A 572846-nucleotide genomic window follows, 5' to 3' on the forward strand; every position below is an offset into this window, starting at 1 on the left:
TCTCTATATATCATTTGCCTGTGATGGACATTAATTAGCCTGTTGAAGGCCTATTCTACTGTGTAGAACCCATAGACGAAAACCCACACCACAGTTCCCAGGGGGACAGTCACAATAAAGTGGGGAACAGCCTGGTAAGTACAGGCGGAGCATCTGTACCCTGAATCTGAACGAGCAACAATCATTCTCTTCAACTCTCACTGGCTGTGTGACCTTCACAAAGGCCCCTAACTTCTCTGTGTTTCAGACACTCATGGCAAGTAGGGAGCTAATCGGAAAGGGAGAAGCCAGATAGGAAATGTTTCCTAAGCCATAAGAACAAGCCTGGGCCCGGCCCTGAAAGAGCCTTAAGTGCATGGTGGACAGCCACGTGAGGGAGTGCCCGGCATTAGGATAAGACATTAGTCAGGGATGGCCGAGCATTTCAGACTGAGGTGTGTGTGAGAGGCGCTGGGATTGGAATAAATGAGAGAAGTCAGGACTGGCTGTCAGAGAGAGCTGTTCCATGGTGGCTCACCCTGCCATGGACCCAAGGTCGGGCTTTGGTGAGAGGGGAGACAGGACAGGCTCTTTAGGAACCCCTCAGGGAAACATGAGAACCCCATGAGAATGTTAGCTGTCATGGTGCTATCCACAGGAACTGGCAGGAAGCTCTGCGGGCTAAGGGACTCACAGGTCCCCGACTTGACAAAGTACCCCACCCCACCCCCATGTGCCATTCACAATGAGCGCATCCTGAAACTTCCACTTCCTCAGCCCGGCTGCGGCTTCGGATTCGCCAGCTGATGGAAGAATACCGCTGCTGCCCATCCGGGCCCTGCTCTCTGGAAATTTCCTTTGGGAGGGGCTGGAGACGGCAGTCAGCCCCTCCCTGTCTCTGTCTTCCCCCCCCCAACACCTCCCCCTTGCCTGGCTCAGCGGGAGCCCCTCTGAGCATACTCAGCTTTTCTTGTGACCAGGGTAAATATTACCTGACACGGTTAATATTTAATGTCCCCCACCGCTGTCCTGGCCACCCCACGGCAGACACTGTCCCCGAAGTAGAGGCTTCAGGAAGACTGTGGAGAAGCCCTGGTGGTTGGAAAAATGACAGGGCTGTCGACTGGTGATGGTGAGTGTAGTGCCTGGCGAGGCTGGCAGGACTTGTTGGTACTGCCTTTGGTGGGCAGGTGAACCCCTTTTCCTCTGGATTACCTTCGGTGGGCAGCTAAACCCCCTTTCCCTCTGGGACTGCCTTCGGTGGGCAGCTGAACCCCCGTTCACTCTGAAATTGCCTTCAGTGGGCAGCTGAACCCCCGTTCACTCTGAAATTGCCTTCAGTGGGCAGCTAAACCCCCTTTCCCTCTGGGATTACCTTCAGTGGGCAGCTAAACCCCCTTTCCCTCTGGGACTGCCTTTGGTGGGCAGCCGAACCCCCCTTCCTTCTCCTGCTCCCTTGCCTCCGGGTTTCCAGCGGTGGCTCTCTAAGAAAATTAGCATTTGGGGAAAGACCCTAACTTTTCCACCCCCACAGAAAAGAAGCAGAATAACAGAAGTTGGATCAGCAGAAGTGTGTGTGAGTGTGCACATGTATATGAGTGTAAGTGTGCGTGTGCACATGATTGTGAGTGTATAAGTGTATGCATGTGCATGTGTGTGCGTGTGTGTGTACATGTATGAGTGTGCCAGTGCGTGTGTATGTGTGTGCTTGTACACATGTATGTGAGTGTGTGTACATGTGTATTGTGTGCTGTGCACGTATATATGAGTGCATGAGTATGCGTGTGTGTACACATGTATGTGAGTGTGTAAGTGCATGTGTATGTGTGTATGTGAGTGTGTGCATGTGTATGTGTGTGAGTGTTTGCATGTCTATGTGTGTGTGTGCACATGTATGTGAGTGTGTGCATGTGCATGTGTGTGTGTACACGTGTATGTGAGTGTATGTACACGTGTATGTGAGTTGTGTGTGGATGTGTGTGAGTGTGCGTGTATATGTGTGAGTGTGTGACTTTGTTTTTGAGACAGAATCTTATTCTGTAACACAGGTTGGCCTGGAATTCACTGTATAGTCCAGAAAATTCCTAAAATTCACTATAATCCTCCTGTCTCAGCCTCCCACACCCTGCCTAGTGTGACTTTCTAGCATTGGATAGAGAACTAAGAACAGTGGGCAGGGACTGCCAGGGTTGGGAGTGGGAAGAGCGGCCCTTCTGGCCAGCCTTCCCCAACTGGCTTAGGGTCACAGGAAAAGTCCTGAGTTTTGGGATCCACAGACTCTGGCTTGGAGTCCTATAGGACCCCTACTGACCCACATATCTTGAGGGTTCTGGTTCTGGGTGGAGGAGGGGCTCATCAAATGGTTCTAAAAGGGAAGGGGAGTCCTAGCTCTGATCTGGTTACTAGCAATGCCCCCCCACACACACACCGTGACCTTGACTGTCACTGAAGCCGGCAGAGCCTGGGTCCCTGAGGCTTCTTCTTAAATTCTGACCTTTCTGAACAACCCATACCCAAGATTTGTGAGGAACTGACCCCTCCCCTGCCCCATCCCCAGTCACTGGAAACAGCTGAACTCACCAGGCGTTATCCGTGACCACGACAGGGACACAGTTCAAAGTTGCCTGGGAACTGCTAACTTGTTCATTCCTTTGGAAAGGGCCTCGACCCCCTAGGGCCAAGAGGGTCTACAGCAGGGCAGCAGAGTGCGGCTGGCACGGGGGAGGTGACTGCAGCCCCGTAGTGTCCCACCCTCTATCCCAGGGTGAGAGCTCTGAGCTCAGGGGGCGGCCAGCAGAATATTAGCTTCCACCAGAATGAAGGGGGCCACGGGAGGCAGGGCCAGGGCTACACAGCCTGCGGACAAGACTTCCGACCTGTCGCTTGAGAGGAAACCTAACACTTAGGCTTGGTGACCCTTAGCGGGAGATCAAATCCCAGCTCTGCCCCTTACTTGCTGTGTGGCTCACTGACCCCCTCTAGGCTTCAGTCCTTTGTGGAGGAGAGAAATAACAATAGCACCCCACAGGGGGTCTGAGCCAAGGGTCTGTTTGTTGGGGCTGATAATACAAAGTTAGCTCTTATTAAGTTTGCCCTGCGGATGATGACGTACATTCAAGTCCCTGTTCTGCCTTCCATTTCCAGGGTCCTTACCCCAGCATGGACTCATGGTTCCTTCCTCCTGTTCGCTGATCATAGAGACTCTGTTTTTCTCACTCATTCCATTCACAGATACTGCTCCTTCAGGAAGTGGGATTCTATCGGCAGAGGCCACTTAGGGGCCTCCTGGGAACCCAGCTCTTTGGCCTGTCCTCGTGATACAGAGCAGGGAGCTGGGGAGGACCACACCCTGCTGGGACTGTGTGCCTCCGGCCCACACAGATCTCCACAACAGATGCCCTGCCTCTGATCCCAGATGTCTGGGTGAGGCAGCCTTAGGGTGGATGTTCAGGCCACTCTTACCCGGCTTTCCCTTGCCCACCTGGGCCCTTAGGGTCTTACTTGAGAATTCCAGCGTTCCCACTGCTTTCTGGTTGTCATGTCTTATTCATCCCGCCCCCCAACTTTCTCCTCAGGTAGCAGCGCCAAGGGGGCAGAGGATCCATTCCACTATGGTAAGCCAGTCCTTCCCTGCTTACCCCATCAGCTGATCCCCATCCCTGGGTCCTTGCTATCTGCTCTCAACAGTATGGGGTTGCCGGTGGGTGAACTTGGGAGGTCTGGTAGAGTCCGCGCTCACACAACTGCGCATGTCTCCTCTCTTTCAAGACTACGAGACTGTCCGCAAAGGGGGCCTGATCTTCGCGGGCCTGGCCTTCGTCGTGGGGCTCCTTATCCTCCTCAGTAAGTGGAGACTGGTGGTGCATTTACTAAAGTCATACAGTAAGGACACTTACCAATTTCCCTCCCACACTCCAGCCGGAGGGGGAGCGCAGGGGACAGCAGGCTCCCGCTTCCTCCAGGGTGCCCCCTAGTGGCCTTGGGAGGAGAAACTGAGGGGGGAGTCTGATTGGGCAACCCTTGGGCAGAGGAGGTCAAGGGAGCAGGCAGGGCCGACCCAAACCCCAGCTGGACAGTTTCTGGAATGGCCACACCCTAGCCACCCTAGCCATTAGGTAATCTCAACACACTGAGAGACAGTACCCCTGCCCCCATTGTCAGCGTTTGAGATGGACAATGAGGCTCATGGGGAGAGACTTGTGGCAGCTCCCCTCCCTGGGTGTATCTGACCTCCACCCTCCCCCATGTTGCTAGAAATCAACAGGACTGGAATCCAGGCCCTGGGACCTACCACTGACTTACCCTAACTCTGGGGATGCGAGAAGCTCCATTTTCTCCCTGTTAAATGGGGAAAATCCCATCCGTCTTGTAAGATTGGAGCTAGCATCCTAAGGCAGCTATAGGGGTGAGGAAGTTATAATAAGAGGGTCCGAGGCAAGCACGGAGGGCTCTATGGGAAGAAAAATGTCCTGTATGTCTTCAGCCCTGGCCAGCACAAAAGCAAGTGCTTAGTAAATGCTGGTTGCTTTCTATTGTTGCAACCAAAAGAAAAATACCAGAATCGCAAACAGGGAGACCCTTGATGAAACAAATAGGCCTCTGTGTTCTGGAGTGACCCCACACTCTGCCACTCTACCTGAAAGCTGGGCTCCTGGATCTGTCTTAGGGGGTGTGCATTTCTTGGAAGTTAGGAGTCTAGGCAGGGATTTGAACTTTGGATGTGGCCTGTTCTCCTCGAAGCGTGTACCAAGCAGCTGCCCTCTTGTGCCCGGCATTGTGCTGGTGGCGTCATGAACTCTGGTCCCAGCTGCCACTTCCAAACATGTTCACAGTCCATCGCAGTTCTGGTGCAGTGAAGGGTTGTTGATTGACTAATTGCTTGGTGCTCCAGCTCTATAGAAACAGAGACACTGTGATGATGCTGGAGGGAGGCAAGCCTAGCAGAGCTGAGTCTTCCAGGGTCTTCTTGGAAAATGACAACAAACTTTACCATCTCTTTTCAAGGCAAAAGATTCCGCTGTGGGGGCAATAAGAGGCACAGGTGAGTGCTGTCGGGGAAACTAACAAGGTGGGTGGGGCAAGAGGAGAGCAGGAAGCTTTCCCCAACGAGGAGGCGGGGATCCACAATCTGGGGGGGGGGATGCTGTTTCCCCTCCCTTTTCCTTCATCCTTTCTTTACTCTTCCCCATCCCAGGCAGGTCAATGAAGATGAGCTGTGACAGCAGGTGTGTCCCCTTCAAGTGGTGAGGGTTTGGGTAGAGAATGAGTGTGAATGAGAGGCAGCAAGCAGAGAGGTCGGGTGGGCTGTCCCCCTGAATGTTAAAGTGAACATTGAGTGTCTGAAGTGGGATGTGTGGAGTAGGGATGCTGCAGGGGGATTGCTGGGAATAGTAAGAGGGACAGAGACAAAGCTGCCATCCCCAGAGGCCTCCCTCCCAGCTCAAACCCTGCCTTTGTCTTTCCAGAGCCACCAGTGCCCACCAGTGTATGGGCGCTAAGGATGCCCATCTTCCCCAGCTGTACTCCACTGCCCTGTCACGGCCAGCACACAGGCTGAAGGATGTGCCAGGCTCGCTATGACCCCCTCATGGTCATCCACTCATGCCTCTTGACCCTTAACTTCCTTCCTCCCCTCCCCTCCCCAATCCCTCTCACATCCCACTTCCTGTTCCAAGTTGGGGTACATGTGCAGCCCCGTCTCACTGGTTTCCAATGAATCATTCTGGCAAGTACCTGACAATGAAAGTAGGCCTGGTATGGTTATCTATGGGCGCTTCATCATTTGCCCCTGTATAGCTGGGAACAGAGACCTCTGCTTGACTTCTGCATGGCCTGAAGGTGTCAAGCTGAAGGTGACTGCGTCTGTTGAGTCCTGCTGGATGCTGTTGAAGCCTGGGTGCTCCCATGGGAAACTTGCTTCTTGGGTGCTTTTGACCACATAAGAGGTAGCTTGCCTATGGCTATGTTCATAGGTTTTCCTAAAGTGTGGTGCTGTTCAGGGTGGGTGAGTCTGAAAGGCCTGATGCTGGGGATTGGTGCATGTCCCCAGCACAACCGCCAAGCCGCCCTCCTTGAGTGGGTGGGACTCAAGGAACTCCAGCTGGACTCATCCCTGGGCCAGGAGTGAGCAATGAGAGTGAGTTCACTGTTACTTGCTTCCTCCTGCCCCATCCATCCAAAGGGGTCCAACTCCCCCTTCCTCCATTCCCATGAAATCTCCAAGGAGACTGGAGGGCTGGCAGGATGCTGGCACCATCTGGTGACTAGTTTCCTTATCTGCATCTCAGCGTATCTGAGCAGAACTCCGGGTGACAGTATTTGAAAGGAACAGGCTGTGTTTGGTGGACCATACTGTCAGGGTGGACAGGCCATTTCACTCGGTTCTTAAACCTTCTGCCCTAACCCATTGCCCCTAGGCTCTGAAGCCCACCCACTCGCCCACCCTCAGGGGCGGACAGTCTTTTGAGACCATTTCCATTGTATCGAAGGGGAAACTGAGCAGCCTCCCCCACCCCCAGAAAGGCAGTGACTTGTCTAGACAAGGTGACACCCTGTCTGCCTTTTGCTATGAGAGCTAAGAGACAGAGAAGCCTGGGGTGGAAGGTCAGGCTCCAGTTGAGGCCAGTAGGTAAAGTCTGGCTACTAGCCTCAGTATCAGGCCACTGACAAAATGGGACCTCACACCCTCAGGCAGAACTCGGGTCCGCTATGCTTGAGCTCCCTCTCGAGATGGGAGGACTGAGCAGAGCTGGGGCAGGTCTGGCCTGGGGTGGGATGGGGAGGAGCCAAGCTCTTGGAGGGGGGGGTTCTGGATTCAGGGCCAAGGCTGACCGGAAGAGGTCTGTGGTTCACTAGAGAGAGGTGGGAGGCCTGGAAAGGAGTCTTATTTCTAGAATGTTCTATTCTCCAGCCCGTCACTTCAATGGTCTAGGGCGAGTCACTTCTCTTCCCTTAGCCTGCCACCATGTCTCCTGCTCTGTTGTCTAAGTGACCAGACTGGCGCACTGGAGGTGGACCTTGGGGACTTAGCCTGACCTGGGCCTAACTGTATGTTATCTTTGAGCATGGAGAGCTGGACACAAGCATGAGATTAGCTGCGAGCCTGTTTTTCTGTCCCCATGCCCTTTGCCACCTTCACCCACCCAGGCTGATGCTCAATGAGCCAGCCCAGGGCTGAGGACATGAGGGGACATTCTGATTCTGTGACCCGCTCCTGGACCAGGACATCTCCCTTTACACTCCAGGAAGGTCGCACACTGAGAGTTACTGAACTTGTCCTTCCTTCACTGGGAGGCTTTCCACACAGCAGAACGGTACTAAATTACTGAATACAAACCGAGTCTTGAAAGTGATTCTTGCCTCACCAAAATATAGCGTGGAGACCTAGCTGCCTTAGGGTGTAATTTCTCCTCCTACCACCAGAGGGAGCACATGACCTACTCAGAGTCACCTAAAATTGCGATTCCTGAATCGCCGTCCTGCGCCTGATTTCCTGGGAAAGCTCTGGACGCTTTTCCACGAGGCTTCAGACCGCACAGCTTGAGTTATAGCATGATCCTATCCCCATCTCCAGACGCCCCTTTCCAAACTCACTAACACTCAAATATGGGACACCCAGGGTAAGGGCAACTTGCCCATCTTGGGAAGGGTAGTTTGGGTGGGGCCCTGTCCTGTCTAGACTTGGCTTCCCTATCCGAAGCCAGGACTGATGCTGGTTCATCTGAAGTGTGAGGACTCTTCGCACGGACCTCTAGTTTTTCTAAAAGCTTTGGCTGATTGGGTGATCACCTCCACCACACCCCAGTAGTTCTGGGCTCTCCCAGTTCAGTAAGGAAGAGGGTGCCCCAACAGACTAGCCTCAAGTAGCTCTGATGGCCCTACCCACACCAAAATGAGGGGCTCCTTGGACAGAGGTGGGTCCTACGGCAAAGGGAGGACTGAGTCGCCTCCCCTCAAAACCTTGCTCAGGAATGGAGCACGTCGCTGGGGCAGTGAATCTTCTCCCTGCAGAGGTGCACCCCAAGTGGTCAAGCTCGGAACTGCAGTTGGGTGGTGGTAACCCAACCCTCACCGAGAGACTTCATACCTGCCCAAGTTGGTGAATGCCATGGCCTTCATTCTGGAAGATGGATCAACTTGGGCCCCAGAGTCGGGGGACATAACAGGCACAGTCAGGTGTGTTAGGAGAGCATCACTGAGACATGAGCTACATCTGAGAACTGTGGAGCTGTCCAAGTGCCCAGCCTTAGAAGAGTCTGGGGACTCCTGCCCCCTCCCAGTCTCAGGATACACAAGGAATCCCAGGTTAGGAACATTTTGTGTTATTGCAGTTCAATAGCTGAGGGACTGGGGGAAAAGATTCTACTTAAAATTTGGAACTTTACTGCCTAGGGTTTCAGGCAGACACTGGAGGGACAAGGGAGATGGCAATAGGGCATGGGCTAGGGTGGAGACTCCCCAGTTGTCATGGGCCTCACATCTGGGAGGCCCAGGGGCCAGCACCACTCAGGCCCCATTTGGCAAGTTTCTTTCTCCAAGCCTGCTGGGCTGCGCAATGGGACCCTGGGTCTCACCCTCCATTAATTTCACAGTGCCATTGCCGGTCTCTACATCTCCAGACCTGGTTTTCTGTTTTGAGAACTTCTCACTGCTGCTTCCTGGAAGAAGCTTTGGTGGTGCTGGGAGGAATGGCCAGGTGGGCCAGGCAGAAGGGTGATGGGGAGGATGGGGAGTTCCCAGCCAGGGCAGCAGTTGGTGGCCTAGAACAGCTGCTGAGGCCCTGCAGGCTGCAGACCACACTCTGGAAACTGAAACTGGCCTTCCTAGCCACCTCCTCCCTGAGCCTGCTGTGTGACCTTGGAAAGGTCCTCGTCTGTCTCCAGATTTGGCTTTGGGGAAACAAAACAGGAGACAAAAATTCCGAGTTGTGGTCTAAAAGTTCAGGGGTGGTGACTCAGAAGGGGAAGTTGAAGCTGAAGAGAATTCTCTTCCGAACCCAGGGTGGTTAGTTAATACACCGCTGGATACACACAGCCACATGGTCACAGCAGCTGGGTAAGTGAAGAAGGCTGGCACGAGACACCTGGAGACGCAGAGCAGTGAGCTAATGTGGCCCTTTCCAGGGGCGTGGTGAATTCTCTCTGTGTTTGCTCCCCCAGAAAGGCCTGTCAATCAGTAACTGAGCAGGCATTTACACGGACCGCCTGGAACTCGGCGTCCTTGCTCTGCGACGAATAACTTGTCAGGTCTCCTGTCTGCAAACCAAACATTCACTAGGAAGTTAATAAAGTTACTCAGGAGAAACTTCGACCCCTCAGACAGCCACCAGGAGAGACAGCAGGAGTAGGGGGTGCAGAATGGGCCTCAACTGTTCTGGGACCCTTCCAGAGGCTCCAATGACATATCTTTTGGGATCTGGACATTCCTTCACTCTGGGTCCCAGGCTGTTAGCTACTCACTCCAGGGTAGGAATGACACCAGTGGGTTTATCCATGCTCCCTAGTGCCCATTCCAGATCCAGCAGAAGACCTAGTGCATAAATGTTTGCTGAGTAACCACACTGGCTCCTCAGAGGACGGCAATGAATGAGGAATGACACCCCCCCCCAAAGTGTGGCAGTGAAAAGGGTTGTTTAGGGTGGGGTCTGGGTTAGAGTCAATGGTGTGTAGTAGGCTCCCTGAAGTGGGGGACCTTTGAGATTTATCCTTCATTTCATCCTCTGAGTCTTGGGAACCAGCAAAACTCCCTGGAACCCTGGGCCAGGGACCATGGGATGGGCATTATCTCCAAGCTAACACTCAAGGCCACTGGCTTTCCGGGAACCTTTCTGTCAGTGATTTGGGATGGTTCTGTCCAGCATCTTCTCAGGACACCATGTCCAGAGATGGTAAAGAGGCGGTGCCCTATGAGCCTGCCTGGAAGATAACCAGAAACCAGGGATAGATCCCAGCACCCATACCCCTTCCAGTCCCATACGAACCGAGGGACAGATGTGGGTGGCCACATGTGGGATATCATCACTTCTTCGGCCTCTGCTCCCTCACCTGGGGGCTCTGGGTTTCTTCCCTTGATGAGGGGGAAAGGGTCCTGTGGTCGTATTTTCCTGAGAATCGAGCAGATGTGGAGAAAAGTCTCTGGATTGTTTGCTCTCCATTTACGTGACGAAAGGGGTGGGTGTGATTCTAGTCGTGTTGGAACTGGGGAGAGGTGGAGAAACCCATAAACAGAGAGAGCCTGGGCAGAGGCTAGCCTGGACTAATGCAAGGGGCTGAGCAGCTGTGAATATTCTATCCCCCTTCGTCAGCTGTTGAAACAATGGTCTCAACCGAAGACCTAGAATTTCCCCGGAAAGCTCATGCTGGGAGAAGAAAAAGACTGGGACCGTGGTGCCAGCCAGAGGGGAGCTTCTTTCCTGGGAAGAGACCTCACAGTTCTAAGTACTCATCGGAACAGCCTACGGGAGGAACTTGAGACAGGGATGGGTCAGGGTCGGGCTAGACCACACGCTGACCTGGACTGCCCGACTACCCATTCCCCTTGCTGTCTACTTAAAACTAAACATGTCTGGACCTCCAAGGTGGACCTGGAGGGTCCCTGGACCTCTTTGTTCCTCTTCTCAATGTCGTCACTGCTCTCTGTGACTTGTCAGCTGACCTAATGAGGACATATGGCTCAGGGTGTTAGGGTTGCCAGGTCCCAAACTGTCACCCTAGCAACACTGGAAATGCCATGGCAGACAGGTCCATGTGCCTCAGGGAGTGTGCTGGTTAGTTTTTCTGTCAACTTGACACAAGTTAGAGTTATCTGGGAAGAGGGACCCTCAAATGATAGACTGCCTCTGTAACGGGTGTTTGCCCCACCCTTGGGTTATCTATAGAGGCCGTGCTTCTTGTCTGCCAAAGTGACCTCTTAAAAGGAAGGGCGGGGGGAGGTCGCTTGTTCTTCTATGCGGTGGTCAGAGATCAGACTGTTGGTTTCATCTGATGGCAGAATGAAAGACCATGGTGGTTGTTGTGTATCCATGTTGTGTATCCATGAGGGTATCCTAATAAATCCTTGATACTGAATTTGCCTACATGCAGATTGGCCTGTAGGCACAGATTAGTGATTGATACAGAAGGGGTCCAGTGCACTGTGAGTGGGTCCATAGGGAGGCCTCCCCAATGTTTCATTACAGAAACAGCAAGCAAATTACAACCAGGAACCCCATCCTCAGAGCTTGGCCCACATATCGGAGAATAAGAGGTTGTCATGGACCCAAGCTGGGATGGGGCGGGGCAGGTTGCAATCTTCTTCTTTTTCTTTTTTTCAAGACAGGGTTTCTCTATAGCTTTGGATTCTGTCTTGGAACTAGTTCTTATAGACCAGGCTGGCCTTGAACTCACAGAGATCCGCCTGCCTCTGCTTCCCAAGTGTTAGGATTAAAGGCGTGCAACTAGTTCTTATAGACCAGGCTGGCCTTGAACTCACAGAGATCCGCCTGCCTCTGCTTCCCAAGTGTTGGGATTAAAGGCATCCAGATTGCAGTCTTTACTGTGAGACTTTGAGATGGTCGAGATTTCAGCACAGCCTGAAACGCTGTCATCCTGTCGTCGGACACTAGGGGGCGCCACATAACCAGCTTCTCTGTCCTGAGCGTCACTGAGGACTGCAGCCATACTGAGCAGAAGAGCAGAGTCCTCCTTGGTGACCAAACCTCCGGAAGGAACAAGCGGAGTTGGAGATACACTCTGCCCTCTTCCGCTGACAACCATCCCTTCAAGGTGGGTATGCATCACAGTTTAACCTTCGGGCCACCTGGAGGGGTTTGCCCACTCTGCCCTTCACCGAGCGAGGCAAAATCCTGATGCCACTGTTTGCATAGACTCCCGACGTCACCACCCTGATCTGAGCAGATCTAGAAACCTGGCTGTTGTCTAGACCCTGTGTTTCCTTCCTCTCAGATCCTGCAGGAGCAAAGATGGGACGAGGTGGGAAAAACAGGTGAAGCAGAGCTCAGTCATCATCTGGACAGCACCAGGGAAATCCTTCTTCATCTTTGTGCCTCAGTTTCCTCATCTGTGGCAAAGCCATAGTGTGCTACCAAGCAGAAAGGGAATTAGCTGAGGCACAAGGCAAGCTCAACCCTGGTCTTGTGGACCGTGTGTTTTAATCGGAGATTTGAATAGGCGGCATGTTCCGGGCACTGTATTAGGCCTTTGGACAAACTAGCATGGAGATTGTCTATAAAAATGCTGATCAGAAGCACACAGAGCATCCCCGGGGCAATTGCCAGCCCGAGACCCTTGAGAGGCTACCGACATCTAAACAAGTAGGAGATGCAGAAAACCAGCAGTCTTGGGGATCTCTCTCTCAGTTCGTGCGCATGAGTGTGCATGTGTGTGTGTGTGGTCATGTAGGCAGGGGTCAGAAGCCCTGATTTAGCTGTACCCTTTTGCTGAAAGGCTTTGAGAACTGCAGGGAGATGCCCCCAGCGAACAGCAGGTCTTATGCCAGAGGCCCTAAGAGCACTTTGTTCCTTCACCTCTTCCCAGAGAACCAAGGACAACTGTGACTTCATCTCCTCCTCCAGATCAGGCCAGCAGGATGCCCAGTGCCTCAGCCCAGTGCCCAGAAGGGCCAGGAGACTAGAGTCACATTTTATTGCCTGCTTCAAGCCCTGCCCTTTAGGGGCTGTGTATCATTTAGAATCTGCTTGGTTTCCAGAACCTCGGGTTTCTCATCTGTAACAGGACTATTGATGTCAGCCTGGTCCTAGGATCTGATGTGGACGCGTGGAAGAGTCTCTGAAGCTTCATTCGACTTCTAAGTAGCGCCAGATGGACCAAGACAGACCCGTGCAGGGGAAACTTCATTACACTTCTCCCTGGTCTCATAGGATTTAATACTGAAAGAAAACCACCATAACCACCCCAGGCACCTATGGTTTATGGTGTTCTTCAGGCGACACCTACTGGCCATAATAGGTACTGTATCCTCATCTGGCCAAACTATTGAGAAAGCTTACTCCTCTACTGTACTTCTTGCTCTTAGATTGGAAAGAGGAGGGAGTCCTTCCTGCCCAAGCAGAGACTGCCCTTCCTCCTACCCTTCTTCTACCCCAAAGCAGGAACTACCAAAGCATAAGTGCACGACCAGAGTGTGAGTTTAGGACTAGCCTGGTTTAGAGTTGTACTCACAGCCAAAGCCCCAACACATCCAGTTGTCTCTGTCTCCAGAGAAACCAGACTGAGGGACGAAGCTCCAGGTACAGACACATAGGAGCCTCAGAGAAGCCACACATTGGGCCAGGGCTTTAGGACAGGCTACCCCACAACTCACATCTATGCCTGAATACTGGGGTGTTTGGAAGAGTGGCTAGCTTGAAACGTGGGTGGGAGAGGGGCAGGACCGGGGTGTCTCTGGCTCAGGGTACTTTACCATGAGACTGCAAAGTCGACTGATGTCCTTTAATGCAATGCAATACAATTCAACACAACACCAAGCGTGCAGGGAGGTGGCTCAACAGAGAAAAGCAAGGCTGCTTGGAAACGGTTCTCTGACCTCACGTGTGTGCACCATGACATTTGTGCACACACAATAGTAACAAATAGAACAAAAATGTAAACATCCAAGGTGATGAGAAGGAGCTGTGGGGTGACCTGTGAAGTCAGACTGGCCTCACGTGAACGGCGGGTGCTGCTGGGAAACGGGCCAGGTGGCCCGATAGACTGCTCTCCCTGCTCGTGTATGTTTGAAATTCTACAGCAAACACTGCTGCCACCACTAGTGACCATACAGAGGTCACCATCTGTGTGAGGATAAGTTAGCTAAGTTGCTCTGAACCTCAGCTTTGTGGTCTGCCCAATGGGAATGGTGGGCAAGAAACTGGCCCTTCTAGGACTGTGTGAGAAAACAACCCAATGTCCTGAGGACCTGCGTGTAGCACTCAACCACCACCCGGGCCTGTTACAGTCATCCTGATGAGCGACTGCCCATGGCTCTGGCTGAAATTTGCTAAAGGGAACAGCAGGTGCCAACAAGCGATTGATTCTGCTCAGCTACGGGCGCTAACTAAAGTGTGGTTGAAGACATCCTGAAGATGCCACATGCCCAGTGTGAGACTGTCTCAGCCACAGACACTGACCACGTCCTTTTCGCCAACACTACGCCAACCCTGGGCCAGCTCAAGTCCTCTCTCCGCTCTTGCTGGCTGTCCCTTTCTCTGAATTTATGAGGCCCTTTCATAGTTTTCATAAACCTCAGCTCTCACTGAGATTTGAAAAGTCATCTATCCCAGCCACACCACCCCAGATTCAGTCAGCAAACACTTAGGAAATGCCTGCCTGGAGTGTGGGGGGCTGAGAAGACTGCGCTAGAGAAAGGGGCAGCCCAACGAGTGATATAAGAGACATAAAGTGACAGCCCCATCATCGTAGATACAGCACTGCTGACCAGCAGCCGTCTCTGCAGCTATAGTGAGAGAGGCCAGCTCTTCCAGGGTACAGGCAGGAGGATCAAGAAAGAGTTCAAGGTCATCCTTAGCTACTTAGAAAGTTTGAGGCCAGCCTGGGCCACAAGTGACTCTAAAAAAGAAGGGGGAGGAGTTTGGAGAGATGACTCAGCGGTTAAGAGTACTGGTTGCTCTTCCAGAGACCCTGGTTCAATTCCTGGCACTCACATGACAGCCCACAAAAAAACCCAGGGGGAATTCGTCGCCCTCTTCTGGCCTCTGTGGGCACTGCATGCACGTGGTGCTTTGACATATATAAAGCAAAATGTGTGTGTGTGTGTGTGTGTGTGTGTGTGTGTGTGTATAATTGTTTTAAAGCAAAGAGACTTATTTCTGCCCTGTGGTGACTTGCAATGTTGCCCAGTGGCTCGCTGTCATTTTAATCCATTGAGCCTGGTTTAACCTGCTTACAGAACAAGGTCCGCTAAGTACCCCCTGCTCTGCCCTGTTGACTGTGAGCCTTGGGAGCCATTCTGTGTTTCTCCACAGCCGTTCTCCCCCGTGCAGGGTAGGTGTGAGGGCAGAGGTTCTGAGTTGGATCATCCAGAGCTTTATCAGTACCTTTAGGGTGTGGGAAGTGGGTGACCCCATCTTTAAAACAGCTATAAAAGAAGGAGGAGGAAGAGGAGGAGGAGGAGGAGGAGGAGGAGGAGGAGGAGGAGAAGAAGAAGAAGAAGAAGAAGAAGAAGAAGAAGAAGAAGAAGAAGAAGAAGAAGAAGAAGAAGAAGAAGAAGAAGAAGAAGAAGAAGAAATGGGCTAGGAATGTAGCTCGGTAGTCAAGTGCTTTCCCAGCATCCTCAAAGCCCTAGGTTCAGTCACAAGCACCACAACAACAAAGTAAACAAACAAACACATATAGAAGCCCTATATAGAACAGGATTTGTGGCATAGGAAGCCAGGACGCCTTGCACTGTGCCCGCACACAGTCTCAGCACCCCTCTGGTATGCTGCAGGCTCTCGAGAGAAGCCCATTTACCTGCACCTAAGTTAAGTAAGTTTGTTTCTGTCTGTCATCTGTGGCCTTCTGATGAAATACTTGAGAAATGCCACACCTTAACATCTGTCTTCTTCTCACATTGTCAGCTGAGGCGGTTCAAAATGGGGTCAGCTTTGCTAAGGATGTGGCCTTCGGTGCACTCTTTTTTCTCACCGCTGCATTCTGCCCTGGAGTTCTGCTCCCTGTAGGACTGACCCCCTCCTTCATTGTTCCCAGTTTCTCCAGCGTGTGTAAGGGGAGCCACTGATCCCAGCTCCCAGTAGTCAGTAAATGAGGCATCTAATCTTTCCCAAGGATCCACAGGGCTACAGGGCCGGGCTTCACCAAACCTAAAGGGTCCTTAGTAGCGGTCAGACTGGTGGGTTCCCTCGGGGATGGCAGTTCCTGGACTTGTCTGCTCAGACCTCATCTTCTGCATTTGGTCTGTTCTGTTTAATGGGAAGTGTTACCCAGGCATGGTGGTGAACACTCCAAATGATGCCCATTGAGGTGGGGACATCTCAAATTCTAGGCCACCCTGTTCTACAGAGTGAAGGGGGTGGGGTGGGCAGAAAGGGAAGCACACAGTGAAGGGACTAGTGGTCATGTTAAAATGGAAGACAATAGAGACTGGAAATGTAGCTTAGTAAAAAGAACACTTGGGGTCCTGGAGTCTCCACCCCGTGGAAAGTCGTCATCTGGGAGCGAGTAGGCACAGCGCACGCACTCCAGAAAGGCCAGGCAGATGAAGTTCAAGAGACCAGAATATGCGCATAGGTGATTAGTTAGGCTAGGCTTTGGAGTGGGGAGGGAGCCCTTGAACCTGAGACTGATAAAGCACCTGTGTTGAGGCCTAAGAGAGTCCAGGGGAGAGACGGGGCCAGGTGAGGGAAGCCCCGAACAGCCTGTGAGTCCCACAGTCACTCGACAGAGCCTCTGCTCACCGTCAGCCACCCTGGTTCCCTGACAGGAGGGATTTCTCTGGCTCCCAGTCCCTGTCAGGTGGCAGGAGGAGCTAATGTCTTCTAGTGACTTCTGGCTCGGAGGAGTGGCTCCATCCTCAACACTGACAGCTTGTCACAGCAGCAAGAGGGACTGGAGGACATTCAGGCGGCACTGAGGTGCCTGTGTCTGGAGACTCTCCCGTGTGAGCATGAACAGGTCAAGCCTGCGGAGAAGCAGGCGGACTTCCTAGCAAAGAACTCAATCATCCAAGCCAAGGTCATGACCATGGACGCTGCCTTAACATCTGTCTTCTTCGCTGTGGGTGAAGATCTCTTCTCAGAGAGGTGGCAGTCTTAGGTGTGCACAGCCTTGCATGAACATGTAACTCACACGCGGACTGCAGACACGGGAGAGCCCTCCGTCCAAATCCAGGGAAACTGTGCCTGCCCAGCTCTGGGCCACCTGGAATGGATTAGGATTTCTAGAGCTTGAATCTTAAGGCAACAACAGAATTTGAAGGTAGATGAGGGGCTAGAGAGACAGCTCAGGGGTTAAGCGCACCAGCTGCTCATCCAAGGGACCAGTTTGGCTTCCCAGCACCCACACGGCAGCTAACGGTCATTTGTAACTTCAGTTCCAAGGTATCCAACACCCTCTTCTGGCTTCTGCAGGCGCTTCACGCATGTGGCACACAGACATACAGGCAGGTAAAACACCGGTACACATAAAATAAATCTCTTTAAAATGTTTAGAGGTAGATGCAGACCCACGGCCAAACATTAGGTGGAGTTCGGGGAATCCTGCAGAAGAGAAGGAGAAAGGTTTGTAGGGAGGACACCACAAGAAAATTCACAGAATCAACTAACCTGAGCTCACAGGGGCTCACAGGGGCTCACAGAGACTGAACCGCCAGGGAGCCTGCATGGGTCTGACAGGCACTTTGCATATATGTTACAGTTGTGTAGTGTGGTTCTCTTGTGGGACTCCTAACAGTGGGAGCAGGGCCTGACTCTGACTCCTTTACTGACTTTTAGGAATCTACTCATTGGGTCGCCTTGCCCAGGCTTAATACATGGGGAGGGGCTTAGTCTTACTGCAACTTGATATGCCATGCTTTGTTGATACTCATGGGAGACCCGACCTTCCTTCCCTAAAGTGAAAAGAAGGAGGAGTGGATTGGGAGATGGGGGGACAGGGAGGAGAAGAGGGAGGGGAAACTTTGGCCAGGATGTAAAATAAATAAAGAAATTTATTTTAAAAATGTTTAAAAATAGATAAAATGTGATTGCTAATTTAGAACGGCAAAAATGACGCTGGGGCTGGGGAGATGGCTGAGCTGGCAATGTACTTGCCGTGCAAGCAGGAGGGCCTTAGTTTGGGTCCCTCAGCACCCATATAAAAATTAGGTGCTCCACACACCTGCAGTCCCAGGGCTGGTGAGGCAGAAACAAGAGGAGCCCTGAGGCTTACTGTCCAGGCAGGTTAGCAGAATCTGTGAGCTCCCGGTTCAATGAGAGATGCTGTCTCAAAATGTAAGGAGGACAATGGATGATCAAGACACCCCATGTCAGCATGTGCACATACATGGACACGTGCAGATCTCATACATACATAGAAATACACACAAAAGTCTGACTGACAAACTGTGAAAAAGAACGTACAACTGTCACAAAGGCTCTGACAGTCACATGATTCCCTTAGGCCTGACAAGCCTCCACCACACTCTTCTTCTTTGAAATGTTCTTTGTGCTCCCAAGCTTACACAGACCAGCTGCCGGCTCCATCTATTTTACACCTGATCTCCCCTGCCTCTCCCTCCCTCAGGCAGCAACGTCCACAGGCGTGTGGGATTTAAATCATAGCACTGCAGTTTGGGGGTCACAAAGTGGGTAAGCCTGGCATGGTGGGGCCCTTCTGTAATCTCAGCACTCAGGAGAATTGAGTTCAAGTCTAGCCCGGGTCCCCTAGCAAGACCTTGTGGGAAAGCAAAGCCAGGTGAGCTGTTCTGTAGCTGTAAGAATGTTCCTGAAAGCTCCTGTGGACTACACAAATATGTCTCAGCAGAAAATGAGTCAGATACCCAGTGATCACAGACCCCCTGGGATGCTATAGAACAGGAGAGGAACAGTGGTGATGGCTGCAGATCAGCTGGGTCATCCCTACCCACTGTCCCATAAGCTCCGGGCTTAGAAACACTCTTCAGCCTGGAGGATCCCAAACTTGTGCTGTGTCGGGCCCCATAGCAAACCTGGTTCTGGGCATGCCGCAACTCCTCTGAGCATCAGTGACTGCATTTTGTATAAGCAAAAGCAGTCCTGGCGCTTTCAGCCTCCCCCTGCCCAACCTCCTACTGTTGCCTTTTTGAGACAGGGCTTTTCCATGTAGTCCTGCCTGCCCTGGAACTCACTCTGCAGACCAGACTGGCCTCGAACTCAGGATATCCACCTACCTCTGCCTCTCGAGTGCTGGGACTGAAGGCATACACCACCATGCATGGCCTCTGGTCCCATTTTGTGAAGATCTGAGAAGACACAAAGCCTTTGGAACCCCCCAAAGTTCCCCACAATGATAATCAGGAAGATGGCAGAGATACAGGCTGAACATGCCTCTGGCAAAACTTCTTTGGTTTTGAGGTCAGTATGTCTGTAGATGCCAGCATCCTGCCAAGAGTTTGTTTGCCTTGAGAGACCCAGAGAGTCAGTAAGAGAACTGCCAAGCTTAGGGCCTGTGACACGTGGGGATATAGGAAGATGCCTGGCACCTCGTGAGAAAGCCACGCCAATCATTCAGTCAGCGTTTCCGGAGGCACCAGAAGAGGGCCTGTAGGGAAAGCCAGGAGGGCTGGGCACCCAGTGTCTGCAAGAGCCTCGATTCACAATAAAGGGATGAGCGCCTTGCCATAGGCCATTCTGTCTATGACAGCCCCAGTCAAGAGAGATTGCTGGACCATGCCAGAGTGCCTGTCAGCCTCAGAGAGGGCAGCGCACTGTAGGTGGAGGAAAGAGAGGTGTGAGAGGCAGAGGGTTCGGAAGTTGTTTTTTTAAAATTCTTTTATTTTTGAGATTATAATATAATTATATCATCTCTCCCTTGCCTTTCCCCACTCTAAAGTCTCCCACAGGCCCCTTCTTGATCTTTCTAATTCACAGCCCTATTGTCATTAGTTATTGTTTTATAAACACAGGCACATTCTTAAATCCATGAGTACAACCTGTTCATTCTGTATGTTACTTGTACATATATGTCTTTATATAAGGCTACTTGTATATACGTGTGTTTAGGACTGAGCTTTGGGTATTGGATATCCAATCGGTGCCTTTCTCCGGGAGATCACCGCTCTCCCTCTCCTTAAGACATCATTCCTTAGTTGTCTGTCGCTCTCTGTGGGGCTGAGGCCTTCCCTCTGTCCTTGCTAATTTATCTGTTGTTGCTGTCCTTGTTCAGCTTGTGCTTAGCCCGCCATGAATACTATGGGTGTAGTGTCTGACCTTTCTAAGAGACACAGTCTCACAGCAAACTCCTGCTCCTTCGGCTCTATAATCCTTCTGCCCCATTTCCTGTGACTGTTTCCATTCAGGAGTTGTGCTGTGAATCTATCAGCAGGGTCTGGACTCCACAAGGCTTGATTTTGATTGGTCGTGGTGTTCTGCAGTGTCCTCCATCTGTTACAAAGTTTCTTTGATGAGGAGTGAGGACTATACTTATTGGACTAGCCCTCCTGAAAACACGGTGGGGGGGGCAGTTATTGTTGTCGTCTTTTTTTTTTTTTTTTTTTTTTTTTTGAGACAGGGTCTCTCTATGTACTCTTGGCTGTCCTGGAACTCATTGTGTAGATGAGGCTGGCCTTGAACTCACAGAGATCTGCCTCCCTCTGCTTCCCACATGCTGGGATTAAAGGTATGTGCCACCACACCCAGCAGGTTCAGAGGGGTTGTTTGTTCTGTATAGAAAACAGTTAAGTAAAATTGGATATGGAGTAGATCAGAGACCCGTAGGACAACCTGGGAAGCCACACAGACTGAGGTTCTGTTTTTTATTTGTTTGGGGTGTTGCTGTTAGTCTCTTTCCGTGTACCTTCCACCCCAGCCCAGTGTCTCTTCTAGAGAGAATTCTGAACACGAGCTTGCATTCAGACTTCCTAAAGCTTCCCTGGGTTGGCTTTCCAGCTTCAGGGCTGTGAGCTGAGAGAATGCAGTAGAAGAAAGGCCACAGCTGGGAGACTCCAGCCTTCCCGGGGACCTCAATAGCCCTCGGCTCTTGCTGGGGTCACTGTTGAGGCAGGAACCTAAACAAGACAAGCCCTGGAGACTTCACCTAAGAGGAGGAACTTGGCACTTCTGGGTCCTTGCTCAGTGAGGCCAGAATAGATGAACAAGTCCAGATGCTGTTAGGACGTTTGGAGAAGGTCATGGGCTGCCTTCCCTCTGGGCCTTGGACTGGGATCAATGGAGACACACACTATGTTTTCTGTAGGCATCATAATCTATGAACCATGGTGGCTCATCCTGCCTCAGAAAGATGGAAGGGGGTGAATTGCCTGCTGTGCGAGCTTAGACAGCCTGAGTCTGAGTCTCTGGGACCTGTGGTGGGAGGAGAGAGCCAGCTCCTGAAGGCTGTCCTCTGACACCTGCGTGTCTCCCCATAATAAAGTGAATAAAATTTTAAAAGTGTAAAAGTAGAAATCTTAGTATTTGTTTTATGTATTGTTGTCTATTTCTGACTATCTGTCATTAAACATTTATGATTCTGCCTGTTTGTCTGCATTAGAAAGAATGCATATTTTGCAGGCGCACACACACTATGTGGGGTGGATCATCCAAGGTTCTGGCACGAATGTGTTCACTCCATCTTTGTGTTCAAACCTCTCACTCTAGGTGAAGAAACAGGGGTCCAGCATGACTAAGGGGCTTGCCCAGTGTCACACAGATGGATGGGGACATTGATACCGTGAGATCGTAGACCAAGGTTCTGTGCAGAGTGTTCAGATCTATCACAAACGGGAAGGAGAGCAGGGAAATCCTTGCTTCCTCCTCTTCCAATCAATGAGTAAGCAACACGAAGGTCAATCTCAAATTAGCTACATAACCCCAAGTGTTAAGTTTTTAAGACCGACCTGGTTCAGTATTGATTCCTTCTATGAAAGTCATATTTATGCCGAAATTGCCCGAGAATGTCTGAGCACCCATGAAGGCTTTGTTGAAATAATTACATGGCTTTATTTTTGTAGAGAAGTAACCAAAATACGTAAGTTCATTGTCTAAGTTAAACAATGAAAACATCTCTTGTTTCTCGTGATGGCCTTGTTCTTAATACAACATGGCAAACTAATACCCCCTAAATATCCATGATTAACCTGAATTGAAAAGGGCTCTCCTCCCAATCTCCCTGTGACTCCATGAAGCTGCTTCAACTGACAGTGGTCTTATATTTGTTGTTGTTGTTGCTGTTGTTGTTCAGAGTTCCAGTGCAAGAAAATATGGGCAATTCATTGTTGCTGAGTGGTGTCCCTGTAAGAAACGCATCCCATGCATTTCAAGCCCATGCAGAAGTGCCGATGTGGAGTTCTGGACTGCATTCAAATCTCAGTTAAGCACAGGTGGGCTGTCATTAACGGTTTATGTTTACGTGTACATATGACTGTTTGCCTGGGCGACTGTGTTTGTTCTCACACTGGTGTACATAGACTTACGTGTGGGTGTGGGGTTTCCCACCAGGTTTGGGACAAACTGTCTGGATCTGCTCTTCATTCCCCCCTTAGGGTTCTGCCACTGCGGGGAACCCCCAAACAATGGGGAAGCAAAGGGGACTTCTGAGCACATTTGAGCCAGGCTATCACTCTCAGTGAGCTTTTGCTGAGTACCACAGAGGAACATAATCTAGAAAATGGCAATACATAAAATGTAAGGCCTGTCTGTCACCAGGTCCTCCCTCCATCCCTCTGTCCCTCTCTCCTCCCTCCCTTCCTTCCTTCTTCCCTTCTTTACTTCCTTTCTCCCTTCCTCTCTCCCTCTCTTCCTCCCCTTCCTCCCCCTTCCTTCTGTATCAGTCTTCTTCTGTATCTGTCCATATTTCTACAGCCACTTGCCAGGGTCCCCAACTCCTTAGCTATGGCCTTATCGTAGCATGGGGGTGTAAGATGACACCCCACTATCTCCCAGCAGAGCAATTTCTACCCCCCGTCCCACATGAGTCAAGGTCTTTGTGAGCAAAGCCAATGACATCAGAAATATTTACTTGTGCCACGCTGTGCCGGCCACCAGGCTTGTCCTAGTTAATCCTCCCGTGACTTCCTGCCAAAGATGCTGAGCTGTCTCCACTTTCCAGGTGAGGACACCAGGGTCTGACACACATGCATTTCCCAGGGGACTTGCAGCAAGTGGTGGCAGGGTTGGACTGAGAACACAGCCCGAGTCCAAGTCCACATTCTTAATGGCGATGTTGGGAAGTCTCTTCGCTAGAATGCGTCCCTGAACCTGCCCTCCATTAGATTTCTTTCTGTTTCAGAATAGTCTGCTCCTCTCCAAGAACAGACGTGGTGGATGACCTCATTCCTCAGGGAACACACAGGTTGTGTGTGATGGGCAGGAAGGAGGCATTTGAGATCTAGGGGGCACTTGAGGTGGATGGAGAGAAGAGGCCTCCTTTTCCTCCAGCCTGGAGGCTCAGGGCTGGAGCAGCTGTGCCATCATCGCAGGCCGTCTCTTGGCCCTGTCCCCTTGGAGCAGACAGAGCTCTTTCATCCTGTCTGACTTAGTGGTTTATTTTAGGCACAGCCTGACCAGGTGCTCTGGGTCAATAGGCTTAGCTTTAAATAACTGGGTTCTTCTCCATGAGTATCTCCTTTTGGCAGGAAGGGACACAATGACAGAAAGAGTCCCACAGGCTAGGATGGCGAGGGAAGGAGACAGAAGGCAATACAGGAGAGAATACAAACGGTCTCTGTCACTCTGGATGTCCTCAGACAGGTGCATGACTTCTCCACTCGGTGAACCAGTTTCCCCACCTTCAAAGCACATCTTTGGAGCTGGCCATCTCAAACGCCCCCTTGCGAACTTACCTCTGGCTTCTGTGCTCCGCTGTGCATTTACAGGCAAGTCACCTACCCAAAGGCGTCTGCTTTCGGAGTGCGGAGTTACCTCCACGGAGCTCAGTCACCAGAGGCTGCACAGCAGAGGGCAAGTCGCTCTTGGGGTCCAGAGGCCTGGGTTCAGCTCTTGCTTTTGGTGCAAGCCTGGCGATCTTGTGTGTGAACCAGTTTTAAAAGAGTCCGATGGAATTTTAGAGGGCGTTATGTAAGTTACACAGAGTGAGAGCCCTTTAAACTCTCCAAATGAAATATGTCTGACAGTTCCTCAAAAAGTTAAACATAAAATGACCACACTATCCAGAAATCCTGCCTCTGGTTCTATACCTCAAAAGAATGGAAAGCAAGGACACAGAGAGGTTTTTATAATTGTGCTGATAGCGTTGTTATTCACAGGAACCCAAAATGGAAGCCACCCGAGTGTGCATTTGATGGGTGAGTTGAGTAAACAAACGTTGTATAGACACACAATAGAATACTACTCAACCGTAAAGAGGGCTCTATAGACACACAATAGAATACTACTCAACCGTAAAGAGGAGTGAAATCCTGACACGTGCTGTAACATGGCTAAACCTTGCACACAATGTGTTCAGGCAGACACGGAAGGGCCAGAGCTATGCATTCCACACGTATGAGACACCCAGAGTGGTGAGATACGTAGGGGTAGAAAACAGACGATGCTTCCAGAAATGGAGGAGAGGAAGTTAGAGTTTGATAGGTCAGGAATTTCTACTTGGTTTGGTGGAAAAGGTTTGGATATTGGAAGTCACAGTGGTTGGACATCATTGGGGATTTACTTAGTAGTAAGTTTTTTTTGTTTTTTGTTTTTTTTAATGGTTAAAATGAGGGCTGGGGAGACAGCTCAGTCCATAAAAGGCTTGCTGTGTGAACATGGAGCCCTGAGCTTGGATCTCTAGATGTAGTGAGAGACCCTGTCTCAAACAATAAGGTGAATAGAGATTGAGGGGACAAAAAAAAATTACCCGACATCAACCAGTGGTACACACACACACACACACACACACACACACACACACACACATGCATACATGCACGCATACATGCACGCATACACGTGCACTTGCATAAACAGTCACATACATACCCACACACACAAATTTAAAAATGGTTAAAACAGCAGTTTTACATTTTATATATCTTACTATGTTTTAAAAAAATAAATGCACAGTTTTCAAAATTTAGTTCAAAATGTTAGACATATTTTGGCAAAACCTGGGAATGAGAAAACCTGGTTCTTTGCCTGAACTTGGGTGAGACATCTGGGGGGTAACGCCTCTCTCTGTTAAAACAGCACCACAGGCTCCCCCCAACACACACACACACCCTTACCATGCCTCTCAGAAAGCCAGGTCAAATGCACACACAGTCGGAGCCAAGTGGGTCAAGGTGGAAACAGGATCTCCAAGGCCACCTACCTGACCGCTTGCATGGAGAATTCCAGTGCTGCCACTTAGTTTATCCGTGGGGCTACTTGGACCTCTTCCCTGGACCCTGTGTGGATTCTTATTTGAGAATTAAGACAAAAGGAGACTTTCATCACATCAACCTTCCACATCAGTCAGCCGTGCCACAGCTCTGCCCCAGAGCTCAGCAGGTGCTCGACTTCCATTTGGTAACTGCTGGGGTTCTCTCCTCACTTATGACCTATTGACCAGTTTTCAGAAGTGGGAAAGCTGTAGTGATGGGGACTGGGGTGGGGATAAAGAACGTACAGAACAGGCATTATCGCCCACGACTCTTTAAAAGCTCACAATGTATCAGGTGCTGTCGAAAATTTGGAGAGTGCCGGGATGGGGTGGACTGAGCTGGCTTCTCCGTTACAGAAGTGAATAAAGGTTTGGGGGCAGCATGTAGATTTGAGATTTGGGGTGGAGAGTATGGAGAGTATGGAGAGTACCAGATGTCTTCAAAGATCTTAGCCCAGATGTTGGCCAGAATATCCACATTCTCTCTCATTCGTGCAGAGAAACTGAGTCCAAAAGAAATACCAAGCAATGGCTTTGGATGACCCAGCCCGGAGAAACCCAGCGTCCTTGCCCCGTGCATGGCGGATTCTTGGCACATGTATGACATATGCCTCTCTGAGACCATAGACTCAAAGCCCATGGGTGGCAAGGACCCCTCTCCTCTCTCGGTCAGAGAAGCAAGATCGAGACGGTCTGGTCAGGGTCTCCATCTCTGTTTCTGAGCTTGTGGGGCTAAGGACCTCCGGGCTGGGGCTAGAGTGGCGTTCACCACCCGGGGTGTCGCGGGGGGGCGGAGAGAGCGGCCGCCTAGCCCAGCCCCGCGGATGACAGGAGCCCGGGAGCCGAGGAGGGAGGAGCCGCCGCCGTGCGCTGGGTTGAGGAGCAGAGAGAGCGGGGCGCCGAGTGCGGGCGGCTGGGAGCGCGCTGAGCGGGGGAGAGGCGCTGCCGCACGGCCGGCCACAGGACCACCTCCCCGGAGAATAGGGCCTCTTTATGGCATGTGGCTGGTAACTTTCCTCCTGCTCCTGGACTCTTTACACAAAGGTGAGACCCGCTTTGCCGGTGGCTGGGCGGTGGAGGCGGTGGGGCCGGGATGCGCGCGGCTGGAGGCGAGGTGCGGTGACCAGTGGGCTCCAGGTGTCTGGGTGCAGGACCCACTCCGGTGTATGGCATTGGGTGGGCACGAGGGGTGGGGCGACTCAACGAGAAGGGTAGGGTGAGAGTCAGCCTGGGACCCCTTGCCAGCACCCCTGCGCCTGCCGTTTAGGGGCGCGCCCGTGGGGGGCGGTGGCCAAGGAACCCCTGGTTTCCCCATCCTAGCCCGGCCGCAGTTCTGCCCTGACCCCCTCCCCCAGCCCCTTGCCCACTCCCGCGGCTTGCTGGAGCTGGGACCCCGGGGTGCCCTGCTAGCCAGGTGGTCCTCGGACCAAGACTTCATCCGCGAGCCCTCGGTAATTGGGTTCTCGGACCTAGGAAAGCTCACTCCTGCTGTAGCTTCGTGCACCCCTCAACCGCCCTCGACCCCCGCCCTGGCGCAAATGCCGGCGCACCGCATGGCGCTTATCTGCGCCTGGCTGGGTGCAGGGCTGGAAGAGCTGGGGGTCCCGAGAGGCGGGGGGTTCAATCGGACAGCAAGTTTGTTCTTCAGACCCAAGGGTCTCCCTCACCTGTACCCCACCCCTGTGCCCCAGGCGCTAGCCTCGGCTTCTATTAGTCTCCCTAGCCACCTTAAGCAGCCTGCCCTAAGGTGCGATACTCTCCGTTCAGGCGCTTGGGCTGCTGGACCTGGGGACAAGTGTTCAGGCTGGGGGGGCGTGTCCCTTTCCCGGGAGAGAAAAGGTTACTAGGGGTGGATCCAGGTGTCCGGCACGTCCAGACCAGCTCCTGGGGCGCAGTACACCTGATCTAAGAGGTAGCCTGGACTGAGGGGTAGGAGGCAGGCATTCCCGATCGTAACCAACCTGGGCACTCAATCGGAACTTGGCCAGCGCGGGCAGTTGAGCTTCTGGACTGTGACAGAGGACGTGCCCCCGGGCGCGCAGATGGCGGGAGGGAGAGGAGGCGGCCGAACTCCGCGCCCTTGCGCTGTAGAGCACAGTCGCTCCTCGGCTTTACCTGCTCAACCTTCTAACTTTTCTCCTTCGCGCCCAGAGGGCAGCTTCTCCTTCTACCTCCTTTACCTGGGTTGGCCTGGCCCAACAATAATTCTTGCCCCTTAGGCGATGGAGAAGAGCAGTCAAGAGCCTGGGGAGGGTTCCAGTCCTCGGCCGAAGCCGAAGCCGAGTTTGCAATCTGCCAGAGCCCAAAGTAATACCCAGTAGGTTGGGGGAGGAGGCTAACCCTTATTTGTGGATATGGCCGGGTCAGAGCCAATCTGATGGCCTAGTCTGCTGGGATTTTGCTCAGAAGATCCCAGTGCTGGGAAATGGGTGGTCTTAGAAGGTAAGCAAAGAAATGGACTTTCTCAGGCCCAGTGAGGGCCACTGGGTAGCACAGTAAGACTGGTCTGGGTGGCTTAACTCCTTGCCCCATGAACTGACCCATCATTCCCACCTTAGGCAACAAGCTTGCCTCCTGCCCCCCTACACACTCCAGTTTCTTTGCTGGGGCTCTTCCTGCTTCCCTCCACCCGGGCAGGCTGGTTTGCCTCACAGCTTTAATTACGTTAATATTAAATATACATAAGGTGAGGAGCGGCTTTCTCTCTCCATAGCTCTCACTCCAACCCCCATCCCTTTTCCATTTTGTCAGGCAAGAAACACAGACTAGAGCTGCGGCCAAGCTCAGCTGCTTTGTCCCCAACCTTACCCCAGGAATAGTCCATTTCTGAGCAAAGGAGACCCCTTCACAAATACCTGCAGGACACCACCCTCCCCGATCCAGAAGCTCTACATTAATAAATGAAGCCCAAGTTATTTGATAGGGAAGGAGCAGATGGGGGTGGGAGTGGAGAAAGGCCCAGAAGGCCACAGGGCAACAGCTGGAGGGGCAGAACCCTCTCCTACTCTAGTAAGAAGTTGCCACTAGTAGGTCTTATGGGTAGATAGGAGTTAGTAGGTATGGCGGCCCTGGGTGGCCTTTGGGTTTGCGGATCCCTGGCTCCCCTGCCATTCAGAGTGCCAGCATCTGTGTTGGGCGCCAGGCAGCCTTGCCAGACAGGCCTATCTTTTCCTTGGTGCCTTAATTGGGTCTTAGGTGCCAGGCTGATCCCTAGGGGCCTGTTCTGCTTGGGGTGGCATGGTAGGTGGGTGGTGGAGGGGGCTCGGGGAAGATGTAATGTGGGGAAAAGCAAGCAAGATGGGGCGTGGTTTATTTCTCTCCCGTTGCCAGTCACCCCCGCGGCACCAAGGAAAATGTAAATGCGAATGTTCCAGCCTGTTACAGAAAACAATATCCTCTTGCAATAATTTGTACGTCCATCTGTGAGGAGCGGGAGGCGGCAGGCGGAGAGAAGAAAACGGGGAGATGGAGCGTCCTCTGGATGGAATTAAGCAGTTATTGAATGTTTTAAGCTTCTGTTATTTCCATTCCTCTCAAAATATCCTTTTTCTTTATTTTATAAAGCCTGAGCTCAGCCCGTTTCCCCAGAACTAAACGGGGAAGGTGTTTTAATAATCAGTTATCGAGTCTCCAATAACTGCCTTATTATTGCCAAAACAAATCCAGGTCTGGGCAGCCAGATGAACCCCAGCGAGGTTCTCTCTGTTGTTACATCCAGCATGCCAGCATCTGTGTTGCCCAAATTTGCATTTTTACTGTGTAAAAGAACAAGCTTCCTCGGCACTAAAATTCCTGTTTTCTAAAAGCCAAAATAATGGGTTGGCATTGATTTTTTTTTCATTTCCCACCCCAACCTCTCGGATGGAGACTCAGGGTTCCTCTCTCTGGAGAAGACCAAATTAAAAGCCTTTGTCAGGCCATTAAGAAAATCTCTAGCATTCTGTTCAGCATCTAATTAAAAGGGGGTGTTACTGGGGGGCATGTTTTTAAAATCTCAAAATGGCAAGTACAACTTAGGGGAAGTAGGCGAAGGACCAGGAATGTCTGGGAGGGGTTGGGTGGTCAGAGGGACCCTGGCTGCTGGGATAGCATGAAGTAGAAGGCAGTTGCTGTGATGCCCGACAAACCTTCCTGATGCCTCGTTTTCCTGGGCATCAAAGCCAGTTGCCTTAACATATTTCTGCCGCAGACGAGGAGCTCAATTAGAAAGAAAAGCTAGGAAACAGTCGACCCAAAGACAGTGTCGAAGTTGAGCAGGTGCTGGGCACTGGCCAGAGAGGCTGCTTTTCTTACAAAGAGGGAAGAGGTGGCCACACAAACAGTCAGGGTTGGCCCGGCAGTAGTTTGCTCAAGAAGCAGGAAGGTTAGGAATCCCAAACACAGGGTGAAGGCCTGCTTAGAGCACATCACAGGCATGGAGCTTTAGGTAAGGCAGGGACCACAAGAGCCCTTACCTACTCAGCATCTTCAGGGAGTCCATCCTTGTGATGTGTTTGGTTCCCTGCCTTGGCTGGTAAAATATGACTTTATTTGTTCAGAAAGCTCTATCAGGATGTTCAGGCCTGAGGCTGAAGATTTTCTCCTCCCCTGTATTCTTGGAGAAAATGTTTCTTTGGGGGGGGGGGATTAAAGTAGTTAAAAGGGAGGATCTCCGAGTTTTCTGAAGTGCTCCTAGCCCTTAACCTAGTACATTGATTGGAACCCGGGTATCAGAGTAGGGTGAGCTGTAGGCAAGCAGAGATGGCAGGAGGCCAGGAACCAAGAGCAGGCTCCAGATTTGCATATCATTTGCATGTGGATTTGCATGCTCACCTAGCCAGGCCAAGAGCCTAGTTCTGTGAGGAGCATCCTAATCCCAGCTTCAGTAGGAGCTAAACAGTAGCTTCCTCCTTGTACAGAATAGGAATGGACGGGAATGGGAGACAAATGGCCTGGTAGCTTCCGTACAGTTTCCAGGTTTTAGGCCTACATGTACTTAGTGCTGGCAGAGCAAGCCCGGCAGCTTCCACCTTCTGTACCCAAGACAGGTAGTGACACTGGGCAATTAGGATAGAATGGGTAACAACGGACAGAGGTAGCCCGAGGCAGAGGAAAAATGGGGTGTGGGTCATTCCTCTGGTGCCTCAGGATTCCAGTTATTGGAGTATAGGGACAACATTAGCCTTCTGGGAATGGAACACTTGAAAGGAGGGAGTTGGGTGCTTCGGGTTGTGGTCAGGAGTGAGGAACATTTGGGGGATGGGATGGGGGTATTAGATGAGGAACAATGCTCTCTCATCCTCTGGTCAGTCAGTATCCAACTTTGGGAAAGGTGGTGTCCTCTGGGGAATGAAGCCAGAGCCTGCTATTTCTTCTATCATGATAAAGGCTGTTTGAACGTGCAGATGGTTCCACTGGGGGCAGTGAGAAGGCAGGTGGACTGTGTAAAGTTTGGAGTAATGTTCGAAGGGCAGGCACATAGGAGAGTTGCGTGATTACTCGTGGGCAGCAGCTGGACATCCGTGATGGGAGCATGGCCGAGGGACGGCCTTGTCTGTTTTTTTTTCTGGGACTCTAGGCAAGACTCACCCTGGCAAGTGCATCTCTGAGGCCTTCTGGAATGTGCTGCGCACTTGCTGGTCCGGAAGGATCCTGGCCTACAGAGCCCAGAGAGTGTGTGCTCCATCTGGTGCTGTGTGGAGCTCTGAGGGGTTAAATGGGGATATTGGGGGATGGGTGGAATTAGGACCGAGCTTTGCCCTTCCCCATCCAATTCCTTTAACTAGTGTTTTTGTCTGTTTCATATATTGGTGTGTGTGCACGTGCGTACACGCACGTGTCAGGGGAAGACTGGCCTGGCTTCTATGGTGGAAATCTGGATCCAAATCAAGCCCTTTGTGCACATCCTAGCTCTGCGTTTACCAGGCGTGGGACTTGGGGAGGGGGGTAGAGGATCTCTGAGCCTCCTTTCCTCTATCTGTGCAGTGAGACTAAGGAAGAAAAAGCACTACCGTAGCCAGAACAGAACTGGTGCTCAATAAACATTAGGCCCCTTCTGCTTCCTACACTGCCCCCGCCTTCATCCTCTTGCTTGACCTCAAAATATATTTGGAAATCTCGTCTCTCCTGAGTAGTTGTATTATCCAGTCACATTTCTAACAAGGTCAACTGTCTTAGTCCTTATGACACTAAGAAAAATCAAGTGATGGCCGGGACAGGGAACATGCATTCCTTCCCATCTATCACCTTGCAGGGTAACCTTCAGGTTTCTGCTTTAGCAAGGGAGCAGCAGCCAAGTGGACACCTAGGTGTCCTTGGGGAGTCCAGAACCACCCTTCGCTCCCCTCATCATGGCAAGTGGTAGCAGTGGAGATGGAGAGGGCCGGGGTTGAGTCTAGACTCTGAAGTCCAGCCTTTGAGGGAAGCCAGGGCTGGTTTCTTCCCTGCAGTGAAGGCTGAGACTGCGCGGTGCATCTTTACCGTGTACTCTTGGTGTAGCGAAAGTAAGGAGCATGGGTTTCACTCAGTTCGGCGTGTGTACAAGTGCTCCTCATAGGATGCGCCCTCCAACTGTCTCTGGACGTGTCTCGCCTTGCTGGGGTCAGTCTCTCTGTTGTCTAGGTAGTCCAGTGCTGGGAGAACACCCATGACCTTTGCTGTCCCTGATCATCCCTCTCGCTACGACCCAAGCTGCTGTATAGAAAGAACATGCGATCCAGAGATCAAGGGTTGGCCATGGCAGGTTGTAGCCTTTGGGCTCTGTCAATGGGGGAGGGGTTAGTGTGGGTACATCAACCGTGTGTCCTGGTAGACAGATGTTCGTCCAGGGCTGCTGTGGCCTGAGCAGCATTAGCCTTAGGTATCACCCGTGCACTCCAGCTGCTACTCACCGCGTCTGTTCAGCACCCCTTGCACCCTCCCCTGCCCTTGCTCTACACGAAGCTTGCTCTGACAGTTTCCAAGGTCACCATCTTCATTAAGAACAGTTATTCAAATGCTAGTTGCATATTCATTAAGCTGATTTTTCTAAAGAGATGTGTGTGTGTGCGCGCGCATACACACACTCACACACACACACATGCGTGGTTGGAGAGAACATTCTCTGTGGACCTAGGAAACAAGGCTTGGTCTGTGTATCATAGGCAAGTTGAGATGCTTTTATTCTATAATCTGTAAAATGGGTAGAAAGGCTGGTGTCCTGTATCTCATAGGCTGGTATTATTGCGTGCGTGCAAGAATAAGGGGCATAAAATCAAATACCATGTGACCGTGCTTTGTATACACACACATACACACATACTTGAAAAAACACAGCAAAGCAGTTTTTGCCCTATAAATATTATGCTAAAATTTAAGATATAATTGCTATTGTTTCCTCATAGGTAATGATGAAGACCTTACAACAAGACAGCTGTTTGTGCCTGTCTCCCTCCATGCTCCCATTACTCCCCCATCTATGCAGAACTTCCCTAGTTTTGTTTTCTGTCATTGTGGAGACAGCTAGTGAGTACAGCCAGTCCTGCAGCAGCCATCTTCCTGCAGTCCCCTCCCCTTGCATCTTCCTGCAGTTCCCCCACCCCTATGCATCTTCAAGCATGTGTGGTGCTTTTATTCCTTAACTAAAGCCCCCAGGGATGACTGTCCCTCTAGAGAATCCAATCTTGTGGGAGTCCCGCTGTGGTGATCTCATTGAGGGCTAAAGTACAAGAGTCCTAGATACCTGGGTTCTACTGTGGCCTGCCTGGAGTCAAGGAGGGTAGGAGAAGTTGGGATCCAGCTTAGGTATTAGGAGAAGAATCTTGCTAGTGATGACAAGTGACCTCCCAGAGTTGGAAGGTGCCTTGAAGGACACGGAATGGGCTTTCCAGCCAGACATGGTCCCTCTGCAGCTACTCTACCTGGTTCCTTATTCTTCTCTATACGTCCAGTAGCAGGGAACGTATTCCTTAAGGCTGTTTTTTCCTGTGACTCTGTATTTTAGAGTCCAGTCTTAGACCCAGCCCAGCCCTGTCATGATCTTGTGTGTTTTAATCTCATCTCGGCTCCATCTTAGGAACACAGATCAAGACAAACCCCTCTTCCACTTGTCACCCATCAGTCACGTTTAAATGGACATTTTTCCCATCTGGGGTCACTCCTATAGCCGTAGACACTCCCTAGTCCCTCTGATGACAGCATCTGTTTTATGAAGCTCCAGCATACCTGGGCTGCCCGAGGAGGACAAAACAGAAGGGACCTCGGAGCCAGCACTGACCCCAGTCTAGGTATTGGCTAGCTGTGTCCTTGGGGTGAGTGACTCCACTTCTCTGGGCTTTGTGAATGGAAGAGATTGGAGACAATAATCTCTTAAATCCCTCAAGTGTTAACAATCTAAGTCTGGGATTCTCTAGGGACAACTGTGCTGTCTGGGTTGACTCCCTAGAAAGAACTTTCTGGCCAGAAGGGGCCTTCCTCTGACAGGCCTTGTCTAGAAAAGGGCTGGAAGATTAAAGATTCGGTCCCACTGACAGCTGTTGCTCATAACTCCTCCTGGAGCCGAGGGGACAGGGGCCTTGGAGGCTGAAGGCTAGCTGCCCCCACACTGGATCTCAAAGCTCTCTGCTTGCTGGTTAGGGGAACTGTGTTTGTGTCAAGAATACTAAAAAACAAAACAAACAAACAAACAAACCCAAACCAAACCCACTGCTGTTTCTGATGGGAATGAAGAAGACCCATTCTCAAAGACCAGCCATTCTCAAAGAGCTTTGAAAGAGTGGTCATCTCAATGACCAGCGTAGGGAGCTGCTGGCATTGGGGCAAGAGAGAAAGAAAACAGCCAGTACCTGAGAGGGCCCAAGTAATGCAGAATTGTCCTGTTCCAGATTGCTGCCTTGTATCACACACCCCTCTGTAACGTGTGCACCCTCCGAGACAGTCTGGGTGTAATCTATTGTCTGTAGTACGGCTGCGGCACTCAAGGTGGGTGTCAGTTTGAAACACAGCTATGTATGAGAAAGAGAGCAACGTCAGAAAAAAAAAAAAAACAATCTGCTTATCCTTAAAGTGCGGTCTTTTCAACAGTGGGATTTTGAGCAATGGTGGCATTAAAGGCTTGGCGTAAGAACTAAGTGAGTAATGTTGCAAGGAGAGGGTTTTTCATCCGTGGTTGCCTGGCACCAGCGAGAAGCTGGAAAGCATCAGTGGCAGAGGCAGTGTGAGGAGTGTGGTGACCCAGGTGTCCTAGCTGATTTCCTTATTTTGTTTTGTCAACTTGACATAAGCTAGTTGTTTGGGAAGAAGGAACCTCAATTCAGAAAGTGCCCCCATCAGATTGGCCTGTAAGGTATTTTTAAAAATTAATGATTGATGTGGGAGGATCCAGGTCACCGTGGGCAGTGCCATTCTGGGAAGGACACACTGGATTGATTATTTTACAAAAAAGAAGAAGAAGAAAGAAAGAAAGAAAACACCAAGTTGAACAAGCCATGGGGAGCAAGTCAGTAATCTAGTAAGCAGCATTGCTCTGTGCTCTCTGCTTTGGTTCTGGGTACCCGATGTCCGTCTGTGATGGAGTGTAACCTTTAAGTTATACAAATCCTTTCCTCCCCAAGTTACTTTAGGTCATGGTGTTTTAACACAGTAATAGAAAGCAGATTAGACAACAGGTGTGCCCAGATACAAGGCAAACCAAGGGTAAGGCAGGAGACTCGGTCCCTGTGGCTTCATCTCGCCCAAGGACAACATAGTCATGTTACCTGGGAAGCACTCTGCTGCCGTCTGGGAGACTCACCCACTCCTCCCCAGAGCCTAGCCTCACACTGTCTCCAAGTGCAAATGAACCACAAAAGGGTTTTCTGGTGTCTCGCTGGTCCTCTGGGGTTTGGCACATACTGGTGACTGAACAGAGGCCCTCTGATTGCTCCCCATCTGGGCCCAGTTTCCCCAGCTGGGGCATGAGAACGTCAGAGTGGTGCTGCACAATCTGTCTGTCTCACCTGCAAACTTTTGTGTGCAAGTGCATAGATGTTGTCAACCTTGCCTGGGCAGCCCTCCTACCTGAGGGACTCCGTGGAAGACTGCTGGGGGTGGGGGCATCAGGGGAGGTGGAGAGCAGCCGGACTGCTGTTGTGTTGCTCGTTCATTGACCATGTAACTCTTCCTGGATTAACTCCATTGTCAAGTTCAGTTAATACATACGGTGGGAAAGCTTGTCAGCAAGCCCACAAGAACTATGTTGCGGGCTTGGGAAACACGAAATCTAGCATGGTACATCTACTCTTCCCACCAATTGCTACTGAGTGTGGACAGAGGACACTAACTTCTAAACTAGCATTGCAGGTCCTGTGGCAGGCACAGGATGGCTGCTATCTAAGGAGCTGTCGCTTTAACAAACTCCCCGGTGATTCTTCTACATGCTCATGTTTGTCCACCACTGTTTTATCGCCATCATCCTGGATGCTCAGTAAATATTTATTACATAAGGACTTGTTTGCTCCATAAGTACTTCCTGCTTGTCTCCTATGACAATAAGACTCATAACAACAGCTCCAAACCCTTGAGTGGTGCCAGACACTTGTATTCTCCAAAAGCTGTCATTGAGGTAGATCCTGTCACCTCAGTTTTATAGAAACTAAGGCACAGAGAGGCGAGGTTGTCTTGTCTGGTTTTGCACACACTACCTGTGACTGATAAAGCAGGGATTCGAACCCAGGGAGTGTGGCATTGGAACTAAGGCTGTTACTACCGTGTTAAGAACCTGCTCTTGTGCCCACGGGATGGAGTGATCATTGGGAAGGTCACTGTCCTCAGGAATTCACAGTCCTGCATGGGGGTCCTGCTGTCCCCTTGGTCCTTCCTCTCTTCTGGTCCTTGTTCCCCTGAAGACCTGCCATACTCTCTACTCACACGCTAGGCCTGGGCAAGCGTTCTCGAGAGCTCTGAATGGGTGTTTCAGGTGCCCAGTGTTGCAGACATGCCTCCATGCAAAACCCAGTGAATGAGAGGAGTAAACATTGCAAAGGAAGAGAACTAAATGACTCACTGTCCCCGTGGAGGCAGGGAGGTGTTAATCTTTCAGTCCCCTCTGGTTGTCACTTCTGATGACTGGCGATGATGACACGGGGTAATTCAGTGTGCACCCCAGGGGAATGCTGGGAGGGCCTTAAACTGCAGCCAGACACCTCCCCACCCGACTCCGGGCAGGTGGATGGGAGACCACTGGTGTCGCTACAGGCGACACCGTGTCAGGTTTCCTTTGGCAAGCTAATCCCCCATGTGATGCCCAGACAAGCCAAGGGTGAGCTAGTTGGTAGGTAGGATGGATATGCAGGTTCTAGCTGTGACCCTGGGGGCAGCCAGATGCCTGGGGACGATTTCTGGTTTAAAAATATTGCCGTTCTATTTCTACACTTCTAATCTCCTAGCGATTTGGAGCCTGTTTTATGAAATACAGCGTCCGGGTGGTGCTGCTCAATGTTACACGGGTAGAGAAGATTAAATGGGTTTAAGTCTGGACGTCTGTCACATGACAGCCAGGCCCATAACTTCCATTTTCTATTAAAAATCCATTTCCCCCTTTGACCAGAAGCAGCTTTGCTGTTGATCTGAATGTCTCTCTCTTTATTTATGAAGGAGTCCCCCCGCCTTCCCTTGCTCCCTGTAAATTTGCTCGGTTCTGTCTGCAGAGAGAAGAAAGAGCTGGAGGGGATGGCAGAGATTTAAGGAGAAAGCTGTGGTCTACTGTCATGGGATCTCCTTTCTAACTGGGGTTAGTTTGGAGAGAAAGGTGAAGGAGAAACGTCATTAGGTACTAGACTAGGAACTCAGTACTGTGATGGGAAAAACGCAGCTGGGCAGCCGGTTGCCCTTACCTCTCAGCTGGATCCTGGGTCCATCTCTTCCTCCCACTTCTGTACCTCCGTCTCTCCCTCTTTCCCTCCCTTCCTCTTTACCATCCTCCTCTCTCCTCTTTTTTCTTCCTTCCCCCCTCCCTCCCTCCCTCCCTCCCTCCCTTCCTCCCTTCTTTCCTTCCCTCCTCTCTCTCTCTCTCTCTCTCTCTCTCTCTCTCTCTCTCTCTCTCTCTCGCGCGCGCGCGCGCGCGCGCGCTCTCTCTCCTCGCCCTTTCCCTTCCTTCCTACTCTCTCCTTGTTTTTTTTTCATTTATTTTCCTTTCTCCCTTCCTCCCTTCTTTTCTTTCTCCTCCTTCCCTTTTATTCCTTCTTCCTGTCTTCTCCCCGACCCTTCCATTCCTTATTCCTGGCCTATCCACCCACCCACCTACCAACCATATATCTCTACCCCGCCCCCGTTATTTCTTTCTCTTTTTGTTGAGACAGTCACTCTTGTTGTCCAGTCTGGTCTTGAGCTCCTGGGCTCAAGCTCTCTTCCTACCTCAGCCTCCTGAGAAGTTGAGAATCCTTGGGCACACCATTTGTGGCTTGCTGCTACCTTCTCTTCCTCCCTGTATGATCTTGTGGAAGTTACCGACCCCCCCTCCCAACCTCCTCTTCTTCACTCACAGGATCCTCACTTTTCATGTCTATGCACATATAAACAAGGTCACGGGAGCCCCCAAGCCATGGGCCTGCTGCACAGTTCAGCCTCCACTCAGGAAATGTTGGTTCCCTTTTCGGAACCTGGTGACATCAACCATGCCAGTGGGTCCCCAGAGAGATGTCCAGCCCTGAAAGCAGTGTCTTGGATCTACCTGAACGAGGGCAGTCGCCAATGTGAGAAGTCACCTGGGCGTCCTGCTCAGTGCCTTTCCCAGTTCATAGACACCGCCTGCACCGCACACTTTCCACCGTGGCAGGAGGCAGGCCATTGCAGCTGCCGCCTCTTTTCTGCAGCCTGGAGGCTCCACAGTTTCCCCGGGTACACACAACTCACTGCCAGGCTTTACTGATGCCATGCTGAGCTTCTCAGGGAAGCCTCCAGGGCCAGCCTCTCCGTCCCAGGCACCTTCCAGCTCAGCAAAGGCCGACCTATGGAGTAACTGGCCTGCGGCACCCAGCTCTAACCTGACAGCTGTACCTGGCGCAGCTCCTTCACAAACTCAGCTCTGTGCCGAGGCTTAGCCCCTTTCCGGCTCTCCCTTTAGGAGATCTGAAAGACGGCACACCACTCCATTGCCTTTTGATGCTTCCGCCTTCCCTGGAATGCTCTGGAGCACTCAGCTGGTGCATTGTGCGTTTCCTAGAGTGATGAAAGCCTTGAGTCGAGGAGGAGTTGGGAAGGGGCCGGGAAGGGTAAGGAGTCAGCTAAGAGGAAACGGAGGGCTTTGGGTGCTGGAGCACTGCAGACTCTGAAGCGCTGGAGGCTGATCGTTTTAGGCAGCCTGGAACCTCCCACCCGTAGATCTTCGCTAGGGAGGTTGAGGCTTTCACCCTCCTTCACACTCAGCAACCCCATGAGGCAGGTAAGACAGGCAACTTCTCCTGTTCCACCTCACCCTGCTTTTTTTTTTTTTTTTGGAAATGAGCACAGTGCAGCCCAGAAAGGCTAAGTCACTTACATAAGGTCACACAGCAGGTGATGTGAGCCTCTAGAAGACAGACAGTTCTGTCAGACTGTATCCAAGACTCTGTAGCACCCCATCTCCGTGATTCTTTGCAACATCGCTGTTCTGTAGATCTCTGGAGCAGGAGATGAAGTCCTGGACAGGCCACGCTAGACTCCCTGGGCTCAGACTGGGACACTGAACTCCCGCTGCTTCCCTTGTGTATCATTGCGCCTACATTTATGCACTGGATGATTTGCCCTGCTTTTCACTCTCCATGTGGCAAGCAATCCAGATATCTGGCTGGCAGTGCCTCGGTTTCCCTCCTATGGATCTGTTGTTCGCTCCCTCCCCTTGGCAGATAGGGTGAGGCTAAATTAATGTTTATTTAAGAGCTTCCGCATTTTGAGATGACAGGTGCCTTGGGAAGGTAAAATATGAACCCAACCTAAGTGCAAAATGCTATTGTTTTACACCTGAGGGTGATGTTTCACGACGGCAATGCACTGTCAGAACCGTAAGCAGAAACGAATGGCGTGTCTAATGCTCCCCAGCTCCCCCACACCCTGAAGACAGCAGCTCGCATCCTGGAGCGGGAGAAATATGAGGCTACTCGTCTTTTGCTATAAATCTGCTATTTCATCGGCCCTGACAGGTGGCTGGACAATCCCAGTCAATTCATCAATTAAATCTACCCATTTGTAGTTGCTGGGAACCTCGTGTCCTTGGCTCTGGGAAGAGCCAAGGCCTCCAAGTGCAGGAGGGCTGCTGTCATTGTGGTTGATGCTCCTGGTGCAAGCAGAAAGGGCCTGGGGAAGGGCCGTTCTCAGAGGCAAGGAGAGGGGAAGGGATGGCTGGCCGGTGGAGGAGACAGAAATGTGCATTTGGGTGTGGTTGGGGTAGGGAGAGGATAGGCAGGGCTCCCAGGCCTGGAAAGTCAGGTTTCTGTGATTTTGATTTGTCTCCATCTTGATTATTCAGCACTGCAAAGAGGTTTATCTTCTCAGTCTTAATTTCTCTATCTGTAAAATGGAAATAATATTAATGATGATAGTCATGATAATTCACTTTAGGGAGTTAAGATGAAAGACAATAGCTACGTACTACTGATAGAAATACAGTGACTGACCCAAAGTGTGGCCCACAGCTGACAGCAAAGTCAATGACTGCTGTTCTTATGGTGGATCTCTTGTCATCAACAGGGTTCTGTCCAACTTAAATCTCTTCCTCAAACCTTTACAATAAGTATTTGGGAGAATTTTTCCATGAACGGAGGATGTCTTGAACTCCTTTCTGTCTAGGAACTTTCTCATTTTCCCTATGTCTATTCTTCAGGCATAAGGGAGAGTCATTGCACTTCTTGGTGGAGGTTGGCTCCCCATATCCATGCAGCTGACATGGTAGAGATAGCTAAGTAATTAGGCCTTCTGAGGAAGCACCCAGAAACCCAGGGGGATGTCCCTGATCCCTAAGGCTAAAGTAAGGACTGCTGGACCCAGAGTCTATTAGGAGGGATATAGGGAGGGAGAAAAAGAGGTTGGTGTGGCCTGATTATGTTTGAGGAAGGCCCTCTTTTTATTGCATTGATCATATTACAACCACACATTGCCTGTTAAGAAAGCAATGCTGGGTCAAATTGCCTGGGTGGGCATCCCAGAGAGCTCACCTACTGGTTGTGTGAGTCTCAAGGAAGACAAGGAAGTACCTCAATCTCCTGCTTTGTAGACTGGGATGATAATGGTCACTCAGTCCTAGGCCTTGGGAGAATGCCACGAGGCCACAGAGGAGACAATGCCAGTTACTTGTTGAATGTGTCTTGGTCAGGAGGGCCTTTCAGAAGGTGAGAATGGGACACATGGGCATGCTGGGAAGTCTCACTGAGCCACGGCTTAGCTAGTAAAATGGCCTGATCGTGTGATCATGAGGAATATTCCAGCCACAGAGAACAGGCCTGATGCAAGAGCTTCTGAGGGTCTCCCTGAGCAGATACACTCAACCATGGACTATTACATGGGAGGCAGTGTGAGGAGATTACCAAGCGATGCTGCCCCCCCCCCCTGCCAGAGCCTTTCAGCCGCTGGGGCTGCAGGGCCTGGTGGGGACAGCAAATGCATTTGCTGCTAAGAGGATGCCCCTGACACTGCCGCCAGGAGCCCACGGATGTTTTTTTTTTCCAGCACAGCTGCTAATGGCTTCATCACGGCTTTTTATGAGATGATGTGAATTGCTCTGGCCAATGAGGCTTAATGGCCTTCCTCAACGACCTGCCTGGTCTATTCTCCCTAGAGGCTCTGCTCCGAGTTAAGGCAAGAATATTAATACAGTCCGGATGTGGGCTCTCCCCCTCCCCATAAAGTTGTGGAAATTGAGGTCAAGTTGGGTCCCCCGCAACGTTCTTTAAACAAGCAGCAGCCCGTTGCTTACTCTTTCATCTTGCTAGTGGAAAGGGACTGGCTTCCCACAGGAAACTAGGGGACCAGGTTCTCCCTTCCTTTGGGTTGGCCTTCTTAAAGGGGAAGGCCCCTAAGTAGGGAAGGAGGTCCCCCCAATTCCCACAACAGGGCAGGAGTAGGTAGTTCTAAAGCCTGATGCTGGAATGGGAGGAGCAGACACTGCCCTTCCTGCCAGATGGCCCTGAGGATGTTTCTCTATGGGACAGGGGTTTGGAAGAGCATCAGGGAATAGGAGGGGTTTTCCCAGGCTTGTCCACCCTGCTTACTGTCCAGTTGAGAAGGGAAGGCGCCGGTGATAGAAGAGCAGGGACTTCTGCAGGCAGTCGAGGCCACGTCTGGGCCTCTTGTTCCTCATCCTGAAAGGTCACCTGGAAAATGCACTGATGACCTTTAAGGATCCAAGCCCTCACAGACTCCCACTGCCTTCTCTCTCCCAGACTAGTACCCCACTTCCTCTACCTAGTCTTTTGAGGCTGTGATTGTGAGACTCTTTCCCTGCTACCTGCAGGCTAGGAAGAGCAAGGGACCCTACTTAGGTCCCTTAAGTACAAGGCCTCCGAATTTCAGCTCTACAATCTGTGCTCTTGGATAATCCCTGAGTATCCTAAACTTGTAGAAGGGGCAATGTTCTGGCTAGGGTTCTTCTTCTTCTTCTTCTTCTTCTTCTTCTTCTTCTTCTTCTTCTTCTTCTTCTTCTTCTTCTTCTTCTTCTTCCTTGTCCTCCTCCTCCTCCTCCTCCTCTTCCTCCTCCTCCTCCTTCTTCTTCTTCCCCAACTTGACACAAGTTAGATTCATTTAGGGAGAGTGAACCTCAACTGAGAAAATGCCCCAACAGATTGGCCTATGGACAAACCTGAGGGGCATTTTATTGACTATTGATGTAGGTGGGCCTAGTTCTCTGTAGGTGGTCCCACCCCTGAGCCCATAGTCCTGAGTCCCAAGAAAGCAGGTTGGGCAAGCCATAGGGAGCAAGTCAGTAAGCAGTGTTTTTCCATGGTCTCTGCTTTAGTTCCTGCCTCCAGGTGCCTGCCTTGGCTTCCGTTGATGGTGGACTGTAGCCTGTAAGCCAAACAAACCTCTTCCTCCCCAAGTTGCTTTTGGTCAAGTTTTGATCAAAGCCACAAAACTCTAATTAATATAGGTGATGAAAAGTGAGTTGTGGGGCTGGAGAAATGCTCACTGGCTAAAAGCACTTGTTCTTTCCCAAGGACCCAGGTTCAGTACCTGGCACCCACAAGGGAACTCGAGTACCAGGAGATCTGGTGCCCCTCTGGCCTCTGTGAGCAGCACACATGCAGGTGGCACACATGTACACACATGTAGGTAAAACACTCATATATATATATATATATATATATATATACATAAAACAAAACAAAAACATTCTAAAACAGGGAAAGAGAGAGAAAAAGAGGCGTGGGGAGAAGAAAAGCCCTCTCCCCCTTGGGGCTGTGCAAGTGAGTTAAAGAAATGGCTGGGACCCAGGCTGTGAAGTGTCGGTGCTAAGTAGCTACGGATCTAGGTATGTCAGCGTCTCTCCTGATATGTGCATTGCCACAGTAGGTGGTGACTTTGGGCCTTTCTTGCAACAAGGTTTGTGGCAGCCTCTCTCCATGGACTTGGCTCAGCACAGAAAATGAGACTTTTGACTTTTGTCATTCCTGTACCAACTAACTAAGAAACATCTATAGGGAAGGAAGTGTCTTTTCTCTTCTTTGCTATTTTCCTGGTAAATAATTGGTGCTCAATGGTGTTTATTGGCTGGCTGACACATGAATCAGTACCAGCCTGCAAGGCTTCCATGCACGTTTCTCCAGCAGACTCTAAGCAAATCTCTCTCTTTCTTCCCTGCAGCCCACCCTGAGGATGTTGGCACCAGCCTCTACTTTGTAAATGACTCCCTGCAGCAGGTAACCTTCTCCAGCTCTGTGGGTGTGGTGGTGCCCTGCCCGGCCGCCGGCTCCCCCAGCGCGGCTCTTCGATGGTACCTGGCCACGGGGGACGACATCTACGATGTGCCGCATATCCGGCACGTGCATGCCAACGGGACTCTGCAGCTCTACCCCTTCTCCCCCTCCGCCTTCAATAGCTTTATACACGACAATGACTATTTCTGCACTGCGGAGAATGCAGCCGGCAAGATCCGGAGCCCTAACATTCGCATCAAAGCAGGTGAGGGACCAGACACCTGCACCTTGATGGGGGCTCCCTGTGAGGTCTGCACACAAATGGGGAAGGCAGGCTGGCATTGTGTGGGTATACATGTGGTGTGCACATGAGAGCTTGGAAGAAACATTTGCCTAGGGTCAGCTTGGCCGTCTACTGTGGTGCTTGGGTACATTCAAAGTGAGTATCTACCTACCGTGCACAGCACTGCCCATGAGTTAAATGACAGAGTGCACATTACTGAAGCAGGAAACTTGCTTGAGCTTCATTTTCTAAAACCTCCTGTACTGGCTGATTTTGTGTGTCAACTTGACACAAGCTGGAGTCATCAGAGCGGAAGGCACCTCAGCTGAGGAAATGCCTCCCTGAGATCCAGCTGTAATGCATTTTCTCAATTAGTGATCAACTGGGGGAGAGCCCAGCCCGTTGCGGGTGGTGCCATCCCTGGCTTGGTGATCCTGGGTTCTATAAGAAAGCAGGCTGAACAAGCCATGGGAAGCAGGCCAGTAAGCAACACCCCTCCATGGCCTCTGCATCAGCTCCTGTCGCCAGGAACCTGTCCTGTTTGAGTTCCTGTCCTGACTCCCTTTCCTCCCCAGTTTGTTTTTGGTCGTGGTGTTTTGCTGCAGCAATAGAAGCCCTAAGACACCTCCTCTTCCTGAACTGTATCAAGGAAAGTGTGTGCTATCCGATGTAACTGAAGCAGTTTCCCGAAGGTTCAGCTAACACCCAGCACAGGGCTACACCCACAGCACCTCGGAGGTCCCCTCTTGCTCTCTCTGGTCTCTGTTCTCCTCAGGACAGTCACTCTCCTGAGCTGGAATAATTTGGGTGTTTTACTTTGTCCATGCTTTACAAAATGGAGGCCTACATTCTGACTTTTCTGGAATCTTCAGCTCACTATTCTCATCACGGCATTCCTTCTCACTGCTGTGTGTGGCGGAAGGTCACTCGTTAGCACTCATGCATGGTATTTCACCATGTAACTAAGCTGCACGTTCTTTGTCCATCCTGCTGTTGATGAACATTTGAGCGCCAAACAACTCAGAGTCCTGTCATTTAAGTACAGTTCATGATGGAAAATCTTAGCGGTGAAAGAGCCAGATCTCCAAAGAGTCTGTGGAGGCAGAGAGGCAGGGATGAAACTGAAAGTCTGATCTCAGTGGGGCAGGCCTGGAAGTGAGCGAGTGGCTTTGATCGGCTCTTTTGGACTAGGACATCACAACACACTCTACTTCTGCTACTGACAGGAAGTGTCTCAGAGAGCAGTAAGGCACCCAAGTGTGGGTACTGGCTCTCTTACAAGGGAATCTGGGTGCAAGAGGCTAGTCTATCATGGCACGCCAGTGTGCCTTCTGTCCTGCGGCTGTGCTGGCCAGGCCCAGGGGGGCAGACCTAGTGACAGGCCCTTCAGGATGAACTCTGAACTCCCAATACAGGACTTCTCACAAGAACAAGGCTGCAAGGGTCTAGGCCCAGAGCTGTGGGAGAGTGAGGGATGAGCCTGGCTCCCTCATGCCCTTGTGTGACCTGGAGGTTAACTGTTGGCCATGCTGCCAGGGCAAAGGTTCTCTCCCATGCTTCTGCAGGTGTCTCTTCTGCATTGTTTGGCCCCCAGTACAACCCCAAGTATTGAGCTGGAAGTCTTGAAACCTGTATTTAAGTTCAGTTCTAGCCTCTATATCTAGGAGCCCTGGGAAAGACCATCATCAGTTATACTCCTCTCCTTGAGTTAGATTTCGGTCTTCACAGTAAGTCTACACAAGGTTTCTTACTGATGAGAAGGCCAAGTCAAAGTAATTCCCACATGCCTGGTCTTTCCTATGCTGCTCCACAGATGAGGAAATTGAGGCTCACAGGTTAACTGACCTGTATCCAACATCCCCATGCTGCTCAGAGGAGGAGTGGGGCCTGCGTGTCTGATACACGTGTCTGATACACCTTGGCTGCCTGTCTAAGACCCCCAGGATTGCTGTGCGACACAACTTGTCCTTGGCCTCCACTACTCCAGCACCCTCGGGGGTCAGCTCCCCCTGAGGCTCCTTTGTGAGATTGAATGGAGGCAATGCTGCCAGACCTAAGTGAGGGCTGGACCAGAGCCCGACAACCAACCTCTCCCCTCTTTCTTTTCTTCCCTTCCCTCCCTCCTTTCCTCTTGCCCGGAGACGAAGAAAGATGAAGGCCCGGGAAGGGCCAGGTCCACTGGAAACACAACCAATTAAAGAGGCCCTTGACAATGCCAGAGAGGCTGCAGGTGCACTGCTTGCGGGGAGGATGCCAGGGCCCTGGGTGTCGCCCTGGCAACCATGGCAAGGAGAGCAGAAGGGCATGTTGCCCAGGTGTCTGCTGGGGACAAGGTCAATAGGTAGTGGCAGCTCTAGACTGTCAAACTCTGCTTGTCAGAGAAAGGAGTAGAAGGAAGAAGCGAGCCGCTGGCTAAGGCCAAGCTGAGAAAGACAGGGGAGGCAGAGGTCTTCACTCCACTCTTAAGGTAGGGCCAGCTCACCTGCAGAATGTGATACATGAGTGGCTGCAGGCAACGCCATATGAAAAAAATGAGTGCAGGGCTGGGAGCAGACAGGAGTAGACTCTAGAGGGACAAGATGGCCCTAAAATCAGGACCAAAGTTGGAACAGGATAGAAGCAGCAAGAGGTTGGAGGGCAGTAGGAATATGACGACTGTCCCTGTGTCTCAGACAACCCCGGTTTCAATTTTTCCTTTCTACTGCCCATTGAATGCCACCAATGCCATGAAGAACTCAATTATCTGAACTACATTTCCCAGGATACATTGAACTAGCCCCTCATGGTAGTTAGCTCATATAATCTGGATTTTATTTTGGCAAATGATGGTCACTGTTCTGAACCCACTTGCTGTTCCCTTTCCCCACCACCATGACCTTGTGACACCCCTTTTTCGATTTCTCACAGTTTTCAGGGAACCCTACACCGTCCGGGTGGAGGATCAAAGGTCAATGCGTGGCAATGTGGCCGTCTTTAAGTGCCTCATCCCCTCTTCAGTGCAGGAATATGTTAGTGTTGTGTCCTGGGAGAAAGACACAGTCTCCATCACTCCAGGTAAGGAATCATGGGTGGTGGCTGACAGAGCTGCCCGGGTGGTGGATGGTGTCCGAATTGGTCTATGAACAGAGAAAGACTGTGACAATGGTTTTAGGGACTACTGATTTGTTACTGCTCTGTGGAGTTTTGGCAAACGAGCATCTTTGGTTTCCATCTGATCATCTCTGTGTGGGATGGTCCATGTTTTGAGGCTCGTGCTATCGAGGATGGTCCCACAGACACAGAGTGGGGCTGCTGTTGATTCTGGGGCTCCTCTTGAACTTGCCCTGACTTATGAGAGTCGTTGGTAATCTCACCTGTGAAGGGTATAGGAGAGACAGGGCACATTTGTGCTCTATGTGTGACTAGGGTAATGAGGCCGGATATTTGAGGAACCTGGCCTAAGGAAGTGTGCATACAGGACAGAGTACATGTGTGTTCTATGCGTGACTAGGGTAATGAGGCTGAACATTTGCGGAATCTGGTCTAAGGAAGTGTGCATACAGGACTTCTGCTTTCCATGAGTTGGCTGAAAGACCCGTCGGTGACTGACATTGAAAATGAGCTAGTACTGTGTTGGAGTCTTGGAAACCCCTCATGGATTCATTTTCGCCTGGGAAGGATTGTCCCTCCAACAAGAAACAGATCTTGGAACCTCAGAAAAGGATGTCTAAAATCTTTATTCAACCTTCAAGGATACGATAAAAGCCCCACCCCATCCCTTCATCCCCCACACCACAGGGGCTCCATTTTCCCTCCTCGAGGTTCATCCTTAACTTCCTGGAAAGTGTAGCATCCCGACCAGTGTTCTTCAAGCAGGCTGTTGGCACCCAGGTTCCCAGCCAGTTGTCTGGAATGACCCGCAGCCTTCAGAGTGAGTAGAGGATGAGAAGCCTCTATAGCAACCTGTCATAGAGCAGGATTCTTCATCTTGCTGAGCCCCCTCCACCTTGAGGTGTGAGCAGCACCTTTGAAATAGTTGTGTTCCGGTTAGCTAAATTCAGATCACTCGGGAGCCAGCCTGGGTCTCAGCACTGACCAGAGCTCTTTAGATGTCTCTAGGATACAGTGGGGTGAGACCTATGCTGACATGTTTGCAGTTAGCATGACAGGTACTTTTAAAAAAAAAGACATAAACGTGTGTCTTGTTCTCACGACTTTCCTTCTCTCAGTTCCAAGCAGACTGCCAGGCCAAAAGATCTCTCAGTAGCAGACAGGTTAGCAGCCTGGTGTGAGCAAGGCAGACTCCATGCTACTTACAGATTCCTTCTCTCTTTTTTGGAAAAATGTGAGTTAATGGGAGCCGCCTGGAAGGAGAGCGTCTGAGAGAAAGGGATAAAGGAAAGAGAAGGAATCCGGGGCTGGCAATGGTACTGCGGGCGTCTATGGAAAGTGCTTGGACTTCAGGGGAGCATCTGTGGGAGCCCTTCAAGGCCACGACTGAGGTCCCAGACGAGACATGGCAGACACAGTCAAAGACCCAAAGACGTCATTCAAGTAGGGAGCACAGGTTAGCAGATGCTGCACATCTCTGAGGAAGCTTCGGAAACAATGGACACGGGGGTTCCTGTATTTCTAGAAAAGTCAGGTTTAAGGCATTTAAAGACCAATAGGAAATGTACTACTTCTTACACACTTGGGTTTATGGATGAAGCATTGTGTCCATTAAAATAATAATTATGTTATTAAAACTTTTTGAGTAATCGCTATTTTTCTGACACCAGGCTAAGACACCTTAATTCATCATATTTTAGCCTTGCACAAAGCCCGGAAGTGTGTTTTCCTCTTTCCACTTACAGAAGAGAAAACCTAGTCTCAAAGAAGGAACTCAGTTTCTTCCAGGTCACGTGCTGATTACTCAGATGAGGCTTAAACCGAAGCAGGATTTTCCCCAGGCTCGTGCTTCCCCTGTGTGCACACAAATGTGCCCAGTTTCTCTGATGACCATGAATCCTTAACAGTGCACTATAGGCAATGAGAGCTTTGGGGAAAATATTGTATGTTGATTCTTAAAGGGATGGGTTGATGGAACCAAAAGCAGGGGATGATAACAAACCTAAAATCTGGGACCAGATTGCCTGGGATGGAAGCTTGCCCCATGGCTACTAGCTGGGTGAATTGTCATTCATAGGGCTTGACTTCTTGCAACTATAGAATGGGTTTATAGAGTTGGAATAAAAATATACAGTGTTTAGAATGTTGCCTGCCATTCTGAGGATAGGCTGAGTTGTAGCTGCCATTGTTTAGGTACAAGACAGAGCCCTTCAATGTTTGCACTGGTCCCTGGTGGGGAGTGTGTGTTCTTACTGTGTAGCTGACCTTGTATCTCATTCCCAACTGGCTTTCCTAGGAATGAGAAGAGTGTTGCGTTTACGCGTGTATCCTCCACTCCTACCACACTGAGCCCTCTGTACTCACGACAGTAAGGGCTCATTCAGTGTCCAGTGAAGAAGGAATGGCTGCTTGAGAGTTCCGAGGGATTCTGGGAGGCAGTCTGGACAGATGGGGACAGGAGGACAAGCTGGTGCGTACCAGGTAGCCAGAGCAGAGCGGGTGGGGAAGGAAGGTTAACTAGCTTGTGTACCCAGGAGTTGGAGGCGGCAAGCTCCCCCAGGCATCCCTTGTAGTTGGTTCTTCAGAGCTGCCTTTGATGTCAAGACCAGGCTGGTAGCCCCAAAGGGCATAATTACCAGAGAAGTGGCCTTGATGTTAATCTGTGGGACCGTGTTAAATTTTGGTAGACTGCCTTTCTTTTCTTTGGTCTTGGAAAATTTTCCTCTTCTGCCTACCCTTCCAGCTCCAGCCATAGTCATTCTAGATCCTTCTCTAACTATTTGTTAGATCGAGGGACAGTCTTCCCAATACATTGAGTCTAACTAATATGTCCCTGAGGGAAATCCAGGGGAGTGGGAGACAGTGGGGCTTGGCAGCATCCGGTCTCTGTAGAAGAGGACCAGAGATTGGGGACACATGCCACATGTTTTAACTTTGGAAAATGTAAGTAGTTTATAAAATTTTAAGAAATAGGGCTTTTATACCCCCCATGTTCTCACATGCCCAGTGTGCATACATTCTGTACGTTTAGGTACGTGTTTTGTGATAGCAGGATGCCACTTCTTAGCATGGCGGAGGTGATAATCTGGTCTGAACGTGGAGAATGGAAGCCGCAGTGTTAGCATCTGGAGCAGGGATCCTGTGTTAACTGCGGTTTCTGGATCCATGGGGCTAGTCTCTAATGTTCTACACTTCAGGGCCTGCAGGAACAGGTGCTGGAAAGCCGAAGGAAAACCGGGACGCCGGAGTGGACCAGTTGAGGTCTCAGAAAGCATCCTCCTTAGGAAAAGCATGCGTGTACCCTGGGAAGAAGGGCCTGCTGGCCACAGAAAGGGAGCAAGGCCTCCTGTGCCTCTTTCTAAAGGAACCTGGTATTTAAACAAGCTCTGGGAGCTGAGTATTTGCTCAGAGGCTGCCCTTCTGGGCTGGTCATGCTGTCTTGGAGCCGGCCACCGAAGCCCTATCCAGCTTTTTGTTATGATTTCTCAGAACTGGGAGAAGCTAGAAAGACAACCCAGACAACTATTGCTCCCATCTCTGATGCCTCCCCAGCCTCTCCTCCCTTCAACTGTGTGTTGGTTTTCAATCTTCTAAAAGTGTAAAATCTTTGACCTGCCAGACTCCTACCCCAACGTTCCTCCTAGAGTACTGTGTGTGTGTGTGTATGTGTGTGTGTGTGTGTGTGTGTGTGTGTGTGTGTGTGTGTGTAGAAAGATAAAACCATTTCTTCAGAATAGGCAGGGTAGGCATAGAGGACTAAGAGCGGTATACAAACAGGTTAGAATTAAGGCCTTCAGTGAAGCCAAGATGTGGTTTAATTTCCCATCTGCATGATCACCATTACAATGCATGTTATTGAATATAAAGATAAATCCGGCTCTGTTCCTAATAGCTTTTAATTTCCACCAGACCTGATTATATCGATGCAGGCTCCTTGTGGGAGTTTCCCAGCATGCTCTTCCCCAGCATCCTGACTGGCTTTCTTAGCCCCAGTGGGGAGTTTTGGACACAGCTCAGATGCCAGCCAGATGTATCCCCTGCTGCCCTGGAAGATGAGCCTGGCTGAGCTGCCTTGTTAGTGTGGATTGGGGCTCTTGGATGCTAGGCTGCCACTGGGCCTTGGTCCAGCATGGGGGTGTATCAGGGACTCTGCATCTTGAGGGAGGGGACAAACAGGGACAAAGGGAATCTGTTTGGCAGGGGATCTCTCTGAAAAAGCCCTTGCTTTAAGGATTCTCATCAGACAGTGCCTTGCCCTGGTACCCACCTTACCAGACTTCTGAACCTCTCTAGTGACTGGTCCCAGACTAGAGGGTCTCAAGGTTTTCCATGGACTTCCCCATCTCTCTCCATTTGTCTCTGATGTTGTCCTGGCCTGACTTATCTACCCATGTCTTCTTCCTATCACGACCCTAGTCATCCTTTCTCCTGGGACTTGGTGCCCATGTGTCCCTTTCCATGAGCCTATACCACAAGCCTGACGCAGATGTTATGGATCCTTTGGCTCTGTTCCCATTATTTCTAACCGTCTGCGCAGGAGGGTGTGCGGTTTTCTTTTCCCATCATTTTTTCCCCGGGACCAGCGTAACACTGCAACAGAATGATTAAAAATAACAAGATTAAGGGTGATGCCCATCATGTATGGAGCCCTCTTTTTGGGTTAGGCATTCCATGTATTCGATCGCTAATCCTCACAATCACATTTTAAGACAAATCATGCCCTTTCCCCCCATTTATAAATGACAATATAGAGGCCCATGGAAGTTAAGCATCTTCCTCGTGGCCATACAGATGATTGGGGAAGGGGTGTTTTATGGTATATTCTGCTTCCTGCTGATTTTCTAGAGCAGGTTCCCCAGAAGAAGTTTTCTATGTTGTTCTTGGACTTCAGTCCAGAAGGGAGAGCCTGTCCCCGACTCCTAAACTTGCCTGGGAACAGAAACATGTCACTAACTACCCAGCTCTGACTGTGTGTGTAGTGACCAAAGGCTTTGGCCTTTCTGATAGAGAACAGACTTCCACCTTGGAGACTAGTGGACAAGATAGCCATTCTCCCATGAAGGCTGTATGGACACCAGCTGTTGGTTCTAGTGGGAGACATAGGGACCTGGGCCATGACCTTGGAACTAAGCCCTGACCTCCTGCCTCAGCTCTGATGTCTAGAGATGTATGATCCCAATGCCCTAAACAGATGTAAGCTGGCTTTGGCTCTGGAATGCAGATTTGCTTTATGAATTACATTTCGCATATGCTGACCTTAAGGCAACTTCAGTTCTGTGTGTCTTCTCTAAGTAAAAAGGCTGTGAGAGGCTGGACACAAACACGAAGGGGATAGCGGTCCCAGGACACCTTTAAGAGGCCATAAGTAAGCTACAAGTGAGCTTCTGGAATTACAGGGTTGGAGAGGGCCCTGGTGTTGTGGGAACTCCTTCAGTCAATAGCCTTAAATATATGGCCCACTTTGGGCATGGTCAAATGTACCATATATACAGATGTAAAAAAATGTACGTAGCTCCTTAGCTGCTGGATTCGGTTTCTGTTCCCCGCTCATGCAGAAGACTGCTGATCTGCTAGTCTACCCCTAAATAAAGAGTCTTTATTATACTCAATTCTGAGCTAGTGGGCTACTTTATTCTAATCCCAACAGACTGGCACCCAACGTGGGTCACAGAGCTGAGTCTTTTTGGTGACTGGTGTGAAACTCAGGCCTAGACCTCTGCTCTCAGGCCAGTTTCTTGGCTGCACATGTTTAGGGCACACAATTTTAATGACTTTTGGGGGGGTTGATTTATTTGTTTGCCATAAGCTTCCCACTTTCTTTGTGTAAACTCTACCCACCCTCCAAAGTATTTTCAAATAGCCCTCTGCTCTGACTGCTGCTGAGATGGGGTTTGACCACCACCCAGACTGGCCTCTTCCCGGGGACACCCTTCCACAGTCTCTCCTAGCTTTATTATTCCTGTCTTGGCTCATTAATGGTGTTTTAGAACCCATGTCACCCCTCCAACAGGGGCGTGGCACCCTCTAGGACATGTCTTTACCCAGCTCCTTTGCTCTGATGGTCAGCAATGGGGATGAAGTGCCTGCCATAGCACTAACCATTGGAAGAGAAAATTGAGAGGTCTGCCTAAGGAGTGCGTGGCATTGGCAGGATGTGCCAGGAGAGGAAGTCAGCCTTGAGAAAGTTACAAAGACAAGCACAGGTGACCAAGATCCTGTTTTGGCTTGGTTTTTAACTTAAATATTCTATGATTGTATCTGGTCATTGTGGGGGTAGACCAGATGCCTGGGTTTGTGGGGATATGCATCTCTGACTCCCTTGTGCTTGGTGGTCACTTCTGCAAACCTGTGCACAGAGGACATCAGCTCCCCTGCTGCCTCTGTCTGCTCTGTGCGCTCAGGCCCGAGTTTAGGGATGTAAGTGTTCCCTCTGAACAACAGTCTATACCACACTACTGGGTTATGCTGTTTGCGCCATAATTGCTATTGTGTCCATTTTGGTTATGAGGGTGCACAGCTAAGTTTGGTGACTTGTGTGGTGAGAAGAGAAAATTAAAGGGGAGAAAATTAATGCATATTAAACTACACACTGTAGGGTTTGGGGGTAAGTTATTCACAGGTCATTGTGTTTCATTCTCCTGCTGAGTCTAGGAGGGAAACACCTCCATTTGTGGATTTAAAGAAAATGATACAGAGAGACCGGGCAGTTTGCTCCAGCACACACAGCTTCCACCAGGCAAAACCTGAAACTCTTGTTCCTGGACCCCAAGCTCTTTCCTCGTGACAGTGACTCTGGCCTTCCAGCAATCATAGTTTCTCCTCTTTCCTCTGGGAAGGCGGCTAGTTAGAGGAGAGTCAGCTGACCCTTCTGTTTCTCTTTGCTTTAGCCAAGAAGGAAACACGGAACTCAAATAGTCCTAAATTCTTTTCTCACGTACAGAGAGGATGTCCTGTCTTCTGAAATCTTTAAACAGATTTGTCAAAAACTGGGCATGATGACATATTCCATGGCATTTGAGAGGTGGGGATTGAAGCATCAGCAGTTTGAGTCTAGCCTTTGCTGCATGAGGTGTTGTCTCAAAAACAAAAACAAAAACAAAGAACAAAAGAAAACCCTTAAATTTAACACACTTTGCAAGTTAGAAATTCAAAGATACCTCCAGGAACCACAAAGGCACGCTTTCTCCGGTTCAGTGGCCCACAGTGATGGATAATCACAATAAAAATGGGTAGGAAGCAGTGAATGGGCAGTGACCAGCACCTGTGCGCTCCTGTGATATGCTCGCTCCCTGGGTCTTGTCATTTCATCTCCATGTGTATCCTACCTAGCAGGTTCTCTTACTGTCCCCTGTCCAGTGTCAAGGGTCTGAGATGCATGGAGGTCGGCCACCTGCCTCAGGCCCCGGATAGGGTCTTCAGCCAGTGCGGTATGATTTCCCTCATGGGCTCCCTCACCATCTGTGTTCGACGCTGCCTTTTTCTGTGTTGCTCTCAGTGCAGAAACCAAGCCTATTTGCAGTTATCCTATCTCTGAGCCCTCCCAACCACATCTGTGTGAGACACAGATTTAAGGCACTCACTGATGGTGAACCAAGGCTTGGGGTGGGGCTGTAAGGCCACTAGGAAGAGCTCAACTGGACTCTGGTTTTGCAAGCCCTTTTCCCCGGGAGCTCTGGAGGCTCCCAGGGACTCTGTCCAATGTCCCAGCAGGCAGCCTGTTCTGCAGTCATTCGCCAGTTGGTTGGTTCCAGAACCATCAGCCTGGCTCCCCAGTCAAGCAGAAATGTCTGTGTTCGCAGGTGCCTCTGGCGGTGTGTGCATGTGTCGTGTTTTGCTTTTCCACTTAGTTCGTGGCAAGCTCTGCATTTCCAGAGCACCCACTGGGTGAATTTCAGCAGATTTAAGGCAGTTGCTGGCAAACGCCCTGCCCCAGGATCATGCTGTGACAGTGGACACAGAACAAGCAGCATTGTTTGGTTAAGTTGGCACCTCTGTAAGTTACCCTGAAATCAGAGCAGAATTCTTTATAGAAGGTTATCCTATACATAAATCATCATTAGACCACCTCATTTTTGTTTAATGCCTACCTAACTGTGCTGCAGTCTAAAAATGTGTGTTTAGTGAAGTCAAGGGTTGCAGGGAAATTATAGGGTTTTCAAAAACCCATTTGCTTTGCCAGTGCTCACATCAGAATCAATCTTACCTTCAGTTCTCAATCGCATTGCAAACAGGCAGCATTGCTTGCCGAATCCTGGCATTTAATATAGGGTAGCGTTTATTCAGAAGGAGCCAACAGCGCTTGCAGAATGGCGGAGCTATGTATAGATGCCACTTCCTGCCAAGCCTGTGATTTTGAACTCTGTGGCGTATCCATAAGCCGTTTCTGCCACGGTGATGATTTATGTATAGCGAGAGCCATAGCCTTGGCCACGACCACAGCCACAGCCACAGGCCACAGCCACATAGAGATGGTGCCCAGGTTGTGAGTGTTAAGGACGAGTGGACTGGGCTGAGTTTGGGGGTGACATCTGTAAGGCTGTCTATCAGTACACAGTAGGTACTTGGACAATATAGCCAGGGCAGTGGCCGGCTCTCTGGTCTGGGTAGGAAAAGAAGTGAGTTCAAGAGAAAGGGTATATAGTACTGCCTGGCCCTACAGTGGCTAGGATGAAGTCACTGCTCATTTGGACCCCCCCAAACCAGCAGGACACGTTTGGAGTCTCTAATGGGATGAAGCTGTATGGCAAAGAATGTAGGGTTATGGCTCAGGGATTAGGGTTCAAATCTGACCCGACTCATCACTTTCCATAAACAGCTGGGCAAGCCCTTTAGCCTGGTAGAGCTTCATAGTCATCCGGTCTTTGGTTTGCTTGCTTTTGTTTTATTTTATTATTGTTTTTTTGAAACAGGGTTTCTCTGTGTAGCTTTGGAGCCTGTCCCGAAATTCTCTCTGCAGCCCAGGCTGGCCTTGAGCTCACAGAGATCCACCTGCTTCTGCCTTCCAAGTACTGAGATTAAAGGTATGTGCCACTATGCCCAGCATGGTCCTCAATTTTGAGGATGATAAATTACATGCTTTTTTCTGTATAAGGGAAATCTATTCTCCATATCGATGACATTTTTTTCATGCAGATTTGTTGTCTACATAAAGGCATTTTATATGCAGAATGTTGATTCCTTCTGCTTCCAGGAAGACGTGCACCAAACCCTTGGGCCACAGCTGGAGTCCTAAGGAGTTTCGGCAAGGGCTTAGATGGAACCTCAGAAGGTTCTGGGATAAAGGCTTCAAAACCAGAGTCCAGTGGAGCACCTCCTGGTGGTACATCCTGGGTCAGGCCTCACAGCCCCACCACCTCTCTACCCCAGGCCTTCATTTCTCTGTCTGTTTAAAGAATCTGTTGGATCGTGAAGAGTGAGCACGGAAGTGTGAACATAGAGGTGTGAACAGGTGGACAGGAACCTATCTACAGGGACTCAGGTGGCCTTCAGGGCTACAAGGAAAAGAGTGTTGAGGCAGCCCGATGATGTGGCAGAGGCAGGAAGCTCCCTGGCATGTGCTCCTGCGTTGGTGGTCACCTGGCTTGCACACTCGGACCTGCAGAGCCTATGTCTGCAAGTCCCCCTCTGCATTAGTTACTCTTCTCGTCACTGTCGCCGGCAAAATGCAGCCTAACAGAGGAGAGGGCTGTTTTGGTTTTTAGTGTGAAGATGGGAGTGCATGGGGGAGCGGGAAGCATGTTGTCAGGAGTGGATCCAGGAGGCAGGGTTGGAAGCATGAGGCTGCTTACTCACATGTTCAGAGAGCAGAGAATATAGAGAAGACAGGAAGCGAGACAGTGCTATAAACCTCAAAGATCTCAGCTCACCCTATCCATGCCTCCATCCCATCCATGCCCCCACCCCATCCATACACCCTCTACCCCTACTGATACCCCCATCAACCCACACCCCAACTCTATGATCCTCTTCTCCCAGCTAGGGTCTACCTCTGGAAGGTTGCACATCCTCCCTCAACACCAGCACCAGCTGGGGACTAAGAGTTCAAACACAGGAGCCTGTATTCAACCCTATCACCTGCCTGTAGGCAGAATGCAATGCAATGGAGAAGAGGAGGGACACAGTGCTTTGGACCAGGCCTCTAAGCTAGAGATATGTCCCTCTAGCATCGGAGGTTCTTCCCTCTCTCTGCAGTGTTACAGAGGTGTGGGGCTGAGAGTACTGTCTCATACCCATGACTTTATGGGCATAGAATCTGAGTGAGCAGAGAAGACAGCCGAGAAGATTGAAACGGGTGAAAGCAAGGGGCCCTGAAGATGGTGGTGGAGCAGGCTGGGGTCTTGGGCTGTGAGTTAGTTGCTGCCCAAGTATTGTGGTGCCAACAACTAGATAATGAGCGAGCTGACTTTCCCAGCTCTCTTTGTGGGCTGAGACTTTGTATAGCAAACATGTTCCTTCTTAAAGCACATGGCAGAAGTCTCCCTGAGGAAGATGCAGAACTGGAAAGAGCTTGCACCTAGACAGGGTCTTGACCCCTTTGGCAAACCTCTATCTCCTCTATTGTAAATTGCAATATTTACATTGCAATCCATAACAGTGGCAAAATTGCAGTTATAAAGTAGCAAGGAAATAATTTTGTGGCTGGGGGACACCACAACATGAGGAACTGTACTGAAGGATCACAGCATTAGGAAGGTAGAGAAGCAACATTCTAGATTCTAGAATGTTCCAAAGCATACCACTACAAGGCATCGTCTAAGGAAGCTGGTCGGAGAGGCCTCCCTGGAGATGTGGCTGGGCATAGCAGTCTGTGGCTGTGTGGCACCGTATATTGCTTCAGTTCCTTCTCGTATGTTGGCATATGCAACCCCAACTGACTGAATTTTTAGTTCATTATTTAAGCTAGCAAATGTTTCTTGAGCACTTCCTGTGTACAAGATGCTGTATTATGCAGACAGTGATTCCCAGGGGGTCTTTGCTTGAGGACCCTAAGGGATTGGGGTGGGGAAATTCCTCTTCCCACACACCCAAGAAACTCAAAATGGGTATGTAGGCACATGTATAAATAGTATGCACAATATAATTTGTTCATATTGAATATGTATGTGTGAGCATTCACACACACACTGCTTGTCTACTTTGTCACCTGCCTAGAACTCTAGCAATTCCCAGAGCAGAGACTTGAGGGAGACACCGTGGTTTCCTGTCATGTTAAATGGCATCTTGGAGCCTCCCTCTCGGGGTGCAGTTCATGAACTAGGGGCTGGGAGGACTAGGCCTTGCCTCAGACAAAGAGGTCAGTTCCCGTCCCCTCTTTATGTGTAAATGTTCTGAATTTTCTAGATAGCTTTGGTTCATTATATAATGGGATCCATTAGGCACAGAAGGGCGGGCAGAGGAATGGGCACAGGAAGGGAGCACTCATTCTGTTTTTGAGGGACTTACTGTCTGACAGACAAGATGAACTCAGGATACTGGTATTCCCCAACTCGAGGCAGTGTGCGATGAAGGTGTGAGTGACGTTAATTTCTCTGGTCCAAAGTTAGGGAGGCATCTCTAATGCTCGGATAAGGGACCTTTCCCAAGGGGCCTACAGAACACATCCACGGGGTAGGCTGTAGGCTGGTTGAACACTTGCCAGATGTCAACTATAGAGTCACCTGGGAGCTTTCAAGAGCACCAGTGTCTTCACAGACAGACAGACAGACACACCCATGCCCACACGTGCACACGTGTACACCCCCCCCCAACACACACTATCACAGTTGAGCTTCAGGTAAAGGAGACCACAGGAGGAAGCAAATGCTTGGGAACAGTCTGGCTTGACTGGAGCTCAGGAGTGGACAACAGTGGGAGTGGCTGATGCTGCATGAGCCATATGTCATTACAGGGCGATGGGGAGCCACTGAAGATTTTGAGTGGGGTGGGGAATGTTCAATGGTTTCTCCAGGAAGAGAGAGATGGTCCTCAGCCTGAGGTACTGGAGACCAGGTCTGCCTTTAAATTTCCCAGAGATTATTGCGAGGCAGTCTTAGGGAGGCGGGACATGGATCTACCTTTCTTCTACATCCCACACTTCCATCGTGCTCTAGTCCACTTCTTCATAATCTCTTATTCCTGATGCTAAAGCTAGAACTCTGACATAATCCTCAAATCGGAAATGTTTGGAGCAGCAATGTTGTGGAACTTTTCCTGGGGAGCCGTGAACAAAGGTCTAGTCACTCCATCAGTGACAGACCAAAGGGAAGACGGCACCCAAGTCTAGTGAGTCAATGAGTTCATGGGGTTCCTTACAGGAGTACAGGTGACTCAAAGCCAAGCTTTAGCACCCCAAGGCTACCGCAGCATGAGTGATGTCTCAAAAAAGTTGCATCCCTGGCACAACTTGTGGGCAGTTTCATGGAAGCGTTCCCTCTCCATAGCAACTGTTCACGATTTGTGTAACCTCCAGGAGGAGCCTTACACAGCTTTTTGCTTTCTGAGCTTCCTGAATCTCCTGGGTTTCCTGAATCTAAAGAAGGAACCTGCTAAACAGCAACCAACCTGATGTCACAAATAGAAAACTCCACACCTGGTCTCCTTTATGGGTCTCAGCACTAGACAGTCACACTAAAAACACTGTGTGAGATTGCCTTCAGGTTATGGAGACAAGGTGTGCTTGAAACGGAAGTGATTTTAGTACTTAGACTTGGGTCTCATGCTGGAGAGACCTCACTGTATGTACACAAATATCCCAAAATCTAAAACATTTGGTCTCTAGACACTTAGCCTTTGGGGATGAGCTAGGCTTTATTGTGCTCTTACAGCCTGCACCATACTTTGGTATGCATTCAATTTGATTTAATATTGAGTCTGCTGAACATAGAAGCCAGTCCCTTCATTTGCAGATGAGCCCACAGAGACCTAGCAGCTACTGTATCCCTCTAATTCCCTGAAAGGGGCAGACCTCAGAGGCAGCTTCTGTGCTGAAGTGAGACCCTCTACAAGTGTAGGCATAGGTGTGACCTTATGTTTTCCAGAACATCTCATCTGCGTCCTTACTCGGTCAACCTGTAGACCACAACTAGCTAAAGAAAATAGTAAAACTTCCACATTGTTCTCCTGACCAAGTTCACCTCCTCAAAGCCCTTTCAGGCTGTCTGATCTCATTTGATATTTTTATTTTTGTAGACGAGTGACTGAGACTCAGGGAGATGCCTTTCATGATGCCAGGGAGTAGCGGCAGGATGGGAGAGGAGGTGGTTCAGAACTGTATGGGATTTGGGGCTATCATAAAGGACACAGCACTTGCCGTGTGACAGACTTTGTCAGAACTGCTTTATCCAAATTAACTCTGAATATTTAAAGAAGGAGAGGGGCCAGTGCACACAATGATGTACCCACTTTGTCTTCCTGGGACCTAGGTTTCTGAGGGCATCTCATCTCACAAGATATTCCATTGGGGCTACCTGGTTCTTGGCTCCAAGGTCCTCCATAGGGCTGGATCACATGCAGGAAGTGAGCAGAAGAGTAATGCAGAAAACAGGCCTCAGATCTGCACTCTAGTCCCCAGGATGCCCCTGGGCCTCAGTACCACTCTCGGGCCCTCAGTCTGAGCATGTGCAGGTTGAGATCTCTGGCGTGAGGCTGGGATTAGATCGAAAACTCACATCAGAGGCCAGGTGTTCGGTATGACCTCTTTCTGTCTGTTCTCCCTTTTCCTCTTCTCCTTTGCATAGCTTCTTCTTATAGCCACATGCTGTCTCGGAGTATATTGGTATACCTCCAAGCAAGTAGGAAGCATGCAGAAGGTTCTAGCTTCTGCTTCCTTCATCTCTAAACAATGGTATGGCCTCTCTCTGCATGTTGCTGTCCTGATCTGCAAGGCCAGAACAGGCAAAGTCCTTCAGTCTCTTCCTGCTCCATGCAGCTCAATAAGCTCTGTCGAGTCACACTGGGTGCTGGGGGTGTGGTGACAGGTGGGTGCCCTACACTGGAGAAATAGACATATTAGTAAAAACACTCTAAGGTGTATATTAAGAAATCCTCACACAATCAGCACAAGTGGACATTTTGGCCGTATCCACGCTGATAATAGCAAAGACACTAGAAACTAGCGTGGGTAAATGCAGTCTGCTTAGCATATGTAATGAAGAACTAAGCTGCAGGGGACCCATGCTCCAGAACTTGACAAACCAGCCTGGACATGTTGCAGGGAGGGTGGTAAATGGGGGAGGGATGGTGGTGGCAAATTGCAGAAGGATGAAAGCAGTATGGTGCCATTTGTATAAAGTTTGAAAACATGCATGCCGGTCCTCTGTAGTGTTTCTGGGTATACACATATGCAGAGACAGCATCCCAACATGCATGGGACAATAAACACCATACTCAGAGCAGAGCGTACCTCCAAGGAAGAAGCGATGGCTTAAGAAGGGAACACACAGCTTTTCAGAATGTCTAATTTCCTAAACAGTTTCTTCTAAAAATGATCTGACGAAAACAGAGCCAAAAGAAACACAGGACTCTTTATTTTTGCGCTCTTATTATTTTTTTTTAACATGTATGTTATAGTCAGTTAAAAAGCCATTTGCTTCATGGCAGGGCACAGGGTTCTGGAAGACTGACACAAGCTTTGGGTCTCTGTGATATTTCAGGGCTAGGGGTGGGACTCCGGCTGACCCTGGAGACTGTGAGGAGCGATAGCCTTAGGGGAGAGGCCAGCGCACACATCAGCTGTCCAGCTCTGCTCTGTGGACACTTGTTCCTGAAACCCTTTTGCAGAGCCACCTTGGGCAGGATTGGTGTGCAGCAGTTGTTAAATAACAATGATAAAAGTGGTATAAATATGAGAGGAGGAAAAATGTATCTGCCGTGGGACCAACCATAATCTGCTTCTCTGTTTAATGAGAGCCTGGAGACCCAGCGTGAGGCCACTGAAAATTAAGAACACCAGGAGGATTGATGGGGTTGCACGGCCCGGTGTTCTGTGCTTTCTCAAGAGTCAGGAGCTGGGGAGGGTCCTAGCAGCCCTTTGTTCTTCTTTTCTGGGGACAGGTGCTGAACAGTTGAGCGCCCAGCTGGGGCAAGCAAAGTGGTCTGGCGGTGGGAGAGCAGGAGAAGCGCTCATAATTAACCCTTGGATAAACTGCCCCCGCTTTCCAGCTCATGTTACAAGAGAAAGCTGGGAGCCGGACACAGAGTACACAGGGAAACCAGAGACGGAAAAGTGATCTCCTGCCCCACCCACAATGTACCGAGAGCCTGCCCTGGCATCTGTGAAGCTGAGGGTCTCCCAGGCAGAGGCCCGCAGGGACTGCCAGCTGCATGTCTTTCTTCGGCTCCTAGAGGTGCTTACAGTTTGCCCTGGCACAGTGATTGCACCTGCCTCTTCCTCTTTTTTCCCCTCCCCTCACTGAGTGCCCAGGTGGTACATTCGGATGGTAAAACTGCTCTGTGAGACCTAGCGGAGCCTTGAAAATTGCCAAACCCAATCTCTTAGCTGATTATAAAGATACCATTGGCAGCCTTGGTTGGACCTGGGATCCAGGTCTCAAGAAGTCCCCTGCTAGCTGGACGTGGTGGTACATGACTATAACCCCAGCCCTTGGGAAACTGAAACAGGAGGATATGAAATTTGAGGTCAGCATGAGATACATAGTAAGACTCTGTCTCAAAAAAAAAAAAAAGAGTACAAAGAAGCATCTTTCTATACTTCAGAATGAGGTCAGTGGCCTCATCCTCCATAGGGTAGACTCGCGCTAAAATTCTCTGAAATCAAACAATCTTGTCATATTTACAATGAGTGCAGAATTAGTGCTCTCTCTCTCTCTCTCTCTTTCTCTCTCTCTCTCTCTCTCTCTCTCTCTCTCTCTCTCTCTCTCGTGCATGTGTGTGTAAGAGTTGATCATGTATCTCCTTTATCACAAGTAGGCCTCTAACCAACATTTTCATCTCGCACGGAAGTCCTTCTATAGGAAAGACTTTTAACTATCTAAGGAAAAGTTCCTAATGTGATGTTGAGTTGAAAAAATACATAGATGGCAGGATTCTGGTGTGTGTGTGTGTGTGTGTGTGTGTGTGAGACAGAGAGAGAGACAGAGAGAGAGACAGAGAGAGAGACAGAGAGAGAGACAGAGATCTTCAGAGCAGTACTTGAAGAGTGTTCTGTTATTTATAGGGAGTTTAGTGAGCGATGAGTTTGGGTGTCTGTTTTACAGTCTTCTAAAATTCTTAAGTGTGTGTTGAGAAGAACTGGTATGAAGGGGAGTGAAAGTTGGAGCATGGTCTTCACGTTGCTTTTGAGTGTGGTTCCCTTGCACATGGTGGGCATTCCTGTCTTCTTTGAAAGCCCCTCTTTTATCAATTCCTTATCATGAACTAAAATATAAAATCTGCTTTCTTGGAGTTCTGCCTTTGAGCCCCCCTACTGCCTGCTCCCTGTCCCTGAACCTCCAGGAGGCTTCCTTCCCCCCCCCCTACACCCATCAATTCCTGGAATACAGTTCTCACTGTCGCCTGAACCCCTTCCCCAATGTCCTATTCTTTTGACAGCACCCTATTCCTGTACTGATCCCCTCTACCATTTGGCAGGCCCTTCTCTTATTCCAGCTGTCGATTTTGAACATGCCTGGGTTTGTTGCATCTTTTCAGAAACTCAGGCCTGTCTGAGTGACACCCACATGGGAGAAGCTCTGAACGTCTGGTGAATTGCTCACCAATGCGCCCTGACTTGGGTTTGTTTCTGAGCTGCTTCTTGGTATTGAATTCTTCTCATCACTGGTTCTGAATAGCTCTGGGTTCTTTCCCTAAACCTTTCCATGTTCTTATTTGCAAAACCAGAATAGCAGTTTTCTATAACCCAGATAGCAACAGGATGGCCTTTTCCCCTTCTGAGCTGCATGAGCTGGCTCACATCCTAGCTTTGCATTCTGTTAAATATCCAGCATCCTTATGGAGGTATCTGCGAGGCCCCAGGAAGCCGAGATTCCCAGTTTGTCTTACTCCTTCTTGGCTTTGCAATTTGATTCCAAACTAGAAGAATTCCAGATCGGGGTAGAAGGTGTCTTCTGAATGAAGGTAGTCTATTTGAGGGTGGTCTCATGGCTTGAGGAAGTAGGGACAAGGTGTCCTCAAATCCTGAGCCAGGCTCATTTGCGTAGGGTGCTTGCTTCATAAGTCTCTCACATTAAACATGATGCTGGTAGCAAGGTCTTATTTCATGGCTCTCATTTCTTGGACCAGCTGGTCTTGTTTTCCTGAGGACTCTACCTGGTTCCTTCTGCAAAGGTCTTCCTTAGCCCACCCATATCTCTTTTGTTCTTAGTTACTGTGGATATAATCTACATTCTCCACCTTGATTTTACAGGTGTGGTTACCTGTTTCCTTCAAATCTTGGACCAATTTTTGGAGGTTGGGAGGAACTTGACAGGAGAAGAGTTACTGATCTGTGTCACCCAGGAACTGTCATTTAAGAACTTCTGACAGAAGCACTGAATGTTTAGAAAGTTCAGCTCCTTCAGACACAGGCATCTGAGCTGGGTGCCCTTCACATAAGCTGAGCAAAGGCAACATATGGGGTCAAAAAGAGGCTGACTGGGACCGGAGAGATGGCTCAGCAGTTTTGAACACTGACTGCTCTTCCAGAGGACCGAGGTTCAATTCCCAGCATCCACATGGCAGCTCACAACTGTCTGTAACTCCAGTTCCAGGAGATCTGAAACTCTCGTGCTAATGTACATAAAATAGAAATCAAAAGAATCTAACAATGACTGGAGTGACCAGCTTCCCATAGTTCATGGAATCCAGGTCTTGCCTTCACTCGTCTTAACTGAGGGCCCTTGGCTTACTGTTGGGCCAGAAGACTACAGGTCTTGTATAGGCAGGTGGTAGGTAGGTGAGGGGGTCAGTCTAGAAGTTGACAAGGAGGCACTAAGACATGGAAGGATGGATGGTCCAGGTAGCTTCCAGGCGGCCCCTCCTCTTCTTTTTCTGTTCCCTCCTCCACATAGCTCCCTCCCAAAGAGACTTTAATTAAAGAGTCCCTGTTTCAAGGGCAGCTAAACTAGGGTAAGCCAATCAAGTGTCATCATCAGCTCACATCTTCCCTTCTACTGGGGTGAAGGATCCCCATGGTGTGGTACTTCCTTTGCCTCCTTTCGACCGCAGTGTGTATGTGTCTCTCTGCCTCCACCCCCATGACTTTCCTGCTGCGCCTTGGTGGTGTGGGTTCCATCCAGGCCCTGGATATAGTCATAGTTCAGGTGACAGTTGGGATAGCTTCCTTTCTCCAGTAGAACTCTCTCGACATGAAGGTGTGGAAGATCAAGGAGCCAGGGCTGTCGAGGGGGAAAGGGTGACAGAGACAGAGTGATGGCAGGGAGGAGAATTAATTCCCTGGTGTCGGATTTAATGAAGGCCTGCCTTCTGCACTGCCTCGGAAAGGCACATCACGGAGTGATTGGTGCTGGGTGCGTGCATAGCTCCAATTAGGAGTCTCTGCATCTCGCAGGGGCAGGGTATCTTTGAGTCTCTAGACTCTGGGGGTTTGTCTACCCCTCCCCCTTCCAGCCTCTAATCTAGAAGTCTGATGCTCTGCTCCTCTTAAAGGGGAAGGACCCCGGGGTCTGTTTTTGGCTGCCTAGGGAGGCCTCATTTTTCTCTTTGCTCTCATCTCTTTTTAGGATAAAGCCTAGCCTTTACCTTGGCTCAAGGTGCCTATACCATCCTGTTCCTAGAGACTGGACCCCAGAATTATGGAGGCTTAAAATGGATAAGGTGCCTTAGGGATAATCCAGCTCAGATTTACATAGTTAGTGCTTAGAAAGATAAAGTTTCTAATATTCTATTTTTGTTATTTCTTATTTATATTTATTTACTTTACGTATATTAAATACCTGCATGTGTACAGCATGATGCCTGTTCTTATGCAGATCAGCAGAAAGCACTGGCTTCCTGGGATTTGAAACTGTGAGCTACAGAGAGTAGTGAACCACCATGTGGGTGCTGGGAATTGAACCTAGGTCTTCTAAAAGAACAACAAATGCTCTAAACCATGGATCCATCGCTCCAGCCCCTGAAAGCCAGAGTTTCTAGAACAATCTCTCTGACCTCATGTCCCTGGTCTGTCATCATGTAGAATGAGCAAAAGCTGCCTGCAAGGGTCAGGCTGCCTAAGTCACAGGTCCCAGCTGCTTAAGCAAGGTGATTCTTGGAAACGTAGTTGAAACGGTGGCAACTCAGCTAAGTACCACCATCCACAGCCAACAGAGTGTGCATATGTGGTCCCCCCTAACCCTGATGTGGCCGGCACAAGTGAGATGCTGCCTCTAGGTTTGAATCCTAACTCAGCCACTAAGTCGCAGGTTTGTGTAACTTTTACTGCTCAACCTCTTAAAGCCTCCTTCTGAAACTCGAGAATAATAACACTTATCACACAAGTTAATAACAGAGTAGACTCATTTTATAAATGAAGATTAGAGCTCTGAGATGAAGTGACACGCCTAAAAACACAGTGGTGACAAATGGCAGAGGAGAATCTGAACGTGGGTCTTCCAGCCTCCTTCCAGCATCCCCGTGTGCTGCAAGCATCTCTTCCCGTCTCCCCTCCTCCTAGGTACCACTTACTGTTCCCTTCCATCTTTCCATGATGCTGAGTACTTCAGAGACTTCATATCTTTTAATTCCAGTGATTACTGTCTGTGCTAGCTTTTAAATGTATTCCCATTGTATGTCACAGAAGTTTGGAGACATCGGTTGCCCCAGATTGTGAGCTCATTAGGTGACTTGGGCAGGGTTAGAAGCTAGTTCTGCCTGACTTCCAAGATCATGCCATCATGTCTTTCTGTATTCCCACCCCTGCCACCATCTTGGGCTGCAGCTCCCCTGGGACAGATGTGAACTCGTGACAGAAGGTCAGAAACTCATTCTTACAAAGGTCATTGGATGGCTCTTTTCCTGGGTCCTGGATAGACATGGGAAAGACCTAATCAGTCACCCAAACTGTCCAGGCTTCACCACGGGGTTCGTCAGTCCTGACAATAGAATTGGTGACGTTTCCCAGTGATGATGGATGTGGGCTTCTCCTCCAGCATTTTCAGAACCAGGACGTGAGCTCCTGAGAACAAAGGGTGTCACTCAGCAGAGTACACAGTGTCCCTGGCAAACAGCCTTTTCCTGACCCCCAGACACCATCATTTCCCAGTGCATTTGACTGAATAGGTCAGGGACCACCCAACAGACTGCCCAAAGAGACACTCTCTAGTTGATGCTCCCAAACAACTCTTCTTTGTCTCAGCAACCTGCTGGTGGCCCTTTCTTCTGGGTATACTGACCTGGACGTGTCCCAGGCTAAGCACCTGAGAGGGCCACCATCCTTCCCTGCCTTCCAGGGCTCTCTCCTAAGTCTCCATCTGCTAAAATGTGTTGAGACAGGCTTGAAGTGGCATGCCCCATCCCTTCCCTCTGTAGCAATAGGACAATTAATGAGACCCTAATGTGTGAGCCACCAAAGTAAATAAATAGAGATTATTGTCCCGCCCTGCAGGTTTTGGCTGACAAAGCTGTCCCTTTTGCTCAGCAATGGCTTCAATAATGAGCTGCTCAGCTTTTACAGACCTTGCGCTTGGTTCCCCGAGGCTCCCATCTTCTGTGCCCTGGAACCAGGACTTTGGATAAAAATGGGAAGGCTTGAGCAAGGGGCAGAGATCCCTTTCTCTAAAAAACGCACATGCAGAGTTCAGGGCGCTAAATAACAATTAGGTCAATGAAGCCCTTTACACAAAACCTGCTAACAAATCGCAGCCATCGATAATTAGCCCCTTTGAGACTCTCAGCCTGCAGAAACTCCAGTGGAGGGTCGGTGGAGACACCAGCCCCATGGAGCCTCTCACTTTCTGAGGAAAACCTCCTTGCTGCGCTCGCCTTTCACTCAGGAGAGAGCAAAGTCAAGACCTGAGGCCAGCTTCCACACCTCGTATTGCCTCGACCTTGCACAAGGGCACTGACTTCTCAGACACTGCTTTTCCTCTCAGGTGGCTTCCAGGGCCACAGAGGAAGCTGTAGACTTGAGGACACCTGGCTGGCTCCATGGCTTAGGACATGGCTGGGCCCCAGAAACATCTCAGAAAGATGCACACTTTCTTTTACTCGACCAAAGCTTCCCCATGAATCGCTGCCTTCTTCCCTTGCCTGACTCTCTGCCCAAGCCCAGAGATGGTGCCCAGGCTTGTTACAGAGAGAAGTAGCTGGAAAGGGGTGAGAAACTGTCTGAAATAATTCCATCCTTCCCTGGAGACTTGGCGTGAATTTTATCTAATCACCATGGCAACAGATAAAAAAAAGGAAAAGAAAAAAGGTGTGAGCGTATCGCCTTTGCTGTGATAATTCAGATTTATATATTCAGATCAGATTGGAGTTGGAGATTTTTTTTTTAAGGGAACAGATGCAGCAGAAGGTGTGACTGCAAATAATGTAACACAAATGTTTGATGATCCTGCCCTTTAAGAAGTGGAACGCAGTTTCCTGCAGTTTTTCCAGAATATAATTATTCCATCAAACCCATTGCAATGAGGACTCATTACGGGCCTAGAGAATGCAGAGTCACGTCCGTGCCAACAACACGCCTGCGCACACGCAAACACACACAAACACGCATGCCTAAGCAGCTCCTGCCCTACCCCTATTCCTGCCCTCTGCTGCTGGCTGCCCCCAGATGCTCCAGAGAGTCCATTAAAACCTGGGTGAGACAGCTGTGACCAAAAGGCAAGGCGGGGACAGCTTAGGTGTCAAGCCAGTTCAGAGCGACTTAAGGTCCCTTCCCCTCTCTCTGTGTCCAGTCCAGATCCTAGAATGGAAGCTCTCAGAGGGCAGGAGCGGCCAGCGGCCAGTCTTACTGCAAATCTGCCCAATCTGGGTGGCTGATGCAGGGTTTTCATAAATGACGCGATACTGTTGATTATTCAAGGCTAAGTAGCCATCTCACATAAATCACTCTTCTCCCTCACAGACCAAGAATTTTCCATTGGAAGTTTCTAGAGGTGAGGAGTGGAGGTGTTGGGGGATGAGCACCGGGGTTTTGCTCAGTTTTCTTTCACACGTGCCTCAGCACCCCCACCCCCGGGAAGGCTGGCGTGCACACCACAACCCTTGTGTTTTGCAAAGAGTACACACACCCCGTAGACACTTCATGCATATTTATTGGCATCAGCCGCCCCTCCTCTGCCTGACACACGGGCTGCAGGTACCGCCTTTCAGGAGCTGACAGTCTTTCCCGCTCCCTCATCTCAGGCTCTGACAAGTCTTTCCAGTGTTGTCACCTTCCGAAGTCACTGTTCTGGTGGAGACGGGGAGCCTTCCCCCAGTACTGCTAAAGGACAACAGCCTCCTAGCCTGTCCTTCCCCAGGCCCAGCAAAGACACGGGTTTTACATGCTTTGCTCTGCCTGCTCGTCCTAGGAAATTCGAAGCCTAATTCAAATGTATGAGGCCAGGGAGGGAGGGACAGCAAAGAGCCTGGGAACGAGGACCCCTGAGTACTCCCTCTGTCTCGGCTATATATAACTGTTTGCCAACATTTCTACAAATGAGACCCCTAGCCCAGAATGGTCACACGGTCTGTGGGGGGTTAGTGGATGCCACTTCTGAGCTCTATCAAATCCAGACATTCCTATCGCTGACCGGAATGAGGCACGCCACTCCCCCACCCCAGTGTTCTCTAATCAGGCCCCCACTGGGTGGGGCAGTGACTTCGGTAGTGACCACCAGTGCTTTCACTTACAGGACCCCTGAGGTTGTCTACTCTGATACCTCCTGCTCCTGGGTATTTGGGGTTTAGTCGTGGTTCTGCTCACTGTCCAGTAGCTCCCTCCACCCTGAGCTTCAGCTTGTGTGCACTGTATACTCGCAGGAGATCCAGCTTAGCCCCACTGTGCTGGGTTCCAGCCCATTAGGAATCTCTGCCTCATGCTGGGCTCATCCCTGCTCTGGGTCTCAGCAATCTTTCCAGGCATCCAGACTGCTTAACCATCTTATCCTTGGCAGATGGGCTGACTCCAAAGGCTCAGGTCAGCAACCTCTCCTCCTGCCCTTTCCAAAGACCACTGATAAAGCTCCTATTTAGTCATCTACAGATCTCCAGGGGTGTGACAGAACCGAGTCCTATACCCTTACCTGGGACTGCCAGCCCTGTCTCGGGTACTCACAGAAGGCCTGCCTCCCACAGCAAGACATAGATGCCTCTGGTAGAGCACACACAGTCTGAGTGGGAGGAGCAGGGTGCAGATTGTTTGTGTTTTACCTGGGAAGGCACAGTTTCTCTGCAGCATCTCTTCCTCCGTCCAGCATGACTCCAAATTCTCAGCCCAGTTCACACTGCATCTGGCCCAGACAAAACCAGCAACCAGGAGATAAAGATCAAAGGAGTCAGTGTTCAGTTCCAAGCTTTCACCTTCCCATCTTCCCATAGTGATCCTGCGGGAACAGGTATTCACCTGAAAGAAGATAGTGGAAGAAGACATCGGGACCTCTCCCTGTAGCCCAGTAGGCCCAGTAAGGTGTCCGTGAACAGAGATATCCTCAGCCACAGAACCTTGGCTGACAGGATCCTCAGCTTCCTGGCTCTAGCCTGGAGACCCTGTTCCTCTACCCGGGACAGATAGGTTCTGGGATGACTCGGTGGGTCCCCCGGATTTTGATGCTTTGGGAGTTAGCCAGCCCTCACTGAGGTACGGAGAGGAAGACTTGTATGTTGCAGGCTTCTCTGCCCTCTCTAGGATTGACTGTCCTTAAATATGGATCAGCACGGCCTCTCGCTCCTGGCTAGATACCAGTCTGCTTGGGCTGTAAACAATTGTCGAGGTTCCTGACACCCACGGCTTCAGTGCACTGTCGGCCCGAGAGGGCTGGAGCGGGGCAGCCAAGGAGAATCAGGTCTGATGGGAAAGGTTGATGTGACCCAGCAGAGTGGCCAGAGGTGAGAAGATTTGGAGAAAATATTCATTTCCTCTCCCCTTCTTCCCCCACTTGTTCCATTGTCAAAAGAGGGATTGGTTCTGCTTCGTGAGGACGAAGGGATGGCATGTTGGGGAAGACAGGTAGCTCAATGTCTATGGGGCTTTTCTCACAGCTGAAATAGGTGGTGGCTTGGATTCCCTCAGGAAATGGTGAGTTTGTCATTGTACCAAAGCACAAGGAAATTTGAGTTAACCATTTATTGAGCATCTCCTAAGTGCCAGGCATTCTTGCACACACACTGACAATTTAATTATTATCTCCCATATGGTATAGGAGGCAATTAAGTCAGAGAGGCTAAATGGTCACTCTGCTTGTCAGGAGTACATCGGTGCCCCTGATTCTCAGGCTACATGGTATGTTATGGGGTTTGTGGGAAGGAAAGCTAGCCTTGCAGGGAGGGGTGGTGCTCCTCTATTCTCTGAAGGGTCACTGGCCTGGAAAATGGTCTTCACTGAACGCCCCTGGCTCTTATCATCTTGAATTTAAACACATGGGGGTTACCTGGGCAAGATTACAGCAGCAAATAGAACTTAAGTCCAACAAGCATTGTAGGCTACACACACCACAGTGGATGAGTCAGTTTCTACCATGTGACCTACAGGTGGGGAGGGTTTGGTTGAGCTGTCGTGTGGGGAAGCACAATACTCTTGAGTGTGGTCCAAAAGGCTGTGATGTACCAGACCTTGCTGCCTCCACGTGTAGGTTAGCAGTATAACCTGTCATTTGTTTGCGTATTTATTTCTAAATAGAATGGGTTTTCCAGGGTCATCCACAACTCCAGCTTTGTGTGTAGTGTTGCGTTGCTGGTTCATCTGAAAAGGGGTGGGGCCGGGACAATGAATTCGGATGGTCTGGATGGTTACCCAGGCCATGGAACTCACCAGGCTATGAGACACAGATCCTTCAACAGTCTTGGGCCAGACTGCGTAAGGTAAGGTAGAAATTTAAAGACACCTACTTCTAGGGCTTAGGAGCTGGAGCTAAATTAAATTCAATCTTTGTACTCAGCTTGGGGAGAGAGAGGGGCATGCAGGTCAGGGGAAGATCTGAAGTCGGACTGCTAGGAGTAAGTATCTGTGTTGGGCATGTGAACTTATACAAGGGCAAAGAGTAGAGGCCTCAGGGCTTGTCGATGAAGACAGCAAACCCCTGGGCTTATGGAGCGGACTGGATTGACGGATTGATTTGTTTATTTATTCATTGCCACTTATTGGTTGTTCTTGGGACAGACTTGGGAAAACCACACATTTTACCTCTGTTTTTTGATGTAATCTGGAGCCCAGGCCAGAAAGAACAGGTAGTTTCTGGGAGCTTCTGTGGAAAACTGGAGGCTACATCTAAGCCCCAAAGCCTGAGCAGCACTTTGCTTAGTGAGGAGTAGGGGGAGGGGGGAGGCATTCTGACCATGAAAGTCGCATACTGTGAAGGTCTAGAGGAGGAACAGATGCCCTGACTGGGTAGCACCTGTGGCCCTCCAGGGCAGAAGTGGCCAGAAGTAAGCACCCCAGGTTGCTAGTGACACACTTATTATGGTGGGAGACACACTCAGTTAGGCACATACTCCAGATTACCCTGATGGTAGCTGAGGGGTGTGGCTTGGGTCTGAGGAGACCAATCCCTCTCAGGGTGGCTCCTAGAATTTCCCAGGTTCCTTCATACATTCCCTCCCCAGACCCTGTGCTGAGGCAGAGAAGCATCTTGCCAAGGTGCTGTCCTTTGGCCACAGACTTACCTGGGAACATTCCAAATAAAGCCCAGGTCCCAGGCTCCTGATCCTTGGCCTGCTCCCAAATGTCTACATCAAGGGATATAACACATGCAGAATACTGGAAGATGATAATAAAACTATATTTCTACAGCATAATCAATAATAAAGCTACTTACTACGCAGGCCTGTTAAGAGCAACACACACACCAATCCATTCCCTCCTTGGAGTAAGCCTAGCAGAAGGTACTATGGCTATACCCATTATATAGATACCCATACTGAGGCTCAGAGAGGCTCAGGCATTTGTCCACTGTGTCTCCCATGAGTCAGAGATGCAGCTGAGATTCAGATCCAGGCCCACTAAGTGTCCATGCTTAACCTCCATAGCATGAGGGGAAGATACACAGCATCTCAGGATCCCGCCTGGGGAAAAAAAAGGACCCTTCCGGGGGACATCCTAGGATGCCAAAGGAGGTACAAGGCTGTCAGAGCTGATGATACCTAGCAGCCAGACCCTGGCGAGCAGGGCTGCTGACCTCTGGATGTCGCCTGCTCCGCTAGCTCTGTCACCCCTCCTGGCTGCAGTGCCAGGAAAGCATCCTGGAGTGGAATTCCTTGTTAGCTGCCCCTGGTTTGGGTTTTGCTTTCCAGCCAGGTGTTTTGTTCTGTTTTGCTTTAATTGAGTTTTTAAAAGTGAAGTATAACATATGTACAGGAAAATATGTGGACTTAAAGTGCAATGAATTTTTTCTAAACGAACGTAGCATATATAGCCCACAAATGTCCCCATAAGACTCCCGTGTACCCTTCCCAGCTGCTTCTCCCAACTTCCATGATAATCAGTTTCCTGAGGCCCCTCCACACTCCACATGGGATAGGGGTGCTCCACACGGGATGGGGGCGCGTAACTGTCCATCCATCTAGCCCATGCGTGCTTCCCTCTGGGGGACATGAGGTGGCAGTTCCGGTTTTCTATCATCAGTGCTGTCAGACAGTCCCTTGTCCCAGACCTCCGGCCTCTAGGCAGTGCCAGCCTGCACAGTGTACCTCTGGATACCTTTGAACCCGCGAGGCACTTTCTTGCCAATGTCCTCCTCCATCCTGGTTTGGAGAACGTTCCCCATCCCCACAGATCTTGTCTAGAATTGGAAACCAGGCTGAGTGGAGACTCTTTCCATCCCAGGGGCAGGGTTGAAGCAAATACAGACTCAGGTAGGATGCATTCTAGGTGTGCATTGCCCACCTACCACCACGGAAGGGGATAGCTGCTGGGTGGTCAGTGGCTGGGCTAACGAGGAGAGGAGAAGACACTTCTCAGCAGAGGTCTAGCAGGGTAACAAGGAGTTCCGGGATGCAGATTTTAGGACATGTTTCTGCTGGAGAACGCAAGGGAAAGAGACTCCTGAAGGCCTCCCCAGCACCATCAGCTGGAGAAATATGCCACGGATCCCACCCTGCCCTACAGCGTGGGAATCTACATTTGAGAAGATACGCGGTCCAAGCTGGAAACCAGAGGCCATAGGACAGGAATAAGGGACTGTCCAACAGGAGTGGTGACGAAAAGCCAGGTCCCTCTCCCCTGCCTTGGGTAGGACAAAGAGCTGAGTCTTTCCGCTAAACTCTTTCTGCATTCCTTCTAAACCACTTGCACTGTGTGACCTGGAGCATGTTACTTGACCTCTCTGAACTTCAACTGTAACAAGAGGATCATGATGCTACCTGACAGGGTTGATTTGAGTGTTACAGATAGCCCATGTGAAGTCCTTTGGACAGTATCTAGGACATAGTAAGAAACAGGTATTGTTCAGTTTTCAGGGCCAGGACTGTGGAAGGTGCTCTGCCCCTGCTCTCTCATCCCAACCTTCCTTACAGCCTGGGAGTATTGGGCCTGTTTTCCAGAGCAAGCATCTCTCTTGTCATCTGAGAAACAGGGTGTGGGGTACCCCTGTGTTCCGGGTGTCAGGGTGGGATGGGAGACTGCTCCTTTGTGGGCTGGAGTGAGGCACCCACTGAAGCCTGTGCCGTGATTCCCGCAGGCCAGCAACAGGCTGTTGCTGTGTCTGTGATATTAAATTCCACCGTTAATCGCTAAGGATTAATTGTTAAGGATAAACACAAGGTGTTTGTTTGGCTCCCAGCAAATCTCTAAATTAAATGAGAAAGGAGATTTGAGACCAAGAAAAAGACAGAGGTCTATAAGCGAGTCTCAGAAGAAGCCAGAGTTACCCAGAACCTGGGGCCCAGGGTTCAATGCCAGGGACCAAGCAAGTATATGATTACGCTAGGAAGTGGGAACTAAGGCAGCGTTTGACGGCTGCACACAGATGTGAACAGCAGCAAACAGTCTGAAGGATCTCAGAGTGGCTCAGACTTCACTTTGTGTTTTGTATTTATTTTCACTTTTGTAAAAGAAGCACTTTGTTAACACAACCTTCTGGGGGATTGACCCTGACTCTGACCCGGGAGCCTGTGCCCTGTGTGGTCACCTTGCTCCTCTTGCTCCTCCCTCTGTGCTTCTTGGTGGTCTGACACCTACTCCTCCTTGTCGCTTCAGGAGCCTGTGCTCCTCATCTGTGCTGTGTAAGGCCAGGTACCAGTTGTTCATTTTCATGCCTGTCTACCCTGTAAACTGTGCATTCTTGGAGTGCAAGAAACCAGGTCTTTCTTCGTTTTCTCTGTAGTTCTGCACCCCAGCATGGTGCTCATGCAAAGTAGATTGTTCATGCAAGCTGAATAGATGGATAAATGGAGAGATGGATGGATGGATGGATGGATGGATGGATGGATGGATGATAGGTGAGTGGATGGATGAAGAGATGGATGGATAAGTGGATGGATAGATGGAGAGGTGAGTGGATAGTTGGAAAGATGGATGAATGGATGGATGGATGGATGGATGGATGAATGGGAGGGTGTTGTACCAGTGAACCATCTCCCACCCCCTTTTCTATTAAAAAATTGACAATGTCTAAGTTTCTCAGGGTGTCCTAGCTGGAGAACTAGATGGATGGAGAGACAGAGAGGTAAGTAGATGGATTAATGGTTAGATGGACAGAAGAAAGGTGGTGTTACTTCTAAGTATATTTTTAGAAGGATACACAGGAGACAGGAAGGTGCCACCTGAGGTCACAACACTACACGTGACTGCCAGCAGTCAGTTGTGTTTATCACTATTTTCTGGCCTGGGTCTCTTACTATGTCAGCCTGGGTTCCTCTCCTAGCTCCAGTGGCCTTCTCTATTATTTTCCTCTGATTCAAACATGATGACTCTCTGAAGACAGAATTGGATCTGAGGGACATAAATGGGGCAATTGCTACATGCATTTGTTGGTAAATAGATCAACTGAGAATATCTTGTGTGCACTCCAAGTCTCCAGCTTGGCTCCATGAACGAAGGCGCCCTACTTTGACTCTGCTCTGGGCACACTGTTTACCACCCACCCACCCACCCCTTCTAGGATGTCCCTGGATGGACTTAATCTCTCTCTCTTTTTTCAGAGCATTAGAGATTCCTCTGTTAGGTAATAACAGTATCCTACAATCAAGCTTTAAATAGAACATTCTAGTGTCTCAAAGTGGGCCCCTGGCACTGCTTACAAACCTGGCTTTGTCTGTGGATCAACTCAATGTCCTGTCATTGCTGGATTGGGAAGCGGGAGTTCTGGGTTTAAAGATGCTTTCTTTCTAGAGTGGTGGGTAGCTTACCTCAGATCATCTTGCTGCTCCGGGCCTCCTCACTGTCTGTGGAGCTGACCTGAAGGCAGTCACCCTAGTTCTTCAGGATTGTATCTTACAATCCCTCAACTATCTGTCCTGAAATGAGTTTTCCTCCAAGGACAGTGTCAAGGATGGGAAGAGGCCACCCTTCCTTTCTTCCCTTCCTTGAGAGATTTTGCCCAGGGAAACCCCTCTCAGGGCACAATCTTCCAAGAGAGACAAAATGCTGGAGCGCAGGGTCCAACTTGCCTTTTTGCTCTTGTTCTGCTTCCCCACCGTGAAGACCCCAACCATGGTGGTCCTAGACTAGCTCAGACTGTGCTTGTGGTGTGGGGCTAACGTCCAGTGACGTCCAGTGTCCTCATCACCCACTCGAGGCTACTAGTGAATCTTAGATTAGTGTCCGAACTCCAGGGTCAGTGTCCAGAAATATAAACCTGCAGAGAAGGGGGTCCCTAGTATGCAGTGTGTGTATGCATGTGTGTGCTCATGTATATATGCATTGTACACACGTGTGTGTGCATGCATGTTTATTTGAAATTATTAGAGAAGTGCTTTATCACTGAGCTATCTATTAATCCCTGTTTGCTTTTTGAAAATTTTGCCACCACATCTCACTAAGTAACTCAGACCAGCCCCGCGGTTGCCATCCTCTGGGCTCTGCCTCTTCGGTAGCTGTGATAATAGTTCTGCACTTTCTGTTTTCAAGAAAAGTCCTCATATGTCTTGAACCCTCAGTCTCCTCATCTGTCAATGGGAATAACACTGTGTTCCCATCTATACCATCATACAAACACCACGTGCTTAGCACTTTCATTCTTGTTTCTCGCCAACAGCAAACCCAAACTCCAGTGTGGGGTCTCGTTGGTGGAATTAGCCAGGGTCTGACTCATTGCCAGGCATTGCCCTTAACCTGTGACCCTCCAAGTAGTTGTATTGGGTGTCAACCCAGGCCTGTAGTAGAAGAGAGAGGCCATGGAACAAGTGTGGCAGGAGAGAAGGGGGAAAGAAAGGCACCAAAAGGAACATATAAAAGAAGTCAGTTGGCAGGAAGACTGGAAACCCCTCCCTGCAAGGGCTACATGTACAGGACTGAACATGTGTGAGAAAAATCTGTGATCCAAAATCTAGAGAAGACAGGGTGCTATGTAAATGACCCACAAAGGCTCAGCACGCACATGACTGAGTGCTGACCACGAAGGCTCAGCACGCCCATGACTGGGTACTGACCATGAAGGCTCAGCACGCCCATGACTGAGTGCTTCCGAGTTTCTAAGAGTCCAGCTCTCTTGCGACACTCAGAGGGTTTCCTTCCCAATAAACTTTCTATTTTCCCGTTATCTGTGTGTCCCCTGGGTCAGTTCTAGGATGAAAGAACCTGGGAATGCCTATGGGTACACTCCTGACCCATGCTGGCCAGGGATCAGGTGTCTGAGTCACCTAGATAAAAAGACTGTGGGAACAGTCTTGTCAACAGCATCTCCCCACCATCTGAGGGGTTGACTAGTTATCCCTGCCCAAAGCAGGGACCTCCTGGGTGGTTGGGGATGCTTGTTAGTAAGGGAACACGGAAATGTCCCCAGCTATAGTAAGCGCTAGGAAATGTCCATTTCTCCTGTGTTCTTCTCAAGCAAGGACCAGCCCCCTTCCTCTGGCCGGTTTCCCACCTCCATTTGGAGATGATTGAAGATGGGAAGCCTGGAGGGATGGTGTTCACTCTCGCCCAGGCACTTGTTGCAGGTGTGTGCTTGGCCTCGGTCTGGCTCAGTCAAATGCAGCTGGGCAACCCCTCCCAGCTGAGCCCAGCTGTGGCTCCTCGTCAGCATCAATGCAGTCATCAGCATCAATGTAGTGCATTGGCAGCAACTTGACGGCTGCAGTGATTGGCGGCTCTGGTTCCTTGAATGCGTGAGTCAGGTAGCCATAGCCAGTGCTTATGTTTCCTGGGATCAGCTAGTACCTTTACAGTATTTGTTAGGAGCTGGAGACAGGGAGGCAAGCTGCCAGGCAGAGGCGAGCTTTCTGTGAGGTATCCAGGAAGATGGTGTCCTCTGGGGGGATTCCAACAGCAATAATGATGCCCAGAGACTGGCACTTTGCTTAGAGGAGAGGAAGGAACTGATAATAGCATCGTGTGCTCCCTTAAAACAAGGTTCATGGTTTCAGACAGTGTAGTCAGTTCATTCAGACTGTGCGGGGCTTCTCTACCTAATACGTTGCAAACCTGGGCAGTGGGTGTATCGCTTACTTTACTTACTGTCGTGACTACATCCCCAGCAGGAGGTAACTTAGTGGAGAAAGGGGTTTGTTGTGGTTTATGGTTTGAGGGAACAATCCATCACAGAGAATGAGGCAGCTGCTTGCATTGTACCTGTAGTCGACAAACAGAGAGTAGAAAAGAAGTGTGGTCGGGCTAGAACCAAAACACATTTCCGGTGACCCACTTCCTAAATGTTCTACACCCTTCCAAATTAGCACCACCAGCTGGGGACAAAGCCCTCAAACACATGAGCCTGTGTGGGACATCTCACATTCAAACCACAGCAGCCACCTTAGTGTTAGGTCTAGCACCGAAGAGGAGGGGTGTGAACTTTGTCATCACAAGGGTCCAAGTTCACATTTCTGGCAGTAGGGTAAGTTCTATTGTTTCTAAGCCTCTTTCCTGGTCAGAAAAATGAGACTAGTGTTGGCCTTTGCATGGAGCGATTCCCACCCTTAGGTGAAACCATCCATGCACCTGTCATTTTGAGATGGATTTCTGCGTGTGCAAACATCATAGCCTATCTATACTAACTAATGTGGTGGTGGCAGTACTAGGTGATCTAATTTAACAAAACTCTGGGTGCATATATGGCCTGTCAAGACAGTCAATGTGTGTGTCCCTTGTGATGTGCAGCTATCTAGCCTCTTCTGACTCTTCCTTGTGACCTGGGGCCCCATTTCTAGAGGCATCTTAGCTCTGGATGTTAAGAACCTTCTTCCAGAAACTTTACCCTGGCTCTTATGACCATAAACAGTTCACAACCCTAAAAGGAGGAATGGTTATACACTCAACTGTTTAAGTAATCTGGCAGGAGCAGTGTTGGGCCTATGGAGTGGGGACAAAGGACCCTAGAGTTAGAATCCACTAGTAGTTGCCGTGTCTACAACAGAAGACATGGCAGTGCTGGCTCCTATATCCACATCACGTCTCCGGCTGGTCTCCACTTCAGCTGCCATATGAGACAATGTCAGAGAGGGTGACCAGCTCCTCCGTGTGTGTCTGGGGCTTTCTCATCCACTGTAAATGAATGTGTATCTCATCCCTGAGGGAATCATTGGTACAGAATGCACAACTCAAATAACTGCACAGCATAGAACACACCGGGTGTCGTAATGCAGCAAGGTTGATGTCAGGTAGAGGCACTGGATAGACATACCCTATCAATATCCGAGTTAGGGGGTATTAAAGACCTTTTATCTGTCTTACCTCATTCTTTCTCTCTGACATCCAAGGCCAGTGTTCTCAAACTTGCATGCTCATCAGAAAAGCTACGGGTTTGTTAAAATACAGATTGCTGGACTCCAGGCTCAGGGTCTCTGACCACTTGGGTCTGGGATGAGACCCAAGAATTTGTATTTCTAACAATGTCTCAGAGATGCTACTGGTCCCAGAGTGCCTTTGAGAACCTCTGTCCTGCGTGTGTTTTTATGATAACCTGTGAAATGAAGTCTAGACACCGGACTGGCACCCCATCTCAGCTTCTTGCTGGAAACATCTGTTTAGGAATGGCACCTCTCCCCCTGAGACTTGGTTTTCTTTCTCCACTGATTGGGAAGAAAACCTCCTAGTTTTAGCACCCTGGGGCAGTATTTGGAGGGTCTGAATGGAGGACTACGTCCAAGTGCTACTCATGTTTGTATGTGGTCTAGTGTGGTTGGTAGGGTGAAATCTCCGGCCTACCAGTGTTGCTCTCTGTCCACTCCCCGGCAGGTCTACCTGTTGTCTTCTAGGATAGGACAATGAAGCTTTGAATCTTTTGTCCTTACAAGTACCAAGATGCTGGGAAAGGGGATGTTACAGAGAGACTCAGGTCTGTGAGCTGCAGCTCCTCAAAGCCAGCACTTCACAAAAAGGTGTGGACACAGTACGGCCAACCTGCACCATGACTTCAGCCCCCTCAAGAGTGGGGGCTGCCAGCATGTCACAAAAGTAGCCCCAAAGAGGTCCGAGCGGTGTGGAAGTCCTTTCACGGCAGGGAAGAGAGGCCCAGGGAGGGTAACCCAAGTTTGTCTGTAGATCTGATAAAGTGAATAGGAGATCATGGCTATTTTGCTTTTGCTGTGCATGCGTGCGTGCGTGCGTGTGTGTGTGTGTGTGTGTGTGTGTGTGTGTGTGCATGTGTGCATGTGCACACACACATACTTGTTATACGCATATTCACTATGCATGTGTATTTGACAATCAGAGGTCAATCAGACTTCTTCCCCTCTTGTTCTCCAGTTTTTATTTTGAGACCTGTCTCTCACTGAACTTGGGGCTAACCATTTCAGCTAGACCAGTAGTCAGTGAGCCCCTGAGCTCCTCCTGTTGTGTCTCCCCCATTTAGCACTCTGGGTTATAGATGTGTTCTTGACTTAAAATCTCAGTTTTGATTTAAATTTTTATGTGTGGGGGTGTTTTGCCTGCATGCATCTGTGTACCACATTCATGCCTGGTGCCCACAGAGGCCAGACAAGGAAACTCCCTGGAACTGGAGTTACAGACAGTTGGTGAGCTTCCATGTGGGTGCTGGGAATTGAGTCTAGGTCCTCTGGAAGAGCAGCAAGTGCTCTAAACTGATGAGCCATCCCTCCATCTGCTGTACGTGGCTTTAACGTGGGTGCTGGGGATCTGAACTCAAGTCCTCATTCCTACACAGCAAGTGCTTTTTCCCTTGAGCCATCTCCCCAGCCCCCTAGGTGTCCATGTTTTTATGAATACACATGGCGGTGTGTTTTATATGGAGATCTGAGCAGTCCACGGGGAAAGGAGTGTGCACCGAAACCTGCGAAGCAGACGGGATGGCAGGTGAGGATGAAACACAGGTGACGCAGACGTCAGCCAGCGGGATCTAGCTGATGTCAGCACGGAAAGGAAGTCTCAAGAAGCCCCGAGCCAATTACTGCTAGACTCTCGAAATTCTTTCCCGGGAGAGGATGACCTAGAATGCAAAACAGGCTTCTTTTTGCATAGAAAACTGGACGGATTCTGGCAAGAAAAGCTCCAAGATGGTAGGACTCAGTGGGGTGCTGGTAGGCGGTGAGGAGCTCGGGATGTGTGGGTGGAGCAGGAATGAATAGATGCCACCTGAGATGGCCCATTCTAGAACGGTGCACAGCACGCATCTGTATAGAGGTGCACACGCCCACACAGTCCCTCAACAGCAAGCCTCCACTAAGTAACCTGCATCCCGCCAGTCTCAGGCAGCCGTCATCTTTTGCACATGTGCAACGTGCAATTGCTTTCGAACTGATCTGGGTGCCTCGGGTTTCTCCTCACCTCCATCTGAAATACAGATCTGATCATACCGCTGCCTGGCTGCAAACCTTTCATCGCTCCTCACCACGCATGTGGGAAATAGTCACACTCACTGTTACGACCCTTCTGGGCTTTCCCACCTCCAGAGCCGGCCATGGCTTCTCACGCCCCTGGCTTTTCTCCTCTGGTTTCTATTTCCTGTATTTCTTTGGAGGAAAACTGAAGTCATTCTTCTTAAAGCCGCCCCCAGGTATGCTCCCCAGGGAGCCTTCCCAGGGCCTCCCCCACTCTGGTGGATCCATTAGAGCTGCTGGATTATAAGATATGGTTGAGATACATGATAACTTAAGGCAAATATCACTTTAGATAGCTACACAGTGGCCCAGTGCTTTTCCCACTGAGCAGTGTGGATTCGTGCACAGCACACTTGTTCCTAGGCTCTAGTTCACACCCTTACTCTCACAGACTGCTAGAATTTTATCTACTTCTGGATGTGGTTGACCACCAAGCTCCAAAGTGTGTCCCTGAGAGCAGATGGCACCTGGGACTGTCGGGTTCAGTAGCCCCTGACTGGGAGATGGAATGAAGCCGGAAGTGGTGGAGCCTGCCCTTGGTCTCCCCACCCCAACCTCAATCCCTGAAAGACAGGCCTTTGCATCTAGTTTTTTTCTTCTTCATCATAGAATAACTAATAGCTGAAAATAATCTTTCATAACTGTAAGTCTCCATGTCCAAGCACCCAAATTTGGAACACATTGGACCATGGCTATGTATCTTTAAGGTGGTGTTCACAATTAAGGAAACAATGATGTGTCTCAAATCTTCAGCCTAGGTCAGAATGAGTGACATCCTGTAACCCAGCAGTTGCCTTGGGGTCAGCACAGTGTACATTCCCAGGTACATTAAAAGCGATTCTTCCAAGCCAAGAATGGAGTTCAAGACCCTAGACTCACAGGGCCATGCCCTCGCAGCCTGCCAGCACCGTCTCCTGAAACAGTGCACAGTGGAGAGATGATCTCGAGGGGCAGCCCTCAGCTCAGCGTTGAGTTTCTGATGCGTGCCCTGTGTTTGGTGAAATGCAGCCAAAGCCATTCACCTTTCCTGATGCCTGTGCCAGGTCAAGCTTATCAATTCCCAGAGGAGAAGCCTGGAGTCCATATTCATGACAGCCTAGCAGGAAGAGGGCTGTGAGTCCACATTTGAGGGGTTCCATAGGTCATGGCCATTCTGCTCAACATGTTACAGGTGCCTCTGCATTGCTGTAGAGAAAACCTTTCTCTGGTAAAGGGAGGGAGCAAGGTACTACCTCTGAATTAGTGTTATAATAGTAATATAATATTGACAAAATATTAATATTATAATAATGCTAAGATGGTATTATTATAAAATTAATGTAATGTTATTATAATATTAATAGTATTATTCCTAACTCTTTGGAGCCATGTGCATGTTGGGGGAGGAGGATTTAGGTGTAAATGACCAGAGGGAGCCACCAGTCCTGCCCTCTGAGCACCAAACACACAATCCTGTTCTGTCCCCAATCCTGAAGCACCTCCATAGTAGCTACCTCTGAGATCCTCCCTTTCTTATACCCACACTCCATGTGGCGCTCGGTCACATGATCGTGTGACAAAAGTAATGGTGTCACTTTCCTATTTGACTGTGACTTCTGTCAGGAACTCTTGCCCTGAGGTTGCTGACTCTGGGGAAAATTGGGCCATTAGGGTGAGAGTGCTCCTACGGAGGAAGAATGAAAGTTTCCAGGCAACGGCCTGAAGAAACTGAGGCGTAATTCAGCCCTGTGAGGAAGTAGGACACTGGCCCTAGCCCTGAACCTGGCTATCGTGAGGCATAGCAAGCCGCTGAGCAATGGGAAAGACCCTAAGCCTCAATCACCCAGCTCAGCCGCCCAGGGACTCCCCACGCTCAGGAACTGTGTGTTTGAGAAGTTACACCTGAGGGTTGCTCTGCGCTGCCCAGTCCTTAGCTTATTTGTTATGCAGCAGGAGGAAACTGTGAAGACCACTAAGACCTGCAGGACTGATCTCTGGGAAACCCATAGGTGGGAACTGGGTCTTCAGGCAGGAGTAGATGGCACTCTTAGTTCACGGTAGGTGCTGCACTTTTGGGCCTCCTAGATCTGCCCTCAGCCTGTGTCCATCTGTGTGCTTTTCTGAGAACCTCAGGGCTTGGAGGGAGCCTGGCTGCAGGAACAGCCTGGCTGCTGTCTCCTGGTCGCAACAGTGACAGGACCTGCTGGGCACAGCTCCGGGCTCAGTACAGTCTGCGCTTTATTTTGGCCCCTTCTTGTTTGTCAAAACCTCTTTCATGTGGTGTGAGCAGACAGATGTGAGGCCTTCGCCTGCTCACATAGTCTGGGCAAAGAGAAAGCTATTTTGTTTTTCTCCTCTCTTTCTATGGAGGGCTAGCCTTTTTGCTTTCTTTTTTATGCACCATTTAAAAGGGGTGATTGTGCTTCTCTTGGGGACACCCCACCCCCATATCCTCTGCTCTTTGCAGGGGCAGGTGTCTTGGATCTGTCCTCTTCAGCCTGGGTGATCTTGAGCCAAGGCCACTTGGTTTCTGAGTTTTAGGTTTTCTGTCTACAAGCTCAGTCACCCTGTGAAGTTTGAAATACAGAAGGCCTCTGTGCACACACACCATGGTTCTATCCCTGGTGTTCTGTGTGGCCTCAGACCTGCTACGTTGCCTTGTGGACTTCAAGATCTTTCTATCTGCTCCCTTCCTCCCTCAGATGAAGGGAGATTCCTCTGACCTCCAAGTAGGGGTGGTAGCTAGAAGCTCCTGGGAAGGGAAATCTATCTGGTGTACCTTCCTCACCCATCTGGGCTGCAAGGGGAAACAATACCATCTAGTTCCTCAGAAGGAAGTCAATGCATGTCACGAGGGACACCACTGAAGACTTTTTTATTCAACCTATGCCCCCATTGGATAACATAAGCCCTGGGCGTCCTTGCAGGAGAGTTGACTTCAGTCACCCACAGTCCTGACAGCCCAGCACCCAGGGAAGCAGCAATAACAGTCCAGGTCTGGGTTTTCCCAGACTCTCCTTTCCTGAGCATACACGTCTGACCCCACACCCTCCAAAGCCCAGTCCCAGCCTCGTCACACCCCCACCTTTACCATGTTCCTCTCCATCCATGAACCACATCCTTCAAAAATACTGATGGAGCGCCAGTGATCTGGCAGGTCCTGGGGAGACGTGGCAGAAAAGGGCACAGGCTTATCCCTGCCTCTGTGGAACCTTCAGAAGACAACAGCAGTGACGTCTGGCAGACATAACTGCTAGAAAAGAGGAGATCCGAGTAGCAAGATGAGGGGCATAGCTGAGGGCCTGGAAAGACTTCTCTGAGAAAATGGCCATTGAGTAGAGGTACACTGGCTAGTTTCTAAGTCAACTTGGTACAAACCAGAGTCCTTCTGGAAGAGGGAACCTCAGCTGAGAAAATGCCTGCCTCAGGTTGGTTTCTGGGCATTTTCTTGAGGGGTGACTGATGAGGGCTCAGCTCACTGTGGGTGGTGCCACCCTGGTGGTCCTGCATGCTCTAAGAAAGCAAACTGAGCCTTCCTAGCAGTGATCCTCATGACCTCTACTCCAGGTTCTGCCTCCAGGTTCTTGCCTTGAGTCCCTGTCCTGGCTTTCCTCAGTGATGGAGTGCGACCTTAAAGTTGTAAGCCAAAGTAAACTCTTTCCTCCCTAAGTTGCTTTTAGTCATGGTGTTTCATCCCAACAGGAATCCCACCTAAGGCAGAAATTGAAACCAGGTCATGGGGCTATTGATATGGCAGACATGACTGTGTATTTTGGGGAGGATCACAGTACAATTTGAACTTTGGGCTGGAAAAGCTATTGAGTGCTCAGAGACCAGTGGGCAATTCTGTGAGAACTTGGAAAATAAGAATGCTGAGAGCAATGAAGACAATGGAGGGAAGCAAGGACCCTAACAGGGCTATTAGAGTCATATTGTGAATTAAGAACAACAAAAGTGAGATCTTTGTTCTGCTGAGACAATTGGTATTGAGGAGCAGGGGCTGACAATCAGCTGTGACTCAGAAAGGAGCAACGTCATCAAGGTCAAATCTCCTGGGAAGTGTTTCTCAGGGTCAGCACATAGAAGCCATGCTTCAGAAGAGGCTGAAGCTGTGCCTTGTGCTGACGGCTGAATTTAGTCATGTGTAGGAGTCTCCCAGGTGGTTCTGGCTTGGAGGCATGGGGAGAGAAGGCTGAGTGAGGTTTAGCTCTACAAGAGACCATTGGTGAGAGCGCAGCCTCAATTATAGTAAAATATCCCAGGACCGATGCAGGTGTGGCGGCACACACCTTTAATCCCAGAGCTTGGGAAGCAGAGGCTGGTGGATCTCTATGAGTTCGAGGCCAGCCTGGTCTACAGAGAGAGTTCCAGGGCAGTCAGGACTACACAGAGAAACCCTGTCTCAAGAAAACAAAACCGCCACACAGTGAGACCCTGTTTTGAAACAAAAACAAACAACCCAAGGATTAAAGGGATTAGGTTCCCTCCTTGAGTTCCTTCCCTGATGTCCGTTCATGATGGACCGTGATGTGGAAGAGTAAGCGAAGCAAACCCTTTCCTCCTCAAGTAGCTTTTAGGCATGGTGTTTTGTCACGGCAATAGAAAACTAAGACAAGAATCTTAGAGGAAATGCAGGAGCTGACTAGGTAAGGTGGGAGGGGTCCCCCCAGAAACTGGTGGCTGCCAGGAGTGGCAGACGTTAAGTGAGAAAGAAGCTCAGGGAGACCAGGCTAAGACACCTTTTGCAAGCCCGTCACCCTCCAAGCCCCATCCCTGTCATTACTCCTGTGCTGACCTGCCATCCCACACATCCTCCTAATTCTCCTGCCTCTGCAGAGGACCACACATCCTCCTTTCTCCCCCTGCCTCTGCAGAGGACCACACATCCTCCTTTCTCCTCCTACCTCTGCAGAGAGCCACACATCCTCCTAATTCTCCCCCTGCCTCTGCAGAGGACCACACATCCTCCTTTCTCCTCCTGCCTCTGCAGAGGGCCACCTCTGTCCTCTCACACCACGTCACCCCTATGATGATGCCATTCCTATTTAAAAATAAATCATTGCAGTCTTTAATTGCCGACTAAATAATTGCCCCCATTTAATTTCGGTGTAGCTCTTGGAGGCTCTGGGAACAATTGAAAGAAAATACAGGGCACTGCTGAGTTCATGTTTTAAAGCATATATATATATATATATATATATATATATATATATATACTTTTTATTATTGTCATACCAATGTTTGTAGGATCTAGAAAAAGAAAGCAGGCCCTTCCTTCCTAAGTTAGTCATGCAGAGTTTACACACACTAACAATGGTGGTGACGGTAATCATTAATTCTGGCAGTTTCTGGGTTTCACTTGTGTCTCTCAGAAACCTAGGTAGCCACAATGTATGGGGTCCAGAAGAAATGAGGTGACATCAGTCCTCTCCCCCGCCCCCCACCACCACCACTGCCACTTTGTGGTCCATCCTCTTTCCTGGGTGCTGGGTGTAGCATGAGCCTGGAGCAGACCTTCAGAGCATGGTTTAAGAAGAGCTGAGCAGGGTCACCACCCACCTGATGGCCTCTAGCCCTGCCTAGAGCTCTGCCCTCTATCTATAGCCAGAGTGAGGGTTGGACAGGATCTTCTGCTTTATAAAACAGAGGCGTCTAGCCCCCCTTTTAAAAAGTCACCTTTCCTTCAGACCCAAGAAAAGCCAATGGCAGAGCCACAAATAGGAGAACAGGATTCTCAGAACTTGCCCTAGGCTGGTGCCCCCTGCCAAGTCACTGCTGATGCCAGCTTGACATGTTGCTTGGACTTTACTGCCTGCTCCTTCTTTCAGGGACAGTGAGTAAGAAGGGCACTTGCTTATTGTGAGGAATACGGCATGTAAGATGTACAGGAGGTGCAGGCACTGAACTTACCACAGTAGATAGATGCTCAGTGAATGTTAGGCCTCTTTGGCAGAGCTCCTTAGCCTGCAAGTTCCTGTTGATTGCAGTCTGTTGTTTATTTACAAAGGTCCTTGGGAGGGGCATTATCTTTGATCCTGTGCTAGGGGGATTCTAGAGGATAGACTTTGGAACTTAGAGAGGAGCAGGAGTGGGGTGCGGTTTCCTCCTGGCTCTGCTGCCCAGCTAGCCTGGCTGTGTGAGAGCATGTTCGTGCCATCCCCGACACCCATCTGTAGTCTGGTGTGTTGCCTTACTGCTGTGTCTAGCTGACTCTGCTCGGGGTGAGGCCCAGGGTGAGCCTGTTAGCCTGTTTAATTCACCATTCCCAAACACCTACTAGGTGCTAGAAACCACTGTGTGCTGACCATTCCCAAACACTTATTGGTTGCCAGAAACTCCTGGGTACTGAGGCAACAATGACAAATACTGGGTAACTCCTCCCCTTGAAGAAATTAAAGACCGTGAAAGAGACATTTGTTATTAATGACAGGCAATGGCCTCCAATGAGCTGTGGGAGCCTGAGGAAGCCTAGGGAAGGGCTAGTACCACTTGGGGAAGCCGTCTGAGTGGGGCCTTGAAGGCTAAGAGTTGGGACAAGGAGAAGGGGTGGTGTGACCTAGGCTTGAACAACTATGTTCACTGTCTCATGGTTCTGAAGTCAGGAGTCTCAAGGCTCGTGTGAGACTGAATTGTCAGCAGGACTATTCTTTCTGGAGACTTAAGAGGGGACTCCACTTTTTTGTCTCTTCCAGTTTCTTCTAGCAGCCCACATTCCTTGGCCCCAAGGCCCCTCCGACTTCAGAACCAGCCATTGCATCACTCTGACAGCCACTTTCATTGTCTCGTTTCATTTTCTGATTCGTGCTTCAAAGGTTGAGAGGGTAGAGACTGTCAATTTGCTTGCAGGTTATTTTCAGGGCGGTGGTCTAAAACGGATTGTGTTATGTTCCCACTACCCTCTCTACACCCTGATTTGAAATTATTTCCCTGACTCTCCTGCCTTCCTCTTTCACTTAGACTTAGAAGGACTCTTGTTACACTGAACCTAACCTGACTATCTAAAATAACATTTTCATCTCAAGACCCAAATCCATTCACAAGCACCAGCTTCTTCTTGCTAGGAAAGATAACACAGGTTCCAGGAGACTAGGATCATGGACCATAATTATTCTATTTCTACAACACCCACTGTGGCGGGCAGGAAGTGGTGCCCACTGGTTTCCTCTTTTGCCTTCCTGATGACCAATACTGTTGACATCTTTCTGTGTAATTAAGGAAGCGTCTATACAGCTCCTTTACCCATTTTTTTTAGCTGAATTGCCTTTTTTTTTAAATGAATTGTGAGAATTCTTCATAGGTGTTTTAAAGACAAGTCTTTTACCAGGCCTACACTTTGTAAATATTTTATCTTGTTCTGTGACAGGTCTTTTTACTTTCTTGATGGTGTCTTTTGAAGCACAAGACACCTTCATTTTGATGAAATCCAGGTTGTCTGTTTTTCTGTCTGTTGTTGGTACTTACGTAGGGAGCCCCAGTCTAACCTGAGGTCTTGCAGGTTCACCTCTATGGGCTCTAAGCTCTGTATTTTTAGATCTTTGTTCCATTCTGAGTCAGTTTTTAGATAGCGTGAGGGCAGGGTGCACCTCCAACCTTTCACCTGTGACTGTCCAGCCGCAGAATCAATTGTTGAAGACACAGTTCTTTTTCATTTGGATGGTCTTGACATCCTGGACAAAGCTGTGAGGGTTTATTTCTGGACTCTCATTCCTGCCCTATTCCTCTAGTTTTGCTATTGCTGTTGTTGTGAGGCAGAGCCTCACACTGTAGCTCTGGCTGGTCTGGAACTCACCAGGCTGGTCTCAAACTCATAGAGATCTGTTTGTCTCTGCCTCCCAGGTGCTGGGGTAAAAGGTGTGAGCCCCCACACCTGGCTGCTGCCCTATTGTCCTATTGCTCTAATTATTGATAATCATGTCAGAACCACACTATCTTGGTTGCCGTAGCATTGAACTCAGTTTTAAAATCAGGAAATGTGGCTTGTCCAGCCTTTGTCTGCTCTTGTTCTGTTGCTGTCTGATAGATTTTGTTATTTTCCAGAATAGTTTGGGTGACTCTGTATACGGGGTAATTCTCCTTCTTTTTGAAATATACACAGTGTTTTGATTTTAACCTCTGTGTGGGTGTGTTTTGTCTGCATGTATGTCTGCATGCCATGTGTGTTTTCTGGTCTCCCAAGAGGCCAACAGAGAGCATTGGATCCCCAGAAACTGAGGTTACAGACAATTGTGAGCCCCGGGTGCTGGGAACCCAACCTGGGTCCTCTGGAAGAGCAACCAATGCTCTCTAGTGCTGAGCCATCTGCGCACTGCCCCCAGTGGAAGTCTTAATAACCTTTAGGAGCAGCTTGTCAATTTCCCCAAAGAAGCTAGTGGGAATTCTGGTAAAGGTGTCTCTGCTGCTGAATCTGTAGGTCATTTGGAGAGCATTGTGTCTTATTTTTAGCTCATTCTATGAATATGGGCTGCCCCTCCATTTGTTGACAGCTTCTCTAGTGACTTTCCATGACACTCTGTGCTTTTAAAGTTAAAAATCAGTCCAGAGTATTTCAATCTTTCTGATGTCACGACAAGCAGGGTTAGTTCTCATCCCACTCTTGGGTTGCTCATTGCTAGTACAGAGATAAAGCGGAGCTTTGCACACTGACGTTGCCCCTCAAATCTAGCCAAACACGTTCAATGTAATTTTCAGAGAACTGAAACCTTCGGGTTTTCTAAATCTAGGACCCTGCCACCTGCAAAGGATGCATTTCCCAGGCTCTTTTCTAACCAAGGCATCTTTTATTTCAATGTGTTGCCTAATTCCCCTGCCCCGAATCTCTGCGCAGCGCTAATATGAGTGGTGGTAAGGGCACCTTTGTTTACTCCTAGTCTTTAGGAAAGTGTGTTCACTCAATCACTGGTCAATAAGGTGTTAATTAAGTCTTTTTCACAGATTCTTTCTATCAGGTTGACAAAAATCTCTTTCTACTCCTGGTCTATTGAGGGTTTTTTACCAGAAAATATGTGATTTTGTCAAATGCTTGTATGTGTCTTTCTATTGATATGATCACATTGCTTGAATTATCTTGATGAATTCTCTTGATTCATTATTTTAATTTGTTTTCTGGTGTTAAGCTAACCTTGCATTCCTGAGGTGAAGCCTATGAAGTCCTGCTATGTGATTTTGTTGTTGCTCTGCTGTCGGGACACCCTTGGCAGCCTGTCCTCCTAAAACCATCCCTCAACTAGGCCTGCGGAGCCTCCTCTCACTACCCTTGCTTCTGTTTGATCCATACTATTGCACAGACTATAGCTGGTGCTCATGGAATGGTCACTGTTGAATCCACTGTGCTTCAGATCTGGCTCACATGTTGTCCCCAAGAGCCCCCTCTGCTCATCCAGCAGCAAAAACAACCCCCACCCCCCCTCCCATACAGCTTGTTGCAGCCCCATCTTCTCTCTCTGCCGTTGCTATAGAACTGTTTACCCACCCTGATGAGATGCCAGCTCCTCAAAGCCTAGGGTCCTTATCCCATTTGTCTGACAACATTCAGACAATAAAAAACTAATTTGTATTCAACAACTTGTGTCCATATGTCCAACAAGCTTTCTGGAAAGATAAGAGGCTAGAGAGATGTGGGGATGATTCTCTTCCTTTTTGAGACAGAGTCTCACTGTGTAACCTTGACTAGTTCAGAACTTGCTACATAGACCACACTGGCCTCAAGGTCACAGAGATCCTCCTGTCTCTGCCTCTCGGGTGCTGGGATTAAAGGCGTGTGTTGTCATGCTCAGCAATAGCCTTTTAAGGCAGAAAGTTCCTTGTTTTGATGGTCTCTTACATAGACCCCTCAAACATACAACTCAAAAGGCGCTGCTCAAAAGGCAGTGGCAGGGCCCTGAGCCTTGCCCACGGGGTTTTATGGTTACTTCTGTTGCCTGTTCCACAGCAGAGACTTAGGGAGTACCTGGGAAACTCCATGACTTTACAAGGCAGAGTTTACAAACTACAGTATGGTAAGAAGAGCCCCAACTTCTCAGGGATCTTGGGCATTCATTCTGTCTGTCCTCCCTGGACCTGGTTTCCCTACCTTACATAGAAAGCTGCACCTGGTCACAGGGTATGATGCAGCAAGAATGTAGCCTGTGACAGGCCCCAGTGCCCATCGGCATATCTCCGGCTTCACAGCACCAAGTCTCCCAGTCCGTGAACACAGGGTAACTTTCTATCTATTTAAATCTCTTTTCTTTGCCCCAATGATTTTTTGTACTTTTCAAGTACAAAAGGTAAAACTATTCCCAAGTGTTTTATTCTGCTAGGTTCTGTTGAATTTGGAGTTGTTTCTCTTTATTTGAAATATATTTACATTTATTTATGCTATGTATATATGTGGAGGGGGCACCATACATGCCTCGGCATGCATGTGGAGGTCAGAAGACAACTTTGGAGAAACCGGTTCTCTCCTTCCACCAAATGGGGTCCGAGGATATAGAACTTGGGTTGTCCAGCTTAGGTGGCAAATGCTTGGACCTGCTGAGCCATCTTGGTGCCCCAGGCTGGCCTCGGGGACTCTCCAATCTCGGCCTCTTCCGCTTACCCTCCTGCACAGCAGCTGAGCTGTTTCTTATTTTCACTTTTAGCTTGTTCGTTCTGAGTATGTAGAAGCCAAACCCTGGAATTTCACTCAGGAGTCTTAGTGACGTGTGAGGTGGCCATTGATACGCCGTTTGGCTTTGCCTTGGGTGCCACAGCTTGCAGTGGGGTCCAGTCTTTTTGCCTTACTTAGCTGGGGCAGGTTGGGTTGCAGGCATAGCTTGCTCCTAGATTCATCTTCCTCCCTGGATTCTTTCGGGACACTGAGGCAAGTAGTTGAAGGGCAGACATTTTTATCCCTGCTGAGTGGCTGTAATAGTGACCACTGGGACAAGGCCCCTTGTAGATGGTGAAGGACAGGAGGGTCTAAAAATTGTGTAAAGACCCCTCCTTGTCAAAGAAGGTCACCAAATCAAGACAAGTGCACGGAGACCCCAATCTTGTCAGGAGTGAAGTTCACCTCTGCCTTTGAACAGGTAAGGCAGAGCAAAGCGTTCCCTGCTGTGTGTAAACGGATGGAACCCTGAACACAGAAGGCCTTGGCCAAGGTCGCACAGCTACTCCAGACTGACCCACATCTCCTTCTAGCTCTGACTCCCTGCTGCTTTCTTCCTGTCACCAAAACCTCAGACCACTGGCGCTCCCCACCTGGACTCAGCTGGTTGCAGCCCACCACCGGGAAGCCTGACAAGCATCAGCAGGTAACCAACCAGCTGTGGCTGCTGTCTGCATCTGCTCAGGTTCCAGGGACGTGAGGAAGACAGAGCACAAGCCAGAAGTCAGCAGCAGTGACAGGAAACAGCTAGGAACAGGGTAGAGCCTGTGGGTGCTGAGGCTGGGCACCGGGAGGCAAGCTCAGCTCTTGGTCAGTTATCATTCTGACCACAGAGGGTCTTAAGATCCATAAACACATGTTCAAGGGCCAGGGGCTGGAGAGACGGCTCTGTGAGAGAAAGAGCTTACATCCCCAGTCCTTCCTGGTGTCGGGGCTGCCTTCCAAAGGTTGAGAGCCCTGTGATTCTGACTGCACAGTCCGAAGCGTACTGTGGCTCTTCCTGTCTTATGGGTACTTTGTGTCATTCGGAGATTACTGTCCTAAACCAACATCTCAACACAAGTCATAGATAACAAACAAAGAGGAAACAAGAAAGGAAACAGCGAGCTCCCGAGGATAAGTGTGGGGAGCCATGACCAGGTTTCTACCCCTGACTCGGGCTGAGTGTTCAGATGTGAACTTCAGCGCTCTCCACCCTTTCCACCATGCCAGGCTTCCCTTCCTCACTTGGGAGTCTACAATTAGAATGTCATTCTGACTTAAGAATTTATCTGAAGTTAGAAGGCAGATCCAGCAGCAAGCATGCTCTCTGCCTGGCCACTACAGCCAGTTTAGGTGAGTTGTGAGTGGCTGAATCCTTCCTTTATGGAGTAGTTTTGCTTGAGGAAGGGGAATGGTATGGGTGCTTAGACAGGAAAAAAAGGAAAGGCTATGGGGTCACTGCCAGTCCCTGAACAGTACCTACTATTCTCCTGAGGCTTATCTATAATCCCATTACATTGCAGAGGGTAAACATGACCTTGCTGATTAGAATGGGGGTGGGGCATAGAAATTGACATTGCTATATTACAATGTCATCGTTTCATTGTAACAGTGAACTTGGGGCTTGGATCCTAACTCTTGTATTTACTAACTGTGTGACCTTGGGTAAATTATCCCAAGTATCTGTGTCTCTATCCTTCATCTACCGTCTTGAGATAAGAACTGTATCTACTTAATAGGGGCTTTCTAGAACTGAGTTGATGAGTCAATGAATGGAGTTGCACGGAACTATGTGGCTCTGGTGGTCACTAGAGTGTACATCCACGATGTTAGGGGACTAGGAGTCCCGGTGGCTGAATGCAGCGCAACTGATAGCAACTGTTTTGTCCTGTGCTGAGTCTGGCTGCTGTCCTACAGGGCTGCTTTTGCAACTCTCTTGCTGGCCCGGGACCTGGACTTCAAGGCTTTAAGGCTATCATCCCCACAAAGCCCACATTGACACTGATGTTCAAGCAGGTCCCCTGCCCCAGTGCCTGACCCTCTCACTTTGGGGCTCTTGGGTTCTTTTCTTGCCATCAGACCTTCAATGACGCACATTTATAACCTCAGACCTTGGGAGGCAGAGGCGGGGAAATGGAGAACTAGATGTCAGCCTGGGCTATGAAGAGAGACCCTGTCTCAGAAAAATAATACCAAAGCTACAATATAGTTTTAATCTCTTTATCAGGAACACTGGCTTTTTCAACAGATGACTCTGTGGGAACAGACCTAAGGTCTTGATCTTCTCAGTCCCTGAAAGACCTTTGGTGCCCAGGGACACAGAGCTGGTTGTCCTTGCTCCGGACCCTCTAGTAGGAAAGATATTACTAATGTGCAGAGAAAATTTCCTGGACCATTTTACCTTGATTTGGGAGGGACCAACTGGCCTTACATTTGTATAAACAAAATATAAAATTTAATAAAGAAAGAAAATAAATGATTTCCTTTGGACTAACAATAACAAATGGCACAGGGTGATGATGTCTCTTTTATTCCCACTCCCAGTTTAAATACAACTTCCTAAAAGTTGGGGAAAGAATATTCTTGGTGTCACACAAAGAGACACCTGAAGAAGAAGAAAGTAACCTGGCAAAACAACTTGTTTTTGTAAACAGGGTGTGCCATGATCCAGAGTAGGCTAGTAAGCTCACCGGGGCAGGAAGTTCATTGGCTTGGGTTTCTTCTGTTCTAAAACAGGGTGAGAAGTGTGTTTCATCCCATTGGTTAGCATTTGACCTCACAATCTGATGCAATAATGGGCGGAAATGAAGGAAAGGAGAAAGGGGTCGGCTAACCCAGGTCAAGTTCTTGAAAGGCAGCAGGACCTTTCCTTAAACTAAAGGTTTCAGAGTGGGGGCAAATAAAAGATTTGCGTAAAAATTTTACAAGGTGGGGGAAATTTATGGAATATTGACCCTTGGCAGCATAGCCACCTTTGATAGAAGAAAGTTCCTCACATAAAGCACCCAACCCCACATACACACCACACACACACACACACACACACACACACACACACACACACACATACACACGCACATATACACACACCACAAACATACCACACACATAAAACAAACAAGCAAAAACAAAACCTTCATCTAATTTTTACAATAATGAAAATCAGTAACCCTTCTGCAGATGTGGAAACTGAGGCTCAAGGACACCAAGCTCCTTGCAGTGTTTTTTGCCATATTCTTTACCCCCTGCAGTATCCTGAGAGGGCCAGTTCCCAGAGAGAACAATCACCTTGCTGTCCAGCCTGGAGGGAGAATGTCAAACACTAATCTGTCTTTCCTGCCACCTCAGTAGGGCCCAAGGAATGGCTAAGAAAGGCCCAGTAGATGGTGGGCCAGGTCCTCCTGGGAAGGCTGCAGAGACTCTATTGGAACAGGGTCTGAGGCCTGGGCTAGCTGAGGCAGAAGACAGGCCAGGGTGTGGGGTACCTGTCCACAGCTCTCTCTTTCATTCCCTCCCAAGACCCCCTGATTGGTGCTCAACTGACCCCTTAAGCTAGAGCTTGGGGGCTCTCTGAATCCAGGTTCAGTGGGGGAGGATCCCCCCTCCTTCCATAGACCCCTCTGCCCACAAGACATCCGGGGGTAGGGATGCTTTTCGGCTGCACAGTCGCTGATCGGAATGGGTGATATGTTTTCACTCTGCTGTGTTCAACAGTGCAGATCGGACAGCGAGCGGAAACGGGAAAGATAAGTGGAAAATAAATCACCCAACTTGATTTAGTCATAATAGTAAAGAGGGGGAGCCGCGCCTGCTCCGATCAGAGCTGTGATCAGTGGTGGGGGCAGGACACAGCTTCTCCAGTCCCCACCAGAGGCCTAGACTGCGAAAGGAGAGCTGCCAGGGAAGGACGAGAGCACAGGCCGTCGTGGGCCCCCAGTAAGTCCAGGAGCAGAGAGCTGTGCCCTCTAAGAAGACTCTGCCTCTAATGGTATAGATTGGAAGGAACACAGCCTAGGGCTGCTGAACCTGCCTACTGTGTGGGTTCCAGCACAGTGTCCTGTCTGCCTGGGAGCTTCTCAGCTCAGAGGGCCAAGGTCTCAGGGAGGCAGGACATCTCTCCTCCCTTTTAAATGCGTTCCAGAAAGCACCCTAGCCTTTGCTTCTCCCACGCTGGACCCAACTCGGCAAACTTAACTCTTAGGGGAGGCCCAGAAAAGTGACCTTGACCTGTCTGCCTCAGTTCCTTGGTTTTTGCAGTGGGAGCAGGTCTCTGTATTCTCGACTGTTCCTGTGGTAGAAAGGGGGTGGCTGCTGGCTGACACATCCAGGTCAGGCTCCTGGTCTCCTGAGCAGGGCTCCAGTGTGGAGAGCGCACTGTGGGGGTGGGAGCGGCCTGGGTGTTGGAGAGAGGACAGTGTAGGTGACACGGGAATATCTATTCCAGCTCACTAAGGGAGATCTGCTCTGGCAAGTTATAAAACACCATTTCCACCGAGGCTGGAGAATTACTTACAGGAACCACAATGAAACCAGACAACCTTTCAATCACGCTGCCTCTTGTTCCTGCTTCAAGGCTGGCGAAATAAATATTGAGCAAATAAAGTTAGTCAGCATCTGAGCATTTTAATGAATAAAGAGTAGCAGGCGGCCTAGAAGGGGGGCTCTCACCCGTCCTGAGGACAGGTGGCATGTTAGCTCCTGCCTCCCAACGGCTCCTCCAGCAGCCCTGCCTCCACTTCCAGTTGGGTTGGTTCCCTGGTGTGTCCTTTCTCAGGCTCAGGGCCCCTCTCCCTGCTTCCTGCAGGGATTTCATAGCTACTTGGAGATAACTAGACGTGGCCGGCCAGGGAACTTGTCCTACTGTCCCAGTGCCCCAGGACATTCTGTTCTCAGTAGACTGAAAGGAGACACTGGGGTCCGTTTATTGCTTTCTGGAAGGCAAGGGTCAAGAAGGCTAAATTCCAGGTAAGTCGACACCAGGGGGAGAATGATGTGTCATTAAAGGGGGCTTTTGGTGTTTTTGCTTTGTTTTGTTGGGTGCTCTTGAGCTGCGGGGGGTGGGGGCGCAAGACCTTACTCTGTAGAAGAGGCTGGACTTGAACTCGGGGCAGTCCTCCTACCTCAGTTTCCCAAGTGCTAGGATTAACAGCATGAGGAAGAAGTTGTGGCTTCTGGTGCTGACGGGAAGTAAAGGAAGGCTGTCAAGGACCCTTGTTGGGTCCTCTCTCCGTCTGAGAGCAAAGCCAGGTACAAAGAATTCATTCCCTTCTGCCCAATAGCTGTGTCTTCTGCCCTGCCCACTCCCTCCTTCCGCTCACCTTCCTCCCTTCCAGGGTGATAGAGGACAATAGGCAATTGCAGTTGCTCACCCTCTGGGACACTGTCCCAAACTGGAGAGAGGGCTCTAAGTGGGGAGCAAGGCAAATGGGGTTTGGTTCCTCAAAGGGGAAACCTGAGGGAAAGAGGTGAATGACCCCTGGCTGAGCTAACCTCAGGCCCAGGCCAGCTTCTAGTGACCATGGCACAGGTCATTTTGGACACAAAGGGAAGAAAGAGGTAACGGCCAGAAAGCAGGAGAGGCTTCCTGGAGACCAACAAAACTGTATGAAATACAAGTGAGTCAAAAGAATGTTCTGGATTTAGGATGGGTATCTCAGCCACATTGGTAGACAAGGGGGAGATCTGAGGTACTGAGTTACTCTGGAGGGATGGGTGTGATTGTAGTCTAGGCTGGCCTTGAATTCTCAGAGACCCTTTTGCTTCAGACTCCCAAGGACTTTCCAGTTGCGAGCCTGGTGCGTGGAGTTGCACCGGAGGGAGGAAGCATTCTTTCCAAGATGCTAGCGGAGACTTTCATGTAGGTGGAGACTATGTGAGGGACCTGAAGCAGTAAGGGATAATGAATGCCGTGTGGATAGCCAGGGCCTGGAGAGAGGCTGGCTGCCAAGAGTGCTGGCTGCTGTCTCAGAGGACCTGAGTTCCCTCCCCTGCTGAGATGACTGACCCAGGTAGGGGGAGAGGAAAGGATGATCCCTGACTTCTGGAAGCCAAGCATCAAAACAGAACTAGATTTGCCATGAGTCCCCAAAGGGAAGACTCAGGACAGACAAGCAGTGATTGGAGCACACCTTAGCCCGGTGTGAAAGGGAACCCTTGAGAACACGCCCGTTATGAATAATTGTGGGAAGAACTCGCGCACACTTGCTTTGCCCAAGACTATTACCAGAAGCATCTAAATCCAGAACCTGCTACTTGTTAGGTCCAACTCTGCCTTTTCGAGTTTCCATTTCCTCATTTGTACAATGTATGTTCTGACTCCTACAACTTAGGTAGATGTTAAGGATAAATAATGAGACTCTTGATGTGGGAACCGGTCAGCTTTTCCTTTGAAAGTTTTTTTGGTGACAAAGGCTCTGCCCTTTGGGGGGGAAAAAAAAAACCCTCAGCAACAAAGTTGGCATCTACGTCCTAAGGGCTAACTTGTGCGGGACATTGGACTTGGCATTCGGCAGGACTCCTCAAAGTCCTAAGGACAGACTCCAGTGTCTTCTCAGGCCTCCATTTGAGGGAAGTGCCACTTTGGTTCTACCCGCTGTTCGCCACTTTGACACATTACAGGTGAGGAAATGGGAATTGGAGCCAGGGATTAAGCTTCATTGATCTCATTCAAATCGAAGGCATAACACCTTCCTGCTACCTCTCAACGCTCACTCGGAGAAGTGAGAAGAGCAAAGGTGAACCTTGCAGGTGTGCAGCATCTGGCCCCACATCTCTTCCTCATTCAAGCATTTCTGAATGCTTGGGAGAAAAGGCCAGCAGGCCAACAGAGCCCGTTTTGTCCTGGGGGAGCAAGATCACTCTTGCTTCAGACCTGGTCCCCCCCCCACACACACATCCTTAGCAACGCAGGCAGACTTTGCTTCCAGCCCGCCTCCATCTGGGTACTTTGTCCTGCTAATTCCAAGGCTGGAAGGGCGTGCGCACTCTCTAAACCGCTCAGCCCTAATTAGAAGTTCCTGACAGCTTGTTTGGGGCCCTGTCAGGCTCGCTGACTCGTCTTGCACCAATAAGTAAAGAGGAAAATTGCTATCTGCTCAGTACCTGGATGTCTGGTGTCACTGTGAGTGGCAAGCACTACAGGAACTCGGCCGGCAGCTCCAGCGCTGGGCGGGTCACACTGACTCACAAGGGCAGACTCAGAGGGATAAATTGATGGAGACCTGATGGGGCAGTCCCTGGGGCTTTGGGGCTGCAGATGCAGGACTTTGACGTCTGCGTTTCAAGTCCTGGCTGTCTCTGAAGCCCCACAAATGTTTAAGGTTAGAAGGCTGCAAAGGGGGAGGCCCTTCTTTCTGGGAGCTTTTGAAGGGACTGCTGGGAACTCAAGCGTCATGGGCCGCATGGGCCAGGGAGCTTGGATTCCTCAGCGGTGAGGGCATGGGAGAGCCTGAGCTCCTGACCTAGCTCTGATGTCCTGCAAGTTAGGCAATCAGTTAAGACACGGGGCTGGAAGTACTACCCTGAATCGGAACTCTTCTACCTCGGCTGAGCTGTGTGCTCCAAGGCAAATGCTTTCATCGCTCTGGGCTTAGCTTCATCACCCATACACCAGTCGGAGTAATGTGATTGTAAACAAAGCTTGCAGAACAGTATCAGATACCTAGCAAGCCCTCAACAGTTGTCACCTGTTGCTCATATATGTATCTATACTACATATCTTATACATATGACATGTATATGATTTATGGATATATATGATTCATCACGAGAGTCTTACAGGAGTTCAAATTCTAGCTATATTGTGTATTGCATATTAAACCCATGATCTGGAATAAGGTACTGAACCCCAATCTTGAGATTCTTTATTGCTAAAAAGAAGTACAAAATTTGTCCCCTGGCCTGGGTTGATAACTGGGGCTAAGTTAGATGATCTATATAGACTAGAGCTATCAGAACACCACCAGGAACACAGGTCAGCAGGCTATTGCCCCCACCTGTGCACTGGCCAGCTTCCTATTATTGTGACAGGTCAGCAAGGGCTACTGCTCCCCACCTGTGTGCTGGCCAGCTCCTGTTACTGTGACAGGTCAGCAGGTTATTGCCCCCACCTGTGCGCTGGTCAGCTCCTGTTACCATGACAAAATACCTGAGATGACTGCCTTAAAAACAGGAAAGGTTGAGCTGCTAGAGAGAGGGCTCCCTAGTGGCGTGCTTGTCTCACAAGTATGGAGACTTCAGTTTAGATTCCCAGCACTCACGTAAAGAGCCTGGCACAACGGTAAGCTCCAGCTAGCCCAGTGCCGAGGGAGGTGAATATAGGGGGATCCCTGGGACTCAAGGCTTCCACAGTCTAGACAAATCAGCGAGCTCCAGCTTCAGTGAGCGACTCTGTCTCACTGAACCTAGAGAGAAGGCCCGACAGTTAAGAGCACTTGCTGCTCTTCCGGGGACTCAGATTTGAGTTACAGCACCCACACGGCAGCTCCAGGTCTAGGGAATCTGACTCCTGCTTTTGGCCTCCTCAGGTTCTGCGCACATGATGCACGTACACACATGCAGTAGAATACTCATATGCATACATACATAGTACATTTATTTATTTATTTATTTTAAATGGAGAACTATTGAGGAAAACCTCCAACATCAGCCTCTAGCCTACACACACACACACACACACACACACACACACACACATACATTAAAAAATAAAAGATAATAAAAAGAGAGAAAGTTTATTTTGGCTCATAGCTCAGTCCACCGTCAATCAGCCTCTTTCCTTTGGGACTGTAGCAAGCTGGTGCATCTTGGTGAAAGCTTGTGACAGAATAAAACAAGTCATCTTGCAGTCACTAAGGGAATAATGATGAAGAGACCAATGTCCTATAGTCCCCTTGAAGGGCACATTCCCAGTGATCTGAAACCTCCCACCAGGCCCCACCCCTTAAAGATCTTACACCAATGCCTTGCTGAGTACCCAGCCTTTAATACATGGGCTTTTGGGGGATGTGCAGTCAAACCATACTCCATTTTCTCATACATAAAGTTTAATCCAAGTCCAGTCACTCACCTCTCAGCAAGTATGATCTGTGCTGTTCTCTGGCTCCAGCTACAGTGTGGGGTATGGCCTACAAAGCTGAAGACACTTTTTGTCTGGCCCGTCACAGACCTAGAACACAGTATGTGCTCGTTAAACACTGGTTGTTAGCAGGGGATAATTGCAGTCCCCATACTGCATTGTGGGCAAAGATGCAGGCCAAGCTCTCAGGAACAGGTGACTTCTGGGGCTTTCTAACTGGAGAGAACTTTTTATAGGTCCCCTACTATGAGTATTCACCTTGTTTGTGTCTGAGTCATATTTAATAGGGTCACACACCTTCTCCTAATCCATATATTTCCTGTCTCGAGGGTTGTTGGGAATTTGGGCCCTGTTCTATCCCTTGATTCATTCTGCCAGTGAGGAAACTTTTCTTTTCACCCCTACCCCAAGACAACCCTTGCTAGATTTTAAATCCCCAAAGGCAAGAACTTACTAGGTTATGCAGGAACTGAACCTGTGGTCCTATGCGCACACTTCAATGTCCCCACCCCAGTGTGGCGACTCACCCAGGGTCCTGAGAGCCAACTGGGGCGTGAAGGCCAGGAGCCCTTCCTGCCCAAGCTGTGGTGTCTCACTCTCCCCCTCCCCCGCCCTCACCCCCAGTAGCTCTGGGGCTGACTGGAAGGAGAGGGCACCGGCTGCCTGCCGGCTGCCGGCTGCCGCAGAAGAGCAGGCGCGCCAGTGCCCCACTGACCTCGCGTACAGGCAGGCTATTATCACTCAATTTTTACGCTGTGTTCCGGACACTGCTCCGCCTGCCACGAGCGCGCAGCTGTTAAAATATTAATGCCTGGCATGTGGCAAACATTTCAAGTATGTGGAGACTTGGGAGCTGCTGAGCCAGGGCTTGTTGACATACTGCCACACCTGGGTATTGTTTGCTATGTAAATGCCAACGATTCCACCCGGAAGTTGCTCAGCTCTTCTTCCCAGTCTGGGTCTGAGAATAGGGCTGATTCGGGGCTCTCCCAACCCCTCCCAGTGCCTGGTCTAGCCACATGGGTATATTTGAGGGCCATCCCCTATCAGTGATGCTGAATGTTCCCTGAGGCCAGTTCTATACCCAAACACTGGACACTGACCTGTGCGGGGTGTCATAGGGACTGGAGAGACAGACCCCTGTCTTTAGAAGCGTCCAGTGACTACATACTAGAGTAGGGCAGAAAAAAATGCCAGCATGGGCTCTCCCCTCCCATGCCCACAGCAGCTGTCCTTTTGATTCCCCCCCCCCCCAAACAACCTCATACTCCTTATCAAGCCAGGAAACCACCTCCAGTCAATTGGAACAAGCCTGAGATGAAACCAATTTGTTGTCCCCATGGAGCAGAGGATGCGTGATATGAGAGACTCTGATGAAGTGTGGAGGGGCCGCCGAGGGGACGGCACTCTCTGGGTGGGAGAGGCAAGGTTTCTGGAAGGGGGTGGTCCTTGCAGGGTGGGACTGGTGGACCATGAGTGTAGGTGCAGGATGGAACGAATGGGCAGAGCGGGAGCAAAGCTAAGAGGCTGCAAGCACAGGGCAGGAGCAGCAAGGACAAGTGGTCCCAGGCATGGTAGCTCAGGGCTGCCTCAAACCCTAGCTCTCCCTTTCTTTCTTTTCTTTTTTTCTTTCTTTCTTTTTGTTTTTTATTTTTAAAAAGTATATGTGTGCATGTGCACACGTGCATGTGTGTGTGTGTGTGTGCGCGCGCCTGTGTGTGTGTGAAGGTGGGGGTTGAATATGTAGATCAGAGGATGACTTTGTGGAGGTGGTTCACTCCTTCCACTTTTATGCGGACTCTGCTTCCCAAACTCAGGTCACCTGACAAGTGCCTTAACCCATGAGCCAGCTGTCCCTCACCACAATTGCTTTAGCTGATAAAGCCCTTAGAAGGCCTGGTCTTTCTCTGTGTGTCTAGAAAGCCCTGCCAGACTAAAAGGAAAGCACCAATGGCCTGGCATCACCAATCATGGGTCCAAGGATAGCCAGGCTTTTTCTGGAAAAGACCAGAAAGAAAATACACTAGATGTAAAGGCTCAGTCCTGACCACTGTGGTGCCAGCACCAGGTACTGTGACAACACACGGACAAGTCAGGTTCCTGTGTAAAAACAAAACAAGACAACAAACAAACAAAAAGCTTTTCGGTAGATCCCAAAATAAGTATTTCATTTAATTTTAATGTGGAATGAACTATTCTTCTTCTCTGGTTTTGGTTAATTTTAACCCCAACCATTTAGTTCATTCATGTAACCCACAGCTCCCAAGCAGGCAGTTGACAGGACCTGGACCCCTACATCACACCTCACATGGGATTGGCGCTTTATGCGGCCCTCCCTCTCAACAGGTGTGTGTGCCTGTTCTGACGTGTGTGGAAGGCGAGCATGCTCCTTTCAGAAAGTTCCTGGCCGTGACATGGTCACAGCCAGTTTCAATGAGAGCCAAGGGGATGAGGGAAGAGTTGACTAGACCACACACCCACAGAACATACCTTGAAGCTTTTTTATGGGGACAGACACATAATCTGTCTTCACGGTGTCCTCCAGACCTCCCAACAACTCGTGGTCAGAAACAGTCAAAGGTAAAAACATGAGGGCCGGGAGAGGGGTGGTGATTCTCTCCAGGTTATGTGATTGGTTAATAACACAGTGGACCAGACCACCTCCCCTCTCCAGAGGCAGATCTTTCCCCCAGTGACAATAAGACAAGAACATCTCTGGGTTAAGCATCACCCTGCCCCCTGGCTCCAGGCTGTCAGGACATATTCTGGCCTTTGCTCCCATTATTGTTCATGCCTGTTTGTGGCTGTAGCTCTCTGAGAAGGACACCGCCACCAGGCATCAGCAGCGGGTAGCAAAAGGAGGAAGTAAAACATGATAAATTGCTGCTAATGCTGCTGGGTGACTGAGATAAAGGCTTGATTGTTGGGGCAGTATAAATCAACACCCTGAGCGAGATGGGAAATAAAGCAATAATTTCAATCTATTTTCAGGGTCTTGTGGGCCGAGTGACTGACCAGGAATTGATATCTGAGGATGGAATAATGGACTGGGGGGACAGGGGTTGATATGTGGTTAAGCCCGCTCTGAGTGGATCTCTTAGCATGCCCCCGGGCTTGTGCAGCCCTGTGGGTAAGTTCTGGGCAGAAACATCCCTCCTGCCTCTGCTCTGGTCCCAGGGTCTGAGACTCCCTTTGCTTGCTGCCCTGGAAGCACAGCAGACAGCCCCTGTCTCTCTAAGGTATCCTGACCTCTGCTTTCTCATCCCAGTTTGCAGATGGACTATTTCTCCTTAGCTTTTGGATGAGAAGAGTGTTCAGAAAGACGTATGATAAAATTAACATCTGATCACAAACTCCATGAGGGCAAGAAGGATGGTCGTGGATGAGGCCTTTACCATAACCCTGGGGTCCTGTGTGACAAGTGGTTAGTGCATGTCTTGCTCAAGAGAATGACCAACGATCAGGTGTGGTGGTCCATGCCTGTGATCCCAGCACTTCGGAGGGAAGTAGAAACAGGAGGGCAGGAGTTCCAATCCCCATTTCAGCTATATGAAACCCTGGAGGGAGAGGGGGAAATGGGGGAAGGAGGGAGAAAGAAAGAGAGAAGGAAGGGAGGGAGGGATGGAGAGAGGGAGAGACAGGGGGAGGAAAGGAGAATAAATGACCAAACAACAAAGTCACAACGGGTAATGTTATCTTCTAAGCCAAAACCAAACTATGTCAGGTGCTGAGGGTAGGCCAAGAAGCCAGGATGGCCTGCTTTTCCTGGGAGATCTTGGTAGTGGTAAGGAAAGCTAGTGAACAAACAAGAGTTGACTGAACCTTCAGACAGGGTTGGTCAAGGGAGCAGGAAAGGAGGGCATCACAGGCAGAGAGGAAAAAACTTAGAGGAAAGTCTGGAGGAGAGAGAACCCACATGGACAGCTCAACTTAAAATTTCTTAAAACAAAACAAACACAATTAATTTGTTTATGTTTTGGGAATTTTTTTTGGCTTTGTTTCGTTTTGTGAGGGGTGAGGGTAGGAGGACATGTGCGTGTGGACGTCAGAGAATGGCATCAGGAATCTTTGTCTCTCGCTCTCCACCTTACCGCTTGAGACAGGGTCTCTTACTGAACCTAAAGCTCACTATTTCACATAGATAGACTGATTGGCTAGTGAGTGCCCAGGTTCCACCTCTCTCTCTGACTCTGCCTCCACACCCGTCTGGGGATTTGAACCCAGGATCTCTTGCTTTCACAGCAAGTGCTCTTACCCACCGAGCCACCTCTCCAGCCCTTGTTTTTAACAGACAGGTAAAACTGCATAAGGTTTCTGTCTGCTGTTCCTCTCTCCCCATGCTTGACTCTAACTTCACTGTGGCCCTGATTTCCCTTGGTTTGGAGCACACTGCGTGTCTGATGGGGCTTGACAGAATACTTGTGGTCAGGGGGTCAGGGCTCCCATCCCAGTTGGTCACTTTATGGTACAAAACAAGCCTTTCTTGGTTTTCTCCTGGGGGAAACCAGGTATGTTCAGTGACCTAGGTGGCTTCTAGGTCACTCTGCAAGATGGGGTGACATGTTCTGCACCATGTAGTTAGCAAGAGTCAGAGCCAGGGTCTGGAGGGTGGTACCACATTCTAACCACTACAGTGCATTGTTCTGCAGAGTTCAGAAGCCAGAACACAGACAAACAGCTGGTGGGTGGCTTCAGGGATCCTCTTCAGCAGTAACATCTGGGCAGTGGGGTCATTCCATTTCCAATCACCTCTGTGTCCACACACCATAGGTCTACACATGGTGAAGATGGATGAGCACCACGGACCCTGTCAAGGCCCAACAAGGGGCCCCTCTGAACCACTCACAGAGGCTGTAAATTTTTATGTTCACTGTGTTTGTTTTGTTTGGTGTAATTAATGGATCTATTAAGCTCAATCAAGCTCTGACCTCTTTTCCAACCACTATAAATCAGCCTCAATGGCTCTGGGAATAGGGCTGGAGTCCACTCTCTAGCCTTCCTGGGAGATGCTGGTCATCCATGGGATGAAGGTAGAAATGATATGGGGAGGGAAAATGCAGGGGGATGTCCATCTTGGGCACTGGGTGGAGTGGTGAGAGACAGGATTGAAAGGAGGCAACAAGAACGGAAGGGTCAGAACCCATTGGGAAGCTAAGGCAGGTAGCTTTATTGCATGGCTCCCCCTTTAAGGATATTTAATTTTTCATGTTTATGTGAATCCTGGTCTGTAGAAGGGATGTGGGGTAGAGAAAACAATAAACTCTTCATGCCTTAGCCACTTCACCCTACAGATGAGAAAGGTATTTACTCAGCCCAGGAGAGGGAGTCAAGAATGAGAGAAGGGTGAGTAAAGAGGAAGGAGAGGACCAAGGAGTCCTCTGACGCCTCATGCTTTCTGGCTCTGCTCTCCCGGGCTCTCTGAGCAGAGTGATCTGGCGTGATGGAGCAGGTCGCCTTGTCATTCTGGGCGAGCAGGACGAGTGGAATCCCTACAACAGCCGCGGAGATGGTGCTGGAGTGTGTGCACGTTTGATGGCGTCGTTGACAAAAATAACAATAATTATAAATGAGAACCTAACACGATGCCATTTCCTGTCATTAATGCACAGAAGCAGAAAAAGAGCAGCTCCTATGCAATCACCCAAAATTCTTATTTCCATAAGAAACCATCACTTCTTGTATTTTCCACCCGAGCCTTTCTCTCCAGGGAAACTGGGTTTCTATGAATATAGAAACTTGGTAATTGCCCTGACCCTGTGCTTCATCGTGTTCATGAATAACAAGGTTTGTCTTCCGCTTACAACCCCAAATGATTCCGGGCCCTTCTCCATCCCTGTGTCAATAGGGGAACACAGTGCCCCCAAGTGCTCCCCAACCCCCAAGCTTGTCTGCACCCAACAATGCCCAGGGCCTTAGTCCCATTTAGAGCCTCCAGGTTCTGGTTTCCAGAGGAGCAATTTCTCCTTCAGGGAGGAAAAGAAAGAAGTGGAAAGGACCTGCCAGTCAGAAGCAGATTCTGCATTTCCCCTACTTGCATTTTAGCCTTTCTTACCAGAGGCATGCATTTTTATTTCAGTGCAATGTGATTTTTTTAATAAAATAAAATAAATGCTCCATTAGATTAAAAAATGTACAGCATTATATAGCTCACACTGCCACAGTAGATTTTAAACCTCTAAAAGCATATGCATTAAAGCAATTTTCTAAACTAATATAGCAAGAGGCCCACAAACGCGCTGAGACATTTGATGCTGGTTCTGTCTTCAGCTGAGGATAATGATGTTAACACATGTAATGGGAGCAATGAGTGGAGATTCAGAAAGCTGCTTTTGTTTAATTTTTTTGTGATGCAAATTCAGTTTGGGAATAAAAAGCTGGGGGAAATGGGGGAAAACCCTCTGATTGGATGCAAATCTTAATCCTAGCCAGTGATAGGCCAGTCGTAAGCAGAAGTGGCTTAATTGTGGAATTAAATGATCCGGAGACACAATTACTAAGGTGATGGGAACAAAATTAAAAGGAAAAGACATATTAAAAGAAGATGTGGAACCGACTTTCTTGAGCCCAGAATTGCAGATGTCTGGATGAAGACGTGCCAGCAGGCCAAAGTGCGTCCCTGGAGTCGTCTGTGCCAGGCACTGATGGGCAGAGGGGCGCAGACTTAAGTGTGGCCTTGGCAGCAACTGACATGAGAAGAATGGGATGGTGACAGGGCTCTGCCTAAACCAGAATATTCCATACAACCCTGAGTGATTTCAGTAAGCCGCCATAACAGCCCCCATTGTAGGATGTGAGCAAGCTACTCCTCCCTCCCATTTTTTTTTGTCTGTAAAATGCCAGTAATTAGTAAGCACATTTGGTGTGCATGAGAGCATGTGCATGTGTCTGCGTGTCCATGTGAGTACATACAGGTGTGTGTGAGCTTCATATGTGTGTGTGTGTGTGTGTTCGCGTGTATGTGTGTGTTCGTGTGTGTGTGTGTTCGTGTGTGTGTGTGTGTGTGTGTGTGTCAGCCAAAGGACATCCTGTCTTATTAATTGAGCATCATTCACATTTCTTTGAGGTGGTCTCTCACAAACGTGGAATTTCCTTGGTAGGCTGGCTGCTGTAATCTCAGGGGTCTGCCTGTCTCCATCTCCACAGCACTGAGATCAAAGTCCCACACCTGGGTTGAGTTCTGGGAAACTAACTCAGGTCCTCATGCTTGCAAGACAAACACTACTGACTAAGCTACTTCCCAGCCCAGAAGGGTGGGGGTCTTGTATGTTAACCCCCGCCAGAAAAAAATAATGAATAATGGGCAAAACTGAACAACTATTATTTTCAACCTCAGGGTTTGTTGTCTGTTTGTCCTTGGCCAAGCTCAGCTTGCCCTGTAAAGCAACAGTCATAACCATGGTCTCCATGTATAAAGGGGAAGGTCTGACCCAGAATGTCACCCTGTAAGGTTCCTGGGAGTCATTCAGCCATATATTCTGTTGTCTTGGTTTTCTCTAGCAAAGATGGGAGCCATGAACTTAATCCACTGGTCATGATTTTCCAAGAATCTGCCCATTTGGGAACAAGTATAAGCATAGAAGGGAACAACCTTCACTTGGTACAGCTATATGACCTGGAAGGGACCTAATTTGACTGGCATTGGTAGCAGCTAGTGTGTGGCTTAGGCCGTGGCACTCTTGAAGTGCGTCCATTTTTTTCCCCAATCAGATGGCCAAGCAGGCTATTCTGCAACTCAGATGTTATCCATGGTAGTAACCTCTCTAGTCAGGAACTGTACTCAGCACATCTACCTAACAGCTGTCTTACTAAGCTCTGATCATGGATGGACATTTCTCTAAGTACTGTACGATGCTCATTTAATAACATAAAAAACCCACCTGTTAAGCATCGCAACCATTCCTATGCTACAACTAGGGAAACTGAGTCCTGAGGCATTTTTTTATGCAAAAATAGATTGTAAGTGGCAGGGCTAGGTTCACAACCAGTAGTCTGCCTCCCCCTGCTGTAGCTACCAATTATCCGGCTAGACACCTATGAGGACTGATAAAAGGGGGAGGGGCTTCACCCCGGTTATAAGTCAGATCCCTCCAGTGCCCACAGCCAGAATGCCACACCTTGGGGACAGCTCTGCCCAAGAGAGGAAGGCTGCCTGGTGTCTAAAGACAGGTTTGGAGCTAAAATTATTCTGAAAAAAGAGTGTGTTCGAATATGATTTTGAGAGCTGCTGAGAAGTGAGAGATGTCGTTTACTGTAACCAGTGTTCCCAGTTTACACTTCAGTTAATATTATGAAATCTCAGCGTAGAGTTCTCATGTCCATAGTTATCATGGACACCTTGGGGATGATCTTAAGTCAAATCTCGGGGATGAAATATTTATGAAATAAATGAGGTGGTATTGGTGGGAGAAAAGTAAAATAAAATCCCCCGAGCCATCTGAACTGCAATCCTTTGGTTGGGCAAAACCACTCAGACTGTGCATTACAGACAGAACGGCTAGCTGTCCTTGAACTAAGAGAAGCTCTATGCCGGGGGCTTAGTCAAGCCTGGGGATTTGTTTTGTGTGTGCCCTGGAGGCCCATCACAAGAAGGGACTCTGAGCCAGCTCTACTCCTTCTGTCTAGATCTGTCTTCTGCCACAGCCAGAGGTCACTGGTGTCCTCAAGGTCCTGGACCTGGCCCATCTCCCTAGGGTCTCATCTTTCTGTTGAGAACAATGAATCCGGAGACTTTTCTGTTGTCTGGAGAAGGTACTTTATGGGCTCACTTCCGATGAACACATACCCAGAGGCAGGAACAAAGCAAAGTAGAGTCTGAGGCAGATGGGGAAATCGTCACATAACCAACAACCTTTCTGTGAGCCTTACTGAATTGAACCATCACTACCAAAACCCTTTCTGGTTATTGTTTTGAACCACAGGTTTGTGTCCCCATATCCCACCCACTTCCCCAATTCATGTATTAAAGTCCTAGTTCCTGTGTGCTTCCTGTTTGGAGTTGGGGCCTGTAGCATAGTAAAGTGAAGTGAGGGTGGGGCCCTTCTCTGAAGGTCAGTGTCCTGAGAGGAAGATAGCTGTGTATGGGCACTGAAGTGGGTGCTTCTGCTGCTCCCTGGGAGGATTCAGCAGTAAGTCAGCTGTCGGTAAGCCATCAGAAACCTAATCTGCTGGCCCCTGAATCTTAAACTACAGCCTCCACATCTGTGAGGAAATTCATTTCTGCTGTTAGCCACTCAGCCTATGGTATTTTGTTGTAACAGGCTGGAACAGTTACTGCTTGTCTCACGGCAGCTAGTGGCGATTAGGTTACACCCTACGTTCTGGAGTAATAGACCACGCTTGGCACAAGTCTATTGCTATACTTCATTTTATCCCGGAATAAAAAGTCCTTCGAGTGGATATTCCTCATATCCCTCATTCACAGATTAGGAAACCGGAATTCAGAGAGTTAAGATGTCTTGCGCAAGCCAGAATCTGACTCTTCCAGGAGGGGCAGGCTCCGGATTCTGAAATAGGGCCACCCCACCTTGGATGAACTTGGAAGGACATGAGATTGCCACTCATGTCTATTGTGCCTGACTCCACTCCACAGGGTGAGAGGGGAGAGAGAGAGATTGGCAGGGGGTACACAGGGATGCTTGGGAGTCTTCTCCTACCTTCTCTCCTGATGCCCAGATAGCAGCTTGAGTACCTGAGGCACCAGGCTTACTCTGTCCCCTTGTGTGCACTGCCCCAGCTCCATCATGGACTCACCACCCATGTCACAGATCTATCTCAGGGTAGAGCTGTCCCTTCTGGAAATAAAAATACCCAAAGGTTCTTGAGAGCTCACCATGTGCCAACTACTGTATAGTTACTGCTTCATATGAGTTGCCCTGCAATCCTTTGAGTTGGGCATTATTCTTCCCACTTTGTAAGAAAGAAAACCGAGGCTCAGAAACTTACCCAAAGCCCAACAGCATTTAATTTGGGGAAGAGCAGGAATGCCTTAGTTGCCTGAGATAGCCTCAGACTCTGTGTCAGGGAACACTTTACAGCAAAGCTACACGAAGATGTATTTGACCCCTTTAGAAAGAATGGGTCACTTCCAGGTCCCAGCAGATATGCAGACTGGGTTATGGTGCAGAGTCACAGCTTTGGATGTTAAGGTTAAGCTACATAGCCAGGTGGTGGTGGCACACGCCTTTAATTCCAGCACTTGAGAGGCAGAGACAGGCGGATCTCAGTGAGTTCAAAGCTGGTCTACAAAGTGAATTCCAGAACAGCAGCCAGGACTGTTACACAGAGAAACTCTGTCTCGAAAAACAAAAAACAAAAATAAAGCAAGCAAACAAAAAAAGGTTAAGCTACATAGGTTTAAGTTCTTCCCAACCCTAGTCTCCTTGATATTCACTAAAGAAGACCAGAGGATACACTATGATGTGTGGGGCACAGGAAGTGATACTGAAGACATGGATCTATTCTGAGGTGTGAATAACCTCTCCTCATGAATGCTGTAATGTTCTTGTTTCACTCTTTGCTATGGCTGTACTCAGTGTCCATTCTCTGCTTGAACCTCGTATGGCTGGAGAAGATGCTCACGTCCCTAAGACAGGAACATAGACCTTAGGATACTGCTTTGGAGGATATCTGGTCTGCCCAGCTCCAGACAGATGTCCTGCCTTGAGCTAAATGGCACTTGGGCCTTAATGTAGATTAGGTGGATCCCTTAGGGAGTCCTGCATATCTCCCCCACAAACCCCTCCAGAGAGGAGATGGAGGAGCAGAGGGAAGAGCTTGCCGAAGGCCCTCACAGACCATTCATTTTGTCCATATTTATACTTTATGCAAACCCAAAGCTTCTTTCTTTTGTTGCCACCATTTTTTTGACCTTCCACAAAGTCATATTTATTTTGTTGCCTTGACTGGTACGGATTGATCCTAAATAGTGCATTTCACTTGTGTCTACTTTACAGCCACAACCCTCTGGGCCAAGGTGTTCCTATGGGGGACTTGAGCATGGCCTCCAACAAAGTACTGACTTCTTAGATAGCTTAAAATTCACACAGTTACCTCTAGCATCTCAGGCAAGGCGAGCAAGGCTGTATCTCAGGGTGTAATGGGACAAGAGTTTACTTGTTCATGTGAGCCTGGGCTCCATTTTGATGTTTTTATTTCCTGTGTACATTGATTGTAGACACATCAAATTTCAGCCCTACAATACTGGTCATGTGATATTGCCTCAGAAGGTCTACCCGTACCCCATGTTTTTAGAGATAGAATCTCACGGTGTAGCCCTGGCAGTCCTGAAACTAGAGGTGTAGACCAGGCTGGCCTTGAAGTTACAGAGCTCCATCTACCTCTGCCTCTCAAGTACTGGGGTTACAGGTACTACCACACCTGGTTCAACCCCATCTTTTCATAGAGAAATGAACAAAGGTCTAAATATTGGGGCCGTTAATGTGTGATCAGTGATGAGTTATATATTGTGTGGCTGTCCAAGATCAGTAGTTCTGTAAAGACTCCAGGAACCTTCACTTTAAAATAAAGGCCCCAGAATAGTGTTGATAACTGGCTAAGCTCAGAGAAGAATGCATTAAGGGGCATGCCCAAGTTATCAACAGCAGAAGAGGAACTAGACGTTGTGCCTCCTTCTTTCTCCCTGGTGTACACCTGTAGGTCGGACACAGCAGCATCTGCTTCCACGCTGAGTAGCTTCTACTCTCCTGGCTTGCAGTGCCCCGGGAAAGGTCAGTGTGACCCAGGATGCATGTGATAAAAGAATTCACATACAGAGGGCCTTCCCGTTGACACCTCTTCTGTCTCAGTGCTTAATCCTGCGGGACTAGCCAGACTAAACACTGCTCTGGCTGCCTTCCTCTGTGGGAGTCAGCCAGTTGGGAGACTTGGGCAAACTAGCAGTGAGCCACACTGTGGCCTCCAGCTGCCCCCAGGCTCTTGTTTCCCTTTGCATAAAATAGAAGAGGCTGGTTTGAAACCATGGAACCAATCAACCAACCAAAACCCCAGACAAACAATATACAAAAGCGAACTAGGGAAACGTTCCCACTAGCAGAGACAAAACATGCACATTGGGAGGGAGCTAGAAACCTGATGGCTGGGAGGATTTCTATCAAGTCAGTTGGATGTCCAGACATACGGGTCTGGGTCAGTAGGAGAAAGAAGAGTTTCTTTCCTTCTCTGTGGTGTCCCTGAAATAAAGCTCACTGGGCTGGGACACCTGTAGCCTTCCAACCATTCCTGAGAGTTCAGAAGTCACTCTGCCTACTCAATTCATCGGCAGGTGTTGAGGGCAAGTCACTCGACGGGGTGGTGGAGTGAGGATAACTGTTTTTGTGTGTCTGTGTACTGTGTGTGTCGTAGTCAGAGGACAACCTCAGGGGATGGTCCTTGTGCTCCCCCTGGATAGAGACAGTATCTCTTTGTTGCTCAGCGAGGCTAGCTGGCCCTCCAGCTTTGAGTTTCAGGGCCTCTTCTGTCTTTGCCTTCCTTCTAGCCATAGGAGCCCTGGGGTTCCAGAGGGTGCCATCTTCATGTGCATTCTGGGATTCAAATGCTGGTCTTTAAGAAGAGGGATTTTTAGCAGGAGGAAAAAAACAACTCTACATTGCTTGGAAGCAGAAAGCATCTTCTTCCTAACAAAGGCAGGTGGAGAGGTGACATTATCTTAAATGGGAAACAGGACTCATGCCTGGAGCCCACTGATTTTCCATTAAGGCTGTCCAAGGTACATGGGTACTCCCGGATTGGAGTTCTTTGCCACTGGGTGCCCTCCCCCATCTTCTAGAGCCATCAAACTTCTGAGATTGCAAACTCATTTTAATAACAGCCTAAGCAAAATAAAATTAGAAAGGTGAATCTGCGGGGAGAAAATCATACATCGCCAGTCGAAGGCAAGAGCTCACTATTTTTAGATCCTGCATTGTAGGGGGTTATCAGCCGTCCCCGCCCCTCAGCAGCCCCCAGACTTGCCTCACTCCCGCGTGGGTACTGGAAGTCAAATGGAAGCACCACACACACACACATCCGGGGCACACACGTACACTGGCAGAGCTCCACTTAGCTCGCTGCCTCCACCACCCACCTAATGCGCACCAGGGAAATGGAACCACATTTACAGCCTTGTTCTGAATGAAGACTTCCCTATTAGTCACCGCCAGCCTGACTGGGCCCCCAGTGGATAGTACCATCCCTGCTATGTGGTACCAAAATAAATGGTTTTTGAGGTACCACGGGGGAAATATGCTGAGACTCGAGTACAATTAAAACAGTTATTAATACTTGCATTGTTCCTGGGCTGTGGGTGTGCTTGACACCTACCTTTTCCCTTTGGCTGGAGACGAAACAAGAGAACATATGTTCTCGGCACTGGGGCTCCCTGCCGGAGTCACCATGAGGAATGTTAAGTGTCAGGCCGTGTTCGGTCCTCCTCCCTACAGCTCCTGGTCATCCCTGCCCATCTCCCCAGCCTGGCCATGGTGTGGAGCAACCACCACAAGATTTCTCCAGATAAATACTGCCATCTGCCTCAAAAAAAAAAAAATCTTAAATGAGTATGTCAGAGTAAGCCTGGAAGGTATGATGGTTGTCAGGAACGGACTACCGACACTCTGACCTACCATGGTGGGTTCTAACAAGAAAGAGGAACAGCTGTGAGGGCTATTTACATTTATAGGAAAGATGTATGAGGAATAACAATGACATCTCTCTCTCTCTCTCTCTCTCTCTCTCTCCCTCTCTCGTAAATTTCATCACCATCTTGACGGCTTATCCCTTGTTGGTTGCCTTTCTTCCCCCTCCTCCTTCCCCACTCTCCCTCCCACTCTAACCCTCTCTCCCTTCCTGGCTCTTTTCCCTTCTTTTTCCTCCCTTCCCTTTTTCTCTTTCCCTCTCATTCTCTGCCCATCTCACTCTCTCCTTTCCACACAGATGTTAAGACCAGGAATGAATCCAGACTCTGTTTTGTAATCTCAGACAAGTTACCTAATTTCCTAAGTCACAGCGTCCTGGAGGCAGAACGGGGAGAGCGTTATTTAATGAGGAAGAGACTGGAAAGAACTAGTGCAGAGCTGGCCAGGGTGGGCACAGTGTACCCATCATGCAGGAGTCGGGAGTTAGGATTCTCATAGTATTATGACCATTTCTCTTCCCTCACAGGGGGGTCTCAGACTGAATCAATGTACAATGTTTCTGGGCTGGGCAGTGAGGACTTACCTGGTATAACACTCCTTGGGTACCAGAGTCCTTGTGGGCAACCATCTCAGTTCTTCCACCTTTAAAGCCATCAGACCCTGTCTAGGGTTGTCCTAGCCAGAAGGGAAACCTTGCTTCTAGGTCTGAGAGAATATCAGGGGTGGGTGAAGATTCCTATGTGGAGTTTTGATAAGTCACACCAATGGTGCTAAAAATCTCCATTAGTCACTTGGGAACTGAGGGTTCCTAGAACAAAAACATGAGTAACCTCAGAAGTACAGTTGGTTCAGAGTCAATATTTCCCAGCTGCTTAGGAAACAGCAGCGTCCAGGTCAGAATCCAACTGTGTGGGACAAGGAGAGGGTGTCAGGTGAAGACCAAAGCGAAGACCAGACAGAGATATTAGTAGCAGATAAAAGAATTCTAATCTTTTGTTGGAAGAACAAGATGGATCTTTGCAGCCTCCTCCCCACTTAGTCAGAGCATCGGGAGGATGGTTCAGGTAGCCTGGTTAGTGTTGCAGTAACACAGCCCAGGAACAATTCACGGCTGGAGGCTGGGCTGTGAGCAGTATGCCTTCCAAAGCACTGCACTGTGTCCTGTTCCCGGTGGCCACAAGTCTGCCTCTTGCTCAGAGTCTGATCCCCCATCTCTGCACCTACAAATCCTGAGCCACAACCGCCATGTCATTTCCAGCGAAACTGCAAGTTTGCAGCGGCTAATTTAGGAAATCGTCAGACTCCAATTTACAAGTGGCCAAATTAGGAGATGGTTGTTTGCATTCCAGAGAGGCTTCTTGTTTTTTACTAGTGGGTGAGACAAAAGCACCCTTTAACGAAGGGCTTCTACATCATTCTGGGGTTAGTTGACACCCAGCAAAAGCTTTTCAGGGAAGACACATGAAGAGTTAAGACCACTAGTAAGGTCCCAACAGTTGGAAATGAAAATAAAACACCTCTGGGTTTATATTGAAACTTGATGGGAAGTAACGTCTGAGTCACACGAACTTGATAATTACACACTGTCTTTAAAGCTCTATCGAATACTCATGCAGGTAGCAAACCCACAACAAATACCTACTCTGTGTCAGGAGATGGGCAGAAACAAAGGCTTTGTCTTCAAACTTCAACACTGTGGCGTAGTGTGGAGACTATCAGCTGCAAAGGAACACACGAAACACACGGGGCGGTGGCCCGAATCAAACTAGAGGACCAGCAGCCCAAGAGGGCTTCCTGAGATAGGCGTGGCTGAAGGTAACTTCAGGAAGAAGGGCGGCTGTTCACTGGCAGGAAAGACAGAGCCGATTCAGCAGTGGAGACATGCTGTGAGTGGTGGCGCCCCCTAAGGGAGTCCAGCAGCTGGTGTGAGGAGGTGTGGGCTGTGGGGACAGCCAGCAGCACAGAAGATTGTCTGAACATTACCAAAGACTCTGGGACTAGGGGAATGGCGCAGTCAGTGAATGCACGAGGACTTGAATTTGGTCCCCAGAGTCCATGTAAACATGCCTGATGTTGTGGCCTGTACTTGTAATCCTGGCACTGGGGAGGCAGTGACAAGATGAGCCTAGCCCAAGGTGGGATCGTTCCTCAGTAGCCTAGCCGATTTGGTGAGTTCCACGCCAACGAGAGAAATGCTGTATCAAAGGAGATATTGGAAAGGAAAACCTGGGGTGTCCGAATATCTAACAGGAGTGTTCACCACCAGCTTCTGTCGGACAGGGTATCACAGGGTCCTGTTTGTGTTTAGAGACATGCGTATTGCAGAGAGCCACCTGGGGATCCAGAAAGGAAAGAGACAAGCCAAGCAGGATGTCAAGGTGTTGGGAGAAGGATTGGAGAATCAGCCTTCTGAACCAGACAAGGAGATTTAATCCACAGCACTGGCACTGGGGAATAGGATACAGAACAGGAAGTTCATGGTGTTGGACATGCCTTTGTTGTGGGCATGAGTAATCTGTCTGGGAGTCATAAGGCTCCAGCCCAGGCTGCCCAGGACACTCAGGTCACTGGGACTGAGGGTGGGAAGGTGATGATGGTTTTGAGCCCTAGACACTGAAGCTGTATGGAGGACCAGGGTCCTGCCGGTGATAAACAAGAGGTAGCAGAAGGTAGGCAGTGAGCACCATGCCTAAAGGGCTGAGTTGCCTCCTCAAGTGAGTTTGATTTGAAACTACAGGAATAAACACTCGAAAGTGGCAAGAGACCAGAGAGTTGGATCCCCCGCTCCATCCCACTGCTACCGGTTTTGCTGAAGTGAGGTGAAGGGGGGTGTCTTTCCACAGCCTCCCAGCATCTTCCTGGAAAAGATTCCCTCCTCTTCCGCCTGCCTCCACATGCATTTCAACGTATTCTACTTTCGGTGACAAATATTGAACTATTTCTCAGAAGTGTTAATTGGGATTTTTAAATTGACCATGAACAAGTTATCAAAGCCCATTTGTTTATTCTCTGGGGGATGTATCCTACCCAGGCTGGCATCATTCCTCAGCAGGCAGGCATTTCCTGCACCGCCATACCATCCTCCCGCTCTCTCCTCTCTTTCCGCAGTTTGACCTCGTTAAAAAGGAGAAAAGGAAGTATACCGTGTTTGAGGGACACCAGTGACTTCTGAAGGGCCACTCCTGGTGGGAATCTCCTGGTGTGCACTGCAGAGAGGAGCTGGCAGAAGGGACATTTGATATGGACTCTCTTCAGTCATGGTTCTCCTTACCTATGTCTTAGGAACCTGACTGTTAGGATTAGCAGTGATTGGCAGAGCAAAGCTGGCCAGTCCTTCACTAGCTGCCCTCATGTGTGCTCCATCGGACCTGGTATTGATCCTATGCTTGAAGCTCCAGCTTTTCAGGCAGGTGAAGGCACTGGCTTGGATATCCTGCTGGTCACCACAGTTCTGGGCACACAGGCCATACTCAGGGGTCTGTCTCTACACGGAAAGGTTTTGTTGGCAAGAAGGAGGATGCTGTGGGTCCAGCCTGGTAGGACGAAGCAGGAGGCAGCTTCACCAGGAAGCTGAGGGAGATAACTGGGGATGGTGGAAGCTTGGAAGCCTCAAGTCCTGATCCCAGTGATGCACATTCTCCAGCAAGGCCACATGTCCTCAGTTTCCCCAAATAGTGTTACTAACTGGGAAATAAATATTCAAAAGCCTGAGACATTGGGGGGGGGGTCCACATTTCCTTCAAATCACTTCATTCCATTCCTTGGCTCCCATAGGCTTGTAGCCATATCATAATGCAAAATGCATTAAATCCATTTCAAAAGTTTCCACACACTTGAAGCTGATTTAGGTCCAAAGTGTCTTCTGAATCTCAGAACATCTCTTAATCGTAAACCTGTAAATTAAAAAAAAAAAGAAAGAAAGAAAAGAAAAGCCAATGACACTCTTCCAGCATACAATGGCACAGAATACGCATTGCCATTCCAAGAGGGAGGAATTGGGGTGTAGTGAGGAAATACTGGATTGAATCCTTTAACCTCTCTGGACATTTGCTAGCATCTTTGAGACAGTCTCTGCTCACTCTAACTCACAGGTTTGCTAGACTCTAGAGTACTGAGGGGGCTGGGCTTCCCAGGCTGACCGTGAGAAAGGTCCTGACCTTCACTGATGCCCATGGGAACAATCACCCAGCAGACATCTATGGAGCGCTGGTCTCTGTCCCCCATAGAAAGAGGACTGTGGCTTAGAGCATGACTGGGGAAGGATGGTTGTGTTACAGGGGTCAGAGCCCAGGAAGGGAGTAGCAATGAGGAGAGAAAGGCCACCAGTTCCAGAGGAGCAGACGCTGGGAAGCAGAGTGAGGCTGGTTCTGGTGGGTCTGTCCCGTGATGAGAGAGGAGGGCGGAGCCTGCCTTTCCATCCCGAGCCTCCCCACCTTGTTTATTTGATGGATATTGCCCAGGTCAGGGTAACCTGATGACTTGTCTGTTATGGGTAGCATTTCCAGACAAGCAAAGTCTTCCTAAGCCTTAGCCCTAGACAGTGTGGTACTGTATATGCAGAACACTGTCAGCCTGGAGAAATAGCCCGATGTCAGGATTGGGAGGCTCCCTCTGCCCCCAACACACTATCATTCAGGCTGCCCTTGAACCTGGGAATACGTGAAAAAGAGCTATGGAGGGCGGAGGGCCAGGGTGTGCTACAACATCACAGTCTGAAACATGCTGATTTACAAACAGACTAAATGGAGAGTTCTAGGAAGACAGAGAGCTGACAAGCAGATGAAAGATGTCCTGTACCAGTAATCACCAGGAAAATATAAATGAAATTCACAATGAGGGGCCCTCTCACATTCATTAGGGTAAACTTTCTCCCAAACCCAGAAACTAGCAAGTGTTGCCAAATGCACAAGGGGCAAAAACTAAAGCTTTGGTCTACTGTTGCTAGGAGTGTACAACGGTGCAGCCCTCACCAAAGCCAGTGTGGTAGTTCCCACACTTAGAGTGGGCACGTGATGCAAAATTTACAATTCTGGATGTACCCAAAAGGTGAGAAAGTGTTCTCAAGGAGACATTTGGGCACCCATGTTCGCAGCGACCACCTTGCCAGCTGAAGCAGTAGAAACCCAAGTATTGGTGACAGGAGACTGGATAAACGAAATGCGGCGTGGGCTCCAGGTGGATTTTACTCGGCCTCTAAAAGATAGGAAAGTGTGACATGTGGGCGGTGCTCACTGAATCCAACCAATCACAAAAGGACAGACACTGTGTAATTCCTCCTCTGTGAGGGACCTAGAACAGCCAGGTTCACAGCGACAGAAGGTAAATGAAGATGGCTAGAGGTGAGGGCGTGGAAGAAGAAGGAAGGGGTCAGGATTTAACACTGCCAGCAGAATTTCCTCTTTGGAGAAGAGCTCTGGAGATGGGCGGTGATGATGATGGCAGGAGATTGTGAACACACTTAAGTCACTGACCTGAGCACTGTGAAGCAGAGGACTGGGGTCATGGCTCCATCCGAAAAGTTCTGGCTTCGCATCAGGAGAACCTGAGTTTGAGCCATGGAAATCACACTAAAGATTAGAATATAACCTGGATTGGAGAGATGGTTCAGGAGTTGAGAATGAGCGCTACTTTACAGAGGACCTGGGTTCGATTCCCAGCATCCATGTCAGGCAGCTTATGAATTGCCTGTGAATCCAGCTCCAGGGGGATCCAGAGTTCTGGCTTCTGGAAGCACCTGCACACACATGCATATACCCACACAGACCCATATGTGTTTGTACACGTAACTAAAAATTTTAAAAATAAATATTTTTTTCTTTTTTCTCTCTATCTTATTGAAAATAGATTCTCCTCTTATACAATATATCCTGACCACAGTTTTCCCTTCTTCCATTCATCCCAGCTTTTTCTTTCTTTTCTTTTCTTTTTTATGTGCTTAGTGATACACATTGTGCCCCTAGCAATGGGAAGCTAGAGACAGGTATATCACTGGGGCTAGCCGTCCTGGCATACCTGTCTACTTGACTAGTTCCAGGGCAGTGAGAGACCCTGTTTCCAAAAGTAAAAAAAATAAACCTACATGTCCCCACTCATGCACCTCCTCCTATGCACACACATGCCCCTGCCCACACATGAACACAAAACAATTAAGATAATAAAGTTCATATTATGGGAATTAGAACACAACATTTCTATTCTAAAAATAGTCATAGTTTGTCATGACAGAAGAAATAAAGTCCAGGATGGTAGCGCTTCACTTCCATGCAGGCTGGTAACCAGCAGGGACCGCTACCAGCTGGGACCTTACAGAATAGGAGCCAAGGACAGGCACCAGCACAGGAGAAAAGTTTCTATAGAAGTAGGAATTGATCAGATTTGGCATTGATTTCAGTACTGCTGGCTCTAGGCTGTGTGCCTTTGGACTAGTGAGCTAACCTCTCTGAGCTACTGTTCTCTTCTTGAGAAAATGAGGGGCCAGGGGTAGCAACACCTGAGCTATAGAGAAACTTAAGACCACCTGGGCTGTGCGTGGAGAGGATCCAGCAAATAGATGGCCTTTGTTAAATGTTAGGTCCCCATTAGTCCCCGAAGAGTCCCGGGAGGAGGTGGAACTTACAGGCTGTTTAAATGCCAGCGGCTACCTCTGATGACAAGGGAGGTTGTACTATTAATGGGTGAACAGAGAAAACGTCCTTTTCCGAGGTGTTGGGCAGGAATTTACATGTTGGAAGTGAGTGAATCTTGCATTGCTGATGGTTGATTAGTGTTCCCAGCCCCCATGCCATACAGGTCCAGAGAAGGGAGGGCAGTAAAACATGTGCTTGACAGCCTGTGCTCTGGCCAAGACCTGGGAAAGCCCTGCTGGAGGAGACCAGCCCTGCAGTGCTGGTGATCTCAGGTCGGGTAAGGTGCACCCAGGCTTCTGCCCTGCCCAAAGCCAGATGGGACTCTAGCTCCCTCTTCCTTGGATGATCACTGTCAAGGAGTCCTTGGTAAATGCCTGACTCGATCCACCAGCTCCGGGAACCCATGTTTCCCACACCAGTTCTTTCACCAACCTCACCAACCCTTTTCCCTCTCTCTCCACATCCTGTGTCAGCCTGGCCTCCTCGGGAAGTACTGTGGCATCTGAAAACCTGCAGCTGAAGAGGGGCCTGGTCCAGCAGTACCTCCTAACCCCACTTTCTTAGCTGCTGTCTCCCCAGAAGTGTTAAGGCTGTCTGAAAACCACAGACCAACCTGGGTTTTGTGTTTCTACTTTCCCAAATTGTCTCAAACATTCCTCCCCTGTGAGGGGTGACCCCATTTCTTTCCCTTACCTACATCCTCATCTCCTGCTTCTGCCATCTATACATTTTCTTACAATGATTCTTTTCAGTTTTATAGTTTTATTGTATGTATATATATATATATATACGTTTTGTCTGCATGTATGTCTATGTGCTATGTGGGTTCGGTGCCTTCAGAGACCAAGAAGGGGCATCAAATCCTCCAGAACTGGGGTTGCAGATGACTGTGAGGCACATGTGGGTGCTAGGCCTCGAACCCGGGTCCTCTGGAAGAGCAGTCAGTGCTCTGAACTTCCATCCAAGCCAGCTCTTTAGCCTTGAAATCTTCTCATAATGTCAAAAAGTTTCGTTGTTCTTGTTTTCCAAGTTGTTCTCCGACGATGGCTCCACATTTCTGAGTGTTACTAACATTTACTGAGCATCTACTGCATGCTTGAACCACATCACTTATATTATATTTAACCCTAACAATGGCTGCCGTGATAGTTATAGATGAAGAAACGGAGGCGCAGGGAATGAAGAGCTCCCTCAGGGGCACACAGCTGAGAGTGGTGGGTAGGATCTCAAGCTAGCTTCACTGGCCTCCCTCCACCAGAGAAGTCTCTGAATTGTCCCCAGAGGCGACTGTAGGACCACCCCCTGTGGTTCTTATCCTCTGAATCTCCCTGTCCCCTCTCAGTGCTCTAACACCTGTCATTTGCTCCCCGCCCTCCTGGCTTACCATTACAATGCACTTTGGGGTTTCTCTCTCTCTCTCTCTCTCTCTCTCTCTCTCTCTCTCTCTCTCTCTCTCTCTCTCTCCCTTTCTCTCCCCCCCCCCCCCCCGCACAGTGGTTTCTCCAGGCTCAGTTCTGAGCCCTCTTGTCTTGCTCTGCATGTACCCGTTGGATGGGATGTCCACCCGCCCCCCATCACCCTCCGGCTCTATGAATTGAACTCAGGGTTTTGAATGTGTCAGGCAAGTGCTCTACCTCAAGTCTCTACATAAAATCTTACCAGGTTGTCTAGACAGGCTTTAAGCTCACTCGGTAGTCCGCAAAGTTCTTGAACTTGCCACCCTCCCACCTCAGGCTTCTGAGTAGTTGGGATTATAGGTCCATACCACCAATCTCAACTGGGATGCCGACTCTTGATTGTAATCATCCTTTGTACACTGATGGCCCCAATACATCTGACGTCCTCAGTATCATCGACCTGTCTCCAAACAAGCTCACAGACCCCTTATGTCAGCTCTGCCCTTGCTTCTTTCTCTCTTAGATTGATTAGCATGGGCAGAGTCTAGGAAGCGGTGCAGTGAGTAAAGTGTTTGCCATCAGGACCAGGGTTCAGCTCTCCGGGATCCTCATGAGTGCTGGGCTGGCATTATATAATTCTAGTATTTATGAAGTGGAGACAGGGCATCCCCAAAGCAAGCGGCTAGTTAGACGACCAAGTTAGCAAGCCCTGATTTATATATCGAGACTCTACCTCAATACATACAGTGGAGAGTGATCAAGGAAAGCACTTGACATCCACCTCTGGCCTGCTACACACACATCTGCACATATACACATGCATCCATACACATGCAGACATGCATATGCATAGGCACACCACACACAAAATATGTATGCATCCACATACATACAGACATGTACAAGCGTACACACATATGTATACAACATAAACTGACTAGGTATGTTTAGCTTTCTGAAGGAGGAGCCCTCTCTCCTCTGACTCTGCCTTTTGCAAAGCTGTGGATTCCCTACTCTGTCTTTGCTCTTGCTGCCACTGCTCCAGTTTGGGACTTGGTAATATTGCCTTTAAATTTTTGTTATCTTGCTTTTAGTGTCTGCCTTTAATCCATCCACTCAACAACTAGCCATCAGATGCCTTTTAAAGCTTCTCTATCATTTGCCCTGAACACTCCCCATCTTCCAGTCATCTAGAAGCCAAAGTTCAGATTCTTGGGAAGTGTTCAAGGACACCAAGCTCACTCCAGGGTACCTCCAGCCTCATCTATAATGACATATTCTACCCCTGCCCACTACCCAATGCCCTAGGCTGCCTTTCACAGCTGAGAACTAGCTCATATCCTCACGCTTGCCTCTCAGAGCAGACCCTTCAAGGTTTGTCTGTTTCATATTGCTTTCTCCAACCATGCTGACTCCAGCCAGAATGAATGGCTCCCCGTGGCTTCCCATCCTACCTGATCCAGACCCTGTTAGTCCTTTAAGGAAGCAAGTGCAGCCTTTGACTTGCTACAGTGGGGCTTTGTCTTTCCCTATTGGAGATCCCCTAGGCAGCACTCGGGTGGGAATGAATGGCATAGCAGTGTTGTGTGCCTACGGCTCTCGGTGCACAGCTCTGTACCTGTACTCTGTACCTGCTGCTTCCCCTTTATTTTGAGACACAAACACAACAGACTTCAGGAGTTTGTGGATGGATGGATGGAGAGAGAGAGAGAGAGAGAGAGAGAGAACCCAAATAAAGCAAGGAGAAGAGTTTCCGTCCTCTTCAGCTAGCAACACTGTGCTCAGAAAAGGACTGGAAAAAGCCACGCCAAGCCCACATCTATTGTTTACATAAGAACCCAAGACTGAAGGAAGAGAGAGCATGTTGGCCCATGATTATTAAAAAAGAAAGGAAGAAAGAAAGAGGGAAGAAAGAAAGGAAGGAAGGAAAAGAGAGAGAAGAAAGATAAAAAGAAAAGCCTTTAACAAAATCCCTGAAGGCATTTTGGTGGGCTAGGCTGAGAAATGGTATTCACTGGGACACCAGTTAAGCTGAGAGAAACGTCAGGCTATCCCAACCCACTCTCTTCCATCCCTGAAGAGAATGGACGCTCCAAGGCCTCATTTAGTGAAGGAAGTATCACTTTTAAATGCATAACCTGGTGCTGGTTTGTTTCTTCCCAGCTCTGGGGTTCTTGCCACTCCTGGGTTTTCCTGGAGTTCCTGGTTGTGCAGCATTGCTAATCAAGCAAGCCCAAAAGATGTCACAGGATGAGCTGTTTGGACCTGAAGGGAGACGTCAGGAGTTCTTCTGTTGGCCCTGATCTTTGCCCCCTTGGTAAAACAGCAAGCTCTGGAGCCAAGCCAGAAGTCATGCTTTTCAAATAAGCGGATGTCACAGAAAGCAAAAGGGATGGCCGCTCTGTGGGGCTCCAGAATCAGGATCCAAAATGCCTTTCAGGCAGGAACATCAGGCTAAAAGGAAAGAGATGAAACCTAATGGGGATAAATGGAAAGCCTTGTACCGAGTTTCCAAAAAATCGATTCTGTAAGTACCGACTTGGGAGAGCCAGACCTGATGGAAGTTCAGACAGGGAAGGCTTGAGATGTTTACTAGGGGATCTTAGGTAGCCCCAGTCAGGTACACAGTTCATTCCTGGGCTGAATGGATGAAATTAAGAATCTAAAACAACAACAACAACAACACACACACACACACACACACACACACTTACCTTCTGACTTTGATTACAGATTCATAGCAACTGGAATTCTATACTTATGTGTGTGAATACATTTTCACAAGCATACACGAGATGTGTGAAGGCCAGGGGTCATTTCTTGAGAGACCTTGGTGGGTCCTATGCCTATCTTACATTTTTAGATAGTCTCTCATGGGACTCAGGGACCTGCCAGCACCACTCACAGCTGTATTTTTGTTGCTGTTGTTTGTTATTTTAAAGTACATATGTGCTGGGTTCCAAATTCAGCTTCTTATGTCTGCTTGGCAGGCACTTTACTGAGTGATCTGTCCAGCCCCTCTATATGTATAGAAAACCCTGGTAGTCTGTTCTTGTTTTAAATTCTAACCAACATCTAGTTACGGCTTCTAGTTGGTGGGCAGTGCCCAAAACTCAGTGTGTTTAGGGAAGGGAGAAGGCAGAAAAGCAACAAAGGTACCTTTCCCTGACTAGGCCCCAGCGAAAACACACTTTGGGTTCTCCTGCCAAGTCAGGCTCTGAGGGTAGACAGTGGATGGGCAATGTGTACTTTCTGCTTAGCCACAGGAAAGTCATCTCAGACAAGGCAGGCGGAAGCAGAGCATCGCAGGCTGAGGAGGAAGGGAAGCAGCCAGGAGGAGCCTGCTTGGGGACTGTATCATGGGCCTTCTTGCCTTGGGAAAACACAGCTACATGGTCCCTCCGCAGCACGTCTTAAAGCCTTCACACTCCCGAGGCCTGGCTGAAATGGACTTACTTATTTTTAATAGAGATCATTTGAGGTAGTTGTGTTTTCAAAGGCTGATGTGCTCCTAAGTACTTTTCATTCTCACGGTTTTTTTTTTCTTTAAAATCCTTTCTGAGTAGTGATGTTGAACAGGAATTGGGTGGAGGGCGGTACCCCCCCCCACCATGTCTGCCATGACTCACCCTCCTAATAAGGGCAGATCCCACTCCCATCTCAGAGACGGAAGATATGGGAGATAAAAGGGATCAGCAGGGCACCCTGGGCACCCCGGGGGCAAGAGGGGGAGAAGAGAGGACAAATGGCCTCCCTAGTCCCTCCCCTGTGCTTCTCCCTGAACTCATAGTGTGGAGGTAGTTGTGGCTTTTAAACAACTTACACACACTTGTCGTCCGAGATAAAATGTTATTAAGATTAAATGCCGAGCAGGGAACGAATCCGACTTCCCACCGTCATATTTCAGCTCTGATGAGTGATTGTATTTCGGTAGCCCCAGCTCCTAAGCAGGGAAACAGCATTATTATCATTAATAAGCCCATAATGGGGAAGAGAAATTACAAACACTTCTGCAACAAGCGGCTCTCCAATGTTAATATTTTATGAGCACACAGAGAAATCTGCGGCTGAATGTAAACGGCAGAATTATATGTAACCATAATGTAAACATGCATAATTAGGCTGAGTTGAGGGGAGGGAGAGGTTGGTGATGATGGGCCGAAGGTGGCATTTGCGTCACTGGGTGGATCCTCCGATGAAGAATGGCGGACCTTTGGGCCACCCCCATCACCCAGACTCATCTCTTTCCATCTCTTGTTTCTGTGAGGTGGCCCCATCTTCCCAGACCCTGTAGGCAGGAAAGCTGCCCATTTTCCATACGTCATATGTCAGCCTTAATGTTGGAACACTTTAGAGAGATAATTATAATCCTAAATGTCATTTCCTGGGGACTTCAGATCTGTTCATGTGGGTTTCCATTGCTTAAAATGGGGTCTGTGCATCTCAGAGCACAGCCATGTTCCCACAGCCATGGCCAAGTGTTCAGTACACGTCATCCCAGGATTCCTGTGCTGGGTTTTGGGTGCATGGTTTTGGTTTGTGATTTTGGCCCGAGAACCTTTGCTTCAAAGTAACTGTCTCATGGCGATCCAACTAGCCTGAGAACTTCTGTAAAAACAGAGTAGGGGTCAGAACCCCTCTTCTTCTAAACCCACTTTTCTCCCTGGGGAGGAATCCTTGGGGAATACAGGAGACTCACTCTGGGATTCAAAGAAACTGTTCTTCCTGTCCCATGGACCACAGTCTCCTGCTTCAAACGTGGCTGGGAGGAGACAGGTCTTGCACAAACCTCACCTCTCTAAATCCTACACCTCCTTCTGAAAAAAAAGGAATGGAGTTGAGGAGGGGTTTTCTGTCACCCCATTCAGCTCTGAAACCCAGAAGTGGGAAGTCCTCAAGGGAATTCTACCGTCCCCTGCTAGCCCCTATGTGGCTAACGATGAAAAGTCAGAGGGACAACTGAGAGCCTAGGATGCCTCTGCCCCTTGTGAGGCCTGAGGTCACTTCCCAGGGGTTCCATCATTGCCTTTAACCTTGCCAGAGCCAGGACCTGTCTGTGGGATCAGCACAGGACTTGGTGTGGCCACAGGGCAGAAGCCATAGTGTCCAACAGTGCCTGGCTCACAGTGAGTGCCCAGAAGACCCTTAACACGGGAATGGTCGGACTAAGAATCGGTTCATAACGTAGTTAATGAACAGAAGCAGTTCTCTTCCTCTTTGTGTTGCTTTGGGGTTTTTAATGTTGCAGCATAGTCTGCAGCTTCAAAACCTATCTATGGAGCACCTACTGGGTGTGAGCACTGAGCTACTGACTTTCTGTAAAGGCGAAACTACATCTGACTGGAAGCCCGTTTCTCTTCCCTGTCACTTCCTTGCCCTCGCCTTCCCAATTTTCCCTCTCCCCTGTTCCTGTTCATTATTTCTCGCCGCAGTTATGTTATTATTGGCTTTGGCAAAGAGTTTCAGGGGTGTCGTTTGTCTGAGCAACATTATGCAGAATTAAGTTCCAGGGTAATTTCTGATGCAAATACCTGTCCTCCAGGAGAATGTGAATTAAGCCTGCTGGTCTCCACTCGACAGAGGTGGTGCATTTGAAACCAGGCTGCCAGCAGCCAGGGAAGCTGGGGCAGGGTAGGTGGAGGGGGGCACAGGACACACTACTCCAGACCTTCCTAGGCAGCTCATGTAGACTTCAGAGCAGAGAAAGGCTTGAGCAGTCAGCTCTTACATTCTCCATCCCATTACCCCCTTCTGATGCTGAGGATGTCTGCCCCTCCCCTACTTCAGAGTCCTTCCCCACTTCTGATTTCATGAGCTGCTGGTAAAAAGGCATTCTCTCTCTCTCTCTCTCTCTCTCTCTCTCTCTCTCTGTCTCTCTCTCTCTCTGTCTATCTGTCTCTCATGTGTGCCTATCCACGCCAAAGTATCCCCCTTGTTTTCTAGGCTGGCTAACCAGCAACTCCAGGGATCTGCCTGTCTCTGCCTCCTCAGTGCTGAGATTTCAGGCACATGCAGCCACGCTCACCCTGCAGCCACGCTCACCCTGCCGCCACGCTCACCCTGCCGCCACGCTCACCCTGCAGCCACGCTCACCCTGCAGCCACGCTCATCCTGCTGCCATGCTCACTCTGTGGTCATGCTCACTTTCCACGTGGGGGCTGGGGATGGAACTGTGGTCCTTAGACTTGCATGGCAAGTACTTAACCAGCCATGCACTCTTTCTCCAATTCAGAAGGGTTTTCTCTAAGAGGACCCAGTGTTTCTTGCTATGCACTATTTTGTAGGCTTTGGATCCGTACTTTTCAGATTTCAGAGCATAGCCAAATCACGTGACAGAAGATTGGAAGACCTTGGGTTCCACAGGATCCATTTTAAGCTGCATTTTAAAATACATTAGGTTGCATTTTAACCAGCTCCCAAGTAGTGTTGTCCCATTGAACACCCACTTCAAGTTTCTCCTTTTTTGGCAATTATTATTATTATTTCTTTTAATATTATTATTGTTATTATTATTTCTTTTTTCCATAACTCAATGCCATGGTTCTCGAATGTGCACTTTGTAACTGACAACTTCCTGTCACAGTATCAAGGTTGGACAAGCTTGGGCTTAAGAACTGTTTTGTCAGTGCTGAGAACAGCTGTCAGCATGATCCTTCCCCTGGGAGATCTCCGAGGCTTCATCTGTGAGGTTAGGGCCCTGAGATCTCTGTGGCCAGTTGTCCTATCCTGAGATCACTTTCTAGAAATGGAAGCCCTGGGATAGCATGAGAGCCGAAACCCTCTGACTCAGCCATTTCCTGGGCCTTAGGAGTTGTGCCACTCCAGAGCCAGGTTATTAGCCTCTCTCCCACTCGGGGCTCCAGACCTCATCCCTGCTTCAGGCCAGTGTCCTACCTGGAAGCCCGCCTGGAAGGGATCCTTGGCCTCTGGGGAGACTTTGGGGTATCAGCAGAGAAGAGTTGATCCCCCACCCAGTTGTGTTGCCCTTGGCTTCTGTGAAAATCATCATGATATGTGTAACCCTGGGTCTATTTAGTACGTTCTAGAAGAGTCTAGAAGGAGGCTCTGTTGGTTGGATTCTTTACCCCTCAGAGCTTTTATTCTTTAGGGCAGGGAAGGCAAATGGTCACTGCGTGTCCTTTCCCTGAGGATACAAGGCACAGAGAGGTTTGCGGACTTGCCTGAAGTCACACAGGCTGTTTCAGGTGAAGCCCAGCTGAAGCCCTTGAAATTGGGGCTGTAATGGTGCAGGGGAGAAGACAGGGAATGAGGTTCTGTAGAGCTAAAGAGACAGAAGGAAATGCTCTTGTGCCCTCCTCTAACTCCCGTCCTGCTTGGGCTTGCAACCTTTGTTGGAAATGGCAGGCTTGGCCTTGACCAAACAGCAGAACAAAGCCTTCTTGTGGCCCCTGCTAGGAGGTGAAAGAAATATATGCTCCTGGACCTAACCAAATGCTTTCCTTAATGGTTCCCGGGAGCAACCAGCCATGTCCCTGCCTACTCTGTCCCTCAGGGTTGGCATCTCTGTAGCAGTTTTATGCTCCAACGTCTCTAAGTCATTATCTTCCCAGACACCATTCTTTTCTCCCATGTTACGGCTGCTCCTGCTGCGAATCCATCCTCATCTCCCACTCCGTCTCCGGGTGTGGGCTTTCTCTCCCCAGCACGCTGCTCCCTCCTCTACAGCTGCCACAGAGAAGGAGAGCAGGTCACAGCCCTCGCTTGGCGCTGCCTACACAGCCGCCTTTAGACCCCCTTGTGCCCTGGACCTTGAAGCCTGTCCAGCCATAGTCTGACAACAGTGGTCACATCCGAGGTCTGAGCCATCTGGCCATTTTCTCTTGATGTCCCTGGGGCCCTTTGTGTAAGGGCATGGTACACCTGCCATCAAGAGTCTGCCCTCAGCAATCTTGTTAATAATTCATACTTTCAATTTCTCCCCTGCCCATAGCCCCAAAGATTATACTATATCTAAGGTTGCTTTATTTTCTCATCCCCTGCCCCAGTGTGATACTATTAACTTCCTGGTGCTTAAAGGGTGTTCTGTGTAGTCCGTATGACTAGACATACAGTAGATACTCAATAAGCAACTGCTGAGCTAAGGGTGTAGTTTAGTGGTGGGATACTTGCCTGGTATGCAGAACGTTCTGGGTTTGAGCCGCAGGAGGGAAGGGGAGAGAATTGTAGGAAAATTGGGGAATCAAAGACAGATCCAAATATGAATTGAGGTGATCTTGACTTCTGCCTACTACTTTAATTCTTGTGGTTGTCAGGATTGTGATCTCTCTGGATTTCCTCCGACCCCTCTGGCTGCTAGCCCTTATCTATCTATCTATCTATCTATCTATCTATCTATCTATCTATCTATCTATCTATCTATCCATCCATATCTATCATCTGTCTATCTACCTATCTACCTAATAGATAGAGATAGATAGATGATAGATAGATAGATAGATAGATAGATAGATAGATAGATAGATAATCTCCCCTCTAACCCCCTCCCCCCGCTCTTTTTCCTTTCTCTCTTCCCATCCCCAGCTTCATCAGTCTATTTTCTGAGCAGCTCCTACCACTAGGTCTGGGCTTCTGGAGAAGGGATGTAAGACGCTGTCCGCAGCCAGTGATTTTCTCCCACTACTTACAGAACACAAGAGCAGCCAGTTCCAATGGGTCGCTAGCCTCTCTCTCACTCAGTTATCAGCCTTTGAGCCAGAGTGTAAAGACTCTTTAAAAACATTGAGGCAAATAAACAAGCTCTCTTCCTTGACATTCTGGTGCCACTTGTAGAGGGCTCAGTAGATGAGCTTCACCCCCTCCTGACCACAATGCTCCTGACCACTGTGTTAGATTTCAGAGTCCCTGGCATCTCAGTGACAGCTCTGCTCCTCTCCCCGACACCCAGGTGATATGTCCACTTCTTCTCTGAACCCGATCCATGTGCCATTTTGGTACCCAGGAAAGGAAACTAAAAACCGGTGACGGTTATTTACAATGGAGTATGCCTGGGTTGGTCACAGTCAGTTGCAAGAGAACCTTGTTTAATGAGGGAGGGAGGACACAGAGTGAGGACCAGGGGTGGAAAGACTAGCGGACCAATGTTAGCTGAAAGTAAGCGCTGAGAAGTCAGGGTTCCACTTTCAGCTCTGCTTCTGGTGGGATGGGGGCCCCCTGCCAGCTGTGCAGAAGGTTGGATCTGGCAGCCCCACAACCCGTGTGTAAATTGCTTACACTTGATACCTGTGAGGGTAGTGTGCAGGGGCAGGATAGCGATTTGAGAGCCATAGTCTAGTCACTGAGCCTAGACAAGGGTGCCCCCCTCCCAGTCACAACCCTTCTCCAGACCCCTGGTCAGATGAGGCTCAGAGCTCTTGAGTCATGGAGGGTTTTAGGCAAGGTGGGGACCCTGGTGGGGAGGGCACCAGGACCAGCCTCTTTCCCCCATTTCCTTGTCCTCAGGAACTCTGTCTCTGGGTTCAGGAGAATGGGTGCAGCTGCTGATGGAGTCCTCGGCTGCAAGTGCCCCGTGGAGCAAGGCCTCGGCCATCTTCAAGGGCTTAGGCCCTGCTTTCTAAGAGCAAGTGCCCAGCTCTGTAGATGCTACATAGTCATTGTCATTGCCCTAAGGGCAGACAGTATAACTCTGCAAAAAATCACAGCAACCTCTACAAATAACAGGACTTTGAGACTTTGAAGACTTGTTCAACCCTTGGGAACCAGCAGGGAAAGCCTGAAAATAAGGAACGACTCCGAGGGGTTGTGTTTCAACTCCCCGCAGATGGAAGAAAAAATGCTCAGAGTTTGGAGTTCACAGCAACTCCAGGGGGCACAGTGCCATAACCTTAGCCAACAGGTCCCCCCATCCCATCAAGGGCTTGTTAGCTGAGTATGTAGGGACTTCAGGAATGCCTGCCCCTGGGGATATGCATAGCTCTCTACTATCTGCGCCCATCTGGGCCACACTCTTCCGTTGACTCCGCGTGGCCTTCCCCAGACCTTGCTTCTTGCTAACCTGAATAGAGAAGGGAGAGGCTGCCGAGTGTGGAAGTAGAGAAAACAGCACCTGCCTGGAAGTCAGGACACCTGGGTTCTAGACGTGGCCATTAACTTCCCATGTGACCTTAAACAAATGACATAAGGCCTCTTGAGCCTCACTGTGTGGTCTCTGGGGTGGATTCCCTTCAACTCCAGAATCTTGGCTTTTACAGCGTTTTCCACATCTAGTGCATGCGTGTCACTGTATGTATGCACATATGTATGAGAGATGTAGACAACCCATACATCTGTCCTGAAAAGCTTGAAGAAGCCCCTGGAGATCCTCAGGTGCCTCTGTACCATGGAGGTTCTGGACCCTCTGTGGACCTGACTGGGGTCGGCTTCAGCATGGTCCCTCTTCATCTACTGATTGCCCAGGCTGGCCTCTGGGCATGGGCTGCAGAATCCACTACTCCAGGAGGCCACCTGAGCCTCTTTCCACAGTCTGCTTATAGCACTTTGGCAACAACCCTCAGCTCCCTTCTCTGGCTAAAGATCTGAGTGCGCAGCCAGCCCCGGCAATAGCACCTCATTTCCCACATGCTCTCTAGGGCGCACCAGCTCCCTTCACTTTTACCTTATTGACTGGGAAGCAGTTGACACTCCACAGTGCATTGTGCATTATGCAGACGCGTCTTATCGGCACAGAGAGACTAACACAAAGCAGACAGGGCCACCTCCTTCTAAACCCGATCTTTTCTTAATGAAACTCCACTCTGTCTCTGCCTCCTCGTTAACTCTGAGCCTCCATATGGAACCGAGTTCTGGCTTTTGATACACCAGCGGCTTCACCCCACGCGTCCCCTTCCTTTTTTTTTTTTTTTTCCTTTAAGGTAATGAAATGTGTGAACAGTTTGTTCTCGGCTAAAAACAAGCACTGATGGGTCTCATAGCTCTTTGTGTAGGAGGGAGAGGTGGTTCTAAGTGAGGCACTGGCTGGCTGTGGAGCAGGCTGCCTTGAGAGGTGAGAGGAGGAGGAGGAAGGAGACTGGAAGGATTCATCTGCGGCGCATGTGATCTGTTCTCTTTCGTTCTCCCTGTGTGTGGACCCCGCAGCTGGCCGTAGATCAGAGCACGAGCGTGGGGAATGGGGGAGGCTCGAGCCCTTTAGGAAGAGCGTTAGTACATAGCAGGTGGAGAAAAGGGGGCTGACGTTTGGTATGCCCTTAATAGGGAAGAATGTCCTCCTAAGTCTGACTCCTTGCTGTTCATCCCCAAGGAAGGGACCATTGGTACATGTATTATCTGCTTCTCTCTGCGCCTGTCAGTGGCCGGGAGTACCCATTCCACTACCCCCTTTAAAGCCTCTATTAGGAGCCTTGTTTGGAGCAAAGAGTAACAGAATAAAAGCAGCTAACATTGAGCACCCCCCAGGAGTCGAGTGCTGCAGACAACTTCTATTTGTCCCACATGAAAGAATGTTGAGTGACCCACCTAAACGTCTCACAGAGTCAGTAGCGGATCCAAGATACAAATCTAGGAAGTTTGCTCCTGAAGCTACACCCTGAAGTCCTGTGTTGAAAAGAGCTGGAAAGTCTCTGCTGACTGTTGGCCCTGTGTTCGCAAGCTGATCACTCCCCTCTCTGAGCTCCCGCTAACTTGCAGAGTTGATTGGCATGTGACTGCCCTGGATGGCTAAGCTCCACACGGAGTACAAAACACCCTACAAGCCTTTTGCTCTTTCCCACTTGGAAGTCCCGTGTCCTTGGTGTCCTGGCGACCAACCACGCTCAGGTGACCGTGCTGATGTCCTCGTTGCTCAGTCGCTGACACTCCCTTGTGTCCTCTCCCATTTTTCACGCCATTCTGTCACGGCTTACTGCAGGTGTCTTACAGGCTGCTTCCTGTTCCCATTGGGTTGGGGTAAGATTCAAACTGACCAAAGGCCAGCGTAGCCATGCTCGACTCCTGGCTCCTCGGGGGTTTTCTACGCTAGCTGCTTTTATCTGTCCCCATTTGTCCCCATCGATCCTGACCAGTGAAGTGAGTGAGTTAGTACAGGAATGGGAGAACTGGCCAGGAAGGAGCAAGTCCTCAGAGGAACAGGGGACACTGTGGTATGGCAGAGAGAGGAAGATGTGGTCCGATTTCTGTTTGTGTCATTTAATGACCATGTGACCCCAGACAAGCCACCCTGGTTCTTGGGGGTCTGCTTCCTCTTCAGTAGAACGACAAAAGAACCAGCTGAGACCGGACAGTTTTCCTCCTGTTCTCTCCAGCCACTGTCTAGCCTTCATACCTTTTCCTAGGAGGACCATGCACCTGTTCCTGTCACTCTTGGGCCCAGGGTCATGGGTCACATTCTCCCGAGACTCTACACTATGTGGTGACTTGGGGGGGGGGTCCCAAGAGTCACAGAGCTAGCTGGGAGAGAAGTACCTTCTGATTATTGGCTTAGGGATAGGAATTGACTCTTTGCCAACTGTTCCTGTCTGAGAGGAAATCCCCCCTCAGTTGTGCCATATGGCTGGAGGTGAGGTCAAGGTTGAAGGACGTCCCGAAGGGCTACCACCTAGCAGACCCTGCACAAGGCAACCCTCTTCTCTGTGGAACATAAGAGTGCTTTCCACCTCTCTCTCTCTCTCTCTCTCTCTCTCTCTCTCTCTCTCTCCCCCCTCAGAGTTTAATTCATATAAAATTTCCATAAAATATTCCATAGTATCTTCAATTTATTTTATAATCTTTCTAGCTTTCTTTTTATGTGTTCTTTGTGTCTTTCCCATCATGCATCTCAATCCCATTCATATCCTGTCCCTTCATATCCACCTCTGCCCTTGCACCCTGACCCCCAATAAGATTTAAGAAAAAAAAAAGAGAAAATAAAAGAAAAAAAACTCATCGTGGAAGCTGTGGTGTGACACAGTGAGTCATGCTTTTGTCCATATATCTTTACATGCAAGTGTTCATTGCAAAGAGCCATTGGTTTGAGGCTGCTGGTTTCTGTCACACTATCAATGAATGCTGAGCCCTTGCTGGAACTCCTCCTGGTCACCCCACTCTTACCCTGTGTTGTGGAAACCCTGCAGAATGGGTCCCTTCATGTGATCCAGCAGATCACAAATGGGGTGGATGAGGTGGGCCAACCCATAAACCCAGTTTGGGGCCTGAGTAGTTGCAGGATTGGTCAGCCAGCCAGCTCTGCCTGGTCCTCATCACTGGGGTGAACTCTCCTGCATGGCCATATGGGTCTTAAGACCTCTCTCTCATCCATTCCATCTTGAGAGGGGGTGGGAGAAGGGCAGACTACATGGGGACTTGGAGGGAACCTGAATCAGAGCAAGTGGTTGCAATCAGGAAATCTTCAAGTTCAGATTCATGGCTGCAGCAGGTGGGAGCAGGGAGGATGCCAGGTGTGGGGGAGGGGCGGGTGTCTGGAAGAACGGGCTAGCAGATGGCCTCATGTGCCAGTCTAAGGAGAGTACCTCATACTTCTCTCAACAGGGCACTGCTAGCGTTTGAATGGGAAGATCCTTTGTTCTGCTGGGCTGCCTGGCAGGGAGTTAAGGATCTCTGGGACCCAGGCACCCCACCTGTCCCTGTGATAAACAGTCTCCCCATCTCCGAACAGCACCTAAAGGAAGGAGGAGCCCACCTTTATGACAGTGTTGAGGTCACTGAAGAACAAAGCAGGAATGGCAAGGTCAAATGTTAGCTTTAGAGGGTTTACGCTGTGCCTGAGTAGGGATGCCAGGCAGGCTGGCAGCAGGGTAGCCAGTTAGAAGCTTAAATAATGATATTCATCTGTGGTAATATTAATAGAAGAGGCTTCTGGTGGCTGGAGGATTTTATGTGGGTGTTTGCGATTCTGCCCGGTGTCTCAGAAGGGACTCCCGAGAAGGCAAGAATGAAAAAGTCCAAAATTAATTTATTAAATTAATTAAACAGTCCCTGCTAATGACGTCCTCGCATGGGTTTTCTGTGGGCTTTTATTTAAGTGGGGAGTAGGCAAGATGCCGGAACTAGGAAGGGGGGCGGGTGGCAACGGAGGAGAAGGTGGTCTCTGAGTAGCTAGCATGACTCTGTAAATTAAAAATGGAAATTCAGTAAAGACCTGGCATGTCAAGAGATGTTTTGTTCAAATTTGAAATCCTGAAGCATGTCCAGAGGGGCCCCATCTTGTTATTGCCTGCATAAAGAAAGGGCTTGTAGGCTTCCCCAGGTTGGACAGGATCTCAATGCCCTGTAGTCAAATAGGGGTGTCTTAAATGGGGTGGGGCAGCCTTTGACCTCAGAATAGTGCTTCTCAAGTATCCCTGTGCATAGTGTCACCTGAGGATCTTACTGGATTGTGGATTCCGAGTTCCTGGGCTCTTCAGGGGTTGAATATAAATTTCCAAAGATGCTGTTGTAGCCCTGAGAACCATACTTTACAAGTGACAAGATGACCAAGCCTTGTTGGATTCTTCACGTCCATCCATCTGTGGGGGTGGGGAAGGGTTAAAGAGAGCCGACAAGCTTGGCAGATATGGGAAGGAGAGAAAGAAGTTGGGGTGCACCCACAAGCGTCTATTCCTGTGATTCAGAAAGCTGTGGGATTTTCGGTCTGCAAAACACAGGGTGAGATCCGGGACCAGAAGGAGGGAAGAAGGTGAATTTGGTGGCACAGGCCTGTCATTCCAGCCGCTTGAGAGTCTGAGGCAGGAGGATCACCATTTAAGTTCTGCCTGGGCTATAAAAAGAATTCAAGACCAGTCTGGGCAATTTAGTGAGGCCTTGTCTCAAAATAAGAAGTTAAAATGGGGCTAGGGATGTAGATACGTGACAGAGAACTCGCCTAGCATGCATGAGACCCAGGAGTCCATCTCCAGGGACAGAAAATGAAGGAAGAGAAAGAGGAAGAGGAGGATGAAGGGCGAACACGAGAGTAAAGAGAGCAGAGGCTCTCCCTCGGTGGCCATGTGGGAACAGCCCGCCACCTCACTCTTTGAATAACTTGCCACTATGGGGCTTTATGCTCCTCGGGCCCCGTGCTCCATCTGCCCTAGATTCCACTGCAGCTGTCACAATTAGAAGCTTGGCTCTTTGGAGGGGAGGAGATTCCAGAGGACCACCCCAGCAGGAGGCATTAGGCTGTCTGACCTGCCAAACACTTCCAAGGCGACCTGTTCAATCTGGCTCTGGCAAGGCAGGGAAGCCTAGTCTGGGAGGTTAACCTCAACAGCCCTGGTGTCTTGGTAGCCCGTGGTGGAATGAGAAGGTGGGACTCCACATCCAGGCATGCAGAGGCCACGGAAAGACTACCTATGCAATGTCCCCTCGGCAAAGGAGGACCACGGAGCCCCACACGCATGTTCCCACATGTGCCCCCACCACTTGAATCCTGCCTCCCTTGGATGCTTATCTGCAGAAGCACCCGAGTGGGCAATCCCTCAGCTTCTCTAAGACTACCCTGCTGGTAGCTCGAAAGAGCCCTTCCTCACCTCCTGCTGCTGCAGAACCTGAGAGACAGGGAAGGCAAACACCACTGCACAGGGCACAGCGCACTGATGTGTTCAGCTGTGCCTTGCTAGAAAAGTCACTGTTACTACTGAATTCATGTTACAGTGCGACCAGGGCACACTTTGACACCCTGCTCTCATCCCCTCCCACCTGCCGTGTCCCGGGCCACACCTCTGACAAACCTCCTGCGGCGTTTCCCCTGCTGCTCTTTAATATGAAAATTGACATTGTCAGCACAAGACGACGTCTCCGTCTGAATCCTAAGCCAGCCTTTGCCTGTCAGGCACGGCCGGGCCCAGCTCTCCGTGGCTTTGTCGTCTGCTGCTTCTCCCATCCAGATGCAGTGGACTAGAACATTCCATTATCCCCGAACACGCCACTTGTGTCAGCTCCGGTCCTTCGCAGCAGCTGCTCCTGATTCCTGGGATGCTTTCCCTCCGATATCTGCACTGCTCCCTTCAGGGCATTTTAGAAAACTTTTCCCTGAGCCTCTAGCATCGGTCGTGCCCCGACCTTCTCTGCTCAACATGTACTCCTCCCTCTAGGAGCCTGAGCACCATCCGCATACAGCAGAGTCCTTTGTTTGCTTCCTGTGCATGCCAAGAAGGCAGATGTTTTGTTCAATTCATTCACTGCTGGACCCTGTAGGCTTCAAATACTCCACATACATAGTAGATGCCTCCTTGTGTCTGTTCACATACCCTAGCCTAAACATTAATCAAAAGATTGGGCTGGGACAAGCTTTCTCTTTCCTGCTGCCCCTGACCTGGGGCACACCTAGATGGGTAATTACCAGGAGAAAAGGGAAGATAGCCATTTCGTATAGTCATGACTTCACCAAATCCAGCCTACTGCAAACCAGGGTGGAAGGCTGTGAAATAAAGGGCTGAGGGGTCAAGCAGTTAGCTGCTGCCACTGTAGGCACACCTCACTGCTAGCCAACAGCCCCCCTCCCCCCCCCCACTTCTCGGTCCTCTGACCTTCACCATTACGGGCAGTGGCCTTTTTTGGTAGTCTCCTGAGTGCTGGTTTGGGACATATTATAGCTCCTTTTTTGAGCACAGAAGGGAGCCATTGGAGGGGCAGGAGAGCTCCACGGGCAAGCATAGCACCTGGGCAAGCATAGCACCTGGGCAAGCATGGCACCTGGGGAAAGGCTACCCAACTCTCCTCTCAGATCCAGGGCTCGTTACCGCAGTGACCTTCAGCAAGTCCCCTTTCTTCTCTCTGTCCAGCGACCTTATCCACTCACTGGAGCTCATTCAGTGATTGGTTAGTGCGATATGTAAATGAGCTGGCGTACACGAGGCTCTGAAACAGGCTGGTCTGTATGTAGGAAGTGTTCTGCAGAAGTGAGCCATCGTCATCTTCCTAGCTGCCTCCACGGTGTCGCCTTTCCCTCAGGGAACAGAAGCCCCTTAGTGGCAGAACCACTGTAAGCCCTTTCAAATGTCCTTCACTGCCATGGCAATCTGGGCCAAGTTCACAGTCATGCCTTCCTGGCATGGAGCCACACCCTACTCTTCTGCACCCTCCTCACACCCTTGGCCTCCCTGATCCTTTACCCATCCTTGGGCCTCCCTGGATCCCAGTGGACTGTGAATGGAGTTCATTCTTCAAGTAAATGCAGGGACCCACAGGAGCGGCTCACTCTCTTCATAGAGGCCCTGTCTCTGCCATCTTAGCATGTCGCTGCCTAGCTAGAGGTGTGATGAGCCTGGCTCTCAGAATGGCTACATCTTTCAGAACTCAGAGGCCCTCATCTGTTATGAGTCCCAGTTCTTCAAAATTTGGAGAACTATAAAATGACCCTATGAACATCCCGCCCCACCAAGTTAGGGAAACAGAGGAAGAAGGCAATGAGAAGTCCCTGTGGTCCCTACCTTGGGGTTGAAGACTCAGAAGGAAAGGAGGATAGAACCAAAGTCCTCCTTGAGTCAGGACTTTCAGACTCCAGGCCACTGCCCCAGCATGAACGCCTTGTGGGCACCAGCAGCAGCCTGAGCTTTTCTCGGGTGCCTCTGCTGCCCTCTAGGCTTGGCCCTACCCTGCCAGAAGCCTCCATGGGAAGCTGCGTCCACTTCTCACTTCTGTTCTGTGAAATGAAGCTCTAACTTGTGCTGCTTATTGAGAAGGTGTCGGCTGAGCAGCTCTGGACAATGGAGGTGGACTGTTCCAGGTCCCTTAGCCACCTGTGAGCAAGGCTGGCGGGTGGCTGCTGGCAGCTCCCAAGTGGTGATGACCAGGACAAGAGCTGGTCTGTAGTACACCTGCTTCTGTGTTGCTGTGGGAACAGAAACCCTTGGGTCCTTTAGGAAAGGTCGCAGGTTGTGAGAGGCCACTTGGAGCTGGCTTTGGTAGCAGGCAGAAGTTGAAAGGAAGGAGAGACCCAGGGACCTCCCTGACTCTCGTGGCCCTCAGGTGATAGATGTTTGCAGGGGAACATGATGCCGCACAGATTAATCCCCCTAACCACAGCCAAGCAAGATCTTTGCTGCCTTGGTGGGAAGAATAAAGAGAGATCCAGAACATGTAGGTTGTGGGGCTTTTTGTTAGGGAATCCGGTGGGCTTGGAAAGCCCCCTCTCTCCCTCCCCTCTCTGTTCTTCCCCCTTCCCTTCCTTCCATGTCCCCCGTTTTCCCCCAGCCCCCAATCACAGCAGCCCATCACAGGGCAGGCTCACCGACTTTGGAAAGAGGATCACAGGCTGCAGTGGCAATAGTTTGAAGCAGTTTGAACTTCACCAGGGGGGAAGTGTTGGTACGGTTGGGGTGGAGTGGGCAGCGATGTGTCTCTAGGTCACTCTGGAGCAACTGTGGATGAGGAATGAGAGCAGATGTTGCTAGTTGAGCTGCACACCAGACAGAAGCCATGCACAAAGTCCTCCAGTGCTAGCCTCCCTGGAGAGTCAGAGGATGAACCCCTGGTTGATGAGCCTCAAGCTGGGGATTTAGATCAGTTGGTACAGCTTGTCTAGATGGATTCAGTCCCAAGCACTGCAGAAACGGGGGCATGGCACTAGAGAGGTGGAGGTAGGGCAATGAGGAGTTCAAGGTTGATTGGCTATGGTGCGAGTTCAAGGCCAGCCTGAGCTACATGAAACTGCTTCACGAAAGAGAGACAGAGTGACGCAGAGAAACCTCAGCCTCACAGACTGCCCATCTGTAGTGTGGAAGTCCAGGCAGGCTTCTTCTCCTGAGCCTGAAGGATAGTGAGGCCTCGTTTTTGTGGTCTGTGTGTGCCTTGAGAACAACGTGGTAAAGAATGACTGTCCACACGTGTAGCTTGTAGACTCCACGTCCATCCTGCAGATGAGCCCACCGTCCTCACTGCAAACCTCATGCGAGGGCTGCTCTCATAAAGGGAACGGAGGAAACAATACCTTCCCCAAGGTCACACAGCAAGGATTGAGCACAGGCAGCTGGCTTGGGCATCTGTTCCCTTAACCACCCCACTGTCTGCCTGATAAAATAATTTACATTCCCAAATCGATGCACGTGTCCTTCTACACGGCCCTTCCTTTCCTGAGCAGAGGAGCAACCAGGGCTGATCTGTTCTCTTTATAAACATAGAAGGGCAACCTAAGAGAGGTTATCTTCCTTACCTGAAGTCACAAAGCAGAACCCCAGAGCCCAGGCAGAGGACTCCAGGGGTTGCTTTTCCTCAGGTACCACTCAATCCTCTCCCAGGTCTTAGTAACCAAAGGTGCTTGCTCGGGCGCCTTGGGGAGGGGACCGGGTGTGGCTCTGCATCGGGGTAATAGGGCCCTGCACAGGACGCTGGCTCAGCCGCTATTCTCAGAGAGGGTTTGGCCCCAGGAATATGTGGCACAGTACAAAATCAGGGGCCCCGTGCCATGATGCCATCTGGACCCGTCCTCCCAGAGAATCCTGGTGGTTCCATTCCGTCCACCAGAAATGTCTCTGTAGAACCTCTTTCCTGTCATAGAGTGAGGCATGGCTCACCCTCAGAAGAGCAGCACACTTCCTGAGTAAAGGGTGTTCCCTGGGGTCCTCAGACTGGAGCTGGGCTGAGCAATCTATGACCCCCCTGCGCCTGATGAGTCCAGGACACCAGGGAGGAGTGGAAGTGGCCAGAGAGCCCAGAGATCCTCTTGGGTACAGGCTAAGGAAGTTGTTTTGCACACGATGCTGTTCTTGCTTCCTCTAGTGGAGAACCTTCTGGGTAAAGCTTGCAATGTGTGTGGACAACCAGGGAGAATGAGCACCTGGAGAAGGCAGAGAAGGTAGAACAAGAAGAAGGTAGAAGGTAGAACAACATGCTTGTTTCTGGGCACTTCCTTCCTGGGCCAGCTTTAGCCACACATGTGTGAGGGGAAACCCAGGCAGAGATAAATAAGGGAAAAGACTGAGTTCCAGGGCAGCAGAGAAGGCTGGGGAAGGAATCGGTGTTCGCTCCCCAGGCAGCTGTCCGGGTTGGAGTGTAATAGTTAATAAAGGCTTATTGTGCACACACACAGCTGGGGCCAGCAAACAGAGCAAGTCCCCCCCACCCCTACCCCCAAGGATTCAGGCAGCTTATCCCCGCGCCTGCTCTGCCCCTCCCCCATAGTGATCACTGGCTGATTAAACCAGACTTCCAGGCCATGGATCCAATTAGAGGGGGCAAGGAAGGCCTGGATGCTCCCAATGACAGTCCAGAATCATCAAGTAATCCTTAATCTTTTGGATTTACTTCCCCAGGCTCAGGGCCTGTGGTAAGGGAAGAAAGAGAGGTTAGGGATGGACAGGGGTGGGCTGGAGGTGGGGGGGGGGGAGTGCTGAGCATCAGCCCCTGAGTCCTTGGCGCTAGAGGAGGCAGAAAGTTGAAGAATGCTCACTCTGTCTAGCAGAGCGGAAGGAAGAAAGGACTTGAGGCGGGGTTCCCTCCTTTGGGGAGCTGACTCTTCTTCCAGGGGATGTCCACCCAGGAGCTGGCTCAGGAAGGGGTTTACTGTAAACAGATACACTGGCACAGATCTTAGAGAAGCAGGGGATCCTTCAGAAATCATTGCTGTCTGGCTTTGGAATGTATTGATTTTGCTCCTAGACAGTTCACCTCCCTAATTCCTCTTGGCTTAAGTAAGCAATACAAAATGTGTTTGCCTGTTTTGATCTCATCTCAGCGGGTGGCAAGGGGCAGGGGCCTCACACTCATGCAGGCTAGAAGAAGGTATTGGGTTTGCAGCTTGTCTGAGGAGAGCCACCGACAGGAAAAGGGCTTGTTCCGGGAGCTGGGTAGGCCCCTGAGAGTGTGAATGTTCTAGAGATCGCCCCAGCAGGTGGGCTCGGGCTTCCTGGAGGACTTCCCACTTGACATTAGGGAACAAAGCCTCTCTTCCATGGTGCCCCCTTTCACTTCCTCAGGCCCTACAGAGGTAAGCCCAAAGCATCTGTCCCCATAGCTGGCGTTTTGAAGGTTGTGACACATCAGGTCCAGAGACATATCCCAGTTAAGAATGGAGGGCGTGTGTACTATGAAACAACAAAGCGGAGGCCGCTGAGAAACAGCCTGTCTGTGTGAGCCGTCCACCCAGGGTCACCCAGGATGCTCTGGGCGTGTTCTGAACTCCTTTCTGCTGCCCCCTGGGAACTGTTGCCCCAAAGGCTCGTGCCAAATTGTCCAGTGATCATTGCTCGCTCCTTCTTTGGCATTCTTCCTTCTCGGTTTGTCAAAACTTGAACTCTGGTGTAGAAAACCACGTGTGAACCTTTGTTCATGAAAAAAAAAACTATGTGTGGGTCCCAAGAAGTGACACCAGTGGTGCCACACCACAGCCCACACGACACACACACTACTACAAGGGGCTGAGCTAGGAGGCCGCAGGTTAGCTGCTAGCCTTGCTTCAACATCAGTCCGCAGTTGTTGGCTGAGGCTCTCCTCACCCAAGCCTGGCCTCTTCATCTCCAAAACCGGGGTGGGATGAACTAGATGAGGCTTCTGGAACTCTGTGACACTATGAAATGTGGCTCTTCCCGCCCCACCCAAAATACTGTGGCTACCAGGCTTCTGTTTTGGCTCCACAATCTGAGCATTCTCTTTAGACTGACTGTAGATGTAATAGAATTTGTACTTTCTCCAAAATTTAATTACTAGCAGTAAACGATCAATCAATCCATTGATTAACTACCTATTGATCCTCTGCTGACCTGGCTCTGAGACAGTTTGGCTGTACTTGGGAACACAATCCTTTGGTAATTGGCTTATCTTGCTGGGTGCACAGCCTCTGTTAAAAGGCATTTGTGTCTTCGTAAATGTTTTCTTCTTTACTCGAGTTTTTATTTATCCAACATTTTATGTCTGTGCTGAGTTTAGCAGGTAAGCCCTCCAATGGACTCTGCTACTGAAAGCCAGTGCAATGGGTACAGAGACTTTATTTTTAATCAATTTAATTTTTGAGGGAATCTCAGGGAGCCCAGGGTAGTTTTAAACTCTCAATGTATGTAGCAGAGGCTGGCTTTGAACTCTTTTTCCTCCTGACTGACTCCACAGCCAGGATTTGAGGCTCTTGCCATCATACCCAGACAGCCCTTTAACTGGGAGTGTTAGAGAAATTACTTCACCCCCTGCTTCAGTGGTCACCCTCCAATGTCTAAGGGCTCAAATTCTTTATCTCTGATTTTAACTCTCTTTTCCACAGTCTCACTTAAAGAGATGGGCCATTTGCATATCAAACGCAGCTGCAGGCCCAGGCTGTTTGAAGTGTTGACATTAAGGGCATCCCTTAAGCTGGGCACAGGCCTTAGGGAATCGGCTCCCCCTTCCCAAATGTGCACTTCTTTTGAGGTGCTACTGGCTGCCAGGTGCCCACGTGGATAAACATGGAGAAAAGAATTCGGGCCGCAGTTCCTCACTGCCCATATTCTCTGTGTTCCTCTTCTTCTGTCATGTCAGGAAAGCAAGCTCATGTCACTGATGACATCCGCAAAATCACCCCGGAGGACTCCCTCCCCATGCCCCTTCATGAGCTCTAAACAGTGAAGGAGCTTGGGAGACCCGTGGTTTCGTAAGGTCTGTTTGAGGCGCACATGTATCTTAAGGGGATGGGAATTAGGAACCAAAGTCACCCAAGCACAGAGACAAGGTTTTTCCTTCTGTCCTGCCGTACAGTCAGACAGGTGCACTTCTTCTTCAATGACCACAGTGACCTCTGCCTGCAGCCCTGGTAGACCCTTTCTGCCCTCCTCTACAGGGTAGCCATACTTCCCTCTGCAGACTGAATCCAAGTATGTCACTCCTTGCTGCAAAACTTTCCCAGGGGCCATGATGCTTAGTCCATCTGCCGCCAGCCGTGATGGCCTCCATCCCCCCAGCCCTTCTGTCCTGCACACAGCAGTTACTCAGCCTGTGCCAGGGTGAGCACATCAATGAACGCATGGGGTTGGATTTGAATGATGAAGGAGAATTGATGTGCATCTTACACACATAGAAGTTGATGAAGAGGCCGGGGAGATGGCTTTGTCAGTTACAGACTAATGCACAAACATGGGAACCTGAGTTCAGAACCCTGGAAAAGCTGGGGCGGGGGAGAGAGGAGGATTCCTGGGGCTTAGGGGCCAGATGAATAGGTGAGTTCCAGGTTCGTTGAGAGACCCTGTCTCAAATGCTACCGTTATGGCTCACGATGTGACTCAATGGGGAAAGGCACTTATTATCAGGGCCAACAGCCTGAGTTTGACCAGAATCCACATGGTGGAAAGAGAGAACTGACTCCTCCATATTGTCGGTGACCCCACACATATACTAGGGTACACACACGCCCCATACACACAAGTAAATAAATATGTAATTTTTAAAACTTTAAAGACTGAAGAAGTTACCTGACATTGAGCTCTAGCCTTCACACACAACTGTGTACACACACAAAAAACATGCACACACACATACACACATATACACACATGCACACACATAAATATGTGCACACTCACGCACACTTCCTGAGAGGTGACAAAGGTCCCCAAAGACCCAGGACTCAGAAAGACCCCTTCCTTGGAAGACGGTCTAGTATCACGGCCAGGCCACACTTCCAAGATACCTCATGCCACATTCCCCTTGCCCATCGAACTATAATTACCCCCAGTTTCTATTGGTTTCTTGAACAAACCCAACTTTTACCCAGGCCCCTCCCCTGTCCCAGGGCCTTTGCACACGCTCCTTGAGGTAGGAAGCTCCCATCTTCCATCTCACCCCAGCCTGGCCCCACTTTACACTGAGCTCAGTCTGACCCTCCAGACCTAAGTTTCTCTACCCAATGTTTCCTTCCTGACCGCTTGGGGCCAATCCCTCTCACCTCCCTCCTACTTTCCATCCTGATGTGCTTGCTTTTGTCACGCTTGGTTTTAATCCTCTCCCCAGGAGGCTACTGTCCCCATGAACTCAAGGTCAAGTCTTCCTCTCCTCTGGTCTGTCCCTGGAACCCCGACAGAGTTGACTCTAGGAGGCCATTAGATAGCTGTTGAATGAGTAGATGGCCCAGCAGGTGACACATCCTTCATGCTCACCTGACTCAAGCAGGTGGGAACCTCCAAGGTCTCTTAGGATGAGATGCCACAGTCAATGGAACCTTGTTCCCCAAAGCCAGTGTGAGGGCCAGTCCTAGCCCATCAGCTGACCTGGTACCTGCCTCTACCAGTTTCCCAGACCATCGAAGCCAGTCTTTGAGGACCATGTACCCCAGCAGAAAGCCTTTTGACTTTCTCCTTTTATGGGGAATTTTTGCTGTGGGAATGACTGTAATTGTGGCATTTGCATCTGGTCCACCTGCTGTGACAGGCCCCAGGGCACTTAGACCCTTGGAAATCAATAAGAATAAACAAACAAATACATTCCGAGAAAAGGGGTCTCCAGAGGAGAAGTACTAGAAGGGAAGGGGGAGAACATAGCCCATGCCTGGCTCACTAGTCTACAAATGGGGACCTGCCTCTTCCCCACTAGACCCAATTCTAGGTCCCTGCTGTGCCATAGGGTCTGCTGCCTTCCTTCCTGTAGTGCAACCAAGACTATCACTTCAGTGCTAACCTGAATGACTCCATTTCTTTTTATTAACTCCATCTCTGGGGTTTTAGGCATACTGGCTGTTGCTTGGGCTACATGGGTCCTCTCCTGTCCATTCTCCATGCTTTGAGGCTTGGAAACAACAGAAACAGCCAGCAAGAGATGGTACCAAGTGACAGAAGGGGTGGCAGTGAGACCTAGCCGCCCTGTGCAGGAGATCAAGGAAGACCAGGAGGAGGGTGGTGAAGGCAGGATTCTGTGCCTAGAACCCAGCACCACCCCGGCACTGGCACAGGTGCCTTCCTGGCTCATCTGCCGGTGTCCTACAATTAGGAATAAATCTGGCCAGCCTCCCAGGTACCCACTGAGCTATCGCATAATGAGGCAAAAAAGCAAGCAGTGTTGACAAGGTTACCTACGTATCTTCATGCGCATGCCAAGTTTTGTAGGGTGCTCACCAGGTTCCAGAGCTACACCTGCTGGCAGAGAGGGGGTTGCTTCAGAATAAGGCAGTCCCCGTGGGGACTCTACCCTGGGAATCACTTTGCAGAGCCTTGGAAGGCATGATGTCATGACTAAGGGCAGGCAGCATCTGCAACATAAGCTCCCATGAGGGTGGGGACCAGATCCATCTTACCCCTGGCTCTGTTCCTTTCCTGGCATATAGCAGGCGTTTTGAAGGTGTATGTGTGCGTGTTCATGTATAGGTATGTATGGAGTGTGCATACATAGAAGCCAGAAGTCGGTGTGGATTGTCTTTTTCTATCAATCGTTTGCTGAGCCTAGAGCTCACTTATTTGTCAAATCTCTAGCTGTTCCCCAAGCTCTAGGGATCCTCCTGTCTCTGCTTCCCCAGCACTAGGAGTACAAGCATTCACTGCCGCGCCTGACTTTTTATGTGGGTGATTGTGGTTCGAACTCAGGTCCTCATGATTGTCCAAATGCTTTATCTAAATTGAGCCTTCTCCCCAGTCCCTCAAAGGACTTTCGAAGGTGCGACTAACTGAGAAACAAAAGAAAGAAGATGGAGACAATAAAATTCATGCCCCAGCGTAGCTATAAGATGACGTTACAAATGTCTGGTAAATGCATAGTTGGTTTTGGTGATGTCCTGGTAGACTTGCTCCAGCACCAGATCAGGAAGGAATCAGAGTAACAGAGGCACCATGCATGTGTCTGGAGGCAGGCCATCTTGTAGGATCAGGAGCGCTGGAAAAGAGGCGAGGGGCGAGCAGAACCTCTTCTTGGAGCGAGGCTGCTGCCAAGCTTCAACCCACAGTCTTCTGAGTCTTCCAGGCAATTAGATTGTTCCTGCCATTTAGATTCCAAGTCAGGGCAAGAGGTGGCTGGGTGAGAAAAGAGTCTTCTGTGCAAACAGGAGGAGCATTGGGAATATGCAGGGAGGGGTAGGGCACCACCTGAAACCTCATTTGTCTGAGCTGGTGATTCAGCATCCCAAGAGGGCTAGGAGCTGAACAGACAGTGGATGGGCCTTTATCAATGCTACCCTTGCTGGGAAGGATTATCCTGGTCCCACCCAGCCCCAGTCCCCTCCTGTGGGAATCAATGTTACTCTATGGACCACCCTACAATTCTTCTGGCCCTGGATGAACCAGCCACCCAGGCCTCGCTGCTAGCATCTGCTGGTTGTCCCCCCACTGCAAGTGGGTGATAGTAGAGACAATAACAATAACCATATGTATTATAGACAGGCATATGTACTGTGCCAGGCCTGGTCTGGCCACTCCATACCCATCACCACATCCAGTCATTCCAGTAAACCTGAAGAAGGGAGGCATGCTGCGGCCATCACAGGAGATCTAGGCTGAGTACGTCAGAGTCTGAAGCCGTGTGTGAGCCGATCACTGTCCTTTGGACCGTGTTTTCCTCTTAGACCAGCCTTATAATGTTGTCTTCTGCCCACAGCTCAGGCTCACATTCTCTGTCATCTAAAGCTAAGACGTTCTCTATGAACTGGAGTGTGCCCCGGTCTCCACTGGGAGGGCTCACAGCTGGGAAGTGAAGTAGGACTCGGAGTCATAAGCGGGGAGCACCAGAGAGTCACAGTAGCGGTGAGGTGCTTGAGGGTGGGGACAGGAACAGCTTTGCTACCTGGGGCATCTGCTGCCGTTGGAAGGACTTGATGAGGAGAGATCCAGGAAGTCAAATCAGGGCACATGACAAGGACAGAGGCCTGAAGTCTCAGAGCACTGCTGTGATGTCAGGCAAGGGTATGAGGGCACCAAATATATGGCTTCTCATTTCTCATGAAAACCCCAACCATTGTTAGCAAATGTATCTGATCCCTAACATCCGCCAAAAGGATATTATCAGTCCTGATGTACAGACGAGGAAACAGAGGCTGCAGAGGCTGCCTGGAGTTCTCAGCGTCAACAGCAGGCAGGAGCTGGGCTTGATCCTGGGCCTTCTGAGATTATGCCCTTCCCCTGTGCTATGTTACTTCCCAGGACAAAGTCCAAGATGGCCAACTGGGGTTCTAGAAACAAAAATAGTTCCAACACTCTTTTCTGATGAAACTTTGTGGCCAATTTGTAACCCATCACTGGAACTTAAAGTTGGGGTAAGGTGAGCGAGGAGACACTTGGGACATTTCTATGGATCCTAGGAGCTTCCCTGGGCTCTAACTGCAATGATGAAGTAAGTGCCAACCACTGATTTCTGACCACAAGTCCTTCCTTGGTCTTCCCAAAGGGCAGTGAAGGAAGTTCCAGCCCATTGGGAGTCACAGGCTCTGTCCCGACATTGTTTGCAATTATAGAAGCTTTTACAGAAGTTGCCGGTTTCTCAGAGCCCGGCTCTTCACCTGTGGCACGTGTAGGCCAGTCTGGCACCGGTCTGGTTTCACTTCTCTAACATTCTGCTAACCTACCCATGTGCAATAACTTGGGGTTGCTAAGTTAGCACCCCACACTCCTGGGCAGCAGAACAACTGGGATGGTGGACTCGAGTACCACAGGGGGCTGCCTGAATCTCTGCTTCATGCACCTGGCAGGGTGACAAAGCAAGCTTCTGCTCTCTGTGTTCAGCCTTTAACTCTGTAAATGGAGAGGGGCCATGACAGTAGGGAAATCTGCAGGGTAGACTAACCCGGAGGCTGGTGAAGCTTAAATTTCAGGACCTTTTATTTGCACGAACCGATCTCAAGGCCCTATTTTTTCTTAAAGCAAACGTCCCAAATCATAAATGTTGCAGCCCCCAAACCTGGATCATTCCTGCCCACCTAAGAGCTAATAAATCTGTAGGAGACTCTTAGGCCAGTGACTCGCTTATTCCCACTATGCAGGGAATGCTAGGTGAGGTGGCTTTGTCATAAGCGCATGCTGTTGAAGTGCCCTCGCTTTACAAAGGACGAACCAGGCCTATAGAATGTTGCTTAACTCACCCGTTAACTGCTCAGCAAAAGAGCAACTCCACAACGGTCTCCTTCAAGACCCCAGAGAGGAAAGCCAGACTATCTTCAGCTTTAAAGAACTTCTACTCTTGGGGCAGCCTGCAGGCTAACAAAAGGTGGTCTTGAGGGCAGGAGTCCTCAGCCAAGACTTTGGGAAGGAAACAGAAGCATGCAGAGATGGGCAGTGGCTGGCCTGGCAGCCGGCGGGCAGTGTAAGTGAGGGCAAGCGTTAGGAACGGTGGAAAGTGGGGCTAGATCTGGGTCGCTGGTCTGTGGACAGCCACAGTGGCTGTTGCCAGGGAGGACTCCGAAGACACCACAAAGAGAGGAAGATACTTGGAACTGCTTCTTCAACTTGGATAGAGGGTTGTGAGCTCCAATGTGTGGTCCATGGGCCTGTTCCTTGGGAAGCTGCCAGATCCCACGCTGCCACACATCTTCATCAGGTTGCAAATTAGGCCAGTGGAGAACCTCCCGTGAAACCCACGGTGGGGTCTCAAAAGGCTCCGCTAACAACCATGCACTCCCCTCCCTTATGAAATATCCGTTAGCACTGAGCATGGTCCCAGTCCTGTTTCTCTTTTTAAACTGAGGTGAGTTTTACACAGTGCTAGATGCTTCTTGCCTGTGGCTTTGATACTCTGTAGCTGCGAAGCAAGAGAGTGTGTTAGCTCTATTTTTGTAGGAGGGAGACTGCCTACCAGAACTTTTGTGACTTGGCCTAGGTCACATGGTGGGGAAGTATCAGAGGGACACTGGGAAGTGAGTCTATATAAGTCCAGTCTTGCCATTTTCATCCATGTACTTTATATAAATTGATGAATAAATAAAAATATCTTCTCTGAATGACTGTCAGTCACCAGCTAGTACTTCCTAGAGTGTCATGGCTGTAGTTTGATGACTGGCCTACCATAGTCCCTGATCCTGTTTGTCTACAAGCCTAACTAAATGCGAGCCACTGGTTACCTGCCTAGAGAATTCATCCTTCCTCTCCAGACCAAATTCTCTCACCACCCCCTTTTCTGGCATCCTGAACCTCTTCTCTCTCCTCCTAGGCCCTGTCAGCCCTCCTCCTGACACCCGAAGTCAGAGCGCTTTGGGGATGCATTGTTGTGTATCAAATGTTCAGTGCAGGTGCTGAACTGAGGTAGCTGGGCAGCCGGCCTCGCTGAAACTTGTTCCACCTCAGTGACAACCCCAGCGCTCTGTGGAAGAGCAGGGGAGGAATCAATGTTTCAGTCGCACTATAAATAATATACTGAGAAGGATGTTGTGTGAGCGCTGCTCTGGGTTTTGCCAGGAGGTATGTTCTTCTTCCTTCTTTCTTTTTTTTTTCCCTCCCCCTGCCTCCCTCCCCAGCCCATCTTGATTCAGTCCGAGACAGAACGCCTCCCACCAGGGATCAGAGGAAACAGCTCCACTCCGAGGGAAGGAGAAGATTAAACTGTTGAAACTAAACAAATCAATCCTGCAGGGAAAGAGCAGGGGGAGGGGAAAGCTGGCCTGGCCATGCGCTGGGCCATGATATGAACACTGTATGAAAGGGAAACTTCTAGAAGAGGTCCAGTTCCTCTGGTCAGTGGTGAAAGGGGGAAGAGAGGGACAGAAAGTCCCTCAAGGAGGGACGCTTTGGAAAGGAGAGTTGGGGCAGATTTCAGTCCTAAAATTTTTTGCAGCCTGGAAGATGGAAGACTTCCCAGAGACAAGTGGATGAAGTTCTGTTTCCAGGATAGAGAATGGTGATGGGGGACCTTGAAAGCCATTCTGGGAAATCAAAGGCAGGGGGAGTCTGAAGCAGAGCCCAGTACATGGTGAAAGTAAGAACCAAGGCTGAACCCAGGTGGGGAGCCTGGCAGAGCTGGTAATGGAGAGGTAAACACCATAGTGAGATCAAACAAGTGTCAGGGATGAGTCTGTCGCCTGCAAGGGTGTCAGAGGTGCATCAGGTGGCACAGTCTGTGTGTGTGGGTCTCTGGATGAAAGATGTCCCCCACATTCAGCTAGGGCCTGCTCCAGCGTATGTACCGAGAAAGGGCAATAACCATGAGCCCTCCATGGCCTTCTAGGTGGACAGTTCTTGGTGTGTTGTCTGGCAACCTCTTATCTGGGATTCATCTAGGAAGCTTATTTTTAAATTTGGATTATCTGTCCCCGTTCGAAGCCTGAAAACTTTGAGGCGAGCCCAAGCACCTGCATTTTAAGATGCATTTTCTATGACTATAATTTATATGATTTTTATTTGCTCTCACCCCCAGTACTGGGAATTGGATTCATGGTCTCCTGCATACTCAACAAATGCTCTACCACAGAGTTCCATCCCAAGCCCCCTGTCTCTTGTCTGTTTGAAGACACAACCTGCTTTGTTGAGTGTCTACTGTCCATATGATGGTGCCTCAGTGGGATGCTGCCTGGAGACCCAGGCACCATCCTGAGGCAGAAGGAACCTCTGAGAGGATGCTCCATCTGACGAGAGGGCCTCTTCCCACCTCCTCAGCATGTTGAGGGGGAGCCATAGGTCCTGATTCTGCTTCGGAACACACGAACTATGTCTGTTCCCTCTGTAAGGCTGCCCTTCAGATTTTGCTGCCATCTGTCATGTTCTTTGGAAGCCTCTTTCTCTGACTGTAAGCTTCTATGAAAGGGAGAGATGGGTTTCTGGCTGCTTCTTGCCCCTGCCCAGCCTTCTCTTCCCCAGATCCTGGGGTCAATGACTACCCTTCTTTTAAAAAGATACTTCGTTCCTGGAGTTAGGTAGCCAACAGAAGCACAGGACTTAAGCAGAACCTCCCCTTTCTTTTCATAAAGACTTTCCAACCTTTGTTTGCCTTACACGGAGGTTTGTAGAGGGGAAAGTCTGGGTCCCGGGGATAGAGGTGGGTTTCTGAAGCTCTTCCAAGGGGAGCGAAAAACAGGTTGTGCTTAGACCACTTCCAACTACTGCTTACTGCTGAGGTCTCCATGGCCAGTATCTGACATCTGCGGCTCCTCTCTTTATCAAGGTGGGGCAAAGAAAAAGGCCCGAAGGGTCCCTGAATGGAGACAACCCACAGAGGTGACTAGTCATAGAATCTGGCTCTATCTCATTGGCCATTGGGAGGGATACAAGAGAAGAGGTCTTGGAGGACCAGGTGGCAGATGAGGAAGAGTCTTTGAGCAGTGGCATTTGGGACTGATTGCAGTGGAGACAGTCTGAGGCCAGGGAAGCTTCATTATAATAATTGTATCCTTCCCCTGCAGTTACGACCTTGCAAATGTAACTTGATGTTTGTAATGAGCCCTAATTAGACAATCACCAAAAGTCGCAGGGTGTAGAAAGAGTGTAGAACTCAGCCAGCCTGTGCCACGCACTCACTGCTCAGTGCACCTGGTGTGCACTCGGCTTCCTCTTCCCTTGGGGCACGAGCCCTTGAGAAAACCTTCATTGCCACGGCTGCAACCTCTGTTGCTCTGAAGTCACTCAACAGGAGTCTGTGGTCATCTGGTGCCTCTCTCTGGCTCCAAAGCCTTGGGTTTCCTTCTGACATGGGATGGATCATTCGCCACATTTGTGTCTTGGGATCACCAGTCCTGAGAAAGTTGTTTTCTGGGTCCCGAGGAACAAAGCCCCCGGTCTAGGCCTAAGCGGCATTTCACATCCCTGGAACAGTGTGACCATGGCATCTTTGTCACAGTTTCTTTCTGTCAGGCACCGGGAGTGATATAGGGCCTCACTATTTAAGACTGGCCTAGAACTCCGTGTAACTCATGTTGGCCCCAAACTCACCATCCACCTGCCCACCTCCCAAATGTTAGTATGACATGCCTGGTTCTTTGTAACTAGCTCTAAAAAAAAAAGCATCAAACCTGTGCCCAAGACGGTATGTCTAGGAGAGATCCATAACAAAATGTGAGGCCCTTCTGCATTAATTTTCCACCTATGGGGGGATGGTGACTAACTCAGAGGGCCCCCCATTGGTGGGCTCTTAGGCATCAGATTGCATATACTGGGGCGGGAAGATATTCAGGAGCAAGGAGTCATTCTCAGACTCAGGAGGCCACACTGCCTGCCTCTGAGTACAGCTGAGCTAGAGATCACCCAGTTCCCTCCCCCTTGCCTGGATGTTCTGCATGAAGGAGGTCCCCTCACTTAATCCTGCACTGGCACGGTATGTGGAGCACCTGGAAATGCTGATGCTAGGGATGGTGCCCTGACCCTCTCAGCAGCTGGGCCCCGGCTCCCAGAATGGAGAGAGCTCCGATGTTTACAACATTTACATTTTAATTAAAATCCTTTTCGGATTCTCTGGAGTTCCCATGAATCTATTAGTCCACACTCCAGCCTCCCCTGCTACAGAAAATGGTTCAGAGGATGAGAGCTCTGGTAAGACTTGGCTTGTACAGATAATCACACCAGCTCTCCTGGAGAGCCAGAGAGAAACGAGGGACCTGCAAGACTGCAGAATCAACCTGTCCAGTGAGGAAACTGAGGCACGGTTGTCCAGGGACCTATGGCCTACGGCAGAACAAGATTTCTGGCTCAAGTCTGGCTCCTCGGCAACACTTTTAGCTTTAGACATGGCACGGGTAATTTCTCAAATAGAAGGACCTGGCAGGGACGGGGCTCCTGGTGGCTTCAGCCTTGATTGCCTTAGAGCTTGATCTTCGAGCTCAGCTCAGGGAAGAGACCAGAACTCCAAAGCAGGAGGTGCTGCTCAGAGAGTTGGGTGGCTTCCTGCAGCCGGTGTCAGGGAGGCGACAGGGAAGGAGAAACAGGAAAGGTTGACAGGAGAAGAGAGATAGTTTCTGGCCGAGGTGAGGACAGTGTGGAGAAGACACAGACCAGGCAGGCTGGGGATCTTCAGTGCTGAAACACAGGGGTCCCCATCTTTCCCCAGAGTCTAGCCCAGCAGGTTCCTCCACTCACCTCAACTACATTTTAGTAAGCTTCCTCACACAAAAGCAGTCAGATCTGTGCTTGAAGAATGTCTCAGCAAGGATGTGAGTCTGGAAAATGGTCCTGTTTAATTCAAGAGTAGAAACTTGGATAGCTGGTCCTGACTCCCTGCAGACTGTGTGCCCTTGATTAGGAGCTTCATCTCTGGTCCCCATTTCCTGTTGTCACATGAGACTAGTGTTTGTGGTCCCATAGTCCATGGCTAGGCTTGTGTTACATCCTTGTGAAAGTGTCCATCCGTGGAAGAGTTCTGTGGTAATGATACTCCATGTGTGAGAAGCGACCAGAGATCCTCTTCTATTCCATTCACCTCCAGGTTCAAGGGGAGCATACCTAGGCCCCAAAGGAAAATGGCGTCCCTGAATGAGTCTCTAGGAAGAGTTACACCGAACTTGGCTCTCCTTAGATGGCAGCCACTCATTCCTGGGACTCTGGAATAGAGGCAGTTCCTGGGGCTGAGAGGAAAGCTGCATGGGAGATTCGGGAAGGATAGTGGCCAGACAAGAGAACCTCTCTATCAACAGCTCCTATTATAGTCTGGGGCAACTGGAAGTCCGAATTGGACACAGATGACAGAGGGTAAGCACAGGCGGATGGGCTAATGCCCTATCCTCACCCAGTGTTCCAGGGGCACCCAATTCGCCTGGTTTTCCTTCAGCAACACAAGTAAGGGGGTTTAGGATGCTGGGAGGTAGAGGTGCAAGGTGCTTCATTCAGTTCGTCTCAAGGGGCTAGTTCATAGCAAAGCAACCCGATTTAGTCTCAGGCAAGTGTTGTCGTGTGAAAATGCTCATTGTCATGTCCACTCCAGCTTACACCTCTCTTGAGGTGTTAACCCTTTGCTGCCCATTTGCTAGAGCTCTTTGATAGAGCCAGGTCTTATTGAGCCGTGGAGCATAGGCACACACTTCCTCAAAACTGTCACCCCCTACCCACACCTGATACGTGCACCAGTTCCTCCTGCTCTCACTGTGAAGATAACAGGCTTTTAGTCCTTATTCTGCTGATGACTGGGCCAGTTTCCCAGTCTGTTTGAGCTTCAGTCGCCCTATAGGAGTGGGACAGGAGGCTGGGTAAATAGCTCAGATGGTAAAGTGCTTGCCCTATATGTGTGAGGACCCACAGCCCATGTAAAGAGGAAAATGGGCATAGTGGCATGTTCTTGTAACCCCAGTGCTGGAGAGATGGAGACAGGCAAATCCCTTGGGCTTGCTAGCTGGTCAGATTAGCCTAGTTGGCAATTTTCAGGCCAGTGAGAAGTCTTTCTTAACAAAAAAGAATAGAGAGTACCTGAGAACCAACACTCAGGTTGACCTATGTCAACCTGCACATGCACTCACATGAATACACACACAAACACACACACACACACACACACACACACACACACACACACACAGTCTCTCTATCATCAAAAGAAAGAGGGTTACCCCATAGTTTAGGCATGGATTGGCTAACTGCAAGCTCAGACCATTTGATGCTGTGCCTCTGATGAACCTATAGCTTTTAGGCTCTCAAGACTCAAGACTTTGGAGGGGCACCATGGTAGCTCCTGGGGATGCTTAAAAGTGGGTCCTAAAAAGAGACTTCTTCACTGTAATGCCAGACAGTTGCAAAGCTGCACAGCTGGGTTGTCCAAGAACGGGCAGTTGCACGGTGGAAAGGCTGTGTTTTCAAGAAGTTACCTCAGGGGGCCTCAGTGCCAGCTGGCATCCTGAGACCAAAACCAGCACAACACCGTAAGGTGACACCGGTGAGCAGCCTCGGTCTGCACCCATGCTGGACCACCACATGCACAGAGCCGATGACTCTTAGACACGAGGCTTAAGGGTGGGGAGGAGCAGGGCACCCTGTCTCAGTAGGCAGCAAAGAGACTAATCTTTCCATGAAGCAACACCCAGGAGACTGTTGCTCCTTACGGTCCCAGAACCTGAGAGTTCAAATGCGGCCTTCAAAGGCCACAAGTCCTAGCTCTACAAGGCCAGTGTCTCCCTCCGCCATCCAGTGCTGACTCCAGTGTGTGTCCTGCCAGCTTTCAGAAAGGAGAAACGGACCATTGACAGTTGCAAATAGAGTCTGAAAAGTAGGTCTCCGTATATGCAAAAGGATGGGACTGGTTTGCTAGTGACCTAGGATTAGTGGGTCTCTGACATGGAACATTAAATTCAACTCCAAGCTTTTTGGCAGCAAAGGCAAAAATGGAAATATGATTGTTATGTGGGTGTCTGACAGAAGGACTTGTGGCAGGAGAGACATGCTTTCTCCTGGTACTACATTTTAAAGCAAGCCACATTCATTTACGGGCCAAGGAAGGTGACCCTTGTGACTGTGGTTTTGATTCTAGTTCCCTTTCTCCTGCTGCTGCCCTTCTGTTCAGGAGTTCATAGACGCCGCTGAGACGCTTTCCCCGTGGGGTCCCTACTCTCTATTTCTTCCACTGAGTCCATTGGATTCTGAAGTCCCAGGGAGCAATGCTCCCTTTGAAATTCCAGGAGTTGTCTGAGAAGAAAAGCATGCCAGCTTGGCAGAGGGGTGGTGAGGTACACAGTGGAAGCGCCCCCTGGGCATACTGGTGACTGGTGGGCCTGGTGATGAGTGAGCAAGCTGGCTGATGTGCGGGTCTCTTTTATGGGCACCACACCCTGTTCTGGCACATGCTCCCAGCTCCAATAGCTCGCGTGAAGACTTCTAGTCAGGCATCAACAAATAACCCTAGTCTTTCTTAGTAACAGTGGCTACATAACCCTTTATGTCTGTAACTAGCCAGTGGCTAGACCCACTGCCTGGTGAGCTCCTGTTTCTTGTGGAACCCTGGGACATCAGAGGACCTCAAGTGCCACCTGTTTCCCCCAGGCTCTGGGCTGGCTCTGGTCCGGATAATGCTCTTTTGTGTTCTTCAGGGACTCAGTTCAGTAAACTAGCACAGAAACTCCAGGGGCTGGGTTCAAATCCCAGCTCACCTCTCCATTTTGTGTCCCAGGGAAAATTTCTTAATTCAGATTAGCCTCATTTTTTTAAATCTATAAAGAAAGCTATGAGTCAGATATAGCGGCATGTGACTGTTATTCTAGCACTTGAGAGTGAGACTAAGGCAGGAGGATTGCTGTGAGTTTGAGGCTAGCTAGGCTACAAAGTGAGAGCCTATCTCAAAAAAAAAAATCAGAAAAGTGGGGAGGAGAGGAAAGGAAAGGAAAGGAAAGAATGAAGTTAGTGTAAAACTCTGCCTAGCTAGGGAGATCTAAAGGTAGTTAGATGAAGACTGACCACAGCCAGCCTTGGCCCTGCTATGTGAATGCTTTATAAGCTGTCCCTAGCATCACCCCCAGTCTTTGGAGTCTCCATGGTGAAAGTATTTTAACCCTATTGTACAACTGGTGGTATTAGGATTCAGAGAGCTAAGTTCCTTATCGAAGGTGACACCGTGGTCGCTTGGAGGGACCAGACTTAATCCAGGTCCCTCTTACTAGAGACCCTGTGCCCTATTCATCTCATCTTGCCGCCTCATACGCCATCCTGAGTCTGAGAGGAGAGGTTCCGCCGTCTGAGACAGCCACACAGCACACACTCAGCTGGGCGACTATAACACAGGTTCAGTCTCTCTCGGTGGAAGCGAGTAGAGGCTAAGCCAATCTCAGCATCTATGACTAAAAGAACGTGGGAGGGAGGTGCTATGACCAGGCTCTTTCTATACCCCAGTGTGTCTCTCAGTCTCAGCCCTGCAGAATACGCTTTCCTCCCCAACATTCCACATTAAGATTAAGCAACAGCTTAACCCTCACACCTGATATATGTGTGATTTAGAGCCAAATTCAAATTGGACAAGGACTAAGGCCCTTGCTTGAGATGGCTCTCTGCTTATTGTCAGGAGTTTTCTGAATGCCTGGAGGGCCCTGGGCTTTAGGGCACCAGGGTTCTGGGTTGAGTCCTAAGGAGCCTAAGGTTCAGGTTGGACTCTTCACCATACAGACATCCTTTTAGATCCTGTCTCCAATACTTACTCAGATAAGAACCATACATAACCTTTTCAAGTCCCAGCAACCTAACCCATAAAATGAAGACAATCACATATGTCTAGCAGGGTTGGGCTAAGTTTTGAAGGGTAATGTCCATAAAGCTGGGGGCATGGGGAAATGAGAGCTACCATGATTATAACTCTAACCCTAACCACAGCCCTTCCCCCTGTTGCCAGGTCTCTTCTGTTTGCCCATAGACCGTGGGTACATCAAAAACCCTTAAGTCTGGTGGAGAGGCTCTCCTTGCAGGTGGACCCCAATGTCAGGACATTAAGATGGCAGCAGGAGCTGCAGAGCTAGGTGTGAGCTGGAGCTGTGCCCAGCAATGGCTGCATAGCTGGGCGCTCTGGACCAGCCTTGGCCTGGGTATTTGGGTTTGGAAAAGGCAGTGCGCTGGCAGCTGATGCAAAGCTGGACACCTGCATTAGGACTGGGAATTGGGCGAGGTCGAGGGTTGTCTGTCTGGGGGAAGACATATTTTATATCCTAGGGTGGGATAAGGAGGGATGCCATTCCAGGCACCCCAGTAGGGTGCCCAAGCTATGAATGACATCACTAATCCTACTACCATTCGATCCACACTCTCAGGGCTGTCTGTGCTGCAGGCAAGCCTTCGTTGGTGGGCGAACCTCTGTCCTAACTGTACTCCAGACTGATGGGTGAAGTCTCCTCCACCTTAACATTCTGCAGGAAGATGATCCCATAACTCAGGGAAGCCACAGTTCCCCCAGAACCGCGGCTCCTTGGCTGTAAATCTTGCCCATTTAAATAATGCCCCTATTCCTACTCCCGCTCTCCACCCTCATCTCTCCCAAGGTTCTTCCGAAAGAGGAATGAATCATCCCCCAGCTCACAGAAGGACCAATAGAGACAAGAAGGAAGGGGATGTTTCCAGGGCCACAGGACCAACTGGCGATGCATCCACCGTGGAAAGCCACATCTTCCACTTCCTGTCCTCCTTCCTCTTCATTTTCTCTAACAGTCTTCTTGGGCTATATTATACAATTCACCCATGTTAAATGTGCAATCCAATGGTTTTTTAGTAAATTCACAGATAATGTGCAACCGACACCATGGTCAATTTTAGAACCTTCCCATCACTTCCGAAATAACCCTTCCCTGTTAGCTAACACCCCTGCTTCCGCCCGTGTGGACGTGCCTGGTTAGAAATTCCTAGCAGTGAAGCACGTAACCTATTTTATGTGGTCCTTTTCCCCGAGATTTTTCACTTAGCAAAATGTTTTCAAGGTCTGTTCACGTTAATACACATTCTTTCTCATGGCCATGCGGTCATCCTTGGAAGGATATGCCACCTTTTAGGGATCTAGTCATCAGTTGGGAGACATTTTGCTTCTTTCTGCCTTTTGCCTATGGTGAGTGATGCTGCTGTAGGCACACAGGAACAAGGCTTTTCTGTGTTGTTTGCCTTTCTGTTTGTTTATTTTATGTGTGTATGAGGGGAGTATGTTTCCGTGACTCTTCAGTATATACCTAGAAATGCTGGGTCATGTGTTAGCTCTATAAATAGCCATTGGAGAAGCCACTAAACTGTTTCCCGAAGTGACTTCATCATCTGGCATCCTCACCAGCAGTGAATGGAGGCTCCAGTTTCTCCCTGTCCTTGCCCACACCAGTGTTCTCTTAAATGTCCACCTAGCTTATAACAGGCAGAGGACTTATGGTGGGTGGTGAGAATAAAGTGTGGCAAGCTCAAATCAAGCCAAGAGATGGATGAGTGGATTGTGGTTGGAGACAAATCCCTTCACCATTGCCTTCCTAGAAGTCATGTTGGTTCTGAGTTTGACTACAGACCAGCACATGAAGAGGTTGAAGTCAGAACTATGGGTCTATCCAGTGGAAAGATTAAGTTCTGAGAAGAGAAATACTGGTTGTGATGACCGAGGTAAGTCTGGGCTACCAGTGGCCTAGACCAAATGCCCACAAACCACTAATCATAAAGAGCAATATTTGGTCCATAGTCATGACTTTTGGAGCAGGCTTTGCCACCTCCATCTCTCCTTGAGCCTGTGTCTTTAGTCTGTGTGGGAACATCTCCCTTGGAGAGATGCTGTGGCTTTCACCCCAGACCAAGTCAAAGTAGGATTTTGAACTTTTGAAAACAATAACGTGTTTGCGGTCCGATCGGCCACATGTTTGTTAGTGATACAGTCCAGGCTCAAGCACCTGAACAGTATCCATTAATAACTGAAGCATGAGGTTTGACCAAGTGGATGAGCCAATTCTTCTGCAGACTGTCTGAGGTTTTACTGAGGTCTTGTCACCCAGTTTTCTTCCTTGTCCCATCTCTGGACAAAGGTTGTGGTAGAGAGGTGCTGGTCCAGTGGACAGAGGAAACAGGAATAACTGTGAGCACAAACGCTGTGTTCACTGGATATAGAGGCACACTGTAATCCCAGCATTTGGGAGACGGGGCCAGCCTACACTATGGTATGGTGATATTCTTACTGTCTCAAACGTGAAAACAGCGGGATGAGGAAATGAGAACGAAGTGTGTGAACTAAGGTATCTGCCAAAATCCGACCTTAGTCTGGCCTTACATACCAGACCATGTTCATAGGTCTGCTAAATCACACGGCTGACCTCCCAGGGTTGCTTTCTGACTGGAAAGGTATATTGGACCTCATCTCTGCCCCTTCTCTTGACTTTGTGGGGGAATCCTCACTGCCTGGGGTTTCCCAACCTGGCAGTGCAGCAGGGCTTGGGTCTGTCTGGGCCATGCTGGAGAACTCACGCTGACCTAGCACTGTGGGGTTTTCCTCCGAGCCTAAGCGTCAGACCATGGCCCAGTGGGAAAGCTGGAGCAATTGGCTACTGGGGTCAGAATAGACTTCAGGTGTTCCTGTGATCTTGGTAAGCTTGACAAGTCTTACCACTCTACCCTTGATACTCTGCACACTCATACACATGCACACACACACCACACACGCACACCACACATGCAACGCCCCCACCACACACCACACATGCACACACACACACACACACACACATACACACACACACACCCCACACACTTTAAACAGAACAGCTCAGAAGGATTCAGACTCCCAGTTAAGTCATATGACTTCCCTCAAGCATGTTCCCGAGGCCATGAGAGACTCGCACAGACCTCTGCATGAGGCTGGGGTGTTCCGACTCTCTAGCTTCCTGTCCTGAAAAGAACTAGAGTGAGGAGGGTTCCTATGGCACCGCAGCTACTTCTCTTGAGCACATTCCTTCACTCTCCATTCAACTGACATCCATGCTTATCTTCTGAACGCCATGGTTGCATCCCGGAACCATTCCGAAGATGGGCCTCCTCTTCCCATGGTCTAAAAAACCATCAACTCCTGCCTTTTTCTTAGCCAGGATGCTTGAGTTCCGCAACTACCAATGATGGCAGTGTCTCTGAGTCACCTGGGGACTGTTCCCAACATAATCCCAGCTCTACTCTGGATATCCAATGCCTACCAGCCCTGGACAGGGCTGTGAAACTAGGTTTCTTGGAAGTCCTCAGGTGTGGACTGGGGATGTGGCTCACTTGGTAGAGTGAGTGAGTGCCCAGCATGCATGAAGCCCTGAGTTTGACCCTCACTACTGTGTAAGTGAACACAATGGTTCATATCTGGAATCCCAGAACTGAGGAGGTAGAGGCAGAAGGATCATGTGTTAAAAATTTCCATGCATGGTATCACTCACCTTTAATTCCAGCATTCAGGAGGCAGAGACAGGCAGATTTCTTTGAGTTCTAAGATAGCCTGGTCTACATTGTTTCAGACTAGCCAGGGTGATGTAGTAAGACCCTGTCTCAAAAGACAGAAATAGAAGTTTAAGATTAACTTTAGATAAATATCAAATTGGAGGTCAGCCTGGGATAGAGGAGATTCTGTCTTTAAAAAGAAGGAAAGAGAGAGAGGAGAAGAAGACGAGAAGAAGAGGAAGAGGAAAGAGAAGAAGAAGAAAGGAAATCCCCAGAAGATGCCAGCAAAGTTTACCACTTCCACAAATAAGAAGACTGAGACTCAGGGTAGGGGGTATCAGCCTTTGCAGGTGGCCAGTGTTTGTCCAGCATGTTTCTAGAACATTCTACCAATCAAAAGAGACGCAGATTGAGCCAACTGAAAGGCCTTGAAGAGAAGGTTTCACTGAGGCTGGTCCTGAGAGAGTGGTCCAGATCAGACCACAGACTGGCAGGGAAAGAAATAGCTTTGCAGGTCAGTAGAACAAGGTCTTCAAGTGATAATTCCCTGGATCTGTCCAGGAAGTGAGAACTAGAGACAGGTCCAGAAAAGCAGATGCAAGCAAATCAGATACAAACAAAACTAGAGGACTTAGATATTATTCAAGGGTTTGGGGGAAGGTTTCCTGAGCCAGTGCATTTGTGAGACATTTACTCTAAAGATGAAGAGAGCAATCAGTTCAACCAGCCTGTGCAGAGAGCCGAGGGAAGAGTAAGTCAGGAAGGAGTCCATGCCTGCCTAGTGTTGGGTAGAGGGCTCTTCGCCACAGTGTCTGGAAGTCAAAGAGATGGTGAATCCTGAGATACCAAAATCTTGAATCTTATAGGCATAAGGGCAGATGTGTGGTCATGGAGCTAGGGATCTTGCTAAGCTGGGGAGATCAGGTTTAAGAACTAGACTTACCCTCTGGATCTGCAGCTGAGATGGCATTAGTCTGCAGAGAACAGCCTGAAGCCTGGGTGATGCTTAGAAAGTGGCTGCCCATCTTTGTTCTTCAAGCAGGCTAGGCCAGAGCTTAAAAATCTTACTTCGTTATAACCTGGGTCTGAAACCCTGAGACTCACCCTCTTGTTCCCAGAGTCACTAAGCATCCGGCTTTGCAGCAAGCTCACCTCCAATGTCTGGAGAGGTCAGATACCCAAGGACAGGAGAAGAAAGGATGGAACATTTATTGAGAAGCTGCCAGCCTCAGTCTGTATCACGTATGGCATCAAGCTAAGAGTAATTTCTAACTCCACATACAACCCATGCTGCCCCTGTGGTTTGTAACAAACAGATTGCTAGACCCCAAAGTCTGCCTCCCCACTCAAAGGCCCAGGGCCCCTACCCTCTAGAACTCCTTAGAGATTCCTTTCCTCCAACAAACAAGGAACTGAGTTTGGCCCTGAACACTAGAAGCTGAGGCCAGGCTAGGACGAACGGCATACAGTTTGCCCTACTTTCTCCTCTGGTCTCTTTGATAGGAACATTGATGTCAGGATATAGTTGCCAACTCCACCTTAAATTTGTCCCTACCAGGGAAACCTTGGAGCCCCTCCTTCTCAGCTGCTGCCCTCTCCCCTCCCCTTATGTTTCCAGAGTGGAAGTAATTCCCCCCAGGGACACACAGCGGGGCAGCAAAGCCTGTTTTCCAGGTCACCGAAGCCTTTCTGTCAAGAGAGAATACATATGTGTGTGCAGAGGGAGAGGAAGGCTGGCATGTGGAGCCAGACTAGAACTTGCCACTTAGGTTTATACCTGGGAAGAGCCAAGGTCAGGGCTGGCTGGTGTAGTCCGTTCCCTGCACTGCTTCCGGACCACCACGACTGCTTGTAGGACATCTCTCTGAGTTTGTCATGTACCACTAGACTGGACTACCTGATGTGCAGGTGGGGACCACAAGGACACTAGGTCACTTGTGTTACTGCAGCGGTGGGTGAGCATGCTTCAGAGATGGGAGGGCTGAGCAGAGTCAGAGCAGGAGAGCATCTTTGGGGCGAGTTTCCCTTGCTTGCCTCCTGCTCCTTCTAATTCTCCACCTTTTTCTCTTTTCTCTCTCTGCCTTTCTCCTCCACTCTCTCAGATCCCATCCTTTTGTGCGACTCCCAGGGAGTCTTTTGTCCTCCTCCCCTGACCTTCTCCCCCAGCCCCTAACTAGGTGTCTCTGAGCACTGTCCTCTATAGCATGCTCAAGAGCCTAAAGGCAGCAGGCTTCTGTTTCCTTGGTCCTTCATATCCCTCGACCTGCAGCTCACATCTAAGACTATAGAGACTTCAGCTGCCTTCTGACCCAGGCCGCTCCAAGTAGCCCGTTCTGTGGCCTTGCTCCTCAAGCTTTGGCTGCAGAGGGCCTGGACAGCAGGGTGAAGTGCGGGTGAAAGGCCGTCCATTCCACCAGGGGTGCCCGTTCCAGGTCCTCCCAACCCCACATTGTCACATTGCTCTTGCCCAACCTTTGCTAAGCACCCAAGAGACACCACATTCTTTCTCGGGAAAGCAGCTCACAGACAAAGGGATAGGAAACACTCGGGCATTCCCTTCCCACCCATGCCTTCGCTGCGGCCTTGCCCTGCAGCCCTTGGTGAATGAGCTTAGAAGTGGAAATTGAGACGTGGTGTTGTGTAGAAAGTGCTGGGATAGGAAGTGTGGACTGCAGACCACCTGTGTTGCTAGCAAACTGTCACCTGGACTTAGCTTTGCTGTCTCCCAGGAGAGGCCTGGACAAGATCACTTCTGAGGACCCGTGTGACCCCCAAATGCTCATCAGTTCACGCTGTCAAGACACAGCTCCTCTCACAATTGGTCTCCTCTTCAAATCTGACTATTTGTGATCCATTCCTCTGACTCCTAAATGCTCGTCTCTAGGACACCTATTGGAAATGCAGAGATTATTGAGGTTGTTGGCCAGTTGTGTTCTGGTAAATGCCCAACAACTGCCTGGCTCGGAAAGAGAGGGAAGTCCACTGTCTTATTTAGGTTTCAGTTTCTGTGAAGAGACACCATGACTACGGCAAGTCTTATGAAGAAAAACATTTAATGGGGGATGGCTTACAGTTTCAGAGGTTTAGTGTAGCATGAATTTAATTCGATCTTAATAATAAAAACCAGGAGTCAGATATTAGGGGTTGAAAGTTGAAAGATCAGAGAAGCAGAGCAGCCAGCGACTAGTTCTTACCTCTATGGAATCCTCAGACCAAATGGGGTATCTTGTCTCTACAAGTCCTCAGACTGAATGCAATGAGCTCCTGTCTCCTTCTGTCTTATATTCCTTCCTGTCTCCACCTCCTTAGTGCTGGGATTAAAGTTGTGTGACTGCCAAGTGCTGGGATTAAAGGTATGAGCCACCACTGCCTGGCTCTGTTTCTCTTTTAGACTGGATTGATATTGTGTAGCCCAGGGTGGCCTTGAGCTCACAGAGATTCATCTGCCCCTGCCTTCCAAGTGCTGGAATTAAAGGTGTGTGCCACCACTGCCTGGCATCTATGGCTAACTAGTGGCTAGTTCTGAACTCTGATCGTCAGGCAAGCTTTATTTGTTAAAGCACAAACAAAATATCACCACCATTAAGTTCATTGTCATCATGGTGGGAAACATAACGGCACACAGGCAGACATGATGCTGGAGTGGAAGCCAAGCATTCTACACCTGGATCTGTAGGAAGCAGGAAGAGAGAGTGACACAGGGTCTGACTTGACTGTTTGAAACCTCAAAGCCCACACTCAGTGACACTTCCTCCAGCGAGGCCACACCTCCTAATAGAGCCACTCTTCATGGGCCTGTGGGGGCCATTTTTATTCAAATCAACACACCCGATGGGGTAGGTTGCACCTGAAGGTGCAGACTGATTTCCTGGACACTCTCACCACACCGAAAGCAGGCTACCACCATGTCACTAGAGCGGAGTTGGGGAGAGATGCGTTCTTGGAGCTGGTTTAGGCACAGCCCATTACTCTGATTACAACCTTGGCAGGCACACATAATAGATACTTAATAGAAGCTAGTGGGTAAGGAAGAGCTGTCAGCCTAAAGGGATATGGAAATGTATTAAGGTGAGGGTGAAAGGCAGAGATCCAGGGGTACCAGGCAGGACTGCATTGGGTGGGGGACCTTGGCAAAAAAGAAAAAAAAAACCCATGCCTGACATCCTGTTGGGTTCCTCCTTCTACATCCGACTTTCTAGTTTGGTGTCCTTCATGGAAATCTGGGAGAAAGCCGTCCCCTGAGATTGCTACAAAGGGTGCAGGGAGTCTGTTCGGCTCCTTTCCCGTCTCCTTGGTCAGGCCACAGGGGCAAATCTGCAGCTTTCCAACAACAACAAACAAGACCCCTGGTCTGCCTGGGGATTTTGATTTTTGACTTTGCGTTTAAACGAAATCTCTGTGGCTGAGCCTTCAATGCCAGTTATGCATTAAATGAAATGCCTTTATGGAAAAGAATAAAATTATTTTGCATTTGAAAAGAGCTATGAAAATTCAGCTAACCATACAGCAACCAATGCCAAGTTTGAAGACAGAAGTCACTCTGATAACCAGGGTTTTGTTCATCCTGGGTGGTAGGACACAGCTGCTGGCTATGTAATTATTTCTGCTCTTCCGTGCTGTTGTAATGCGTCATGAGAAAAAGAAAAAGAAAGAACGCAGGTACGAGGAACCTGGGTCCTCCAGATGTCAGCCTACTTCTCTACTGCTTCGCTCCCCTTACCTGCTTAGTCCCAAGAGGAAACACCAGGTCTGGCCGTCCTGGGCCTTGGGGAGAGGGGTAGAGAACTCAAGCAATGCCTTCCTCTCTGGGAGACTCATTGTTTGTATCTATCCAACAGGGACGCAGTTTCTCTCCCCAAAGACCTCAGGAAAAACACTTTCCTTCCATGTCCAGATGTCCAGGAAGACCCTCTCTGTATGACTGAGGCCTGGTCACCCAATGTAGTGGAACAGTCCCCATACACTCGCAGCTCCCAGGCCTTGTCTGTGACAATGAGGAAGTGGCTGGGACAGGGCGAGTGTCTGAGCCATCCCAGATGGCCTTGGTTCCCTCACCCCATGGTCCCACGGTGGCTGTTGGGAGAGAGAATCAACTGCTATTGGGCTGGGGTATCCCTCTGCTCTGCCTGTCACAGAGATGTCTGGAGAAGAAGCCCTGCCTGGGAGGCTTAGGGGAGGCTGCTGAGCGGAGAGGACTCCCAGGCTCCCCTCAGTGTCTCGCTGACAGCTACAAATAGGCTCTTGAACGTATTTAATAAACCCTGGGAAGGAGTTGTGGCCGCCTCGTCTCAGCTGGGGAAAGTGATGGATGTCTTCAGTGGGAGAGAGAAAAGAAAACTTTCTAAATGGCCTCGACTGAGAGAAGGAGCACTGTGTGTGTGTGTGTGTGTGTGTGTGTGTGTGTGTGTGCGTGTGTGTGGCTTCCATGTGTCCTGTCCCACAGGTGAGCATACCTGGACATAGAAGCATGTCCAGGGGACTTGACTTGAGCTGGCGAGTCAGATAGATGCCCTGTATTCAGCTCTCAGAAAGTGAGCACAGGCCCCAGGTCTCTTCTGCACACAGACCTTTGGGTTCTCTGGCTTCCAAATGAGGGCTGGTGACCTCTGTCATTTTGGGATTGTAAAACACCCTCTCAGTTCCCCAGAGAAGCCTCAAGGTCCTGTCTCTGAACACTTGGAAGGCTTAAGGGAAAGGAACCATCCAGCGTATTTCTCTTGGGAGACTGAAGTTCTATAAGCAAAGGCCAGCCACCCCAGAACCCAGAACTTCTCTAGGATCCTCTGCAGCTTCCTATGTAGAGGCTGTGCTCCACATGGGAGGGGGATCTTTTAGGATATAAGTCGAGTGAAGCAATAGCAGGCTGGCCAGCCTCTACTCTAACACCAGTCTCAGGCTGTGTGTCCTGCCTGGTTGGGCGTGCATTGAACTGTACAGATGGGTTGGGCTGTAATTCTTATTAGATGGGCCTTGCTAATCATTCGAACTTCTTTCCTCACTTGCACGATGGGAATAATGCCTGCCCTGCTCACCCTGGGGTGGCTGCCATGAGTGGCCATGTGCACGGTGGGGATGCAGTGCTGACAGGAAGGGTAGTGAGGCACGGCTGACTACTCAGGATTTGTTTCTCCGGAGCAGGGACACTGCCGGTCTGTGATCTGCTTAACCAGGGCCTGGGTTTAGCCAGACTCCCTACCATACCTAAAGTTCAGCGGGCCTCAACCAATGAGGCTACTCTAAAAGTGATTCAGCAGGTCCCCTTGAATGATTTGGGACAACCAGTGAAAGGCATGCCTGGAGCAAGCCTCTGCCTCCTGGGAAGTTACAATGCAAAAGTAAATGTGGAATTCTTCATGGGGTTAGCGGGAAGGATTGTCCTCTCCAACATCAACCTTGAAGGGAAAGGCTTAGAACAAAGCCATTGAAACATCGGTTGGGGGGCTTCTGTGTCCTCACACACATGCTTAGCACGCTGTCAGACATGCCCATCACTCATCTGTCTCTTCACTGTCCAGTGATGTCCTGGTGGCTATGCAGCGAGCTAAATTCTGTCCGACAGGATTTATGCTGCGGCCTGTCCCACCTCTTTGGGGGAGATGGCCTGTGAGTTGACAAGCTTCCCTGTGAAGTCACACTTCCCTCTCTGAATCTGATCCCATAAAAGCTTCAAAAAAGGTGGGCACGAACAGAACCCAGGGGGCTCAGCTCAGACCCCAGATGCTAGACAACGTCACAGGAGAGGCAGCACCTCCCACACAGGAAGGGGATAACGCTGTTGAGATTTCAGGCCAGGCAAATCAAAGACTTGGGGGATTCTAAAAATGAAGGCTGCTCTGGCTTCTCATCTCTTGCTAGAGCAAAGTTCTCCTGGGTTTTTAGGAAACAGCTGGAGGAGACTGTTTCCTAAGCAGTATGAACACAGTGCAGCTCGGTAACCGAGGCCTGAAGGAGGAGCCAGCTATGGAGAGAATGTGAAGGAATCCAAGAGGGAGACTCCTCAGTCCTGCAATCTTCAGCAGAGTAGCCCACAGGCCCAGGAAGGAAGCAGGAGCCGAGGCTCTGCTCTGGGTCCCTGCAGCAGTACCCAGGACAGTCACGTGCAGCTCTGTGGAGACAGCGCATGGGGCTGCTCATAGGGGCTGGGCGTGTGTGCACACATGTGCATGCTCAAGACGCTGGGGAAGTCATTACATCCTCATCTTGGATGCAGGCAATACCATGAGAGACATTCTCACACTAAGGTGATCACAGAGGAAGTCGAAAGCAGACTTGAAAGAGAAAGTGATGATTCGGGGCTGCCTGCTCCCAGCAGCCCTTGCAGCCTTCAGTGATTCAGCTCCATTGTTAGGGATAAGAGAGGAGATGGCACTTGGCCATTGGCCTCTCAAGTAATCCTTGTCCAGGACCCTTGGGTCAACTAGTCCTCAGTCCTGGCATCTGATCAAGCTCAATGTGCTTGGCAGACAGATGGGAAATTTAGCTATGGCCTTGCCCCTTCGCGAAACACACAAATCTCATCTCGCCATTTGGAGAGGTTCTTATCTTCATTTGCTACAAAATTCACTGTGCGTGTATTCCCTTCTACTTAAAAAAAAAGATGAAGAAGAAGGTAGAGGCAGAATAAATCAGTTCACGGCAAGAGTGTGTGCCTAGTTTTTGTATTATTTTGGTTGAAGCCAGAGCATATATGTGTGTATTTGTAGACGTGTGTGTGTGTGTGTGTGTGTGTGTGCGCGCGCACACACACACGTGCACAGAACAGGGAACAAATGTCATCTCAGTGAGTCTCAGATCTGTGTCCCTCATGGTACTTGGAAAAACAAGGATGGAGAAGAGACCTAAAACATCAGTCCTGCATAGGAAAAAGTCAGAAGTCATTTTGGGGGGCCAGTGAGGGCCTGAGGGTACATCCGAGGAAGAAGCTTGTCGCCATACACATGGGAGATAATCGTGCTCTGGAGAGCAGTGGTGGGGTGAGATGTCATTAGAGATATATTATGAAGATAGACCCAGCAGTTCATGGTTTTGCTGGAGCAGATAGAGGACAGCATCGTTCACGGTGCCTTAGTCTTGAGCATGAGCAATGAGATCATGTGTGACTGGACAGGAAGTAGGAGGCTGACTTTGAGTCCTCACTGTGACATTTTCCCTGTGTGACTTAGAGGAAGTTATTCAAATAACACCATTTCTTGTTTAAAGGGAGACGAACACCCCCACCACCACTTCCACAGACTCCCTGAGGACCGCACAGATCACTTGTGTCTGAATCTATGCCAGCATGGCATCAGGACCCTTGCATGGTTATGTGGCAAGCAGGGAGCATTTGATCCGTGTATGAGTCATGATGTGGGTTGTGGTGGGCAGAAGTAGAGAGAAGAGGTTAGGAAAGGAAGTCATGTTGAGAATCAAGATTACAAAATGAGCTGTAGGCTTCTTGGGCGGCCCCCAAATTCTACGAGACCATTCCACACCCCACTCACCCTAATCAGAGTACCTGGGGCAGTCTGCTCACGTCTCCTCTATGGCAGCGCATTCGTGGGCAGCAGGATCCTGGCTGACAAGATAGAAGAGGGAATGCCAGGCACAGGGGCAGGCAGAGCAGGTGGGCAGCTGAGTCTCACAGAAAAACAGGGAGGAATCGGGGCAGCAGGGGAATGGTGCTGGCTGCTTCTCAGGGTCTCTGACTCTGCAGCCAGTTCTCTCACACTGAGCAGCTGCATTGGCCTAGCGGACAACATCTGGGCCACACCTGCTGTGTATCCCAGCCAGCAACATGGGGCTGGAGAGATGGCTCAGCAGTTGAAAGTTCTTGCTACTCTTTTGAGGACAAGGGTGTGGTCCCCAGCACCCACACGGCTCACTACCTCCTGTAATCCCATCTCAAAAGGATCTGGACTCACAGGGCCCCTGCTTGTATGTGTTCATACTCATGTGCACACAAAAAGTAATTTTTAAAAATCAAATCAGGAGTCCGGCGGGCGGTGGAGGTCATGCCTTTAAGTCCAATACTCTCTGAGTCTGGGACCATCCTGGTCTACAGAGTGAGTTTCAGGACAGCCCAGGACTGCAGAGAGAAACCCTGTCTCAAATAAAAATCAAATCAGGATTTAAGTAAACCTGTCTTTGCCGTTCTTCCTTTGGGACACCCCTCTCCCACTATCCCAATCCTCAAGTCTTCTTCCTAGCCCCTTAGCCTCAAGAAAGTCTTTGATCTGTTCTCCTCATCCACAGCCAGTCTGGGTTAGCCTTGGGACGAAAAGGCTGACAAGATTCTCACCTCCGTGAGGGGCCCCTTTTAAAACTCCTCAGGCTCTGATGGTGAAAACGTTCTGTCTCCCTCACTAGGTTGATTATAATTAAAAAGACAGATCGCGGCAAGTGTGGTGAGGAGGGGAGAAATAGTCCTCAGCCTTTCCTGGGGGAGTGTCAAAATGGTGTGGCCACTTTGCAAACCGTCTGGGGGTTCCACAAAAGGTTGCCATGTAGCCCAGATCTCCTGGGCATCTGTCTACCCCCCCCAAAAAAAACAAAAAAAAATATTCCCACAAAATTTATACAGTTCTTCTTCTGTATATGTGGATCCAACCAGCCATAGATAAAAAAATATCAAACAAAAAAATCACATCCAAGCACGCCATATACACTCTCTTTCTTATCGTTATTCTCTGAGCAATACAATATAACACTGCTCACATAGCGTTGGCATTGTAAAAGGCACTGGAAGGTATTCCAGAAGTGATGTGAAGTGTACAAGGAAATTACATGCAAATACACATTTTATATAAGTAACCTGAGCATCCACAAATGTGCGTATTTGCAAGATATCTCAACTGCTTTTCTTTTTCTTTTTTTCACACCATGAATAAAAACAGTTTGGGAAGGAGAGGGTTTATTTCATTTCACAGTCCTCGGGTCACAGTCCTAACTGAGGAAAGTCAGGGCAGGAACCAGGAGGCGGGAAATGAAATGGAGACCATGGAGAAATGTGGCTTCCTGGCTTGGTCCCTTGGGCTTGTTCAACTTGTTTTCTTTTACCGTCTAGAACTATCTGCCCAGGAGTTACATTGCCCCCAGTGAGCTGGGCATTCCCATATCAATCGCTTAATTGGCTGAAATCTAGATGAAGGCATTTTCTCATCTGGGTTTCCTCTTCACCTTTATGTCTAAGTTTGACAAAAACCAGACAGTACACAGGAGTATTCCGTTCAAAAGTCCAGAAGGCACCAAAGGAAGGTTAAACAGGAAAGTTCATAGCAACTAAAACCAGAAACAACAGAAAGTCCCTTCACAAACCAAGGGATGGGTAACCAAGGTGGAACCGTGACCCTTACAATGGAATATTGTTTAGCTGTGGAAAGGAATGCAGGCGGACTCATGATGCCATTGGGATCAGTCGTGGGAACCTTAAGCTGAGTGAAAGAGACCAGTCAAAAGTGACCACATACTGTCCAATTCCATTTATGTAAAATGTCCCTCCTAGGCAAATGCACAAAGACAGAAAGCAGACTTTCTTTCAGTTCTGGGGGTTCTGAGTAGGGTTAGAGTGGCAGCTAAAAGGCAGGGCAACTCGCTGCGGAGGGACGAAGACTTGCCTGTGGTCGTGTCTGCACGAGTCCACGTGCATCCTGAAAATCGCTGCAGACTTTGCGTGGTGACTTGCATGTGGTGTAAACTGCAGCCTAGCAGAGCTGCCCCGCAAGTATCACATGTTCACACACATCTGCACTCACAGCCTTTAGTGGAGCTAGCATGACCTACTTTGTCCAGACCCCGTGATTTCCCAGGACTTGGGATTTTCAGTGGTACATCAGACAAAATGAGACGGCTGGTCCCTGTCGGTGCAGCCCAGGTCTGCTGCTCCGTACTGTTTACTGACTAGCATGGAGCCGCCATCTAGACTGACCAGAGTACTTTCAAGGCCATGTCATGTTGCAAAACAGCCCAGTCTGAGGAGAGGGGTGTGCAAGCTGCCGTGCTTTGCCTTCACCGTGTCTGTGAAGCTGGAGTGGGGTCTCTCTCCTCACTGTTCTAGATAGTCTCCATAGACGGGCTTTGCTCGACAGGTAGATGCTGGAAAGAGGGATCTGGAACTAAATCTGGCACCCCAGCTGCATTGACCCATGTGGGATGTGGGGAAAACCATCCACTACCCTCTGGCGGAAGCTCCTTCCTCTGCTAATTCATCTGTAGTGCGGGGACTGGGTTGGGCAGCTATGGCTCCTGGTGTTGGCCTCCTCATACCCTCAAGCTGTGCATTTGTGAGCTGTTATTTTTGCTGTCGCTTTTTCATTTTGTGTTCCATTTTGTATGTATTGCATTCTCTTTCTGATTCAGTCACTTCTTTTCAAGGTATTAAAGGAGTACCTGCTCTAGGCAGTAACACTAGGCATCCCACAGCATATAGAGCCTGGTCCCTGCTCTTAAGATGTCTCAAGGAGACTGCAGATCCTGCTTCAGGTTACTATGGCCTCTATAAAAGATTGAGGTGATGTGGGCACAGGGAACAGCCTCCACCTTAGTCCTGGCGACAGTGGGAACACCTGACAGGATATAAGGATAAGGTTGAACCAAGAGCCGATGCTTGGGCAATGAGAACAAGAAAGGTGGGTAAGAGTGTTGGTGTAAAGTGAATTCCTATTCAGCGCTCAGCATGTGGGAAAGCCAAGAGTCAGAGAAAGCACAGGGTTCCCCTTCATGACATCCTCAGCTGACACCTGGAACCAGCATACTTAGGAATAGGGTGGGCTTCCTGAAAAGTCCTTAGTAATGGTGAATGCCGTCACATTAGTTTTATTAGATAATAAAGTGATTCATTGATTTACTCTCACTTGGGCTCTATACCGATTTCTTTTCATTTATAAGGTGTGATGGAACTCTACATAATCAAAGTAAAATTCAGATTTTATAAACAAGAAAACTAAGTGTCTTAGGCTTTCTGTTGTTGCCATAAAACACCATGGTCAAAAAAGCAAGTTGGGGAAGAAAGGGAGTATTTCAGATTAAATGTCCACATTGCCGTTCATCATTGAGGGAAGTCAGGACAGGAACTTAAATAGGGCAGAAACCTGGAGGTAGGACCTGATGGAGAGGCCATGGAGGAGTGCTGCTTACCGGCTTGCTTCCCCTGACTTGTTCAGCCTGCTTTCTGAAAGACCCCAAGACCTCCAACCCAGGAGTGGCCCCACCCACAATGGGCTGGATCATATGGAGGCATTTTCTCAATTGAGGTTCCCTCCTTTCCGATAGCTCTAGCTTGTGTCAAGTTGATGGGAGGTCAGCCAGCACATTGAGGCTCAGTGGAATCAGAGCCACTTAATGCCGCTCTTTTAGTATAACGTGAGACTGGGTTTTAAGTCCCAGCACTATCTGATGCTAAAGCCAGATTTCTGACCAGTAGTGTTTTGAGCAAAGGGTTCACAGGTTCCAGTCCTTGGAGATGGAGGTCTTGGGACTTCTCACTATTGTGCTCACTAAGGAGGTGAGGAGGTAGGACCTACTCAGCCTGGGCTCCTCTGCCTGACCTGCTGAGCATGGGCTCCAGGAAGCCATTTCCTTAACTGGCACAAGGAAGAAGATAAGCCTTGTTCATATGTTCGTACAAGCTGAGTTCCTGGGTCCCAGGTGCTGGTTTTTGCTAATCCCAACGCATTGGGAATTGTTTAATAGGATTTTTTCCTTTTAATTAAAATATGATAATGAAACGTTCTGCTTCCCTCTTAAAAAGGAATGCTTGAAAGTGCCCACCTATTCCCCAAATGTCCTGGCCAGGAGAAGCCATGTAATTGTATCCCATGTCATTGCCGTGCAGAAGAAGGGCTCTGCTCCTCATTCAAGCACCACTGCCACCATTTAGCACATTAGCCCTCCCCCGTCCTGATCTCTGTCTCCTGCCAGGTCAACTCTGGCTTCAGAGAGCACAGCTGTGATGAGAACTTGGGCTCTGATTTGGGTGTGCATAGAAGCTAGATTACTAAAATCCTGCCGTCTGGATATAGTTTAGGGGGGTGCCCTTTGGAACAGGGAGAGATGACAAGTTTGAAGGGTTACGGGCTACGAGAAGAATTCACTCTTGGACAAGTCCTCTTGATGACTTGGGCCTCAGTCACCTTCCTTGACCCCAGCCCCTGAGTTCTGTGACTATAACCCAATCTGACTGAAGCGGCACCTCCCAGGCAGGGTCCCCTCTCCCCCAAGCTCCTCTCGGGTTCTGCTGACACGCCCCTTTTTTCTCCCTTCTTTTCTTTTGCTTCACATTCTTTGCACATCTCTTTCTCTTGGCCCCTCTGATTTCCCCCTTCTTTTCCACCCCCTTTCCCTGTTCCCCAGCAAAATTTACTTCAAAGCCCCTCCATCCTCCTCCTGAGCCCCTGGGGCACCCTAGGAAATGGAGAATTCACTAGTGAGTCACAGAATTTTTTTTTTAATGACATATCTTGGAATGTTGGGTCCCTGGGGCCCACAAGAGAGCTCAGTGGGTAAAAGTGCTGGCTGCATAAATCCATCTACCCGAGTTTGACTCTCCAGAACCCCTGTAAAGATGGGAGGAGAGAACCAACTCCACTAAATGGTAGATCCTCTGCTCCTCACATGCACACTGTGTTGCAAGTGCCCTCACACACACACATGCACACAATAATAGTAATAGATTAAAAATTAAATTTTAAGACCTCTCTTTTTTTAAAAAAAAAAAATCTGCTCTTAAAGCCATAACACCCAGCAACTGAACCCACATCCCTGGCTATTCAGGACTCGGGTCCTGTTAAGCAGTGCCCAGAGATGACAGGATGAGATGGTGGACGAGAATGGGCCTAGAAAGCACCAGCAGGCAGAGCCAGGTCTTTCCCTCGCTGTTCTCACCCCCTCGGCTCCCCCTCCTCCTCCTGTGCATCAAACCGCATACGATTGCGTCTGTTTCAGAGCATCAAAGAGCAGAAGTATCGCTTAAGAAGAAAATATCGGAGTTATGCATTTGAGAGTAGGCTGAGCTGCCAGGAACCTCCAGGGCTGCGTGTCCATCTTCAATCAGCCCCCAAAGGGCAATCTGTTTCTTGCTGGGCCTCCTCAATGTGGGCTAGGTGAGCAGCAACATGCCGCCAGCAGTCGGGGGTGGAGAGGGTTTAATTGCTGGGCCAAACTCACTTCTCAAGTCAAGAGGTCTTGACTCTTGCAAAGCATCAGACTGCAACTTCTGGGATCGGAAAGAAAAGCTCAGATTCTGAGGCCAGGTTAGGATCGGAACACCTAAACTCCAGACTGTGACTTGCTGCTTGAGGGGTAGGGGTTGCCTAACATCTGCTGGGCAGGAGGCATGGGAGTAACTAGAGATTTGCACACGGAGGTGGCTTTGTGACCCTGTCACCTATGGCCACCAATACATCCAGGAGAAGTACAAACAGTAGCATAGACACCCCAGGTGAAGTTCACAGACCTGAGCAACTTGAGTGAAATCTGCCAGCCCGCAGCGTCTTGTGCCCAAGTTACCTCATCCTGACCATCCAGACCCACACCTAGAAGCCAGATGGACCTTAGAGACCGTCTCACCAAAAAAGACAGAAGCCACAGTTTGAAGCACAGTATGATACAGAGGCTGGGAAGGAACCGTGACCAGAAGTCCCATAGCCAGCAACAGTCTAGCCCAGCACTCAGGTTTCCTTGGTGCCTCTTGACCTTGTTTCTGCTCAGTATGGGACAGCCTTTGATACATCCAAGATCCAGGACCCTGCCCACATTCTCCAAAATGTCCAGAAGGCTGCCTATGTTGACTGAATTATGAATGCCCCTGCCCTGCTGTTCCCCGTGACCACCCTGTCCCAGCCTGGCCTTTATCCAGCAACCCCATATATACAGCTGCTTCTCAGCTAGACTGTAGTTTCCTCAAGACAAGACTAAAGAAAACTGTATTTATCATCTGTGCCCCACAAATGCCCAGGCTGGTGCAGGTCACATGACAGGTGATTAAGACATAAACACTCACTGGAATCTGGCTTTATCGCTTCCCCATCTTGCTCCCACATGTAGGACCCCGCAGAGTCAAGATCACAGTCAATGTGAGCCTGTGTCACAGAATCTGCCCACCCCTACCTCCCCTTATAGAGCTCCCCTTAGCAAGCACAAATCCTGGGGTGGGCGCCTAATTGGCAAGGTAGCTCTGTACCTCCTCCTCCCCTCAGGAACTGTATTCTGTTGCAATGTTGCCTGTGGAAGAGCCAGTGTCTCCCCACAACCTTGCCATTCTGAGGGGGATTTGCGTCTTGATTATTTTTGAAAACAGATTTGTGAAAAATTTGATTTGAGAAAACATTCTTCTCCCACATGCTGAAGGATTGAGGGTCTGTAATCCCTCTCAAATCGCTGGGACGAGGCTGGTATTGCAATGTCGGCATCAGAGCTGACAAAGGGGGATTAGCGGGGAGAATTCTGCGTGGAAACCCGCCATGCGCTGAAGGCTTTTGGTGCAAAGAAGATAAGATAGGTACCGACGAGCCATTTTTAACCCAGTTTTTGAAGCACTCAGAGGCCTCCTTCTGTGTTGACAGGGAGCCAGGGTGCGGTTTAGTGGTGCCTGCCACTTCTCCGCTCTTCCAGATTGCTCAACACCCTCTGCAGAAGGCTCCCCTTCTTAGAAAGGAGGTCCAAGCCCTGGCTGAGTAGGAAGATATGGACTCCGGGGCAAAATAATCAAGGAGTTCCCACATTCCTGACTCCCCATCTTCCTTGGGAAGGTGTCACCCCTAATTCCAGAAGTCAGGTACCTCTCTTTGAGGTGTCTTTCCTGACCACAAGGCTGAAGACCATTGGTGACATCCTGGGATTGGAAAAGCCTGTCTCATACCATGCTGTCCTGAAAAGCCAGGTGGTCTGGGTGTTAGAACCTCTGGTATGGAAAATGTTACTTCTTCTCTGGGTATATTTAGGCTTCAGTTAACTCCTGCAAGCCTTCTTCCTTTTCTGTAATCAACAGTGTCCACCTCCAAGAATCATTGAAGGAATTCAATGAGATAATGTACATAGAGCCCTTTTCGTGGTGCTTACATGCATTACGTGAGTAAAAACACTTGCTTCCTTTATTATAAATGAAGCAGTACTATGAAATATGGAGAATCAAAGCCCTTCCGAGGAAAGTAACCCACACTGACCGGAACATTTTTTTTTAATGGTGCTGGTCATAATAGCACAAACTTTTAATCCCAGCACTAGCACTCAGGAGGCAGAGGCAAGAGGATCTCTGTGAGTCTGAGGCCAGCCTGGTCCACATAGTGAGTTCTAGGACAGGCAGGGCTACATAGTGAGACCTTTGCTAGAAGAAGGCAGGGCTGGAGGCTAGATGGTTGGTGGCCCATGACTGATGGAAGGAGTCAGGGTCACCTGAGTGCACATACCCAGGGCAAAGAGCTTTTGTACTTTGATGTCTTCTCCTTCAGACTCCCCTTCCTTCCCCTACGGCTAGAAACCTTTTCAGAGTTTCAGTGACTCTTCTCCTCTGTCCATCTCTCCTATGTCTGTCCAATGTTCTCAGTCTCAGTCCTTTTATTTTTATTTTTTTAGCTTTTCAAGACAAGGTTTCTCTGTGTAGCTTTGGAACCTGTTCTGGGACTCACTCAGCAGACCAGACTGGTCTCAAACTCACAGAGATCTGCCTGCCTCTGCCTCCCGAGTGCTGGGATTAAAGGTGTGTGCCACCACCACCCAGCCAATGTTCTCAGTCTTCCACAGCTTCTCATCTCTCCTGCCCAGGACCAGCCCTTTCCCCCCGTGTCTCCTGGTATGAACAAGCAGTGCTCTGTCCCTGGTGCTGAGCATGCAGCCTTCAGCTTCTGGAGGCTCCTGGCTTGAGAACAAGAGCTTGGAGCTGCTCTGGCCTCCCACTTCACAGGCTGAGACATGGGGCTTTTGGAGAAGGCACCGTGGGGAGCTGGGGGGTCCTAGTGCCTTGACATCAGAAATGTGACCTTGACAAAAGCGCATGGCTGAACATCCAGACTAGACACAGCATCCCACACATCCCCTGCACAGGCACACCCTGACTCCACTCCAGACAGGGATGAAGGAAACATGGAATGTTTCAGTTCACTCTGTGGAGCAGATTTATGCATGAAGCCGAACGGATTCTTCCTTGACATCTCTTATTTTAATCCCTAGATTTGTTTCTATTTTTGTGTTTCCAAAAGGCCTTATTAGCATTGATCAATCTGCTATTTCTAATTCCCACCCCAGTTTGGGAGATTTCAGGGCTGCTGACTCTGACGCCCATCCTGTTCATGGCATCCCTGACTTCCCATGGGAGAGCCTGCACTGAGGGCTGCCTGACTAGATGCAGGCTGTCTGCTGTCCAGGCCTGGCTCTGTGACTTTGGACAAGGTGTTCTCTTTCTCTGGGCCTTCCTTCACTTGTAAAATGGGCAGGTTAGGCTAGTTGGTGTCTCGGAGAAACCACTCCTGGCTCTGTCGGGTTCTATGTAGGAGTGTCTTCCATACCTCCCCTGCCAGAGAATTGCATCCCACCAACTGCATTAATGGAAAAGCTAGTGCTGGGACCCGGGGATACGGACTGGAGTCAGAGGGAGTTCTCCTCGAGATTGGCCTCCAAGAAAGAACATGGATTCTGTACAAGGAACCTGAAGATTAGAACAGACTAGGCTGGAAGTCACCTTTGGGGCTGCAGATTGGGGGCTTCACAAACATGTTTTCTGTTTTGCTAATGAGAAAACAAACCTGGTGTTTCCAACTATACCAGAGACCAGGTAGGGATGATGGACCATGGGACGTGGGCCCCGACCATTCCCTCCCCAGCCCTGAAGCAATAGGCCTGCTTCTCCTAGTACTGTGTAGGTCCCACTAAGGTAGCCCTGGTGTGGCCAGAGAGAGGATGCTGAAGCACCCATCCGTACTCCATTCTTCATCAACTCCCTACCATGGGGTGCCAGGGAGACCCCTGGGGGAAGGTAAGAGGTCTGGTTCCGGCTCTGCACCTGTCTACTCAGCTCTGTCACCTTGAGCACCACAGTCTCTCACCTTGTTACTGGAATAATGCCGTACCAATGCACCCCTCGTGACACTATTGTAGGCCCAATGCAATGAAAGGGCTTTCTACATCAAGAATATTTTAAAATGTAAATTATCTAGTTATAGATAATTTCTAGTTATCGAGAAATCCTGAATGCCCAGGCCCATGCTGGCCCCTGGAAGAATGTGGGGATAGGGAGGATGTTGAGATGCCTGTGGTCCCATGGTGAGAGAGATGGTGGTCCCCAGGGGAAGGAGAGTCATCTTGCTTAGAACCGCAGGGGTCTGGAAAATGAAGGACTCGTGACTCCTGGGGGACACAAGGATCTTGCCAGCAGATGGACAGTGGGACTTGAGAGCCAAGAAAATGTTGGGGCTCTGCCTAGATGCCCAGTCCAGCGTGGCCATGCTCCCAGGAGGTAACTGGGACAAGGTGCATACCTTCTTTGAGTGTAAGTTTCCTCCTTGCTCCAAAGTAAAGGTGTTGAGCTCATGCTCGGTTGAATGGGGTAAGATATGTATGATGTCCTGGTTGTGCTAGGCGTGGCAGCTCGCACAGGTCCCTAATGGAGACAGTGGAAATGAACTGAGTGAGGAGCTCTGCTCACTGAACGGGAAGCTGAGCCAGGCCATGGACAAGAGCCAGGTTCCTCCAGAGGCAGTGACTGGTTATGAGGACAGGAGAATGTCTAAAAGTGGGACTCCAGGAGACCTAACACCAAGGAGCTGCTGTTGGTCAGCCCTGTGCTGCCACACCAAAAACACTGAGGGAAGTCACTTTAATGACAAAAGCTTTGTTTTGGTTCATGTCTTGGAAGTTCCTGCCAAAGGTCCAGTGGTCCACACTCTGCAGTGTGGTGAGGGTGGAAAATCAGGGCAGGAGTCTGCGGTAATGAAAGCCACTCAAATAACAAGCCAGAAAGCTGAAGAGAGGATGGGCTAGGGTCCCACAATCTCCTTTGAGGGCACACCCCCAGATAACCCAAGGACTTCCTAGAAGACTCCTCCTTCTAAAGACCCACAACAGCTCCCAAAGGTGCCACCTGGGAGCTACACCTTTTATCCTTAGACCTTGCAAGCCACTCTGGGAAGCCGAAGTGGTGGTGATGTGGAGCAAAAACAGTTGCGTGTTGGTCTTACCAATCTTCCAGGAACTGAGTGAGACGCACCTTCCATCACAGACTTGTGAGTAAGCATCGGCCTGTGTGCAGACCAACAGGGACCTTGCAGGCCCAAAGGGCACAGACGAAGAGGGTCCTTAATGAGAGTGATGCCTAAGACCCCTGTTCCCAGTCCCCTCTAGTGTGTATCAGAAGACTAAGGGAAACACCCTTGCCATCTCAGACACTAGCAAGACCAGATTTGCTCAGTCCTATCTACCCAGAAAGCAAAGGGATAAATTCCCTTTCTCTGGTGATAGGTGGCCACCTAGAAAAAAATAAAATAAAATAAAAAATAAGAATGAGAAAATTAATTATCTGCTGTAATTAGTGTAATGACCTACACCATTAGAGGTTATTTACCACAGGGATAAAACTTCCCACCGTAAATGTCAGCTCAGCCTCCCGAATGTGCAGTCAGTCTCCCAGGAGCCGACAGACCTAGCTGGCTGCTGCTTCTGTGACTTTTCCTCCTCATTTTGTTCTTTCTTTCTAGTTGCTTAGGGTACTGGTGATGGGCAGGTAGCATGTTATGAGATCTGCCTCACTGTGTATCCAATGCTTGTGGCTGAGCCCTCAGAGTCTTGAGGGCAATATGTAAGAGTGTCTCATAGGGCCAACTACCCTAGGGAGCTGAGCTCTGCAGGGGTGGGATATGGAGTCACAGAGGCAGAAAATGCTTGGGAAGATGGGGGAGCTAGGCTGTATACCGGCATGGCAGCTGCCACAGGCTTCCACGTCCTTTTACCTTTGCCTCTTTGGTCCTGCCAGTGACAAAGTAAGCACCATTCCTAGCACCCTTTGCAGATGAGGAGTAAGCTCAGGCGGGCCCATTGGCTGCAAAGCCCCAGACTCTTTTAATGACCTGGTAATAGCCAAGCTGCCTTGCCTTGCCCCACTATCCAAGCAAGGAAAGACAAATAAGCTCGGATAAACTCCATCAGGTCCCCTCGGTGTCACCAAGCAGCAGTGTGGCCCGCACTTACCACTTTGCCCTGCACTGTAGAGCAGGGACAAGAAAGGACGGACTTCCCCACAAATGCACACTTTGAGTAGCAGCCACAGGGGACCAAGGCCGAGCAAAGGCAGATGGAAATGTGGACGAGTTGTCTGACCAACTCTCAGCAGGACTGAGCGATGCAAAGACAAGAGGCATTTTTCATCTCTGTCCTGAAACTGGTAGGGGACCTTTAAGCCCTTGACACCCAGGGCTTATCTCTGGAGAGTAAGAGAACGTCCCAGAGCCTGGGACGTTCACCTTTGCTGGCCTCAGGGTGCCTGCACAGCCTACTGGGGGCAGTGCCTTCCTCTGTTAATACCAAAGTCATACCAGCAAATGCAGAGGTAGTGACTGGTTGTGGGGGCAAGGGAAACTCTGAAAGTAGGGCTCAGGGGTGACATAATTCAAAGGGACTGCAACTGCAAAAACACTGAGGGAAGTCACTTTTAAAGCAAAAGATTTGTTTTGGTTCACGGTCTTGGAGGCTCCAGTGAGAGATCAAAGCACAGTCTGCAGCTCGGTGATGGTGGAAAATCATGGCAAGAGTCTGTGATAAAGGAAGCCTCTCAGGTCACAAGCCAGGAAGCAGAAGAGAGGATGGGCTAGGGTCCCACAATCCCCTTTGAGGGCATGGAAGTCAATTGTGTCTTTCAAAGGGGACATGAATGACTGGGCTATTTTTCCTTGGGCAGTATGATAATTAATCTTAAATGAATTTGGAGTCACCTAAGAGACATACTTTGGGGCACATTCGGTGAAGACAATCCCAGAAAAGAATAACTAAGGAGGGGAGACCTTCCAGTCTCCCACAGTCTAGAGTCCATGACTGAAAAAAAAATCAGCTGAGTCCCAATACTCCCCGTCTCTGCTTCCAGTTTGTTCAAATGTGAGCAAGTCCCCACTGCCACCACTAAGAGCCAATGTTGCTGCCACGCCTTCCCTACCAAGCCCCCATGGCCACCCTGTGAGCCAAGCGACTGCCATGCCTTCCCCACCAAGCCCCCACTGCCACTGCTGTGAGCCAAGGCTTCTGCTGCACCCTCCCAGACATGATGGACTGTATCCCCAAATCATGAGACAAAATAAATCCTCCTTCCTTTACATCATTTTTTTTTGTCAGTTGCTCGGTCACAGCAGTGAACAATGTGCTTAACACATGCTGACAGTCTCACACACAACAGGTTACTTAGTGTCCCTGGATGCCACACATTGAACACCAACATCAGAACCCACGGACGCTGTTCGGGTTATGTCACTGGAGGGCAGTGGCATGTCTATGCAGAGATCACCCCCACAGGGCACCCACAAGACGGATCCTCTCAGCTGACACTCAAGGTCAGCTCTACCCCATGTTGGCTCCAGACTCCACTGTGACCAGTGAAGCAGATAGCCTTGGCCAGGTTTGGGACACCTCCTCTAAAATGAGGAATGTCCCCGGCTTTCCTATTTTCACACTTCCCCTGACAGGCTGTCAGGACGGCTGAGGCTCCGCTCCTCCTCAGCAGTCATTTATAGCTGAGCATGGTTTGAGTTCCTGTGGCTCTTCTCCCAGGGGCATTGCTGTCTCTCACGGTGAGATAAAGAGCTTTGTCCTGGTGAAGAAGCAGCAGATGTTTAGGAAGGAGGTGGGAGGGGTGTTCTGTAAACCAGGGGGTCCTTTTCCAGGACCTGAAACCTTTCTTCTAAGATGATATCCAGGTAACTTCCTCACTCCAGCAATCTGTTAAGGATGGGAGATATTCACACAGCGATTCAATGAAACCCATGTCTAAAGAGACCCCAAAACAATGATTCTCAAATGTAACCCTACATTAAAATCATCTTGGGTCTCTTTACCTCTTTAGACCTCAAGCTATACCCAAGACCAGTTAAATTGTTCCAAGGAAGGCTGAGACAAGCTTCAGTGGGTCTTAAAACTACTCTGTGGTTCTGAGTAGAGACAAACTTGGGAACCAATGACCAAACCGGAAAGCCAGGCCTGCCTCCCACACTCTGGTTTTCAATCCTCTGCCAAGCTACAAACTTATCTCTTCCCCCACCCTGAGAAATCTCTGCTAGATGGTTCCTTCCAACCCCCATCCTCAGACTGACTGGCTTCCAGGCCTGGCATTCTGAGTTGTGGTTATATTTGAACCCAGGGCTCACAAGTCTGGCTATAGGGAAGGAAGTGAAAGAGCCTCCGGGGACCAGGTGAACAAGTAGAAGGATCACATGATGACTTCAAGACAGTAAGGTGGACCACCAGTGTGCAAAAATGACAGTCACCCAATTCATCTGGTATAGAATTGTCAAAACAAAACAAAAATCCAGTAACATCCATGCCAAGAGCTCCAGAGACACTCTTAAAGATATGATGGACTGACTTTCAACCCCTCATCCCCTGAGAGTGCATTTCCAGGTGGGTTTTGAGCAACCTGATAGCTTTCTGTTTGCAGGAGAATATGGCCTTCCATTCATGACTCTGTCAGGAGCCACAAGGTCAAGAACAGCCCTGCCCATTCATAAGGGTACTAGAGATCAGTGCCCTCCCTTCAGAAGACCTGGCTGGAGCGTCAGTCTTCCCAGCTCTGTTCCCTCCTTCTCACCCTCCTCTGTAAACGCCCTGTGATGCTGTCACTTCAATTCAGCCGATTTCAATCAAGTTGAAGTTGGTGGGTGGCTTTGTGAGTTGGCTAGACTTACTTTAATTCGAAACCAACAAATGGTGAAAAGGAATTTAAAGGTTTAATGAAGCTAGGCTGTTCTGTCTCTGTACCGCGCCGCCTGCATGTGGAGCTGTCTTCCGCTTGTCCTCTAAGGCACCTGGCTGCCTGGCCTTATTCTCTTTGGACCAGGTCTTGACAGCTCCCGTAGCGACTGTCACTGTGCTTTTGTGCAGGGAAGCAGCAAGCCATCTTCTCCCGTGTTGTACCTAGCACAAGTTATTCAGACTGGTCAACATCCTATGACAGAAGTATCCAACGGGTCTCACAATGGAAGCCCTGGGTTCAAATCCCCTGGATGTGACCTTGGTCACGTCATTTAGATTCTGGAACCTCTGCTGCTTCATCTTCTTGGAGGTTTGATTAAGATCAAAAGCTGGATATGCGGAACATTTTCCATATACCAGAGCTGTGTGTGTGTATGTTAGAAGTGCCATCCAACTTAGCCTTCCAACAATGTGTTGGGAGAGGTGCTAATAGCATGCACACTCTGGAGGTTAGTTCATTTGCAGGTTCTCAGAACCTTTCCAAGAGTAAGCCCAGATTCTATCCTAAGGGGGGAAGAGCATTGGAGATAAGCAGATAGCCCTCTGCATGAAAAGAAGTTGAAGTGATATAAATGGGTGAAGTCAGAGTTCTCATGTCCAGTGGGGCACAGAGCAGGAGGTACAGGGCTTCGAGGTCACACAGCCAGTCAGCAAGAGGACCAGGACTGGGGCTTAGACAAGCTTTGGATAAGGTCAGCACAAGTAGCGACTGGGCTGTCTGGTGGAAGCGCTGGTGTGTGTGCTCTTGACAGAACGGGGGCACAGTGTGGCTCAGTATATAACAATTTTTTATAGTCTGTATCACGTACTGAAATGGCTACCTACAGAATATCCTAGGAAAGAGCCTGAATGCCGGGTGCCTTGGATAAGAGAACAGATGGTACCAAGACATAGGAAGCTGAGCTGAACCTGACCTGTCTTGCAGTTTTGCTAAAGGACCTGGGTCCTGAGTTCACCTGTCAGCAGAGGATTAGGGTTGGTTGTTCTGATTTAAGAGAAACCATACTTGAGTAGGAGCCGTGCTCTCCTCCATCCAGGGCCGTGTTCTCTGACCCAGGTTGTACATGTTGGATCCATGTATGGCATGTTCACTTCACAGACTATCTACCATAGTCAACCAGTTCCCTCCAACCCTGCACCATCCACCAAAGGGAAATGAGGAATAGAGAGGGTACAGCCTGGAAGACTAGTCAGAATTTACATCTTATAGATGGGGACTTCTCAATATCATAGTCTTATACCAAATGGAATGAATCTCCTTGGAGAAGCAAGGGTATCGGCTCAGACCTACCTTCCTTGTGTCTGTCGAACATTCAGGCCAGGTTGCTGATCCTTGGGGGGGGGGCAAAAAGATGGTGGAGAAAGACAGCCTGGAGATCTCACCAGTGCCCTTCTCCTTTTGAGGGGCCTCCTCATTGTGAAAAACTCTCTCATCCCATTTTTCATCCAGTGAGCATGGGATGAGGACCACCTATGCTTTAGGCATTGTGAAAAGGACTCAGTAACACTTAAATCTACCTGATGTGTATGTGTGTGTGCATGCATGAATGTGTGTGTGTGTGTGTGTGTGTGTGTGTGTGTGTGTGTGTGTTGCATACCACTGTGAGTGTCTGGAGCTCAGAGGACAATTTGACTTAGTTTCTCTTTTACCACTGTGTGGAACAAGAAGATGAAACTCAGGTTGTCAGGCTTGGTAGCAGGTGCCTTTACCTTGCTGGCACAGGCTCTATCGTAGCTCAAAAACCTACTGTGTGCACCTGCTACTATATGGTGTATTTTCACTGGTACATGTTCTGTCATAGCTTAAACACCTACTGTGTGCACTGTCTAGTGTTTTTTCATTGGCTCATGGTCTATCATAGCACCTACTGTGTGCACCTGCTATTATATGGTGTATTTTCCCATAGTATCTACTGTGTGCACTGCTACTATGTGGTGTGTTTTCACTGGCATGTGGTCTATCGTGGCACCTACTGTGTGCACCTCTTACTCCTGATGTGTTTCCACTGGCACATGGTCTATCATGGCACCTACTGTGTGCACCTGTTACTCCATGATGTGTTTTCACTGGCACATGGTCTATAATGGCACCTACTGTGTACACCTGCTACTCCATGGTGTGTTTTCACTTGTGTCAACCTTCTGCAATTCCCATACCAGTTCTTTCAACTGTTACTATTGTACCCACTTTGCGATCGAGGAAACTGAGACCCAGAAAGGTTTAGTGACTAACTTAAAGTCACAAGACTAATAAATGGAAGTGAAACTTGAACCCATCAGTCTGACCCCAAGTGTGTTCGTCTCTAACTTCTTCATCCTTCATCCTTGTCCCTGTGAGGTAGGCACCTGTCCTGCCTGTCCAGGGCTAACACAAAGTTTTAGGAGTAAGGTCATTTCCACCTAGCCATAGTGAGGACAAGAAAGGAAGGCCTAAGCAGAAGGCTTGGCAGAATGGAGGCCAAGTCCAAACTGGTAGCAAGTAGACAAGCCTGCCTGAGCAATGGCTTGGAAACTCCCCTCTGGAGTTAATTTCAGTCACAGTGTCTTTCTATTAAGCGGAGCAGTTGGTTGGCTGTAGGTGTCAGAATGCCCCTATAGAACTGGAATCCAATCTCATTTTGGGAGGGGGAGGGGAAGTGGAGCAGAGAGAAAGAGTAGGGGGGCGGGAGGGAGCTGGCAGGCTTTCCAGGTACCCGTGGGGTAAGAGAGCATTTTGTTAGGTTCTCGCTGTTGGGCGCTGATGAAATTCCCTCCTAGTTCTGCCTTGTGCTGAGAAGCTGGATCAGGCTGGGCCTGTGGGTCCAGCCGCTTTCTGGATACTTCAGAGCTCCCTGCCAGGGCTTTAGCTGCTGTTCTGGGGAAGCTGGGTCACTGCTCTGGCCCATTCACATCTGTCTTGATGCTACCAGGACGGGCTCCACGGCTTCTCAGCTCCCCTGTGACCAGTGCTGTGGCAGCAAGAGCTAGCTGACATTAGCATCGCCATTTTCCAGACCAGGAAACTGAGGCTTACAGGCAATTAGTCAAGACTGCTTAGCTAGGAAAGCAAAGCATCCGAATTTGACCTCAGCTGTTTTGCTCCAGAGCTCTACATGATAAACCTGCATCATGCCTCAGTGGCCAGCAGTGTCATTTGCTGAGCCGTGTCATGTGACCTGTTGTGGGTGTGTATGATCCATCTGTACTCTGTCTCACCAACAAGAAGAGATAAGTGAAGCCAGGGAGGACTTCCCTTTCCCCAACTGCGGATAAACTGGGGAGCTGGATGGGAGGGATTTCAGTCACACTATAACTCAGGCTGGCCTGACTTACTGCCAACTCCCAGCAACCCCGCTGCCGGCTCTCTGCTACAGATAGTCGTCTGTATCCCTTTAAATCTACCACCATTTTGGAATGGAAATGCATCCAGTGAAGTCCACAGTTAAGCTCTTTAGATTTGCAAAGGCATACAGAGAGATTAAATGCATTTTCCATTTCCCTCTGAATCCTTTTTTTTTTTTTTCTGGAAAAATTCTCCATACCATGCTCTAGATTTTCCCTAAGGGAATCTTCTAGACGTAGAGGACCTGGTTTAGAATCTGGGCCCTGGGGGCCTGGATTATCCTTACATCCCAAGGATCTGGACCCTGAGGGCCAGGCTCCCAAAGTCAGGCCCAACCAACCTGTGGAAGGCCAGCCTGGATGCCCATCAAACGCCCATCTGGGTGCCCAGCAGCCCTGTTCCTGCAACTACTCCAGGACCAAATCCAAGGCTGTCCTTGATGCACAATGAGACTGTTTCCTAGCGACCAGGTTGGACTGAGAAAGCTGAGACCAGCCACCCCGGGCTGGAGTCAAGTCACGGAGCAGCAGGCCCTGACTTGGCAGTCCTTGCGGGAAGCATATGGGACCGAACAGATGGGCCAGGCACAGGCGCCCCAAGCTAGAACCGTAAAGGCAAGAGCAGAGCTGGGGAGGGAACTGAGAGAAAATCAGGGAGACAGGTCCCGAGCTGGCTCACAGAGCCAGGCTTGGGACAGGTTGAATACTCCCATGGACAAACAAAGGGACACAGCTTCTGCACGGCCCAAAGACTGGTCTGGAAGGCTTCTCACTAGTGAGCAATAGTTACCCTGAAGGCTCTCCCAAAGGGACCTAGGAACAGCCAGCAGGTGCTGCTTAAGACAATCACAGTAGCAAGAGATCCATTTTCTGAGCCCTGTGCTCCATGGATCCATAAGGATACCTCTCCTCTTCCATGACTTTCCCCCAGCTCCAAAAGGAGCATCTATTTGTCTGCAAAAACTGATTTTTTGAAAACCCAAAGGCACCATAGAGACACCATATCTAAAGGCACCATAGAGACAATGGGGGTCACATGGTCACTTGATACAAAAGGCTCTGCACCCAACAATGTAGGATGTTGAAGAACTCAGACAGCCACCAGATGAGGTGAAGGCCCTTCCCAGGCCTGCAGATCTAGAACTTTATAAAGAAGTTCATTGAAGAACTAACAAATCCTATCCAAGTAACTGAATTCGGTGTCCCTGGGCAACTGTCCTTTGTAAACGAGGCATCTTCCCGAAAGGGTAGGATCAAAGGTAGCATGGGAGAGAGACTGGGGAGGGAACAGAGAGGAGGGAGTGAGAGATAGAGAAAGGAAAAAAGATAGGAGAGAGATTTGGGGTCTGGGTTTATCACGAATCTTTGCCAAGTGCTCAGGAAACAACGTCCTACAAGCTACCTGACCACAGACAAAGAGTGTCCTTCAACAAGTGGTAGCAAGACCTGGCCCTGCTGACCCCTTCCTCCACCTGGAGAAGAGCAACCTTGGGTGTGGCAAGAGCCATTCCCTTCCCAGCCCCTCTCAGAAGCCGCCCTTTACCATGTAGCCTGGGAAGCAGGATTGTTCTGGGTCACAGGGCTGTCGTTCACTGGGCAGCCTGTGTGAGCCTGTGTGCTGTGGGTTGTTGTTTTTTGCTGTTGTTGTTTTTTTTCCCCTAAATGACTTAATCTGCCAGTGTTTGTGGAGCATCCTCAGAATCAAAGTGTCTTTGGCGTAATTATTGTTAATTGCACAGACTATTCTATAAACTCATCCAATTAAGAGAAAGTTATTAACTTTATAAAATATCTCAGGCATCCCACAGTGCCGTGTGTAGATGGAATAACAGTTTGAGAGGCAGTCAGCATGAAATATCATGCAAATGATGAGGCTTATTTACTTCTTTTTAAAAATATCACAACATTGACACCGCTGGGGTAGATTTTCCTCTCAGTTGCCCAAAAACATTGGAGCCAGTGTCCAAGCATGGAGCACACCCCTCCCAGGCCAGCTTCCTCAGAACAGGTCCTGGCGTGACTTTGAATGAGGTATCGCAGGAGCTCAGATGATCTCAGCTCCTAGGGACTATCTAGAAGCCCAGATCTACCCTTGATGTGCTGTGTGACCTTCCACTGCCTACCTAACCTCTCTGGGCCTTTAGCAAAATAAGAATACTAAGCTCCTAGAATTGTTGTAATGAAGTACTGGAGTGGTCGCTAAGTCTGTAAAGCGCTTGTCTTGCTAGCATGAGGACCTGGTTTCATGGTCAGAACCCAGATTTAACAGTAAAAGCCAGTTGTCCTGGCACATGTTTGAAACCCCAGCCCAGGGTAAACAGAAATAGGTGGATCCCTGAGGCTTGTTTTCCAGTGAAAGAAGAGACATGCACACATGCACATACATATATACACACACCAGGAACATGCACACATGTACACAGATATATACACACCAGGAACGTGCACACACACACACACATATATACACACACCAGAAATGTGAACACATGCACATACATATATACACACACCAAGAAAATGGACACATACACACACATATATACACACACCAGGAACGTGCACACATGCACATACATATATACACACACCAAGAAAACGGACACATGCACACACATATATAAACACACCAGGAACATGTACACATGCAAACACATATATAAACACCAGGTGTTGTCGGGGTTTCTGTCCTTTCCAGTTCCCACAATTGTTAAGTCCCCCCAAAAAAATCACACAGAGATCTACATTAGTTATAAACTGATTGGCCCATTAGCTCAGTCTTCTTATTAACTCTTATAGTGTATATTAGTCCATTATTCTTGTCTATGCTAGCCACATGGCTAGCAAGGCAGTCACATCTTGTTTCTTCTGTGACTGGGCCAGGACTGCAGAAGAATGGGCTTCCTTCTTCCCAGAATTCTCCTGTTCTCTTTGACCTGCCTCTACTTCCTGTCTGGTTGTCCCACCTATACTTCCTGCCTGGCTACTGCCCAATCAGCATTTATTTAAAATATAATTGATAGAATACAGATAATTGCCCCACACCAACCAAGGACACACACATGCACACATACACAAAAGTACACCCTCACACACAGAAACATGCACACATACATATACACTCACCTACACCCTTATACACAATAACACATGCACACTCCATGAATTAATAGATAGAAAATACTTACAGTTGTATCTGCCTGTAAGAACAGCCAGCAGATTTGAGTCAGTGTTGGTGTCTTGAGCACTGCTAGACTTTTGACTGTAGCTCTGAAAACATCAGGCTCTCCCTTGAAGCCCCGTCTCAGCTGCTGTTCCTCTGGAAGATATTGTCAACTTCTGTACCACCAGTCATTACATATTATTATTATTTTAAAATCATTTGTGACCAGGCCTTAATCTCCGCAACAAATGTTTTAATAAAGTGTAGTGCACCTGGGTCAAAGGATGCAGATTACAGATGTGCAGCGTAATGCTCTGCCAGGAAGTAGACACAGCTGCATAATCACCACTTCCCTCAAGGACCAGAGCATCGCCAGCACTGCAAAGGCCCTTCTAGTGTTTCCCTTCTAGTACCCTACTCCCTGGAACTGCAATGAGAGAAAGTAAAACAGAATAAAATCTAATTGTGATAGACTGGAGAGATGTCTCAGGGAGTAAAGGTGTCTACTGCTACCAAACCTGAGTGCTTGAACTCGATTCCCAGGACCCACAAGGTGTAAGAAAAGAAGGGACTTTGAACTGTGGCATGCACGCACACACACACACACACACACACACACACACGCACACATCAATTAAAATTAAACTGTAATTTAAAGCACAAAATCTAATTGTGAGAAATGTAGTGGAAGTTGACCTCTTTGGTTTAAGCTTGTTTGTGAGGTCCCTTCCATCCATCCAAGTGCTCAGGTGTGCATCCACAGCAAAGCAAGCTGTGCTGCCCACGTCGATGAAACACTACTGTTCACCATGGAGAGAGACTGACCAAACCCCAGCAAGAAAGCTCCCTGCGAGCAGGGGAGGCTGTGGGGGCATTTCCACCAGAGGCCATTGCTGTGTTTGCTTGGTTTGGGACATATCAGTGTTGTGTGTGTTCCTGGAGTCCACATGACATCTTAATGCCTGTAAAAGGAGTGTAGTGATCAGAAGGGGGTAATGCACAAGCCTAGGCCTCAAAGGATTCTTATTTCTTCGAGTTGGAATCATTCAAAATGTGTCCTAGGAGCTATTTTAAAATATACTGTTAATTGCTATCATCCTGTGACTTCTAACTATGAGCAAAATCGATCACTCTATTCCTTGTGTATAACTGTATCCCTGTGCCCATCCATCTCTTCTCCACCCTCCCAGCCTTTGGTAAAGAGGTCATGAGGTGGGGATAGCTCTGGGAAGATAATTCAGTAGATAAAGTGCTTGCTTGCTATGCAAACATGAAAACCCAAGTCTAATCCTCAGAATCCATGTTTTGTTTTTGTTTAAAGTCATGCTTAGCAGTATGTACCTGTAATCCTCGTCCTGGGCAGGCAGCATCAAAAGAATCTCCAGGACAGACTGACTGACCAATAGAACCACATCACTGAGCTCTGGGTTCAGTGGGAGACCCTGACTCAAAAAATTAAGGTCAAGAGTAACTGAAAAAGACATATGATGTTGACCTCTGTCCTACACACAAATGCACAAAATGGAGTCACTGTGGACACCCTCCTAAGCCCTGGTGTCAGCTCCAGCAGTGGGTGCAGTCTACCTAGTGGTCACTCTGCCATGAGTGACAGCTGATGACAGTCTAGACTTGCTAAGTGCCCTAAGCACCAATCCAGCAGGACAATGGGAAAGACATTTGAGCGGTAGTGAGCATGCCATAACCCAGGCATCAGAGACACCAGAAGGCTGCTTACAAGCATCAAATGGCTGTCACTCTGATGATGGCTCCAGAACCCCTTCCTTCACAGGGATTCTGTTAACTACAGGGTTGCGGCATTGGCCAATCTCAGTGGGCAATGGGACAAACCTCAAGGCTGCCCGCATGAGATAAAGATGGTGACTGGGAGCTGCCCATGGTTCCCAGATCTGATCAGGCAGTGGTTTCTCAGCAGGAGGACCGTAGCCCTGCTCTGCAGACTCCCCTAGTCTTCCCATCTCAGCCGAGACTCACAATCTCTAAAGGAACACTTGTCTTGACCCAGCCATCTGTAGGATATTGCAAGAACTTTCTGCTCAAAAAGGGGTACTGCTCTTCGGCCAGAGCACCTACTTAGGGCACAGTAGGTCACCTCACTGTCCAGCTGGAGTTCCGTCCACAGAACCCACTCACGTTGCCTCAGCAGAGAAGTCACAGCAGAAGGGAGAAAATCTGCTCATTAAAACATGCCTTGGAAGTGACTGAGCTAACACATACACACACACACACACACACACACACACACACACACACACACACTTTCCCTATATATGTGCATATGTATGTATATTACATCTTTCCCCTCTCTGGTCAGAATCCCTTGCCCTGAAGGACATACATAACACTTACTGCCCCAAGACTGCCCCTCTGGCGGTAAACTTCAGCATGTACTAGAGGCCCTAAGGTATCAGGATACAGCAGCTCTTCTCCTGTCGAGGGTCATGTGGGTGGTGTTGTCTTTCTTTCCTCAGCATCATCTCCCCATTTCACAGTACCAGAAGTCAGCAAATGGATTTTAGAATTCCATCTCCCAGGCAGGGAAACCAAGCCACCAGAAACTTAAGTGACCCCACCCCTACCCCAGTTCAATCCAAATCTACCACTAAAGGACACGTGGCCAAAAGCAACCTGGGACAGACTGACTACAGAGCATTCAATGGGGTTTGCCCTGCATGATTACCAATGACAGCAAACAATGCCCTCTGTCTGCGGGCATCAAAGCCTGTCCCAACTCTGGGCTCACCTCCAGCCTGACTCATTCCAGGCCAGGCTGCCCAGCAGGAGCAGCACCAGCCAGATTTTGAGAACAGTTGCTGGGTCCTGTGTGGTGATTTGACTTTCCCTCTTTCCCCTACACATTCTGATGTGAGTCAACGTGTCTTAATGTCAAAATCCTACCCTGATGCTTTGATGGAGCCTGGGAGCGTAAGCTGGACTAGGGGCAAGGAAGACCTGAATCTACCCTGGTGCTTTGATGGAGCCTGGGAGCACAGGCTGGATCAGGGGCTGGGAAGACCTGAATCTGGGTCTCGGCTCCATTACCAATAAGTTGCATGATCTTTGTCATGACACCAAATTCCCTGATCCTGAGTTTTCTCTTAAGTCTCACAGGAATAATTCTCCCTATTCTGGGCACCTGGGAATTGTTTTAATAACCAACATCAGGAGACTGGAGAAGGAAGTGGGAGAAGAGGAGAAATGAGAATCAACTGAGGAAGATGCCTCTGAGATAACAGGGCTCCGGGCTGTGTAAGCAGCATCTGGGGCCACCTCCATCCCAGACCAATGAACCAGACCAGGCTGTCAGAGGATGCTTCGTTAACACTGGGGATAGAATGTGATAGAATGTGGCCAGCCCCAGAACTTTGATCTCCAGGACCTTCTGATCTCTGAAAATATAGATGTGAGCCCCAAACTGTAGAGGGAGAGCCTGGAAAAGCATGGGGACACACGCACATGTACACATGGGTGCACGCACACATGAACACATATGCACATTCACAAACACTTGCACATGCACACACTCACATACACACTTGCCCTCACACACATGTGTAGACATTTGCACATACACATACTCACACACACACGAGTGCTCATGCACACACGCATATCACATGCATATGCCCATTCACATTCACACACACTTGCACTCACACACATTCTTGCACATACACACACATGCACATGGGGGGGTGCTTAACGAAGAGATGCCTTCTGATCATTGTGTCTTGTGAACATCTCAGAGTGAGTTTATACAAACTAAGATGGCTTTATGTCACCAAACTATATCTTAGGGGACTCCTGCTATACAGTCCATGGTTAACTGAAAACCATGTGTGGTGTATGACTCTGAACAACTCTATACACACAGAGCTTAATGGCTCTTAGCATCTAGGCAGCTGGATGGTTTTCTCTGTGTCTCGGGAATTCTTCTGAAAAGGAGAAATGGTTATTGATATCTAAGAGCATCTCCTTTTGTCCCCAGATATAACCCACCCCAGCCTCACCTCACCAACCAGAATGTGCCCCATAGACCTCTCTTGGACTCCCCCAAACAGTGAACCAGGACCAGGGTAGCTGCAGCTGCCTGCAGCCCCTACTACCAGGCCTTGCAAAGGGTCTGTCCTTGCCTTCCTGACACTCTCTCCTGACTCTGGAGGCAGCTGGGAAGAGCCAACTTAGTCTCTGACCCCCTGGGGCTGGTTATATTTGGATGTTAAAGGTAATGACACATCCCCACCAAGCCCTCCCTCTTGCCCGCCTGCTTCAGTAAAGTCTCCTGGCAGGGAGGGGGTTGGCTTATATTTAGGGCTGGCATTCCCTGGTAGGCATCCTGTTCAGAAATGGAAATTCTTTTAATAGCTAGCCAGACCCGAGTATTTAATGAGCTGGTGTTGACTTTTTGATTTCTTCTTCTTGGTGGAGGACTGTGAGCTGCCTCAGCTAATTAGGAGTCCCTGCTCGGGAAAACATCCCGTGTTAGGCACTTCAAGAAGACCAAGAGCTCGCTCCCGCTCCTCATGGACCCTTTCTCCTGCTCTCTTGGAGCTTCTGCCTTGCCTTGAGAAGCTTGTTTGCTTACAAAACCACACTTCTTCCAGGAAGTCTACCTGGATTTATCCACCTGCCTCCAACTGTGACATCAGACATGCCCTGGAGTCTTTTTCTAGGCCACCTGCAATTATCACGACAATGTGTCACCAACAATTGTCAGTGGCTTGTAAGAACACCTGTCTCCTTCCTGTTTGCAGCCACAGAATGCCAGGGCTGAAGGAATCATCTAGAGTGGAGACTTTCTTTAGAATCCAACAAAATAGGGAAGCTGTGGCAGCATGGACCATATACTCAGAAAAATATAGACATTTATGTGCATTTATTCCAGGCTAGTGCATGTGTGTGGTGTTATCTACATGTGTGTGTTGTGTGAGGAGAAAAGAGAGCATTCCTCAAGCACTGTCTACTTCAATAATAATTGAGACTGTGCTTCTAACTGGCTGGAGCCCATCGAATAGAGCCAGCAAGTCCGGGGACCCATGTGCTCTACCTGCCGAGCTCCAGGAACGGGCTTTGCACTTGGGCTCTAGGGGCTAGACTCACATCCTCATTCCTTCAAGGAGTGCGCTTTTCCTACTGGTCTCTCCAGCACATGCCTGCAACCATTCAAGGATTATTGCAGAGGTACAAGGACACTCAGATGCCCATCCATGAACTCCAGGTTTTGTGTCTAACTCCTTAGCTTCCTGGTGCAAAGTCTGTCACTTCCACAGAGGTGGGAAGTGATTTCTTTCTCAAGGCCACACAGCTAGTATGTGGCAGAATGGGGCTGACATCATCCAGGCTTCTTCCAATAGCCTTGCTGAATCTCCTGTGGGGGTCTCCTCCACCAGCCCACAAGAGAGATCTCTGTACCCAGAGGTCCTTCTCTGCCACCCTAGTTGTGGACAGTGGCTGTGAAAAGAGACGGCCCTTGTTGGTTCTGGCTATGCCTGACTTCTGCAAGTACCCAGAGTGTACAAAGGAAGGAATAGGGCAATGTGGATGGGAGACCCCGAATGTGGTCAGGACTGTCCTTGCCCCCATGCTGCTGAATGCTCTGGTGTCCCTCTCCTGGGAGAGTGGCTCCACTCCTCAAGAAAAACTTCCTTGGTATATACTACGACATGGAACTTGATGCACAGCAGGAACTGGGGTGTGTAAGATTGCAAAAGGGGTGGCAGGAGAGGGGAGCAGGTTGGAAAAGAGATAATGGCATGACACCGATGTGGAAAATGAAAATAGAAAGCTTCCGGCTGGTGGGAGACAAGTGATTTGCCTGACGATGGTGCCTCAGTTCCAGGCTGGCAATCATCAGATGAGACAGAAAGTTTGCAAGCTACACGGAGACAGGCAGAGAGAGATGGAAGGCAGGAAAGGGAGAGTTTCCTGATCTCACCTGCCTGTGTGGCTGTGTTTCCATTTCTGTCTATCTAGGGCTCACTGGCTAACCCCTGGATGCAGGCCTCTTTGCTCAGGGCCACAGAGCACCCAGAGGACAGTATGGGCAGCCCACTGGACCTCTCCTACCTCATATCCCATGTGTCAATGGGAAGCAGAAAATTCACAGACCACTGTGTTGTCTGAGGTTTCTGTCCTGCCCGGTTCCCGCAGTTATTAAGTCCCAAAGAAATCACACTGAGATCTACATTAGTTATAAACTGATTGGCCTAGTAGCTCAGACTTATTAACTCTTATAACTTATATTAGTCCATTATTCTTCTCTATGTTAGCCACCTGGCTCAATACCTTATTTGGCGATGCAGTCATATCTTGCTTCTGTGGCTGGGTCACAACTGCAAACTGCGCTTCCCTCTTCCCAGCATTCTCATTGCCCCGCCTCTATTTCCTGCCTGGCTACTGGCCAATCAGCATTTTATTAAAAATAATACAAGAAACAAATGTTTACAGTGTAAGACCATTGTCCCACAGCACCACTGCAGTCTTCAGCCAAAGAAGGCCGTCTGGAAGGTGCCACATTGTAAGACTGAGCAGGTTTACTGGAGAGAGCTGGGAAGTACCCCTGGGAGGATGTACAGGAGAAGACACAGGTTATCTTAAGAGATGCAGGATGAGTGATGCTGTCCAGGGAAGGGAAAGACTCAAAATCCAGACAGAGAAAAGATGTACCCCTCCCCCCACAATATGGAGTGACTCATTCATGGCTGGCTGAAGAAGATAGAGTGATGGGTCTCTTACCAAAGTGGTTGAAGGGTAGGTATCAACACCTTTCACTAAGGAAAAGGGGTTAGAGTAAGACTTCAATGGGAAGGATGAGTTGGTTGTGTTTTTCGGTCAAAATGTTGAGTGCCACCAAGGAGTAGACTTCTCAGGAAGACCACAGCAGTGACAAGGACACAGACCCTGACCTCAGGAAGTGAAGTCCAGTGAGGAGATACACCTTTATCTGTTGACTGCATCATTCATTACACATATATCCCTGTGACAAGGAAAGAGCGGTCAATAGACTCTCAGCTTGGCCAAGAGGCGGGAGCTGACATGAGAGTTGAGAAATGGCCCTTCTTCCATGGGCTAGTACATTGGGATAAACAGGATGTATTTGTACATGTGCATGAGTATGTGCATGTGCGTGTGTGCGCGTGCATGCGTGCATGCGTGCGTGCGTGAGTGAATGAGTGAGTGAGATGAACCTTTCAGAGCCAGTGAGATGGTTCAGTGGGTAAAGACATCTACCACTAAGCCTGATGACCTGAGTTTGATCCATGGGATCCACACAGCAGGAAAGAACTAATTCCCACAGGTTGTCCTCTGACCCCTAAACATGGGTCATAGAGTATGCGCATGCACACCAACACACAAGAAGATTCATTTTAAAAAGTTCAAAGAGTATTCAAGAAGTAAGGGAGTGAGGGAGGCAGAGACTGCTGCCAGGGCTGGCAGTAACCTCTGAGGAGGCTGCAAGGGAGTAAGCAGAGAAGCCACTGGGTACTTAGTCTTTCCAAAAGTGCTAGCCACTGTAGGGGAAGACGCACTTCCCTGTACTGGGTGCTGACTGAGAGTAGGTGGGTTCCCCGCACGGGGAGTGTAAACCCAGCAACGTGAAATGATCTTTAATGCAGCAGAGCTACGTCTAGGAATTTGCCTTCCAGCCACAGGAGGTAGCTCTCCATGCAGGTATGAAGAAGTCTATGTCCAAGTATATAGACAGGGAGGCCTGGCTAGAAGCAGTTTAAATGCTCAGTAGTAAGGCACTGGTCACACAACTGTGTTACTGAGCACCTGGTAACCATGGCAAAGAATGGAGTGGCATTGTGTGTACCAATAAGGAACTGCCCCCAAGATTTTTAACTAGAAAAGGAGGACCAGGAGTTCAGGGGGGAACTGCACCATGTGCTGCTATGGAGGCCCATGTTACAGATCTAACACATCATGGCCTCTTCTCCCCTTATCTACTCATTGCCTCCGGCAGGTCTTGCTACACTTGGGATGGGAGCGGTGCCTCTGAGGCTCCACTAGAGCGGGTTTGCAGCCTGTTGACAAGGTGTCTGCTGGCTTGGCAGCCCCTTAGTGAGAGGCCCAGGTAGAATCAGGCCCTGCCCCCAGCTGTGGTGAGAACTAGAAGTGAGACTAAAGGGCTGGGAGGAGGTCAGTTGGAAAACCGTGAAACCACAAAATAGAGCTATAGCAACAAAGAGAAGCAGGGGACTGGTCCCTGTGATCTCCCCCGTGACCCAACAGAGATGTCCGAAACACCTTGTTGACATTAAGAATGTTCACAAGGAACTGGAAGTGGTCAGTTTTTCTCTTTCTTAGGCCCTTCTTTGGCTAGGAACAGTTGGAAAACTCAGCTGCAGAGTGTGGCTGCCTCCTTGGGAGTGGGGGGAGGTGCAAAGACAAAAGGAGATTGATGGTGTTGTGGAAAAATGGTACCATAGTTAGTGTTTGGTGGCAACTCAAGGCATATATGTTCAAGAGCCTTAAAATATTTCCAATGGTTCTAGTAGCTTTGTTTCTGTGAGTTTATCCTAAAACAATCATCGTGAATACAAAGACATAAAATAGTAAAACAAACGAACAAGAAAAACAACCAATCAGAAACGGTCTCTATATCCAACGACAGAGTATGTAATACACTATGATGTGTCCATAGCAGGTCTCACAGGTTTCATTCTGACTTAGAAAGAATGCATAGAGACATAAAGACGTTTTCAACATAAGGCTAAGTGAGATAACTAGGGGACATAGCTATGTATGAGGCTGTCTCTACTATACCAGTGTGTGTGTTTTTACATAAAAGTTTTCCTATGAAAAAAAAGATTTTAAGGAAATATCGCAAAAAGCTCATAGAGTTGGATTATGGATTTCAACCTCCTTTAAAAAAAAATTTAAGATGGGGATGGAGTCAGGCATGGTGGTGCATGCCTTTAATCCTAGCACTGAGAAGGCAGAGGTGGGGGAATATCTGGGAGTTTGAGGATAGCCTGGTTTACATAGTGAGTTCCAGGACAGCCAGAGCTACGTAGAAAGGCTGTGTCTTAAACAAGCAAACAAAGAAGAGGCTAGAGAGAGATAACTCACTGATTAGCTGCCCTTGTTGCTCTTACAGAAGGCCCGGGTTTAGTTCCCAGCCCCTACTTGGTAACTCACAACCATCCCTACCTCCAGTTCCAGGGGATCCCACACCCTCCTCTGGCCTCCACATGCACCAGACACAGATTTTCACTCATTTTGTTGTTTGGGGTTTTTGTATTCTTTATATGTCTTTTAATCTGTTTTCTATAGCCCAAGCTGGGCTTGAACTCATAGTAATTCTCCTGCCTCAGCTTTCTAGAGTGCATTACAGGTATGAACCACCATACTCTCTTAGGTTTCATTCTTTGACATCTGTATAAGGAGTGTGTGTGTGTGTGTGTGTGTGTGTGTGTGTGTGTGTGTGTGTGTTGACTCGGGGGGTCTATGTCTATAGGCTAGTGTATGTGTGTATATTGTTCACGTACACATATCCATGTAAGTGCATGAACCCATGTGCACACAGAGGTGTCCTGTTCTAACATGCTCCATCTTATTCCTTGAGATATGGTCTCCCATTGAGCCTTGACATATGGTGATAGCTAGCAACCTCCCCAAGTCTCTCATTTTCACCCCCTACAACATTAGAAGGGTTACAGGTGTCTATGCCTGCCATGTCTGGCTTGTTTTTCATGTGGGTGCTGAGGATTTGAACTTGGATCCCCATGCTTATGCTCTTGCTGCCCTGACCAACTGAGCCATCTCCCGAATCCAGGACTCACTCACTCATTGTTAAAAGGTGATTTAGTACTAGAGCCGTTCACAAATAGAAAAGGCAGTTGGTTCCTCTGCGCCTCCTCACCGTGGCTGGGGTTTATCTTCTAAGGATTAGGGAAACTGGGTTTTTCCTGGAGCCATGGGATGAAGATTTTCCTGGTCTCTGGTTTCTGGTTCTTAGAATGTACGCATAAGAAAAGCTGTTATTTAAAGGAAGAACCCCTGTGAGAGAGTAAGTCCCCTCCCATGGCCCAGTGAGAGCTCAGTGAGGGAACTGGCCCCTCTGCCTGGGATCTCCTGTGCCTGCTGCAGAATGATTTCCTTATGCCCAGCAGAGCTCGGCTTTCCCCACTACACAGAATAGAAAACTAAGGCGAAAACGGAAAAACTATGCATGCTGTTATGTCCTGGGTATTCCCCAGCCCTGGACCAATGAGGGCATGCTTATAATGTGTTCTTACAGCGAGAAGGTTGGGGGTGGTGACATTAAGGCTCAAGGAGACACAAGGTGCTTAAGAGGATGCTATAAAGGAGGCAAGCCAGGGCTCTGAAGGAGATAGACTGGCTTCCCTGAAGCAGGAGGTGCTCAGCCAGGCAGTTAGAACCACAGTCAGGGGCCCCTTTCTGACTCTTGCATCTCTCCAGATCCTCTGTCTTTAGCCCATCCACCTGCTACACACACACACACACACACACACACACACACACACCCTTTCCTCCGCAGGCCTGGCTGGAGTGGCGAAGTCTAGTCCTGCAGAGACAGACTCGAGGAGCTTAGGCCTGAAAGAACCAGGTGTTGAGGTAAACGAAAGCTGACTGCGGCTCCCAGCTCGAGTGCCATCCGTTCTAGCTCTGCTTTCTGAATAGAACTGGTTTTGCTTGTGGCTCCCTGCAGGGTGGAAGGACTCCAGGCTCGAGACAGAGGACTGCACCATAAGCCCTGAGATGAAGGCCTGTAACGGGCCCAGGGGAACCTGTGCTGAGGGACTGGGAAATAGTTGCCATAGTAGTCCCAGAATGCAATGGAAGAGGGGAGCAGCAAGGAAAAGCTTGGAAGGACCTAACTAAGGAGAGAGGGAGAAGCAGTAGGAACAGAAAGCGGCCTCACTGCAGTGAAGAACCCCAGCTTTCAGGGCCCTCCCTGACCCACAGCCAACAGCCTGTTCTGCAAGGCAGACAATGGTGGTCCCCAGAGGTCATGCGAGCCCATGGCAGAGAGCCCAGGATCCCAGACAGACCCTGTTGCCAGGGAAGCATGGGCAGACAAACTGGAATGGGAGAGATCTTCTCCATCTCGGCCCCGTGGGACCATCAAGTCTCTTGGCCTCTTATCTTCATCTGCCACTGGAGGCCTCGGGAGAAGCCAGACTAGTTAGAAAGCTGGGTCGAGGACAGGATGCAATGAAGGAAAGGATGTTGGAAATGGTGGGCCTACCTCCTCTGAGCATAAATAAAGAAGTGCCAGCCGTGATGAACCTGGCCATATAACTTGAACAGTCAAGAGATACACCATTAAAGGAGCAGAGCTTACCTCCCTACTCACAGGCAGGGTTCCTTATTCAAAGCGAGGCCTCTGGTGTTCCTTACCATTGAGCACAAGCTTTGAGGAGAAGGGGAGCTTCTGTACAGCAGCTAGAAGCAGTGAGAGATCAAATTCACCTGCGCTATCATCTTAGAAACGTGTTTGGAACAACTGTCCTCTCTAGGATCTGGATGCTGTAGCGCCGCTTCTTTACCTCATCCCATTGCTCCGTGAAATCTCTTTATACCGCGAAGCATGCAGTCCAGAGAGCAGGTGCTGGATCCCTGCCGAGGGTCAGACACCAAGCTGGTTGGGGTGCTGGGCTCACACAGACACTACCTGCTCACGCTATCTGCAAAGAGTGATACCAGACCATCTGGTGATGTGCACAGCGGGTGATGTGCTTAGGGGAGGACCTGGGCTTTGGATCTGCCAGGCTTGGGTTATAATGCCAGCTTTGCCAGTACCTACCGTGAAGCCCTGGCCAAAGCATCTGTCCACTGAGGTTCCTCATTAATTAAGTGGGTTTAAGAATGCCTTTTTTTGAAGAATCATTTTAAGGATTCCATATAAATGTGTCTGGCGCAAGGTAGATGGTCGATAAGTTTGTGTTAATTCCAGTAGTGATGTGTTTGGCCTGCATACTGATCTTGGAGACCATTCAGGAAATTACTCTCCCCTCTGTGTGTGTGTCCAAAGACATGTGATTTCTAAAGGTAGCCTCACCTGAAATGATCTCACTTTTTACACTTGTAAATAAAAACCTCCCTTCCAAATGAATTCTGTTGTGGTACCTTCAAGACATTAGTCTTGGGCTATAGAAAATATTAAAATGCTTGTGGTTTGACTGAGAATGTCCCCCTAGGCTCATGCGCTTGAACACTTGGCCAGTGGTGCTGTCGTGGAAGGCTGTGAAATCTTTAGGCATGAAGGAAGTGGGTCACTAGGGCAGGCCTTCAAGTTTTGTAGTTCAGTTCCACTTCCTTCCACTCCATGTGTCCTGACTGAGGCCTCGTTGTGACCACGTCGCTGGTCCTTGTTTTCTCTGCCACCATGTGCTGCAACCCTTCCCAAATCGTGAACCATGGTTCACCCTGTCACCTTTGAGCTGGTTTCATTTGGTGCTTAGCCACAGCCCTGAGAGGAGTCCCACAGAGGACAGCGTTTATCCTGTGTGTTATCCACTGACTTTATGTCTTGATGGAACTGTACATTTCAAAGAGAAAAGAACTTGGATTTTGTAGATGTGTGGCCCCTGTGAGAACTTTACACCCACGATCTAATTTCGTCTCCGTAGCAAACTTTGATGTGGATCCTCGTACAGAGCAGAAAGCCTGGGCCTAGAGAAGCTGACTTGCCCTCTAGTCCACTGTAAAATGAAGAACCAGTATTCAAAACCCTTTGGAGTCAGAGGTCTAAACCACCATGACACCGGCCCATGGATTTCCTTCAACTCTGAAGCCTTGGGTAGTGTCCTTTCATTTAAGAAGACAGAGACACCCACAAGCCCAAACTAGCCCCAAATGTTCAGTTCAGGATGGGGGTGGCAGCCCCCTTCAGAAACAGTGAGGCCAGGCTGGAAGATTCTGGCTGTCTACTATGATGAGTAGGGCCTGTGCCAGAGCTGCACACAAGACCTTGATGGTGGCTCTGGTTGCTACTTTCTCGGCTAGACAGTGAGTAAATCAAAGGTACCTGCTAGCCATCAAACAGTTGGTGCTTGGGGGCAACAGCTGTGTGTCTGCCCTTATGCTGACTGCTACAGTCTAGAGAGAGGGACTCCATCTTTGAATATTCCCAGGGAGCTGGAGCATGCACACACATATACATATTCACACACACACACACTCACACAAACACTCACATGCACGCACACACATACACACACTCACACTCACTCTCACACACTAACATACACAATTACACTCACACACACTCACACATACACTCACACACACACATACACAATGCTGAGACAAGTGACCTCACTAGGTCACCCGTGCTCAGGGTCTGAGGTGGAGCAGAGGGGTTTTTCAAGCCTGGCCTCAGCTCAGACCATTCCCGAATCTGGAATCATAAAGTGGGCACTCCAACCCCTTGTTCTCAGAGGTCACCAAAACCCTTCACAACAGGGTCATGCCTGTCTGGGGTTGTTGATACTGAGGTGGAAACAGACAGGGAATGTGGTTGTCCGTTTTGACCAGTCTGTGTATTTCAGAGAGACATGGGCTTGGGTTTGGGGGTGCGTGGCCTGTGGCAGCCACAGAAAACATGCCAAGGATGGAGGTTACTCTTCTGGCCTCCACTCACACTGGACCACCTGTCACTGTGCTGATTGGCCCAGGACCCCAGGGTGCCCAGACCACTGTGTCAGGCAGAGGCAACAAAACCGTCCAGGGAGGCAGCACAAGGGAGGCCAGCCCATCCACTCCCGGGTTCCCCCACTCTGATTCCCTCTGCACTTGTCCCCCTTGAAGAGGAGGATCTTCCCTTGACTGTCTCTTCTTCCTTTAGAATTAGCGCTGTTCTCGGGGGCAGGAAAGTGGGGAGGCTGAAGAAATGCATTCTTTTTACAGGAGAAATGACTGAACATATTTATAGCATTGCCTCTCTCATGGATATTTGCATTTAAACCAGGATCAAAGGATTAAATGAACGGAATAAAATCCAGATATTGAATTCAGATCTTGTTGAATGTTGATAAGCTTTGGGGTGACGTGGGGGGATAGGCTTCTGTATCTTCCTTGGGAATACCACCCATTCTAGCTAAAGGTAGAGCGGTGGTTTGGATAGGAATGGCCTCCATAGACTCATGTATTTGAGAGCTTGGCCCATAGGGAAAGGCACTATTAGGAAGTGTGGCTTTGTTGGAGGAAGTGTGTCACTGTGGGGGTAAGCTTTAAGATCTCAAATATGCTCAAGTCACGCTCAGTAGGCAGTCTCCTTCTGCTGCCTGCGGACCAAGATGTAGAATTCTCAACTCTCTCTAGCACCATGTCTGCCTGCATGCTGCCATGTTTCCCATCATGATACTAATGGACTAAACCTCTTAACTATAAGCTAACCCTAATATTTCCTGTATAAGAGTTGCCATGGTCATGTTGTCTCTTCACAGAAATAGAAACCCTAAAGTTTCACAGGTAGGCTGGTCCTGCTGAGGAGTGTATCCTCTGGGCCTTCTCTTAGAATCAGAAGGACCAAGTTCTCCCTACTGAAGACTCTGCACTCCCTAATCACAGGTCGCTTGACCTTTGAACCTTGCTTCCTTCATGAAGGGCCCATGGTCTAAGGTGGAAGAATCGAGCAAGACGTTGGCCTCGGAGTCCTGTTCTTTTGTATGTCAGTTTTTGAGGAGAGAAATGCTAGAGCCTGCAGGATGAGGCAGAGCAGCGTGTGGAACTCACTTTGCCAAGCTGGACCTGGGGGAGGGGCTGAGAAGAGAAGTAGTGGGTGCTGGGTGGGGGCAGGGAGCAGCTGGAGCGCCTCTGAGGGAACAGCTGCTACCGGGAGCCTGCTCTGTGGGTGTGCAGCAAAATGGTGGCTTTTAATGCTTTTCAAGGGATAATCTCGTTCGATAAATTCCAGCTGAGGAGGTGGGAGCTACCCTCCCATGATTCCTGTCTTCCCTCCTGTCCTCCCTCAGTGTCCTCTACAGACCTGCCACAGGGCCCAAGCACCTCACCCCTATCCGCTTCCTCCTCCAGCTCTGGCCTCCTGTCTGGATCTGGAGGAAAGATTCCCATCCTGCCCAGCAGCACCCAAGGAAAGAAAGCTGCCATCCCCACAACCACGTGACTCGGGTACCAGCTATGCCAAGAAATAATGACAGGTTGAGTGTTCTCCGCCCAGTGAGGAGATGCATGCAAATGACTCGGCTCTGAATGGGCTTAATTGTCACTGCTCAGACCACCTCTCTTTCCCTCCTCTGACAGAGGAAAACTGGAGCAAGGAGCAGAGGGGCTCCTGTGGTGTGGGGAGGGGTGGCCTCAAAATGCCCCTAGAAGCCAGAACTCTCAAAACAAGGAAGCTGGCAAGCTCCCTCAGCTAGTGTGCAGCTGGGACCGGAGTGAAGATGAGTTCCACTCCCCAGTGAATGAGATCCACAGTGAGATGCTCTATAACTGTAAATCTCTTTATGTGTCCCAGCTCAGCCGTGAGAGGCTGTCACGTGCCTGCAAGATGGTCCCGCTTGGCCAGCAGGACAGGAAAGAGAAGCATGGGGGGGGGGGCGGAGAAGAAGCCTCCCTGAGTACCACAGGAAACCCTGTCCCAGCTCATCCTTCAGCCAGGATACGGACAGAGATGAGCAGAGGTTTGGCAGACACCGATGCGGGCGCGCAGACATAGAGGAGGCTAACATACTGGATGCCCCCTTTAGTTCAGAGATGCCCTTAAATGCTTTTGCACAACATCTGTGAAGACTATTTGTTCTTTACCCTCTTTCTCTACAATGCCGGCTCTGTTATTATCCCTCATGTTGGCAGATGAGAAAAATTAGACAGAGTTAACAAACGTGCTCCATGTAACACACCTTGGCATAGTGCAAATTCAAGTGCAGAGCCAGGCTTGGTCAGACTAGGGTAGTTCTCAGGGACTCGGGGCTCTCCTGGAGGCAAGGCAATCATGGTGAGACCCAAATGCTAAGCAGGGCATTGAGATGTCGTTGAGTGAGGGTTGTGTTATTGTTGACCTGGTTGTGCACTCATCTTTTGACCCACCTGGAAGTCTTCCCATCCAACCAGAAGCACAGGCTTGACTGGATCCAGTCTTGTGGGGAGATCTGTTCTGTTGAAGAACACATAAGAGCAGATATCCTAGGGTGAGAAGAAAAGACTGAGGATAAATAAGTGAATATGTTTAGTGTGAAAAGAACCTGGGTGGCACTGGGTCCATCTAAAACACTGCTTTTCACTCATTTTATGTTTTTTGATTTCCACATAAAATTTTATTTGGTGAAAGGCATCTATAATCCAAAGAAAGGCATTCAACACTGAAATATTCTTACAGGTCCATTTTTAGTTCTTAGCGTCTAGGTCACCTGATCCACTAAAGATTCTTTACTAGCATCCTTTTGTTGGAGGTGTAGACACAGGCAGGTCCTGGGGGCTCACCGTCTAGCTAATCAGTCTAACAAAAATGGCTAAGTCCAGGATCAGTGAAAGACTCAATCTAAATAATAATAATAGGAAGAAGAAGGAAAAGAAGGAGAAGGAGAAGAATAGAAGGAGGAGGAGGAGAAAAGGAGAAGGAGAAGAAGAAGAAGAAGAAGAAGAAGAAGAAGAAGAAGAAGAAGAAGAAGAAGATGATGATGATGATGATGATGATGATGATACTTGCTGTTCTTGCCCAGGACCTGAGTTTCATTCCCAGAACTTTACCTGAAGTTCCAGGGAATCCCATGCCCTCTTCTGGCATTCTCAGGTGTAGGCACTCATGTGACACACGTTCAAAATTCAGGCACTCACACATACACAGAAAACAAAACCAAACAAATCCTTAAAAAATAATATGGTAGAAAGTGATGGAGAAGAAGATCCTGGTGTTAATCTCTGACCTCCACACATCTGTGTGGGTGAGTGTGTGTGTGTGTGTGTGTATGTGTGTGCATGTGTTCACACGTGTGTGCGTGCACCTACACACACACACACACACACACACACACAAACCTCTTTTCAGACACCAGCATTCAAGTAGATCCAAACTCCTGAGGAACAGAACTCAACATGGCCATTTAGTATCAAGAGCTGGCTAGTGACCAACCTTCACCCTCCTGGTAGCAAACAAAGCATGGCTCAGAGTCATCTTCTTGGAGTCATCCTGGAAAATGGGGGTCTAAGAGGTGGGATTCACATGTACAAAGAAAAGCCTTTTGGTTTTACAACAACCGCCCTCAGCATTGTCTTAACCCCCCCCCCACTCCTGCCCAAGCTGCAGCAGAATTCTCACGTTAATTGGTCAGGAATTCTCTAATCACTGAAAGGAAACTGGGGTTGAGCTCTGCATTATGGTGCTAATTCTGTAATCCCACTGCATTAATGTTATTAAATGTCACTGAGTGATTGCTTTCCCAGTGTTTAAATTCTTAATGCACTTATCCTTTCAAAACTTTGGGCACCAATGTCAAAAAAAAAAATCACTGAACATCCTCTGTAAAATCGGGTAGTCAGAAGGCTTTCTCAGAACCTGGAGAGCCGGAAGTTGTTTGAAGGTAAGCAGCTCAGCCCTGTGTTGAGACGATCACAGCCTAACTTTGGGTTCTGCTTCACTGAGTCCCCCACGATGAGATAATGAGAGTTGGCTCCATCCGGCCTAGTCACACAAAATGCTTCCCAGTTTTTCTTCGCTCTCCTCCAGCCTTTCCTCCTCACCTGTCTGAGCCCCGAAATTATATCAACAAAATCAAGTAAATGCTTGAACATAAAGCTGAAGGTTTGCGAAATAGGATGAGTTTGCAAAGGCAAAAGCCAGGATCCTCCAGAGTCAAGAATTCCCAGAATAAGAAAAATAAATATAATGATGTCTAGACCTGGCTCAGGGCTCTGAACAGAACAGTCGATAGTGGGGACAAGGGGTCAGTCCTTCCTTTGTTCATAAACAAAGAGCCTAACCTGGTTTCCATTTCTGAGGGAACTGGGCCAGTGAGTTCTACTCCATAGAATACAAACAAGCACGAAAGTATGCAGGCATAAAAACTTGTGAGGATAAATTATACCTGGACAATCTCAGGAGTTGCCTAGGATGGGTTTCTCGGTTAGACCGGCCTTCCTAGACTACTTAGACTTGTCCCACTGAGCAGAAGGAAGAAAAGAAAGCTGTCAAGATTGTTGGAAAGCGCCACATTCCGCCTTGTTGTATAAACAGTGACCGTCCACTTGTTGGGGAAGATGTTAAACAACCAAATGATCAATCAGTGTTTTACTTGTTCGCAACATACATTTTCCATATCAGCCTGGCCTGGGTTTGTGGATGGTGCTAAGCACAATGTGCCCATATGTTTGTTATATGTAAGCTCAATATGTCTACGCATTTTGTCTCTTTCTTGTTAAATAAGGACAATATTCCCAAAGATGAAAAATGAGAAAGTGAGTTTATGGAGGATCCTGAAGTTGAAAGGTTTTTGGTTTTTCCCCATATGAGAAAAGGAGCATTGAGCTGCTCAGGAGGAGGTCAGAAGGCGGCTCTCAAATGAAGTGGCAGAAGTAAGCCATGGTGTCTCCTCCTCCACAATGAAGAGCACCTTCAGCCTTGAACTCTGAGAATCTTGAGTGCTGATCGCTCTGCCCCTGCGCACCTTTCTCCACTTTGCTTTTTGTAGAGGTCTTTCCAGCAAGTAAGGTGACTAAGGCCATCCTGGCACTGTCCCAGGTCCTGAAATGGCCCAGTTCCCATCCTAGTGATTAAAGCCACTCTGGAGAGCAACCCTCTAGCCGCTGTTGTGTGGAAACTAATTTCCATATAATAACATTTTGTTATTTGTAATAAATCATACCCACAGTAAGGTGACTGGGTTATGTCATTATTTGCAAACCTACAGAATGTAATTATAATATGTCTGAAAACCTCCATGCAGAACAGTGCTGCTCCAGCCGCAGCGCCGTCCAATCATAATAAAAATTTATACGGGCCTTTATGTGACTGCTCATCACAGGAACTGCTCTCTGCCAAGGGAAAAGAAACCCCACAGCACTGACAAATTCATGAACATGGAAACCTTATAAATGCCAAATTGGTTGATCCCCAAGCTAGCTGCTGAGCCCCTCTTCCCCGCCATGAACCTTTTATAGTAACATTCTTGGTGTCCAGGTTTAACTCTGTGTTCAGAATGATGAAGGGGACTGGGGAGGTGGCTCAGTTGATTAGGTTCTTGCTATTTAAGCTTGGGGACCTGTGTTTGAACCCGGCACTCATGAATAGGCAGACATGGTTGGTGGCATGTTCGTGTAATCCTCCCTCCAGGAATGCAGAGACAGGTGGGATCCTTAGCGCTTTCTGGTCAGCTGATCTCACCTAGCTGGTGAGTTATAGGGCCCAATAAGATAACCCTGCTTCAAATCACACGGCTGGGTCTGGTGAGATGGCTCATTGGTTAAAGAAGCTTGTTGCTAAGTCAGATGACCTGAGTTCAATCCCCAGAAGATGGTGGGAGGAGAGAAATAACTCCCTGAATTTGTCCTCTGAGCTTTACATGCAGTAGGATGTACACACACATGCACGCGCGCATGCGCACACACACACTCACACACACACACATAATTTTTGAAGAAAAAGCTCTTGAGGAAGAATACCTGAAGTAAAATGCGTGTTGCCCCCTTTCCCTACTTGCTTCCTCCCTGTGTCCCTGTGTCCCTGTGTTTCGCTTGCTTGCCTTATTGTCACTTTTCTAGAGTATATGGTTCTACTGCCTCTTATCAGGATGGTATACAGGTTCTGCAGGAGACAGCTGGTGGACATACTGGTTAGTGAGCCATATCCCTCGATCAAAGAGACACATGGCGGCCATGAGAAGTGGGCTTTGTGGCACTCTCTTCTCCCCAACTCAATAGAGACTTCCCAATCCCTTTGATATGCCCTGCTGGGATTATTATTCTTATTATTTTATACAGAGTCTCACTATGCGGCTCCTGAGTGCCCTGAAACTCACTATGAAGGCTGAACTGGCCTTGAACTCGCAGAGATCTGCCTACTTCCGCTTCCCAAGTGCCAATATTAAAAGCATGCACCATAATGCCTGTAGTGCTGGATTTTTTTTTTTTATGAACCGCAACATGTTTGGACCGATGGGGACTGGACTTCTGGGGAGGTTGTATTTCCTGGTAGCAGCCCTGTTACAAGAAAAGCCTTGTAGTTTCAAAAGATCTAGACTCAAGAGAAGCAATCCTTCACTCCCTGGCCCCTTGCGAGCCCTTGTAACTCTAGGGTCACCTCCCCTCACTTCAGTCACAATGTTCTTACTTCTCTCACACGTGTGCTGGCTAGTGGCTCTCTAAGATAATTTTGTTTTGGGCTGTGAAATTTGCCTTCAGGTCTGAAATTGAATTCAACCCACTCCTTTCAAGCAGGAGTGATGGGCTTGTGTGTGTACCACTTTCCTGGGGATGTTTGCTGTTATTGATGCTGAGTGTGGTCATTTATCATGGACAATACAGAGCAAAAATGAATTTATTAATATATTCCCTGTTCCCATACGATTCAGTCTTGGAGCTGAAGACCGCATTTTTGTTTCCTATTCACTTCTACCACGTGTTTTTAAGCCTTGGACAGGATTTAGGGCAGCCTGCCTCCTTTTGCTCCTCCACTGTGGGAAGGGTCATCTTGAGGGAAATTGTTCTTACATTGGCCATAAAGGAATAAGATCCTAAAAGTACTGCTTTTGTTATCAGCGAAAAGTCTACCTGCAGCTGGGCACACCTGGGAGGAGCTGGGGCCCATGACGCTGCTCCTCCCAGCTGCATAGCAAGGTAACAGATGTCACCAGGGAGAGGACTCATCCTGGGCTCCAGGGATACTGGTGGAGCTGTTCCAGGGGCAGCCCTCTGACCTTCAGAGTCCCAGACACTTGTGAAGTCCATGGTCACAGGAAGAATTATGCAGTCCCTAAGACTGCTTTAGATTATGACTTCATGATGCAAAACATGGAAAAGCATAGAATCCTGTACATGATGCCTGATCTCCACACCTCCCCACTCCCCAAAAAAGACCCTAGAAGGAAATTTACCAAATGCACTAAAATATTATTTATTTTATTTTCTTGTTTCTGCTTTTCTAAATGTTCCACATTCTCACAATGAATATGTATTATATTTTAATCAGAAAAAAAGGGGAGGTTTTTAAAAAGCACTCTGGAGGCACTGACTCCCCTGACATCCTCTGTCCCTATTCTAATGAGTTTCCAACCCTACCCACCCACCCCACTTCACAAGAGGAAAGCCTTTCTCATTAAAGTGCCCCACGGCTTCCCCTCATCCACATCTCCTCAAAGAAACATCTTGAGGAGATATATCAAAGGGTGTGTGTGTGTGTGTGTGTGTGTGTGTGTGTGGAGAGAGAGAGAGAGAGAGAGAGAGAGAGAGAGAGAGAGAGAGCGCCATTGCATCAAGAAGGAGAAAACCCACCACAGAAAAGAACCAGATGAGCCAGAGAGAAAGGCAAGTGTGAACTGTGGAAGAGTCCCATCACAACAAAGGCAGCAATGAGAAACTAAAATCCCACCACAGAAGCTGTCACAGGGCAGAGGATGATGGGAGAGCTGAATACTAAAAGCTGTACCCAGGGAAAGAGGCCTGCCCCTCACCTCTTCCTGGCCTCCCTCTTGAGCGGGAGGCAGGAATAGTAAGAGTCGCAGATAGGACTATCAGGGAGTCCAGCTGGGGAGAAAAGACAGAGGAGCTGGGATTAGAGTGAGGGGGAGGGCTAGCCACCCACTTCTAAACATTTAGAAGCTAGAACCCAGAAAGAATACATGCTGGTTCTAGACTCTCACACAAGGAGACTCCCATTGGTGTTTGCTTTGCAGAGTCCAGGGCATCCGGATTGTTCCTCTTGGGTTTCCCCTTTGTGGGTATCTGATGGGGTGTGGGGATAAGAAAGCACCTTCAGTTGTCATAGATGACGGAGGCCTAAAACCTATGTATGCTTCAGGTCCTTCTTAGCCTAGAGATAGATCCCTCGAAAGCAAGGCCAGCCCCTGTATAGCCATGTGACCCCACATTAAGAAATAGCTGGAGGTGACACAAGGTCACACTCTGAGACAACGCCACAGACAGGGCCCCTGGTTCTGTGGCCCTGGCTCTGAGCTCCTTGAGGGCTTTCATGAATGCTTCTTGCCCCACTTTCTGTCCTTCGGCAAGATTGTAAAAGGATGGTATTGTGTGTCTCTAGGTAACCAGGCAAAAAGACCAAGTGAGATCTGGACCCCTTTTATAAAGGCCATTGAGGGGCTGTAGTTTAACTGGTAAAGTGCTTGCTTAACATGCCTAAAGCCCTGGATTTAACCCCCAGCCCCCATAAACCAGGTATGGAGGCACACAGACAGGAGGACTGGAAGTTCAAGATGATTCTTGACCAAACATTGTGTTGAAGGCCAGCCTTGGCTTCATGAGACCTTGTCTCAAAACAAAAAATAAAAAGCCTCTCACAAATACTTACACCAGTGTAGGCTGAATGCAGTGGAAAACAGGAACCTCCATCCCTGAGATGGGCAGAACTGGGAGGTCCCACCCAAGCCCCGCTTGAGCAAGAGTCCTTCCGAAGAAATGAAGCTGAAGGGCAGCCTGGTTCTGAGAGCAGCGTCTGTCAGAAGCCTGGAACCAGCTCTGGGTGGCAGCAAGGCCGGGTCAGCTTCTCTTCCCTGGCAGCAGGGGAGCAGCTTTCCCTCTCCCATTTGACATGTCAGATGCTAGGACATCTCCTGACAGTTGTGAAGTGCCCCTGGGAGCCCAGGCCTACAGCCTCTGGTGAAACACGGCAGAGGCAACACTGTCGCTGCTTCCCAGAAGCTGCCTTCTCAAGGAGGACGTGCAAGAGGCTGGAACAGGGTGGAAGAGCAGAGAAACCGGCTGCAGCTGCAGGACAGCTCATTGCCCTTCCCCTGGGCTAGGCTGCCCTTGCTCACCACAAGCACCCCTCTGTGTAGGCAAGTAGACCCCGTGGATGGGGAAGCCGAGTCTCTTAGCAGTGCTCTGCCTGTTTGTCAGAGCCAAGGGTACCCTCTTTTAAGTTCCTCATCAGTGCCGGGGTTTACTGTGTCTTGTTTGACCCCCCCCCACACACCCCCACAGTCCTCTGAGTGAGTCTTACCAGCCCCCTTCACTGGAGAATACTGATCCTGGAGAAAATGACTTGTACACAGTAACAATGTGAGCTCAACTCCGAGTTGCCCAAGGTCAAAGGTGAGCCTACTGAACGTGGCAGTTAGAAACACGGGCTTGGAGCCACATTGCTTGGTGCAAATTCTGTCTTTGCCACAGACTACCTGTATGAGCTTGGAGCATAGAAACCTTGTGTGCCCAGTTTCTTCCATCTGTGATAGTGTGTCCTGCAGGGGGTCAACTGCCGACATTTGCGAGTATGTGTGAAGCTCAGAGTACATTGCCCAGTACACCCGAATCCTGCCTAGCCATGAACTTGATACAATGATGGTGACCATTCAGGAGCCGGTCCTGACTTCCCCAGCGAGAGGCTGTACACTTAGCTAACAGGGTCCTCTGTAACCTTGTTGGGCTGCACTGTGGCCACTCCATATTACAGACCAGCTTCTGTGTTAGAGAGGAGAGAGACAGTCAGGACTTAGTGGAGAGGCAGGAGGTGACACAGACAGGATCTCGAGGTGTGGAGGACTTAACCTATGAAGTCCCTGGGGTCCCCATGTCCCCTGTGCTAATGCACCAGGACCCACCGCCTGACCACCTGCTTCCCCTTTCGTGGGAACGACTCAGGTCAGTGCAATGGCTGACTCTCAGCTGTGGTCTTTGCGACCAGTTTCTTCAAGATGTCCTCCTTTCCCAGTCCCCACCCCTCCCCACCTAGGACTTGAAGGAAACCCTTCACCAAGCACAAAGGTTCTAGAGTCTGCCCTATCTGACCAGAGCCTTCAGTGTGGAGCAGACCCCAGTGAGGACCTCGAATTTGCCCAGAGGTGAATAGTCCCGGGAAGGAAGGAGCATGGCCTCCTCCTAGATCTGTCTCCCTGTTTCCAGAATGTACTCTGCACTGCGTGCTGCTCCTGAGTCCCCTGTGACAGGAGGATATGGAAAAAGGACACCAAAGCTAATACCCAAGTCTGTTAAAATCCCGTCCAAGTGCAAGGATAATTTATGAAGAGGCCTCTGAAGGAATGCAGGCGGAGGAAGGGTGGTACAGAGAGAGTGGCCCGGACGCATAAATTTCTAAGGCAGAGGTTCCAGATCCCGCCTCACCACATCCCGAGACATCGAATATTACAGATCGCTGCTCGTGTGGCACGCGCACGTTCCTGCGGCTTTGATACAATGCAGTAAATGCGTTGTGACAGTAGCCGAGTGGATTCTGTGTGCCGAACAGATGTCTTCTAGCAGACGAGGTTCCTGTGACTGTATCACATTGTGCTTTCATCAATTATACATCACTCCTCATTACAGAGGCAGGTGCTCAGGTCTGGATGCTGACGCTGAGGGAGAAACCTGATCGAGCTAAGCAGCAGTGGTGAATTTGGGGGAATCCGGGTATCCTCTGAGTTCTGGAGGCGCTGGAGCCAGCTCTACCCACCCGCAGAGACTCCACGTCACCACACACACCTCGCTACCCCCTTACACGTCTTAGTTCACCATCTCCGATGTTCAGTGCACCAAGGGCATTTGTCTCATCCGTTCAAATAATAACAATGAGGCTCGTATGTAATTGAATACCCAGCCTCATCTCACACACCCATCATGCCATCACCCAGATTCAAGAGCTACTGAGCTGACTTCATCTCTCCCCTACTTCAGGTCACAGTGTTTGGGTTTGCTTTCTGCAGTGCCGGAGGGACTAGCACCTGTTAGGCCAGTGCTCGGCTTCTGAGCCACATCCTTAGCCCTGAGGCTGGAGTAGATCCAGGCCTCTAATGATTTCACAGCCGCGTAACTCGGTGTGAATCAGCAATACATCTACTCTCCCTTGCAAATACATAACTCTCACCACCACCTAAGAAATTAACAACACATCCTTATCAGCAGCACTCAGCCTGAACTTGGGGGTCTTTGAGGCTCACAATCCCTCCTAACAATGATCTAGGGACACCTCACTTTATGGTCCCAGCAGAACCCAACCACCAGTCCTTAAGTGGCCATGGTCAGGTCCCAACAAGAACTCAAGACATACTCTAGCCTGGGCCTCTCTACTTCTCACCAGCGACATGGCTTTGAAGAGGAGTGTCCCGGAAGGAACTGAGATGGCTAGTGTAGGAAGAACAACAAGTCTGGTGAAATTACTGGGAATTCTGGGTGCTGTGTAGACAAGCACAAATACATACACATGTTTGTATTCTAATCTTTATGATTTATTTAAAAAGCATATCAACCTCTCCGCTTCACAAGTATTATTGCTGCAATGGGGCCACCCAAAATATTTTTAAATTTAAGGGGTGTGTGCGTGTGTGTGTGTGTGTGTGTGTGTGTGTGTGTGTTTGCTTGCATGCATGCACACACGCGCACATACGAAGGTCAGAGGTCAACCTTGGGTGTCAGTTCCTCAGGAGCCATCCACTTTGTTTTTGGGTTTTTTTTGTTTGTTTGTTTGTTTTTGTTTTGGAGTTTTTTTTGTTTTTTTTTGTTTTTTTTTTTTTTGTATGCTCTCTCACCGGGACCTGGGGCTTACTGATCAGATGAGGCTGGTCAGTCAGTGAGCCTTCACAGATCTGTCTGTCTCCAGATTCTGGGATTACAAATGCATGCCACCAAGCCAGACTTACATAGGTACTGGGAATTGATTTAGGTCCTTGTGCCTATGTGACAGGCACTTTATCAGCTGAGCTATCTCCCCAGCCCATAGTCAATTTTGAGAAAAATATTGAATACGTTTAGATCATGCGCAGAGAAGGCAAGCATCCCCAGGAAGCGTTCAGGCCCTGACTCTCGAGGACTCTCACTTACGAGGGCCCGCTGTCAGGCTGATAGTGAATCAATCCCTCTACAACCTGCACTACTGCTTTGCAATGAATAACGCTATCCTGCTTCAGGAAAACAGCGCTAGGAAATTCAAATCTGGGCCCAAGCTTTGTTCGCTATCAGCTGGGTAACCTGGTCTATTCACTTAACCTCTGGTTAGGGTGCCAAGGGTCATGTGCTCCCTGGCACATGCCTCATTGAGGTCAAGTGAGTATTCTTGGACTGGAAAGTCCCCTGGAGAGGCAAGTTTCAAGGTCCACGAAGAACCCTCCCATCTGAAAGCTTCATGCACTTCACGTCATGTTCCCATTGCCAGGGGGTTTGTAATCCACAGCCTGGAAGGCTCAGGTCCTCGCTCCATGCTGCAGGCCGTTAAGCTTGGTCATTGTAATAAGCATCGATTATCATGATCGACATTAGTGTATTTACCCAAGCCCTTGTGCACAAGGAAAATGCATAAGGCTCTCATGCATCCCTTGCTTTACAAGAACGATTTGCCATGTCTAAGAACCATTTCTAGAATTAATTTGCCTACTGCAAACAATTTATATTAATGAAAACACATTGAGTTGGGGGAGGCGGGAGGGGGTGTGCTGCCTGCGGAGTGTGTTTGCTTTGTTCACCTAGAATAAAAAGACTTTGAGCGTGTTTGTTTTGCATAAATAAATAGCTGGGTGACAGGAGGATGGCTGCCCTGTGCATCTAATCCAGCTTGGTCTAGCAGTCGCCACCAAGCCGGGAAGTGAGCTGGCAGACGCTTGCTCAGGAGCTCTTCAGTTCGCATTTTAATACCCAGTGATGTCTGTCATCTGCCGATTCATGAGCCCCCACCTAGGCTTCCATTTGATCATGGTGGAGGGCGAGGCCACCAACCTCTTCTTTCATCCCATCCAAGGCTTGAGATAAGCCAAGGTGGGGCCTCTGTGCCTCTTGATCCCACCTGGACCATCTCCAAACCCCACGTCGGACCCTGCTTTCCTTTGCAGCAGTGCCTTCCTCCTGTGTGTGCTTATTTTATTTATTTGGGTCGATGAGGCTCATTTTCCTCTCTACAGACAGCGGCAGGGTCCTCTGATCTCAGGCGCTGAACACATCACGCTGATGGTACTGCTCCTCCGAGGAAGAAGGGAGGTGGGGATGGGTGGGTGGGGAGGAGAAGGAAGAGAAGGAGAAGGAAGAGAAGGAGAAGGGAGGAGGAGAGATGGGTAGGGAGAGTGCTCGGACAGGACAGGAACCTCATGCTGCTCTGGCTCTCCCTGCCTCACCCTGGCTGTGGTTCGAGTCAGTGTTTGGTACTCAGTCTGCCTCACTGCCCCATGGACTCCTTTTTGCATGATTGGATCCAAGCACCTCAGTTGTTTGGTGCTTGCTTGACAGACAGCAATGTTCTGGAGAACCATTCCCAGCAGCAGAGGCAGCCTAGAGGCTGTGGACTGTGCAGGCTCATACTTGGCCTCACCTGCCATTAGGAGCCTGTGTGAGCGAGGACCCTGTGAGTGTATGCAATGAGCTGACAACTACCCTGCCTTGCCACCAGGGCCTGTGGGAAGGCAGATTTGTTGGTATGGCTTTATTTGGATGCTGCAACTGTGTTAGCTGGGATCCATTCATCCCTGGTTAGACAAGTTACAGAAGGCCAGGTGGGAAATCCAAAGTGGCCAGAATGGACATGGGTTTTCAAGGGACAGCAATCTACAGTCCCAGAGAGGGAAAAGGCTGTGACACACTGATGCTGCCTCCCACAGTACCTAACGAGGAGTCAGAGAAGTATGGTTGAGATCATGGACCAAGCTTTTAGATAATCTAGGTCTCACTCAGCTCTACCCCTACCCCACTATCTGTGTGACCTCAATGCCTCAGTTTCCTCAGCCTACACTGAGGATATAGAGCCCTCCCCTGTGGGATTCGGAGAAGGAAAGGAACTGACGTCACCAGTATACTTAGAATGACGCCAGCCATGCTGGGATGCTTTGTCGGTCTTTGCTGAAGAAATGCCTGGGCAGTGGGCTGCTCTGAGGCTTAGAGGAGTGATATCACCTGCTTCTGGGGTGTTAAAAGCTGGTCCTCTCCAAGTTGGAAGTGGAAATGGGCTGAAAAGAGCTAGGCAGACAACTGTCCCCTCTCTCCTCCGGGAGCACAGGGTTCTTGGCTCACTCTACATCAGGACAAGGATGAAGGACTAGCAGAGACATGAAAGAGGGGAGGAGAAAGCTCTAATTCTGTGCACTAAGAGGGATGCCGTATTGTACATTATGGTGTGTGTTTGTGTGTGTGTGTGTGTGTGTGTGTGTGTGTATGCGCGCGAATGAGTGTGTGTGTGTGTGTGTGTGTGTGTGTACGCGCGCGCGTGTGTGTGCAGGCTCATGTGCCACAAAACACTTGTAGAGGTCAGAAGACACTCTCATGGGTCTGCTCTTGCCTTCCATTTTCCTTAAGGCAGGGTCTTGTGTTGTCTGTCTCTGAATATGCCGGGCAAGCTCAGCCACACACTCCCAAGGATTCTCCCATCTCCTCCACTCATCTTGTAGCATCACTGGGATTATAGAGGGTGAACGACCATGCTTAGCTTTACATGAGTTCTGGGGTTTGAACTCAGATCCTCATACTGGCGTAGTCAGTACTTTACCCACAGAGCTCTTTGCCCAGACCTGGCTTTACGTTTTTTTTTCCTTGTCATTTTCTACTCCCAGAAGAATAACATCTTTGAACTTTCCCTGCCCCTGGGGTTTATCATCTTGAAGCTCCAGGCTACATGAGCAATCTGGAGACGCTGCTCCATTTCCATCACCAATCTCTGCTCCCTAGAGGCACCAGTGGGGGCAGGGTTATCACTTGCATGCCCTGCCTGGACCAAGACAATGATATCACACACACTGATGTCCCCAAACCTGTCACAAGGCCCTGGGTCAGGGGCATTGTGATAGAAAGTGCGGTAAGGACAAAGATTCAAAATGGGGAGCCATGGCCTTGCCATCCTCTAGTTGGTTTCCCTTGGTCACAATATTAGACTTGTCTTGGTCTTGGCCTCTTCATCAACTACAATATGGGCATCATTGTGGTGAGCGCTTGGGAAAGGATCCAATGAGCTTATGTTCATGGTACCTGTTCATAGTCCTCACATGGTCTATTTCAGTAGGAAGGCGGGGGGGGGGGGGGGGGAGGGGGGACAAGTCCCGATCAGAGAAGACATCCCTGAGGGCAGCAGCAGTAGTAAGAATGAGCCCTGGCAGAAGCCTTCTCCATGTACCAGCCAAGTGCTCCATCCAGAGTACTTACCAGAAAAGAGTCAGCTTGACTGTGTGTCTATCCTAGACAGCAAGACCCAGTGGGGCTACAGGGGGCACTAGGAAATTTCCTAGGGCATCTTACCCTGTCGACAATACATCAAAAAAAATAAATAAATAAAAAATAAAAAGGTCATCTTGGCCTTAGTCCCACGCAAGCCAGATCCCATCTTTGTCTCCCAAAGCTAAGGTGTTAAATACAACAAATATCTGTAGTCTTCCGCACTTTTCTGTGGACACCTGAACCTCGAAACAGGCGCGCGCTTTCCTGACTCGAGCCCACGAGAACGGACGATTGTCCTAGGAATTAAAACAGACGACACACACACAAAGAGACCGGACTCATCTGCCAAGGAGCAAGTGGCAAATGGCAGCTTTATTAAGCATCAGTCGGATATATATACTGTGGGGCAGAAGGACACCAGCCCCCACCAGGATCAAGGAAAGAGAGAAGTCAGGGGGCCACACCCAAGGTCGGGGAGCAGCTGAACAGAGAAAAGAGGAAGCCAGGTGGGCGTGTTCAGGTTCAGAGACGAGCTGACCCGGGGACCTTGCCTGCGGCGAGAACCTTGCTTGCAGGTGGAACTACCATAACAGTTAAGGGAGAGTTCTTTCTAAGCTACACCTTTGGGCCGTAGGCAAAACTAACAAAACAGGAGAAGGCAGTTCTATGCTACACCCTCAAGCTGATGCAGTGGAACCAGGAAGCAGAACAGCCCTGCAAAGCGCCTTGGAAAAATGGGGAACCTGTGCACCTACAAATATCCATGCAATTCTATGAAAAGGAGTTTGAACTTGGAGATGTCAACCTGGGATTGGAAAACAGTTCCTCCTCCAACCATCATCCTGGGACCATGTCTGCAGAGCATACAGGATGATGATGACGTACGTAGCCCAGATCAGGGAGGGCCACGGCTCCTCCTGCCTGTAGAGACTGGGTCTAAATCTCAGAAGAGGGCTAAGAGCTTGATTGGGGTTATGGGTGAGAAAGAACAGAGGCAGTATTCAAGCCCAGTTTTGCATCCAGGGTTACTGATGCCACCTGTAAATTAGGGGGATCACCTCGCTTGACAGTGCATCACTTTTTAAGTGGCATAACCAAACATACATGTGGGAAAGAGAGGATGATATCAGAGACAAAGGTGTTGGACAAGACAGAGAGAGACGAGAAGTCTGGGGCTTGAGAGGCTCTCTAAAAAATTCTCTCTGGCACTCTAGACTCAAAAACCACCCTAAGAGACCTTGTCTCTCAACTGAACACACTGAGGCCCCTCCCTTCTAGCATAACTAACTCTTTGGGTGAAGTGTGAGAAACAGAGAATGGGGAGCTAGACTGTTTAGATGTTTCTGTAAGTCACACGGGCACTGCCGCACACCCTCAAAGTGAAGGGAAATACTGTAGGAAGTAGCCTTGGGGAGAAGTTTTAGGAGAGACCCCTCCCCAGCTTCACTCAAACACCTCCATTATCTTGGGCCGTCAAGGAAATGGAAACGCAGCCACACACTAGTGCTGACCCCCTCAACTACCCCTGAGGACCAGGTTCAGACTTTCTCATCTTGTGGTAAACTGGGTGTGCCAAGATCAGCACAGTGTTTGCTTGGAGCACGGATAATACAGGAGCTGGGAAGGAAACCCTACTTGCTAGAAGTAATACCCAAAGGTCAAGTTGCCCTAAACCTGAGGAAGACCAAGGGCAGGGTTGTTCTCTCCACTAGGATGCTAATCATAAGGGCTTCCTGGGGGGTCTCATTGGAAGGCTTTATTGGATCAGCAATTTCTGTACCTCAGAAATGACACTCCAGCCCCCCGTCTATCCTCCCATAGAAGAGCCTACAAGCCTTAGCTAGTGCCGAGCATGTTACAACGGTAAGTGAGTGATGTTGAGAGCAGAGCCCAGCGTTCTAGTCTCAGCTCTGTCATCAGCTGTCTATGTGACCTTGGAGACACTGTTTCCATGTCCCATGTTCAATGGATCTTTATAAGCAGGTGCATGTCCAGATGGTCCTGCAGTCCCTCAGCCTTGGGTTCTGGAAGTGGTCAGCCCCCAGAGCATCCTTCCTCCACCAATCCTAAGGACTTCGCTCCATCACGCTTAGTGCTAGAGGCTGGGGAAAAGGCCAGTGCAAGGTCTGTGGTGTCCGTGAAAACCCTAAGACACAGAAAGGCACGATTCATTCACTCTAAGGCACTAAGAAAGGCACACAGAGGAAGTGACACTTCAACGGAGTCTCCCCGAAACGAGAGCTCGCAGCTTAGACAGCTCAGGTTGTCTGAGCTCCTGACAGTTGTCCCATCATTCTCATCTGCTGTCACCTCCCCCTGGGACCACTGACAGAGGGCTGACACAAAGGGAAATCCTGGGAGTTAGCTGTCACGTTGATGGCCCTCCTGGTCACCGGTGCTTTCTCGGGTAGTATACCTAGTGCGTCTTTGTCAAGGCTGAAACTGCTCATCAGCCATGCAGACAGCTCCCGGCTCATTTCCATGTGACTTGAAATGCACTTGAAGGGGCAGAAAAGTCCCATGGAAGGGCTGAATGATCAAAGAGAAGATGCCGCGAGTAATCCCAAAGTGGAATATTTGCAAGAATACTCTGAACCAAGATCAAAATTAGACTGTAGCAGTTGGGAGCTGCATTGCTCCGTGTCCTGTTAGGTAGGGATGTGTGTGTGTGTGTGTGTGTGTGTGTGTGTGTGTGTGTGTGTGTGTGTGTAGTAGGTTTTTCCTGGTTTTGTTGTTGATTTAATTTTTTTCAAGACAAGATCTCATATAGCCCAGGTTGACCTTGAACTAGTTATGTAGCCAAAGATAACCTTGCGCTTCTCATCTTCCTGCCTCCATCTCCTTAGAGATGAGATTACAGGAACGTGCCACCATGCCAGCTTATGTAGCACTGGGAATTGAACCCAGGACTTTGTGCATATTAGTCAAGCAATCTAGCCATGTGATCCACATCCCCAACCCCAAACAACTAAGATTTATCCACCCTTGCCATGTTTGACAGCATGCTGAGGGCTTCATTTATGTTACTAATCTTCTCAATAGCCCTAGGAGGTGGCTCTTCTATTAGGCCATTTACGGGACAAAGAGGTTGAGTTCTTGGCCAGCCTCTGTGCTGTGGACATTCATTGCTGTTCAAGTTTAACAAGTGACACTCGGAATGGTTGCACACTTGTGATGCACGTTCTTCACCTGCTCTGATTCAGAACATAGAACAGCAGAACTGCTCGAAGAAGCCCTGAGCATTCCACCTTCATGACTCCCTAAGGCTGCCCTGAGCATAGCCCATTGAGTCCTCAAAGCTGCTCCCATGCAATCCGGACTGAACATAAATAGCCTCCCTTCCAGCTTGGCTTGCTTTGGGTCACTCCTCCTAACTATCCTGGGCTTGAATCCAACTGAGAAGATGGAGGCCTCTGACTGGATCTGGGAAGAGGCAGGAAGTGATCCCAACCAAGAACCCCAGAGCATACTACAGATATGCCTGCCCCCTTCCCTGGGGATAGAGCCCCAAGCCAAAGAAGGGCGATGAGGCAAATGTGAGTCAGTCATCTGAATGCAAGAAGACAGAAGTGGAGAAGAATCCAAATGTGTTTCTATTTTCTTAGCTCCCTGAGGATCCCTTAATGTGGCTTGAGGAGGTGGAGGTGGAAAGGGTGGGGGTAAGAAAAGCTCCACAAATCACACTTGGAGTCGCACACTGTATGGGTGTTCAGGGATTTGGGGGAAGCCTCCCAAACCCCAAAATGTCAGACACCCTATCCTTTAGCTAGAAGCTTTATACTTATTAAAATGTAGGTTCCTGGAGAAGGCCAATGTCACACCATATCCCACCTTCTACATTTCACCACTGCTAGATGGGGTTCATAATGACAGGGAGGGTGGGTATTGGAAAGGACTTCCCAGATCGATAGAAGATACACACATACACACACACACACACACACACACACACACACACCACCACCACCACACCACAACACACCATACCACATAACTGCCCATTTTATACACAAAGATGAAGAGAAGGCAGGACAATGGTCAGGTTACTTGGTAGGCTGTTGTCAGAACTGGCTCTCTGCTGTCCAGTGTGTATATCATGTGTACCCAGAAGACTGTTGGGCTATTGGCTGAAGGAAAGATGTGTGCATGCAATGGAACAAATGAGTGTCACGGTGCTGGGTTGGAAAAGAAAGAGCAGTATGAACCAGGGGGGTCAGGGAAGTCACCCCCCAAGCAGGCGGTGCATGCACTGAACCTTCCGATGTGATTGACAGGGGATTCTCATCCGGCAAGATGAGGTTTGAAGGAAGTAGCTGACTCACTAGCCTTAGCAAAAAGTGCAGCCAGCTAGGATCTTAAGTAATGTCCATACAATGTCTAAAACATGCCTGGCAGAGGAGCATGTTGGAGGGGAAGGGGAAAGGCAGGAGGCAAGGAGGCGCCATGGCAAAAAAGATGAAGAAAGATGCCCCGGGGTAGGAGGGAGAAAGAGGTAACAGTAAGAGTCCCAGGCCAGCTAGTCCCTACAAAGCTGTAATGATGGGTCATGGCTTATTGAGCTGAAATCAGTTGGCCCCCGAATGACCTAGATTAGATCATTCATCTCTCTTCCTCGGTGTCCTCATCTGACGAGAATGGGTATATTAATGTTAACAGCAATGTCCTTGCTTTGCAATAGAATATCCCCAGTGTAGCACAAAGAAATATATGAAGCAAAAGTATCCCAGAATGACAAATTCTTTTTGTACAAAGTGGGTGTCATGATTCACGGAGCTGACACTTGGGCAAGAAGTTCCCTCAGATTTTATTCTAATATAGGTGGTAAGTGTGTCTCAACCCATTGGCAGGCGCACTCACCATCGGACAGGATTGGCTAGCTCATAATCAGCACAGAGGGGAAGCATGTGACAGAAAGTCAGTCTTGTCAGAAATGTCCAGGGGTTGGGCAGACAGGCAGTTTCACAAAAGGGGAAGGCTTACAGAATATTGGCCATTGGCATGCTTGCCACCTTGGGTAGGAAGAAAATGTGGTTCTTGCATTGCCACCTGTCCACATTGCTGAGAATGCAAAATGAGATCCTGGTTTGGGAGCACTTTGAAAACCCTCCCCAAGAAGAGTGTGCATCCCTTTCTCCACTCTCCTGCTTGGTCATCAGTGGAGGAAAGTTCCATGGTTCCACCATCTATGTTCCTTTACTTTCAGCCTTAATCGTTCCAAAGTACCAAGAAAATACTATACAGCATCCCAGGACAGGACCAGGCATCTGGCAGCTAGAGTTCACCAACTCTAGTTTTCTAGACCAACACCCACCAGGCCCTACGAAGATACCTGGAGGGCCAAAGAACACCTTCTAGCCACATACACAACTCAAGGACCAGGATGTCATGGTAGGCTCAGGTTCAGTCAGCCCCAGGATGGAGGCTCCTGCCTTGGGACAAGGACCTGGGGACTTTTCTTCTCCCTTAGAGTCATGCACTCTCTGTTGTGGCTTGCCATGCCCGAGGGTCGCCTTCACTGTCCATTCAAGCATGAGCAACTCCCTCTTCCTTCCCATCTATTTGCCCAGGCATCTTCAAGCGGGACTACTTAATTTATTTATATTTATGAAACCTCCAAGTAGGTCAATGCACTTGCATGCACATCTTAATAATTATTGATATGATAGTAGGGGAATAGTGGGGGAAGATGGTCACGTGGGCTGGAGGAGCTGGCTCCTCCCTCTCCCCACCAGCTAAAGTCATCAGGGACGGCCAGTGCTTTTCTCGGTGTGTTAATTGCTGAGTCTGTAGCCAAGGCTGCCTTCTATAGCTCCAACTCAGCACTTCTCCCAAGAAAGCCAGTGTGGTTTTGTGGTTTCAAACCACACTGCACTCCCCGCTCCCATTGGACTTAAAAATGGATTTAGAGCCCCAAATCAACAAAGCAGCAGCAGAAATCAAATTAGACACTGAATTTAAGAGAAAACGGGCTGTGATTCTCACCAAAAAAGGAACACAGTGTCTCTCTGCACCTCCTTCCCAGGAATGCATCCTGCTCTCTCATTGCCTCAGACTTGGTTCTAGACTGAAGCCCTATGCAGAGGGCAGTCTCTGTGAGCAGGCTGTGTGCTCCTTATGGGAAGCTACAAGCTGGCGACCAGGCATGGGTTTCTAAGTCAAATATAAAAAACAAATCCTGTAAAATTACAATGAGCTCTAAAAACATAGGCATTTCCGGAAGCCACGGTAGAATCAACATAAATAATGAACTAATGTGCTGATCCTGACCCCTACTTAGTCAGAGCAAACCTGTGAGCTTTGGGGTCATTTTAAATCCTGGTATCATGCTTCATCAGTTGAATGGCTTTGTGGTGGTCACCGAACCCTCTAGGCCTCACTTGCTTCGTTTGTAAAATGGGAAGAATAGCAGTAGCTCGTTCAAAAGTGTCTCAAGAATGGGGAAATAATATATGCACGTACATTTTTTTACTGCATGGATCTGACCTGCATTCGTCTCAATGCATTCCGCTTAAACGCATTAGATTGAGTGAAAGAAGCCGGTCTCAAAAGGCTACCTGCTGTATAATTGCATTTATATGATTTTCTAGAAAAAGCAAAATTGTACAGACAGAAAATAGATGGGTAGTTGCCGGAAGCTGGGGTTGCAGAGAAAGACTAACAAAGGGACATGAAGGGATCTGGCAGGTGATAGCATTGTTCTGTCCTTTGATTGTGGTGGCAGCTACCCAGCTGTATGTGTATGCCGGAACTTTCAGAATTGCTCACTGAAATGGGCAAATTATACTTCAACAAATATGACTCTCTCCAAGAAAAGAGGCAACATATCTATATAAGATCTGCCATGCACGGTGTTTACCTTACAAGCACTTTCTTAGCGAGCAGGTGATATCCGGCAGTTAATACACTTGTCACTGTTGTGGGGACCCCCTCCTGGTCTCAAAGTGCAGAGACCCAGCAGCAGGTTTCGGTAAAGAGGGGAAGGACTCCATGGGCTATGGTCCTCCTCAAAGGAGGAGGTTTAGGGCTCCGTGACCTGTACTGCTTTCTTCCAGTCGGTGACACTCAGTGCGGGTTTTCCACCTCCTTGGCATACCAGGTTGCTTTTGCATGAGAATGGCTGTGAGGGTTTTATTCTGGTTCGAGCACCTTGGCAGCCTGGCAGACTTGGGTCCCAGCCTCGATGTAATAGCCATGTTCTCACTTCCTGCCATTGTTCTCTAATCTGGATAATTTTAGGACCCTGCTCAGCGTCTTCTCTGTGCTTATGGTTCCCATTAATAATCATGATCAGCACTTACCTAGGTGCTTTTCATTTTCAAAGCCCATTAATTAACACTAATTAATCCACACAGCGGTGCTAGAAGGAAGGGGAGCTATCATTATCCTGGTTACAGAAAAGCGAGGAAGGGGAAGGCTCCAGGTGACTTGCCTGTGGCAACAAAGGAGATGGGAGAGAGAAAAAAAATCCTAGACAGAGGACCCTGGTGACCAGATCCAAATTCAAGACCAAAACTATTAATGAACATAAAAATAACAAAACATTTATTGAGCAATTACTATGTATACTATACCACACAAAAAGTTTCTTTCTCCCCCTCTCTCTTTCTCTCTTTCTCTTTCTCTATATATGCATACACATACATACACGCGTGGGTGTGGTAGAGAGAGAGATGTATGTATATGTTTGTGTGGATATGTGTACATGTGCATATGGGGTGTGTATAAGATGTGTGTGTGGCTGCCCGTGGAGGCCAGAGGTCAGTGTCAGATGTCCCCCTCTGCCATTCCCACCTTACTGTTTGAGATAAGGTCCCCCTCTGAATCTAGAGCTCATATACTTGTCTAGGCTGCTCAATGACTCCTCCGGTCACCTTTGTCCATCTTCCTTACTCCCATGCTCAACATGGGACATACGTTTCTTAACTCTTCCATGGGTCCTGGCAATCCAAACACAGACCCTGATGCTTAGATTGAGCTGGAAACACTTTACATCTGAGTCATCCTCCCAGCCCCTACAAAGAGATTTTCATCTATTTTCTCATTAGAGCCCCACAGGATTCCTGGGGGTGTCTGTGTGTTGTGATTCTCTACATTCCACAGATAAAGAAAGGAGACCCAGAGAGCTTCAGCCCCAGGCCAAGGTCACACAGCCATACACAGCACAGTTAATCTCTGGTTAACCTCACTCTGCCACACTGCCCCTTAGAGCCTCAAGTCACACATAGCCCTTGTGCCAGTGCTGAGGCGGGAAGGTAGATGGTGACCTAACTTTGGCCTTCCCACGTGCCCGGAAAATGCAAAAGGAGCTTGGAGGCTGTCCACCCATAGGGTAGATGAGAACTGAGCCACAGTCACGCCCAGTCAAGCAGCCAGAGACAACACAAATCCCCTCCTCTCGGCCTCAGGTTTCTTCTTTAGCTCAGGAGATGACAGCTTGTCCGGTCTCCTGTCAAACAACTATGGAGCTCAGTACAACCTAGGGAGGTATGGTCTCTTCCTGGAATTCCCTGTATCTCGGGAGCAAGGCCTGTGATGCCTCAAATGGTCGGAGTACTGAAGAGCTACACCAGCAGCAGCAGAGTGATCTTCAATCGCTCTGTATTCAGCTCCATCCTGAAGCTCCACAAACTTTTACAGAGACTAACACAATCAATTATTAAACATTATAAATATATCATATACTGCTAGGATTGAGCAGGAACCTATATTTATTCATTTTTATTTAATAAATATTTATTGAATACCTACATAATGTCCAGTCAGGTCCTGGAAATACAGCTGTAAACAAAATGAATGCAATCACCAACCTCACGCATCTTACATACTAGAGGAGAGAGAGACAGCAAACGGACAGGGAAAGCATCATCCCTGGCTGTAGGATCTCAGTGGTGTGTGCTCCGTAGAGAAGGAAAACAGAAGCAAGTGTTCCATATCTGCTCTAAACTGCGTGGCTGGGGAAGGCCTGCCTTAGGGGTTGACATTTAGTGGAGGCCTAAAGACCAGGGCAGAGCCAGCTTTGTGACGAGGACCAGCTGCTAAGAAGAAGGGCCAGCCATGCCAGGGATGGTGAAAATGGTCTTACTATTCATAGGGGACTGACTATGAGCTGGAGTGACGAGGGTGGGATTAGCAGAGGCCACAGAGGTAAGCAGTGGCCAGATTAAGGTCATGATAAAGACTCTGGAGCAAGTTACGTAGCTCAGTTTGTAGAACATGCACAATGTCCTGGGTTTGAGCCTCAGCGCCACTTAAACCAGGCATACAGGTTCATGACTGCAATCTCAGCACCCAGAAAGTGGAGGCCGAAGTTCAAAGTCATTCTCAACTACATAGAGTTCAAGGACAGTTTGGGCTACACGAGACTGCCTCCAAAAAAAAAAAGGTTTCAATTTAATAATTCAATTGAGATGAAGGAAATTATATGTTTTTAAAAGAAACACTTAGGCTGTGTAGTGAACACTGAATTGCAAAAGTCAACAGTCGAGCTGCAGAGCCTGGTGGGAAAGGAGAGAGGTGTAGATCAGGTCATGGCAAAGTAGAGAAGCAACTGGGTCTGGGATGGATCCAGAGAAAGAGCCAACAAGACTTGCTAGTCAGTGCACAGGGATGGAAATACAGAGGACTCGGGAACACCCCAGACTTTTGAATTCTTGGTGGAGAATGGGAAGAATGGAGACAGGCCGGACAGCTGCAGGAAGCCTGAATGTCCTGTTTGGAACATGTCAGCTTTGCAATGGCTATTGGATCCCGAGAGCAGGTGATAAGAAGGCAGTTCTGGGTTTCTTCCCCGCAAAGCCTACTCACTCTGGTTTATAGCCATATACATCTATATGCATGTAAGTCCATATGCAAAATCTATGGGAGAGACTTTGAATGGAGTCAAAGGGTGAGGGTGATCTTGGAGCATAGCAGCAGAGATGTGAAACAAAATGAAGACACAGGAAGGAGGCTAATGAATGGGAGGCAGGCTGCATTGGAAGGGCTTTGAGGACCGTGCAGATTGATCTATCCCTACCACAAGGCTTTCCACAGATTCCCAGGGACGGGACATAACCAGTAGGGCACAGGGTGGCTTGCAGTGTTCTAATTCACTTCTGCCCATACTAAAAGAAGGGTGTGAGCTTTGAGTATAGGTTGGTGTCACACCATAGAACCTAACATGACCTTAAGCAAACTTCTGAGTCTCAGTTTCCCCACTTGGAAAATAGAAAATCTGAAAAAACAGCTGTCTCTCTTAGGGCCCCAGCAGGCATCTGTGAAGTGCTGTGCTCACGATCATGGCCTTGATTGGCTGACCCTGACTGAGCACTGCTGTGGGAGGGAGGACTCTGGCAGATCTCCAGAGCAGGAAGCCTGGTTACCCCTATACCTGAGTGCGTAAAAAGACTGGACCAACAACCACTTGCCTAATACAAGGAGGCAGGGCTCGCTTACCTTTCCACATATTCTCCAAATGGTGGCCTTCCTCATAAACCACCTGCATGTCCTAACTAGACAGCTACCAGGGGCAGAAGTCAATGTTATAGCACAAACCTGCAGGGAAGTGGGGCTTCAGAGCAAGAAGACCAGGGCAGAAGGATGTGGGTGGAGCTGATCAGTTGTGAATATAATCCACAGTGAGTCTCCCACAGAACATGTCAGATCCGGCACGAGGAACCACAGCTTCTTCGGGTTTCCCTGCTGTGCCTGGATAACAGACCTTATCTCTCAGCTGGGAATCCAAGGGCCGTAGCTAGGCCAGCCTTTGTAAAAACAAGAGCTTCCTATCTGTACAAACATTGCTCCTAGGAAGAGGAAGGCAAGAAAACCCTGGTAGATGGACAGAGATGGCATGATGCTTTGACAAGATCTTCCCTTGAGACATTTGGAGCTACCGTAGGCCCCGTTGAGGGTGACTAGTGTTTCAGGATCCCTCCCAGTAGAAGAAAAAGCCCCATCAGCTGGGTTCTTGTCTCAGTGTGACCATACACACACTCAGCCCACGATCTTAGGGGAATAATCACTCTTTTTCTGGGAAGACACAGACAATAGTCCCAGCCTACAGAACTATTGAGAGCTCTTGGCTAGTGGGCCAGTACCTGGTGCATAGCAACTGCCTAGTTAATAATTACAGTATCAGTGACGGTAAGAGTTGAGTTCCAAAAATACATCCTCAAAACTAAACAACAAAAATGTATAGTGAAAACCTAACTAAATAAATAAATAATTGAGTTCCAAAGGCCCCTTGGCTTTCTGCCTCATGCCCTACAATTACCAGCTCCAGGATACAGAAAATCAGGTGCAGCCCTGGGTCCTGAGGAGCTGTGGTCTCCCCACCCCTCTCCCCATCAGGGCTCCGCTCTCTAGGCCCTGCAGCATTCCCTAATGAGGCTTGGTTTTCATTACCTCATTTGCCTGGGCTGGTGCCCAGCTGAAGAGAATTTGACATGGGAGCTGGGTTTTGTAAGACGCTGGCATTAATCCTCCAAGCTTAGCAGCCACCCTCGGCTGCCATGTGTAGAAAGCTGGCCTTGCGGCTGGCATGAAGCCAGGCTGGCAGGAGGCAGAGGCCTCATCCCCCTGAGATGTTCCAGCAACAAGGCTTCCGCCTCAGCGCTCAGCTCCAGCTGCCGGTGCTGACTTCATTGTGTCTCGGTGGATCCTCCTCAGCCTCTCTCTTGTGGAGGGTCATGGCCTTCAGTGGTCCCTGGAGTCAGAAGGCACAGACAGCAGAGAAATATACCACCAGCCACTGACCACCACAGAGACATTTACAAAGTCTAGGGAGAGATAGATAGTTCCGTCCAACACAAGATAGCCCAATTCCTTTACTGCAGGACTTTTCAGAGCCACTAACTGCTAAGTCACCCAAAAATGTACCAAGCACCAACTAACTAGCACTAGGTGCTCGTCAAGCTGAGACGAGATGATTCGGTTCACATTCTGTTGCTAATAACATGGAATCAAGGACTGGTAAATTATAAGAAACGGGTTTGTTTGTTCTCACAGCTCTGGCCCAAGGTCAAAGGACACCCCCCCTCCTTGATGTTGGCCTTCCTAGCGGAGTCCCAAGGTGATGCAAGGCAAGAAACCAAGCTGGCTTTGTGAGCAGACACTCTCGGGATAACCCATTTCTTTGCTAACTGTGTAGCAAGACTAGGTAATTCACAAAAGCAGGGCCCCAGTCCTTCTTGAAGGTCCTGGTCCTGCCTTTAATACCTCATAATGGGCGGCGTATTTCAACCTAAGTTACAGAGGGGACAGACCCATGCAAATTGTTGCAATGGGCCAGCTTGATGTTCTTGGGGATCTTGTGCCCTGGTTCAGGGAAGACAGAGAACAAATCTTTAAGTTGCCGAATCCACTCAGATAATGGTGAGTCCTATGAAAAACTCAACCCAGGAAGGAGAATGAGTGTGTCACACCCTCTGTCCATGTCTGTGAGCATGTCACTCACTGTGTGCTTTGTGGGAACACCTCAGGACTGTAATTTCTTGGGGAGGTCTTATGGAATGCTCTAGAATAATCCTTCAAACGCAAAGGTCTGATGTGTCAGTCCTTGGCATAAATCCCCCAAAGCCCACGTCATCTCAGGGCAGCAGTCGAGGCCTGAGCCAGTCCCAGCCATGGCCCAGCTCAGCAGTCACTGACCCTCTATAAACTGTAGGTAGATCGTAACCCCGGCTCCTATTTCCACGTTTGTGCAAGGTAATTCTTCCCTTTCAGAAGGCTCTCTCCTGCTTCCTGAATCTGAGAAGTTTGTCCCTTGAACTTCAAGGCTGGACTTGGAGGTTGTGGCATCTGATACAGTAAACATCTTCAATTTTCCATGCCTTTATCCCACCTGAGTATTCTGCCACGCACTGCTAGAGATGTCCAGGACAGAGATCAGTTTCTTTTTTTCTTCTGAGTTCTTTAAATCACCAAGAACATAGAGAAGAGGAGATACGGATATCACACAGGTCTGGAGTGAGGCTACTTGGCCCTACCTGGCTGCAGGGCAGGTTGGGAAATGTAGTTTCATTTTTCAAGAGCAGGAAGGGCAAATTTGGCCAATAACACAGCAGTCCTGGCCAGTTTTCAAATGTCACTATCCCTTTGAAGTCATCCTGCCCTCATTCAGTAACCATAAGTCTTATAGAAGTACGTTTCCCACCCAGGCAAGACCCCTTCTGTATTTAACATCTTTAACTGCTTTTCCAAATCTTTTTAACAGTCAAGGGTTAGCATTACATAATTAAGTCTTTTTACAGAGGGTGGGCAGAATCGCTGAAGGTCCACCACCACGCACTTCAAGCAAGAGTCCTGGGACTCAGTAGTTAATGAAATATAAAGTAAAACTAACAAAGTTCAGTATAGAATGATCACATGACTTGTACCAATTATTTCATCAGAAGAGCAGTGTTGGGTACAATGGTGTGGATGGGGTAGATTGCTCCAATTAGCCTCTGTTGTCCACAGTTAATCCTCCACAAGCCATCTGGACTCCTCACCCAGGGACACTGTGATGTGGTTGCTGTGCATGGCTCCTCCCCTGACAGGCTTGATTGGCCGAGCTCACATTCTTTGGCCTGGCCTGGTGATGAGAAGAAACAGGCCATTCTTACACCTGCTGCAGCCACCACTGGGGCCATCTCCTCGGGTCTGTTGGAATCTGAGCCGATGTCGCAGCCACGGCTCCTCTATCGGCCATACCTGGCTCTGGGAAGGACTGAGCAAATCTTCTCCACCTCCAGTGCACTGTCCTTTACAGAACAAACATGCACATCGCACTCTGAGGAAGAACAGCCTACCCCAGGACAAGCTTAATCTCTCTCAGCTATACTACTCTCTGCCACTCCTCTGGTGAACTGCTGCTCAGGCCCTAAAGCCCTCCAGAGATTTCCAAGCACAGCATTTTAGATTTCTGTTCATTTTTTTCAGCTGGGAACTTCAGCTGGACACAGTCTTCCACATTCGCTCTTGAGCATATCCTGGGCTCTAGACTCTTCTGCTCTCCCTTCTTTTACTTCCTCCACTTACAGGGATTTTGTTCATTCTTTGAGAATTTCATATAGTTCATTTTGGTAAAATTCAGCCCCAACTCCTCCCAGATTCACCCCCCAAATTTGTGTCTTTTTAAAAGTAATAATGCATTGAGTCCAATTTCTGATGCCCACATATTCCTGGATATGGGAACATCCACTTGAGCAGTTCATCTACCAGGGGCCACACCCTTAAAGAAAACTTCCAAACTGGCAGTGGTGGCTCACGCCTTTAATCCCAATATTTGGGAGACAGAGGCAGGAGAATCCATGAGTTTGAGGCCAGGCTGGGCATAATGAGTTCCAGTACAGCCAGAACTTCACAGGAAAACTTTGTTTCGAAAAAACAAAAAAGAACGAAGGAAAAAACAGGAAGGAAGAAAGGAAGGAAGGAAGGAAGGAAGGAAGGAAGGAAAAGAAAGAAAGAAAGAAAGAAAGAAAGAAAGAAAGAAAGAAAGAAAGAAGAAAGAAAGGAAGAAAGGAAGAACAGAAGAAAGGAAGGAAGGAAGGAAAAAAGAACAGAAAGAAGGAAGGAAGGAAGGAAGGACAAAGAAAGGAAGAACAGAAGGAAGGAAGGAAGAGAAAGAAAGAAAGAAAGAAAGAAAGAAAGAAAGAAAGAAAGAGAAAATCCCCCCAGAAGCCATCAACTGTCAATAGCTCCTCAGTCAAGGGTGGGGCAGTTGAGGTACAGAATATCCCTGATTATCACAGTGCCCTGTACTAGGCCATTATTCAGGTCTTCATCTGCATTCTCTATCAGATATTTTCCCTCTCTGTATATTAAAGGTCGGGCTCCAGGGCTAGCTTTTATCGCTTCTATTTCACTTTCTCACACCTCACTGCCAAATTCTCCCCATGAGTCTCAAGTCTTTGGATCCAGGAAGGGATGTTTAGTGCAGATCTCATTTCCTTGCATCTTGCCAACTGTTAGACAGAGCAAGCCAACACCTCCATCTCATGCTCCTCCTTCCTACCAAACCAGAGCTAGTGCAGAGGGTACTGTGTGTGTGTATGTAGAATGAAGGGCCGCCTTGTTGGGGTTTCTGTCCCGCCCGGTACCCCACAGCTGGCAACTCCCAAGGAAAATCAAACACAAGACTCCATAAGATTATAAACTGATTGGCCCATTAGCTCAGGCTTCTTGTTAACTCCTATAGCTTATATTATCCCATTATTCTGATCTATGTTAACCATATGACTTGGTACCTTTTTCAGCTGTCAGCTCACATGTTGCTTCTTCAGTGGTCTGGGCAGGAATGGCAGAGGGAGCTTCCTCCTCCCTAGCCTTCTCCTATCCTCATTGCCCCGCCTTTACTTCCTGTCTGGTTGACCCACCTATACTTCCTGCCTGGCCAATCAGCGTTTTATTAAAATACATGATTGACAGAATACAGACAATTCTCCTGCACCATGTGTATCTTTTTCTTGCAATTTTTTTGAATTGTCATCGCAAGTTCTTTCTTGACAGCTCCGCCTCACTTACATGTGTTATTGCCCACACAAAGGCTACACAACTGCCCCATAATCTGTTTATGGTTGTATGTCATAAGAGACAACAATGCAGTCCTCCAGGTCATCAGCTATTGGGGATGCCCCCATAGTCTCATGCTATCATATGAGTATGGCCTCCTCGTAGACCTCTTTCATAAAGTAGGTATGCCATCCCATATCATATAGAGGAAGACTGCCACCCTGCAATTCCTCCCAAGGACACTCCACTTCCAGTTGGCACGACCTTGATTGTACATCTTATCACCCACCGCAGGGGCCACTCCTCCTCAACTACTCTTAGGTTTTATCAGTCCTGTTTGGCTACTGATCATCTCTTATGACTCTTGCAAGAACTGTGAACTAATGTGTTTTGCTCCAGATAGAGCAACAATGCAGACCAAAGTGGTGGGGAAGGGATATACCACCCCAGTCTATCTTAGCCAACCAGCAAGTTTAATAAATTTCATACAGCAGCTGCATCACCAGCAAGCCTGCCCCATCACATGTGACGACTTCAAAGACGCGTCCCTGGAGCTCCCTGTGCAACTTGCAGGCGGCGCCACCGAAGAGTCTCCTCTCACCAGCGACTGAGGGCTGCTTAGGTAGCCTTGGCGAAGGACCTTCAGAGCCTTAGCTTTCTGAGCCCTGTGAGCCAGACTCCTCCCTCCAGGAGGGACTGTTTCAAATAGGAGGAAATAAGTATACATTGTGCTCCGAGAGCAAAGTGCTTATGTACAGGTAGAGTAGCAGCTCACACTACTCAGATTCTACCAGGAAGCTACAGGCTGGCAGTTTATCCATCAGGTAACACATTCTGTGCCAGCCCCATCCCTGGTCTTCACCTCTTGATCCCTGGGTGTGCTGCAGGCAGCTGCACTATCAGGACCTGCTGTCACCGCTCAGTTTAATGTAGAACTGCTTCTGTTGGGCCTTGAACCTGGGAAGCCGTCCATGGCTTCTTTCGGAATTCTGTGAGTACCATTTAGATCCACAGAGAGAGCCAGACATCCACAGAGCTGCTGAGGAGCAAGTGCCACACTTGGTCTCTGAGCTTGCTTGGTTGCACAGGCTGAGTGCAAGCTCTTTCAGCATCATATCATTAACTATCTGCCCTCAGAGTGGTTCTCACTGTCCCAGGATGCTTCCATAGGGAAGGCAGGGCAACCCTGGTCATGTTCCCCCCATCAACTTCTAGTCATTATTATACTAGGTCTGGCCTTCTTCCCCCATCTACCACCCTGCTCTTGCTACATTTACACACATGAAGAGGTTTGTGCGATGTCGCAAACTGAACACAAATGCAGCAAATGAGTGAAGAACAAGCTCAGGTAAGCAGAGTCCAAATGACTCACTTGGGTGTGATTTTCCTCTGGCCCAGAGTTTCATTCACATCCCATAGGGTGTGTAAGTTTCCAGGTAGATGAACTCTTAAGGATCTTTTCTTTTCTTTTTCTTTCTTTCTTTCTTTCTTTCTTTCTTTCTTTCTTTCTTTCTTTCTTTCTTCCTTCCTTCCTTCCTTCCTTCCTTCCTTTCTTTCTCTCTGTCTGTCTGTCTGTCTGTCTCTCTCTCTCTCTCTCTTTCTTTCTTTCTTTTTTTGTAATGCATTTGTCCCCTGATTCCTCCTTTCCAGCTCTTCCTAACTGAAGTCCCAGCTGACTCGTCTCTGGAGCTGGGAAGATGGAAGCCAAGCTGAATGGTCTAGAACCACACTGTACCATACCACCCAGACATCTTTTCTCGTTGGTTCTTTGGGGGTATTCTCCGCTCTTTCTTTCTTTCTTTCTTTCTTTTACCTCCTTTTTCTCCCTGAGTCTTAGAATGTTCCTCTTATGTGGAAAAAAATGAACAAAATGAAGCAAAGTGGCAGCCTGTCCCAGAGCCAGCCAGGTAGTAATGACACACCATCAGCAAATGACCAAGGATTTGGGTGATGGCGTGTGACATTTGGTATATCTCAGCAGGCAGAATTATGAGGGGTGTCACAGGGGCAGAAACACAGATGCAGAATAAAAATTATAACTTTTTCATATTCTGGTTTCTATCATGTCTGCAAGCCTTACAGTCTCCATATGACACAGATGTTGTTATCCCAGCTTTGTCCACCCGTCCACCCACCTCTCGGACTGTTCATCACAAGTGCCTGTTCTCTTAGACACTGACTAAGAACCAGTAACATTTGATCTCAAGTCTGTGAGGCCACGGCTTTCCAGTAACGTGTGATCCTCCAACCTTGGGCCTCAGAGAACTTGCCCTTCTGCCAAGGACGCCCACATGTCAGCATCTCTGTGTGACTGACATCTGATGAAATCAAATGGCACATGCAGAGCTCAGAGCCAGGAATGATTCCAAGGGGGTGTGGGAGAGCACACCGAAGGAGTGACATTTGCGTGGGGATTGGCCTGCACCTTCTAATGAGGAGCCTTGGAGTCAAGTCACAGGAAAGGGGATGAATATGGTGTGTTCAGGAAATAGCCTCTTCTTGGTGAAAGGCACAGGGAGGGCTCAAGGGGCTTCCTTTGGACCCACAGTACTTGAATTTCCAGGCTTAGCTCTCTGGTCTCCAGTAGGCTACTTCCATGACTTGGTCTCAGTGTTGTCAGCCTCAGAGCCCCAGACAGCCTGTCACTGCTCTGAGCCAAAACTACAAGTTAAAGTCCTGTCATTTAGTGGCCTGTGAAACCCATTCTTTCTCCACACCATCTCCCCAGCAGAAGCCAGGAGGCTAGGGCACGTATTCCCTTCACCACACCTAGGGCCACATACTACATCCCTTTCTTCCTGGCCTTCCATGTCCGGGAGGTCATTGCAGCCATGTCACATCTAACCAGTGCCTGGGTCAAATTCTGTGGCAGGTACTGAGGACGCAATGAGTCATAACAGACATGACCCTGTCCTCAAGGGACACTGCTTTACCAGGAGAATGTGTAGCAAATGACAGTTACAGGGCAAGGTTATACAAATCCTGGCAACCATCTGAATGACCTGCCCGTTCTGAGTAGTCTCACAGGGTTTTCAGTAGAAATGAAAGCTGAGAAGATACAGTATTAACAACAGATGGAGGGAGGAGGTTGGGAACCCAAAAAGGCCCAAGGGGAAGAGAACCCAGTATTGAGAGAGAATCTACGAGGCTGGAATAGGGCAGGGGAAAGGGCAGACAGGAGACCTGCTGGAGAGTCAAGCAGGTCTTGGTCTAGGTGACTGGAAGGTTCTAAGCATCACTACAGCAACACAGCCACTGCATGGAATTTCCGAAGAACGGCAAAATCGTGTGGAGGGGGCAAGGTTTAAAGTCACCTGGCAAGATGTGCTGTGTTGCACAAAGAAGGCAAAACTAGGAGGGGAGCAGCTTGCCAGGAACTTATCAGGATCCAGGTTTCCCCACCCATGGTTCCATATTGGCTTTTCTGAGCTACAGTCTCACTTCTCACTGAATAAGGACCTGAAGACACATAAGGAAGCAGACCTGAGGGCCACTGTCCCCTGCCATAGTGAAAGGAGGGTAGTGACAAGCAAGTCCCGGGTATACTAGTTCTGCTCAGCACTGGCCTGAGGAGCTCTTTGTTGGAGTTCACCAGTGAGCCTAAATCTGGGGAGGGGTTTACTCCTGGAGCCCAAGATCTCTTGCTCCCCTGCCTGGTGCTGACTGCCTAGAGCCCTGGTACCCATGCTCCACCCAAGAACCCCTCTGGGTAGCCTGGAGCCCTCTCTTCACAGGCCCAGCCAAGGGAGGAAGAAAAAGCTTTCAAATGCATATTCTGCTACTTCATCACGATTATAATGAAGATAGACTTTTGCAATAATGAGTAAAGGCCTTGGAGAGGGTGGGCAGCAGAGGAGTGTGGGAATACAGATCAAAGCCATCATCAAAAGTGTGGCAGCATCTTAGCCCAGTTTTCTAGGTCCCAGGAGCCTCACCAAGACACTCACGTAAATAGCCAGGAGTTAGACTCCAGGTCCCCTCTGAAGATCAGGAAAGTGCCTATTTCAGTCCTAGAAGACTCTAGAGACTCTAGAGAGCCTTGCTGGGAGCCAAAAGCCTGGGTTCTTTCCCAATATCTTAGCTACTATTCTCTTGCTGCTGTAAGACCAAGGCAACTTGCAGAAGTGTAAAAGGAGTGGCGGGCTGCTTCCCGCTGCCAGTCCAGCTAGCTTTACCCGAAATAATTACATGGAAACTGTATTCTTTTAAACACTGCCTGGCCCATTATCTGTAGCCTCTTATTGGCTAACTCTTACATATTGATCTAACCCATTTCTAATAATCTGTGTAGCACCACGAGGTGGTGGCTTACTAGGAGGATTCTAACCTGCGGCTGTCTCAAAGAGGAGAGTCATGGCAACAGCCTCACTGCCTTCTTCCTCCCAACCTTCTATCCTGTCTACTCCACTCACCTAAGGGCTGGCCTATCAAAAAGGCCAAGGCAGTCTCTTTATTAACCAATGAAAGTAACATATAGACAGATAACCCTCCTCCATCACAGAAGAAAGAGTTTTGGGGATCTTACAGTTTCAGAGGGTGAGTCCATGACAGCCAAGTGATGGTAGCTTGATGGCACATGACTGGGCAGCAACTGGGAGCTCACATCTTGAAGCCTCAAAGCTTGCCCCCGTGACACACCTCCTTCAACAAGGTCACGCCTCCTAACCCTTTCCAAACAGTTCCACCAACTGGGAACAAAGTATTCGAATCTATGTGCCTAGGGGGGTCATTCTCATTTAAACCATCACATCCATGAATGGGCTGGTGATCTCCAGGCTTGGGTGTAAGACAGATTATTGATGTTTGTCCAATCTACTGGTGTGTATCAGGCAAATCATAGAAAAGGTGGACCTGAAAGAACCAAAACAAAACTATGGGCATGTGACAGCTGAGAGAGGAACCATGGTGATAACAGAGCTGTTGGTTAAGTGCAGTACTTCATTAAAAATGTCAGGATTGTGCCTGGCACAACGTAGGCAATTGTCTTAGTCCATCCTTTCCTGCTTGAACAAAATGTTTCAGACAAGTAAGTCACACACACACACACACACACACACACACACACACACACACACACGGCTCATGGTTGCGGAGACTGGGAAGGCCAAGGTGAAGTGGGTTCATCTAGCCAGGTCCTCCATGCTTATTATAACATGGTGGAAAACACCACATGATTGAGGGGGTTGAACCTCTACTACTTCCAAGATAATAGACTTACGGGTGTGAGTTGTAATTAACTGTCCCTTAAAGGTTCCACTTCTTTTCTTTTCATTTTTTAGTTAATTAATTATTTTTTTTCTCATTTTACATACCAACCCCAGTTCTCACTCCCTCCCCTCCTCCTGTCCTCTTCCCCCTCCTCCCCACTCCCCAGCCCTCATCCACTCCTCAGAGATGGTAAGGCCTCCCATGAAGAATCAACAAAGTCTAGCACATTGCTTTGAGGCAGGACCAAGGTCTTCCCCACCATATCTAGGCTGAGCAAGGTATTCTTCCAAAGAGAATGGGTTCTAAAAAGTCAGTACAAGCAGTAGGGATAAATCCTGGTCTCACTGCCAGTAGCCCCACAGTCTGCCCCAGTCATACAACTGTCACCCACATTCAGACGGTCTAGTTTGGTCCAATGCTGGTTCCCTTGCTGTCAGGCCAGAGTTCGTGGGCTCCCATTAGCTCGGGTAAACTGTTTCAGTGGATGTCCCCATCATGGTCTTGGCCTCTTGGCTCATAGTCTCACTCCTCCCACTCATCAACTGGACTTTGGGAGCTCAGCACAGTGCTCCACTATGGGTCCCTGCCTCTGTTTCCATCAGTTGCTGGATGAAGGTTCTATGGTGATAGTTAAGATAGTCATCAATCTAACTACAGGGCAAAGCTGTTAAGGCACCCTCTCTACTATCTCTTTCCTTGCTCTCCATCTCTGTCCTTCCTCCTTCTCAATCATCCTGTACACTCAAGTTCTAATCCCCTTTCCATTCTCTCTTCCTCCTCTCCTTCTGCCCTCCCTTCTGCCCCCACCCAAAGGTTCCACTTCTTAATACTATAGCAGACGTGACTAAATGTCAACGTGAGTTCTCTTGAAGAGGACATTCAAATCAAAGCAGATGGTATCTGCATTTAGATATCCTAGTATTTCCATCACCATAGTCACTAAGATGCCAACCTTTCAGTCCTTGAGTTCTTCAGTCACCCATGCCCTGCCAACACAAGAGGTCTCCTAAGCTTGCTGGTGCCCGCTGCAGCACCAGGACCTGCCCAAGTTGACTTGGGAAACCCACCTGTATTTGTTACTTTTCTCTTTGCAGTGACCAAACACTGGAAAAGAAGCCCTTTAAGGGAAGAAAGTATTTTCTAGCTCACGGTTGGTAGAAATGCCATCGATCATGGTGGAGAAAGGCAGGGAAGTAAGAGTGGCCCCCAGCTGCAGTGGCAGGCATGTGGGGATGCTTGCTCGCATCTGGAAGGATTGGAAAATCAAGAAATGGGAGCTCCACCTCTCACATAGACTGCCAGCCCAGGGAATGATGTCACCCACATCACGGTCAATCCTCCCTCTTCAGTTAAACCTCTCTAGAAAATTCCCTCACAGGCACGTCCAAAAATATGCCTCGTAGGTGATTTTAAATCCAGTCAAGTTGACACTGAAGATTAATCACCGTGCCACCCAAGAAGCACTAGGTATAGCCTGGAATCTCTCGACAGAGGCTGGAATCTCTTGGGGCTGAGGCAGGCCTTCCCACCTTCCCGTCTGCTTCCCCCAGCCAAGCTCCCAGCTCCATGCCCACATGCCCATCCTCTCCAAGGCCCCTCTTTCCTCTAACATAGTTCACCTCACCCTGCCCTCACATCTCTGAGCTTCACAGCCCTCCTTGACTTCCATCCTGCTGAGTCCCTCTCCTTTCTCAAGGTGGGATCTCAGCTTAGGACACCCATGGTCTAAAGAAAGCCTCTTTCTTGCTCCATCACCTCTAAAGTTGCCTGCCTAGGAGTGCGATCGCAGATTCTCAGTGCAGCCACCACTCCCACTATGGTCCCTAGAACGTGCCGATGTGACACTGGCTGAATTGAGCACCCAAACTCTTCTCTTCTGCTCTTTCCTGCATCCTTCTGACCCACCAGCAGCACAGACATCTGGGTCTCGAAAACCTCCATTACTGGACCTGTCCCATGTCTGCAGAATGTTTAGCATCCCTGACCTCTACCCCACTAGATGACAGTAGTAACCACCCCTAATCTTGTCATGACAAACACGTCTCCAGATTTTGCAGATGTCCCCTGGGGCTGAAATGCCTCAAGGATCACTGCCCTAAAGCTATAACCTATTTTAGCTACTAACACCTTCTCCGTTTTCTCTCCACCCTCTCCCTGTGTGTCCTTCCTTCTTCTCTCTCTCCCCTCCTCCTGATCTTAGACCACCCCCCAGACTTCTGTCAACCCCAAACTGAGCCCAGCAGCCCTTCTCTGGCTGAGCCCCTTGCTCTTTCTTCTGACTGCCCAAAGCCAGGGGTGCTTATGATGGAGGCAGAGGGTGTAAATTGCACTCCATGGAATATTTTGCTAGTGCCTGGGGCTGCTGACTGAATTTCTGTTCAGATAAAAGACAAGAAGAGGGTCTGGGGCCTGAGTGAAGCAGGCAGGGGATCCTGAGAAGCTACAGCCTGGCTCTCTCCCAGCCCCACTGACTTTACCCACTATCTTGGCCTCAGGCACCTCCAGGGATGGGAGGAGAGGAGCGGGGCTGAGGATGGCACAGTCTCTGCAAGGGCACTGAGGGCAGGAAAGTGGAGTGGAATAGTCTCCTAAGGGCATTAAGGAGACTGAACTCCTTGCTGTTCTGGGGAATCATCCTGGACTCCTAGTCCCAGAACGTATTTGAAACAATCTGCCAGTCCAAGCATCTTCTGCCTAATTCCATGTCGGCTCCTGCCTCCTGTGAGTCCCCACATACCCTCCTGCCAGAGTGCTTGATCCCCACCTTCACAGGAAGACCACCCAAAGCCCTCCCTCTGCTAGAAAGACTCTCCCACCCAAAGTCTAGTCTAATTTCCACCCTGCCTGGTCCTGGGGATACTGATACTCTCCTGTGTTGCTGCCAGAAGAAGGCATTGCTCCCCATCCCTGTAAAAGTGCCATCCCTCCATATCATTACTTGTTCCTCTCCCCCCCAACCAGTACAATCCAGTGAAAATGGAAGAGGTGGCTAAGGGGGCTGCCAGTCTCTTGTCAGGTAACTCGAAAGGTATCACATCTCTTCCCCGGGGCATGTGCCATCCTACCAGACTCCTAGAGGTCTTGGACCCTCCTGTGGAAGATCAAGGTGGAGCTGTACCTGTCTTTTCCATCACATGGGCACATAGAGGACATGACTAGAACATCCGACCTGCTCCCTAACCTGGACTGAGAGTTCAGCAGGATCTCATGAAGGGTGTGCCTGTACGCTCCTCTGTCTCCAGCTTTTCATCACCACCTTCTGCCTACTTCCTGCTGCATCACTTGCTTGGGTGACAGAACCAGGCAATAATTAGATGCTGACTATGAACTTGGGGGAAAAAAATGTCTAGTCTTGCTTCTGATGCCATCTAGCCTCTGAGCATCTGTTTCTGTTCATCTCCTTACACTGTTAACCCCTGCAGGTCACTAAAGTCCTCAGTCAATGCTGAGCACCTATCAAAGACATGATGTCCACCCAGGCACCACCAGGGTCCAGATGTGAATAAGATCCTGACCTTCAAGATGTTCACTAACTAGAAGAATGGCACAAAAATAGCCAACCTTGAAAGAAGTGGTCAATACTATAACAGAGAATGGGTATAATTGTGAGGCGAGCCCAGACACACAGTAACTAACCCTAGAAAGTCCGGTCTGAATGCAAAAGGTCATCCTAATAAGGGAGGCTTCCCAGAAGAAAGAGGAGTTGCACTGAGGGCCCAAAATGAGCAGGCGCAAAACGTGGAGTTCTCTGAGGCTGAGGGGGTTACCATACCAGAAGGCAGAAGCAGAAGATACCAGGGGTCAGGGAGGGGGTCGAGGCAATCATAGGCAATGAGCTCTTGTTTCTATGCAGTAGCATTGCACTTGGCTGCCTGTCACCAAAGCCATCCACAATGGATCAACCAAATTACAGAATTGTTTTGCTCGTGTAATAACGGAGTGGGCAGTTCATGAGCGCCCAGATCCTTAGGAATCCTGCCCCTTTGGCCTTTTCTGCTCTGTTCTTCTTACCTCTGAGTCTTACATTTATCTTCCCAGGAGGAGTAAGGGAAGCAGGACAAGGCCTGAGATGGTTGTATTGATGGCATCTGTGCTTATTATGACTCTTTAGGGTTTTGTTGTGTTTCTTGGATTTTTTTGAGACAGGGTTTCTCTGTGTATCCTTGGCTGACCTGGAACTCACTTTGTAGACCAGGCTGTCCTCGATCTACCTGTCTAGATCCGCCTGCCTCTGCCTCCAGAGTGTTGGGATTAAAGGTGTGCACCACCATGACTGACATTTCAGGGTTTTGATAGGATGTCAGTGACCTCAATTTTAGCATCTTAACTGTAGTATCAGTACAGTATCCCTGGGCTTGTTCACATTGTCATACAATTGTCACTGCCACCAGGTGCTAAGTTTTCATCAACCTACCACGTGAGTCAGCTTCCCAGCACTGTGGCAAAATGCCTGAGGTGAGTCCCCCTGTGTGGAGAAGGTTTGTGAGTCGAGCTCCCTTGTGCGGAGAAGGCTTGTAAGGTGAGCCCAGGCCCCCATGTGAAGAAAGTTTGTGAGGTGAGCCCCCTAGTACGGAGAAGATTTGTGAGGTGAGCCCCACTGTGCCAAGAATGTTTGTGAGGCGAGCCCCCTGTGTGGAAAAGGTTTGTGAGGTGAGGCCCCCTGTGCAGAGGTTTGTTTTGCTCCTGGTTTCAAAGGTCTTAGTCCTTCACTAACACATGGTACCTTTGGGGTACCAGAGAGGCAGTGTGATATAGAGACGATGTGGTGAGAAAACTGTTCCCCTCATGTCAACCAGGAAACAAGAGACACAGGAAGGGGCCAGCACCCCAATACTCAGAGTGCCTTCCATGATCAGTTTCCTCTCCCTGGCTCCTCCCTCTGCAGATCACAACACTTCTCACTAGCACCACAGGTTTGCAAGCTGGACTTCTTCACGTCTGTTTTCCAGAGAGGTTCCAGACTCAGACCACGACACTCACATAGAAATGCAGCCCCGCCTTCTCTTCCCCATAGTCACCGTCAATCATTCTGCTCTCTCTGTGAGCACTATTTGTTCTTTATGTATAACTTACGTCCCCTAAGACAATGTCCTCAAAATGTGCCTGTGTTGTAGCATGTGTCAGAATTTCCTTCTTTTTTTCCCCTTTCCTAGCTCATATATGTGTGGTGTGCATATGAGTATATACATCCTCTTGCATGCTTGTGGACACACGTGTATGGGGGCACATGCAGGTGGATATGCATGCGTGTGGAGGCCCAAGGTGATGCTGGCAATCACTGTCAACTGCTCTCCCACTTTATTCAGTGAGTCTTAATCAAACTCGGTGCTTGGGCTAACCCACCTGAGGCTAAAATTACAAGAAGGCCAGCACAACCACGTGGCATTCACACGGGTTCTGGGGATCCAAACTCCAGTTCTCACACTCGTGCAAAAGCGCTTAACCACTGAGCCCCTTCCGTTTTAAGGCTGAGCAGTATTCTAGCCATATGTAACAGACTGTTATCCAGTTGCCTGTGGACACTTGGATTGCTTTCATCTTTGCCTGTGGTGTTTATTGTTGCTAAGAACCCAGGTGTACAATACCTCTGTATCGCCTGCCTTCAGTTCTTTGGGGGTACGTATCCAGAGGTAGAGCTTCTGCGGTATGCGGTGATTCTAAGTTTTCAGGGAGCCCCTGTGCTGTTTTTCGTAGCGCCTGCATCATTTCAGATCACTACCCTTGCAGCGCAGGGTTCCGATGTCTCCACATCCTCGCCAACTCTTGGTGTCTTCTAGTCTTGAGCTTGTTTGGGTTGTGAACGGCTGCCCTAGCGAGTGCCTGGCAGTAGCTCACTGCCGTGTGGGTTTCCATTTTTTTGATGTCAACCATCTCTGCTCTTTTGCCTCTCGGTCACCTGCATTTCTCCTAGGAGAAATGTCTATTCCAGTCCTTCAGCCATTTCTAAACCAGTTTGCTGGGTTTTGCTGTTAGCTTTGTAAATATTCTTCTTCTAGTCTGGATTTCAGTCATTGATCCAATATACAACTTGCACCCATATCTTGGGGACTTTTATATTTGGTTGCTTATGAGTTTTGGTGGCAGAAAATTTAAATTCCAAGGGAGGCCACTCCATTTGTTGTTTTCTTTCCTTGCCTGTGCTTTTGGAGTCATGACCAAGAAGCCACTGGCAAGCCCAGCGTCACAGAGCATCCCCCTGTTTTCTTCTAAGACTTCTATCATTTTCCTTCTCAGGCTTATATCCTTGATCTGTCCTGAGTGACTCCCCTTTGCGTTTGGAACATGAAAAGTTTCTAAAAGCCCTTCCGTACCCCAGACTCGTAAGCTCATCTCCTACCCAAGCGCATTTGGAAAGAAGGGAGACAAGATGGAGGATAGATACAACTGCATCTTCCATAAAGACTTGTTTCTCTGGCCAATCTGGGGCAGTGCTCAGCATTCCGTAACCCTTAATAAGCAAGTACTCAGGTTCCTGCACATCACATACCTGCTTTGTGATTGGTCAGTCAGGAGCAGGATGATGGGGGTGGCTTCAAGCAAGTCTGCAAATTCAAAAACCCTGTTATTGAAACTAAAGGCTCAGGCCCTGAAAGGCCACATACAGCCCCGGTACTGCCATAGAGACACTTAGCCTAGCTGAATCTACTGGCTCAACTTCAAAATAGAACAATCTCTTCCCTTTATGTAGACATTTCCAGATGGCAGCTCTTCTGCATGCACACCCCTTTCCGTCTTCACAGGAAACCCATGAAGAACACAGCGCATGATGTAATTCTTCTCAACGCTCAAGCTGAGGAAATGACTGCCCAGAGAAGTTAAGTGATTTGCCCAAGAATGCTCAGCTAGTGGCTGCCAGAAAGCTGTGCAACTTCCTAGGCCTAATCCCTTCCTCACCCATCTCAGGAGGGGGGAAAGTTGAGGATAGTAAGTGAGGGCCCCACCGAGAAAGTCTTTTGTAAACGAGTCTTTGGTGTTTTTGTATTGCTTTGTTTTGTGCTTGGTTTTGTTATTGGTTTTTGGTTTGTTTGTTTGTTTTTTGATAGATTGATTGATTGGTTGGTTGGTTGGTTGGTTGGTTGGTTGGTTGGTTTGATTTTCAGCATTTGCGTAGATTGAAGGTGATCCTCATGACCCATAAAGACAGGAACGCTGTGATCTGGGTCAAAGAAAAAAGGTCAGGACTGGGCCTTCACTCCGGACATCTGTGACCAGGACAGAAATAGCTTTTTCACTGGCTGGCATTTGCCGAGGAGGGAGGTGCCTCCCAGGGAATTTTTTTTTTTTTTACCTCAGACCTTGCTATAAGCAGAACAGAGACGCCAAACTAGGCTCAGACAGTTGTTGGTTACCTGCTCAGCTCCACTGCCTCAGCTCTCTTGCCTCTCTCTCTTCCTCTCCCTCTGCCAGTTGCTCTCACCCTGGCCCACTCTCCCCCACCCCGTCTCCCCTCCTTTCAAAAGCATAATGAGTTTGATAAGAAATTGTCTCGCTAACAGGATTAGCCACGGGAATCTCCTGTCCCCCCTTTTTCCTCAGTAATACCCTCATCTCGTGTCCTGTAATTTTCTGCTGGTATCAGAGGCTCCAGACCACCTCGGGGATATTAATTCCTCCTTGTTCTTTGATCATGTGACTGCTGATATGCTAGGATGCCCCCCACAGCCGCTTGGCCACCGAACTTGTGGGTAGATTACACTAGGCCACAGGCCCACTGCCTCCTGAGTCAGCCACTCCTGGGGTTTCATGCATTCCTAGAGATAGTGATTGCCTCCAGTGGAGGAGCCAGAGAGGCAGGGCCACAGCTGGGGTACAAGGTGGCAAAGGAATAATAGCAGAAAGTCTTCAATCCACCCTATCGTTGTTAATCTTTATTGTCAGCTTGACTAGCATTAGAATCGCCTAGGAGACAAACTTCTGGGCCTGTCTGTGACTGTATCTCCAGAGAGATTTAACTGAGAAAAGAAAATTCGTCCTGAATTGGCAGGGGGCCAACAAAGTTTCCCGCAGCCCAAACGGGAAGAAGAAAATGCCAAATTAAGTATCTACATTTCTTTCTCTGCTTCCTGTTCCACTGAGATATGAGGAGACACGGAGTCCCAGCCACATATTCTTGCTAACCAACTACCGCCTTGCTCTCCCCATGATGATGGACTTTGTTCCCTTATACTATGAGTCCAAATAAATCCTCTTCCCTCAAGTCATATCTGTCAGGCATTTTGTCCCAAGAAGAAGAAAAGAAACCAATATGCTGTGTTATTTACTGTTCTGTTGCTGTGATAAGACAGTATGACCAAAGCAACTTATAAAAAAAGTATTTAACTTTGACTTGCAGTTTCAAATGGTCAATGCCCGTGATGGCAGGGTGAAAGCCCAGTGGTAGGAACAGCTGACATCTCGCATCTGGAAAACAAGAAAGCATACACACACACACACACACACACACACACACACACACACACACACAGAGAGAGAGAGAGAGAGAGAGAGAGAGAGAGAGAGACAGAGAGAGAGAGAGAGAGACAGAGAGACAGAGAGACAGAGAGACAGAGAGAGGCAGAGAATGCACTAGGAAAGACTGGGATCTTTTGAAACCTCAAAGTCCACCCCCAGTGACACACCTTCTTCAATAAGGCCACACCTCCTAATCCTTCCCCAACAGCTCCACCAACTGAGGACTAAGCATTCAAATAGTTGAGCCTATTGGGGCCATTCTCATTCAAACCACGGCGTATGCTTCTCTTCAATTTCTACCTCACCCTTCACCTGTGTCCCTAAGAAGATTATAAGTAGAACACAGGACAAGGTTAGTTGGTAGCATGCAAGAGGGGACCCAAATTTAGACCTGGGCTCACTTCCTTGGCCTGGGACATATATAGTGATTTACCTAACATCTCTAAGTCCTGCTTTTCTCATCTGTTCATTGGAGGACGATACTGACTGCAAGGTTTGACAAAGCATGGGGTAGTCAGTATATAAGAGACACTCAGCCAGGGCTATTTGCCTCCTCTGTTATTTCAGGACTGGAGCTCCATGAGGGTAGGGACTTCAGATTTCTCTAAAAAAAAAAAAAAAATGGTGTCCCTGAACTCTCTTCTTTGCACTGATCCCTTCTAACCATGTCCCTCCAAGTCCCCTTACCTACTTATAGGGCCTGATGTTGAGGAAATGCGATGACAATGTCAACCCAAATGCTATTAGCAGAAATCTCAATCTATAGGGTATCAGATAAAAGAAGGTAGCCAATGTCCCCAAGTCATGGTGAGGGCCACAACAAGAGGAGCCCTGAGAAAGTGGTCAAGTCCACAGTGGTCCTGGGCCAGGGGCAAGAGGGCCTTGAGGCCCAGGCTTGGAGACACAGGGAGGCTGGGGCACGCAGAGCTTAGAGGAAGGAGGAAAATACCAGTCAAGCTGATTCAGTGTTGAGTAGGATACAGTTTCGTGTTCAATGGCACAGAAAGTATCAGGGAATGAGAGGGGGGAACTGCACACCTAGCAAGTGAGCCCAGAGTTCCAACTGTTATATCTTTAAGGGTGCTGGTGCCACTCGGGAGCTAGTGAGACCAGTGTCTCTACTTCATAAACTGCATAGCAGGCTATGCATGGTAAATCATGCCTATCATCGCAGAACTCAAGATTGAGGAAGGAGGTTTTATTGAGTTTGAGGTTAGTCTGGACTATAAATAGAGACCCTGTCTCAAAATAATAGCAGAGATCCGAAATTCGCCCTTACTTGTGAGCCCAGCTCTGTGTGAAGGCTTTAGTGACTCTACAGTCGTGTTTGTGACACCGTGACATGACCATCACTGTCACCTACTACCAACAAACACAAGGCATCTGGGCCAGGAACTATGGGCAAATTGAGGCATCTGCCTGAAGAGCAATAGAGTTCAGCAATCCAGGTCAAATCCCAACAGCCATGTGATCTTGAGCTTGCTTCTGAATCCCCGAAATCCTGGGTTTCTTCACACAGAACAGATTGTTACCTCCGGCCTCTGGAGACTGACAGGGAACATGGAGCAGAAAGACAACCTTAAACAAGTTTCACTTTTTGTGGTTTGTTACCTGTGAACAACCAGCATCTGCCTGTCCCTAAGGTCCTGCTGACATTCATCAGAAGGTCAACAGCAGCCTGAGGCTGTGTCACAGTGCCAAGAGCATTCACCTCACCTCAGCTTGTCGTGTGGGAACCATCTCCTCTCACATCAATACAAGAGGGTGAACACAGTAGAATATATTTTAGGAGAGAGGAAAAAAAAAACCTCATATGACTTGCATTCTAGACTCTTGTCGTAGTTTTATTTTATTATTGTCGGTAATCTCTGGGCTCATTTATTTAAAAATATCATAGTTATATATACATGTGTGATATAGACAGGGTCAATTACCCTTCAGCTTCAGACTTCTTTGGGGGAGGGGGTCTTAGAACCCTTCCCCTCAGATAAAGGAGGACAGTTGTATTTTATAACCCCATGCCGGATTCATAGTGGAAATGGACCAATAAGAGAAATGTCCTCCTTCTCCTCTCCCACCCACTGCCACCCAGGAAGACAAGCCATTCAGGCAAAAACTGTAAAATTTCACACTAAGTGCCAACTTCATGATGAAAGCCAGGTGAGGATTCAGCTACTCCAGCTGGAGGGGCTGGAGTGCCACACAGAGACAGAGAGAGGCCGATTGGGGGCTGCCTGAACAAGGTGCCTGAGGGTACACAGAGACAGAAAGACAGTAGGGGTCCAGGACAACTGAGACCCAGCACTTTGGTGTCTGAATCCTTTCCATAAGCCTGACTCACTTTGAGATTTGGAAAGACACAGGCAGGTGGGCCTACGGGTATTCCTGCCTTTGCTCAGGAGACCCCTGGAGGACCTACCCGGCTAGGTGGGTGCCACACATTCGGTTGATCGTCTGTGAATACTGAAGGGCCTCCACTGTTGGCAGAAGAGACCTGTGAAGCTTCTGCGAAGAGGACTGTAGGATGTGGGAGTGATCTGAGACAAACAGGCATGTGATCACCATATGAAGTGAACATTGGCTGGAATCCCTTTCCAGCAAGCTGTTGGTCATGACTTTGATGGCGTCATGGATGGAACAATCAAAGCTTGGCCCCAGGGCCAGTGCTTTAACTCAGGACCTCTCAGACCTCTGATTGGTACTGATATTAGCACAATTAAAGAGAAGGAAGATGGGTCCAAGGGGTCAGGGAGCTGTGTGAGGCCACACAATGGAACCAAAGTCTATCTGGCTTCTGCATGGAAGTCAAAGACTTACCACAGGGTAGAGGCCGTGACTCCTGCCCTCGTCCATCCGATCATTCATTTGATCCACAGTATATTTCAGCACCATCACAAAAACTGAATGTCTGCCGCAGAGGCCAGAGCAGGGACAGGAGATGGCTCCTGCCTGCGGGGAAACTAGGAGACAAACACAGGTGACCCCCATGCAGTTGTTTCCTGCCCTTTAGAGGCTCCACCCACTGCCACAGCTCATCTCTGCTGTGTGTAGCCAGTGGAGGCTGTAAAGCAGGCAGGCCCCAGGGTGGCAAATTGGGAAACATAAGGAGAGAAATGCAGGAGGTGTCCCTGACACCACAGCGCCCTCAGAACAACACAGGGCCAGTTCTGTGTTAGATGACTGTTGTTAGATGGCTTTGAGAGGTCACGGTGTCGTTTTCCTCTGAGCTGCGTCCTGTCTGGAGCATAGTCAAACCAGTGTTCTCATTCCTTATTGTTGTTACCAACACACCAGAGAAAGTTAATGAAGCAGAGGCAGAAATGAGCACCCAGGAGGCACAAGACTGCAGCAGTCACTGCCTCCTCTCAACAGCCTTCAAGGGGGTGGGCGGTGGCTCCCACTCGAGAGGGACTGAGGGTCTAGTAGGGGGTGAGAGTCATGACACTTGCCTCCAGGTCACAGGGCCGAAAAGTGACAGAGCCCACTCTTCCGGCTGCTTCTAGTACTTTCTTGGCAATGCGATCTGGTCAGAATTCTCATCCCTGACCGCGCATGATAGGGTTTCAGAAGAGCAATCTGAGACATCTTAAAGAAGCCTGCATTGTATTCTGAGAATCTAAAAATGTCAGAGAAGCAGTGGTCAGGAGCCACTGAGATCTGTCTGGGTCCAGGGTGTAGCCCAGCAGTACAAACCAGGAACCTTCTGAAAAGGGAGAAGGGGTTCTGCTTAGCTGGACTCTCAGAGAGGGCTGTGTGGCCTCAAGAGGGCATGCCCTCTGTAAGAAGGAACAATGACAAATCCCTCAGCTGACCTGGAAGTACTTGGTAAAGGTATGGCTTTGATTTGGTTAACACCATGCTTTGAGATTTTGGACAAGTTACACTGATTTGAATGATTGCTATCCCCTATGGTCTCCAACATTCGAATGTTTGGTCCCCAGTTGATGGTGCTGTCTGAGGACACTTAGGAAGCATGGCCTTGCTAAAGGAAGTATGTCACTTGGGGTGGACTTTGAGAGTCCAAAGATTTGCACCATCCCCGGCTTCCTCTCTAGCTTCCTGCTTGTGATTTAAAATGCAAACTCCGGCTTCCTACTCCAGACACCATGCCTGCTGCCACACTTCCCCATAGTGTTGGTGATGGGCTCTTATCCCTCTGGAGCCATAAGCCCAAACAAATCCTTCCTTCTGTGATTTGCCTTGGTCATGGTGCCTTAGCACAGCAATAGAACACTAATACACGGTCTCGTGTCGGCTACAGCAAGGATCAAATGAGAAGAAGCAGCATCCTGACTGTGGCCAGCACCAGGTCCGCTGTCCTGGGGCTGTACTACAGGACTAGAGCAATGCAGGACCAGGACCCAGGCACGCTGACCTTGGCGGCTAACATTCTAAGATGTGCCCAGTCTCTGGTGAATCATCCTAGACCCTGTGCAGATATGTGGGAAGGTCTCCTGGAGGCAGAGAACCCAGGCCTTAGGATATCAGGTGGACTACGATGAGCAGGGGCAGGGAGTAGCCCACATAGCACCAAGCCTGGGAATGGGAGGACTGGCGCAATGGAGGACCAGAGGCGGGGCTATCCTGCTAAGGATTCTGATCTTTATATCAAGAAGCATAGGAAACCATGGCAGTTCTCAGTGAGTCGACGTCCATTTTAAGAGTACCTGGTCACAGCGAAGAGAGTGAATGGGCTAGATGCCACCATCAGCAGGAAGACACAAAGTAGGTTCTTGGCACGGGACAGCCATAGCCTTCGCAGTACTAACTGGGGAAAGGCAGAGGCTGCTCACCAGGGATGGAATCAGGGGTCAGGGTCCATGGGGGCCAAGCCAGGAGTGGGAATAGAGCCCCTCTTCTCCTTTCTTAGCTACCCACAGTTGGGCCTTCAGAGAAGGGGCAGGGGACAGAGGACAGAGCCAAGCCCTGCAGGTAAGGGCATGCAGACACCTCCTCCCAGGGACAGTAGGCTGCCCTTCCTGGCTGCCCTTGGCGATGCAGGTTCTATGAGGTGGAGGCAGCCTCCCCATTGTAATAGCAGCAGATCCCATTATGCTCCATGAGTCTGACACATGGGGACGCATGGAGCGAGGAGCTATAAAGCCCCTGGCAGGGAGCATAAAAGTAGGGTGAAGACTGTGGTGGGGGGAGGCTGTCGCCCCTGGCTGGGCTCTGCCATGTGCAGCAGATGAGGACGAGAAATAAAGAGGCTTATTTCAGCACCCTGTTATTATGGCATCTTGTTTCCATAGTTTGTTCAACAGACCTCTCTCCCTCCTCCCTATGAGCTCTCTCTCTCTCTCTCTCTCTCTCTCTCTCTCTCTGTCTCTCTCTTTTTCATCTTCCTCTCTCAGCAAATCCATTTAAATGCAATTCTATTCTTAAAGCGCCCCTCTCATGCATGTCTAATGAATGTCAGGGAGCCGCTATTACAATGGGGCCGAGGAGGGTCCAATCCGCAGTGTGTATACAAGTCATTTGAAAGGGAGCCTGGGAGCGCTCCAGTTTTATTACAGCATAATTAGAAATAAAATCTTGTTGCAATAGGCGAGTGAGAGATGTGTGCTAATCCTGGTGCCGAGAAAGAGCTGCAGAGAAAAGGATTCTGGGAAAAAACGAAGAAACTGCCTGCTGTAGCAGCCCCTCCCAAGGTTCTGTCTTGGCTGTCCCTCTTGAGACCTGGTCTTCAGCCCCTGGGATCCCAGCTGCCTGGAGCTTTCCGCAGGGACAGTACTGAGCCCTTCTGGAAGTCCGTGACCCAAGTGGAAGTCTGCCTGGATCCTAGTGAAGTAGATCCAGCCCACCTCCACCCAAGCCCTGCCACCAGTAAGTCACTGCACACCCCATATACTCAAAGGACCACCCTATGAGCTGTAAGGAGGTGACGGTGGCAGCTGATAGAGGACTCGGAGGCTGAGACCCAGGTCTAGATCTGAACTCTCACTTCCCAGAGTCCCCAGAGATCATTTGCTTAATGTACTGGACACCTGTTGCCTCATAGCCGTCGTGGTAGGCACATCCATTAGTTCATTTACTCCTAAGAGGGAATGGGATTCAGAAAAAATAAGAACTTTCTACACCTTCCAGCTAGAAAGGGGAACATGGTTTGAGGCCCAGCCCTGTGACTCCTCTCACCATGCTGTTGACGTAATGGGTCCTTCAGGGACATCATCTGCTATTAGACCCAAAAGCAGTGATGATGGGCAGGTAGACCCTGACATGCCCCTCTGACAGGGAACCAGGAGTTTATGGGTAATGCCAGCACCACCATAGGGCTATTCTGTCTATCTATGTGGAGAATAACTCCAACCCAGGGGCTATGTAAAGATTGGCTCCTGCCTTCTGCAGCCCTTGAATAGAAATGGGGTTCAAAGAGTTGAGCTCCCTATCCTTGCTCAGACAGTGGAGGGTAGACCATCAAATCCCTAGGGGCGCGAGACTTGGAAGATGCATTCTAGGGCAACTGGTTGTCTTCCTTCACTCAGCAAGAAAACTGAGGTCCACAAGGTTAATGAAGCTTGTCTGAACTCACCCGGTCAACCCGAAGCCAGGTTTCTCATCTCCCACCCCAGTGGGTTCAATTCTGCCATGCCTGTCTCCACATAAGTGCTTCCCGTGGGTGACATGCCTTAGCTACAGGACCTTTTCCAGCAATGTGTCCTCACTCCCCAGAACTCCATGGCTGACAGCTCTGACAAACAGTTGACTTAAAGTGTGGTACGTTGAATGCAAGGTCAGCCAAACCCATGGCTAGGCTTGTCTCAGGACTGAATTCAACAGGGGACAAGGCAGCTCAGGGGATAACTCTGTGACCCTCTAGCCTTGTGGGAGAAACTGAGTCTGCATGAGAGCCTTTAGGGACTATGTCAGCCTCCCTCCATAGTCAGCCACTTTCTCCCTTAGCACAGAAGCAGTAGAGGGGGAATTAAAGAAGTTACTCCTCCGACACACCCACATCACCGCACTGCCTGGGAACACTTGATGCTGCTTTGTAGCCCCCATTAGGGGCCTGGCATGCCCAGCCTGGTCTTGCGCTTAAGATGAATATGAGACCGTGGTGCCTATACTAGTCCTCAGGATGCCCTGTTCCAGAAAGAGGGATCCAGATCTGCTCACTTCCACATGGAGACTGTTCAAACCCTCTCTAGTCAGAATGTGCTAGCTCCAGCTACCATTTCCGACTGTGCATGCCCCACCCACGTTTGCATGTACCAAGACCTCCCTCCCAACCACATAGTCTCTTCCTGCCTCGGTACATCCATCCACCAAGGCTGCTCAACTTGACGGGAGATAGGAGGTCTCTCCTGACATCTCCACTTTGGTCCAGACTCTGCTCTGCCTCACTTCCCATTGATAGAATGTACAGGAATGGGCAAGGTCTGAGCCTTTGAGAATGCAGATGAGGCCCTGCCTATGCTAAAAGGCCATCCCCCAGGGAGGGTCCCTGTCCCTGTCACCTTGAGATTTTGCTTTCTGTCCCCCTGACACTCTGCTTTTCTCTGGGTTCCTAGCCCCCATACCCATGGGAGGACTCAAGTTGTGTTGCGTTCACCCATCCTCTTTCCTCACTTTCTAAACTCAACCTACAGAATCTGATTTAGGACTTGTGCCTCTTCCTCACCTGCACCATGGTATGTACATGCATGGAGCAGGTCTGTCCCCTGAATGCCAGTGCAAGAGGAGTCTCTTGGGAGTGAAATACCTGTACAGGTGAGGTAGTTCGACGTAGGGCTCCTCGGACCACTGAAGCATGATGGTACAGACCAATGGCCTAATGAATTTATTCACAAGGTTTTAGCATCTGGAACCTAAGATCATGGATGCATTGCCTCAGGGTGCCTTTCTTTTTGGGCTTGACACAAATTAAAAACTTCATAAACTCCACCTGGATCCTTTGCCAAGCCAAGATGCACAGCACCCTTGAGGGATACCCAATTGGCTGCCTGGCTACAGGTCCGCAGCACGGGGCCTCGCTCCAGGGCCTCAGCTGTGCACCCTGTCATACTTGTGGGGCAGAGGATTCCTTGGCTGCTGTCCCACTCCCAGAGTGGGGGCCCCTATCTTGAGCATCATGTTCCAGCCTTGGAGGTACAGACACGCTAGAAAAGGACGCCCCCATCATTTTGCAGCATTTAAGCTCAGTCTTCACAGAACCGAAGCTCTGTGCACACTAACAACAGCATGCCCTTTGCCCCTTCTCTAAGCCTCAACACTAACCAGTCTGTTTTCTGTCTCTATGGGGGTAACTGCTACAAAAACCTCCTCTGAATTGATGTGCAGCATATTTGCCTTTGAGGATATGTCTTTTTTTTTTTTTTTTTTTTTTTTTTTTTGCTTGTATTATGATGTCCTCAAAGTTCAACCATGCCGGAAAAAAAAAAAGAATCAGAAAGGCCTTGCTTTTCAAGACTGAATAATATTCCAAAGTATGTATAGTGCACAGTTGGTTTATCCTCTCATCTATCCGTGAATCTTCCTGGCTGCTGTGATCAGTGCTACTATGAATACAGTGCACAAACCTCTTAAGCCCTGCTTCCTGTCCTTTTTAAAAGTGGAATGGCAAGATGGTGGGGGAATTATTTGTTTGTTTATTTATTTACATATAGTTGACAAACTCCCATATTGCTTAGTCTTGACTTTCACATGCTTGAAACAATAATCTTTAAAGTGTGGTTCACACGTGTAACCCCAGCATTTGGGAGGCTGAGGCAGAAGGATCCCTACGAATGTAGGGTCAAGCCTGGGGTACATACTGAGTTCCAGGCCACCCTGGGTTTAAGACTGAGACCCTGTCTCTAACGAACAGAAGTCCAGTGGGTTCCGTAGAGGCAGTGGTGAGTTGCGGAGATGCAGGCACTCTCAGAAACCTGGAAGGGCTTCCCGGAGGAGAGAAGTGTGCAGCAAGCATACAGACATTGTCACTTCCTTTTCGGTGATTAGAGATTGCTCACTCACCCTGTAAGTCTCTGCTGAGTGTCTATGTTGTGGCAAGCACTGCTGTCACATTGGGTAAAACGAGGTCCCACTGAGAGAGTCTCACTAATGCGTCAGGTGATCCACCTTGGGTTGAAAGCATCACTCTGGGTGTGGGCTGGGGACAGGTTGGGGAGGCAAAGGGGGAAGAAGGGACTGGCTTGCGAGCTGCAAAGCTGATCCTATTTCTGCAGAGGCTCCAGCAGGATCTGCACAATTTACTCCCTCCCCCAAAGCCTCAGCCAACCTCAGCCTCCCATGTCCCTGGTGCCTCCCAGAGGGCAAGGAACAAGAGACCACCTCTCCAGATGCTGACTTCTCCTGTCAAGCCCTCTGGCTGTCATGGAGTCTCCGTCAATCAAGTTTCAGTAAATTCCGCAGCTGCAGGAGTCCCCGTGGCACAGCTCTCTGACCTTCTGGGAGAAGACAGGAAAGACACTGTCACCTAAACTTAGCACCTACGTAAGGGAGGAGGGGCTTTTTGTTCTCAGACTCCTGCTCCCTGGCCTAGCTCTAAAGGGGCACGAGGACCTGAGTTCAGATCCCTAGTGCCCACACAGAAAACCAAGCATGGCGTGTGTATCTTAATCCCAGCCCTGGGGGACAGAAACAGATCCCTGGAGTTTAATGGCCTGACAGCCTAGCTAGATTGGTAGCTTCTAGTTTAGTGAGACACACAAACTCAAGTGTGTGTGTGTGTGTGTGTGTGTGTGTGAGAGAGAGAGAGAGAGAGAGAGAGAGAGAGAGAGGCTATATGGATCTCTGGTCTTTACATGTACTCATACTAACACGTGAGCACGCATACAAACACACACACACACACACACACACACACACACACACACACACACAAGACCTAACAGCAAAATTCCAGAATCCTAGAAAGCAGCCAAAAGCCAGGCTCACCTGTCTCATTTGTAAGATATATCCTTGAAGCCTGCTGGCCAGAGCCCCATCTTACTCCCCAACATTGCTGAGACCATGACCTATGAGTCCTATGAGTCCATTCCCCTCAGTCTCCTGAAGGAGAGTGGGTTTGCACATGCTCAGGGGTCAGAGTCCTTTCAGCTGTTTCTGACTAAGAACTCCCCTGCCCCCACAGGCCAGCACCTCCCAAAAGCCTATTGCCAAAGCACCACACCCACAGATTCTAGAAAGTTCCCTGGATGAAAACAGCAGACAAACATGGTGGAAACACTCCCTTGATTGAATGAATAAGCAGCAGAAGTTTTAAGAGAGGACACCCAGTACCACACCAGTGCCTCAGAGATGCCACGTGTGCAGGCCGCATGGCTTTGTATAGCAGAGATTTGAGGTTCTATAGTTCTGCAGGCTGGATGGCCAAGGTTGAGGTGTGGACAGGGCTGGTTCTCCAACTCTGAGAGAGAGGTCTTTCCAAGCTCTCGGCTTCCCCAGGTTCCTCGTAATGCTTGTCCATTCTTGTGTGGGGATGGATCAGTTAGCCGTCCCCAGATCTCTCCAGAGCATTCTCTGCACCTGCACACCTACATCTACATCACTCTCTTCTTGCATAGTGTCTAACAGATGCTCAATAAATATTTAAATTTAGAAATTCTGTCAAGGCCACCAAAGAAGAGAATGACAAAATGGGCCAGGACATGATGTATCATGATCAGAAAAGAAGGAAAGGGTACGCTAACCACGTTCACCATTTCCCTGTCCATGAGCATGGTGACAGTGGTGCCATATGACAAGGCAGCATTCAGGATGAGGCGCGGCTCGATATCCTGCTCTTCTAGCCTAAGAGTGGGTGACTCACTAGCATAAACCCACAGGGATGCTACTGCCATTCAGAGTAGTCACTTGGGTACCCAGCAACGAGGACCCCACCAGTGTGATGCCATCAGCATCTCTCGCAGAGGTTCCAACTAGCAATCGCTCAACGCCTCCACCCATCCCTACAGCTACCTAACGCATTCCAAATGGCCAAATGGGTCAGCAGCACTACTTTCCTGCAGAGGGACACCTTGTGCTTTTAGGAGGAGGAGTCAAAGATGTAGACTATCTCAAGCCACCACCCCCTATGTCAAATAACATTGGAATAAATTATTCCAAATAACATTGGAAGCCAGCATATTTATTGAGTCCTGTCCTCCCTGAGGTCCACAGCGAGCTCTGTCTTCCTGGGCTCTGCACACTGTTCAAGACTCTGGCTCTGCTCCATAGACTTCTATAGCCTCCTGTGCCCAGAAGGGATCCCCCAACCCCCACTTTTGATTCTCATCAAACATGCAAACCATGGCTGAGCCCCGCCCCCAAGGGATTAACATAATACCCCTGATTTCTCCTTCCCCTCTCACACTGCGCATCTCTGGACTGCGGCCTGCCTTTGTTTCAGTAGGAGCAAAACACTGTGTCTGAAAAAAAAAAAAAGACAGAGAGAGGGAGAGAAAAAAAACACGCTACTGCAATTAAATATGCACGGGGGAGGGAGGGGAAAATGAGGACAATGAAGGATGGGAAACATCCGATGCAGCAGCTGCTGGTTGCTATAGAAACCCAGATCCCCACCAGCAGCAGCATCACCCCACCCACCCTCCACTCTGGGTGCAGACTCCCAGTAGCACAGGGCTATGTGGGTCCTGGGGTGCTGGCAGCCAGGACCACAGGATTCAGGCTGACCAGGGCTTGGTCACTTGTGTACCTGTGGGCTGCTAACACTGCTTTGATGGCTTTCCTGGTTTTTCCCCCTCTCAGTTTCCTCCCCATCCTCTGATCCACAGTGACATCCACAGTCGCTCTACACCCCAATCTCAGTTGCATACTAAATGTCCAGAGGGCTTTTACACTTGACACAGGGTGGGGGTGAGGGACTCAGTCAGCCCTTTTCCTTCCCTTCCCTTCCCTCCCCTCCCCTCCCTCCCCTTCTCTCCCCTCCCCTTCCCTTCCCTTCCCTTCCTTTCCCTTCCCTTCCCTTCCCTTCCCTTCCCTTCCCTTCCCTTCCCTTCCCTTCCCTTCCTGTTTTTCCCCCCATGGTGCCTCTCTCCCTGGCACCCAGAGGAGGAGGGCTGCTGGTATCCCTGGGATCAGCCGGGAGAACTCCCAACAAGAGGTAGCTAGACCATGGGATGACCTAGATGACCCAGGAGTAAGCCCACAAGGGGTCACAGAGGAAAGTAACCAGCCGGATCACAAGGATAAATCAAGGCTTTGGCTGACGGTGCTGCCTTCTGCGTCATACTGTCTCACCAAAAAAGTTAGCGCTGTGTTACGTGAAGTGTTTTTCTTTCCTACCTGGATCAGCAGAATGTGATTTTTAGGGCTTCACACTTGGCAAAAAGGCTGCTGGTGCTGGTCCAGGGCACTGGAGAGAAGAGGAGAGAGGAGAGAGAGATGGGGAGGCGGAGGAAGGAAGAGAGGAGTAATTAGGATTGTAGTTAGACCAAAATTCATTCAGAAGAGCCCAGATTGATGAAGTTATTTAAAGCCATATTGAAGAAATAACTATGACGGGCTGGTGAGCTGGTTACATGAGTAAGAGCGCTTGCTGCCAAGCCTGGCAACTTGAGCCCAGCCCCCAGAACACACATGGTGGAAGGAGAGAACTGACTCCCACAATGCGTCCTTTGATCTGCACACACACATGCACACGGACATACACACACGCACATGCATGCGTGCGCGCACGTGTATACACACACACACATGCACACACACACACGCGCACAAGCACACTCACACACACACACACAAATCAATAAATATTTATTCAAAAGAAGCCCAGAGAAACTTTCAAAGATACTCTCTAGAACATCAAACTTGTCATCTGCAGTTTTGCAGCCTCTGAGGAGAAAAGGGCCTTTGGCTTTCATCCTCATGCTCAGAACGGAATTTATGGACCAGGGAGGTGCTCTCAGGAAGGCGCTTGTCCGAGTTCACTTCCCAGAACCCATAAACAAGGAGCAATGGACTCTGCTCACTAGTAATCCCAGCTCCAGAGAGGTGAAGACAGGCAGAGCCCTGGGGCTCACCGACCAACCAGCCTAGACGACATAGTGAATCCCAGGCCAGCAAGACACTCTCTCAAAAAACAAAACAAACAAAAAAAGATGTGAACTGAGGGGCAGTACCCAAGACTGTCCTCTGGTCTCACACACACACACACACACACACACATCACCCCTAAGTGGTGCTCAGGGCATACAGGAAGCATCACAGAACATTCCTTATAGGGTAAGTCACAACTTGAGTTCTTACTGTTGGGATGGAGGGGGGATTGGGAGTCTGCCCCAGGGAAAGGGCTGCAGACCTTTATTTTTTTCTTATTTATTTATTTATTAAAAATTTACACCTCCTCCCCGCCTCCCTTTTCCCTTCTCCTCCCCACCTCTCCCTCCCTCTCTAGTCTTAAGAGCAGTCAGGGTTCCCTGCCCCATGGGAAGTCCAAGGTCCTCCCCTCTCCATCCAGGTCAATAAAGGTGAGCATCCAAACAAACCAGGCTCCCACAAAGTCAGTCCATGCAATAGACTCAAAACCCAGTGCCATTGTCCTTGGCTTCTCAGTCAGCCTTCATTGCCAGCCACATTCAGAGTGTCCAGTTTGATCACATGATCCATCACTCCCAGTCCAGATGGCCTTGGTGAGGTCCCATTAGATCAGTCCCACCGTCTCAGTGGGTGAACGCACCCTCGTGATCCTGACTTCCTTGCTCATGTTCTCCCTCCTTCTGCTCCTCATTTAGACCTTGGGAGCTAAGTACAGGGCTGCAGACCTCTGTAAGATCCAGACTTAGGGTGTAGGGTTCGTCCTAGAGCCCACCAGGCTGGTAGGCCCATCCCCTGGTTTCACATCACCCCCCTACCCCTACCCCGACCTCATACTTCCTGGAGAAGCTCTGTCACCTCAGGCTAATAGCGGAGCCCAAATGTGGCCCCAGGCTAATAGCGGAGCCCAAGTGTGACCCCAGGCTGTCTGATCTCTTCTGTTCTCAGTGAGCAGGGTCCTCTGCTGCCACCAGCCACTCCCCAACCCAAGGCCACCTCTCCCCTTAAATCAGCTGTCATCAGCTCAGAGTCAAGGTTCACTGGAGGAACCTGCACAGAGACGACCACTGTGCTGTAAACAAGTACAATAGCAGCGGCCAAGTGAGTGTCCCACTGCCGGTCTACTCTGCCTCCCTGACACCCAGGGGTGACAGTGAGGCAAGGACAGTGGCACCGCAGTCAACACAGACTGTGTTGGAAGGAAGGCTGAGTCAGAACCCCCAAATCCCCGCCCAGTGACTGACTGTGGTCCAGGCCAATCACATCACTACACGTTTGCTTCCTCCCCTAAGACAAACGCTGGTGCTAGCAATTCCAAGGGCTTTGTTTGGCTCGATGTAGACGGAAGGTTAGGAGTCAGAACCCCAAGTTCTGGTGCAGTGACTGAGTGCAGCCCAGGCTGATGACGTCACTGCACATTTGCTTCTTCCACTGAAAAAGAGACTAGCAATTTTAGGAGTCACTGGGCAACGAGCGAGGATGTTTTGCAGACTCCTACCAAGGGTAGACAATGAGAGGACCCCTCCACACCGTGTGAGCACTTTCCACAGGCTGCCGTTTGATACAGCCAAAATATACCGAAGTACCCTGCACATCTAAGACTCAGGGGGTTAAGCGATGCCCAAGACGGCACAGTTAATAAGTAGAAAAACCCAATGGAGACACCGATTTCATTCAGTCTGGCGCTAAAGCCTAATTCCTTATCAGGTGTGGTAGCATCTACTACAATCCATTGGTTCAGGACAGAGGCGGGAAAGTCCTGAGCTTGAGACCAGCCTGGGCTACATAGTGACCACAGTGGAAAAGAATTGCCCTCTCTACTTGTCCGTGTGCTGTGTGCGGCTAAAAGCCTTGCCTATTGGCGGTGACGCACATAAGAGGCCACACCACCTCATCCCTGGTTTTCCCCTACTGTCTTGGCTCATGATAGCTCCAGGCAGACCACCTGCCAATCAGAGCTGCCTCAGTCAGTGAAGTAACAGGCTCTGTCTGGTTGTGTCTCCAGAAAACAGGTTTTTCATCACCTCACACGGTGGGCTCTACATCTCAGACGTGCAGAAGGAGGACGCTCTCTCCACCTACCGCTGCATTACTAAGCACAAATACAGTGGGGAGACTCGTCAGAGCAACGGGGCTCGGCTCTCTGTGACAGGTAGGTTGCTTGCTGGGGTACACTGACCCTCCACAGATACAGGACGCCTTCTGTATCTGCTTTGAGAAAGAGAGTAATGATCGTGGACATAGGTACCACTCGGCAAGCCTTCACCCAGCTTGGGTCAAGTAGCCTCGATGTGAGAGCTTTTCTAGAGGCATCTTCGGTCCAGGAGCCACTGTCAGGCCACACCTGGCTCTCTTGAAGGATTGAAAGGTTTCCATGTGTCTGATGGTTCTCAAGCATGCCTCGTTATCCTCTCCAGTCCCTCTGCCACTGCCACCACTTCCGCTTTTTGCCATTGTCAGGAAACTCATTGTTTAAATCTGTAGTATTTTAGAGCTGTAGTACTCAGGAGGGTTTTTCATGTCCTGGTGTCTCTAAGTATTCCTAAAGATTCTGGAGTTCTTGTTGTTGTTGTTGTTGTTGTTGTTGTGTGTGTGTGTATGTCTGTGTGTATAAACTTTGTTGGAGGCCACCTCACAGCACTGGAGAGTAGGTAGAATATAAATGATAAATGTTTCTAGGAGGTTCTTGTTCTGGAGTGATTGTGGTGTCTGAGGAGAGGTGAATGGTGTGTGTTGTGCCCTAAGTATCAGGTAGCTCTCCATGAGCTACCTGGTCAGCATCCACAGCCCTGTGAGGTGTGTGGAATGCTCTGTATTTCTCACAGGAATCGATTGGCCTGCCTGAAATAAGGAGCCAGTGGGATGCCCAGTCAGAATTCACACTCTGGGCCCTCTGGCTGTAGCACCTTTCTGTTGGAGGCAGGGAGGGTCAGCAGAACACCCACACACAGCCTCTGGCAAAGAGAGGTAAAGGTATAAGGCTCCAAATTTTTGGCATCCATCCACAGATGTTCTTCCATCACCTGTACAATGCATTCTGGGATTTTCCCCACATGGTCACCACAGTCTCTGATACCTCCTTTGGGGTGGAGTGTAGGTTCTTTTAGAGACGGGCTGACCTGAAACATTCAGTGATCCTCTTTCCTCAGCTTCCCAAGTCCTAGGATCACAAGCATGTGTGACCACACCAAGTTTCTGATACTTTCTGCCCTGTGGGTTTTGTTATTCATTGGGTTTGGTTTGGTTTTTGCCTTCTTGTTTTCTGAGACTGAGTCTCATGAACTCTAAGTCTTCGGACTGGCCTGAGAATGTCGTTGAACTTCTGATCGCCTGCCTCCACCTCCTGAGCACTGGGGTTGTAAATGTGCCATCACTCCAGGTCTCTGCTGTATTGAGGGTCAAGCCCAGGACTTCATGCACGCTAGGCAAGCACACTCCCAACTCTACATTCTCAGCATCCAGTGTTTTCTATTGTATTCCACGCTATTTTGATTTTTCTCAGCGCTGGTTCCAACCCACAGAATGGCTATCACAACCTCCTGAGGGTTTTTGACCTACAGTTTAAGCATCCTTGCCTTGAGGAGGTGGTGGAATGTCTTTTAGAGAGAAGATAAACTGATACAACTTCACTTTGGTGGGGGGGACTAAAACCACGAGGTAATGCCCCACTCCAGGCCTTACGCAGGCCCTCTGTCTGCTTCTGTCATCTGTGACTTGCAGAGGCCAGCCCTCATCAACAGGTGACTCCCCAGGACCCATCTCATCTACCCAGAATAGCTGAAAGCAAGAAAAAGAGAACAGGAATCAGGAGACAAGAACCAGGCTCCCCACTTTGACCCTCGTGTCTCTGGTGCCTGGTTCTGTGTGTGGCACACAATAGGTACCAAGTAAACATTTGTGGCATTATGAACGCCAATGGAAATTGTGCTTCTGCATGAGCAGATGACACTGGGCCAGAGCACGGACCGTGTGTGGTAGGACTTCTGAATCTGCAGCCAATTCAGAGTGTGCTGCATTGGAGTGGTTCGCTTCCAAATTACAGGGCCTTGTTTGCATGGTGTTTTGCATCTCATTTGCATGCTTCTCATACAGTTTCTGGGGCGGGAGGCCTGAAACCTCTTGCTAGCCTGCTCTGCTCACCTCCACCAAGTCCTCCATTCTCTGCTCTGATGATTAAACCTCCCCCTTTGGGGGTGAGGTGTGAGAATTAGGCAGGGTTTCCCCAATAGAACAGATTCCAGAAGCTGAAGGCTATACCAGCTTTTCTCTTTCTCATCCTACACCATCATGGTGGGTAAAAGGCATGGTGGGAGAACAGTAAGAGAGATACCACACTCCCAAGGACTCAAAAATAAAACCCTGCCTTAGGGAACAATGGTCCGATACAGAGGTCAACCCGGGAGAGGAGCTTGGGCACTGAGGGAATGGTGACCGGTAGAGGAGACCTGAACCTGGACCCAGACCAGAGAAACACAAAGACAAAGGGAAGTGAAGGAAAGGAAAGAAGATGCTGGAGGGAAGGGAACAGTAAGGAGAGGAAGGGAGGCCGTGCAGTGACGCGGGGCCCTGATGTGATCGGGTGTGACAAGGCAGCTTGTGTGCAAGCTGCTTGTCTCTGTAAAACGGCAAGTGAGATAAGAGGGAAGCCAGGAATGGCATCGGGAGAGCTCCAACCTCTAGGCTCACCAGCTCCTTGTCCCCACGCACCTCCTATTCCCAGCCTGTCCCAAGGAAGAACCTGCTCCATGCCTCTAAGGCCAGGGAAAGGATTCCCCACCTCCAAAGGTGGGCCTGCCCCTTGGGCTGGAAATGGCACAAGAGGCTCCTTGTAAGCCGTGCCACCAAGCATCCAATCACGTCTCCAACCTCCTCTCGCTGGTCTGAGAACCAAGAATGGCAAATGCAATTAGCTGGGCGGTCATAAGGAGGTCGCAGGATACAGCATGCGGAGTTCAGTGGTACCTGATGCTGGGGAAGTCTCCAGAAGCTGCAGCTTAGCAGAGAGATCTTACCTTGCTATTCCTGCACTGTCTCACCCCATTCCCATCACATTCCAAGACAAGGGCAGTTACAGAAAGAGTCTAAATCTCCCCTAAATCCTTCCAGATAACACCTGCCCCACATGACTTAGGGCTTTCTAGAGAGTTCCCTCCCACAAGCACTCAAAGGAATACCAGTATCCCAGACTCGGTATAGGCTTCACCATGAGACAGAGACTGAGGACCAGACAAGATGTGAAACCAGCTTCCCCTCCCCCAGCACATGCAGGACAGTCATGGAGCAGACAGCACTTACCCTGGTTCCAGACTTAGCCCAGACATCACAGGACATCCCAGCAGCCTGGCCTGGGACCCCCACAACCTCAGGCAGGGCTGTCTGTCTTTTCCCAATCCCGTGCCCATGTTGGTAGCACCCAGTCCCCCGGGATGTCACGTGTACACACCACAGCCCTTTACTTCTCTGCTCCCCGGTAATGAAAGAGGCTTCTTTCCCCTACCACCCCCCGGAATTTAATTTCACGCCTTGGCCTCAGTGATTAATTCTCTCCCCCCTACCCCGCCCCTCCTCCACCACCCCGGCAGCCCCTCCGCTTGTAAATTCTGCCCTGTGCCATGGAATTTGTGTATTTCACATCAATTAAGTGTCACATTGAGTAATTCTTCTCTGGCGCTGGCTCTGTTGATCCCAACCAATCAACCATTCCCCCTGGGGTGGGGGAGGGGAAAGGACAGCAAGTCTGTCACAGAGAAAGGATGAGCATCAAATGGCAATCACCGGATGCATCTGTACCCCCTGTAGACACAGGGAGATGAGGCACTGTAGTGTGCATCCTGCCATGTGTTGCCTAGGAAAGTAATATCAGATGTGGAGGCACCACAGTCACGGCCACTGTGTACAGAGAAGACACCCATTGCAGAAGTCATGAGACTCACCCAAAGTCTCCGGGCGGACTAGAGAGCACACAGAACCGGCACTTGGACCTCCTGAGTCCTAGCCATGAGCAGAGACAAAGATAGCCTTCTGGAAAGTCCTTCTCCCAAAGAGACTCCAGGTCCGACCCCTCCCAAGGGGCAAGAGCAAAGAACAGATGGCCCTACTGGTGAAGGGAGGTATGAGGGTCAGTAGCTGTCCTGTTCATGCAAACAAAATTCAGTATGTTAGATCATTCCATCAGTATGTGCCCCATCTGCTGAGCAAGGATAAGAACAGCCTGCCTTTGGGGCTGCACTCTGCCATGTGGTTCTGGGCTGGTCCCCACACTTCTCTGGTCTCAGCAACCTCATCTCTTTGAGTTCTCTGAAGTCACAATGCAGCTCGAGTCTATAAAGTTCTCAGTGTGGAGTTTATACAGAAAAGCCGGCTCACAGGCATACCTTCATTCCTTCGTGCCCCCCACACACACTCCACACACACCTGAGAAACGGAAGGTTCAACAGGCAGAAACCCTAATCCACACTGGACACAGGAGGAGCATCACAGGTCAACACTGCCTCAAAAAGCCTGGCTGTCTTCTGGGAAGATGGATGCCTGGCCTGCGGCAGCTACTATTAAAATAGACAGGTAGCTGCAGAGTTGGCCTCGAGGGACAGACAACAGGAGAAGGCCAGGGGCTGGGGGAGGCCACCTTTCCATCTACACTCTTTGGCTTTTCTGAAGCTTTGCACCTGCATATATTACCCGTTCAAAAAAAATAATTTTGCATGTTTTGTTTTTTAAAAAGGGAAAGGGACTGTTTGAAAAGGAAAGGGAAAGAAAGGAAACTCCATGGGAGTCCAGCGAGAGTGACAGCGGGTAGGGGGAGGTGTGTATGAGACGCCGCTGAGGCTGGCTTGTGAACAGTGAACCAGAGTGGGTTGTGTAGAGCAGACTGGCTGGATGTCTGGGTGACCCAGCTTGCCTCAGTGGGGAGTGTGGACAGGACAGGCTACAGCCAGGACTGGCTGGAGATGACTTTGAGAGTCAGTGTAAAAGCTGGAGCTGGTAGCTCATGCCTGTGAATCCCTGCATTCAAGAGGCTAGGAGAGGAGGATGGCCAAGCATTTAGGGGTAAGCCTGAACTGCTAAGCAGAAAGAAAAGATGGATGTGTTAGGGAAATACAACTCCATTGCTAAAGTGCCTATTTATCGCACAGGATGCCCTGGGTCTGATCTCAAGCACAGAATAAAGTGGACGTGGTGGCACACACTGACTCACAAGGTAAAGGCAAGATGACCAGAAATTCAAGATCATAGGATAGTAAGATGGCCTAGCAATAAAGGTGCCACCAATAGTGACAACCTGAGTGAGATTCCTAGGACCCACACCGCGGAAGGAGAGACTCAACTCCTCGAAGTTGTTCTCTGACTTCAACACATGACCCATGGCATGTACACACCTATGTGCTCAAAAGTGTGTGTGCGCGTGCGCACGCGTGCATCTACACACATACACACTGTAATAAATTTTTTTTGAAGTTCAAGGTCATCCGTGGTGATGTGAGTTTAAGGCCAACCTTGGCTAGGGACCATGCCTAAAAAAAGAAACAAATGGAGGTGTTCTATACAGGAGAATGGCTAGAGGACCCTTGACAGCAGAGACGGGACCCAAAGGGCAGAACCCCAGAAACAGCTGCCCATGAGGAGCTGGGCTGAGAGAGTAGACAGGAACACCCACAAATGACTTGGACATCTCAGCCTCAGGGCCTTGGGTCTTCTACCGCCTAGGGTCACAGTTCTCACAGGTGCTGGCTTCTCCTGGTTTTCTTCCCACACGGTTCTGGGCTCTGACATGAACTCTGAGCCTGCCCACATTATGAGCAGAAGGCAGAACAAGGGACTGAAGAGCTGACATAGCCACCAAAGGTTAGGCTCATAATCAAAACTTCAAGACAGGGCAGGGTGCCCTAACTGTTTACCTATTTTGAGGGGTGTCTCCAGTCTGGTTTGAGGTCCGCTGATAACTGCTAGATGTTGACACCACTATCATGTCCTGATACCAGGGTGAAGTCAGCCGTCATACATGTCGTCTGGTTCTTTCTGACCCTCGGACTTTGAACCCTGCCGTGTCCTCAGCCAGCCACACAGCCTGGCTCACAAGCATGGTTCTCAGGGCTCAACCTGATCTAGGCACACACATGGAGGGCACATGCACTCCTCTGGAAATGCTGCCACCCTAGAAACTGCTCTCTATAAGAGTGGGGACGGGGCTTCTGTCTGGAGGCCTTGCTACCCTCTCCTCACTCCTATTTCCTCTGCCCAGGATGGCCTCAGTTACTGACCCTTTCTTCTTCCAGACCCTGCAGAGTCCATACCCACCATCCTGGATGGCTTCCACTCCCAGGAAGTGTGGACCGGCCACGCAGTGGAACTACCCTGCGCTGCCTCTGGCTACCCCATCCCTGCCATCCGCTGGCTCAAAGATGGCCGGCCCCTCCCTGCTGACAGCCGCTGGGCTAAGCGTATCACAGGGCTGACCATCAGTGACCTGCGCACTGAGGACAGTGGCACCTACATCTGTGAGGTCACCAACACCTTTGGGTCGGCAGAGGCCAACGGCATCCTCACAGTCATCGGTGAGTCAGGAGCCTTCTGTGGCCCTAGGAATGTTTGGGAGTGCTGGCCTTGGTGCAATGGAGTACCACGATCATACAGGCCCTGCTCCTGCCTCCTGCTGCCCCAAGAGAAGCTCCTAGGTTATGGCTTGGAGAGGCCACTGGTGTGAAACCAGCCCTCCCTTTCAGTCCCGACATCAGCAGCAGTACCCATGACCTCCAGTCACCTGGTCTCTCCAGGAATCAAGCAGGCTATGGGGGTCTTGTGGGGAGTTTGTGAAGAAGGAGATCTCCTGGGCTTGTTAAGGGAAGGCTGTGTCTGGCTAAGGGAGTCAATACTGATGTTAGTCTACAAGGTGGAACTGTGTCTCCATCTAGGGTGACAGTCCAAGATTTTAAGAATAATGGGCAAGGGTCCTGATTCATCAGACCAGTCACTGAGCAGAGGTGGCCACGTCAGCTGTACCTGGAGCTGCCATGGATATGGAGTTTGCTCTGTCCCTGTTCTTCTTGGTATAGAGCCCTGGGGTCCAGGAAGCTATGAAAAACAGGAAGGCCTTGTAGACTTCTTTTATGAGCCCCAGAAGGCAGGCAGAGGCAGTGAAGGCAGGGGCGCTGATGCCATGGAAGTACCCTAGGTCTTCTCTCAGCGCCGTCCATTCTGACTCTTCACCTGGCCCATATCCAGAAGATGCCGAGGCTCCTTTGAGCCTGAGTTTTCTGGCAGCCAAGGAGCTGGGATCTGGGACCCCTGAGGACCCCTCTAGGTGTCAGGCAGCATTAGCCTGAGCCCTTGAACATTGTCCTCAACAGCATGACAGTTCCCTGAGGCCATTTCAGCTTGACAAGGCAGGAGCTACCTAGGGTGACTCTACTCCATCCTCGGCAGAGTCCACGATGCCATAAAGGTTGGCCAAGGTATCCCTCAGCCTCTCGCCACCTTCTCACGAGACCCTCAGTGCGCTGCAGACACTGCAGAGCTCCTGCTGGCCTTCCAGCCTCGCCTCTGACTCCCTAGCCAGGTCAGGGCTCGACATCCTCCCACAGCCCAGAAAGCCTTAACAGTTCATGTGCATTTACCCATGACGTAGAGTGGAGGTTGTCCCCTACATGGAGTCACAGTGACAGTAGCACAGAAGGGCCTCCCAAGAACTGCCCCAGGGCAGCGAGGAGGCAAGCGCTAAGAAAAGGAAACTAGGGAACCATTGCTCACGAGCAAGCCCTGGATGGACAGAAGGATCGTAACAGTACCTCCCCTCTTGTTCTCAGCACTGTCCAAAATGTCTCATCTAATCCAGGTGCGTACCTGTGAGGAGGATTAGGAGCTTGAGGCTAGGAAAGCTTACAGGCTATGTCACATCCTGTCTCAAAAGTCAAAATAACGCATGCATGCACACACACAAAGAGAGAGGAGAGAGGAAAAAAAATAAGCCAGGAGGTCACACCTATTACATTTTACATGCTTAAAATATCAGCATGATGACTGTAGGCAAAGTTGTGGCGTTCACACCTTCCCCAGTACACATCAGTAAGCAGGTACACTCACAATCACAGGCACGAGCATCCAAAATCCACCCACCCATTTCCCCAAATTCCCATACAGTTGTGGGGTCCACACACCTGTACCAGTACACACTTCCCCACACTATTCCACACTCCTCAGGTCAACTACAGGCCACCATCTGCACACTGTCCACATGTCCACACCCACAGTGCACACACACACACACACACACACACACACACACACAGGCTTGCTGGCGGCTCGGGTTCAAGAGGAAGTGGTCCAACCTTCTCTCATCCCCGTAGGTCTAATATTCCTTCCTAAAATGTCCCCAGCTTCCTACACTCTTGTAGCCTGAACTCCTGCTCAGGAGCGCTCAGGAACAAAAACCAGTGAGGGAAGCCAACTTGGGGCTGCCACCAGTACACCATCCATCCAGTCAATGATGCTCATAGTCCGGGTCCTGGTGGGGACATAATGCCCAGGATGCCTTTGCTTCCAGGTGGCCCACCATCCAAGGGATGAGAAAAAGGGTAATGCTAGACAGATTGCTAGGTACGGCATTGATGATTCCCTGGTGGGGGGGGGCGATATGAGAAGGACTTAAAGTGGGAGGAGAAGTGAAATCCAGGAAGAGTCACTAGAAGTGACCAGAGGTCAACAAGAATTAGGCAGAGCATTCTAGGCCTAGAGCTTAGATTCTGCAACCAAACCATTCCAGGGAATGCCACATACAGGTCATTGATGTCCTAGATGTGTCACCTTAGTGACAACAGATGGGGGCAGGTACCTTGGGCCCCTGAGGGCTTTGGATTTCATGCTGAGTTTGGGGGATCCATGAATGTGCTGAGCAGGAGACGACTGCAGCAAAGATGATGGTGGGTAGAGGGAAAGGAGGTGATGAAGACCCAGACATGTGAAGGATATTCAGCTAGCTGAAAGCAGGGCTGGTGGCCTGCATGGGGGTGAGAGGTAGCTGGCAGGAAGGAGAGTGCCTTCTGGTTTCTGGATGCCTGCCATATAAGTCGAGGTTCCAGGTTTCTGGGTGAGCTAAGGGGGCCATGAAGCTCTGCCTAAGTGGAGGAACCCACCTTAGGGAAGTAGAGGTCATCAGAACAAGACTTTCAGCAGAAAATCCTGGCTTGTATCTACACATGCCTCATAGGTAAACTGAGACCCAGAGCAGATTTCCTAGTCCCAGATCTCACACGGGTACGTTTGCGGAGCTGGGCGCTGACCTCTGTCCATCCGGGCACATACCATCACAGTAAACTCTCTGTATCCCTTTCCTCTCCTCCCACCTCCCTTGACGTCTTCACCTCTTCCCAACCTGGCCACTCAGACCCCCTTCATGTGACCCTGACACCAAAGAAGCTGAAGACGGGCATCGGTAGCACGGTCATCCTGTCCTGCGCCCTCACAGGCTCCCCAGAGTTCACCATCCGCTGGTATCGCAACACTGAACTGGTGCTGCCGGGGGAGGCCATCTCCATCCGCGGGCTCAGCAATGAAACTCTGCTCATCTCCTCGGCTCAGAAGAGCCACTCGGGAGCCTACCAGTGCTTTGCCACCCGCAAGGCCCAGACAGCCCAGGACTTTGCCATCATTGTGCTAGAAGGTGAGTGGATGTGTGCGGCAGGGCAGAGCGGGGTTGTAGTTCCTGAGAGGTGTTGCCCCGTGCTGGGAGGCTTCTGTCCAGTGCTCAGTGCACACATGGCAGACACCATGCCCTCATATTAGGCTTGCAAGAGCCCTGTGTGGAGGTCCTTTTTAGTGTACCCTACTTTTGAAGTTGAGGAAGTCGAGGCTTTGGCCACATGTCTGGTGAACAAGGGTTTTTAACAATACTATTATATACTACTTTTGCCCTCAACAGTTACTAGCGCTTTCTTAGTAGAGAGATTTCTTTAGAGTCTTGGAGGTTCTGGTTTTTCCAGAGGCTGTGGTGCCAGAAGCCTCTGAACTTTGGAATCCTTTCCAACCTGAGGCCTCTTCTCAACAGGCTGTTTCTAAGCAGGGGTCTCCGTTTCCATCCTGTTCTCTCTCCTCTTACAGCTGCCACCACCCAGGGTCCCTCACACGGCACCTCTGTGCATGCTTGTCCACGCTGTACACAGGGCAAGATGCTTGGCCAAAAACGAGACCCAGATCAAACTTACATTCCACTCGCCCAGTCATGAACCCCAGCACCAGGCTGAGGCCACAGAGGAGATGCCTCTTGCTCATTAGTGCAAAGGGACCTTCAGGGCTGGTAGGAACCCCACCTTCCAACAAGTTAGGTTTAGGGTGTCCCCAGCTGGTCTTTTCTACTACAAAAAGCCACACACAGCAACAGGCACACACCACTTCTGTCTTAACGAATATACCAACCTCAGGCCTTCAGGGGTGGGTCTTCCCTGGTCTCACTGCAGGGCCTTTGGGGCCTCATAGCTGGCAGCCACTGAACACTGAACCTAAGACCTTGTGCCTCCCCCTACTCACAGGGCTGTGCACAACAAGCCCCAATGCTTGCTCAACCAGCACCTCACCACTCTTCCCAGCAAATACGCCATCCCAATGCAGGCTCCCTTGAAATGGATATCCATCATCTCAGGGGCCTTCCACTTAGGATCACCCCACTCGCTAGCTCATTTTTTCACTCGGAGGGGCCAACCTTTTGCCTTCGGTGGAATTCTGGCACCTTCGAAGGTGGCCCTGGAGAGCAGAGACTTGGAAAATGAAGCTGGGAATGGAAAACAGAAAGGTAGGGCCAGCACAGAGAGGGAAGAAAGGAGAAGGAAGGGCCAACGGCCACGTGACACTGCCATATCCTCCCAAGCCCAGGAAAGCATCAGGTGCTCCCCAAGTCTAGCTAGGTGTCTCTCCCATCCGAAGGTAGGGACAGGGCTGGCAGGCTGGCCAGGTCTCTGGTAAACATTGGCATTTTGATGTGTAACATTGAAGAGTATCAATAACACTATGACATCTGCCTTGCTATTTATTTATTTGTTTATTTATTTTAAACATCTACTTTTATTATCTTATCTTTTTAATTTGGTTGTTTGTTTATTTTTTTTTCCAAGACAAGGTCTCACTATGTAGACCAGGCTGGTCTTGAACCGGTAGCAATCCTCCAGGCCAGCCTTGCAAGGGCTGAGACTGCCTGCAAGCACAACTCCTCCAGACATATTTTTTCTTTTAAATTGACATACGTAAGCATACATATTCATGGGGTACCGTGTGCTTAATGTCTTTTTAATCCCTGACACAAATCCTGTGGGGAAGGATGATCAGGGTGGGAACTCCACCCCCACATTCCACAGTAGGAAAGGGGTACGTGAAATTAATTGTCTCATCCTAGATTATGTGGCTAGCCAAGGCTTAAGGCTGGTGCCAGACTCCCATCACCTCCACTATCTCTGGGAAACTTGCATTTTAAACCTCAAACATAAAGTCTTTTGTTAATAGGGCTAAATGTCACTACTACTCCTCGTCCTTGGCATGGTCAAGTACAAAAACTGCACGCAGACTCCACCCACACATGCCTTCATGCACAGTGCCTTCTGAGCCTTGCAGTCTTTATTAATAAATAGAGGAATGTCTTGAATGTAGTAATTAATCTACTCTTCACCATGTCCAGAAGAAGTGGGAGTAATTGTCAACACCGCTATTCCCATCACCCACCAACAAAACAACCTGCTCAAAGACACTATTCTTGCCTCTCACCCCATGGTAGTAACTGCACCTCATGGGTTCGTGTATGGCACAAACCCACACGTGACAGCCCTTTGTCTTTATCCTGGCTGCCACTCTGCCTCCTCCCAGCCACTGGGTGGGTGGCCTGGGGGGTTAGTCTCTCTGTGACTCGTGACCCTGAAGGGGGCTCCTCGCTCCCTGCAGACGGCACGCCCCGCATCGTCTCATCCTTCAGCGAGAAGGTGGTCAACCCCGGGGAGCAGTTCTCACTGATGTGTGCTGCCAAGGGCGCCCCGCCCCCCACGGTCACCTGGGCCCTGGACGACGAGCCCATCGTGCGGGATGGAAGCCACCGCACCAACCAGTACACCATGTCCGACGGCACCACCATCAGCCACATGAACGTCACGGGCCCCCAGATCCGGGATGGGGGCGTGTACCGGTGCACAGCGCGGAACTCGGTGGGCAGTGCTGAATATCAGGCGCGAATAAACGTAAGAGGTGCCTGTCCACATTTAAATATCAGAATAGGCTTTTGAGTTCCTTTGCCATCTTTGTAGTCACCATCATTCTTGTATTCTTGTGTGCTTCTTAATAATTGTCATTTTGATTTTAGTGGAGGTTTCTCTCTCCTTTCTCTTCTCTCTCTCTCTCTCTCTCTCTCTCTCTCTCTCTCTCTCTCTCTCTCCTGTCCACCACAGTCCCATCAACCATTCTTGTGTGTGAGTGTGTGTCTGGTACAGTCCACCCCATTCTCCTCCCCCGCTTCACTCCGACAATCCAGCCTGACCATTCTATCCACCCCATCAAATCACTCTGGGCCCCCAGTGCTCTGTGCACCTGCTAGCATCTGCCAGCCCCCAGCAGGGTCTTGAAAGGGCAAAAACAGATAGAAGTAGGGCATACTCAACCTTAATACTAGTGAACTCCTGGCGTGCTCTACAGAGCCAGGCCTGCTCCAGGGGCTGTAGACAGCCAGGGGCCTGGAGATCATGTTCTCAAGTGCGAGGCTCAAGCCTTCAGGAAGAGAAGATTGAAACTGAGGCCAGAGTTGGGTGACTCCCAGAGATAGGGGCAACGTGGAGGAGTAGAAGAGTCCCCAGGGTGCCAGCCACCCCTTCTCTCAGTTCTCTAAGTTCACATGGTGATAGCCGTCTCCTCTGATGCCCTTAGCTCTCTCAGTCCGACTGGTCCTCTCTGGACCGTATCAGTGACATCTAACCCAAGGGCCAGAAGACAGAGAAACTGTCATAATGGACACCGGTCCAGGGGTGCTGCCAGTTCACCTGAGGCAGGGAAGGGGGTACAAATGGAGATCATTCTAAACTCACTTATTCTAGCTCTCCTGTCCCACATAACAAGTCGAAGGCCATCGTTCAGCCAAGCCCCTGTATCCCTGTCTGAACTGGAGCAGGAACAGATCCAGAGCCCTGGGAGACTTTCTAGTTCTGTCCTCTCTAGTTCTGTCCCAGAGTTCCCCAACGCTCTTCAGTACTGTCCCTTCATGATGACCTCTACGCTTCCTTCTCCCACTCCCATGAGGCTACCTGGCAGTCACTCCAGATGAGAATGCTCCTCCCAACCCCAGCCAATGTGATCCAGAACCCAGATTTGTAGCCCTTTCTCAGGTACCCACAACACAACTCCCCTGACTGGAAGAAACAACATGTAGGTTCTTACGGCCAAGACCTTCTTGCTTCCCTCTGGATAGTTATTACTAAATGGGAGGTTCTTTGAGGTACGAATGCAGTGTGAGCAGGCAAAGAAAATGCATGAAGTCTCTGCTTCACTATTGACACCCCAATCCTAGTTTCTCCCTAAATAAAGATTCACCTGACCCAGTCCTGGTGGTCCCCTGTAGCGGCTGTGGATTGGCTTCATTCAGCCCCATAAGGCACTGGATTCTTATAATAGACATGTGTGACTCATGCCTGTTTGCAACTATTTCACGATGACAACAGTGAGCTCTGGGGTCACATGGGTGACCCCAATCCTGGCAATCTCTGAACATAGTTGAGAGTCCTCCCTCTGCCCTCACCCAGTTTCTAGCCCCAGGGGTAAGGCTCAGGGACCAAGCAAGAGAGAAGAGCCCCACCACAAAATGGCACTGGCTCATGGCGCCACCTGCCCCTCCTCTCCACTTTCCCCCAAACTCCCCAGGACCCCCCAGCATCCGGGCAATGAGGAACATCACCGCCGTCGCTGGGCGGGACACACTCATCAACTGCAGGGTCATCGGCTACCCCTACTACTCCATCAAATGGTACAAGGACGCCCTGCTGCTGCCGGATAACCACCGCCAGGTGGTGTTTGAGAACGGGACTCTCAAGCTGACCGACGTGCAGAAAGGCATGGATGAGGGAGAGTACCTGTGCAGTGTTCTTATCCAGCCGCAGCTTTCCATCAGCCAGAGCGTCCATGTTGCCGTCAAAGGTAAGGCCCTCCCCGCCTGGAGTCGTTGCCTGCCTGCCTCCCGGGGTTGTTGGTGCAGGTGTCCAGCAGAAGGCAATCGCCAGTGAGTAGAATTGGGAGAAAGGTGATGGATACAAGGCTAAAAGTTGCAGGAAGGAAAAAACAAAACAAACCAGCACTGACCCCAGGAGTTTGAAAGCTCAGTTGTACACAGGGAAGGCTGCATGTTTTCTGGGCAAGGGTTCAGCTAAGAGATGATGGTCCTCCCCTGGGTGACTGATGTCAGGAAAGAGCCACAAGGTACTCAGTAGGGCCACCCTGAAGAGCAGCAGCAGGAGACCAGGGTAGAGGAAACACACTAACCACCCTGGCTCCATCCTGGGCCCAGCATGAGCACTTCCAGCACTTCCATGGTGACATGGGGAAAGACTATCTGCTAGCTCTCTGAGACCTGGAGCTCCGTCACCAACCTTCTCAAAGCTCTCTTGTTCACCTGCTGGGAGACTGGAGCAGGGTTCTGGGTGGGGGCTATGTGTCTGTGGTACCCCTCAGAGGCCATCCTCTAAGTCTGCAGGGTCACTGATTTTAAAGGAACGGTTCAGAGGCTTCTGCTCCCTTGGCTCTGGGATGGTGTAAAATATGGAACCCCAAATACATCCTCTGGGATTCACAGACATAACAAATATCTAGAGAGCGCCCGGGATGAGGGTCCTGTGAGTTCTAGGAACAGAGAAAGTAGATTCTGTTGGGCCTGACCAGGAAATACCAGAGGAGGATGCAGGCCTGAGGAGGACAGTCTGGGAACCTAGAATCGGCTCCAGCTTCCTCCTCAAGAACAGAGGAGACCTGTGGTGTTTGGAGGGCCACAGAGGACGACAATGCCCTTGAGACCAAGGAGGGGCCCCTGTAAGGAGGGGCATCCCTTCTACAGATATCATTACCTCAGGAGAAATAGGTGAAACTGGAAAGACCTCTTCCCAATACCCAGCAGAGAAGAGAGGGAGGGACAATTAACCAGGAAGGGAAAGCAAGGCAGAGGCCAGGGTCCGGGGGAGGAAGAAAGAACACAGCCCAGGACCAAGAAGGCCCAACACATGGGGAACCCTTGAAGGTCATGGACCTGGAGTCTTTTCAGTTCTGACACTGAAAGCAGTATTGCATGTGCCCAGGGGAAGGGCTGTCTGGAGGGAAAGTGTTTGGGGAAACACATGCTGTATTTGATGGTGGCCCCTCAATGTGTGATGACAGTGACCTCATGGATGGGAAGGCCCAGGAACCCAACAGTCGCAGTGAAAGGTGGGGGAAGCCCTCCTCCCTCTGCTTCTTATCTTTTTGTCATCTGACTTGCCCTGAGCAGTTCTCGGGGCTGGGTCACATGCATCCTGTGTACTCACCCTGCCACCTGTCACAGCGCCAGACAGCCCATGTCTGTTGAACTGAATCTGAGACATTAGTCTGGCTTGGAGTAACTTACAGGAAGCCACACTGTGAGTTCCAAGAAAAGGGGGCTTTTGTGGCTCTTTCAGGCCTGAGAAAGAGAGCTGGGATACACATTAGCAGCGTCATTCCCCTGCTTCAGGCTGCTGCAATGCCAGGGTGTTCCCTACATAATGCCCTTTCCTGGAAGCCCCTGGGCCCACGCGCTAGCACCGCAACCCCATTCCATACCTGGGAAAATGGACTTGGTAATGATGTGGCACAGCTCTGCCTGCCCGGCTTCCACCCCACTGGGCATCACGGAAGCCTGTATCCATTTCTGTTACAAGCAATGGGCCAAGAGCGTACAGTGTAAACATCACATATTAAAACATCTAACCTATGCTCTGCTCCCTGTGCCCAATGCTCCAGCAAGCATTTGGCCGGGTTTGTCAGCTAAAAGAAAAAAAACCAATAATAATAACAAGGCTCCAGCAAGCCTCAGAGTACTCAGAACATCCTGAAAGCTGCTCTCTGCTCATCAATTATTCAGCCCCATTCAGGGAGCGATCAGTCCTAATGAATTGAATCTGATGCATTCAGGCTCAGCGACTCACTGGGCCTATAGTGATAGTACAGCGTGACAATGTCTCCCAGTCCAAGGAGAGAGGTGGAGAGAACATGAACACGTGACTCTACGTGTGTGTATCTGTATTGTGTGTGCCTGTGTGTCTGTCTCTGTGTATCTGTTTTGTATGTGCCTGTGTATCTATATGTCTGTGTCTGACTGCTTATCTTGTGTATGTCTCTGTGTGTTTGTCTGTGTCTGTACATCTGTGTGTACACGAGTGTCTGTCTGTCTGTGCATGTGTGGATCTTTGTGTCTGTATTTCTGTCTGAGTACCTATGTCTGTGTGTCTGTGTGTATCTGACTATGTCTATCTGTGTGTCTGTCTGTGTATAATACAGGCTTGTGTGCAAACCTTCTTGCTCCCCCTCATCAGGGTCTGAAAAAAAATCCAATATGCAACCAGAGGAGGGGTAAGGTCTCCTGTTTCCTCTCCAGACCAGCCACTCCTATAAGGGCCTGGAAGCCAGTTCCCCCACCACTCTGAAAGCTTGGTTTCTCCACCCCCACCCTCTCGGCTCAGCTCCCCCACCTCATTAGAATGCACTTTTGCAGAAGAGCCCATCAAAGCTGATTATGATCACGCTGCTTGATTAGCGACTGTGCTCTTCCAAGAGCTCCCCAAGGAGGGGGGGAGGAGGAGGTGCCCCTGGGTATGGCAAGGGGCCCTGACTCTAGGGAGGAAGGAGTGGATGCAGGGGTAACACTCCAAACCCCATGGCTACTGGACATTGGAAAGTGCATCATGTCGGAGGCTCAGATTGGGACAAAGAGCAGAAAAGGGTGGGCCCTGGAAGCCTGCAATAGTATGTCAAGGCCCCTCCCCAATCCCCGCTTCTCTGTGGGGCCAAGACTGGTGGACCAGGTGCGGCCAAATCCATGCTGCTTTGTGAGCTGGAACAGTAACTGCTGACTCCAGTCCTTCCGGGGACTGCTGGTCTGCTAATGAAATTTTCAATCAGTGAGCCAAGATCAGAACATAGCCGACATGCAAACACGCATGTGTGCAGATATGTGTGGGGTATGCACACATATGTACAAACTACATGCACCATCAAGGGTCAAAAGTAGCACACTAGCCCACTCATTCTGGGGCAGATTCATGTACACGCATGTGAGCAGTTTTGTGTGCACAAATTCTTCCTCCTGCAACACAACATCCCTGACCCGTGAAAGGCAGCTGTGGGTGATTCTATGAAACATTGCTCAAGAGCTCCCGCCAGGCACAGTGAGGCAGGAGGAGCGGAAGAGGGAGGATATGAGGGTGATCTGAGAACTTCCTGGGCTTGGTACGCACAGCACCGAAAGGCAAGGGGAACCAATCTCAGGGAGGCAGCCCTTGTCTCTGAACTTCTAGAAAGATCCCTGGCAGGATACTAAGAGGAGTGCACACAGATCCAACCTAGACTTGGGGACTTTGGGGGCCTCTGTACCTAAAAAATAAGGTGTCATGAAAAGATCTCTCGGTCCAAAGACTGAATGTTTCATTAACCAGGAGCAGGGCCTACAACCAGGACCTCTTGGCATGGTTCTGTGGGAAAATGTCTCCATCCTCACCTCTGAATCTCCAGGAGCCCCTGTAGGAAGAGTGAAGTCAGGAGGCATGCTCTGACTGGACTGAGGACACACCAAGTCCCCATAGAGCAAGCTAGCAGAAGAGGGGACTCGCCCCCACACAGACACTCTTCTCCTCAAATGCTCCTACTCCAAACCCACACACATATGTCTCTGTCTACTCAGTGCATAGCTTCAGCCATAGCTGGAGGAGGCTCCTATGGGAAGCCCTCTCCCACGCCCACGAGAGGCTGGGGATGGGAGGCTCTATGATCTGAAGACTTAGGCGACCCACCCACCCAAATGCCTGCTATTGGTGGAGATGGTTTGAAAGAAGCCCTGCCGATAGCCACAGGCAGGGGGGCACCATGAGCTCCACAGGAAGAGAATTGCCTAGTTCTACCATGACAACCTCTAGAAAAGGCTCTGCTGGCAGCCAAGTTTCCTTGGGAACATAGAGCAAGCAACCTCCTTCCGGGACAGATAGGGCTGGTGGGGGGGGGGGGCGATAAGGATGGGGAGGCATCGACCCCATGTTTATTCACCCAGTGACTGGCCGTGCACCTACTGTGTTCCTGACATTCGTTTTGTTTCACCAACACGGATGTATTCAAAACACAAAACTCCCCACCCTCCAGCAGTAGACAGACAGTGTGTACAATGTGTAATTTTAAATCTAAATCAGGACTGGATAAGAACACCAAGAGGTGGGGAACTTGTGGTCAGGAAAAGCCTTCACAAGAAGGGATAGTCGTGATAAAAACTGAAGTAAATTGTGCTTATTTTTTAAAAAAAATAATTAGATTTATTGAAACATCTATGAAAGTAATTGGCCTACCTCCACCATATTGTGTGTGTGTGTGTGTGTGTGTGTGTGTGAGAGAGAGAGAGAGAGAGAGAGAGAGAGAGAGAGAGAGAAAGAGAGAGAGAGAGAGATACACTCTTATATGTATGGGCACATGTGCTGTGCATGCATGTGGAGGCCGGAAAAGGACATCAGGTGTTCTGCTCTGTCACCTTATTTCCTAGGACAGGACCTCTTGCTGAATCTGAGCTAGGCTCATGGTCACAGCCTCGTGATCTTCCCGAGTCTGCCCACAACAACACTGGGGTTGTGGACAAGTACCACCACACAGGACTCCCCACCCCCACTCCCACAGTTACTGAAATCCTCTCTCAAATCTTTTCATGTTTGTGTGGCAAGTACTCTTAGCCATCTCGCCAAATGAAACCCCTCCATTTTACAGGGGAAGAAGCCAAGGCTCATAGGAAGAGGCCAGGTGGTTGTGACAAGCCACTTGTCCATGGTCACTTGAGGGAGCAACAGAGTCTAGACTTCAGTTGTCCCAGCCCCAGACATATATCTTCCCTGTGTCGTGCTGTGTGGACAGAGAGGCTCTGCCTTCCCACAGTGCATACTCCGCTAGCAGGTGCAGTAAATAAAAGGCTCAGCCTCAAAGACAGATGATAAGAGACCCCATAAAGCATTTATGGGCTGGGCTGGTGGTCAGCACCGCGTGACACTTGCAAACAAGTGTCTATAAAGGCTTTACGGCGGCCAGATGCTGCATGGCGGCCACGATTTCTGCATCTTTGTCGAGACTCTGGCCTCTGGTCCCTACACTAGTGTGGTGTCTTACTCCAGGAAAGAAGTCGCTGGCTAGGTGACACTCCAGGCCAGCTACTGCAGAAGTGTAGGGACATGGGCACAAACTTGGAACTGCAGTTGACACTGATTAAAGCAGGTGGTCAGAGACAACCCCTCTCCCCAACTCCTAAAAATTGGTTCCCGGGTACAGGGGAAGATGGCACACAGCATCTGACCCTGAACTTAGAGACAATGTAGCTAAATGAAGGGTCTTCCTCTCTAGAAATCAGAAGCCTAAAAAAAATCATGGGTTTGTTTGTTTTGTTTTGTTTTTTATCAAATATCCCATGGCTACTGAGAATCCCTTGCCCACAGCACTCATCTTGGGGCTAACCAGCCTACACAGCAGCCAGGAACCCTAGGTTTTTTCCCTCCGCCAAGGCTATCTCTGACGGTTGTCTGAATGAGCAGCAGAGACCCTGCTCCAAGCTGCCCTGGTCCTTCTGCAGTCTGCAGAAGGATTGTGTGGCTTTTCCTTAGCAGAAACGAGCAAAGGTCTGCTCACCCCAGGTGGGGAACTAACTGGTCAAAGAAATCATTACACTCAAGTCTAGCTCAGTGAGGTGGTGGTTTATTGGGATATTTACAGAAGCACTAGGTAAGGGGTTACTTAGAGGAGCACCCACACCAGCAAAGCTGCACTCCTGAAGATCAGCAGGAGGGGTCTACTCTGTCCCTCAACTGTTGGCAGTTCTTAGCACCTGGGGGAGCGCCTCGTGAATCTTCTACGTTTCATGAGCTTCCCTGCTTTCATGAGTATCTGTCTGTCCTTCCTCTAGGAGAGACTATTTCAATGTAGGGTAAAGAGCTATAGGCAAGTAAGTGACAGAGCTTCTGCCACAGCGGCCTAACAGAACTTATGGTGGCTATGTTACGGAGAGCAACTGTTGTGCCGGACCTCTGAGGAGCTGACCGGTCATATGCCACATAGGACGTCAAAGAGCTCTGGACCATCCGACCTGTATGACTAACCCCCAGCAAGGGTGCCGGCTGCTGCTTTTCTGTGGTCTCTTCCACGCCATTCTACCGACTAGAAAGGAAGGACAGTCCTCAGTGGTCTCTGTGGCTCAGCCTGGTCCCCTTCCCTCATCATGTGTATTATTTTGTATGCATGTGTGTCAGCCCGAATGCCAGGGCTTCCTGAGGCTGTGGTCACTTCCTGAGGACACATGCCTCTGCTGAGTCCTGTGTCTGTGTCCAGGGGACACTGGCCCAGTAATCATAAAGGATGGTGTCTAACCTCTCCAAAGCCCTCCATCTACAGCTTAGGCAGGTTTTTGCTTCCCTTGTCCACACAGCGGCAATGCCTTCACGGGAAAGACATTTCATAAATATTCCATGAACTAGCTAGTTAATGAATTAACCTGCTTTAGAAACTTACACCGCTCTGTAAATCCTTCCTGACTGAGAGAGACGGTCTCCCCTGCTGAGCAAAAGTTCCTCACCCAGAGTCACTCTCTCTGCCTTGTTGTTCTGCCTCTCCTGGAAATGGACTCAGACTACCCAGGCCTTGGCCAAATGTCCTATCCTGCAGTTCACTGCTATCATAAAGCCCTCACATTCCAGAGGTTCCTCGGTCCTGGGAGCTGCATTAGTGCTACAACAGAAAACGCCTGGCCCTAGGAAGGGCCAAGGAGAAGCTCTGGACATAGTCACAGGACAGCAGCACGGGGAGAGATGTTGGGGCTCCGCTTAGTCTCTCTGGACCCTTACTCTATGTCTACCTCACCCCTGGTCCACCACACAGGAGACCCCATGAGGTCACCCTGAGAAGTGATATGCAGACATGTTACTTATTTACATATCTAATGAGCATTTATGGGGCACCTACAATATTTATGCAGTAAATGCTCCTATTACACAATCCTAGCTCCGAGCCTCAGGGATATGGTAGCAGTCAGGTTTGCACTGGATTCTTGAAACAATTGTGTCAAAAAAAAAAAACAGAAGGAGGCCTAGAGGCCTAGGTGTGACCTACTCTTTCTCTGTCTCTGTCTCTCTGTCTCTCCTTCTCTCTCACATGTGTATACACACACACACACACATACACACGCACGCACTCACGCACGCACACACACACGCACACACGCACGAGAGGGAGTTCACAATGACCTAAGGAGAGCAGTTTCTCTGGGAACTCTTACTAAAGGGCATTGGGCCATTGTTACAGCCTGAATTTCAGAGAAATGTATATAGAGATGCCCATGGCTTGGGACAACCACCCTCAGGACCAGGGATAATACCCCACCACCTCCAATAACAGAGATGTATTAATCTGACCAATGACCAGACCCCTAGGATATCTGGCTGAGGTCTAGGACCTGGCCAAAGCCAAAGTAGGTCTGGAATCAGATGGATGAATGCTGGTTAGAGGATGGGGAGCTCACAGCGGTGGGTGGGGGCATGCCTGGCAAGGCTCAGGCATGGAAAATCATGATGCTAGACCCCCTAGTTGGAGTGAAGGGCAGGGTGAGGTGTCATTTGAAGGCCATCTGAGCCCCTAATGGGAGTCATGGAAGCAGTACCCCTCCTAACTGCCACGTCCTCCAGACCAGCAGCTCTTGGTCAGGAAACACCACCACCCTACCCCACCCCAGATCCAGAGGATCTATGTACACGTCTGGCTGCTTCCTTCTGAACCCTGGAAGTCTGTGTGTCTGCAAGGCCTGCCTGTGCACACCGCTGTGGCTGTGTCTCTGGATAGGCCTGAGGTGGAATAGCATCACTGGCTTCCAAAGAGGGGTGGGCTGGAGCCTGGGAGAAGGCTGGAGACCGTGGGCAGCCTTGTAATTTAATTATTCGACTCCAGAAAGGAGACCTCATCTACTCATGCTCATCCTTGTTAAGCTAATTGTCTGTCTCCTTCACTCTCCTCTCCCCCCACCACCATGAGCTGGGGAAGTTGCTGCCGCCTAATTGAGTTATCATAAAGATAATGGCTGATGTTCTCGCCAGCACTGAGAGAGGAGGATCCATCTCACAGCGACTCAGGCTGCAGACAGGCCCCACCACCACCACCCAGAGCCCTAGATGAGGGCAGCTGGGTGCAGAGAGTTAGTTACTTCTACCCAAGGAGCCATCCACGTGGCCGCCCGAGAGAGACTAGGTTCCGTTTTCTGTTTTAGCACACCTTGGGAGACAAAAGGGCCTGCCGTGTGTACATTTGTGGTTTTTCTCAAGAGGCAGCTATGCCGCTTAATGAAAAGAGCCTTGTCTTGGAAAGCAGATCAGGCTTCAAGTCACCTCCCATAGCCTATCTCAGTCGCGGTGCTTCTGAATCTCAATCTTTCCATCTGTAAAACGGTACCATCAAGCTCCAGGTCCACGGCTGGTAGAAGGATTCAATGAGATTCCTTTGCACACGTAAAGTTTCTACATGCTAATGGCCATGGAGAGGGGCAAGTTAATGAGACGATCTCGTCTGGAGACACCTGCTTTAGGAAGTGCTCATGGAGAGGGAAGGGCGAGAATCTACACAGGCCTTCTTCACCTCTCCCTGTGTAATTCATCTCTGTCTATCACAGGCCCCCCAAAGGCCAGGAGATGGGTGCGAAAATGAGAATTTATACACAAGCTAAGCAGTGCGTCAGGAAGCTCATGAGGCAAGCACAAGGCCCAACCTGAGAGCTGGGCAGGTTAAGACAGAGACCGGGAGCCGTGGCCTAGGTATGCAGGTGGACAAGATCCAGAGATCTGGGGAGATGGATTTCAGGCCTGCGCCACGATCACTGAAAGTCAGACTGCCCTCTCCAGACAGTGACCAGGGTGGGTGAGTGGCACTTGACCATGACATCCGCTTGTCCCTCCAGTGCCCCCTCTGATCCAACCCTTCGAGTTCCCGCCCGCCTCCATCGGCCAGCTGCTCTATATCCCCTGCGTGGTGTCCTCGGGGGACATGCCCATCCGCATCACCTGGAGAAAGGACGGACAGGTGATCATCTCAGGCTCAGGCGTGACCATCGAGAGCAAGGAATTCATGAGCTCCCTGCAGATCTCTAGCGTCTCCCTCAAGCACAACGGCAACTACACTTGCATCGCCAGCAACGCAGCGGCCACCGTGAGCCGGGAGCGCCAGCTCATCGTGCGTGGTGAGCGGGTCAGGCCAGCCCTCAGAAGGGGTGGGGGACAAGAGCATCTTTCTAGAGTTCCAGGTGGAATTATAGGCTCTTGGTAAGGTGGTTCTGGCTGGATTCTTAGAGATAGAGATACTCCAGCCTCTTCCTTTCAGATCTGGAGTGGAAGGTATCCTTACTTGGTCAGCCATGGGCACAGGCAGATTTGGGACTCCAGACTCTGAGCTCCCACTGTGGTACTTGCAAGAGCTCTCCATATTTTTGTGGCTTCACAGGCTGTCTGCTCCCAACGATGTAATGATCCAAGAAGGCCTGATTCTGCTAGAAGAGGCCCCCTGACGTAGGGGAACCAACAGAAACTGACAGCCGCCTTTTCTCCCTGCTCCCCTTCTTTCCACAGTGCCCCCTCGATTTGTGGTGCAGCCCAACAACCAGGATGGCATCTATGGCAAAGCTGGGGTGCTCAACTGCTCAGTAGATGGCTACCCACCACCGAAGGTCATGTGGAAGCATGCCAAAGGTGAGCCAGGCGGTGTTTGTGAGAGGAGCAGGGGGTACCAGGAGGCTGCTCCAATGGACCTGGGACCTGTTCTCCCATGCAACTTCCAACCTGAACTCTGAACTTTGGGAACCCCTGCATCCAATAATCTAGAAGTCATTCTCAGCCACGCCAGGCTGAGGGACAACATGATGCTGAATCCAAATTTCCTAAAAGTTTGCTTTTTGTGATGTTGAGGATCAAACCAAGGGCCTCATGCATGACAGGCAAGTCCTCCACCACTGAACAGTATCCACAGCCCCCAAAGCTCCTCCTGTCCCTACCACTTGACTCCTGCATCCCTAAAACTAGTTTGTATTGCTTTCTCCACCCTGCCCCACCCATCCTAGGGTCCTATCTAGTGTGAGATCTTAGTCCTCTTTCAGCCCAGCCTCATCACAAGGATACATTCGGTATCCAACGAGACCCCACATGATAGACTGTCCATGTTGGGATTGGAGGGGTACCCAAGACCCCCTGTGGAAGACAGCTGGGCCTGACTGCATGTGACCAGGCAACTGTCACATGAGAATGCAATCTTCTCCTGGCCCATTGCCAAGTTGACCAAGGAATTTATTCCAGCAAGTTCAGTAACAAAGTGGGCTCTGCCTGAGGTACTGCCCCCGTCATCTCTGTGCCTCAGGAGGCAGGTCCAGGCCAGGAGGTATTTCACTGTTGTGCAGTCGGAGGTGCGTGGTGTCATTCTGTAAGATGATGTCACTCTGACCGTGAAACGCCCTCAGGTGGGCAAGAGGGCTTTATCAGGCCTCTCCTAAGGTACTAAGTTATACCCACTCCCCACACCCCTCTAAACTGCTGCCTCCCCTCCTTTCAGGGAGCGGGAACCCCCAACAATATCACCCAGTGCCCCTCACTGGCCGCATCCAGATCCTGCCCAACAGCTCCCTGCTGATACGCCACGTCCTGGAAGAGGACATTGGCTACTACCTCTGCCAGGCCAGCAACGGTGTGGGCACCGACATCAGCAAGGCCATGTTCCTCACCGTCAAGAGTGAGTATTTCCCCCCACTCCGGGTCTGCCAAGGCTCGCCAAGACCAGTCCTGGCTCTCCCCGATGCTTATCCATCCTCCCCCTGGGATGCTGCTTTTCTGCTCAGAAAGATCAAGGTTGCTCAGAAGTGAGCTTGGGAGTCTCCCAGAGGCTTATCCAAAACAGAGGCACACTCTGACTTGTCTCAAGACAAGAATGTGGGTTCTGATAGCTGTCTGCTAATTTTTCGGATCGTTATCAGCTGGTAATTCAATCTCAATACAGTGCAATAAAACAACCTCTCTCTGTCCCTTAGAACATATTCAGCTATGAACAGCCTGTTTACAGACTCAGAAGGAAGATACAGGTCCACCATGTAGGTTGGAAAACTGGATCCCCAGTCCCGGTCTAGCTAGTGACCTGTGTGACCTAGGGACGGTCATTTTGTCTCCTGTGCTCTAGTCTTCCGCTTTGACTAATGCAGCAGCTGAGTGTGGGTGGAGGTACCTAGGGACAGAACAACTCTGTAACTCTGACTCCTCAGGGAATGGCCTCCAAATTCCCTCGCCAGAGCCACCTGGATGGCCCTGGAGCCACTGTTCTCTCCCGTCCCTGGGTTCCATTAGGCACCACAGAAGCCGTTCATGCCTGGTGAGCCTTACTCCTATGTGGGTTTAGGACCCTTTGTCATGGGTCCCTGAGAACCACATCAGGGCAAGGGTTCCTGAGGTCCCGGCTCGGGAAATGGATTTCAGAAGGTGGAGAGGACAACTTAAGTTTTGGTGTCCACCAGCCAAATGTGATTCTGGGAACTGTGATGTCACTACTATGGGACACATATGTCCTCCTTAAATCACATTTTCCCTATCTATAAAGACGATATGATGGCCCACGGCACAGTCTGTGTCCAGTCCTTCGTGTATGTCAGGCAGCCAGTGTGATCCTGACCGGGCACAGATGTGGCCAGCAATGGCCTTCTTTCCAGCGTCCCTCTACTCTAGGGTAGCTACGGAGAGCTGCAGAGCCCATGTGCAGTCCACCCTGCACCTTCTGAGAGTTCCCTCCATGAGCAACCCTGGGCTTTTATCCAGATGGGGAAGCCCTGCCAGGAGATCGATGCTGAGGAAGCCTCTGCCCGCCCGTCATTGGAATCCCCGTGCTAAGAGCAGCCTCCCTCCCATCATCAAAAAGCACTTTGTCCGTAATAAAGCCAGGCAATCAATCTACATCCCTCAGCCAGGGAGAAGCACAAGGGCAAGAGCCGCTCCCCTGGACCTGTCCTTGCCAGTTCCTTGCTGACTGTTTCCTCGCTGTCAGCGGGAGGTCCAGCTCTCCGCAGCACTGGAGTCCACTGTGCCAGTGAGGCTCCCTCTCTGGCATGTGGATTTCCGTAGATGCGAGGGGACAGAGCAGCGAAGGGCACAGTGGTTGGAAGGTAGGGAGTATGTGAGGAGACCTGGTTCATGTCAGGCTGGACTTGAGATGAGTCACCACACTTCTGGGGACAATAATATTCTGTGTTGACTGAACCAGTCCAAAGAAGTGAGGAAGGTTCTGGGGGTAATAGAACATTATCCCTCTCTCATACAAACACACACACACACACACACACACACACACACACACACACACACACACACACGCATTCATGCAGTTTACCGGTGACACGGCTGGAGGAAGCCCAGACACCTCTTAGCCCATTCTAAATGTCCCAGTGTCACCAGCACTCTCCCTGACCCACTTGCAGAGGCTGCACCCAAAGCCCATTTCAAGGTTCACCTTGGTGTCTCCCACTTTTAGTAAATATTTGACTTGATTCATCTCCATGGTATCAGATCGAAGCATTCAGAGGGCCAGCTGACCTCTGTGTACACTGTCCCCAAGCAGAAGAAAGAAAGAAGTGTATCAAAGGGTAAAGCATATCCTAAAGAGTCATCCATGGCAAACTGCACCTTTTGGCTGGGCCTTGCTGAGGGGACACTCATGCTACTGACCTGACAGTACTGACAGGTGCTAGGTGCTTCATGACCAGGAGACGAGACCTCCCTGAGTTCAAATCCCAGCTCTGCTACTTGAGAACTATAGACTATGCACAGTGACCTCTGTGAGCCTATGTCCTCCTCCTCTGTAAGCTAACAGTTACAACACAGAAGGCCTCCAACTTCACAATTTTCAGTTTTTACTGAGGCGAAAGTAGTATGCAGTCAGTAACAACTATATTACAAATTTCAAATTTTGCCCCTTTCCCAGGCTAATATTAAGGTCTAGTACTCCTTCCCAGTGCTAGGCAACAGAAGTTACAGAAGCTCCCACGTAGCCAGATAGTCATGATGATAAACAAGAGACAAGCTTGTCTACTGTGCGTTAAGATAGAAAGCTCGTGGGATAGCTCCTACGCCGTGGCATACTGCATTTTATTCTCCTGCCTTCCCTCCCCTCCAGCCTCCACCAGTCACACTAGGCAAGTGTATCCAATAGGTTTTAACTCAGGATACTTCCAACCCATCATAAGTTCCTCCAGGGGTCACCCTGTTATGAGGTGTAGGACTTGTGTACTTTTTCTCACTAGTGAGGTTTCAGTGAGACTATGCATCTACCGCGATGTATACAGTGCTGGACACAAGGTACGCATCTGACCATTGTTAAAAATGGTTAGTCTAGAGACTGGAGAGGCCATGAAGAGAGACAGAGAGCTCCTGTTCCCCGGGGCGGGGGTGGGTAGATGGCAGACATGTAAACAGATGGTGGATGGGTAAGAGAATTTCTGAGGAGAACTGGAATGTATAATAATGGGAAGTCCACAACCAGGTATCTGTAAACAGACCCTGCTGGTAACATGGCTCAGTCAAGATCAAAGGGCTCAGAGTCAGAGAGTCCAGAGTGGCATGACTCTATCCAAGGCTAGACCCGACAATCGGAGCCCTGGTGTCCAAAGGCAATAGAAGAAGCGTGTCCCTCCTCTAAGATAGAGAACTTGATGTCCTTCGCCTTTTTGTCATCTAGTTTCCCATCTGACTGGACAGCACTCATCTGAGAGTGGGCCTTCTCGTACATGTATGACAGCTCATACACCATTTCCCCTGTCCGGTCCCTGGGGATTCCATAACACAGTCCAGGTGACACCTGAAACCATCCACCCCAACCAGAGAACTTGGGGTTTGGGGCTTGTCCACATCCTTGGGCATCCTAGAAGACAACTGCTGAGTTGTCTTTGACCCCCAAATCTTGGCATGGATCAGCTCTTGAGTCCCTGAGCCCAGTCCCACCCCTTCATTTGTGGCACTCTTCGATTCTCTCCCCACATTCTCCTTGGGAGAACTGGCAATGGTTCCTTTCCAAAGATCCTGAGAAAGTGGGTCAACATCACTGGGTCACACTGCTGTGTCCACAGCTGAGACCATCAGCCACCCCTTTCTTCCTCCGGGTCATGGTTTCCTCACCCATAAAATAAGAATTCACTCGAACTAGAAAAATCCAACCCTTAGCTGAGCCATGCCAACTCTAGCCCGGCAGGCTATGGTTCCAGCAGCCTGTGGAGTCTTCTCAGAGCGCCAGGCTGCTGCCTCCCAGGTCTTAACTGAAAATAAATGTAATTAGCAGAAGAAAATACCACGTCCACAGGGCTACCTTTAATCTCCCTTTTAAGAGAGAGAGAGAGAGAGAGAGAGAGAGAGAGAGAGAGAGAGAGAGAGAGAGAAAATATGACCAAAAGAAGGAGGAGGCAATTCCTGCTCCACCTGATATACAGAGTAAAAGAAATCATCTTCAAAGAGAATTAATTCCTCAGTAAGAGGCAGGTACAAAGTCAAACTGCTTCGCTGGGGGTGGAGGGGACTAGCTGCGTTTTGATGCCACTGTCACATGGCATCTCCCCTCCCAGGACTCTGCTGTTCCCCCATCTTTATTAGACAGTGCTCTTCCTGCCTTAGGTTCCCCTGCACCTATCTAAAGCCTCCAGTGACGGCCACAGACAAAGCCCATGGCCAATTAAACCCAGAAGGGCTCTTTGTTTGGTTTGAGTTTTGATTTGTTTGTTTAGCAAAATGTCAGGTCAATTAAAATGAGTTCCAAAGGGCCCTCAGCTCCCACACACCTGCATCACAGGAAGGCAGATGGAAGGAACCGGACTCTAAAGGCGGTGGGTGGATGGAGGGAGCCAGCCTAACCCAAGGAAGTCTTTGAGCTGCAGTGGATCAGCTTCCCTGCATAGCTGACCAGTGGCACTGACATCAGGAAGTAAAACCTTAGGAAGCATAGTCAACTCTATGTTCCCTGATCCAGGAAAGCCCCTGTTCAAACTCGTCCAATGAAAACAACTCTCATCAGACAAAAAGGGTGTCTCCTTAGACCTGGTGATGGAACTACTGCACCCCCTGCCACAGGCATAGGAGGCAATGAGCCAAAGGAAATGATCATCCAGAGCCTGCAAACCCTTACGTGCCTGCCTCCTCGCTGTCCAGGGCTTTTATTTTATTTTATTTTGTTTTTATATGTATGGTTATTTTGCCGGCATGTATGTCTGTGCAATACTTGTGTGCCTGATACCTACAGAGGCCAGAAGAGGATTTGGATCCACTGGAGTTACAGACAATTGTGAGCCACGATGAGGGTACCAGGTCCTCAGAAAGATAAGCTAGTTCTCTTAACCCCTGGGCCATCTTTCCAGTCCCCCAATACCTCTTTTTGAAGTCTCTCCTCCCTTGCTTGGACTCTCGACTTGAATGAACCATTTGCAGTTCATGTAGATGATGCCAGGGCACACAGATGGGCATATCACACATGTGACGCCCCACTGGGAACAGTTGGTAAACTGAGGCACAGAGAAGTCTAGCAACAGAGTGGCCCCATGTTCTCTGGCATATTTCCTGGTGGTGGGGCCTGTCTCTCCCCTATCTCTGAGCCACTTGAGGTCCAGAGCTCATCTGTCCTCCCTGTATTGAATTCAAACCCTGTCACCTAGCACACTCCAGACCTCTACCCTCTCTGGCACTCTGTGCTGGGAATGGAGGGGCCCCTGCTTGCAAATCTGATCAAGCTGGCATCACTGGTGGCCTCCCAGACTTTTTCCTTGACCCTACGAACTCCGGAGAAGCTGAAGGGGCAGGGCAAACCCTCTATTAGATCTGCAAGCAGTGAGAAGAAGAGACAGAAAGCTGAGTGGTGGGCAGGATTCGGGGCCACCACCCCACTTACAAACATAGTTGTGGAATTTGAAGGTTATTATTGATTCTTTCTCCTCTTAGGTACTGGCCAGTGGTCAGCCTCGCTACCCAGTCTCAGGGTGGCCTGTACCAAACCAGCGAGTCTCCTCTGCAGGCAAGGGTAGAGGACTCTCTGAATGCTGGTGAGAGAGGGAAGGAGTGATGGTTTCCACGGTGATGATTAGCCAGTGGCCTCTCTGGCCTTATTGATTTCCGGACTTCATAGAGTAAGAAGCAACATGGTGTCTCGCGCTTCATCAAGCAGAAGCGAGGACAGGCTGTAACTTCCTTTCACCCCTAGGCCTTCTTCACAGCCGAGCAGGGAGTCAGCAAAGCTCCCGGGAGCCTGGGAAGACAAAAGAGGCACCCAGAGATCAGGAAGGGCCTGGCCAGGACACCTGCCCTGGGTAAACTGAGACTTGGGGGATCAACACCACTCACTTTCTCTCACCCCCTAAGCATGGTCCTGCCTTTCAGAAGCCATAGATGTTTCAGGGAGGGTGGGAAATATAAAATATCTCTCACCCAACAAAACGTAGGACAGCTGTCTGACCTTGTGACACTAATAGGGTCACTGGAACAGGAGGGATCTATGTCACATCTCCAGGCCTAGCCCCCTAGGGGGCCTGCTGCAAAGAAGACTCTGACCCAACCCCACATCTTTCATCTCATAGAAACCCAGGTCTCGTGCAGACAGGGGAGGTTTTGCTGAAGAGAAGAGATGTGGTCAGGCTCCTTCAACTTCCGCTCCCTGTTTATCTCCAGGTGCCTCACCTGGGCCACTCACTCCTCAGAGGTGGGGACAGATGACATATTTTCACTCCCCTGCCCCACAGAAGTTCCTATGACCACACTGAAGAGTTTCCAAATGGGTCCCAGCTCCAAGGGGTCACTCAGGACAGCTCAGATGAGAACCAGGATCCAGGAATCCTGCACACGAGTCTCTGTGTGGTAGATAAGAGGACACAGAAAGGCAGGCAGAGAGATAAGAAACACCTCCAACCTTTTTCCCAGGAAGGGAGCCCAGTCATGATGCAAGCCCCTCCGAGTGAATGCACCATTAGATCAGGGAAGCCACAAACACATACTTGCTGAGTAGCCTATCATCCAACACGGTGCCAAGGTCTATGTATTTACCGCTTTCTATTGCTAACAATATAACACACAGCCTGGCTAACTCTTTAAGAAAAAGAGTTTATTTGAGCTCATGAACCTAAAGGCCCAAGACAGGGTGAGGCACTGAGAAACAGGGAGCTTATGCAAATGTGTACATGTGTGTGTATCCCTTGACCTACTTAAAACTCCATCCGAATTCACTCCATAGCCCTGCTATTCAGGACCACTTTAGAGCCCCACCTATACATGCCACAGTCAACATCAAGTTCCACCCTCCTGACACTCACCATGGGAACTTGGTCTCAACACACAAACCCCAGAGAGACACTCAGGCTGTACCCAAACCTCAGCGATCTTCAAGATGAGAAGGCAAGGCTAAATCCCCATCCCAGACTCTAAAAATTATCGACTGGTTAAAAGGCAGCTGCAAGTCTTTAGCCGTGGCAACAGCGTGGGCTACAGAGTGGCCGGCCGTGCCATCAGTCAGGTCAAAGACTGAAGAGCCCGGAGTGAGCAACAGAGTCAGCCAGGGCTTCCAGTGGGGGTTGTGCTGGGTACAACCTTGAGGAGCAAGGCAATGGAGAGAGGAGGCTTCGGGGAGCCTGGGAGCCTGGCAGCCAGGCAAAGGCACTGCTGTAAGAGTCCGCATGGGAGACAGTGAGGAGACACCTGGGCAGAAGATGACAACCAGGGGCCAAGGGGTAGGCAGGATAGCCTAGAGGGGAGGGGTGGCGTTAGGACCCTGAGCAGGGACTGGAGAGGAAGGAGGATTTCTCTCTGAAGGAACTGTACCAAGCCTTTGTGACCAGAGTCCGAGACTGAAGGAAAAGGGTGGCAGTGATGATCCCGATGGGGAGGTAACAGGGATGCTTTGGCAAAGCAGAGGTGACTGGTTAGCCTGGGCTTACCCACTGGGTAAGATGTCTATACAGAGCTGGGGTAGCCTTCTTGACCCTCAGAAACTTAATTCACTGTGATAGGTTATCTTCCTGGTGCAGAAAACAAGACTTAGGGACCCAGCAAAGAATCCCCCTAAGCCTGCTGCTTCCAGAAGCCTGCCTCAGTTACCCCTGCCTCAGTTACCCCTGCCTCAGTTACCCCTGGCTGCGACAACAAGGTATCACCAACCAAGTTTCTCAAAACACCACAGACTTACTCTTTCAGAGTTCACAGCCTGACGCAGGGTGTCCCTAGGCCTGTGTTTGCTTTCCTGAGGCCGCCTAAGGAAGCATCTTTGCTTCTTTGCGGATTATAGCAAATCTTAGGGTCCTTGCTTGAGTTGTGGAAACGTTGTTCCAGTTCCTGCCCCTACCGCCATATGGCTTTTCCCTGTGGGGTGCTGTCATCTTCTCTGTGTGTCCTTTCCTAGCGCCAGCTCCAGTATGACCATCTCATACTTTGAGGGCTAGTGGATTTCAGGAACTCTCTTGGAACTCCACAGTCAACCGTCTTGAGCTGAGTATGAGCATCTCTTAGCCAACCCACCCTCATAGTCAAGGGCCCCAAGTTCATGCCTCCACAGCAGGGGTCAGCAAGCTAGGCCTCAAATCTGGCTAGGGTCCAACCTGGCCAGCATCTGCTGTACCAGGCCATACTCCTTATTCATTCCCTATGCGCTGTCTGTGGCCTCTTTGGCACTGCAGTGACCCACAACCGCTAACCACTTGGCCCTTTCCAGAAAAAGCTTGAAACTCCAACTCTGGGGTATTCTCAGCACTGACCCAGAACTCTTTCTCTTGGTAGCCAAAGAAAAGCGTTCATGTTTTCTAAAAGGATTCTGCCAATTCTAAGCCGTCTTTAACCGCCAACTGCCACCCCCCTCAAGCCTCCTAGGGCTGTGGGGGGAAGGGTTTAATGAGCTAATTCGTGGAAAGCATTAACCACGGTGCATGCACACAATAAGCATTCAATAAATGTTAGCTATTATTATTACTACCTCTTTTCCAGCACTCTCAGTGGGGAAAATGGGCCCTGCCATCCCCCACCCTACTTCTGCTCTTGCACACCTTGGCCTACGGCCAGGAGAAGTGATTGCCCCATTTTATAGCTGGACAGAAGAAGGCCTAGTGGGACTGAGGGCAGCAGCTGCACCCTCCATGCATCAGAGACAGGCCTGCAGTTTGAGGCCACAAGGTCCCACCCTTCTCAAGGACCCAGAGTTCAGCACCCTTTTTGCTTGTGTACACACTCTTCCCACGAGAGTCCTAATGCCTGCATCCTTAGGCCGTGGATAGCTGGAGTCTCAGGGTGCCTGCAAGCTCCCCAGGGTCCTTCCTGCCTGTTCACCAAGGCCGGGCTGGTTGCTGCCACACAATTTGAACTAATCTCACACTTCAGGTGGAGCTTGCCTAATCAGGGGCGACAAGAAGCCGGAGCGGGTGCAATCAAATTAACAACGCCATGGCCTGGCTCTTTAAGAACTGGAAACAAAGCAGGCAGCAGAAGGCACCACCACCACCCCCCTCCCAAGCTGTCCCAGGGGAAGCTTGCTGAGCTGGGCTGCCACTGAGGCTGAGGCTGAGCTGAGTGGCGGAGTGGAAACTGTTCCCACCTCCCGACGTGCCAACGATGCCCCTTTGTGGTGGCTTATCTCAGACTGCCAAGCAGGTCCTGTTCTTGTCAGGGAGCTTGTTAACACGGAGGGGACACCGGCTTTGTAGGGAGGGAGGAGAAAAGACTAGGTTTGAGGGGAAGGAGTCTCCCTCACCTCTCAAGCTGCTTGTAATCCTTTGGAAAACAAAAAGCTCCGAGAGTCCCAGAGAGAGAGGAACACTTTCTTCCCTGACAGGGTGGGCGTACAGAGCTCTGAGCTCTGCTCCAGGGCACCCACTGTCTCTGAGAGCTGAGTCTACCTGGGGACAGAGAGGAGGACTTCTTGGAGCTCATTTCATCTCCCCAAGCCGTCCTTTTCCACAGAAGGACCTGGGAGAAATCTGCAGAGACTGTAGTTACATGCTCAGAAATACTGCAAAACCAAGGTCCTCCCTTGGTGGCAGAGAGCACTGACTTTGTGGTCACGCTTCCAATTTTGGTGGCTTTAGGGACTTCCTGTCTGAGGCAAGGGAAGAGACAAGCATCCAGCCCTGTGGTTCTTCACTCTGGTCATGTACGGAGCAATAAGCTGAGAGTGGCCCCACCCCGACCCATTAAGTCACAACCCCTAAGGGTTGGGTCTGCACCATGATAGGCTTATTGGTTTTGCTTTTTTTTTGGGGGGGGGTTGTTGTTCAAACAGTGTCTTGCATAACTCAGACTCACTATTTAACTAAGTAAATAGTTAGGGCCAACATAAGATGGCCCTGATGTTCTTGCCTCCTATACCACTCTGCCAGTCTATACAGTGCTGAGGATTGAATCCAGGGCTTTATACATGTGAGGCTCAACTGCTGAGCTACATGCCCTAGGTTGAGTTATTAAGCTTCATAATAGTTCTCAAGTGTCAACAGGTATGCAAACTTCCTGGACCCTCCGTAGAACACCTGTCTGGGAGAGCAGACTTGCACCCTTGCTCCCCAATTCCAAGACTAATTGGTTTTCCCCAAGTCAACCTCCACCACAGCCCTGGCATACGAGTGTCGGGCACCTGTTCTGCCTGTCCCCAACCCTCACCCCAGCCTCTTCCTCTGCCCAAAGTCACAGGACCAGCAAGTTCCCAAACGCCCTGAGACGGACTCTGACCTCCACTTACTGGCTGGGCGACCATAGCCTATTGGTTCCTCTAAACCTCAGTTTCCCCTTCTGTAAGGATTCAGTATCTTCCTTCCCAGTGCCTGGTGCACAGTAAACCCTCAATCAAATCACATTGTCATCAGTTTCTTCCCATTCTCCCCGCAGGGCAGAGCTTCTCCACTGGGTATTCATAGCCAACGTTCCCTCCCCAGTGGCTTGAGGACTGTCAGAAATGGCAGCTGAGCTCCCATCACCAAAGAGGAGAGGGAGGGAGCCTGCCAAGGAGGGAGCCTGCCTCATTGTCTCTGCTCCTGCCCCAGCCCCACCACATAAGGGCTGGCCTCTGCCCACCCCCACACCCCCCACCCCACTTACCCCCATACCTCATGCACCTCCTGTTTTCTGCCTTCTTCTGAACTCATCCTAAAACTCATCCATGGGGTGTGTGTGGATGCAACCAGGACGGAGACTTCTAGGTTAACACTGCATGAAGGGACATGGTGAACCCTCGGGGGCTTGATCTCCTCTTCGTGGGTCCCCATGATGTGACTCCACACAGCTCACTTAACTCTCTGAGTTTCCATCCTGGTAGGGGTGATAGATCCTGGTCTATCCTCCTTTGAAATAAAGAGTGAGGCTCTCATCAAAACATAACGTGGTGTTCCGCAAACTGGAGAACTAGACCTGTACCGGCTCAGGAATTGAGACCTGAGGAAGCACAGGGAGCTGGGAAACGAAGCAAATTTTAGCCCATAATGCAAAGTCCGAGGACTCTGTATATTTGAGACCAGCCTTACATACACAGTAAGTTCCAGACAATCAGAGCTACAAAACAGAGAAACCCTGCCTTTAAAAAAAAAAGAAAGAAAGAAAGAAAGAAAGAAAGAAAGAAAGAAAGAAAGAAAGAAAGAAAGAATCTACCTACAAGCCTGAGGTTGGTGGCAAACAAAGTATGTGGGGAGCAACTGTCTCATGGTGTTTTAAGAATCTATCGGCCTCTAAAATCAAATTAAAATGTAAACAGCAGTTGATCTGGGCAGAACCTCAGGGGCAACAGGAGCCAGCCTGAGAGTAATTTCACAGACAGACCCGGTAACATCGGATTCCGACAACTGTCCTGTTGCTGAAATTCATTTCCTCTCTCCTGGGCTGGCAGCCCCGGGGAGGGCTCTGGATCCCAGGGAGGGATGGCCGCTCTCTGAAATCAGGGTTCCCCACTCTAGATCTCTACTGCTCACTACTGCACCTGCCATTAAGGCCCCACGGGACCAGAAAGAGGCCCAGGATTTAGATCTACAGGCCTACCCGGGGGTGACTGGACCACCATGGCCCATCAAGGCTGCCTGAGGGGCGGGTGGGGGAGAAGGGAGTCACAGAACACCACAGAAGTTCCTCTTTATAAATATGTGCCAGGCTGGGGCCTACAGAGACTTCTGCACAGGAGTCCTCCCATCAGACCAAGGAGATAGCACACAGGAGAGCCTGTCCAGGTGGGATGCCTTGCAGGAGAAGTGTCCCCATGTGATAGATGTGGAATCAGGGAAGGACCTGGAATCCACCAAGCTGCTGCTGTGCCCTCTACAGCAGTTTGCCCCATGTTGGACACTCGAGTGTTACTTAACCGAACAGGGATAGGAAGCTTCAAGTGGATGGGCCTGCTGCCCACCAGGAGTCTCTCAGGGTCACCTCCCACCTTTAGGGAACAGTGTGGCGATCCCACAGCTATCATTAGCATATCTGCCCAGGACTCTGTCCTGTGCCTTCTGTCTGGGTTCCCTAAATCTGGGGTCCCTCCCTCGCTCCCCTGGGTCATACACTGAGGCTGTACCAGCAAGCACATGGAGGCCACAATGTTTGGTGACAACTCAATCGCACTTCTGAAAACCGGAGACCATGGGCAAGGAGGGCAGGCAGACAGATGGTAAGAGGTGACCAGCTCCCGCCAGCACAGTTCAGAGGATGACTAGGCCCTGCTGGAAGCCTCAGGCTCCTGCCTGAAGAATGGGGCCAATGAGACTCATTTCCTGAGGTTGGCATCAGGAGAGCTAACTGAAAAAGAAGCAATGACTCACTGCGTCCAGAGCACTGTAGGTGCCAAGGAGGCCATGGAGCTAGTGAAGAAACAGTGGGCACTGGGCCTCACTGCAGGGGACAAGGCACAGAGTCCCTCTGAGGAGGTCACTTAGGAAAAGCATACAGAATATGCTGTCACATGGCAAGTTTAACACCACGGAGGGCCACAGAAGTGTGTGTGTGTGCGTGTGTGCGTGTGTGCGTGTGTGCGTGTGTGTGTGTGTGTGTGTGTGTGTGTGTGTGTGTGTGTGTGTGAGACAGGCAAGGAGAGCAAATGGGGTCAACATTTGCTGACCCCATTCCCTCTATGGTGGGTTTGAGATGGTTGTTGACTTGTTAAACCTGGCTGTCCATCAGCCCCATCAGCAGCAGGAGGACAATGGAGAACACCTGACCCTTAAAGGATTAGACAGACCCTGAGGGAGAGAATGGAGGTGGGGCTCTCTGTTATAGCTGCTGGCTGGCAAACAGACTGTAGGGCCCAAGAGGGGCTGGAGATTCCTATGTGCCAGAAGACAGTGCCTCAAGTCCCTTCTCCAAACAGTCAGCTATTTTTCCAGGCTGCCTTCCCCTTTCTTCTGAGCAAAACACAGCCCCAGAGCCCAGAGCTGTGCCTCAACCCAGCCTCACCAACCCTTCTCTGTAACAACCATAGCCATCTGCCTAGAGCCAGAGCAGGGATCACACTCTTCCCAAGGCAGCCATGCCACTAAGTTTCTCTCGGGTCAAGCAGGAGGGCTGCCTTTCTGTCCTTTCCGAGGTCTCCTCATTTCCTGTGGGTTGCAAATTCCATTTCCAGTGGATCAAGTTGACCTCAGCCCTACCCCAACCCCAACTCCCAACCCCGACCCCATCAATGCTCTCTGTTTAGTGAGAACTCAGAACAAGACAGAATTTCATGAGGAACTTGGCATTGTGATTCTCTCTCTCTCTCTCTCTCTCTCTCTCTCTCTCTCTCTCTCTCCTCTCTTCTCCTCTCCTCTCCTTCTCTAGGTCCTCTTCCTCCTCCACCTTCTTGTCCACCTCCTCCTCCTTCTTTATGGCCCTTGTTGTATTGCTAAAGCTGTCTCAAACAATCCTCCTGCCTCAGCATCTCCACCCCAACAGCTGGGATTATAGGTGTATCCCACTGTGCTCAGCTGTCCGCCTCTTTTCAAGTGCACTAATCCCGCTAGCAGAGTGGTCTTGGACAAATCGCTTCCCTTAGCAGCCTAGCTTCTCCCCTTGTATGAGCTGTGATCCTGCCATTCTTTTCGCTCCATCTCTGCAGCGCATCAACACGTAGCCTCAATATAAAGATGTAAGAGAGATAGTTTGCATTTCTCTTCTTTTTACTTTTCTGAAGCCTGGTATCTCTTTTACATTTGTGATGCCTCTCAGTTCTCCCCACCGTGTTTCAGATACTCAGCAGTGCCTGTGGCTGGCGGACGCAGACTTAGCGGAGCTGATCTTTATCTGGCCGTTCTGATTCTGTGAAATCGTCTGCCAGAAACGTTTTAAGTGAGGAATTTGGTCCACATGGGTCGAGCTAATGCTTCCCTTAAAGCATGTGTCTGGGGGCGGGTGTTTGGAGCCTGGTGGGACTGGTACTGTACCAGTGCATGTACACTCATTGTGTCCCCACTGCCATTCTATGGGACACAGAGAAGTTAACTTAAATGTGTTGAAGGCCTAAGAAGCCCATAATGACAAGACTAGAGCCTAGGCCACCTGGCCCCCAAGCCTTCAAGCTCTCCTCCTCCTTGCCTTCAGTGGCTTCCCTGGGCTATCAATAAGGAGAACCTTGGGGTGTCTTGCCTGGCACTTGTTACTATAAACACATCTAGCCAACGAGAATATAGGGAACCAGCCCTGATATTGTTGCTATGCGGAACTGAGAAGCCAAAGATCTCTGGGGACCCCGCTGCCTCTGGCTACCCACTTGTCTGACTCTGGGTACCCCTGATTGGAAAGCCAAGTGCCCTGGAGTGGGTGTACAGGTTGTACGCTGCTCAGAGGTGTGCCAACTATAGGGTGGGTGGAATCTGCCAGATCTATGCTCCACTTGGCAAGGTGCAGGTCCTAGCACGAAGCTGCATCTGGATAGACAGTGACTTTACACAGGGTACTGCAGGCCTGTGTGGAAGGCAGGGAGTAGATAAGCAAGCTTCTCGGTGTGGCTCAGAGTTGGGGGACTTTCCCAAAGACTCTTCCTCCCTATTGCCTTCCCAGACTTTGACCTGCGCTAAGCCTGACGCTACCCTCATCCTCCTTTTTGTACACACACACACACACACACACACACACACACACACACACACACAGGATCGCCTCTTTCCCAACTACCTCAGGCCCTAGGCCCACCCGGTGGCTCAGATTCAGGCCTTGCTCATTCCCTGCGGGTATTGCAGAAGCAGCTGGGTCTCCCCCACCCCAGCATTCCCACCCTCCTGTAAAACTTGGAGGCATCTGCAGTGCAAGGCTCGACTTGTCGATGTAAAATCTCACTCTATATTCCACCCAGGTTTATACGAGTGAATTATGCAAATCTTTGATGGAAAAATATTCCTGCGCACATCCTTGAGAGTGTAAAACCTTAGTCAATAATTCATACTTGGATGTCTCTGACTGCGGGCTTTTTCTTCATTATAACTTACACCTCGTTATTTGTCTTTCGCATTTTATTGTATATTCTGGTGTAATGTCGTGCATTATAAAGTTTATCTGCTTCATTATTTGATGAGTCGGGACTAGGGAATGTGCTGAGACATTGGTACAGGGGGCCTGGGGCTAGGGCTGCCCCACCCCCACCCCACCTCAGATCCTGCACATGGAGGCCCGAGTGAAAATAGCTGGCTGTGCGGTGTGACCTCGGGGAGCCTGAGGGAGCAGATGCTGCCCTCCTCCTTCCTGCATCTGTTCAGATCGTCCCTTCACCCTAGGTATCTGAGGCTGCATCCCTCCAGGCCCATCCTTCCCTTCTCCAAAGGCTCCTTTGGTCATAAAAGTCAGATGAGTCTGGAGAGTTTGTTGAAATGATCAGTGTCTGGGCTAGTCATTAAAACTGGAAGGAAAGCCACGGCTGGAGAGATAACTCTGTTGGTAAAGTACTTGCTGCACAAGCAAGAGGACCTGAGTTTGATTCCCCAGAACCCATTTAAAAAACTGAGCATGGTGGTATGCCTGTCATTGGAGGCAGGAGGGTCCCTAGGATTAGCTGGCTGGACTGGCTGGCCCAATCAATGAGCTCCAAGTTCAACACCTGACATCAATCTCTGGCCTCTGCATGGGCACGCATGCGTGCACGTGAGCACACGCACACGTACTCACATACACTCACACATATACTCTCATGCATGCATACACACTCACATACATACACTCATGCCCACACACACATACTCACATACACTCACACACATACTCTCATGCATGCACACACACTCACATACATATACTCATACCCACACACACACGTACTCACATACACTCACACCCATGCTCTCATAAATGCACACACACTCACATACATATACTCATACCCACACACACACGTACTCACATACACTCACACCCATGCTCTCATAAATGCACACACACTCACATACATATACTCATACCCACACACACACGTACTCACATACACTCACACCCATGCTCTCATAAATGCACACACACTCACATACATATACTCATACCCACACACACACGTACTCACATACACTCACACACATACTCTCAAACATGCATGCACACACACACACACACGCACGTGTACGCACACACACAAATACTCATGCATGCAAACAAGAAATGGACAGCAATCCAGGAGGACACTGGAGGGAGCAGGGGACTAAGAGGAGCCACTGGAAAGAACAGACTTTGTGCTAGTGGACCAAGTTCTGAAACAAGAGAAACCAGGGTCTCTTTATGCAACATTGCATGACAAGCCAATGGCAGTCAAAGGCGAGCTTCTCTCTGATCAGCAGAACTCAGTGTGAGCAGACTCCACATGCTAAGTTTTAGTGAACGTTTGTGGCAAGTGTGTCACGCCCTCCTATACATCCCTAGAACACTCCTCAGATGTCTCCTGTGTTCCTGTCGCCCACAAATACATCTGTCTTCCCAGTCCCTCCATCTAGGTCAGAACTGGATGTATTGCAGCATGTATACCCAAGGCCTGGCACAGCGCCTTGCAGTGGTCTGAGAGCCCAGCACATGTTGGTTTGAGTTTCACAGAGGGCACGAGCTGAGACTTCAGAGAGATTATGCTAACTCCCCTCCCTATTTCTGGTCAAGACACACAAGTCCTGAGGAGGCCCTGGTATTGGTAAGGTTCCTTGCCAGGCAAGTGGAGGGAACCTCCTGAGGACCATTGAGGAACTTGGTTATGCCTTGGTAAAACCATATGGTCAGCAGATGGGGCAGGATCTGGTAAGCCCTAATAGCATTGCTGGAAGGTCTTCCATAATGTCCCTATCCAGACCTCCTGTGGAACAAGCTAAACACACCTCAGCCACTCTAACAAGCAGAGACCCTGGCCTTAGAGTATGATCCTGGACCTGAGGGCCAGTGAGACCCCCGACATCTACAGAGCTGATTCAACGGGGCAATAGATTTGAATGTGGAGAAATCACATTTTTTTATGTTAGTCTCTAACTGAGATTTAGTCATTTCCTGTGAACAGAAGCCACAAACCGCAGCAGTAACGGTGTGTGTGACTGTCACCCATAGAAATACACAGATATTTTCATGTCATGTCATATTTATTGTAGATCTCTCAAAATAGCATTAGTGCTCATCACTGCTACAAAAGCATGGTAATATAAGACAGTAATTATAAGGCCTGCTGCCAGATCTTATCTCATAAAGAATAAGCGCAAAACATATTGATGTGTGATAAACAATATCCAAAGTTTGCTTGTTAGTGTTTTTAATATTTGCATAACTGTATTTCAGTATAACTGGGTTTTTTTTTTGTAGCTATGCTGTGCATATGAAAAGTTGGTGCTTCTAGGAAGGGTCCTGGAAGTGTAAGAGAAGGAGGAAAGTGCCAGGCGTGGCAGCAGGGTGCCCTTCCTTAGGAGGAGACCCTCTGAAATTGGGCAGTGAAGAGCGGAGCCTAGCGGGTGGGACATCCAGGGCAGGATTTGTGGATGGTGCTGGGGCATTTGGGTTTGAAACAGAGCGGAGACCAGGGCTTCTGTCACGCAGGCACCTCCCCAAGGCTGGTCTTGGGGTATTCACAGCCCCTTGCCTCCTCTTTCCCAGTCCCAGCCATGATCACTTCCCACCCCAACACCACCATCGCCATCAAGGGTCACGCCAAGGAGCTGAACTGCACTGCGCGGGGCGAGCGGCCCATCATCATCCGCTGGGAGAAGGGGGACACTGTCATCGACCCAGATCGAGTCATGCGGTATGCCATTGCCACCAAGGACAATGGTGATGAAGTGGTTTCCACGCTTAAGGTGGGTCCTCAGTCCCGAGACCAGGGGACCCCATTACATTAGGTAAACGGGGTGACTGAGAGCCCTACCCTGTACCTCACAAAGTACCTACCATTCCCACACGTTGCTCCTCTCCACCCAGGAATTTCTACTTCAGAACCTCAGCCTGTCTCCTTTCTGACCACCACAGCCATCGTCATGTGGGCTTCTCAACCCCTCTTTCTTGCCTGGGCTCCCTGAGCCTCCTCTCTTTTCCTTGGGGACACCCCTACCAAGCCTCTTTCACAACCCTTCCTCCTTGCCTGAGTTCCTCTATATGCTCATCTCAAACCTTCTGGGAAGTTAAACCCTTGATAGAGGCCCTCTGAACCTCCCTCCCAGCCACCCCCTAGATTGTCCCCCTCTGAACATTTTCATCCTGTCTCAGCTCAAGCCAGCCGACCGTGGGGACTCCGTGTTCTTCAGCTGCCATGCTATCAACTCATATGGGGAGGACCGGGGCTTGATCCAGCTCACTGTGCAAGGTACATTCTCCTACCTGCCTGGCTGCCCTTCCACCTGCCCTAGGACCCAGAGGCCCACAGCTAAGCTGCCTGCTACTATCTCACTTTTCCTCCTCTTTCATCATGGCCCAGAACCCCCTGACCCCCCAGAGCTGGAGATCCGAGAGGTGAAAGCCCGGAGCATGAACCTGCGCTGGACTCAGAGATTTGATGGAAACAGCATCATCACTGGCTTCGATATTGAATACAAGAATAAATCAGGTAGGTGCTAGGACAGACGGTGAGTGTTTGCCTACTGTGACCCCTTGTGGTACACAACCTGTCTGTGCCTCTCTGATGGGGCAGCAGCAACCTAAGGCAGACTCATTGGCACTCTACAATGTACAGAAATCTGTGGCTTCCAAAGGAGGGGAGAGTGGCTAGCCTAAGAAGCTAGGGAACAGACTGAGACATCCTGTTGGGCCAAGGTTCTCCAATGTAGGTCTGATTTACAGGTGCTGAGTGCGGGACTGTGGGCTGCCTCTGTGGGGGTGGCATGGCTCTGCAGTGTCACCTGGATGGTCTTGGTTTGGAGTTCAGTGAGATTAGGTCACTGAGTCACTGCTCCCAGATCCCTCCTCTGCAGCCCACAGACTCTGTGCTACCGCCACATCACTGTGAGACACTGTGGGGCAGAGTCAACACCAGGTACCCAGGAGGTGCAAAGCCCACGATGGACCCCAAGCAGTGGGAATGGTGCAGGGGAGGAGGAAGCAGAGGGAGCAAGAGGATAAACTTACGGCTCCAGGGCAGGAGTGAGAAGAAAACCAGACTTCTCTGGCCCTTTTTGTGCCTTCAGAATCTGGTACCAAGGACCTATACTGGTTTCTCTATATCACTAAAAATAAAAGGTAGGAATAGTCTGGGGACCTCAGGCCTTCTCTTCCCTCTTCTGACCTTCTCCTGCCAATCCCAGCTCACCTACTGAATCCTAGCTTAGCTCTCAGATTGTACCACCTAGATCCTTCCTGCCCCATGTGGCACAATACCTGAACTTGGCTGACTAGCCTTGCCTCCTGATTGGTCAGTCCTCTCCCCCAAATTCCTTGCAACACCTGTCACAGGCCTGTGGTGACAAAGGGGCTGAAGGCAGACACTGGAGTGTGCATCTCTGATGTGCGCTGGAGTTGCTGCCTACCCAAGGTGTGTCACCTCATCTCTGACACAAGCTGCTACCCAAAGGAGTCCTACCCTTGAAAACGTCCAGTCTAGCTGCAGATAGACACCCAGAGACCACACTGAATGCAAAGGAGGGGCTGCAGCTCGGTCAAGAGTTATCAAAAAAGGCCCCCACCTGGTCCCTTGTGGATGACTCACTAAGCTAGGTGAAGGGGACTAAGACAGAACACACGACCTGCAGAGAAGAGAGGAGGGCAGAGCCAGGCAAGGCACAGCCCAGGCCTCACAGACCCCAATTGTGGGCACTGCACTGTGACTGTAGGTGTGCATTGGAGCAAGGAAGGGAGGACAGTCTTCAAGCTCAGCTTCCGCTGCATAGAACCGCTGTGTCTGAGCTCCCAGCACAGCCTCCCCACCCCAGGGATGGATGCCGGCTAAAACCTGGCATCCAGTACCAGAACAAAGAGGTACTTGCCGCTCTGCAGGTGATGACAGCAAAGAGACAGAGGGGCAAGGAGTCTGAGTATGTCCGCCTCACATCTAGGCCTCGCCTGAAGCTGAGCCCAAGCCCCCCGGAAGCACACAGTGATGTCATCTCACACAGTGATGTCCACTCTATCCCCCAACTGGGCTCACATCTGGGGTGGGTAATGGGTGCCTGGGAGGTCTTGCCTCCCCTCTCCTGTGTCACCTATCTGAGAGAAGAAACAGAAGAGAGGCAGCCAAGGAAACGTTGTTCTTAAAACATGTCCGCATCTCCCTCCCTACCCCATCCTATCTGTCTCTCTTCCAGGGTGGGGAGCTGCATAGCTCAGACCAGGACAGGAGAACCATCAGGTGTAGATTGGATGGAGATGGAAATCTGGAGCTGAGCTTCACAGGACCCTTCCCACAGGGCTTTGCACACTTAGAAATCCAGAGACCTGGGATAGAGGCCCCCCATCTGGCACATCCTGGCATTTGAGAGCAATAGGTCCATGAGAACTTCAGCTTGTCGTTGAGACAGACAAAGGGTGTGAGCAAGGCACAGCTTCCCTGCCTCTAAAGTGGGTGCAGAATAAAGAATGTTAATGGGGGAAGATTGTGGAGAATTCTAGAAGCAGCTGGCATAAGGCTAGAGAGAGCCCTTGACAAATGTAAGCTCCCCTCCCCCTATAGCTCAAACACCTTATGTGGAGGTTTAGAGTCCTATGGGACTTGCAGGCTAAAATATGTATGTCTGTCAGTCAGTCACATGGACCAAGTGCCAATTTTTCCTCTGCTCCCAGAATCATGCAAAAGTCATGGAGTAGAAAAGGAGAATGAATTAGGAAGCAGAATGTTGCCCTTGAAGTGGGAACACAAACTGCATGCACGTACATACACACACACACACACACACACACACACACACACACACACACTTCCAGAATCATTATCCAATCAAATGCAATTCACTGTTAACTGTATTGCATAAGAATGGAGAATTGTATCCAAGGGAACAGAAGGATGACTCAAAGGAAGAAGGAAGTGGGCATGTTTATATGTGCATTTGTGTGCATATGTGCATGTGTGCATGAGCGTGAGCATGTACGTGTGTGTGTGTATATGTGTGTGTGTTGTGTTGTGTTTAATCTCACCTCTTTGCAGCTGTGGAATGGGAAGATGACAATCATTCCTAAATCTGCAGACTTGGAGTGACCAAATAGCAGAGTTGTATGGCATTTAGCAAGTATTTTTGAGCAGCTTTGAGCATCTCCCTTCATTTTTCTTAAAAGGTAGGGTGATATTTGAGACAAACTCTTTCCTTGAAGTTGGGTTGACCCGGAACTCTCTGTACAACTCAGGCTAGCCTCAAACTTGTTATCCTCCTGCCTTGGCCTCCCAAATGTTAAGGTTATGAGTGGGCACCACCACACACAGCAGACAGATTTCTTGCTTTTGTTTTGTTTTGTTTTATGTGTTGGGGACTGAACAACCCAGGGTCTCTTGGATGCTAGGCAAGCTCATGAGCTCTAACCCTTGGGTATCCCTTTGCAAAGTAGAGACAGGAATCCTTCATTCTCAGCGAAGATGTGAGGATAAAGGGAGCGTGGTGACATACATAGAAAAGCCTTGTTTCCATTCCCTCCCTCCTGCCTCCTGCCCCAGACCACACCCAAGCTGGGTCTCGACCATCTGCTCACAGTGCCCTGCACCTTGGCCAGGTTTGCTGCCACGTTGCTCATCATGCTAATTTTCCAAGGGAAATTACCAAGCCTGCCCTTTCTAAGCCATCATGTTCACGCTGTCTTTTCCCGGCCCCAGGCAGCAGAGTAATAATACATGAACGCTGAATGATAAATAGCGCCGTCCACACAAATCTATCAGATGGCACCGCACACCCTGAAAGATGCAGATGCCACATTTGCCTCTGTTCACCAAGCTCAGAGCAGGGCGGGGCTTCTCTGAGGACAGCCTTCAAAGCCCACAAGACTGCCTGGTGGGCCGGCCAGCTTTGGGGGCTGTCCTGGCCCCATGGTGGAAATCAACATGGTTTAATGTGTCGCACTGTGGGAACTGGGGTGCGGCTGGTACTGAGACACTGCCAGCTGCTGCTGGGACCCAGGGGGTGTCCGTGTCACTGGGGAGTATCATGCAGGGGGTGGGCTTCAGAACTGTGATGCAAGAGAGGAATCAGACACACAGACTAGATTTGTGTTCCCCTTGAGGCTTTCTTCCTTCCTCCCCAAGTCTTCTGCAGTGAAGTGACTCCTAAAACGGCCAAAGCCCAGGCTCCTTTTAGCAAACAGCCTTCAGAGCAGAAGGTACAGCCATCTCCCCAGCCACTTCCTTAGCTTTAAGAAGAATATTTTGCATCATAAACCCTTTGATGAAGAAAGGAAGAGAGAGCCCTTAATGAAATATGTTAATCTGAGCAAGGCAGGCACATATGAAAGGGAATATTAAAAGAGACAATATTCACCAAATCCAGTGCAATGTTCCCAGAGAGCAGAGGAGGGAACAGAAGAAAATAGGCCCCCATGTTCAACTGTTTAGCATCGGGGGGTGGCCAAGATCAAGCCTGGGTATTCGGGAGAGCCCTCCAGGCCTGATTCGGCTGCATTAGGAGAGAGGTGTTTTAAACCAGCATCAAAATCGATGTGAGAACACAAGGTCAAATCTACCTGCAAACAGCTGACAAGAGAAGGAAAGGAACTGCTGTCTGGGACAGCCCCTCCCTTGCCATCCTGTGATTGACAGCTGAGGAAGGCAGGGGAGGGAGAGACAAAATACAGAGGTACTCTAAATCCAAAGTAAAAGTCCAAAAAGGTGACTCTGATCTAAAAGCCAGCAGTGGGTTTTGAGAATTCAATACTTGCAAAGTGGGGGTGAGAACCAAAGCTTTAGACATCACTTCTGTTTTCAGAGAGAGGGTACCTGTTTGAGCAACGCCCCTAGGACAGTGAGCCCCAAAAGTGAGATGCTGTGGCATGGCTGTGATGAGGGCTCTATATGAGTCTGGGGAGCGATGGACATGGGCTAGGATTATGGGGCCTTGGTCCTAATGTGAACTTCTTCTTCACCCAGTAGCAAGGGAAAGGGACTGAAGAGTTTCATGAGAGGAGGTGGCAGGGTCAGATTTACATTTTAGAAGGAACAGACTCAATGCCAGAGTACAGAGAATGCCCTTGAGAGAGGCTCGGCCGTACTTGCAGAATGAATGACAGCTGTGGGGTCCAGAACAGGTCAAAGGGGGCAAGAAACTCACCGCTGGCTGGAGAAAGGACTAGGAGAGACGAAGAAGAGATGGCAATAGTACGACCTGGGTTAGAGATATGGGGGAGAGAGCCCGTATATAATCAAGAGCTACATGGGGCATAAAAGCTATCGGACTTGATAGCAAAGGAGACAGAGGGGAAAGTCCGGAATGGCCTTTGGGAAGCCCGGGTGTGAGAGGAGATGGTGCGAGAGGAGCATGGATGGAGCCCGGAAGAAAGTATTCAGGGGTGGTAGGAAGGAGGCGGCAGTTGCAGAAAGACACCAAAACAGGCCCAAGAGAGAAGCAGAATTCAAGAGCTTTCTTAGACAACCAGGGGCAGAGTATTTTAGAAACAAAGGGACAGAGGGTAGACTGACAAGCAACAGGCCAAGTGGGTGATGGGACTTGGTGATGCTGGAGATACAGCCCCGACAGAGGAAGGTGCACGGAGTCAGGAATGTGCGTTTAAGCCATCCGCCGCTGTATCTGGCACCACACAGGTGCCTGGTCGATGTCAGGGCCGCTTTGTGGACCCTGTTTTCAGACACATCCCACACGGCTCTTCCCTCTGCCTGCACTCATCAGAAATGAATGCTCTGACTTCTGATCATCCCCCCGCTCCCATAAACACAGGCAAGCCCGATGTGATTTGTGAGCTGGCACTTGCTCCCAGGGCCCCACATGCAGAGCCATGAGCACCTGCTTCCGCATGGCCAGTCTGTTCCATCCCAAATCAAAGAGGTGTCTGCGGCAGGTACAGGCTGCTATTTGCAATTCTGGCTTCACCTGTCAGCTACAGAGTGACTCTCTGGGTGGCTGGGGTGTTTTTAAAGACAAGCAGAAAATAATGTGTTTCTGAGCATCCACAGCCTGCCATGTTGTTGGTTTGGCTCCAGCAACTGATGAATTAAATGCAAAACTACAGATGGGAGTTGGGCCGATGCCCTTCACAGATGCTAAGCCTGTGCAGTTGAGGGCTGTGTTTTAAAGGCATCAAGATCTCATTTAACCAGAATTGAAAGGATAGAGTTAGGATGTATTCAGACTATGTATGTATGTGTATATATGTATGTCTTATTGTGTGTGTGTATATATATGTGCATGTGTATATATGTATGTCTTATTGTGTGTGTATATATATATGTGCATGTGTATATATGTATGCCTTATTGTGTATGTGTGTATATATATGTGCATGTGTATATATGTACATATGTATGTCAGTATGTATGCATTTGAGGTTGGCAAGCTGGTTCAGTGAGTAAAGGCACTAACTACAAGCCTGGTGGTCTTTTGATCCCTAGAACCCACATAGTGGAGAAAACTGCCTCATGCAAGTTGTCCTCTGACTTCCATATGCACAAACATTTCACCTTTTTCTTTATTTATTAAATGTAATAAAAGCTTCAAGTATCTTCTTAAGGGCTCACTCAGTAGCATGCTTGCCTTGCAAACATGAGGGCCTGAGTTCAATCCTCAGACACCACGTACAAATATCAAGCACAGTGGCATGCACTTGCAACCCATCATTGAGGGAGGCAAGAACAACAAAAACCCAGGAGGATCTCTGGGGCTTGTGAGCCAGCCAGTCTAACCTAATAGAAAGTTCTAGGTTTAGTGAGAACCCATGTCTCCAAAAAACTGTGGTGGAAAGTGATTGAGGAACACTGAGACTGTCCTCTGGCCTCCATACGCATGCAAACTCATGTGGGTGCACACAGGCACACAAACACACATGCATAAAAAAATAGCATCTTAAAATCTGCCTACAATTGTAGCGTCCTCTCCTGCCTTTGGAGCCAAACCTTAGAGATGTGGCTTCGCCGCAGTGTATCTCTAAGCACAGACGATTAGAGTGAGCAGGGGTATCTGTGCATGCCTGGGAGCCCTTTAAAGCCCTACTATGAGCTTGCTTCCTTGGTCTTTACCCTTTTTTTTCCCAGAAGTGTTAAGGGGGCACCTGGTCAAGCCCACTGGGTTGAGAAGGTACTGGTTCAGCCACCACTCTAGCTGCAGCCCCTCTCCGTCTTCTCTAGAGTCCCCTAGTAGGGACTCGACAAGCACGGATGAACGGCTAAGCTCCTCTAGAGATGCATAATGTCTGCAGGCACAGGATCCCTGAGTTGCATTTATCTGGCATTTTCCATGTTCTACAATTTTGCTAAACATTAGCCCTGGAACGGACTGCCAGTCTCCTTGGATGAATTGAATTGTGAACATGTTAATCCTTTTGCTGGTCCCTCATTCTGAAGACTCCGACACCTTTTTCTGTTGCTGGTACAGGAAAGAGGGTGGGGTTGAGCTACGCACTCTCACACTTGGTCTTGCCCCCCTCCCCACCCCACAACCTCACACAGAACTCTCAGGTCATCGCACAGATGCACAAGGTAGGGAGATATAGAAGCAGAGAGCAGGAGGGAGGGGAAGAGTCCTTGCTTCCCCGTCCCCACAGGGATACAGGGTAAATGAGGTATCTCACAGTTACCATAGGTAGGTCATGGTTGTTGCAATAGGTGCCATAAGAAAGACACTGTCCATCAGACCCCAGGGATAGCAAACAAGTAATGACTTCAGGGGACAATAGAACATGTCCTGTTTGACCCTGTCTGTAGTTTAGCTCACACATTGTGAAGACAAAGAAGTCTGGCTTCTCCCAAGCTGGAGCCCTTTCAAATGGACCCTCTAGAATCCCTGTGAAGTTATTAAGGCTGTCTGCTGTCACTGTGAACTGGACCCCTCTGGCATCCAAGCTGGAACTGGGATAGGTTGATACTTATGACTAGGTTAGGGACAGGTCTCGTAATATGCAAGGATGTGCTTCAAAATGGTTGTCTCTTTTCCAGATTCCTGGGATTTTAAACAGTCCACACGCAACATTTCCCCAACCATTAACCAGGCCAACATCGTGGACTTACACCCAGCATCTGTGTACAGCATCCGCATGTACTCCTTCAACAAGATTGGCCGCAGCGAGCCGAGCAAGGAGCTTACCATCAGCACGGAAGAGGCTGGTGCGTACCTATCCTGTCCTCTGCTCCCACTGCCCATGGTCTTGAACTCATGGACATTAAGGGCCTTCACCAAAACTGTTTATTCACAGAACTACATCTTATGCGTCATAAGAGGTCAGAGTTTTTCCAAGAAGGCAGGGTTGTTTTGTTTTATAGTCGTTTGTGTTTGCCGCTTGGCTTTCGGGAGCTGTCCGTGGTCCTGCCCTGTTTCCCAGGGCTCCAGTCTGTGCGGGAAAGAAAGCATGAAGTCTGGGTTCCCTGGGCCAGTGATCTTTATCACAGTGTGGGAAGGTGGGGGAAGGTGCACATGTCCTTGCACGTGGGTGTATGTAAGGGTCAGAGGACAGTCCTGAAATCTGCCAAGCTGACTAAACTGGCTGGCCAGCAAACCCCAGGGATCCACCAGCATCTGCCTGCCTAGTAATGGAGGTCACAAGTGTATACTCAGAAGTCCTCCAGGTTGGCTACACTTAGAGTTTCTTGCGTGGGTTCTGGGGATGGAACTCGGTCATCAGAGTTGCAATTCAAACCCCTGACTGGGCTATCCACCTAGCCCTGGATTTTGTTTTGGTTTGGTTTTTGGTTTGGTTGGGTTTTTTGATATAGGGTTTCTCTATGTACCTGGTTATTCTGAAACTAGCTCTTGTAGACCAGGCTGGCCTCAACCTCACAGAGATCCTCACATCTCTGCCTCCGCAGTGTTGGGATTAAAAATGTGTGCCACCACCACCTGGCCTATCCCAAGATTTTTAATAAAAGTTTAAATATGATTTCTATTGATGTATTTTCTTACATGTGTTATTGTGAAACAAAACGATGCAAGAACATGCTGAAGACATATGTGTGCAATGTTACAAATGATCATAAAGGGATAACTGCCTTGTCCTACTCTGAAGATCAGCTACTTCTCCCTCCTCAGCAGTCCCCCAGGCTGACATGAGGACACAGGATTGTTTCCTCTACCAGCTGTGACTCAGTGTTGCTTCTTCTGTGTACCCAGCTCCTGATGGTCCCCCTATGGATGTCACCTTGCAACCAGTGACTTCACAGAGCATCCAAGTGACCTGGAAGGTAAGCGAGATGCCATCTTGCCTGCCCCTCCTCTATCCAGCAGGCTCCTGAGTCTCTCTTCACATAATACCCATGCTTATTTTCTCACTGGATCCAGTGGTATTTGAAGATTTGCTCCCTTTCACCCTGGCCCTCTGGCAAGGGATGAGATGAAGAACTTGACAGTGCCAGTGTGGTTCTGCCCACTTACCAGTCCATCCTTAAATCCAATGTGGTATAAAAGAGTAGGAAGTGGGTTTGACTTTGTGCAAAGTTCTCCTTCGAAAGCATCAGGGTAAAATCAGAGATGTGTGTGTGTGTGTGTGTGTGTGTGTGTGTCTGTGTGTCTGTGTGTCTGTGTGCCTGTGTGTGTGTCTGTGTGTGTATGTGTGTCTGTGTGTCTCTGTGTTTATGTATCTATGTGTGTGTGTGTCTGTGTGTGTGTTTATATATCTATGTGTGTGTCTGTGTGTGTGTCTCTGTGTCTGTGTGCTTATGTATCTGTGTGTGTATGTGTGTGTATGCATGTATGTGTGTCTCTGTGTGTCTCTGTGTGTATGTGCATGTGTGTTTATGTATCTCTGTGTGTGTCTGCATGTGTGTTTATGTATCTATGTGTGTCTGCATTGTGTTTATGTATCTGTGCATGTGTCTGCATGTGTGTTTATGTATCTGTGCGTGTGTGTGTGCTCCTGCACACAAATGCACGCACACTCAGGTGTCAACCAACACATGTGCAGAGAGCAGGAGTCTGTTCTCTTCTGCCACAGGGTCCTTGGGGTACAGCTCAGACCATCTAGCTCAGCAGCAAGTGTCTTTACACATGGAGCCATCTCTCCATCCCAGGCTCATTTCAGAAACACCGAAAACCATTAGCTGGCCTTCTAGGCCTAGGGAAGCTTCAGAGGGAAAAGACCAGTGACCAGTGTGCACTTCAGCCAGTGCTACAGGGCTGAGAACTCGGGCAGCGAAGGAAGCTGCCTCTTAAGGATCGCTTAGAGGATACTCCACTGATGAGCCAAGAGATGATCAGAACCAAGAGTCGGGGTACTTCTCAGGAGCTCTGGCCTTGTTCTCTGTCCCTCCACATGAGCAGATGACCCAGTGACTCCAGGCCTTCTTGCAACTCTGCAGCATCCAGCCCCCAGCGCTTGCTCCTACCAAACTTATCTAATCCTCTCCCTATGAATGGTAATATAAAATGATAAAAAAGACCAAAAAAAATAGAAAGTACCCTGAATGGTATCTTCATCAACATCCAGCTGAGGAAACCAAGGATGTCGAGATTTGAGGTGATTTGCCTATAGTTGCTCAGGTGTAAGACAGAGACCAAGGCACACAGATGGGACTCCCAGACCCATCTCTCCACTGTAGTATACTGAACAGTTAGTGGACAAAGATCTTCTTTGGACCTGGCCTTGGTCTTCTAGGTACATTCTAGTCTTGACAGTGGACCTTGGAGTGGCTTCATCTTCATTGGGAATCAGTTTCCTAATGCTCTGTTCCCACTCTAACTCCTAAACAGAAAACCCAAGTGATATTAGTCCCCTATCTGGGCTCTTCAAGAGGGTCGACTTGAACACAGAAGAATGTGAGAAAGGCCTAGACATTTTCCCTACAATGGCCGTGGCCACACATGTGTGCACACACTCACACAGCAGCAGCAGCAGCCGAAACTCTTCCCTCCCCAGAGAAATGGCAGAAGATGTCCTATCTGGTGCCTTGTATCAGCTGCTTTTCTTGTTGTGGTAAAATATCTGACATCGGCAACTAAGGATGGAGGAGTTGGTTTGGACTCAGAACGTGAGGGTTCAGTCCATCATGGGGGAAGTCACAGAAGGTCACATCGACGGTCAGCAAACACAGTGGGGAAGGCTGGTCCTCAGCTCACTGTCTGCATCTTCATGTGTCTCCCCACATCCATGAATGGGACCGCTCACATTTAGGCTAAGTCTTCGCATCTCTATCAACCTGATCTTAGAATTCCCTCGCAGACATGCCCCCTAGAAAAAGTCCTCTAGATTCAGATCTGGGCTCAGGATTTTTCTCCAGAAGCTGAAGGTAAAGCCCAGTTCCACCTCATCTTGTCAGCTTCTTAGTTCTGAACTCATGTCTTGGGACTACACAGAGGGAGCCCAGAGGTGGAGACTGAGAACCATGTAAAACACCCAGGTGTTTGCTACAAAGCTCTGACCCAAAGGTCGATAAAAATTTAGAATCAAATTTATTTCTCCAAAGTCTCATAATGAAAAATAAAATTGATTAGAAAGTTAGAACTTCAGAATGAGCCAGCAAGTCAATAAATTTAGGGACTGACTTCTCGTGGGGATTTTTTTTTTAAACGCTGAGAACAGATTAATGAAAAATAAAGATTCGCTTGAAAGATAAGTCAGTCCACTTTAAGACTCTCCGTGGGATGGATCACCCCTGCTTTAGGATATAAATTTGCAATCAGCCCTATTGATTCCTTAATGCTTCAGAGAAATATTGTTAAGATTGATTTAAACCCTGAATGTGTGTGTTTGGGAGGGAGGGAGATATGGAATGAAAGAGAAAGAGAGAGGGAAAGAGAAAAAAGTGAGTGACAGAGAGAGGAGGGAAGGTATGCCAAAATTCGTATAAATTTTTGAAATATACATGTACATCAGGGTACCTGAGTGTTTGCCCAGGGCTTCTGCCAATATATGTGGCTGTGGCCTTGTGCACAAGCATGTATCATGTCATAGATGGCCCTAGGTCATGTGCATAGGTGTCTATTGTAGTATAGACAGCCCTGGGCTACATGTACAGAATGTATAACTGGCCGAAGACAGCCCTGGGTCAAGTGTACATGTGTGTAACACGATGCAGACAGCGCTAGGTGTTGTGTACTGGGGTAGACCATGGCAGCATACATGGTCCTGGATGTGCAAAGCAGTGTGGCATTTTTCGATGATGTGACTGTGTGTCCATGCTGTAGCAGAATGTATGTAGTGACCAATGAGTGAACTGTGCTCTTGAAGATGAGTGTGTGCCTCCGGCAGTATCTAAGTGTGTGTGAGAGCGTGCACAAGCCCCAGCTGCAGAGATTTACCCACTTGCAGGCTACTTCTGCAGAACTGCCCAAGTGCAGTGAGAAGATGATTCAGGCAATAGCAAAACGTCAAGTCAATTACACACGCGCACATACCTATTTAGTGAGTTCAAAACAATTACATTAAATTAAAAACTTAATTTTATTGAGTTAACAGTGAGCTTAAAATGCAATTCATTTAAAACATTCATTGAATTAAAAGAAACAGTGGGGCTGTTTTACGAACTTAATTGTTTTTTATCTCACTATTTTTTAGTATAATAGAAGGTGGGCTTTTAAATTAACTTCATCGTCTTCAAAACTCTGGTTCTAACTGGTTTTTTATGACAGAGGTGACTTTCTATCTCAATTTAAAGATGGGCAGGCCCAGTCCCTAAAGAAGCCAGCTTCTATTTGTGGATCTAACTGCGTCTGACCATGGGCAGGCATGGTGATTAGGGTCTGAACATGTGTTTATAGTACCTACACACGTTTATAGACATGAATTACATAGCCACTTGTGTATGGGGGTAGGGGTCATATAAGATCCTGCCGTGTACTGGTGTTCATGTTACAATGTCTTCTCTCAAGACAGCTGTATATGTGCATGACTATGTGTGGCAGAGTCTTGAGTCTGGGGTGAGAACATTTCCCAGTCTGGACTCATGCGAGTACAATGTTCTTTGCTCTGTTCTTCTGGCCCTCTGGGATTGCTCCTTCATTCCCACCAGCACCCTCTTGGCACCTCTGACCATCTATGGGCTGCCTGTGGGCCTCCTCCCTCATTACACTTTCACCCTTGGCCACTGAATCAGGGACAACCCAGCCCGTTCCTTGAGGATCTGGGCCAGGCGGAAGTCAAGCACTCTTTGTTTAGGTTCGTCTTTATCTTCAAGAGTTTTTTTTTTTTTTTTAGTATAAAATTTATACCTTATAGCTATGTTTAAGAGTGCTGTTTGGGACACTGAGGAGGTAATTCACTGGGTAAAGTGCTTGCTGGGTTAACACAGAGACCCAGGCTCAGATTTCCAAAGTCATATAGAAGCCTGACGCTCCAATGCATCTGCAACCCCAGTACTGCGGAACAGAGACCAGAGGGTCCTGGGTTTAGTCAAAACAGCAAGGGCCAGAACAACCAGTAAGAGATCCTATCCCAAAAATAAGGTAGAGAGTGATGGAGGAGGACACCGGGCGTCAACCTGAGATCTCTTCATATGTGCACACCCTCACATACACATACCTATAAAAAAAACACACCCCACACAATTTTTAATTGAAAAAAAATAAAGTTCCATGCCAATTAGAACATTCACAGAGGTGTGTAACCATCACCATGAGCCATTTCCAATACTTGTCCATCACCTCAACTGAACTCCTTATACCCTCCTCCTAGCTCCTAGAAACTTCTGGTTTTCTTTCTTTTTTTTTCTGGTTTTTTGAGACAGAATTTCTCTATGTAACAGTTCTAGCTGTCCTGGAACTAGCCCTTGTAGACCAGGCTAGCCTCGAACTCACAGAGATCCCCCTACTTTTGCCTTCCAAGTGCTGGGATTAAATGTATGCACTGTCACCACCCAGCGAAGCTTCTGTTTTCTTTTCCTGTGAATTCACCTAGTCCAGGAGCCTCTGTAACTGGAATTTTATGGTGCCTGTCTTTTGTGACTGACTAGTTTCATGCAGCACAATGTCTGAGTTCATCTATGCAAGCATTTCACCTTTCCTGGGTGTGTACTGTTCCACTGTGGGGATATGGCACATCTCACTGGTCCACTCACCTCTTGTGAATAACGCTGCTGTGCACACAGATATCCAAGAAACAGAGTCCCTGCTTTCAGTCCTTCAAGGTTAATACCCCGAAGCAGGATAGCACAACCACCTGGATCACATGGTAACTCAATGTCTGCCTGCTTGAGAAACAGCCAGATTGCTTGCACTGCTGTTGTATTTGACATTCCTGTAACAGGGTTCTGATTTTTCTACATCATTTTTTTTATCAGTAATGACCATCCCAGTGTGCGTGAACAGGGATCACAGGACATTCCTTTTATTTAAATTCATTGCTTGCACCTCTCTCCTTCAGATCACTTTTGTCTGAGGTTCCAATTCTTCTAGGTCCCTAAGCATACAAGTAATGTCCCTATTTAGTGATACATACATGCATACATACACTAAATATGCAATCAGGGCCTACCCTATGACAGGTACCGTTATAGACCAGAGATACAACAGTAAAAAAAGTCAATACATCTCATCTTTGTGACCTTAGATTCTGCTGGGTCAGACATCCAAACACAGAAGTAAACGCTATAGAATGTCAGAAGCCATGGGAAGAAAAACCAGGCCTCTGACCAGAAGCCTGAACAAGCCACTAACAGCTAAGGGTTGTCTCATAAAGAAGGGGGCCTCTCCTCAAGGACATGACGGAGGAGAGAGACCAGAGTGGGGACAAGAACAGCATAAAGGGCTATGTGAGAAGATGGGCCTGCATCTCAGTGTCATGCTCACAGAGGGCCAGACGCCGTGGTAAATACCTCAGGGTTCAATCTAAGTGAAACAGGAGCCTTCAAAGGGCTAGGCACAGACTGATGGTGTGTCCTTGGCTTTAAGAACAAAGTCTTCTAAGAATATCACCGTGTCTTCATCCTCGGCTCTTCCCCTGACCCACAGGCACCCAAGAAGGAGCTGCAGAATGGAGTCATCCGGGGATACCAGATTGGGTACCGGGAGAACAGCCCTGGCAGCAATGGGCAGTACAGCATCGTGGAGATGAAGGCCACCGGGGACAGTGAGGTCTACACCCTGGATAACCTCAAGAAGTTTGCTCAGTACGGCGTAGTTGTTCAGGCCTTCAACCGGGCGGGCACAGGGCCCTCATCCAGTGAGATCAACGCCACCACCTTGGAGGATGGTAAGGGCAGACATAGGGCTAGGAGCATGGGGTTAGATTCTGGTTCAGGCAGACCCAGGACCTGGATCTACATGGATCCTGTGAGTAACACAAGCTTCATGGGTGCTCTTGTTTGCTTTCTACTGCTGTGGATAAAACACTGGCCAAAAGCAACTCGAGGGAGAAAGGGTTAATTCATCTTACACTTCCAGGTCACACTGCATCACTGAGGGAAGTCAGAACAGGAACTCAAGGCAGGATCCCAGGGCCATGAACTGAAGCAGAGGCCACAGGGGAACTCTACTTCCTGGCTTTCTCTTCATGACTGACTCAGCCTGCTTTCTTGTGCAGCCCAGGATCAGCACCCCAGAGCTGGTTCTATATACGGAGGACTGGGGCTACCTATATCAACCACTAATCAAGAAAACACTTCAAAGACTTGATTACATGTCAAACTGGTGGAAACAATTTCTTAGCTGAGGTTTCCCCTTCCAAGATGACTCCAGTTTGTATCAAGTTGACCAAAAAAATAAACAGCACACTTGCCGCCCCATCTCCTCTCGCCCACTGCTCCTAAGGGGGCCTTAGTCCACTCAACAAAAACAGCATCAGCCCCTGCAATTTCCCTCTGTCTCTCACTCGCTGATGCTCTGCCTCTTAGTCTATCTGTCTATCCATGTCTCTCCGTCCCTGTATCTTTCTCGTCCTTTCTGGGCCCCTAGCCCCTGACCAAGCTTTTCCCCTCATTCTGGGCCCAGTTTCTCCTTTGAGAAGCAGAGAAAGAAGAGCCAAGTTCCACTTGTATTTCTAGGCTAGAATGTGTCCCTGATCTGTTTCAAGGGTATAAGAAGAGACTACAGAATTAAGAAATGCTCACAGCTAAATGCCTGGCTCTTAAAAAACACTCTACTGGAGGTGGCACACATCTTTAGTCCCAACACGGAGGAGGCAGAGGCCGGAGAATTGCTATGAAATCAAAGCCATCCTGGTCTACACAGTGAGTTCCAGGCCAGCCAGCGATATATAGTGAGGCCCTGTCTCAAAATCAATCAATCAATCAATCAATCAATCAATCAATAAGTCTTAGCACCCTGGTAACTAGAAAAGCTCCCACAGTCTGATAGTAAATGAAGGGGCCCATATTCTCCAGAGCTGGGAGGGAACAGGAGCGTGCATCCTGTCCACACACAGGAAAGATGACAGACAGCTGGGGCCTGACCCTGTATCGGGATGAGGTAGGCGATAGGACCTCGATGCCTCCAGAGCAGCGGGCAAGCAGTCAGTCACATACACACACCCCGAGAAAGCAGACTAGGAAGATGCAGAAGAGTCTTCAAAGCCTCCTCCTGACACCACAATTGAAAGTGAGGGGCTGAGAATGGAAACTGGGTCTTGAGCCTACTTCTCCCGGAAGGGAGGGTGCAATGCCCTTGCTGCCTGGCACTACAAGAGTCAAGCAGCCCAACACTGGCGAGCCAGGCCCTGAGCTTAGCTGTGCCCTCTCCTCCCCCTTCCCCTTTGCAAGTTCAAGCCCATGCTGAGAGGGAGAGTCAGGCCAGGGACACTGGAGAATCTTGTACTCACTTTTCTATACCTTAGCTGAAGGTAGAAGCTGTCTGGGGCTTTCAAATCCTGGTTCCGTCCCCAGATCCCTTCTCACTGGGTTAGGACACAGCTGAGTTTGGGGATGTGATATATCCCAGATCTGAGTGCGGGGGGGGGGGGGGTTGGCAGAGATCAGAGAGTTACAGAGAGCCTGAAGAAGCACAGCCACACTGCCCTGGGCCCCCCCCCAAGTTTCTGCCCCACCTGAAGACATTGACCACAAGCCTGGCTGGGCTGAGGAACAGCTTATCACCTTTCAGGCTGGAGTATTGGTCCAAGTGGTGCCCTAGCTCAGGAGTTCCCACAGCACTCTCTGGAAGCCTTCAGAGAGTAGCCGGGACTCCATGATGACAATAACAATGGGGGCTGGGCTGCTGCTGGCCCATGGAGTACCCATGAAAACCACAGCTGGGTCAGAACTCACGAAGCTCAGCCACAACTGGCAGCAATTAACCCCCTACCTAGTACTATAACAGCCACAGCCATGACGGACATCCAAGCCTGATCCTGAGGCTGTACTCTTTCTGGTCCACCTGCTTCCCCTGTGCTTGGGAGCAAGACTGGATACAGCATGCCCCAGGAAGGTCTGCTGAACCAGCTGTCCAAACCCGGAGCCCAGACCAGCCCGCCCAACCCTAAATTCCCATCCTTCATCCTCAGGGGAAGACAGCCTTCCTCCCACACACAGGGCCCTCGGAGTTTCCACCAGGGAGGGCTCGGCACGGGCTGTGGGGTCCTTTTCAAAACAAAGGAGGAGACAGGAAAGAAAGTTTCCACGTGCATTTGCTCCGCAGTTTTTCATACTTAATTAAGGCCCTCGTTAGCCTGTCAGATCCTGATCGTTTTCTGGCAATATTAGCACTCCTCCTGGGGTATTCAAAGGCCCCTGCCTTAGCAAGAGTGTCTTTTCCATAATTGTATTACCTTCATTTTGTTCGAACGGGCGATCTGTATTAGTTTATTACACTGGGTCCCTAATTACATGGTGCTTATATTTTTACACCTAAGTAATATGAAACAATAATCACTCTCAAAGAGGATCGTTAGGATGATGTATTATCATTTAAATGCTCATAAAAATTAGAGTTGCCTCTTGTGGGGCAACGGGATCTAATTACCTTCCCTCCAGCCTCTGCCTCCTTTCTCCCATTCACAGTAGAGCGGGCTCCCTTTCTCCCTCTGTCCTGGGCTCCTAGGAAGCCCTCACAAAGTGCTGCTGAAATCTTAGCAGAGTTAACCCCGGTGCTTTGCTCCCACGGTGCAGTTAGAGGACTCAGAAGTCGCAGAAGGAGCTCTCAGAGTCAAGGACACATAGGTCACCCACGTTGGCCTCATGCTGTGGTTTCAGGACACCCAGGTGTTTGGGCATGCTCCTACATAGAGATGGAACAGGGAGTAATGGGCCCAGAAGTCATAGAGATCTCCATGGGAACTTTCCGACCCTAAGCCAGGATCCATTGAGGTCCCCCTTTCTTTTTCACCTTCCCTTCAGCTTAACCCCAGAATGCAGGAATCCCCAGGTCAGGCCTGGGTTCAGGTCCATCTCTCTAGCCCTCTGTTCGATGCTGAGTTACAACCACCCTGGAGCTTGATTGGTCTCCCAAGCTACCACACTCATCTTGTGGACTCTCTGACTGTCGTGGCCTACTGAGGAGTTGCTGGGACCATGCCCAAGTTCATCCCCTTCTCCAGAATCTAACAGAAGCAGGGCCATCTTGCCCCAAAGAGATGGGGTAGGGTGAGACTGGAGATCAGAGAAGATGTGAATGGCAGTCCAACTCCCAGACCTCTGAGTCAGATAGTCCCTGTGCTTGTCTGACTCTACATTCCCATGATCAGGCAACTTGGGCCCAGTATGAGACACATAGGTTATATCATCATTCATACCCTAACTAACTGACTAGTTGTTGCTTCCCATTACCCTCTACAGTGCCCAGCCAACCCCCAGAGAATGTCCGAGCCCTGTCTATCACTTCTGACGTGGCTGTCATCTCTTGGTCGGAGCCCCCACGAAGCACCCTCAACGGTGTCCTCAAAGGCTACCGGGTCATCTTCTGGTCACTCTATGTTGATGGGGGTGAGTCTTCTGGGGTTAATGGCTGGGTCCAAGCTAATGTGCTTGCATTCCTTGGGATGCGCCCTAGGCTTGGTTAGAACTGAGTAGCTTCCAGCCGCATGTCAAGAGCAAGCACAGCCCCCTCTGCACACATATGGAGGCTACAGCAGTGTGATATGACAGTGAGGGTCCACTTGCCTGTGTCCTTGTTAGCATAGGACCAGAGCCAGATGAGGGCCAAGGTCATGCACACAGTCACCTCCCTGGTGAGGGGCAGTAGGTACCAGTCACACCTAGACAATTGCACGCATAGGAGTCATTGGGATACTGAGACACATTTGTTATTCTGATATGTTGATATTAAGACTTCATGGCTATATCAGGCAGGGAACAGGTGGCACACACATGTGTGTTGAGGGGGTACTTTTAGCAGGGTGGGGAAGAGAGAGGATGGCCGGAATTAGTACCTTCAGGAAGCTGTCATCGTCTAGGCCTGGAGGGATAAGAGAGGAAGCATCCTTATCCGAGCCTAGGGAAGCTGTTCCTTGGTCAAACTGATGGAGCCAGATGGGTAGTAAGATGTGTAAGTCCAATGTGAACAGCACCCCAAGTACTGTGAGGGGCGGGACAGAATTCACAGAGCAAGGACAGGGAGGGGTAAGGGGAAGAGATGCCTTCAGGGTACCTTCTTGGCCTCAGATGCAGACAGGCCTGTGGAACCCCAACAAATGCATCGCTCTCGTGCCCAGTGGTGTTCACAAAGGCCTTCTAGTTACCAGGAACTCTGTAGGATGCAGAGCCAGTGGCCTGCATCCCCAGCTGTGCACACAGAAGCTTTCCTCACCTCAGTAGAGCACAGAGGCCTGTGATGTGCTTGTAGCCTAGTTCCAATCATTCTGCCTCCCAGGCTTCTGCATCTTCCCTTCCAGAGGACCTGGGGATGCGGCTCACAGCAATCTCTCCAAGTTATTGCTTCCTCCCTCTGGACCTGAACGCTACTGGAAAGACATCCCTGATCCATTGTCTCCTAGGGAAGCTTAGAAGCCTCAGTCTTAGGGCTCAACCACTGAACATTTCCCAAGTACCTTGTGAAATCCTGGGACTCCCAGTGATGGTGTTTGCCTTTTAATCCCTGCACTCAGGAGACAGAGGCAGCCAGAGCTACATTGTGAGAACCTGTCTCAAAAAACAAACAAATGTGACCCTTACACAGTATTAGCGTAAGGCTCCTTCCAGAACTTGCTTTCTTTTTTCCAAGGCAATGAGCTTTCCAACCCAGCCCTCAGAGAAGACATTGACTTCTACTCTCCAAAGACCGCAGGGCTGTTAGTGAAGCCGCCCTCTTCCTAGGTCTTTCCATGTGCCCCAGATAGGTCTGCCCTGCTTCCTATACGGAGGCCTCTGAATCCCATCTGGGCATGGTGTTCTCACCCTCTGGACCCTATACTCTGCACTGCCGCCTGGTCAATGCCTTGAGCCTTTTGCCTGCACCTAGTTGCCTGTGAGACCCTGGGAATTGATTTCCAGTCTCTCGCTCTACGAAGTCTGTCCCCAGCTCCCGTGTCCGGGCCAGTCTTCCACATAGTTTCAGCAGGGGCTCAGAAGCCCTCCCTACTCATTTTCCTTTTTGCTTCTGTGGCCCTCTCCAAGGACACTTGACATAAACTATATTTTCAGACAGGATCTTACTATGTAGCCTGGCTAATGTAGCCCAGACTAGGCTCAAAGTCCCAGAGATCCTCCTTCCTCAGCCTCCTGAGGGCTGGGATTAACCATGCCCGTCATTCCCTGAACATTTCTTTAGGATCTACAAGAAGCTCCTTAGTGGAGCCAGAATGATTGGTCCCCAGTGGGCTAAGGAAGGGGGGAGTTGGGTAACAGGAGGGCTCATACTTCAGGGAGAGATACAGATGAATATATCTTAAAGAGAGAGCATCGAGCAAAAGTTGGTACAAGGTCAACCGGAGTTCAAGGCCAGCACACACTTGGCACTTGAGGAGAGACATGGCCTAGGGACGGATCAACTGCCTTGTAGAAGACCCTCTAGTCCTCACCCCTACAGAGTAGAGGTCTGAGCCCAGGCTAGGAGGAGGGTAGGGAGCACGGCAGGGTCAGTCTCACGACTAAAGGCCTGTCTCCACAGAGTGGGGTGAGATGCAGAACGTCACCACCACAAGGGAGCGAGTGGAGCTGCGGGGCATGGAGAAGTTCACCAACTACAGCGTCCAGGTGCTAGCCTACACGCAGGCTGGGGATGGTGTGCGAAGCAGCGTGCTCTATATCCAGACCAAGGAAGATGGTGAGTCCAGGGACGACCTACCTCTCTGCCCTCAGGAACCAACTTCCCAGGAGCGCACCCCACACACAGGCTGTTTGCTTCCAGCCCTTATCCCGGGGCTGGGAAGAGAAGGAATCATTCTTTCTTCTGTCCCTTTGAGCCCTTGGAGGGTGATTTGGAGGACGGGGCTATCCACCAAACATTTCTGACTGTGGAGCTTGTTGACATGCTCTGGGATGGATGTGGGAACAACTAAGCCGTTCCCTCCTCCCTTACCACTCTGCTCTCTGAAGCACCAAATCACCAGCCTGACAACTCTTCTCCCAGTCCCACCCTCGAGGCATCCTTTTGAGGCACCTGCTCTCCCGACAGACACAGCTCAGTTTCCTCTAGGCATGGATGTTGAGCTCGATGTGGGAATCAGGAAAGTCACCTTGTACAACCAGGGCTAAGGACTTGGTGGTCATGCCACCAAAGCCCCAGTGTGGTCCAGGCCTTGAACTCACCGGGAGGAAACTGAGATAGGCCTCCATCTGGAACTGTGGTCACTATACTCTTCTTCATTGAGCATAATTCAGGCCAAACTCAAGACTATAGTGTACATAAGCACAGGTTGGAAGCTGAATCGACCCTGTAAGGAACAGGTAGGGAGAAGGGTTGAGCTTCCAACTGGGGCCCAGAACTGCACAAATCTGGGAGACTACTGAAGTAGAAGGTGGCCTGGACCATACCTGGCACACAGCTCTGGGCTCCCACTCCTGGCCAGCCTTTCTTATCCCACCCTGCCCTAGACTTTTGTTGTTATTCTATGTGTGTATATGATGTGTATGTGCATATACACATGCATGCCATGGCACATGTGTGGAGGTCAGAGGACAACTTGGTGGAATTGTTTCTGTCCTACCATGGGTTTTGGTGATCAAATTCAGACTGCCAGGCTTGTACAACACGTATCTTTATCTACCTAGACATCTCACTGGCCCTGCATTGTTTCTTAACTGAATGTCCTGGGCCAGGTACCCTGTCTTTAGAAAGGCTGCATTTAAGTGAAGTGTCTGGACCACAGTAGGCATGTAAAATGTCTGGAACGCAGTAGGCATGTAAAGTGTCTGGAGCACAGTTGGCATGTAAATGTTTGGAACACAGTAGGCATGTAAAGTGTCTGGGACACAGTAGGCATGTAAAGTGTCTGTCTGGGACACAGTTGGCATGTAAATGGCTGGAACACAGTAGGCATGTAAAGTGTCTAAGACACAGTAGGCATGTGAAGTGTCTGTCTGGGACACAGTAGGCATGTAAAGTGTCTGGAACGCAGTAGGCATGTAAAGTGTCTGGAAGGCAGCAGGAACATGTAAGCAGTAGCCATCATTGGTATCCTGGCTTCCTTCCTACTCAGTCTGTGTTTCTTCGAAGAATAAGGAGACCTGGGATCTAGGGCCTACCCAGATATTTGACAGAGGTTCTGGAAGGGTCAGAGTTGTGAACGATGGGGAGGAATTTCATACACTCCCAGTACAGGGGCTGAACGAGCTCCCACCTGGCTTGATCTACTCCTCTCCCTTCAGCCTTGCCACCAGCTGCCACCTCAAGAGCTCTAAGCAATGCAGCATTTACCAACCTTCCTGTCACACTTCCCTGCCTTGATTTCCTGAGACAGCTCGGGGCAGAACTACCTGCTCTTGGGTAGAGGATTAACTGAACTGGTGCCCAGCCTGGCCCCATCTTAAAGCCTGGGACCATGCCAGGTATATTCCTGGTCTTTGGAAATGTGTCACAGAGGTCCCTAAGCTTCCTGACTCCTCCTTTAGTCAAGGCCACACCCATGAGTATCTCCATGTATTTAACCAAAGTGAGGCCTCAGGGGCCACAGGCATCATCCTGCCCTTGCAGGAGCCTTCAGCTGTGTACCCAAAGTCACCTTCAGAGACACACAGGAACATGCACAACAGAATCGAGGCTTAGGGTGGGAGTCAGGGAGCACAGTCCCCACCTTTAGGAGACAGCTGTGTGGTATGGAGAGTCTTGGCCAGTTCCACAGAAGAACTTCCGTAGTCCTATGGTCATCTGACAAGTCACTCTGGCTTCTGCTGCCTCCTCAAGTGGAAACAATGGTGTCTCATCAAACTAAAAAAAGCAAAATAACTAGAGAACCATTTGTAGAAGAAGCCCTGGGTGATAACAATGATAGTTGCTTTGTGGCTACGAAGATGCTGTCAATGACATAACAGGGGAGAGACTCGGTGTCCCCAAAGGGAAGCCCAAGGCCAGAAAGGACATAACATCAGATGGAGTCTCGTCCCAAACAGCAGTGGTGACTTGACATGTATGTGTCATGTTGTCATACATGAACTGTCCTCTTCCTAGCCTTCTTTCCATTTTACAGAGGAGAACTCTGAGGCCGAGAGTCCCAAAGCTATTCTGTGAGTGCCACTCAGAAAATGGAAGACAAATCCAGACTACCCTTCACCTAGGGCTGTTAGGAAACTGTTTGTACAATAGAAAGCCTAACCAAAAGATTCAAAAGCAGTAAGCATAGTTATCGTCACATGGACCGGGGAGCCCTGAGTGACGTACTCAAGGTTGGTTTGATCAGTAGCTCCCCTCTGCCATCTTCAGCATAGCAGAATCCCTCCCCCTGCACCACCACAGCCAAGATTTCAAGATAGCCACCGCTTCCTGCTTCTCACCAGACCAGGCGGAGGAAGTCACTTCAAGTCACCATGCCTCTCTTGGCACAAAGGAAACTTTTCCTAGAAACCCGCTTATCAGATTTATCCTCACTTCCTATTGGCCGGAACAGGGCCACATTCCTCTTACTAAACCAGATATCAAAAGGGAATTTTCATGGCCAAACATCTTCCCAAAACTTAATATATCCTCTCATGTAGGTGACAGAGTCAACTCTTTCTAAAGTGTGGAGGGGCGTGGGAACCTGATCAAAAGACAGGTCTGTCTGTAGGAGGCAGGACAGGGTGCCAACCACTTCGGCTGGCCGTGTCACTGCCACACTAGTCCACCAGCCAGGCTCTGCCATGGGCAGGGAGATGTTATTCCAGTTTGTACTCGTTTAACAGGGAAAGCAGATAGGTCCATGTTTCAAGTACAGCCCCTCCCTCTGTGGGACCGTGGCCAAGCATCTTAATCCGAAGGCATTAAGGCCTCACCTGCTCACCATCCTCAGGATTTTACATTTTTCCTAAGGAAAAGAAATTAAATCCTTTAGAGGCAACCAAAAGAAACAGAAAAAAAATAAGGGGCTGGGGAGATAGCTCGTTTTGAAAACTGCTTGTTATACAACATAAAGACTCAAGCTTGATCCCCTTAACCCACAAAGAAAGCCAGGTGTGGTCAAGTGGTGGTGGCACACACCCTTAATCCCAGCACTCAGGAGGTAGAAGCAGGTGGATCTCTGTGAGTTCAAGACCAGCCTGGTCTACAGAGTGAGTTCCAGAACAGTCAGGACTATCCCACAGAGAAACTCTGTCTCGAAAAAAAAGAAAAGAAAAGAAGGAAGGAAGGAAGGAAGGAAGGAAGGAAGGAAGGAATAAAGGAAGGAAGGAAGGAAGGAAGGAAGGAAGGAAAGAAGGAAGAAAAGAAAAAAAGTCAGGTGTGGTATCTTGTTCCTGTAAGTCAGAGCTGCAGGACAGACAGATCCCTGGGCCTCATTAACCAGCTAATTCAGCCTAATTGGCAAGCTCTGGGTCCCAGTAAGAGACCCTAGCTCAAAAACCAAGGTAGATGTTTCCTAAGGATCACCCCCAAGCTTGCCCTCTGGCCTCCTCATTCACACACACACACACTCACGCACACACACACACACACACACACACACACACACACACACTAGCACACATGAACATGCACACACACAAGAGAAATAAGGGGCTAGAGTGATGGCTGAGCAGTTAAAAGCACTTGCTGCTCTTAGAGAGGACCCAGATTCAGTTCCCAGCACCCACGTGGCAGCTCAAAACTGTTATTCCAGTTCCAGGAGATCCGATGATCTCTTCCGATCTCTGCAGGCACTGCACACACACGGTGTACGTACACACACAGAAGTAAAACATTCATACACATAAAACAAAAAGTGAATAAACAAAGCAGTTTTTACAAAGAAAAAAGATAAAAACGTAAACACAGAAGTCGCATACACTTACCCAGGGCAGACTTACTCAGTCTGGGCTTGGTTTCAGGTTGTCTTGGTTGGTCTGTCTTTTCAAAGACTTTTGTCCATGCTTCACCTTCCCTGTGGAAACCAAAGCGAAGCCAAGCTGCATACTAGACCATTTTTAAAGGCCTCTAGCTGAGGGAGGAGCAGGACTAGAGCCATTCTGGAAAGATAAACCTTGTTGGGTGCAGTGAGGAAAGACAGTGCAAGAAGCCTATGCCAAGCTGGGCCCACAGCTGATGAAGGGGAGGAGGTGAGTTGAGAGGAGCCATGGGCCAGGAGACTCACCCCTACCTTCCCTGCTGAAGGTAACTAGGAACTTAGTGATTTCCTTTAAAAATGCCTGCCTAGAGGTTATCATACGGCCAACAGGAGAGTGAATTGCTGGGCCAGGACCCCAGGGAAAATCAGGACTCAGGAAGGAGCCTGATGTGAAGCAGCCCTTTCCCAAAAGGACGGTTTCTGAATCTTGAGACAGTGAGCGAGACACTGAATAGCGCTGAAGGAACACAAATCAGAGGCCAGAGCCTACTGCGAAGTTTTAATCTGTGTGGTGAACTCCATTCTCCTTCAATCAAAGCCTTGAAAGACAAACAGCCCTTGAAGTCCAGGAGTAAGCATGAGCCAAGTGCACACAGCTCAACCTTGTATTCTCCTCTCAGGCCTATAGTCTGGATTGAAGTTACTCCAAGTTGCTAGTGTCCAGGATGTATCTTCTCTTTGGGGAGATGGTTATCACCTGAGTTTTCACATTACTGGTACAGTTTAGCAAGCATTGTGTCTGGTATACAATAAAAATTAATGGGAGAGAATCAGCAAATAAACAAAAGCCATCAAGGAAAGTATACAAAGGAAATATATAATTTCCGCAATTGAAATGACCAAACATGGACTCTATGATAATTACGCTTGGAAAGACTGAAAATTAGAATGAAACTATCGAATGGGAAAAAAATTAAACTAATGCCAAAATTAAGAACTCAGTCACTAACTAGAAAATGGTAGTTTATGCCTTTAATCCCAGCACGTGGGAGGCAAGGCAGGCAGGTCGCTGTGAGTTTGAGGTCATTCTGATCTACAAAGTGAGTTCCAGGACATCCAGGGCTGTTACACTGAAAAATTCTGTCTCAAAAAAAAGAACTCAACTACTGAGTTTAAAAGTACAATAGACAGAGCTAAAGAGATAAACTTTGAATTGGAAGATAAGGCAAAAGAAAACAACCAGATGAAACAGAGAGAGACCACAACCCCAAAGTCCATCAAAAAACAGATATTTACATTACAATTTAACTCATAACTACACAATTACAGCAAAATTACAATTAAAGGGTCACAGCACTAGGAAGGTTGAGAACCACTTCACTAAAAAGTAAAAATGAACAAGAAAGATGCATAGAAAAAGTATGTCTAATGAATTATCTTTAAGCTTTAATATGCATATATATCAATTAGGAGTCATGTTAAAATCCAGACCCTGATTCAATAGGTCGAAGGTAGAACCTGAGATTTCCCAGGGTCTAAAACGCTCCTGATGCCCATGCTGGTTGATGGGCTATTCTGGGTAGCAAGGATATAGAAACATGGAATTCATCCCAGAGAAAAGGAGAAAGAGAACTAAGCAGAAGGTAATATTCTGAAAATGTCTTAAAGATGATAAGTACTATCAAGCCACAAAAATCAAGACATTCAGCTGGGCAGTGGTGGCGCATGCCTGTAATCCCACCACTTGGGAGGCAGAGGCAGGCCAATTTCTGTGAGTTCGAGGCCAGCCTGGTCTACACTAACTAGTTCCAGAACAGACTCCAAAGCTACAGAGAAACCCTGTCTTGTAAAATCCTCCCCAAAAAGTGAAGATGTTCTAACTCTGTAGATGGCAACATAAAGGAAATTTACACATCTAAAACAGTATAGCAAAGCAGGGGAAAAGAGTAAGGAGGGAGACAGAGAGTGAGTGAATGAATCTTAGAAGATGCTAGAAGGAATAAAATCTGAAAAGAAGCAATGATAAGGTTTTCAGTCAACTTGTCAGAAATGGTGGAAGCCGAAAACAAGTTTTCAAAAAGGGATTGGTTATATGTAAGGAAATCGCTATGACCCGTGATGATCCGCATAGACTATGCCTCAAGATTAAAATAAAATGAAGACATGTGCACTCAGATGACTGGAGACAGGGTTCAACAGTTAGGAGGACTTTTGCTCTAGCAGAGGACCTGGGTTTGGGTCTCAAACCCACATCGTGGCTCACAACATCTCTAACTCCAGTTCCAGAGGATCCCATGCCCTCTTCTGACTTCCACAGTCTACAGACATGCTTGCGGTACACATACACAGGCATGCCAAACTCTCGTACATATAAAATAAAAGAAAGAAATCTGAAAAAATAACAAAATGTTAAAAAAAAGTCTTCATTCAAGCAGTGGCTGAAAGAATTTATTACCAATGTACCTGCCCTAGAGAAACAGTCAAAGGTCTTGTTGTTTGCCTAGAAGGGAAAGGATCCCAGATGGAAGCTCAGTGATGCAGTGAGGAAAACAAAGCAATTAAGTGATGAACATATGGGTCAATCTAAATGAATACTGACTGTATAAAACATCACAGTGATGATGCATGTACAGAACTGAGATACCCAGCAGTGACGGACAAAGTGGGAGGGGTCTGTGAACTCTGTGATGTCTTTGCATTGTCTGAGAAGAAAAGTGCCAGTTCATACTGAACTTTGATAGCTAAGACTCACTTATGGTCACATGTGGTGCCCCATATCTGTAATCACATGTCTGGAAACCCTGGAAACCACTTGGGAGCCTGAGGGTGGAGAAACTTAAGTTTGAGACCAGTCTGAGTTAAAGAAGTGAGACCCTATCTAAAAAAAAAAAAAAATCACATTGGAATCTGTTTTAATAACCACTGAAAACAATGCAATGCTATTTTATTATCAAATTAGTAGGAAATACAATTTTCATTTTAAAATTTATTTTATTTTATGTACATGAATATTTTGCCTGTCTGTATATATGTGCACCATGTGCATTTCTGGGGCCTCCAGAGGTCTGCAAAGGGCATTGGATCATCTAGAGCTGGAGTTATGAATGGTTGTGAGACACCACGTGCCCCTAGTCCTCCACAAGAGCAGTAAGTGCTCTAAACCACCGAGCCATCTCTCCAACCCAAGCAGTGTAATTTTCAGAACACTTAATTCAAAAGAAGTCAAAAAAGCAAAGAAAAGCAAAACATAGGAAGGGAAACAAGCAGAAAGTATTTATATGAGGGTAAGTTTAAACACAAATCTACCAGCTGTTGCCTTAAAGATACACTGAGTAAGCCCTCCAATTAGAAGATAAAGCCTGTCAGACGGGCTAGTAGTAACGAAACCTAAATTCATACTGTGCAGAAGGAATCGAAAGTGTAAGGATGTATAAAAGGGGATGGAAAGATGGCTTGCTGACTAAAATGCTTGCCAAGCAGGACTGCAGGCTAAGTTTGAATCCACACAACCCATCTGAGACAGTTCAGCCACAGTCCCAGAGCTCCTGTAGTGAGATGGGAAACAGACGCAGGAGAAGCCGGAAGTTGGTGGGCCTGCTCTCCTGACATGTGCAGTGGTGAAAGACAGGAGACAAGGTGCAAGGTGAGGAGGACACCTGACCTCTCCACGTGAACCACGGCATATCTGCATGTGCACGCACACAAGATAAAAATGCGTAGAAAAGTTCAAAATAAAAGGATAGGAAAACAAAAAGTATAACACGCCACATGTCCAAAACTGGAATTTTAATATCAGACCTAGGAGATAAAAGAAGGAGACATGGCTACAAGACTCTCTCTGTTAGGCAGAGGAAACTCTGAGTTTGTATGGCCTAATATAACTTCAAAGCACATTCAAACAAGCCAAATGCGATGGCACACATCTGAAGTCCTAGCACCTGGAAGACCAAGGCAGGAGAATCATGAATTCAAGGCCAGCTAGTGAGATCTTGTCTCAAAAAAAAAAACAGATAGATAGGTAGATGATAGATAGATAGATAGATAGATAGATAGATAGATAGATAGATAGATAGATGATAAATAGCTGGTAGATAAATACATAGATAGATAGATAGATAGATAGATAGATAGATAGATAGATAGATAGATTGATAGATTGATTGATTTCATAGATAGGTGGATAGATGGATGGATGGATGGATGAACAGACAGATGGATAAATAGATATCATAGATAAATAAGAAGAGATAGATTGTAGATGGACAGATGACAGGTAGATATATACATACACGCATGCATGCACACATACATAAATGATAGTAGGATAGGTAACAAAGAAACAGACAGATAATAAATAGAAATAAATGATAAATGGATAGGCAGACATAAGGAAAGATAGAAAAATGCACAATTGTGAATTTAACACACCTCTCTTGGTAACAGGCAGAAAATGTGCAAAGACAACCTCACTTACCCCAGAGATATCCACATGCCCTTGCAACTCAAGATACAGCAGGCCAGGAGGGTGAAGCCAAGATTGATGGATGCTGCCCCTGAAGAGCATCACTTTAGTTGGTCCCAAATCATTGACCACTTCCTAAGGAGAAGAAATCACCCCGACTCGCTGGCAGAGAAAAGACAAAAATAGTGACTCCTGCCATCTCTTGAGCGTTTCCCATGCACTACCACTGTCCTGGGTGCTTTATTTTACTGAACAGTAATTCTCACCATAACTCTTTAGTGGGATTCTTATCTCCACATGGATAGGGTCAATGAGGCTAAGGGAAGAACGGTAAGAATTGAACAGGGCCGGGCAGTGGTGGTGCGTGCCTGTAATCCCAGCACTCAGGAGACAGGGGCAGGTGGATCTCTGTGAGCTGGAGGCCAGCCTGGTCTACAAAGCAAGTTCCAGAACATCCAGAGCTGTTACACAAAGAAACCCTGTCTCAAAAAAAAAAAAAAAGAATTGAATAGGATAGGATGCAATTGCTGCCCCTAAAGTAATAAACATGGCGGGCGGGGGTGGGAAAAGAAGAGTAGATAGGGTGGGGAGAGAGAGATGGGAAGTGTGACTGAGACAAAAAGCTACCATTCTCCCAGGCTTCCTGTTACTCTGGAGAAGCAGCAACGAGTCTATATGAGCCTCTTGAGTGAATTTCTGAGTTCACTTGCCAGGTAGACTCCCCGGAAAACAGAAAGGGCCTCACTAGTGCACACGACAACACTGGGCCCACAGCAAAAAGCACTTTGTGGGCTCAACCTCAAGGAACTCACAGGTCTGAAAGAGCAAGGTAACCAGTGTCCGTGGGGTGGAGTCCTAAGCACAGGCATGGCATTAGTAAGGACACCCGGGTACAAGGCTTAAGGGCAAAGGGAACAGATGTATGCATCCTGTGTTCCATTTCTACCTGGTCTGCCTATGTTTTGCCTGGTCAAATACTCACCCTGCCCTCCTGCCAGTAAGCCATGCTGGGCCTTCCTGCTCTAGCCCACAGCTCTGGGCCCCCCTCTAACGAGCTCTCCCAGATTCACCCACTCTCCCCCTCCATCGCTGTTTCCCAAGTCTGAGCTCTGTCTTCTCTAGGCTAACCAGGTCTTCTCCCTGCTCAGTTCCAGGTCCCCCTGCTGGCATCAAAGCTGTCCCTTCATCAGCTAGCAGTGTGGTCGTGTCCTGGCTGCCCCCAACCAAGCCCAATGGGGTGATCCGCAAGTACACCATCTTCTGTTCCAGCCCTGGGTCCGGCCAGCCGGTAAGTAGCAAGGGGGACAGGGAGCAGATCTTTTAGGGACAACACATCCGTCAGCTTTCAGTTCAAACCATGGAGCTTTCTCTGTCTATACTTCCCTGTGGATCATAGTTCAGAATGGGCGCTGGACAAGATGTCTCACTAGGAACTCAAAGACCTGAGTCTAAGCCCTGGGACCCACACATTAGAAGATAACCTACTTTTGCAAGTTGCAAGTTGCTTTTTGACACCACACACACACACACACACACACACACACCATGATGTGTACACCTATCCCAAATCTCGGGCCAGGCATCTACTGAAGAAGCTGCAATATTGTCACAGCTTTGGAGCCCCTCTTGAATCCTGTGGGTCACAGCCAAGCAGATGGGGGGGGGGGGGCTCGCAGCTTTGCTCTTCTGACCCCAGGCACTCTCAGGGACTGGCTGGCCTGTGGACTCTGGGTATACGTGGCCTTTCATCAGGATCCTCCAGGTTTGGAGGCACTGCTGGGGCCCTACTGCAGATGACACACACTGCGGAGCTGGGCAAGGGGGGGACAGTATAGGAGTGAGAACATCTCTGACTAGGGCCTGGGCTTTATCCTGAGCGCAGGAAACCTCAAAGCCCTCCCCTACAGTGACAGGCTTCCTCCAACAAGGCCATACCCACTCCAACAAAGCCACACCTCTTAATAGTGCCCCTCCCTTTGAGATTATGGGAGCCAATTACATTCAAACTACCACAGGTGCACATGACTGGGAGGCAAAGCAGAGACCTTCATTCCAGCCTAAATAGCAAGACCTGTCTCAAAGATGAGAGACAGTAAAAACATGCTCCCAATGACTTAACTTCCTCCAACTAGGTCCCACCTCTTAAAAGTTCTACAGTCTTCCAATAGTACCACACGGGGCATTCATGATCCCAAATATCGCAGAGACTGTTATTCCAGCCTCTTTGTGTCCTGAGCTATGAGAACCCCCTCTTTCGGGGGAAACTTCCACATGGGTATATCACACAAGGTCTACGTAGAGTAATGAGAACTTCACTAAGTACATGGGGAGACTGGGGAGTGAGGGGAGGTAGATGTGCTGAGCTCAGTGAGGTCCCCAGGGAAAGCCACCATGGATAGTACTATCATTCTGCACAGTATAGTCCACACGCCAAGTGACCGTGTTAGCACTCATGTACAAGAGGAGTTCTGGTAGGGTGCTAGAGAAGAGGACATGCTCACACGCAGAGACATGTGAGACCATGAGATTGTGGTGCCATCGTGGGCTTAGACGCAGGCAGCCATGAGACTGGATGTGCTCATACACACTGGTGTGTGCCTTTAAACATGTGCACACAGATGCACACCTTGCAGTGAATGGCTGGGGGCAGTCAAAACCGCATCAGACAGGGTGTTACTCTACCAAATACTTCATTCCAGTGTCTACATTTCTCTGTTTACAAAAATCATAGCCAGAGCCAACGAGATGTTTCAGCGGGTAAAGGCGCTTGCCCCCAAGCCTGATAAGCTGAGCTCAGTCCCCAGAAACCAAGGATGGAGAGAAGCAGCTTCTAGTCTACGAGTTGTCCCCTGATATCTACATGTGCACACATGCATTTGCACAGTGCATAGATAAATACATAAAACAAATAAGTGAGTGGTAGGGCCAGAAAGATGGTACAATGTGTTAAGGGGATTGCCTTGAGAGCCTGGCAACCTGGGTTAGATTACCAGAACCCACAGTGAAGGAGGACAGTTTCCTGAAATCTGTCCTATGGCCTCCAAGCACACAGCACAACATGGCACATATATAAGTGCTATAAGAAACCCCACGAAGTGCAGAAAAGGGTGAAAAAGGAAGCATACATTACTGTGCTTGCTCCCTCAGCAAGAGCACTGATGGTATTTTGATAACAGCCCTCCAGCTTTTGAAGGAGGTTTTGAGACAGGGCCTCACGTAGCCTAGGCTGACCTCAAACTCCCTATGTAGCCCAGTAAGACTTTGGACTTCTGGTCTCCCTGCCTCCAGCTCCCCAGTGCTGATAGAACAAGCAGGCTACACCACAGTGAGCCTAGGCTTCTGGTCTCTACTCTACATGTGTATTATGGGATTGGAGTGGGGGTTTTTTTACATTACATTAAAATAAAAGTTTACATGTTATATAATCTTTTCCACATCATTTGTGAGAGTTCTTTTCTGTATTCTTTTGTGGGGGTCATGGGAGTTTTTTTTTTCTTGACAGTTTTTTAGGGGGTGGTGTTGACAGGATATCATGTATCCCAGGCTCTAAGCAAGATCTTAAGTTTTTGGTATCACCGCGTCTTTAATTCTAGCACTCAGGGGGCAGAGGCAGGTAGGTCTCTGAGTTTAAGGACAGCCTGGTCTACAAAGTGAGTTCCAAGATAGCTAGGGCTACACAGAGGAATCCTGTCTCAAAAAAAGAAGGAGAAGGAGGAGGAGGAGGAGGAAGAAAGAAAGAAAGAAAGAAAGAAAGAAAGAAAGAAAGAAAGAAAGTTAGTTTGATTTCTCCACCTCCCAAGTGCTGCGATGACATGCGTGTGACACAGAGAGAGAATTTACACAGCTTTGTAACCAAGGCTTTGTACACACTACACAAGCAGTCTACCAAATGAGCTTCTTCTCCAGCCTGTCCAATGTCCAAACACACAGTCTTGTGTGGTCATTATGCATGACATATTTCACAAGGCCTCCCTTCCACCTCTAAGTATCGCTTCACTTTCGCCCTTATAAATAATACTCCTGTGGACTTGCTTTGTGGAGCATTCAGGGACATGTGGCAACCCCGGCCACAGCGACTTTGCACTCACGCGGACAGGTCGCTTTCCTGCAGCTTGAAGGCATATTTATGTGCCACAGAGCGCCCAGGCTCCTGAGCTTGTGCTGATTTCAGATTTGCTGTGGGTTTTGTTCTCATTTTTGCCCCTTAGACTTCAGTCGTCTTATTTCAAATTTTCTTTCTTTGATTGCTATTAGGTTGCTCACTTGCAAATATGTATTGGTTGTCTTTTTCTCTGAGTCACTTTGAATTCATATCCTGTGTTCATTCTTGCTATTTGGGTTGCTTGCACTTTTCTTATTGATTTGTAAGTGCTCTTCACATATTAAGGACAATAATGATTTTCTATTGTATAAAGTACAAGTAGCCACCAATGCATGCCTTTTGAATTTGTCTTGATGTATGATAACATTTCTTTTTTAGAGAATTTGAATTTATCAATCATTTTTACTTTTGTTTTTTGCCTCTATAATTAGAAAGACATATAATTGTTTGCCTGTTGGGTTTTTTTTGTATTATAGTTTTTTTCTTTAATTTCTTATCCATCAAGTCTTACTTAGGAGATACAAAACTATGGTTTTAAAATAATTTCAAGGAATTTGTAGAGAGACCAAATTAAAGGGAAGGTATTGGAATCTTGGTAAGATGCTGATATATCTACAGATATGGAGGTTCAATACCTATAGTCCTAGCTCAGAGAAGGCTGAGACTGGAAGTTCACCATCAATTTGAGGCCTACTTTGGCCCCATCATGGTTCCAGGCCTGTCTGTGTAACCTGTGTTCCAGGCTGGAGAGTGTAACCCTGTCTCTAAACACAAAAGCCAGGGCTTGGGGAGATGGCTCAGAGGATAAAGCACCTCCTGTTAGTCACACAAGAAACACAAGTTTAGCCCTCAGGAGGCAGAGACAGGCAGATCTCTGAGTTCGAGGTCCCGGTGACAGACCCTGTGAGAGAGTGAGAGAGAAAACAAAACACAAGCAAATAAAAATGTAAATCACTTCTGAGAGAAAAATATCAAGTATTGGCTTCTGACCTCCCACACACTCACATACTCCCACACAAACGCACAGATACACAGACATGCAGATGCACACACTCAAACACACACAAAAAAACACGAAAAGATCTTCAAGGGAAAGACAAACTTCCTGCCCTGTGTGAACACAAACGTATTCTCAAGTACACAGTGACACACAAGCACATGCACCCAACATCTATTCATACATGCATGCATGTACACACAAGCACACATGTACATACACACATACACACACAGACACCTCTACACCCACAGGAAACAAGCCCAAGGAACTGCTTTCTGATTTTCAAATAATTGTGTAGTCCTTGCCTGAGGATGACACACAGCCCCGAGCAGGCAAGATTGTAGGATTCTCAATTTGCAAAAGAACTAAGGCCCCTGTAGGGGTGGGGGTCTCTCGCCACATGGGTTACAGGCCTGGTAAGGACAGCAGACACTAAAGCCATCTCACACTCCTACGGCTATGGACTGGTATGAACTGTACCAGTCCCCAGGTGCCCTAGCTTAAAGGGCTCAAAGTGTCTCTGCACCTGTCCCCAGCAGGGATTGTGTTCAAGGTTAGACTCAGCATTACACCCCGGCCCCCAGGAAGGCAGGCAGAATGCTGCCAAGAGATCTGTGCCCAGTATGAGGGTGCACAAACCTTCTCCCAACATTTTCCTTCAGAGGATCTGAATCCAAAACAGGAGATTTCTTTTTTTTTTCCTGTCACAAGTCGTTGGGCTCCTCAGCTTTCCCACTGGCCATGAAGAATGTCCCTCGGTGGCATCCATCTCTCGGCACATGTGTGCATCCACACAGCCATGTGCAAGCGAGCCTGTGTACAAGAGCTCACGACTGCGGAGATAACTAATTACCAGCTCTCTCTGGCCTCAGGGCCCCCATCTGTTCCAGGGACTGTTCCCCCTCCTTGGACTTGCGCCCTGATCTCAGAGGGGCCCTAGCGCTATCCTCTCCCCCATTCCCTGCGGCTGGCCAAAAAAAAATAAAATAAAATGAAAGTCAGCCCCATCCGGCCGATGCCAGGGAAGAGGCTGACGGGAGGTCTACAAACTAGCGCTTATCAAAAGCGCCTTCTCAAATTCATTTCAATATCTGAGCCTCTGGTTTCCAAGGCAACATAATCTTTTCATCAAAGCAACTGGTAAAACCACTGGGATCTGATATTGTTTTGTTGGCAACTTGTCAAAACTGTCATTTGGTTAAAAAAAAATGTTATAGATTTCTGTAACCTACAAATATATATGGTGATCTATACCACTAATAATCGTTAATAAAGTGTGCCCAGTAAGACTCTCGCTGCTGCCACTCTACCCCTTCCTGGGAAGGAAAGAGTGTAATTAGGTGGCAGGGCTGGGAGGTGGCTGAGCAGGGGACAGACTGCAGGACTGGCTGCAGCCTTAGCGAGGCAAAGGCAGTCATTTGACTTCTCCACAGAACCTTTCTTTGCATGTGGTTTTCCTGGGACCCCAAGTCCCTCACCCTCATTTTTCTGACTGCCCCTCGTCATTCACTCAAAATACCCATACCTGTTGGGTAGCTGCAAAGGCCTATAGAACTCAGACAGGTAAACCGAGGTTGACCCAGAAATGCTGCGGGACTGGCACCATCAGCTGCCAGGGCTGAGCCCAGCACAGATGCTGTCCACCGCCATTCTCAGGCTGGGAAAAAGCACGCTGAACAGAGTCCTGGCTCCAGCCCAAGGCACCGAGGACAATGACAGGCTGGGGTCCAAGGCCTGGCATCTGTTTTATACTGTGGCATTGCCTCCGCCCCACAGGCTCCCAGCGAGTACGAGACGAGCCCAGAGCAGCTCTTCTACAGGATCGCCCACCTGAACCGGGGACAGCAGTACCTGCTGTGGGTGGCCGCGGTCACCTCTGCAGGCAGGGGGAACAGCAGCGAGAAGGTCACCATCGAGCCTGCTGGCAAGGGTGAGAGGCCTGGACCTGGAACAGGGTTTTTTAGAAACTTCCAGAAGCTTCTTTGCAGAATTCTGGTTCTTCCCAAGCAGGGCTATGTCCCCTCCCCACTACCTGTGACTGTGGCTGTGAGAAGCTGGCCGCTAGTCTCCCTTCTGCATGGGCCAAAGAATAGGCCTCTGCTGCCCCCTGACTCTAGGAAAGTCACACAACAGGCTACCTTCGGCCCACTCTCACAGAGGCACCGTAGCCACGATGCAAAGTCTCCCCCAACTTGAGACCTTGGTCTTAGCACTCAGCTCCTGGAAGAGGGGCTTCTCGGGGTGTAGAATTCATTGATGCTCCACGGGGCCTTCGGGACTCCTGAGAGAGTCTCATGATGCAACCAGAAACAGCAGGCAGAAGGTTCTCTCTGGCAATGCTCCTTTATCCACCAATAGAGAACAAGACTATCTCAGGGGAGGCCTGGCCCATCTCTGATCTGGACGAAAGGAACGGCATCGTCTGTAGGAACTCCTGTACTTTTAAGAGAACGACAGCTCTAAGACCCCAACCCAAACCCCAGGATCAGTCACACAGTGGAACTACGGCTGTTTCCTCCTTGGCCCAGGGGTATTAGAACTAACACTAGAGGACGTCAAGTCTACCAGTGTCTCTGGTCTCCTGGCCTCTCCCTCTGTCCCATCCCTTCCCAGTCAAGCTTACGCTCACCTGATTCTCTAGGCTAGGGTCTCAGTACTGGCCTGCCTTGACCCAGCCCCACTCTCTGGGATGAAAGCAGCCCCCTGTTGGCCACAGAGGCAGAGCCAGCAAGTGTCCAGCTGAGGGTCTGTGGTAAGCCAAGGGCTCACACCTGCAACCTTCAGGTGCTGTCAGCAGCCTATCCGACTGTGTGGCCTGACCTTCCGAGACTGTTGAGATGTGCTGAGCTGGCCCTTGTAGCTACGAGTTAGAGCCCCTCGTACACAGCCGTTCCAGCATCCTCACTTCCCCTCATCCTCCTCAGGACACCACCAACCCTGCCCCGTCTCCAGATTTCACCTTCTTCAGAAGGGAAGGAGCTTAAAGTCTGCCTTCTTCCCAGGACAAGGCCCTAGGGCCTGAGCTATTGGTAGAAGTCTGCCCCTGCCCCTGTGGGCATTAAATACAACACACTGCAATACGTACACAAGCATTTCATGAACACCACTGCACCTCCAGCACTCTTATATAAACTCAAATAAGTACATATGTGTACACCTATGTACACACAGCCTCTCTTATCCAGCTTGCCTTGTCCCTGCTAGAACACCATCATGACTTACATGGCCTGGAATCCTGGGAGGTCTCGTCACACACCATCTCCCCCAAAACCGGCAGACGCCAGGTCCTGACTGTTCTTCTCCTGAGCCCTGGCACACTGGCCGCATTTTGTCACAGGACCATCTTCACCCGTTTATCAAACAGTCTCCCCTGACTTGCATTGTTAATGTGGGGAGCCCTGTGAAAAGGGCTAGGGAAACGGGAAGGGTTAAAAAGCAGGGTGACCCTCATGTTCTCCTTGCTCTAGCCCCGGCAAAGATCATCTCCTTCGGAGGCACTGTAACAACACCCTGGATGAAAGATGTCCGGCTGCCTTGCAATTCCGTGGGAGACCCAGCCCCAGCTGTGAAGTGGACCAAGGACAGGTACGCGACAGGATGGATGGTGCGGCTCCTGTGGAATGGAAGGCTGCTTGGCATCCCTCTGCCCCCGTGGCAGTTCTACAGGTCATGTGACACTGTCCAGCCGAGTTTGCCCCTCCCCCAGTCGATAAACTTCCTGGGAATCACTGGAAATTCCTGGGGAGTCCTGAACAAAGGCCCAAGAACCCCAGATCCTCTGTAGACCTCCTCCTGCCCCCTCTTCTATTTGTCCCCACACTGCGGGGAGGGCCCCAGCCCTAGGGAGTGTGTGCCATAACCCATACCCCCTCCTCGTCTGGCAGTGAAGAATCAGCAATTCCCACGTCCTTGGATGGACACCGGCTCATCCACACAAACGGCACACTGCTGCTTCGTGCCGTGAAGGCGGAAGACTCGGGCTATTACACGTGCACGGCCACCAACACCGGGGGCTTTGACACCATCATCGTCAACCTGCTGGTGCAAGGTGAGACTCTGCAAGGCAGGTGGTTTGAGTGGCAACAGAAACAGGAATTCTGTCCTATTCAAGAGACCAAATGACCAAGAAAGCCAACCCCGGGTGTCGGGAGTTAGACCTTGTTGGAACCAAGGTGGGAAAGGAGAGGAGGGAGGAGTAACAGGAAGGGATATGGAAGGGCCAGTCCTCCCTGTCATGGCCCTCAGTCCCTCCATCATGGCCACGGGATTAACCTTTTCCACTGACAGCTGGTGGCTTTTTCTCACAGTTCCCCCGGACCAGCCCCGCCTCACTGTCTCCAAAACCTCGGCCTCTTCCATCACTCTGACCTGGATTCCAGGGGACAATGGGGGCAGCTCTATCAGAGGTAAGGAGAAGTCTGGAGGGAGAGGAGAGGAAATTCTGGAGTCCCAGGGCAAGAGAAGAGCTTTACCTATTTCTATACTTGGTCTCGCAATCCCGAGGGAAGATCAGGAGGGTGATTCAGAACAGGAGGTACTCGGGTGCACATGGAAAGTACTCCCACCCCCTCCATCTGGGATCGGAGCACATCGAAAGTGCTTTCCTGTCCGGGCCTAGGTTTCTCAGTCTTTCAAAGCAGACAAACATGACGTCAGTGCCTCTCAAACAAGAGTGTGTGTGACTCAGCAGAGGTCCTGTAAGGATGCAGCTCAGGGTTCAATCGCCTGAGGTGGGGCTAAGAGTGTACTTCAAGAAAGCTCTTCCCAAATGGGGACACTGTTGGTCACACTCCCCGCCCCTCATAGATCAGTGTCTTAGGTCGCCAGCTCTCTAATCCTAATGCGAGAGCTAAGGAGGGACCCAAACTCACCCAGCACTGAAACAGAAGGCCTCCAGCTTTGCATCTCATTTGCATATGCCCTCCCCTCTGCCCTCTGCTGGAGTCCAGGCTGGGTTTCTGTTGCCCTGCCCTTCTCTGCTTTGCCCACTTGAGCCAACCCCTCCTGCAGGCTTCGTGCTGCAATACTCAGTGGATAACAGTGAGGAGTGGAAGGATGTGTTCATCAGCTCCAGCGAGCGCTCCTTCAAGCTGGACAGCCTCAAGTGCGGCACGTGGTACAAGGTGAAGCTGGCAGCCAAGAACAGTGTGGGCTCTGGGCGCATCAGCGAGATCATCGAGGCCAAGACTCACGGGCGGGGTGAGGCTGGGACAGGGTGGCAAAGGGGAACAGGGCTCAGGAGGGAGGTGGGTGGGATAGTGGGCCCACAGTAGGGGGCAGAGAATGGCTATCACTGGGAAGAGGAGCCAAGAGCATAGGGGACTAGAGGGAGGAGGCTCAGCCTTGTTCCCATCACCAAGAGAAACTGGTCTGGACCAGGGGGGGGGGGGACTAGCAGGCACGAGCACCCAGTTCAGTCCCCAGCTCCACATAAACTGTAATCCTGGCACGTGGAGGTGGAAACAGGAGAATCAGAAAATCAAGGTCATCTTTGTCTAGAGAGAGAGTTAGAGACCAGCCTGGGCTACCCATGATTAAGAGATTCTACTTCCTTACCGGGAGGGTCAGAGGGTTGACACTCTTCCTTCCTCCCGCCTCTCACCTTCAGTGCTGGGACTCCCCACTCTAGGGCCTTTCCTCCTCTCATTTCCCCACTCCTGGGGTACCCTGCTGCAGCCTCAGCTGCCCCAAGAAAAGCCATCCCAGATAGATGATGGATCTCTTCTTTCCAGGTCCCCTAACCTATCTCTCTCCTTCCGGTCCCCCAGAACCTTCCTTCAGCAAAGACCAACACCTCTTCACCCATATCAACTCCACACATGCTCGGCTTAACCTGCAGGGCTGGAACAATGGGGGCTGCCCCATTACAACCATTGTCCTGGAGTACCGGCCCAAGGGGACCTGGGCCTGGCAGGGCATCCGGGCCAACAGCTCCACAGAGGTGTTTCTGACAGAGCTTCGAGAGGCCACGTGGTACGAGCTCCGCATGAGGGCTTGCAACAGCGCTGGCTGTGGCAACGAGACTGCCCAGTTTGCCACCCTGGACTACGATGGCAGTAAGTTGGAAAGGATGGGATGGGACAGCTCTAAGGTACCTAAAGAGATGAGCAAATAGAAACAGACAGGAATAAACCCAGGGTAGAGGGCTAAGGAGCAAGACAGAGAGACGAGCTGATTGGTAGCCAGTGGGTAGTGGGCAGATCTACTGGCAGCCAGGCCTGAGAGGCAGAGAAGTCTTTAAAGATGCAGTTCTTGCTGTCCATTGCTTCAGGGAGGTAGAGTGGGAGAGGTAAGCCAAGATGGAACTGAGGCCCTGCCCTCTGAGGACTCTGCTAGCAGATAGTCAGCCTGTTCTGCAGTAGCAAATACCGAGAGGCTAGTGGCTCCTCCACCCAGTGAAGATTCTCTTGTTCTAATAAAGTCCTGAGAGAGCTGATTGGCTACAACCTGTTAGCTATATCATCTCAGACATGGCCCTTTCTGCAAGAAAAAAGGCACATTAATTTTTAACTGCCTTCAAGGGACATGCATGTGTTCATGTGTTGGGGACTAAACCCAGGTCTTTGCTCTAGTTAAGAAAAAAAAATCATCACTTCTTTTTCACCCTCTGTTGTTCCAAATAATCACGTGACCCTACGCTAACTGCAAGGAAGTCTGGGAAATATATACAAGAGCATAGGTGACCACCTAACTGATGTCTACTACATGAGGATGCTTTACACACACACACACACACACACACTCATTGGAGAAAAAAAGTTAAACTCTTAGGTGTTAATTGTCACAAGCTAAGTTAAGTCTACCTACATACTAAGAAAATAGAACAAAAACAGTCTTCAGGAGATAGGCCCCAATAAGAAAGTCTTCAAGTAGAAGATGACTCTTAAGCACAGCTTGGAAAACAGATAAGGATTAAGGATCAGGGTTTTGTAGAGCGTTATTTGGATAGAGTCTGTCATTGCCTTCCTGCAGGCACCCAGGGATACAAATGCTGCTTGTGGTAGGAGCAACAGAGTGTTACATGAGGGCCAGCTTGTTGGGGTATCTGTCCCGCCCAGTACCCCCCAGCAGGCAGGCCCCAAAGAAAATCACACACAGGACTCCATAAGGTTATAAACTGATTGGCCCATTAGGTCAGGCTTCTTGTTAACTCTTATAACTTATGTTACCCCATTATCTTTATCTACATTAGCCACATTGGCTCCGTACCTTTCTCAGCTGGGCAAGTTACATGCTGCCTCTTCGGTGGTTTGCGCAGGAGTGCTGAGGGAGCTCTGCTTCCAGAATACTCCCAGTCTCTTTGCTCCACCAATACTTCCTGTCTGGCTTTCCCGCCTATACTGCCTGCCTGGCCAATCAGCGTTTTATTAAAATGATTGACAGAATACAGACAATTCTCCCGTATCAACAGAGACAGAGAGAGATGATGGGGGAGATGAAGGAGTTACTCTTCATCAGGAGAAGATTCTTCAGCAGAATCTACCCCTACTCCACGATTCCTCCTGACTGATCTCCTTGTTTTGTTCCCCCAATACCTAATGGATGTGGGATGTAATCCCATCAACACTTCCTACCCGCCACCCCTCCATACCGTAGGATTATACATTAAACCTCACCATACAGAAAAAATAATCCTGAGAGAGGATCAGGAAAATTCTAGAACAGAACCAGAAAGTCATTAATAAAACATAAAAGCTATGTAACTGCTCCCGGATGTCCTGATGGAACATTGTCCTGAATTCTGACTCAGAGAAGCAGAGAATTACAGCTCTGGACTGGAAGGTGGGGGGTCAGCGACCAAGGACAACAGGCTTCCCCACATATGAGATTCACAGCACCCCCTGAGTCTTTTCTCTCCCCCACTCAGGCACCATCCCACCCATCAAGTCTGCTCAAGGTGAAGGGGATGATGTGAAGAAGCTGTTCACCATCGGCTGCCCTGTCATCCTGGCCACCCTAGGGGTGGCCCTGCTCTTTGTTGTACGGAAGAAGAGGAAGGAGAAACGGCTGAAGAGGCTCCGAGGTGAGGGACTTCTCTACCAGCTTTCAGGGAGAGAGGGTGGTGACGCCCAGTCATACCGGCCACCCTTCAGTGGACCACAGAACAACCTGGGCAGGAGACCAGAGCGTGTGTCCCCTAAAAGGAAGCCCTGCCACGCAAACCTTCTTAAATCTCCTTAGTTGTTCATAGCTTTCTCCTTTTATAGCCCCAGGATTTTGTGCCTGCAAACTAGGGCTGACGTTTATACAGGTCCACACTGGTAAAGCCATATTGGTTATTAACATATGCAAATAGTTCCATATCATTAGCAAATACATCTCTCTAAAACTCTTCTCAATTCCTAGCCAGGAAGTTTACATATTGTGTCAAATGTGAAATATTTTGAATATTGTCCCCTTCCAACACTTAACACCATAGTCTGGCATAAATGAATCTGGTGTTTCTTAGTTGTCCCAGGACCTAGCACAGTATCTAGCACCTACTAGCTACTTCATATGCTTGCTCACTCCTTGGAAAAATATTTGAGTCTCATGCAGAGCAGATACTACTGAAGGATAGAGATGTAAGGTGAAGAAGTGGCAAGCCATATTCTTATAGAGCTCACTGCTTAATGGGAGAAGCCAGGAGACAGCAGTAGCACAGAAGAGGGAATTACTAACCTCTGCATGGCATTTGGGATCAGAGGGGAGGGAAGAATGGATCATTCAGTGAATAGCTGTGTGAATGAGTCCTTAGATAGTTAGATGAATGAACATATATGGTTGATATAAAAATTTCTAAATACAAGAATGGATGGATAAATGGTTTAATGACGGTTTGGATACATAAATCGTTGATTGGTTCGGTGGACGGGAGGATGGGTATTTTCACAGATAATAGGTAACAATTTGATGCATGGTATACCCATCCATATAGCTGGATAGAAGAATAGCTGGATGGTGGGATAATTATATAAATAGTTGAATGGGTGGTTGCATAGTGGTATGGCTAGTTGGATGTAAAAATGGAAAGGAGGTTGGATGTTGGATGCATTGTTGCGTAGATGAGTCAATAGTTGGGGTGTTGTTTGGGTAGATAGTTAAATAATTAGATGAGGATCCTGGGGCTATAGATCAGTGGGAAAAAATGCTTACCTCGCATGCATGTGCGCTGGGGTTTGATCCTCAGAACTGCAGAAGCTAGGCATGATAGTATACACCAGTAAAACCTAGCACTTGGGAGGCTTGGGCAGGAGGATCAGAAATTTAAGATTATCCTCAGCTTCAAAGGGAGTTCAAGTTTGAGAACAGTTCAGAATTTATGCCTGTCTCAAAAAACAAAACAAAACAAAAAAACAGTTGGATGCACTGATAGTTGAATCCATGGATGGATAGATGGATAGATGGATGAATATTTTTTCTTTTTTGTTTTCTTTTTAAATTTTATTTCTTTGTTTTCCAATCCCAGTTCCCCCTCCCTCTTCTCCTCCCATTCCTCCCTTTCCCCATCCCACCCCTAATCTGCTCCTCAGAGAGGGTAAGGCCTCCCCTGGGAAGTCAGCTAAGACTGTCCCATCACCTTGTTGAGGCAGGACCAATGCCCTCACCCCCTCCCTGCCTAGGCTGAGCAAGGTATCTCTCCATAGAGAATGGGCTCCACAAAGTCAGTTCATGCATTAGAGTTAGATCCTGGTCCCACTGCCAGTGTCCTCATACACTGCCCAAGCCACACCACTGCCACCTGTACTCAGGAGGCCTGGTTCAATCCTATGAAGGTTCCCCATTTGTCAGTCTAGAGTCAGTGATCTACTACTAACTCGGGTCAACTGATATGTGGATTTCCCCATCATGGCCTTAACCTCTTTGTTCATATTGTCGCTCCTCCCTCACTTGGTTTGTGCTCTGGGAGCTGGGCCCAGTGCTCAGTTGTGGATCTCTGCATCAGCTTCCATCTGTTTCTGGAAGAGGTTTCTAGCTTCACTAGGGTTGTAAACTGTAGGCTGGTTATCCTTTGATTGATGACTGGGTGGATGGTTGGATGGACAGTTAGGTAGATGGATGGTTGGATGCAGGTGTACCACTCTCTCCACTTTGACAGATCATTTTTAGCTTCTTCTGTGCTCTGATACATTAGATAAACCCTTTGATTCCCCTCTCCTCCAGTATCATCACCTAAGAGTCCCAGTGAGATGCAAAGCCCCATTCTCTATGGAGAGATAACTTGTTCAGTCTAGGCATAGAAAGAGCTCTTATTAGATGGGGGGCTGGGGAGGATCTGGGGGGGGGCGACTAAAAAAAGGTAGCCAGACCTAAGCCAACACCAAACTGGGAACAGTGAAATCTTATCATTGCTGTCTTGTGGGTCTTTATCTTGCTCCTTCCACTCCGTAGACCATTGCCATTTTAGACACTGTCCCTACTTCATCACGTGGCTCTTTCTGTCCTGCTTGAACTCCATTCTCACCCAGCTACCTCTCTCTATTGTTTTGCAGATGCAAAGAGTTTGGCAGAAATGCTGATAAGGTCAGTGTCATTTAGCTGCTTTCTCTTTGCTCCCCTCCCCCTGATCCCCCCATCCTGATCCCTCAATTCCCTTATTATTGGAACCACCCAAAGAGGTCTCTAATGTCCCTTTGCTCTGAAAAGTTCCTTGCCCCAACCTTCTTTGACTCCCGAGCCACCCACTTCCTTTCCTTTCTCTGTAGCAAGAACAATCGAAGCTTTGACACCCCTGTGAAAGGGCCGCCCCAGGGTCCACGGCTCCACATTGACATCCCCAGAGTTCAGCTGCTCATTGAGGACAAGGAGGGCATCAAGCAGCTGGGTGAGTGACCTGTTCTAGGCGTGCTTCCCCAAAAGCCACAGCCCACAGAGGTCAATGCAAGCCCCATGGCCGTGCCAGGGATCTAGCTGCCGCCGGCCCACTCAGCAGCCCTGGAATTCACTGTAGCTCTTCCCAAGGGCCAACGGAGAGAGCTGCTGGCCTCTCTGGATCTGGTATTCAGCACCGATAAACACAAAGAAAACCTGGAGGACTACTTCAGGTGATTTCTTTCTCCCTTCAGGAGATGACAAGGCCACCATCCCCGTAACCGACGCTGAGTTCAGCCAAGCGGTCAACCCACAGAGCTTCTGCACTGGTGTCTCTCTGCACCACCCAGCCCTCATCCAGAGCACAGGACCCCTCATCGACATGTCAGACATCCGGCCAGGAACCAGTATGCATTAATCGCAAAGAGGCAGTCCTATGGGAGGTGGGGCAGGGGATGGGGGTCACTCAGCATGGGGTAGAGTTTTGATTTTTAAAACATGAATGAAAGGAAAAGAGGGCTAGGGAGCCGACTCAGTCAGTCAAGTGCCTCTGCAAAAGCCCGTTTCCGATATAAAAAGCCAAGGACAGAGATACACATCTGTAACGCCAGCTCTTAGGATGCAGAAGCAGGCATATCCATAGAACTCACTGCCCAGCCAGCCTAGCCAAATTTATAAGCTCCAGTTTCAGCAAGAGACCCTAGCTCAAAAGACCAGGCAGGTGGATAACAACAGACATCACTCTCTGACTTACACACACACACACACACACACACACACACACACACACACACATGAACACATACATACACATACATTTTTAGAGAGAGAAAGCAAACACATACAATGGAATGGGGTAGAAGAGCAGACAAGGCTCTGGAGTTAAGTCTGGAGGCCTCGACTGCAGACGTCCTAGCTATAAATGACCTTGGGCATTGCTAACCTTGTCTCTCTGGCTCTTAGTTTCCTTACCTAGAAATCTGAGGCAAAAGTTGGGTCTTGCTGCTGTCCCAGGACTTTCTGTCATAGTGACTCCAGACACAAGGAAGGGCTACATCAAGGAGCTAGGGGATGACAGCTAGCAGGCCACAGAACAGAGCATCCCATTCTTTCCCATGTGAAAGGAAATGCTGGGGAGGGGTGGGGAAAACACTGCCACCCACTACTCCTACACGTGTTCAGGAAAGCTGCATGGCCAGCACTCCCGGGTGAGCCTCTATGACTGCTTCTGCCACTACCTTTTCTTCCCACTGTTCTTTGTGCTAAGTGCCAGCTGCCTGTGCCTAAGTGCCCTCAGTTGGAGGTTGCTATTTCTTGCCTCCCTCTGTGTAGACCCAGTGTCCAGGAAGAACGTGAAATCAGCCCACAGCACCCGGAACCGGTACTCAAGCCAGTGGACCTTGACCAAGTGCCAGGCCTCCACCCCTGCCCGAACCCTCACCTCCGACTGGCGCACTGTGGGTTCTCAGCATGGCGTGACTGTCACTGAGAGCGACAGTTACAGTGCCAGTCTGTCCCAAGACACAGGTGTGTCTAGGGACCTGCCTGCATCCCATCCATCCCCCTCCAGGTCTCCTCAGTCATTACCCACTTTCCTTTTTCCCAATTCCTTTATTTAGCCTGTTGTCTAACATCCATACCACTTGCCTTCCTAGCTATTCACTGACTCCCTGTGTACTGAGGGCTGGGGAGGGGGGCCAGGGAGTACTTGACTGTGCTTGGTCAATGGTTTTATTTTCATCTCCCCGAAAACATATTAGGGAAAAACAATAGTGCACTGAACATTTGTTAAAGAAAGAGCTGGTATTACAGGGAGTGGTTGCCTTTTTTTTTTAAGACTGAGAAATATTCTGTTCTTCATTAGCCAATGATCTCACTTAGCACACCACCATCACCACTGCCACTCTCCCGCCTCCCCCCTCCCGTGCCCCCCTCCCCAGGGCGAACGGCGTCCTCATGGCCAGACTTTCAAATGGCTGCTGGAAACAGGGATGGTGCCATTCCAATACTCCTCTCCTCTCAACTCCACCCCTTCCGTGTCCCCAGACAAAGGACGGAACAGCATGGTGTCCACTGAGAGCGCTTCCTCCACCTACGAGGAGCTGGCCCGAGCCTACGAGCACGCCAAGCTGGAGGAACAACTGCAACACGCCAAGTTTGAAATCACGGAATGCTTCATCTCAGATAGCTCCTCTGACCAGATGACCACCGGCACCAACGAGAACGCCGACAGTATGACATCCATGAGCACACCCTCGGAGCCCGGCATCTGCCGCTTCACCGCCTCTCCACCCAAGCCCCAGGATGCTGACCGGGGCAAGAACGTGGCTGTGCCCATCCCTCACCGAGCCAACAAGAGTGAGTACCCAGCCCGCATCTGTTCTGGACCCTGCTCCCTAGCCACACAAGCCCTATCGAGATCTTATCCTGCCAGCCTACCCTGGTTCCCTGACAATAATGCAAGAGCAAAGGCTTGAGAACAGCTCGGAACCATGTTCAACTTCTTCATATTTGTCACTTAACCTCTCTGATCTTAACTTTCTATCTGGATATACTATCTCCTTTGCACTGAAAAAAAAAAAGTCACATACACATACAGGACTGACATATAGGAGGGGCTTGTTACAGAGTGGCAATCCTCTTAATCTGGTGAGGGTAGGCAGGGATCGAGTGTGTCCCCAGGCTTGTGACTCTCACATCCTCTGCCTCTGTGATTCCAGGCGACTACTGCAACCTGCCGCTGTACAACAAGTCGGAGGCCTTCTTCCGAAAGGCAGACGGGCGGGAGCCCTGCCCTGTGGTCCCACCCCGAGAGGCCTCCATGAGGAATCTGCCTCGAGCCTACCACACCCAAGCCCGGCACCTCACTCTGGACCCTGCTAGCAAGCCCTTGGGCCTCCCCCATCCAGGGGCCCCTGCTGCCACCTCTACGGCCACCTTACCTCAGAGGACTCTGGCTATGCCGGCACCCCCAGCTGGCACGGCACCCCCAGCACCTGGTCCAACCCCCAGTGAGCCTCCTCCTGCCCCTAGTGCTGCCCCACCAGCCCCCAGCACTGAACCTCCGAGGGCTGGAGGCCCACACACCAAAATGGGGGGTTCCAGGGACTCGCTACTTGAAATGAGCACCCCAGGGGTAGGGCGATCTCAGAAACAGGGGACTGGAGCCTACTCCAAATCCTACACCCTGGTGTAGGAGTGCTGGCCTCAGGAGAAGGGCTCCACACTGGGATCTCTGCACCTCCAGCCTCACACACCAACGTGGCTGTTTCCTGAATTATTTATATTAAACTCACAGACGGAAACCCCAAGTCATGAACACTTGTACATAGGACTCTTTTGTACAAATGAAACTATTTTCTTCTTCTCCATGAAGCCAGGGCACAAAACAAGTCAAATCCTCCACCCCATGAAATACGTGTGGAGAGATATATACATATATAGGCAGAATGGGACACTGCAACAATCTATATATCTATATATTTCTCTCACCTTCTTTTGAGTCAGAGGCACAAAGACAGCGATTTTTTTTTTTTTTGGCCCTCCTACTCACCCCCTCCCAACTAGGTGATTTTGACACGGACCGAAATCCCAGCTCAGAGACACTGCATGCGATTTTACTGTTCCGAGAAAACCAGGAGTTGCTTCAATTTGCAGATGCTTATGTGTTAATACCTTTTTCTATGAAAAAAGACCCAGCGCCGTGTGCAATAAAGGTTATGTTTCTACGTGGTGGCTTTTTTCCCATCTGGCAAAGGCCAGTGGGGCGGGCGGAGAGGCCTCTGTCCCAGGTCTGGGCTTTGACCCTGTGCTGGAAGCTTTTCTAAAGGTTCGCTGTTAGCAAGGGTGCATCCATGGAGCGTGCCTTTTGTTCTCAGATCCATGCTGGGTTCTAAGAGGCAACCAGCTTCGTGACTTTGAGCAAGTGCCTAAAGCCCTCTGAGCCAGTTTTCTTGTCTACAGACAGAATGGGCATGGAGCCCCTGCAATGAGGCAGTCAGGGAATGTTTCTGGGAAGCCTAGAGCAGGTGATGGGAGTCCCCTGGATTCTCTTCCAGAAGAGCCAGAGTAGCTAGGGAAGTGTAGCTGCGTGAACCACCAGTGCACAGTTACACACCATGTACAAGTGAATATATATACTACTTGGGGATCCAGGCAGAACTCAAAGCTCTGGGCTGATGTAGGGCAAGGTGTGGTCATAGCTGGAGGTCAGAGGGCAAAAAGGGGCTCAAAGACAGAGGAAACAGCATATCCGTAGGCTCAGAACAGAAGAGCAACAACACCAGGTTTGGAAGGAGTCAGCAACTCAGACACCAGAGAGAAAGACAACTGTCACATAGAGGATTTAGGTATACAGTAACAGCATTTCTGGTGACACGGTCCATCCTAGGCCCATGACCTCCCTCCATGGCCACAAAGGTTTGGAGCAGCAGAGGAAGGGAAGTGTCGCAGATGAGAGCACGGAGTGCTCCTGCACCGTGGCCAGCCCTGTGTGTGACCAGCCCCGGGGACACAGGGCTGCGGATATGGAAGGAGGGTGGGTCTGAGACCTGCTGTTTCTGAAGATAACAGGACTGATAAGGGACCAACAGGTGGCACAGAGAGAGGAGGATAGTGCAGCAAGCAGGCAGGTCACACCAAACAGCCTGGGCCCAGAGAAACCCTACCTAGTTTATGTGGCATGTCCAGGAATTAATATGAACAACCATATTAACAGGTAAGGGAAGGAGTATAGGCTAAGTTCATAGAGCAGTGCCCAGCTCAGCCCCTCCACCTAAACAGATCCCCGAGAACTGGCTAACAGTGGTGAAAACCAAGGCCCTGGTGCCAGCTCAGAACCTGACACCTCCCGTGACTATGTGCACCATCTGCAGGTCATGTCTGGAACTGCAGACACAATAATCAAACCTAGAAACTGCCGAGAATTGACTTAGTGAGCGTACACACGCACCTCTGCTTTCTGAACAGTGGGAAACAAATACAAATCAGACCTAGCTCCAGGCAGAACACACTCATGAAAAACTAACTCCTCAGAGTCCATAGTAGTCAGGAAACAGAGCCACCATCCGAGGAACTGCAAAGGGGACATTGTCCTGAGAATGCCCTGTGGTGTGGGGGACAGGAGCTAAGCAGAAGGCATTCATCACATTGTCTCCTAATCTCATTGCTGATTTAGGAGACATGTCAGTATTTCCATCTGACAGACAAGAAAGCTAGGCCCTCAGGGCTTAGGAAACTCTTTCAGGAAGTGACCACAATGAGGCTAAACAGACTCTTTAGTTCTGGCTCTTGGCCACTGAGTCACACTACCCAGTGTTCCACTGTTTATATTCCAAGTTCAGCTCTGCCGTGACGATGCTGCCATTAGAAGAATCCAGCCTGTGAGCAAACAGGCTGAAGCAGGTAAGCAGTGGATACTGAGCCGTCTGGTCAGATGAGCCTTGATGCAGGCTGGATAGGATGAGGAGCACAGCACGCTTCTCTGTGGAGAGACACAGTCAGTGGTAGAAGGGTACGGATCAGCCTGGGAGGCTGCTGGAGGAGGCTCAGGGCCCGAGGAGGACTCTGTAGGTTAAGAAAGGATGAGAGGGACAATGGGAAGAAAAACAGGAGCCAGTTAAAGCCTGTGCAACTGAGCTGGCCCCTTACTAAGACTCACAAGGTCTGGAAATTCAGACAGGCCAGGCCAGAGAATAAATCAGTCAGTAGCTGCATACCTAGCACATGTGGAGGCCCAGGTTCAGTCTGCAGCACCACATGAACCAGCTATGAAGGTGCATGCTCGTAATCCCAGTTCTCAGGAGGTGGAGTCAGAAGTTTAAGATTACCCGTGACTACACAGGGAGTTTGAGGCCAGCATGGGATATGTGAGGCCCTGTCACAAATGGGAAGGCAGAGGAAAAGGAAGATTAGAAGAGGAGGAGAAAGAAGCAGAGGAAGAAAAGAAATGGAGAGGAAGAGGAGGAGGAAGAGAAGGAGGCGGAGGAAGAGAAGGAAGAGAAAGAGAAGAGAAGGGAGAATCGGGTTTACTTGCTGATAATGCTGAACCACACCATGTGACTGGCTGATGCAAGGCTGCCTGTTAGAAACACACCCGGATCCCCCAAAGCCCTACCCCTTGTCATTTTTTCTTCAGCAAAATGAAGACCTGGATCAATGACCTTAAATGTCTATCCATCCTTTCTGGATATCTCCTTTGTACCCTGCAAGCAAAGCTACCTTGAGGGCCTTCATCTTCAAAATGTGGTTCAAAGACCAACAGCCTCACCAGTCCTAGAAGCAAGCAATGTGACTCCTCAGGCCCCACCCTGGAGTCACCGACTGTAACTCTGAGGCTGTGCACTCTTGGCAATGTGCCGAGAGTGCAGATACGCACAGAAGTTTGGGAAGTCCCCTCCAGAAGGCAGTCAGAGAGACCACCCAGTGTCTGCCCACAACCAGAGCTAGACTAGTGGGGCTCAAACTTAGCTGCACAATAGAGTCTCTGGAAGACCTGGCTAGCAACCACAGAGGCCAGCATCTCACCATCCAGTCAAATCAGTGCTTGTTGGCATTAGGCCAGGAATTTGTATTTTTATTGTGGTAAAAGTACATACCACAAAATTTTCCATTTTAAGTATTTTTAAACAGACAATTGAGCAGCATTGAGTATATCCACTTAACTATGCAACTGTCCGTCTCCTCTTCTAGAACTTTCTACCTTATAGGTTTGATTGCTTGGGGGACCTCACATGAGGGCAGTTATTCAATATCTGTCATGTAATAGCTAGCTTATTTTACATAGAATAATATCTTCAGGTTTCAGCCATGTTGTATTTTTACTTGTTTGTTTTGGTTGGTTGGTTGGTTGGTATTTTGAGACGGGATATTTCTGTGGAGCACTGGCTGGCTTGAACAGGCTGGCCTAGAACTTGTGGTAGAAATCCTTCTGCCTTCACCTGCCAAGTGCATAAAATCAGGCGAGCACCCAGCACACCTGGCCATGTTGCATCTTTTGCGGCTGTGTTTTTGTTTTTGTTTTGTTTTGTTTGGCTAGAGACAAGTTTTCTCTCTATATAGCCCAGGCTGGCCTTAAAGCCTCAATGCTCTTTCCTCAGCCTGCTAACTGCTGAAGTGGGAGCCACTATACCTGTGCTTTTTGGAGCAAGAAGATGAGAAATTGATGACAACATATGACAATTTTTTTACAATTATTGAGTGTACATGTGTGTGCGTCTACAGGTGTACCCATGTGAGGCACGCACATACGTGCCAGGGTGTACAAATGGAAATCGGAGGACAACTGACAAAAGTCAGCTTTCTTCTTCCACCATGTGAATCCCCAAGGTTGAACTTACCATCAGGCTTGGAGCGGGCGTTTTGACCCACTGAGCCATCTCTCCATCCCTGTCATACCTTATGTCAGAAATTCATTATTATTTAAGGATGAGGCATATTCCATCATATGCATTCACCACGGTTGGTCCATCTCTTATCTGTGGATGTGCACACCTTTCGAGCATTATGGATAACACTGCTAGGGACATGGGTGTGTGAGTATCTGGATCTTGCTTTCTGTTCTCTTGAACTTATGATTAGAAGAATTTTTTTGAGTTATATAACAATTGTACATTTCACTTTTTGAGAAACTGTCAAACCGTTTTCCACCAGTGTTGTTGTTTAGTTGTTTGATTGACTGGGAGATGTTTGTTTTAGACTGGATCTCATTTTGTAACCCAGGCTAGCCTGGACCTCACAGGTAGCCCAAACTGGCCTTGAACTCATTCTGTTTCTCCATTTCAGCATCTTGAGTGCCACCCGTACTGGCTAAACAAGGACCACTGGTGAAATCCGTTGTGACTTGTCTTGTTCCTGTCACAGTGCTGGGCAAGTATTCTACTACTGAGCCATACCTCCAGGAACATCTGTATCTTTAAGATTTTTTTAATGCATATGAGTGTTTGCCTACACATTTGTATGTACATCACCTGGATGCTTTGTACTCACAGAGGTCAAAGGAGGGTGTCAAATTTCCTGAAATTATAGTTACATATGTCTGAGCTACTCTGGGAGTGCTAGAAATTGTACCTGGGTCTTCTGCAAGAGCAGCAACTGGTCTTAACCATTGAGTAATCTTTCCAGTCTCCGATATCTGTATTTTTAACAAACAAAATGATATCCAAGCATTTTTTACATGTTTTTAAATGTCTGTGTGTGAGAGAGAGCATGCATATACACACACTCACACACACTAAAGGTCAAAGGACAACTTGCAGGAATTGATTCTCTCTGGGGATTAAATTTATATGGTTAGGCTTGGCAGTCAGTGTCTTTACCCACTGAACCATCTTGCTAGCCCCAAGTATATATTCATGAACCAAAGACCCTGAACACTTCAAGCAATATTGAGCCAGACATTAGAAACACAAAGGCCCTGTGCTCATCTTTCTACCCTCAAGGATACAATTGGCAGAGGCAGCTGAGCATAGTGGAGATGCCTAGCCATAATCCTAGTGCTTTGGAGAAGACAACGGGAGAAGCAGTTTAAGGTCATCTCCAAGTATTTAGGGAGTTCGAGGCTAGTATATGCTACGTAGACCTTGCCTCAAGAAGAAAAGGAGGAGGAGGAGGAGGAGGAGGAGGAGGAGAAAAGGCAAAGAAGAAGGAGGAGGGAGAGGAAGAGGAGGAGGAAGGAGGAGGGAGAGGAAGAGGAGGAGGAACTGGGAAAAAGTGACTAAGAAGTGACAGTTCTGCATGTGACTACAGTTCCAGGCTCCCTCCACTTCTAGATGGAGCTGCAAGCCCGTGTGCCGACAGGCAGAATGTGGCAGAAGTGAGGCATGTTGACTTCATGTCTAGTCCATAAACACTTTCCTAGTTACCCCTGCTCTCCCCAGTGGGATTCCAGTGAAGAAGATGGCAAAGCCGCTGGCAGCTTGGGGACTATCTTAGTCAGGGTTTCTATTGCCATGAAGGAACACCAAGACCATGGCAACTCTTACAAAGAAAAACATTTAATTGGAACTGGCTCACAGGTTCAGAGACTTAGTCCATTATCATCATGGCAGGGTGCATGGCGGCACACAGGCAGACATGGTACTGAAGGGATAACTGAGAGATTTACATCTGGATCAGCGGGCAACAAGAAGAGAGACACTGGGTCTGTTTGAAACCTCAAAGCCCAACCCCAGTGATATACTTCCTTCAACGAGGTCACATCTACTCCAATAACGCCACACCTCCTAATAGCACCATTTCCTGAGCCTATGGGGCTCAAACCACACATGTGCTCAGAGCAGAGGCCCTTCTAACCCGCCAACACCATGTGGATTTCACATGAACAAGAAGTAAACTTTTTTTTTTTTTTTTGGTTTTTCGAGACAGGGTTTCTCTGTAGCTTTGGAGCCTGTCCTGGAACTAGTTCTTGTAGACCAGGCTGGCCTCGAACTTACAGAAATCCACCTGCCTCTGCCTCCCGAGTGCTGGGATTAAAGGTGTGCACCACCACCGCCTGGCTCAAGAAGTAAACTTTTAATGTGTTAAATTACTGGAGTTTTGGAGTTCATCTTTATAACAGTATCATCCTAAACTGTGACAGAGACAGAGAGGAACTTGGCTCTTGTCCATCAATAACTCAGGCCTCTCTCCTTGGCATAAAGACTGGATTCCAGGCCAAGGAAAGGTTTAGAGAAAAGCCACTGGTGAGCTGACAGGCGAGAATGTGTGGCCAGTAGGACAGCAGGAGCGGAGGGCCAAGTGGGATCCAGCCCTGAGGATGGACCCTATCCTCTCTCCCAGAATCCACTTCTCCCAGGCAGTGGCATTAACAAGGGGGAGGGAGGAGCTGCCAGCTATGTGTTGCTCTTGCAATGATCCACACATGGCTTTAGTGTCTTATAACTAAAGGTCTCATGGTTCAAAGAAGCCTCCAGGGCCTCCTAATCCAAGCTTCCATCCAAATCTTAAAGTCCTTCTGCAACCAGCAAGGGCTGACCTGCCCAGGTATACCCCCTTTTATAGCATCAATGCATCCCCCACAGGTTGTCATGCCAGAAACTTCATAGTCCCCAAAACTGTATATTGACAGTATTTGAGTTCTTTGTGGGGTGGGAGATTAGGATTTGATGGGGTCACAGTATTCTTCCTATTGCTGGGATTGGACAGTCTGATCAAGAGCAATGGAAGGGAAGACAGGTTTTATTTAGCTTATACTCTCCAGGTCACAGTCCATTGTTGAAGGACATCAAAGAAGATACTCGAAGCAGAAACCATGGCGAAATGCTGCTTGTTGACCCTATAGCTTTCTATACAGCCCAGGACCACCTACCTAGGGATAATCCTGCCCATATGAGCTGGGCCCTCATTCATCAACTAACAATCAGAAAGATACTCCACTAACATCCCACAGGCCATTTTGATTTAAGCAATTCTTCAGCTGAAGCTTCTCTCTGATGGTGTTTAGCTGTGTCATGTGAACAAGGCAAACCAGGACAGATGGGGTCATGAGGATGGGGCTGCACCGTAACATCGGTAGTTGTGTAAGGAAAGAAACTGAGCTAATATGCTTCTGTCTTTCCTAGATGCCCTTCATCATATTAGAATATAGTGTCTTAGTTAGGGTTTCTATCGCTGTGCAGAAACACCATGACCATGCAACTCTTACAAGAAAACATCTAATTGAGGTAGCATCTTACAGTTCAGAGGTTCAATCCACTATCATCATGGTGGGACATGGCAGTATGCAAACAGACACCGTTCTGGAGAGGTAGCTGCTACAAGTTGATATGTAGGCAAAAGTAAGTAGACTAGGCATGGCTTGAGCATACATGAGACCTCAAACCTGTAACATGAGGGCCAGGCTCATTGGGGTTTCTGTCCCGCCCGGTCCCCCAGCCATTAATACCAGAGAAAATCTCACAGAGATCTCCATAAGTTATAAAACTGATTGGGCCATTAGCTCGGGCTTTTTATTAGTTCTTGTAGCTTATATTTACCCATTATTCTTATCTATGTTAGCCACATGGCTCAGTACCTTTTTTAGTGGGGCAGGTCACATCCTGCTTCTTTGGTGATCTGGGCAGGAGTGGGAGGAATGGGCTTCCTCCTTCCCAGAATCCTCCTGTTCTCATCGCCCCACTTTTACTTTCTGTCTGGTTGACTCACCTATACTTCATGTCTGGCCAATCAGCGTTTATTTAAAACATGATTGACAGAATACAGACAATTCTCCCACACCAAAAGCCCACCTCCACAGTGACTCTACACTTCCTCCAACGAGGTCACACTTACTCCCACAAAGCCACACCTTCCAATCGTGCTATCCCATTTGGGGTCATTTTCTTTCAAACCACCACAGATAGCAAGATCTTACCAGGCTCCGGGTAGATGCTCCCACCTTGCTCTATTGGACTTTTCAGCCTTCATCGCTATGAAGAAATAAAGGCCTACTTACAGATAACTCGGTTTTGGACATTTTGTTATACAGCAAGAGAAAACAGACAGAGTTCAACAGAAGTGACACAGCTCTCTGTGGATGACTCTGCCAACAAAATCTCCCTTTATACCAGGCCTACACTGTCCCCTCACAACAAGTCTCATTCCACCGCCATGTGGCAGCATTCCACATACAGAAGGCAGTTAACCCTGACTGTCAACCTCACCAGCCTGAGAGCTGCCTCGGGAATGACAGAGTGCATCTGTTTTCGGAGATAACTGGATCGTGAGGGCTCTGACTAATGCACGGTCTGGCCCAGTAGTGGAGGGTGGCAGAACTCTGGAAGGTGGAGTCTAGTTGGAGGAAGTAGGTCACCAGGGTGTGCCACTCACCTGAACCTTTGCTACCGCTCGGTTCTGCTTCCTGTCTAACACAAGGAAAAGAAATTCCTCCACCAGGATGTTCTGCCCAAGTTCATGCAGCTGAGACACCAAAGGCTGAATCCTCTAAAACTGGGAGCCAAAATAAATCCTTCCTCTTTAACTTACTTTGGTAAGGTATATTTTCATAAAGTAATTCAAATCTATAGCCTTTGGATGGTTTTTAGCTGATAAACTTCCCTAAGTGCAAAGGACGGTCCCATATTTTTCCTGTACCCATGACAAGGGTGCCTTAAGTCAGACAAGTAAGCTGCGGGGTGGATAGACTGCTCGTGGGAAACATGGCTAGGGAGTAGGAAACAGCTAGAATGCAGATGGCTGGGCCGTTCTCTATGTCCACCCTTCTTGGCTGACCAAGGTAGACGGTGCCATTCCATGCCTGATCCCGCAGCTCTGTAGCAATTCATGATCCACCAGTACATGGATGGCACATGACATCACATAAGCTCTGAGTTGTGTACGATCCGGGCTCAGCATCAGAAATGCCACTGCCAGACGCCCACAGAGTGGGTCCCCATCACAGGCACTTTGACTGTGTGACTGCCACACTGCTCCCATCCCCCATCTTCCCAGTGTCTCCCAGGCTTCTCCCAGGTCTTCTCCTAGGTGAGAAGACCCTGGTCTCCACTCACTCCCCAAAGCCCACGGTTTTCGAGACTGGCAAGGGGGTGGCCATCATCAAGCCAATCCTGTTGAGTCTGGTTACCATGAGGCAGAACATGGAGAGTGACCTACCTAGCCCAGAATGGATTTGTTGTAGATAGGCGTGGTAGGGCTACACTGGATCCCTGCCCAGTCCCAGGTAGCAGGAGCCTAAGAGACAGGATCTGTGAAGCCAGAGTCAGCCAAGGAATTAGACAGCCCCCAGGCTGGAGAAACACCTACTGACTTCTACTGTTAACTGTGGGAAGCTGTGCAGGGCACAGAATCTCCAAGTTCCTGATTCCATCGCTGCAAAGGCAGTAATGATGGCTCCCAGCATCCGCTCAGTCCTTATGGCTTGCTGAGTGCTATTCTGAGGGCTCCTTTACTCTGGCAGCCACTCTACAGGACAGGTGCAGCTATGAAGCCTATTCTCACATGGAAAAGAGGGTAGCATGGGAACCAGTGACATTCCCTTATTTTTCCGTTTTCTGTGGTGGGGGTGAAAGTGCATTTCAAGGTGTATGAAGCACAATCAAAAGCTCAGAGACAAAAATTGGAGTTCAACCTAAAGGTCAGAAAGGCAAAACAGCCAGCCACCGGTTCTTACCTCTACCTCAGTCCGAAATGGCGATCCTGCTCCAGTAATCTCAGAATGAGATTGAGACTGAGAGCTGTCTCCTCTCGTTTATATTCCTCTCTAGTGTTGGGATTAAGGGCGTGCATCACTATCGCCTGGTTTCTATGGCAAACCAGTGTGGCTACTGGAATTAAATGGTGTGTGTCATTGTGGCTACTGGGATTAAAGGTATATGGCATTGCTGCCTGGTCTGTAAGGTTGGCCAGTGTGGCTATTTTACTTTCTCGACCCCCAGGCAAGCTTTATTTATTAAAATACAACTGCAATGCCACTACAGGTGTGTGTATGGAGGGTGGAGGACAAGCTTGTCAAGTCAGGTCTCTCATTCACCCTTACACAGGTTCCAGGGGCTGAACTCAGGTGGCCAGGTTTGTACCGCAAGCACCTTTGCTCTCTGCGTTATCTCACCGTCCCTCCCCCTAAACTCTAACTTATTACCTCTGGAGAGCAGATGTATCTGTCCTCGGTGGAGATACCCAAAAATGCCTCCAGTGTTCTCAACTCTGGACCAGAGAACAAGAGCCACGAAATCGGCTGACCACTCCTGTAGTTGAACCTGAACCGGGTCAAAGAACTGGGCAGTTCCAAACACAGCCTCCTGCACACTGCCTATCCCAGATCATTTCTTGACTAACAGGAGTCCCTGGGAGGGTAGGCTGGGGAGGGGCGGGAGAGGAATGCTCCTCCTACTTTGGGACTCCAGTAGTGCTGTCCCAGCTCAGGCTTGAGTACCCAGAGGGTTCAGCCAGGTCTCCATCTGATTAGAGACTGGGGAAGCAATGGGGTGCGTGTAGACTGCATGGAAGAGAAATGGTCACTTCTAGGAAGGTTGCCCCACAAGGGCAGTTGGTAGCCCTTTCCTCCAGACCACCTTGTGCTCAGCCTTGTCTCCAATCCTGGAGTCAGAGGTCTCCTGCAGCCAGTGTGGAGCCTATTCTGTTAATCCCACACTTGGCGTCAGTATCTTCTCCCCTAGGCTCTCATGGGAACCTGAGGCAGAGAGAAACAGAGCATTGCTGGAGCGCATTAGGAAGCCATGGATCTGATGTTAGGAAAGACCCTTTACCTACCAGTAAAGGTGGGGGGAGGGAGTAGCAGTAGAGGTGTCAGAAGTGGAGGGGGGTCAGAAGTGGGGGACTCAGAAGTGGAGGGGGGTCGGAAGTGGAGGGGATCAGAAGTGGGGGGGTCAGAAGTGGAGGGGGTCAGAAGTGGAGGGAGAGTCAGAAGTGGGGGAGTCAGAAGTAGAGGGGGGGTTAGAAGTGGAGGGGGTCAGAAGTGGAAGGGGGTCAAAAGTGGGGGACTCAGAAGTAGAGGGAGAGTCAGAAGTGGGGGAGAGTCAGAAGTGGAGGCGGGGTTAGAAGTGAAGTCAGATGCAGCCCTCTCACACTTGCATAGGCCCCAGAAGGAATCGGCACTATCCACTATTTTCAAAGAGCACGACATAGGATGTGGACAGACTTTGATGCCTTTTGAATACTGAGCTATGTGACTACAGGACCCATGCTAACTGTCACTTAAAGTTCCCTCCAGGAGCAAGATGGCTCAGCCAGTAAAGACACTTCTTGCCAAGTCCGACAACCCGACTTTAATCTCCAGGTCCCACACGATGGGAGAGAAGTAACTCCCACAATTTGTCCTCTGGCCTTCACAGACATACAACACAAATCTAATTTTGTGTGTGTGTATGTGTTTCCCCCAAAGCCTCTGATAGCCTCCCTAGACTGTTTCCTTCCTGTATATCAGGAACAGGCTGAATAAGGCCTCAGTTCAAAACAACTCATACCTACTCCTCCTCAAATGTGCTGACGCGGTGTTTAGATGTGGGACCTTAGGAAAATGGTTAGACATGGAGACAGAGTCCTCGTGAATGGTACTGGGGCCCTAGAAGGGCCTAGGGACCACATCTCCCCTCTCACTATGAGAGCACAGCTACAGAGCACTGTATGTGAACCAGAGCTCCAGAGCTGTGAGGGTAACTTATGCTGTCTGCAGCCCTAGTTCATAGCGTCTGGAAGGTCTTGTGGCTGCTCTTGGTTGTCAACTTGACGATGCCTGGAACTAAATGGAATATAAAAACGGAGGGCACACTGTGAGGAATTTTTGCTTCTTTTGAAAAGGATGGATCCACTTCTAGTCCAGATTTCCAAGGAAGACACACACCTTTAACCTGGGCCACCCCTGCTGGGAGCCTGTATGAGGGCATGGAAGGCAGAATGCTCTTTGCCTGCTTGCTCCTACCTTGCTAGCCCAGCCCTTCACTGGCATTAGAGCCTACTTCTTGGAAATTCCAGCGTCTACTGAAGGCCAGCTGAGACGTCAGCTGAGCAACTTCTGGATCCTTGGGCCTCTGGTTTAGCCATTGTGTGATTAGCAGGATCACAGCCTATGGGTCCTTCTAATAAACCTTTTCCTATAGAGAGAGATTCGTTCTACAAGTTGTGTTTCTCTAGAGAACCCCAACTAACGCAGAAGGGCAAGATGAAAGGATTGAGCCTGTCACTACAACACTCTATCAGCACCCCCAACTTTGGAGTGTTTTTTTATAGCAGCCCAAACTCAATCCCTTTCAGCTGGCTCCAGAAGTCTATGATTTGAGTTTCCCAGCTGGATTCTAAAATCCAAGAGAGGAAAAGAGATAGAACATTCCGTTTAAATTTTTTTCCCCATGGCAAACTATTGATTTTATTTATTTTTTATTTTAAATTTTTATTTAATTTTTTTAATTTAATTTGGGTTTTTATTGAGCTATATATTTTTCTCCACTCACCTCCCTTCCTTCACCTTCCCCTTCTACCCTCTCCCATGATCCCCACGCTCCCAATTTACTCAGGAGATCTTGTCTTTTTCTACTTCCCATGTAGATTAGATTGTTTTAATTTTTAATTTAAATATATTTATTTATTAAGAGGCAGGTTCTCACTATGTAGCCCTGGCTGGTCTAAACCTCACTTTGTAAACCAGATTGGTCTTAAATTCAGAGATCTATCTGCCTCTGCCTTCTGAGTACTGGGATTAAATAGGAATGCCACTATGCCTGCCAAATACCAGTCCCCACTTTTTTTTTCTATACTGGGGACTGATCCCAGGGTCACACGCATGCTAAATGAGTAAATTATATGGTACTATGTGCCCAGGCCCCCAAATTCCCTTTTTAAGCACTAACCCAGGGAGATTTTACTACCCCAGCTAGAAACCACCAGTTGCAGGATTCCAGGTGTGCCAGAGACTGTGACATAAGCCTGGAAAAAACAGGAGTTGTTGACACGAGGCGGCTGTGCGCTTTTAGGAACAGATGGATCTGGTTCAAATCCTGGTTACTAGCTCTGTGCATTTGAGCTACAGTTACTTAGTTACTCTCTAAGCCTAAACTTCTTCATATGTGTCCTAAGGTTAAGCCGACAAACAAGAGCTTCAGAAAACCGTAGCACACAGAAGCAGTCAACAGCTATCAGCTTGATGCCTCCCTCGTTTCCTCCTTCCTTCCTGGCTAAGCTCTTCTGTTCAGCTGGTTGTCTATACAGCTGCATGAAGAAAGGCCATGTGAGCTCTTTCTCCTAGCTACTCCCTTGCTACAAACCCAAGAATATCTACAGACTGTTCACTCGGGGCGGGGGGGGGGGGGCAGACCCCACTTAACAGTACCAGCTTACGGCTGGAGTACAGGGCATGGCTTTGTCTACACAGGAGACGAAACCCACAGTCTTTGGGGAAATGGCCCCGTGGGTCTCCAGCCTGGCAAGTGGGAAACAGGGAAGGGGTGGATAGTGAGTGTGAGCGAGTACTCCTTGAGAAGTGGCGGCAGGTGTAGGGCTGAGGGTGCTCTGGGGGAGGGATGGCGTGCAGGGCTCTATACTAGGGGCCCCACGCACCTAAAGGTCTCTGAGCCTTGCTTTCGTCACCCATAAAAATGGAGCAAACCCCACCTGCACCAAACTCCACACTGTTGGATGATTAGATACCCAAGGAGATAGTTCATAAGCACTCACTGTCCCCGTCTCCCTTTCCCACAGGAGACAGGACACAAAGGCCTCCAGAGAGACCAAGACATTCAGAGGGCTGCCCTATAAAAAACAGACTTGCAGAGATTTAATAGATGCAAAAAGACACAGGATTGTCACCAGGGTTGGTCGGATCACACAAGCTGCTCTCAAGGCACACAGAGTGGAACAAATAACAAAATGGACTTCTTCTGCGTGTGGTCGGCTGATGACTTAAAAATTTACCTAAGAGCATAAAAAGCCAACTGGTTCTTAGGGTCGTATTCCATGGCGAAGAAATGAGCAACAAAGCGGTGAGAGCGGGTAAAGGCAGCCCGCAGCTTCTCAAGACAAGAAAAATGAGGCATTTTGTTTAAACAATGAGACAGATGCCGAGAAGATCGCCTGCAGAGCCCACTGGGGGATGTGGGGCTGTAGAGGCTGTGCCAGAAGCACCACCTGGCCAAGACAGTCCCTGCCGGTACCAGGTAGTCGCCCTCCACGGAGCTCTGGGAAGAGTTGATAGCTGGATTAAGACAGGGGTGGCCCAGGTGGAAGGACAGAGGGACACAGGGCTCGCAGATACACAAGGATGTTGTAGGAAGAGAAATATCAAGACGGAGCAGAAGTCAGCCCCATCTCTTTCTATGGCTTTCTTTTTGGCTTCCTGGAGAGATAGGTGTTTGAGACCTGAGAGCAAGGGAGAGCTCCAGAGAGCATCCTAAGGGAGGGAAGACTGCTGGCCCTGAGGAAAGCCCAGTGCTGGCTGAGGGAAAGATGTAGAACATCTGGGGCCTGGAAACAACTCCAGCAGGACTCAGGCAGCTGAGCCCAGACCTGAGAGAGTCAAAAGAACACAATAAAAAAGAAAAAAGCCAAAAAGAGAGGAACGGATGTGACCCTTATGGGGCTGAGGTATCAGAAAGACAGCTACAGCCAGGTTCCAGGGCATAGTGCCAGGTGGCTGTCCTGAACAAAGGACCACACTCCCTTCCTCCATGAAAGCCCTCGGCAGGACTTGAAGGTTAAAAACCCGAACTCCAAGGAGACTTCCTAGGCCTCCCAAGGCAGCAGCTTTAATTGAAGGTGGCCACATCCCTGAAGACCTTGGCAGCTGCTTTGATGCAGAAGCTTGCAGATGTCCGTATATTCCTGCTCAGGACAGTCCATGGGCGAAGCATGTGTGGCTGTTTACCGTAATGACGAGCTTCCCGCCTACCTACCCGGGGGTTCCTCCAAGTCCTGGGTGGAACACACAATAGAGGACATGCTTGATCAGAGGGAAATAAGGTGCTGATGGTGCCTCAGGCACTTGGTGTAGACGAGGAGGCCACCGCCCCACAGGCCTCAATAGTGAAACACATTCAGTCTGTTGTTCTCATCCAGGCCCAGCTGCAGTAAGTTCGAAGTGGCTGTTGGTTTGGGCGCTGAGGAGAAGAGCTGTCTGGTCACAAAGTGAAGGAAAACTAGATGGTTGAGCACGTCCAGGTGGGTGCTAAGAACAGGTCAAAGGCCCAACAGGATGCTCCTGAGACATCAGAGGCCTGTGGCGGAGCACAGCCAGTCAGCCAGTACAACAGGAAGGGACAAGGGTTTGGGGCCAGATAAAAGGATACACCTTGGGGTCATTCTTGAAATGTTCTAGCCACTTCCGGTTAGACTCGATCATGCTCTGGACGCTGACGCTGTCCATCTTGGGGACTCGAGAATGGGAGTGCTGCAGGAGGTGGAGCTGCTCACTGGGGAGGAGGGGGAGAGCTTAGTGAGTGAGGAGAGGGAGAGCAGCCAGGAAGTGGACTGCTGTGAGGGGCAGAGTCAAGCGCCTCCCCCTCCTCCTCTCATTGGCCCACCAGCGTCCCTGTAAGGCCTCCAGCAATTCAAAAGTCCTCCTCTAGTCCCCAAAGGGAAGGTAGTGACTGCCCTCCAACCCCTTTCTGGGCACTTGATGCAGAACTACCCAGGACCTTCACATCTGTCTGTCCTCAGCCAATCCATCAGTTCAAATACTTACACGGTGCCAGCTCTCAGGCTGACCCAGAGAGCAGACAAGGATGCGGGATTTACACTTAGGGCTGGGGTGGGGAGGAGAGAATATTTGGCAGGGAATAAGATGAATAGGAAATTAATAACGGGACTAAATAATCGCCTATCTGTCTCCCCAAGGGGCGTCCCCCTACTCCAGATGTTGCTCAGCAAGCACTGGAGAAGAAGAGGCCATGGGAATCAGACAAAGATCAGCGACAAAGACGGGCCAGACCCCAGGGCTGGTGGGACCGTAGGAAGAGCTGGGTCTCCCTCAGGCTCGTGTCTCCTCACAGACCCAGCAGACAGACAACATCTGTAGAGCTAGTCGGACACGCCCCTCCCCACACCCACTGAACCTCAGCAGCAGGGTTTGACTACCACCCTCTTCAGGGAGGTCCATACACTGAGGCTCTTGACTGAGAGGCTTACCTTACAGACACATAGCCGAGCTTGTTCTCCAGTGGGGGAGGGCAGCCGCTGAGCAACGGGACACCAGCTGCAACAGCAAGGAGTGCAAGGGCAGTCAGCCAGCTGAGCCAGCTGAGCCAGCATCCTTCCCCCCCCCCCCCCGCCTCAGCGAGCCACTCAATCCCAGAAAAGGATGCCCCCAGAACAAACAATGGCAGGCAAAGTCTCTGTGCTGAAGGTGAGAGACAGACGACAGACAAGAACTGTCCTATTTACTATGATGCTAAAAACCTAATTTTCAGTTTGGGCTGGGGCAGAAAATGTTGTTCCCTCAAATGGCTGCCTTTATGACTTGTGTTCTCAACAGGGGGTGGACTAAAGGAGGAGACTGGACAGAAGCAGAGCAGAAGCCAGGGTCAAGGGGTCATAGGCAGAGTCAACACCTGGTATCTGACTCTGGAGCTCACTACTAAACCCCACTGAGTCTCAACTTTACTACTCTATAAAATGGAAACAAATAATTACTACCTCAGAGAACGACAATACAAACTAAAGAGGGTGTGTGTGTGTGTGTGTAAATGTCGCGGTGTACTATATTAATGACAGGCATCAGGATGACAACAATGACGTTTTTTGATTCTGCCTGGCTTTAGCTCCGCACAGTGCAGGCTCATTGTACAACATCCCAGCGCAGACCCTCTAGCTGTAACGCCACAACAAGGTCTTCCTTCACCAGGGCCCCACTGACAGCCAATGACCAAAGATGGGGAAGGAGGTAAGGGGAGGCAAAGGCAAAAGAAAGGATGGTTATGAGAGGCATAAGAGCAGAGGAAAGAGGGGGGAAGGCAGGCTCCACCCAGAAACCAGGCACACGGGGGAGTGGGGACCTACAAGGAAAATACTTGCGCCACTTCTCCAGCAGGAAGTCGTCCACGGTTTGCGAGGAGGAGGAGAGTCTGGTGCCCTGGCCCGGGTCCCAGGCCCACTGGGTGGACGTGGGTGTGGCAGACGATGAGGACGACGGCTTGGTCAGGAGGGGATAGGCTGGGGTAGGGGTGTTCTTGGAGGGCCGAAGCGAGGAGGTGAGGAGCGGAGGTGGTGGCGGCTGGGAGTTGAGGCTGCCCAGCACGCTCAGCACACCATTCAGCTCACTGCTGATCCGCTGAAGGGAACTGCTCAGGTAGTGGATCTTGTTGGGATCGGCGGAGCTTGGGGTCAGGGTGACTGAAAGAGGCAGAGGGGAGGAAGGATTCAGGGTCGAGTTGGCACTTGAGTACCCTACTACTGCAGACAACAGGCTAAAGACCTTATGGGAGGACAAAGGATGGGAGCAGGGCTTCTGTCCCCGACAAGGGCCCAAGGACATAGACAAAAGGAAAAACAAGGTCCCTGACCTAAGCACAGGCCAGAGCAGCCAAGAGTGAGGGGCTGCAGGGGCCTGGAGAGAAGAGACTGCAGGGATCCTTGGCCCCTTCATCCTCCATGTTGCAGACCCAGGGTGATGATTACCTCATCCAGGCTCGCTAGGGCTTGGAGGAGGAGGCTAGAGTGGCCCCGCATTCCTCCCCTCCACAACACTGGGCTTCACTTCCCCTCTCCCTCCCTGGCTTCCTTGTGTGGCACCACTCACTGTGAGGCAGGGGGCAGGACTCAGAGCTCTCGCTGCTCAAGTCTTCCATGTCACTGAGGTCAAAGGTCACCTTCTTGATAGAGGATCCTTTCAGAGTGTCCTCATCAGAGACCTGACAGGTAGAAGGGACCATTAGCACTGTCCCCTCCCGTCTGATGAGGTGGTTCTTCTGAGGTCCAAGGTTCTGGAGGCACCCCAGGAAAGGCACCCCACAGTCTGCCTCAGAAGAGGGGCTAAGAGAACTCAACTGCCTGTGAAGCAGTCCGGGGGCACCCCCAGGATCAGCAGAACCCCATCATCTACCCCAAATTAGCCTTGCAGTTTCCCATTTGAGTATCTCTGCTCCCAAATCGAAACCTGGGGCATGGAGGAGATTTCACACAGTCTCAGGGAAGGAAGAGACACCCTGAAGCCACACTTGGTCACACTTCTGGAACTATGCAGGAATAACAGGGCTCGTCCCCAATTCTGTGACATTCACCAAGAATGCTGTGGCCAAGCAGCAGATGCTCCAAGGATGACTTGAACCATCGGCACAGACATCAGCTTCTCAGATATTTCGACAGAGCCAATGCCTCTGTTATCTCGGCCAAGAGCCTGAGCACTAGCGATCCAGCTCTCCCTAATCCAGGCCTAGAGGAGGGAGGGAGGGGCCACACCGGGCTATGTGGCCACAGGGAGACACCTCTTCCTGTAGAGAAGATTCCAGTTGGCTCAGCTTCTCTTCTTTCTTCTTCAGCAGGTCATGGCCTTTCCTCATGGCTGACTTCATCTCATCCAGGTGCCTGGTCTCCTGTGACCAGGGAGGAAGGGGAGGAAAAACGTTCAGCACGGATACTAGAGTCCGGGCTCTGGTATTTGTTGGCTGGGTGGTTGTAAATACATCCCTTAACTCTCAGGCCGGCTGCTCATCTGAGAGAATGGCTACTTTCCCTCAGACCCTGAGAACTAACAAGACGGTGTGTTACGTGAGGAACACTATGCCCGTGGATGCTAAGTCCTCAAGCTGTGGGACAAACGGTTACCATCACTCTGTTAACCCTGCCACCACCAAAAGGAATACAGCACAGCAGTAAAAGTGCCCAGGGAGAGAAGGGAACCCATTCTTGTGTCTGCAAGCCTCTTGCTATCTGTTGCTCACAGGCTAGGCATCCAGGTCTCAGAGCATGGGTCTCTCACTGGTTCTGGCACCATCAGAATTCTAAGCATTCAGACATGTTCCAGGGGAACCCGTGCTATTGAGGCCTAGATTGGTACACAAATCTGTAACATCATATAACAATGGCGTCTCTGTCTTTTCATTGCGAATCAGACTGTCGGAGAAGCCAGCCAGCTACTCAACCGTGCACTGAGTGTATCTACAGATCTTCCGTCTTCAGTATACCAAAGGATAAAGAAGAGCATTGGATTTGAAATATTTTAGACATTGGTTGTACCTTTCATGTAGGACATGGCAATAGCAATAAAGGTTGAGTATCCCATTTCCAAATTGCTTGGCCTCAGAAACATCTGAGATTTTGTAGTTTTCAGATTTGGGAATATCTGCATGGACTTTACTGCTTGAATTGATTTGGGGGTTAGGGACCCTCAACCTGTATCCTCACTCATTAAAGATGATTACTATGAAGATAAAACAATTTGTTATTAGAGAAGGTGTTTGCACATGACGTATGGCCATGATGAGGCAAGTGACCACAGAGCCCGTGTGGCCCATCTCAGGGTTCCCAGAATGCTCAGCTGAGGAAAGCTAGCACCCTCAGATCTCCCAATACAGAATAGCAGGCCCTCCTCTAGGCTCCTAACCTCATCCAAGTTCTTGCACACATTGTCCAGGATCTTGGTGCCTGGGAGGTCTTCATCCACCTCCTGGGCATTAGCCAGCTCACGGCGCCAATGCTGCTGGGCGGCTTTCAGGGCCGTTTGTCGCCTCCTCATGGAGCGTGTCTGGCGCACTAAGAACTCCTTTGCACTCCGGACAGCTACACCCTCAGCAGAGAGGAAGTGTCGGACACTGTGGGGCAGGAAGGAGTAGGGAAGGAAAACCAAAGACTACACTGAGCCACGGGGCCACTTCCCCAGCACATGTCCACATGAACACACACAGGAACTGCTGGACTGGGACTAGGATATCACCATTAAGTACCTGAGGGTGTGGCACATGAGGTCAGTAGCTCACAGATACTCTGTGGATTGTGCCTGGGGCCTGTACTCAGATAACTAGATACTCCTAGAGGTCTGACCTTCAACTGGAGGCCAGCAGGTACCAGCCTGCTGTGTTAAAAGTCACCTAGCGTAGGATAGTAGCTTAGTAGAGTCTTCCATCCCAGGGCCATGCCTTGAACCAAGCCTCGCTGAAGGTCATTGTCATCTCTGCTCTGGTAGAAACACTCAGTCATGGCACAAGATGGGTTGGGGAAACTCACCTGTCCATGGCCAGGTCGATCTCCTCCTTGCTCTGCGAGAGGGAAGAGGACACCTCCTGGGTCTCATTCTGCAAACACATAATAGAAAAGGCCAGCTGAGTGCGGCAAAAGCCAACAGCCCACAGGCTAAAGGAATCCTGAAGTCCTGCCCGGTGTCCTAGCCACAGAAACAGCTCTGCCAGCCCCCAGGTGCTCTTCACATATATGAACCCTCTGAGTGATAGAGAGGGTGGAGAAAGAGACTAAGAAGAGGAGCTAGAATCAAAATAAAGCAGAGCCAAGTTCCTCTCCAAATGTCCAACCCCTACCATCACTCCCAGGCCCCAGGCCCTCGCTCACTGTGCCAAGGGATTTCCTCAGGTCCTCAATGTGGAGATCTGGCTCCAAATGTGGGGATGCATTATTCTCAGCTGCCAGTTCTTTAAACATGTCTTGTTTCCTTTGAACTTCAGCCTCTAGGCTACTGTGGTGAGGAAGAGAGCAGGAGGCAGGGCTGTGAGGCTGGGACACTCACCCTCATTCCCACAGGGCAGGGCTGGGATGTGGACACCAGAACCCAGAATCCTCTCTTTCTCACAGGCTCAGCACTCCATTCCCTACCAAGTACAGCAGGACTGTGCTGGCTGCTTCTATCTGGGCTCCAAACTGAGCCCTCTCCCTGTGGATGTTCATGATGACATGGGTCCCAAAGCAGTAGCGGGCAGATGTCCAGGGGAAGAGGTGGCCACTAACCAGGAGCAGAGTGTCCACACTACCTCAGGTGCTTCTGCAGCCTCTGACTTTGTGCCTGCAACAGATCCACCTGGGACTCCAGCTCCACCCGCCGGACACGCAGGTCATCAATGACCCTCCGCAGCTGCCGCTTTGACTCCACCAGGTGGGTATGCTCTTTCTTTGCCTCTTCCAGGTGCTGACGGGTGGCTGTGGTTTCCTGGGGCAGAGGAAAAGGTAAGAATGCGCACGGATGCCGTGGGAAGAAGGTGAGGTGCAGGCAGTGTCAGAGGTGTGGGAGACAGAAAACAAGTGGAAGCCGGAGCCGCTGCAGCCACTGTCTCTAGGGTCTGGGGTCTGCAGGCTCCTGGTCCCCCACCAGAGCCCCACTCCCCAAGGCTTGAAAGTCAGGTCCACTGGATAACGTGATACTGGCCAACACAGTCTTAGAACCCCAGGGACCTGGACAGGACAGGTGAACAGAAGGCAGGGGACAAACAGGGTGGGCAAACAGACCTCCTTCTCCAGAGCGGCCTGCCTCTGCGCATCCAGGAGCAGCTGCTTCTCTTTCCGCATGTTCTCTTCCTGGAGGGAGACAAGCCCTGGGCTGACTGCAGACCCCAGGACTGAGGTAGGTAGAACCTGCCCTCTGTGCTCAACCCCCCTCCCCAAGGCAAGGTAGATCCAGCCTCAGCCTCCCTCACCTGGGCATCCAGCTGAGCCAATCTGGCCTTGATATCTTTAGTTCTGGCTGCAAGTTCCACCTCTAAATCTTGTAATTTCCTTTCCTGGCCGAAGTATGGTAGAGAGAAAGACATGGGTGTAGAAAGAGTGAAAGGTTATTATTAGCTGAAGGACAGGAGAAAGATCCAGAACCCAGCATGCCACACCCCAAACGCTAAGCTGGACTCAGGCTTGTTCCCTGTTTCCCTGTCCTTGCAGCCTTCCAGTGTATACACGCCACATCTTGTTGATCCCCAGTGGGGCAAGGAGACATGAACCTGTCCACCCTAAAGATGTAAATGGGCTGACCTCTCCTTTCCAATACTAGGGCTACTCCCAGGCTCAGAAAAAAAGGAACAAAGATACCCTGGAGTGTGGGCATAACCAGGGTGAGATCCCATTCCTGAAGGTGCCAGAATCTCTGTCCCTGCCCTGCAATGGAAGTCTCTAAGTACTGCCCTGACTCCCAGGTCCTCACTTGATCCCGATGCCGCCGCCTGAGGTCCTCAAGCTGCTGGTCCTGCTCCTGCCTCAAGTTCTCCAACTCTCGCTCGTGGGCCCTTCGCAGGCGCTCCAGCTCTCCAGTCAGGTGCCCCAGGAGGTCAGCACGCTGCTTTCTTTCCTGAAAAGATCATGGGGCTACCTGTGGGACCCTACAGTAGCTCCTAACACCCCAAAATCAGTTTCCCCAACTCCTGCTGTGTTAGATCAAATAGACTGATGAGAGTCACTATCAGACCCCAGATTTTGTCCTGAGGCTGCGCTTTCTGCCCTGGAAGATTCCAGTCACCGAAGCAGGAGCCCAGCAGTCTCCCATAGGACTGAGTTGTACGACAGTCACACTGCCACTGGCCCACTATCCAGCCCCAACGGGAACAAGCCAAGTTGAATTGGGGTCCACTCAAGTCATGGAACACCTCCACTCTAGATGGGTAAACGAGATGGTTGCTATTACTGCCTGTCAAGTTGATAGAGCCTGGAGTCACCGAGGAGTCAGGCTCTGGGCATGTCTGTGAGGGATTTTCTAGATTGGGGCAGCTGAGGTGGGAAGACCCACACTAAATGTGAACAGCACCACTCCACGGGCTGGGGTCTCAGACCACTAAAATAAAACCGGAGCTGAGGGTCGGCACTCATCCCTCTGCTCCTGACTGTGGGCGCAATGTGGCCAGCTGCATCATGCTTCTGCCGCCACGCCTGCCCCACCACAAGAAGAGGATAACTCCACACTGGGCCAGAAAAACCCTTCCTTCCTTGAGTTGTCTTTGCCAGGTAGCTTGTCACATCAACAACAACATTAAAAATGTAACTAATCCAGGCAGATAATATCCGGCTGTTGTTGGGCTCTTGTCTCCTTGCTGACCTGAAATTCCATGCGCCCTGGGGGCGTGGCTTCGGAGTGACTAAAACTGAAAGCTGTGTAGTCAGACAGCTTGGGAAGGTGGCCTAAATTCCCCAGGTCTCCAAAATGAAGATGATGGCACGCACATTTCCCAAGGCTGCCGCAAGGACTGAATGCAGGAAGATGGCTAAGGAGCTCAGAGTAGTGCCTGGCACCTGGTAAAGGCTTAGTAGCATCAGTAATCATTACCATTTAAACAAAGTGCAGTCGCTGTGGGAGAAGAAACACCCCTCGTCGAGGAACGGGGGGGTTTCTCATGCTTCACTGGTAAGATGGAACAATGACTTTGTCATTGCAGGATGCCAGAGAAGTAAGTCTCCTCCAACCTTTTCCAGATGTCCCCCTCCCCATGCCTGCAGCTGAGAAGAACAGCAGTTGGTGTGCCCGTGTCCACATTTGCTGGAGAGGGAGGAGACTAAGCTACCTCAGCTTCGTATCGCTCTCTGGCTTCAGCCATCGCTTTCCGGTGCTCCTCCTTCATCTTGTCCATCTTCCTCTCATGTTCCCTCTCTACCTCCTGGCGCTTGTCTCGAAAGAGGCTGCTAAGCTGGAAGGGGACAAAAGGAACACAGCTTGCATGGACTGAGAGTGCCCAGGCCTGGGGACCTGAAGGTCTTACACATGAACTGTCCCCAATACGCACAGAGCACCAAAGCACATGTATGTTGAACTATGACCACTACCCCTTCCTACAGGCACACGGGGGCCTAGAAGCACCAAAGGTTCTACTTTTGAAGGACTGGAGGCCACTCAGACTAGATGGTCCAGAAGACCTTAATGGAGCTGATATAGACCACCACTCACCTCTTGCTCATACTCAGTCACCTGATGAACCTTCTGGTGAGCTCTCTGCTCTGCCAACACAAGGCTCTCCTGTAACTGGGCCTCCTCTTTCTGCTGAGCCCCCTCTATCTTCTTCTGGAGGCTGGAGACCACCTAAGGAGACACCAGCACATACACAAGAATGTGGCCCTCAGAAGTGGAGCCTCTATACAGGGACTCACTGCCAGAGATTAGGCACCCATTCCAGCATCCTGAGGGGAAAGGAAATGCACTCCCTACTGGCCAAGGGTGGGGCTGAATTCCTGTGCCACCCAACATGAAGGGATCTGAGGGCCCAGGCTCTGCCCCGTCAGACCAGGCCATGCTCTTCTCACCTCCCGGTGTTTGGCCTCCAATGAGGAACAGAGCCGCTCCAGCTCAGCACTGTGCTCCTTCTCCAGGTCTGCCACTGCCTGGAGAAAAGCAGAGGGACTGTGAGAATCAGGGAAGAGCACTGGCCGGGCACTGACCAAGGGAAGCCAGGGTTCAGAGGACCAACTTGCTCTGTGTAAATAAGGGGCCGAGAAGAATCACAGGGACACTTTTGTTTCAAAATAACTTAGCCCCTATAGTCTATAGCTGACAGAGGGGAAGAACAAAGCCAGCATAGAGGCCTTTCAGTAAACCTCAGATCACCACTTCCACACCGACCCTGAGCAAGCTCACAGGTACATACACAAACCCACAGTCACCGCTTCCACACCAACCCTGAGCAAGCCCACAGATACACACACAAACCCACGGTCACCGCTTCCACACCGACCCTGAGCAAGCCCACAGGTACACACACAAACCCACGGTCACCGCTTCCACACCGACCCTGAGCAAGCCCACAGGTACACACACAAACCCACGGTCACCACTTCCACGCCGACCCTGACCGCTTCCACACCAATCCTGAGCAAGCCCACAGGTACACACACAAACCCACGGTCATGGCTTCCACGCCGACCCTGAGCAAGCCCACAGGTACATACACAAACCCACAGTCACCGCTTCCACACCGACCCTGAGCAAGCCCACAGGTACATACACAAACCCATATATGAGAATATGAGGCAGCCAGGCCAGATGGAGGTCAAAGTAGACTCTGGGAACCTGATCTACAGCATTAGGTGTCTAACAACCAAAGCTCTCGCCAAAAGCAAAGTTCTGTGTAGCCCATCACTAGGAGTTTAATTTGGAGGCTGATGTGATGCTGGGAGGAGAAAGTGAGGCAGGGAAAACCTGTGCAAAGGGTTTGTCTCTTATTCCAGAGCAGTCGGGGAAAGGAGCCACTGCGGCCACCTACAGCGACAGGGACAGCACCATCATGTCAAGCCCTCTTCTGGCCACAGCTCCTCCATAGCAAAAGCTCCCCAAATCCACAGGACATTTCCCTGGACATCTGCTGCAGAGACCAGGGAGAGCACCTGCCCTGAGTAGAGTAAGCCCACACAAGGAGCTCAGGGAGTCAGCTCCCCTGCCTGCACCCCAGCCTGGAGCAAGCCCCTCTCATGCTCTGCACATTTGTGTCAAGGGGGCAGATTTGATTCAGCTCACTCACCTCTTTCCTCTCCCCTTCCAGCTTCTCCCTCAGCTGCCGCAGAGCCACCTCCTTCTCAGCCTCCTTCTCCGCCTTCAGGGCGGCCTGGGCACTCCTCTCCTCGGCCTCCAGCTGCTCCCTTAGCTGCTCCAGCACCCTCCTGCTTTTCTGTTCCAAACTGGCTCTTTCAGCCTTCTGGAGGGTCTCTGCTTCCTCTCGAAGCCTCTGGAGGGCAGCCTGTTGCTCGGTTCTGGGCAGACAGAATGGAATGGGAAAAGCCGGGCACTCAGGTCATTGCCTCAGGCCAGGCAGCCCCCAGTGTAGACTCACCTAATTTGGTTCTCAAATGCTTCTGTACTGGACTGCACCTGGGCCCAGAGGCGGGCCAGCCTCTGGCTTTCTTCCTCTCTTATCCGAGTCTCCTCTTCCTCCTCTTCTGCCGCAGCAGCTTTCTGCAGCTGCGCCTTCAGGAGGCTGAGGAAAAAGGAAAGATATAGGCTGGTGAGAGTGACCACTGAGGTCTTTCTTGGACTCAGAATCAATGCAACTCGGCCTCCCCACAAACCACACTCAGTACTAGAGATCAGTCAATTTCTCATCCACGCTGGTTCCTTGTGGACTTAACCTCCATCTACCCTTGCCGCGGCAAGCAAAAGGCAGGCTGCTTGGTGCAAGGCTCCCCTCCACCTACAGGTTATCCTCCTGGACAAGGTATTCACTCAAAGAAGGTTATAGCCAACCTCATCCCTCAGTCAATAGACTCTATCCTGCGCACATCAAATGCATCACATCTCCAGATCTCTACCCTTTTCTTTGCCCCTTGACTATTGCTCATGCTGGTCCTTCAGTCAAGAATTCTATTTTTCTATCTGACAAAATCCTATTCGTTGCCCAACAGGCAAATTCATCAATTCACCTTTCCCCTTACAATCTGCATGCAGGCCTTTCTTAGCGCAAGCTGCCCTGTACCATGCATCACGATACCTCGTAACTAATTTGTTCCATCTGCTTTCCTTGCAAAACAGGGAATTTCTTCAGAATAAGAATCCTTCTTCTTTCCAGGCAATGGTGGTGCATGTTTTTAATCCTAGCACTTGGGAGGCAGAGGCAGGCGGACCTCTGAGTTTGAGGTCAGCCTGGTCTACAGAGTGAGTTTCAGGACAGCCAGGGCTACACATATCTCAAAAAAACTTAAAAAAAGAAAAAAAGAAAAAAAAATCCTGCCTCTTTTGGGGGGAGAGGAAAGGTCTCCTTTAGTCTAGGCTGGCTTCACATCCCCTATGTAGCCAAAAATGGCCTTAACTCCTGATCCTTCTGCCTTCACCTACCAAGTGCCTGGAATTACAGGGTTATGCTACCACATCTGACTAATGATACTGTCTTTTGTATCAAGCACAGAATATAGTAACAGATATAAAACACTGTTCCGTCAGTGTGTTGGGTTTGTGTAATATCACCTAGCCCCAAACTATGAGCAAGCCTTAAATGTCCATGAGAGGTAATTATCTGACCAGTGATACCCATCATTTCACCTGAAGCAAACAAACCTCTGCTTTTACAAACGAGATTTTTTTTTTGCGGGGGTGGGGGGGGCTCCTCACATAGATCCCACAAGACTAGTGGATGTGTGCAGTGCAGCCAGAAAGTTCAACCCTAAGAAAAACATGATCAAAAGACCAGTGAAATCCAGAGACAAAGCAGGCTTGGGATTATTTCCTATTTCAAGCTATTTATATCACTCTCTTCCTCTGTGGTAAGGAGCAAAATGTGAGCAAAGTACAAATCCTTCCTTTAAGACCCCAAAACCCTTTTTTTCCATGGCAAAATTTACACAGCCAACATGAATGTAGGGCTGAGGGGGAACTGAGAGCAATCCAAGCTCTCCATTTCACATCTAACAAAAGGGCAAGGAGGAGAATCCACACCCAAGAAAGTTTGTGTGGAAAGAGAAACCCAGACAAGGCTCTTACCCACAGAGAAATCACTTAGTCATTACTGGCTAAAACTATTCATTTCTACCCAAAATCAAGGCAAGAAATACCATTTGGGGAGCAACTAGCATGTTCTAGGCCCTGAGACATACCTCCGGCACCCTGGTCTCCACAGCAAGCTTAGGAGCCACCCTCGGGCTGGAGGTGCTGTACTCTAAGGGAAGCCGTTGGCTGCACCCTGACCTTTAGCTGGCCAGAAGAGGATACTACTTGTGGACACAAGAAGATGTGACAGAGGGTGGACCCTGGGGCAGGGAGCCTGTGCTGGGCTAATGAGAGGTTGAACCTGACCTCCCACCATTAAGGTGACGCTTATCTGTTTTGTTTCCTCAAAATGAGGCATAGATTTGCTATCTATGGTCTAAAAATAATAACTTTCAGTTGCTCCTGGATGTTCTGTCTAAAAGGACAAGCCGTGGCATTAAACTGTCAACAAAGAACATTCACATGCTTCTGAAGGCTTTTCCTGGCCGAGGGCTATGACACGCTGCTTTTTACCTTTTTGGTAGCCATTCACCCCTTTCTTCTGAGCAGAACCCTGCTTTTACTCTAGGGCAGAAAGACTAGCTGAAGGACCACCTCTCCAGTCTTGCTGTCACCAAAGGAGCCAGGCCAGACAGGTTTTCCCTGGGCACTCAATGCAGTACCAACAGAAGTTTCTGGGAGAGTTTTCTAGGAGTTACTTTTGGTGAGATTGTGGGCATCCCAGATACATCAGCACAGGAAAAGGGTGCCCGTCCTTCCCCAAACCCCTGCCCTGAGAAGAAGAAGACCTGAGAGATTTCTCCTTCTGCTGGTAAAGCCGTTGCACCTCCTCCTCCTCTTCCCGCCACAGCCTTTCTTCCAGCTGCTTCTGCCTCTCTTTCTTCTGCTCCAGCAGCCGCCTCTGGTCTTCCTTCGGTTCCTGGGTCACTGCCTCGTCTGCGGCCTTCAGTATAGCCTTTGAGAACTGCTTTTGGGGAGCTGCAGGCTCTGTGGTTTGCCTGCGTAGGGAAGGGGGCAGCTTACCACCACAGTGTTAGAGCCCACCAAGGTCCAAAAGCTACAGAACATCACGCCAAAACTCTAATGGGGGAGCCCCCAGACAGGTCACACAGGGGCTGGCAGTAAGACACAGTGAGCATCTGTCTTTTGGAATAAGCCTGGACTGGATAAGATCCAGGATCCTAGGAGGGGGACAGTTCCTAACAGCCTTGGGAGGCTGTGGCCTGAGGGGCGGCTTCTGGCAGAGCAGAGATCGAAAGTTTTTCCTCATGGGCTCTCCCCTGGGGTGGTGCAATTCTGTCTCCATGTCCCTACTATAGCTCTGCCTACTACTTAAGGCTCATTTCAGAAATAGGTCCCAGAGTCTCTTCTCTGCCTCCCAAATCAAGGAGAGGCCAAGGCCATGTAGAAGAACTGCAGAAGAAGCTACAAAGTTCCCTGCCTTGATACCAAAGGAGCCAGGTGCTTTCTGAGCTGAATGCGATGAAATGCTGTCATCAGTACACGGTTACGTTAATGTTTGGAAATGGTGAGAAACTCTGAGTTAACCTGAGTGCACAGAGGACTGTTAAGAAGACATACAGTCATGAAGAGTATCAGGATAAAGTATTTTACTTCCTTCAAAGCCAGGAGGCATGCGCACTGCCGGGTGCCTATTGGTACTGGAATTCTCAGCACAGAAACACTTCTTGCACAGTGCTCAGACACTACAGACTGGCCATGATTCACTCCAGCAGGAGCATGTGGGCAGGACCTGAATCCAGGAACCACTTGAGAGTCAAACAGGGGAGCCCGCCTGACTGAGAGCCCTAAAACCCCTCCCTCCGGCTCAGCAGCGTAGCAGACGGAAGGCAGCAGGAGGGGACAGACCAAAATGGCAGAAGAGAACGGGGTGAAGAACCCCACTGCAACCCACAGATGCTAGTGAGAAACAGAAAATACAGTCAAGACCTGTCCTTCCCTGTTTCTAAAATCAGAATTCAGAAAATAACCCTAAGCCACACTATCAATTCTCTCCTCCCAACTCTGTCCCCTCCCTCCTTCCACATCCTGGCTTCCTGAGTCCCCTGACACAGCCAACTGATGGCAGATACAGCAACATGGCTGCTACCTCCTCTGAGAATACTGCCCTCCACACAGGCCTCCTTGCCCAGCTCTCTGCCTCATCAACCCTCCAACTCATTTCCATTCTTGGCAGAAAGCATCTTTTCCCAACGACAGTACCTTTTAATGTCTGTCTCCCATGTGGGCTGCATAGTTGTGTGTAGCCCTAGGGACAGATGCTGCAGGAAGATGGGACATCAGAGCATACGTGCCCAGGCTATATACACCAGTGAGCCCGCCTGCGCACCTGACGCACAGGCAAATGAGCCTGTCTCCTGCCTCTCTGGTTTAAAGACTTGGGTATCCTGAAGACCTTGCTTAGGTCTAAAGCATTGAACGATGCCTGAGAGAGCCTAGAGCAAGCTGAGGACTCAGAAAGAAGAGGTGGGTCTGGTTTCTAGGCCAACTGCTCAGGTATCAACCTCTGTGAGACCCAGTTTCCAGTCATGGGAGGCCAGGCAGGCTGGATACTAAGTAACTCAGAGATACACAGGGATAAGCAAGGGTGGGAAGGCAGGGAGGGCGAGGCAGCCCCCTGGAGCAGTCCTAGAAGTAAAGGTACTACTGCTAAGCTAGAGTCAGACACCCGGACTCTCTGCAGCAGCACTGGAATTGAAATTGAATCTTGCATATGTTAGGCAAATAAACACTCTACCACTGAGCTACACAGCCAGCCAGTGGCTTAGATCCATTTACTATTCCACAAATGCTAATAAAAGATGCAGATGATGATGTCTACGGCCTAACCCTTCGGACTCAGCTGCCCGATACAGAACTCCTGCACTACTCTGAAAAAACAACCGATTCCCAGGGGAAAAGACTCAAGGAAAGAAAAGCAGGTGAGCCTAGGAGGCCAGTCAAATGTCTGGAAACCCCAGGAAGAACAGCATCACTGAGACAGGAAGAAACATGAAGTCGGGGCACTGGGCAGTCACGGTGTCTGGAGAGGAGTTAAGCCAAGCTTCTGGCCTCCCCACAGAGGGTCTGGGACCATCCCCTGACCTCTATCTAGCTTCCTCTCTCACACTCAACTCCTGTCCTTGTGAACAATGCCCTGATTCACTGGGTCACAGTCACACAGGAGACCTGAGAAAGCCATGTTCGTCACTGCACGATAGCTCACCGTCTGAAAAAGAAATGTGGTTGCTGCATGCCCACGTGACTCCGGCAGGGTTAGGATGATGAGATGAAGTCATGAGATAATGAGCCCCTTGACCTGGGGAGCTCTCAGTGAGTCACCAGCAGAAAAACTGTCTGTTCAACAACCCTGGGCCCGTTGTACCCCTCATTCACTGGGGGAGAGCCTGGCACAGCTACCTCAGGCCTAAAGTCAAAAGTCAGGGCTCTAGGGAGCAAGTTTGCTCACTATGTGACTCACCAGCAAGCCCCTCCCCTCCCTGAGCCCCTATCTTCTTTCTAAAACACTCCATATCTGTTTTAAGAGAAAACTCATGCTTCGTGGTTCCTGTTAACAAGTCTCAAGGTTCCCCTCACCCATGCTCAGACCTGGCAAGAATCAGTGATGGTTAGTGGAGCCCTCAAAGCTGCATATGGAGCACCAAGGATGAAGGCATCCTTCACTCCCCTCCTGCCACCACTCAAGGGGAACAGGCACTCAAGCAGTCCACACACTGGAAGACAGAACAGACACATAAAACTGGCCCTTACACCTCTGAAGAGACAGATGAGGTGGGGCTGACTGCCACCTTCTCCTCAGGCTCCTCAGCCTCTTGCTGCCCAAGACCCAGCTCTTCAGCCTGGGAGTGCTTCTCCTCAGACCTCTCAGGGAAAGCAGGCAGGCTCAGGACCTGCTCCCTTGCAAGCAATAAAGAAGCAACTGTGTTAGAGCCGGTTAGGGAGGGAAGGGCTCAGCTTACAGCCTATTCGGGGTTAAAGAGCTGTGGCGGAGACAAGGAGGGCAGCCCCAGGGAAACTTGCCTGCCTCATTCCCCAATCCCCCTCTCTCCCAGCCTCTTCTGTTGCCATTAGAAGTGAAGACCAAACTTTCCCACCCGCATGGGAAGAGAGATGGTCCCATCACCCAAAAAGCACTACACACAGCAGGTGTTCAGTGGATGCTGTTGATTGGACTTTGCTACAGCTCAGCTTCCCCTGCAACTCATTCAAACTGTATGACTCTTAAGACCAACATCTTCCTTTTGCCAGGAGAACAGAGACACTGGCAAATACACCCTGGGCTCCGGACCAGGCTGGGACAGAAAGGTCCTTCCATCTGGCTTCAGAAGATCCAGGGGCCCTGCACTGCCATCTGGCTGGGCTCAGGACAAAACAGTGCTTCAGCTTAGCCTGTGCAAGACTAGAGGTGGGCTAATGCCTGCTGGGAAATGCTGATGGAGATGAAAGGGAGGGGTCCCTAGCAGACCCTAGCAGGAGTGCAGTGGCCAGGGCAATAGCAGTCTGCCCTGGCAGGAGGAGGTGCACTCTTATTCAAGAGTTCCTATGGCTCCCCCATCAAGCTGGCTACCCTACTTTCAGCTGTAAATTGAGAACTATGAAGAAGCAGATTCACCACCTCACCTCGACCCTGCCCGCTACCCCTGGTTTCTGCTGCTCTGGCTACAGTGTCTACAACAGTTCTCATCCCTGTCTCTGTTCCTCACTATTACAATGACACGTGGAGAGGCCACCACCCTCAGGGACCCGTCTTCCTCAGCCTTACCTCTGAAGGGGGGCCTGTGGGGTGGGGCTGGCTACAGAGTCCTTTCCAGACTCTTCTTCCTTCCACTCAGGCTGCCCCTCCGGGGTCTGCAGAAGTCCTTCCTCCACAGCCTGGCTGTGCAGGGTACTCTGGAGCTGTTCCCTTGACAGAAATGGGGAACAATAACCTGGTCAGGGCGGCCAGAGGAGCAGGGTCAGGCCATCACTCAGAAAGCAAGAAGAGAATGTGTGTGGTAGAAAGCGTGCACCAGTCCCCCCTCATCTGGACAGGGGTCACTGCACCCCACACCTACAGAGGCTTTAGACATAGCGGTCACACAGGCAGCAAGACAGCCTCCCCCTCAGCTCCCTCCTGCAGGCTTACAGCTGCATTTGCCTGGTACAACAGCTGAACACCTTCACATGTATGTCCACCCTCAGAATTCACTATCACCGGGGTCAGGGAGGGATGAAAAAAATTAAGGGAAAATGGGGAAAGGAAGGCCTGAAGAGATGGCTCAGTGGTTCAGAGCATCTGTATTGCTCTTCCAAGGACCTGAGTTCGATTCCCAGCGCCCATGTTAGATGGATCATAACTGCCTGTAATTCCAGCTCCAGGGCATCCTACACCTCTAGCTTCTGTGGGCACTCATATTCATGAGTGCACATACATGCACACACAGAGACACACACAGAGACTCATACATAGACACACACTTAAAAATCAAATAAAAATATATTTCAATGGGGCAAGGATAGGTTGGAGAGATGACTCAGTGAAAAAGAGTACTTGCTCTTACAGAAGACTTGGGTTCAATCCCCAGCACCCACATGGCTGCTCACAACCATCTGTAACTCCAGTTCCAAAGGATTCAATACCCTCTTCTGACCTCCTTGGGCTCCAGGTACACAGTCATACATCCATTAAAAAAAAATCACACACATAAAATAAAAATAAATAAAAATAAATGGAGAAAGGTAATGCCAGACTCAAGTGGTCAGAAAGTAGCCAGAGCAGGAAGCATCAGTGAATACAGCAAAGAAGGAAGAGTGCAGACCACTTTCTCAGATCCAAGAAGCCATGACTACTACCCTACATTTTCACTGGGTTGTAGCCCTCCTCCTTTTATGGGATGAGACGAGGGGACCTGAGGAGGATGTTGTCCTGCTGCATGTGTGACTACTATGTGTTATACACATGCACACTTGTGTGTGTTGTGTGTGTATGTGTGAGAGAGAGAGAAAGTCTGCACAATCATCTCTACATCACAGGACCTCTCTCTCTTTCTCTCTCCCTCCCTCCCTCCCTCCTTCTCTCCCTCCCTCTCCTCCCCTCCCTTCCTCCTTCTCTCTCTCCCTCTCCCTCCCTCTCCCTCCCCCTCCACCTCTGCCATCACAGGAAGAACCCTGGCTCAGAATGCAGCGCTTCAGTACCTAAGAACATGGCTCTCCAGACACCCAACAGACCACTTCAGCCCTGGCTCATGACCAGATACTCACAGCTTAATCCAGCTAAATCAGCCCAAACCAATAAAGAGTTCAGAGCCCTGGACCCACCAAATGGCCATGTGCAAAGTCCTGCCAAGTGACACTTCACACTCCCGTCACAGTACACCACCACAGGCAGGCTTCATCCCACCCCCACCCCCACACCACATACACACACCTTGTACTGCCATCCAGCCGGGTCACCATCTGTCTTCCAGCAAGGGCATACTACACCAATGCCAACCATAAGGACCAGGAATTCTACCCAAGCCCACACCACCCTGACGACACAGAATGCCTTGGGTCCCTGGGGCAGCCTCCCACTGTACCTCTCAGAGACTTGGGAATGCTTGCTCTGTGGCTCAGCTCTGCTGGACTGGCTGTCATCTCGTTCTTGGCCTAACCCCTGGGCCTGTAAACAAGAAGTCAGGGAGAAATGCATTAGAGGGCCATGCACTGCGAGGGTCTCTTATCCTGAGTCAGACACTCAGTAGGTGCACTAAGGTATGTCTGGAGAGGCCAGGACACTGAGACACAGAACACGTCTGTCTACTGTAAAATGCAGTTTCCTAAGCTCTGGCTAAGTCCCTGGCCCACAGCTGGAGCAGGAGACAAATAAGTATAGTCACTCACACAGAAATAGGAGCCAGAGGTGGGGGTGGGGAGGACCCAAGAGCCTGGCCCGCTGCCTAGAGCCTGCACTGCTAGCTGCAAGGAGAAGGCAAGGATCCCCATGGACACTCAAATTCACTGAGGCCTGGCTCATCACGGCTGGCGGTGATAAAATAGGCTAACCAATAAAATAAAATAGGCTGACCAAAGGCAGTGGGCAAGCACACCAGAAAGAAGGAATTCTGAAGCACCAGAATTTAGGTGGGAGAAGGGAGGCTGTGCCCCAAACTGGAGGGTGCCTGACTCTCGGGGAGGGCAGCGACCTTCCTTCCACTGCTCCATTCTAGGACATGAGCTCCGTCAGAAGACAATGAGCCCCCTGTCCCACAGTCTGCTATTACAGCATCTGTTTGAAAATAAACTCTTGAGACTCTCAAATCTTATTTTACATCGTCAGTATCTAGGCAAATTTAGCAAGTTGTCTTTTTTTTTTAAAAAAAAAAAAAAAAGGGCAATATCTGATGATTTCAAATATTTCCTAAAGAAATGTAGTGGTGATGTCAGTCTGGGATCCACTCTTTGTTCCAGAACGTCCTGCCTCAAGCGACTCCTCCCCCAACTATGGCATGATAAAGCTTGGCTCCCAGGTAAGGGTGAAATGTCCTACACATGAACCTAACTTCTGCCAAGGAAGCCAGGCCACAACACCAGTTCCTGCGCTCCCATCTTCTCCTCAGCCGAGAAAAGCTCTGTGACAGCCCCACTCTAGGACTGGCCCTCCTGACAGGAGCAGCGTCTGCTCTGGGACTCAGAGGTCACTGGGAGAGGTAGGGAAGGACAGACCACTCTGTCTTCCCAGTGGGGTCCCAGTCCTCAGCACCCCTCACACATGTTCTCCTCTGGCAGCCTGAAACGGAATTTGGTCTGACTGTCATCTGGATAGGAAAGGAAGGGCAAGGCTTACAAATGAAAACCCAGCTCTCCCAAATTACATTAAAACTAGCAATGCCACCTGTGAGTACTTTTCAGAGCCTGAAGCAGAAGGATTCCCTGCCAGGGCTGCCACTCTTCATTGCATCAGCCTGGGCAGAGCCTACACACAATGACACCTCCCCAGCCCAACCCAGTCCCCTCCTAGTGTTCCGCTTACCACGAATCTTCCCCACAAACCACCCGCGTGCAATCATCCTCTTGCTCTCACTTTTTCAAAGAAAAGGATTGCACAGACCAACTGCACTTCACAAACCAGAATCTAAGTAACAAAACAGGGTGACTGCAATGAAAGCTCAAAAGGAGCCCAAGGCCACAAAGAGCTCCAGGACCGTGAGGCTACAGAGGCGGAGTGGAGCTGGCCACAGACCTCATCATTCCGTCTGCCCCCTTCTTGCTTCACGCCTTTTGCAACAAACAGAAGCAGCTTCCTGAGAGAGAAGGGATAACCTGGGGAGAGCCGGACAGTGGGCCTCCAGGAGAGTTTTACTTCTCCCTAGAGCTTTTGCCCCAGGAAAGGAAACGAGGACCCCAACAGGGGAAGGACATGGTGGCACTCTTGGAAAGCAGAGCAAAATAAGCGTTTAGCAAGGCTAAGCGCCTCTAACCCAACACTTCTCAGGACCACAGGACCCCAGCCTTACCTCAGCTCCTGTGTTTTGTTTTTAAGATCTAGTCCCAAGGTGGAAGCAGGAGGATTGCAAGTCTAAGACAAGCCTGAGTAGCTTAGATGGTTTTGTTTTTATAAGGGCAGGGACCAGGGTGCTGAGACAGCTTAGTAGAACTCATCTAGCAGATACAAAGTCCTATATGTCCAGCAACGGAAGGGGGAATTATTATCTTGACAGTGATGACAGCTTCAAAGGAATACATATGGCAAAATGTATCAAATTTTTCTCTATAGATATGCAGTTTATTATACGTCATTTACATCTGAAGCTGTATCATTTTCTTCCGGTGCTGGGGATGGAATCAGGGTTTCACATGTGCTAGGTAAATGCTCTACCACTATGCTACCCCTCTAGTCCTCAAAATAATTCGGAGATGGACACAACTTAAGGTAGTATAATTCTAAAGCCCTTCCTGTTCCTAGCCTTGGGAGAGATGAGAGCAGGGGAAGTAGGGCTAGAACCCCAGAGGACCACAGAGAAGACTGCACCTATGGTTCTGTCCATGCTGGGAAACAGCTGTTGCTCCCTCCTGCAGCTCCATTCTTCCATACCCTGAGAACAGGAGACAGCTACAGACTGGGCCCTGTCGGACGCACTGCCAGCCAGTCAGCCATGGTATCCAGTACCACCCGCAATCCAACATGAACCAGACCTTCCTCTGTTGAACTGGTTGCCACCAGGTAGTAGCTGCTGAGAACTAAATCCAAGACAATCCCTGACCCTGATCTATACCAAATGAGAGCAGCCAGAAGGGACTGCTGGTCTCATTAGGGCTCAGGTGGGCCCAGAAATAATCTTCTGCAAAGCTCCCAAGTAAGTCAGGTAGCACTGAGGCTTTGGAACACAGCCCCCATTTCACCCTGCCCTATGGAGCTAGTGGCTTTCCTACCCACTTGCTATCAGAGGGGCATGACAGTGCACCTGCTCCAAGCCCTCCCTACCTAACCCTACCGGCCCTACCTAACCCTGTCTCCGTGCCTTCGTATCCTCAGCACTGCAAATAGGGGGTACCCAAAGTCTAACAGAGACCTGGTAACTGGGTAGCCACCCGGGGAAGGCACCAGTCAGACCCAAGAGAGTGGGTGGGGCTCAAATGCAGTCTGAAAATGCTACCTTGTATGCACCAGCACATGCTAGGACACACCAGCACACACCAGGCTGGGTTCATATTAAGCATCCTCTTGCTTTACCCAATAGATTCCCAGCCACTCAAACCAGTTGCTCCCTAAAACCCGTGAGACCATGTGCCAGAATCCCTCTTCTAGAAGCCCACAAAAGGGAAAAACAACTGCCCTGACTTAAGCCCCTTTTAGGGCAGCATCTGTGTTTCAGGCACCTCTGTATCTTCCTGAGTAGAGACCAGTTTCCATAGCAGAGAGAGGGGCAAGTCACCTCCTCCAAGCAGGCACCAGCACTAGGCCTTAGAGCATAAAGAAGAGAATGCAGGGGCCAAGGGGAAAGCAGCAAGGCTGGCAGAGCAGTCACAAGGTGCAGCGTGTGCAGACAGCTAAGGTGAGTTGTAGACCCAGCTGCTAGGTGGCAAAGCCGGAAGGGATGGGTGGGCAGGTGGCTAACTCTCGGATGCTATATGAATGAATGGACACGTGGCAGGGCAAAAATATTTCAATGCAGAGCAGCAACATGCAGTCACGGCCAGAAGCCCCATCAGAAGAAAGTGTCTGGAGGGAGAGGATTCCAGAAGTCCACACTAGTGGGCAGAAATTATTTATGGATCACCTCTAAAAGTAGCTACCAGAGAAAGTGAGGCCCTAGCCTAGCCCACCCAGACTCACCTCTAGGTGGGCTCTACCCAAGACCGGAGAAAGCATGTCACCATCCAGCAGGTGCTCTGAGATCTGATTGCGACATCCAAAGTCCTAGAGATGGTGGAGATGAGAAAAATCAGCTCTGCCCTTGTCAGGGTCAGTGACTGCCAGCCTCTCAGGAAGGTGTGCACTGTGTCCTAGGCACCAAGCTCAACACGGGACACCTAATTAGGTTCTCAAAGCAGGCAAGATGATAAGGGAAGCAGAAGCAAACATTCCCTGTAGACAATAAGTGGAGAATGTGAAGATTTTTCTGATTTTTCTATATATTGGGTATTTTCATAGTATAATTATAGACAAAAACAACCTTACAAGACTGAAATGCTTATGCCCTCATGGATGTAGCTACAGGCTGCGGAGGACATGAAATTCGGCCCAGGACAAAAAGCTGGCAAGAAGGGGGCTGCAGGTCAGATAAGCCCTGGGCCTGCCTCTCTATGGCACATGCTGCACCGCATGGCTGTCACAGCTGTCTCTTTCTCCCCACCCATCCCATCCCCAAGCAGGGCAGGAGGTCAGCAAACCCAAACCCCCGAGTGGCTTGGAAATGAGGTTTGGTGGGCTTCTTCCAGCTCATTCCTTTCTTCTTTACACAGAGGTGGCTCTCTTTCTCTAGGCAATGGGATTCATTATCATTATCCAGAGTACTCTTGGGGACATGCAGCAGGTGCCCACACCAAGCCCAATTCCTCATTGCCCTTTGGCTGCCACAGGACCACACCACACCCCTTCTGAGCCAAAGATCCTGCTGGGCTTAGTAAAGGATTGTTATCCACAGTATTCAAATGGGGACAGTTCTGTCATCCCTGATGGATGGTGGGATGCCCAGAAAAGGTCTGGTCCTGCTGTTTCCAGCTGATGGGCACAGCAGCACACGGTGGCAGCTTTGGAGAGACCAGACCACTTGTTTCCAAGAGTTCAGTGAAACAGGTATCCATCATTGTCAAGTCTTTAGTTGGTTAAATAGGCTTTTTGTTGCTTTGTTTTGGGATTTGGATGGGTTTTGTTTTGTTCGGGTTTTGCCAATAATGGATTTTGGTTTTGTGGGTTTTTGTTTTGGTTTTGCGTGTTTGTTTTGATTTTTGTTTACCTTTCTAGCCTTTCTAGTTTGTGGGGTTGTCTTGGATTTTGATATTTTCCCTCCAGTTTGATTTCTACTTCTATCTAATGCAGCTGCCATCTGCTCCTGAAGCCCGTGGCTCAGTGTGGGGCCAAAGTACTCAGCTGTCTAACTCTTCTGTCCCCTCCTGTCTGCCCTGTTCATCCCTGACCCTCTTCCACTAATCCCTTCCCTTACAGCTGCCTCCTCCAAGCAGATGGAAGGGGACATGCAGAGGTACCAGTGGGCCAAAAGTAGCCGAATCTCCCCTTTAAGAATCAGACTTGGCAAATGGACTTGAGATCCAGCAGGCTAGATGAAGGTCCAGGACACAGAAATCATGGATGGCCTGGCAGTTCAGGAGCAGCCAGTCCTGGAGCCTCCTGGATATAACTGTTCTGCTAGGCCCAGGCAGCTCACACAGTGAGAGCGCTGACACTAGCACTCCACAGTCTATGCTCTGCCTCGCTCCATTCCCACAGCAAGCTGGAGGGGGCAGAGCTACCCCTGGTAGAACTAGGCTGGGCAGTGGTGGCACACACCTTTAATTCCAGCACTTGTGAGGCAGAGGCAGCAGATCTCTGTGAGTTCAAGGCCAGCCTGGTCTACAGAGCAAGTTCAAGGACAGGCTCCAAAACTACACAAAGAAACCCTGTCTCAAAAGAGAGAGAGAGAACAAGATCTAATTTTGAGCCATGTGGTTAACATAGATAAGAATAATGGGTTAATATAAGTTATAAGAACTAATACAAAGCCTGAGCTAATGGGCCAATCAGTTTATAACTTATGGAGACCTCTGTGTAATTTTCTTTGGGACTTGCCGGCTGTGGGGTACCAGGCGGGACAGAAACCCCAACAAGCCCAGCCCTCATGTTACATAATTTTGAGGGTTAAGTGCCCCACTTTCCAGTTGTGTGACCACTGGTAAACTACTTCTCTGGGGGAAGAGAAACACCAGGCTCTCTCATACCACCCCCCTGCGGCTCACTGCAACTCACCAGGCCAAGGAAAGACTTGGAAACAGAAGCCTCGGACTCTGAGAGCTGTGGGTCCTTCAAGTGTTCAAGGATCTCTGACTCCTGCAGGAACACATGACAGAGAAACACCTCCCAAGCTCAGGGATGCTATCCATGAATTCCCAGTTGGCCCATAGGGCCAACATAGGTCTAAGTCCAAGCCAAAAATCTACCCATTTTGAAAACTAACAGACATAAGCACCTATATAAGAACTGGGCTAAGTGCTGATGCTAATAGTGGACAACCACACACCAAATCAGAGTGGGATTAACAGGAAAGGGGAGCTAAGAATAGTGGAGACAGGAAGTCATCAGTATAGATGTTTGACACTATCTGAAAAAAATAAAGTGTATCTTAATGAGTATGCACACTCATGTGCGTGGGTATGTGTGTGTGCGTGCATGTGTGTAGAAGCCATAAGTCAGCTTCGATCCAAGTGTTGCCCTTCATGATGTTCATCCATTTTGTTTTGGGGACAGAATCTTTCGCTGGCCCAAAGTCCATTTGATCCGGCTGCCCAGTGAGCTCCAGGGATCCATCTATCTCCCCCTCCCTAGCACTGGGATTCTAAAATGCTCATCACTACACCTGGCTTTTAAGATGGATTCTGGGGGCCAAAGTCAGATCTTCATGTTGTCCAGCAAGCACTTTAAGGACTAAGCCATCTCACCAGCTCTGGAAGTGTCTTTTCCAGGACTTAGATACATTAGATACATTAGATACAAGCTCTTTAAATAAATTCCCTCACTGTCTAAATGAGGAGAGACTAAGGGTATGAAAAGCTATAATGCCAAAGGTTCTCTCTCTCTCTCTCTCTCTCTCTCTCTCTCTCTCCACACACACACACACACACAGAGACAGAGAGAGAGAGAGAGACCTACTTCTAACCATGTTGATTATTGAGCAATTTTATAAATGCAACCACCTGCATGTTTGGGCCTGGTACAATTGTCATAGAAATGGATGAGAAGAGCCATTCTGTACTATGACTTACCTATGCTGGTGCAGAACATTCAACTCTAGCAGCCTCACCCCCACCCCAACACACACACACACACACACACACACACCTATCCTTCTTTGTAGGAACTCAGACTGCAGCAAACCAAGACAACATACAGGCGGGGAGAGGTAATGAGGAGGAACAAAGAGCGTGGATATCCCAGGAGGGGCCAATGGAAAAGCACATTTCTGCTCTGAATTCCCAGGACCAGCAGGTTTGCCGTTTCATTCAGGAATTTACTTCCTGCTGGGTCTGGGCATATTTGTCACAATTAAGGGCTCTGGCTGATGCTGACAGCTGGATTCAGCGCCTGACTGCCTGACTCGGTAAGACAGACATGGAGGCAGGAAGCTATGAGGAGCTGGAGAGAGCAGCAGCAGGTCCCAGCTGACAACTGCCTTGGGACCAAGGGACTTACCTCACTGGCATCTGATGTGTTCTCCTCCAGGGCGGGAGTTTCTTTGGCTGCACCTTCCCTCTTGGAACCCTCCTCTTTTGCTTCCACTATGTCCTCTGCCCGCTCCTTCTTCGAGTCCTTCGCAGGGTGATCACCCCCAGGGCCCCACCTAGGAGCCACCTGACTTGCAGAAATCTTGGGATTCTCATTTTCTTTCTGTGCGCTCTGGGGACTTGCCACTCTTCCCTGGGATCTGCTGCCATCAACACTGCCCAGACTGCTGTCAGCACCCTGACTGAACAGCTTGCCAGGAGTAGGGGGCCGATCAGCATTTGAGTTGAGAGAAACATCCTTCTTGTCCACTGGCTGGCTGGATCTCGGAGACTCCTGAGGAGTGAAGAGAATGTCAGGAAAGTTAGCCAAAAAGGTTAGAGACTGACACAAGATGGAATGGCCATTCTCTGACTCTCAGGTAGTCTTTGTAAGCTCTGACCCTGTTATCGTGTGTGTGTGTGTGTGTGTGTGTGTGTGTGTGTGTGTGAGTGTGTGTGTGTGTGTGCCTGTGTCTGTGTCTATGTCCGTCTGTGTCTGTCTATGTATGTGTATGCACTGCACGTGTATGAACTTACATATGGACACCAGAGGTCAACGTCAGTTGTTTTCTTCAGTTGCTGAGACATGGCACCTCACTGAATCCGGAGCTCACCGATTTGGTCAGACTAACTAGCCAGCATGCTCCAGGAACCCGCCTTTCTCTTTGCTAACACCATTAGAGTGATTGATGTATGCTGACTTGCCTGGATTTTTAAATGAGTGCTAGGGATCAGAACGCATGTCTGCATTCTTGCATAGCAAGCACTTTACCCACTGATCCTTCTCCCCAGTCCTCCCAAACAGCTTTTCTTTTCATATTTTAAGTACATGTGCAAATGCAGGCGTGTGCATGCGAGTGCAGGTGTCTGTAGAGAAGCACTGGATCCTACTGGAACTAGAATTATGGGCAGTTGTGAACTACCCAATATAGGGAACCGAACTCAGGTCTTCTGCAAAAGCAGTATGTGCTGTAAACCACCATAAGCCATCTCTTCAGTTGCCCAAATGGTGTAGCAAAACACAGATTGCTGTCCCCTGACCCACATCCAGATAAACTGAATGGTAATTTGTATGATGGTACAAACACATCAAACTGGGCTTAGAAATTACTGCCACTCTGCCATCATCTAGCAGACCCCTCAGCCCCATCAGTCAAACCCTCAGACCTCAAAACCCTCAATATTTACTCAGAATGATGACAGACACCATGCAAGAGGACAATAGCAAAGACAAGAGCTTTTACTTTTCATTCATTTTTCAAAGGCAGAAAGGGAAAAATATGGGGAGGGTACCCCTCTTCTCCAAGTCTCCTTACACAAGCTGATCACCAGCAACCCCACAGATAGCATCTTCTGTCCAGGACTCTCAACTTGGGGTCTCTGAGAAGCAGATGTCTAGATGGGATTAGTTGGGTAAGAGATGGGGCAGAGGCGACAAGGAGGACACAGGTCCATCACCTGTGACAGAGAGAGAAAGAAGAGCAGCAGGGCAGCTCTGAGCAAATCTGAGTCAAGAAGAGCGCTCAAGCAGGCTATCGGAGGAGTTCCACATCAGGAAGGAAGGGCCCTGCTCCCAAACCCCGTCACACTAGAAGGAAGTGGAATCTTGGCATGAACCAGAAAAGACAAAAGGGCCAGTAGCTGGCAGCTGTCTATGTTCGACTCAACTCCACTTTCGCTGGGTCTCCTGAAAGGAGAGCTGAGCTGCACACTTAACACAGTGACCACACCCTGTTTAACACATACAAACTCACTAGTAAAAATCCACGGCTGCTTCTGCTAAATTCTTCATAGAGCTATCCAAAATAGAAACACAAAGTCCTTCTCAGAAATACAGCCAGTGATCTCTCCTGGGCTCAGGCTCAGAGCGTCCTTCCAGAAAAACATCTGTGCTGGCACTTAGGATGTCAGGCTGAACAACTCCTGATTATGGATTTTTAAGACTTCCAAATTCCCTATACTGAAGATTAAAACTGGAAGTATATTAAGTACTAGAGTTTGGATCTGAAGTGTCGTCAAAAGGCCTATGTGGTAGAGGCTTGCCCCAGAGTGGCATTACTGAGAAGGGATGGAACTTTTAGAACATGAGTCCAAATTGGGAGGTCTTTGGGTTATTAGGGGCACACCCTTCGTCTCTTTGCTCCTTGGCGTAAGGTGTGAACATCTTAGCTGTGCCTCACCACAGACCTAAAACAAGGGGTCAATCGGTCACAGCTTCACTTTCAAAACTGCTGGCAGATATAATGCTTTTCTTAATATGGCTTAAGGTTTAACTCAGATAGTCACTATGGCAGTGGAAAGCTGACCATCACAGAGCAAGCTGGCAGCTCGAAGGAGAAGACCTCAGCACGGCATCTGCCGTGGTTCTAGTGCAATGTCTGCTGAAGCCAAGACAGAACCACTGCAGATCTGGCAGCCGAGTGACAGGCTAATCCAGGCTCCCGAGGAATGGTAAAGGGAGGCAGGAGATGCAGTTTCAAGCAAATTATTGTGCCTCTGTTCCTTCCTCTTAAAGACATTGATTCAAGGAGTGCCCGCCTTACAGGGCCACTTGGAGGGTTAAATGAGTTAACACTCATTAAGTGAGGTAAGGAACTTAGAACTACGCCTATCCACACTGTCAGGGTCCCAGAAATGATCACTGATGTTCTATGATAATGAGACCCCATAATCATCCTCCGAGCATCCTCAGTGTGCCAAACACCCACTGCCTTAGATGACACATGACCCGACAGACCCTGCCTGTGGGGCACTAAGTTAACACTGAGAAAAGTGAAGTGTCTCATATGGGCCTGCTTGTGAGTTTTGACTGCCCAAACCTAAGAAGCACTAGAGGGAGGTGCGACTGCCAGCAGTCCCAAGCCTGCTCCTGGAAGAAGAGCAGAAGGTGAAGGAGAAGCAGACAGTAACCAGCACCACCCCTACCACTCTCAAAACTTAAGAGTAGAGCTGCTGTTTCAAGTGTGTGTGAGCCCCTTCTCTTCACCAAGCTGGGGCCACACCGTCAACACTCAGCAGGAGCTCCACAACTTGTCTACCAGACTCTGCCGCTCCAAGGAGGAGAGTGACCTTTACAGGAGGAGGGGGATGGGAAGTTCGTCTGCGTATGTGTTGCTTTTATTGGTTAATGGATAAAGCTGTTTCAGCCAGTGGCTTAGCAGAATAGGGCAAGGCAGGAATTCCAAGCTAATAGAAAAGGAGAATATAGGTGGAGCCAAAGAAACACCATGTAGCTGCAGAAGGAGACAGATGCCAAAACTTTACCTAGTAAGCCACTGCCACGTGGAGATATACAGATTAATAAAAATGGGTTAATTCAAGATGTAAGAGCCAGCTAGAAATATAATAAAATCATTAGTCAAGCAGCGTTACAATTAATATAGTTTCTGTGTGTGATTATTTCGGGTTTGGGTGGCCAGGAAACAGTCTCTGCCAACAGGGGTGCCTGTTTACCACAAGAGTCATTCAGAAAATGGGACCAGTCTGTGCTAGTCAAGTTCATCCTGGAATTAAGGAAGGCTCTCCTGTCCTCATCCTTCAATCAGGGGCTGAAACCTAGTCCTAATTGGGTTACCTAGCAACAAGCTTTGGATTAGGAGACAGAGGAAGTGTCAGACACCAGACAGCCCTTGCTGCTTCTCATAGTTCACCCCCACCGTGTTGTGCCTCCCTCCCCTCCTGCCTGTGCTTGAGCACTGTGCTACTGCTCTACTTGGCAACACACATTCTCTTTAGTTTTTAAAGATATCTTGAGACGTGGCACATGTTAAGCCTCTACTCTACCACTAGGCCACATATTCTTGACACAAACACTCCCCCACCTCCTGACAAACTACCGGTTCTCACAGCATCGCCTCTCCCAGGAAGCCTTCCTTGGTCTTTTGGTCCCTCGACAGTCTGCCAAATACCTATAATAGCTATGAGTTTCTTTGTTAATTTTCCATACTAGATCCCTATTGTGCTCAGAACCCAGTTTCTGGCAATATAAATGTCTCAACTATGGTTGTCTTGTTTTTGTTTTTTTAAGAATACACGTGTTACTGTGCAATGGTGGAAATCTCAGCACTTAGGAGGCAGAGGCAGGCAGATCTCTGAGAGTTTGAGGCCAGCCTGGTCTACAGAGCAAGTTCCAGGACAGTCAGGGCTACAGAGAAACTCTGTTTTGGAAAAGAAAAAAGAACGCATGTGTGGGAGAGTGATGTGAGTTGAGGCTTCCCTTCTTCCTCTCCTAAATGGAGAAGGAGATATAATATTTATTTGCCAAAGTTATGTGTGAATTAGACTATTTCGTTACAGTGTTTATGAAATAAAATGTTAACTCTTAACTATTCAAAATGATGAAAATACAAGTAGACCATAAAACTCAGAGGGTGGCCAGGTGTGGTAGGTAGTAAATGCCTTTAAGCCCAGCTCTCAAGAGACAGAAGCAGGCAGATCTCTGTGAATTCAAGGTCAGTCTGGTCTATAACAAGCTCCAGGCCAGTCAAGGCAACACTGTGAGACCCTGCCTCAAAAAAATTATTTATTTGTATTAGTATTAGCATTATTGAACTAAAAATGCTTAAACTCAAAGTGTCTCAGTGACTAGGGATGCAGTTCAGTAGTATACCAAGTGCCTAGTATACCTGAGACTGTGGGGGGGGGGGAGAAGATACCAGATATAGGTAGATTCTTTTTTCTTTCCTTTTAAAAAAAATAGCTGTAGGTCTTGATTTATTTATTTATTTTTAAAGATTTTGCTTTATTCATGTGTGTATCTGTCTATCTGTGTGTCTGTGTGTGTGTGACATATGTGTATGGTTTACTCGCCAGAAGAGGGCATAAGACCCACTGGAATTACAAACAGTTGTGAGCCACCTGATAAGGGTGATAGGAATCAGCCCTGTGGTCCTTGGAAAGAACAGTAAGTGCTCTTAACCAGTGAGCCATCTCTCGGGCCCAAGATTCCCATAGTTATAGTGGAGAGAACACAATCTGACTACAAGAACACTGGGCTTCATCTAGGCAACTCTCAGGCTTAAACCCTTGAAGATGAATTTCTGCAGGGGCATGGCTCACTGATAGACAGTGTGCCTAAAGTGTACGGCCCCAGCTTCCACCTTCAGCTCCCTCCCACTCCCCGAAAAGGAAGAGTTTCATGTGACTGGATGATCTCAATCTGCCTACATAAACATAAAGTTGATTAAAATAAGGCAACCATTAAAATAAATAAATGGCCTTAAAAATAAAATAAAATAAATGGCCTTGGTCTGCACCCACATCTATTGATGACATCCATAGGACAGCCAGAAATGGGTGGAGAAAGCAGGGGAAATTAAACACTGGCTGGATGTCATCTACAAAAGGATGCAGAAAGTCTAAGTGTCTCATCTGACTCCACATTGTTCCTGTTCACCCAGCCAGTGTCCCCAGGCTATCCCCAGGGCTAGCACCCAGTCAGAATGCACTCCCCAGACATCTCTGTACAGTGTCCTGCTCCAGACTCTGGGTGCACAGCTCTGCTCTGGGCCTCTCCATGCTCAAACTCCTCGACCTCCTCCTGCCACAGTCTCAAGTCCTTCTGTATTTCAAGGCATATTTCAAGATTCTGCCATCTGCACAAGGAGGGGGTGAAGAGGAGTGACTCGTGAATATTTAACACTTTTCAAAAGTCATGAGGCTCCCCAGGTTGCAGTCCCACCCCCTAACCTGCCCAGAGCACAGAGGCATTTGGGCTCCCATGATCCACCCAGGACGGGGGATGGGGAGGCTGCCTCAGCAACATGCCCATGCATTCATACCGTTCTAGGGAGACTCCTGCTAAGCCAACCATCGGCCAGGGTTATTTTCCAGGTTGGGTGCCCATTCAGTTGGTCTCAATTCTTTGCACCCCGGGTGTAGTTAGCACTTTTCAGTCACACTGATATCATCCTGTGACTTATAAGCCTTGGCTCCCTCCCTCTCCTTTGATGGCCTTTCATCAGCACCACATGACCACACACTGCCAGCTCATCGCCCTCTGCCTCCAGCTCCCCATCAGAAGCCTTCTTGGGGTGGGTCCCATGAGCCCTCCCATCCCGTCTGCAGTAGATTAGCAATGGGTTTAGGCTGGAAAGCAGTGAAGGGAGACACTGACAGCTGCATTCCTGCCATCCTGCTGCCCTCTTATGGAAGTAAGAGCAATGTGACTGCTCGGTGACATGGGGCAGCAGGAACCCAGGAAGAAGGGCTGCGGCTGCAGCTGGAGTTAACTGCAAGACTGGGGAGCCGGGGATCATCATACACCAAGACAAAGCCATTTCAAAGGTCAGTGCCCAAGTGGAGGCAGCTTTGTCTGCCTAGAAGCCTACACTGATCTCTGCCACTAACACCACCCCCAAGAAAGCAATCCTAATGCCTACCTCAGGTTAGAACACAGGACTCCGACCCCCATGTGGCAGATAACTGAAGATAGGTGTACAAGGTGTCTAAGCACCACCTACTCCAGACATTCCCCCCCACCACCACCACCATGGTGCCAAGTAAGCTATGAAAATGTTTTAAAAGCTCCTGTTCCCCACACAAAACTTCAGAAGTCCATACCATATCAAAGGAGAAATACCTTTCTTGGTGACATCTGTAATCCATTAAAACGCAATTATGATCAAGCTACAGTGGAATCTCAATCCACCAGCTGACTGCAAGGAACAAACGCCTACTGTACCCAGAGGGTGAGAAAGCCACCAGCCTGTCTACTCTCCACTCCGTTCTCTCTGCTGCTAAATAAAAGACACCCAGCACTTCCTGTGTCCCAGGGAGTGGGCTAGGTGCTGGGTATGCAGGATCTTCACCCTCGCTGTGCCTGGTTCCCTGGAAACCACTCTCTTTCTCCAAACATGCCAGCCTTCATGACACCCCTTCTAGTCACAGACATCCACTCAGGTGCAAACTGAGGGTCCTCTTTGAGTCCAGCGGTCAGTCAGCACTGGTTAACCGTGGCTGAGAAGAAAACAAAGTCCTCCCACAGGGAACCAAACAGAATTCTTTACCCCAGCAGACCAGCTCCGCTCAGAAGGAGCAGTTTCAGAGCAGACGTGTATCAGATTGGAGATACAGATGGGACAGTCGGGAAAGGGCTGCAGTTGGCAGGAAGTGTTAAAGTCACAATCAAAACATAGCTGACTGTGCAGAACCAAAAGGCTGAACAGACTCCAGGATAATGAGCAAAGCTTTACTGTGAAATGGGGCCCGCCCCAAAGGTAGAGTTAGACCCCCTTAAGAGACGCACCTACAGTGAGGTCTCAAGTACCAATTCAGAGCCTGTCAGCCAGTGTGTGGACCGAGACTCCTGGCCTCCAAGGAGTGGGGAGAAAGTAAGAAATATTTGTCAAAAATAAAAAGAGATTGGGCCAGTGAGACCATTCGGTGGGTAAAGGCACTTTTGGTCCAGTTTGACAACCTGAGTTCAATCCCAGGAACCTCATGAAATGAGAATATGTCACACACACACACATACACACACACACACGCACACACATATGTAGATAAATAAGTTAAAATGCAATTTAAAAAAAATAATAAGGGAGGCTGAGGAGATGTCTCAGAGGATGAGAGGGCTTGCTACTAAGCACCCATGTGAAAAATCACGTGTGGCCACAGGAGGATCGCAGGGGCATGCTGGCTGCCAGCCTAGTACCAGACTTATGGAGAGACTGCATCTTGAGGGGATAATTAGGCAGTGGGTGATAGAACAGAAAACCCAATGTCCTCCTCTGGCTTCTATGTGCACTTGAGCATATGATTCAGCAAACATACATGTGCAACACACACACAGACACATACACACAAAGAAGAGGGATAATAAAGAAGTCAACTACAATTCGTGATGGGAGCACCTTTGCTTTTCTGGCCAGCTTTGTGATCATTCTAATAAGATAAAAGTGATTTTGCCTTTAAGGTGTGGAAGGCACTAATAAAAACATAATATATAAGACCTGTGTGAGGCTTAGACCTGCAGTCAGTATTTAAATGCCTTCATGAATCTAATTTGCAAACTTCACGATTCATTGCTTATAACAAATATTTTAGGAAAATTTAGAGAACTGTTAATGGCTTAGAAATTAATAAATCAGGGGTGAGAAGTTAAAAAATAAAAAATTAATAAATCAGACATTAGACTGAGAACACACAGTAGAAAACGTTCCTAAGACTTCTATGTCCAGGCTCCAAAACATGCATGGAAGGTCTGAGTGTGAATACACACTGACTCACACTGCTTGTGTGCACTCCAGAAAAAATACGCTGGCGGCAGACACGCGGGACCTTGCAGGCATGCTCCAGAAGCTATTCCCACCCATCTGCTTTTTTTCACCCTTAAATCTTTGCTTGGGCTCTTCGTTTACCTAGACTACCCCCTGTCTAAAATCTAGCTTCTCTTCAAAGCCCAGGGCAAATGTCATCTCTTCCACCAAGTTTGCCTGCTGTCTAGGCAAGAAATCTCTTCCCGGTGCAATGTACAGGCAGGCATGGCCATAAGCACACACATCTCATTATGCTCAAAGCACCAGCTAGTGCAGGGACTTCACCAAGAACTGGTCATTTGAGAGCTGAGAGAATGGATTCCCTGAACCCCAGAAATCCTGGACAGACCATTTTCCAAATACGCTCCACAGACGGCAGAGCTTCAGAGGAGAAAAGGTGAGGCCCGAGGCTTCACCAGCAAGCAGTGTTCTCAGGCTCTTACCTCGTACTCAAAGTTACCTCCCAGGGCACCGAGGTCCAGATGCAGGTTCTTGAGAAGTTCACCAGAGCTTCGGACACTCTGCAAGAAAAAAAACCAACTATGAGCAGTGTCTTAGTTAGGGTTTCTGTTGCTATGATAGAGTTCATGAGCAAAAGGCAGTTGGGGAAGAAAGGGCTTACTTCAGCTTCAACTCTCAGGGCATAGTCGGCCACCTAAGGAACTCGGAAAAGATCAGCAGCAAGAACTAACGCGGAGGCCATGGAAGAGTCATCTTACTAGATTGATCCTCTTGCTGAGCCTGTTTGTTTATTTGTTTGTTTGTTTGTTTGTTTATGATTTTTCAAGACAAGGTTCTCTCAATAGCTCTGGCTGGCCTGGAACTCACTTTGTAGCTCAGGCTGGCCTGGAACTCACTTTGTAGCTCAGGCTGGCCTCGAACTCACAGAGATCTGTCTGCTTCTGCTTCCCAAGAGCATGGATTAAAGGCATGTGCCACCACCACCTGACTGCTTAGCCTGCATTTGTATACAGCTCAGTCAGGACCACCTGTTCAGAGACAGCACCATCCACAACATGGGCACACACTAATCACTTATTAAGAAAATGGTTCACAGGCTTGCTTACAAACCAATCCTATGGACGCATTTTTCTCAATCAGGGTTCCCTCTTCTCAGATAACTCTAGCTTGTGTCAAGCTGACAAAAAGAAAACAGTGCTAAGTCTAAAGACACTGGCCAGCCCAACACGAAGGGCATGCGTGGAGAGTAGGGGTACCCTGCTAAGGCTCTGGAGGACTTCAGGGCAGGCCCTCCACTAAGGCCTCGCTAAGGCTCTGGGGGACTTCAGGGCAGGCCCTCCACTAAGGCCTCGTTAAAAGCAGCCCTTTATCCAGTGAGCACAAGGCCAAGCAAATACGTTGTATTTTCCAGCTCAGACCTAAAAGGCATACAGACTGGTCGAGAAAGAAAGTTATGGGTGGAAAAAAAAACACTTTTATTTATTTTTAAAATGGCTGGGAGGTTAGCCAAATAGAATTAATCCATGTATCTACCAACAGATGAGCGCATAGACAGAACATGGAACACACACAACAGGCTTCAAAATGAGTGTTTACATACTCACTGCAGCATGCTGAGTGAGAAGGTGCCAGACATCAAAGAAAAACACTATGTGATTTTATAATATAAAACAAAGAGAACTGGCAAAGTTAGAGGTTACCAGGGGCTGGAAGAAAAAGAACGTATTTTTTGTTGGCTAGAATCTGGGACTATAAACAAGTTCTGAAAGTGGACAGTAGTGATGATACCATATCATTATATCAAATACATAAATAAACAAAATCTTTAAAAATAAAGAACTAGAATAAAATAAGTTAAAATCTTACCTGTGTGTATGACAGAGATTTACCACAATTTAGATATATATAATATGTATATACACCCAGAGGGTTTCCGGGCCAGAAAGGGGACCTCACAGTGGAGGCCCAAAAATGTGAGCCTATTCCACCTTGTCTGGAGGTCAGAGAGTCTGAGCTTGCTCAAAGTTGTTGACACAACTGTGGCTACACACCCTGAGTTAGGGTGTGGTTAGTTGGTGTTTTGGACATTAAGATGGCCCATGGAGGTAGATCCACTTCACCCTGACCAAAGGTCAGAGAATTCAAGCATACTTCTGCTACTTCTTTAGAAATAGGAGGTTTGACCTAGAGAGTGGTTTCCCTCAGGATACTTGGTCTAGGGTGGGTTCACTGCCTACACAACAGAATGTTTTTCTCAAGAAATAATAACTTGATGTCTCAAGTATTGGGGCAAGTAACTGTTCTAGTTGTCCTTTGTATCACGTTAAAACAGTATTTTGCCTTCTTCTCCACCCCCTTTAGTACTGGGGTATATGAGTGTACGGAAATTAAACACAGGAGAACTCAGAAGAATTCAGCATTCAGTATTCAGTATTCACTGAGTTGCCCTCCCGTCACCATCCTGTGTTCTCTGTGATCTTTCTTATCTCTGCTCCTTCTACTTAACTTTTCTAATCCTCACACCCCTACCCTGGAACATGTGAACCCACCGAGGCTAGGATCGCGGCAGAAGTCACCCCAAAAAGGTGGCTCCCAACACCTCACCATTACCTGGTTGTCACTCTCCTCCTCGTCCTCCTCGTTGGTCTCTTCCCCTAAAGCCAAGAGACTGAGAGTACGCTTGCCCTCGTGGGTAGAGCCCAAGGAACCCTTTGCACAAGCAGCAGTCTTGGGACCCTGTGAAGGCTCCAAAACACAAAAGGAACAAGGGACTTACCAGAAAGACCTCCAGAACGACCCTGGCATGCTCCCTCAATTCCCAACTAGATAGGGCCCCAATCGAGTCCCACCATGTCCATGAATCTGGCGACTAGTTCACACTGCTTACTCCCATCCCAACTCCCACCGTCCCAGCCACAAGGGTGGGGAGATCAGCAAAGGTAGCCCTACAGCCCAGGCCAGCCCCACCACCAGAGTGACTCTTCTCAGACTAGCTGGTGAACTCTGAAGTCACAGCTTGTGTCTCAGGGCTAGGTCACAGCCCCAAGTAGGACACCCAAAAGGTCCCACAGAAACAAATCACATGCACAGCAGAGGAAGGACTCACCAGCGTGGGTTCCCCAAGCTGCCCAGAATCTGCTGAGCTCCCCAGGCTCACACTCTGAGATCCACGAAGAGCAGCGGGTAGGGCATCCCCAAGGCCTCGTAAGGGAGCCAGGCTCCAAAGAGGGGCCTGGACTGGGGCTAAGGGGGAACCCAGGACCTGGGCAACAGAACAAACACATCTTGTTACAAACCCCAGAAACCACGTGGCTCTCAGGGTGTTGGAGGCAGATATAAAAATAAAGCATCCAAATTCTGCCCGTTCAAATTTAAACCACCTCCGCTTGGAGACTGCTAATGAAACACAACATTCAGAAATACCATGTGCCAACTGGGTGAGACTCGCAGGCCAGCTTCCTGATTCTGGTAACTTGTGTGTTAGTTCACATCTGGCAGAAGCTAAGACTGGGGGCTCTGCTCCCCTTTTGGGAGCCACAAACCAAGTGAACCGGATAAAGGAGGAATGGAACAGAGATAAACCCCAGCAACTAGAAGTCTCTACACTTGATGCCTAAAACTGAGGACCCGAGAAAAAAAGTGGTCTCAACATGATACTGACAGAGATGGAAACAAACACCAGAAGAAAGTGCAGGCCTCCTCAGAGGGCTGTGCACTCAGGAGGCCGCTACATAAACACATGCCTTGTCATTCTCTTTGACTTGCTCTCCCTGGTTGAGTTGAGGGAAGAGGAGAGTTGAGGGAAGGTCACCTTCATGCCAGCGAGAACTGGAGTCAAAATCCAGGCTGGGTCCGAATGTGTGACCCTTCCACCTCCTCACAGCTCCTCACATTCCCTTTTCCTTCATCTGCAAGATGATGGAGAGGGTCCAGGCTTGGCCCTATGGGGTCTGCTAAGAAGTTGCAAAGAGATGTTGGACTCAAGGGGTCTCTGTAAGGGGCGTAGGGCTGTAGTGATATCATGGAATCGACCATCTGGCCTAGCAGAAAAGCCAGGGGCCGGCATAGGGGCCAGAGGGAGGGCTCACTGGTAAGAGTCTGCTGCTCCTCACAAGCTCTGAGTTCCCATACCTACTTCAGGTAACTCACACACAACTGCCTACAACTCCAGTTCTAGACCATCTCTGACACCCTCTTCTGGTCTCACACAAACATACACTCACACACTCACATGCACACAATCAAAAATAAAATCTTAAAAAAGAGATGGGGCAGGAGATCTGACTCAGAGGTTAGGAGCACTGGCTTCTCTTCCAAAGGACTCAGGTTCAATTTTCAGCACCCACATGGCAGCTCACAATTTTCCCTAATGCCAGTTTCAGAGTACCTGACACCCTCACATAAATATACATGCAGGCAAAACACCAATGCACATAGAATAAAAATAAATGAAGTAAAAAAAAGATAATGACACATGCTTTTAATCCCAGTACTTGGGAAGTAGAAGCAGATGGATCTCTGTGAGTTCGAGGCCAGCCTGGTCCACAGAGTGAGTTCCAGGACAACCAGGACTGTTAGACAGAGAAACCTTGTCTTGAAAAATTTTTAAAAAGCCAGGCAGTAGTGGTGTACACTTTTAATCCAAGCACTTGGGAAGCAAAGGCAGGCAGAGTTCTATGAGTTTGAAGCCAGCCTGGTCTACAGAGTGAGTTCCAAGACAGGCTCCAAAGCTACACAGAGAAATTCTAGAGGAAAAAAAAAAAAAAACAAAAAACAAGAGATCACCATAGCATACTGGGAACAGATTGCAACACTTTTCAAAACTTTCCTCAAATTTATCATATTTGTATATCTATATACAAATATGATAAATTTATATATAATACACACACACACATACATACATATAAAACAAAAAGAACAGCCAAGCAGTGGTGGCACACGTCTTTAATCCCAGCACTCGGGAGGGATAGGCAGGCAGATCTCCGTGAGTCTGAGGCCAGCCTGGTCTACAGAGCCAGTTCCAGGACACCCAGGGCTACACAGTAAAACCCTGTCTTGAAAAAACAAACAAACAAAAACAAAGAGAACATATTCTCCTCCACACTAAACCCCAAGGAGTGAAAAAGAAAGGTGGCTCCCAAGGTCAGAGTCACTACCCTCTCGGCCAGTCTGGTCCAAGGAAGAGGTCCCTGGGTAAGCCCCAGCAGGGCCTGTCTCTACAGTCAGAGGATACCTGAGTCTTGGCTGAGAAGTGAGGTAAGACATTCCTTACCTCTGCAGATGGCCAGACATCTGACCTGCTGTAGAACATCTCTGTCAAGGAAAAAGCTACCAATATATAGAATCGGCCAGTGATGCTGAACGCTAGGTCATGCTCTTCTCACAAATCACCTAAGGTGGGCTCTATCACTATGCAGAGACCCCACGTGAGTAAATGGAGGTAGGTGTGGTCGAGAATCCTATCCAAAGTCACAGACTTAGTGGGGCAGAGAGGGGACTGAGTCCAGGATTATCTTGGAGAGGGGATTTTGTATGGTCTCATGACTGTGGTCGGAAGCAGTGCAGGAAGCTGAACCTGCCCCGCCTGCTCAGCCCTTCCACCAGTCCAAGCATATCAGCAAGCGAAATCCTTCCCACACTGTATTTATAGAAAATTACAGACTCCTAACATGGCTAATTTGCTAACGTGCTGGGGGCCTGAGGGAGGGAGACAGGCGTGCTGAGGCCTTTGTTCTCTTGGGCCTTTACTGAATCAGTGGTTAGCAGGGAAATTATACATCCCTGGCTCCGAGCTGATCATCTTCTATAGATGGCCATTAACTCTGAGCATGGGCCTGTGCGTGCCATTGTCCTTCAGAGCTGATAAACTTGATGCCATTGGGCTAATTAAAACTTTCAGGATAATCTATGGCTTATCTGATATTTATAGTACTACACTAGTTATTAGGGCTAACAGAGAACCAGTGTGTGTCGGCAATTAGGGACCAGAGGGAACAACTGGGTAAAGTCGCAGCTGGGCCACAGCGGAACACCTAAGGGAATTCAGACTGAGCCCCGTGGTCCTGTCTGACTTGATTTCTGAATGAAGAACTGGGTGACTCTCGAAAGGGACAAAGGGAAAGAATGACAAGGCCAGCCCCGCCCGGTAGGGAAGGGAAGTCACAAATAGGGTCCACACAACCTGACATAGGCTAGCCATGTGATTTTTCTGGGGACCCTGGAAGGCAAGGAGCAGAAGCAGCTGCATGGCAGTGCTGTGTGCCTGCCTCCAGGAAGGAAAATGCAATGCTTTGGGGATGAGTACGTGCTGTGAACAGCTCTTCTCGAGAATCGGCTGGTAGGAAAGATTTCCCAAACCCCAGAAAGGGCCTGGATTCTGTCTAAGGGCCAGCACGGGTACCACTCTGCCCACCCTAAAACTCCGTTCAAAGCCTATAACTCACGCAAGAGCAAGGCTACACCTAGGCAAGAGAACCCAGAGATGCCCTCAGCTCTAGTCTGCAGGTAGTTAAGGGATCCTCGGGTACTGAAGGAGGGTTAGCATCAAGAAAGCAGACCTGAGAAGGCTTTGGAGCAGGAACAATTCTACCTGTTCCTGCCCCTTCTGCGCTTAGGCCCCACTTTCTAAGAAGCCTACCTGGTTGAGAAGCTGCATCTTGCTTGGCTCTGCAGCAAGCCCGGTGTCAGAACTCGGCTGGACTAGCCCTTGCTTGAGGCCACTGCTTAGCTGGCACTGTGCTTGCTGAGAGAGCTCCTGCCTGGCAGAGGCAGAGACCACTTCTGGAGAATGTTCCAGCAGCTCCGGCCCCCAAGCCAGTAGCTCCGAGTCCCTCTCCTGAGTTCTGATGGCCTTGTGTTCACCCTCACTACACATCCTGGATGACTCGGTGGCCATGCCACAGACCATGCCGGCGACGTCTTTGCACGGCATTTCCTGCACGTTCTCAGGCAGTTCCAGACCCTCCAGCCGTCTGGAGAGCTTGACCATCTGCAGAATGTGCTGGTAGAATCTCTGGTCCTCAGAGTAGTCTTCACTCTCTGACTTCTCCTCAGCAGAGCTCTGTGTGGGGGGCAACTGGGGCACCAGGAAAGGGCAGAAACGCACATCTCTAGGCCCTGGGTCTGACTGACCCACGATAGGAAAACAGCCCTGGGGGCTCTGCAGGTCCCAGGGGAAGTTGCTTACCTCACCTAGGACCTGTGAGCCAAGGGGAGAGGCCAGGCTGCTGCCCCCTCCACTACTGCTATCCGAGTCAGCCCCGGGCACACTAGGCTCCCTATCTTCATTGGGAAACTCCGGAGACTCGTGTAGATGGTGCCTCCCTTTACTGTCAGAATCCCCTGAAGGGGGCTTTGAAGCTAGTTCTGATGCCAGGTTATCAGGTGGCATCAAGAAGAGGCCCTGTGGTGCATCTTCAGCTGAGGCCTCTGGAACCTCGGGAGCAGCAGGCTCCACTTCCTTGCAGCTCTCTGTGGTGTCCTTGTTGACAAGCTTGGAGACCTGTCCCATCCACAGTCCCGGAGGCTCTCTCCTCCATCTCCCCCTACCCAGATCCCCACCTTCCCCAGGAACTCCCTGCCAGCTCAAGTCTTCTGCTGGGCTGCTCTCTAGTAAAAACAGCTTGCTTCTCCTGGAAGGCAGTGCATGGTCAGATGAACAGAGGGACAGGGAGGGCTCCTCCTCAGAGGATGGCAAAGGAATGGGGCTCTGACCTTTGTCCCCTCCAGGGCCAGTGCAGCTCAGTGTGGCTACGCTGTGACTACGCTGCTCCCCTTTCAGCTGCAGGCCTCTGGGGGCTTCGGGAAATTTAGAGTGGACAGGAGTCTGGCTCCTGCATTCTAACGCATCCTGCCCATTCTTGAGCGGCTCAGGGATCTGAGCGGCCCCCGTGCCAGGTTTCTGCTGTCTGCTCCTCAGTTCCAGCTGTTCTATTTCAGGGTCTGAAAATTCCAGGTAGATTTTCTCTGTTGCTTTCTGAGTTAACTCCAGACCCTGTGGGTCTCCTGACTCTGTCTTGCACTGGACCGGAGGTCTGCCTAAGATTTTCTCCACGTCAGCAAAGATTTGGTGGGTCCGAGGAGCTTGGCCTTTGGAGAGTGGCTGCAGCTTGCCAGGAAGGGCACCCATGAGGGGCCATGGGGTGTCGCCCGGCATGCACAGGCTCCTCCCTTTCTTAAAGGAGGCCTCGCTTCTAACCTGCACCTCTTGGTCTAGGTCCAGGTCAGCAAGCCCAGGTGCTGGGAGAGGGGACAGGCCGCGGTGAAAGGAGGAAGAAGGCAGAAGTCCCTGCTCAGGCTGTGTCTCCTAGATGGGTATATAAACATGCAGAGAAAATAGGGGCTGATGGATTCTTGCTACCTCAGCCCAAGACCCACAGCAGAAAACCACCCTCCTTAAAGTAAAGCAGAAATCAGACAGAGAGAGAAGAAAGGCCAAAATTCCCTTAGGCTAAATATACGCCCCTTTCTAGGTTCTAGCCCCCCTCTAAAGAGAGGGGGAAAAACCAACAACAACCATGTTAACAGCCTATAAACATTGCTCCATAGATCCCTGGGCACTCGGTTCCTAGCGTGCTCCCACAGTGTGAAGGCTACAATATGCTTGACCAGGAAGAGAACCACAGTCCCCGGTAAACCAGAGTAGCCCTGTTTGTTTTTAAGCTGGCCTCACAGAGCAGCCATCTGAAGACAGCACTTTACCCCTCACCAAAGCCAGGAGACCACAATCGTGTGACCAGTCCCTAAGCTTCCTCAAGCCCTCAGATTCATGATCAGCTAACTTTATAAAAGCCTTATCAAGGACTCCCAGAAATGTCCCATGAGGAAAAGAAGAGAGGAAGTCTTGGAAACTCAGCCAAATGCCTTCTACCGCCAGCACAGGTTGGTTGGCACTGCTTAAAAGACTTCCAGTCTCAGAATCTTGGGGCTACCAGAAAGCCTTAGGATAATAAGCCACCCTCTGTAAATACACCAACCAGACAGCTGGGAGCACACATCTCCAGAGGCCCAGACCCCTGAGCCTACATAGCCCCTGATCCTCAGGCCTGACCACTCGCTAACTCAAGCTTAAGGTGCCTGGCCTGAGCCGTCAGAATCCTACCGGGGACGCAGGGCTACCCAGCTGTCTTTCCTAGAAAGAGGGATCCTTTCTAACAAGGAGCTTCTGGGTCTCAAACACACATTCAGAGCCAAGTTTGTCACCCAAGCCCACCTTGAGTCAGGCTGGGGCCTGCTAGATGCCAAAAGACCATTTCAGATTATCCTAGGCTAGCATTCACCTTCTGCTTTTCAAATACATGATGATATTAGAAAATTCTAAGATTCTATTTGGAAAGCACCTGTCTGCATTCTTCTGTAAGAAACCGTGCATAAAGCTGGGGGGAGGTAAGGGATGCGGAGCAGCCAGGGAACCTGAACATGACAGTTCAGGCCAGAACCGACACTTTAGGAAAGGAGAACTGGGCTGTAGACGTGGCTCCTCACAGGGCTGAACGGAGCTGCTGCTGCAGGCTGCCGGCCCCACACCTGCACAGAGGGCACAGAGTCTGTCCTGAACCACAAGGTCTCACATTAGTAAGGCTCTCGCTCAGCTCCTCCTGAAGTAAGTGTGGTCACCTCCGCCTCCTACATTCAGACATGCTGAGTGACAAATAATGGGAAGAGTCCTCTGGACTCAGTACAAAAGCTACTGGAGACCACGGGGAGTGCGATACTGTTTAACTGCTGCTACCCCCCACTAGCCAAGGACACTGGCCACAAAGACCACGGATGACGTCAAAAAAGCCAAGGGCATGTACGTATCAGTTACAGGTTGACCTCAAAATTGTGATCCTCCAGTCTCAGCCTTCCAAGCACTAGGATTGCAGGCATGCACCACCAAGCCCAGCTTTTCTTTTCAAACTTGAAGGCACTGGTGTCATGACTATTTTAGGGTAACAATGACCCACACCAGGGCGGCCTGCTGCCAACTCGTCAACTGTGCCCATCTCCCTGCTCCCCAGCCTTCCAGAGTGGGAAACAGTGCCACTTCTTTGTCAAATGCAAAACACAGTCCTTGCCCTGACAGTGTGCCGCTGACCTCACACTGTCACTAACCCTGCCGTGTAGCACACGCTCCCCAAGGAGAGAGAAGGAATTACTTAGAGAAGTAACAACTGCTGGAAGCTGAAAGAAAAAAGCCACCAGGTAAAATCAGACAATGCCCTCAAGAGTTCACTACTGTTTTCACTCCTGGAGGCTCCCCACACCCCTTGGGCTGCAGCCCTGTGGAGGAGCTCGTCTCAGGCTGACTCACCAGAGGACTTTTGGACGTCTCTTTGTCCTTCTTGTTTTTCTTTTCCTTTTTCTTTTTCTTGTCTTTCTTCTTAATGGCCCCAGGAGCCAACCACTTCTCCCGCTCTTGGATGACCAACTTTCGATAGTGCTCATCACATGGATGGTCCCAAATGGACTGACCAGTGTTAAAGTTGAAATAGTAAATGTCACCTGTGATGTTCTGGCTAGGAGTGAGAGAGTGCAGAAGTTAGTCCTTTCTAAGGTCCGGCAAAAACATAATTCTTTAAAAAAGGATAAATACTGAAATATATAAAATAACATAGCAATGGATAGTTATTTATTTCTTTTTTTTAAGGATTTATTTATTATGTATACACTGTTCTGCCTGAATATATCCCTGCAGGCCATAAGAGGGCACCAGATCTCATTAAGGGTGCTTGTGAGCCACCATGTGGTTGCCGGGAATTGAACTCAGGACCTTTGGAACAGCAGTCAGTGCTCTTAACCTCTGAGCCATCTCTCCAGCCCATTATTTATTTCTTAAAGTGTGTTAAACATCTAGTTTTACACTAAAGAATAAACAAATAAGGAATTGAAAAATAAACTTAGGAAATTATTCAGAATACAACATGGGAGACAAGATGATATATTTAAATATAAGAAATAAATTAGACACGGAAGATAAAATATGGACATTCAATGCTGCAAGAGCAGTTCACTTCTTTTTTTCCCTTTCTTTGTTGATTTTTTTCTTATTTTTTAACAAGTAACAAACTTCTGAAAGATTACTCAAGGAAAAGAGACAACTAAAAATAAACTAGTTGATTTTTTTTTTTTAATGGGGCTGGAGAGAAGGCTCAGCAAGAGCACTGGCTGCTCTTCCAGAGGGCCAAGTTTAATTGCGAGTACCCACCTGGTAAAGTTTATAATGGCTTATAATTCTAGTTTCAGAGGATCTGACATACTATTCTGACCTTCATATGCAAATATATATGTATATATACAAAATAAAACAAAAACAAATAAACTACCAAGATTCATTCCCAAAGAACTGACCAGACCTGGGAATATAGCTCAATTCCCATCTCCCATATAGTAGCTCACAACTGCCTGTGACTCCAGTTCTAGACTCTTTTTTTGTTTTGTTTTGTTTTTGTTTTTGTTTATCGAGACAGGGTTTCTCTGGAGCTTTGGAGCCTGTCCTGGAACTAGCTCTTGTAGACCAGGCTGGCCTCACACTCACTGCCTGCCTGTCTCCCAAGTGCTGGGATTAAAGGCGTGTGCCACCATTGCCTAGCAGTTCCAGACTCTTGACACCCTCTTCTGACCTTCTCAGGCACCTGCATTCACGCTGTACATACAGACAAGTAGACACACACATATACATGTAAGTAATTTTTATTTTTTTTATATACAGTATTCTATGCACAGTACTTGAATCAGTACTTTCTGCTCCAACCCTCTAATCTCAGGATGTGGAACTTGGAGAACCTAAAGTTCAAGGTCATTATCTCTTTCAATTTGAGGCCAGCCTAGTTTACAAAGTCAGTCCTGGGCTACATGGAGAGACCCTGTCTCAAAGAACAAAGCAGAGAACTGACCTGAATACTTTATATCTCATGGGTGCAAGGATGAGAAAGGGTCTCATTATGGAGTCCTAGCTGGACAGGAACTACCTATGTAGACCAGACTGAGCTGGCCTTGAACTTACAGCAATCCTCCTGCCTTTGCTTTTGCTTTTGTCCACTTATACACACACAGTGTTCTCTTTTTAGAACTGAATTAAAGTTAAAACTTTTCCCACAAAGAAAATTCTAAGCCCAGATGATTGCAGTAGTAAATTCCATCAAATATTTAAAGCAGAAATAACAGCAACCCTACACAAGTTCGTCCATAAACCTAAAGAGGAAGAAATTCTCATTCTATGAGAACAGAAACATGGCACAAAACAAGATAAAGACATTAGGAGAAAATGATACTATAGACCTGTTTCCCCCCATGGACACAGATGCAATAACACTTAATGCAATTTTACAAGATCAAATCCCATAAAATATAAAAATGATCATACATCATGACCAAGTGGAGCTACCCCAGGAATATGAAATCTGGGTCACAGAGATAGCTCAGCTGGTAAAGGTGCTATGGTCAAGCTTGAGAAACGGAGTTCCCTTCCAGGATCCCACACGTTAGAAGGATAGGACCAATTCCCAGGTTGTCCTCTGACATCATTCTTACAAGTACTGTGGCATGCCCCCCCCAACAAAAAATGAATCAATAAAAGCAATTTAAAATTGATAAAAAAAATTGAAAAATCAATCAATAAATTGACTGTAAGAAAAGATTAAAAAGAAAACCACCTAATTTTATCAAGAGACATAGAAAAGTGCTAAGTAAAATCCATCCATCTTTTCTTCAAAGTACCAGCAACAGCACAAATGTAGTGATATTTTATTTATGTTTTAACAAGAAAAGCTTGTCTGAAGATCAGAGGGCAGAGCTAAACCACTCAAGGCCAAGAAGTGGTGGCCCGTACCTTTAATCCCAGGCAGTGGTGGCACATGCCTTTAATTCCAGCACTCAGGAGACAGAGGCAGAGGGATCTCTGTTAGTTCAAGGCCACCTGGGCTACATGGGATTGAATCTAAAAGAGAATCTAAAAGAGCTTACAAAGGCGTCCCAACACTAGGGAGGTGGAGACAGGAGTGATGTGGCTGGGTGGAGAGAGGATTGAATGTATGGCAGGAGGAGACAGGAGCTCAATGCAGTCTGAGGTTTGGTGGAGACAGTTGCAGTCCGAGGACACATTCTGAGGAGTAGTCTGAAGAAATCTCAGGAGGCAGTCTGAGGACAGGATCAGCCCTTCAGTCTGAGCACTGGTAGAGGTAAGAACATTCTAGTGGCTGTCGCTCTGCTTCTCCAAACCTTCAGCTGTCACACCCTAATATCTGAGTTTTTGCTGCTGCTGCTGTTACTGTTCTTTGGTTTTTCTCTTTGGTTTCTTGAGACAGGATTTCTCTGTGTAGCTTTGATGCCTGTCCTGAACCTAGTTCTTGTAGACCAGGCTAGTCTTGAACTCACTCACAGAGATCCGCCTGCCTCTGCCTCCTGAGTGCTGGAATTAAAGGCATGTGCCACCACCGCCTGGCTCCTGACTCCGAGTTTTTATCATTAAGAATAATCAGAATTCATGTTACACACAAACTCTACGGACAGAGGGCACCTACAGGAAGCACACTCAGAAGCTACCGAATGATGAACAAATGATAGAGTCCACCCTAAGATCAGGAACAAAGCAAAGACATTCCCCATCATTGCCTCTACATAATGATGCTGAAGGCTCTAGTCACTGAGGTACAAAACAGAAAGAAAAGGCAACAAGATTAGAAAGTAGGAGGCAAAATACCTTTATTCTTAGGAGACACAATCACTTCTGCAGAAAATCCTATGGAATCTTAAAAAAATAAATAAATAAAGCTACTAGGCCTGACATAATTGATTTTAGCAAGGTTGTACAGTGCAAGATCAATATACAGAAACCAATTTTACTTCTCTATAAAAGCAACAAAGAATTGGAAACTAAAAATACAGCACTTACAGAGGCATCAAATATGAACTACTTAAGGATAAATCTGATAAAGAGAGGCAACACATGTACACAAAAGCTATTAAACATTTCTGAGCGATATTAAAGGAAGCCTAAATAAATGGAAACAGACCGTGTTCGTGGGCTGGAAGATTCAATATCATTTAAGATGCCTGCTCCCCTCACACTGACTTACGTGCAGTCCCAATCCAAACAGTAACATGACAAGACATGGAAATGCAAAGAACTTCGAGTGAGACTTTGAAAACGGGAACAAGGGACTGGAGAGGTGGCTCAACATTGAGAGCACTGGGGTTCTTAGAGGACCCAGGTTCAATTGCCAGCACCCACAGGGTAACATTCGCCAGCAACTCTAGTTACAAGGCATCCAACTCCTTCTTCCAGCTTCTCAGGCACCAAGTATGCATGTGGTACACATACATACATGCATGCAAAATACCCACAAATATTAAAATCACAATAATACTAAAGGAAAACTGGGAACAGGGTTAGAATACCTACCCTGAAAGATTTCAAGACTTATTATAAAGCCATGTGATCAGGCGAGAAGAGCACAGACCACACGAGCACATCGACGGCAGACAGCAGGGAATACAGAAACAGGTTTTTTTTCCCAGTGACTATGGGTGTTTTGTCTGCATGTATGTCTGTGCACCACATTTGTGACTGGTGCCCTGGGTGCCCCTGAACTTCTCAGCATGATGGACTGGGAGCTAGAACTAGGAGCTGAAGCAAACCCCCCTCCCCAAGTTGCTTTGGTTAAAGTATTTTGTCACGGTGACAAATTAAACTATTACAGGCAGGTAAACCAAGCATTGTGGCACACACCTATAACCCCAGCATTCAGAAGGCAGAGGAGGAGGATCATAAGTCCACGGCTACATGGTAAAACCTTGTTTAAAAAAAAACAAAACACCTATAACCTCAACACATGCAAAAAGATTAGGAGTCCTGGGTCATCCTCAGCTACAACATAAGGTGAAAGCCAACCTGAGACCCCATGAGACCTTATCTAAGAAGAAAAACAAACTGAGACACGGTGGTACACACCTGCAATCCGAGAACTCAAAGGACTGAACCAGAAGGATCACAAGTTTGAAGCCATCCTCGCCTACATAACAAGACTGTCTCAAAAGAAAAAAAACATTATACTGACATAGAGCAACAGCACACATAACGTAACAGTTATGATTAAAACAACAAAACCGTAAGTGGAGTGTGTGTGCTAAAAGTTCTAGGAGGAATTTACCAATTGGCAGTAACTAGGCTTGGGAAAGAGAATGGGATAAAACATGACATATACAAATAACTTTTAATAACTTACATTTTTTAGAAAATGAAAAACAGTAGGACAGGGGAGTGCCAGCCACACGAGCAGGTACACGAAGACAGCTGGCCCTAAACCAGACAGCCTCCCACCCTCCAGCAGGAAGGGCACTGGGACAAAACAAAGCGCTAGCTTCCAAACACAAGCTTGAGTTCTCAGCACCGGGAACACAGTCGGAAGCGCTAACAGATTTCCTAGAAGAAAGATGTGAACCTGGAGATAGTCCAAGGAGAGTCTGCTGAAAGAGCAACAGAACAGGGAGCCTGTCGAGTGAGAGGAGCCGAGAATAAGGAGGGTAAGATAGAGAGGTGTGCATGGGGAGAGTAAGGTGGGGAGATGGCTCAGCAGTTACAAGCGCTTGCTGCTCCTGCAGAAGACCAGAGTTTAATTCCCAGCATCCACATGATGGCTAGCAACCATTTCTAACTACAATTCTAAGGAATCTGAAGTTCTGTTTGGGCTTCTGCGGGTACCAAGCACATACATGGTGCACACACATATATGCAGATAAAACAGTTATACACTTACAACAGGCAAGGCAGTATACATCTGATCTACACACACATAGACACATGTATATACACACAGACACACACACACACACACACACACACCCCACTGAATCCCAGAGTCAGGTCCCTCTATCTCTGACAGGCCAAGTTAGTGAGCTACTGTAATGACTTACCATGGTTTCCAGCCCTTGGGCAATGGCGCTTCAATACCCTCCCTCGCCAGCCACATCAGTTCTGGTTCCTTGATGGGGTCAATACCAATCACTCTGGCAAAGTCAAGGATTTCTGCAAAAAGAGGAGGAGGGTGAAGAAGGAAGGTGGGAGGGTAAGAGAGAAGAGAGGAGGAGGGAGAGGTGTATAAGAAGCAAAATTGAGTCAATTCTTTTCTGGATTTTCCTTTACTCGTCAAGTTCCTGTAAATGATAAAATATGGTTTCTCTAAATATAAATAATAAATATACAGAACTAAAGCTGGATGTGGTGGTACACACCCATAATTCTAGCACTCGGGAAGAGGCAGGAGGATCAAGAGTTCAAGGTCATCCTTGGCTCCACAGTGAGTTCAAGGCCAACTGAGCTACTTGAGACCATCTTAATTATTAAAAAGCTTTAATAAACAAACAGACATACAGAACGGTTTCCTTACATCACAATTTATAAACGGCATCTAAATCAAGTCATGCTACCTCCAAACTTCCACAAATATAATCTGATGTCACAGTTCACAAAAGGAGAGAGTAATGAAACCAAGACTCTACAGTGGAGAGGCCTCAGGAAGGACCCAGGCCACAGCCGGAACCTCACAGTGGGGAGGCCTCAGGAAGGACCCAGGCCACAGCCGGAACCATCTAGAATGAGGGCAACCTTACCAAAAGATAAACTCTCAGAAGATTTACAAGAGCTGGGCTCCAATGCACTTGGCCCTCAAGCCCCAAATGAGTATCAACTGCATATGACTAAGCTCCTCAAGGACCTTGTGAACACACAAACATGAAATAGTGTGTGTTGTGACGATGGCTTGTACTGTGTGCCACTGTAGCAGAGAGAAGGCAGCGCCTGGTTCTCTGAGGGACAGGAAGGTGTCCAGCTGAGACAGTAGATGATACTCAGGTGGCCTCTTCCACCTCCAGTGAACCCCTCTTCTGAAAGGCGATTGCCTCTCACTCAATTGCACCATATACTCTGGACTCCACTTCTGCTCTACTCCCCGAATCAATTAGAGAGCCCTTTGCCAGCAATCTGGAGGACAGACGAGACTACGTACTATGATATTAAGAGCAATCTCATCTCTGGGGAAAAGAATAGGTGATATGTCCATTGGAACATGTGACCAGTGACCACCGGAATAATAAAATAAACACCCAGGCTTGAGTCTAGTCCAGGCCAGACAGACAGCACCAATACAAGGCATCTCCGTGGAGAAACAGAGGGTGACATACCTGGGGACTAGGAAATAACACTTTTTCTGAAGGGTCACTGACACTTAACTGGACAGAGAATGACTTATTAAATAACTTTGCCTTTTGTAGTTCTGCACAACAGAGCCAGCACAATAGACCTAGGGCAAGATATAACTTAGTCCATCTGGGGACTGCCAGAAACCAACATAATGGCACAACTCAACTGGCAAGGTGGGAGAGCCATGTCACAAAGAACTATGAAACCTCACCAAAGATACTGACTATGTGGAAGGGCATTGAATCCAGCCTGGAAACAATCAATTTCTCCCTGTAAGATCGCCGCTAGTAGGTGGGACACAGACCAGACAATGCAGATTTAAGAACAGAGAGCTAAGCAGGAAGCCACGGAGGCAGAGAAGGTAGTATGGCTGCGGTACCAGAAGCTAGACTTTGGCAGAAAAGTTTTTATAAAAAAGAAAAAGCCTAAAAAAAACCTTTACGAAAATCAGGCAAGGTAGCACATACCTGTGCCCCTGATGCTCCAGAGGAGGAGGCAACAGGATTACTGTCAGTCGAAGACCAGCCTGACTTACATAGCAAGATCCCATCTAAAAAAATAAGAAAAATAAATCCCAGCACTCAGGATACAGAAGCAGGAGGATCTCTGTGAGTTCTAGGCCATCCTGGTCTACATAGCAAGTTCCAGGACAGCCAGGGGTATAGAATAAAATAGAAGTCAAGCATCTTTTCCCCAAAGTGCTGAGGACCAGACATGCTACAGATTTCAATTCCTTTCCAGTTTTGGAGTATTTGCATGGAGTTTAGAGGTTACACCCCTCATCAGAAATATCTCATCCAAAAGGCAGATTTTGGAGCATTTTGATATTTGAAAGAGGTGAGGGATACACAACTTGAATTTCAGGAACAATGAAATGTTGCTTCCAAATGTCAGAGTAAATTTCAATCCCTGAACAGCAAAGCACTTCAGGGTGGAAAGGCCGGGCTCTGCCACTCAGCGCAGTGTGGAGCTACAGGACCCTCCCTGAATCTCTCTCATAGGTGGGGACAAGGACAGGACCTGACTCACAGGTTACTGTGGGGTTGCTTTTTGGGTTTTGTTGTGATTGCCTGAGAGAGGATTTTGCTATGTAGCCTTGTCTGGCCTGGAACTCACTTCGTGAACCAGCCTGGTCTGGAATTCAGAGATCCTCCCTCTGCCTCCCAAGCATGGGATTAAAGGCTTGCTGTGCCTTTGAAAGGGAAATTAATACAAAGTTTTTAAAACAAAGACTAGAACAAAGAAACATAAATTAATAATGCTACTTTGTTTTTCTTTTTGCTATTTTTTTTAAAAGAGGACCTTAAACTCACCACCCAGTGACATGGCAATGAACTGCAGATCCTCCCTTACTGTCCTGCACACACACACACACACACACACACACACACACACACGCTCTCTCTCTCTTCCTGAGAGCTGTACCTTCATACCCGGATTTATGAGATGCTAAAACCAAATCCAGGGTTTCATGCATGCTAGGCAAGCACCAACTGAGCCACAACCTTGTTATTTTTGTTGTTGTTTTTGAGACTATGTTGCTCAGGTTGGCCTCACTCTCATTCAGTAGTCCCGGCCTTTAACTTGTAGCAATCCTCCTGCCTTAGCCCCTTAAATGCTTAGATTGCAGGGAATGTCAACATGCCAGCCTTAGTTTGTTCTAAAGAAATTGGATTAACATGTCATATTTCACAATATTCCCTATACTATCTCATTAAAATCAATATGATCTCCAAGGTCAGCAAACATTTTCTATAAAGGGCCAGACAGTAAATATGTAAACTTTGGAGGTTATAAGTCTGTCACAATTATTTGACATGGCTATCATAGCATGAAGACAAGATAATCACAGAGGCTTTATAAATAAGCATGGCTGTCTGCCAATAAAAGGGTTTTTGGGGTTTTTTTTTTTTTGGTTTTGTGTTTTTTCGAGACAGGGTTTCTCTGTAGCTTTGGGACCTGTCCTGGAACTAGCTCTTGTACAAAACAAGCAAGTTTGCCAACTTGGGCCCAAAGACTATAGTTTGTCAACCTCTGATGTTGGGAGCCACCTGGAGGCACAGGTGGTCCTGCAGTTTGGAGGTAGCCACGTGGGGCTGAGCACCCTTGCCTGCACATGCTCAGACCAGCAGAATGGCATTAACCAATCAGGACAGCGTTCAAGCCGCTCCACCATTTAAAAGCAACTGCCTCGGGGCCCAACGCTCTCTCTCTAAGCTTTCTCTCGTCCCTGCTCTATCTTCCCTTCCCCCAATTTTCCTCAATCAAGGGAATGCTCCAAATAAAGATGTGACCAGAGAAGGAATTCTCGTTTTTGGTGGCGTTCATTCCTGCAGGCCAGGATGGCCCCCCGCAACTGGTGCTCGAAACCCTGGGACGCTGAGGGACCCTCACAACTACGCCGGGGGACCCTGAGAAGGAAGCGCCCAGCAACGTGCTGTAAGCCCGGGAGAAAAAGCTGAGATCAGACACCAGCACAGAGAGCCGTGAATTTCAGAACTCTGAGAACGTGGAGCGGTGAGTGACGTCAGTTGAATTCCTCCAGAAAGGGGAGGGAAAAGAATTTCAAAGGATAGGCCTAAAAAGAAAAGAAAATACAAAAAAAAAAATCAAAGTTAAGGTATCTGAAAGAAGGTACAGAAAGCAACGGGGAAGAAAAATCCCTTAAGTTCAGTGCAGGAGGAATGTGAACAGCAGCAAAAAAGGCGAGGTAACAAAGGCGGGACTATGAGGACGATGGGGTACGGGAGACCGCGGCTTCCGCTCCCTTTCCGTCCACCTGCGTACTCGCTGTTAGAGACTGGAGGCAACAGTCTCGTAGGGAGGCGAGTTGATCGTGTTCTAAGACTGCCTTCCCTGTTCTTAAAGAGCCACAGAGCTTTTGGAGGTGATTTTCGCCTAATTTTGTTAAGAGAGCTCAGTCTCTGGCTCTCACGTACAGAAAACTTGAACTTTGTTTGAGGAAGTAGCCGGCGGTGGTGGCGCACGCCTTTAATCCCAGCACTCGGGAGGCAGAGGCGGAAGCTGCGTGGCAGCGCCGCTAAAGACCTAAAGACGGAGAGGGGCCAAACTCTGAACTGTGTTTCCATAGCAACGTGGGCGGGCGGAGATGAGTTCCCAGAGAACGGGGCTCCGCGCGCGGGCAGACCGGGCAGGAGAAGCCCCTCCACGGGTGGGCGGATGGCCCCCCTCGCCGGAGACTCACGGCTGGCGGTGCGAATTCAATGCCTGAGGTGAGGCTGCGTTACAGTTCGCAGTTACGGGATAAACGGCGAGCCCGCGCACGGCCCGGGGCGGAGCCATGCCTTTGGGCCATGCGGAGCGCGCCACAATGGGCCTCAGAGGCGGGGCAACCGCCGCTGTCTGCTGCTGCCGCTGCCGCTCAGCCACAGCCGCCAAAAATTTAGTCAGATAAAAACATTTGTCGCCAAAAAATTCAGTCAGATAAAAACATTTATCCCCCAAACATCGCCCCTTTGTCAGCAGGAAGTAGTCAGATGATCGATGGTCTACGCCCATTCTCCCTCAAAGAACTGGTCCTAATTATCATAATAAAGGCGCGTCAACCTGGTTACCATTACCTATTGCCTCTGGCAACGGGTGGAATAAAACAATGCTACCTAGAGGTTTTTCCATCTGAATAGGGGAGCTGGAGAGATGGCTCAGAGGTTAAGAGCACTGACTGCTCTTCCAAAGGTCCTGAGTTCAATTCCCAGTGACAACTGCTTTGGTTTTTAGACATAAGAGGGGGACTACACTACCAGTGACAGCTTCCCCCAGAGAAAGGATTTCTCTTGCATTCTTTACATTTAATTTTTAACTCAAAATTTTGCTGGTACAGGCAAACAAGATTTGCTTTTTGAAACAGAGACCTGCAGATCTCTAAGTTCAAAACCAGCCTACTTCCAGTACTGATTGTGCTGAATTTTTACACTGAGAGTTTTTAGTACTCTTAAATGTTTATTTGGGAGGAGAGTTTTGTGTATGTTTTTCTAGGAATGCTGACATACATCTGGGTGCCAGCGAGACTGACAAGAGAGATAAAGAAGAAAGATGACCCAGTGGATGCTGAGTGTCCTGCTGTGGAAGATTCATGCGGAGACAGCAGAGATGACCCTCTGGGCAGTGCCAAGAGCAGCTGTTTCACGTTATCACCTTGAGCAGCACCCTGTGCAACCTCTTATCTCTTAACAATTTTCTGACTGACTCTACTTTGCCTTTTCCTTCCTTAGGAATGGGTGGGAGCAGAGATATTCTTGGCATGCTGTGTCTAGGTGGAAGTGCTGTATGTCCTTGATTGGTGTGCTACCTGCTAGCCCAAGTGAGGTGGGACAAGGTCTTTATAACACAGGCTTGGAATGTGTATCCTCACCCCAAGTTTGGCTCTCAGCTTCTAAAGAGCTCATAGGCAATTAGCCATGCATAGCCTTTGTACCCTCTAGGGACCAGATAGTCCCACAAAGCATGGAGGAAGGTATGCATAGGCGGAGGGTGTGCAGACACAGCCCTAGCACTCCCAGGGAAGTAGTTGTCCCATTGCACGGGAAGGGTGTGTCTTGCTTTTCTTTTCTTTAATCGGTCCACACATCATGAGGTGGGGACCAGATTGAAGAATAGTTTTGCCTTATTGCTCTTATTAACAAGAGAAGAGGGAGATGTTGGGAGCCACCTGGAGGCACAGGTGGTCCTGCAGTTTGGAGGTAGCCACGTGGGGCTGAGCACCCTTGCCTGCACATGCTCAGACCAGCAGAATGGCATTAACCAATCAGGACAGCGTTCAAGCCGCTCCACCATTTAAAAGCAACTGCCTCGGGGCCCAACGCTCTCTCTCTAAGCTTTCTCTCGTCCCTGCTCTATCTTCCCTTCCCCCAATTTTCCTCAATCAAGGGAATGCTCCAAATAAAGATGTGACCAGAGAAGGAATTCTCGTTTTTGGTGGCGTTCATTCCTGCAGGCCAGGATGGCCCCCCGCACTCTGATTTAACCCAAATATACTGAGCAGCCCTGAGCACAGACTAACACTGTATTGGAAGAACAAAAGCAAACCAGGGAGTTGGACTTAGTGGTTAAGAGCACTGGCTGTTCTAGCAGAGGACCCAGATTCAGTTCCCAGCACCTACATGGTGGCTCGTAACCATCTGCAACTCCAGTTCCTGGGAATCTGATGCCCTCTTCTGGTCTCTGCCAGCACTGCACACATGCAGCATACATATACATGGCAAACAAAACATCCATACACATAAGTTAATTTCTTAAAAATTGTTTAAGTAAAATCAAATATAATGTCTGCCCTGAGAGGATGATCACAACCCCTCAAAGCCTCTTACCTTGCTCACTAGGGACGTAGGTCTCATCAGAATCTTCCTCCAGAATCAACTGGTCACCTAAGACGAAGGGTCGTCTAGCCATGATTCAGCCTGGCAGAACTATCTAGATCCCAGAGACCCTATCCAAAGAAAAAAAATCAGTGAGTTGGCCTGGAATAGAAAAGTTGAGCTGAGTCACAGCATCTAGGCCACACCAGACCCTGCAAACCAGCATGGCTAAGGAGCCTGCCTGCAGCTCAGAGCTCCGCAAACTCTGTGCCTAGGTAATTTCCCTGACTTGGTCCTGCCCAAGGTTAGAGAACACATAATGCACCACAAGCATCTTCAAGACTAGCTCTCTAATATGTTTATCTTGAGGACTGGAGAGACAGTTCAGTGGTTAAAAGCACTGGCTACTCTTCCAGAAAACCTGGGTTCAATTCCTTAACACCCATGTGGTGGCTCACAACCTTCTGTAGCTCCAGCGCCAAGGGATCTGACACCATCTTCTGGCCTCTGCCTGCATCAGGAACATACATCGTACACGTATGTGCAGGCCAACACTATTCATATACATAACACAAAAATAAATAAACCTTTGAGGAGTTGAACTTTGTATCCCTCCCAAGCGAATACCCCAAAATGTTGCATATGTCAGAAAACCCCAGTGACACTGAAAACACAGACCCGCAGGTGTCAGCACACCCTAGGACACAGAGAGGCCATTATAGTCAGTGATGCCCCTGTGCATGCTATTCAGGGCCAGAAGTCAATGTGACTTCAGCACCTGCTCTGAGAGCACTAAGACGAGGACAGTTCCCACTGAAGGAGGAGGAAAGCACTCCAGACAAGGAGCAAGGGGTGACTGATGCTTGCAGGTTCTCGAGCACGGAACCATAGCATGCATGGCAGGGGTCAGACATGGAAAGTCCCATGCCCTGTAAGAAGGAGACATCACTGAGGGCTTTGGGAAGAAAAAAATGACATGAGGGGCCTTTTATTTAGGACAAGAACTCTAGTAAGACTGGCACGGTTGAATTGGAGAAATAAGAAACTGGTGGCAAGAAGGGCATTTGAGAAGGCTTCTGTCCCAGTGAAATAACAAGGGCTTAACCTAGGGAGCAAGAAGCAGAGTAGAAAACAGACAAAGACATGGCTATTAGACTTAATGGGAGCACAGAGGAGGAAGGGAAGAGATAAGTCCTGATGGGTTGGGCTGTGTCCTTTCAAAACACTATGATCTGGCTTTATAAGAAGTAGTGTCAGGGCTGGAGAGATGGCTCAGAGGTTAAAAGCACTGCCAGCTCTTCCAAAGGTCCTGAGTTCAATTCCCAGCAACCACATGGTGGTTCACAACCATCTGTAATGAGGTCTGGCCTGCAGGCAGACGTGCAGACAAACCACTGCATACTTAATAAATAATAAATCTTGCCAGGCAGTGGTGGCGCACGCCTTTAATCCCAGCACTTGGGAGGCAGAGGCAGGTGGATCTCTGTGAGTTCGAGGCCAACCTGGTCTACAAGAGCTAGTTCCAGGACAGGCTCCAGAGCTACAGAGAAACCCTGTCTCAAAAAACCAAAATAAATAAACAAATAAAATAAAATTTTTAAAAAAAAGAAGTAGTGTCATTAAGACATAACCAACGTTAAATGAGCCACAAGGGTGGGGCCCTGATCTGACAGGATTCCTGTCCTAAGCAAAGGAGGAAAAATCAGAGTTCTCACTCCATCGTATGAAGACAAAGCAAGACGGTAGCCATGTGCAAGGCAGGAGTTAGGGGGGATCTTGATCTGTGACTTCCAGCTGTTGTTTTGTTTGGTTTCATGATTTTTTAAGATTTATACTATGTATCTAGTGTTCTACCTGCATGTATATCTGCAGAAGAGGGCACCATATTTCATTACAGATAGTTGTGAGCCACTATGTGGTTGCTGGGAATTGAACTCAGGACCTCCAGAAGAGCAGTCAGTGTTCTTAACCTCTGAGTATCTCTCCAGCCTGGATCTCTATTGTTTAAGCCATCATCTATCAGTTCAAGCTGACTATGACAAGCGCTTACTTTGAAGCCAAGGTTTCCAGGCAGAGATGTACCAAGTTCTCGACTGACAACTACTGTTGTTCTCTATGTATACTGTATGTTCTTTAGTTTGCTTGTTGACAGTGCTGGAGAGCCGCATGCAAGGCTGGGACAGGTCCTCTTCTCCTGCCCTAGTCTCACCTCTAGCTCTGGACCCCAGAGTTCTATCAACCTTCCCCACAGCAGCTCACACACTGAAAACTAACAAAGCAGAAACAAACAGGCTGTCACAGCCCTCCCCACCTGAGTCAGCCACCCGGGTGTGACCAGCACAGCAGGGCCTGGCCTCTCCTGCCCACTCCTTCAGAAACCCGACTAGTGCACCTGGGACAAGGAGCATGCAAAGTCCTCCTCTTACAGCAAGAAGACATCCCTCTTTCCCTCTGCCCATTATAGAAGACATCCCTCTTTCCCCTCTGCCCATTATAAAGGTCAAAGTGGCCAGGCCTGGGGTGGAATGATCAGGAATGGCTGGACCTGGCAACTCTGCATCTATCCCAGATCCTTAGAGATGTACCTCTGACAAGTAACAGACAGCCCATCAAGACCTATGACTGTGGCCTTCTGTGATCATGACACTGATCCCCTCTTCGGTCTACCAGACCCTCAAGAGAACCAGATTCTGCCCTTCTCGTTCCCACCGTGCCCCCTCTAAGCAAGGAAAAGAAAATGGGGGGAGGGGATTTCCCCGCAAGTTGAGAGAAAACGCTCCCCACCTCAGAAGTCAGACCACCCTCCAGACACTACACCCATGCCTCTGCACTCAGTCAGAGATGGGAAGGGCCTGACTGCACTCACCCTGAAAATGAGAACAGTGATGGACAGAAAGCAGAGCGCAAACGGGGTCACCTGAGTCGTTAGTCCTCTTAACTGGAAAGAAGAGGGGAAGAGAAAAGGAAAGAGCCACTGAGGACAATGACCCAAACACCAGGTGAAGAAGCGCTTCTCAGACACAGCCTCAAGAGCCCTGTACTGACCCTGTCACACAAGCTGAGAAATTCTGCGTCTGAGAAGTGTGACTAATCCCTATCTCCCATCTGCGGAGATCAACAACCAGGAACAACTGACCGAGAAAAGAACAAACAAGCCTCAAATGCGGTTTAGGTTTTGTCAACTGAACAGAAACAAGAGTCCTCAGGGAAGAAGGACCCTCGACCAAAGAACTGCTTCCGTCAGACTGGTCTGTGGGGCATTGTCTTGATTGATGATTGATGTGGGAAGGCTCAGGCCACTGTGTTCTGTACCAGCCCTGGGCACAGGGTCCTGGGTTGTATAAGAAAAGAAGCTGAAGCCAGGTGTAGTGGCACCTGCCTCTACTCTCAGCACCAGGGAGGCATAGGCAAGGGAAGCCTGATCTGCGTGGGGAGTTTCAGAACAGTCAGGGCTACATAGAGACACCCTTAAAAATTTTAAAAAAGAAAGAAGGAGAGAAAGAAAGGAACCAACAGTAGCTGAGCTAAGCAAGCCATGAAGAATGAGCCAGTAAAGCAAGCGTTGTTCCTCCATGGCCCCTGCCTCTGCTCCTGCTTGAGTTCCTCCCCTGATGTCCCTTCATGATGCACTATGCCCTGTAGGACAAAATAAATCCTTTTCTCCTCAAGTTGCTTTCTTCATGGTGTTTTCCACAACAATAGAAAGCAAGCCAGGACACCTCACTATAAACATATAAAATTATCTATATTTAATTACCTACAGGCCAGGAAACTGAAAAACTGAATCCATGGATTTTTCCAAATTTCAGACAAGCCTCCTGCCAGGAATATGTCTGGGCTGTACTATACCTTTCCTGGAGTCAGAGAAATGTGGCAAGGATAGGCCAAGTTGGAAGGTGCAGAGAAGCGAGGCAGGGAAGGTATACAGAAAGAACACACACCTCCCTGAGAGTTCATGGAGGTCACTTTTGAGATGGAAAAACTTCTATGGAACACTTATCAAGTTTCCCACATGGACTTGCGTGGCATTAAACAGATTCAGCCAGCACTCCTCCCCAGCAACTGCTGCTCAGTCAGACAGTCCCAGATAAGAGTTTCAAAACTAAACTAGGCAGGCCCACCAGCTCAGCACAAGGAGGTGCAAACAGAATCCCAAGTTCAAGGTCATCCTCAGCCAGGGGAGCTCAAGGACAGCCAAGGCTATTTAAGGCCAGGTGAAAGAAAAAGAGAAAGAAAGAAGCCTGGTGGCGGTGGCACACACCTCAGATCTTAGCACTTGGGAGGCAGAGGCAGGCAGATCTCTGTGAGTTCAAGACCAGCCTGGTCTACAAGAGCTAGTTTTCAGGACAGGCTCCAAAGCTACAGAGAAACCCTGTCTCGAAAAAAAGAAAGAGAGAGAGAGAGAAGGAAGATGGGGCAGGAAGCCAGCAAGATGACTTACTTGGTACTTGCCACCAAGCCTAACAACCTGTGTTTGATCCCCAAGAACCACTTGGTGGAAGGAAAAAAACACTTCAAGTTGTACACACACACACACACACACACACACACACACAAATACAAACAAGGAAAACATAGAAGAGTATTATTTCATATGGATTAAGATATGAGCCTGAGCCCGAGCCTGATTAATGGTATCGACGCTGAGACCTGGAGGATGAACGGGTGTTTACTGACAGAAGGAAACAAGTTCTAACAATGTAGCAGCAGCACACGCATAAGCCCTGCAGGAGCAGACACCAAGGAGCAGGAAAGTAACAGAGATGTTGCTGGGGAGGAGGGAAAAGGCAAAGCCACAACGAAGATCTGGCCTCTGTCATAGAGAACTACACGTTTCCAGAAAGATTGAAAAAGGAGGCCAGAAGCGAAGGAATAAAATCAGAGTGGCTGGGGCTGCCGAGATGGCTCAGCAGTTAAGAGCACTTGGTGCCCCTCCAAAGGACCTAAGACCAGTTCTCAGCTCACAACCACCTGTAACTCCAGTGCCAGGGATCCACCTGTCTCTGTGTCTCTAGCACTGAGGTTGCAAGCATGAACCACAATGCCTGGCTTTCTACAAGAGATGCTTACAGAGAAAGCTTTACCATCTGGGCTATCTCACCAGGTCCCAAGGCAAGGGAATTTAAAGGAGGAATACCAAGAACAAAGGTAAAGTGGCTTGGTGGGAAGGGGTGGAGCCTAAGGCCACCACGGCCCAGCCTTCCCACTTTTTAAATAAAGAGACCGCTAGAATGGAAGGCAAGGAGCAGCTCCGACAGAAGGGTCTGGGAGGGCTGAAGCTATATGCAGGGCTTCATAAGGGGCTGTCAGAAGAATTTCATAAAGGAGGCCGAAGTGATGAGATTTACAGTCGAGAGATGTGTTTGATGGCTGCAAAGGAACTAATCAGAGAGGGGCAAGAACAGAAGCACAACTGAGAAATTATGAACCATCAGTGGCTACCTGAATGAAAAGAAGGGGCCAATCCGGAGTGCAGGAGAACGCAGATCTTGCGGTCTAGGTGAAGGAAGAGAAGAGAGAAAGCAAAGAGGATTTCAGCCAGTGGTTGTGATTTTAGGCCTCCGCCACGAAGCAACCCCACAGCAGGCTACCTAGAATCTGAGACATGACAAACAGTTACGTGCTGCTGACACTGGAATGAATTCCCAACGTAGACTGGCCTAAATAACTGGGAAAGTTCTCCTGAGACAAGAAACACACGACAGATTGATATGGAGTCCAAGGAAGGTTGGAGATGATCCATAAGCAGATCTAAGCTCGAGAAGGAGGTATGAGGCCGGACAGCAAGTACTTCGCTGAGCAGCCGGTAACTGAAGCTCTGGATGCAATCAATCCCCAAAGCTGAAGTCCGATGAGAAGCAAGCAGGGGCCTGCAGAAGGCTGAGCTGGCACAGGCACCGGAGCGAGTCACCGAGGCCAAGAAGAGGACAGCGGTTTCGGGAGGAGATTCCTAAATCAGTGCAAAGAAAACCCAAAACTTCCCCTCTTGCCCATCTGGCCAAAAGATGCCAAGAGCTTGATTGAGCTTGGAACAGCCCAGTTGTGGGTTACAAGAGGAGGAGCGGGGTGAGGGTGCGGGGGGTATTTTCAGGAGAGGTTAGAAAGCCAGGCCGCGCAAGCCCGAGGGCTCTCCTCTCCCACCTCAGTTCCTGCGCAGCAACACCTCGCAGCGCCTCAGCTCCCTGCAAATTCCTTGCCCGCCACACCACCAACCCAGGCTCCGAGGTCTCACCTGTCCCCAACCCGGGGTTCCCTGGGCGATGGCTCTGCGCCGCCTCCCCAGCACCACCCCGGCCCCCCACTTCCAGGGACGCCGGGGTGTCCGGCTCCCGGCTTCCAGGGACGCCGGGGTGTTGCCCTGCAGCGACCAGCAACCACTTCCGGAAAGGCACCAGCCTAGCAACTGAGAGTCCCGCCTCTACAAAGAGCCAATAGGTCGCTGACTAAGAGCTCTGCCATTGGATTGGTTGGATATCCCGTCAGCTCACGCAGGTTTTTGCCCGTTGCTTCATGGAAGTTGTAGTTCAAGATAGTGGATGAGCCCACCACCATCACCAAGGGGTTAAATCGACATTCAAGGATCTGAAAGTAGATAAGAGAATTTTTTTCGTGGTAGGAAGGGAACATTCATAATACTAATAGCAATGTGAATTATCCATCATTTAAAGACCATCATTTTATAAAGTGTGAGCAGAATCAGGTGAACAACAGTGATTATCAATAGTCACCCAACTGACGGAGCCTTTAATAAAAGAACTATGAATGGACTGGAGAGATGGTTTGGTGTTAAAAGAGCTGGTCACTCTTTCCTTCTAAAGTGAATGGTTGGGCCGGGCCTGAGGGCCTGGTAGCACAAGCATTTAGGCCTAACACTCGGGATACAGAGGCCGGCAGATCTCTACGAGTTTGAGGGTAACCTGGTCTGAATTGTGAGTTCTAAGTCAGCTGTGGCTACACAGTGAGACTGTCTCCCTAAAAAAAAAGGCAGGAGGATCTCTATTAAGTTCAGGGCTAACCTGGTCTACAGAGTGAGTTCCAGGATAGCCAAGGCTACACAGAGAAAACCTATCTTGATAAACGAGAGAGAGAGAGAGAGAGAGAGAGAGAGAGAGAGAGAGAGAGAGAAGTGTATTAAGTGTTTTGTCTACATTTGTCTGTACATCTGGTGGTGCCCTTGGAGCCAGAAGAGGGCCTTGGAGCTCTGGAACTGAAGTTGTAAGCCATTGTGCGCCACCTTGTGGGTGCTAGGAACTAAATCTTGGTCCTCTGCAAGAACAGCAAGTACTCTCAACGCCTGAGCCTTCTCTCCTGCCCTACTACTAACTTTCAAAACTAGTCCCATTCCACTAGAGGTTAATCCTACAAGGAGGAACTTAAGGATGTTGTTACCATGAATCCAGACAGCAGGATGTGTTTCCCATGTTTAACTTCAAATCTTTCTGCTGCCCTCCGACCTGTATTCTCACTACAGATGAGAAACATCGCCGGTCCTCCTCATCACCATCTTTAAAAATGTCCCCGAGGGACCAACAGACCAGACTTGAAAGGGATGCCCAAGGTTGTCAGACCATCACCACAGACCTAACTAAACGTTGCTCATCGCTTCCTGTACCCAAGAACTGGGGGTATACGCTGGAGAGAGAGTTCAGCGGTTACCCACACTGCTCTTTCAGAGAACCAGAGCTTGATTCCCAGCATCCGCACGGCAGCACACAGCTGGCTGTAACTCCAGTTCCAGAGGATCTAGCACTCTCTTCTGGCCTCCACTGGCACCAAGCACACATATGGTACACAGACATACCTGCAAGCAAAACACTCAAATCCATAAAATAACAAATACATATATGAAGAAGCCTAGCGTGGTGGCACACACCTTTATACCCCAGCAATGAGGAAGGAAGATCTCTGTGAGTTTGAGGCCAGCCTGGTCTACATATTCAGTTCCCAGGCTACATAGTGAGATGTTATCTCAAAAAATAAAGGGAGGAAAAATAGAAAAGTTGGGCTGGAGAAATGGTTCAGTGATTAAGAGCCTTTGCTGTTGCTCTAGTGGACCCAAGTTCAGTTCCCAACACTCATGTCAGGTGACTCTCAACCACTAACTGATAACTCCAGCTCCAACAAGATCCCATGCCTCTGGGATGGGTAGGTACTTGTGTACACACACACAAACACACACACAAACTCATACACATTTTTAAAATAAAATAAATGTCCCAAAGAGATCCTGCTTCATTTTGAATCCCTAGGTGCAGCCGCCAACCCTGGCCAACCCAAAGCAAAAGAAGCCCTAACTGACCCAGTAGTAGCTGGAGGTACATCCACAGATGAAGCTCACTTCCCATGGGAGCTGCAGCCAAGAACCAGAGGATACTCAAGTTCTGATGCATCTTCTGAGGACTTGGATGCATTTGAGGACTTGGAGTTACACCTGAGTCTACACACAGTCTTTCACACCTGAACCAAGAACCCTTGGTCTAGGCCAGGGAATTTTGATCACAAGGAAGAAGTGGCCTTTCAGACAAGAACCATTGCATTCTGTATGTGTGGTGTGGGGGTAATGGTTGCTTCTGTTTCCTAAGGACTGCAGGTCATATCCTGGGGTTGGTTTGCAGAGTTCAGCAGCTTACTGGAGCAATAGAGTTAGTTCCACTGCCAAATTAATGTGCCCTTGTGCCCTTGTGCCCTGGCTGAGCTTTTATTTCTTTAGTTTTTTGTTTGTTTGTTTGTTTTTGTTTTTTTATGAAAAGTGCTGTCCCGAGACTCCTGGAACATCTCAGTCTTTTTCCCAGACTGTAGGGTTACAGGTACTACTCATCAGTCCATCTGGATCAGTTTGCTTTCTTTGACAGTGGTTCCAACTCTTATTAACACAATGGCCAAACATTTTCTGTAAACTCTCCTTGTCCCCTGAAGACTAGAAAATGATGTGTTGGCTGGAATTTGGACAGCAATTACCAATTCCTCAGGTACTTCCCTCTTTTAATTGACTAAGTTTTTGTGATATACTAAATAATTGCTTAAATATATCCCTATATTGACCTAGTGTTTACAAATGTAGCCTAGGTTGGCCCAGCATTCAGGTCATACTCTGGCCTTCTTAGTGCTGTGGTTCTATATGTGTGTTAAATGCCTATTATGCTATGCATCATTTATCTGTTTGCTTTAAATAAAGTGTTTTTTCTTAAAAAAAATAAATAAATGATAAAAAAAAAAGAAAAGTTATGTTCTAGGCCAGCCTGAGGTACACCAAAAGCTCTCCTAACTGTTGTTCTTAAAAACGTTTTTCTAGGGGCTGGAGAGATGGCTCAGAGGTTAGAAACACTGCCTTCTCTTCCAGAGGTCCTGAGTTCAATTCTCAGCAACCACGTGGTGGCTCACAACCATCTATAATGAGATCTGGTACCCTCTTCTGGTCTGGTGGCATACATGCAGGCAGAACACTGTATACATAATAAATAAATAAATCTTTAGAAAAGAAAAGAAAAAAATAAAACGTTTTTCTAGGGTGGTGGCGACACACATCTTTAATCTCAGCACTCAGGAGACAGAGGCAGGTAGATGGATCTCTGTGAGTTTGAGGCCAGTCTGGTCTACAGAACTAGTCCCAGGATAGCTAGGGCTACACAGAGAAACCCTGTCTTGTAAAATAAAAATGAAAAAAAAATTATTTTTTGGATGCGATTTCAGGTGCCCTCAGAGGTCATAAGTGTCATATTCTCAGGACCTGGAGTTAGAGTCAGTTGCTTGAAGTGAATGCTGAGAACTGGATCCTTTCCAAGAATAACCGGGTCCTTTCTTTTCGTTTCTTTTCTTTTCTTTGTTTATTTTAAGCAGGGTCTCACTGTATGTCCCTGAGTGGCCTAGAACTCTCTATGTAAGCAAGGCTGACATCAAATTTAAAGATGACTGCTTGTCTCCACATTCTGGGATTAAAGGTAGGTGCCACGACTAGGCGATGGGACCAGCACTTGGAAGGCAGAGACAGGCAGAGGTCTGTGAGTGTGAGACCAGCCTGGTCTACAGAGCAAGTTCTAGGACAGCTCCCAAACTACATAGAGAAACCTTGTCTCGAAAAAAACATTAAAAAAAAAATAGGTATGTGCCACCACACCAAGAGCAATATGCATTCTCCCAGCCCCCATCCCCAGAGGGTTTCTCCTTGTAGCCCTAGTTGTCCTGGAACTCACTCTGTACACCAGCCTGGTCTCGAATTCAGAGATCCATGTGCCTTTGCCTCCCAAGTGCTGGGATTAAAAGTGTGTGTCTTACTACCCAAAGAATATCCACCCTTAACCACACTGAATTGTCTCTCTAGCCTCTTTCCCACTTTTCTTTTTCTTTCTTTCTTTTTTTTTCTTTTTTTTTTTTTTTTTTTTTGGTGTGTGTGTGGGTATGGGAGCTGGGATTGCAGGACCAGCTGATTTTTTTTTTAAACAAATGTCACCAAATTACTATCAAAAATATTTTTTTTAATTTACCGTCTAAAGCTGGATGGTAGTGGCACATGTCTTTAATTCCAGTAGTGGATGGGAGGTTGATGGGATACGGGGGAGGCAGGCTGAGGCAGGCAGATCTCTGTGAGTTCCAGGCCAGCCAGCTTAGTCTACAAAGTAAGTTCCAGGACAGCCTGGGGTATTACATAGAGAAATTTTGTCGGGGGGAGGAAGATTACAGTCTAACCCTCACCAACATATTACCAGTAATAGAGGAAGGGAGGGGAGGGGGAAGAGGAGGAGGAAGGGGGTAAACGTGACACTTAAATATTATTGGGATTTTACTTAGATGATTGGTTGGGTTAGGCTAGGAGTTCTGTTTTGTTAGTTTTTGTTTTTTGATCGCCCTGGCTGTCTTGAAACTCACTCTGTAGACCAGGCTGGCCTGGAACTCACAGAGATCTACCTGCCTCTGCCTCCTCGAGTGCTGGGATTCAAGGAGAGCACTACCATGCCCTGCTTTTAAGTTTTCTTTTTAATTATGTGCATGTGTGTGCTCTGTTTGTGGATTTGCACAAGTGAATAAAAGTGCCTATGAAGACCAGAGTGTTGGATAGCCCTGGGGCTGGAGTTACAGCGAGTTGTCAGCTGCCTGATGTGGGAGCTGGGGATTGAACTCCTGTCCTCTGCTAGAGCAGTGAATGCTCTTAACTACTGAACCATCTCTCGCCCAGGTTGGTCCTGAACTCCCCGTCTTCCTGCCTCTACCTCCAAAGTGTATGCTATCGCACTAGCTAGCAATGGGATTCAATTTACATTGCCTCACTGTTAGTAAAGTTTGTAATATCTGAATATTGCCCATTTGAATTTCTTCTGTGAACTACTTCTCTATATTCTTTAAATTCTCTTTATTGTTTGGACAGTTTCATTGATTTGTGGTGGTTCCTTGTGTAGTGTAGATATTAACCCTTTGTCTCCCCATAGTGTAGCAAATGATTCCTAACGTGTGGCTTGTTTTTTATCATTTTAAATGTCCCTTTTTTCCCTCGGTAGTTGTGGTAACACCATCGACAGCTAGTGTCCACAGCATGCCACACCCATTCTAAGTGAATTACTTCATTAAGGTTTTTCATTTTGTTCTTCTGACATAGGATCTCACTAAATAGCTCTTGCTGATCTGTGGCTTGCTTTGTACACAGGTCAAGCTAGACCAGGCAGACCTAGGACTGTGGGGAGCCTGCCAAGGGTTGAGATTACAGGTGTGTTTCCCCACAAGGCTCATGTCACTGTTACCCTGATTAACAAACGAGGGACTTTGAAACGGAAAGAAAGGTCTAGTAAAGAGACTGTCTCCCAGACAATAAGTGGGAAAACCAGGACGCTGCTTCTGAGTCTGCAGACATGCTGCATATTTAATGGGAAGCCTGTCCAATTGTTTTGTTTTTTGCTATAAGTTTTATTAAGGATGCCTTTTTTTAAAAAGCACATTATATTGCCTTCAGGCCAGAAGAGTTCAGATCTCATTACAGATGGCTGTGAGCCAGGATACAGTTTCTGGGAATTGAACTCAGGACCTCTGGAAGAACCACCAGTGTTCTTAAGTTCTGAGCCACCTCTCCAGTCACCCTAAGGAAACTTTCTTTAACATAAGGCTCTGAAAATATTCTATTTTTCTCTAGTTCTATTTTAACGTTAAGTTCTTTAGTGTATCTGAAGCTTATTTTTGGATGAGATGTGGATTTGGATTCCTCTCCTTCCAAGTGGATTGCTGATTGTCCCAATGGCAGTTATTGAACAATGCATCTACTCTGATATGAATGCTATCTTTTTTATTGATATTTATTGCAATCTACGTTTTTCTCTGCTCCCCTCCCTGCTTCTCCCCTCCCCCCTTCAATCCTCCCCCAAGGTCCCCATGCTCCCAATTTACTCAGGAGATCTTGTCTTTTTATACTTTCTACTTCCCATGTAGATTAGATCTATGTAAGTCTCTCTTAGTGCCCACATTGTTGTCTAGGTTCTCTGGAATTGTGGTTTGTAGGCTGGTTTTCTTTGCTTTATGTTTAAAACCCACCTATGAGTGAGTACATGTGATAATTATCTTTCTGTGTCTGGGTTACCTCACTCAAAATAATGTTTTCTAGTTCCATCCATTTTCCTGCAAAATTCAAGCTGTCGTTATTTTTTCTGCTGTGTAGTACTCCATTGTGTAAATGTACCACATTTTTTTAATCCATTCTTCGATCGAGGGGTATTTAGGTTGTTTCTGGTTATGACAAACAAAGCTGCTATGAACATAGTTGAGCATATGTCCTTGTGGCATGTTTGAGCATCCTTTGGATATATACCTAAAAATGGTATTATTGGGTCTGGAGGAAGATTGTTTCCTAATTTTCTGAGAAATCGCCACACTGGCATCCAAAGGGGTTGTACCAGCTTGCATTCCCACCAGCAATGCAGAAGTGTTCCCTTTTCCCCACAACCTCTTCAGCATAAGTTGTCATCAGTGTTTTTGATCTTGGCCATTCTTAGAGGTGTAAGATGGAATCTCAGAGTTGTTTTGATTTGCATTTCCCTGATGACTAAGGGTATTGACCATTTCCTTAAATGTCTTTCAGCCATTTTAGATTCCTCTGTTGAGAGTTCTCTGTTTAGGTATGTACTCCATTTTTCATTGGATTATGGGATCTTCTGGTGTCCAATTTCTTGGGTTCTTTGTGTATTTTGGAGATCAGACTTCTGTCTGATGTGAGGTTAGTGAAGACCTTTTCCCATTCTGTAGGCTGTAGTTTTGTCTTTTTGACCATGTCCTTTGCTTTACAGAAGCTTTTCAGTTTCAGGAGGTCCCATTTATTAATTGTTTCTTTCAGTGTCTGTGCTGCTGGGGTTCTAATTAGAAAGTGGTTCCCTGTGTCAATGTGTTCAAGTGTACTTCCTACTTTCTCTTCTATGAGGTTCAGTGTGGCTGGCTTTATGTTGAGGTATTTGATCCATTTGGACTTGAGTTTTGTGCATGGTGATAGATATGGGTCTATTTTCATTTTTCTACATGTTGATATCCAGTTATGCCAGCACCACTTGTTAAATATGCTTTCTTTTTTTCCATTTGATATTATTTGCTTCTTTATCAAATATCAGGTGTTTGAAGATGTGTGGATTGCTATCTGGGTCTTCTATTCGGTTCCATTGGTCCTCCTGTCTGTTCTTATGCCAATACCAGGCTGTTTTCAGTACTGTAGCTCTGTAGTAGAGATTGGAGTCAGGGATCGTGATGCCTCCAGAAGTTCTTTTATTGTTTTGGCTATCCTGGATCTTTCGCTTTTCCAAATGAAGTTGAGTATCATTCTTTGGAGGTCTTTGAAGAATTTTACTGGGATTACGATGGGCATGAATGCTTTTTTTATGCACACCCCATTCCCACATATGCTTTAACCTGTTCATTGGTATTGTTGTTTTCAGTGTTAATGCTCAAAGTTAGGCCATTGTGCATGCAGGGCTTTGCCACTGAGTCACAGCCACAGCCCCGGTTCGTTCTTTTTTTTCTTTTCTTTTCTTTTCTTTTCTTTTCTTTTCTTTTCTTTTCTTTCTTTCTTTCTTTCTTTTTTCTTTTCTTTTCTTTTCTTTTTTTTTTTTGAGGTAGAGTCTTGCTAAATCAGACTAACCTTGAATTCATTTCATTCTGGTCTTGAACTCCAGATCTTCCTGCTTCAGCCCTCCACATACCCAGGGATACAGACTGTACTATATCTCCATTTTTTCTTTACACTTGTAGCCAAGGCTGGCCAAGAACTCCTGGTTCTCTCATCTGTACCCGCCAAGGCTGAGGTCAAATTTTCTCACCTTACTGAGTTGGCTAGACTGATACAAACTTGGGAGGTAAAGGGCTAATATTGCTTGGCACGATGGCTCACACCTGTAGTGTCAGGACTTGGGAGGCAGAAGAGGGAGAGCTGCTGAATGTTTGAGACCATCCAGGGCTACAGAATGAGATCCCAGAAAGGGAGTGAGAATAAGACCGCCCCCTTTCCCTGATTAGCTTCATTGATACCCATGACCAGTTTTCTGGTTTTGGGGTGTTGGGAGTTGAATTTAGGGCTTATAGCCTGCTATAATTATATGCTCTGCCACTGAGCCCCACCTCAGCCCTCATCTACCTTATTTAAGAAGCTTCCTTGGTGATAGTGGTGCACACCTTTAATCCCAGCACTCAAGAGGCAGAGGCAGTTGGATCTCTGTGAGTTCAGAGGCCAGCCTGGTCTACAGAGTGAGTTCCAGGACAGCCAGGACTGTTACACAAAGAAAGAAACCTTGTCTTGAAAAACCGAAACAAACAAGCAAATAAGCAAATAGGAAACCTCTCAAGACAGGGTTACACTGTGTAACCCTGTTTATTTACTTATTTTTTATGAGAATGACTGCTAACTTTTTATCAAGGGCTTTCTGAATGAAAAGAAATAATAAAAAGAAAAGAAAGGAACACAACTGCTCCCAGGTATGGTAAAGGGGAAAGTTTATTATAGATACTTGGGAGAGTATAGTCAGAGGCAGGAACATTTGGGAGAATCCAGAGGGGGCATGACCCTAAGCCATGTAAGGAGAGTGGGGAGGGGGTTGGGGGAGGGGAGAGAATGGAACCAGGTGCAGCAGTCAGGAGGCCCAAAGGTACAAAGAGAGCAGGTAACCAAAATGGTTGGATTATGTAGGGAAAAGCAGCCCAGTCCTCTGGGCTGGATAGTTCAGGATAACCACCCCCTAACACACACACTTTGTGTGTGTCAGCCAGGAGGGCCCTGCAATAAGGGCTGAGGGATGCAAGGAGAACCTGGCAGCCAGTCTGATTTGGTATGTTAAACAAGCACCTCAGTCATTTGTTCCAGTCTGAAACCTAACAATGTCTAATTCTGTGCCATTGTCATACTATATTCCTTCTTCCAGCTGTCACAGCGCCACACCTTTTCATCTTAAGCTCTTATCAATGAATATGCTGGTTTGCCTTGGAGAGCTAATATTGGAAAGTTTTCCAAAGCAATCGATCCTTAGTCTGATTGATGATGAGAAGTGATCAGGTGGGTCGTGAGGATTCATGGCAAGAAACCATCAAAGGCACAGAGACATGGAAGAGACAGCCACCTCCTGCCAGATGCTCTGGACAAAACAGGCTGCAGGTCTCCCCGCTGGAACCTGGTGAGTTTGTGGCACGCTCTCATGCCTTTAATCTTGCTCCTCCAACCTCTGCTTCTGAAAATACTTCCAATTTTAAGGTTTAGATTAAATGCCACCTCTTCTAAAGTCCATACATACATATATATATATATATATATATATATATATATATATATATATTCTATTTTTTATTTTTATTTTTTGTTTTCTGTTTTGGTTTGCTTTGGTTTGGGTTTTTTGTTTGTTTGTTTTTCAAGACAGGGTTTCTCTATATAGCTCTGGCTGTCCTGGAACTCACTTGTAGACTAGACTCACAGAGATCCTCTCGCCTCAGCCTCTGAGTGTGGAATCTAAGGCGTGTACCACCACCCTGGTATGTTTGTTTTTTGAGGCAGGGTTTCTCTGTGTAGTCCTGGATATCTTGGAACTAACTACGTAGACCAGACTACTCTCGAATTAGCAAATTCTCCTGCCTTTGCACAGGTTAAAGGCGTATGCCCCATCTGTTTTATACCTCAAATTCTTAACACCACACTTCTCACAGTTCTCCTGGTGGAATCTCTTTTGGGATCTGTGTATCTTTTTTTCCCCCACCCGATGCCACGTGCCTGGCATACAGAGGGAACTCAGTCAATGCTGATTCAGGAGGCTGAGGTAGGAGGATTGCACCAAAGTCAGAGCTAGCCTGCACTGAATGGTGTGTTTACAGGACCCTGTATCCAAAAAAAAAAAAAAAAAAAAAAAAAAAAAAAAAAAAAAAAAGGAAAGAAGGAAGGAAGGAAGGAAGGGAGGAAGTAGGGAGGGAGGGAGGGAAGGAAATAAAAGAATGAATGAATGAATTAATAAATAAAATAATTAAAGAAGGACTAGCAGATGAAAGGTGTAATACTGGTTTCTTCTTGCTCTGCCAGCGCTTTGGGAACGCGCTCCCACCAGGATCCTGCAGAGTGAACTCCATCTCGGCAGAGGGCATCCCAGACCCCTCTCAGCCCCGGAAGCTGGGCTGTCTGCCATGGGAAGACTACACTTCCCAGCGATCCCAGGGAAAAGCAAAAACCCTTTGGCTTTGACAGCCACCGCCACAAGTCTTTCCGCCTCCCCAGCCTTCCTGGGTGCTCGGAACCGGGAGCTGGATTATTGTGGCCTGAGCAGCTGACGCGGCCGCAGGAGCCGGGAGACCCTGTCCATCCTCTCGCTGCAGACCCCGCCTGGAAGACCCTGAAAGCTGCGGGCTCAAATCGCCATGCCCGCCGCTCCCAGCCCCCCGAGGGGCCCGAGCTCCCCGCTGAAGCTGGCGGCCGCAGTCCAGATGTAGTAAGCTACGGTTCTCTCCTCTGGTGCGCTGCGGATTTCTCCTGCCCGTTCCCCGCCGTCTGGACCGGGATCTGAGTGAGGGGCCTGCGGGCAATACAGTCCTGATGCCTCCAAGGCCGCTTTCCTGAGAGAGAGAAGCCACCACCACCCAGACATAGGGGTAGGCAACAGGAACCGTCGCCAACCGGAGCCACAAGGCCCGGGCTCACCATGGCCCTGGCGTTGCGCTGGCTCCTGCTATGGATGGGCTCGGGAATGCTACCTGCCCAGGGCACCCATCTCGGCATCCGGCTGCCCCTTCGCAGCGGCCTGGCAGGGCCACCCCTGGGCCTGAGACTGCCTCGGGAGACAGACGAGGAATCCGAGGAGCCTGGCCGGAGAGGCAGCTTTGTGGAGATGGTGGATAACCTGAGGGGCAAGTCCGGCCAGGGCTACTATGTGGAGATGACCGTGGGCAGCCCCCCACAGACGGTAAGGTGGTCAGGCCTTGCAGCCCTCCTCCCTGCATGATAGAGGGGTGACAGGGTAGGGATGCAGCAGGCTGCCCTGCTAAGATGGGTGCCTCAGGACAGGCCCTTTCCCAAGCTGTTCCTCCAGGGTCATGTAGGAGTAGTCTTTCCCCTTTCCCAACTCCTTTCACTGGCATCCCAGTCCCAGGGCTGACTCCCCTCCTCTCGCTGCTCCAACCTTCCCCATAAGAAAAATCCTTCAATGGTAGCACCTGACTCTGGGGAAGAGCCAGGCACAGGGACACTAACAGGTGTCAGCACCCCTCTGGCTCTGGCCAAGCTGGAGTCTCTCATATCCCATCACCCAGCTCTCCCCTTCTCTGGTGTTCTGGGGGAAATCTAAGACCCCCACCGCCATCTTCTGAGAACCCAAGAATCCTGGCACCAGTTGGATAAATCAGCTCCTAACTCCTAGACCCGGCTGCCACAAGCCAGCAAAGTGAGAGCGGTGCCTCCTAGTCCCGGTAGACTCTGGCTTCCCCCGTCCCTTCCTCCTCATTCTCTGCACTCCAGCCCCTCCCCCACCGGTGCCTCAGAACATGGCCAGAGGGGAACTGAACGAGTCTGAGGAATGATAACCTCGTAAAGAAGCCAGAACTCTCCTGCGAGAGAAGGGCTCTGGGGTGGAGGGGAAAGCAGCCATGGAGGAAACACTTTCCACTATCCCAGTTTTTCCCAGTTGCCAAGGTACCTCCAAGGTGGCTGGTGGAGGTTGTGTCCTCTCTCTGTGCCTATTGGGAGTGTGGGCTTGAGACAGCTACTCTCCATGTGGGGTTCCTGGCTGACCTCTGAGTGCATCTGCCTCCTCTGTGGGCGAGTCTGGGTACTGGTGGCAGTGTGATTCTGTGTACGTTTCTAGGTGTCACCTTGAATCTGATCCTGTGTGTCTCTCTGAGCTACCCTCAGTGGCTCCAGTCCCTGGAGGGTGTGGAAAGGTGGGAGTTGGGGGGGGGGGGGGTCAGGGAAGAGACATCATACTTCCTTTAACTCAGACAGTCGGATATGGGAGAACCACAAACACCTACTTTCTTGTTACATGACAGGAGCCAGCCTTATTGGGTCCACGACACTCAGACTTGCTTTGAGTGTTCTGCAGTTCTGGTCTCTCTCCCCCTCCCCTCCATCACCCCTCCTCGTTGCTGTGTATCATAACTTCCCAGAAGTAGCACAGAGTTTGAGTATAGAAGCTAAGCCAGAGCTAGAATTCAGTCTGAGCCAACAGAAGGCAACAGTCAGGGAAGGGGACGTGTGGAGGCCTGGGACTCTAGTGTTGTGCAAATGCACGTGTCTGTGCTACAACCAGTAAGGACTTTATGGTCAGGCGGGGAGGAACCTGGTCTCTGCCTACCACCCAAGGCTTTGTCTTTTCATCGCTGTGTGGCCTTAGGCAACTTATATAACCTCTCATTGACTATTGCCTTGTCTTTAAAATGTGGGAAATGAGATCTCCTTTGCAAGATAATTGTGAGGATTAAATGAAACCACTTAGCGGAGCCGCCTAGAAGAAAGCACTGGGTTGAGTGACCTCCAATAAACATTACCTCCTTCTCCTTAACTGGCCCAGCCACCTCTGCCTCTCCTGTACCAAGCAATGAGGCATAAAATCTGGGCCAACTACTACGTTTGGAACTGCGCGACCAGTGGCTGTATTTCCCTGGTCCCGTGAGATGTGTAGGTGCTCCTACACAGCCCTTGGCAGAGAGTAATGGGCTGGACCTGGTCAGTACCTCCCTGCCCCTGACTAGAAACCGTAGCAGGGAGACTGGAGGTGCCCCTGACTAGAAGCCGTAGCAGGGAGACTGGAGGTGGCCCAAGAACCCTGAGTTGAGGCACTGTGTGGTTGCACGTGGCTCTGCCCCAGTCCCTAGTCCAGCTAGCATCTGCTCTGCGACTATTTTGCTCCTCCCCTCGGCAGCCTGTGGGAAGAATGAGCACTCTTCTTACCCGATCAGGCTATCAGAAGCCCGAAATGAGAGTGAGGAGGGTAGAGTTCTGTGGACAAGGAAATGTGGAATTTGAAGGGGTGCTTTCTATATGCTTGGGGGTCTGGTCTACAAAGAGATGGAAGATACACCTTCTGAGGAAAGGAAGTGAAATATAAGTACTCCTTCCTGCTCATTCATAGCCTTGGTGGAAGGGATGGTCTGTACATCCTTGTCTTTAGAACCTGTTAAAGGTGGAAACTCTCACGACCCCACCCTAGACCCTTAGAGGCAAAATTTCTGGGTGTCTTAAGCTTGGGAGGCACTGACGTATGGAGGTACAAAGATGGATGCTGAAGGTAGAGTTGCCTCAAGGTACTTCACGGAGTAGGTGCCTGCCGAGTGTGGTCCTGGAGGAGGGGAAGGAGTGAGGCCGTTCCCAGTCAGGAGCTGGCACCTCTCCCGACACACTGTGATTGCTTCTTGCCTGCTTCCCACTCTGGCCCACAGACTACGAGGGACGAGAGATAAATGAGAGAGTGAGCTGTGTGTTTGAGCTTATGCGTGTTTGTTCAGGAGACAAGGGAAAGCCAAGCTAGTTGGTATTACAGGGTTCTGCTGAGACCAGATCAGTTTAGGTAAATAAAACTGAGCCAAAATGTCAAAAAGCCTTAAATGTCAAGCTATCTGGTTTGGACTTCAGCTCTGAGGGGAAAATTGAAATCATCTGTAGTGGAAAATGATATAAAGCAAGCAAACAGATGTCTGAATTTTAGCGAGAATGGAATATAGAGCTACGGGAGGCAGGAAGCTCACAACAGTTCAGGTATACGTGCTCTGGAGAAGACAACATGAGGCTGTGATGAGAGAGAGGAGGCCAGGAATGTCAGGGCTTATGACATCATGTGAAGGGTGAAGAAGGCATCAGGGATGACTTCGTGATTCTGACGTGGCATGTTGAAAGAAACAAGACTGTTGGTGGAATAGGATGGAGGCAGGAGGACGTGGTTTGAAATATGCATGTTTTGGGGGTTTGGTTTGGTTTGGTTTCTATCCAGTTTGCTTATCTTGGGCTGTTTGCCTTGCTGCATGTCTCCCACCTTGCTACGCAGCCCTGGCTAGGCACAACCCATGAGTCTTCTGCCCCAGCTCTGAAGCCTTCAGAGCGGTGAGACACGAAGTGTCTGCCACCACACCCAGCTTCTTACTTTGGTATGTTGCTTTGCTCGTTTTTGAGACAGGACCTCACTCTGCAGTCCCAGCTGACCTGAATTTACTATGTAGAAACACACTGACCCCCAAAATGCTGACCTCACGAAGATCCATCTAAGATCCATCTGCACCTGCCTCCCGAACGCTGGAATTAAGAGCGATACCAGCATTATTCTTTTTTGTTGTTTATTTGTTCTTTGTTTCTGCAATATATATATATAAACTCTATGTTATTCACAGCTCCCAGAAGAAGAAATAGGGCTGTGCAGGTTAAGTCATTGGTCAGCTGAAACCTTGCCTTGCTCCTTGTTCCTCCCACAATACTGTTGTCTTGACTAGTCTGCCGAGAGCTTCCCTCTCTGTGCTGTCTCCCTGACCATTGTTTAGTGTGCTCTAACTATTTTTGTTTCCTTCATCAAGCTTCAAGCTCTTGGGACTAGGGATGCGGCTCAGTGGTAGCTCACTAGCCTAGCATGCCCGTGACCCTGTGTTCACACCCCAGCACCACACAACTTGAAGTCCATCGTCTTGTCATTTATTTATTGTTTATTTAGTGTATGTGTGTACACGTACAACAACCTGCATGCGGAGGTCAGAGGACAACTTGTAAGAGCCAGCTCCACCATGTGGGTTCCGGGCCAGACTCAGCTCGTCAGTCTTGGCTGCAAGCGCCTTCAGCCACTGAGTCATCTCACCAGTCCAAAAGCTCATAAATTCAAAGTTGTATGATAATCTCCAGCTCAGAGATCTGCTCTGTGAATGAATAAGTGAACTACAAGACACTTAACTAGAACTATTAACTGGACCTGGTGACTCAGGTCTACAATCTCCGTTCCTCAGATCCTAGGGCGGCAGGATCACAAGTTCAAAACTTAACCTGGCCTGCAAAGTGAGTTCAAGGCAGTTTGGATAATTTGGCAAGACCCTGTCAAAAAAAAAGGAAGGAAGGAAAGTGAGGGTGGGGGGTGGGCTAGGAATACAGTTTAGTTGCACAGTGCGCGCTAGCATGTGTGAGGTCCTGGGTTCGACCCCGCGATCAGCTGATGTAGCTTAAGCTGGCTTCAAGCTCATTATACAGATAAGGATGATCTTGAATTTCTGCTCCTCTTGCTTCCCCCTCTCTGCTAGGCTTATAAGTTTATACCCAGAGACCTGGCTCAGAGGATGCTGGGGTCAAACCCAGGGATTCACTCATGCTAGATAAAACACTCTGCCAGATGAGTTGCATCCTCAATCCAAAACTGGGGTTTATTATTAAGAAAAGTTTTAAACATATACAGGGGTGGGGCACACTAGTGCACCCAGCACTTGGGAGGTGGAGGCAGGAGGATCAGAAGTGAAAATATAGCTATTCTCAGCAGCATGGAAGGAAAATGTTTTTTTTAATAAAATTTTTATATTTATATTTTATTTTATTTTTTATGTACGTTGGTGTTTTGCCATGAGTGTTGGGTCTCCTGGAAGTAGTAGAATTACAGGCAGTTTTGAGCTGCCATGTGGTGGCTGGGAATTGAACCCAGGTCCTCTGGAAGAGCAATCAGTGCTCTTAACCACTGAGCCATCTCCCCAGCCCCCAGGAAAATGTTTTAATGCAGCTATATGAACAGTACTACTGAGAGAGATACATACTTTTTACAAAGGAGAGTGGGGGTTACAGAGCTAAGTCAGGCAGTAGAGTGTTTGAGAACCTGAGATCCCAGGCATGGACCACACCTCATTAATTTACCGCGTTTCCTATCCTGCCTCATTTTCACTTTAAAAAAAAGAAAAGATGTATCTCACTGTGCTAGGATGAGCATCGTTGACCTCTAACTCAGAGGAATAATTTGGTGACAGTCAATTCAGGATAATAGATATTTATTGAGCCCCTGTCGAGGAGAGCTTACAATTGGGTGTGAAACACAAATGTCGAAACACCAGTGGCATCCAAGAACAGTGAGTCTAGGAACCGCACTGAGCCAAGTAACTACTCTGGATAGGGTAGAGGCTCGCTGCTCGGCTCTATAAAGAGGTGGGAGGGAACGCTTCAGGAAGAAGTGCACAAGCTGTGGTGAGAAGCCCGGAGTTGTAAGGATGCTGTGGGGCTGTGTGGAATGGGGGCCTCGTGCTGGAAGCAGCTGGCAGACCTCATAGGCCTGTGAGAGAGGGATGGTGGTGTCTAATTTTGCTTCCAGGAAAACAACTTTAGTGTGGAGGAGGGCTTGGATAGGGTACTGTGAGAGACGAGCATCTGGTTTGGAGACCAGGGCCTAGCGAGGGAGGTGGCAGTGAGGGGAGAAAGGAGGGAAGGTCTCAGGATGCCAGCAGTCACAGTGCAATTGAGCCAGCCCTGTTCTGTCCCTGTGAGTCAAGGGCTGAGAGGAACGGCAAGGGAAGGTCTTGGTCCCTTTTCCCTAACCTCATAGCTTGTTTGTACAGGCGAACGGCAAAGGGGCAAGCTCTTAAAACCTGATACGGTTTACCAAGTTCCATACATAGTAATTTTCTTTCCTTTTTGGGGCCAGGGGAACCTGTTGAGACAGAGTCTTACACTTGTACCCCAGGCTGTACTAGAACTCGCTATACTGCCCAGGCTGACCTGGAATTTGCAATAATCCTCTTGCCTCAGCCTCCCCTCCTGGGATTGATATAGGTGGGGTCACTGTGCCTGGCTTCCATAGTTACTTTTCTGGCTTAAGGATGAGGCCTAGGTATGAGTCTGCACGTTTGGGAGCTAAGGAAACTGGGGCTAACAGAGAGTAAGAGGGTTTTGTGACCGTGCCCAGCTAGAGGAACAGACCTGGAGCTCAAGTCCAAGGACCAGTGCTCGGGTAATTTCCACCTTAGTCTTGAGCATGCTGACGGACTTGGAGATGGTGGGGAGCCGTCCTTATGGGTGAACCTGGCGACAGCTGGCCCTGGGCATCTGGAAACTGGTGGGAGCTGGGACTCAACAGGTAGACTTGAAAGTCACCCCACAGAGTCACTAAATGACCTTGTTCTTTGAGAGAGTAGTGAGAAAAGAGGGCGACGATTAAAGGAGGAATATTAGGTGTAGACACGGAAGGGAAAAAGGAGGAATATTAGGTGTAGACACTGAAGGGAAAAAGGAGAAATATTAGGTGTAGACACGGGGGGAGGGGGAACAGGAGGAATATGAGGTGTAGACGCGGAGGGGGAAAGGGAGGAATATTAGGTGTAGACACGGAGGGGGAACAGGAGGAATGTTAGGTGTAGACAAGGAAGGTGTAGAAAAGCATCAGAAACGGCGGCCTTCCTGGGCTGGGCTACAGGCGCTCCTCGGCCCTCCTGGCTAAAGAAAGATAGATTCATTTGGGAGAGGAGAGTGTGGAGAAAGATGTCCTCTGAGCATTTCCAGACATTTCCAGTAAAAAGCAAAGGAGAAAATTGTAGCTGAAATCCAGAAGAGCTCTCTCGGAGACACCCCCATGACTCAAGTCTCTCTCTGCTGTACACCCTCTCTCAGGGGTGACTGAGCAAAAGCCAAGCCGTAGTCTGCGGTCCAGAGTGACATTCTAGCAGGAGAACCCAGAGGGTGGAAGGCATCCTCTGATGTGGGTAAACTGTTTCCTGCTGGTTCTTAGGTGGGGGAGGCGGGTGTTCTGAGGAAGGGTGCTGTCATTAGTCTCAAGAGCATTTTGACCCAGCGAGTAGAGGCTCCTAGGCTCTCAGACCTCCAGGAGGGGACTTCTGTCACCTGTGGTTGACCTTGCCACTGTCCACTGGAACCCCACTGTGGACAGGATGACTGTTTTTTTTTGCTGGGGTGTCCCCTTATGGTCAGTGTCCCCCACCACTAATTCCTTTTCAGGTCCTATGGAGATTTTGCCAGGGAACAGAGGAGGTGACTCCTAGCTTCCCGCAGTAGGTGAGCATGACTCAAGGACCAGAAATTGAGCTTAAGCCAGAGGAAGGATTCACTGTCTGAGAGAATCAGGTAGCTAAGAGCTGCTATGTGGAAGGGCTTTCCAGGTGAGCTCTACAGAGAATGAAGGTACAAAAGAGGCTTCAGGAACCAGCACAGGGCTGGGGATGTAGCTCTGATAGAGGCCTTGGGTTCTGCCCCAAGCACCAGAGTAAAGTTTCAAAGCCATCACGTCAAGTCGGGCGGTGGTGGCACACACCTTTAATCCCAGCACTTGGGAGGCAGAGGCAGGTGGATCTCTGTGAGTTTGAGGCCAGCCTGGTCTACAGAGTTCCAGGATGGCCAGGGCTGTTCCACAGACAAACCAAAAACAACGAAAGCTGGCCTGAGCTGGGGTAAGCTCTGCTTGATCCCAGGTACCAACCAGCTGCTGCCTGGAGAGCAAAGAAAGCAGAGGCTTAACTGGAGTAAGAAGTCTGTGTGTCAGCTGCTCTGCTAAAGCAGAAGGGAGCTGAGCAGGACGCGGGTACAGGGCAGTCTGAGGCAGGAGTGAGCTGTTGGCCAGAAGCCATTTTTAGCTGCTAACCTCAGGCTTCTTGTGCCCTTCCTTGTCCCTTTTCTTGGGTTTGGACATGTGTCTACTCAAGGGAGTTGATGAATCTATTTATTTAGCAAGAGCTGAGAGCAAGCAGGCCTGGAGCAGCCGTGGCTGCTCTAAGAAACACAGAGCCCCCCAAGGAGATTACGGCTCTGTGCACGGGTATGGTGAGCTGTAGTTGTCATGGCCATGCACTGATCTGCTAAGGCCCTGAGTTTGAGAATAACACCTGTCATCTAGAGGGTCTTAGGGAACCGACTTCAGAAAATGAGACTCACTAGAGAAGTCAGCCAGGTATGGTGGTGCATGCTTGTAACTCTAGCATGTGTGGACAGAAGCAGGAGGAGTCTGAGGCCATTCTGGACTACATAGAGGTTCCTTCCAGCCTTGCCTTTTCTGCAGAGAAAGACCCTGTCTCAAAAAAATAAAACAAAGCAGCGTGAACACTTGCTGGGGTCAGGGAATAGTTAGGCAACAGTAGCCGCTCCATTCCTAGGAGCGTCTTGGATAGGCAGGCAGCGAGTCGATGATTAAGTGGAAGTGATAACCAGAGAAGCCAGGTGGTGCTGAGGACCTGCAAGAAGAGGAGCGCCGTCTGGCAGAACCCTTGAGAGATAGGATATTTGACCATGACTTGAAAATTGAACAGGTGTCAGGTACACCACACTGCCAGAGAACAGGCTAAGGAAAGGAAGCCAGGCTAGATCATCACAGACGTCACAAGAACCACAGTGAGGAAGAGGAGAGTGGCAAGAGAAGCTCCTGGGGAGTGACCCGGGGTTAGTCAGTAGCCCTCAGTGTCAAGGGTCCCAGGATTTCATTCAGATAGGTTGCCTAACACTGGGCAATGAACCACCGCCAAGTGACTGTGACTTAAAATGCAAGTCATTTCTCAGGACTCTATAGGTGGCCTTGAGGTCCCCCTGTTTGAATTCATTCATATGGCTATATACAGCTGCAAGTCACCTAGAGGCGGAATTGTTCCTACCTGCTAGGTTTGTGGCTCACGATGTCCTTAAGGAGGCAAGACTTGGGCTGCCACACAGACTCACTGGCTAGGGTACTAAGACCATGTGCGAGAGCCTCATCAGCGTCCATGGGCCTTTGCCGATGCCCCACTGGCCAAGCCCAGAGTCACCGTGAGGGAATCACACAAAGACTTGTACAGAATTGTCAGTGTAACCCTCTACCACACACTTTCTCTCCAGGCGGGAGGGACCAGAAAATCAAGAAGATGAAAGGTTAGAGCCAGCGGAGGCTGGTACTGGCTTTGTGGCTTGTTTGTAAGATGGCCACATGGCTCACACTCTCTGGGTCTGTTTCCTTCTCTTCAAAATGGAAGAAAGCCTCCCCCCATGTTAGCATTACACCAAAGGTTTGTTCTCACAAACTCTCAGCTCGGAGGTGTACACCAAAGGAAACAGATGTCTTCTTTGGAAGGAAGATTTGGAGGGAGAACCTCTGCCCTAGAGGCTTGCAAAGGCTGCAGAGCCTGGGCTAGGCTGCCAGGAAAACTTATGGGGCAGGAGAGGTTTGTTTTATTCTTTTGTTATACTGAGGATAGAGCCTGGGCCCTTCTACATGTTAGGCAAGTGCTCTAGCCCAGAGCTAACCACTAGCCTACATTGACAATTCTTAATAATCTAGTATTATTTAAAAGTAAGAAACAACCCATCTCTCCAGGCCATGAGATAGAGGCTCTGGAAGGCTCCTTTCATCCAGAAAGTTCTGAGCTATCCCTGTCTGTGGGGGTAAGTCCTATGGGAATGGAGGAACTCAGAGCCCACTTTAAATTTGCCAGCCTCACGTTTCCTGCATCAACTGAGATCTACTGCTGAACACAGCAGCGTGAACCTGGGCAGGTGTGCCTCTCCCTGTGGGGCTTGTTAGCTCTTCCCTAGAAGCCACCTTCTCTCAGAGGCCCCCAGGAGCACATTTGTTTGTTAAGTGATTGGCTCTGACCTAATCCTGACCCCAAGCTCTATCTCCTGGGTTGGAAGGCGGACAAGGAAGGAGAAGGCTACAATAACAGGTGGCCTGAACACAGCCTCTCACGTCCAAGTCAAAGAAAGGAAGGCAGATCATAAAACTAAACAGCTTCTGGTGGGCCCCTCTGGGGGACTTTCTCCCCCACCATCCAAAAAACCAGTTTTTCAAGAAACACCTATTGCCTGGCAGTGGTGGTGCAGGCTTTTAATCCCAGCATTGGGAGGCAGAGGCAGGTGGATCTCTGTGAGTTCGAGGCCAGTCTGATCTACAAAGCAAGTTCCAGGACAGACAAGGCTACACGAAGAAATCTGTCTCAAAAAACAAAAACAAAAAAACAGAAAAGAAAGACCTATTGCCAGGGCCAGGCACCAGGATACCCAACTAGGGCTACACTGTGGATTTAAAAATTCTTGGACATAGGGAGGTGACAGGCAGGTGGTAAGGAAGCACGTGGTTACGGTTATATCTTCCTCCCCAACTAAGTCGTGCTTATTCTGAGGCTTAAAGATGAAGGTCAGAAGAGGATGACCCAGGGAGGAGCCAGTGAGGTGTGGTGGGGCTTGGCCACTTGCCTGAGGCTGAGTATGCAGGCAGGGTGGGTTGAAAATGCCCTGAAGGAAGTTAGCAAGCTAAACATTTTAACAGCAAGAGGAACCTGCCCTCTTAGGAGGGCAACTTAGTCACCTTAACCTTGGGAAGCCTACTCAGGAGACAGAATGGTGAAGTCCATAGCAGACTTGTCAAGATAGTTGAGAGTTGGGGCCGGAGTGATGGTTCAGTGATTTAAGAGCTAAGAGCACAGACCGCGCTTGTAAAGAGGGTTCAGTTCCAAGTATTCACATGATGGCTCACAACCATCTGTAACAACAGTTCAAGGAAATCTGACATCCTATTCTGACTTCTTTATTATCCTGTGCACACATGGTACATACACATGCACACATACTGTGCATATGACATTATATATGATATATAACTTGAGTCTGAGGAGGAGTCCTGTGATATCCCAGGGTGAGATGATGCTAGCTGGGCCAAAGGAGGAGATGGGAAGAGAGACAGAGATGCTCTTTGAAGGATGGTGACTGGGAGCACTAGGGACAGATACACAGGAGGCATTTGAAGAGTCTCGGGTGGATGCCCTTACAGAAAAGATTGCACAGTGCCACCACTTACTAATACAGGGAACACAGAAGAGGGCCAGTTTGAGGTCAGCCTTGGCCATCCCTGCTTAGAGGTGCTTATGGGAAATAGTACTGGGGTGGGGGGGAGTCAAAGCCAAGCTGGTTGTGTGAGCCTGTGAGGGAGAGGGGTCTCTCAGGGATACAAGAGAGGACCTGAGAGGTGACCTGGGGTATAATGTGAAAGATCTCTCCTGTATCCGTTCCTGTGAAATCACTGCTGACTGTAGTGAGTGCTGTTTGATAGTGGCGGGATAGAGGCAAACCCAGTTTTAGAATGGGTTGAGGAAGAGTGGGAGGTGAAGAAAATGCAGACAGCTTGGCTGAGAGCTTAGGTTGTGAAGAGAGGGTAGCTGGAGGCGGTGTGAGATTTGGGAGGGTGTGTGTTGTTTTTAATGAAGGGACTCAGCATTTGTAAAGGCCAGTGGGAAGAATTCAGACAGGATGGTTGAATTTGCCTGAGGAAAAGGAGATCATGTCTGGAGTAGGTGCCCAGCGAAGGAGCAAGGAGGAGGTTGTCTCCCCAGCCCAGATAAAAACTGGGGGGCCTGACAGCAGTGACTGGGGCAGTCTCAGGCCCTGGGGGGCTAGAGTAGTGAGCTGAGAAAGACTAGGTGGGCCCTAGGCCTGGGAGGTAGGAGATGAGGCCTCCTCAGCTGCTTCCCCCCCCCCAACTGTCTTGTTTGGCAGTTCCTCTGCCCCAGGCTGACACCTAGATGAAGGGGAGAGGGTGCTAAGAGCTGCCCAGGGGGCTCAGTTAGAGCTGTTGAAAGACAGGCCTAGAAATCACTTCTCAGCAGCAGTAGGACCACGTGCATGGGAGGAACAGCCAGACTTGCTACAGAAGGAGTCTGTGGCTTCTTCTGGTTTCCCGACTTGTTGTGGAGAGCAATAGGAGTCTGAAGCCCTGGAATATGGCATGTATGAGATCAAAAGTGAGGAAGGTTGTTCTTTCTTGAACTTAGCTCTATTTGCCTGAGAGAGACCTTCCTCAGATGAAAGACTGAGCTTGGGAGGGAAGGCAATGAGAGGACTGGTACCTGGTGGTAGTGCTGGGAGCTAAGCCCTAAAGGTAGGCAAAGGGGTCTTCGGAAGGGGTGAAGCCTTTTAACCATTAACCCAGTTGGTTGAAATCTGACGTGCGGAGCCTCCTGGCTCTATTGATTTTCTTTGAAAGCACAGCCGCTGTTAACTGGTGGCTGCCCAGAGACCAGGGAGAGGCATGGAGCGGGGGGGGGGGGGGGGGGGGGGTTAAGCAGGGAGGAAAACGGGGACCTAGCCAGTAGTGGGAGCTGGGGAGGAGGTCTGAGGCAGGGTCTGAAGGTTGGTCACCAGTATAGAGGAGCCTTTGGGGAGGTCAGGAAACCAAACTGGGCACTGAAGCAGTCAGCGCAGTCACAGGTTCTGCTTGCTGATCATGGAGTCGCTGGGCTTGGTCCTGGCAGACAGGACAAAACAAGCTCAGAGGAGCAAGATGACCTGGTCAAGGTGAGTATGTCAGAGCTCTGTTGAGTTCACTGAGAAAGGAAGTGAAGGCCCTGAGGTTATGGAGAAGCAGAGGTACTGACTTAGGGAAGTCAGATTCCACTGACAGACTGCAGGCTTTTTCCTGAGGACAGGGCCCTGCCTTTTCTCTGCTCCTAGGATATAGCAGACACATAAACAACGGTCTGGTGTGGCTGAGGGAGGGATCAGGCCATCAGCACCTTACCATAACAGGCCTGCTATGCACTCCAGACTCTGCCAGTCATGGCACTAACTAGTTTTACAAAGATAATTTATTTGTGAGGTGCCTAAATGGGTAGATGGGGAACCCTCAGACTAAAATTTGCCTCTAGATAGGATAAGGTCAAGGGGTGTTTGTGTTGTAAAGAATAAGGGTTGCTACAGCTTGGATCTAAATGGTTCGGCAAAGGCCTATGTGTTTTCAGCTGGTGCTTGTAGTAAGGTAACTGGGGGTACACTCCAGGAGATACCAGAACTCCGGCTCCTTCTTCTTTCTTTGCTTCTTGGCTGCTGTCAGATGAACAGGTTTCACATGATGTACTATGTTGGCAAAACCCAAAGCAATGTGGCCTATGACCATAGACTGAAGCACTTGAAACCCTGAGCCGAGCATGGTGGCACAGGTTTGTAATCTCAGCACTCGGGAGGCAGAGGAAGAATGAAGTCAAAATCACTCTCAGCTATGTGGTGAGTTCAAGAGCCAAGCTTAGTAACAGGAGACTTGCTGTTAAAAAAAGAGAGAAACCAGGAACCCAAAGTAAGTTTTCACAGCTTCCCTCTTAAGTTGCTTGTAAGCATTGTGCCACCCTGATGGAAAGCTAGGACAAGCCATGGCGGAAAGTGACTGGAGGTGAGGAAAGGTGATGGGTGGTTTGCACATGCGTAAACTTCGTGACTCTTCAAAGGATGCACACATTGACATGATCTGTAGGCAGGGGGTTTGGCTCTGGAATATCAAAAAGTCACTTACTGGATATTTTTCTATGTCCAGGTGAAGGGGTTAGTGACTTCAACCAGTTTGAGCTAGAAGCTACCTCCAAGTTGGAAAAAACAATAAAAGAAATCCGCAAACAAACAAAAACCCCAAACCCATAAACAATCCTTACTAAGGTGACCAAATAGAAGCTGTTAAGAACTTTTTATTTTATTATTTAGTTAAGCCACAGAGATGAGCATGAGTAACTAAAAACAAATGAAGATACAGAGTTTATTTGGATTTTTCATCAGTTTTAATACTCTCTTTGGTTTTTTACACATTAAGGAGAATGGTTCAAGCCTCTTTAAAAAGAAAAAGAATATCATTCCATTCACTAAGAGGACCCAGTTACAAGGAGAAGAGCAGGCGACAGGATAGACAACATGCCAGGAGAAGGAGCTGCACAGCAAGGAACACAGAGACACCTGTCCACCTGCCCTTAGCCATGGGACTCCTGGATCCTCATTTTCTCTGACAATGGCACATACAAGCTTAAGTACCTCAGACAAAGGGGAAGCCACACTATGGGGCATGGGATCCCACACATCAGGGGGCCAATGTGCCACCCACCAACCCCCAATCTTTCCATGCGAGTGCCAGCTCCTAGAATAGCTCCTCTTGTACCAGAGGAGCCAGGGGGAGGGAAGGGGTGAGCTGCAGATGAAGTGGATCAACTACAGCAGAGGCCACTGCTGTAGAAAGTGTAGCTCATATGACACAGGGGACACAAGCATTACACAGACAGAAGCAAGTAGAGTCTCTGAGGCTCGGTAGGATCCCCAAATTCCGTCTGTGTGGCTTTAGTTCCAGGGGTATCAGCCTGGTTAGTCTTCTATGCAAAGTTCCAGTAGGTCCACAGGCCAGTGCGTCGAGAGTCACCTGTCTACAATGTCTCTTTTCTTCCCTTTCTCTGACAGCTCAACATCTTGGTGGACACGGGCAGTAGTAACTTTGCAGTGGGGGCTGCCCCACACCCTTTCCTGCATCGCTACTACCAGAGGCAGCTGTAAGTCCTGGTGAGGGATGGGAGTGGGAGATCTTCCAAGGAGTGAGAAGGTGTAAGAACAACAGCCTTTCTTCCTACTAGGAAAGCAAAAGGAGGGAGCTGGGGCCTGGAAAAAAGACATAGTGTGTGAGAGGGTGGGTTGAGAGTGCTCCCGTGCTGACATGGGGCAGTTCCCATGGGATGGGAAGGAGGGAGCAGCCTCTAGGCTCCCAGAGCAGAATAGGAACCATCTCATTCTCTGTATGGACAGGCAAGAAAGCTAGGATGGCAAGGCACAGTAGTGTGTGCCTTTTATCCCAGCTCTCAAGGCAGAGGCAGGTGGATTTCTGTGAGTTCAAGGCCAGTCTGGTCTACAAAGTGAGTTCCAGGACAGCCAGGGCTACACAGAGAAACCCTGTTTCAAAAAAACAAACAAAAAAAGAGGGTTAAGCTTACAGTTTAGAAGGCCAAACAGGTTACAGTGGTTAGTGTCTTTCACCATGTTCTCATCCAAGGCCACTGTGGGTAGTTATGCATGATTTAAGCATGTAAAAGAGCTGGGCATGATGGTACATACCAGTAATCCCAGCATTTGGAGGATTGCTGAGACTGATGTAGGCTATATAGCAACTATCAGAAAATAAGCCACAAAGGGGCTGGGGAGATGGCACATGACTAAGAACTTACTGTGAAAGCAAGAGGGTTGCATTCAAGTCTCTAGCACTCACATAAAAGCCACGCAAGACTGTGCATGCCTGTAACTGAGGCATTGGCAGGCTGAGATGGGCAGATCTGGGACCGTTCTGGCCAGCCTCACTGAAACAGCCAACTTCAGGCTCAGAGAGAGATCCTGTCTCAAAAAATAAAATGGAGAGCAACAGAAGACATCCCTATTCATCTGTGCACACTCGTGCGCATATAGGCAAATATATGCACACATATACCACATAGGCAAAACTTGCTCTATGAGTTTTAAGAAGCCAAAAAATACAAAGTACAGAATCTTTCATGGCCCCCACTGAATCGCCTCTTCTGGTGCCATCCTCAGTGCTACCAGCTGGTGGAGGCAGGTAGGCTACAGTGGTACAAGGTAAAAGAGACAGTGAAGAGTGATGTGGGAGGCCTGGAGACATCTGGTGCCTGAAACATGTCTGTGTGACGACGTGAGAAAGGTGTGGCCGCTGCACTCTTACAGCCTCACCATGGACCTGTAGGAAAGTACAAACTGCTGTTCTGTTTCCTTTTTCCCTAAGAACACAGTTGGGGAAGTAGTGTGGGAAAGCCCAATGGAAGGACAGTTCATTTCAGGTCTTCATCCAATTCCATCACCGCCCAGCCCTGGTTAGCAATGTGGTTAAATACAGGTGAGGCATCCCACAGCAATGAGCACAAGTCCTCTTGCGGTGTCCAACACTTGCCTGCTCTGCTGGGATGCTTGTTCAGATTTCTCTAGAAGTTGTTACATGGCTTCCAGTCATACTGCCTGGTTCTTTCTCCATGGTGCAGATGGTACCACGGGGCTCCGAGGCAGCAAGAGAGTCAATGGTTCCTTTTCTCTGGGAGTATGTTGGAACTAGGGTGGGGGAGATGTCCAATAGTTGCCTTTGTAGCAGCCGCAGGCACAATGCACAAAGCTCATTTTGTTCTTCATAGGCCTGAGCTTCAGGTCTCCAACAATATCAACTATGGAGACAGGAGAACAAGCCCCAGCTACAGCTTGCCTTATCTGTTCCGGGTGATATGTCTAGGGCTGTTCTGTTGAGCAGATTCTAGAATGCTGTGGGTGGGGTAAGGGGACATTTGGGAATATATCTGATGACACATACCTATTGTTGTAGCTTTGCAGACACAGATCTCTGCCTTTTTACAGGTCCAGTACATACCGAGATCTCCGAAAGGGTGTGTATGTGCCCTACACCCAGGGCAAGTGGGAGGGGGAGCTGGGCACTGACCTGGTGAGCATCCCTCATGGCCCCAACGTCACTGTGCGTGCCAACATCGCTGCCATCACTGAATCGGACAAGTTCTTCATCAATGGTTCCAACTGGGAGGGCATCCTAGGGCTGGCCTATGCTGAGATTGCCAGGGTGAGAACCACGCCTGGACCTATACACTGTTGCCTGTACACTGTTCACTGCATGCCACACAAGGAAGGAGTCGAGAGAAGGGGGAAGAAAGAACTGAAAGGGTAAACACGGGACTGGAGAGATGGCTTAGTGAGTATCGTGCTTAGCTAGCAGTCGTAAGAACCCGAGCTTAATCCCACAACCAACATTTTCAAAGTAACTGGATATAATAGTGCATGCTTGTAATCCCAACTCTGTGAAGGAGGAGTCAATAAATCCTGGGGCTTGCTGGCCATTTAACGTAGCCTACTAGACAAGTTCCCAGCCAATGAGAGACCCTACCTTAGAAACCAATATAGGATGCAGCTGGAGAGAGAGTTCAATCGCTAAGAGCACTTGCTGCTCTTCCAAGGGACTCAGATTTGATTTCTAGAACCCACATGGCAGCTCACAACCACCTGTAACTCCAATTCCAGGGGATCCAATGCTTTCTTCTGGCCTCCACAGGCTCTAAGCACATGCATGGTGCATAGGCATACAAGGCAGGCAAAATATCCCTAGCCATAAAAACAATACATTTTAAAATAAAACAAGTCAGGGCTGGTGAGGTGGCTTGGTGGGTAAGAACCCTTACCACCAAGCCTGAGAACCATATGGCAGAAGGAGCAAACTGATTCCTGCCCATTGTCTTCTCATCTTCACATCCATGCTGTGATGCACATACCAGTGCACACACAATACATATCTTTAACAGGTACGCAGATTCTGAGGAACAATGTTCAAGGTTGTCCTTTGGTCTCTACATGTATGTGCACACTTACACACATTGCCATAAAGGAAGAGGAACAGTTTGTCTACAGGGCTGAAAACAAGGCAGGGGGTGGGACTGTCATGGAAGCAGCCATGATAGGTACAGGAGGATACCTCCAAATATGAAACTGTTAACCATGTGGGGACGGATGAAAATTGCTATGGCTAGCACTTGTCTATTTGCACTGCGATGTCTCTTACCCTTGCTCAGCCAGATCTCAGCACCTCCAGTTGATCTTTCCTGAGGAATATCCCTAAGTTTTGACTTTGTCCCTGAGTATAGGCAGGAAGCTGACCTCTGTCTGTTAGGCTGCTGCAAAAGGATTTACTCCTATGTCTTTCTGCCACAGCCTGACGACTCCCTGGAGCCCTTCTTTGACTCACTGGTGAAGCAGACCCACATTCCCAATGTATTTTCCCTGCAGCTCTGTGGCGCTGGCTTTCCCCTCAACCAGACTGAGGCATTGGCCTCAGTGGGAGGCAGCATGGTGAGTAGGTCCTCAGAGGAGCCCTGTGTCCTCTCCCTCAGGGCTAGGATCAAGAAACCCCTTTATATTCCATCTTACTTCCCCCCCTTCCTTCTCCCAGTTGTCTCTTCCCTGCTTTTCTTGAAAGGAACTGAATCACTCATGGACAGTGGTTAGGTACGTTTCAAAGGAAACAAAATTCAGATCTGTTAGGATTGTTGTCTGATAGTCAGGTATGCAAGGAGTTTGAGCTTGTTAAGAGATACTGCCTGTTCTTCCAAAGGTCCTGAGTTTAATTCCCAGCAACCACATGGTGGCTCACAACCATCTGTAATGAGATCTGGCGCCCTCTTCTGGCCTGCAGGCATACACACAGAGAGAATATTGTATACATAATAAGTAAATAAATAAATATTTTTTAAAAAAAGAGAGATAATGCCTGTAGCTCAGCTGGCCCAGAGCTCACTGTGTAGACCAGGCTGGCCAAAGATTTGCAGCATCCCCCTCCTTCCAATTTCTAAGTGCTGAATTACAGGTGTATGCCACCAGACTCAGTTCAAGCCCATTTATTAATCAGGACAGAAATGAGTGATTCTCCAACAAGCAAAGAAAATAAAACTTAAGAAAGCAGCATATAATCAATCCATTCCACATTTATTGTGCTATCTTAGGTTTAAGTAACTCTGTCAAGGACTATGGGATTTTGATACAAATAATCCTGAACCCACTTAAACTAAAAATTACCATGTACAGGGCATGATGGGATTAGAAAGGAAGAAAGAAAGGGTGATGTGGAGAGAATCCTGGCATCCTGAGAAATGGCTGATCTCGGTTTTGGGTGACCCACTCTCCTGTGCTAGGACATAGGTGTCCACCTTTTTTTCTCTTAGATCATTGGCGGTATTGACCACTCGCTTTACACGGGCAGTCTTTGGTACACACCCATCAGGCGGGAGTGGTATTATGAAGTAATCATTGTACGCGTGGAGATCAATGGTCAAGATCTGAAAATGGACTGCAAGGAGGTAAAAAACGGAAGGGGTTTCAAGGGAGAGGAAAGGGCTTAGCCCCACAACGTAAGAGTCAAAAGGTTGGGAGGAGAGGGACCTGTCAGGACTGGACCAAGTCAAAAGCTTAGAACACAGCAATCCCTGAGGTGAAGGGGCAGGGCCTGGTAGAGCAGTCAGAGCCTAGACCAAGTAGCTTACAGTACAGGAATGAAACCATGGAACTAGTTCTAGTCACTCTGGTCACTGCCTGTCATGGCCTCCCTTACGGTAGGACAGCTCTGACTCTAGCCCTGCTGTTTGTTACTAAGTGCCTTTAGGCTCCTAACTCCTGGGTGTCAGTCTCCTTGACTATGAAGCAGAGGTTAAAAATAAAATTAAAAAAAAAACCAACAAAGTGTTAGTGCCTATGCTTCATATACTCCAAATGCCAGCATTTGGGGTAGCATTCTCTAGATTCTTTTTAAAATATTTGGGGGGCAGGGGCACATGTGCCACAGCTTGTGTGTGGAGGTTAGAGGACAATTTTCAGTAACCCGCTCTCCCACCATATGGGTCTTCCTAGGATTGAACTCAGGTCATCAGGTTTGGTAGCAGGCATCCTTACCTGCTTTCAATGGCCCATTTTTCTGACTTTTTGAGGTAGGGTCTCATGCAGCACATGCTGGCCTCAGACTTGCTATGTAGCTAAAGATGACCTTAAACTCCTGGTCCCCTATCTCTGACTCAAGTGCTCTATAGGTATAAACCACCATGCAGTACTAGGGCTCAAACCCAGGGCTTCATGCATGGTGAGCCAACCTTAACAACATTACTATGTATGTTAAATGAGACTAACTACATAAAAGTACTAGAGGAAGTTATAAACACATTCTGTTTAGTTTTGGAGAACACCTACCCACACAAGGTAATGAAGTCAATATTCACCAAGTGCTTGGGATCTGCTAGGAACTACTTAGTGCTTTCAGCGTGTTGATTTAGTTAATCCTTATGATAAACCTTTGAGGTAGGTACTGTTATTATCTTCAATTTAGAGACAAGGAAACAGGTACATGGAGGTTAAGTAACTTGCCCAAGGAGGTATGCAAAACTGAGATGCCAACCATAGCAAGACTCCTAGCTTTCAGATTCACCCCTCCCAATTCCTCCTCAGAAAGCTCTTCTGACCCTTTGTTCTCCTTCCCAGTACAACTATGACAAGAGCATCGTGGACAGTGGCACCACCAACCTTCGTTTGCCTAAGAAAGTGTTTGAAGCTGCAGTCAAGTCCATCAAGGCAGCCTCCTCGGTCAGTGCAGTAAGGACACAATGATGTCAGAAGTCAGTGACAGTCACACTCCTCAGCAAGCGCCAAAGATGTCTATAGGTCCCTCCACTCGCACTTAGAAACTGGTGGTCTATTGGTTCAGCTGGTACCTTTCGTTTTCTTCGTTCTCCCTTTCCTCCTCTTTTTGAGACAGGATCATGAATGGGATGCGGGTTGGCCTTGAACTTGACATCTTCATGCCTTGACCTTCCAAATTCTGAGCCCACAGGCAGTGTGAACTGCTAAGCTCAGCAGACCTTCCAAATTTATGAGCCCAGTGTCCCACTTTCTTCTCCCGATCCCTAGTCTAGTTTACCTTTACCACTGTAGAAATTCCCCTAGAAAAGCATAGAGTGGTTGGTACTGTCACTGCAATTATGAACACAAGAGGTGGTGAGACAGGCTGACTCCTCACATTCTTCTCTTGTCAATAGACTGAGAAGTTCCCGGATGGCTTTTGGCTAGGGGAGCAGCTGGTGTGCTGGCAAGCAGGCACTACCCCTTGGAACATTTTCCCAGTCATCTCACTTTACCTCATGGGTGAGGTCACCAATCAGTCCTTCCGCATCACCATTCTTCCTCAGGTATGTCCCCAAGCTAAGGCAGTGGGGTGCCAAGAAGACAGAGTGTGTAGAGTAAACAGATATGGCTTCCTACAACTTGAAAGGCAAAATGAATGTCTAGTGGTAATGGGATCTTGGAAAATCCTAGGGCTTGAGGAAGAGCTAAGTGCAGATGGCTAGGAGACAGAAAAAGGTGGGATTTATCCTTATTTTATCCATAAGGAGACATGCTCTCACCCTGTGGCCATTTATCCCTAGCAATACCTGAGGCCTGTGGAAGATGTGGCCACATCCCAAGACGACTGTTACAAGTTCGCCATCTCACAATCATCTACAGGCACTGTTATGGGAGCTGTCATCATGGAAGGCTTCTATGTGGTCTTTGATCGCGCCCAGAAGCGAATTGGCTTTGCTGTCAGTGCTTGCCACGGTGAGAGCACCAGTGAGGAGGGTGTGTGGTCAGTCTGGTCATGTTGTCCCTGACAGCAGCTAGGATACCCAGGTCCCTTTCTGTTTGAAGGTAGTAATAGTTGCCTCTGGCTAGTCAACTGTGTGAAAGCTAGGGCCGAGGCTTGCTCTGGTGAACCCTGCCTGATAGGGAAAGCACTAACAGCCAGAGCTTTACAGGTACTTGGAAACCCTAGCTGAAGGGTAGCTGGCTGCCCACAGTGAGGTTGAATGCTGCCACGGAAAGTTGGCAGGGCTTTGTGATTGGGCTTTCATGGAAACAGGTAAGTCGGCTATGTGTGTAAGGGGCTGGATTTTGGTCAACTCAGACCTGTTGACTTTTTGGTATCACTTCTATTGGAAGGGAAAATGAGGAAGCCCTGCAGTTTCCAAGGTTCTGGAAGGAGAAACAGAATCTCATACACACACACACACACACACACACACACACACACACACACACACCCGGCACTGCTCACTATTTCTAGGAAGGGCTCTGCACAGACTCACTTGGGTGGATCCCAAGGGGTCCTTGTCAAACTGCTCTATGACATTAAGAGCTACTGGTTCATCTCCACTTTTTCTCCAGTGCACGATGAGTTCAGGACAGCAGCAGTGGAAGGTCCTTTTGTTACACCAGACATGGAAGACTGTGGCTACAACATTCCACAGACAGATGAGTCAACGCTTATGACCATAGCCTATGTCATGGCTGCTATCTGCGCCCTCTTCATGTTGCCACTCTGCCTCATGGTATGTCAGTGGCGCTGCCTACGCTGCCTGCGCCATCAGCATGATGACTTTGCTGATGACATCTCCCTGCTGAAATAAGGAGGCCTGTGGGCAGATGACAGAGATTCCCCTGGACCACATCTGGGTGGTTCTCTTTGGTCACACAAGTTGGATATACAGATGGCACCTGTGGCCAGAGCACCTCAGGACCCTAACCTACCTGCCAAATGCTTCTGCTTTGAAAGAAAATGGAAAGCTGGCAAGGTGGGTTACAGGGCTTACACCTGTAGGAAACAGAAGAGGGAAGAAAGCAGCATTCTGGCGGCAGGAATACCTTTAGTCACCTCAAACTTGAGTTGGAGATTCTGCTGCTTGAAGCTTCAGCCCTGACCCTCTGCCCAGCATCCTTCAGATTATCCAACCCAAAGTATTCTTTCTGTCCTTATAGAAGTACTGGTGTCATGCCCAGGCTACCCGGCATGTGTCCCTGTGGTACCCTGGGAGAGAAAGGGTCAATCTCATTTCCTTGCTGGCTGAAGCAGCAGAAGAAAATGCAGTTTGTCAGTTTAGGGACTGCAGAATCAAGCCTACACTGGTGCAAAGACTGCTTCTTGAGTTAAACAAAAACCAATGTGATGCAATGTTTGTACTCCTGGGGGCAGTCAAGATGAGGAGAGACAGGACAGAGACAGAGGAAGGAGTTGGTAGCAAAGCTAGCAAAGGCAGAAATATAACCACTTTTTAGTCCCAAGTTTAAACTCATCTCCAAGACAGAAGCCCATCCTGACTGAAAGAGGTGTTATTCTCCGATGTGTCTGTGGTTGCAGCCTGAACTGAACTGAGATGGGGAAAAGGGCTGATTGGCCAAAGAGCTCTGCTCAAAACTCTTCAAGAAACAGCGCTCATGAGAAAGCTCCACTGGACAGATGGATTCCTGGTTAATTCCATCTGTCTTTACCTGCTTCTACATGCTAAGTGACATCCAAATGTCCCAACCCCACAGGTGCCCTATGGGACAACAGTTAGAATACTGCAGGGCTGGGGGTTGTCTTCCCAGCATAGGTTCACTCCAAACGAGGTGCTAAAAGGAACAGACAGGAACAGTTCTCCTATCTGCTCCACAAAGGCAGAATCCTGAAGATTCATTCAGCAGGTATAGGGCTGATGTCTTTGCTTCTGCCTGGATTTTATTTTTATTTTACTTTTCTTGCCCAGTGGTACAAAGTGGTGGGATCTTTGTGGAATACTGAGTGAGTTCATTATTTTCTTGTCCTCTCCAGTGGCCACTCTATTTATTTGGCTAAGGCATCATCACACATTGGCTAGTATTAAACCATGAATGTAAGAAATAGAGGGCTTTCTGGCTCTGTGTCATTGCCTTCAGTATCTAGGCTGCCTGGAGAAAGGATGGCGGCCTCAGGGCTTCCTTACCTCCTTCTCCGCCTTTCCTGATAGAGCAGTCTTCTGTTCTGCTCTCTGCTGCCCCTCCCAATAGTACATGGGTACCCAGGCTGGTTCTTGGGCTAGGTAGTAGGGGCCAAACTCATTTCTTCCCTGTGAGTTCTAACACAACAGACATGAAACCAGTGTTAGTGGGAAGAGTTGAATTTTCCTGGGACACCCACTGTATCCTATCCCTATATGCTCTATACACTGCTTTCAGGTAGGGGACCTGCCAAGCATGGAATTAGCTGATGGGGGAAAGGGAGATACACGCAGGGCCTCTGGTGTTGCTGGCCCCAGCCAGCTGCCCACAAGCCATAAACCAATAAACTAAGAATACCAAGTAACAGTTTTTTAGCTGGGTCCTCTTCATTCCCCTCGCACTGGTGCTGCTCTGGCTGAGTGGGAACACCCCACAACCACAAGGACTGCCAGGAAGAGTGGAGACTGTCCACTGCCAGCTCAGAACCTACAGTGTAAATAAGCTTCCAGAATCACTACCATGAAATGAAAATGCCACATCCTGCTTTATAATTTCTACCCATGCTGGGAAAAACTGGCTTTTTCCCATCTTTTCCCGGGGGGGGGGGGGGCACTCAACCTAGTTGTTATTTACCCTAGTAGCTGGTGTTCTATTTTTTTTAAGGGGAAAATTGCATTTATTTTTCTTTTGATGATTAATTCCTTTGTATAATCTATGAACTATGATGTGTAAAACCGAAAAAAAATCTTGACAACAGCTTCTTGCTTGTAAAAATATGTATTATACAGCTCTATTTTTAAAGTCTCCTGGAAAATTACTGGCCTATCTCCACATGGCATGTGGGGCTTTTGCCACTGGTCTACAAGTATGGTACCATCGAGGCCCAGTGGGCAGAGGTAATGGGGAACAGGGATGCAAAATATTTCTCTGCAAAGAATAGAGCCATTCTGACAAGGCTCCAGCTGCAGAGACCCACTCTCCAAAATGTAGCCTTCTTGGGGCTTGTTAATCATTCCTGCTTTTTTTCTGTCTATTCTTTTAGCTTCAAAAATTTTTTTTTCAAAGGTAATTTTTAAAATATTTTTTTGAGATAGCATCTCATTATGTAGACCAGGCTGGCTTCAAACTTGTAGCAACCCTCCTGCCTCTGCCTCCTGAGTGCTAGGATTACAGGTGTATACTGCCACTCCTCGACAGAAACAATATATAATGTGTGCATGTCTGTCTGTGGAGCTTTGGGGGGCGGGTGTTGAGATAGGGTCTCAAGATTACAGGCTTGTGCCACTATTTTTTTTGTGTGTGTGGTTTTTCAAGACAGGGTTTCCTGGTTGTCCTAGAACTCACTCTGTAGACCAGGCTGGCCTCAAACTCACAAGAGATCCACCTGCCTCTGCCTCCCAAGTGCTGGGATTAAAGGCATGCGCTACCAATGCCTGGCTAGACACAATATTCTTTATACTTACTTCCAATTTACAGTTTTCAGGAGACACTCAAAGGTACTACACAGCTAGTGGCCAGGCTGCTACACAGCTGAAGGCAGAGAACAATCTTAAGATTATAAGTCATAAAATGAATTCCCACATGAAAAGAATAAAGGAAGTTATCTTCCACTTTGTCACCTTTTTTTTGTTTAAGACAGTACTATACTGGAAACAAGAAGAAAGAAGTACTTAATTAACCAAAGAAAGTAGATCACCTGACCTCTAAAAAGTTGAGTACTCAGGCCATTCCATTCCCTTTTAAGATGTCAAGGTAATTCTGGGAAGTCCAGTTCCCTAAATATGCTTGTCAATCAATCTGGACAAATAAGGCAAGAGAAAAGAATTCATCCATGAGCTCATATAAGGCAAGGAAGAAAAAAAAACAAAAACAAGAGAATTTAGTTAGCTTAGAAATAAGAAAGTCTTTGCTATTCCTAATACAAATCGCTAAACTCAACAAGCATTTCCCAGTGCCAGAATGGGAAAACCTCAGTTATTGGTAATATAATGTTGCCCTTCCCTCAAATCCAATTCCTTTTTCCTCAGTTAATACTTGTTTAATTCTAAAAAAGAAGGGAATTAAAGCCATTTACTATAGGAGTAAACATAAAGATTGGGAAAAGACTCAAGGTTCTCTGAGCCACAGTTTTCCAGACATAAAACTCAGAAGTACTCAATAAGCAGAGATGGAAAGCCATCTCACTCCAGATGGGAATCTACAAAACATGGCTCGTGACTGTCAAGTCCCACCCCCCCTTCATCTTACTTTGTCTTCACTTTATCCCAGACAGGGAATGTGTTCCCCATAGCTTTCTTGCTTCACAAATGAAAATCCAACATCCCATGATTATTCTGCAAATAATTTTGCACAGACATCTCACCCCAGTGCCTGTCTGGAGCTCACCCAAGGTCACCAAACAACTTGGTTGTAAACCAACTGCCTTAACCTTTTGTGGGGAGAAGAGAGCTAGATCAGGAGACCAGAGGAATGGAAGGGATGAGCACTTTGGAAGGCTGGCCTGTCAGTGGTTAGTGGAGGCCAAGCCAGTGGCAAGGGATGGTGGCTAGGCCCATGGATAGATCTATGAATTGTGCTTTTCTACCCACGAAATAGAGTAGACAGAAGATGGTGGGAGAAATGGGACCTGATTATGTTGTTCTTAGACTGTGGATTTTACTGACATAACACAGAATATCCTGTATACCTGATATCAATGTATAAATAATGAGCATTAACACAGTAAAATGTTCAATGAAAAATCAAACTATCAGAGTTACATTTTTCCCCCCTCAATCAGTAACATTTTTTCCCCATTGGAATGGAGTGGCTAAAACAACACCAAGACTTCTGGAGGCCCCTGCAAAGCAAGGCATCTGGTTGGACAGCAGGTGAGCACCAGGCTTCAATTCTGCATACATGAGCCTTACAAAAATGGACTAGAGGCTGAGCCAAACCAAAGCAGGATGGCCTTAGAGCAACAGCAATTTCCTAGACGGGTTAGACAACAGTCCTATGCAGGGATCATGATCTCCAGGCCAAATTAAACATCATATTCCCTATAGTCTGCAACTCCAAAAAGAACTGCAAGATGAGGGGGAACAGGGTATATCTGCATTATATACATACTTTCATTACGAACATTTGAATACAGACTTCTATACACACATTACCTATATAATAAAAATGTACACGGCATGAGTATATGTCACTGTATAAATATAGAGTTTTAGAAATCTTGAACCCGCGTTTCCTGTTCACATCGGTTTCTCCTCTTCTTTCTCCCCAGTCGGGTCCATCATTTAAGAGTTGGGCAAAAGGGACAAGTGTCATTTGTGTTGGTCTGGGCCCAGAATTTGATACACTGGAAAGAAAGAGACACATATATACCTCAGACTTGGCTGGAAAATCAAGTAAAGTTAGATCACAAGATCTAACTCTCAAAAGTTCTCATAGGGGCTAGATGTACTAGCAGGACTATTTCAGTGGTCTCTCTCTTCATGTTGTGTGTCGTATGCACTTGCTAGTATTAAATACCTACCTCCTTGTGCAGCGCATGGGTGCAAGCCATCGGGTGCAGCTCACTGGGCTGGACAAGTTTCTGACACATAAGACACAGTTTACAGGTGGGTGGAGCCTGTGGGACAAGAAAGCTGGTCATAGCTAGCCAATCTCCGAGTCACCTTGCCTGCTATGCCCCATGACTCCATCCGTTAGTTCCATGGAGCGAAACTATTCTTCAGCAAAAGAAATACAAGTCCTAACCTAGATTCTTGCCTAAAGTGCTTGCAGCATGTTCCCAGTAGGGCTGCAAACAACCCTGCTGTGGAGATAATGGTTTCCTCTAGCATCCTTACCTGTAACCCACTCCCTCCTCACCCTGTGCTTCTCCACATCCCAGTGTTAAAAGAAAAGAGTCTTACATGTGAAGACCTTCCAGGGTATGAAACTTGGGCAGAAGGCAAGAACATTGGGGTACTGATTTGGGCCAGAGGAGCAGGGTACAAAGCCCGGATCCGACCAAGTGGCTGTGGGTAGAAATAATTTCAGAGTGAGGGAAGAGAGTCTGAGCAACAGAGCATGTATCAAAAAGAAACTGGGGCCAGCAGGATGGCTCAGTGTGTAAAGGAGCTTGCACGCAAGCCTAATGACCTGAGTTCAATTCCTGGAACTCACATGATAGAAGAAAATAGACTCCTACAAGCTGTCCTCTAACTTCCATACATGTACCTATGAAAACACATCTCACCCCCCACAATAATAATAATAATAAATTTAATTAAAAATGAACAACACAAAAAGAAATCATTTGCTTTTCAAGATGAAAAGAGCAGACCAGATACCCCTGGCTCTGATGCTTCTCACTCCCAGTTTTTCTGAAGTTGGCTTCTTCCTCAACCTCTCAGTAGGTATAAGTTCTCTCCCTGTAGCTCCTCTCACCTGAGTGCTCGATGCCACCCGTTCATGCTCTGCCAGCCGTGCAGCTACCAGCTGAATTAATTCCTCCATGGTCAAGCCCGCCATGGTGGTACGTGCTGTCTTGATTTGCTGAAGAATGTTGGTCATCTGGGCCCTAAGAATAAACAATGTTGAGAGAAAGAAAAATCAATCTTTATGGGAACACCCACATTTCAAACCATAAACATTTCTCTGGCAGATAACAACACTTACTTATTGCACTGTGGAAACCGAGTCAGCAGCTTCTCCAGGATCTTCTCCAGTTTGTCTACTGGTTGGGGTCGGGGAGTTTCAGTAGAAGCTTTAATACCGCCCAAGCCTGGGGGAGGCGGGATGGAGGCAGCAGGAGGCATGTGTGGACCATGAGGGCTGACCAGGGAACCCAAGCCAGGGCTATTTCTCCCATGTGAGCCAGGAAGAGGTGGGGATGGTTGGCTGGACTGGGAAAGGGCAGGGTTCAAGATTGGAAAAGACAAAGAGCGAGGATCTGCACTTGGCATAACCATAGGCATTGTGACCTGCCCAATAGAGAAGGGCATCCGAGGGGTCAGAGAGGGACTGGGCTGAAATACTTGAAGCATAAAGTCTGCCTGTAAAGGGAAGAGGTGGAGGACAAAAGAGATGGGGAGAAAAGATTAGGAACTGGAGCAAGGGATAAGGAGATAGTTCAGTTGATAAAGTACCTGCCTTGCAAGCATAAAGACCTGAGTTCACATCCCAACAGCCTCATAAAAGCCTATAGAGGGGGCATATATCTATAACCCAATACTGCGGTGGTAGAGACAAGCATATCCCTACAGTGGCCTGCCAATTTAGCCAATCCCTGAGCTCTAGGTTCACTGAGAGACCCTGTTTGAAGAAATAAGGTAGACAGGCTGGGTGTGATGATACATGTCTTTAATTCTAACCCTAAAGAGAAAGAGACAGGTGGACTTCTGTGAATTTGAGGATAGCCTGTTATACAGAGTGAGTTCCAAGCCAGCCAGGGATATATAATAAGACCGTGTCTCATAAATAAAATAAAATAAAAATATTGAAAAGGTCAAAAGCAACCTAAAGTTGATCTCTGGCCTAAGTACATGAGAACGCACACACATATACCTGCATGCACATGTACACACATACACAAGCATGCACTTATATATACATTATATAAAAATACAAAAAATTTTTTAGGAGCCAGGAGGTAGTGGCACACGTCTTTAATCCCAGCACTTAGGAAGTAGAGGCAGGTGGATCTCTGTGAGTTCGAGGCCAGCCTGGTCTATATAGTGAGTTCCAGGATAGACAAGGCTACACACAGAAATCCTGTCTAGAAAAACAAAAACGAAAAAACAAAACTATTTTAGGAGAGAAAACTGGGGCAGAAATCAATGAGTAGCTCTTACATTCCTATACTAAATGGGGATGTCCCAATGTTTTCATAAAAAGAACAAGCAGACAACTCTGACTTTGCCTACAATACAGAAAGACTCCTCTAAGTCAGCACTCTTACCTCTGAGGGGGGTGGAGGCAAAGTGGGGGTAGGGATCTGAGGAAGACTGCTCAACTTGGCTCCATTCCTCACTAGCTGGATATGACTATTAAACTGGTCCTGGAATAAAAGGAAGAAAAAGGATTGTCCTTTACTGCTAGGCTGAACAAACCTCTGGGGAAAGCAAGCTGCCTACTCTCAGCAAACCACAGGAATGAAGCAAGCACTGTGCAGCAATGCAAAAGGCTAGCTACCAACCCACTGTCAGGTGAGTTTAAGCACAAACTGGGGCAGACTGAACCATCACCATTAACTACACTTACCCGAACATTCTTTTTCATTATCCGAACTCCATTCAGTCTTGTCTCCCACTCCTGTTTGGAACGAACTGTCTCCAATGTTGGAGGAGTTGACCTTTCAAGAAACAAAGAATTTACAGAATTCAAAATACAAAACAACGGGGTTTTTTTGTTTTGTTTTTTTTTTTTTTTTTTTTTTTTTTGGTCTTTGGAGACAGGGTTTCTTTGTATAACCCTGGCTGTCCTCGAACTCAGAGATCCTCCCGCCTCTGCCTCCTGAGTACTGGAATTACTACCTCTTGGGTAAAAATCAATTCTTAATTCACATAAAATACATACTAAAAAAACAAACAAACAACAACAAAAAACCCACCACAACAAAAAACTCTTAGCTGGGCATTGGTGGTGCAAGTCTTTAATCTTAGCACTTGGGAGGTAGAGGCAGGCGAATCTCTGTGAGCTTGAGGCCAATCTGGTCTACAGAGCAAATGCCAGGCTCCAAAGCTACACAGAGAAACCTTGTCTCTGAAAAAAACAAAACAAACAAACAAACAAAAAACAACAAAACTAATCTATATCTCCCCACCTTCAATGATGATGACAAAGGCAACTGTCCTAAAATTGCAGTCACTTTCAATTCCAGGAAGACCAAAACTTCCAAGGAACACCCACCCTCCAGATGAGGACAGTCATCCATGAGCCTGCACTCTAGAGTAGAAGTGGTCCTCATGTGGGAACCAGACTGATGCCCTCAAGTGGTGACACCTAAAAGACTTCTTCAGATCACCTCGCAGAACAAGAATTGAGACAAATGTCAATAAGACCACATCTTGAGCCAGACTAGCTAATTAGTTACCCATCCTGCCCCTTTTCCCAACTCCTCTATTTAAACCTGAAGTTCTGTGCCACATGGTGGTGTATGTAAACCAAACACTCTGAAGCTAGAGGCAGAAGGATCAAGTGTTCCAGGCCAGCCTGGACTACACAAAATTCCATCTTAAAACCCTAGGACTAGAGTGATGATGATGGCTCAGCAGTTAATAGTGCTTACTTCTCTTGCAGAGGAATGAAGTTTGGTTTCTAGCATCCAAATTGAGCATCACACCATTGCTTATAACTCCACTGACACCTGCCTGTGGGTACCCATACACATGGACATATAACCATTTAAACACACACATAAATATAAATATAAATACTCTCTTAAAAAAACCTATTTAAACAGATCAACCCGAAGCTCATGTTGGCCAGCCTTGTTTACAAGAGCTAGTTCCATGACAGCCAGAGCTGTTATATAGATAAACCCTTTCTCTAAAGACAAAACAAAAGTTCATGTTGATACTCCAAAGATAGTTTTGTCATCTCTGAGATTCTTTATCAGTTCTTTCCAATGTAGCAACACTGATTACATGCTTACTGCTTTTCAGCATTACTGATCATCTCTTTAGTTGATGAGTGACTGAGCATAGCCTGCTAGGCCTGCTGGAGCCTGGGCTTTTGCCCTAAACTTCAGTTAGACCCTGAGACACAGTTGCTGGGTAATGATCCTTGAAAAAAGAGATGGGAGCAAGTGCTAGAGAAACCCAAGAGTTCAAGTCATCTGCTTCACATAAATGATAGCACCTTTCTGTCTGACATAGCCGCCCTGGCCTGAAACTTTCAATTTTCCTGCCTTGGACTCCTAAGTACTGGAATCTTGCCTGCCTGAAAAATGCTATAAGAATCCTCCAAATCCTGTGACAGACAGAGGAGAAACGGCCATAGGAGAAACAAAGCTTCAAAAACCTTCAAGACCTATATTATGCTTTGATAGTCTAGCAGATATTATTGACACAAACAGAAGTGTGATAATAAAAAGTGCAAAGCTATAAAAGGAGGAAAGTGTGAGAAAGCGCAGAACATGGACGAGAAATCTTGAAAAGTTATGGGTACACACACAGAGACAGAGTCCTATGAAGACAGACATGAGCCAGGCCTGCTAACCTAGGCCTTAGAGAGAGGTACTTACTTGAGGTAAGTCAGATGCAGCTCTGCTTCTTTTTCTGCTTCTTCCAGTTTCAACACCAGCAATTCCTTTCGGCTCTCTAGTGACAGGATCTACACACATCCACATGAGTATTTGTACACAGACACACACACACACACACACACACACACACACACACACACGGGGAGGAAGGGAGGGAGAGAGAGAGAGAGAGAGAGAGAGAGAGAGCTTTACATACACAAATTTCCTGTAGTTAAATGCCTCCAGGCTTTTAGTACTCTATCAAAACTGTATAGCCCCTGGAAGTACAAGATCAAGTCTGTATATGCATTGTCTCTTCTTACCTCAGCCTTCCAGGCCCGCTCTGTCTCTTCCATAATGTTCCGATTGATTTCACCATCCTGGGTCTTAAGTCTATCCAGTTCCATTTCCCACACTTCTCTGTACAGTAAGAAGCCAAGAACAAGATTAAGAAAGAAAATGTAAGTTTGCTGAGCAACAGCGAGGCAAAAGGAAAATCTGTCTGTTCTGCCGAGGCTGCTACATGAAGCCTCACTTTCAGGATTCACTTCAGAGACAAACAAATGCTACATAGGGTAGTCTAAACTGCAAACAGGTCCAACATGGAAAATGTTCACTTCTCCGCTTGATCAAATAAAGTTACCTAGTGCAGGAAAGGAATATCTCTTAGAATCGAAACCTACTTGGGCATGGTAGTTCATGCCTATGATCCTAGTTCTTGGAAGGTTAAAGTAGATAGATGGATTGCTTTGAGTTCCAGACTAGTCTAGACTACAAGATGAAAAATTTGTCTTAAAGAAACAAAACTGCGCATGATGAACAATGTTCCACATATTTAGGGCATTCAAAACCTTTATGTGTTTCTTTTACTTCTCAGTGTGTCTTTCAGTGCGGGTAATGAAGAACACAAGGCCAAAAACGTTGGGTCAGTTATAATTCAACTTTAACTCACAATTAATCAAGCATTTATTATCGGCTTACTAATCTCTACATTTCCTTAACTACAGTAAAATTCTTCAAAAGCAAAGTATGAACTCAAGTATGAATACTTGAGGGCTAAAGACAAGAGGATTGTCACAAATTTAAGGACAGTTTAGGCTACACACTATATTCTAGATCAGCTTGGACTACATGATGTCTCAAAAATGAAAATGTATACTTAGCATTTCCCATTTTTATCCATTTCCTTCATTTAAAATGCTTGTCCCAACTCCCATCCTTAGGGTATAATATGTTCAGGGTTAAGGTAACCAACTGTTCTGGTTTGCCTTGCACTGAAATATCTCCTAGGAGATGGGTCTTTCTGTGTTACACTGGGACAGCTGACCCTCTTACTGAGGACTGAAATGGCCATTGAATAGAGACAAGAGAATTTTCTCATATTACATTTGACTGTGAGCTGAAAGCATGGATTACTCAGTTAGATTCATGGAAAGAATAGAATGGTAATGTTTTAAGCTGTCTTTAAACATTTAAAAAAACATGGTTTTGCTTTTTTGTTTGTTTGTTTGGCTTTTTGAAACAGGGTTTCTCTGTGTAACAGCCCTGGCTGTCCTGGAACTTGCTTTGTAGACCAGGCTGGCCTCGAACTCACAGAGATCCACCTGTCTTCTGCCTCCTGGCCTGCACCACCACTATCTGTCGTATTTTTCAGTTTTTTTCCAAACAAGGTATCTATGCTGGCCATATTGAACTTAAACTAAAGCAATCCTCCTGTTTCAGCTTTCCCATTGCTTAAAGTATGAGTCAACAAGCCCAGAACCGGAGTCCTCTGGAAGAGCAGCTGCAGAGCTCTCTCTCCAGCCCCAGAAGCATTTCTCCTAAGAGAAGTGTCTAAGGCTTCTTCCCTTCACATAGTCTTGTTTATAAACCAATTCTCCACATATCCCTGCCCTCTATTTGAGATTCTGAATATGTTTAGTACATACATGCTCATTCATTATTGACATAATCTGCTTTCTACTGACAAGTTCTGCTCATCTAACAGACCTGAGTAGGTGAGCCACAAGGTCTCCAAATTAACTTCTATCCCAGGAAGAATTCTCTACCAGTCTTGTAAAGGCTAATAGGTAATTATATCTTCCTGACAAACACATATGCTTCAAGTTCCAAAAAGCCTCCAAAATTAGAATCTTCTCACCATAAGAACATGTGGAATGCAGTAGGGTGGTGGTAGTGTATGCCTTAATCCAGCACTAGGGAGGCAGAGGCAGAGGGATCTCTGTGAGTTCAATGCCAACCTGGTCTACAGAGGGAGTTCCAAGACAAACAGGGCTACACATAGAAACCCTGTCTCTAAAAAATACAAAAACAAACAAGAAGAATATGTAGAATCAAATGATGTCACACCTAGCTTACCATTTCTCTTTGTAATGGGATAATTATAGAACACAAGAGAGAGAGTTGTCTTCTAGGTCTGGTGATATTCTTGAGGATGACAGATGCTGAAGAACAATCTGACCTTTACTAAATACACATATCACTACATACGTATTTACATATGCACATACGTATATCAGAAAAATCCTCTTGTACCTATGGGGAGTTTCACACATTCACAAACAAAAATTCTTTCCCTTTGGGCATTTGGCCACATTTACTTTATTCGCATCCACACAAAAGAGAACTACTAATCAGTACAACAAAAACAGATAGGATAGGCTGGCAAGATAGCTCAGTGAAGAAAGGTAGTTGATGCTAAGTCTGACGACCAGAGTTCAATCTCCAGGACCTACATGATAGAAGATGAAAAACACCCTCTACAAGCTGTCCTCTGATCTCCACACATATGCCACAGCATACACACACATGTGCCATAGCATATGTGGGTACATGTGCTTGCACACATACACACTGGCTTAGTTAGCATTTCTGTCATCTATGATAAAACATGATCACTGAATCATTTAACCCTTTTAACCCCAGCACTCAGGAGGCAGAGGCAGGTGGATCTCTATGAGTTCGAAGTCAGCCTGGTCTATAGAGCAAGTTCCAGAATAGCTAAGGCTACATAGAGAAACCCTGTTTCAGAAAAAAAACAAAAACAAATACAAAAAACAAAACAAACAAACAAAAATAACAAACAAAGGCATGACCATAAGCAACTTTTGGGAAGGAAAGGGTTTATATTTATTCTGCTTCCACTTCCACATCATAGTCCATCACTGAAGGAAGTCAGGGCAGGAGCTGACGCAGAAGCCATGGAGGAGTGTTGCTTACTGGTTTGCTCCCTCATGACTTGCTCAGCCTGCTTTCTTACAGCATTCAGGACCATCAGCCCGGGGATGGCCCCACCAACAATGGGCTGGATCCTCCCACATCAATCACTAACTGAGAAAATGCACTACAGACATGCCTACAAGCCAATCTTATGGAGGCATTTTGTCAATTGAGAGTCCTTCTTCCCAAATGAGGCTAGTTTGTGTCAAGGTGAAATAAAATTAGCCAGCACTGTAATGGAACACTGTGAAAATATGTTGCTCTCATTGGTTTATAAGGAGCAAAATGGCCAATAACTAGGCGGAAAAAGGTTAGGTGAGATTTGCAGATAGGATAAGAGCTCGGGGATGAAGAGGGCAGAATTGCCAAGAGAAGTAAGACGAACATGCCATGTTGAAAAAAGGTACAAAATCACATAGTAAAGCATAGATAAGAAATAGGGGTTAATTTAAGTTATAAGAGCTAGTTAGTAACAAGTCTAAGCTATTGGCTGGACATTTATAATTAATAGTAAGTCTCTGTGTGGTTATTTGGGAGTTGGCTGGTGGAACAGAAAATTCTGACCACATGGTACACACCCAAATAAATTTGTATAATAAAATTTTTATTAATGAAAAAAATGACTGGAGCTGGAGAGATTACTCAGCATTTAACATTACTGGCTGCTTTTCCAGAGGAGCTGGGTTCCGTTTCCAATATCCACATGTTGGCTCACAACCATTTAACTCTAGTTTCAGGAAATTTGCCACACTTTTCTGGTCTCCCAAACATCAAATATACAAGTGAATCACAGGAAAATACCCATACATATAGAATAAAATTAAAAGTAAATAAATGGGTAAGTTCCTGAACAATGATAAAAAGTACTCAGTTTTCTTAGAAGCTAGTTACACTATAACATAACCATCAGATTTTTCAAATAACTCATCTTTTAAAACACACAAACAAGCCAAGTAGTGGTGGCACACACCTTTAATCCCAGCACTAGGGAGACAGAGGCAGTCAAATCTTTGCGAGTTCAAGATCAGCCTAGTCTATAGAGTGAGTTCCTGGACAGTCAGGGCTATGCAGAGAAACCCTGTTTCCAGAAACAAACAAACAAAAAACAAAACAAAAAACCCAAAAAAACAAAGAAACAAAACAAAACCACACACATACAAAACAAAACCAAGGCTGACAAGATAGCTCACCAAATAAGGACACTTTCCACTAAGACTGACGCTCTGAGTTCAAACCTTGGAACCCATATGGTAAAAGGAAAGAAATAATTTCTGGAAATTGTACTCTAACTTCCAATTTTGTGCTATGGTGTGTACATACTCATATGCACATAAATGCATAGTAAGTAAGTAAGTGTGAAAACAAAACAGAACAACAAAAAAAGATAACCAAAAAGCAACACACCAGTTCTTTATTTTTGGCAAAACACAATCCATTAAGTGTTTTATGGCTTTTGATTTTGCCCAGACTGGACTAGAACTTGCAGCAATCCTCCTGCCCCAGGCTCCTAAGTGCTGAGAGTGGACATGAACTGCAATGCCCAGCTGAATTTTAAAAATTTGTTGAATTTCTTTCAATCCTACACTTCTATTATTTATCATGTGTAGTTTTTAGGTATTGGTGGTTGAAATTAATAAGTTCTATCACATTGTACAATCCTGGTTTATTACAGGTCTTGAAATGTTTTAATATTTTTAAAAAATAACTTTGTTCTTTTATCATAGAAGCCACACCAACTTTAAAATTTAATATAGAGCTCCCAACTGTATCCTTATATGATCCTAGACAAGTTAGTTAATTTTTGTTGACACCATTATCTCCATTTATAAAGACAATAATGACTGCATGATGGCTTTGATGAGAAAAAGAATTGAGGAAGCACAGGTAAAAAAAATAGTTATGAAGCTGGGCAGTGGCAAAGCATGCCTTAAATCCCAACACTTGGGAGGCAGAGGCAGGTGGATCTCTGTAAGTTTGAGGCTAGTCTGGTCTACAAAATGAGTTCCAGGACAGTTAGAACTGTAACACAGAGAAACCCTGTCTTGAAAAGCCAAAACAAACAAACAAACAAATCAGTTATGAGCTGGATAGTGGTAATGCATGCCTTTAATCTCAGCACCCAAGAGGCAGAGGCAGGTGGATCTCTGAATTTGAGACCAGCCTGGTCTACAAAGCAAGTTCAAGGACAGCCAGAGTTACAACAGAGAAGTCCTGTTTGGGGGAAAAAAATTAGTTATGTGTGGCAACCTACACCTATGATACCAACATCTGGCAGGCTGAGACAGGATTATTATTAGTTTGGTGTTAGCCCAAGACTACATAATGAATTTCAGGCCAGCCTGGGCTACAGTATAAGACCCTGATTCAAAAAAATGCTTTTAATAAGATATTCACCATATGAAAAGTAATTTTAAAAAACTCAAAATATATAGTTTTCTGTTTTTATTTCTTAGTAATGCTGAGAAACGAACCTAGGATCTTGTTTATGCTAGGCAAATGCTATAAAACTGCACTGTATCTTCTTTCCAGATAAATCTTATTTTTCCATTAAGATTTATTTATTTACTTATCAGAGATAGGGTCTCACTAAATGGCTGTGTATGGCCAAGAATTTAATATGTAGGCCAGGCTAGCTTCAAATTCACAGAGACCCACCTGCCCAAGTACTGGGGTTAAAGGCATGTATCACCACACCTGGCAGGATTTATTCATTTCTTATGTGTATGATTGTTTTGTCTGCATGTATGTCTGAACACATTCTTGCAGTGTCCAGGTAGGCCAGAAGAGGTGTCAAATCCTCTGGCACTGCCATATTGGTATTGGAAATAGAACTGTTCCAAAAACAGCAGTGTGTGCCTATAATCATAGTACTTTTTGGTTTGCTTGTTTCTTTGAAGCAAGGGATTAAAGGTGTGTGCCATCACCACCTGACCAATAACAACACTCTCATATTGAGATGAGAAGGAGTCCCTGGAAGCTTATAGGCTAGCTGGCAAAACAACAAAGAGACCCAGTCTCAAACAAAGAGGGCAAGGACTGATACTCAAAGTTGTTTTCTGAGCTCCACATCCACGCACTGGCATGTACATATGTACACACAGGCACACAGACACATACACACAAAGATTTTTAAAAATTAAAAACAAAACAAAAACAAAAACTAAAGACAAAATGAAAATTGTGATTTGAAATGGTTGTCCAGGACTGAAGCAATAGTTCATTGGTTGAGAGCACTGGATGCTCTTGCAGAGGACCTGGGTTCAGGTTTCAGCACCCACATGGTGGTTTACAATCATCTATAATTCCAATTCTGGAGGATCTGATGCCCTCTTCTGACTTCCATGAGAAGTAGGTATGCACATAGTACACAGATATGCATGCAAGCAAAATATTCATATACATAAAAATTATAGTAAATCCAAATTTTTTTCTTTTTAATTTTATTGATTTTTATTGAGCTCTACATTTTTCTCTACTCCCCTCCCTGCCTCTCCCCTCCTCTTCAACCCTCTCCCAAGGTCCCCATGCTCCCAATTTACTCAGGAGATCTTGTCTTTTTCTACTTCCCCATTTTTTTTTCTTAAAACAAAAAGGCTGTCCACTATGCAGGTCTATCATAACTGACTTAAGAATTTTCTTGTTGCCAGGAGGTGGTGGCATATGCCTTTAATCCCAGCACTTGGGAGGTAGAGGCAGTCGGATCTCTGTAAGGCCAGTCTGGTCTACAAAGCAAGTTCCAGGACAGCAAGGGCTACACAGAGAAACAGTGTCTCAAAAAAACAAAAAACAACAACAACAAAAAATCCTTGTTATTACTTTTTAAATCTAGATGACTATGTGAACTTTAATCTTTATTGTGGGTGTGTGCACTCCTGTGTGTACAGATGTTTTGCCTGTATGTATGCCTGTGTGGCATGTGCATGAAGTGTATTTGAAGGCCAGAATAGGTGGTGGGTCCTCTGGGACTAGAGTAATAGAGGTTCCATGTCAATCCTCTGTAAGAGCAATCAGTGCTCTTGACTGCAGAGTCATTCTCCAGCCCCTTCCTTGTTATTCCAATTTCACAATTATAAATAATGCCACAGCAGCATATCTGTGTGAAGACTAATGCAGGATAATGACAAAGTGATGCAATTAGATGTGAGAGGCTCTGAAACTAGGTCATTTGGTCCACCCCAGCCTCACTACTCTACACTGTTTGTCCAGTGAGTCTTTCTGTGCCTTGTTCTCCTAGAGTATGAACTGGGGAGGACACAGGAATTGACCTTCCATACCACCATAGTGCAGATTAAATGAGTTAATGTATGCAAAATGCCTAAGACAGTCTCTAGCACATAGTAAGATCTTCAAAAATGCCAGTTATCATTTGTATGCTACAACTACTTTCTTCAGAGAAACTAAAATACAAATTTTTTTTTCTTTTTTTTCAGACACAGTAGCACATATCTTTAATCCTAGCACTTGAAAGCATAGCTAAGAGGATGTCTGTGAGTTTGAGGTCATTCTACTTTATATAGACAGGGCTACATAATGAGAATCTGCATTCTCCCCGACACGTGGCTGTAGGAAGATGGCTACCTTGAAGTTCAGGCGCAGATGCTAAGTGTCCCATGAAACACACTTAGAGGAGAGATAAGAATTAGGATCTCTGAGCCCTCAGCCAAAGGCTTGCAGAATTATGTTACATTCTAGAGAAGTGTGAAGAAAAAAGCAGAACCAAAACCAGGGAACAGTTAAGTAGATACAGCCAGCTGTGGTGTCCAAAGGTGTATTTCCTGAGCTTAAGACAACCTAAGAAATCTTTTCTTTTTCTTTCGGTGTGTGAGGGCTCTACCAGAGCTCTCATGCAGTTCTGGCTTGCCGCAAATGTAGAGGAAATTGACCATGAAATCCTGATTCTTCCATCTCCACCTCCTAACTGCTGAGAATACAGGCACAAACCACCATGCCAGGTTTTAAATCAGTTTCTTGAAACAGTGCAATCATACATAGTATAATTAGATATATAAAAACATTACTGGGATAAATTCTTCACTAATTCAACATCTTTAACAGTAGTCTCAATGTGCTAGCCATTTTTTTTTTTATTTATTATGTGTGCAATATTCTGTCCGCATGTATGCCTGCAGGCCAGAAGAGGGCACCAGATCTCATTACAGATGGTTGTGAGCCACCATGTGGTTGCTGGGAATTGAACTCAGGACCTTTGGAAGAACAGGCAGTGCTCTTAACCGCTGAGCCATCTCTCCAGCCCTGTGCTAGCCATTTTTAAACTTACAAATATATCCCAGTTGGCTTTTCAGTTTTGCTTGGTGAGAAAAAGGGACAAAGAAAATGTGGGCAGAAAGCCAAATGCACAAAGGGGAAAGGTCGAGGGCACAAAATCCCAGCAGGATGAAACAGAGGCACTAGCAGAGAGATGGCACCAGGGGTCCTGGGGATGGAGCTGCACTGTTTAGAGTGGAGGCCAGGGTCCCCAAACACATCGAAGGCTCATTCCACCAAGCTACAACTTTAAGTGTAAATTTGTAAGCTTAAAAGAAAGAAGGAAGAAACAAATGAATGAAAGAAGGAAGAGTGGGCAGTGGTGGTGCATCCCTTTAATTCAAGCATTCGGGAGGTAGATACAGGTGAATCTCTGAGTTTGAGGCCAGCCTGGTCTACAGAGTGAGTTCTAGGACAGCCAAGGCTACACAGAGAAACCCTGTCTTGAAAGCCAGAACAGACAGACAGACAGTCAGTCAGTCAGACAGACAGACAAAAAGGAAAGACAGATAAAACAACATTTACTTTTTTCATTTTCATTCTTTGATGAGCTGACACTGGAGCTTTCCTGAGAATACATGACATGTGACAGTATCCTCACTCTTGTGACAAATACGTGCTTCTGTATTCTTCTGATTTCAGCCCTTTTCTCTTTTGGTGAAGGAGCTGTTAGTTGTTGTTTTTTTTAAAGTTATTTGTTTATTATGCATACAATATTCTGCTAACATGTACACACCAGAAGAGGGCACCAGACCTCATAATAGATGGTTGTGAGCCACCATGTGGTTGCTGGGAATTGAACTCAGGACCTTTGGAAGAGCTGGCAATGTTCTTAACCTCTGAGCCATCACTCCAGCTCAGCTGTTTGGTTTTTAAGTTTTATTTTTATTTATATGTATGTATCTCCATGTATGTCATGTGTGTGTCGATGTCCATGGAGGCCAGAAGAGGGCATTGGATTCCTGGGAGCTAGAGCTATAGGCAGTCATGAGCCACCCTATGTGGGTGCTGGGAATTGAACCTGGGTTCTCTGCAAGGGTAGCAAGTGTTCTTAACTGTTGAACCATCACCCCAGGTCCAGATTTTAAATTTTTGTATAAAAACCTGTATCAACACTTGAAAGAGCTACAAAACATTGGGCCAGTATTTAATAAATGATGCACTGTGTTATCAAATCAACTATGGGATCCATTCAATTAGTATAAAGATTATTCTAAGAAGATACTGAGATTCTAGAGTTGCAGGGGAGAAAAAAAGTTCCTGGAATTTCCCTTATGAGAGCCAAAGCAGCAACTTCTAGACAGCAAAGCTGTCCCGAACTGCTCACAGTGGATCTTCTCCAGAGATACAACAGGAGCCATCTACAAGCCTCCTCTTCTAGAGAGCATACAGCCCTTCCAGTACATGTGCAGGCCGGAGGTAAATAGTATCTTTTTCTACTTCTCTCTATGTTATTTTTTGAGACAAGGTCTCTTCACTGAACCTACAGCTCAAAGATTAGCTAGGCTATCTAGCTGGATAGCTCCAGGGATCTGCCTCTCTCTGCACCCCCAGTGTGGGGTTAGAGAGATGCTAAAGGCCATGCCAGCATTTCACATGGGAGTTGAGACCCAAACTCAGTTCCTTGTGTTTGTACAGAAAACAGTGAGCTAACTCCTCTTATGTTTTGAGACAAGGTTTCTCATGGAACCTAAAGGTTATCAATTCTGCTAGACTGGCTAGCCAATTGGCTGCAGGCATCTTCTTGACTGGCTGGTCAATGAGCTCCAGGAATCTTCTTGTCTCATTGCCTCCCATCCCCAGCAGCAGATTACAGATGTGTGCTGCCATCCCTGGCTTTTAGTAGTTGCTGAAAATCTCAACTTGAGTCCTCATGCTTGCTTGCACAGTAGGAACTTTACTGCCTAAACCACCTCCCCAGTTCACAGACATTCACATCTACTGAAAGCTCATTTTTATTTCCACAAAATGTTCTCTAGGCACTCTTTCTCACCCCTCTCCAGGATCACTTGTGGACTACAGGGATGACTCAGTTGGTAGAGTATTTGCCTTGAAAGCTCAAAGATCTGAGTTGAATCTGAAGACCCTACATAAAGTGCTAAGCATGGTGGGAGTACACACTTATGATCCCATCACTGGGCAGGACAGACAGAAGATTCCTGAGGATCACTGGTCAGTCAGTCCAGCCTAATTGCTGAACTCCAGGCCAATGAGAGACCCTCTCTCAAAGAAGGTGAATAATGTTTCTAGATATGACACCTGAGGTCACACACATACACAGGCTAATTTTATGTCAACTTGACACAAGCTAGAGATATTTGGAAGGAGGTAATTTCAAATGAGAAAATGCCTTGTGGGTAGTGCCATCCCTGGGCTGACGGTTCCAGGTTCTATAAGAGAGCAGGCAGAGCAAGCCATGGGGAGCAAGCATATAAGGAGCTCCCCTCCATGGCCTCTGCATCGGGTCCCGTTTCTGGGTTCCTCCCCTGCTTGAGTTCCTGACCTCACTGCTTTTGATGATGAAGGATATGGAACTGTGAATGAAAGAAACCCTTCCCTCTCCAGGTTGCTTTTTTGGTCATGATGTTTCATCACAGTAACAGTAACACACACACACACACACACACACACACACAAACACACACACACACTTTCCCTATAAGTACTTTTCTTCCCTCTTTGCCTAAAAAGATCCCACAGAATCTCAAATTCTAACCCCTTTAAGTTACTGGTCTCTAGTAGTTCTTCCATGTATATACACATTGCACAGACAAACTGTTTTTCCTTCTTATTGATCTGGGAATTTAATTTGCTAATCCTAAAACGGTACAGGAAAAGTTTTTCTTCCTTTTGATAAAATATATAAAAGATCCATTAAAGCGTTCCGGTATTGTAGGACATGCCTATAATCCTAGCACTCTGGAGGCAGAGGCAGGAGAGCTACAAGCTTAATGCCAACCCAGTCTACACAGCCAGGACTTCAAAGTGAGACACTGTTTTAAAAGGCAAAACAAAACAGCAAGGTAAACCATCAGATTTTAGGCAGACCTAGTGGCACAAGGCTGTAATACCAATTACTCTGGAGGCTGAAGCTTGGGAAGTCAAGTTCAACGTTTCCCTGGGTTACAAAGTAAGTTTTAAAGCTAGCCTTGTCCACAGATACCCTGTCTTAAAATAACAAAAGTAAGCTGTGAATATAGCCCAATAAACCAATTTAACCTTCTGTGGTAGTTTGAATGTAATTGGCCGCCATAATCTCATAGGCAATGGCACTATCAGGTGTAGGTTTGTAGGAGTGGGTGTGACTTTGGAGGAAGTGTGTCACTATGGGGGTGAGTTTTAAGGTTTTCTATGCTTAGGATACCATTCAGTGTCTCGAATGATTTCCTGTTGCCTACAAGGTGCAGGACTCAGCTACCTCTCTAGCACCATGTCTGCCTACATGCCACCATGATTCCTGCCATGATGATAATGGACTGAACTTCTGAAACTGTAAGTGTGCCACCCCAATTAAATGTATTCCTTATAAGAGTTTCTATAGTAACGGTATCTTCACAGCAACAGAAACAATAAAAAACTTGTAAAACAATTTTTCATGAAAAAAAAGTACTATTTAAGTTAACATGTAAGTTTTATGTTATCTTAAAATAAATAAACACATAAATATATTTTTGCCTTACTTGCTGGCTCAGTGAATACTGATAAAGAAAACAGATACAAAAAAAATGTTATTTAGAGTCCTTATTAATCATTAATATAAAAGGGTCCAGGACATAGTGAAATCAACAAGACTAATTCAAGCAAGTGGTAAGGAGGGCAGAAAGATGTTAAGTTCCAGGCTAGCCTGAGCTACCTATAGAGTATACCTCAAACAAACAAACAAATGAATCTTCAAGATCATGAATAGTAAACTATTAGAATTAATGACTTGTAGTTGTTCAAAAATAGGGAAGAGAAGGCAGACAGAAGTACAGAGAGTGTGGTGACTACAGCCAAAGGAAATTTGTCACAGAGCCTAGACAGGATTATAGACTCATTTCTACTCTTTAAGATGTTCCATGATGAGTTGCTACATGTCCATGTCTGTACCTCATCTTCCCTAAATCAGTTGTGAAAACCATGGCAGAGCCAATGCTGCCATTGGTGGGTGCTAGCTGTTATGGTCACTAGCAACATGAAAGACAATGCACAGCCTGAAGAAATTCTACTATAATGTTTGAGAATGATTATTGTGACCCACTTTCTCCCTTCACCACCCTGAGACAGGGTTTCTCTGTGTAACAGCCTTGACTGCCCCAGAACTCGCTTTGTAGACCAGGCTGGCCTCAAACTCACAGAGATCTGTCTGCCTCTGCCTCCCAAGTGCTGGGATTAAAGGTGTGCGCCTCCTAATCATTCACCAGATTCTCATCAGAACTGGCTGCCCTCCAAATATTCTCCCTAATATTCTTTTGAATGTGGAGGTACCATAGTGAAGGCCTCTCACTTTGGAAAACGAATCAGTGAGGTTGCTATTTACTTTTGACTTAGCATTTTACATGTTTACAACAGCAAAGTGTTTCTCAATAAATAAAAAAAAATTAAACCAGTATCAGCAACATTTAAATAACATTATCATTGAATTCACAATTGTGAATTTTCAAGCATGTGATTTCAAATAACTTGGAAAATTGAGAATTCAACCAAATTTAAGGTCTATCTTGCTCTTGCTACAGTATTAAAAAGAGGACATGATCACTAGGTATTTCTTCTGTAAATGGTATATAGTGTGCTACTCATGGTGTTGAATAGCATAACTATTCAAAACATTCCCATGATCTGAGTTTCTGAAGAAAAAATGACACTCAGGATATAAAGCAAATAAAACAGGTTTTAGAGTAACATAGAAATCTTGACCATGGGGACCGGAAAGGTGACTCAGGTTAAGAGCACTGGCTGTTCTTCCAGAGGTCCTGAGTTCAATTTCCAGCAACCACATGGTGGTTCACAACCATCTGTAATGAAGTCTGGCGTCCTCTTCTGGACTGAAGGCATACATGCAGGCAGAATACTGTATACATAATAAATAAATAGTTAAAAAAAAAGAAATCTTGATCATGGCCTGGTGATGGCACACACCTTTTATTCCAGCACTCAGGAGGCAAAGGCAGGTGGATCTCTGTGAGTTTGAGGCCAGCCTGGTCTACAGAGAGAGCTCCAGGACTGGTTCCAGAGCTACTGAAAAATCCTGCCTTGAACCCACCCCCACAAATGGGGCTGTAGAGATGCTCATAGCAAAATATTTGCTATGTGTACATAACAAACTAAGGTCAGATCTCTAGATTCCTAAAACCGGGAATACTTCTGTGCAGTAATTCTGGAACAGACAGACACACACGTTATAAAGTATAAATAAAAAATACACTCATACTTGGAACACTGCTAGTTAACAGTGTACCTTCTTTTCTGAGAAGAGGTGCTGGGGACTAAGCCCAGGACAAGACAATTTTGCTGTATCCCCAGCACTTACTTATCATTTCAGAGTAGCATCAACTCTCTGAACTTCTTTATTTTGTGTAATATAGAGTACTGAGAATATGAAGTCACTGGAGAATTCGGATCTGTTTCTCTCTCAAATGAAAACAATGGCTTGGCCCTTAGCACAAATACACCTGCACACAGGATCTATTTTCAGCAGCAGCATTTACCTTCTGCCTTTCTCACAGAGCTTCTCAATTTCAGCTTTCAGGTCCTGCTCCTTTTGCAAGAACTCCTTCTTTTCTTTCTCTATCTTCTTCTTGGTCTCTTCCCGTTTTATGGTCACATCCTGAATAGCCTTTAGTATCTCCTAAATCCCACACAATAATAGTCACACAAATAAAAAAGGAAATGTTAGTTTTTGGTGTTTTACGTGTTTGTTTTAATCTGAAAGTTTATTGTGTGTATGTGGTGTTAGGGTTCTAAACAAGAGCCTGGTGCATAATAGGCAAGTTCTCGATCACTAAGTTACACACCCAGCCAGCCCTGATAGGTTTTTCTTATTGTTTTAAGATAGGGTCTTACATAACCCAGGCTGGACTTAAACTCAATATGTAGACAAAGCAGGCCTTGAACTCCTGATTCCCTGGCATCCACGTCCACTTATTTGGCTGACAAATACGTACTCCCTTGCTCAGTGGTTTGGTTTTCTGAAACATGGTTTTACTATGCATCCTAGTGCCTTGACTTCCTATGTAGCAGCCCAGGCTGGCCTCATACTTGCTGCCATCATCCTCTCTTAGCTTCCTAGAAGCAGATGCTGTTGATCCACTACTTTCACCCTGATTGTTTATTCTATAGTTATGGGTTTATATGCTGATTTATTGGAATTAAATAGAACTGAAAGAACTGACTTCATAAATTACTGATGTAAAAGCCAAACCTCTAGAAGAATGTTTTGTGAACACAGACTTCAACTCAACAGGACAGTTCTAAGAATCATTGAAAAATGGAATGTGGGGGCTGGGGAGATGGCTCATTAGTTAAGAGCTCGGGCTGTCTTCCAGAGGAAGGTATAATACCCAACACCCACACAATGTCTCACAGCTGTCTGTAACTCCAATTTCAGGGTATCTAATGTCCTCTTCTTGCCTCCCAGGGCACTCGATGCACAGACAAACACAAAGGCAAAACACACACACGCATAAAATAAAATTACTTTTTAAAAAATGGAATGTAGCTGGGTGGTGGTGGTGCATGACTTTAATCCCAGCACCCAGGAGGCAGAGGCAGGTGAATCCTTGAGTTCGAGGCCAGTCTGTTCTAGAATAGCTAAGACTGTTACACAGGGAAACCCTGTCTTGAAAAAACAATAGTAGTAATAATAATAATAAAAGTAAAAATAAAAAAAAATAGAAAATGGAATGAGATAGGCTGTAGAGATGGCTCAGCAGTTAAGAACACTGGCTGCTCTTCCAGAGGTCCTGAATTCAATTCCCAGCAACCACATCTCACAACCATCTGTAATGAGATCTGGTGCCCTCTTCTGGCCTGCAGGCATATACATGTGGACAGGACCCTGAATACATAATAAATAAATAAATCTAAAAAAAAAAAAAAAAAGCAATGTGAGACTGGGGAGACCACAACCAGTAAAGTATTTGCCATATAAATATAATCATGAGTTCAAGTTCTAGAACTCACATAAACAGCCAGGCATGGTGGCATGTCCTTGTACTTCTAGCCCTAGAAAGGAAGAAACAAGGGGATTCTGAAGCTTCCTAGACAGCCAGTCTAGTTCTAGATCCAAATGAGAGTTTCTGTCTTAAAACACAAAAAGTGGACAGAGCCTAAGGAATACCTGAAGGTTGACCTCTGGCCTACACACACATTTGCACATATCTGCATGCACACTTGCACGAATACACATGAAAACACACACACACAAACACACACACACACAAATTTATTTTAAAAGAAATGTACTGGCTTGTGTAGCAAAGCTCCAATAGAGACTGAATAAACATCTGTTGAGGATTCTGAGACTGGCCTTCTTCCTTCGGGTGGGAGTCTGCTATATCCAGCAAACATGCTCTTGATCTTTATTACAGTTCTGCTTTACTGTAAGTGGAATTTTCTGTTTCTTTGCTGTGCTGGATACTTTTATGTAAACTTGACACAAGCTACAGTCATCTGAGAAGAGGGAGCCTAAATTAAGAAAATGCCTCCATAAGATTGGGTTGTAGGCAAGCCTGTAGGACATTTTCATAAAGTGACTGATGGGGAAGGGCAGAGCCGATTATGGGTGTGCTATCCGTGGGCTCAGAGTACTGGGTTCTATAAGAAAGAAGACTGATGTGAAGCAAGCCAGTAAGCAGCACCCTTCTACGGTCTCTGCAATAGCTCCTGCTTCCAAGTTCCGGCCATTTGAGTTCCTGTCCTGACTTCTTGGATGATGAACAGTGTGTGGAAGTGTAAGCCAAATAAACCCTTTCCTCTCCAACTTGCTTTTTTGTTACGGTGTTTCATCACAGCAATAGTAACCCTAACTAACACTTTTGCTGTCTTACTATATAACAGGAACAAATACACATACGTTTTTGTATATTTATAAGAATACATATACACAAAGGTAGTCACCTGTAACAATTATTCTGCTTCACACAACTCTGTCCATAATGGTAATCGATATGTTAAGTGCTTTGCATTATATTTTTATATTTTGTTCACTGATGTTTGGGTCGCCCTGGAGAGCCTGCTCAGGGCCTCCCACAAAGCATACATACTACTCCTAAACTGTATGTTGACCCATTCTGTTCTTTTATCTGTTAAAAGTTTATCAGAGGGGGCTGGAGAGATGGCTCAGAGGTTAAAAGCATTACCTGCTCTTCCAAAGGTCCTGAGTTCAATTCCCAGCAACCACATGGTGGCTCACAACCATCTGTAATGTGGCCTGGTGCCCTCTTCAAGCATGCACGTAGATAGGATATTGTATACATAATAAATAAATAAATAAATATTTTAAAAAAAAGTTTATCAGATTAACTGAAACTTTTTGAAACTACTTTTCCAATCTAACCTAATGGTGGTGGGGGGTAGGTGGTTGAGATTGTCTGTAGTCCAGGCGGGCATCAAACTCATTATGTAACTGAAGATGACCTTGAACTACTTACCGATCCTTCTGCCTCTGTATCAGAGAGTTGGATTATAGGAATGTGCCATTTAAGTTTTTAAGCAACACCACATAGACATTCTCTATGTCCACATATTCATTCACAAAAGTTTGTATTTGTAGAATGAACTCCCAATAAAACTTCTTGGTCAGTTTATTTACACTGTATTTATAGTATTAACTGATAGGTCTTCTGATTGGTTTAAATGAAAATGGTCCCCAAAGGGTGTGGCACTATTAGGAGGTATGGCCTAATGGAGTAGGTGTGGTCTTGTTAGAGGAAGTGTGTCATTGTGGTGGTGAACTTTGAAATCTCTTTCCTCAAGCTCCACTAGTGTGACACTCACTCAGTCAACTTCCTGTTGCTTGCAAGATATAGGACTCTCAGTTGCTCCAGCACCATGTCTGCCTGTATGCCGCTATGCTCCTGGTCAAGATAATGTACTAAACTTCTGAAACTGTAAGCAAGCCATCCCAATTAAATGTTTTCTTTATAAGAGTTGCTGTGGTCACGGTGTCTCTTCACAGCAATAAAAACCCTAAGACATCTTCCCAAGTTTCCAAAATGAGCACTACAACCCACAGCCGTCAATGAGTTCACTTTACTTCACCCTTGACAACACTGTTTTCACTACTTACCTAAACCTTTTGATGTGTTTGAGGTTTTTACTTACTAATTTATTTTTTCCAGTTTTTAGATGTCGGTTTAACCTAAGCGAAACTACATTTTTGCATGAACAGGAGATTAAGTAAGTGAATACTGTTCAATAATGTCAAGAAAACATATTAAATAAATAACCTTTTTCTCTCTGTACTAAAATAGAAGGGTCTGGAAAAGACGCATTCAATGCTTCTTTCTATACTTGAATGGTTTTTTGAAGGTTAAAAAAAAATGGTCATGAGGCCTTTAATCCCAGCACTTGGGAGACAGAGGCAGGCAGATCTTTGAGTTTCAGGCTAGCTGGTCTACAGAGTGAGTTCTAGGTCAGTCAGGGCCACATAGAGAAATCCTGTCTTGAAAAACCAAAACAAAGGGGCTGGAGAGATGGCTCAGAGGTTAAGAGCACTGCCTACTCTTCCAAAGGTCCTGACTTCAATTCCCAGCAACCACATGGTGGCTCACAACCATCTGAATGGGGTCTGGTGTCCTCTTCTGGCCTGCAGGCATACACACAGACAGAATATTGTATACAAAATAAATAAATAAATATTTTAAAAAAAAAGAAAAACCAAAACAAACAAACAAAAATTTATGTGTATGTGTACACATGTGAGTGCAAGTGTACATGGAGTTCAAAAAAGTGTGCTGTGTCCTCTAAAGAAAGAATTATAGGTAGTTAAGAGTTATAGGCAGTGTTGAGCTACGACATGGGTGTTTGGAACCAAACAGGTCTTCTCAAGAACAGTAACACTTTTAACTGATAAGTCATTCCTCCAGTCCTAATTTTATTACTATTTGATAAGCCTGTTACGGTGTTCTATAACTGTAATCCTAATATATGAAGAGTGAGGCAAAAAGATCTTGAGTTTAATGTTAGCCTGGGTTACACAGAGACCATAGTCTCAAAAATGAACCAAACCCAAGAAATACTGACTTTCCTTCTGTTGACTCAGAAACATTTAACATTTGATCAGAAACTGTTACTTTACTCATTAGCAGTGTGAGTGTGTATGTACGCAGAAACATATATTTTATATCTATCTATCTATCTATCTATCTATCTATCTATCTATACACACACACACACACATACATACATACTTTTTTTTGGAGGGGGTGAATTTTTTTGAGATACTGTCTCACTACATCAGCCTAGCTGGACTGGAGCTTGCTATACAGATAGACCAGGCTGCTCTCAAACTCACAAATCTCCACCTGTATCTGCTTTCAGAGTGCTGGAATTAAAGGCATATGTCATCACTCATAGCCGCAAAAACGTAATTTTAAATCTAGATTCTGTTTATGAGAGAAGATACACAATAATTATCTGAGTTGCAATTTCTTTTCCTTCCTTTCTCTCTTGTGATTCTGGGACTTGAACCAGGTTGCTGAGTATGCTAGGCAAGCACTCTACCACCAAGGTACATCACTCAAATGTCAGTATGGGCAGACTACCTGGTGATTCTTCATTTCTTCTTCTCTCCTTTGCTGAAGCTGCTTTAATTGCACTTGGAGCTGATTCTCCACCTGCCTCTGCTTGTCCAGGACTTCTTGGTAGCGCTCCTTCAACAGGGTTCTCTCTGTCATCATTTTGTCCTATTAAGAACAACAGAAGTAAAAAAAAAAAAGAAGAAGAAGAAGAACAATAGAAGTTTCTTTCCCAATTGAATCACAAGAAACTCTCACCAGTTGTTTTGTTTTTTTGTTTGTTCATTTGAGAAAGGGTCCCTCATAGCTCAAGCTAGCCTCCATCTTGTTATAGTGCTGAAGATGTTCTTCAGTTTCTGATCCTCCCACCTCCATCTCACATGTACTGCAATTACAGGTATCACCACACCTAGTTTATGCTGTACTAGGGACTGAACCCAGGGCTTCGTATATGACGGGTAAGTACTCGATCACCTGAACTGTATCCCCAATCTGTATCTGAGATGCACTACACTGTCCAATACAATAGCTAATAACTGCATGTGGTCAAGTAACTTCAAGTTAATCAAACATGACAAAACAGAAACACCCAGACCCTCAGGAGCCTAGACACATTTCAGGAACTCAAAGCTAATAAATAAAATGAAAAAAAAAATACTTATTATCACTATGCGTGTATAGGTATAAGATATATGTGTGGGTATAGTATACATGTGTTACAGCATGTATGTGGAAGTCAGAGAACAACTTTATGAGCTGGCTCTCTTTCCAGCTTTTAAATTTTTTTTTTTTTTGAGACAGGGTTTCCCAGTAGCTATGGAGTCAGACCTGGAACTCACAGCCTGCCTCTGCCTCCCAAGTGCTGGGATTAAAGGCGTGCGCCACCACCACCCAGCAAAAGATTGTTCTTTTAGGTTTATTTATTTTATGCATATGAATGTTTTGCCTACATGTATATATGTACATTCTGTGCTGGGTGCTTAAAGAGACATGAAGACATTATATCCCCTAGAACTAAAATTAATGATTGTGAGCCATCATATAGGTCCTGGGAACCAAACTCAGGTCCTCTACAAGAGTAATTATTTTTATTTTTAATTGCATGTGTGTTGATATGCATGTAAGTGCAAATGCCCAGGGAGGCTAACCCTTGGCAGTGTAGTTATAGAAGACTAAGAGCCATTTAATGTGGGTGCTAGAAGCTAAACTCAGGTGCTTTAGAAGAGCAGTAGGTGCTTTAATTGCTAAGCAGTTTTTCCAGTCTGCCCCCCATTCCACTCTTACATGAGCTCTGGGGATGGAACTCACTCAGGTCATCAGGCTTAAATGGCAAGCACTTTTACCTACTAAGCCATCTCAATAGCCCAAGGGGACTATTTTAACAGATAAATATCTCCTACCTAAAATTCTATTATTTGGGGGGGCTTTTTGTTGTTTTTCTTTTTTCTTGAGATATGGTCTTTGCAACCAGGCTGGTGTTGAAATCAACATGCAGCCAAGGCAGGCCCTAAACTTGTGATCCTCCTTCTTCAACTTCCCAAATGTCTACCTAGAATTTAGAAACCAATAGCCTGATCCTCCTCCTCCAACTTCCCAAGTGTCTACCTAGAGTTTAGAAACCAATAGCTCTTCCATTGCCACCCTTGCTCAGTAATCATCCTCCTCCCTTTTTAAACAAAACTTGACAAACAACAAATAACTGCCAAAGCAAGACCCTGTCTCAAAAAACAAATGTGGGTTAGGACTGTAATTCAGTTGGCAAAATGCTCGACTTGCATGCACAAAGCCCAGGGCTAAATCCCCAGTATCACAGAAAACCAGGTCTGGTGGTGGCAGATGGATAATGGCTGGCACTCAGAAGGGAGAGGCAGGAAGACAGTTTGAGGCCAGCCTAGGTAAAATAAGACCCTTTATCCAACATAAAAATAAATAAAACTCCTCACACCAATCAGTCTGGTGGCACCCACCTGTTAACTCATCACTCGCGAGACTGAGTGGAAGGATTATAGCTTCAAGGACAGCCTGAGCTACACAATGAGACTTCATCTACAAAACAACAAAACAAACCACTACCAAGGGACAAAATGGAAAATACATTAAGTAATAAATATATATGAAAAAGAATTGATAGAGTGACAGAAGCTTAACATTGTAACAAGATTACTAAATAATTTAAGCTTAACAAAGTCTAGAATGTAAGACTGAATGACTCAAACCCAGTATATTGTGAACTAATTAATTATAGCATACCCAAACTATTTTATGTGGTGTGCAGAGTCAGCATTTTGAGGCAGCAAAGCTGGCCTCAAAATCACTACACAGCTGAAGCTGGCCTTGAACTCTTGATCTTCTTGCCTTTTCTTCCTGAGATTATACTCATGAACCCCTATCTTCAGGAAGGATCAGTTTTTAAAGAAACAATGGGGCCAGACTTGATGGTATATGCCTTTTATTGCCATCACTTGAGAGGCAGAGGCAGGGGGGAATCTCTTCAACTTTAAGGCCAGCCTGGTCTATATATTGAGTTCCAGACTAGCTGGAGCAAGACTCTATGTACTGGCTGGTTTTGTGCATCAACTTGACACAAGCTAGAGTCATCAGAGAGGAATAAGCCTCAGCAGGAAATGCTTCCATGAGACCCAGCTATAATGCATTTTCTCAATTTGTGATCAATGGGAGGGGGGCCAGCTCATGGTGGGTAGTACCTTTCTAACAAAAGTAAGCCAAGCAAGCCACGTGGGGCCAGTCAGTAAACAGCACTCCTTCATGGCCTCTGCATCAGCTGCCTCCAGGATCCTACCCTGTTTCTGTCCTGACTTCTTCTGTGATGAACAACAAAGTGGAAGTGTAAGCTACATAAACCCTTTCCTCCCCAAAACTTGCTTTTTGGTTATGGTATTTTGTTGCAGCAATAGAAATGCTACCTAAGACAAACTGGTATCAGTGTAGTGGGGTATTGCTATGACAGATCTGCCTGTTTTGGGGAGGACTGTGGAACTTTGGGCTAGAAGAGCCATTGAGTGTTAAGAACTTTGTGGGGTGTTCTGTGGGAAGTTGGAAGATAAGAAAATGGAGGCCTGTCTTAGGAACTTTCAGAAGGAAGTTTAAAGGTTCAATCAGGATCATTTTATTTTGAATGAAGATTGTGTGGTTCTGGTGAGCTGGGGCTGAAAAATCAGCAGTAAGTGATTAATAAGATACTAGAACTACTAAAGCAAAACTTTGTTTTCCTGGGGCGCTTGATGCTGGTCAGATGGAGCTAAGAAATTAGTGGTGATTAAGAAGAGACCAACATCACTGAGGTGAACTTCTAGGAAGTGTTTTCTGAGAGCATAGAGAAGCTGTGTTCCAGAAGTGGCTAAGGTTGTACCTCACGCTGGCAGCCGAACTTGGTAATATGAGTCACCAGGTGGTACTGGTTTTGAAAGCATGAAGGGGTGGGTCACGGAGAGCAGCTGAGGCTTGGCATTGAGAAGGCTAGGAGAGGCCACTGGTGAAAGTGCAGCCTTGCTGCAGCAGAAGCCCCATGTTTGGGAGATGTCAGCGCCATGGGACAACAACAACCAAGAACGGCAGCAGAGTGGAGTGGAGTCGGCCAGAGCCTAGACGACCAGCTGTGTGCTGCAGAGGGCAGAGCCGGAGAGTGACCCAGGCCCTCAGGAGGAGTCCCAGCCACTGGACAGTTGGAATTTGATTTTGATTTGATTATGACTGTGCCCTGATTTTTACCCCCTTTGTAGAAAGAATTTTACTGAAGCCCACAGTTGAAAGATCGAATTTTTAAAAGACTTTGGATTTTTAAGAGATTGGCTATTTTAAAGGGACTGAAATTTTTGTGGTTGAATTTGTAAAGACTGGGACTTTTAAAGTTACTTATTTTTTTGTTTGTTTGTTTTCAGATAGATTTTCTCTGTGCAGCTTTGGAGACTACTGTCCTGGCACTCGCTTTGTAGACCAGGCTGGCCTTGAACTCTGTTACTTATGCTTTTAATGTGATATCTTGGGGATGAATAAGAAAGGAAGGGTTGTGGCTTAATAGTGATGAGTTTTTGTGTCAATCTGACGAGAGGTCAATTTACTGGTTGGTTTTGTGGGTCAACTTGACACAAGTTAGAGTCTTTAGGGGAAAGAGTCTCAGCTGAGGAAATGCCTCCATGAGATCTAGCTATAAAACTGTAGGAGGGTCCAGGCCATTGCGGGTGGTGCCTTCCCCAGGCAGGTGGTCCTAGGTTCTATAAGGAAGAAGGCCAGTAGGGAGCACCCTTACGTGGCCTCTGCATCAGCTCCTGCCTCCAGGATCCTGCTGTGACTTCCTTCAGTGATGAACAGCAATGTGGAAGTGTAAGCCTAATACATTCCTCCCCAAAGCTTGCTTTTTGGTCATGATGTTTTGTTGAAGCAATAGAAATCTTAACTAGGACACCCTATCTCCAAAATTAAATAAATAAAAATTAATTTTAAAAAGCTTAAAAAAAAAGGCAGGCGGTAGTGGTGCATGCCTTTAATCCCAGCACTTGGGAGGCAGAGGCAGGCAGATCTCAGTGAGTTTGAAGCCAGCTTGATCTACAAAGTTCTAGGACACCCAAGACTGTTACACAGAGAAACCCTGCCTTGAAAAATACAATAAATAGATAAATAAATAAATATGGAGTGTTTATCAGGGTAAGAGTAAAATTACCATAGGAAGAAAAGAATACTGCTAGGAACATGGGGATGCTTCATCTGGAAAGATTTAAGCTTGAAACTTAATGGGCACCAAGCTAGCTGTAGTGGCACACACTTTAACCCCAGTCCTCAGGAGGAAGAGGCAGACCAGTCTCTGAGTTTGATGCCAGCCTGGCCTAAACAAGTTCCAGGCTAATCAAAACCACATAGTGTGATCCTATTTCAAAAACAAAGGAAAATGCCTTACATTAAAATCTTCATAGCACCCTGGGTGGTGATGGCATGCCCCTTTAAGCAGAGCACTAAGGGGTGGGGAGTGGGGGGTGAGGACAAACAGACACGACAAAAAGCTTCACATTTCTTGGGAAATGAAGGCAGGAAAATTTAGGAGCTAAAGCCCCCCCCCCCAATTGTGAATCCAAGGTCAGTCCCAGGCTATATGAGACCCTGTTTCAAACAAAACAAATCACGTGTGGTGATTCACTCAATAATTCCAGCAATCCCATGGAGGACTGCTATGAGTTCAAGGCTAGCCTGGCTACAAAGCAAGACCCTTAGTCAAAACAAAAACAGCGACGGCTATAGTGGTGCAAACTTCTAATCCCAGTATTCAGGAGGCAACACTGAAATTCTGAGACCAACCATGGCTACAACAACAACACCCTATTTCAAAAAATACAAATAAAGGACATTTTAAACTACATGTAGATAGTAGAAAATAGAAAACAAGTTCTATCACTAAACCCAAACAAGTAATGTAACAAGAACTGCAGAGGTCCTGTCCTCCCTTCAGAGCAGGACTGGCATAAAAGATACTGCTGAAATGTAACAGGCTGGGTGAGGCAGTCCATTCCCATTGTTGGGACAGAGTAAGGATGTGCGCTTTTCCCAACCAAGATGACAATGCTCACATCCTGTGCTCCAACTGCTTTATGTGACAATGATGTTTTAAGTACACACTTACCAGATTCTTTTCAATATCTTGATCTGTGTTTACCTCTGAATCTGTTGTCTTAAAGTCAGTCTACAAAAAATAAATAAAAATAATTATTTTCAAAACTTTAAGTCACTTTAACACAGGCAGAGTTAGTTATTCTAGACCTTTCACCTAGAAACCACCAACAAAGAACGAAGTAGCACTGGAGTCCTGGGACACACACCACCATCCAATACAATCTTTTCCCACAAAACAGTCTAACGTCTGCCTAAGAGAAAGCCACAATCCTAAGGGAATAACTGCCTCCAGCAATCTGTTGTGCCCATATTTCTTCCCACAACAAAGCACCAGAAAGCAGGAACCACTGTACTCTTGATGTAGACCAGACAATTAGCAAGAACTCCTAATGTAAGGACAGAGGTGGAAAGTATGAGTGCTAGCCAAGCAGCAGAGTGCACACCTGTAATCCCAGCATGTGGGAGGCAGAGGCAGAAAGATCTCTGAGTTTGAGGTCAGCCTGGTCTACAGAGTGAGCCCAGGACAGCTAGGGATACACAGAGAAACCCTGTCTTGGGGGGTAGAGAGGAAAGGGAGAAGTATAAATGCTAAGGATCTACACCAATCAAGTTTTCATCCGAAGAATGACATGGAGGTCATAACAGTTGCTACATGCTATATAATTAGACACTGGCTTTCTTGTTTCTGGAACAGCAGAATGAAGCCACTGCATAACACTATATGCAAACAGTATGATGACTGCTTGCAAAAAAACGGCACAGCGCAGTTCACCACATAAGAAATGGCTCCTACCCTCACCTCCCCCAATTCCATTTTAGTAGTAGAAACTTGATACTTGACCTGTACAGCAATGTTCTGAGAAAGCTTCAGGGAAGAGCTATCCTGATCATCATCCTGATCCACTCTGACTCCTTCAACCCCATTTGCAGGAGGCACTACAGGTCGGAAATCCAAGCCTGCATCCCTGCTACCTTCCTTTAGGATGGAGGCTGGTGGGGCTTTCTCTTCAGAGCAATTCTTGGAGGCAAGTTGTTTTGAGTGGCACCCTGCCTTAAGAGACCGAGTGACTGGATGGAGGCTCTCCTGGAGGCTTGTGTCCCCCTCCTCTCCTGCTGGGCTGGTCAAGTCCTTCAAATCAGACTGAGACCCACTGCCAGAAAGACAAAGGGCTGTGGCTACCAAGTTTTCTCCTAAAACCTCCTGGTGCGCTGTTGAAGCATCACTTGCTGATGAACCAGGATTCTGCTCTGGGTGTTCCAAATGAGCATTTCTGTTACTCTCCTTGGTTACCATTTGGCTACTTACACTCGGTGGAGAAGAGTTCTTCTGTTTCTGGGCAGAGTCTTTGGGGCTATAAAAAAAAAAAAACTCTAGGATAAGATTGTAGCTCAGTGGTATGTCATCTGACTAGCATGCCTTAGACCCTGGATTCTATTCCTAGCACCAAAAAAAAAAAAAAAAAAAAAAAAAAAAAAGGAAATTTCTCTTCATCCAATATTTGGAAGATTAAATACGATACTTTCTTTTTCAGTGCTTGGGATCAAACCTAGGGTCTCACACATGCTGGATAATGTTCAACCACTTAGCCACATCCCCACACAGCCATTAGAACAAAATTAGAACCTATAAACCCTCTCCATCATCAGAACAAACTAGTTTTTAATTCACCAATTTCTACCCCATAAATAGGTAGTCCAGCCTGGCGGGTGGAAACTTGAGAAAGGTTCTAGGGATGGCCTATAGTAAGTACCTAAACACATGTGACCCTAAAGATCTAAATTAATTCCGAGTGCAATAACTTTTGTGAATGGGGGGGAAAAAACAGTACAGTGCTAGTTATAGTAATACTAACTTGATTACAAAAAATATTTTAATAAAAAAGTTGATTTGAAACAGGGTCTCACTGACTGGTCTTAAACTCAAAGATATATGCCTGCCTCAAGTGCTGGGATTAGAGGTGTGCACCACCACACCTGGCAAAACACTGCTTTTATTCTTTCCAAAAAATAATTTTCTGGTCTAGCAAGATAGCTCACTGGGAGCCGGGTGGTGGTGGCACATACCTTTAATCCCAGCATTTGGGAGGCAGAGGCAGTTGGATCTCTGTAAGCTTGAGGCCAGCCTGGTCTACAAGAGCTAGTTCCAGGTTAGGCTCCAAAGCTACAGAGAAACCCTGTCTCGAAAAACCAAAAAGAAGAAGAAAATAGGCTCATTGGGTGTTTGCTGTGCAAGCCCTGATGATATGAATTCAGTCTCTGTAACATACAATGGAAGAAGAGAAGAAAATTCCTATGGCTCCTCCCCACACAGCTTAAAAAAATTAAATTAAAAATAGTAATTGCCCTTCAAACACATCATACAGCTCTTTGAACAAAAAGACTATTTGAGTGAGCGGTGGTGGCACATGCCTTTAATATCAGCACTTGGGAGGCAGAGGCAGGCAGATCTCTGAGTTTGAGGTCTACAGAGTGAGTTCCAGTAGAGACAGGGCTACACAGAGAAAGCCTGTCTCGAAAACAAACAAATAAACAAATAAAAAGAGAAAAACACTATTTAATAAACAGTTTGCCAGAGTGGAGTAGCACCTTAAGTAGTTGAGAGTACAATTTCACCTTGTTTTGTTTCTTTGAGATAGCATCTTGGTACATTGTCCTGGTTGGCCTGGACATAGTACTCAAATGTAGCCTAGGTCAGTCTCAAAACCATGGTAACCATTCTCCACCAACCTCCAAGTGCTGGGATTTTAGGTATGAGTCACCATATTCAGCTTTGAAGGTATGATTTTTGAATCCACAATTGAAGTTGTCAATGGAAATTTTATTCCATATAGCAAACATACATATATTTAACATCTGGGATAATAATTTTTGTCATTTGTCATAGACATTTAAAGTACTATTTTCCCTTCATCCTTCATCCCTAGGGTTAGGGAGTGAACACAGATACACATGCCAGGCACATATTCTTCACCAAGAGCTATAGCCAGAGCAATAGCTTATATTACCTGTCTTGTTTGTTCTGTTTTGTTTTGTTTTTGAGACAAGGTCTTACTCTATGTAGGCCTGCCTGGCCTGTAACTCATTTTTTTTTTTAAGTTTTTATTTTTGAATATTTATTTATTTATTTAGTATACAATATTCTGTCTGTGTGTATGTCTGCAGGCCAGAAGAGGGCACCAGACCTCATTACAGGTGATTGAACTCAGGACCTTTGGAAGAGCAGGCAATGCTCTTAACCACTGAGCCATCTCTTCAGTACCCTGGAACTCATATTTAAATAGACCAAACTGGTCTTGAACTCTTGGAGACCCACCTACCTCTGACTCGTGAGTACTGAAATTAAAGGGGTGCATTACTACACCTATCCAAAGCAGGACTTTTTCCAGAGATCCTTAAAACATACTTAAAGTGACATCCAATATTCATAGACAGTCTTACACTCCGAAGTTAAGTCTATATCAAATTAGGGGCGCTGGCTGCTCTTCCAGAGGACCTAGGTTCAATTCCCAGCACCTACACGGCAGCTCACAACTGTCAGTAACTCCAGTTCCAAGGAATTCGACACCCTCACACAGACATACATGTAGACAAAACACCAATGCACATAAAATAAAAATAAATAGATTAGCTGAGCATCATAGTGTATGCCTTTAATTCCAGTATGCAGGAGGCAGAGGCAGATCTTCAGAGATCTGTAGGCCAGCCAGGTTTACAGAGAGAGTTCCAGGAAAGCTAAGTCTTGGAGACACAGAGAAACACTATCTCAAAACAAAACAAAACAAAACACGCCTTTAATCCCAGCATTCACCTTTAATCCCAACATTTGCCTTTAATCCCAGGACCGGGGGAGGGGGGGCTGACAGGAAGATCTCTGTGAGTTCAAGGCCAGCCTGACCTACAGAGTGAGTTCTAGACAGGCTCCAAAGCTCCAAAGCAACCCTGTCTTAAAACAACACACACATACACACACACACACACACACACACACACACACACACACACACAATCCAAGGCCACTGAAGAAAAATGTCCTACCCTCCCCAAACAAATACTCAGTGATTTTTGTTGAGAACCAACTGTGGAATGGGAACAGAGAACTTAACTATAAACCTGAGCAAATACGGTACCTGGATTTAAACCCAAACTCTACAATTTGCTAGCTATTTGCCTCTAGACAAGTTATTTCATTTCTAAAACAGAAATAGTGTCATCCACTTAACAGAGATCATGCAATAACCTTTGGCCACTATTACTACTAGAAGTAAGACACGGCTGCTTTTATTTGGAAAATCAATACATATAGAGAGATCCAAGTTTACGGTAGGCTTATATAACATGCCCCCTATTACTCATTCATTGACAAACATCTCTTAATACAGGTATGTGCCATCATACCTGGCTCAAATACCTCTTTTTAAAAACAAATACTTAGCCAAGCAGTGGTGGCACATACCAGCATTTTAGGAAGAAGAGACAGGCAGACTTCTTTGAGTTCAAGGCCAGTCTGGTCTACAGAACAAGTTCCAGGACAGACTCCAAAGCTACAGAGAAACCCTGTCTTGAAAAACCAAATGAGAAAAGGTTAATCACAACTCATACTTGTAAGACTTAGGTGGAGAGAGCTGAGTGTGGTGGCTCACACAATTAAGAGGTAGCGATAAAAAGATTAGACTCGGCCACACAGTGAGTTTGAGGTCAGCCTGAGCTACAGGAGAACTTACCTCAAAAAAACAAACAACAATAAAGAGTTTTACAGCCAGCAAAATGGCTCAGGGTGGAAAGGCACTGGCCTACCAAGCCTAACTAGACTTGGACGTCCCCTAGGCCCACATGGTGAAAGAAAAGCATCAATTCTAGCAGATATTTCCGATCACATGAAAACTATGGCATGCACGTCACATATAAACACTAAATTTAAACATATGGAGGCAGAATCAGATGAACTCTGAGTTCAAAGTCAGTCTGGTCTACAGAGCCAGCTCCAGATGAGCCAGAGCTACTAGTGAGACCCTATCTCAAAAAGAGAGAGAGAGAAAAAAAAAATACCACCCTTAATAAAAACAAACTTAAAAACAAGCTCGGTAGGGGTTGGAGAGATGGCTTAGAGGTTAAGAGTACTGGTACTCTTCCAGGTACTCTTTCAGAGGACCTGAGTTCAATTCCCAGCACACACATGGCAGCTCACAACTGTCTATAACTCCAGGTCGAGGGGATCTGGCTCCCTCACAAGGACATACCTACAGGCCAAACACCAATGCACATAAAATAATAATAAAAAAGTTACTTATTTATTTATTTTACGGTTTTCCGAGATAATGTTTCTCTGTGTAGCTCTGTAGACCAGGCAGGAGTTCAGAGATCCACCTGCCTCGGCTTCCCAAATACTGGGATTAAAGGTGTGCACCGCCACCACCTGGCTAAATAAATTATTAAAAAAAAAGACAAAACAAATATGGATGGGAAAAAAGAACAATATATTTTAATAAGATACATACATTAAGCAATAAGATATATTAATGAAATCAAGATGGATACACATACAACCTGTATTTATGTTTAAATTTTGCACATATAAACCTGTATATATTTCCTATATAGCCAAGTATCTTATAAATGAATATGAGGACTGATAAAATGGCTCAGCAGATAAAGATGCTTTCCACAAAAGCTTGGTAACCTGAGTTTGATCCCTGGAACCCATATAATAGTAAGAGACAAATCCAAAAAGCTATCCTCTGACCTCCAAATGTACACACACCTCCCTCATCCCCATCATGCATAATACACAATAAATAACAATTTTTAAAAAACATTAATATGGCCACACATAGTGGTGCATCCCTTTAATCCCAGTACTAAGGAAGCAGAGGCAGATGGATTGCTGTGAGTTTGAGGTGAACCTGGTTGACATAGTGAATTCCAGGTCAGCCAGGGCTACAAAGTCAGATCTTATCTAAAAGAAAGAAAGAAAGAAAGAAAGAAAGAAGCACGAGACACACTGTTTAAATGAGAATATTGTTTGTATAGGACAAGTCAGAGAAATACATGCATTTATGATGTCTTGATACCTGCTCTAACCCAGCACACCTGCCCAAGTGCCAGCTGCTATACCATACAAAGACCAAGCAGTCCCCACTTAAAAAAAAATTAATTTGGGGGAGGGGGGAAAAACTTAATCTGCAGAAGTGCCATTAGAGCACCAAGGAGGAAAAGCACTATTCAGAAGCCCATCTCCAAGCCCCTTACCCAAATAAGCCTCAAGAGATTGCACGTTACCTTAGGCCATCTGGGAGAGCTTCATCTGACTTGGAAGCACATAAAGTAGAGGATTCCGAAGGACTGGGGGCACTGGCCCCATGGTCAGCTACCTCAGAGGCCGCCATCTGCACTCTAGATATTCAGAAAAAGGACAGGATACATGTTACAAAGCTGAAAACTTTCTTCTGCAGAATGCCCACTGCACTGGTTCCTCCAAGCACCAAGAACTAAAGCTCTGGAAAAAAAATCCAAGAGTTAGTATTCTGCAGGAGGGCAATAAAAAACCCTCTTCACACCCTAAGTCCCAGCTAGCACCAACCCTCAGGATAGGTCATATGTACATAAATATCTAGGAGGCTATACAAAGCCTTTACTTTCTCTCTTGATAGAAATACTGTCATTTAAAATAGATGACAATATGACATTAATTTTCCAAATGGTCCACTTTGTCTACTACCATTTATAAAAGATGGCCTTTTTGGCCCAGAATCAATATGTTTAAAAATCACTTTTTGGCTGTTGCAGCCAAAGCATTCTCTATTAATTTAAGGGAAGGGCTTTTTGGGAGGTGTTTCCAAGAACAAGTCATACCGTACTGGACCATGTCCACTGAGTGTCTTTTACCTTGTCAGTGTTCCTTCCCTATAGATGGGGATAGTCTGCTACCTGCCAGGTATAAACTAGCCAGTTACCATTGCGGCAAAACAGGTTGCTACTTGGTAACCCAGGGAGATGCTCTTTTATTTTTATTTTTAAAAGCACCCTTTCTGCTGCAGAATAAACTCGGCCTTCTACGATGAGAAGGTGGTGAAGGTAGGATTAGTTCACATTCCTGCTCTTACTTTGACAGTATCACAGGAATACCTCCTAACCCAGAAGAGTGCATTAGAGCAGACACTAAGGCTCAAAAAACAGTCACAGTTCAGTGCCTCAGTTTCCTCTCATAATAAAAAGCTTCTGGGTAAAAATGGGCCCTGAAACGCCATTGCTGTCTCGGATGCAAACACTCTGCCTCCAACAGGGTCGGGACCATTGCCTCCAACAGGGAACAAGGTCTGGGCCACCGATGCTCGGTAAATGAACACTTTAAGGCAAGGGTCATACGTGAAACTCCGCGACTAGAGCCCAAAGCGAAAGGGGTGGGGGTCGCACATCTGGCTGGAGAGTCCAGGATGCCCAAGGGAATCCCGCAACCCGGTGGCGGTCACCAGCCAGGCGGCGACGCAGAAGGGGACAATGGGGGAAAGCAGCGCCGGGTGGTCGCCGCCACTCTTCTTCATAGGAGACCGCCGCTACGCCGGCCGCTAGCACTGGCCAGCGGCACATCCACCCCTGCCCCTCGGTCTTCACCGGTCGCCAGCACCCCCCTCTCCGTCTCCCCGTCCCAAGGTCCCACTCCCAGGCCGGGCTCCCGCCCCCGTCCCCGCCGCCCCCTCCCCGCCCCCCGCCGCGCCCCCTAGTCCCGCCGCCCCGGCCCGCGCGCCGCCCCGCACACACCTCCCGCGCCGCGCCCCCGGGGAGCAAAGGCGGGGGGGGAGGGAAGGGACGCACCTGAGCGGGCGGAGAGGGGGGGAGGGGGCGGCCGAGCCTGGGGGAGGGGTCGAGCGCCGACCCGCGCGCGGCACCTCCCACTTCCGGCGGCGCGAGCGCAGGGGGCGAGGCCGGGGCGGCGAGAGGAGCGGCCCCGCGGAGTGCGCGCCGCCGGCGACGGCGCCCTCTGGCGGCTGCCACGAGCAGCGCCCGGGCCACGGGGCCGCTGCCGGAGAACCCTGAGACACAGAGGAGCCTGAGGGGGCGCGAGCCAGAGAGACTGCGACCCCGTGGAGGCGGAAGCCGCTCTGAGGAGGTTACGGGGAAGAGTCAAGGCCATGGCCGTCCGAGGGAGAAGAGAAGAGCCGCGAGGGGTGTTTAGAGGTCGGAACCGAGGCGGTCCTTTCAGAGGACGCCATGAAGGACAAAGGCCCTCTGGTGGAGGGGTCCTGTGGCGGAGGACTGGAGGACGCGGAGCGCCGAAGCCCGCACAGCCCGCACGGGCCTGCGGCGGAAGCGATCGGCGGAGCGCCCGGTATTCGGCTCGCGGCTGGGCGAGAGGTCGCAGGCCCAGCCGCTGATTGGCTGCGACGCCAGGCGGAAGTGATGTTGCTGTCAGTGGCTCCTCAGGCTCCCGGGAAGCCGCGAGTTTCCGCAGGGAGGCGGCGGCGGAGGCGAAGGAGGAGGAGGCTGCTGCGGGTGAGTTGGAGAGTAGGTGTAGCGGGCTGGATCTCGGAAATCCGGGTGGCCCTGGACTGGAGCGGTCGGCACATGCGGAGGAGGAGCCGCGCCGAGGGCACCTTGGGACCTGGCGTGCTCTTCCCCAACGGGACGGGGCCTCCGGGTCTTAGGTTCCGGGTAGCATAGGTCCTAATGAGAGGGGCGCCTTGCACAGAGCAACCGAGGCCGCTGGGAGGGGCCGCCAGTGGAACCCACGTTCTCTGCTTGCCCTGGTTCTTTTGAGCAAGGTGAAAGGGCTTGAAGGGCAGTGGTTATAGAACAGAATCTTGAACCGGGGAGATGTCCTTCTTTCTTGATAACTAAATGTTGTTTTGATGGGCCTAGTAGTTGAGGGATGGGGCGGGGGGGTCTGCTCTAGCAACCCGGAAGCCCGAGGATAAGTGCTGCTATGCCCCTGGGCGACAGGAAAAGCTCGGGTTCTCTTGCAGAGTCTGTGGTGGAACCTACTGTATGAGCCCGCCTGGGGCTGCTCTCTAAGCAGATTCTGGATTTACTTCTGTGAAGACTGGGGAAGGCACCTAGCTATCCTGGGACAGTCGGAGGGGCAGGAGGGATGTAAGAGGAAACTGCCCTGGAAAGTAAGGGCATGGTGCCCCCCACATATAATCACAGCAGTAGAGAGGTGGAAGCAAGAGGACCGTGAGTTTTCAACTGTTTATATAAAGAAGGTAAAAAAGTGGAAACAGAAAAATCAAGGGAGAGGATAACTTAAATTAATGGGAGCTTTTGGGAGAGGAGTGCTTAGTGGCATAATTTCTCTCCCTTTCCAAGGAGCCTTTGGTAAGACAGAGTTACGTTTTCTAGAATGTTCTAAGTTGGCCCTATCCGAGTGTGTGTGTGGGTACTAAGACTGCTCCAGGGAGGGTTCAGTAAGCAGCAGTGGTTTCTGTAGGAGCTCAGGAGCCCACATGTGCCTTGTCTTTTTCCCCACAGTTGCTGGCTGGTTCTGATTTGGCAGTTCTCCTTTGTGGTGTGCCCTCAGTGAAAAACCGGCTTGCTGAAACAGGGACAGCTTTTAGTCCTTACCAGTCAGCCCCACTCTCGCTGTTACCCACATGCATGCCTGCTAAGTTTTATTCTGTTTTCTGTTTGATTTCCCTACCTGGGCTGCTGGGGACTGTATTGCCAGTTACCTGGTAACCAGATGCTAGCCTTTAAGTCCTGCTGAACTTTTAGAGAAGCAAATGAGAAGAGAATGACATGATAGGTCAGGCAGTGGGGTACCTGGGTTTCGTATTGATGGGGCCATGTTATGACGGACCTCTTCCAGTCTATGACTAATTTTAGATCCCTGGAAATGAAGCTTAACATTGCCCACTGCTCTGTCCTAGCCTTCACTACAGCTCCTGCCTTGCTGGCTTTAGTGGGACACTTTCCCTCCATTCTTGGGGCCCACAGGTCTGCAGCTTGTGTTCCCAGTCAGCACTACTCACAGTGAAGGTGATACCTTTCCTCCAGTTTCACAAAATGAATGTGACATGGTTACCCAGACCAAGACCTAAACTTCACAGAGAGCCCAGGTAGGAATGGGGCCCCACTGTGGGAGTTTGAAGTCAGCTTGGGAAAAGATTTATGTTGTTTCTAAATAAGAGGGAGATGGAGCTGGAGCTGGGTGTGGTGGCACATGCCTGTAATCCCAGGCAGAGGGATTTGAGTCCATTCTGGTCTACATACTGAGTTCCAAAACAACCAGAACTACATGATAAGAGTCTATCAAAAAAAAGAGGGAGGTGATCCTGATGCTGTCAGTCATGGGAGTGATGTGTACTTTGAATACCCTGAGTGAGCTGCCTGAAACCCATGAGCACTTAGATGATGCAAGGCTATTGGAGCAGCCGGGATGGTCATCCCATAGGGTTAGCCCTGGCTCATACTCCAGCTTGGGGCTATCATTTTGATTAGCGACAAATGTGATTGGTCACTGACAGACCATAGTTACTCTGTGATTCCTGCACTTGTTGCCTCTTTATTTGCTGATGTTCTTTCCCTTTGTCTGCAGCCTGCTGTTCTGATGCCGAAAGGGAGGCAGAAAGTTCCACACTTGGATGCCCCCCTGGGCCTGCCCATCTGCCTCTGGCTGGAATTAGCTGGGCTCTTCTTCATGGTTCCCTGGGTCATGGGCCTGTCAGAAGCAGGTGGGCTTGACACCTTGGGTGCAGGGGGGCTAAGCTGGGCCGTACATCTGGACAGCCTCGAAGGAGAGAGGAAGGAAGAGACTCTGACGCAACAGGCAGATGCTGTGGCCCAGGCAGCAGGGCTGGTGAATGCTGGGCGCATTGGAGAGCTCCAGGGGCACTACCTCTTTGTCCAGCCAGCTGGGCATAGGCAAGCTATGGAGGTGGAGGCCATGCGGCAGCAGGCAGAAGCTGTGTTGGCCAGGCATGAAGCTGTGCGCTGGCATTCAGAGCAGAGGCTGTTGAAGCGGGCTAAGCGCAGCATCCATTTCAATGATCCCAAGTATCCTCAGCAGTGGCACCTGGTAAGTACAGCTCAGATAGACAGGGTCAGCTCTAGTGTGCTTTGACTAAGAGGCATGTCTGTGGACTGAGAATAGAGTTTGCTCTCAGCTCATACCTTCGCTGTCTGCCAGGAAGAGCAGTGGAGTGCTGAGGATGTGTGCACTCGCTGCCTGGGCTGCTGCTTAGCCTTCTGCTTTCTGTTCCTTTGGCGGAGCTGCTTCACCCACTCTGCACCCCTGTAAAATGGAGAGTGTAGCAGCGTGTATATGAAGTACTCAGAAAACTGCCTTACACATGGTAGACCCTGTTATGTATGGCTAACTGCTAACCTTATTGTGTAATAACTACCACTTAGCCCTTTTCACCCCAAGTTACCAACAAGTGATGCCAAACTTTCTTGGAGACCAAGGAATGGAGGGGCAGGACTCTGATGTGCCATTCTGTTAGTGCACTCTGTTCGCCACTAACCTGTTGGTCTATTGTCTCTGTTTGGCTCTTTGGTAAAGCCAAGGGAAGGAGTAGCCTTAACTTGTCCCTCTGGGCCGAGCTATGTGTGTCCCTGGATTTCTTTGTCTCTCCTACAGAATAATCGACGGAGCCCAGGCAGAGACATCAATGTGACAGGTGTGTGGGAGCGAAATGTAACTGGGCGAGGGGTGACAGTGGTGGTGGTGGACGATGGAGTGGAGCACACCATCCAGGACATTGCACCCAACTATGTGAGTGGCCTGGAATGACCCCCTGCTGCCACATTACTCTTTTTCTTTGGTGTTACCTCCTCCCTTTTGTTCCTTTTCCTAGAAAGTGCTGTGCCAAGCCAAACATCCTGGCCGGGAGGGGTTGAGGGGGTGGATAGTGTTTTTCACTCTCCTTTCTCAGTCAGCTTTCCAGCCTAGCAGTTAAGGCCCACAAGGTGACTTTAGTCTATAGCAAGAGCAATTCCAGGCATTACTTCCTGCTTCCTGTTGTTGCTGCTCCTTCTCTGGGGAGCAGGGAGTGGCCTTATAGGCTGCTTTCTCCTCAGAGGTTCTGAAAACTGGCTAAGGTGTGTCTTTTAGAGAATCTGATATTTATCACGTGTTTCCCCCAAACAGTGGACAGAGTCCTAAACAGGCAAGAGAGAGCTTTGCTAAAAGCCTTGGCCCTTCTCAGTTGTTCCCCAGTGTCCTTGGCTCCTATCTCAAACCCTTGTTTGCTCAAGGTGATGGATCTGCTAACTCTGACTTAGAGTTGGAAATTCCCAGTTCCTTGTTCTCTCTGACATTTAGAAACTGACCCATTCTAACCAGTAAGTGACCTCTTGTTGGCCCCTCAATATTTCAGAGCCCAGAGGGTAGCTATGACCTCAACTCCAATGACCCAGATCCTATGCCCCACCCTGATGCGGAGAATGGCAACCACCATGGGACCCGGTGTGCAGGAGAAATTGCAGCTGTGCCCAACAACAGCTTCTGTGCAGTGGGTGTGGCCTATGGGAGCCGAATAGCAGGTAACTCATGCTTCCGCTATCCTTGGGAAGCTCCTGGGACACAGTGGTCATTTTTTATCCTCTTCCCCATTCTGAAATTTCTTTTTCCCATCATCGTCTGTAGCCTACAGTAAGGAGTAAGAACATAACAAGTTAATGAATTCATTGACTTTTCAGACTTCGACCTGACTATGCTCTGCTAGTGTTTCTTGTTTTTGTGAAGTGCCTTCTCATCAATTTGCCTTCCACGACTCTACGTCTATGGAGGCTGCTCTCCAAGTTCCACTTTCAAGTCTCCTGCTCTCCATTCTCTTAAGAGAGCCTAGTCTCCAGGTGGAGATGGTTCTGTGGTTCTTTCCTCTCTCTGTCTTGTAAATCAAGGGGAAAGTATGAGCACTACCCCTGAATCCTGATGAAAACCTGGGAACCTACGACCGCAACTGGCTGGCTGTAACCCTCATGTTCTCCAGCAGGGGGCCTCAGCACTCTGCAAATGAGATTACGGAAGAGGCCAGAAATCCTGAGGGTTCAAGCCCTTCTGACATTTCCACTTGTCACCACAATGTGGCCAACTCCATTTTAGACGGGGATAGCAAAGATAATGAGTGCTGTTCATTTAATTCCTTTATTGTGTCAAGCACCAGCTAGGTGTTTCATGTAAAATGACAAGCTAAGGGGAAATACAGTGCTTCCCACCTCCCAGGATCATTAGATCTGAGTTCAAGCATGATAGGAAAAGACCTTTGAAAGCTAGGCATGGTGGTATATACTTGTCTATCCAAAATCCCAGAACTTGAGGCAGGAGGGTCAGGTTCATCCGCTGCTACGTATTAAGTTTAAGGCAAATGTGCTTTCTGAGACCCTGTCTTTAAAAAAAACAAAACATTTGAACTAGTAATATGTATATATTGTGTAAGGATCCAGACTACAAAAGAGGGGTTGATATGTAGCTCTGCGAAGTGTTGTCATGCAAGCATGAGGACCCGAGTTCAATCCCAGGCACCCGTGTAAAAAACTGGAAATGAGTGGGTACTTTTATGATTCCGGTGCTAGAAGACAGAGACAGATGAATCCCTCGGATCACTGGCCAGCCAGCCTAACTTAATTGGCAAGCCCTGGGTCTCAATAAGAGACCCTGTGTCACAAACAACGAGGGTTTTGAAGAATGATACCTGAGATAGACCTTTTGCCTCCAAACACACACATATATACATATGCACACTAATACATTCATACCCACACACATGTTTAACCATGAAACATGCACACACAAAAGTACAAAAAAAACATATAGGGGAAAGTAAGTCTTCCACACAGACCTCCCTACCACCTGGCAGCCCACTTGGAGAATATGTACTATTTCTAGTTTGTTAGTGAGGAGCTGGTGTCTCTTCAATGCCCAGGTATCCGAGTGCTGGATGGACCACTCACAGACAGTATGGAGGCTGTGGCATTCAACAAGCACTATCAGATCAATGACATCTACAGCTGCAGGTAAGGAGAGCTGCAGGTGAGAGCGTGAGAGCCTGGAGTGTGTGGGACAGATCTTCATCAGAAGCTTAGCAAAACAGGCTGCCTGTGGTGTAGCAGGGGGTCCGTGCTAATAAGGCTGTTTTCCTCGTTTATCTAGATCCCCAGCCCCGAGTCCTCAGTGTTAAACACTCGTCACTCTAGTAATCAGGTTGTCACACAGAATGCCCCAACATGCCTACATTGTCTAAACTCACAAGGCTCTTAGAAGAAAGTGGGTTGAACCTCAGTGCCTCCTTCAAAACTGCACATGAAGCTTTAGACTGTGGATCAAGTGGCTGGATAATAAGAACTTAGGGTGGGAGCCCCCATTCTTATTGATGGAGCCTATTCTTCCCTATGACTAATACCTTTCTTAAATTCTTAAGTTTGATTAAGTTTTCTTAAGTGGAAAGGGGTTGCATGCCCATGCCATGGTCAGACAGAGGAATACTTTGTGTAGACAGTTTTCTCCTTCTACTTTTATATGGCTCCAGGGATCAAACTCAAGTCAGTAGGCTTACACAGCAAGCACCTTTACTACTGAGACATCTCATAGGCTGTACTCAGGAACAAGAACTTGCCAGGCATGGTAACACATACTTTAACACATCCCAGCACTTAGGAGCAGAGGCAGCTGGACCTCTGAATTTGAACCAGCCTGGTCTACATGAGTTCTAGGACAGCCAGGGCTATATAGTCAGACCTTGTCTCAACAACATCCAAGGGGGGAGGGAGAACTTAGAGCTGGAGAGACGGGTTGGTGACTAAGAACACTTAATGCTCTTGCAGAGGACCTGGTTTAGGTTCCCAACACCCACATGGTGGTTCACGGTCCTCTGTCACTCCAGTCTGAGGGTCTCTGATACCTGGCCTCCTCAGGTAGTCTACAGATGTTGTGCTTGTACATACATTGTACATACACTCACACACATAAAATTTGATTTAAAAAAATATTTAAAAGCATATGTAATTTGAACAACTCTAATCATCTACTACAACCTAGTAGTAGATCTGTAGATCACAGGAATGACCCTGCTATTCCACTGTGTATCTTCTGCTTCCTGGGACCTGAGAAAGAGTAGACAGGATAAAGTCATCCTAAATTGGGGAGATTTCTAAGTAAAAGAAGAACCTTTTACTTCTATTTTTCACTTTGGAAGAAAATGGACTGTTGACACCATGTGTCTTTTAATCATGGGGTTGTTTGGGAGAAGAGTAAAAGCTGCAGGCAGAAGAGTGGTCTGGTAAAACAGGGAGACCCTAACTGAGTAGCTCCAACTTGGTCCACCCTCCATTTGCATATTTTAACAGCTGGGGCCCAGATGATGATGGGAAGACAGTGGATGGTCCTCACCAGCTCGGAAAGGTAACTGAGGTGCATAGAGACTGGAAGACTTGACATCCTCTTCATTCAGTTCTAGAAGAAACACCAGTCAAACCCTCTTCCCACCTCACCCTCATAGTGCCCAGATTGCACCATTTAGCATAGCTGTGCCATCCATCCTTTCAAGAGTGTGCCTTGCTCAGGATGGGACCAATGGAAGGAATGGAATAGCTTTCAGCTTGTTTCTCTTGAATCTCGTTCTGGATTTCTACTCCTCGCCCTGCTCTGTCATCTGATAAACAGAATATATTTGTCAAATACTCATTTAACTCTTAGCTTTCTCCCACCTAATGTCTGTGTCTAAATCTCCTTCCCCTTGCCCAATGCCCTTTCCATTTTTCTCTTCTAGAAGTGGGAGGAGAAGAGACTTGGTCCAATAGGTACAGGTCTTTCTGTTAGCTCCTTGACTAATAGCCTGACATTTTTGTTCTTCAGGCCGCCTTACAACACGGAGTGATGGCTGGTCGCCAGGGCTTTGGGAGTATCTTTGTGGTTGCCAGTGGTAATGGGGGCCAGCACAATGACAACTGCAACTATGATGGCTATGCCAACTCCATCTACACTGTCACAATAGGTAGTGATCTAGAGACTGTGGGAATGGGGTCAGTGGGTGTTTTTTGCATCTCACTTCACTGTTTATCTAAACGTATAATCATGGCCATTTTTGGAGGTCAGATAGGACTAACCCAGCTCCTGCAGACTCTCAGAACTTCTCTGAGACATGTTCAGCTATTCCCCAGAAATCACCCACCTGTCTCCACTACTGTTAGGATGGGTTTGATCTCCTCTCTGGTCTCTTTCCATGGCCACTGGCTTGAAGCTGCATCTGGCTACCCTTTAACCTGAATTAAGGACACTTGGCTTGCACTCCCAATCATAGAGTTTGTTGTTCCATTTTTATTATTTCCTTATTTGACTTTGTACCTGATTATAGGCTCCTTGGCATCAGCCTTGTAGTACATTCCTGGATCACAAGAGAGTGTCCCCACTGCTCTCTACCACTGCATACTACTTCCTTCCTACCCCTTCCATGATGTGGCCTTTTCCACATGTCTTTAATGTGGCTCACAGATCTTAGTAAATGTTGAAAACAAATGACTAAGTACAGAGGCAGAAGGCCACTGATTTTGCCTGAAGCCGGTGGGAAGAGTGGTATGGTGCAAGAATTCCCTCTGCCGTTTGAGGCTGCCTGCCCACATGCAGATGAGGACTGGTCCTTCTTTCAACTCAGGGTAAACCCATCCCTTCATGATGAAGGCAGCTCTGGAATCAGGTGCTAGCCATAGGAGCCACTCCTTAAGTGAGCACCCATCTCACTTTTTTGTGCCAGGTGCTGTGGATGAGGAAGGACGGATGCCTTTTTATGCAGAGGAGTGTGCCTCCATGTTGGCAGTTACCTTCAGTGGTGGAGACAAGATGCTTCGGAGCATTGTGAGTGCTTTGGGGACCCTTCTTAAAAGGTTTCTGTCCGACATCTATGAGGTGGTGGTGGGGTGCTTCAAGACAAGGGCTCATCCTGTACCTGAGGCTGGCTTGGGACTCCCACTATAGTTCAGATTGGCATTGAGTTTACAAGTCATTTTCCTGCTGTGGCCTCCCACATGTTGAGAGGACAGATGTGATGCAACATACCTGGTAAAACATTTCTTTTTTTTTTCTTTTTTTTTTCCCTCCAACCTGTTCTTGAGATTGGGTCTCATATAACCTAGGCTCGCCTTGAATTCACTACCTATCTGAGAATGACCTTGAATTCCTGGTCCTCCTGCATTAGTAGTTTTGATCTTAAACTTTTTAACTTGGTAATGGGATCCATGTGGTAGCATTTGGACTTTTACTACTTTTTGTGGGCTGAGGTCATGGCGCAGTGCTGTTCAGTCCCTTTATAAATACTAATTAATACCTTGTTCCTCTCAGGAATAAAGGCAGTGCTTATCTCAGGGATGCACAGCATAGGAAGTTGGAGCTGGCTTGTATCAGTGTGACCCCACCCTTCCCTGGTGCTCTGATTAAAGCCAAAGCCTGAGAATACACTTGTGTAGCCCACACAACCATTGAAGGACTCTGGGACCTCTGCTGGGCTCCAGCCCAGGCTATATAAATCAGGCCTCCTAACCACAGCCCTAGAGCACCCTGTATGTCTCTGTTGCATCTAACAGTGTCAAGTGAGAACAGAAGACTCCAGGCCAGAGCTGGGCAGGAGCCAGGTGGTTGTAAGCTTTTGCCAGTGGCCAGTTGGGAGGTCTCTGGGGCCACTGGGAATTAAGCAGCTTCATCTTCACACAGAGTCAAGTTTATTTTCCAGAATGAAAAGTTTGTTGTGCCAGTAAATGACTTCTGGTCAACACAATGTTCCAAGGCTCTGTGCCAGTTGACCCCCACCCCAGGGAGACCAGAGAAGGGAGCAGACAAAAGTGAAAAGCAAGATGCTTGCAGGCAGCCTGGGGTTCTACTAGCCTGTGTTAGGAAGAACAGGAACTTATTCTGCTCCTTACCACCTGGCAGAGCTCTGGGGCCTGCCTACTCCTGTCCCCTGAATACAAGGGACCTAAGAAGGCTCTGTAGCAGAGTCACTGTTGCTCAGCATGGCCTGGCTTTGCCCTCCCAACTCAATGCAGTTTCTAACCCTCACCCCCACCCTCCATCTGAACTATAATTTGTCTGGATTTGAAGAGTGAGTTTATTCAGCCAAGTTCCCATCTTTGGAATGTCCTTGCTTTGGCAACCTCATGTTTATGTGACCAGGCAACTGGATGGAGCTGTGCTTCTGAGGGTAAGGGCCAGGGGAATAGGCTTCCCACATCTGGCTTCTTGCCCAGGGAGCTTCCCTAGCTTTTCCTAGTGCTGTGTGATGTTCTTGCCATTATGGGCAAGTTCACAGACTTCACATCTGTACTCTAGACTATCACTGTGGGGCTGTTTCCTTAACAGGGAAAAATCAATCTGCTCCCTGGCATCAACCAGACTTCCTTTCTCGTTGAGACTACAGCTTGGCTTGTTTTTCCCTTTCATTTGAGAGTGCACAGTGTCTGGGTGAAAATTACATCTTTTGGCAGCTGTTGTAACAGCTGGGAAGGGGGGCTGGGAATACAAAGGCAGCTCTTGGCAGAAGTTGGCATCCCAGTATCTGACCCAGAAGAGAAGTTTGAAAGAAAAAAGTTCTAGCCTGTACTGGCCTAATGTGAGGGAGCAGGGTTAGTAGGGCTTGCTCAACTAAGTGTTTGATGCGCTTTCATGATGAGACATGAAAAGAACTTGATCCCAAACAGATACTGCCTTTCCCCGACTTCCATGTCTCGTCTGAGAAACATGAGTAGTAGGAAAGAGGGTCTCACAGAAACCCAACCAAGACACCAACCAGAGCAGGAAAGCAGCTTGTCCTGAGGTTGGCCTATTGGCCAGTTGGCTAATAGTGCATGGTAGATAAGGCATGGTGATACTGATACTGTAGCAAACTTCAAGCAAGGCTGCAATAATCTTCTTGGAGAACATGCTCTCACCAGTTACTGTCCCAGTTCCAGCTAGGACCTAGTAGCAGCTCTGGCCGCTTCTTTGGCTAGCTGGGTTATGGATAGTTGGGTAGAGAATTTGGGAATGAAATGATAAAGAATTAGAGGAGCAAGAATCAGGAAACTCCTGTACCCACATCTCACATGCCTATCTCCTTTTCCTACATTTGTGCCTCTAAAGTCACTCTTCAGTTTCTGCCTTCTAGAGATCCCAAAGGCCATAGGACAGCTCTTGAAAGGGCATGGCCACCTGTTTGGAGGTCTGTCCTATTCCCCTTCTCTAGTGTCTAACCCCTCCCCACTCCTTATCTTATTCCATTTTGCAGGTGACCACTGATTGGGACCTTCAGAAGGGCACTGGCTGCACAGAAGGCCACACAGGGACCTCTGCTGCAGCTCCTCTGGCAGCTGGCATGATAGCCCTCATGCTGCAGGTGCGGCCCTGCCTCACATGGCGGGACATCCAGCACATCATTGTCTTCACAGCCACCCAGGTTAGAGCCGGCAACTAGCCAGCAAGTGCCCAGCCCACCCCATCCCAGGGTTTGACTGTCAGGAGACTCCAGGCTCAGAATGTCTCAAATGTTGGGTGGGGTATATAAAACACATTCATGGTGAGGAATGTACAGCATGGGTACAAGTCCAGTATCATCAGTATCACAGAGCAGAGCCCACCCATCCCTCTTCTGCTCAGGCCATTTACCTAAGATGAGCTCTGGCAGGGCACTCTCACTTGGGAACTGGTCCTCTTGACTCCTTTTCAGGAAACAGACCACTCAGGTAGTGAGGTTTTGGGGCTTGGGGCTTTGATCTTTTATTTCAGCCTTTTTTTTTTTTGAGGAAATCTATTCACTCCCCAGTCACCTCAGGGGAAGGTCTGGACTGAATCTGTTGGCAGGCAGGTAGAGAGAAGGGAGTCCCGCAATGCTAGAGATTCACCAATACCTCTGTTCTTTCAGTATGAGGATCATCATGCAGACTGGCTCACCAATGAGGCTGGCTTCAGCCACAGCCATCAGCATGGTTTCGGCCTCCTCAATGCCTGGAGACTCGTCAATGCAGCCAAGGTGAAAAAGGTGTTGGCCAGCAGGATACCCTGCAGAGAGAGACTAACGGAAGGCTACCTGATGCCTAAACATTGCCTGGCCTTTTGCAGGCACCTGACCACTGTAGCCCTCATCTTGACCGATACCCATCTTATCAGTAAAAAACAGAAGTTCCCAAGCTGCTGAAATAGTGCTTGGATATAGTCAGGGTATCAGTAGTTCTGGTTCTCCCCTTCCATTCTAGGATGCCATTTTCTCTGATTCCTTAACTTGGTGTTCTCAGGAGCATTTGGGGTGCAGAAGGAACCTCGAGTGAAAGGGTAGGATGACAGGAAAGCTAGAGAGTTAGACCTTAAAGATCTTACGGAGGGTGGGTGTAAGAATGGAATTACAATATTACAGTAAGCTTTGTTTGTTAATTGCTGTCTCTTTCCTCGAATAGATCTGGACATCTGTCCCTTACTTAGCCTCCTATGTCAGCCCCGTGCTAAAAGAAAATAAGGCTGTTCCTCGGTCCCCCCATTCCCTGGAGGTGCTATGGAATGGTAAGCCTTCAACACACGGGGTTAATCTTAGGTCCAAGGCTTGAAACGGGTGATGGGGAAGCTATGCTAAGCTCATCCTCCCTGCCCAGTTCTCCCCCTTCCTTCAGGAGCTGAGCCGCAGCCAAACCTGTGGAGTTTTCTTTGACCATTTTAGGGCATGTTGCTGCTTCTGAGTTGGCTGGCCCCCTGGCTGCTTAACAAGACCTTTCTCCTGAGTTCCTAATAGTATAAAGGAGCTGTGAGCAATGCTCTAGGAAGGCAGTGGGTAGAATGGGAGTTGGGTTCTGGGAGCCTCAGCAGGAGTTGAAAGAAGTGCTTTTGGCTTTCGTGCTAGGATCTTGCCAAACAGCCCTATCCAGCCTGGTGGCCTCAGCATGAAGGAGAGGAATGCGAGACTTTGGTTCTCAAGCTCCTCCAGAGAAGACCAGATGCAGTCTCTTAGGGGTGAGACAGGCATGAGTATAGCCCCTGGGCTAGGGTTGCCTACTGTCCTCTGCTCTTACTCCATGGCTTTCCTTTATTAGGTCCGTATGAAGAAGTAAAGGTCATCTTCTAAGCCAGGGGATGTGGTTGTATGTTGAACACAGAGGTGGAAACCCTTCCAAGAGTAACAGGAAGCTAGATGAAGATGTTTTGCTCAGTGACCCACTGTCTGTACTGTTTCTGTTGTTTTGGTGCTTATGATAGAACCCAGTGCCTCGTATATGCTAAACACATATTCTGTCATTAAGCTATATGCCAGCCTTTCTATGTTCACATTGCCCATTTATTCCTACCCTTAGCCTCATGGACCAATTTTTTCCCTTGAGAAATTTTGACAGTCAGAGTTAGTTGCTACTTTTTATGAATATTGAGGTGTGTTGTGCCTCTTACTTAGGTCAAAACTCTGTCCTTATTTTTCCTGTGCCCCTTGAAAGTGCTCAAAACAGAGACATGGTGTCTAAGAGAAGGAATGACCAAAGGAGGAACCTTGCCTGGGAGGATAGGGCAGCTTCTTTCCATGGAGGCTTCAATGGACATGCTTCCCTAAGCATGTCCCACTCTTGCCAGTTTCCCTGTGCACGGAAGGAGACCTAAGGCCTAGGGAACACATTTTTCAGTAAAAGGCATGCTGTCTTGGGAAGGGCAGAAAACATACCCAGGAATGTAGTTCTGGGAAGCCCCTGGCCCTCACACACTGTGGGATCATGGGCCTTTTAACCTTTACTCCATCCAGGGCTGTTTCCTGCACTGGTATCAGATGACCAAGTAGACTTGGAGGGTCAGAGACCTCTCCAGCTGTGTCATCCTGTGCTTCTCGTTATCCAGGGAACGTTGCCGCTTAAGTCTGACATCTTCCGTGGGTTAGAAGGCATCTGGCAATTGCTTGTTGGTCACTAGAACGTAGAGAGGATAGGTGTTCTGATAGAAAGAGTGGGATGTAGGGAAGTGAAGACAGCGGAAGAGGGAGATAAAGATCCCAGAGTCTGACTAGTGGAGTCTTTTACCAGGGTGGTAAGCAGACCTACCTGCCCACTCTGAAAGCCAGGGAAAGAGACTTCTTGCCCTGAATACATTCAACCCTCGATAGAACAAAACAGAGCAGGAGGTGTGAGCCTGAAGACTGACTGGTGGTTGAAAAAGTGAAATTCACATGGTCCTGAACTGAGCAGTTCAGCCACCAACAGTCTAGACACCATCCCCTACCATCCGAGATGGTCCAGACACCTCATCCCTGACAGCCACAATTAATCTTATAACCCTTCAGCCACAGATAGCGTAGACCCTATCCCCTAGAGGCAAGCCATAGTCTTCAAGCATGATCAGGCTGGCTCTAGGGCTGGGGCTGGAAGCAAACTTTTTGAGAGGCAGAGGGAAGCTGAGCATGATGATACCTGTCTGTAATCCTAGCACTCGTGTGTCAGAGGACAGGAGAATCACTGCAAGTTCAGCTTGGTTTATATAGTGGGTTCCAGGCAAGCCAGGACTGCAAAGAGCAACCCTGCAATCCCAGAGAAAAAGGGGAAAGGAACCAGGCAGAAGGAGCTGAGTATCCAGTCAGTAGCAGAAGAGGTGAAACAACCCTAAAGGGCTCAGAGCATTGTTAATAAGGACTTTTAGCCATAATGGAGATGTCCAGATGTGTGCAGCTATTGAGTCAGTTGGACATTTCAAATGTAGCTAGTGTGACCAAGGAACTGAATGTCCATCCATCCGTCCCCCACTCCCCCAAGACAGGGTTTCTCTATGTAAGAGCCCTGACTGCCCGGGAACTCATTCTGTAGACCAGGCTGGACTCAAATTCACAGAGATTCACCTGCCTCTGCCTCCCAAATGCTAGTATTAAAGGCGTGCGCCACCACCGCCCGGCGATGTATTACACAACTTCTTGTCATACCCCACCACCACCACTGTTGCCTCCCTCATCAGAGCTGCTGTGTTGCTTGACTTCAGCTCCTTCTTACACAGGATTTCTCCATTTAAATCATATTCTGATCCCTCATGAAATAAGTAGAAAGGATAGAGTTGTCATAGCTTCCGCTAGATTATGGAAACAAAGCTTGGTATTTTCTGGATAAAGGATGAAAGGTTAAAACGGAAAAAAATAAATAAAAAACTTGCCAAAGACAAGACACATATTAATTTGTGATATAGAGGATGACCATTTTCTTGGAGTTTCTAGTGCTGTTAAAACACTGATAAAGGCCAGGTAGTGGGGGGCGCGCTCCTTTAATCCTAGCACTTGGGAGGCCAAGGCTGGCAGATCTCTGTGAGTTCAAGGCCAGCCTGGTCTACAGAGTGAGTTCCAGGACAGGCTCTAAAGCAACAGAGAAACCCTGTCTCAAAAAACAAAAACAAACAGACAGACAAGACAAAACAAAACACTGTGGTGAAAAGCAATGTGGGAAAGAAAGGGTTTATGTCAGCTTGTAGATTACACAGTGATTTGTGAAGGGGAGTCAGAGCAGAAATCTGGAAGAAACTGAAGCTGAGACCACAGAAGAATACTGCTTAGGGCTTGCTCAGCCTGGTTTCTTGTATAACTCATGACCACCTGTCCAGGGGCGTAACTACCCTCCTGCATGGGCTGGACTCACCCGTATCAATCATCAATCAAGAAAATATTCATAGGCCAATCTGGTGGGGACATTTTCTTAATTGAGGTTCCCTCTTCCCAGATAACTCTTTCTTGTGTCACATTAACCAAAAACAAAAAAATAAAACTAGCTAGTGTTCAAAGTAGTTGTCAGTTTTAGGCGTTAACTTATTTAATTCTGCTAGAAATAACAGTTTACTCACATGCTTTACCACCCAGGTCCCTGTCCACAGACTTAAAAGTCGGATGTAAACTAGGCGTACTGTGTCTGTGTGTGCGCGCGCGTGTGTGTGTGTGTGTACTATATATGCCTTTAATCCCAGCATTTAGGAGGCAAAGAGTTCAGCCTAATCTATGTAGGAAGTTTCAAGACAGCCAGGACTACATAGAGAGACCTTGCCTCAAAAAACAAAGCCAGGGGGCTGGAGAGATGACTCAGCGGTTAAGGGCATTGCCTGCTCTTCCAAAGGTCCTGAGTTCAATTCCCGGCATCCACATGGTGGCTCACAACCATCTGTAATGAGGTCTTGTGCCCTCTTCCGACCTGAAGGCATACATACACACAGACAGAACATTGCATACATAATAAATAAATATTAAAAAAAAAAGCCAGGCAGTGGTGGCACTTGGGTTTAATCGCAGCACTCAGGAGGCAGAGGCAGATGGATCTCTCTGTGAGTTCAAGGCCAGGCTGGTCTACAAAGTGAGTTCTAGGACAGCTAGAGCTACAATAGTGAGACCTTGTCTCAAAAAAAAAAAAAAAAAAAGTCAGATGTAAGGATCAGGGTGGGGATGAGATGGGAGCAAAACCTGGATGTAGCATATTACTGTGTACACCCATTTTGGATTGAACTCCTTTTGAAACTCTATGATATTCCATAGCATTGAGTACTTCCCTGCCTACCACTTCGGGGCTGCTCCACCTATATAGTGAATGTGCTCATCTGTAGATTCCCAAGTCACAGCGTGCTGCTTTCTACCAATCTATTGCATTAACATATATTAACATATACCATCTTAACTCCGCTGTCGCCTCTTAAAAGCTAGCCTACTGCCCAAGACTCTCCTGCTTATATCAGTGCTACTACCACTTCCTAGGTCCTGGCCTAGTAGTTCTAGACTTTTTAGTCCCTCTATACATCACTACTACCAAGGTCTTCCCCTGCTTTTCCCTCACAGTTATTTTTTCTTTCCTTCAGTGGAATCTCTTGACTGATTCAAATCCCTGGGATCTGCTTTGTACCTGGCACTGTGTTCTAGAGATTCAGAGATAAAACATGACTACTCCCTCTCTGCAGGCGTAGAAATAGTGCCATGTCATATGTGCTGTGATAGACACAATGTAGGGCTTTGAGAGCTCAGCAGAGACATCCCGTCTGCCTCTAGGGAAGACAGGAAGGCTCAAGGAAACTGCTCACTGACATGAGTTTTGCCAATATGCTAGTGAGAAGAAAGAGTGAGAATAGAGACACCAAAGCAGCAGGAGCAATGTGGTCAAGGATCTTCAGGGAGCTGCATATAGGTCAGGATGTCTGGAACACAGGCTATAGAGGAAAAGAAGACCTAGAACTAGAGTGTGTGCCATGGTTTAGCCCCTATACTTTTTTTTTTAATTATGATTTATTTATTTATTTTTGAGGCAGTGTTCCTTGAGTAGCCCTGGCTGTCCTGGAACTCACTTTGTAGACCATGCTGGCTTTGAACTTGGACATATGCCTGCCTCTGCCTCCCATATGCTAGGTTTAAAGGTGTGCACCACCACCACTCAGCTTTCACCTATACTTTATCTTGAAGGTTACAGGGTCTTTGAAATGGGTGGCCCCCGATGTCTGGAGTAAGGATGTTGAGGGAAAAACTGGAATACTTCCCAGGCCTCATTTTACACATACATACAGAAATCCTTACTGGTGAAATGAATGATCCCTGCCAGGGGAATCCCAGGAAGGAGAAGAAATGGAAGTCATTCATGAAACAGGTCTATTGGCCCTGTGTTGATAATTTAAAATATTGCTGGGCAATGGTGGTGCACGCCTTTAATCTCAGTACTTGGGAGGCAGAGGCAGGCGGATCTCTGTGAGTCGAGGCCAGCCTGGTCTATAAGAACTAGTTACAGGACTGACTCCAAAGCTATAGAGAAACCCTGTCTCGAAAAACAAAAACAAACAAACAAAGATAATTTAAAATATTCATTCATTGTGAAAATGTATAAGGAATTGTTCTTTGTCGTGAGTCTAAAACCAGAGGACATTTAAAACTGTGTGCAGCTGACCTTGGTGGTATAATCCCAGAAGGCTGAGGCAAGAATACAAGTTATTGCCTGTGGGTTACATAGCACATTCAAAGCCAACCTCCCTGGGCAACTTATAAAGACCCTGTCTCAAGATAACAGCTATAGTAGTTGAAGAGATGGCTCTGTGGTTAAGAGCAGGTATTGATTCCCAGAACCCATGTTAGGCATCTTAACAGCTTCCTGTAACTCATGAGCACTTAAATTCATATACCAACATACAAACATATGTACATAATTTAAAATTAATAAAATAGGGGTTAAGAGTGCTGGCTGCCCTTGAAAAAACTCAGATTTGGTTCCCAGAACCCGTGTAGCATCTCACAACAGTCTGTAACTTCAAGATAGGGGATCTGGTGCCCCCTTTTGGCCTCCATGGGCACCTGGCATACATATGGTACACATACCTATAGGCAAATATTCATACATATAATAAATTTACTTTTCTTTTTTTAAGACAGAGTTTCTGTGTGTAGCCTTGACTGTCCTGGAACTTGTTCTATAGACCAGACTGGCTACAGACTCAGACATCCACCTGCCTCTGCCTCCCAAATCCTGGGAATAAAAGCTTGTGACACCATACCCGGCATACTTTAACTCTTTAAAAATCTTTAAATCTTTTTTTTTTCCATGCTGAAAGTCAAGCATTAGGGGACGGAGAGATGGCTCACAGGTTAAGAGCCCTGGCTGCTCTTCCAGAGCTCTTGAGTTTAATTCCCAGCAATCACATGGTGGCTCACAACCATCTGTAATGAGATCTGGTGCCGTCTTGAACAATAAAAAGGGCTTAGAATAAAGCTTTGGTGGAGCACTTAGCATACAACAGGCCTTGGGTCCAAACCCAAGTACCACAAAAGGAAAATACATGCTGTGCTTTTTGATAGAAAAATGCAGAGGATGATTAGGAAGGAATAAGGAAACAGAAAGACAGCTTTCTCAAGAAGTCTGATAGTGAAGGAGTAATAATATGTAATACTTCTGTAGCCTAAATATTTGTTAGGTACTGTTCTGTACACTTGCTATACTGATAACCCTAGGGCCAGGTCCTGTTACTAGCCTGAGTATATAGATAAAGCAGATAACTCAGTTTTCAATGCTAGGAAGTGACAGCTGAGATTTGAACTCAGTGGATGGCTACAACTGGTTGTTTCTTTGTTTTGTTGGTTTTTAAATTTTTTTTATGTGTATGAGTGCTTTGCTTGTTTGTATATCTGTGCCCTCATGTGTGCCTGGTACCCTTGCATGCCAGAAGAGTGCACTTAATCCCCTGGGATAGGAGTTCTAAATAGTTGTTAGCAGCAGTTCTGTAAGTGCTGAGAATTGAAGCCAGCTCTCTGAACCACTGAGCCATCTCTCCAGCCCCTGAGCCCATGCTTTTGACTAGTAGGCAGAGGGAAGTGAAGAGTGGGAAAAGGGCTCATGCATGGTTGGTTTTTGTGGGAGGAAAGACACAAGGAGATGAATAACTGGGCTGGTGTTTTGACTCTTGCCTAAGTTTTATGAAAAAGACAAGAAAGCAAAGGGAACTAGAGATGTAAACAGAATGTTGGTATAAAAAGCCGTAGGATATTAGAGAACCAGGAAACAGGAATGGAAGGGCCATGTTCAGACATGGTAGGACAGATGAATTTATGAAAACACACTGTGCCTCTGTACACAGAGGCAAGGTGGGTATAACCAGTGCTTTCCAGGAGTATGGGTGCCTTTTGTTTTTACTTTGTTCATCCCTTTTCTAACATACCTTTGACTAATGTTTATTTCTTATGTAATAAGCATGCCCATAATGGCAGTTACTAAACCATGCTGAAGTTAACCTGCTTGGGGCATGCTTTAAGTAGTAGCTGGTGACACGGGATGGAGAAAAGTAAGTTATGACCTTGGTGGTTCCTATAGACATCAGTTTCTTAGTGGTGAACCAGAAATGACACTTAGCCAGGAGTGGTGGTTGCGCACGCCTTTAATCCCAGCACTCAGGAGGCAGAGGCAGGCTGAGCTCTTAAGTTCAAGGTCAGCCTGGTCTACACAGAGCAAGTTTCAGGACAGCAAGGGCTACACAAAGAAATTCTGTCTGAAAAAACAAACAAACAAACAAGAAAATGTAATCCCTTCTCATCTTAGTTTCCCCATTCTGTCTTCCTTATCTGTAAAATTAAGGTGTCACTCTTTGTCTTGTGTGTTAGGAAAAGTTAATTCGAGAAGAGATACTTTAGGAAGAATTATATCTCACTGCAGTCTAATCTCTTAGTCACCAGTTGAGTCTCCCAGTCTTTTAGTTAAAATACTCATAGATTTGTAGAAAGTTGCAAAATAATGAGCATGTAAATCTCATATACCTTTCCCCAATGTTAATGTCATATAATTATAATACAATATCAAAGCCAAGAACCTGATATTGGAACAATCCATAGAACATGACTGGTCTTACTAGTTTTACATGCATTCAGCATCTGTGTGTGTGTGTGTGAGAGAGAGAGAGAGAGACTCTATGTATATAACTCTGCGATTGATCATGTGTTTACTTTTGTAACCCCTGCCTCAGTTAGGATCTGAAGTGGGCTGTCACAGGCCTCCTTTGTATTACCTCTTTATGGCTGCATGAACCCCTTTCCTATCCCTGACATCTGAGAACATCTGTTCTCTATCTCTGAAGGTGTGCTACTTAGAGTTACAGAAGTGTAATTATGCAGTATAAATTCTTTTGAGATTAACTTTTTTTTTTTTTTTCGAGACAGGGTTTCTCTATGTAGCTTTGGAGCCTGTCCTGGAACTTGCTCTGTAGACCAGACTGGGCTCAAATTCAGAGATCTGCCTGCCTCTGCTTCCCAAGTGCTGGAATTAAAGGCATGCACCACCACCCCTGGCCGGCAAGATTAGGTTTTTCATTCTGCATGACTTCTTTGAAGCGTATCCAGTCTAGTAGCTTTGTAAATTAATGTTGTATTATCTTCCATACATGAGTATTGTTTGTTTACCTCTATCCTTTTAGTGCCACTTCCCTTCTTTGTCTTTGGGTTTTCGAGACAGGGTTTCTTATTTATTTATTTATTTATCTATCTATCTATCTATAGCTTTGGAGCCTATCCTGGAACTAGCTCTTGTAGACCAGGATGGCCTTAAACTCCTGCCTCTGCCTCCCTAGTGCTGGGATTAAAGGCGTGCACCACCATTGCCTATTTGCCATTTCCCCTTCTAGAATGTCCTCTGCTAGTCTGAGTTGATTTCCTTATTCAGCATGTCTCACTGCTGTGTGCCTCACCCCTTCTAATATGCCCCATATCAATTATGCATATAATTTTTCTGTTTGCAGACAAAGGCAGGGACTATATGCACTTCTCTTTGTATTTCCTACATCTCATACTGTACCTGCAATGTGGGAGGTGTGTGGTAGATGGGTTTTAGATGGATGAACGATGGGGTACTTATATCATCTTGGCTGTGTTATCTCCCTAGCTAGACCCGAAACTAGATGGGAACTTGGCTGCCTCACTGCATTCCATTTGCTAGTCTACATTGTACCAAAGATGTTTATATGTGGCTTCAGTACATGAGTACCTTTGTATATGGTGGGATGAAATGAGGGCGTAAGTGCTTATGGGCTGGTTTCCCAGCTGCCAAGCCTGACTTCCTACAGTCAGCAGGATGGACCTGGAGATGTCGGGGCTGAAGACCCTGGAACATGTGGCAGTGACAGTCTCCATCACTCACCCACGACGTGGCAGCTTAGAACTGAAACTGTTTTGTCCCAGTGGCATGATGTCTTTGATCGGCGCGCCCCGCAGCCTGGACTCGTATGTACACCTGCCCATAGCCTCCTGAGTTTTCTTTATAATAAGGGCTTTCTCAAGAAGATGCTGACACTATCCTAAGACACTGCACCACTGGTCTCCTTAGCAGCTGGAGACCATGGGCCATGCTTTATTCAAGTGTTTATAACATACTTGCATTATATTCCTGCGTGGGTTCCTCTAGTCCTTTGGAAAGCTAAGTGTAGTAGTATGGCTGTAGTTGTAGCACTGGGGAGGGTGATAAGACAGGAGGATCATGAGTTTGACACCAGCTTGGGCTGTCTAGAAAGACCCGGTTTCAAAAGTGCTGAAGGTATGGCTCACTTATAAACATTAGTTCAGCATGCTAGCCTCAAGGGAGGAGCATGCTAGCCTCAAGGAAAAAGGAGCAGCATATACCATAACCCAGCACTCAAGTTGTAAAGGTGGAAGAGGAAAGAGTTCAAGAACAGCTAGGACTTTATAGCAATACTTATCTAAAAGAAAAGAAACTTAGATCTGTGGATTTCCAGGCCTGTACTTTCTCCATGTTGTCCTTTACTACACACAGGGAAACAAGTTCCTCATACCCCAAGATCCCAAGAACGGGGTGGCACTTAAAGACTTCTCATGGCACCCTCCCAAATGTTATAGTTAGTTCCTTATGTGTTTCTGTTCTGGGGTTAGGTTAGCTGTCTGTGCCAAGCCATCCATATGTTCTGCTTTGCTCTTTCTCAGGGATCCTAATGGCTTCAATGACTGGACCTTTTCCACTGTGCGGTGTTGGGGGGAAAGAGCAAGAGGCATCTACAGATTGGCCATCAGGGATGTAGGTGAGCCTTCCTGTCTTACACTACCTTGTCCCCCTTGAGTTTCACACTCCCCACAGGAAGTGTTCCATGGGTAATATAGGTAGGATTGCTGTTGGTGAAGATGGCACATGCCAAGAAATATGTCCTATCCTAAAAGTAGGCATTGTCCCTAAATGCCTCATGTATGTCCCTAAATGCTCATTTATACTGCCTCTATATTCCTTGGAGAAGTGACTGATGCATTTTTCCTCAGGATAGCAACAAATATTCCTTGTTGAAACCACATTTCAAGCCCTTTCACATATTACCATCCTTCGGCCAGCCCTGATAGGCAGGTAAGGGCAGGACAAATTTTCACCATTTTGCTTTTTAGAAAAACTGAGGTCCTTAGGTTTGAAGTGACTTGTATAGGATCATGGTAGCAGTGAAAGTTACAATAGCAAGAAAACCGACTATCTGCAGTATCAGCATGGAGACTGGAAATGGAACCCAGCCTTCCCAGCTGGTTCCAGTCAGGTTAGGTATCCACTTGACTGGCAGCTTTTGAACCTTTAATTTAATAGAAGGACGTTTTTTTCCTTTGAAGGAAAATCCCAGATAAAACCCCAGAGTATGGGAGGCAGATGCAAAATACTGCTTTCCATATGCCTTCAACCTTTCTCTTCTGTCCCTAGGGTGCCCTATGAGGGGGGTCTGTGGGACATAAACTGTGGCAGACTGTGTGGTCTGAATCCCCATGGGCGGATGGGTGGGCCAGGCTCTGCCTTTCTGCATGGCCAACAGTATACAGCTCATGGCTACCCACTTACTGCCCTAGGAGATGAGCCGCTCCAAGTGGGCATCCTCCGGCAGTGGCAGCTGACCCTGTATGGCTCTATGTGGAGTCCAGTAGACATCAAGGACAGACAAAGGTAGGTATGACTGCATCCGTCAGAGGAGAGAGAAGGAGACGGCTCCTAAGCCCTGGGGAAGAGGTGCCACTGAGGGAGCCCAATTTTCTGAACCCCAACTGTGCTTCAGCTTAGAACAATGACAAGAGTCATGGGCCAAGAACCCAGGGTACTTCTGCACTCCCTCCTCTGGGGTTTCCCTCCCTCTTCAACTACAAGATAGAGGGCAGATGGTATAGGTGCCATGTTGGTAGCGTGTCTTTGTCTTTTCTTTCCTTCAGTCTGTTAGAAAGTGCCATGAGTGGAAAGTACCTGCATGATGACTTCACTCTGCCTTGCCCACCGGGGCTGAAAATTCCTGAGGAGGATGGTTACATCATCACCCCTAACACACTCAAGGTATAGAGACCAAAACTCCAGCTATAGCTGTCAGGGCTATCCTGGGAGATTTTGTCCTTGGTATTATGCAGGTGAACTGGGGAATGAGGGATTTGGAGGACATGGGTCCCTAGCATTACTCCTAGCCTGTTAGCTCCCTCATTGAGGACAGTACCTGTATGTGAGAAAGGCTTGAGCAGTGGTTGGGTTGGGAAGGGTCCCTAGAAGTGAGAGACTCCCCGGGCTCATGCTTCTGGGCTAGAGCCTGTTGCTAACACTGTCAATATTTGGCTTTCCCTTAGACCCTGGTGCTGGTGGGCTGCTTCACTGTCTTCTGGACCATTTATTACATGCTAGAAGTATACTTGAGCCAGAGGAACATGGCTTCCATCCAAGGTTGCAGGAGTGGACACTGCTCCTGGCCCCAACGGAGCCAAAACTCTAGGGAGGTGGGGACAGAACTAGAATCAGTGCCTCTATGCAACAGCAAGGGCCAGGATGGAATGGATTCAGAGAATGGAAGCTGTGCTACCACCTCTGGCTTCCTGGCCCCAGAGCTGCTCGGTGAAGGGGACTGGAACCCGTCCCAGAGTAGTAAGATTGTCCGGGACTGTCCTCAGTACCAGCCCCCAGACCTGCTCCAGGGGAAGGATGGACAGATCTGCTGACCCCAGGGCCCAGAGTCCTCCTCCATATGCAACAGGCTCTTTCTAAAATTGGTGATGAGGCTTCCAATCATGGATGCTCAGGAGAGAAATGGTCCTTATAGTGACATCTGGAACCCAAGGCCTCTGAAGCAGTCTTGGTACCCTCAGGAGAGTGAGGGCCATCAAGAGCAGTGGTAGAGGACTGGTGATCATAGGCTCTTCTAGCTGAGCTTTGCTGGTGAGCCTTGGCACCCTCATCAGGCAGCCCTTGATCTCACCCCTCTGAGGCTGGTCAATGACCTAGGCCACCAGGATCTCCACCCATTCATGAGTGCCTGTGTGCGTGCCGAAGAATGCTGTCAACAGAAGTGTCACTGTACAGAGGGCCCAGAGGAGAGGCTGGCAAGAGCCTGGACATGCCTACCCTGAAAGAAGCTGCCTTCATTACCCTTTGCTGTACACCTGGTCCGAAGCCAACCTCAAGCCTGCCCCTGTCTCCTTTGCCACCACTCTCCCTTCCTGCTGAAGGAATGGTGAAGCTCCTGGGAGGCATGAGTCCCAGCACCCCTGCTGCCTCGTTGGGGAAGTTGTCCAGTAGGACTGCAGAGAGCTGACACCAATGTTGTCAAAGACAGCTTGGGAGCCACTGCCTGTGACCACCCTGTCTTCCTCTGCAAAGTGCTCAGGGAAATGGCCTTCGTTCCTGAGGCCGGCTGTCTGCCTGACTTTTCCTCCATTCTTGGCCTTCCCTTTCCCTTCTTCTGAGCTAATTGTTAATCTGAATTTTTTAATGCTTAAGATTTGATTTGTACTTTTCACAGCAACATTTTGTTGAATTTTTTTCTGCACAGCTTTTCCAAAATAAAAACCAGAAGTAAAAAAAAAAATTCAAACAATTCCACCGCTTCCCACCTTTCCTCCCTTCTGCCTCCCCAAAGCTGTTGCAGATCACTCCTGTTCCCCATAGCCCACTTCCTCCGAACTTCTGCGTCTGTGGGGCCTGAAAAGTCATCCAGAAGACAGTGGCCAAGAACAAATGAACCCCAAGTGCACTGCCCCCTGCCCCCTGCTCTAGTTTCCTGGAATAGAAACAGGAGTGACTAAATGAATCACACTGCCAGCCAGGCCTGAGAAAAGATAGATGTATATATATATATATTTTTTTTTCATTTTTGAAATTTAACCCAAAAAATATTCCAGGAAAAGATATGGGCTGGGTCTGGGCTGGGTCTCCTTCAGATGGCATTTGCTACCAAGGACAGTGGGCGGCTGGCCAACACCCGGGCTACCCCAGCCCACTTCTCCCTGCTTACTCCAGGATGGGAGAGACAGTGGAGGTGGGGGTGCAGCTGGGAGCAGGGGCCAGGGGTGGTGGCTCTAGGGTAAGAAGCTGGGCTGAGGCTGGGGATAGGTGGGGGGTTCCCATGTGCAGTCATCTTTGCCCAGTGACAGCCTCAAAGCAGTCAGGGCTAAGAACCTACATAGGTGTGGGTGTGACAGGCTAAGCAGGACGCTGCAGCCAGGTATCTGGGAAAGGCAGGCTTGGGGCTGGCCTTCCCTTCTAACTGATGATCTGCCGGGGTCGTCCATAGCCTGTCATGCCAGCCTGTGAGGCCCCTCTGTTGCTGCCCATCTGAAGGCCAATGACATGCTTTCCCTCCTGCAGTTGACTCTCCGTGAACTCCCTCTTATGCTCCTGGGCTTTCCTAGAAGAGAAGAACCAGGATCAGACTTCCTAGAACTTGGTGTTCTCCAACTGTTTTCTGACCCCTGTCACTTCATTGTTCAGCCCCATTCCCTTCCTGTTTTCTTCTCTGTCAGGAAGAGTTTGGCTGGTGGTAGGAGTTAGTGAGTGCTAGAGTTCATGCTGGTAAAAGGCAGGAGTCCAGAAGTAAGACCCCATTTCCCCCAGTCTAAGGCCTTACTTGTGACCTTCCTGGCTCAGCTGTACCTTATCTTTATCATGGCTGACCAGCCCAAACCACCTCCACCTCACAAAGGGACCCAAGCTTAGGAACAGGGAACCAGTGGCCACATACTTCATAAACCAGTTGGGATCTCCACGATAGTGTCCATCGTTCTTGGTCACAGCCAAGCTGCCCAAAGCCATTAGAGTCCTCTGCACAGCTGCCATGTCTTTGCCTGTGAGAAGATGGCCAGGAAACCAACTTCAGAACCTCAGGACCATATGGGCAAAATCTGCCCCTGACTCAAAAATGATCAAACCAACAGCAAATGCCCCCAAATCAAAGAGATTTCAGGAGACCCTACAGTAGACCCTCGTGAGTGTGGTGTGGCATGTTTTTTTATATGTGTACAGTTCTAGGATCCAGCACAGGCCCTTGTGTATACTAGAAAAATGCTGTACCTTTAGGCTGCTGCCCCTGTTGTGTGCTCTCTTGGCGTAGCTTGTTCGTGCCTGCTATGCACACATCAACAGAGCTGGTTGTGGCATCTTTTGATATTCCCTCTCCCTGCCTGAGATTCTTGCTTTCCACTAGCCCACTGGCTCCAGCCCATTTTCCTCTGTACCTTCAAAGAGGTCAACAGTCTGGAACATGTCAGTCTTGGTGACTCCATAGTCCTCAGCTGCCTTCAAGAATTGAGCCACCTGCTCCATCTGCTTGAAGACCATGGAAGGCGGATTCTCAGGCACTTTAACTGGCTTGGATCCATCAGGATACAGGCTGTTCACCAGCTTGCTCAGAATCTGCCAGGCACAGAACACAGCTGGACACTCAGCTCAGGGAGTCTGCCCCACAGCTTGCAGGGTGGCACACACATCCCCAGGCCCCCTTCACAAGGTGCCACTCACCACGCCATTCTTCAGCCACACCTGGAAGCCCAGACGCCCACGATCTGGGCGGCCCACATCAGGACCACACTGCATTACAATCCACTCCACTAGTCGCTCCTCCAGCTCCTCATCATACTTCTTCTCAATTTTGGACTGCACTTCACGGCTCATGCCATAGGATGGACCCTTGTTGGCCATGTTGAGGCAGAACTAAAGCAGACCGTGTGGAGAAGCAAGAACAACAGGTCAGCAAAATAGCTTGACTCCACTTGAGCTAAGCAGGCTAAGCTCTGTAAGCGGTTCTCAGGCACTCTACACACATCGCATACCTGCTAGACCAGGTGTGTCCACTTACTGCAAAGGCCCCTCTGAACGTGAACCTCATGAAACAATATATTATTTGGCAGGTTAGATAGAGCAAGGGTCTGTCAACTTTTTATGTAAAAAACCAGAGAGTAAATATTTTAGATTTTTCAGGTCATATGACCTCTACTATTAAGTGAAAACAGCGTACGTGATACATAACCAGTGTATGCCAATAAAATTTTGTTTATAAAGACAGTATGGGGCTGGAGAGATGACTCAAAGGTTAAGAGCACTGCCAGCTCTTCCAGAGATCCTGGGTTCAATTTCTAGCAACCACACGGTGGCTCACAACCATCTGTAATGGGATCTGGTGCCCTCTTCTGGTGTGCAGGCAGAACACTGTATACATAGCAAATAAAAATTAGAAAAACAACAACAACAAAAAAAAAACTGCCGGTAGGCTGTATTTCACCTATGGACTTTGACAACCTCTGGTCTGGAGGCATCCTTCCTCCTTTCTTTCCTCATTGCTTTCTTCTCTTTTCAGTACAGGATGGAACCCAGGGCTTCACATATGAGAGGGAAGTCTACTGCTAAGCTTTGTCCTCAGCCTTCTCTTTGTTTTTTGAGGATTTTTTGTTTGTTTCTCAAGATAGGGTTTCACTGTGTAGCCCTAGTTGGCCTGGAATTTTGTAGACCAGGCTGACCTCGAACTCAGATCTACCTGCCTTTGCCTTCTGAGTGCTGGAATTAAGGGCATGAACCACACCAATGCCAGCCTTGTTTCATAGTTTTGAGGCAATGTCTCAGCTGAGCAGGCTAATCTTGAACTTGGGATACTCCTATCTTAGCCTTCTGAGTAGCTGAAATTAGAGCCCCCACGTCACCTGGTCTGCCTAGTTAGAACATCTTTTGCCAAGACTAGCCAGAAACGCACTAGAGAGGTCTTCCGGAAGCTCCCCAAATTAAGCCAGTGGGTATCTGTCCAGCTGTCAGTTGCCATCAAGTCTTTTACCCTCTGACCCAGAAGCTGGAAGAGCAAAGTTCATCCCCCATACTGCAGCTGACAAAACCACCAGGTAAAGCCACCAGAGTCCCAAGGGTTCCCACAAGGCAGCTGCATTCTCAGAGAGATCCAAATGAGAGCATTGGTGTGCGCAGGTCAGCCAGCCCTGGCTGTTGCAGTGCTTGGAGGAACCAGTCAGGATTCTGCAGTCAGAATACTCCTGGGATATCCCAGGGCCAAGCATCTGCCAGCCAGAGCATGGGAAGCCTACCCTGTTTGGCAGCTGCTTTCCCAAAGGCCTAAGCCTGGCAGCCCTCAGAGGACCCAGACATGGAGAAGGAAGGCTACAGGAGCAGGGCAGACAGGCAGATCCCTGGACAGATACAGTCATGATTGAAGCCAGACTTTGTCAACAGGGGACACCCTAAGTGAGATGCCATCTGTCACAGTGTCTGAAAAGTTTCCAAGTCAACCTCTGGCTTCAGAGGGGATATAGGATGGGAGAAAAATTCTTTGAACATAGTTGGCCAGCCTCCCATCTCCTTTGCATGAAAGTCGAGGCCCTTTCCCCATCCCACCCTGGAGGTAGTGGGGAGCAATGGTATCTCACGGCTTTGGTCCCAAGCCAGCTGTCAAACTCTGGACATCTTGTCATCCTTTCCCTTCCTAAGTAATGAGCTCCAGGTTGTGGAGTGGGGCTAACAGTCCGCTGTCTGTGAACTATATCACACAACTGCCTGGAGATGGTGCGTGCGTGGGTGATTTAACCAGAGTTTGTTTACACAATAAACTGAGCTGCTCCCCTGTTCCCACTACCTTCTCCGAAGAATTCCCTGAAACCATCACCAAATTTAAGAGAAAAGAAAAAAGAAAAACCAGAAGATCTCATCTAAGTGCAACCCCAGAGGCACCTCTCTTCTGGGAGATGAAGTGGGAAGGGGTCCTCACAGAGGACATGGCTTTCTGAGCGCCTGTCTTCCAGCTAGGACGGGACTTGAAGGTCTGGTTTCTGTTGGGAAATTGTAAACAGCTATGCCTCTCCCATACCCACTGTGTGTCCTGGTCCTCTCCAGGAACTGCTGGGACAAAGAACCGCAAAAAGCCACAAAGCCAAAGGAGCCTTCCTCCAGGCCTCCACACAGCCTCTCTCTCTCCTATTGCCTCACCCCAGCAAGGTCCAAGCACCTAACTCTTCCATCCATTCCCTACCCTGTTTGTGTCCTCTGCTGCCGCCTACATGGGGCTGGGCACCAGAGGAAAGCATGGGAGAGGAAGGCCCCTGCATGCACTTCTCAGTCTCCAGGAAATTCCAGACAGTGTAAACTACAGGTCCAAGAACAAGCCCTAGCAGCAAGGGCACACACCGCAGCCCTGACATCTCTAAGTTTGGATCAGAGCTCTTGGGATTACATGTGCCCCCCCTCCCCAACTCAATCCCACCCCTCACTGCCCTTCTTCCCCATCTCTCCTGGTGTAGTCTGAAGCAGAAAGTCCCAAGAAGTTCCTCTGAGGAGAAGAGGTCAGGTGAGGACAGGAAAGCAAATAAGAATAAAATACAATGGTATATGTGTGCAAACACCATAATGAAACCCATTACTTTGTATGCTAGCAAAAAAAAAAACTAATAAAAAAATATTCCTTCAAGTTCTCCTCTTGGAGGCACTGGGGAGGAGGAGAGAAGGAAGATGGAGGTTTGGCAGCTCACCAGGGCATTGCTATTCAGAGGTTGCAGTATAGAACACCTGCATGACGCTCACCTTAGATGCCTATGGCCATGGCTCCTGCCAGCCCTTCTTTCTCTCCAGCAGGCAAATGAGGAGTGTAGGCAGTGGAAAAGGGCCTCGGACAAGCAGGCACCCAGAGAAACCAGCAGAACCAGGGATATGTCTGATGGTGGTACCCTAGCCCTCATCACCACTAAACAGTAAGAATGAGCATTTCTGCATTCCTGAGGGCACACCTCAACGCCAGGGTCCCAGAAGAGCAGTCCTAGTGCACAGATGTGGCACCACCTTGCTGCCACCCTTTAAACAGCCCCACACAGCCCCACCAAGACCCTTTGGAAAGGTCAGGGGTTCCAGGCCTGCCCACACATAGCTGCAAAGCTCCTCTGCCTGCAGTGAACAGTGTCCGTGGGAAAGCAGCCCCTAGATAGCCTCTTCTGAAACACTGAAGTTCTGTGGGGTGAGGAGTGTCGCTCAGTGGTCGAGTGCCTGTCCGCCATGCATGGAACCCTGGATCTGATCCCTGACACTACAAACAAATAAGCAAGATTTCCTTCAGTCCTCCACTGTCTCAGGGGCTGCCAGCAGAGGGCTGTTGCTCTCCAGGACAAATAAACTCACCTTCTGGGAAAGAGAGAGAGAAAGAGAGAGAGAGAGAGAGAGAGAGAGAGAGAGAGAGAGAGAGAGAGAGAGAGAGAGAGAGGAGAGACCCAGCTGCTGAGATGGGAGCCTCCCTCTCACCCCAGTAATTTTCCCCATTGGTTTTTATTCCCCAGCCAAGACACCCTGGGCATTTTAGCCAGACTTTTTGACTAGTTTAAAACAGTTAAGAGAGTCTGGGGACCCAATTCCATTCAGCAAGTTCGGGGGACTAGAGAGTCCCAGCTGAGACCCCAGCCCTGTCTGATGACACACACCCCCAGCTGGTCCTGTCCCTGGCACTTACGAGGCTTGGTTGTTCCTGGGCTTGAAGAACAGCGTCAGTGCCTGGGCTGGGCAGACGGGATGGGGCGCCGGCTGGGTGAGGGGTTTAAAGGGCGCCAAGGCAGTGACGTCACCTCTCAGTCGGCCCACTAGCCCCTCCCTGCCCTAAGGAAGCCCACTGGGCTTCCCACCCCCGACCGCCCCACTCACTCCACACAGGCTCCATATTTGGGGAAAGATACCAAGTTGAAGCAGTCTGCCGGGGAGCAACCGGAGACATTCCCTGCATGCTTTGGAGATGCTGCGGGGGTCGGGGCGGGGCGGTGCTGAGTGAGGCGGGAAAAGCCTTTTATGGGCAGGACCCTGAAAGCCTTCCTTGCTACCCCAACTTGGGTCAGCTCTCGGTCCAATGAGAGTACAAGGAAGAGGTGATCTAAGAGTCTGACCCCACAAAAGTGCATCCTGGGGGGCTAGGGATCCCCCAAACTTGCAGGGACAAACAAGCCACCCTCCTCCAGTTGGTATGGAAAGTAATCTTAACTGCATGCCAGGCACTATGCAAATACCTTCTTTTCACGTTCAAGGTTAGAGTTACTACCCCACTGGGCAGCTGAGAAAACTGAGGTCCAGAGTGGCCTTTCTAAGGCCACTGAGTGAGTGACAGAACCTGGGCACTCCTGCCCACAGGTGTGGGAACTGGAGAGGATGTCACACCCTCTCTGTTGTGCCACCCTGCTCAGGGTGGGGAGAGCTCCCAATTGGAGTTAACGACCTCACTAAGGGGTGGAACCGAGCCCCATCCAGAGCAGTGACAAGGTGTTAAAGGCTGTGGAGACATTAGGGTAAGAGGACTAGGAAGCAGGCTTACCCGCTCCCTCCCTCAAAAGAGTTCCAATCTTGGGAGAGTCTGTCATTCCAGAAAGGACCTTCGCTCGCTCACATCTTGCTTGTAACTAGCTACAGTGGTCCTGAGAAGGAACGGGAAGAACGGTGAGACTGGGGCTCAGTAGTTTAAGACACTTGCTGTCAAACCAATGATCTGAGTTCACTCCCCAGAACCCACAAGGTGGAAACAAAACCAACTCTCCTCTGAGCTCACATACCCCGCTATGTATCCCACACACACGTTCCATAGATAAATGTAATTATTTAAAAGGTAAGACGTTAGTGGAGTCCCGCCCCCAATTCTGGGAATTTCAGGAAAGGGATGGAGAGGGAGAAAGAGAAGGGAGAGGGATCCTCAGGCTGTGTCAGCCTCTCCCAAAACTGGCAGCAGGCAGGTATGGCTCGGCCTCAGGAGCTCCACCTAACTACAACCAGCCTAGCTAACTTGAGCTAGCACAGCAGTGCGTAGAGCTACAGCACCCCCTAGTGGCATCTGAAGGAAAGATCATGAACAGGAAGCTGGAGTTCCCCGAGACCACACTTGCCATCCAGGGGATGCCTGGACACTGCGAATATCCTGTATTCATTAGACTGGCTTCCAAGATCCCATCCTCTTTTGCTGAAATCTAAATAAAAACTCACTCCTCTTGTTTGCCATCCATATGGTCATTCCTGAACAGTCTTTTTGTTTCAAGAGTTTCTCTGTGTAGCCTTGGCTGTCCTGGAACTCACTCGTAGACCAGGCTGGCCTTGAACTCAGAGACCCACCTGCCTCTGTTCCCTGAGTGCTGGAATTAAAAGCGTGTACCACCACCGCCCGGCCCGAAAACCTCTTAAAACTGTGGTCTGCAAGCTCTCTGCCCATTTCAGGCACATGTATGGGCATGGCCTAGACACACTTCTGCCTACTGGTTGGAAGGGCTGCTGGCCTCTGCCTGGTGGGCAGAGGCAGGTGCTGTGTGCCAAAAGGATGTTATCGCAGGGGAGAAGACACAGAGACACTTTCAGCATCTTGCTCTTTCCTGTGAGCATAGTGCTTGGTGCAGGGTAGGGTCAAATGTTTACATGATTAGCAGGTGGCCTGAAGCTGAGGAACACCCTGGTGGAAGTCAGGAACTGCAGTTTCCAGTGCAGCCGTGCACAGAAACGGGAAGGGAAAGCCAGAAGAAATGGGAGGCTCCTGTACCACCCAACAAAAGAGTAAGAGCCCAGATCCCAGGTCTGGTTGTCTTTATTGAATGCACTCAATTCATAGAAACAGAACTGCAACCATAGCATGGAGACATAGAACAGAGCTCTGAAACAAAGACCCAGACCTGCCTCTTCTCCCAGTCCAAGAGCTATAAAAACATGGTGGAGAGAATGAAATACATTCCTGGACCACAACCCCCTTGGCATCTGGAATGGACTTGGTGGAGTGAAAGGGAGCCAAGGACCAGAGTGGCCAGGGCCCAGAGCTGGGTGACTCCATGTAAACACCAAGGCTCTTAGGCCCATGTGACTAACACAGAACTTGGCTAAATACTGACGGAAACTCAGAAGCCAGCCCTGAGTCCTGTAGTGAGGCAGGGCCAGGGACACACAGAGACCTGGCATGTCCCTCCCTTTCTAAAACAGGCACTGGGGCTCCTGCTCCCGTGAAAGAGGAAGAAAGGGCTGTGTGCTTGGCACTATTCCTCCATGGCCTCTGGACATCGCTGGGCAGTGTCAATGGCACTGAGAGGCCCCCAGCTGGGGCTGGGCAGGACTTTGGGTGCAGAAGGGGACAGAGAGTTGCCACTTCCCACCAACCCTGGTGCTGGCATCATTCTCGTGGCTGTTGGGATGAGGAAGTGACCTCTGAACTCAGTTCCCCAGATCAGACTCAAACTGGGCTGATTCTCACTGCTCAAGAGCCAGCTCCAAGCACAGGTCGAGGGAGAAGGGTCGTACCTAGGCCCTTGCAGGCCTTAGCACCATAAACCTGGCACCAGCTGGCCAGGCCCCAAAGTCTCCTACCTGCATCCATCCTGGCAGGTCAGAGTGGGCAGTGATAGCAGCCAGCTGCAGACCCAGAGAGAACTGGGGTCCTCGTGCTGGACAGAGAATCAGGCACCTGACTAGGGTCCTGGAGCAGGGCATGGGAGGAAGGGCAGGCTGCGGGTCCTAGGCTGAGAGGAGGGAAGGGATGGGAAGGAAGCATGAAATGGGACAGGACATTGCCCTCCCACCTTCCTTCTCCAAAGGGACAAAGGAGAGCCAGTGGATAGACAAGAGAGATGGACGGACAAGGGTCCTGGAGAGGACCCAACACTGAGAAGCAGCAATTTGGCCAGTGTTTGGGGAATGGGGAGCAGGCCTCTTCCACAGCAGAGGCAACTGCAAGGCTCGGTGCCACCAGTAACTGTCCTGAGTCAGGTCTGGACTGGAATCTCGATGTCCTGCCAACCATCCGATGCTGGGCAGCAGAGCTGGGACTCACACCCTTGGTGCTATGGTGGCACCTGGCAGGTGATGAAGGGGCCCCATAAGGTGAAGCTGGGTCCTAGGATACTGCTAGAAGACATAGATCTTGTCTCGTTGTACTGTGTCTAAGTCATCATCCAATGTCAGCAAAACCTAATGGTGGACAGAGGGTCAGGAAAGGAGAAGCCATATGCTTACCGTCCCCTCCACCCTCAGGCCAGGTACATCCCACATACCAGGAAGGACCCAAACATGGCAATGGAGGACAGGAAGTGCCAGATGTCATGATCATCAAAGAAGTCAAGGAGGATGCAGTCACGGTTGTGTTCCCTGGACTCTGCGGGGGTTTTCTGGAAAAGGGACAGGGCCAGCAGCCTACTGACTCTGCTGTGGCAGGGCCAGATCCAACCCCACCTCTGAACCACTCCATGGCACCCCCGCCATGCCTCACTCTCACTCTCCAGCCAACAATGACCAGTTCCATCCTCTGCATCTCACTCGTCCCCCGCCAGACCCGTCTTCTCTTTCCAGCGCGGGCAGGCGGCTGGGAGCACAGCTTCCACTCGGAGAGCCCAACTCAACTGCCACCTTGCTCTCAAGTGACCTCAGGGTGCTTCTGCCCCAAGTACTATATCAGACCATGCCCTGTTCCCAAGCAACAGTGGCCATGGCTGACACTCCAGGTCCTCCCTGCTCTACCCACACCTCTATGTCACAAGCATTTTCTGACCCTGTATCTGGAACAGTCTGTGCTGAGGCCACAGACCAAGGCATGTCTGACCCTGCGCAGTGCTCAGGTCTTTGCCAAGCTCCCACATCAGTGTGTTCTCACATTCCAGCCTCTGTGTGACTGCTCAGGCGGCAGGACCTGAGTTATGAGGCTCTATGCATAAGACTGTGGCCAAGAATAAAGCTTGCCTCCTCCAGGAAGTTCTCCCAGGACTCCTAACCTGGAAACTTCACCCTCCCCTCTCCTGCACACTCTGCTACCTTGACTTGTCTTCTATTTCAAACATGAACTAGATATGGGGGGGGTGCTTAGTGGCAGAGCATGTACTTAGCATGTGGCAAAGGCAGTTTTGATCCTTGACTTTAAAATGAACAAAAAACCAGACATGAGCTAGCAGTGTCTCTTTTGAACTACATTCTGAATTCAACGCTATATGGGCAAAGGCCATGTTATGTTCTTGTTTTGTTTTTTAAGACAGGGTTTCTCTATGTGGCCCTGGCTGTCCAGGAACTCACTCTGCAGACCAGGCTGGCCTCGAACTCCCAGAGGTCTGCGCCTGCCTCTGCCTCACAAGTGCTAGGATTAAAGACTGCACCACAATGCCTGGCAGACAAGTCGGTTCTATCACAGAGTTACAGCATGTCCTTTGAGGCAGTAAAGAGACTGACATGTCTGGTTTGAAACCACAGCTCCCACACACTAGCTCTATGCCCTGGGGGAGGTCACTTGGCTTCTCTGAGATTTGGCTGCCTTTGAAGTAACAGGCCCAGTTGGCCATGATGGCACATTCATCAAGAGGCTTTAATGAGAAACACCAGGAAAGGCCTGGTCCCAGGTGGAGAACTTGCCATGCATTGGCTTGCTCTAAGCCTGGAAGTGAGCACTCACCTGCCACGTGCTGAGTCCCTGGAAGAAGAAGAAGAGCGCAAAGCCCCAGACCACGGAGGTGCAGATGATGCAGAGCAGGGGGATGAGCTTGATTCTCTCTCCACTGCGGAGCTAGGGGAAGCACGGCTGTCAGCAAGGACGCCGCCCACCTTCCTGTCTGACCTGGGCCCCTCCCAGATTTACAGGGCTCAACCACAGAACCCAACCAAGTCTCATGCTGGCAGCCTTATGTCTTTACCCACTATCCACCCTAAGCTAGGTGGCCACATACCCAGATCCCTGAGCCAACAAAGTCAACAATGTGGGCACTTCCTCGCATTGTACAACATGGGAGCCATTGAGAGGACCAGTCCTCAGAGGTCTGATCTATCACAGGTCCTGTGGACTCAGGGTGGGGCATGGCTTGGTGGCAGAGCACTCGCTTAGCAGGTGGCTCTGAAGGGTACATACAAGAGACTCAAGCCACTCCCAAACCTCACTGTCATAGACCCATGGACAGAAAGGCTCCCATCCTCTCGGTGCCCCACTCTGTCCACGACTGACAGCTCAGCCCACTCTCACTCACCTTCATAATGATGTAGAAGGCAAAATAAAGCAGCAGGTTGCAGATACCAATTGCCAGCAAGTAGGAGGCAAAATCATTGGGGCGCATGATGAGTCCATATGCAGCCCTGAAAGAGGGAGTGTGTCTGGGGAAGGAAAGAGGGCCTCACCTCTGCCCACACCCTGCCAGGCCTCATCATTATACTGGACTGTTTTCACAGGCCTACAGAAGGTTCTAGAAGCCCAGGAGCTAACACCTCTCTCTTTAGCCCCCATTCTTTATGTTCAATGCTCCAAAATCGTCTATAGCCCCCTAAGTCAGCTAGTGGCTAACTCCACAGCCAATGGCCACACTCACAGAGACCAGTTGATAATGTTGCCCATGACCAGAAGTACCATGCGGTCCTGGAGGGAAGCAGAGACACAGGGACTGAGAAGGGGAAGAGAGACAGGGAGAGAAGTGGCAGAAGGCTCAAGTCAGCCTGTCCCACGCTACCCTAGGTACTCTGACACACCTTGATCCATCCCACAGGGAGGAGGGAGTCAGAGGAGGAAGGGGTCAGGGAGCGGGGCAGGTACCGTATAAAGGGGCCCACTGCACTGCCGGATGCAGTCTGTGTAGAGCACATGGAGGATGCGGCGGAAGATTCCAGAGTCTGCAATGAGAAGGCATGGCACTCAGCATGGTGGAGAGCAGGTGGGAATTTCAGAGGGCATAGCACAGCAATGTCCAGGAGCACTCTGGATTTCCCACCCAAAGAAGAGAAATGAAAGGTCCCTTGTGCGTCCAGGTACCCAAGTTCCCCTGCACCCTCAGCCACCCTGCCCTGTGCATGCTCTCACCCAGCTTCCAGCGGCCCATGTAATAGAGCTGTGTGCTGAGGAGTAGGGTGGAAATGATATGGATGACTGAGAAGACAATCCAGAAGGCCGTGTTCCCTTTGCCAAAAACCTGTGGGGGAACCCCCAATGTGGAGTAAAGGGGTGGTGAGGGCAGCTGTTTCCATGCCCCCGCTACACTGGATCCTTACTAGGGCAGGCTGTTTGGTTAGTCTGCGATTATAGAGGGACCCATAATGGCCCCTTAGGGAAGAAGCAGGACCTCTCCTGCAGTGGAGGACAGGACGAGCGTATCACATGTGTGTGCATATGCCTTTCCTATGGGGTATACGGAGTAGACCAGGCCCTCACCACGCCCAGAACGGAGAAGAAGATGACGATGGCCAAGCAGGCATATGCGCTGTAGGCACTGGCGTTGATATCTGGGTGCCGCTTCTGGTAGAGCTTCAGCATGCAGAGGCCAGCAATCATGTACATGAATGAGGTGTCTGGGTGGGAACAGGGCATGTGCTAAAGAGACACCCACTGGGACTCCACACAGAACACCCAGCCTGGACCTTGGAATGCCATGAGCAAGTTGGAGGGTCAGCACTTCAGCCCCTTAACTGCCCCTGAATCCTGAGGATTTTGTCAGAGTCTCTGTAGAGATGACCGGAGAAGAAGCAGGGCAGACAGCCATCTTCTCTTTTTTCTTTCTTTTTTGTTTTTTTCAAGATGGATTTGTCTGTGTAGCTCTGACTGTCCTGGGAACTCATTCTGTAGACCAGGCTGGCCTTAAACTCATAGAGATCTGGGATTAAACGTGTGCACTACCACCACCTGGTTTAGCTGGACATCTTTTTTTTTTTTCTTCCCCAAGACAGAGTTTCTCTTTTAGTTTTGGAGTCTGTCCTGGAACTGGTTTCAAACTCACAAAGATCCGTCTGCCTCTGCCTCCCAAGTGCTGGGATTAAAGGTGTGCGCCACCACCACCTGGCTAGTTGGGCATCTTCTAATATGCGAAGCTGCACTAAGAAGCTAGCCTCCGAGTTTCGTACCAGCTACGTGGGATGGTAGAGGTTCAGCAGACAAGAGGCAGCACTCACCAAACTGGAAGTTGGTGTAGTTGGGGCAGACATGGTAACAGGCACTCAGCAGTCCCTCCATCATCAGTGCTGTGCCCATGGCATAGAATAGACCAAAGTGTTTGGGGATCCCACACTCCTGTGGGGAGAAAGAGAAGGAAGGGAAGTAAAAGTGAGGTGGGAAGAGAAGGGTACTGAGAGGAGACCCAAGGGGAAGGGAAGAGGAAAAGGATTGGGCTATGTGGTGAGTGGGTAGCAGAGTGGGTTGTGCAAGACAGAGTACACAGGGCAGAGCAGAACAAAGTAGGGCAGGGCAAGAGCGGGTAGGACAGAGCAGAAGGCAAGGGAGGGCAGGGGAAATTGTGGGCAGGGCAGGGCAGGGCAGGGCAGACCTGGGTAAGGCATGGCAAAACCCAGCAGAGCAGTGCAGAACAAGGCAGGGAGGACCTGGGCAAGACAGGGTGAGGCAGGGAAGACCTGAGCAGGGCAGGGTGAGGCAGGGAAGACCTGAGCAGGGCAGGGTGAGGCAGGGAGGACCTAGGCAGGGCAGGGCAGGGCAGTGCAGGGAGGACCTGGGCAGGGCAGGGCAGGGCAGTGCAGGGAGGACCTGGGCAGGGCAGGACAGGCAGGGTGAGGCAGGGAAGACCTGAGCAGGGCAGGGCAGTGCAGGGTGAGGCAGGGAAGACCTGGGCAGGGCAGGGTGAGACAGGGAAGACCTGGGCAGGGCAGGGCAGGGCAGGGCAGGGCAGGGCAGGGTGAGGCAGGGAGGACCTGGGCAGGGCAGGGCAAGGCAGGGAAGACCTGGGCAGGGCAGGGCAAGGCAGGGAAGACCTGGGCAGGGCAAGGTAAGGCAGGGAAGACCTGGGCAGGGCAAGGTAAGGCAGGGAGGATCTGGGCAGGGCAAGGTAAGGCAAGGAGGAACGAGGCAGACTAAACCAGAGCAGGACAGATCTGGGCAGGGCGAGGCAGGGAAGACCTGGGCAGGGCATGGCAAGGCAGGGAAGACCTGGGCAGGGCAGTGCAAGGTGAGGCAGGGAGGACCTGGGCAGGGCAGGGTGAGACAGGGAAGACCTGGGCAGGGCAGGGCAGGGTGAGGCAGGGAGGACCTGGGCAGGGCAGGGCAAGGCAGGGAAGACCTGGGCAGGGCAAGGTAAGGCAGGGAAGATCTGGGCAGGGCAAGGTAAGGCAGGGAGGACCTGGGCAGGGCAAGGTAAGGCAAGGAGGAACGAGGCAGACTAAACCAGAGCAGGACAGATCTGGGCAGGGCAGGGCAGGACAGGCAGGGAGAACCTGGGCAGGGCAGGAAGGACCTGGGCAGACTAGACCAGAGCAGGACAGATCTGGGCTGAGAATGGCAGGACAGGGAGGACCTGGACAGGGAAAGGCAGACCTGGGTAGGGCAGGGCAGGGAGGACCTGGGCAAATCAGGGCAGAGCAGGGCAGGGCAGTACAGGGCAGACTTGGGCAAGGTAGAACAGAACAAGGTATGGCAGGATCAGATTAGATAGAGCAGAGTTGGACTAGGCAAGGTCAGTTTGCCAGGATGAGGCCTTGGTGGGCAGTGGCTGGCGTACCAGAGCATAGAGGTCATTTCGCATCAGGGCCCGGTTGTGATTGATCTCTCGCTGCAGAATGATGAGCAGGAAAAGCAGTCCCAGCAGGATGTACCCCAGGTTGCTGAGGATGTTGTTAAAGGCGCTAGAAGGGACAAGATAGGCACTAAGCTTACATTCGGGCCCTCAGGCCCTTCCCTTTCTTCTGCCAAAGCCCCACCCTGCCCTGCTCACTGATGCCTACCCTACCCACCCCTGGGCCAGCACAATCCCCACCTGAGGTTGCCCAGTGGGTGGGCACAGAGGAAGTTGTAGTAGCAGATGTCCTGGTTCCCTGTGACATTCACCACCTGTGAGGGGTAGGGATGCAAAGCTATTAACATGCCTCACTCAGCAAGGAGCCCATACCATACTCCCTGGGTCCAACTGGCAAAACAAGAGCAGTACCAGCATGGCTGACATGTGTACGCAGTACCCAGCTGGTACTCCTGTATAGCGTGTGTTTTAGGTGGTGCAGATGCCTGCCACTGCCCCTTTTATATATGTGACTGAAAACTCCTTAAGTTATTGCCTCACAGAAAGGAGAGGGAAGGGAAGTTAGATTTACAAAGTCCTGAGACCTCTATTTTCTAGAACCACCCCCAGTCTGCAGATGAAGGAGTTGATACTCAGAAACCAGAGCCTCGAGTTGGGATCTGAAAGCTGCTCCCTGGACCTATGTGCACTGCAGTCTCTCTCTGCATGCAGTGGCTCTGCAGGGGAGGCAGTCATACACAGTCGCTCCAACCCTCCCCTCTCACCGTCTGGTAGGTGATCACCAGCTGCACCACAGGAAGGGCGTAGAAGACCGCAATGGTGGCTATGTTCCTGAGGGGCGGGAGGGCCGTGGTAAGGTGGGCAGGACCCTAGGAGCCGCCCCGTAGTAACAGGAGTCCCTGTCTGTGTAGCGCACTCACCAGAAGTAAATCTGGTACTTTTTCCGCAAAACACGTTTGTCCTTTCGTGCCAGATCAGCCACACAGAGATATTGCTGAGGAGAAGCAGGAGTGGGTCTCACATACCCAGGGCCTGGGAGAACCCCTGCCACCAGGTGAGGGGAGACACATGAGGCTTCCCTCAGACAAGACAGAAGTCAGTGGGCTCTGGGACTCCCCACTTCTGTGGCTAATTAGGCCAAGAGGGCTTGCCCAATTGGTCTGGAAGGGGTTGGAGGTCAGGCTGATTTCTCCTGGAATCGATCCTCCCTGTCCCAGCTCAGCTCTTTCTTTCTTTCTGCTTCCCTAATATGCCACAGAGATATGCCAGGTGGGGCCTCAACACGAAGTCCCTTCCTTCAGAAACCCCTGACCAGGGCCAGGCCATCCGCGTGTGTCACACCTTGGTGCGAATGACATTTTTGTCGGAATCAATGTCAGTCAGTGTGTCATAGTCATCCTCTTCCACAGAGCTCATGGAGTCCAATCGTGGCCGAGTAACCACTGGGTCAAAGGAGCGGTCTAGAAACACCAAAGAAAAAGGACTTGGGTCAAGAGGACTAAACACTGGGTCTGCCCCCACCCATCAGAAGCAACTGTCAAAATTATTCAACAGTGGGGAAGAAGTGAATTGTGGGCCAGGGTTCACAGCAGTAGGGCAGGTGGCTCGGGTGCTGGGAGGAGAAGTACTCCTAAGTCAGTGGGAACCAGAAGGGAGTTCTGCCAGAAGCCAATGAACAGGAATGACTCCAGCCCTGCTCCACTCCTGACTCTTGGTCCCTGAGCTGGGGCTCTCCAGGCCATGACACTGAGTGGACCCCAGACACAAGTAACAAGATTGAACTTGGCCAATCATGCAGATTAGAAGATGCCCAGTCCTGTTGGGTTCTGAGAAGACATGCCATGGCCACCCTTGGGTTAAAGCCCTGGTATACAGGCTTGAGAAAAAGCATTCGTCCTCAGTCTTCATCTCCTCCTGTTACCTCACCTGGCCAAAGCTCCTAAAGGCCACAAGGTGACACCCAGACCCAGGAACCCTTGGCCAGCAAGCCAGGGAGGGAGGACACTGGCAAGAGGACAGTGAACTAGGATGTCTGACTGGTGGCCAGTACCTGTCTATCTCAGAAGACACATGGGCTGGCACTGATGGCACTTGATAGGGAAGCCATGCACTAAGCATCTTTCTGGCCCCAGAGATGGCCAGCTCCAGTGGCTGACCATCCAGGCAGGGATTGATTGGCAGGGCAGCCCTACCCCCTCCCCACATCTACCCATGGCAATGCACAGCTGCCGCATCTGGCCAGAGGGAAGGCGCCGCTTGAACTGGTCGTGCCCTTCAAAGGAAAGGTAAAGTTACAGGGGGAACTGAGGCCCAGTAGGAAAGAGAGGAAGGAGGGGGCAGAAGAGCAGCCCTTCCCTGGTTCCAGCATATGGCAGAGAGGCAGCCACCCACCAGAAGTTTCACCTAGTCAACAGCAGCCCTGTAGCACACAGCCCACTGCCAGGCCCACTCACCCTGGTAATTGTAAGAGAGGTCCCCTGAACCTGTGCTTTCAACCAGTCCATCGGTAGATCCGGAACCATTGTCTGCAGGCAGGAAAAAGTGGTGAGGCAGGTGCGAGTGACCTCAGAATGAGACTCTAGATCTGTTCCTAGAGAGCCCTGAGTAGCTGCAAGGGCATGGCCAACAGGAGGTGGCAGCAGAAGCAGCTGTGGTTGGGCACTGGCAAATACAGTCTTGACTTTGACACATACCGAAGGAACCATAGTTATAACCCTCGTAAGGGGCACCTCCAGGAAACGAATCGGCCAAGACCCGAGGATGACCTGCAATGAGAAGTCAAGGTCCTCTTAGGCCTGTGAGCAAGGGGAAGCCAAAAGCCAGGGGGTAAGAGAAGGGAGAAGCTGGAAAAGACAGCTGCAGAGAAGCCATGCCAGCAGTAAAAGAAAAGACAGATCCCCAAACCCACCTTGCTCGACAACCACGTCAACTCAAAGCAAACATGCCACCCTATATCCTAAAAGCAGGAACAAACTGGGCATAGTCGCTCATGCCTGTACTCACAGCACCAGCCTAGCTAAGACAGCAAGAGAGCTACATGTTTGAGACGAGTTTGGACTAGAGTCAGTTTCAGGGTAGCCTGAGCTATAAATGAGATCTTGTCTAAAAAAAAACTTTTAATTAAAAAAAAAATGGAGAGAGGATGGTCAAGGAAACAACACATCTCAGCCGCCAAGGAAAAGGCATATGGTGCCCAAGGACCTCCCTAGACGGTCCTTATGCTTCGCTTCCTCCCCCAGCAGCAGCTCCTCTGCCCACAGCACCCGGAGCTTACCAAGGAGAGAAGCTGAGAGGTCCAAGCAGGAGGGAAAAGTGATGGGAGAGAGAGAGAGAGAATGGAAAGTTAACAACCTGAGACTGAGCTGAGCGGCACTGCCTGAGGCAGGCTGGCGGTGTAGCTAGACCACAGGAAAGTTTCCAGGATATCTATGGAGGGGTGAGCCAAGACCCCAGCCTGTTTCCACTTGTGAAATGTTACTTCTAGGTTGAATATGTATGAAGAAGCCACCAATCCGCCCTCCTCTGACCCTTCCCTTCCCCATCCCTGCTTCCCTTCTTCCCACAGCAGATCCACCCACCCCATTCCCCAGAGATACCACTTTCTGGGCAGGCTCGGTCTATGGCCACCAGCAGTGTCTTCTTCCTTTGCCTGCAGGAATTCAGAGGACAATTGAGGCAGAATGAGGCCCTAACCTAGGCTAGGCTAACCGTCCTTCTATCGTATACATTTAACTCCTGAATCTTGGGTTTCTCCCACACCAGGGAATAATAGGGTGTCCCCAGCTTGGGAAGGAATGATGGAATAAGTCTGTTTACAAACAAATGGACCATGGACCACAGATCCCAACAAGTACCTGCCTGCCCCTGAAGACAATTAACTATAAGATCACCATGGACCAGTTGGGATCCCACCACATTCTCTCTTCCGTGCCCCCTGCCCAACTGCTCCAGAGAAGGGAACAGCCCAGGAATTCCACCTTACCTCCAGTTCTCCCAACAGGCAAGGAGCACGGTCAGCAGGTAGAAGGAGAGAAATATGCCCAGGCAGAAGAGCATTCCACTAACGTAGGCCTCAGCTACGGGGAAGGAAACAGGAAGGTAAGGAGTGAGAACACAGCAATCCTTCCCATGCTGCCTCTGGATGCCCAGGGACCATTGGGATTTGGCTCCTCCTCTCCTGAAGGCAATGCCCAGCAGTACCAATACCTGGCTACTGCTCCAAACACCAAACTCTCGCCTGCTCATGTGGTTTCCTAGAACTGTCGCTCCTACTTCTAGAAAATCCATGTTGACCTAACCTTCAAACCACAGCTCAGAGAGGGTACCCTCGAGGTGGCCTCCTGTGTTGTACATTATTCCCACAGTGACCTGCCCTTTTTTCATCCCAGCCCTCAGGACCTTCCAGAGCCCTCCTGGTCCCCACCTAAGGGCTTCCTAAGAGCTGCACTCCTAGCATACATGGGGGCACAATAAGTACTGAGTAAATAAGTCACAGAAGAGGTGGCTCTTCCTTCCAGCACAAGCCTTTATCTTGCTCTTGATTTACTTAGTGTGTATAACAGGTTTATAACTGCTTGTTTAAAATGCATCTTTGATTTATGCGTGAGTACTTTGCTTGCATGTTATGTATATGCACCATCACATGGGTGTCTGTGGAGGCCAAAACAGAGCATCAGATCACCTAGAACTAGAGCTACAGATGGTTGTGAGCTGCCATGTGTTACGATTAGTACTTGGGTCCTCTGGAAAGTCAGCCAGTGCTCTTAATAGTTGAGCCATTTCTCCAGCCCCAGTTGTTTTTATTGCTGTCTATTTTGTTTCTGTTTTTTTAGACAAGGTCTCATGTTCAAACTGGCTTTGAACTCATAACCAAGGATGAGTCTGATCTACTGATCTTCCTGTGTCCACCTCCTAACTGCTGGGACTAAAGAGGGGTGTGCTATTGTGCCAAGCTCCTTATCTTGATCTTATATTCCCTAGTTTAGAAAGGACGCCCTCAATTTAATAACTCAATAGACATTGCTGAGCAGTGACTAGGGGCCCAATACTCTAATTCCGGGTTAAATCTCACAACTGAATATATCTGATGCAACAGATTTCTTTTCTTTTCTCCCCCCCCCCCCAGGGTTTCTCTGTGCAGATTTGGAGCCTGTCCTGGAACTTGCTCGTAGACCAGGCTGGCCTTGAACTCACGAAGATAAGCCTATGGCCTGGCTCTGTCTCCCAAGTGCTGGGATTAAAGGTGTGTGCCACCCCACCCAGCTCAGATTTTACTATTTCTGTAAAAAATAGAGACAGGGGACAGAGATTCCACTGTTAAGTGGCAGGGAATGAATGAGAACTTGCTCTTCAGTTTGGCCACTGACCCTGGGATCAACCGGGTCGGGTGGAAGACTGCTCAGAACACTCCTTTCTGCCCCAGCGCCTGCTGGGTAGGAGGGTCCTCGCCACCCTTCCCATTCAAGGAACACTTGCTTTCCTGGGTCTGAGACGAAGAAGCAGGGAGGTCTTTCTCGGGTACCCACACTTACATGTGACAGCTTGAGAAACCAGTACTGACAGGGTTTTCTGACGATGCCCTTGATCTACCGGATCATCTGGAAGGAAAATATCAAAGTGGAAAAGAAATGGCTGACTGGAACTTAGCTAGGGTTGATGGAACCTAGCCTCAGAGAGTCTAGGGCCTCAAACTCATATCCCATCAGATCCACCAACAGCCCTGGAGACGCCTCTGTTTCCTGGGAAGCCACTGAGCCTGACCCACCCCAGCCATTGCATGAAACATACCTTCCACAAAAGGGTAGAAGGGCAAGGACCCTCCGCAGGCCTGGTCCTCGGTCTTCACCACCACTACCACATAAAAGCTGTTGCTGGGGAAGTCTTTACGCTGGAGGAGGAGGACAAAGACAGTGATGACCATCATCATCACCACCACTCTTTTCTGAGTAGGAACTGGACCAGATACTCTAAGTTCTTCCTGTATATAATTTTACTTAATCCTTGCAAAGATTCCCCTCCCTCACATTTCTGTGATGCTGAGGGTCTAATACATGGCCTCTCAAATGGCAGGCAGATGCTCGACCACGGAGCCACACCCACAGGAGAAGTGTTGCCATTATCTTTGTGAAGTCAGGGCTGGAGCCCAAACCTGTACCCACACTCCAATCAGGTGAACAAGTGAACGAGCATGTGACCCACACAGCATGTCTGGGGCACCAGCCAGAAGACAGGACTCCACTCACATCAGAGAACCAAAATCACAGGAATGGAATATGGGGGTGAAGAATCCAGCAATAGTAAAAGGTTTCTGAATGTGTGACAATGAAAAATTACTCAGAGTTGAAGGCATACTGCACCCAAGGTGCTTCTAAAGGCACTCACCCTGTATCGGGTGACGTCACCTCAGCCTTGGTTCTCAACACACAAGTGCACTTTGTACCATGCATGCCATCACACCACAGGAAGTCAAGGAACACTGTCTGAAAGCCAGCCTGGATGGACTATTGTACGCTCTGAACTGCAGAGTTTTTACTACACACACCAAGTTTTCTGCTCTCGTAGAAACATGATGGTTTAGTAACAGAAAAGACAGCATCTAAGTACTTTTCTGCCCTCATAGCTCAAGCATGTGAGGACAGTCCGCACAATTTGGGGTTGGACTATGTTAGGTAGAATGTTTGGTTTAAAAAACTGTTTTGCATGGCTAAAAGACTCAGTGAGTTTTGATTTGGGATTAGGATAATATTTTCAACAATTTCTTTTAAAACTAGGGAACGCTTCACAAATTTGCATGTTATCTTTTCACCGGGACCATGCTGATCACTGTACCATTCCAATTTTCCTTCTTTCTAATTTATTTTATTTTATGGACATTGAGGGTGTCAGATCCCCTAGAACTGGAGTTACAGGCAGTTGTAAACTGCCATGTGGGTTCTGGGAATTGAACCTGGGTTCTCTTGGAAGAGCAGCCAGTGCTCTTAACCACTGAGTCATCTCTCCAGCCCCCTTTCCAATTTTAGGATATGTGTTGTTAAAGCAGGAGTGCAACGATTTCTAAAATGGCCCTCATGTGCTTCTGCCACTTTGCACTCTTCATTTATGCAGAGCGGAACCCTCAGCACTGGCAGCAATAGACAGGGGTGTGCTGCTGAGTGAGCCTCTGCCGCTCCTCTAGAGCAGACCTTGTCACATCCCTCCTGAATAAAATCCCTTGCTGACTGAAAACAAAAAACAAAACTAAGAGCCAGTGAGATGGCTCAGTGGAGAAATTTCTTAAGCACAAAGATCACAGTGAGAAGTTTAACAAGCCCTCGTGTAAGGCAGGAATGGGTAGAAAGACAAGTGCAGGATGTGGGAAGGCTTTCAGTTCATCAGCTAGTCCCATCTCTCAGGTCACGGGCATTCCTACCTGCACAGTGATGGCTGCCTTCTTAGTCATAGTCTGGTACATGCCAATGAAGGCCACGTTGTTGTCTAGATCATAGACAGGGCACTACAGGGGAAGGAAAGAAGAGGCAGATGGACACGGAACTGGGCCCTGTCCCCTTTTTCTAATGTCCCAACTACTTTCTGGTGAAGAATAAAATGAAAGACAACTTACCAGGACATCCTGGATGGAGACGACTGAGCAGGGGAAGGCCTTCTTGGAAGTCACCTTGACAATTACAGAGTCTACGCCATCAGGAAACTCATATTTAAAGTACTGAGAACATAGGAAGGGGAGGATGCTGTCTCAGGAGGGTGCTCTCCCTGCCCCTCTAAGAAGTCTCCTACAAAGGTTCAGGCAATGAAGCTACCTGGAGAGAAGAGCCTTGACCATGAGTAGCCCGCTTCTGCATGACCCTGAGCGCCAATCTCCTGCAACCTCAGCTGGGCACACAGGACAGTGCATGAGAGGTCGAGTGGGAAAGACAGCATCTAGATCCTGTCACTGCACTGTGTCAACCCGTCTATCCACACAGGAGTTCTGAGAGACCTGGTAGCCTTAGCTACCCCAATGACTACTCCTGCTCTCATGTTCAAGACTCCCCTATTTTCTTTTGGTTGTTGTGGCTATATTGAGGCAGGACTCCTGTGTAGCCCTGGCTGGCTTGGAATATATTATGTAGACCAAGCTGGCTTTGAGCTCAAAGATCCACTTCCTTCTGCCTTCCAAATACTGGGATTAAGGGCATGTGCCACAATGCCAGGCTAAGAGATTCCCTTTTTTTGTGTGTTTGTTTGGTTGGATGGTTTGGGGAGGAGGGGTTTGAGACAGGGTTTCTCTGTATAATAGCCCTGGCTGTCCTGGAACTCACTTTGTAGACCAGGCTGGCCTTGAACTCACAGAAATATGCCTGTCTCTGCTTTATGAGTGCTGGGATTAAAGGCATGCGCCACCACTGCCTGGCTAGAGACCCGCATTTTGGACAAGGGATTTTACCTGGGGCTGGGCTGCAGTGGTATTGAAGGTAAACGGCTCCCCAGTCCTATAGGGCAGAGAAGAACCCCGCAGTTACTCCCAACTCTTGGGAAAAAGCCTGAGGCTTTGTGGTCCTCTCACTTGACCCTGATTATTACCTGAGTACAAAATTGTCCACACGGTTGACTCGGAGCTGGTAAGTGGTGTTGACTGGTGACAGGGTGGACACATCCACATAGAAAAACTGGACCTCAGATTCATTCTTGGTGGGGGGTTGACACAGAGTTCGTTCAACTTTTTGGTAGAGGTACTTACGCTGATACCTACAGTCCAAGACAGAGAAGGTGTGACTAGTCCCAGCCAGCCTGGCACTAGAGGGAAATGAGGCTCCAGTTCTTGCCACCGGGTCCCCATACCTCCCAAGATGCTGGGCTCAGGGAACAGGGAGGAGAAAGAGAAGGATCTCCTGGGTGAGACTCCCTTCAAGGCCTGGCTAGGCCGCCCCTCCCTTCATCCCCAGGTCCTACTCACAGCCCTCGCAGGATTAGGGGCACCTGGAAGGACACAACAGCCTCTTTCTGGCGGACCACGAACAGCAAAGGCGCCTCTTTCTGCTTGTTCAGGACATTCACAGACACTCGCACGCCCTCAGTCTGCGGACGACAAGAAGTGTCCTCACTCACACTCAGCCCCTCTGTCCCTCAAACACATGACACTACAGACTGCATGCCCTGCTCTGCCCTAGGTTATCCATCCTGGCCTGCTTGTGTGGGAATAAGCCCTGTCTCGAGAAATGGCTGACAACGAGGGACATGAGGCTTGGTGTCGTTTGCCTGCTCTTGGAAGATGTGCAGTCAGTAGAGCAGCAGGTCCGGGACAACTGCAGGATATGCAGAAAAGACCTTAAGAGAGTTCCAGGCTAGCCCTCATGCGCACACACGTGCCCAGGCACACACTGACAGAGAAGAGCAAGAACTGTCCTCAATCTTCCTCTTGTGAACTAGGAAGCCAGCAAGAAGCTCCGGTTCCACAGCTACTCTGGAGGCCAGAGCCCTGCAGGGAGGGGTGGACAGGAACAGTGCAGAGACTGTTGAAATCCAAGTTGCACTCTATTTCTGACCAAGGGCCAAGCTGTGAAGTGACTTTACCTTGGAACCTCAATTCTCCCCTCTAAATAAGCCACCCTTTGCTGTGGATGAGGCCACACAGGACAGTGAGAGTTTAAGTGACAAATCACAAGAATGTTACTACTCCCTAGGCTGTGGAAACCAAATCTAGGAAGGGGTAGCATTTCCCCCAAGGGGTAGGTGCTACTTTTAGGATGATCAGGGAAATGGATTCTGACCTGCCAGAAACCAAACCCTCCTCTATCCCAAAGAAAAGCCCAGATGCCTCATTCTCAACTCCACAGCTTCCCAGTAGATCCAGCTCTGGCCTAGGAGGGAGAGCAGGAGGCCACACAGCCAGGCAGCACTCTGCCTGCGCCGCCCGGCTACCCCGCCTTCTACTTTCACTACTGGGGAGAAATGAGTAAGAAATCAGAGCCATTTCTGAACTCGAAACAAACTCCCTTTCTCTTGCCACTCAGCTTGCGGAGGGCCTTATCTCTGTCATCTTCAATGTACAAGGCCAGCTGGCTTTCTGAGGCAGGCAGGTTTGCCTCCTTCACCGCCCTGTGAAGTTTAGCAGTAAAACTTGCTGGAGCAGAGTCTTTCAGTTCTAAGTTGGCCCCTTCTGGAGTTGTCTGAGCAAGCCCGGTAGAAACCAGTTTCCCCTTCACTCCAACCACACACAGCTTCCAGGCTGAGAGCAGGGTAGACCTGTCCAGATCACAGCTGGTGGCAGGGAACTTTCTAAGTTGCCCAGCTGGAGCTGCAGGGAAAGCTGGTGGGAACGAGGCCTCGGCAAGGGGAGGGCAGCTCGGAAGCTGGCGGAGAGGGCAGGGATGACATCAAGGCCGGCTTGGGCGCCCACCCTCTCAGCCGCCCTGCCGCAGTGGAGCCCCGCGCTCACCCGGTTGCGGGTCACGGTGTGGTTGAAGGTGTAGATGTTGACCAGCTCGCTGTTGACGTCGTCCGCGTAGGTGCGCTCAAACTCCGCGTCTTTCTGCGAGACGTTCTTGGGCCCCAGAGCCCCCAGGTGACTCTCGACTGCGACCACCAGGAGCAAGCACAAGGGCAGACTCCGGGCGAACATGGCCCGGGGCGGCGGGGGCTGGCGACAGGACGGCGACCGGGCGCGTAGCGGCTGCCGCAGCAGCTTCCAGCATCTCACCAGGACCAGAACTTTAACCCCGGCCGGAGATAGGACGCGTCCCCTCCCTGGAGCCGCTCCTGGGCCTCACGCGGACCCCCGCTCGCGTGGGCGGCACCGCGACCCGCAACCCCGGTCCGGCCCAGCCCAGCCGGAGACCCGGCGTCAGCTCGCGCCCGGAGAGCGGAGGCGACGGTGGCCCTGGCCCGAGGCTTCCCGGACGCGGGCCCTTTAAGGGCGGCGGACGCGGCGCAGAACTCTGGTCCACCAGGCGCCGCGCCGCGGTAAACAGCGGGGCTGCGCCCGCCCGTGACGTCAGGGGAAACCGACTCGGGTTTAAAGGGCCAGGCCGCCTCCAACTGCTTCCCATGCTCGTTGCCTCCTTTGCCGACCTGCGAGTGCCTGGAGTGACTTTCTTTCTTTTTTATTGAAGGACCACTAGGTGTTGTATTCTTGTTTTTGTGATCAGCGATTTTTGTTTTTTTGAGACAGGGTCTCACATAGCCCAGGCTGGCCTGGAACGGATTGTGTAAGCTTGAGGGCCTTGAACTTCTGGTCCTCCTCCTGCCTCTATTGCCTAGTAATGGCACAACGGGCGAAATTCACAGCGCCCAGTTAAGTGCTGGGTCTTGATGACAGATGTTCTTTGCCCGAGCAGGAATTCTCCCCCCCAAGCCATTAATCCTAGCTTCATTTTTTTGTAACCACCTGCCCACTAAAAGCCGCTCCCCTCCCACTACAGGGTCACACTGTTGCCAGGACAAAGATGCCTTCCAACCTAGGAGCTATTTCCCTTCTTTGCAGAGGCTATTTTTGTTTGTTTGTTTGGTTTTTCGAGACAAGGTTTCTCTTTAAGCCAGGCTGGCCTTGAACTCACTTGAACTTCTGCATTCCCCAAGTACTGGAACTAAAGGCGTGCCCCTGTTTGTTTTAACAAAGCCCACAGAAAGATTCTGATCTTTAGTGTCAATTGGCAAAAACTTTTCGAGGAAATATTTTGGCGCTATATTTCTAGAGGTTTAAAAGAGCTTTATACCCATTAATCCAGTCATTCCACCCCTGGGACTGTATCCTGGAAACATTTAAATATATATATATGCAGCAAAATTCGCATCCCGTAATCTTGAGAAAGCTCAAAAGAAACTGCTTGTCCACAGTGAAGGAGTGGTGAGATGCACCACTGTGAAGCCATTAAAAATGGATTCTTAATAACATTTAAGGGACATAAAAGTAGGGAATTCAGGAATGACACTATATAAGAGGTATATATTCCAATTTCAGACATAAACAGAAAAACATGGATGAAGACTGAGCTGAGATGGCTTAGTGGGTAACTGCACCTGCCATGTAATAGCCTGGCCTGAGCTCACACCAGGAGCCCACATGAATAGGAGAGAACGGACTCCACAAATTTATGCCCTGACCGTCACACATCTGGCCTGTGTTCTCACACACAGGCACACAAACAATAACAAATGAAATTGAAGTATTTTATAATGCATAATGGGTGGACAAGGTAGTCAGAGGATGCAGGTGCTTGCCATGATACTGGATGACCTGAATTCTACCCCTGGGACCCATAAGGTGGAAGGAGAAGGGAGAAACCTGACTCTGAAGTTAATCATCAGACCTCCACATGCATGCTGTAGCAAATGTACCTGACTCATAAACACAGGTGAAGATACTTATAAAGAAACATACACAAAAACTGTGGGTTCAGCCCCCAGTATCATAAATAAATAAATAGCATCCTACAATTATATGTTTTGCATTTCTTTAACAAATTATGTCTTTAAAAAAAAGAAATATGGCCAGCCCTGAATGTCAGACGTCCTGGTTGAAAGCCCGCGGGCCAAGGCCGCTTCATCAGAGCGCTGTCCACTGGCACGATCACACCAGTCCTACAGGAGCACTCTTCCAGGGAGCAGCTTTAATATTTAGTCGTCCCCACAAATATTTAAAAAGCATATACTATGTCCCAAGTAGCCTTCTAAATTAATGGGTAAATAAGCAAAATTATAGCTGGCCTGTACAAGCACAGCATGGTTGAACTAGGCCACAGCAGGGGCAGCAACAAATCCCAGCTACTTGGGAGGCCTAGGCATAGGAGTTCCAAATACAGGTTAGCCTGAGAAATATAACAGGACCATGTCACTGTACAAATGGGCCAAGTAAGTCCAGAAAGTTCATTAGCAGCTTACTACTCTCATCTGTTTTTGAGGGATGGGAGGGAATAATTGTAGTAATTAAGTCCAGGGATTAACTCATGTATGCTAACCATGCGTTTTGCCACTAGGCTAAGCCCTTAGCCCCTGCTCTGAGGTTTTTGAACCTTGTTTCAATAATCATGTCAGCCAGCACATCTCAATAGGCCTGGGTCTGAGGCCCTGAGAATAACAAGAGTTATTACTTCACTGCAAGCTCTCCAAGCAACTGGCCCACCACTCGGAGAATCAGTATGGGATTTCCATGTGCCAGTTGGGTTTCACTTCCTCTCTCATTTTTGACCCTGCTCAATCTGCCAGTAAATACTCAGAAACTCAAAAGAAACACTTGGATACTGACTTCAGGGCTTACTCCCAGCCCCAGAGCATTTAAAAGGTATACTATAGGCCAGGACCTTCAGGGAAGCCTGGGGGCGAAGGAACTTAAGCTTCAAGATCAGAGCCTCTGCTACAGGCTGCTTAGTACTTTCTGTGTACTAACTTGGGCCGTGGGCAAGAAAGCAACCCTCTAAATGTGGCCCTTGCCTGGTGTCAGGCATGGCAGTACATGTTAATATTCCTAGGTGCTATGAGGCAGAAGCAGGAAGATCATGAATTCAAGGGTATCCTGGGTTTCACAGTAAGACCCTGTTAGAAATCCCTAATAAATGAACACCTGGGGCTGAGACAGGAAGTTGACACTCAAGAGCTTTTGCTACAAAGTTGGAAAATGCCTTCGGGGTACATAGCAGTCACTGTCCACATTCCTGCCAGGTTTCTTTCTTCTAGTAAAGTTTCCTCCTCCTCTGGTGGAGAGGGGACCTGGGAGACTTGTTGAGGCAGGGTCTCTCTATGTAACCCTAGTTGGCTCAGTACCCACTGTGCAGGCGAGACTGTCCTCAAACACACTATAGTCCTCCAGCCTCAACCTTTCAAAGTGCTGGGACCACACTCAGCTCTTTCAGAAGGACTCCTCCCCTTGGTCTAGGTCTCAAGGGCTTAACCTCTTGAATGGGCAAGACCCTGGTTACCCACACCCTGGACAAAGGCAGCAAGCCCAGAACTTTCCTCAGCTTCTGCCCTTCCCTCTAGGGAGGGACCTGTTATGAATAGGTTCTTTCTGAAGCCTGCAGGAGAGTGGAGAAGGCCTGCTTGTTGGCTGCAGCAGTCAGCAGAAAAAGCAGGGCTGGGTCTCAAAGTCAGACTTGTGGGTGCAGTCTTAGCTACCACAGCCTCTGCCATATCATATGAAAATCTCAGCCCAGTCAGGCATGGTAACACATACCTCTAATTCCAGTCCTGAGAGGTAAAGGCAGGGATTCAAGGCTAGCCTCAGCAACAAGGGACCCAGTCCCAAAACAACAAAAGCCCTAAAGGGACAGCCAGATCACCAGATCTGAAGACTCCTATCTTCCTGTGGACCATCTTTCCTGAGCTCAGAAGCTCAATGGGCCAAAGAAAAGGGACCATTCACAAGGTTCCCTAACTGGCATGGTCCTAATGGCCTAACAAAATCCAACCAGGTAGATAATTTAGGAACCTTGGGGAAAGGATACAGACATGCTTATGGGTAGTTGGCAGAACAAAAACAGACTTTGGAATTGAGCAATGTTATAACTTTAACCCAGATAGAGAGGTTGCAAAACCAATTCTCTGAAGGAAACACATTTGGAGTTCCCTGTTCTCCTGTGACTATGAGAAGGCTGAGTTCTAGCACTTTCTTCTATCACTCCAGTTCTGTCCCCTCCCAGGACCACCCTTGTGTCTGGTTCTCTTTCCTTCAAGGGCTATGAAAATGGTTTTACATCAGGCCAGGACTCAGCTTAACAAGACTCACTCTGCCATTCTGAGGTACCTCAAACCTCTCGTATAGCTTCACAGGAAAAGAATTATTTATCCACATGTACACAAATATGTGCATGTGCAAACTAGTGGTCAGTCTTTGATAACATTCTTCAGGTTCCTTATACCATTTATTTGAAAAAGGGTTACTCACTGGTTGAGGAAGAGATATGGTCAGTTGTCCTCATCAACTTAAGACCATGAAACCCAAAATGGACAAGTTCAACAGGATTGCTGTAATGGTCTGTCCTGTCCTTCAAGTGACAAGCCACGCCCACTCCCTCCCCAGTCCACCAAAGCAAGCTGATCTTCAGCTTCCAGCCTGAGCCTCTTCCTTTCTGTCTCTCTCCCAAAGAGGTAGCTGCTGCCAAGGCTCCTCTCCTCTCTCCTCCCCGTCTCTCTGTGCCTCCCTCTCTGTTCTTCTCCCCTCTCCCCTTCCCTCCTTTTTCTTTCTCTTCCATAACCCACTAAATAAATATCCAACCTCACTCTGCACGGCGTGCCTATCCATCTCAGTCTCTTACCCGCCATAGGGCTCCCTGCCTAGGACCCGCTGCCCTTTGTGGTCCTCCGTGGTCTCGGGATCCAATGCCTGCTGCCTGGAACCTGCAGCATTTTACTTAAACCATAACATTGGTGCAGCGCCGTTTTTACTTTTACCATTACAACCGCCATATACAGGCTGCCCATGCATGTTCCACCATTGCAAGGACATAACTTTCATTTATTTTTTTTTTCACTCACTGGTTTGACATTCACTGAGTAGGCTAGGCTGATGGCCAGTGTGCCCTAGGGATCTTCCTACCCAGGCCACCCCAGTCGTGGGGTTGAGTGCTTACCATCGTGCTTTCACGTGGGTCCTGGAGACCAAACTCATGTGGTCTTCCTAAAGGACAAGCAATGTACTATCTTCTGAGCCCCTAGAAAAGCAAGGGATTTGAAGTCAAGAACTTGCCTAGCACATGTGGGGCTTAGGTTTTATTCTTTGAGTCACCAAATGACATACCATTCTGGAGTCAGGCTGGAAGGTTGTGAATTTAAGACAAGAGTGAGCTGCATTAGAGACTACCTCAAAACCCAAAGTTCTAGTTAAAACCTTGCACTCCATGCCTTGGGCAAATAAATTCCAAATATTCAAGAGCCAAGCATCATCCCTATTGTTCTTAATACTGCAGGTGGTGAAGAATGCCTGCATACATATTTTCCCCCCTCCTTTTTTTCAAGATAGGGTTTCTCTGTGTAGCTCTGGCTATCCTGGAACTCACTCTGTAGATCAGGCTGGCCTCGAACTCAGAGATTCTCCTGCCTCTGCTTCCTGAGTGATGGGACAAAAGGTATGCATCAGCATGTCCAATTTTGCATGCATATATTACACTACTACCCAAGGACCAGGGAGAGCAGTTTGGCTTGGTGGCAGACTTGTAATCCCAGCTAATCAGGAGGGTGAGGCAGAAGGCCCACAGGTTCAAGGCCTGCTTAAATAATTTAGCAAGACCTGTGTCAAAACAAGGAAAGGGCTTAAGATGTACGGAGCTCAGCAGTAGAGCGCTTGCCTGGTATGTGTGAGGAGCCTAGATTCAATATCTGGTACTGGACGTGTGTGTGGGTGGAGTGGGGAATTTTAAAAATTGGCAAGGGAAATGCAGGCAAATAGCTCTGAGCAAATGGGCAGGGCTTTCTGCCAGAGAAGGCTGTCACTTTCCATTTCCTACAACTTTCGTCATTCATACCGAGTCACTCAGGCCCTGTATCTGGTTCCCTCTGGCCATATGACAGAACCATAAGAGCTTTCCAGGAAACATTGACTACGCATCAGGTTGCAGGACAAATCAGATAAATTATGGATCAGTCCAAATCTGTGCCTCCAAGGATCACTGACAAGAGACCAGCAGCTCTCTTCCACCTACAGAAAAGCCTGCGCTTCGGGCTAGTAAGTCACGGCGCTGCTCAGGAGCTGCACCCATCTCTTCCACATCTAGAGATCACAGGATCACAGGGGACTCTGCAGGGGACTCTGCAACCCTGGTGCCACCATTCTCAGTGACCCAAGGGCCCCTTACTTTATACTGCTCATCTATCAACATCTTTTACTGAACTGGTCTGACTCCTCCCAAGATGACTTTCTCATCCCTAAAACCTTCAAATCAGGCTAGCCTTTTCTACACTACTTAAAAAAAAAAAGACAGGGCCTCACTTTGAGGCTTTGCTGACCCGGAACTCCATATAGAGAGAGGCACTCCTTATGTAGTCTAGGTTGGCCTCAAATGCTGTGCCGCCTCTAACTTCCAAGTGCTGAGATTAAAGCTATGCATCACCACACCCAGCTTCATAACTCAAAATATTCCACTCACTTCTAATCACACAATTTAAAAGTTTCAAGAAATTTTGCTATTATGCATGTGCTGCATCTTTTAGCTTTTGTGTTGGGTAGTTTGTGGTAGTGCTGTTTCAAATAGGGTCTCAAGGAGCCTAAATGGGTCTTGAACTCCTGTCTCTTGATTCGCCTGTCTCTATTTCCCTGAATGCTGGGGATTACAGGCTTGTACCACCATGAGTAGATTCCCCCCTACCATCTTTTTCTTTTAGTGAAGCAGGGCCTATTCTGCAGCCTAGGATGGCATAAAACTCACCAGATAGCTCAGACTGGCCTCAAAACCATGGCAATCCAGCGGGGCGGTGGTGGCACACACTTTTAATCCCAGGATTTGGGAGGCAGAGGCAGGCAGATCGCTGTGAGTTTGAGGCCAGTCTGGTCTACAAGAGCTCCACACCTACAGAGAAATCCTGACTCGAAAAAACAAAAGAAAAACAAAACAAAAAACATGGCAATCCTTCTGTAGTAGATTTTGTTTATGAAGAAGGGTCTCTTTAGGTAGTTTTGGCTGTTCTGGAGCTCATTATGTAGACCACCCACTGGCTTCAAACTCACAGAGATGCACCCTACCTTTGCCTCCCAATGCTGGGATTACGGACTTGTGCCACCAAGCCTGCCTGCTGCAAATTTTTGAATGTTGAAATTATAGGCATGCACCACTATGCCCAGGGTCTGCTTTTAAAAATCATATTTTTCAATGTGTTGAAGAAAGAGAGCTCCTATGTGACATGCTGCGGAAGGCAGTTCTCTCCTTTCCATATGAGTCCTGGGAATGGAACTCAGGAGGTCAGGATTGGCAGCAAATGCCCTTACCCAGGTCAATTTTATTTTTATTTCTCCCTCATTTATCACCAGGAAAAGTAATCCCTAAATAGAAGCTGTATGGTGTCACTGAAATAAGTGGGCACAGAAGGAAAAATATTTGTGCTCCTGCCTGAATTCTGAGTTACTAGCCAAATGACAGTGAAAGAATTCTCATTCATTCATTCTGTTTATTCAGTGTCTGGCCTGTATTTGTCACTAAGTTGCGCTGGGAACAGAGAGAGGCTTAAAGCACCTTCTGTATTTACGTAGGCCTGGGAGATGGCTCAGCACATAAGGGCGATTTGCCAAGCTTTGAGACCTATGTCCCATAACCAGAATCACATGGTATGGAGAAAACCAACTCCCACAGGCTGCCCTCCAACCTCCACGGATCACTGTGACACGTGCACCCACTTGAAAATATATGTCATTTAAAAAACAAACAAAACACCCACTCTTTTTAAAAATTTGTAGAGGATATGATGTGAACACAGACTTGAGTCCTAACACAGACTGGAGCTAGAAACAGGAGAAATCAGCAGACTCCAGGTGGTCCCTACTGGGTGACAGATGAGAAACTAGCCAGCAAGGGGACAGGAATATTCCAGAGAGTAGTTTCACCTGGAAGCAGCCATACGGTTAAGTTATATGGTACTGGCATGAAAGCTCAAAGGGAAGGATTAAAAAGGAATGGAAGTCTTGAACTTGACCCTGCAAGCCAGTAGCTGTCAAAAGCATGCTGCTGTACTTGACTTCGTGTTGACAAAGCTGCTCGGTGTGTAAAATTGTTCATGGAAGCCAGGCAGTGGTGCATGTGTGGTCTCAGCAACTAAGAGGCTGAGGCAAGGTGGTCAGTTTGAACCCAGTCAGGGCCAGACAGCAAGAACCTGTCTAAAAACAACACACAAAAAATTGTGTTTATAAATGAATTAAGTTCACATGAGCCAGAAAATAAGTAAAGGCAAGAGGCCTACATGAGATCACACTGGCTTCAAAGAGAACCACTGTTCAGCCAAACACTGAAGATCTTTGATTCAGAATGGCTATGTAAAGATGTGATCAAGCTGAGTCCGGTGGCTCAGGTCTGTAATTCCAACCTATTTGGCAGACTGAGGCAAAAAGGATGGAGAGTTCAAGGCCAGCCTGCACAACATATACCTTATCTAAAAATAATCTAAGACCGTCTTTTAGGTAACCGACAAAGATGATCTCTATGAGTTTGGGTGGAGAGAAACTTTGTTGTGTTAGCTGCACCAGGAAGAAAACCACCTTATTTCTGCCTTATCAAGTCATCTGCCTTTCAATGCCACAGCATCACTGTGGCAGAGCGATAAAGTGAGCATGCCATAGAAATTTTTAGCCACATGCTCCAGCGGTAACTACTGCTGGTGTGCTGTGTCATTAGGACTGGTACCTTGCTCTAGTCCCATAGCTTCACAGAATGCCTGGAACACAACTTCAGCTTGGGAGGCATGGGTGGAAAATGAGGGTATGTTCAAGGTTCATGTACTATACTGACATCATGCTTTGTCATGCTGGGACCGATGACACTCGTTCTGATAAAGCAGTCTACAGCACACATTCATACTAAGCTATCTGAAAAACTATTCTGGCTTTATTTAGAAGATGGACGTCAAAGGAGGCAGTCATGTTTTCTGAAGATGTGAATAAGATTTCATCTGAGGTTTTCATCTGCAATCATGGTATTGGGAGCAGGCAAACTGTCTACTTTGAAGCTATATTTCTGGCTAGATAAGGTAGTGAACACTGTAATCTCAACACTTAGAAAATAGAAGCAGAATGATGAGTTCAAGATCATCCTCAACTACACAATGAGTTCCAGAACAGCCTCAGCTACAAGACAAAAACATAAACAAGTCATCTTTCTGGATATTGGAAGGATTAGATATGTGGGGAATTGCATTTTGACTCCATGTACTTAAATTGTAGATTCGTTCATCTAAGTAGTACCTTCCTCTAAAGCTGACTTTACTAGCAAGCCAACACAGAGCTCTGTAGCCTCTACAACCTCATAGGTACATCCGTATAAATTCTTGTTTTACAATGATTTCATTTCAGTGCTGGTTGAAGGTGGGAAGGCAGATGGCCAGACAATGCATTTTAAGTAAATTTACTGAATGTTGTGACTGCATAAAAGCTGGAACCGAAAGGGACTCTCTAGCAGCACAAAGACTAGAGCAGCTGCTGCCTCCCCCAGCGAAGACACCTCGGTCCTAGGACATTCACCTGAGGGCAACCAGATGCATGGTGACCTCGTTTACCTTATTTCCTGGGAAGCTAGGTGGTGAGTAGCACAAGGGCAAGGAGGTCAGGGAACACAGCCTCAACTACTTAAGCTAGGATTACCTTAGGATGTAACAATTTCTAAGGCTCTTTCCTTCTTCTTTAATAAGACAAGGTTTCTCTGGCCTGTCATCTACACAAAACAGCTGGGATGGAAGATATTCTTTAGGTACGGAAACCCAGATGAGCCAGTTATCTGAGTATAAGCTACAGGTAACAGGAGTCACTGTTCCAAACATTAAAATCATGGTGACTGTTGGTGTGAAGAACAGAGAGACAATACCACATGGGATGTTCTGTGAAAAACTCTAAACACTGAATTTACAAAACAGGGTCAAAGGTCAGATTATGGTTTATTAATTATCTGTAAGGCCAGGCATGGTAGGGCACACCTTTAATGTGAGCAGGTGAGGTGTGGTAGGCAGATTGCTGAGTTCCAGGGGACTGACCAATCCACCACACCCCGTCATAGATCTACTCAGAATTACTCACCCATCCTACTATACTGCCCTGTGAGAGGACTCAACTTAGTACATTCAATTCCACAGGACATAAGACGAGCAAAGAATCCAGTTTGTTTATAAGGTAGGAAAGCCCACCCTGTTTTTTCCATTGGAATCTAAACTACGATAAAAGAGACAGAAAGACATCAGTGAGTTCGCAGTGAAATGTTGTCTTTTATATTAAATAAGCACTGAACAGAATAATGGATTCTAGTCAAGAAGCCTTTAGCAAAACACAGTCACAAGCTCCCCTGGGGAGGTCTGGTCAGCCTGCTGCATGGTCGCGAGGAGGAAGACCACAGACAAGCCCCACTCACATCAGGAGCTGGCCAAGTTCCCTTTCGTGTCTACTTTCTTCACCACTGTAATAAATAGAAAACTAGCAATGTCCATACACCTCAGCACAGATAGGTCTCAGGCTTTAGCATACAACTAGAAGTGGTCAGACTGAAAATGCAAATAGAAATTTGGGACTTCTTTAACAATAAGAGCTACAATTCTTAAAGACAGGGCATGAGCTACTCAAAACTTACTTTGCTGGGTGAAGAATTTTGACAGAAGAATCAGGATTAAATAAAGTTCCTCAACAGTCCTACTAGACCTGACATTGTGGCCAGAGCACTGCCAATGTAATTTACAATGCAAGGACAGCCAAGTCACTTGCAATCAATCAACCTTTGGCAGAACCTGCCGCATTAGAGACATGACCCCTAGCACCTGGAAGGTTCAAGGGCATCCACAGTTACATGATAAGTTGAAAGTCAAGCTGTACTATACTGAGAAATGAACAGAACAGCCAGGGATGGTGGAGTAGGTCTGCAATTCTAGGGCTGGGGAGAGACAAGAGGATCTAGGGAAGCCAGGGTACATGTAGACTCTCACTAAGGAAACCCACCCCACCTACCAAGAAAGGGAGCAAAGCATTATCTGTGCTAGCTGCCTAGCTCCTTAATCACAATGATAACTAAGACACTTCATGTGGACATTGCATTCAGTTCACATCTTAAAAAAAAATTATAAGGACTAACCGGTTCTGTCACTGAAGCAATCTGGGATGTCAACCAAAGAAAAATCAAGAAACACTTTCCCCCCCTAAAACAACATAAGTAAATCTGGCAAGAAATGACAGTGGACTCAGTATCTGCATGTAAGCAATAGGGCTGAGTTTT

The 572846-nt window shown here is 48.7% G+C and overlaps 9 protein-coding genes, 2 long non-coding RNA genes and 2 pseudogenes across 32 annotated transcripts in view; 6 read left to right on the forward strand and 7 right to left on the reverse strand.

Annotated features, from left to right (window-relative positions):
- Positions 1-5742, forward strand: part of Fxyd2 (FXYD domain containing ion transport regulator 2) — a 7436-nt gene extending 1694 nt beyond the window's left edge. The window contains exons 1-6 of one of the 2 annotated variants that reach the window (XM_087905611.1): positions 957-1111; positions 3555-3593; positions 3748-3822; positions 4984-5020; positions 5174-5204; positions 5445-5742. In XM_087905611.1, coding sequence (XP_087761737.1) covers positions 1087-1111; positions 3555-3593; positions 3748-3822; positions 4984-5020; positions 5174-5198 — 201 coding nt within the window. In that variant the 5' untranslated portion in view covers positions 957-1086 and the 3' untranslated portion in view covers positions 5199-5204; positions 5445-5742. Of the gene's footprint in view, positions 1-956; positions 1112-3554; positions 3594-3747; positions 3823-4983; positions 5021-5173; positions 5205-5444 lie in introns of those variants that run through there. The other variant, XM_087905612.1, reaches the window with a different exon arrangement.
- A 20047-nt stretch (positions 5743-25789) lies between these two features.
- Positions 25790-357731, forward strand: Dscaml1 (DS cell adhesion molecule like 1). The gene is made up of 33 exons (XM_048417297.3): positions 25790-26009; positions 42729-43046; positions 45972-46118; positions 265725-265871; positions 271993-272271; positions 275097-275372; positions 277634-277930; positions 279590-279862; positions 288897-289175; positions 289561-289680; positions 290534-290710; positions 307999-308198; positions 308605-308701; positions 308813-308941; positions 316403-316570; positions 317571-317641; positions 323340-323580; positions 327095-327241; positions 329364-329519; positions 339259-339398; positions 344989-345142; positions 346680-346797; positions 347097-347260; positions 347520-347618; positions 348223-348411; positions 348981-349268; positions 351080-351235; positions 353685-353715; positions 353898-354016; positions 354258-354410; positions 355336-355530; positions 356050-356361; positions 356724-357731. The coding sequence occupies exons 1-33, from the start codon at positions 25790-25792 to the stop codon at positions 357197-357199; spliced, it is 6336 nt and encodes a 2111-aa protein (XP_048273254.3). The 3' UTR covers positions 357200-357731.
- On the reverse strand, positions 100437-101465 carry LOC146894471 (uncharacterized). Its single transcript, XR_015001504.2, has 3 exons — positions 101329-101465; positions 100793-100891; positions 100437-100574 (listed from the first exon to the last, which is right to left on the reverse strand). It is a non-coding gene; the product is annotated as an uncharacterized LOC146894471 (long non-coding RNA).
- A 13471-nt stretch (positions 357732-371202) lies between the features above and the next one.
- Cep164 (centrosomal protein 164) lies at positions 371203-435810 on the reverse strand. Of its 9 annotated transcripts, XM_048416882.3 has the most exons (33): positions 435665-435810; positions 429445-429563; positions 422833-422944; positions 417233-417437; positions 413576-415243; positions 410042-410197; positions 409546-409680; positions 407418-407495; positions 398646-399011; positions 397206-397286; positions 395076-395159; positions 391339-391421; positions 389544-389684; positions 388532-388678; positions 385549-385758; positions 383115-383258; positions 382806-383034; positions 381595-381672; positions 381242-381373; positions 380862-380984; positions 379514-379657; positions 379017-379100; positions 378829-378897; positions 378357-378532; positions 377941-378064; positions 377602-377669; positions 376982-377189; positions 375864-375971; positions 375179-375290; positions 374440-374772; positions 373570-373636; positions 372732-372854; positions 371203-372559 (listed from the first exon to the last, which is right to left on the reverse strand). In XM_048416882.3, exons 2-33 carry the CDS (start codon positions 429524-429526, stop codon positions 372463-372465), a joined length of 5967 nt encoding a protein of 1988 aa, XP_048272839.3. In that variant the 5' UTR covers positions 429527-429563; positions 435665-435810; the 3' UTR covers positions 371203-372462. The 9 variants fall into 9 exon arrangements, with proteins under 9 accessions (XP_048272839.3, XP_048272844.3, XP_048272841.3 ...); XM_048416887.3 differs by lacking the exon at positions 413576-415243; XM_048416884.3 differs by lacking the exon at positions 397206-397286.
- On the forward strand, positions 426162-429040 carry LOC148122333 (uncharacterized). The gene is made up of 2 exons (XR_015737719.1): positions 426162-428443; positions 428712-429040. It is a non-coding gene; the product is annotated as an uncharacterized LOC148122333 (long non-coding RNA).
- Positions 427175-427370, forward strand: LOC148122334 (Nuclear RNase P; annotated as a pseudogene).
- Positions 435811-446081: 10271 nt separating the features above from the next.
- Bace1 (beta-secretase 1) lies at positions 446082-470273 on the forward strand. Its single transcript, XM_048416901.3, has 9 exons — positions 446082-446816; positions 461018-461106; positions 462956-463172; positions 464312-464449; positions 465319-465453; positions 466622-466723; positions 467176-467325; positions 467563-467734; positions 468341-470273. Exons 1-9 carry the CDS (start codon positions 446556-446558, stop codon positions 468580-468582), a joined length of 1506 nt encoding a protein of 501 aa, XP_048272858.1. The 5' UTR covers positions 446082-446555; the 3' UTR covers positions 468583-470273.
- Positions 470274-472638: 2365 nt separating this feature from the next.
- On the reverse strand, positions 472639-511141 carry Rnf214 (ring finger protein 214). Of its 5 annotated transcripts, none has more exons than XM_085688696.2 (15): positions 510758-511141; positions 509225-509338; positions 504255-504300; positions 502959-503018; positions 497357-497497; positions 492299-492438; positions 478451-478547; positions 478128-478216; positions 476144-476234; positions 475842-475940; positions 474560-474936; positions 474329-474461; positions 473812-473916; positions 473430-473525; positions 472639-473252 (listed from the first exon to the last, which is right to left on the reverse strand). In XM_085688696.2, the coding sequence occupies exons 2-15, from the start codon at positions 509329-509331 to the stop codon at positions 473187-473189; spliced, it is 1647 nt and encodes a 548-aa protein (XP_085544822.1). In that variant the 5' UTR covers positions 509332-509338; positions 510758-511141; the 3' UTR covers positions 472639-473186. The 5 variants fall into 5 exon arrangements, with proteins under 5 accessions (XP_085544822.1, XP_085544819.1, XP_085544820.1 ...); XM_085688693.2 differs by having other exon boundaries at positions 503790-504300; XM_085688694.2 differs by lacking the exon at positions 510758-511141 and adding an exon at positions 510704-510726 and having other exon boundaries at positions 503790-504300.
- Positions 511142-511302: 161 nt separating this feature from the next.
- Positions 511303-536147, forward strand: Pcsk7 (proprotein convertase subtilisin/kexin type 7). Of its 4 annotated transcripts, none has more exons than XM_048417548.3 (17): positions 511303-511435; positions 512876-512997; positions 513477-513956; positions 514521-514655; positions 515260-515425; positions 516808-516898; positions 518228-518282; positions 518736-518874; positions 519631-519731; positions 522133-522300; positions 522766-522882; positions 523295-523397; positions 532392-532548; positions 533263-533357; positions 534154-534247; positions 534508-534625; positions 534907-536147. In XM_048417548.3, the coding sequence occupies exons 3-17, from the start codon at positions 513489-513491 to the stop codon at positions 535270-535272; spliced, it is 2373 nt and encodes a 790-aa protein (XP_048273505.3). In that variant the 5' UTR covers positions 511303-511435; positions 512876-512997; positions 513477-513488; the 3' UTR covers positions 535273-536147. The 4 variants fall into 4 exon arrangements, with proteins under 4 accessions (XP_048273505.3, XP_048273507.3, XP_048273506.3 ...); XM_048417550.3 differs by having other exon boundaries at positions 511305-511435; positions 522766-522873; XM_048417549.3 differs by lacking the exon at positions 511303-511435 and adding an exon at positions 511477-511704.
- A 232-nt stretch (positions 536148-536379) lies between these two features.
- On the reverse strand, positions 536380-542120 carry Tagln (transgelin). Its single transcript, XM_048417551.3, has 5 exons — positions 542031-542120; positions 538067-538258; positions 537784-537961; positions 537291-537393; positions 536380-536957 (listed from the first exon to the last, which is right to left on the reverse strand). The coding sequence occupies exons 2-5, from the start codon at positions 538244-538246 to the stop codon at positions 536813-536815; spliced, it is 606 nt and encodes a 201-aa protein (XP_048273508.1). The 5' UTR covers positions 538247-538258; positions 542031-542120; the 3' UTR covers positions 536380-536812.
- Positions 542121-544108: 1988 nt separating this feature from the next.
- Positions 544109-561878, reverse strand: Sidt2 (SID1 transmembrane family member 2). 5 transcript variants are annotated; one of them, XM_048417538.3, is made up of 28 exons: positions 561407-561878; positions 559925-560046; positions 559552-559716; positions 559415-559460; positions 558593-558694; positions 558401-558484; positions 556780-556879; positions 556524-556589; positions 554975-555068; positions 554589-554641; positions 554344-554418; positions 553686-553757; positions 553446-553517; positions 553202-553264; positions 552334-552452; positions 551913-551986; positions 551757-551823; positions 551233-551306; positions 550978-551101; positions 549425-549542; positions 548691-548827; positions 548343-548451; positions 548079-548155; positions 547858-547904; positions 547522-547627; positions 546957-547067; positions 545575-545688; positions 544109-545491 (listed from the first exon to the last, which is right to left on the reverse strand). In XM_048417538.3, the coding sequence occupies exons 1-28, from the start codon at positions 561587-561589 to the stop codon at positions 545429-545431; spliced, it is 2637 nt and encodes an 878-aa protein (XP_048273495.2). In that variant the 5' UTR covers positions 561590-561878; the 3' UTR covers positions 544109-545428. The 5 variants fall into 5 exon arrangements, with proteins under 5 accessions (XP_048273495.2, XP_048273498.2, XP_048273499.2 ...); XM_048417541.3 differs by lacking the exon at positions 553202-553264 and having other exon boundaries at positions 561407-561715; XM_048417542.3 differs by lacking the exon at positions 554344-554418 and having other exon boundaries at positions 561407-561714.
- Positions 557755-557855, reverse strand: LOC146894472 (U6 spliceosomal RNA; annotated as a pseudogene).
- Positions 561879-571508: 9630 nt separating the features above from the next.
- The window catches only part of Pafah1b2 (platelet activating factor acetylhydrolase 1b catalytic subunit 2), a 23476-nt gene continuing 22138 nt past the window's right edge, over positions 571509-572846 (reverse strand). For both annotated transcript variants that reach the window (XM_048417535.3, XM_048417537.3), the window contains exon 6: positions 571509-572846. This exon is cut by the window's right edge and continues 2606 nt beyond it. The gene's annotated coding sequence lies outside the window, so the exon portion shown is untranslated.

This window comes from Myodes glareolus, chromosome 4 (assembly GCF_982192425.1).
Source record: "Myodes glareolus chromosome 4, mMyoGla1.1, whole genome shotgun sequence".
NCBI classification, from domain to species: domain Eukaryota; kingdom Metazoa; phylum Chordata; class Mammalia; order Rodentia; family Cricetidae; genus Myodes; species Myodes glareolus.

Excerpts from the sequence above, each read along its gene's own strand:
- Cep164 (XM_048416882.3), bottom strand. The coding sequence starts at position 429,526 with ATGGCTAGACGACCCTTCGTCTTAGGTGACCAGTTGATTCTGGAGGAA. Across the intron at positions 407,496-409,545 it reads AGGAGGAGAGTGACAACCAG|AGTGTCCGAAGCTCTGGTGA; the intron begins GTAATGGTGAGG and ends TTTTTCTTGCAG. Across the intron at positions 397,287-398,645 it reads ACACATCAGATGCCAGTGAG|GAGTCAGAGATCCTTGAACA; the intron begins GTAAGTCCCTTG and ends GTGTTCCTGCAG.
- Pcsk7 (XM_048417548.3), top strand. The coding sequence starts at position 513,489 with ATGCCGAAAGGGAGGCAGAAAGTTCCACACTTGGATGCCCCCCTGGGC. Across the intron at positions 518,283-518,735 it reads GTCCTCACCAGCTCGGAAAG|GCCGCCTTACAACACGGAGT; the intron begins GTAACTGAGGTG and ends TTTGTTCTTCAG. Across the intron at positions 523,398-532,391 it reads CCTGGAGGTGCTATGGAATG|TCAGCAGGATGGACCTGGAG; the intron begins GTAAGCCTTCAA and ends GACTTCCTACAG.
- Rnf214 (XM_085688693.2), bottom strand. The coding sequence starts at position 509,331 with ATGGCGGCCTCTGAGGTAGCTGACCATGGGGCCAGTGCCCCCAGTCCT. Across the intron at positions 504,301-509,224 it reads GCTCTCCCAGATGGCCTAAG|CCCCAAAGACTCTGCCCAGA; the intron begins GTAACGTGCAAT and ends TTTTTTTTATAG. Across the intron at positions 474,937-475,841 it reads TGCCTCCACCCCCCTCAGAG|GCAGACTTTATGCTTCAAGT; the intron begins GTAAGAGTGCTG and ends TTCCCTTTACAG.
- Tagln (XM_048417551.3), bottom strand. The coding sequence starts at position 538,246 with ATGGCCAACAAGGGTCCATCCTATGGCATGAGCCGTGAAGTGCAGTCC. Across the intron at positions 537,962-538,066 it reads TGTGGCTGAAGAATGGCGTG|ATTCTGAGCAAGCTGGTGAA; the intron begins GTGAGTGGCACC and ends TGTGCCTGGCAG. Across the intron at positions 537,394-537,783 it reads GACTGTTGACCTCTTTGAAG|GCAAAGACATGGCAGCTGTG; the intron begins GTACAGAGGAAA and ends ATCTTCTCACAG.
- Bace1 (XM_048416901.3), top strand. The coding sequence starts at position 446,556 with ATGGCCCTGGCGTTGCGCTGGCTCCTGCTATGGATGGGCTCGGGAATG. Across the intron at positions 464,450-465,318 it reads CCTCAGTGGGAGGCAGCATG|ATCATTGGCGGTATTGACCA; the intron begins GTGAGTAGGTCC and ends TTTTTCTCTTAG. Across the intron at positions 467,326-467,562 it reads GCATCACCATTCTTCCTCAG|CAATACCTGAGGCCTGTGGA; the intron begins GTATGTCCCCAA and ends ATTTATCCCTAG.
- Dscaml1 (XM_048417297.3), top strand. The coding sequence starts at position 25,790 with ATGACAGGAGCCCGGGAGCCGAGGAGGGAGGAGCCGCCGCCGTGCGCT. Across the intron at positions 26,010-42,728 it reads CCTGGACTCTTTACACAAAG|CCCACCCTGAGGATGTTGGC; the intron begins GTGAGACCCGCT and ends TCTTCCCTGCAG. Across the intron at positions 316,571-317,570 it reads CATCAGCACGGAAGAGGCTG|CTCCTGATGGTCCCCCTATG; the intron begins GTGCGTACCTAT and ends CTGTGTACCCAG.
- Sidt2 (XM_048417538.3), bottom strand. The coding sequence starts at position 561,589 with ATGTTCGCCCGGAGTCTGCCCTTGTGCTTGCTCCTGGTGGTCGCAGTC. Across the intron at positions 552,453-553,201 it reads GCAGCTGTGCATTGCCATGG|ACCGCTCCTTTGACCCAGTG; the intron begins GTAGATGTGGGG and ends TGGTGTTTCTAG. Across the intron at positions 548,156-548,342 it reads CATGGGCCGCTGGAAGCTGG|ACTCTGGAATCTTCCGCCGC; the intron begins GTGAGAGCATGC and ends TTCTCATTGCAG.